At 38.9% G+C, this 576716-nt stretch overlaps 5 protein-coding genes, 2 long non-coding RNA genes, 1 other non-coding gene and 3 pseudogenes across 49 annotated transcripts in view, besides 21 other annotated features; 5 read left to right on the top strand and 6 right to left on the bottom strand.

Moving 5' to 3' along the window:
- FNIP2 (folliculin interacting protein 2) overlaps window positions 1-113258 on the bottom strand; it is a 139025-nt gene extending 25767 nt beyond the window's left edge. For 2 of the 13 annotated variants that reach the window (NM_001366843.1, XM_047416017.1), the window contains exons 1-15: window positions 75861-76445; window positions 56242-56368; window positions 53059-53205; window positions 50323-50423; window positions 50146-50217; window positions 48656-48756; window positions 48394-48483; window positions 46808-46879; window positions 30834-30963; window positions 23026-23227; window positions 22618-22706; window positions 20796-20942; window positions 20508-20677; window positions 12856-14182; window positions 11815-11971 (exon numbers count right to left, since the gene is read on the bottom strand). In NM_001366843.1, coding sequence (NP_001353772.1) covers window positions 11815-11971; window positions 12856-14182; window positions 20508-20677; window positions 20796-20942; window positions 22618-22706; window positions 23026-23227; window positions 30834-30963; window positions 46808-46879; window positions 48394-48483; window positions 48656-48756; window positions 50146-50217; window positions 50323-50423; window positions 53059-53205; window positions 56242-56368; window positions 75861-76036 — 3108 coding nt within the window. In that variant the 5' untranslated portion in view covers window positions 76037-76445. Of the gene's footprint in view, window positions 1-1664; window positions 2719-5353; window positions 10864-11814; window positions 11972-12855; window positions 14183-20507; window positions 20678-20795; window positions 20943-22617; window positions 22707-23025; window positions 23228-30833; window positions 30964-40331; window positions 40415-46807; window positions 46880-48393; window positions 48484-48655; window positions 48757-50145; window positions 50218-50322; window positions 50424-53058; window positions 53206-56241; window positions 56369-75860; window positions 76446-112964 lie in introns of those variants that run through there. The other 11 variants (XM_017008487.2, XM_024454161.2, XM_047416018.1 and 8 more) reach the window with 11 other exon arrangements.
- Window positions 150-1130: an enhancer, noted in NCBI's record as "H3K27ac-H3K4me1 hESC enhancer chr4:159802306-159803286 (GRCh37/hg19 assembly coordinates)". NCBI's record gives its function as "activates a minimal SCP1, AML or CMV promoter by ChIP-STARR-seq in primed H9 embryonic stem cells {active_cell/tissue: H9 hESC(primed)}" and the evidence as "EXISTENCE:reporter gene assay evidence [ECO:0000049][PMID:30033119]".
- Window positions 36272-36920: an enhancer, noted in NCBI's record as "OCT4-NANOG-H3K27ac hESC enhancer chr4:159766516-159767164 (GRCh37/hg19 assembly coordinates)". NCBI's record gives its function as "activates a minimal SCP1, AML or CMV promoter by ChIP-STARR-seq in naive and primed H9 embryonic stem cells {active_cell/tissue: H9 hESC(naive and primed)}" and the evidence as "EXISTENCE:reporter gene assay evidence [ECO:0000049][PMID:30033119]".
- Window positions 71133-71427: a silencer, noted in NCBI's record as "tiled region #12747; HepG2 Repressive non-DNase unmatched - State 6:EnhF". NCBI's record gives its function as "represses a minimal TATA promoter and a strong SV40 promoter by Sharpr-MPRA in HepG2 cells {active_cell/tissue: HepG2}" and the evidence as "EXISTENCE:reporter gene assay evidence [ECO:0000049][PMID:27701403]".
- Window positions 87588-87694, top strand: RNU6-128P (RNA, U6 small nuclear 128, pseudogene; annotated as a pseudogene).
- Window positions 112613-113350: an enhancer, noted in NCBI's record as "H3K27ac hESC enhancer chr4:159690086-159690823 (GRCh37/hg19 assembly coordinates)". NCBI's record gives its function as "activates a minimal SCP1, AML or CMV promoter by ChIP-STARR-seq in naive H9 embryonic stem cells {active_cell/tissue: H9 hESC(naive)}" and the evidence as "EXISTENCE:reporter gene assay evidence [ECO:0000049][PMID:30033119]".
- Window positions 113308-113517: a silencer, noted in NCBI's record as "silent region_15773". NCBI's record gives its function as "represses an Ori minimal core promoter by ATAC-STARR-seq in GM12878 lymphoblastoid cells {active_cell/tissue: GM12878}" and the evidence as "EXISTENCE:reporter gene assay evidence [ECO:0000049][PMID:35858748]".
- Window positions 158310-158894: an enhancer, noted in NCBI's record as "H3K27ac-H3K4me1 hESC enhancer chr4:159644542-159645126 (GRCh37/hg19 assembly coordinates)". NCBI's record gives its function as "activates a minimal SCP1, AML or CMV promoter by ChIP-STARR-seq in primed H9 embryonic stem cells {active_cell/tissue: H9 hESC(primed)}" and the evidence as "EXISTENCE:reporter gene assay evidence [ECO:0000049][PMID:30033119]".
- Window positions 158310-159478: a biological region, named in NCBI's record as "hESC enhancers GRCh37_chr4:159643958-159644541 and GRCh37_chr4:159644542-159645126".
- Window positions 158782-159261: an enhancer, noted in NCBI's record as "active region_22086". NCBI's record gives its function as "activates an Ori minimal core promoter by ATAC-STARR-seq in GM12878 lymphoblastoid cells {active_cell/tissue: GM12878}" and the evidence as "EXISTENCE:reporter gene assay evidence [ECO:0000049][PMID:35858748]".
- PPID (peptidylprolyl isomerase D) lies at window positions 158888-173157 on the top strand. 2 transcript variants are annotated; one of them, NM_005038.3, is made up of 10 exons: window positions 158888-159080; window positions 160801-160941; window positions 162998-163104; window positions 165084-165272; window positions 166600-166722; window positions 166881-166987; window positions 169024-169165; window positions 171436-171522; window positions 171614-171656; window positions 172460-173157. In NM_005038.3, exons 1-10 carry the CDS (start codon window positions 158996-158998, stop codon window positions 172546-172548), a joined length of 1113 nt encoding a protein of 370 aa, NP_005029.1. In that variant the 5' UTR covers window positions 158888-158995; the 3' UTR covers window positions 172549-173157. The 2 variants fall into 2 exon arrangements, with proteins under 2 accessions (NP_005029.1, XP_047271800.1); XM_047415844.1 differs by lacking the exons at window positions 166881-166987; window positions 169024-169165; window positions 171436-171522; window positions 171614-171656; window positions 172460-173157 and having other exon boundaries at window positions 166616-166657.
- Window positions 158895-159478: an enhancer, noted in NCBI's record as "H3K27ac hESC enhancer chr4:159643958-159644541 (GRCh37/hg19 assembly coordinates)". NCBI's record gives its function as "activates a minimal SCP1, AML or CMV promoter by ChIP-STARR-seq in primed H9 embryonic stem cells {active_cell/tissue: H9 hESC(primed)}" and the evidence as "EXISTENCE:reporter gene assay evidence [ECO:0000049][PMID:30033119]".
- ETFDH (electron transfer flavoprotein dehydrogenase) lies at window positions 172661-209988 on the bottom strand. 3 transcript variants are annotated; one of them, NM_004453.4, is made up of 13 exons: window positions 209794-209988; window positions 201677-201817; window positions 199860-200089; window positions 197611-197692; window positions 197065-197183; window positions 191859-191936; window positions 186641-186787; window positions 184585-184725; window positions 183154-183297; window positions 178693-178861; window positions 175913-176095; window positions 175434-175655; window positions 172661-173920 (listed from the first exon to the last, which is right to left on the bottom strand). In NM_004453.4, the coding sequence occupies exons 1-13, from the start codon at window positions 209825-209827 to the stop codon at window positions 173757-173759; spliced, it is 1854 nt and encodes a 617-aa protein (NP_004444.2). In that variant the 5' UTR covers window positions 209828-209988; the 3' UTR covers window positions 172661-173756. The 3 variants fall into 3 exon arrangements, with proteins under 3 accessions (NP_004444.2, NP_001268666.1, NP_001268667.1); NM_001281737.2 differs by lacking the exon at window positions 201677-201817; NM_001281738.1 differs by lacking the exons at window positions 201677-201817; window positions 209794-209988 and having other exon boundaries at window positions 173571-173920; window positions 199860-200176.
- LOC124900922 (small nucleolar RNA U3) lies at window positions 181375-181593 on the bottom strand. Its single transcript, XR_007058556.1, has one exon. It is a non-coding gene; the product is annotated as a small nucleolar RNA U3 (small nucleolar RNA).
- Window positions 209640-210141: an enhancer, noted in NCBI's record as "H3K27ac hESC enhancer chr4:159593295-159593796 (GRCh37/hg19 assembly coordinates)". NCBI's record gives its function as "activates a minimal SCP1, AML or CMV promoter by ChIP-STARR-seq in naive H9 embryonic stem cells {active_cell/tissue: H9 hESC(naive)}" and the evidence as "EXISTENCE:reporter gene assay evidence [ECO:0000049][PMID:30033119]".
- Window positions 209640-210792: a biological region, named in NCBI's record as "H3K27ac hESC enhancers GRCh37_chr4:159592655-159593291 and GRCh37_chr4:159593295-159593796".
- Window positions 209743-210302: an enhancer, noted in NCBI's record as "active region_22085". NCBI's record gives its function as "activates an Ori minimal core promoter by ATAC-STARR-seq in GM12878 lymphoblastoid cells {active_cell/tissue: GM12878}" and the evidence as "EXISTENCE:reporter gene assay evidence [ECO:0000049][PMID:35858748]".
- Window positions 210145-210781: an enhancer, noted in NCBI's record as "H3K27ac hESC enhancer chr4:159592655-159593291 (GRCh37/hg19 assembly coordinates)". NCBI's record gives its function as "activates a minimal SCP1, AML or CMV promoter by ChIP-STARR-seq in naive H9 embryonic stem cells {active_cell/tissue: H9 hESC(naive)}" and the evidence as "EXISTENCE:reporter gene assay evidence [ECO:0000049][PMID:30033119]".
- Window positions 210228-215609, top strand: C4orf46 (chromosome 4 open reading frame 46). Of its 3 annotated transcripts, none has more exons than NR_077235.2 (2): window positions 210228-210287; window positions 212520-215609. NR_077235.2 is itself a non-coding variant. In NM_001008393.4 (2 exons), the coding sequence occupies exons 1-2, from the start codon at window positions 210483-210485 to the stop codon at window positions 212669-212671; spliced, it is 342 nt and encodes a 113-aa protein (NP_001008394.1). In that variant the 5' UTR covers window positions 210397-210482; the 3' UTR covers window positions 212672-215609. The 3 variants fall into 3 exon arrangements, 1 of the variants encoding a protein (NP_001008394.1); NR_077234.2 differs by having other exon boundaries at window positions 212516-215609; NM_001008393.4 differs by lacking the exon at window positions 210228-210287 and adding an exon at window positions 210397-210668 and having other exon boundaries at window positions 212516-215609.
- Window positions 210723-210792: a silencer, noted in NCBI's record as "silent region_15772". NCBI's record gives its function as "represses an Ori minimal core promoter by ATAC-STARR-seq in GM12878 lymphoblastoid cells {active_cell/tissue: GM12878}" and the evidence as "EXISTENCE:reporter gene assay evidence [ECO:0000049][PMID:35858748]".
- Window positions 210782-211418: an enhancer, noted in NCBI's record as "H3K27ac hESC enhancer chr4:159592018-159592654 (GRCh37/hg19 assembly coordinates)". NCBI's record gives its function as "activates a minimal SCP1, AML or CMV promoter by ChIP-STARR-seq in naive and primed H9 embryonic stem cells {active_cell/tissue: H9 hESC(naive and primed)}" and the evidence as "EXISTENCE:reporter gene assay evidence [ECO:0000049][PMID:30033119]".
- Window positions 222316-222822: an enhancer, noted in NCBI's record as "OCT4-NANOG hESC enhancer chr4:159580614-159581120 (GRCh37/hg19 assembly coordinates)". NCBI's record gives its function as "activates a minimal SCP1, AML or CMV promoter by ChIP-STARR-seq in naive H9 embryonic stem cells {active_cell/tissue: H9 hESC(naive)}" and the evidence as "EXISTENCE:reporter gene assay evidence [ECO:0000049][PMID:30033119]".
- Window positions 225375-225898: an enhancer, noted in NCBI's record as "NANOG hESC enhancer chr4:159577538-159578061 (GRCh37/hg19 assembly coordinates)". NCBI's record gives its function as "activates a minimal SCP1, AML or CMV promoter by ChIP-STARR-seq in naive H9 embryonic stem cells {active_cell/tissue: H9 hESC(naive)}" and the evidence as "EXISTENCE:reporter gene assay evidence [ECO:0000049][PMID:30033119]".
- RXFP1 (relaxin family peptide receptor 1) lies at window positions 228912-360570 on the bottom strand. 25 transcript variants are annotated; one of them, NM_001363776.1, is made up of 19 exons: window positions 360259-360570; window positions 322183-322283; window positions 309449-309586; window positions 288785-288883; window positions 282853-282958; window positions 277145-277216; window positions 274241-274312; window positions 270083-270154; window positions 269922-269993; window positions 265079-265153; window positions 255393-255464; window positions 253575-253646; window positions 248808-248879; window positions 244205-244276; window positions 242953-243024; window positions 237146-237375; window positions 235083-235493; window positions 233567-233785; window positions 228912-230527 (listed from the first exon to the last, which is right to left on the bottom strand). In NM_001363776.1, exons 4-19 carry the CDS (start codon window positions 288825-288827, stop codon window positions 230229-230231), a joined length of 2031 nt encoding a protein of 676 aa, NP_001350705.1. In that variant the 5' UTR covers window positions 288828-288883; window positions 309449-309586; window positions 322183-322283; window positions 360259-360570; the 3' UTR covers window positions 228912-230228. The 25 variants fall into 25 exon arrangements, 19 of the variants coding, with proteins under 19 accessions (NP_001350705.1, NP_001240661.1, XP_011530476.1 ...); NM_001253732.2 differs by lacking the exon at window positions 322183-322283 and adding an exon at window positions 275153-275236 and having other exon boundaries at window positions 360259-360402; NR_045579.2 differs by lacking the exons at window positions 255393-255464; window positions 322183-322283 and adding an exon at window positions 337878-338566 and having other exon boundaries at window positions 360259-360402.
- Window positions 251053-251347: a silencer, noted in NCBI's record as "tiled region #15067; K562 Repressive non-DNase unmatched - State 22:ReprW". NCBI's record gives its function as "represses a minimal TATA promoter and a strong SV40 promoter by Sharpr-MPRA in K562 cells {active_cell/tissue: K562}" and the evidence as "EXISTENCE:reporter gene assay evidence [ECO:0000049][PMID:27701403]".
- Window positions 301698-302274: an enhancer, noted in NCBI's record as "OCT4-NANOG hESC enhancer chr4:159501162-159501738 (GRCh37/hg19 assembly coordinates)". NCBI's record gives its function as "activates a minimal SCP1, AML or CMV promoter by ChIP-STARR-seq in naive H9 embryonic stem cells {active_cell/tissue: H9 hESC(naive)}" and the evidence as "EXISTENCE:reporter gene assay evidence [ECO:0000049][PMID:30033119]".
- RXFP1-AS1 (RXFP1 antisense RNA 1) lies at window positions 317615-393273 on the top strand. The gene is made up of 4 exons (XR_007058351.1): window positions 317615-317843; window positions 318964-319134; window positions 321325-321683; window positions 391389-393273. It is a non-coding gene; the product is annotated as an RXFP1 antisense RNA 1 (long non-coding RNA).
- Window positions 340950-342149: an enhancer, noted in NCBI's record as "P300/CBP strongly-dependent group 1 enhancer chr4:159461287-159462486 (GRCh37/hg19 assembly coordinates)". NCBI's record gives its function as "activates an origin of replication core promoter dependent on BRD2, BRD4, P300/CBP, MED14 and CDK7 cofactors, with strong dependence on P300/CBP, by STARR-seq in HCT116 cells {active_cell/tissue: HCT116}" and the evidence as "EXISTENCE:reporter gene assay evidence [ECO:0000049][PMID:35650434]".
- Window positions 346752-346971: an enhancer, noted in NCBI's record as "active region_22084". NCBI's record gives its function as "activates an Ori minimal core promoter by ATAC-STARR-seq in GM12878 lymphoblastoid cells {active_cell/tissue: GM12878}" and the evidence as "EXISTENCE:reporter gene assay evidence [ECO:0000049][PMID:35858748]".
- On the bottom strand, window positions 411611-412754 carry LOC100131038 (GC-rich promoter binding protein 1 pseudogene; annotated as a pseudogene).
- Window positions 486750-486890, bottom strand: RNU4-79P (RNA, U4 small nuclear 79, pseudogene; annotated as a pseudogene).
- On the top strand, window positions 487381-525805 carry LOC105377510 (uncharacterized). The gene is made up of 3 exons (XR_939403.2): window positions 487381-487438; window positions 489471-489609; window positions 525736-525805. It is a non-coding gene; the product is annotated as an uncharacterized LOC105377510 (long non-coding RNA).
- Window positions 525806-576716: the final 50911 nt, after the last annotated feature.

Here is a 576716-nt window from a genome sequence, read left to right as displayed (position 1 = left end):
CAGACGGGGTGGCTGCCAGGCGGAGGGGCTCCTCACTTCTCAGACGGGGCGGCTGCCGGGCGGAGGGGCTCCTCACTTCTCAGACGGGGCGGCTGCTGGGCGGAGGGGCTCCTCACTTCTCAGATGGGGCGGCTGCCGGGCAGAGGGGCTCCTCATTTCTCAGACGGGGCGGCCAGGCAGAGACGCTCCTCACCTCCCAGACAGGGTTGCGGTGGGGCAGAGGCACTCCCCACATCTCAGACAATGGGCGGCCGGGCAGAGACTGGGCAGAGACACTCCTCACTTCCTAGACTGGATGGCGGCCGGGAAGAGGCGCTCCTCACTTCCCAGACTGGGCAGCCAGGCAGAGGGGCTCCTCACATCCCAGACGATGGGCGGCCAGGCAGAGACGCTCCTCACTTCCCAGACGGGGTGGCGGCCAGGCAGAGGCTGCAATCTCGGCACTTTGGGAGGCCAAGGCAGGCGGCTGGGAGGTGGAGGTTGTAGCGAGCCGAGATCACGCCACTGCACTCCAGCCTGGGCAACATTGAGCACTGAGTGAACGAGACTCCGTCTGCAATCCCAGCACCTCGGGAGGCCGAGGCTGGCAGATCACTCGCGGTTAGGAGCTGGAGACCAGCCCGGCCAACACAGTGAAACCCCGTCTCCACCAAAAAAATACGAAAACCAGTCAGGCGTGGCGGCACGCGCCTGCAATCACAGGCACTTGGCAGGCTGAGGCAGGAGAATCAGGCAGGGAGCTTGCAGTGAGCGGAGATGGCAGCAGTACAGTCCAGCTTCGGCTCAGCATCAGAGGGAGACCGTGGAAAGAGAGGGAGAGGGAGACCGTGGAAAGAGAGGGAGAGGGAGACCGTGGAAAGAGAGGGAGAGGGAGACCGTGGAAAGAGAGAGAGAGGGAGAGGGAGACCGTGGAAAGAGAGGGAGAGGGAGACCGTGGAAAGAGAGGGAGAGGGAGACGAGACGGTGGAAAGAGAGAGGGAGGGAGACCGTGGAAAGAGAGGGAGAGGGAGAACGTGGAAAGAGAGGGAGAGGGAGACCGTGGAAAGAGAGGGAGAGGGAGACCGTGGAAAGAGAGGGAGAGGGAGACCGTGGAGGGAGACGGAGAGGGAGAGGGAGAGTCTTTGGCTTCATTTGAACTCCCATTTGTTATTCATTTTATATAATTCTGGTAAGTTTAATACATTTATTAAACTGTACTTTAATAAGAGGATGCTACATGACAAAATACCTTTCCACAATAATTCTCCTTATGTTACAGCACCATGACTTAATATTAGCTTTTATGTAGCTGTAAGAAAGGCCTTTAGTCAGTCATGCAAAGAGCTCATGATGAATGTGATGACAGTCACCTTCTCAGCACTACTCTTAAAGGTCCTCAGATCCCCTTTGGTATTCCTCTGCCTCCTCAGAGGAGAAGACCCACCTATATAACTGCATCCTCCATAGCCTTGGAACTGAAGATTCAGACCATACAAGGTCGTCCTTGGCCAACACACCCCACTAGGATGACTGAGAGCCACTAAAAGGACTGCAGAGGTGTGTGAATTGTAGACCAGTTTTTAAAAAAATAAAAACAAACCAAAAAACCCCTTCAGTCTCAAATCCATCCAGAGAAAAGAAATCTGGTTATCACTCATTATTCTTAAACCATCTCCTCCAATATATAAAGTCAGCTAGAATTTTTTTTATTATTATTATACTTTAAGTTCTAAGGTACATGTGCACAACGTGCAGGTTTGTTACATATGTATACATGTGCCATGTCGGTGTGCTGCACCCATTAACTCGTCATTTACATTAGGTATATCTCCTAATGCTATCCCTCCCCACTCCCCCCACTCCACCACAGGTCCCAGTGTGTGATGCTCCCCCTCCTGTGTCCATGTGTTCTCATTGTTCAATTCCCACCTATGAGTGAGCATGCGGTGTTTGGTTTTCTGTCCTTGCGATAGTTTGCTGAGAATGATGGTTTCCAGCTTCATCCATGTCCCTACAAAGGACATGAACTCATCATTTTTTATGGCTGCATTGTATTCCGTAGTGTATATGTGCCACATTTTCTTAATCCAGTCTATTATTGATGGGCATTTGGGTTGGTTCCAAGTCTTTGCTATTGTGAATAGTGCCACAATAAACATACGTGTGCATGTGTCTTTATAGCAGCATGATTTATAATCCTTTGGGTATATGCCCAGTAATGCGATGGCTGGGTCAAATGGTATTTCTAGTTCTAGATCCTTGAGGAATCGCCACACTGTCTTCCACAATGGTTGAACTAGTTTACAGTCCCACCAACAGTGTAAAAGTGTTCCTATTTCTCCACATCCTCTCCAGCACCTGTTGTTTCCTGACTTTTTAATTATTGCCATTCTAACTGGTGTGAGATGGTATCTCACTGTAGTTTTGATTTGCATTTCTCTGATGGCCAGTGATGGTGAGCATTTTTTCATGTGTCTGTTGGCTGCATAAATGTCTTCTTTTGTGAAGTGTCTGTTCATATCCTTTGCCCACTTTTTGATGGGGTTGTTAGCTTTTTTCTTGTAAATCTGTTTAAGTTCTTTGTAGATTTGGATATTAGCCCTTTGTCAGATGGGTAGATTGCAAAAATTTTCTCCCATTCTGTAGGTTGCCTGTTCACTCTGATGGTAGTTTCTTTTGCCATGCAGAAGCTCTTTAATTAGATCCCATGTTGAGTAGACATTCCTGACAGCAGTTTTACTGAAAGAGGGGACAGACAGACCTCCTGTTGGTGGCAAAGCCAGCTCTGAGATATGCTGAAGGGGTCATCAGCGAAAGGGGCTTCAGTTCCCTGAAAAAGCCATACTATGCCCTGCACTCTTCCCTGCTTCTCATCCTCACTCTGCTACTGACCCTAGCTGAGTCCTCACCACAGCCGCCTTGTGCGCACGTTCTCAGCACCCTGGCCTCCTGCTGCCACACACTTGACCACACTATTTTCACTGCTGACTTATTTCTATTTCCTGTTAGATCGCAAACTCCCTGAGGACAGATGCCATGTCTTCTTCTCTCTAGCTACTTCTAAGAGTTTTCTTTATCTTTGATGTCCAGTTGTTAAGTGTGAATTTGTTAATATTCTCCCTACTTGGGAGTCAGTGTGCTTACTTAACCTGAAAAATGCCAGCCATTCTTTCTTTGAATATTACTTTCCCTCATTTTCTCTATTCTCTTTCTGCATATGCTATAAAGTCTCTTCACTCTGGCCACCACATCTTTTACTTGCTCTTTGATATTTTTCATGTCTTTTTGTCTCAGAGCTCAAAAACATAATTTCTTAAGTAGCCTCCATTTCAAATTCTAATTATCTTTAGCTGTATTTAATCTGCTCTGTTCTTTAACCTATACCTGGAGTTTTAATTTCAGGGACTATTTTTCAATTTTAGAAGTTGTTTTTAGTTCTTACATGAATCTAAATGATCATTTATCACATTATCCTCTCTTTTTTTTAAGGTTCCAATTCCTTCTTTTTATCACCGTAAACACTTTAAACATGGCTACTTTAATAGTTATTGCCAACTGGAGGAGTGCTGATTCTCCTGCTTGTATGCGCTTGCCCTCCACTCATGATGATTTCCTGGTTTCCCACATATGTTTGTAATTTCTGAACGTGGGCCTATCTTACTGGAGCTATGTTTCATTTTCCTATATGCGTCTCATAAGCTTGTGGTTGTAGAAGTGTCTAAAGTAGTGTGCTTCCTTCTGCCAGAGTCCTAAAGGTTTCTATGCTTCTGGTTTTATGTTTATTTCTTGGGTAGGGATTCGCAAATCACTCGGGTAGAATAAATCTGGACCTGAAACCCACAAATAGCACAGACAGGGGGTTTTGATTTCTCATGGGTGACTTTATTTTCCCTAACCTGTTTCCAGCCTGTTTCTTTGCTGCTTCACTGCTTATGTCTGGTGATTTCTAGTCTCCTTTTCATGGAAGAATAGTTCTTTGAAGCTCCAGACTTTAGGTAAGGGGCTTGATTCCAGGTCTCAAGCCTTACATGCACACAAGACCACAGTCTTTCATCCTCGGGTGAATCTGAGAACTCAGCACCCAATTCCTAGGACCTGTATCAAGACTGAAATCCTGGAGGACCAGCTCATGCTTACTGCTTTGGTTTAGATTTCCATTTATCTCTGGCACAAAAGGATTTCCATTTTTTTTCATGACAGGAATTATAACAATGGGGCAGCAGTGAGGATGGTGATATTTTATCCATCACTATATAGTTTTAGAGGGGAGGCATGCCATCCACACCAGTTTAGTACATGTTGCTGGAATCCTCCTACCTCAGATCTTTTTTTTGGCTGGTCGGTGGGTGAGGGGGGGTGGGGGAGGAGACGGGGTCTCACTCTTTCACCCAGGCTGGAGTGCAGTGGCTCCATCATAGCTTACTGCAGCTTCGACCTCCAGAGCTCAAATCATTCTCCCACCTCAGCCTCCTGAGTAGCTGGGACCCTGGGCACACAGCCATCACGCCCCTGCTAATTCTACTTCAGATTTTGACTACTGCTATAAACACAGTACCAAGCACATAAAAGATACCTGATAAGTATTTTTCAACTGATAAATCTCTCAGGTGTGACTCTCCCCACTCTAACCCAAAAGCATCTCTGCCCCATCAGGTGACACGAGTTATCTCGACCACCTGAAGTGCCACCACTGGAGATTTCTAGTGCATCAAACATATTTTTAACACATGAAAATACCAGAAGGGGTAACAATCACATATGGCCTTATCATAACTCTAAAAGCATTTGCTTATCAGAAATTTTTCTCTTGGAAACAGGTTTAATGTCAGTCACTAAAGGCTTAAGAGTTGTACTAAGGTAAACAAGAGGAAGAGGAAAATTAATCATTTTGGACCTTGGGACATTGCTAAGGGATCCTTGTAGGTATACATGAAGACAGTATGAAGACTTAGGGGTAGAGGGAAAGAAGAAAGGGTTCAAAGTGTGGCAAGATGGTCTGGAGGGGTTCCGGGAAAATGTCTGATCTTCTGTGTATCTGTGCCTGTGCTCACCTGATTAGGGCCCAAATTCAATCCGTGGCCTTGAAGATACCGTACATAACTTCTGGAATGGCTGCACTTTCAGGCTGGCCACTTGCTGAGTAAAATTCAGTCGGAAGTTGAGAAGAGGTGCTCAAGGTCAGAAAGGGTATCAGAATCAAGTTACATGATGAGATATGGAACTCCAAAATAAAATGAGAGAGGGTTGGTAGCTTTTTTGCAGAGAATGGCACAGATGTTCAAATATCTTGTAGGTAGTAAAACATTTTGGGAAAAACATCAAAATTAGACATGTGTCTAACTCTGACACGATGCAAGAGACATGAAGCCCAAGAGACCTATAATAAGCTTTTATTTTCCTTTAGGTAACGACAATGAACACACAGAGCTGCAGGCATGTCTAAACATCTTACTCTTCCCCTTTAAGTTTCTTTAAAGAAAGATCATCTCCCATCTCTCTTTACTTCAGAAGAAAGGGCCACACTAAAGTAATAGACACACATGACTCTAACCCCAGTTTTATGGGGAAGAGTCAACTAACGTTAGTGAGCACTTTCTATGTGCCAGGCACCAGGCAAGGTGCTGGGAATATAAGGAAAATAAAGTCCCTGCTTTCTGCTTCAAGGCACCTGAAGCCCTAGTAGAGGAACACATCTGGAACAGAACAGGGATATGGGGCCTGGAATGATTTTGAAGAAGAGGCAACATATGAAATGGGTCTTCAAAAATGTAAAAAAGTTTGTTCAATAGTGTCCTAGGCAAAGAAAGCATAATCTGATAGGCAGAGAGGTGTGAGGAAAGGTGGACTATTTAAAGAATGGCAAACAGTGTTACTGGGGCATAAGAGGAGATACAGGGGTATGTGTGTATATTTGAAGGACATAAAAGGGGCAATTCCAGCTATGGAGTTTACAGTTTAGTCTCTTAGAAAATAGGAAGCTATTCAAGCAAAAGAGTAAATGATTGTCTCATGCTTTAGAAAGTCCTCTTGCAGCACTGCACAAGGCGGTGGAAGTGGGTAAAGTGGACACAGGGATGCCATTTGGGAAGATCAAAAGGAACTTTAAAAAGACTAGTCACATTGAGAAGGCGAGAGAATCACAATGATTTCAGATTGGAGTTGGGGATACCCAGAGATCAGTATTTTTTTTAACCACAATCCATGATAAGAAATACATTTTAACATCATGACCTGGCATACATGCTTATATGACATAACCTGGCATGACATGCCATATGCATACAAGTGTGACATGTGTGCACATGTGTATAAATACACACACACATAATACAAAGGTTTCACTAATCAATAAGAAGCCTAATGTGTGATGATTTTAGTTCTATATCATTAAAAAAACTGGTAATCAAAACCCATTTATAGGTCAAAATATGTAGTTTTAAAAGTGCTCCATAGGCCAGTGGACATAGGTAGTGTTGTATTGAGGGCTGTGGCTATAGAAGACAGTGCTAGAGGCCTGAGGCACTGCCATGTTTATTATCCAAACATGGGGAAAAGAAAACAACGAGAGATGTTCCAAAATAGTGGATTTGTCCTACATAGATGTTTTCTTTGTATCCTATTGATTTTAAGGTTGTTGCTGACCTGAGGTATTTAATGTTATCTGTGTTACTTAAGTAATGATTTACCATTTGAAGGGACTTGCTGTTCTTTTATAGTCCTACAGGTTGATTGCACTGCATGGACTAATTAGGTATTCATGAGCATATATATATATATATATATATATATCACAGCCAGGCTTTTAGCAAAGCTCTTTATCTGTGCTACTGATTCCTGCATGATATTTCTGGAGTCAATCTGTTGCTACGCTTAAAATTAAATGGAAGAGGCTGCTGTATCCAATGGTTACTTCATCTTATAAATTATTCTGTAAAATGCTTGAAGCCCTGGAGCATAGTTGTTTTTTAAAAAACATCAAAACGTAGTGTTAATTTTGGTCTTGATGACCCTGCCCTGCAGAGTTAGAGCTGTCCAGTCTGCTCCTGGGCAAAGCAAAAGTGAATGCTTTTAGCACTCAATGAATGTGTGTACAGGTTCTGTTCAATCATTCCCAACAGTAGTCCCCTGGGATTGACAAGGCCATTGACTAGTTAGGAGAACTTTAAGTACATACGCATATAGCTTTCTTTTCTCTTTCTTTTCTTTTTTTTTTTTTTTGAGACAGTCTCGCTCTATTGCTCAGGCTGGAGTGCAGTGGCATGATCTCAGCGCACTGCAACCTCTCTGCCTCCCGAGTTCAAGCAATTCTCCTGCCTCAGCCTCCCAAGTAGCTGGGACTACAGGCACCCGCTGCCACACCTGGCAACTTTTTTTTTTTTTTGTATTTTAGTAGAGACGGGGTTTCACTGTGTTCCCCAGGCTGGTCGCAAACTCCTGAGCTCAGGCAATCAGCCCACCTCGGCCTCCCAAAGTGCTGGGATCACAGGCATGAGCCACCGTGCCTGGCCCATATATAGCTTTCTTATCTCTGACAGTAATTTTCATTTTTACGAAAATAATGGTTGTCATTCTGCTCTCCCATATTAAAAACATGATATATTGCTGTATCATTTACAAAGCACTTTTACATATATTATTATTATTATTTACTGAGATGAGGTCTTGCTCTGTTACCCAGGCTGGAGTGCAGTGGCAATGATCACAGCTCACTGAAGCATTGAACATTTGGCTTAAGCAAGCCTTCTGCCTCAGTCTCCTGAGTAGCTGGGACTACAGGCATGTGCCACCATGCCTAGCTATTTTTTTTTTTTTGCTAGAGATGGGATTTTGCTATATTGCCCAGGGTGATCTCAAAGGATCCTCCCAAAGCTCTGGCATTACAGGGGTGAGCTATCACATTTGGCCCACATTTATTGGGCACTTAACAATGTGCCTGGCAAAGTGCTAACCACTTGATATGCATTATCTCACAGAATCTTCAGACCAAACCTATGATGTAAGTACTGTTCACAGTATAGATAAGAAAATTAAAGAAACTTGCCCAAGGCCACAAAGCCACTAAGGGGTGAACCATGATTCAAACTTAGGTTTGTCTGTCTTCAGAAGTTAACTTCCTAACCACTGAATCATATTTCATCTGTTCCACTAAATACATTTTTCTGGGGCTTAGCAATGCCAGTTTATTTACCTAAGATTATCAACAAACGAGTGGTAATACCAGGACTCAAACTCAAGCCATCAACACTAAGTCAGTGAGATCTTCATCACCTTACACTGCCCCACAATAACCCCAACAGTAACCCTGTATACAGTCAGCTGTATTCACAGGCCAGACACAAGAGGAAAAAGGAGAGGGAAAAGGCTACTCAGGAGTCACAGGCATAGAATGCTGCTGGCGCATACGCCTGCTCTCTTTCCATTTAAAGTCAAAAGGAAAACAGAGGAAAGAATGCACAAGATGTGGCAAGAAAAAAACTGAAACCGTATTACTTTACACTAATTTAAGGCAGCTGTATAACCTATATATTAGGAGGCAGAGAGAGTTCAAATGACAGAAAAGAGGTAGTATATGGACTAAACAAGAATACGTGTTTAAATATTTAAAGAACTTCTGAATCTTGATATGTGAAAGTCAGTAATAAAAATGAAAATTGATGAAGTAGTTACTATATCTTTCTTTCATAAGAGACTAGGATAAGAAAAGTACAAAAAAATTCTTAACATTGGAAGCATTACAAAGCAATCTCTCAATGAGAGAAAAACTCCAAACTAGCAGTTATAAAAGTGTACATTTAGAGCCAGGTACAGTGGCCTGTGCCTATAATCCTGTCTACTTGGGAGAATGAGGCAGGATCACATGAGCCCAGTTCAAGTCCAGCCTGGGCAATACAGGAAGATCCCACCTCAAAAAAAACAAAAACAAAAACAAAAACAAAACAAAACAAAAAAAACCACCACATTTAATTTACATAAGACAGATTATTAAATCCAAATTGTGCACAGGTCTAGAAAAGAGATCAATAACTGGAATCAATTGCTTTTAAACAGTTAAAAATCCTTCTCTAAAAAGAATTATGAGTACCAAAGCCTGCTGAAATCTAGCATGAGCACTGAAATTAATGTTCAAAAAATAGGTTTGTTTTTTCTTTTTTTTTTTTTAACGCTATTTTATTTTTGAGATGAAGTCTTGCTATGTTGCCCAAGCTGGTCTTGAACTCCTGAGCTCACGTGATCTACCCACCTTGGCCTCTCAAAGTGCTGGGATTACAGGCGTGAGCCACTGTGCCCAACTTAAAAAACAGGTTTTGAAAGCAAGTTTGATAAAGCAATTTATTACAATTTTCTCTTCTTCAACAAGCTATTATTTCAGCTCTAACTCTGGTCATATACTTGTTTTTGGATCTCTGCTTCTTTTTCTGGCAACATATTCAAGAATTTAAATATTCACTAGGCTTTATGGAGCAGTAAATTCGGAATAATGTTTAAACAAATACTCCTAAAATATTTTTCAACAAATGTTTGTAAATGGATGTTGAAAGTAAGCCTGTTTTTTAAAAAAAAAAAAAAAAACACTACCATAGACCAGAGCGCCAGTTTAAACAGAACACTACTTCAAAAGCAAAATTCATTATGATGAATGTGTCAAGTGAAATTAGAAATCCACTAATGCTAATTGGATATATTCTGAATGTATTAAACTTCTGAAGATATTTTTATGAACCCTTTGGAATTTCCTATTAACACCCACGCATGGCTGCACTTTGGATGTACCCACAATTTGACACAATATAGGTTATTATGCTTAATAACTTTCGATCTCTCAGGGTGATTGCATAAAGAAATGAGAAAAGCTACAGTGTGAAAACACTCCTTCTAAAAGGAAGGGAAAATGAAATACGAAAAAGCTTGAAGAGTAATGACAGAGTAAACATGGTTGTGTTTTTTCAAATAAAAGAATTATAGAGCCAGAGGGTCACCATGAAAATCTAACACACAAAAATGAGAACTTGCCAGCCTATGGAAACATAAAATATTTCATGAATGGTTTTACAGATAAGTTCAAGGAGGGTTATCAATCAATAGATTGCATTTCCAGAGTGGTCAGTGAGTAAATCCAGGGCATTCAAACAAAGTCCCCAGCTGGTAAAACTGATGTCACTGAGGACAATCCCATTAGTTCCCCTGTAGTCTCTTGGTACCTCTGTCAGAAGCAGCTCACTGGGCTTCATGGAAGGAAGGTCCAATAACCAACACCAATATTGTTAGAAATCAAAATGATAGCAGAGCAGAAAAAAAAAAACAACTCACAGTTTGGCATGTGTGAATATAAACAATAGGAGCGGACAGAAAAGGTGCCTTAATGTTATAGGCAGTTACTAAACACACATAAATACAGCCTGTGAAATTGCCAAAGCATCAGACATCGTTTTGGACAACTTAGCATTATACAATGAGGGCATTTTTCTTACAGGGGTCATTGATGCATGGACTCATGAAATGATAAATGACTATATGGTGTTCATAACTATAAAGAGAAATTATGATATTAAATAATTATGATATTATAGGGACAAAAGCAACTTCATAGTTTCATCCCAGGAGTATCCTGGTGAGGGGTGGCATGTGACCACAAAGCAGGGGTGGGGTTAGGAACGTTTGGCCACACACGTGTACACTGGGCTGGCTTTCCCCAGCTTCTGATGGCCCTATCCTCATCTCTTAGCCCTCCCCATTGAGGGAGGTTATGTTGACATCTGCTTCACTACTGAGTTTTTTTCCCACTTCACATAAATATACTTAGCCTGTTTAGCCTGTGCCTGATGTTTGGTCTTCACAGAGGAGATGCTCAAGGCCAAAGATAACATGCAATGCCTTTTGTTCCACCTCAAAAAAAAAAATACTTGTTGGCCAAGGAGGTAGGTAACAGGCCAAATTCTGATTTTCTTAATGCGATGAGGACTTTCCCTATTGCACAAGATACAAAATGTTTCTAATACAAAATGTCTATTTTTGCACATCTGCCCAATAACAGCTCAGTTAAAAACAGGCCCATCAGATTGACAGTTTCCTTAACTGCTTAGTTCCTGTTGCCCTGCAGATAGCAGAAAAGCACTTAATAGCAGCCACGAGGCAATTTTTTCAGTGAGACTTATTAATCTTTATACAGTCATCCTCATGCAGCCATCAAAGTGAACTTAATGACAAATCAGTTAAAATAAATTACTTTTAGGAACTTGTTTAAGCATCAGATAAAAAACAAACCACATGTGACACCTCTTCGGTCCTCACCGTGACGGCATATAATTGTCACCATCTGTGCTGTTTATTCCATTTGCCCAGCCTATCTGCTAACCCACCACCCCCAGAGCAGCTCCTTGCCCTTCTGTGTTCTGTTCTGGGCCCCAGGAGGCTGACCTCTATGCACCACAAGGCTGTGTGTCTGCATCAGCTGTGCCCCTGCTCTCTGGCTTTCAGCCGGGCTCAGCCAATGAGAGGCACCAGAAAGAGACCAGAGAATGGGAGGAGGGATGGCAGGAAGTCACCCCCTCCTCACTGCTCCTGCAGCCAGGCCGCCCCTCGTCCTGGCTTAGGTTCTCCAGGGCTCTGATGTCACGCACCCTCCCCTTACTCTGTCAGGCCCAGGTGTGCTTTCTAGCTTCCAGCTGCTGCTAGGCCCCAGGTGCCTCACTAGCCCTAGCTGGTTCCCATAACCCTGCCCACATCTCCATAAACAACCCCTTAACTAGTCTCTCTTCAGTCTAAACACCTGTTGTCAGCCAAGACCTTGACTGACACACTGTCAGCAGCCAGAGGCTCCACACTGGGATCACTTACATGGACTGTGTGGACAAGGTCGGCCACCAGGCACTGCTTCAGCTTCTCATCACTGCCGGTCCCATGAAGCACAAGATCAGGCATGTATGTGGGGCAGTAGCCCGCCAGAAGTGAGCGGCCAAAGTTCCTTACATTCTGGGTGCTGATGCTCTGAGACCTAAAACAACATGTGGCCCATTAAAATGCACAGCTAAAAATGTACTTTTTTCTTTCATTATAATTGGTACAAGCACTCCAATGATACAGGTAAATAAAATAGATTCAGGGTGGTCCATGTCACCAACCCTCAAGTAAGTGGATCACAGGTGGGAGAAAAGGGAGTTTTTTAAAGTGGAAGGCTGGAAGAAAAAAAAACTATCCATGGCTAGTTATGAGTTTGTTTTTGTACCTCATATTGGACATCCACCAGGCAGTCTGTGTCAAAATACTGACCAAAGAAAATGTTTCAGGAAGGGCTCTTGCCAAAAGCCTGGCTTTAGGAATCTGACATATCTGCACAGAGTGGTGCCCACGACAGTGCGGAAGAACAGAAGAAATTTCTAATTACTGCTTTCAGTCATTACAGACCAAATAATCAACCTGATGGAGTGTTAAGAAAGAGGTGTTGTTTCCCAACCACCTCACGCTGCTCTGATCGGCAGGAGAGAGGCCACACGGCGAGTGTAATCCACCACCTCTGAAGCAAGGCATCTGCTGCCAGCCACGGACCTTCTCTGCAGTTGACAGAAAATTAAACTCCCTATTCCCTCCCCCATCTCCACCACATCCCTTAGGCTTCCCCAAAGGATCACGATAGCTGCAAAGACAACCACTGGCCACCTGTCCCAGTGAGCTCAGTGGTGCTAAGCCAGTGACCATCCTTGGAAGAAGGACAGGTGGGAAACCGTTTGTATAGAATTAATAATACTTCTAGTACTTTGTGGAAAAAAAGATACTGTGTGTAAAGCAGACAATAGTAGTGGCTAACAACATCACAGGTGTCAGGCCAGGAAAGTGGGATTTGAACCCAGTTCCCTCTACTTCCCAGCCTGCTGGAGTTACCTTGGCAGAGGCAGCTCCACTTCCAAGGACCCTCCAGTCCTGTCACCACCGTGACCCAGATCTAGCATGGCTGAAGCGCAGGCTTCGTCGTCACTGTCTCCCAGGGCGCTATCTGAGCTTTCATTTCGGGGAATGTCTCCTTCAGTCCTGAAGTTGGCCTTCTTGTTGTCATCCCCACAGGGGATATTCGCACCAGCCACGAGGCCAGGGCCCCGCTGGACACACCTGGGGGCAACAGGCTCCAGCACAGGTCCTTCCGCAGCCTTCACATACAAACCTCTAGTGGCCTCCAGCCTCCTCCCTCCCGTTCCTCCTGCACCGTGGGAGGCTGTGCCCAAGTCAGCAGCGTGGCTGAGCTGCCCAGCAATATCTGCTGCCATGTCGTTTCTGCTGCCTCTGTCCTCTGCAAAACCCTTGTCAGACTCGCCTTCATCCCCCTCTGAAAGCCGATTCTGAGGACAGCAAACATTCTCCTGAAAGCCAGGTTTAAAAGGGCTCCTAGAAACCTGCGGGTCCTGAGCCACATCAGCAGCCTCACTGGCCTCCAAGGAGGGGCCACAGGCCTTCACCCGTTCCTCCATTTTTTTCATGCGGCTTTCAAAGTCAGACTCTGGAGATGCAAAGCTTCCAATCTGGAAAGTGACCTTTTCTAAGGAAGGTTTCTCCCGGAGATGTCTGTCAGGGCAAGGCCAGGCCACTGACCGGTCTGGCAGTCTTGTAGGCATCTCCACTTTCAACAGCTCACAGACAGCTTGCTGGTCCATCTTCATTCCTGCCCCCAAAACTTCACAGCTGGGAAGTCTTGAAGAGCCATCTTGCGGTGCCTCTTTATTTTTCTCATCCCCACAAAATGCATTCTGAGGTTTCCAGGAAGCGTCTGATGCTGGCCCCAGGCACCCTGCGCTGCAAGCCTCAGAACCCTGCTCTGGCCTCCTGTTAGCTTCTTTGTCAGGTTTAAGACCCAGGTCTCTACTGTCAGTGCCCTCTGGGCACTCAGGAAACCCTGTCGGCCAGGGGTTGTGTCTCTCTGCTGCTGTTGGTGGTAGGATGGGGGGTACAAGAGCGGGCTCGTTCCTCACCGTAATGACCACATACTCAGACTCCTCCACCTCTCCTTTCTCCAAGGCTGTTATGATCTTGCTCCCATTTAAAACTTGGTCACCTTCACCATGATTGCCACTCCAGGTCAGCTGGTTCTCTTGTAGCTCAGAGCAACGGAGAAAGTAGGTCAGGACATAAAGTATTCGCTGGACTAAGTCCTTCTGCTTCCCTACCACTACGGTGCGAGTCAGTCTCACTGGAGAGCCTATGGCTCCGTAAAGATCACCTAGAGAGCAAAGGTGGACACAAAGGCAGTGGTCTCTGGGGTTAGCATGTCACAGATATATCCGTCTTTACAAGAGCAAAACAGATAACTTATATTCCCAATCTGGAGTCCCTGCTTCAGACTCATGATTTCTACTCTCTAGTAAGGACCACGTTTTAGTTTTGCCACTGTAAGTGAGTCAGTCTGGACACAGGCTGTGGCCCACCACCCCTGGTGTGTGGGAGTCGTGCTGCTGTGCCCACAGCCCCTCCCATTGCCTGCTGGGTCTTCCCTGCAGCTCAGTGGGTCAGCCAATGAGATGGCCCAAAGAAGGCTAAAGCCAGAGCTCTGAATATGTGACCAGATCTAATACTATATCTTGGAAACTAGAATAATAAGAATTTGTTGGAAGAATCCCAGGACATTGGGCCTTGGGATAAAATCCAAATTTAGGAATTTCTCAACAGAAGTGCAGTGAATTAATTCAAAATACTTAATGAGGTGGTCTACACAGAATTATCTTAATACGCATACACACACCAAGTAGAATCAGCTTGATTAACAAGAAGAAAATCACTTAGTCATGAATGAGTCTGAAGGTTTTATTTCATTTCGCTTGAAAATTCAACTGGGCCAGGCGCAGTGGCTTATGCCTGTAATATCAGCACTTTGGGAGGCTGAGGCAGGCAATCACCTTAGGTCAAGAGTTTGAGAGCAGCCTGGCCAACATGGCAAAACCCCGTCTCTACCCAAAATACAAAAATTAGGCGAGCGTGCTGGTGTGCACCTGTAGTCCCAGCTACTTGAGAGGTCAAGGCAGGAGAATTGCTTGAACCTGGAAGCCAGAGGTTGCAGTGAGCTGAGATGGCACCACTGCACTCCAGCCTGGGCAACAGCATGAGACTCTGTCTCAGAAAAAAACAGAAAAGAAAATTCAACTGGAAAAAAGTATGTCCCATTAGTTATATATCCTGACAAGTTGATTAAAAACTGACTAATGTACTGTGAGCTCTACAGTCAGCTTAAGGAGGAGACAATAAGGGCAAATGTGTCATCCAACCACCCAGCAATAAGCTTTTCATCAAAAGTACTTCAGTGCCTAACTATTAAAACTACTGCATTTGATAATTTGATTATTACATTTTATAATAAGTTACACATTTGATAAGAAGATGGACAATTATAATAAAGAACCTATGTTTACTAACTGGACAGGCACTGTGTTAAGACCCTAAAGATGTATCTCAGCTGGGTGCGGTGGCTCATGCCTGTAATCCCAGCCCTTTGGGAGGCTGAGGCAGGTGGATGACCTGAGGTCAGGAGTTTGAGACCAGCCTGGCCAACATGCTGAAACCCTGTCTCTGCCAAAAATACAAAAAATTAGCCAGGTGTGGTGGCAGACACCTGTAATCCCAGCTACTAGGAAGGCTGAGGCAGGAGAATAACTTGAACCCGGGAGGCAGACATTGCAGAGAGCCAAGGTGTCGCCACCGCACTCCAGCCTGGGCTACAAGAGCAAAACTCCATCTCATAAAAAAAGATGTGTCTCATTGTATCTTTGTATAATCAAACTGGAGTTAGAAACCCATTAAAGAATAATCAGAGGGCTGGGCACGGTGGCTCACACCTGTAATTCCAGCACTTTGGGAGGCCGAGGTGGGCGGATCACTTGAGGTCAGGAGTTCGAGACCAGCCTGGCCAACAGGGTGAAACCCCGTCTCTACCCAAAATACAAAAATTAGCCAGGCGTGGTGGCAGACACCTGTAACCTAGCTACTCGGGAGGCTGAGGCAGGAGAATCGCTTGAGCCCGGGAGGCAGAGGTTGCAGTGAGCCGAGATCACGCCACCGCACTCCAGCCTGGGTGACAGAGCAAGACTCTGTCTCAAAAAAAAAAAAAAAGAATAACCAGAATATTGGAACAAATCAAAAGCTGAAAAGATACTAAATAAAGGAGAACTGATACATGGTAATCAGTACAAATCAGAATGTAGGAAGTTAGAAACCCTCTGAGGAATGCATCTAGAGAGGAGGGAAAGCAGTTATAAGGGCATATACTAGATAAAACTAATTAAAATAGATGAGTATGGGAAAAAAGTTATGAGAACCATCGGAAAGTACCTCCCCCTGGGACCCATTAAGAAATACCTCCTTCTGCGAGTATTCCCTTGTGTACGGTTCCTAAGAACATTCAAATGGCAAGACATAAATAATAATAAACAATCCTCTCTATAAAATGACTAGATTATAGGCTGATAGAGCTTTAACTGAGAGGCGTTTGCAAGTGACTGAGAAATCAGCCTAGAATTCAAGAGAGTAACTCAGAATTGTAGGCTGAAGCTAGGACTTTTGTTTGAGAAAACCTTTCTAAGAGCTCATTACTGTTAACACTTTGATTACATCTGCCTATTGCCGCAGGATATCAACAGTCATTTCAGGAATTCATGAAATATTTTTTGTTAAATCAGTTTCAATATTAATAAAGAAGAAGCATTACTTATCCAAAATCTGGTATAACAAACTACAGGGGAAAGACCACTTAGAATATTATTTTTTAGCAATGCATTTGAGTATTGTATATTTTAATAACTAAGGAACAAATGGAAATGGTAAAACAAGGAAGGTTATTAAAAATACAATTTATAATCATTTAAACTATATAAAATAATGAGTGCAATGTGAGTGGAACCAGTGCTATTACATTATAGCCAAACTTCATAAAATAAAGCATTTTTAAAACAGTAGACCCATAATATTAAATATTTACTGGAAGTTCAATTTTTTTTTGAGTCTTGGATAATTGAAGCTAATTTTTAGAATAGATTTGTTTTCATGAATATAATTTTTTAAAATGTAGAAATTGCACAACAATGTGAATGTACTTAACATGACTGAACTGTACACTTAGAAATGGTTAAGATAATAAATGTTGTTATATGCTTTTTACCTCAATTAAAAATAAAAATTTAAAAGAGAGGCAAATGGGGAAAAAGCAGAAGAAAAAGTGAAGGAGTCAAGCGTGCTTCCAAGTGAAATAGGCCAAAGACAGAGTGCATGGAAGCAGGAAAGGTGCTGGACAAAGTAGGAGAAGAGGTCACAGGAAAGGAGGACACAGAAAGGAATGGTGGCAAATGGGGACACAGAGTGGAGACTCAGGGAGGGAGAGACGGAGAGAGCAGAGGAACAGACAGAAGAAACTTAGGAAGAAAGAGGGAAGAATAGAGAGAAGGGAAAGCAGAAAGAAAAAAGATGGGATGTTAGAGAGGTGCAAAATGATAGAGAACTGGGGTGAAGCCAAAAGAGGATGGAGAAGGAGAGGAGATAACAGCCAGGAGGGTAAAACATGTAGAGAAAAAGAAAACAAAGAGGGAGGAAGAGGGAGAAGAAAGGAAAGAACTGTTGAGGGGAACAATAGTGAAAAGTTGGAAACTAGAAAGAGGAGAGGAAAGAATGAGGTGGAGAAGCTGAGAGAATTTAGAAGCCCTGTAAAGGAAGCATGGTGAAAGAAAGGGGGTTAGAGAGGTAGGGGACTATATAGACAGAAACAAAAATAAACCAGGAGAAGCTGAGAGAGAACAAAAATAAGGAGACGAGAAGAGAGTTTAGTATCTTAAAGGCACACTTATTCCTGATCACATTCTAATAACGTCTATGTTGTAGAATTCCCCTTTCAACAGTGTCTCCTTATACCCTACACAGTTTAACTTATTGCATCTTTATTATCATTATTTCAAATGTTTTCTAATTTCTTTTGTGCAATTTGTTTGGCTTGTGGGTTATTTAAATGTGGTTGTCAGCTGGGTATGGTGGCTGACACCTGTAATCCCAGCATTTTGGGAGGCAGAGGCAGTTGGATCGCTTGAGCCCAGTTCAAGACCAGCGACCAGCCTGCAAAACATGGCAAAACTCTGCCTTTACAAAAATTAGCTGGGCATGGTGACGCACATCTGTAGTCCCAGCCACCAGGGAGGCTGAGGTGGAAGGATCACTTGAGCCTGGGTGGTTGGGGCTGTGGTGAACCTTGATTGTACCACTGAACTCCAGCCTGGGTGACAGAGCGAGACTCTGTCTCAAAAACAACAACAACAACAAAAATACATGGTTTGATTTCTGAGAAAGTGAGAACTAAAAAAAAATTGATTTGTAGTCTAATTCCACTGTGTTTTGAAAAATACAATGTAAACTTCTGAGAAAAAAATTTCACACATTTTAACTTATATTAAATCAGTGGTCCAAATCTCTTTTGGGTAGAAAAGCTCCTTTTCATTTCTACAAACCCTTAAGATCATTAGGTCAAAAAGAGACCTATATGGAACTACTTCAGTCAGTGGTGTAGACAGTGGCATTTAAACTTTGTATACCTATGCCAAGAAAGAAATACATTTTATACTGCAACCTCAATGCATCTTTTGGAACAGACATTTTACAAAATATACATGTAAATCACTGATATTTTCTATTCTATTATACCAATTAAATGCTTTTTAATTAAACCCACTAAATTGCTTCTGCAGCCCACTAATGGGTGGCGATCACATTGTACACAGGGAAGTGGCTGGGCAGAAGCAAGGATCACCGAGCTCCTGAGCAGCAAACCCGTGAAAGTGGCATCCGGCTTCCCTCCCTCTTCCCTGGTAGTGCTGAGCAGCCATGGAGGGGGAACGCACAGTGGCACCTGTCCTGGAAAGCTCTCAGAGGAGTCTTTGGAATGATTCCAGATAGTCTTCTCTATACTTAGGAACCTGGATTGAAATTTTATCTCCATCATTGTGTATTCCCAGCAGTTTCTATTTTCATGTTTACTGTGACTTGCTAAATACTGAATGAAAACAATAAAATGCAAAGCAAGTGCTTCTACCTGTCAAATTATTGAAGGCCCCCGACTTCTTTGTAATAATGGAAACTCGGCCATCACTTACACTTGGCTTTACAAAGCTATCACAGGCCTTCGCCGACCAGGGCCTCGTCCTCGTCCCCTCCTCACACTCCTCTTGTCAATAGCCAGACCCCTGATGGATTGTTTGGGGGAAGGGAGGACTGAAGACTTTCAACAATACATGATCTCCCCTGAAAGATGAGGATTGTGAACCCACAGGAAAAAACTCTTCGTTATTATGCTGAACATAGGGAATTAATGGCTCTCAGTTATGTTTCAAATAAGAAGCACACCTAATTATGAATACATTTATCTAACTAAATGCACACTACTTAATTAGCATTGTTTTAAAATGGGTGATCCAGCAGCATGGAATACAATGTTTCCTTAATATCCAGCCCCCTTTCCTTCTCCACTTAATGAGACTAAGTTTTTTTCAAGACTATTATTATTCCATAACAAAACAACCATGTTCTGTCTTCCCCAGGAAAAACTTCCCGTATGACCAAGAATGAGTTAGGCATGTTCTGAGTAATGATCAAATCAGGGCAATTAGCATATCCATCACCCCAAACTTTTATCATTTCTTTGTGTTGGGAACATTTGAAACCTCTCTTCTAGCTTTCTCTGAAAATAAGCTATTCTTAACTATCGTAATCCAGTGCTAAAGAACACTAGACTTTATTCCTCCTATCCAGTTGTAATTTTATATTTGTTAACTAGCCTCTCTCCATATCTCCCCTTCCTTAATTCCATTTAAATATCCACAAATTCTTTAATTGATTTAGAACACGCCTTTTACCCCCTAACCATGAGGGAGCTTGTATTCATTTATACATCTCACGACCAAGAGCACAAGGACAAGACAACATCTGTATTGTTACAAAATGAGGCTGAGAGTAATAAGGGTAGGGATGAGAATCTAATGACTATGTGTAAAACCAGGGCTTGGCTCACAGTGTCAGCTTTCATTATTGTTATTATAGCATGCTGCTTTCCAGGATGAGGTGCTTTTCTGTGGATATTTTTGATTGTTACAACTTGGGGCGGGAGGTGGGAGGGGCAGTTCTACTGGCATCTAGTAAATGGAGGCCAAGGATGCCACTCAATATCCATTAATGCGTAAGAGAGCTCTTCCCACACCCCACAACAACTCAACCAACAAAGAATTACCTGGTCAACAGTGCTGAGGTTAAGAAATCCTGCTCTAGGGTGAACAGCCACTGTGGAATGGGAGAACACAGTTGGCTTATACTGCTTTAAGAGTGTAGCACAAAGCTGCCAGTAGGGGAAAAAAGAGAGGAAGGTCGTGGGTCTACAATTAGAATCCAGGGACCAACTTCCTATTCCTCATCTGCCCAAAGACAACCTATGAATTACTGGGTGAGAGAGCCGGTATAAACTACAAATTCTAGCATTTTTTTCCTATTCCATCCCATATATTCTCTGAATAGTCAAATTAGGTACTAACCCAGCTGTGCCCAAAGAGGATTATACGGATGTGTTTTGGCCAGCATGTTCACTGACTGGGAGGTACGTTTCTCTGAGAAGGCTTTGATGGGAGGGTGATCCACAGGCATGACAGTTGGGACCCAGGCCAGGTGGTAGGTTAACACCGCAGTCAGTAAGGCAGCAAAAAACCTTGGAGAAATGGAAAAAGATACAACCAACTTAGTCAATACAGAAAGAGGCACATCCTATGCAGTACACACATTGGCCATGAGATTTGCATACAAGTCTCCAGAGAGTTGAAGCTTACTGGTTTTTATTTATCTGTTCTATCAGAAGTGTAAACTCCTTGAGAAAGCGCTGGCAGAGCTGGTTTTTTTCCAAAGTGCCGGACATCATAGTAAGCCATACAGGTTCAGCTATCCTTGGAACAGAATATAAGTTCCAGATAGTTCCTCTATAGAACAGAAAGAGAGGGAAACACAAAAGTGTCAGAAATACTATTTTGGATAATCTTGGTGTAAAAGAATAAAGGAGAAAACAACTTGAATCTATGTAGTCCTTAAAAGATTCAAGCTCCACACATAACAGGGGTTGCACACTATGGCCCACGGGCCAAATCTGACTGCCACCTTTTTTTGTAAATAAAAAGTTTTACTGGGTCACAGCCGTGCTCATTTATTTACTTATTTATTGTCTATGGCTGCTTCTGTGGGACAACGGCTAAGTTCAGTTGCTACTACAGAGACTCTACAGAAACTGAAAGTACAGAACTAGAAAGCCTCACTTTCAGCTTCTTGACCTTTGAAAAATAGACACCTCATTAAAGTAGGACCCAGATTCTCAGCCGGGCGTGGTGGCTCATACCTGTAATCCCAGCACTTTGGGAGGCCAAGGTGGTGGATTACAAGGTCAAGAGATAGAGAACATTCTGGCCAATATGGTGAAACCCCGTCTCTACTAAAAATACAAAAATTAGCTGGGCATGGTGGCGCGCGCCTGTAAACCCAGCTACTCGGGAGGCTGAGGCAGGAGAATCGCTTGAACCCAGGAGGTGAAGGTTGCAGCGAGCCGAGATCGCACCACTGCACTCCATCCTGGTGACAGAGCGAGACTCAGTCTAAAAAAAAAAAAAAAAAAAAAAGTGGGACCCAGATTCTCAAGCGCAAGCCAGTGAGCGTCCAGTCTGACCACAGCAGAGCAACAGGCAAATCTCCAGTGCTTTCCCAAAAACTATGGAAGGTTTACTAATCATCAGACTGCCATCAAAGAGCACAACTTTATGTCATTCTCAAATATATGACTTAAGTCTTAGCAATCACCAGATAATAAGTAACATGTTACTTGAGTACTTTAACACATAATCCACAGTAAAAAAAAGGCTTGCGATTTTGCTCCAGGTAGCATTACTGAGTTCATCAGCATATACTTTAAGCATCATAAAAGTGTTCTAACATTCAAAGGATTATAAATTTTTTTTTTATCCTTCCTCTATGGAATAACAGTTTGACTCATTCGCTCATGACTGCTTTGGAGTGGGATTCCATTCCCTATCAAGAAAGTGGCTCTAAATGGTGCAACAATCCCAACTCAGCATGATCAGAGAGGATCCCACCTGCTACCCAACACAATTTACCTTTCCACACAGATACTAGGAGCAAGGACTCTAGACACCAGTTTCCAGAGGACACTTGGTGTAAACTAGGACTGTCCTGGCAAACTGGAATGTATGTCTTCCCGACATGCATAACCTCTCCATCTGTGCTTTGAATAAGCATCCCTGAACTCAAGTTTCCACATCTGTAAAATGGGGTTAGTAGTGCTTAGGGCTTTTGTGAGGCTGACATAAGATAATGAATAGACTGGTGAGAGATACCTGAACATTAGTTTTCCCCATTCATCCTGTTAAAAACAATCCTATCAGGGACTGTCGGTTGAGCAATAGTGAGGATTACTCAGCGGTAAATTATTTAAATTTTTTGCTTCATTTGTTCTGTTTCCATCTTGAAGGGCGGAACCACAAAAGTGAGGAATAACTGCCAGGCCCCCAATTCTTCCAAGTCACAGTTTATCTTTATCCATGGCTGCTCATAAACATCTCCTGTTGGATTTGCCAAACTTTGCCACTTTACCTGAATTCTCCCAGAGCTTCCATCAAACGGCTGACATAAAACTGGACTCGGAGACTTGATTCTGCTATTTTCCTACAGGAGATCATAGCCTTTATTGAAGAGAAAGCAAGTCAAATTACTGAGAAGAAATTTTATAACTTATCTACTGGGCTGTATTAATAAAAAAAATTATGTAATCAATTAACAACACTCAAGGTAATAATGCCTTCAGTCACGAAAAAGCAGTCATTTCCTTCCCTAAGGTAACCCAGTATCTGGTAACTAACATCAACATGCCTAAAATTTATCACTGCTACAGGTGATTTAACTTCCTTAGGAAAGACATCTGATACATCGGCAAAGAAATTCTGCCATCTTCAAAGCCCCACAATCACTTCTCTATTTGACTTTGGATTACATCCTTATTACCTTTTCAATTGCACTCTTCAGCCTGTTCATGTGAGATTCAAACAGGGGAAAATGAGAAAAGAAGAAGTCCTGGAAATTCCTTTGTGCTTCTTCTTTCTCACATAGGGAAAAGATGATGCTTATGGCAATTTTCTTCCTCCTAACCATAGCTGGATTAGAGCTACAGGTTTCTTCAGCCAAGCTGAATGTCTCATCAGTTGACCTGGAGGGAAATATAAGTTTGAAAAGTTGCCATGCATCAGTGAGTCACACTGAAGGTCAACTGTAATGACTGGGGATGACACCCAGAACATTCAGTCATAACTAAGAGTATCTCTGCCTTTAGTTCATTCTTTTCTATAATTCCCTGGCATGAAGATGAGAACATCAGCTTGCCTGCCACACGGTATTATCCTAACATGGAAAGAAGCTCAAATGAAAGCTACAAGTAATTTAAATTTCCCGTTGTTACTCTTGTCCTTTTCCTTTGAATCGTTTTATGTCAAATTGATGATATTTAGGAAGGAATGTGAAATATCTGTTTATCCAAAACATAGTCAGATACCAATAGATAAGACATCAAAAGAGGAATGATACTACGTGGTATTCTATTGAACAAGAGTAAACATTTGAACATGTACTGGTACTTCCAGGATTACTTTCCCAGGGCTATTAAAACTACTAGATCAAGTAACTCTTCTAAATGCTCAGATTAAGCCATATGATTAAGCTCTCTGAAAATCCTCCAAGCAGAAACACTTACCTCTCTTCTGCTACAGTAAAATTTTCAAAAAACCTGATTCTTTTGAGAGACTCGGCTTCTATGATGACAGCCACGAAGCCCAAAACTTCTAAATATATATTTAATTTGTCTTGTGGGGTAAGCCTCACAAAAATGGCCTAACCATGTCTCTTACTTAACTACTGTGAAAAGCCAGTGTAGCTACCAAATAGCTACTAACAGCAAGAGTACAAATAAAATAGTTTTTTCCTACAAAAACACCAACACAAAGGACCTAACATTGCAAATGAGAGCCCTAGACTGGCGATACATTTTCTCTTTCTAACTCCATCATCTAGTCTCCTATCTCTGCCAAATATAGAAAGGAACTGCTTCCTCCATTTTCTTTACTATAAATTACAACATAACAATTACTCATGCTGGGCAGAATATGAGAATTAGCCTTCTGCCCCCTGGTCTTCAACTTATTTACTTAGGGCTCTACTCATAGCTTGTATGATTTCAAATAAACCTAGATTTTATTATTAAACATACATATGCCAAAAGTGTTATGGTCAGGAAAGCTATTAAATTAATTAATTAATTTTGGGGGGACAGGGTCTCACTCTGTCACCCACGCTGGGGTGCAGTGGTGTGATCATGGCTCACTGCAGCCTCAATTTCCCAGGCTCAAGCGATCCTCCCACCTAAGCCTCCCAAGTAGCTGGGACTACAGGCACATGCCACCATGCCCGGATACATTTTTTTTTTTTTTTTTGGTAGAGATGGAGTCTCCCTACATTGTCCAAGCTGGTCTTGAACTCCTGGGCTCAAGTGATCCTTCCACCTCAGTGTCCCAAAGTGCTGGGATTACAGCCGTGAGCCACTGCACCTGGCTATTTTATTTTTAAAGGAAAGGAGATAGACATCTTATTCTAACCTCATTATGTGTTACTATTTCCCTTAACTTCAAGCAAGATCCTGGAGATGTAGGTATGGTTGGTAAATCAGTAAAAGGTTTTCACTCCAGATGTTACTGATGGCACATGGTGCTGTTATAAATGCTACACATTACAATAAACCATCAATTGCTTTCCCTGGGAAATTCCCGGATTCTAATCATCAGAGAAAATTCTTGAGGTTTCCTTAGAACTTCACACAATTTCATACAATGTTCTCTCTTCTTTACCAAGGTACTGGCACTAAAGCCTTGTTTTCTTGCACTACAGTAGTTGATTTCTGTTCTGTATAGGAAATTCTTCTGAGTTTATATTACAATAAGGCTTGCTTGCAATCCTTTCCACTTTGTCTGTCATCTTACATTTCCCTTCTTTTTCAAAAGTAAAATGACTGTATCAGTCCACTCATCTTTAGGCCAGCTTGACCTTTAATAATCAAATTATAATAAACACTGAACCCAATACAGTTTCTCATCAACATCTCCACCCTATAAACAATAGCCAATGCTCTCATCAGTTTTAATGTAGGAGAGAGTGCCACCTGCTGAAATTTCTGAAAAACTTCCATAGCTATAATAGAGTGGAGAACTTACTTGCTTCACCATAACCCTCCACTGAATTCTAAATCAACTGAGTTTCATTCTGTAGTCTTGCATCAACCATGCAACGTGGAATAAATCAGGTCACGTAGTATCTTACTTATAATTTAGAAATTATTCTACAAAAAATGATGTTTAAGAATGTTTTCAAAAATTTAAGTGTGTGTCCCAGTACTTCATCAGTACTTTATCTCCATGTCACCAGAGAAGGTACACAGGCTGTACTGCAAATGTGGAAACTGAGGCAGAGTTCTACCTCAACTTTCCTCAGGAACAGAAAGGTTCTTAGTAACAATGCTGGAGTTAGAACCCAGGATTCCTATCTTCTAGTCTAGGCTCATGACTTGGATACTGGCAATGACCAGGGATTCTGACCCCATGCCTAATCTGTCTGCTGGTGCTCATGCTAGTCAATGCATCATGCCACGCAGAGCACTGAGGAAAGGAGCTGGAAGCAGTCTGATCAACCGACAGCCCTGAGAGTCAAGGAAAGGCTGCAGCTACATACAATTTTTTTCCTAATAAAGAAATCAAATAGAATTTTGTTAACACTTATCGATAATCATTTATATACATTGTAAGTACTTCAAGATCATAAATAATTAAAGCAAAAATGGCTATTTAAGTACATCTCAATAATCTATCACTGGTATCAGGACTCCTTAGTCTAATTGTTATTTATGTCAGTTTTGAACTTATACTGAACCTATGTATTACATTGGACTATATGAAATTAATGTTTTGTAGGTCAAAGAACATCCCATCAGCAACTTTATAAAGTTGGTCCAATTTAATAAGTCAAATCAAAAGGCTTCCTGGGACATTACACCTTGCTCTTTAGGGTTTCAATTGCCTCGGTAAGTGATGGAATCCTTGAGGTTAGCTGTTAGATGCCCAAGCCCCATTCCCCATCCAGTAATCAAAGCCTACCACTTGGCACAGCAGGGGGCTCTGAGGTCAGCGTGGAGCCAACTGTTAAGAATTGTGAATACTGAAAACATTCATTCTATTTTATAGAATAAAGTGTTGCCCGATTCTAACAAAAAACAGAAACTGTGACTATCATCCCTGCTACCTTTAACTCTCTTAGGAAGGACATTTTTAATTACCATGAATTTTCTGTCAAAGCCAGAAGCAATCATAGTGTTTGGTACCCACTATTCTCCTGTCTCTAGCATAAAAAACTAATTTTCCCAACCACATATCTGCCAAAAGGGAGAGATCAACTACAAATCCTTTAAATGAAGGGATCTTAGGCCGGGTGCAGTGGCTCACGCCTGTAATCCCAGCACTTTGGGAGGCCGAGGTGGGAGGATCACGAGGTCAAGAGATCGAGACCATCCTGGCCAACATGGTGAAACTCCGTCTCTACTAAAAATACAAAAATTAGCTGGGCATGGTGGCACACGCCTGTAATCCCAGGTACTCAGGAGGCTGAGGCAGGGGAACCGCTTGAACCCGGGAAGCAGAGGTTGCAGTGAGCTGAGATTGCACCATTGCACTCCAGCCTGGTGACAGAGTGAGATTCCCGTCTCAAAAAAAAAGGGATCTTCACGGGCACAGTAATCAATTCAAAACGTCTGCCACACTCATGTTCTCGGTGTTCAGCAGTACTCTATTAAGGGCTGGCTGCATGGGCATGCGACCCCACACGCACAGCGTCCCCCCTCTCACAAGGGCCCCAGGCTTCATTTAATGTTCTGTGATTACCATTTTGAATTTTAAATAATTTTATCTTTGGACTTTTGTGCTGTAAGTGAAGTTTAATGGGACAATGAAGCATGTGTTCGGATGAAGTCTAATGAGACAATGAAGCTCAGAAAAGGATACCCCAAAGTATGACACTTTGGTATGCTGAGTACTTTGAACTGAAGGACAGGGGCTCAAAAGCAAGACCTTGCTTTTCTGACCTTATTCTGCCCTTCCTTCTCCTACTCCTCTTTCTCCCCAAAGGCATAGAAACTAAGATTCCTGTTCCCCAAGGTAAATCAAAAAAACATGAGCCTCTTTTTTCCCCAAAGCTAACTGTAAAACCTATTATAGAAATACTATTCTAACTTTCTCCCACCTTTGTAAGTGCTGGTCACAAATAATTTCTCTGACCTACCTTGCCTGAAAATAGATCATAAGACCCTCCCATTTCGGAGGGGTCTTACCCTCTACCTGGGAGGAAGGAATGCCATACAGAGAGGTCAAAAAGAATTCCGACAAGACAGGTCCTGCTGGGTTTTCCTGCTTAAGTCTATTACCATTAGATCATATTTCTTTGTCCAATCACATTTCTACATGGCAGTCCATTCTGTGTTGAACTTAAGCATAAAAATACAGTTTTCCTTGGGTCCCTCAATCTTCATGTCTGAAGGCTCCATGTCATGTGAAACTTTGACTAAATAAAATTGTTATGTTTCTCTCTTGTTAACCTGTATTTGTTACAGGAGCCATGACCCTTATGATGGGGAGGGCACGGATGAACTCAGAACCCAGGGCTTGCAGCCCAGACACCGAGCAACTGGCCCGGCAGTCAGGCACATACCCATAAGCCTGGGGCAGGACACGGTGTTAGAAGACTCTAAAGCGGCACTGCCAGGTCTTGGACCCACACTAATGGCTGTGACTGTGGTGACAACAGAAGCTGCAGTAGCCATGGTTGTGGGTGATAGGGGAGAGGAGAGAGGAGGGACTCTGGTAGCTCCAGGAACCAGGGTGGGAGGCCAGTTTGCCCATCAGTCACCGGAGCCTGTCCCTATAGAGTCTGCACAGATATTTAACTCTATGACCTGAGCACCAGGACAGTAAATTATCACAAAGTAAAAGCCTACATGGGGACATTGCAATAAAGAATATCAGGGAGTTATTATAATTCTGCAGAGAGTTTAGTCTCTGTTTTTGAAAACTGCTGCAACACTGCAAAGTAAATATTCATAGGCATAGAAATAGAAATTGAATGTAAAGATTGTTATACTGGACAAAAAAATACACTGTTTTCATATGAAGCTTCAGATGAACAAATTATTAAAGAGGAAGGCCATTTTAAAATTAATTTTTCCTTGTAATTGAGGACACAGTGATAGAATGCATAAACAGGCTTTTTGAATTATATATAACTCATGAGAACATTTTTAGTTTCTTGTAAGATCTCCACAAGTTACAGGAAATGTCAGAAGAAATATTAAAATAAGCTTGTATAAATTTACATCTAAAATTAAATTCAGACTTACTCAAAATGGATTTGTGTGAAGAATTAAATCTTTTAAAAAACTGTTTAACAAGAATCATCTGATCCAGATGTACTAAAATTTACATCTTGAAAGTTTATCAAAAATTTATCCATAACCATCATTCTGAGCAAACTATCGCAAGGACAGAAAACCAAACACCGCATGTTCTCACTCATAGGTGGGCACTGAACAATGTCCCCACTTGGACACAGGGTGGGGAACATCACACACCGGCGCCTGTCGTGGGGTAGGGGGATGGGGGAGGGATAGCATTAGGAGATATACCTAATGTAAATGACAAGTTAATGGGTGCAGCACACCAACATGGCACATGTATACATATGTAACAAACCTGCACGTTGTGCACATGTACCTTAGAACTTAAAGTATAATAATAATAAAAAAAATTTATCCAGATGTTGTCATAGTCCATAAAGCTATGTAAGACTGCATCAGCAGAAAGATCCTTCTCCAAGTAAAAAATTATCAAAAATTATTTGCCACCTTGCATTTGCCAGGAGTGACTATCACTTTCAATTATATCCACTGAAAGCCAAGTTGCTAAAACTATAAACTTTGATGACTAAACAAATGTATTTGCAGAAAAGGCTTACAACACAAGATATCACATAATGATATTATAATATAAAATTATGACATCAAAAATATTATGTTTGGAATTTATTAGTTTATATTATTATTCATCTATCACTATCATCTCTATTATATCTTACATATAAAGTATTCTTAAAGAAAAACTTTTTTTCTTTTTAGTCCCTTTAATAACTCTTTTCTTGTTTTTTGGGTAAGAGGACCACATTTTTATTTTGCACTGGCCCATAAACTAGGTAGCCAGCCTTGACCATATTCACAACCTTTCTGAATGTAAGATACTTATTTTAGGTGTATTATTTCAACTTTGGATTTAAACCTGAAGGGATAAAAAAACATTTTCAGAAAAGAAATGTTGAAAGAGGATGGTTTCCAAGACCTATCTCTTCCAATCACAGAAGCTGTCATAATGACAGTGAGGATGGTGGCGATGCCGTCTCCTGACAGTTGCAGTAATGGTAATGACAATGACAGCAATAATAATAGTAAATAATTCACATTGGCCACATTTTATTGCCCATATCCTATGTCTTGGCTAAACACCGGACTTGATTTATCTCATTTAACCCTCCCAGCCACACTCGGAAGCTGTGCTAGTATTATTATCATATTGCAGATGACGATGCAACACTCAGAATCCAGGTTAACTTATTCTATCAGACATCTAGTGAGTGACAGAGCTAGGACTTGTGTTCACACAAAATTCCAAGCTTTTAATCATCTCATTCAAAGTCCACCAACCAAAAAGCAGCTTCTTGATGGGTGACAAAGCTATAATTTTTTCTTTCCAGCTAGCTCCCTAGGATTGTGAAAGGAACAGAAGCGAGGCAAGCCACCTGACATGTGCTGCTCACACATCCTGACCCCTCAGTTTCTCAGCTTGTCCCTGCAGTGTCATCTCTTCCAGGAAGGGCTCCCTAATTCCCCCCATGACCATCACTGTATTTTCTCCATCCTGAGTCTCATGGCACTTTATGTCTCCCTGTGATATTTATCATGTACCATCTTGTAAACTATCCAAGTACAGGCACATAGCTGAACTGTCTTATACCTTCACGGATCTCTACGTATGTTGAGTACTAGTCAATTTACTAAATCAGTTAATTGACATGTGAATTTTTATAGGTACATATAAAAATTCCACTTCAAGTATTTGGATTGTAGGAAGAACAAGTTGGAAGCTATGAATGTAACATCAAATGTACATTTTGCACACAAAACCAGCTGAAATAAAGACAGAAAATACCTAGATGCCATCTCTATTTAAAATCATGTTCATATCTGTTTAGTTGAAGAATTTACATTTTACAAAGAGAATATATCACAAACCCTTGACTTCATATATTTTTGAATACCACACTGGTATCACTGTAGCCAAGGAAGAGATTGATCCACCCTTCATTACTTATACAAGCTACATCTGGAAGGGACTCATTTTAAAGAGAGCACACCATTTTAAATGAACACCCAATCTAGCTCAACATGATACAACTACCCAGATACTCCCCAGTGTCTTCCAAAGGAGGAGATTTTAAAATTTCAGCTTTTATTTATTCTTCCCTTTAGAACTTCCAATTTGTAAACTTTCAGGCTCAGCTGAAGCTAATAAAAAAGTTTTGGTTTTTTTTCCACTGACAATAGGCACGAACAGCCTCCCTGCCAGTTTCATCAAGCTGCCTACACTCCTACTTTTCTCAGCAAGAGGAAACTTGCAACTCACCTTCTTGGGATGATGCCATTTTCCAAACTTGTTGTCTGACTTCGAAGCCAGCGGCGCTGGTAACTGCTGGAAGAAGATGTAGAGGAGCTTGGAGATGGGAAAGGTGTGATCAAAAGACTGCTTAGTGAGGCTGTAGGAAGAATTTGGAATTTGAAAGTTGAGGTCAATTAGTCCTCATGTAGCTACATAATGCACAACATTAAGAATGTATTTAATATCACTGAACTCTACATTTATTATGTATTTAATATCACTAAACTGTACACTTCGCCACTAAAAAAATGACAAAACCCGCAATTACCTTTGCACCAACCTAATAAAATGGTTGAGATGGTAAATTTCATATTATATGTATTTTAATACAATCCAAAAATTGGAAAAAAAATATCTATGCCAAGTAATCTAAAATTTCAGGTTCTACCAGTCATATCCAGCAGGGGGAGACTATAATTTCTCTCTTCCTAAGATTTCTGAACAGCAAAGAAAACATCCTTTAAAAAGGAACACAAATTAAACGAAATAAGAGTCACAGATGTAGCAAGTGCACAAATTAGCAGGCCCATATTACAAATGCAAAATAATCATTGCTCAGACTGTAGATTGCAGATTTCTACTAAAATGGTCCACACAACATAACTATATTGCCACCAGGTAACTAATGCCATACATAATGCTTACTTTACACATATTTCCTCCTTAGTAATCCTTCACTCTATACTTTGAGGTAAAATTAGGCAAATAAGTTTTTTCCCCATCTAGTATCCTGTCTCCCAAACTTCATCTCCATATATACAATACTTATCCTCCTTCCCTCCAGCCCCCACTGCTACTCTGTTGTCTGTGAAAAAGAAACCTCTACTCTCCAATATGCTTTCTGCTTGGATTACTTATTTGCCTCTGAACCTTTCTCTGCTTCCTCCTGCTACATATTAGATGCCTACACCTGTGTCTCAGGAAGTATGAGCTGACAGTGCCATCCCAGACTTTTCTAACAGGCAGGGAGGAGGGACTAGTCCCTCTCAGGTAGGCAAAGGGTTTCTTTCAAGTCAAGCTGCTTGATGAACATCTACTGGTTTGAAAGAATGGAAGAAAACAGACTTGTTCTGCTTTTACTTCCCTAAGGCTAAGGAATTAGACATTGAAATGTCACTCAGTCCAGTGGAAAATAAAATAGGGTGCTACAGATGGCCAGTCAACATTTTCTGAAACAAATCACAGGGCAAAGGAAATTGATTTTGGTAAATACAGTATACTATGCTCATGAATATCACTTGATAAAGCAGTGTCTCCACATGAACTATTACATTTATACTTTTGTAGGCAAATGTAAATAACCTGACTTCCCGACCTGAGCTCTTAAATACTACAGGAGTTACTTTGCTATCAACTAATAAGTAATGCCAGGTGTGGTAGGCAACTGGGGTAAGTGGTGGACAAGTCTATAATAGTATCAATGAACATGATGACTCAAGTTTCTTTCCAAAGCAGAGGTCTCTGAGATGCTTTTCCTTTTATCTAGCTGATATTCACAGAAAATTTGTTTGGTAGGTCTTAATCATCTTTGCATCCATTGTACCCATAACGGTGCCTTGACCACAGTAGGCAATTAGCAAATGCTTCCTGAACGTATGGCACTTTTTTTTTTTTTTAACCAAACTGTTACATGTGGCTGGCCCCAGTAAGCTGACCTGGTTGCCATCTTGAGACCAGACTTAAATCCCCAAAACCAAATCCACATTTCAAGTATCAGTGAACAGGTAATTTTTCTGAGAATTTTGAAAGGAGTTAGAAGAGAGCTTTTCCTTGGAGTCACACAAAATTACTTAATAAAACATCCTAATTAGACGTTTCTGTCCTGCCCCCTAGTTCCTAAAGTCCCCTACAGAATCCAGAAGCCCCCTCCCACATCTCTAGGGTCCTGCCTCTCTCCTTCCCTTATGCTGAGCAAATCAACTTCTGGCAGGCAGAGAACAAGGTTGACAGATGGTACTTGCTGGATAAATACTTTTCTCCTGTCACAGTATTAGGGCTCAGAAAATGATACCCCAAAATATGGTGCCCTGGCATCCTGAGCACTTTGAACCAAAGGACACTGGAAGGCCTCAGAAGTCAAGTCTGTCTCAGATCTTCTCCTGACCTTCTTTCTCCTGCTCCCCCTCCTCCCTGCAAGGCAAACCACAGAAACTAAAATTCCTCTTCATTAAGGCAAGTCACAGAAACTAGATCCCCTTTTCCCCCAAAGCCCGCCATGAAACCTAGAAATATTACTTTAACATTCCCTTGCCTTTCTATGTAAGAGCTGGCTATAAGGAAATTCTTAGGCCTACTTTATCTGAAAGTAGATCGTAAGACCCTTAATTCCAGAAGGGGTCCAGTCCTATACCTGACAGGAAGAAATGCCACACAGAGAGATCAAGAAGAATCAGGATGGGCCCTTGCTAGGTGGGTTTTCCCCTTTGGTCTGTGACTATAAGATCAACCCCCTTTTGTCCAATTACAATTCTACCTGGCTACCCACTCCTTCATCAAATCTAAGCATAAAAAGGGACAGTTTTCCCTTGGGTCTTTGGGTATCTCTGAAGGCTCCCATGCCATATAAAATTTTGATGCATTCTTCAGTATGACAATTGCATTTTTCAACTCCAGAATTTCTGCTTGATTCTTTTTAATTATTTCCATTTCTTCATTAAATATATCTGATAGGATTCTGAATTCCTTCTGTGTTCTCTTGAATTTTGAGTTTCCTCAACACAGCTATTTTGAATTCTCTGTCTGAAAGGTCACATATCTCTGTCTCTCCAGGACTGGCCCCTGGTGCTGTATTTAGTCCATTTGGTGAGGTAACGTGATCCTGGATGGTCTTTATGCTTGTAGATGTCAGTCAGTGTCTGGGCATTGAAGAGTTAGGTATTGATTGTAGTCTTCACAATCTGGGCTTGTCTGTACCCACCCTTCTTGGGCAGGCTTTCCAAATATTTGAAGGGACTTGGGTATTGTGATCTAAGTCTTTGGTCACTGCAGCTGTATCTGAACAAGCCAGCTGACACTGTGCTCCCCTTGGCTGATCTTGGATAAGATCTAGAAGAATTCTCTGGATTACCAGGCAAAGACTCTTGTTCTCTTCCTTTACTTTGTCCCAAACAAATGGAGTCTCTTTCTCTCTCTGCTGAGCTGCCTAGAGCTGGAGGAAGGGTGAAACAAACATCCCTGTGACCACCACCATTGAGACTGTATTGGGGCAGACCTGAAGCCAGCACAGCACTGGGTATTGCCCAAGGCCTGCTGCAAGTACTACCTGGTTACCGCCTGTATTTGCTGAAGACCTAGGGCTCTAAAATCAGCAGGTTGTGAAGCCAGCCAGGCTTGTGTCCTTCCCTCAAAGGTGGCAAGTTCCCCCTGGTGAGTCCAGAGATGCTGTGAGCCAATGCCTGGAGTCAGAAACCTTACGAATCTACCTGATGCTCTGTTCTGCTGCAGCTGGGCTGGCACCCAAGCCACAAGACAAAGTCATTCCAACTCTTCCCTCTCCTGTCCCCAGGCAGAGGAGTCTCTCTCCATGTCCACCACCACCACGGGCCCATAGTGGCTACTGCCAGCCTATAGTGATGTTCACTTAACGCCCAAGGGCTCTTCAGTCAGCTTATGGTGAATGCTGCCAGGCCTGGGACTCACCCTTAGGGCAGTGGGGTCCCCTCTGGCCCAGGGCAGGTCCATAGATGCTGTCCAAGAGCCAATGTCTGGAACTGAGGACCCTAAGTGCCTGCTTGGTGCTCTACCCCACTATGGCCAACCTGGTACCGTTTTCTCAAGCATAAGGGGCCTCTCCTCAAAGCCACCACAGCAGTGACTGTGCTAGGTCATGTCACGTCTCAGAGTCTCACCCAGGGCCTTAAGTCAGCAGGTGATGAATCCTGCCAGTACTGGGTCCTTCCCTTCAAGGCAGCGGGTTCCTTTGTGCCCAGGCTGTGTCTGAAAATGTTGTCTGGGAGCTAGGGCCTAGAATAGGCACCTCATGACATTGCCCAGTGCTCTATCCTACTGTGTCTGAGCTGGTATCCAAGACAAAGTCCTCTTTACTGTTCCCTCTCCTCTCCAAGTGGAAGAAAGGAGTCTCTCCTGGAGCTACGAACTACACTGCCTGGGGTTGGGAGATTGGTGGCACAAGCATTCCCTTAGTTGCCCCGGCTGGTGTATCACTAAGCTGTGTGCACCCCAAGTCCACTGGCTCTGAGCCCAGCACAGCATCAGAACTGGCCCAGGAGTTGCAGTCCTTGTGGTCTAGACAGCCTTTCAAGTTTATTTATTTAGGACCCCAGAGCACTTTAGTCCGTGGTGGCAAGGCTTTCTGTAACTCAAGTTCCAGCTGCTGGGATGGGCGCTTCCTTCTGGCTAGGGCTGGAGTAAGTGCTCCGTGGGCACCAGCTGAGCTCTGCCTGGTGTTGGCAGCACTGCATTCCAATGCAAAGTTTCTCCCCAAGTGCACAGATTCCCTTTCTGCACCACACGTCCAGGGGATTGGGGAGGGGTGGCGCTGGCAATTCAAGACTGTCTCGCCTACCCTCCCACCCTCTATGAAGTTAAAAGCAGGTTCTGTGATCGTTCACCTGATTTTTGATTTTTATGAAGTTATTTTTTTGTGTGTGTGGATAGTTTTCAAATTTGGGGTTCCTGCAGAGAGGACGATCGGTGGAGGCTTCCATTCAGCCATCTTGCTCTGCCTCCTCTTCACGTAAAATTTTGATTAAATCATTTGTTACGCTTTTCTCTTGTTAACCTGTATTTTGTTACAGGTGTGTCAGCTATTACCCTTAAGAGGGGTGAGAAAAGGTATCACAACCTTTCTGCCCCTACAACACAAGACAGAGAAGACCCTGAGGTCCAATTTATTCTGGAAATTATCTGTATTATATAATTCAGGTTAGCAAACTGAGTAAGAGTCCAGGCTCCTAGTTCAAATCCTGCTTCTGTGTCTAGTAGCTGTGACACTTGGCCAGCAGTTTACTTAACGTGTCAGCTCTCTCATCTGTAAAACGGGGACAATAAAGTACCACACCTCAGTATTTTTCATGAAAGCTGCTATCTGCTAGCGGATTCTGAATTGTCTAGTGGATCAAAACCAACATTTAAAAAAACAGAAAAGAAAACAGAGTATATTGCACTGTTAATATTAATCCATGAAAATTCTCTGTAATATATAAAGATGTTTCTTACTAGATCATGATGTAAAATGCATTAGCATGGGTTGCAGATCAAAGAAAAATCTGAAAAAACAGCTATTTCATAAGCTTCCTGTGAAGATTAAACAAATCAATACACATACAACACTTAACCCAGTCACCCACACGATAAATGTTAGCTTTTCACTCCTTCTAATCATTCTCGGAAAAGGTGGGCCAAGTAAGACAACTTGGTGTACTAGAAGATTATTAGTTCTAATTAGTTAATTATGAGAAGAACTTATAACTTGTAAAAGAGACATAACAAGAGAAGGCAAAAAATCAAAGAGAACATTCCTTTTTTCCTGCTGAATGACACTTTTTATGGCATGCAAATGAGACAGTTTATATTACAGTGTTGGCTTAGTGCTATCCAGCGTTTCCTCATCAAAAGTATTTTAAGATTTTTATGTAAAAGTGCTGTGGCACATCATTGTTAATCATATACTCTAGATAACAATTCAGTACAACTTTCAAATGCAAGAGGACTAACCTTAACCTGAAAACAACTGCCATTTTCATGACAAAAGGGTGGATTCAGTCAACATCAGTGTATCTGAATGTTGGCCTGGCTCACTATCTGAATGGCAGGGCCTTCTGATGCAATGCATGCAATGCTCGAGTGCTAGTATACATCTGAGCCACCTGGGGAGCTTGTTTAAAAAGAAAGCTTCATGAAGGTGGTGGTGCAAGCATGTTGTCCAGTAACTTGGTGGCCTGAGGCAGGAGGATAGCTCAAGCCCAGAGGATCGCTTGAGCCTAGGAGCTTGAGTCCAGCCTAAACAACATAGTGAGACCTCATCTCTTTAAAAAGAAAAAGACAAGACAGCAACATGGGCTCTCCCCTAGTTGATTCACTACCTTTGGAATACGGCCTAGCATCTACATGATAATGAAAAGAACTTTTGCATGAGTTCAGTGCTAGCTGTGCCTCCAGTTAACTCTGTGTACTGGATAAAGAAATTCTCCAATTGGTACCTCAGTTATCAAATGCCAAGACTTTTAGTTAAATTATTCACAGGCTCAGTTTCAGTTTCAAAAGTGCTATATCTAAATGTTCCTTAATATTTTTAGGAGCTTTTCTTTTACAATACTTTTATAATTAGAAAAAAGTTAATGCATATAGGTTGCAAAGACTTTGGCAGTTTTGTGCATTAAGAAGAAAATTAAAATTAACACTAGTCCCATCACCAGATTACTGTTAACATTTTATATCTGGTTAACGCCCAGCTTAAACACAACTGTGCTTTTGTCCCAACCCTCCTATCTAAGGAGGTATCTTCAACTAGCATCCATTTATACCTGCAGAGATTAACAACAAGAAAAGAGAATCAATCTAAAGATTTTAAAATGCTGCTTGCTGCTGTTCCTGGCATGTGCCAATCAAGTTCAAGATTAATGTTTAACTTTCTCTGAAAAAAAATTTTTGCTACTTGTGACAGTTTACTAGAAAACACTGTAGTGATTATTTGATGAAAGAATTTAGATTTGACCAAATAAGGCCCTGAAGCTCTTAAATCAAATCCATTCACTCAACGAATATTTACTGAACACTTACTAAGTGCCTGCACCATGCTAGGGACCTAGGATGGAAACTGAAGGGACATAGGCAGAGTAGTTGCCCTTAAGAGACTTACACTCATGGAATAAATAAGATTATTTCAGACAGTGGTAACTACTATAAAAATAAGTTACCATGATTTTCTCTAAATAACTAGCACAAAGGTTTTTGGGGGTGGTAGACATAAATTCTTTAATCAGTGGTCGACATCACCTTTATGAAAATGGGTCATCTCAACTGAGACTTAAATGCCAACAAAAGCCAGCCATGGAAAAGGCTCAAAGGGAGGACATCCCAGACATCCTATATGAAAAGAACCAGATAATATCAATATTTACCAAAAAAAATCCAAGCATACTCCTACTTATATATATGGATGGATTTATTTTCCCCCCCTCATTCAAATATTCATTGAGCATCTACTATATGCCAGGTACTATATGAGCTGCTGGGAACAGATCTGTTAATATGACAGATTGGGTAGGTTTCTGCCCTCATGGAGCTCACACTCTGAGGGAGAAGAAGAACAAACAAAAGTCTTCAAGGATTTAACAACATAACCACATAATGTGGTAAGTCGAGAAAGAAGGTGCAGAAGTCAAGCACTCAGAAGCAGCTCCAGTTTCTTCAAAGGAAAAAGTTTTGAGGTTGGCTTATTTATTCTGCCGAAAAATGTGATCACGGTTCCAAACAGGCAGCACCCTCAGACTTTGTCCAGGAAATAGGGCTACAGCAAATGATCAGGGCAGGACCCTAGAACAGATCTATGCCCTGCCAAGCATTTTCATTTGCAAGGAGACATCTAGGGAAAGGATGCTGCAGAGAACTCCTAACTCTTCTCTGTCTTCAGCAGCCATTCAAATACATGTGGAAACAATCCCATCAAAATAAAAAATGTAGCAGTGGGATCAGACCCCTTATTTCCTCTCCAGGCTCATTCTGCACCACTCTCCCATCCCCACGATACATCTTTGCACTAGCCCTAGCCCTTCCCGTACCTAAGATGCTCTTTGTTGTGATCTTCACATAGTTGGTCCCTACTGCCATTCAAGTCTCAGCTGAAATGTCATCTTCTCAGAGAGGCCTTCCATAAGTTTTCTTTTCCTCAGTGGTAAGTGGTTGCCTACATTTTATTGTCTATTATCTGTCTCTCCTTTATTGAATATAAAATCTGTGAGATCAGGGATAATATCCATTTGACCACTGATCTATTCTCATATCCTAGAAAAAAATGTCCGCCACATGAGGTGCTCAAGAAACGCTGCTGGATGAAGAATGAGCAAACAGTATGTGCAGGATGACAGTGATACCCATCTCTTCAAGTGTGACAGAAATGAAGCATTAGAGAAACACATTTCTGGACAGAATTCAAATACTGAATTTGTTAAAAGTTTCCTGTGGCCAACACAGTATATACGGCATTTAGATTTTCTTTTTTCCCCTGTCTTCATTAAAAACAATTTTTTGGATGGCATAAGTGATAGTATGGCTCTGAATCTGAGCACTTTTTATATATGTTTGACGCAGGGGGTATTACATCCACAACACAATAATGATCTTTGTTTACTGTAATATGACACTACTTATCTTCAAGTTTTAGCTTGAAACACTGGCAAAAATACAAGGTTCCTCGAAGTTTAGCAATTGTATTTCTCAACACACAAACACAGGAGCATTTAAAAGGTAAATGAGTATAGCTGTAATTATTGTCTAGCAGGAAAATTTCATTTAAAATAAACCAAAAATGTTAATAGGAAAATCAAATTATAAGGAATACATTATAGTTCCCAAATCACAAAATGATTTTAGGACTTTAAAGGGTCCTCAAAAGCCAAACAGGTACTTTAAAGTTTTAATAAAATTCCTATAAAGGCCCTTTAATAAAAAGCCAATGTTCTTACCACCTTGATTTCAAAACATCTTAAATTTTTTCCTTTTTAAAAAATTTGTATAATTAAAAAAAATTTATACAAAGGTTTTAAAAATTTATAAGGGGTACAAGTGCAGTTTTGTTACGTGGATATGTTGTATGCTAAAACACCTTAAATTTTAATTTATCTAAGGTATAAATGCTAGCCACCTTGGTAACCAACTCACTCTGCGCATTTATATGTCAAATTATTCTAGTGTACTGTGTCTTTTATTTATAGTTTGGGCTCTAAGAAAGAGGTGTCTACAAAAGACTTACGGAGGGCATAAAAATGTGGTCCTTTATTATTTCATTTAAGTAAAAGTTATTTAGTCTGGCTTCACAAAGGATTTTAATTCAAGTTACACTAAACTTATAGATTAATTTGCAGAATTTGATGTATCGCTCCATTTATTTAGGTCTTCTTTTAATATAAGTTATTACAATTTCTCAATACCAGTATCACATATTTTTTCTTAGATTTATTCCTTTATCCCTTACAGTTTTTATTGCTATCTTCATTACTTTCTAATTTTTCTTTAACAGGTATGTAAGAATGCAAATTTAGAAAGGAAAAAGCTAAGGCAAAAGACCAAGTAAATTTGTGGAAATGAAAAAGATAAATATCCATGCCAGGAAAATACCAAACATCTGAAATAGGAGAAATATAAAGAAATAAGAAACTGAGCCACACTACAGATTATCAAGCTCACATATATAAAGACAAGGCAAAGCAAGGCTAAGGCCAAGGCCAAGATTCGATGGTTAAGATACAACCAGGCACTTTTAGATTTGGATAGTTTATTACTTACATAGACAGTGAAAAGAAGAATAAGCCAAAGGTGCCAGCTCCCAGTGATCTTTGCCCCATACATCAAAAAGGACAACACCAACACAAAAGGGGCCAGATGCCTACAAGGCAAGTTGTGGGATATCCCGTTGCTGGGGAGTCAGTTCTAGACTGCAGCTACATGCTTTTATATACTGCAGCTCTAGTCTGAGGCGGGTAGGGCAGAAAGTCCCATACCTCATCAGAACTCTGGAGTGGATGAGAAACTATCATGACAGCCTCCCGGGGAAGTTAGGGAAGTGTTCCAAGAGGATCAAGTTGTACTGCCAGGGCTCAGATAAGATGCAGCTTAAGCCTTTGCCTGTATGGAATTGTGCAAGGTCAATGGGGTGTCACAGCCTTTTCCCTGACACAAAGAATAAATAAAAACAGTACCCTCCTTTGCTCTTGCTCCTCTCTACAAAGCACTCTATCAGTTCAGTTGGTGAAGGGTTCACGTACAAACGGGATGCCATCCTTCATTATTCAATGGTCCCACACTGTAATAAAGAACCTGACTTGTTTCTTGATGTTCAACTCCTGATAGCTTTTAAGCTTTACCCTCCTCTCCCTCTTCCCTTTCTGCTCCACACCTGGGCAAACTGATGAGGAAAGCCCAGGTGCTCACTCCTTTGGTACCAGTGAGAATTTCAAACCATATGCAGGAACCCTCACCCCAGCCTTATCTCGCAACCATCATAAAATCCCCAGTGTAATCCCCTGTCCCATTCTCTGAAGACATTCTCCAACCAGCTTGAGAAGCCCCCACCCTGTTGTCTCCCCAGAACAGCCTCATTATGTGAGTAATAAACCTTTTCATATCCTCTTGGTGTGTGCATGTAGAGTCATCAATCTTGACATCTACACCAAATTTTGGATGGTTATACATCCTGTATCTGCAGAGTGACCAAAACACATGTCTTATTTGAACACTATGATAATGTAGATTCTTACCCTGAAAGTTCATTTCAAAGCATTTAAATAAAAATGTTTAAAAGTATATATTGTAAGTTCTCCTTATACTGACTTTCTTTATTTTACCACTTTTAAGAACAGAGGAAATGCAGTTGCAGACAGAATGGAAAAAGTATTTTTCTTATCAATGATGTGAACACCTTGACGAGGAAGAGTTTAAAGCTGAATTCAGGTCAATAGACAAGGCTTGATGACACTGGTCTCAATCCCAGCCCTCTGAACCTTACTCTACTCATGTACTCAAGACTTCCAAACTTTAGCTTCTGGCTGGGCACGGTGGCTCACACCTGTAATCCCAGCACTTTGGGAGGCTGAGGTGGGTGAATCACCTGAGGTCAGGAGTTTGAGACCAGCCTGGCCAACATGGCAAAACTCCGTTTCTACTGAAAATACAAAAATTAGCTGGGTGTGGTGGTGTGCGCCTGTGATTTCAGCTACTTGGGAGGCTGAGGCAGGAGAATAGCTTGAACCTGGGAGACGGAGGTTGCAGTGAGCTGAGATTGCGCCACTGCACTCCAGCCTGGGTGACAAAGCGAAACCTTGTCTCAAAAAAAAAACAACAACAAAAAAACAAATTTTAGCTTCTACTCCAACCCATCTCACTAGAGCCAGTTTCCTATTTCTAAATTACAGCTGACTATGCACAACTGGAGAACATGTAGACATTTCTAGGTAAAAATGTATCCCAATCTCTGTAGCTAGAAAATTATCTCAGTATCTGTCTCCCTGACCTGGCCTCCTGCTTTCCCTGTACTGGATAATGCTCACCTTCCACTCGCTTTCTCAGGTTAGAAACTGGAGATGCATCCTTGGTTCCTCCTTCCTCCTCCATAACCTGTGTCCCATTAATCACTGAACTTTGCTGATGCAACCTCCTAGTATGGCTGACACCCAACCCTCTTCTCTCCCAAGACCCTACTTGAAAATTTCTAATGGGAACCACTAGAATAACCCCTTAAAAAGCTATCTTTTGGATCTGTATATGTAAAGAAGACATATTCAAAATATCCAAAAGAGAATACAATGAGGATGCATTTCCCTCCATACCTGCCCCAGCTTGTGCTGCTTTTTCCAAAGACATTCTATAAGTGGAGAAATGGCTGATTCTAGGACAGGGATAGGAAATACATAAGATGACTCTGGAGCATCTTGTCTTGCCAGAAAGTAAGGAAGTGCTCAAAATACTCACCCCAACCCCTCACAGATAGAGGTATGTTAAAGGAGCATGGGAGCCTACTGAGAGAGCTCCCAATGGTCAAAACCGAAACAATTTGAGCAACAAATAAATGAAGTTGTGGGGTGCTGTGGCTCATGCCTGTAACCCCACTATTTTGGGAGTGTGAGGTGGGAAAATTGCTTGAGCCCAGGAGTTTGAGACCAGCCGGGGCAACATAGTGGGGCCTTGTTTCTACATAAAAGAAAAAAAAAAATTCTGGGTGTGGTGGTGCATGACTGTAGTCCCAGCTACTCAGGGCGCTGAGGAGGGAGGATCCCTTGTGCCCAGGAGTTCGAGGCTGCAGTGATGCAGTGAGCTATGATCACACAAGAGCACTCCAGCTTAGGGACAAGCAAGACCGTCTCCAAAAAATAAATAAATAAATAATAGAAATGAAGTAGTATTGGGTTTTAGCCAAAAGTGAAAAATAAATATCTTTGAGTCCATAGTAGAATAATGACTAAACAAATAAATGGGAGAAGAGATATATCTCCACACAGGAGAAGTCCAAATAATTTATGTAGGTACTCTGTCCTCAAGGAGGGGCAGCATAATTCCCCACCCCTTAGGTATGGGGTAAGCATCCTGACTTCTCTCCAAAGTACACAGCCTGGACAGGAGGAAATAAAGAGTAACTTTACAGTGGAGAAACTGACAAACACTTCCTCAGCCAGGTAATCAAGGCCAATATTAACAGTCATAAATAATGTTGGTGATATATACCCTTATAGGATGTGACGAAAATGGCACTTTACTTCTATGATCTTCCTTCCCCAAACCCACAACCTCAGTGTAATCATGAGAAAAACATTAAATTCTAATAATGGGGCAATCTACAAAATACCTAACCAGTACTCCTCAAGATTACGAAAAACAAAGAAAATCTGAGAAACCACCACAGCTAAGAGAAGCCTGAAGAACATGACAACTAAGTGTAATGTCCCAGAACCAGAAAAGGCTATTAGATGAAAAACTAAGGAAATAAAAAAAACTGTGGACTTTAGCTAATAGTAATGTATCAGCATTGGTTCATTAATTGTAACAAATATACCATACTAATATAAGATGTTAATAATAGGGTAAACTGAGGGCAGGTTATATGGGAACTCTTGTACTACCTTCTCAATTTTTCTGTAAGTCTAAAACTTCTAGAAAATAAAACTATTTTTAAAAATTTCCCCATTTATCAACTATTTGGACAGGAAGTTAAAAATTGCAGGCCTAGGCTAGGCGTGGTGGCTCACACCTATAATCTCAGCACTTTGGGAGGCTAAGGTGGGTGGACTGCTTGAGCTCAGGAATTCCAGACCAGCCTGAGCAACATGGCGAAACTCCATCTCTACCAAAAATATAAAAATTAGCCAGGTGTGGTGGTATGTACCTGTAGTCCTAGCTACTTGTGAGGCTGAGGTGGGAGGATGGCTTAAGCTTGGGAGGCAGAGGTTACAGTGAGCCAAGACTGTGCCATTGCACACCAGCCTGGGCAACAGAGCCAGAAAAAAAAAAAAAAAAAAAGCAGGCCTAAAAGAGAATAAATAATATCTTTATGTCTTTAATTTCTCTACATCTTCTACTGCTAACTTAACTCTCACACTTGGAGCTCCTGCTCTGTTTCAGAACTTGGGCCTTCATCCCTACACAATTTTAGATGGGTATAAGGAGATGAAATCTTAGCGAACAAATTACAGTGTGAACATAAAGAGTTCTTACATTAAAAGAGTGCTAAATGCCACCACAGGTGTGAAGCTCACACTAGTCTTGACGTGGACTCTGTGACTTCTGAACCACTCCTAGGTATGATATCTGAAGGTAAACACATCTACCAGGATAGCAGGGAGAGCAAAATGCCACTCAGGGCCATTTGCAGCCCCCTCCACCATCTGTGCTCCCTTCCTCCCAACAGGAGAACCAGAGACTGGAAGTAAAGACTGCCCAGAATAGAAGTCAAACTACCAAGGAAAGCCAGCCTTCTCCAGCTTTCAAAATTCACACTGGTATCAACACCTATCCCCCATTTCCTCCAATCTGGTCAGTCCCTAGTTCCTCTCATGGACTGCAAAAAAGCATTCTGATCTGGCTGAATCTTTACTTTTAATCTGACTTTCTACTTTAATTTGAACTTGGCTTCCCAACTTTCCTGTTTCTCAAAGAGCAAGGAAAAGTAGTTTCAGGAGCAATTTAGAATCTGAATACAAAACAAGTAAGATTTCAACCTGTACAACATGAACCATTTATATGAACTATATTATAAACTGAAAAGTTACCTAGGAAAATCCAAACTTTTCCTAATAATGTTTCTTTGTTAGGTCCCTCAAATTCCCTGAATCTTTTCTCCACAACAAAAAGGGGCATAAACAAATAAATAAGGTTACAGCTGTGCAGAAACTGTGATGTCAGTGTTCAGAACGGGCCCCAGTAGAATGTTGCTCATCTTTCTTTCTTTCACAGAGAGCTAAAGAGCTCCCACCACACAGAGGCAAATATGTTAAATTCTGTCACCCACTAAGACAGCCATTTTGACTAAGAGTGATCTTGGTTCTAGGGGCTGTGCTTCCCACTCTGCGACTTCTGGTAAGGCCCACATACATCTTCTTGCCAGGAAAGTCAACCATAACAAAGCCCTAGTGCCAGTCCTGTCAGGGGCTGGGTCGCAGGTGGTTACAAAGGCAGGGAGCCGAGCTTTGGGACACTAAGCTCTGTAAACACATGCTTATTGTCCTTGAGTAACTGATGGAACTCAGTTATCTGACAGTGTCCCACAAAGACTGGAGGAGTTATCTTCAGCACCATTAAACAGAAACAAAAGCAAAACAGTTTACTTAGTGCTTCATAAGTTTCCCTTTATCTTCTCAGACTTTATGTTATGGCTGTAAGTGAAAATGATACAGGTCTGATCAATGAGTCTCTTTTTTTTTTTTTTTTTTTTTTTTTTTGAGACGGAGTCTCTGTTGTCCAGCCTGGAGTATAGTGGCGCAATCTCGGCTCCCTGCAACCTCCGCCTCCCAGGTACAAATGATTCTCGTGCCTCAGCCTCCTGAGTAGCTAGGACTATAGGTATGCGCCACCACGCCTGGCTAATTTCTTTCTTTTTTTTTTTTTTGTATTTTTAGTAGAGATGGAGTTTCGCCATGTTGGTCAGGCTGGTCTCAAACTGACCTCAAGTGATCTGCTCGCTTTGGCTTCCCAAAGTGCTGGGATTACAGGGGTGAGCCACTGTGCTCGGCCTGATCAATGAGAGTTTCTGACCAAAGGTTCCCAGCTCAACTTTACAGAAAAGATTATGAACACCAAAACACATCGATTTTAACCATAAATAAAATGCTATTACTTTACATTATGTGACATATGTAAACCAAACTGGAGACTCAGTAACAAATCACATTTCATTTATTAACACAAGAGCAGAGTTGCACAGAGTGGGTTAAAAGGCTCTGAGGCTACACAGGAGCACAAGGACCTTGGAGTAGTGTGGACAGAGAAATGAGTGAAAGGCCAAGAAGAACATCATGTGAGGCCTGCATCCAGTCTGAGCAACGCCTGGCTGGCCCATTTGTTGAAGGTGTCATGTATCACAGGAGAAACCAGCAGGGTGCTCCTAGTCTCACTGGAAGGTAGGGGCTGCCTGTACCATATGTATTCATCAAGCAGAGCACCACACACCACCTCCAGTCCTTGAATTTCAGTTCACTCATTCACCACCCTTCTCTTATAATACAAAATCTCAGATCTGAACCACAAGTCAAAACTCAAAAGAGGTCACATACAAAAGGTGAAACCAACAGATCCTAAAAGCAGTAACAGAAAGGTTTAGGCCTTGAGGCAAGGAGAGAAGGGTACCTGATAAAATCTAGATCAGCATGTCTCTAGAACAGAAGAAACGGTGACCAGGTCAGCTGGCTGGTCCTCCCACTGTCACAGGACAGATTTACTTCCACAAACCCTTCTCTTCCTCTGAGTCTATACTCAACAGTCAAGCAAGCACATTACTAGTACAATGGGCTCAAGGAAGCTTCATTCTGGAAAGAAATTTCTTAACAAACATTAGTCTCATATAAATTTGAGTGTTAGAAAAAACTAGTTTATGTTGCACAATCACTCATGGATACTGTACATTAAAGTTTCAGATCTTTAGATATGTCAGACTATCTTAGGAAGGAAAAAACAAAGAACAGGATGAGGGTTATCTACCTGTCTTCTACTTTCCCACCTTCCACACCACTGTAGATAGTTCACTCTGTTAGTTAAACCAATAAACAGAGTACAAGTACCTGATCGAGCAATGCCACTGTCCCTGTCTTCATTCTGTCCTCTGCTTGGCATATCAACTGGTGTGCTGTGTGCTAAGATAAAGGAACAAGAAAACCATGTTATTGGGCTCTTCAGAGATAAAGTTTTTAAAATGACTGCAGTAATTTTTAAATTTCAAAGTAGGCTACTGCTACTGATGATTGGCATAAGCTTTTAATAGAGATTAACTAGAAGGCAAAATTAAATATATAAAAAGATGATGAGAAGAAAAGAGAACCAAGTAACCATCTCATAAAAATCTGCCTGTATTCAATTGTAAGCATACAAACTTTTCTGAGTGATGTTCAACTCTTAAAAAAAAAACTCTGAATAATAAATGATTCGTGCAGTTGATGCAATGAATAAACATTCTCAGGTAATTTTTTTTAGCCATTTTCCTCATTAGTAGTAGTATTTAAATAGCAATGTATTTCAAAATGCTTTATAATCAGTTTTGGTAGTAACTGTAGGCGACTTAGGGAAGAGAAATACTTGAAAACCATTTCATAAATTCAAAAAATGTTTCTCTGTTTATAACCCACTCTCTTGGCAGATAGAAAACATTTATACTCATTTTCAAATATTTCTTCCTCCATTTCTTTCCATATACACCCATACACAGTATTATTGTAGAGTTACTTAGAAAAACTCATGTTCTGGCATGAACTGTGGAAAACACTCTGAAGTATTACAGACTTCTAGGAATGCTTCAGATTGACCTAAGCTGTATACTTATTGTGCTAGAAGGTAGATATGCTGCTGCTGTAGTGAAGTTTTAAATGGACAAGCAGCCCAGTGCTCTGCCTGATTATTATACTTGACAGCTATTTTTTTGAAGCATGTTTATTTTCACAATTTTAAAGAGAGTATTTAAATGCATTTTCCTCACTCTAAGTAGGTAGGAGCGTGTCAATTTTATCAGGGTGTCAGTTAACTATGGTGCTTAGCATATTTCAGGCTACAAAGAACAGAAAGGAAAATACCATTTGCTATACTCACAACTTTAAATGTTAGTAATGGAGGTTCCTCACATGTTTAATCATGCTAAGACAAGTTAAATCTCAGAGACACCAAGATGACTATACCTGTAAATAACCTAGAAATTGTATTTACACTACTTAGAGAGGGAGAGAGAGAGAGAGAGAGAGAGAGAGAGAGAGAGAGAGAGAAGTCTTCCATGCTCTTATTAGAGTGACTTTTAATGAAACTCCGTGCAGGTAAGGATGCAGTTGAATAAATGGATAAAAGACACCAAGGCAAAGGGAAACAGTTCATAGTAGCAGAAGAGGCCCAGAAAAATCAGAAAAAAACAATCCTCTTGGAAATACTAAGGGCTCATTTCAGATCAAAATCAGCTTACACTAGAGTATTAGCGAAGACATTTACAAGAGAGGTTCATTGGCAGAATTTTCGAAACACCATGGATTTGGCCGCATTTGAAACCAATATCTGTGATCACAAGAGCCCCTTGGATTTCTAGAGAGGCACAAGTAGGATTTTTCCTAAGAACCTGCACAGGATTTATTAATATGTGTGGGTCACACTGTACTCAGCATTCCACACAAACCTGCAAAGAAAGAAGCACTCCGGGTGAGCCGGAGAGGTCCTCCTTCAGCTACCCCCTGCAGCAGTTTGCTGCTGCATGCTTGCAGCAGACCTAGAGATGGAAACACATAGAAGAGGGCAAACAAAGTACACATACAAAAAAAATAAACACAGATTAAAGATAACGCAAAAAAAAAAACCCACGACAAACTCAAATAAAGCAAAACACACACCCACAATAGTGTATTCAGAAAGAAAGAATTTGTTTGTATCTCTGATTTTACCTAGGTTACTTCCAGTACGACAAGGACCCAAACTATTTTGATTTGTGTTCAGTTTTCCCAAATTAGGATCTTGGTTGATGTACTCAAAGCTGTCTTGCAAGCTATATCCGGAGATGGGGGGGAAAAGGAGAAAGAGGACAAAAACGTCAAGAAGCTACTAAAGCTGTTTTCTAATAGACTTCCAAATATAGACAACGACTGATCAGTCACTCAATACTTTTCTTTATAAACAAAGTCTCACATCTACCAAAGGGAATTAAACTTGCAACTTCAGGTGAATTTGTTGGAAGAAAACAAAAGCTATTTTGGAGGTAGCTCAACCCGTGTAACTAAACAACTGTACTTCTAACAATTTCATATAATATAATGAGACACCAAACTCTAAATTTTGCTTCAGTGACTGACACCCGAGATACTGTTATTCATTTCTACATTTTGCTTTAGCAACTGACAGCCAACTTGTTGACATTCATTTTAAGTATTTTACATAAACTCTCAAAATGAAATTAATTTTTACTCTTGGTTAACATCAATGAGCAATTCAGCAACTTTTTTCAGGAATAAAATGCAACAGAAATTATAATTCTTACAGGAGTTTCATTTCACAACTTCTAAAAAGAATTACTCATAAAAATGTGAGGGAAGCAGATTTTAATAATTTATTGTATTTATTAACAATTAAAGACTTTTGCTGTGTGTAGAGCTGACAAAAACGACGACAGAAAGACTTTGAGAATAATACAGCATAATGAAGGCAAAATAATTTTTACTTAAATCTGCACGTAAGGGAATTAATGCAATAAACGTTCAGGTAATCCCAAGGGTCTGTTAAAAACAAATCTCGCAAGAAATAAATAAAAATTCTCATATTGGCTTAAGTCATGACATTCCAATGTTAAATGTTCAAACTGTTTTGTTGAAGAGTAAGCCAAGACTCACTTAATGGTATTCAAATATATAGAGAAATATTTTTAATTTCCCAGGATAAGAAAAAACAGCTTTTACTTGACCCCTAAGAATGTCCTTTAATTTATAACAAGCGCTTCTTTCAAACTTATCAAAGTACAACTGGTGTTTTGTTGTTTTATTTAAAAAATGAAGTATATGAAATATTTCTGCTTGAAAGTTCAAAATACATGAATGAATATGCCAAAATGAGTTTAAGTTCTCAGATATTTCAGAATAATGTAGCCCCTTCCCTTTTGTTCTTTATTTTTGATTTCCCAGGAAATTAAAAATTGGTGACTGGGTAACAGATGGAGACTCAAAACATATAAAGACAGCCATTTGTCTTTAGGGCCACCTAATAAAGTCAAAGGTCTTTTCCCACTCACTGTTTATAGGACAGTAGCCACTTTTAAAGCCCCTTTGTTAATTTGGACTCATTCTGCTTGTCATTTCAAAATGCCTTATGGCCCTTAAAGAATTAGTCTATCTAGAAATACACACTTTAAAAAATGGGGGTGGGGAATGCAAAATCCTACACTTACTTATTTGTACTTCCACAGAAGCTGCCCATTCTAGCAGAGAAGACTTTACTAATCATCAGTTGTGGAGGAGAACTGTGGAGGGGAAAAAAGGAGAGGGGAAAAATAAATTTATGAGTTAAGGAGTCAATACCACCGTTCCACTTCTCAAAACTAGTAGAAAAGGAAGCCCAGACTCACCGTATGTAGTGTATCTTTAAGGTGGAGCCTTTGTAACTCATGGCAACTGAGCCAAACATCATTTCCCCTAACATGTTGACATCGGAAGCTGGTCTTGTGTACTACATGCAAGAAAACAAAATCAAAGTTAGTACATGGAACATGACATGCAATGCAACAGAAAATAATGTTTATTAATCTCGTTAGTGTCATCGGTGATTAAAACTATTTCTCAAAGCTTCAAGTGGTCATCTTACAATCTTAACTTATAATGGCGATTGCCTATTTTCCCCCCCAAAGTATTACTAATGTTTGTGATTTCTTCTCTGTACACAACATCATCACCTAGGATCCAAGTGTTTTATTAGAGTTCATTTTTATTTGTGTTATGAGAAACAAAGATTACTATTATCTCCATTTATAAACTCTAAATACAAAGATTAAATTATGAAAATAACTGTAACTCTTCTCTTGGTACTAAGAAAACATCCTGAAAAAAATATGGTTCGGTATTATTCAGCCAAATAATTAACAATGTGGAATAAAAAATGCCCATTGCTGCAGATAGGGTTTTATGAGGGCCCAAAAGATAACAGATGGTCTGATAACTCTGAAGTTTTACAAAAGTATTTCAACAACATTTGACCCCTCTAGCTTCTGACCAGTCTTTCTCATGCCTTTACCAACCAAAGAGTGGACTGCCTGCCTCCTCTTCCTCTACTCTCACTGGCTTGTTAATCTACCACAGCCTGACTTTACCTCTTAGCTCAAACTAGTTCAACTGCTCCAATGATGACCTCCTCCCTCTTGGTCAAATCCAATGGACCCTTTCCAGTTTGCTTTATTAAACTTCTCTCAATATATTTGATGCTGTTCATGACTCTCCATTTTGACTCTCTTCTTTCTCAGATCATCCCTTACTGTGGTTTTGCCTGGAGGTCAACCCTACTAACTGCCCGCCTTTTCAACTATTCTTTTGATTTTGATTATTATTTACATAGAATACCTCCTACATCTTTGTCTCTAGACCAAGAGCTCTCCTGGAGCTCTAGAATCGTATACCCCAATACATTCATTCACCTAGTGACATCTGAATGAGTGTCTTGGGATGCAGAATTCTGAGCACCCGTGCTAAGTGCTAGTGACACAATGATGAACAGGACAGGTATGAATGCTGAGCAAACCAGTGTGCCACCAAAGCAACCATGGTTCTGCACCCCGACCTGCCAACTATATTCTCTGTCAGTGTGCTTTCCACCCAAGGAAAAACATGGGAATCACCCTTAACATACTCTTCCAAATCTTTTTTTAAAACTCCAAATACATACACACACACAGACACACAAGCATACATACGCTGACGCACAAATACACACTTACTTATGCACGGTTGCAGAGGCGGAAAGAGAAAGATAAATCTGGGCCGGGCGCGGTGGCTCACGCCTGTGATCCCAGCACTTTGGGAGGCCGAGGCGGGTGGATCATGAGGTCAGGAGATCGAGACCATCCTGGCTAACAAGGTGAAACCCCGTCTCTACTAAAAATACAAAAAATTAGCCGGGCGCGGTGGCGGGCGCCTGTAGTCCCAGCTGCTCGGGAGGCTGAGGCAGGAGAATGGCGTGAACCCGGGAAGCGGAGCTTGCAGTGAGCCGAGATTGCGCCACTGCAGTCCGCAGTCCGGCCTGGGCGACAGAGCGAGACTCCGTCTCAAAAAAAAAAAAAAAAAAAAAAAAAGAAAGATAAATCTATCAGCCCTGCTCAGCTAGGTTCCTCTCTCTCGTTATAGCTCAAACCAACTTCTTCCCACTATATGCAGACAGAAACCAACTGGTTTTCACATTCTTTATTACTAACTTCCACCCACCTCCTTCATTTATAATCTGCTTTTTCTTGGGGTACAAGGGCCACATGCCAACTGTGATTCTCAACCTGCTGAAAATTCTACTCCATACTTTTTAAACTGCAGACTGCTGTGAGACCCTGGAGCACTGTGTCTCAAAAAGGGCAAATGCATGGCACAAATCCTAACTATGAAAAAACAAAGTTCTCCAGACCCATTTGCTGGTAACTTCCCTAGTATTGTTTTTCCAGCAAAATAGTAGAAAAGATTCTACATGGGTTTAAGAAAAAGTTCAATATATCCTCCATCAATTAATATTCTTTTGCCATTCAATATTTATAAAACATTTCTTCCTTTTTATCTTGTTAGCCAATATTTCTCAATAACCTTAACCCCTATCCTTATACACACACACACACACACACACACACCCCACACACACAGTGTAAAAAATGCCATCAGCCTTTTATCCTTCATACTCAGATTAGATCTTGCCATTTCTTTCTGTTCCCATACAAGGCTTTCTTCCTTTTACTGGTATGTTCTATTTTCTTAGGATGCCCATATACATTCCCAGAATCCTTAGGAATTCTTATAACAAAACTGGAAAGTACATGTTTATTATTCTGGATCAGAGAGCAAAGGAAACAAAGCAAGGTAATTTACCTGACTGGCAATATTTCTTCCTCATCCAGTTCACAGTAGGCTGTATTACCTCTGCTTGATTACAGTTTTTATTGGAGATAAAAGCCAAAGAGCAAAAACAACATCGATGTGAAACATTTAAGAGTACTCTGTTGAATACTTGTCCTCATATTCCTGGAGTAGAGCCCTCGAGCAGGCATTATTTCCCAAGGAGAAATTACAGTAAATAACTTTAACCTCAGGGGCTATTCCCACAGAAGGGATGGTTGTACCTGGTACTTTGGAAGCTGTTCCTTAGCATGATGTGAAGATCCCCCAGAAGAACTGTGGGAAGAGATGCTGCTGCTGCTACTGCTGCTGACACTGCTGCTTCCCTGGCAGCACTTGGCTGATATTTTAATAGGAACATCCTCTGTTTTCTAGGTTAAGAGAGACAGGCAAGGTAAAAGATTACTAAGTATATCAGGTTCGTCAACAGTTCTTCATTGGGAATTCCTTTTTAAAAGCATTCTGGTGCCTAGGTTGCATTAAAAAACAGAAGCTTTTTTTTTTCCCCAATAATGACAAAAACATGGTTTGGGATGGCAGAATGCTGAAGAAGGGTTCTAGACAAAAGGAGGTAGGTTATGTATTAAGACTTTATCCTCTTTTAATAATTTAACTATTATTTACACTTCAATTCACATAATTGACCTCTGTTTTGGTTATTTGAGTTTTGATTATTAGCTTTTTAGTATTATGTAGAGTCATAATCCATTACATTGATGAGGAGAAAGATGAGGCTTCAAATCTAAATTTTTACTAAGCAAATGGAACTAATAAAACAAAACTATTAATTTGGGCAGACTGGCTCGTAGGGTTTTTTGTTTGTTTGTTTGTTTGTGAGATGGAGTCTCACCCTGTTGCCAGGCTGTAGTGCAGCGGCATGATCTCGGCTCACTGCAACCCGTGCCTCCCGGGTTCAAGCAATTCTCCTGTCTCAGCCTCCAAGTAGCTGGGACTTACAGGTGCCCACCATCACGCCCAGCTAATTTTTTTGTATTTTTAGTGGAGATGGGGTTTCACCATGTTGACCAAGATGGTCTTGATCTCTTGACCTCGTGATCTGCCCACCTCAGCCTCTCAAAGTGCTGGATTACAGGCGTGAGCCACCGCGCCCGGCCTACTTGTGTTTTTAATGACACACCTCCTCTACTACTCCTTTAAAGGTAACAGGAAGGAAAATCATGAGGTTGAATTTGTAAGGGATGAAACCAAAACCCTGAAACAGGAGCTACTGTGAATTACATAGCATGTGATGGAAATATGGTCTTCAAAGGTTAAAGACAACAGAGGATGCTCTACTATACATTCCCTAGAGTTTGCCACTAATTTTTATCACAGTGACAAACGTATAAGGATAAACCTTTATTAATATTTACCTCTCCCCAAACATATTACTCCCTACAGAAGCTTCCTGCACCCTCTATGATAAGTTATTTCTATTCTGAGTCTTCTTTGCCTTTTTTTTTTCCTTGTGTAGCTTTTGCTTGGAAAAAAACATGAATGCAATTGCAGCTTATCTAATCTCCAATGTGACAGTCACACTGGTGGTCTAATGCAAATGCCTGCAGTCATGTGCTTGATACAAACTCATGACGTTTTGTGCTTGCCAAGGGAGGCTGGGGCGGTGGGGACTGAAAATGGGAAAAGAACGTAAGGAAAACACAAAATGTGCTGGACCACAACTGTCACTCCAGCAATGATGGCATTCAAAGTGGCACTTGATTATTCCTGAGCACCCAGCACTCCCTCAACACGCTAAAGATAAAGCTGTTACTCAATCTCACTTAAGCCAGAAACACAGCCCCTCAGAGGGCCTAAGTGACACGAGGTGCCACTGCTTCAGACTGCTAGACCCTTTGGCTGGAGTACAATGCTGAACAGTCTATAATTGGAGAAACCACCTGGTGTAGTGAATAGAGCACTGACTGGATTCTTTTGTAGCCTTGGGCAAGCTACAAACCTCCTGAACCTAAGATGCCTTTTTGGTTAGATGAATGCTTCTAAGAAAGCCTATGTTTCCAGATTCCAGCATTATCAGTGCTCTGGTACACTGAAGATTCCAGTTCCTTTTGAAAACTTGTGTTTCTTTTCCCCTCCACCTGCCACCACTATGAGCAGCCCCAGTGATAGCTGCTCAACTAGACCATCCATGTGAGGCCTTCAGAGAAATGGGAAATAATTCAAGAAACTAAGAGGTAAACCATCTCCTGTCCACCAAAGGGTCAAGTGCTGGCTCACCTAAATTTCTGTTACAAATCTAACCTGGAAAGCCTACAGTGAATCACCTGAGAGATTTCTTGGTTTCCCCCTCCCTCCCTTCACCTACCTAACAAGCCCAACAACTACTGTAATGATTAGCCACCTGGCAGAACTCCACTTTAAAACACTGTGGAATCCACCCAGCTAAACTGTGTTTAACCAAACACTTCCTTCCTGCAGAAATGATCCTTATCAAAAGCAGGAAAACAACCCCTTGGCCCTGATGAGACAAAGACTGCGTTATAAACTGTTCATTTACTTAGCTGCACATTCTACAAACTGCCAGTATTTGGTCAGTATGGGTAGCAACTTATTGAACATAAAAAGAATGAATACAAGTGGATTTATTTAATTTGTAGGCATCTGAACAAATACTGAAAAGAGAATGAAAGGTCTAAAGTGAATTTACAAGTACCCTGGTATCATATCCAAAAAAGACCCAGAAAGGATCAGACTCTCCTCACCTTAAACATGTTACTTTACCATTCCCATTCTGGTTCCAAGGGATCAAGAGCTGCTCTATCCTCACTCTACCCATTGCTTGTCGCCCACCCTACACCACCACCACCACCACCACTACCACCCAACTCTCCACAAAAAAAATGGGAAATAAATAAAAGCTCCCCTGGTCAGAAGGGTTTGAGAAACAATCCTTTTTGAAGATAACAATGCAGGTTTGCATATGGAAGTCCTGTAAATAAGCAAAGCTGTTTAATTTTGTTTAACCCAGTGCTACTTATTATTATCCATGAGAAACACTGGACAGAATGATCTTCACACTAACACTTTATCACTTTATGAATTTTAGAGTTCTGCTTTCCCATTACATTTGAGGCACTCACTTGGCATCAAAATCTTACTGGATTGCAACTCACCAGCAAATTTACCTCTAGTACTATTAATAGTACACTGCTTAGCTCCTGCCATGATTACTTGCTAACAGTTTCACTTGTGTTTAGCAGTGAGCATACTCATGCCTGTTGGGGGTAGGGCTTTGATTAAAGGATTCAATGCTTGCTTATGTTTCTTCTGAACCATTAATGGCACTGTATAATATAACTCAAAGAGAAGATGATAGATTAATAAATGATTGATCAGAAGGGTGGTTAAAAGCACAAAAGAAAAGGAGAAAGCAAATCAGCATTTCATACCTGAGCTGTCACCTCCTCAATCTTTTGAACAGCTTTAGAGTCAAACAAGACTTGTCTGCCTCTCCTGTCACAGTCCTGGTAAACTATCAGGCGAATCTCATTCAGGTCAAACTCCGAACATGACCAACTGTGGATTAAAAAGGGCAAAAGAAGTTATGTTATCTGCAGCACATGAGATGATCACAGACAGATAAGCTTCCCAGTCACCATGCCTGTGTGCACATCAAAAGGCCACAAGCATGCAGGGCTAGTGATCCCCTCAGAACTGGGGCACCAGTGAGCCTGGGACAGATAGCCTTGTATGTGGATTCCAAAGGGCCATATGAAAATTGCCAGTTTTCATGATAAGGGCTGAGAAGACTGCTTTAAATAATAAATCACTGGAGAGAAAGCTTCTCCTTCCAAAGCCAATTTGGACACAGATGGCAGTCAGAAATCACAAGGACATGCAGAGAAGACTAAATTTGGATGCCTGGGTTCTGGGGACAGCATATCCGAGTTAAAGGAGTGTTAAGGCTTCTGTGTTATTGGGCAGGGAACCATTTGGAGCAAGTCGGTAGAGCCTTCTCTTCTTTCCCTCACCCACACTCAGGTCAAATTAAGAGGAATTACATACCCTAAAATTTATTATCTTCCCCGATTATGGCTAGCTCTAATCCAGGAGTTTCAGAAACCAAGTGCATCACTGTAGAGCACTGGAATTGCTAGCAATTACAGTCAGCAAGAAAGGAAGCATGTTTCTAAGCAAACCAAAAGCAACTGGGATAAAACTGCTCTGAGGAAAACATAGGTTCATTCTTAATAAATTACAGAGTGAGGGAACTACAGAAAAGATAATCATTTAAAAGTGCACTGCTTTGGATATACTCAGTTTTTAACCCATCAGTCCAGTCAACACATATTTGAGTGTCTGTGATGTTCCAGGCACTGTGGTTGCTGCTAGAGACTCAGCAATTAATTAACCAGACAGACCTGGTCCCCACCCTTATGGAGTTCATGATTCAGTGGGGAATGTTAGGCAAATAATCACAGACGAATGTATCACTACAAACTGTGAAAAGTACAAAAAGGAGCAGTAAACAGCTTCAGATTTCCAGATTGAAGGGGTAGGGGAAAGGGACAGAGAAGTCCCTAAGGACTTGAAGTGACATGTAAACACAGACCTGAAGAAGCAAAACAAATGATGCGCACCATAGGAACAGAGAAGGAGGTGGTAAGGTGTAAGACTGCTGCACTGGAGAAGGAAGAAGAAAAAAGGCCAGAGAGTGAGTGCCGTGAGGTGGAAAGGACGGCAGGCAGGGGCCAGGATCATGTTCTCCCTCCATGAGAAGCCAAGGAAAACAGACGCTTGATAAGATCAGGTCTGCACTTTTTGAAAGTTCAATCTGGCTGTTAAGGAAAATGGGGGTGGAAGAGATGAAGACTGGAAGCAGGAAGGCCAAACAGAATTCATAATAAGAGTTCTGGCCCTTCATAATGAAGGCTAGAGCTCCAGCAGCAGAGGTGGGGGAAAGGGGACAGACACTGGTGGCATGCTCAGAGGACAGAGTTGAGCCGGTTTCCCAATGGACTGGAGAGGTGCCCGAGGTGAAAGGGGGCCTTGCTTAGAGAAGCTGAGGGGGAGCTCTGACAGGACAGAGGAGGATAGATGGACACACAGACAGACTAACAAAAGCAAACTGTAAAACTAGGAGATGATATAAATGAAATAAGACACATCTGGATTCAAACCCAAATGCCTCTGGCCTCCTAGTTCTTCATCAGTACAATGAGAATATTAAGGCTGCCCTCACAAAGCTGTCCTACAAAGCGTAAAGTGCCTCACACAAAGTGTGACACACAGTAAGTGCTCCAAAATGGCAATAATTGCCTCAGAGGATTGGTAATGTTATGATTTTTAAAGAAAATTAATACAGTGTCTGGTACTCAATCACAAATTGTGCATTTTTGGTCTTTTCCTTTTTCAGGCAGTTAATACTGAACATGTTCTTTTTGGGTAGCAGATTTGTTTTCTTAAATCCCTACGGCAAAACATATAAAGTTCTGGTTGTACCTTCTTTCAACAAGCTGTGCCCTAAGTTATCACGCCCAGCATCCTTTCCTCCTAATCTTGATAATAATAAGCCAAGTTTATTTTCAAACCATCTTCCCTCTACTCTCAGTCCAGAGGGAGTCCATGTTTCAGGTCTGGCTAATGAGACATGGCCACATGACCCAAGCTGGCTGTGTGAGCCAGCCCCAAAACTCAGTTGTTCAGCTTGTAAATGGTAACCCTGGAGTTGGTGGTGGCTATTTTTGCCATCATGAAGTAAGGGCCTGTCTGAAAATGAAGTCAGCAAAAGTCTGCGTGGAGGAAAGTAGAGGTGAGCAATAGAATGAAACAGATTCCTGGCAGTACCCAAAGCCAGCTGTTCCTGAGTAAGCACTATTCCTGGAATTAGTTCACTGTCACTTACAATCAACACAGTCTGATGACTATGACCCAGACCACTAAATTTTAAAATTACACAAGGCCGAGGCAGGCAGAACACTTGAGGTCAGGAGTTCAAGACCAACCTGGCCAACCATGGCCAACACGGTGAAACCCCATCTCTACTAAAAATACAAAAATTAGCCAGGCGCACTAGTGGGCACCCATAATCCTAGCTACTCAGGAGGCTGAGGCAGGAGAATCGCTTGAACTTGGGAGACAGAGGTTGCAGTGAGCCGAGATCGCACCACTGCACTCCAGCCTGGGTGACAGAGGGAGATTCCGTCTCTAAATAAATAAATAAATAAAATGAGGTCATTAAAAAGGCTCTGAAGCTATATATTATTATAACATAGTACATATGTTGATTTTGTTAAAAGTAAAAAAAATCAGATTTAATTGCCTTGCATTTTCTTTTAAATGAATTTTGCCCTAATAATTACATTTTGCCAAGACAGCATTATAATTTATAACCAAGTTGTTCAATCCTTATTTTTGAAGAATAACACATATTCAAATATCAAACTGAAAACAGCTACTTTAGAAGAGATAAAATTTAATCATGATCATAACACCTTATTAAATGTTTCATGTTATTTTTCAATGAAAAAAGGATGGAAATAAAAATCATGGACAATTGTTCTGATTCAGGAGTCTAAAAATAATTTTTTTAATTTAAAAATTTTTAAAAAGACACAGAGGGGAAAAGTATGTATTTCAGATTGTCTCATTTTTTGATCCAAATGCTTTAAAAGTATTTTATAAGATACGAGTGATGGACACAGTGGCTCGTACCTGTAATCCCAGCTACTTAGGTTGCTGAAGCAAAAAGGATCTCTTGAGCCCAGGAATTCCAGACAAGACTGGATGACATAGCAAGACCCAGACTGTTTAAAATTTTTTAAAAATTAGCTGGTTGTGATGGTATACACCTGTAGTCCCAGCTACTTAGGAAGCTGAAGTGGGAGGATCACTTGAGCCTAGGAGTTCAAGGCTGCAGTAAGCCATGATCATACCACTGCACTCCGACTCTGGTCTTGGTGACAGAGTGAGATCCCGTCTGTTAAACAAACAAACAAAAACAAAACAAAACAAAACGGTCAGGCACAATGGCTCATGTCTGTAATCCCAGGACTTTGGGAGACCGAGGCCGGCTGATCGCTTGAGCCCAGGCGTTTGTGGGCAACAGGGTGAAACTCCATCTTTACTAAAAATACAAAAAGTTAGCTGGGCACGGTGGTACACACCTGTAGTCCCAGCTACTGGAGTGCGGAGGCTGAGGTGGTAGAATCACCTGAGCTCGGGAAGTCGAGGCTGCTGTGAGCTGAGATCGCATCACTGCATTGCAGCCTGGGCAACACAGGGAGACTCTATCTCAAAAAAAAAAAAAAAAAAAAAGAGGAAAACTCTATTCTTCTTACATATGAATACTGTCTTTGGTTTAATACATAAATATAATTTTGACATTGACATTTCCTTTTTTTGGAGACAGGTTTTTGCTCTGTTGCCCAGGCTGGAGTGCAGTGGCGCCATCTCGGTTCACCATAGCCTCAACCTCCTGCTCAAGAAATTCTCCCATCTCAGCCCCCCAAGTAGCTGGGACTACAGGCATGTGCCACCATGCCTGGTTAATTTCTTTGTATTTTTTGTAGAGAGAGGGTTTTACCATGTTGCCCAGGCTGGTCTCAAACTCCTGAGCTCAGGCAATCTGCCCGCCTCAGCCTCCCAAAGTGCGGTGAGACACTGACATTTTAGTATTAGTAGAGGAAAAAACAGTTGCATAATTTGGTAAAGGAAACAGAAGCAGGACAAAGGCCACCAGTGCTTCAGAATGAGACAGGCTTGGGATCAAATCTCAGCTCTGCTTCCCACCGGTTTTATAGTTTTGGGAACTTCTCCCCTAGGAGTACTTATAGGTCCTGTTGTGAAGATTAAAAGAGATAATCTATGGAAATTCCCAGCACACTCCCAGCCCCTTTCCCTGCCATCCCTTATACACAGGACTTGAGCTATTGGTAGCTCCATGGCACACATATTCTCTTCATATTCACATTCACTTCTACATTCAACCAACAGTTACTGTGGAGCTTCCAAGAGCACTGACCACAGTTCCTGGTGCTTTACTGATGACATCTCTTCATATGACTGGGGCCACTCGGCATGATTCAAAAGGGGTATGAAAACAAGCCTTGGGGCTTTTGCCTAAAAATAGCTGACCACTTCAGGGAAATGTATTCTAATCTGAATTATTTCATTTCTGTTTTTGCTGAACATAAAGAATGAACACTGTCCTTGGCATCAGGGTATTATTTATGTCCACTTTATGCCTTCAGGCACAGTAAGAGAAGATGATTTGTCTACCTTTTCTTATTGTAAAATTTAAGCAAAATGACTTATACAGACTCTTTTTGGTTTTAAAATTCCATGATGCCAGGATTTGCCTGGTTAGCATTGAAGCCAGGCCTCATTTCTGAAACTACTCATCAAGATTAGAAAAGCAAGGAACCAAAGTCTCAGTTACTTCCCTGAAACATGACAGACACTAGTTCAAGTGATCTGAAACACAGAAAACAGAATTCTCTTTAAAATATCTAGAGCCATGTACTGTAGTTTAAATTGTGTCCCCAAAAAAGATATGTTCAAGTCCTAATTCCTATACCTGTGAATATGACTTTGCTTGGAAACAGGGTCTCTGCAGATATAATCAAGTTAAGATGAGGCCATACTGAATTAGTAGGCACCCTAATCCAATGACTGGTGTCCTCCTAAGAAGGAGAAAATTTTGGACAAAGACACAGAAGGAATAATGAACAGGGAAGTCACTGCAGACTGAGGGCACAGCACAAACACAAAAAGACAGTTATCACTGGGTGCTTGGGATGTGTCTCCTACAGAAGAACCACACAGCAAATGAGGCTAGAAAGGCACCTGAGGACTACTTGTGAAGGACTTTAAATTTTATGCCAAGGAATGCATCTGTTGCTCTACAAGCTGTGGTGTGCCAATTCCAAGATTTCAAGAAAGAGAATGACACGATCTGACCTGTGTTTTAGGAAGAGAACTAAAGTGATTTGAGAAGACCATTTTCAGGGCAAATGCAGAGGTAGTAGTGACTTGTAAATCCTGGGTTTCAAGGAGTAATGGCCAATAAGCAAAAGAGCAGTAGTTGTATAACATGTTGCAGGGTGATTTGCTATATCCTTTGAGACCAGTTCTAGTGTGGGTGTTGTTTCTTCTCTTGAACTTTTACAGGAATCAGAGTAGAAGTGGTCATGGGTATCCCCATGTGGAAAAAGCATGATCTCTGTTTTTCCTCCTGGTCTCACACAAGGAAGCCTCCCCACACAGTCAAAAATAAGTTTACATAAAGAGTTTAAAGAACAGTCTTGTGATCCAAGAAGGTAAATATTTAAACAGTCAGGAATGATAGGAAACTTTCAATGGTCCAAGAAAAGGCAAAATGAAACAAAACAAAAACAAACAATAATGATGACAACAAAAACTGGCAAAAATACTATCCATTTAACCAGCAATTCCTGTATGCCTACTACTTGGCAAGCATTCTGAGATAAAGCAATGAGCAAACCATAACCCTGCTCCTATGAAACGCAGTTACATTTTCCAACCACTCTTTAACCCTATTCTATATTCTTTTTTCTCTGCCAACCTCCACCGTTTCCTTATTCTCTCAAAAAACACCTTCTAAGTACAAACAGAAATCTCTCAAAAGGTTTGCTCAAGAAGAGTGGGGAGACCCAAAGAGTTACACCCTGAAAATAAATGAAGACTGGGGGTGGAAGAAAAGGGAAAATTAAGCTTGACATAGCAATGAGAGTTCACCCTGTCAGCACAAAATACACATTATTTCCCACCCAGTAAAAGCTGTTTATTTCAAGAAAAAACTTACGTAAATAGATGGCAGTAACAGATTTGGAATTCATTTATCTTTTGCTATGTTAGTACTCTCAGGAAGACTGTGTTGGCTCTCCTTTCTTCCCCTATTTTGCACTTATACAGCCTCAGCTGTGTGAATTGCCTGGAGCAATTTCAGTGGAACTGCATAAAAAATCACCACTGAGTTGCTATCCTGTGGTCAGGAGTATAGTGAAAAGTGCTTAAAGTTCTTATCAGAAGCTTTAATATATATTGATAACATAAAGATATTAATATTAATTTACAAACAATTCCAATTAAATGTAGTCCACTGTTATATTACCAACACAGAGCTATACTGCATGTTGGTTACAATTCTTCCATCTTTAAGAAAGTAGGTGATATGTAAATCCTTTATTCCTTTTGTAAAGGAAAATGTGGAATGAAAGAATAAATATGTTTGATCAGCAGCAAAAGCATGGAACCATACTTCTGAGTTCATTCCTTCTGCACACCTTTGAGTGTGTGGCTTCACACAGGCACCATGAAAGGTACCAGGAACAGAAATTAACTATATCCAGTATTTACCTCAATATGCTTACAACTGGGAAGGGAAAGGCCAACATATAAATATTAAGTTAACTATATTTTTACAGGTGCCAAGATAAATGTCTATAGGGACTTATGGGGACTCTACAGGATAAAGAGGTCAAGTCCACACAGTTGGGTGAGTGATGGATGTGAGTCACAGAAGACATGATGCTTGGGACACGGATTAGGATTCACCAGGGTAAACAGGGCTTCTAACTCTAGCTCTGCTGCCTTCAACCCAGATGATTTTAGAATGCTCCAACCCTAGCGCTGAGCTTTCCCAAAATGCATCTGCCTTATCTACCTCACAAGGCTGTTGGGAAAAACAGAGATTAAGTTATGAAAGCACTTTTAAAGCTGTAGAGCATAATTCAAAGATCTACTCAGATACACAATTCCTTAACTGAGAGCCTTGGGGCTAGATGTTTCAGAATTCAGAATTTTTTTTAGAAATCAGAAAGATGCTACACTACATATTACATAATACTTCCTCCAGGGGCTGAGATGTAATCAAACCCCCAAAACAAACAAATTAATATTTCACCAGCCCAAGTTATGAATACTTATGCTAAGTGGATTAGATAGAGACTATAAACAGCCTCACATCAGTTCAGATTAATTCCAAAAGATTTTCCAGAAATTTTAGGATTTTGGAATTATAGGATAAAGCATTGTTGATCACTTTAGTGATTACCATGTCTGAGAAAAGGACAAAAGACTGAAATAACTTTCAGGTTCCCCATATTTTCCTGAATATAACTGATCTCTAACAAAAATAACAGCCAAAAGTTTATGTGTAAGTAGGTTAGTTGTAGCTCTGAACTTGTTTTCCCCCTCCTTGCCACTAAAACAATATGTAAATGGTAGCAAAGGTCACAAGTTAAAACCACATAAGTCTTTAAATAATGTGTTCACACGGCAGTGACAAAACATTATCGTATGTGTCACAATACAGCCTAAGGTTTGGGTGCTATGAACAAGGAACTACAAAGTACAGAGAGGAAAAGACAGAATTTCTTCCTTCCTTTCTGAGTTCAGGATCACATCAAGTGAAACTCTAAAACAGATGAAGTTTGTGTGTGGCACTTACAGCACCACTACCCACATGCCACTGCCCTGGGGCCACCACAGCATAGACAAAATAGCGGAGCACTGCACGGGATGTCAGATTGCCTAGGCTGGAGGCAGCCATCCCACAGTCCCATCTCAGTCACTTCTTCACCTCTTAATCCAGTGTCTCCTCCTCTATAAAAGGAAGGGGTGGGGCCAGGCATGGTGGCTCATGCCTGTAATCCTAGCACTTTGGGAGGCCGAGGCAGGCAGATCAGAGGCCAGAAGTCTGAGACCAGCATGGCCAACATGGTGAAACCCCATCTCTACTAAAAGTATAAAAATTAGCCAGGCATGGCGGTGGGCGCCTGTGATCCCAGCTAACTGGGGAGGCTGAGACACAAGAATTGCTTAAACCCGGGAGGCGGAGGTTGCAGTGAGCTGAGATCACACCACTGTACTCCAGCCTGGGCGACAGAGTGAGACACTGTCTGAAAAAAGAAAAAAGAAAAAATGGGAAATGGGGTGGGACTAAAATTATACCTAAAGGTCTGGTGCTTCCAATTCTAACATATTATAATCCCAAGTTATCTATTAAATGTGCACAGTGTGATTTAGAATAGATGATCTCAGCCAGGTACGAAAAGGAAAGCAATCTTAATGAATTAACCTACATTATTACTACATGGTATCCCTTAAACCTGCTAAACATAATCTGTCTTTGATAAGCATCTTAATATCAACACAACTCTAATCAACAGAACTTTCAAAAGGTGCTCACAAAATCTGAAGGAGAAAAGTACAAGTTCTTTTGAGGTGAGAGGGACACTGAGTGGGCAGGTCACTGTGGCAGTCAAGACTCTGCCCCTTGCCTTCTGATGTTGTTGTTGCTGTTATTAATAGTTCCTTCCTTTTTTCTGCTTAAAAAACCCACAGAGGTCAGGTGCAGTGGCTCATGCCTGTAATCTCAACACTTTGGGAGGCCAAGGCAGGAGGATCGCTTGAATCCAGGAGTTTGAGCAATATAGTGAGATTCTGACTCTACAAAAACAAAACAAAAAACCCCCATAGAATCTCTATAAATGGCCCATTTTTCCCCAAAATGGTTCCCTTAATTCTTAAATGCACATTATTTATTCTTTTCTGATATCTATAAACTAGAAACTACTTGTACTTAAAAATAGCCAAACTGACAAAAAAAAAAGAGCTTTACTGTTCATCTCCATGCATATATTAATTCAATAATCACTGAGCTAATTTTTTTTTTTTTTTTTGAGACAGAGTCTCACTCTGTCTCCCAGGCAGGAGTGCAGTGGTGCAATCTCGGCTCACTGCAACCTCCACCTCCTGGGTTCATGCGATTCTCCTGCCTCAGCCTCCCAAGTAGCTGGGATTACAGGCGCCCACCACCACACCTGGCTAATTTTTTTGTATTTTTAGTAGAGAGGGGGTTTCAGCATGTTGGCCAGGCTAGTTTCGAACTCCTGACTTCAACTGATCCGCCTGCTTTGGCCTCCCAAAGTGTTGAGATTACAGGCATGAGCCACTGCGCCTGGCCGAGCTAATTCTTTTACACCCTTGTCAGCATAATCAAAGCCGTCAACACATTATTATATTCCTGGATTACTGAAATACATATTGGTCTGCAATTATAAAAGGTAACATGCATCAAGATGATTTCATATCTTTCCCCTCCCTCATTTTGGGAAATCATATACTAATAATAGACAACGGAATAAATTTCAAAGTAAATACCCAAGACATTGCCTTATATGTTATTCACTTCTAGATCTAATTAAACCGTATGCAGATAAGGTAATACTTCCATTTTCCAAGAAGTTTCCAGAGGTCAAAAGCATGATTCTCTGTGTAAGGTCTCTCGTTTGCAAGATGAAAGAACCAAAATAAATAGACAATTGTCACCTATTTTGGGTTGTAAAATACTATCTCTAAAAGAGATAGGTTAAAATAAATATATATATATATACTCGTGACCCAGCAAGTTCACTTCTAGGAATGAATCCTACAGATTAATTTGCACAGGCACAAAATGATTATGTACAAAAAGGTAATGACTGCAGCACTGTTTGGAAACAAATTGTCAGCAGGATGATTAAATAAATTATGGTACATCCATACAAGGGAGTGCTATACTGACACAGCAAAGAATAAGGAAGCTCCTTAGGTAAGTATGTAATAAACTCCAAGACATATTTTTGACTGGAACGAAAATAAGTATAAAATATTGTGTATAGAAAGCTACCATAAGTCTAGAAAAAGGAAAAATTGGAGGTAAAGAACTCTGGGTTTTATTATACACGTATAGACTATCTCTAGAAGAAAAACAATGAATTGGTAATACTAGTTGACTCTGGAGTAGAAAGCTGGATTACTGGGCCGGGCGCGGTGGCTCACACCTCTAATCCCAGCACTTTGGGAGGCCGAGGCTGGCGGATCACGAGGTCAGGAGATCAAGAGCATCCTGGCTAACACGTGAAACCCCGTCAAATTAGCTGGGCGTGGTGGCGGGCGCCTGTAGTCCCAGCTACTCGGGAGGCTGAGACAGGAGAACGGCGTGAACCCGAGAGGCGGAGCTTGCAGTGAGCGGAGCTGGCGCCACTGCATTCCAGCCTGGGCGAGAGAGCAAGACTCCGTCTCAAAAAAAAAAAAAAAAGCTGGATTACTGATGAAAAAGAAAGCAGAAGACTTTTCATTCTACACTCTTTACAGAGCAAAGGGAAAGGCTTTCTCTGCACCATGTAATAAACATCCATCAAAACAGCATAGTGAGAAGGAGTGTAGACTGGACCCAGACATCCTGGGCTCAGGTCCTACCTCTGCCTCTTCCTAGCTATGTAACTTTGGTGAGTTACCTAATCTCTTTGTTCCTCAACAGCCTCATCTGCAAAATGGAGATAATATAATAGTACCAACCTTACAAGTGCTGTTTTGGTGACTAAATGTAAAGCACTTAACACGGAGTCAGGCACGCTGACTGTGCTCTAAACATGCACCACAATTTTGTGCCTTTTGAATATTAAGCCGTGTGACTGTATTGTCTCTTGAAAAAGTAAAAACAAACAACAAAGATGAGGACTACAACAGGAACACCCTATTTTTTTAAACCCAAAGAATCTATCATTGCTTTAAGACAAGCCCTTAACTACTGTTTCCTTTAAGAGGCTTCTTGGTAGCTAAAGCATGAGGCAGTGGGTGAACTCCTACAGGGAAACCACCTTAATGAATTCCAGGCATTCAGATTCAGTTTTCAAATATGTAGTTTGGCCTAGACAATGGCATTTATTGAGCTTTCTTCTCAACACTTGTACACTACATTTTCCTGTCCTTCATCCCCTCCCTCCCCCAAAGACAGGAGAAAGTTTCTCTCTAAAAAAGCAACCCCTTTTCTCATTGATTAAACCCATGTATGTCTTTCAGTTTATGATTGCTGTTCTAGTGGTGTATCAGATGGATTCCCATCATATTAAATAACTGCCTTTTTTACTGCATAATTCATGCAGAGCCTAGAGACACCAATTCCAGAAGGTCTGGTGTTTGCATGTAGGCAGGGGAAGGCTGGTGATAAGAACTGCACAGCACATGCACAAATAATTGCCTAATATTTTAGAGTTTACCAAACACTTTTACAGAATTCAACTGAGCTGACCTTCTCAAATGTCCTGTGAGAGTCTGTATTATATAACGTTTTACACGGAAGTTAGGAGACTTTAACAAGGTTATGTCCAGTAAGTGGCTAAGTCAGGACTAAAATCAGTCTCCTGGCTCTAAATTCTGTGCTCATCCAACTCGACTGCACTATCACCTTGATACCAGTAGCAAACAAGTTAGGATAACATTCTCTTCCTTCCAGGACCTTCCTCTGCATGTCCTTCTGAGGTGTAAAAACCTGCACTCCAGCTTGGGCAGAGTGAGGCTCCATCTCTTAAAAGAAGAAGGAGGAGAAGGAGGAGGAAGAAAAGGAGGAGGAGAAGGAGGAAGTGTGGCATTGACAAAAGAATAGGGAAACTGATCAATGGAACAGAATAGAGACTTCAGAAAAAAATCCACATAAATATAAATCAATATTTGACAAAAGAGCAACAGTAATACAATGGAGCAAAGACAGTCTTTTCAACAAATGGTGCTGGAATAACTGGACATCCAGGTGCAAAAAAAAGAATCTCGACACAGACCTTACATCCTTCACAAAAATAAACCCAAAATGGCTTACAAGCCTAAGTGTAAAAAGCAAAACTACAAAACTCACAGAAGACAACACAGGAGAAAATACAGACAGCCTTGAGCATGGCGAAGGATTCTCAGATACAACACCAAAGGCGTGGTCTACGAAAGAAATCATTGAGAAGCTGGGCTTCATTAAAATTAAAAACTTCTGCTCTAAGAAAGACACTGTCAAGGGAATGAGAAGACAAGCCACAGACTGAGACAAAATATTCCCAAAAAATATATCTGATAAAGAACTGTTTTATCCAAAATAAAGAACAGTTAAAACTCAGTAAGAAATCAAACCAACTGATGAAAAAATGGGCAAAGGACCTGAATAGACACCTCACCAACGATAATACAAATGGCAAATAAGCATATGAAAAGTTGATCCACATTGTATGTCATTAGAGAAACAGAAATTTAAACAACAAGAGATACTACTACATGCCTATTAGAATGGCCAAAGTCTGGAACACTGACAATGCCAAATGCTGGTGGGGATGTGGAGCAACAGAAACTCTCACCCATTGCTGGTGGTGCAGTTGTCTTGGAAGAGTTTGGCAGTTTCTTACAAAATTAAACATACTCTTACCTTACAATCCAGCAAAGGGACTTGTTGTTATTTATCCAAATGAGCTGAAAAGCCTGCAGCTGTGTATAGGAGCTTTATTCATAATTGCCAAAACATAGAAGCGACCAAGACATCCTTCAGTACGCAAAGAGATAATCAATGGAATATTATTCAGTGCTAAAAAGGAAATGAACTACCATGCTACGAAGAGACATGAAGGGACCTTGAATGTGTATTTCTAAGTGAAAGAAGCCAATCTGAAGAGGGTACATACTGTATGATTCTAATCAAATGACATTCTGGAAAAGGCAAAACTATGGAGACAGTAAAAAGACAAGTGGTTGCCTGGGGTTAGAGAGGGAGGGAAGGATGAATAGGCAAGGCACAGAGGATTTCTAGGGCAGTGAAACTATCTAGTATGAATAGTGGATACATGTCATTATACTTTTGTCAAAACCTATAGAATACACAACACCAAGAATGAACCCTAATGCAAACTATGGACTTTGGGTGATAAAGATGTGTCAATACAGATTCCTCAGTGGTAACAAATATATCACTGTGGTGTGGGATGTTGATACTGTGGGGGCAAGGTGTACATGGGAATTCTGTACTTTCTGCTTAATGTTGCTGTGAACCTAAAACTGCTCTAAAATTTTTTTGAAGGAAAAAATTCTTTTAATTTCAGTTGTCAAAGGAACTTTTAAGATATAGAAACTTTCAGGAATAAGCACTGGTTTAAAAATTTGTGACAGGATTATTTTCTGAAGATCACTTTTGTCTGTTACAGTCAGCTACAGAATACCCTGTAAAGATGAGAACCAAGGACACATAACTTGAGCTTCAGATGTAGCTATCAAGTCTGTCCCTGTTCAGCAGAATTACAGGCCGTCTCCTCCTTGTTCTATCTACCCGGCTGGAAAAAGGAGGGTCAGTCCTCACACACTGCTCTACAGAATGTACCCAACTGTCACATGTGGTCTTGCTCCTACTGACAGAGGGGAATGTTCCCCTAAGATAGTTCACAGTAAGACATTAGTTACTGCCTAGAGAGAATAATGCTTAAATAGAAAGAAATGAGAATTTAATAATAGGAGTTTTTGCCATCAAGCAAGGTCCAGTGGGAAAGATATTAGGGGCAGTGACCTCTGCCTCCCTCTCATATCACAGTGTGCAGCCGCTAAACCATCCACCAGTACACCTCCACCCCATTCACATTCCCACGAAGGATCATTTACTTTCTGAATCCAAATCATCTTTGCCCTGAGGCAATATTCTTTTTAGGATGCACACCAGGCATGTTCCTGCCTTAAGATCTCTGTACTTCCTGTTCTCTCTGTTGAAAATGTACTTCCTCAAACACCCGCGTGGCTTGTTCGCTCACATGGGAAAAGATTACCACTGAGCTAGTTTTAACTCCCCTGATTACCCAAGGCCCAGCCTTTATATTTCTCTAACTTCGGGACTCATGGATCACTGACAGATTATCAGAATGTTAGCTGGAAGGGACTTCAGACACTACCTGTCCACTGGTTCCAAGTTGTTTGGCTCATTGTTAGAATTACCCCAGAAGTTTTGTGTGTGTTTGTGTGTGTGTGTGTAATCAACAAAGCTTCACAAGCTCTACCTCTAGGAATTCGGTTCAGTGGATCTGAAGTTGAGGCTCAGGAAACACCATTCCAATCTACCATCATTATTATTATTAATTAATATTATTTAAAAAACAAAAACAGAGAGATGAAATGATGTGCCCAAAGACACTGATTTTAAGGCAGAGAAGACCCTCAGATCATAAAATCAGGGTAGAGAAGATCCCCAAGTCAAAGTCCCTTCCATTTTATCTGGTATTAAGTCTAGGTTCTCATATGCTAGAGCTGAAAATCAGTAAGTGGGAAAATAGCTTAACTAAGTTCCTTTTTCTGCCTTTGGACAGGGTGAGGCATGAAAGTGAAAGGATATGGCATAGTGAGAAAAAAGGATTTTCATTCACATCTGTTCTGTAAAAACCTAAAGTAGTTTTTTTAAAAAACCTTTCTTAAACCCTTAAAGACATAAGGCTGATGGATGGGTGTACACCTGATACCTAAATATCCCCTTGGGAACTCATAAAAGATAAGAATATTCCCAGGAACCTTGGGTGTTTTTATAACCCACAGGGTGGATTCTCTTTGGTGACTTTTGACAGTTATAATCTTAGATGGGTCACAAGTTATTGCTCTCTCCAATTCCCACCAGGGCTTGCTACATCACTGTTCAGCAATTATTTGGCTTTTGTTACTGTAACAATAAAAGGATAAGGCTAAGCCAGAGCCTGACTCACCACAGGAGTCATAACAGGAGAACCAGGGATGTGGGGACCAGTTCAGCCAGCATTCCGCTTCAGCACAGAGCTGAGCAGAACTTGAGGAAAAAAGGCTTCAGAAGCTGCCCAGTCAGTGACTGGCCTGCAGACTCCAGAGCTGGATTAACCTCATCTTCTGCCTGGAACACTGTCATTCTGGACACAGTTAGCTATGGTGATTAATAACAAGTGCTTTACCCTGTTATGTCATCAATGCTTATCCAAATATGACCGAGACAAAAGCTGATGTCAGTTGTTAGCGTCTATGAAAATCTCCTATATTAAGATTGCTGATTTATTCCTAGTAAGTGATGTATCCTCAGAGGGAAAAGACAAATGTTCTTGAACCCTAAATCAGACACAACACTGCATTCCTTGATTCATTCACTCTTATCAGTCTGGAATTATATCTCAAAATCTCTACCCTCAGCCAGCAGAAATAAACTCTTCTAACTAGTCAAAGAAAAATTCTCATGGTACGTAAAAATCAGTAAAAAGGGAAGGAATGCAGGAAGCGCAGAAGAACGTGTGACCACAATACCCAACCCATCAGAGTCACACCCAACCATTTACGACCTCTCTGTGAAGCTTGTCACAAAGCACAAGACCATCAGCTGACTAGGGTTTGTTTTTTCTCTCTACCCACTTCATTCAACCTGTCCAACTGCTACATTTTCTATTAAGTAGCATCAGGGTAGAGTGGTTTTCACACTGTTTCCAGGAGCAGCAGTGAGAAACATTCTTTCCATTCCTACAAACCTGCATTACGCTTACTTTTAATGACCTTTTATTATACTCTTCAGAATTCTTTGGTCTGTTGCCTTAGCATATCTCTCTCTAAATCTGTGACTATTTTTATATTTCCTAGTCAGTAATCCCAACTGCTATAAATAAAGACTGGTCATAAAATCATGGTCAGCTTATCTATGTGAAGCAGCTCACCAGGGAACAATGCACTCAAGTTTCTGTACTTACTTTCTTGTTAAGTAACTACCACAGACAATCTAAGGACTTCCCTTTTTTAATAGAATTATCTCATCTAAAAATGTACATAAAATGGATATACTCATTTAGAATCATCCTGGTGATTCTAAAGCAGTACAGAGAATTTCTTCTGAATTCAAATTTCAAGATATGAAACTGTAAAGCACAATTGACTCTGAAGTGCTCTGTTTCAGTTCCTTTTCAGTGTGTAAGGGGTATACTTTAAAGACATGGCAAGTTTTCTCTTGCCACCAGAGCAACAATGATTCACAAATATGTGTGGCAAGTCCCAGATTTCTCATATAAACAGCCGTAAGAATTTTGTTTGCTAATTTGCCGGGAAAGTTTGAAAAACTCAAAAGTTGTTGGCAGCTTTGCTATAGTCAATATTTTAAGAAAGAGGATTGAAAGCAATTATTTGAGGATGATACCATATACCTGGCATCATATTTAAGAGTCACTAGATTTTATTTTTTTGAGATGGAGTCTTGCTGTGTTGCCCAGGCTGGGGTGCAGTGGCACGATCTCGGCTCACTGCAACCTCTGCATCCCAGGTTCAAGTGATTATCCTGCTTCAGCATCCCAAGTAGCTGGGATTACAGGTACCTGCTACCACATCTAGCTAATTTTTGTATTTTTAGTAAAGATGGGGTTTCACCATGTTGGCCAGGCTGATCTCGAACTCCTGACCTCAAGTGATCTGCCCACCTCAGCCTCCCAAAGTGCTGGGATTACAGGCATGAACGCCACCATGCCCAGCAAAGAGTCACTAGATTTGAAGGGAGTTTTAGCAAGGAATTTTTACTGACAAGCCATTTAAGATGCCTCTCATCAAACTTGGTAGTTTTTTGTTGACTCTAGAATTTTGTGAAATGAATTGAACCCCAACATCTGCCTTTATAGAGGTTAGGGGGAATGGAAATGGAGATGCAGAGGACAACTCCTATCCTGAAATGTGTCATGCTACATGAACCGCAATGAGACAACCAACATGTTTCTTTCTGCACTGTTTCCGTCTGTTTTACACTGTGGCCATCATCACATAATACAACGTGATTCTACTGTAATTGTGGAATCTTTCTCTTCATCTTTTCAGTTACTGGAAAATCATGAGAAGAAAAAAAAACAAAACCCCTGCTTGTCAGTGTGCTCAACTAAGAAGACCACTTGGAACGACTGATTTAAGATATCAAAGAGCAAAAAGAGATTGGAAGTCCTACCTACCTGACTGCCATATGACTTGGACAAACAGATAACTGTGAGCACTCTGGAGCCAGGTCCTTCAGTGCAAGCGCCTGTCAATAATTCACTTCTACCCTCAAGTTGGCCCAAGTCCTAAAGAAGTTCTGGAAACCAAGCACAATACTGCAAGTAAGCAATGTTTCCAAGATCGTAGAAAGGAGAAGAGAAAGCAGATGAGGTCTACTACAGCACATTGTCTGACTAGAGATGAATTCCAATTAATTGACAAATATGTCATCATTGTACAAAGTTCTAAAAAAAAAAATTCTCAGCACTAGAGAAGTAAATCTAAAGGAAGTTAAAATAAGGAAAGAGGATAACAGGTATGAAAATGTTAAAATTTAAAGCATCACTTCGAAGGTGAGAAGCAGCAGCTCATATCAAAAATTTTAGAGGTTTTTAAAAAATTGGCCCTGCATATTATGTCCTTACATGGACATTCAATCCCCATCTTTCATCCTAAATAACTATCTGGGGATCTAGAATTCTATAGAATAACAAAAATACGGAATACAGAAGGCCCTACTACTACATCTAAGAATCTCAGAAGAAGAAAGAATTTTTAAAATAATCCGAGCCAATTACATAGTTTAACAGTTGAGAGTGAGATTAAGAAAAGCCTGGAGACTGGCCCAGGGTTAGAGGCTCCTGGGCAGCAGAGCTAGGGATCAAGATTCAGATAAACTTGAGTGTCACTCCGTTACTCTCTCCTATCACTCAGCTGCCCTTTCTTGATAAGAAACAGATAAAAACAGATAGTATAAAAGTGAAATTCTTATCTGAACACTCAAATGTATTTTTCTAATGTACCATATCATTACCTCCTCCTCTACAAACAGATCTCTTTAACTGAATGAAAAGCATGTGACCTAACACTTGTAAAATAACTTCCTCACTTCTCTCTCACTCTCCGGTCTACTGTGCTCTTACGCTGTAATGGACTACATCCCATTTTATTAAGTTTCTTTTTTCTTTTTTAGAGATAGAAGTGTCACTCTGTTGCCCTGTTTTATTGTTTCTATTAAAAAATGACAAAGATTTTTACGTGACAAAAACTATATCCTGATTATTTTTAACCAAACTAAGAAGCATACTTATGGGATAAAGTTGATGAGATATGTTAATTTTGAGAAAATTTCTGTAAGAAAAAAATGTTTTAAGTGAATTTATTTTATTATTATTATTTTTAAAGCGACAGAGTCTTGCTCGGTTGCCCAGGCTGGAGTACAGAGGTGAAATCACAATTCATTGCAGCCTACAACTCCTGGGCTCAAGCGATCCTCCCACCTCAGCCTCCCAAGTAACTGGCACCACAGTTGCATGCCCCCATGCCCTGCTAATTATTTTTAAAATTTTTTTGTAGAGATGGGGTCTTGCTACATTGCCCTGGCTAGTCTTGAACTCCTAGGCTCAAGTGATCCTCCCACCTCAGCTTCCCAAAGTGTTTGGATTACAGGTTTAAGCCACCATGCCCAAGTTAAATGCACTTATAAACTTGCTTTTACACTAATCATTAACTTTTAGCTCTCCTTACTATCTATCTATGGAAGAATCTGGAATGAAATGTAATTCTCAAAACAGTTTTTTGTTTTTATTGATATGCAATAAAATTCTTTACAAATAGCATTTCAATTAAGTACCACTAATAATAAAATTAATAAATTCTTCCAAATTTATTAACGGAAGAACGTGGATGAAATAAACCAAAAAGAATATTATAAGTATGCTATTCTTTTTAGACAAGCTCCATTATTAAAATTTGCTGTTCATAACATCCTTCTCATGGAAAGGGTCTTCCAGAGGAAGACTGGGTCACCCCGACCACCCTGCTTCCAACTGGAAAAGCACAACCACCTGGCTGCCACGCAGACTATGAAGTGAAAACGCCCAGGCCTGAGCCCCATCTACTAACTGTGCTGCTACTTCAGGACGGCACCTTTTTTTCCTGATAATTACTGTGAACAGTTTCATCCAAGCTTCATGGGACAAAGATGTACACACTTCTTATAAGTTGGCTCCAGTAGAGGTAATGAAAAGAAGAAAACAGATGGGTAGTGAAGTCACAATAGTCACTAAAAAATACCCATGCTTACATCTCTTCTGTAAGAGAAGGGACTTGACTCTGCACATCCACCAATAACCCCATTTCTCCTACTTAGAAGCACTTATGAGAAACAACAACTTTCAGATCAATACAATTCCATCTCCTTACTACACAGTAAATTAAATAAAAAATTATCTGAGACTTTGAAACAACTAAAGTTTCAAACCTGTTGTCGAGTTCCGTGTGGTCAGTGCTCCTGTCTACTCCGGTGTGTTTTTTAATCTTTGTGCATAAAAGCGCCCTGTAAATCCTCCCAGCACCAGGAACAGCATCACTCACACATCTGGCAGAGTCTTGCCAGCTCTCTGGCTGGTTTGTGGTGTTCGCTGTGCCGCCGCACATCTCCTGAACGGTTTAATGTTCTTCTGGTTTATCCTGACCATAAACATGGACTTGGAGACAAATCCTGAAGTTCCTTTGTTATGTGAGGAACATTCTGTAATGACCAGCAGTTCTAAACAATCATTTCACTCCCTATACAGTATGTGAGAAAAGCTACTTGACAGCAGTGTACTAATTTCCCCTTTCAAAGGTTTAAAAAAAAAAAAAGGTGGAACATTCATTTGTTACGTAAATTAAGCCTGCCAATAATTTAGGAAGTCAGATCCATCTATCACATTACAAAACACGCTGTCTGCAATCCCATTACAAACATAGACAAGTCCTACTTTTGTTCTTAAGCTTATACTCCAGTTAGCAAAGAAAAGACATTTAACAGGTTGAGCAGCTTGGACTGACTCACTCCATCTGTGCACCCTAGCTGGAGATTATGTAGTAGTCAATTAATTGGTCACAAGACCTGTTCATATGGCTCTGGGCAATGCAGTGACTTGCCTTCAGCTGCAAGGTTGTTCTGACATTGGCCACACCACCCTCTTAATGGCTCTCATGTGAGCCAGTGTCAGCTGACAGGTCTTACTCTGCAATCTTGCAAAATTCTACCCACAGCAAGTGAGGGATGGTTACCCACAACAGCCAAATGTAGGACTTAATGTATAGATGACAAGGGGAGGTGGGACACAGATTAGGGATATATCCTTGCTTTAATACAAGCAAAAAAAATGATAACGAGCAGCCATAAACCCTCAGAACTCTTGCACTGAATTCCTAGGCATATTCAAATGAGAAAGCCCAACCTGAGGACAAAAGCAGCTCAATTTTGACTTCTGACACTAATATTCTTCATCTGAAAAAGGAGAACAATGCTACAGAATCAATATGATTCTGTGGGTTCACGAAGAAAACATTTTTCTTTTATTAGAAATAAAAATCAAGATCCCTGGAATACAGGTCAAATCTTTACATACAAAACTACAAGGGATTGCCCCAATTCTTTTCCTTTTCTTAGTCCTGGAATTTGGTGAAGAAAACATTAATGGATTCCTAAAACCTGATGAACTCTTGTCTGGTCCTTTGGCTTCAGCAATTTTTAAATGCACCTTTGTACTAGGTTGGTGCAAAAGTAATTGCGGTTTTTGCCATTACTTTTAATGTACGGTATCCACACATTTCACTCCATGAGTGTGAGAAAAACTAATGTCATGGCAGGGCCTTCAATTACCTTAAGACAATCTTATATATATAATCCCTAAAATTCCTTCAAAATAAACTCAAAAAATAGCTGAAATTCACCCTCTCCTGAGAAATAAAAATTGCAACACACATATGACAACTTGAATTCTCTGTGGCACATGCTAAATTGATAGTATCAAGATAAAACCAGATTAGGAGAAAATGAATTCCTTTCTCCAAGAAGAACACATTTTGAGCTTAGAACTGACATGGCCACTGATCATGAGTTCTTTCTTCCCATAAACTGCCTTTAAAGTCACTTTCTCTTTTTAACAGAGAACCAAAAGATTACTTATACAAGCACTATGAAAACTACTGTAGATCAAGCCTATAATCGCAGTGCTTTGAGAGGCCAAGGCGAGAGGACTACTTGAAGCAGGATTTAAAGACCAGCCTGGGCAACATAGCAAGACCTCATCTCTACAAAAAATTAGAAAATGAGCCAGGAGTAGTGGCATGCGCCTGTAGTCCCAGCTACTTAGGAAGCTGAGGTGAGAGGATCACTTAGCTCAGTAGTTCAGGACTGCAGTCAGCTATGACCGCACCACTGCATTCCAGCCTGGACAACAGAGAGAGACCCTGTGTCCAAAAAAAAAAAAAAAAAGTGTATAATACATCTCTTACGATCCTAACTAGATTATAAATTATTTGCATATTAGTCTGGGTCTTGACATTCATTTTTGTACCTCATGCAGGTTTTATCCATGGTAGATGTCCATCAGATACTTTCTGATTGGTTTAATAACACTAAATATTTGCATTAAAACTATGATATGGGCCAGGTGCGGTGGCTCCCACCTATAATCCCAGCATTTTGGGAGGCTGAGGTGGACGGATCATTTGAGGTCAGGAGTTTGAGACCAGCCTGACCAACATGGTGAAACCCCGTCTCTACTAAAAAAATACAAAAAAATTAGCCAGGTGTGGTGGTGGATGCCTATAGTCCCAGCTACTCGGAGGCTGAGGCAGGAGAATCTCTTGAACTCAGGAGGCAGAGGTTGCAGTGAGCTGAGATCGTGCCACTGCACTCCAGCCTGAGCAACACAGCGAGACTCCACCTAAAAACAAAACAAAACAAAACAAAAACTATGATATGAATCTAACTGTAACAAGCAGTGTGCTTCTTTGATAGTCAGATGCATACAGTCTGATCAGGAGGGTGCTTATACACTCACACTCCATTTCTCCCTTTCCCTCGTTTACTATAGCAAAAGCTCCCATAGAGGCTTTTAATATCTTGGGATCACTCCAATCAGTGAGACCAACATGATATCTTAACAGAAAGGATTTTTAGATTTTTTTAAAAGTGAAAATGCCATTTCCTCTGTTACCCAACTAATAAGCCTTAATTCCACAGTTCAAAATCTGATAAAATGTAATAGGGTAGATATGAAAAAACCACAACTATTATATGTTAAAGGGGATGTCTCTACATGACTTCAAATTTCCTTATGTTTAAATAGGAGCTCTAAAATTTCTTCAGTAAGTGGAAAAAGCATAATTGTATCATCACAACCACTCTTCTGAGACATTAGAGCAACTCAGAGAGTAACTAAGAGGAGGTATGTGTAGATCTTTTATGCTTAAGAGTCTGTTCTCTCCCTCAATCCAATCTCCCTTTTTTCTCGATCTTCACTTTCCTAAAATGTAATTACACACTTAGAGAGGTATTCACATTGTTATTCATTATCATGCTGGGTGCCTGCTCTTAAATATTAAATACTATGCATATTACAATTTATCATCCACCCTATTTGTAACCCTACACATGGCCAAGTTATCTATTTCCTTTCTACAGTTCATCCATGTATCATAGAAGATAATTTGGGTTATCCAAAGTTTACACATTTACAAAAGTGTCTGCAATCACTGACTAGACTCCCACATTCCACATGCGGTTCAATAGGTTGTTGACTGGAACTGCTGTTGCCACCACTGCTACTTTCACAAAACTGATGAACTTTCTAAGACACTGGAAGGGAGGACCACAGAAGTATGAAAGCATGATGAATCCATGTGGTATATGTAAGGAAGGCAGACTACTACTTCAATTTTTTAAAGCTGCTATTTGTACTGTTTCCAATCTCATGTACCAGGTATTAAGTGGTCCTACAGAAGAGTGCCAAGTTTAAGAATCAATAAATAGCACAGTATCATTTAGATCACCAAAGACAAATATCTGGTACTCAAGACACAAGTCCAACCTCTTTTCCCCGTGGCCAAAATCTCTAAACAATCACATTGTCTCCTGTGATGCCCAGACTCCTCTCCAAAACCTTCGGATGCAGTGCTGCCAGGACCCACCTCCAATCCAAGATTTGACACCTGAGAAAAAGCCCATTCCCATGCCTAATTTAGAGTTGGGAGAATTAAAGTCATGAAAGTTTCTAGGTAAGTATTCATGCATTTCTGTAATTCCTTGACTTCACATTCTTCAAATGATGAAAAGCAATGATCATGATATGTAATGAAAAATTAACTCAGAAGCAACAATTGAGAAACGTAGCTTGGAGGAGAAAAATCTAAGACTTAATACAGCTCCCTAAAAAGTCCATTCTGATTATTCTCATTTAATGAATCTTGCAATAATGAATCTTTCTCCTCTCAGTATGTCCAATCTTGAAAGGAAAAAAAAAAAGAATCCCTCTTTCTCTGATATTCACATTACATTAATGAGAAAAAAAGGAGAAATAAATACAGGACAGGAGGGAGTGGGGGAGGTTTAAGATCCACAGCATCACAAATGATCCTCCTCTTTATCCGGGTAATTCCCTATCTTCCATAATGCCTTCTCCTTGCACAAGAACAAATGATCACAAATCTTTCTACCAGAGACTTCGAAGCACGGTCCCCAGAAAGACACAAAAAGGTTATGGGATGCTGTTTCTTGATCCCAGTGCTGGTACTGTGAACACACAGCAACCCGAATATGTACAGTGTTTTGTATATTATAATTCAATCAAAGTTTATTAAAAACAAAATAGGTCCTCCTCTTAGCCCACAGCCAGTAGATTAAGGTAAGGGGGTGTGCAAGCTTTTTTGAAGCAGTCTACTTTAGGGGAATGGGCTTTGGAGACAGATCCAGGATCAGAACCAAGTCTGTCAATACTTGGCTGTTTTCAGAAACATGACCATGGATAGTTCCTAACAGCTAGCTAAGCAGCAGGCCATCCTCACGATACCAGTTCAGTGTGCAATCAAACAATAACATACCTACCTTAATGCCATCTAAACTCATCTGACGAGCTCAGCGCTAAGGAAATGTGTCAATATGTCAAATTCAGTCATATAGGGTAGAAAATACTGGTAGGTAGTTAGATCCACTGAGTGCTCTTTTATGTGCCAAGCATCGTTCTATGTGTTTCATTTAACCATAGGAAGTAGGCAGTAGTAATATCTTCTCTTAACAGATGAGGAGAATGAAGCACAGGAAGGTTAAGGAACTGGCCCAAGGTATACAGTTTGTCAGTGGCAGAGCCAGGCCTTAAATCCAGGCATCCTTGCTCAGGAGCAGGCCCACCCTGCTCATTCTCATACCACGTCTGCGCCTGACCACTGGGACAGATCTGGGAAGGGGCTAAGGAGGAGGCAATTGGATATCACTGACTGATAAGTCAAATTCTTTCTTCTACATCTCAAATTCCGTGCCACCTAGAATGTTTAGATTCTCACTAATTCAGTCCTCTGAGGACAAGGCCCAAGTCATGTGCTTTGTGAGTGACTAAGTATCTTGTCGGACACCTTGCCATGAACCCTGCCCTACTCACTCACCCCTATAAACAATTCCTGTGCAGAAGCCAAGCACACCGGCCCCTACCGCCTCCCCAGGATTCTGCTCTGCCCTCCACTCCCAGTCCAGCACTTCAGCTAGGGAAAGACTCCTAGGCAGAGTGATTTTTTTTTTAATCCACACAAAGTTAGCTTAAATATATAATACAAACCAATGAGTATTATTGTTTTGACTTAAAATGTGGAACTACCTGGGAAATAATTTAACTTTCAGATCCAGATCAAAGTTACATGGAAATTCAGGAAGATGTGCAGTTCCTAATTATAATCTAGATTATTTTCTACTCCCATGTCTCCATACTTTAAAAAGCAAAGCATTTGGCACCCAGAGCACAGAGAGAAGGCACCCAGTAACTGAAAGAATCAATGAATGAGTGGCACATCTTCATAAAATCTGTGAAACATAGAAAATTCTTATGTTAAATAAAAAGAATGGGATAAAAATTGTATATGCAGTTTGATAACAAGTATGCTTTTATAAAACTAAATGTAGAAAAAGTTTTATAAAACTAAAACAGAAAAAAGAAAGCATAGAAAAACAATATCAGAACGCTTTTGAGCAGCCATGATCAGGATACTTTTTAAAAATTCTTTTATATTTTCGAATTTTCTAATAATAGGCATGTATTATTTACAAACAATGGGAAAAACTATTTTTAAAAAAAATTCTTGCCATTAATGATCACTTGATTTCCTTAATCTGTAATAATTCTGCAAGCTTTATTTTAAGAGAATCATCAGAGGCAAAACAATTTCTGACAGCTGAAAGGAAAAGCAAAGCACTCACCCTGGAAGGGTGCAATTTGACTCACACAATTTTTCCTTCAACATAATTGCTATCATTAATATTTATAAAAACCAGCAAAAGTATATAGCCGTAGCCATTACCCTCTTAAAGTATCTAAACAAAGCTCCACAATTTCCCTTTATTTGGAAACTTTGTGTAGTATCAAGCAGCAATGCAATATACATAACAATGAGAGGAATTTTTAAAGTACACATATTATACGTTTTTTTGAAAAAGTGCTACCGAAAGGCTATCTGACCAGGTACCAGCATCCAGACAACACAGAGATAAGGAAAAGAAAGTTAAGGCTCCAGGAAATCCCCAACCTGATAAACGAAACAGCGGCCCAGAAGAGCTACAATAAAGCTGTGTTTGTAACTACTTCATATCTAAACTTTAACACCAAAAAGAGGTGGCCAGGTCAGGCCGGCAGTGTAACTCTCCACCCACAAGAAAAGGCACTGCGTATCTATTTGTCTCGGTAAAATGATTCAACCTTTCTAGAATCAGGGAGATAACCAGCAATTTGGATAAAGACTTTCATGACTTTTTTGTTTAAAGGTCCAATATCAGAACTCAATCTACAACCTATTTTCCTTATGAATGATTTTTACAACCCATCCCCATGATTAAATTATAATCATATAATCATTAATTCCCCTGAAATTAATAGCAGCTATGGGATTATTTTTTGAAGACTGCCAAAAGTTAGAAACACATCAGCAACAAAATATTACATAACTTTTAAAGTTTAACTTTGATTTTGAGCCAGGTTGTCCCTAGCATTTGGACCTAGGAAAGGAAGGTATCAGTAGTCTAGAGCTGCTTAAGAAGTTGGAAGCTGAGCTACTGGGTTGGGGCCATCATCTCAGCAATCATTCACAGATCTCTCATTCTCTGCAAATCATGTGATCAGGACACTCTGTTATCAAGTAAGGTAGAAGGTGTCTGGAAGAGTTGCTGCAGAAATTCTTATGTAACACATTTGCTTACTCTACCTACTTCATCACAGAAAACTGCTCTATGGTAGTACCACTTTTCAGTGCTCCCAATCTCCACATCAGGACTAAAATTATTTAATTCATGAGAAGCATGTCTGAAAAACACCTAGCAGAGAACTCTTGGCTATCTCCAGCTCCCTTCCATTTGGATGTACAGCTATAACATAATTAAATCTTCTGTTAATGCTTTGGAACTTTCTGTTGCTGATGCCTGGATTCCTCAGCAGGCAATGCAGAGCTGTACAAAGTCCAGTCCCCTAAAATGCTGTCAGTATTGAGAAGCAGCAGCTCACATGCCCAAAACTACTACTGACAATTTAGCCACCTCATGGGCATGAAGGTAAAACCTTCTCATCATTCTGTACCTTCTCATATGCCTTGCTCTAACCAACTACACACCTATGTCTCACACTAGACTGGTCTCTGTTTTCCTGGAAAGGAATGTTTTTGTGAATAGCCTTCTCTCTTACATTTACAACATTTTTAAGCATTTATAATTTTTAACATTTATAACATTGAGATACAACTATTTATCTGACAGAGGAATAAAAAATTCATTCAGGCTACTGTAAATGGCATCATACAAATACATATTATTGCCATTAGGGTAATTTTGGAATTACTAAGAGTTATTCATTAATCTGTGTTATAATTACACAAGCCACCAAATGGGATTAAACAAAACAAAGAACATCTGACATTCTTCCAGTTTATAAAGGCATTTCATTGCTTTTGTAGAATAATTTATGAACTCACTTTTAAAATGTGCTATCTAAAGACTTAAAACTCCACTCACTTCATCTTTTCAAATATTTCATGTGCCAGACCCTGTTAGGATGCTGATGATACATGAACCAAACCCCTGCCACCTTTATGAAGTTTACATGATAGTGGCAGAAGAAAATCAATAATTCAGAAAAATATTCAGTGTGCCAAAACAAATGGTGAGTGCTATAGCAGAAGATGAAGCAGGGGAAGGGTAAGCAATAGGGAATATTCAGTGGGAGGGAAACTTATCTAATTATCCATCTCTTATATATGGAGAGTAAAGACTTGGATTAAGAAAAAATCTAGAAGGGCCAGGTGTGGTAGCTCACGTCTGTGATCCCAGCACTTTGGGAGGCCGAGGTGGGAGGATCACTTCAGTTTAAGAGTTTGAGAGCTCCCTAGGCAACACAGCAAGACCCTGTCTCTGTAAGAAATTTAAAAGTAATCAGGCATGGTGGTGCGTGCGTGTAATGCTAACTACTCAAGAGGCTGCGGTGGGAGGATCATTTGAGCCCAGGAGTTTGAGGCTGCGGTGAGCTATAATCACACCACTGCGCTTTGGCTTGAGTGACAGGGCAAGACCCTGTCTCTAAAAAACAACAACAACAAAAATTTAAACAAAAACAAAAAAACCTAGAAGCCTTGGTGTTTTAAAGGCTGTCAGTGTAAATAGTTGTAAACAGGATAAAGAGGAAAATGAAATTAGTGTGCCAACAGTCTCAAAGCAGATGTGGTGATGGAGTAACAGGTCTCCCAGTGGTGTGGGAGAAGGTCTTGCCAGAAGCCCCTCTCTTCTCTCAACACTAGTGATAGGAAGGCTGGGCAAGAAGTTTTCTCTGGAGCCTGTGGCACTCCTGGCTCCCTCTTGACTCATGCCAGTGGAGAGATGGCAGCTTCCATCCCAAATTCCACTGCTACCACCCTAATCGAAGCCTGGTGGATTTGGGGTTTTTTGTTTTGTTTTGTTTTGTTTTGAGACAGGGTCTTGCTCTGACACCCAGGCTAGAGTGCAGTGGCAAGATCACACCTCACTGCAGCCTCGACCTCTAGGCTCGAACAATCCTCCCACCTCAGCCTCCTGAGTAGCTGGGACTACAGGCATGCGCCACCATACCTGGCTAATGTTTGTGTTTTTTGTAGACATGGGGTCTCACCATGTTGCCCAGGCTAGTCTCAAACTCCTGGGCTCAAGCAATCTGCCCGTCTCAGCCTCCCAAGGCGCTAAGATTATAGGTGTGAGCCACCATGCCCAGCAAAGCCCAGTGTTTTGCCAGGACTACCGTAATAGCCTTCGTACTGGTATCTCACTCATTCTTGGCCTGCTACAAATCCATTCAATGGAAGTCAATGTGTATAACAGAATAACAAAGTCAATGAGAATTATTAAAGGAAATCTATGTAGAGGTTAAGTTAGTGACAGTTCTCCTTCAGTTTTGGTTTGACAGGCAAAAATAGTGATACCTACCCAAAATATAGCTATAATTAAAGGTTTCTCATGCAATACATTCATTGCTAGTAAATTAAGTCAGAAAGACTCTTAAAGTGCTCTAAGAGTTCTAATAGCTACGACAACTAAGAAAGCTGCTTGGGAGCTGACAGAAATCAATTTAGGAGAAGAGAAAGCTGGGAAATGAAAGACTGGGAAAGGATATTCAGCTCTGAATCAGCAGACTCTCATTTCTCTGAGTCAGTTCCTCATGATCAGGCTGAGTACAAGGAACTCAGGAGACGCCAGCCACCAGCGCGTAGTCACTGTCAGCAGGGTCCCTGCTGAGAGAGGGTGTCATACCAGGGAACAGAACCTTGGACGACAAGGCAAGAGTTAAGTCTAGTTCTGGCCTAGTCATCCACTACCTATGTGACTTTGGGGAAAGACACTAGACTCTCTGGGCCTCAGTTTCCTTAACCATAAATAGACAAGAATTGTTGGAGATGTTAAATGTGAGCATTTGAAAATCCCTTTGAAAAACTATAAAATTCTAGACAAATGCGACGTGTTAATTTTTATATACACAAGCCCAAAAGTACTCACTGTCCTATTTGAGTTGCTAAACTCATAGATGATTGCACTGTATTTATACAACATGAAGCCAAGATAAATAACTTTGGCCACAATGATACCTGGCAAATAATGATTTTGCCCAAGAAGGTCAATCACCTTCCCACCCCATCTTCCCTCCCCCAAAAACATAGCCAATTCTCTGGAAGCTCCAGGCAATTAAACACTCTGAGATAGACTCATCACAAAGTTCCTTGGGAACAATAAGCTCTAGAACAAATTAGCACAACAGTTAGAAAATTATATCTGTGGAACAATTATCTTTCAAATTAACATAAGGTATTCTCTCTTCCACTCATAAATCCCCTTTCAACACCCCATATATCCTCAGTCACATCAATTTCCCCTTCTAAAGTACCGCTCATTTAACTTTACAAGCTGAATCCTCTAAGTTCTTTTAGGACCCAAACCAAGGGCCATTTGCTCTATAAAAACTTCCCAAATGGTCCCTTTCCGAAAACGTTTCAATATTTGTAATAGGAAGATAGAACGGACTCTATAAACAATGCCTCTGAAGGATTCTCTACCTTTCTTGTAGCTCAGAACCTCCCCAACTACAACTATGGTTCAACTTTCCCCTTGGCTATACCTTGGAACAACAGTCACCGAGTCTACACACTGCCACCAACCACGGTTTAGGGCAGCGGTCCCCAACCTTTTCCAGGACCAGGGACTGGCTTCGTGGAAGACAATTTTTCCATGGACTGGGGGTGGGGGATGGTTTCGGGATGAAACTGTTGCACCTCAGGTCATCAGGCGTTAGATTCTCATAAGGAGCGCGCAACCTAGATCACTCGCATGCGCAGTTCACGATAGGGTTCGTGCTCCTGTGAGAATCTAATGCCGCTGCTGATCTGACAGGAGGCGGAGTTCAGGCGGTAACATCGGCGATGGGGATCAGCTGTAAATACAGATGAAGCTTCGCTCCCTTGCCCGCTGCTCTGTGTGGCTGGTCTGTGGCTTAGGAGTTGGGGACCCCTGGTTTAGGGAAGAATACCTGCAAGCCATGCACAATTCCCGTAACAGAACATGTGTGGAAGTGGTGTTTCCTCAAGTAACTTTGGATCTGCGACTTTTAAGAAATAATTTTCAAAGTTTAGTGCTTTAGCTGCTATTATAAAGGTATTAATCTCTCTTTACATCTCATCAGATACCTCAGAATGTAGATGTCAGTTAGGAATCCCTGAGCCAGAGGATGAACTTCGAGGACATGGACCACACCTTTAATTTCTTTTGTGTTTTGCTTGTGCAGTTAATACTAACACTGAGCAGAGAGCAGGCAGTTAGTAAGTGGTTCCTAAACTAGCTGCTTTTAAATGAACCTCTTTTCTGTCATATTTACTAAGGCTGCCTTGCAAATAGCTGTTCATCTAAGTTCTGAAAATAGTCACTCTCTCAGGGACAACAAAACCTCATTATACCACGGCTCAATGTGACATAGATTCAAATGCTCCTTTGAGAAAGAACTGCACATTTAAAAATATGACTGCATTTGATTAGTCCAAAATCCAAGCTAATGCTAACCCTGATACCAGTTCTTAAACGGATTCAGTTATATTCCATCCAGTAGAACTGTCATAAATGTTGACTTCATTTTATTTATGATAGAGGAATTTCCAAGGAAAATGAATAAACTTCTCTTAGCAGAGGGGTGTTTAGTACTTATGACAGTAATCGTTTTATTTATAAGGGATACATTCAGGTATACTAACAACTTCGAGAGGATTAATGTAACTGGACCCAAGAATTTTCTTTAGAAGTATATCATTTAATACAATCATTTTCAAATTATTCCATGGAAATCCAAAAAATAACTCAAAGAGACAGTGCTGTTCAACAGAAAGATAATATAAGCCACAAATATAATTTTAAATGTTCTAGTACCCATATTTAAAACTGCAATAAGAAACATGTGAGGTGCTCACTTTGGCAGCACATGTACTAAAATTGGAACGAAACAGAGAAGATTAGCAGGGCCTCTGCACAAGGATGACACGCAAATTCATGAAGTGTTCCATATTTTTTTAATAGCTAGGTGACGGGTTGATAGGTGCAGCAAACCACCATGGCACACGTTCACCTATGAACAAACCTGCACATCCTGCATATGTACCCTAGAACTTAAAAAACATACAAGAAAAATACATGTGAGGGCTGGATGCAGTGGCTCACACCTGTGATCCCAGTACTTTGGGAGGCCGAGGCTCACTTGGGAGGATCACTTGAGTTCAGGAGTTCAAGACCAGCCTGGGCAACATAGGGAGACCCTGTGTCTACAAAAAAAATTTTTTTTTAATTAGCCTGGCATGGTGGCACACTTGTAGTCCCAGCTGCTTGGGAGGCTGAGGCCGGAGGATTGCTTGAGCCTAGGAGGTCAAGGCTGCAGTGAGCCATGATCACACCACTGCACTCCAGCGGGCCACAGAGCAGGACCCACAAACAAACAAAAAACAAGTGAAATGAATTTTAGTATTTTGTTTAATCCAACATATACAAAATCTTAATTCAACATGTTATCAATATTAAAATTATTAACTTTCTCACAGAATATTTCACATTCTTTATTTCATTCTAGGTCTTCAAAATCCAATGTGAATTTTATACTTAGAGAATGTCTCAATTCAGGCTAGCCACATTTCAAGGGCCGACTAGACATGTGGCTGGTGTTTACTGAACTGGGCAGCGTAGTTCTAGACAACTCTTCACATAAATGACAATAGTAGGGTACAAGTATGATTTGCCTCCGTTCCATTTACAAACCCCATCACAGCAACCAATAGAAGGAGTATGAAACCTAACCCAGTGGCCAATAGGAAAGCTTGGAAAGCTGGAATCTGAGTGTCCAGAATTGTCAGTGAAACTTCAAAGACAGTCAGGAGGAAGCTGACCTAGCTCCACAACCCCCATGCAAACAGAACTGAGAGGAATCATTACCTCTATTTACCAAACCATAAGTATGCTCATTCGCCAATCTTAAATGTCATAATAACAAAAATCACATGATAAGGGAACTGAAAACTGAAGAATTATGATATAACAAAGACAACTCTGGAAGTAAAACATCCATTAAACTCTGTAGAACAAAAAGCATCTTATAGCAATTAGTCAAACTGGAACAACTCTTGACTATTCACTCCTGTCCTCCCCTCCTCTCCCTAAACCTAATCAGTAAACAAATCTTGATTCTTTCTCTACATCTTTCCATGGTAAAATGCTGTGGGTCCTGTAACTGAAAAAGTACACTGTATTCTGTGTAGTCAAGAACCTGCCACTCATGTGATACTTTGCATAGGCCTGTTTATACCTGCTTTCACATCTGGACATTTAGGATTCCTAGATCACGTCTCAGGGTTCTTGGAATTTCTGGAAATTTGCACAGACAGCTGCACCTTGTAGGCACATTCCAATTGTCTTTATCAGCACTCTGGGTCCTCTGACCTAAGTATCCCTATATCACTCCCTAGAGCTCAAAGTTCCCATGAATGGTCTATCCAAAAACAAATGTGTTGTTCTCTGCCTTCTTTAATTGCCCTCATTTCTACCTTCCCCCATTTTCCAGCAAGACTTTGACTATACCCTCTGATCCTTGCAGCTGTAATTATTCCCTGCAGGCCTGCCCTCTGACTTCATACAATCTTCCAGTCCCTTGATAACTTCCTTTATCAAACCCATCCTGACTTCACCTCTTTATCTTTCAAAGCCAACAAGTCATCACTTTAATTCCCTACCTCATTCTATCCTTCAATCAGACTGGCCTCCAAAACTCATTCTAGGATGAAGCCACCCATTTACCTTCTCCATTCTAAGGCTGCAGAGTGCTGCAGAGGGCTTCTACTGTGCAGCCCATTCTCATTCTGTGAAGCAGTTATGTTCTATAAAGTCACCATGAACACTGAATTAGTGAATACCGAACCACTGCTTCTAGGGGGAAATAAAGGGTTAGGTTCCTGAAAGCCGCTGATTACAACATTTTCATCAACAGATTAATACATACCTTGGTTTATAGTGTATATGTGTTTCTGTTGGAAGATACCCTATTTCATGCATATTGTTGCTTCATTAACGCTGAACTCATAGCCAACAGCACTATTAACTCATGCCTGAACAAAGCTTACCTAAAGACACTGTCTTTGTAACGCACATCACAGCTTCTTACAGTAGGACCACTAGACAGCACTCCAGCACTATACGTGGGGGCTAAAGAGTGACATTACCAAGAAGCAGCAAAAAAAAAAAAAAAAGCACTAAATTCACTGTGAAAAGGACACTTGTTTATAGAAGAGCTGACACAGGACAGCAGAGGGTTACCCTGTTTGACTTCAGCTGGGAACATGCGTGTAAAGTGACTCAAATATTTTGCCACTCTGCATATGTCCATGAGTGACCATGAAAGTGCCGAGAGTATTGATTTTGGGGTTACAAATTTTGGTAAGTAGGTGAATTTACTAATAAGGAATCTGCAAATAATGAGGACTGTACTTAGCACCTGATGTGTGTGTGTGTGTGTATTGAGACAGCGTCTTGCTCTGTCTCCCAGGCTGGAGTGCAGTGGTGCAATCACGGCTCACTGTAGCTTCAACCTCCTAGGCTCAAGCAATCCTCCTGCCTCAGCTTCCCAAGTAGCTGGGACCACAGGTGTGCACCACTATGCCCGGCTAATTTCTCCAGATCACCACTCTCCGGATCTCATTGTCTGTTATCCCCTAAGGACAGTTTTCCTGCTATCAGCTGCCCCTACCACCATGTTTTACCTATTTTCAAGCCTTCTATATGTGTCATGCTTGCACTCGAGATTACTGATGTATATAACCCTCAGACTGCAGAATGCCGAATGTAGAGAACACACAGGAAATGAAACACAGAGGGCATTACTGACATTCTTATCAGACCGTCTGGGCAGGGAGGCATTATCCTCTGTTTTGGCCTTCCAAAATAGAATTTCTTGCACATCAACAGTAGCTGGTTATAACTGGTAACATTTCTGGTATTACAAACATACCAACATGAAAATTCTCTTAGGATTCTCAGTGCAGGCTGGGTGCAGTGGCTCATGCCTGTAATCCCAGCACTTTGGGAGGCTGAGGCAAGTGGATCACTTGAGGTCAGGAGTTTGAGACCAGCCTGGCCAACATGGAGAAACCCCCTACTAAAAATACAAAACTTAGCCCCGGGCATGGTGGCAGGTGCCTGTAATCCCAGCTACTCAGGAGGCTGAGGCAGGAGAATCACTTGAACCTGGGAGGTGGAGGTTGCAGTGAGCTGAGATCGCACCATTGCACTCCAGCCTGGGTGACAGAGCAAGACTCTGTCTCAAAAAGAAAAAAAAAAAAAAAAAAAAAAAAAAAAAGGATCCTCAGTGCAGAAGGAACATCTAAAGACTAGAGTGTCTGTAGGCACTAAAAATAAAAATGAAGTTATAGAGGGGATTGGAAGCAAAACTGCCTGAAAATGTTAAGGGAGAAATCACAAATTCCTATCAGAAAATTCCACCTTCTCGTTTATTGCTACGCCCCTCCTCCACCTCCCTTGTTACCCTCACCCCTCTCTCTCCATTCCATTAAATTAGGTTAGGTTTTCAGAAAACTGTTTAATTCTAATCATGATAGCCTGGTATTTATTTTGGGAAAATCACCTGCAAACAAAATGGAAAGACAAGAATTTAAAAATTATGAGCACAAATATAAAAACAACTTTAAAATGTGTATTTAGCATCTAACTCTCCAAATAAGAAGATACAAATCCAAGAAAGTGCTAAGTGAAAAAAAAAAGTGAAAATTAAAGGTATATACTACTAAGCTTAGACACTTAAGTCATCTAACCTTTACTGATCACTTTTATTATTTTATTTTATTTTACATTTTATTTTAGAGACAAGGTCTCACTATGTCACCCAGGCTGGAGTGCAGTGGTGCAATCACAGATCACTGCAGCTTGGAACTCCTGGGATCAAGTGGTCCTCCCACCTCAGCCTCCTTAGTAGCTAGAATTACAGGCATGCATCACCATGCCCAACTGATTTTCAAAATTTTTTGGAGCGATGGAATCTCATTACGTGGCTGGTCCCAAACTCCTGGCCTCAAGTGATCCTCCTGCCTCACCTCCCAAAATGCTGGGATTACAGACGTGAGCCACCATGCCCAGCCTACTGAGCACTTCTGTAAGGTCTCCTTGTGCCTATTTTTTGGTATACAGGTTGAGTATCCCTTATCTGAACCAAAATATTTATTAAGAATAATGGCTATAAGTTAACCTGGTTTTTATAGAATGGCCAGGATTTATTAATAGGATATTAACAGGATCCTATAGTTTAGTATAGGATCCATTAATGTATTTACAAATATTCCAAAATCTGAAAAAACTCCAAATCCCTCGAGGGATCAGAAGTGTTTCGGATTTGGCGTTTTTTCAGATTTTGGAATATTTGTATACACATTATGAGATATCTTGGGGATAGGACCCAGGTCTCAACATAAAATTCACTTATGTTTCTTTCATATACACTTTATATATACATAGCCGGAAAGTAATTGTATATAATATTTTTAATAATTTTGCATATGTAGCAGTTTTGATTGTGTTGGGACCGTGACCCATAAGGTCAGGTGTGGAATTTCCCGCTTGACGTGTCATGTCAATGCTCAAAAGTTATTCCCTAGTATCACTCTTGTACTACTCCAAACCTTTAATGGCTTTAAACAAGAGAATCACAGCAGTACAGCAAACCCCTCCTCCCCTTTTCCCTTGGGTAAGGCATTATTTCGCCTAGAACACATCCACCACTGCCAGGCTACCACAACCCTTGGAGTTGGAAAAAATGGACTCTCATTGCGTTTACTCAGAAACTACTCCGATTTTGAAGCATTTCAGATTTTTGGATTAGGAATACTTCATCTGTACTGTTAGCTCCTGTTGCACGTTATAACAGAAGAATAGGGAGCAAACCTCCATGAACCGAACTCCTCAAGGGCAGGGTGTTATCTTATTCATTCTTGTACTCTAACAATGCTTTGTACCTAGAATATGGAAAATGTCAACAGATGCTTTTGAATGAACATTTACTATTGAGGATCCTATAAATTCATTTGTAAGTTTACTTTTAGAGCTCAGAGCACACATCAGAAACATCATTATAAAGGGCAGTCAGAGTACCTGGCCATCCTATAAAAACCAGGTTAACTTACAGCCATTATTCTAATAAATAAATGAACTGTCCTTCATAACATAGTATCTTAGGTATGAAAAAATGCGTTCTGAATGGTAAAAGCCTGTGATTTCTCACACACACACACACATACACACACACACACACTGCTTTTAGAGGCTCTGAGGTTGGAGGGTGAAGGATAGAAGAGCTCAGCTGTGAAAGTAGCTTGGGATCAGGTGATCTTTGTGTTTCACTACTGCCCCTTGAAAATCTGATGGATTCTACAGCACTTATTCGCTAGTATCACTCTTGTACTACCCTCCAAACCTTTAATGACTTTAAACAAAATAATCACAGCAGCACAGCAAACTCCTTCTCCCCTTTTCCTTTAGGTAAGGCATTATTTCACCTAGAACACATCCACCACTGCCAGGACCTAACCAGGTCACAGCCCCTGGAGTTGGAAAAAATGGACTCTCATTACTTTTAGTCAGAAACTATCCTGCTCTCGCATAAGCTTTTCCTTTTACATTGCTTTTAGTTTTTACTCTTGCCTAAAGATGAAGCATGGAAGGTAAGGAGTCAAGTGGCTTCCACTGCTACATTATGGCCACAGCACAACTGATGACCAACAAAACAAAGTGCCAGGAAATCCTGTGAGTGTGCCTTTAGAGAGCTGGGGAGCAGGAGGCTACAGCAGTTATTAGATTAAATCCAGACTTGTGGTCAATGTTAACCTGCAAGTTCCTTGTGAGTCTAGCCTTTTCTATGTGGAACCTACTTTTTCTTAAAGAATACAGCAACTTTTCAAGAGGCCTGTCCATATGTACGGCTTCTTCTCCCAAAGGGGATAAACAACATGAAGCAATCATGTGTTACAACTCCAGAAGCTGCCATAAAGCAACCTAGGTTAAACTTCCCTATTAGCTCCCTTCTCCTAAAATCACCCATCAAAAACCCCAAATAAAAGGCAAAAAGATCATCACAAAAAGAAAGAAAAGTGGAGGTTAAACACATAAGATTATAGCATGAGCTAAGCGGGCCTTTGCTTATTGATTTATTCAGACATTTGTCTTGTGCCTATACATGCCAAGTGCTTATATTGCAAAGTGAATACAGATTCGGCATGGTCATCCCTGTCCTCAGAGGGGAGTAGTAAGTCATGCACAGGCAATTATACTCCAGGGGGACAGAGTGCTCAGTGCAATGAGTCTGTGAAAGAGCAGATTATCGGCAAAGGCTTCCAGGAATCAGAGTACTTACTACGCGCCCAGCACGGTCGTAACTGCAAGAACCACCCACTTAAATCTCATACCACCACCATGAGGTGGTTACTATTATTCCCAACATACCAAAGAGAAAAAGGCAGCATAGCACGGCATGGTTAAGCAACTTGTTCGAGACCATACAGCTATTAAGTGATAGTGTCAGGGTTCGAAACCTGAAGTCCAATTCCAAGCCCACTCCCGCTCTTAATCACCACACTAGTTAGGAGTGTGAGTCAGGTTAAAGGAGGAAAGGAGGAGCCAAGTTCCAAACAAAGAAATCTTCATAAAGAAAAAACTCAAGATTCTTTGAGGAACTGAGACAAATTCGCTTTGACTGGACTTAAGAGTATGAGGGGAAGAGCAAAGAGAAATGAGGCAGGGCCGCCACACGAAAGAGGCTGGACTTGATTTTCAGAGTTACATAATTTACGTCTCAGTCCCTCAATGCCAGAAAGAAGCAAAAGTCTAATGAAAATAACAAAAAAGTCCAACAACATGCAAGAGAATATAGTTGTGAGATAATTAAGAATCATAAAAATGTATTTTAGCTATAAATTCATAACAGTTTTTTAACTACACAACAAGGGAACTTGCCATACTCATAGGACTAAAAATTGGCTGAGGTGTGATGCAGGAATCAAAAGGTCTGCGTCCCCCATCTTGGCCTATCCATATGGGTAACTAGCTCTGTAGCCCTGGTGAGTGAGCCTTTTCCTATTCTATAAAATAAATATAACTGCTTTGGGAAATAAAACTCATGTAAATATCAAGTTTACAGTTAAGTTCCTTTTATCATTTATACTTTGAAATACCAGTCGTTGGCGCAGAGCAGCACGTTTAACCAGTATGCACCTCTCTCCCACCACAATTTTTAGAAAAGAAAACTATGGGAAAAACTGGTTTGTACAACATGTAATTCCCAACTTCAGTATCCTAAGCCTCCAAAATGCATAGCTCATTTCTGCTTTGAAATCCCCACTACATTTCATTGGCTAAACAAATCTTTGTATTTGCCAAGGAAAAGAAATGATTCCATTAAAAAGATCTCTGGTTAACTGCACTCATGGGGGCTGAAAATACTCTGAACTTTCTCAACAACAGCTAAATCCAAGTTCCTCCCCTCCTAGACTTTGGGAGATGGATCAGCTACCTGAAGTCATGGATCCTTCTGTCCCAACTGTAAAATTCAAAAAGTCACAGACTTAGAGATTAAAAAAAAAAAGCTGAGACCCCCAAAAGCAATACAGACTCTGAAGATAATCTCTCCCACTACTGTTTCCTATCCCCACCCCTGCTAAGAAATTACTTCATCCTAGTCAGTTAAAGTGGCAAGTTAAAAATATAGCATCATGAAGAGAGAATCACAAAAAATTCATAAGGACAAAGAAACCCTACATAAAAATTGCAATGCCTTTGACTCTGGTTAATTTGTCACTATTGTCTTTAGAAAACAGGGAACAAAAATCTCACAGAATAAAGAAGTTTGCAAAGGCTGACTGCAGGCACCTTTTCCCAAACCGAGCTGTTTTTTTTAAAAATAAAAACCACTGTGAACTCTCATTACCATATGAGGACAGGCACAATTTATAGTTGAAATAATTATTTTCAAGTCCTGGGTTTGTTCATTTATTTCAGAACTGACATTCACAAAAATGCAAACGGAAGGAATGAGCTTCTGGCAGCTCCTTGAAGCTGTAATAGCATATGACCTGTGCACTAGTAAATCTAGTTTTCTTTTTTTAACTCTGGCCATGAGACACCAAAATAAGTGTTCTTTTATTCATCTGAATCTCCTGTGCAATTAACGTTTTTACTATATGAACTGCATTAGTACACAGGTATTTGGTGACTTGTTTTTATGAAGATAAAACAGCATGAAGCCAGTAGAATATTTATCTTGGACACAGAACTGGATCAGGTCCAGAAAACAAAAGGACAGATAAGCATTTCTCTGGAAGGAGAAATATAAACAGAGTGGTCTTTTCAGCAATGAGTGTGAAGACTGAACTTAACATTTTCATAATTAATCCGGACGAGACTGGTCATAGATAGGGCCATCCCTGTAGATGATGGCACTAATAGTTTTTCACCAGGTAAGTCCCAAGTAAAGAGAATAAACAGTAAGATCTTTCAAGGTTCTAGGAAGAGACAGATGGCAAATGAGTTTCAGTCCAGGCAAAGGTCAGATTGGTTTAGGCAAAAAAGATCTTCAAACTATTCTTATGACAGACCCTAAACTCTAAGTTTTGTTCCACAGAAATAATTTACTAAAGAGAGACGTCAGCTGGGAGGAGCCAACAAAATGCTGAGTAAATCAGATATGACCTCAGAAACAAAATGAAAATTACTTTGCCTTCATATGTAAAACAGTGTATTTTTAATAAAATACCCCATACATTTCTTGGCAGTGAATTTCAAAACTCTAAACTGGAACTGGTATAGAAAATTAAACAATCTATAGAGGAGAATCTCTGAAGTTAAAAAAAAAAAAGAAAGAAAGAAAAAGAAAAAAGAAAGAACCCTGTAACTGGAAAGAAAAAAATGGAGTAAATACAGTTAAGAAGCATGGGTAGGGCTGGGCGCGGGACCTCACGCCTGTAATTCTACCACTTTGAGAGGCCAAGATGGGAGGACTGCTTGAGCACAGGAGTTCAAGACCAGCCTGGTCAATATAGCAAGACCTCATCTCTTATTAAATTTAAAATTAAAGAAAGAACGAATCATGGGTAGGATAAACACATTTATTAAATTCTGAAATAATGGAGATGTTCTTAAAACTTCAAATTTGGAGACAAATTTATGTTTTAAAAAAGAGAGGGGCCAGGCGCGGTGGCTCATGCCTGTAATCCCAGCACCTTGGGAGGCTAAGGTGGGCGGAACTCAAGGTCAAGAGATCGCGACCATCCTGGCCAACAAGATGAAACCCCGTCTCTACTAAAAAATACAAAAATTAGCTGGGCATGGTGGCACGTGCTTGTAGTCCCATCTACTCGGGAGGCTGAGGCAGGAGAATCTCTTGAACCCAGGAGGTGAGGTTGCAATGAACTGAGATCGTGCCACTGCACTCCAGCCTGGCAACAGAGTGAGACTCTGGCTCAAAAAAAAAAAAAAAAAGAGGAACTTTATATACTGGCTAATAAATTCACATATTTTTAAGTACTGGTAGTTGCTGAAAACAATGCAGGTTCAAATAAACGTATTTAAACAAGCTCCTACTAACGTACTGTACTTAGTATTATGCTATACACTACAGGGACATACATACAATGTTGCTGTCAAGGTATAATCTGGTAAAGTATTTGGATAAATAAAAAACAGCTAGTAGAATGTGGTAACTGCCATATAAGAAGAATTAGAGCAGGGATCCCCAACCCCTGGGTCACGGACTGGTACCAGACCATGGCCTGTTAGGAACCGGGCCACAAAGCAGGAGATGAGTGGTGGGCGAGTGAGCATTACTGCCTGAGCTCCACCTTGTCAGATCAGTGGTGGCATTGGATTCTCATAGTAGTGCGAACCCTATTATGAACTGCGCACGCGAGGGAGCTAGGCTGCACACTCCTTATGAGAATCTAATGTCTGATGATCTGTCACTATCTCCCATCAACCCCAGATGGGACCTTCCAGTTGCAGAAAAACAGGCTCAGGGCTCCCACTGATTATGCATTTGGTGAGTTGTATAGTTATTTCATTATTTATTACAATGTTATAATAATAGAAATAAAGTACACAATAAATGTAATGTGCTTGAATCATCCCAAAACCATCCCCCACTCCACTGTCTGTGGAAAAATTGTCTGCCATGAAACTGTTGCCTCATGCCAAAAAGGTTGGGGACCACTGGTTTAAAGGGAGCAGCATGCCCATTTGGGGCAATCAGCAAAGATAATCAGAGGTGGCATCTAAACCGAGTTTGGAAGAAGGAACAGAATTTCTACAGAAGTAATTTTGGAGGACGGAATAGAAAAAGAAAAGTCTTAAAGAGCAAGAGATGAATTTTCTGGGCTCTTTGGCAAATATTGGCTTAATATCTTCTGACAACTACAGCTTCATGAATATCACAACTTAGAGTGTTCAACTACACCTTAAATTCAACATGTACAAAACCAACTTCTCCTTGTAACTTCCCTATTTCCACTAATTATGCTACCCACATTATTCGGGCTCAAAACTTGGAAGTTACTTTATATATCATGATTTTGTCTATTCTTTTTGTTTACAAGTATCTCCCCATCACTTCCACATCCTGTCCAGCTTTCCTCTGAAATGTGACTCATGTACATTCCTCCATCCATACCGGTTAGGTCCCCAAGAAAGAGAAAGCAATGGTAGACATAATAAACCCTTCATTACTTGTAAGTTTTGATGCAAACCTCAGTCTAGGAAGCTGAACTGGTCCAGGCTCTGGAACTGGATGGAACCAGATGGAGAATTCCAGCTGTGAGGACTTTAGGCCACCTAGAGCCTAGAGCAATGCAGTTCAAATGTCCTCGTCCCCTGCCCTGACAAGGCCACACTAATTCACTAATTTGTGTGAAATTTCACTAATCTGATGGTGAACGGACTCCTGAGAAGGCCAAGCAAAAAAGAAAAAAAGATCAAGCCTGCTTGCCTCAGTGCTTCAGGCAGAGTTGGTCTAGATCCACATGCCAAATATTTCTAAGATGAAAAGAAAAGTGGAGTCTTCAGAACAGACAGGTAATAAATGAGATTTACAATACTTTGGAATTTGAATTAAAGAAGAGAGACCCAATTATTTTCTCCTTGAAGGTAACTTGCCCCTCTCCAACTAAAAACATCTCTGAGGTAAACCTCTGCAGGGAAAATGATGAGTTGGAGGCCCTGTGCCTTGTACAGAATGGTTTCTAAAATAAATGGAGAGCAGAGCACAGGTCTAAAACACTATGGCAATGCTTTCACCCCAGGGAAGTTACCTACTGTGGTCTGGTGATTGGACCACAACAATTCTCACCATCAATTGCTAATCTTGACATAATTCTGAAAGGAACTCTCCTCTTAAATAGCATTAAGCATGCTAGCTTAGCATGCTAGCAGGTCACGGCAAGCTCAAGACAACTCACTCTGCTACTGCTGTGTTAAACACAATATTGACTTTAACAGTCCAAGCTGTAAAACTCAATACTCTGCTGGAGTAAACTAAAGAGCAGCATGGCACAGTAATCAGCTATAAGATCAAAGTCCAATACAAACTGGATTTGAAGAATGAAGACAAAATGATGAACAAATTAAAGTGTGGATTTGCACCTACTGGAACTAGACTGCTTTTTAACAGCTTTAGTTGGAGCAAGCAGAGGTTGTGCGCTTCCCTTGGCACATTATCTAAACTAGCACCCACCCCCTACATACAATTACAGGCAGTATTTAGCACTCTGTAGATAAGATTACTGGACAATTGGGAGCTTCCCCACCCCCAGTTTCTGATACAAATGTCTCTCCCTCTCCCTCCCTTTTTCCAACCCTCTCCCTTTTCTGTTTGTAAAAATACAACAATCGTGAGAACTGAATTAGTAAGAGCCTTCAAACACAAACTCCTTTCCTCGCAATAAGTCTGGAATTTTAGGATTAGCTGCCATAACTGACTCCTCATAAATGTTTGTGAAATGAATCAAAAGAGGCAAGAGAACTGTCAAGAAACTAATTTGAGGAAAAAAAAAAAACAAAAAGGAAGCTCCTGATATTAAAAGATACAAAAAGAGATAGTTATGTATCTGGTAGGTTTACCAAGTACAGATTTTGCCATAGGCTGGAGGGAAAGCTTAAAGGCTGGGAGCATGAAGCTGTCAGCTTGTAAGAGTTTTGTTTTTTCCCTTTGAAGATAAGAGAGGTCTGGGATAGGGGAAAGAAAGGGAAGACTGGGGAATACACGTATGTTTTACTTGCTGATATCATATATCATATACACTAAAACTGCACTAACTTGCATCCCAGCACCAAAATTTAAGTTAGGGTCCCTGTGTTTAGCAAGCTGCTCCACCAATCCACTACTTAAAACCTCAGTGGCTCCACATTGCCTTCAGAGCAGGAACTCCACCTTTTGGTAAAGACAAGCTACTTGCCATTTCCCTACAACCTTGAGATCAGTAGAGATGCATTTAATACAGGGAAAGAGCTGGAGGGAAAGACATAATATTTAAGTCTCTGAGAGTTATAAGAGTCACTACATATTGAATGTCTAATAGTTGTCAAACACTGTGTAGTAGGATTGATAGGTATTATCTCTAGTCTTCAGACAAACTTGCAAGAAAGGCAACTTTACACCTGTTTTACAGATTAAAAAAAAGAAAAAAAAACTCATTTAGAGAGAATAATGTGCCCCACATTGTAAGTGGGAGAGTCAGGTTTGAATTCAAAAATGTAAATCCAGGCTGGGCCCAGTGGCTCCCGCCTGTAATCCCAGCACCTTGCGGAGGCCAAGACAGGCGGATCACTTGAAGCCAGGAGTTCGAGACCAGCCTGGCCAACATGCTGAAACCCCGTCTCTACCAAAAAAATACAAAAATTAGCCAAGCATGGTGGCATGCGCCTGTAGTCCCAGCTACTCAGGAGGCTGAAGCAGGAGAATCACCTGAACCTGGGAGGCGGGGGTTGCTGTGAGCCAAGATCGCGCCACTGCACTCCAGCCTGGGCGACAGAGTGAGACTCTGTCTCAAAACAAAAACAAACAAAAAATGTAAATCTGTAACAAAGGCCCTACTCTAATAAGACTCAAAGTATAGACTGGGGTCCCTCCCCATCTACACTTTGGGGTTACCTAAATTTAAAATTTAAAATTAATAATGCTTGCAACAACTTGCACAATTCGGTCCAAATGTATCTTGCCTCACAAGAACACTCTGATTTCACAGAGACCGGTCCACCCATTTTTAACTCAGGAACACCTCTAAGGTAAAAAGTTTTTCACCTCTATGAATTCTACCTATTAGCTCTTATCTCCTCCATAAAGCCTCCCTAACTAGCCCAGATTAAAGAGCCCTCCCTCACTCCTTCCTTTCATCTTAATAGGACTTTAGAGACTTGGTCCTGAACTACTGTTTTGTATTATTAATTAGTTTTTCACACATCATATATAATTGCACAATTAACAGTAAGCTCCCTAGAAATAGTACTTAGACTTCATACTTTCTTTTTTCTTTTTTTTTTTTTTTTGAGAAGGACTCTCCCTCTGTTGCTGAGACTGGAGTGCGGTGGCGCGATCTCAGCTCACTGCAACCTCCGCCTCTGGGGTTCGAGCGATTCTCCTGCCTCAGCCTCCTGAGTAGCTGGGACTACAGGTGCACGCCACCACACCCGGCTAATTTTTTTGTGTTTTTAGTAGAGACAGGGTTTCACCATGTTGGTCAGGCTGTTCTTGAACTCCTGACCTCAAATGATCTGCCTGCCTCAGCCTCCCAGAGTGCTGGGATTATAGGCGTGAGCCACCGCACTCAGCTACACTTCATACTTTCTTATAAACCTCACAAAATCTACCACTGAATCTCAGTCTTAAGTACTTCAAATATTCATCTGCAGAGAGAGAATACAGATCATATATTAATAAGAGCTGACTGACTTCAGTTTGAATTCCCAGGGTCACTAGTAAACCACTCAATTTCAGGCAAGCCTCAAGTGTTCATCCATAAATTATGGTAAATTTATAATCTATAAATTGGCTAATAAAAATATCTATCATCAAAGGATAACTATGAGACATGCGTGAAATGATTTAAGTAAAAAGCTCTTGGTATAGGGGCTAGCAAATGGTAAAGAATACTATTATTTTTTAAATGTTAGAATGGGCTCCCTTAAAATTCTTGAGAAATAGCTATTCTAAAAGCATTCTAAAAGATTTCTAAAAGATTTCAGGGAAGTCATTTATGTACATATTCTACAATTATGTCTTCACTAATTAACAAGGTTTACAACATCTTTATAATCATAAATAAGTGGCTATTTGTATTATAATAGAATTTTATAGTTTTCCTTTTTTTTTTTCTGAGACAGGGTCTCCCTCTGTCACCCAGGCTAGAGTACAGTGGTGCGATCATGGCTCACTAAAGCCTCAACCTCTTGGGTTCAAGCGATTCCACCACCTCAGACCCACAAGTAGCTATAACCACAGGCATGTGCCTAGCTAGTTTTTTTTTTATTTTTTATTTTGTAGAGATGGGGTCTCCTTTTGTTGACAGGCTGGTCTCAAACTCCTGGACTCAAGAGATCCTTCCACCTCAGTCTCCCAAAGTACTGGGATTACAAACATGAGCCACCGTGCCTGGCCTCTAATTTTTATTTTTTGCCCACACATTTTATAGGATATTTATGGTCAGGCAAGGTGGCTTATGCTTGTAATCCCAGCACTTTGGGAGGCTCAGGGTGGGGGAATCACTTGAGCCCTGGAGTTCAAGACTACGCTGGGCAACACAGTGAGACCACCCCCGCTCCCGTCTCTACAAAAAAAAAAAAAAAAGGTGGGTATGGTGGTGCATGCCTGTCTGTGGTCCTAGCTACTTGGGAGGCTGAGGTGGGAGGGTCACTTAAGCCCGGGAGGTTGAGGCTACAGTGAACTGTGATTGTACCACTGCTTCCAGCCTGGGTGACAGAGTGAGACTCTATCTCAAAAAAAAAAAAAAAAACCACGACCAACAAAGGATATTTACCCACAATCTCATCACCCCATAATGTCAACTGTTCTTTATTATTTTTCTGTTTTTCTTTCTAGTTCTTGGTCATACATTTGCATATTTTACTAATATATTCATCTTGTAGATACCAACTGTTGCTGGTTGTTTTCATTTAACATAAACATTTTATATTAACACTGTCTTCATAATCATTTAACTATTATATTACTATCCTACAAAGCTGACATAACAATTTAGATACTTCCCTGCTGCTGGACAATTGTTAAGATCCTTTTATTTAACATTATAATGATAATATATAAAGAACATCTTTGTGCACAAACATTTGTTTTTTTAAACATTTTCATGCACAAAAGTTTTTTCTCTTAAGTTACTGAGTCAAAAAAGTATGAGCATTTTTAAGTCTGGAAAGCACAGCCAAATTGAGCTGTAAAAGAGTTTAACAATCTGCACACATGTTGAACTAGACAAGTGATCAACAACTACTAAGAATGAGCTAGGGTCCAAGTTTCCCCACCACCCTACCACTGCTATTTCTTCAGGGTACTTTAAATCATCTCCACTAAACAGCCGCTATCATATGCTGTTAGTAGGCGTATAAACAGGTGCAACCTCTCTGGAGTGCGGTTTGGCAGAAATTCCAACCTGGGTTCTCATCCTGGAAATATACTTGAGCTTATGGCATAAGAATCTTTCAACCAGGAAGTTCACCATTTCTAACAATAAAGCCTGAAAGTAAATACTCCATCAGTAGAGGACTGGTAAAATTACAGTAGTGCCCTCTTATCCACAGGCGATACCTTTCAAGACTTCCAGTGGATGCCTGAAACAGTGCTTAATGCCAAACCCTGTATATACTATGTTTTTTCCCATACATACCTATGATAAAGTTTAATTTATAAATTAGGCACAGTAAGAGATTAACAACAATAACTAATAATAAAAATAGAACAATTATAATATACTATAATCATAGTTATGCGAACGTGATCTCTTTCTCAGGAAATATCTCATCATACTATAGTCACCCTCCTTCTCCTTGAGATGATGTGAGATGACAAATGCCTATATGATAAGATGAAGTGACAGTGGAGATTCCATTGTGCTACTCAGAATGGTGTGCAATTCAAAACTTAGGAATTGTTTATTTCTGGAATCTTCTTTCTTCTTTTTTAAATGGTACTGCTCCTTGCAGAGCAGAGCTAACTCACAGGCAGTGCACCCAGAGTTGCTCCATTTCTTGAATTTTTGATTTAATATTGTCAGACTGAGGTTGACAGCAGAAAGTGAAACCTCAGATAAGGGAAGACTATTGTAGTGTGCTTGGCTGCATATGCAAATTACCCAAGGAGAGTTTCATGAAGACAAACATAAAGCCCCAGCCCAGATCTATTAAATCAAGATCTCTGAGAAGCAGTCTGGACATTTAAAGCTCTCTAGGTGACTTTAGTGTCTGACCAGACTTGAGAACTACTGGGTTAAGTGTTATACATGAATTTATTCAAAGGAATACAAAGCAACTTTTAGCAAAATGATGAACAGTGTAGGCAGCAACTACCACTCTGTCTGAGGGAAAGAATTTTTTTTCCTGTATTTGCATAGAGTATTTCCAAAAGGATACGAAAGAAACTGGTACAGCAATGGTAGCCTTTGGGAAGGGGGATTGGGGTGTGAAAAGGCTTACATTTCAACATATTTTATATGAACTTTTAACCAGATATGTTTGAAAAAATCTTAAAATAAAATCATAATTTCATGTATAAGCAATTTCTCAGGTACACATGGCACTAAGCAATATATGGCAACCCCACTGCAGGGCCAGTTACCAGCGTCCACATGGTCTTCCGTGGAGCCTGTGCACTCAGCACCAAGTGGCTACCAGGGGTCCATCTCTGCCCTCTGGGTAGGGCAGGGCCAGTAGTTCCGGCCGCCCCCTTCTGCCCTAGCAACTAACTTACTCAATGTACCATTCTAAAGCAAACAGTCATTGCCTGATATGCTTGGAGAAAATGTTTACTCATGGCTCACCTCCTCACACAGGGTAGGCCACCATTAATGATATGTTAGTCTGGCACATTCTTTTTAAAGAACATGTCAGATTCGCAAATCCATTTCTAAATTAGTTTCTCAAATGGAAAAATCATACATGGAAAGCAGAGATGATTCCATCTTTTTTCTAAAGTGCTTACTTCATTTAACATGCAAATATAGTCTTCGCAGGGTTCAGAATATCAATATTGTTTTCACAATTAAGTGTACTATTATCTTAAATTTGAGAGAACCAATTTGCTCATTTCATTCCATAATGTATTTCAGTTTTACCAAGCCATACAAGAATTCAAATGAATCTGAAAAGTATATAGAGAAGAGTTCTACATCATCAACCCACAGCTAACAATTTCATAGCTTCATAAATATTTAAATCATTTTTCAGTAGGTCATTTCTGACAGCTGTGGGATTTCATAACTGGATCTCTGATATATTACTTAGGCAAGTGTCTTCTTAAAGGTTTTTTTAGGGAGGTGGGGGTGCAGGTCAATCAACTGTTAGAGCACTTTTACCCTATCATTTTGATACCAGGAAAATAATTCACTAATATTGACAAAAAGGAGGAAATTTCTTTGAGTTGTCTGTAACAAGATTCATTTTCTAAAATGTCACAACGCATGCTAGAAACATCAAGAAATATTTCAAGAGATCAGATTCTGGAATACTAGAGACTCTTTAAGGATCATCAGTGTTCAAAACTCTTGAATTCATTCATTCATTCAACAGGTATTTATTAAACGCCAACTTCCTGCCAAGCACTGCATTAAAAGCAGAGACACAATGGCAAGGCTAGGATTTAGACGAACTCTCACAGCCATGCTGTAACTATCACATGTACGTTTTCTTGTTTCATTTACAGTTATTTCAAATGTATGCTTTAAAAGACTTTGTGGCATTGAATTTAAAAGGTATTTTTGTAACTATCTTTAAATCATATTTTATAAAAGAACTTGAGTAAATGAGGATAGCTAATGAAGAAATGAATGATAACATACTTTTCCCCCCATAACCCCAAAGGTTTTGACTATAAGACAAAAAATGTCCAATTTTCCAGGCATATCAGAGAGAGAGTTGGCAGTCTGAAGTATTTATAAGGTGTTAAAGCCAGAATCAATTGAACTGGTGAATTTGCTGCTGCTTCCTAACACATCCTAAATCAACACCTGTTTCATCTCTTGAGGAATGTGCAGGTTAACGTCTAACTTGTCTTCAACTTGTGAAGAAAGAGTTGCTATGACAACATGCAACTATCCTTACTGGGAATCAGGCTGAGGTCCCCACCAGATATGTAGGTTCTTAATTAGCCCCCCTCAGCTTTTGGGATGAATTCCTACTGCCTCAGTGTTCATTCTCACTTAGACACCCTGCATGAATTGGTTGTCATTTTCAATTAGACATCAGCACATAACCAAACACCAATCATTTATTTAAAGATATATATCAAATACAGAAATCTCTTATTTATGATTAAAAAGTCTTAGGTGTGGTAATAAAATCATCTTCATAAACCAATATATAAATCTCTTATAGCACTATGATGGACACAAATTCTAAAGTATAATCTACAAATTAAACAAGTTTACAGGGACAAATAACTAGAAAAATAATTCCTAGAAATGAAGGCACACAGTTCAGGAGACAGAAATATGATAATCGGGGATCCAAACTCATGCTAATACTAAAATCTTATATAACAGAAAGAGTACTCTGCTATACAACATTTATCCACAACATTATAGTATTAATGGCTACATTTTATTGCACTTAATATATTGTATTATTCTGGCACAAACAGAAAGTGCAATAAGGAAAAAAAAATATGTAGCATGATGCATGAGAAGGCACATTGTCCTTTTCAGAAGTCCATTATAAAGGCAGCTGGACAGATTCTGGCTGAACACAAGTGGGGTGCCAGCCCATCTCCTTCCATCCCCATCCCACCCTCCCATTCAAGCACTGGTTACAAAAGTGTCTGTGTGGCCATGAGTAGTGAGTCATGGATGTTCCATTTACAGATGGGGTGGGGTTGAGGGAAATCACTGTTACATGCCCAGTTAGCTGGAAAAGTCCATCCTGTTTTTCCTTTTTTTACATAATAATCATTTTTCATAAATCTGAGATAAAGAATGCTTGGTAAGTAGGAACTCACCAAATATTTCAGCACTCTTACATCCAAAGGAAAGACTTACTTTTACAGCCAAGTATATGATCTCATAGTCCAGGCCTAACAATTCACACTAAGCAAGGGGCTTGTACAATCAGTACAAAACATTTGTTCCTTTTCACCCACACCAAGAAAAACAGTGGCTGGAGAAATAAAGCACATTACCAGTTCCCAAATCAGATTCACACACCAGGAGTTCATGCTGGCAGCCAAAGTATTTCATGACGGCAAGGACAATCTTTTACAGCTTCCTTTTCCAAGGAAACACAACGGCAAAGTAGCTTCCTTAGGCTGACCTTACAGGCAAACCACGAGAAACACAACCTAAAGCAACAACAAAAACCAATGCTCTTTTTGGAGCTATATACTCCATGCATTAAAAGACCACATGCCTCCGTCCATCTCTTAGTACCACCTACTAAATCAAATAATAATGCATAATACAACAAATTCAAATTTCAGGACTTAAAATTATAACTACATGTTTTAGCTTTTAAAACATCTAATCCAGGCCTCTTATCCACATTCCCTCAAAATCCAAAGGGCTGTGTCAGTCTTTTCTAAACATATTTCAAATAAAGCTTGAGCTGCATGCAGCTCCTAACTGTACTCTGAGCCCCCAGGAAGACTACACTGGGCTCTGAAGCTCAGGTGAAGTAGCGACCCTGTCAAACTAGTAAACATTTTGCACATACATATCTCCTATCATTATTGACACTGCCAATTAACTTAGCCTCTGAGGTTTATAATGAGTTTAGATTTTAAATACATTAAACCTCATAACAAACATATTACTTTTAATAATAGGAGCTAACAGTTATTTTGATGAAGAAGAAAGATTCTATGAAATTTATTCAAATCAGATTTCTCCATAAACATTATCCTTACTCTATTCCCTCACAGTGTAGAATATGCTAAATGCTATTTAAGTTATCTTAAATAGTTAAATAATCTAATAGTTAAATAATCTAGAATATTTAGGTTTAAAATAATCCAAATCACAAAAGTAACACAAATTCATTAGAGCAAAATCCAAAAATACCAACAAGAATAAAACACAAAAAATTAAAATAAAATTTTCACCTACCTCTTGGCAACCACTGTTATAATATGTTGGTGTAGAGTGTTGCTGGCCTATTCTGCACATGCATAATCGCTCCTATTTTTAAATGTTTTTCACATAAATTTATAACTTGCTTTTACTTTTTAAAATTTATATAAATTTATGGGGTATAAGTGTAATTTTGTTACATGCATAGATTGCACAGTGGTGAAGTCAGGCTATTAGAGTTGCTTTTACTTCTTCTATTGAGAACATTTTTCTTTTGTTTTGTGTGTCTGTGTATAAAATTATGATTTGGATGCTATAGAATGTCATCCATTGTGTGACTATATCATTTTGCTTAACCAATTTCCTTTTTTGGCTAAATGCAATTTTATTCTTAATAATAAAAACTTGCAAATAACTTTGAAAAAACAAACACACCATATTTCTAAGAATCTTTCTGACACCCCGTCACCTCTACCAGGTTTGAGTGAGTGTCCGCTGAACATCTTTAAGACCCCTCTGAAAACTTAAGGTCTCTGTTTCATGAATGACTACATCAAGGTTAAAAAACTAATATGCAAGTGAAAACAGTTCAATTCAGCACTGTCTCAACTCTCATCTACAGAAAGAAAACAGCCTCTGAAAAATGGTTCCATTTTCGTAAAGCCTCAACAGGAATAATACTGAACTCCATGACCTAAAAAAAGATGCTTAGTAATACTTAAAATCAGTTTGTATTGCATGTTATTCTTTTCAAAAGATTTTCAAGCTCATTACTTCCTTACCACAACTTTGTTACATAGGTCTGATGCTGTCACTTTACAAATGACAAAGCTGAGGATCAGAGAAATGGAGTCTTGTTGGGTCTCCCATCAACATGGTACATGAGGCAGGGCTAAATCAATGGCTTCCTCAATCTGTGTTCCAAGTGCTCTTAATAGAACTCACTGCATTCAAAGGAAGGGTTCCCTTCTTCACCTCTGAAAAAATCACTAACCAGTGCATAGTATCTTTCAGGACAAGGAGATATGATGTAAGGAGTGTGCCAATAGATCCAAGGCAGCAAGCAAGAAAAATCTACAGAAAGACTTTCTTTTAGAAAGTAGTCAAAAGAAATCAAAACTGCTATTTATATGTCATGTTTTATATTATTGGCATTAAAAATGTTGAGTGTACTAGAACAAAACTGTTTTTTTCCAAAATATTATCCACCCTACCTCAGAACAAATCTCATTAGAAATACTTGCATCTGGAGACTTATTAGTGGGAGCGGAGGAAGCACTTCTGTGTAATTTCCCTCCATGTGAGGGAAGAGTAAATCACAATCCGGCCCTTAGTCACTCCAAGCACAAGAACAGCAAGTAAGTTCTTAATTCTGTGCTTATATAAAAATCTACTCTTTATCAGTGTTTATCTGTTTGTTATAGTTTCCAATGTGTTGTCTGCTCTTTATTCATCTTAGTGTATAATCTGTTGTCCTTTAGATTGTAAACTCCAGTAGGTGAGACCGTGGGTGTCCTGCCTGGATTTATACAGGTAGAGCGCCAAGCCACAAGCACAGAGGCATCAGATGCTATGTGATAAGTGGATTAAATTATACTTATACTAACTCTATAACAGATTAAATTTGTTCTAACAAAACAGTGGGGATCAGCACTTACTAGGCCATTTGGCCTTAGGTATACTCTTCTCTGGCATTCACACAGCTAGCTAACAAGCAGCTGCAATGCCTTCACTTGTTCTTCATATCCCAGATAATATATATGCTTCCCTACTTCATTTAACTGCTCCAAAATAAAAGAACATCTGGTAGCCCAAGGTCTTTTCACCTCCCTGCTAAATACACATTTTAGGGGTTTGAAACTGCTCCATTAATTTACAAAAGACATGGAGAAAAAAACAACAACAACAAGAACAACCTTAAGATAATGCTTCAAACGTGAACCACACATGTAAGTCACTGGACATAGCGTGGCTTGAAAACATCCTGGCCTTAAATCCAAGGTAACCAAGAACATAATTCTATTTCTGACTTGAGTCACTGTACACATCATTTTTTTTGTCCTAATTTATTTTTCTGGTACGAAGCATTATTCAAATGTAAATGCCATAATCATATAGCATTCCTGACTACTTCTCCCAAACATGTAAGTTTGGTCAATCGTGATTCCTTTTGTTTTCCTAGCAACCTGTTTCCTCAAAGCTATGAAAAGGGCTTTCTGTCAAGATCCTAAAGGAAATACTCCAGAAGAAATCTTGACTATGATGATCCTGTTTTTAGATGAAATGCCAGGAAACATGAAGTCCTGAAAATGACCTGTGAGATAAACTAGTTATATTGGACAACAGATTTCCTCTCTAATCAAGTGTGTAAAAACTGGAGGAATGAGAACAGTCATAAGCCCAGCGAAGGGACTAGGAAGTGCACAAGAGTAAAAAGACTAACAACAAGGGCAAAACAATTCTGAGAAGAGAAGTTTAAAATAACCAGTGAAAGTCCATCATGGAAACAGAAGATATACAAACTCTAAAACAAACAAACAAAAAGTTGGATCTTAGATTCTCCCCCATATACACTACAAAACTGCCCCAAAAGTCTACCTGAATCCTCAGTGAATTTTCAATCTCCAGATAAACAAGTTACATCCTGTACTTAAATGCACTAAAGAATACAAATTCATGTTAGGAATACTCGATTTTTAATCTAAGGGTTTTAGCTTCACTTCTAAAACTCTATTTAACTACAAGGTAGTTCCCAAGGGCAGCTAATGCCCTGCAATAAGGCACCTTGTTCCCCTCAAAGTACATACCAACTCCTATTTGGCAAAATCTGGGTAAAATGAAACACAGGTTCACAATTTTTTAGGTAGAGAGAAAAATTTTCCTGGAAGCTTTTCCCAGGCCAGCTACACAGCATCTTAGAATTAAGCCAGGTGAAAAGAGCAAAAGGAAAGACTTGCTTGGGGTCTCCTTTGTCAGTCTGGTGAGCACAGGATGGTTTGTTCCCATCGTCCAGCATCCTTGCTCACATCTGCTACTTTACTTTCTTTTCCATGGTGACCTCTATCAGGGACACTATTGAAGGGGGCCCTCATCAAGTAGGATGTTCAACTGGGATCCCCAAATTCTCCAAAAACATCGATCTCAAATTCTTGTAGAAAATCCCAATGAGGTCAAAAAAAAGACCGTACTTGGCACGATTTTCTGTTCTTCATTATACACAAATGAGAAGTCAGAACACTACTGAAAATGTTCCCATGAAGTGGGAATCAATTTCCCTAATATGGCCCAAAACCCTAAATATAGCCATATTTTTTTTGTTCAAATACACTCAGTTAAACTTGTGGATAGCGGAAATGGTGGTAGGCAATTAGGCAAGGAGCACAGAAAACAATGACAAGTAACCGCCACTATCTCCTCCTGCATTCAAATGGCTTTAAATGTCCTTGGCAAGAGCTGTCAAAGTACAGACACCTGTAACATGCTCCTTCCGCTCCAGGCTTTGTACCCCTGATGGAGTCTGGGTTACAGGGAGGGAAGGGACGAAATTACACACCTTAGGTCCGAAGTAATTCTACCATTCTGAGAAGGTACATGGCATCACTAATACTCAGCCTAACAAAAGGCATAGAATTCCCACTCAAATTATAAGGCTTGTTAGCCTAAAGAAAACATGAGAATTTAACTTGGGGAGTTTAAGGTCCTCACAATATGCCTTCCATGAGCGCGCGTGCACACACACACACACGTTTAATTTTCACATGACCACAGTGAGAGACTGTTTTAAATGATGGAATTCAAGAAAAGCAAAATCTAGAACATAAAACTTAATCCAGAATTTATTTCAAAGTTTCACTTGAAACTTTTAAAGGTTTATTATACTGGGTCTAGATCTGTTTAACAGTGAACTGTTTTTGCAAGACATTTTGGCCAAAAAGCACCTAGCATAGTGTCAGAATTGGGAGTTGGTGCTCAATTTTAAAATGTGTTGAAAAATTGTTAAATAAACTTCTCAACATACCTGTGCTCAAAGGCAATATAGGACATTTTAAGGCGTCTTTTAAAAGTTAGCCCTTGAAATCAGAATAGCATAGGGATTTTAAAGACTGGAATCTGTGGTCAAACTGCTTGGGTCAAAACACAGGCTCTACCACTGACAGCTGGATTTTGGGCAAGCCGCCTAAGTTATCTGTGACTTTAAGTTTCCTCACCTGTAAAATGGGAATTATAATAGCACCCACCTCACCGCATTGTCAGAAAAGTAAACGACAGAAATCAACATAAAGCATTTTAGGTAGTAAGCTCTCCATAAATGCTATCAATATTCAAAGGTATGTGTTCGAGAGATCAAATCTATTAAATATACATATCAGCTTTGATCAATTGAAATCTCGGAAATTTCATAATTGCATCTTACTCCCCCTTTCCACACATCATGCGGCATCAACCTTCCACATGATGTGGAAATTACATACTTTCATTCATCCGTTTGAGAGCTTGTCATATATGGCAAGAAAGAAGAAAGATGCCTTTTTCGTGACTGTTGCTCCTTCAGAACTTCAAAACACTGTCACGTACACAATAGGTTGGAGCTGCCCTCAAAATGACAGCTCACAGCTTTGCTGGGCCCGCAGAGGTGCCCAGGCGGCTCTGCCCGGAAGGGGTTCACCCCAATAACCGGAGAATCTCCGGTCGCCACAGCCAAGCACAGCGCACGCCCGGGAACCCCAAGGAACACAAGAGAACTCTGAAATGGGGAAGGACCCTGAGTTGTGGAGAAAGAGCGGGAGGAAGGGTCACGGAGGGTCCGGAGCCACACTCGGATCAGGCGCGTCCACGCTGACAAGCCCGGGACCAGGTGCCGGCGATAGGCAGCGCCGTCCTGGACAGTCCCTTCCCTTTCCCCTACCCGTCCCCTCCCCGGCGAGCACCGAAGCCAACTCGGGTCCCGCGCCAGAATTGCCCCCCGGCGCCCCCTCACCTAAAGGCGGGTCCTTCCTTAGGAGCCCTGCCCTGGGCAGACGCCGCCGCGGAGCTGCCGCTGCTGCCCCTTTTGTTGAAGAGCTTCTGGAGCAGGGTCGGGGCCATGATGCCGCCGCCGCAGCTCCGGCCGTGGCGCTCGGGGGGCCGGCGGCTCAGCGCGCAGCCGGGGGCGGCGGCCGCGGTGGCGGGGCCATCGCGGCGGCGCGGCCGCCCAGCCTTGCGGGAGCGCGGGGCCGCTGCGACTGAGTAACTCTGCTCGGCGCCGGAGCCGCCGGCTGCCGGTCATATGACTGAGCCGGCCCGCCACCGCCTCGCGCGCTGACAGTTATCTCCTGCGGGAGGAGCCCGCAGCCCCACGGCGGCGGCGGCGGCGCGGGAGGAGCGCGGCGGCCCCGGCGGCGGCCATTGGCCCGGCGGCCGCCCGCCCCGGGCTCACGTAACCCCGGCGGGAGGCGGGAGGTGGGAGGTGCGGCCAGGAGCGGGCGGGCGGCCCAGTACTCCGGGCACGCGGGGGACGCGGACGGGGGCAGGCGCGGCACTTAAAGGGGCCCGAGGGGCGAGGGCGGCCGCCGGGGCGCAGCTCCGCGAGTGGCGTGGGGTTCCCACGGAGCCTGGGTTCTTTCGCACAGCGAGCATGCAGCTAGGCCGATCTTTGTTCTTTAGAGACAAAGCCCCTGAACTTGGGTCCTCGCTTTGTTCAGGTACAAGAGCCCGTTCACAGAAGGCGTATGCTAGGGGGGAAGGCTTGGTACGCGCGGTGGCCGCTTCGGTGGGCTGTGATTTGAATCACATAGCACCCAAGGTTTTGTCAGGTTTCCTCCATGTCCAAATTCGATTCCTCCAGGCTTTCACAAAATTTAAACTGTTTATCCAAATCATTTGTTCTGTTTGGCGTCTTGGGCCACCATACCATGGTTATATAAGAAGTTGCATTTGAAATATTAAGTCCCCCCTTTAAAACATACACACACACACACACACACACACACACACACACACACAGAACTCACTACATAGATTTAGAAACTTAAGATATTTTATAGCAAGGGATTGTTTTTCCTAATACATATTTAACAGTCAATCAAGGCATATCAGCAGCAGATATTTGGTTTGAGGAAGGGAGGAGTTCATGTGTTTGAGTCCGCTTTCCTGCCCTGTCCCACCCCAGTCCCCTTTGGAATTTAATCCTTGGTGGTGCAGGGCTCTAAACAGCCAGTGTAGGACACGTTACCAGACTCAAAGCAACTTCTTAATCTATGTTTTAGAGCGTTGGGCTTCACGAATTTTTCCGATGATGGGAAATAGAGATAAAGTTAGTAAGACCCCAACCATGCCTCTTCTAGCTTCTCCATGAGTAGTGAACAGTGACTCACCTGGGCTCTCTTACACTTGTTGAGAGGAGGACTCTTGGAGACTCAAAAAGGAAAATATATTTCCAAAAACATAAGTAATCAAAAGAACCTATTCTGGGCCTATTTTACTTTGCATTTTCTTTTTTTAATTGTGTTAGTTTCTGGACTTGGTTGGGAACTAGCTGTGAATAATGTGCTGAAATTTCACAAAGGTAAGAGAAAGGTGGTAGAAATGGAAACTTAGTCATTTGTTTCCTTCGGACTTTTACTGTTAAAATGGTGGATTAAGTGTTTATCCTGATGAGCAATCATCCTTTTGCACAATTGAGTGTACACAGAACCCTAATTTGCAACTTTGCTATTTCTGTTTGCTGAAGGCCTTTACCTCATAGGGCTGCCAGTGTTGGTCAGGATGCTATATAGAAGGTATTGGCTTTATACGTTGTGACTTTCAGATACAGTCCCAGGTCATACTGTGGCCAGCAACTCACCACCTTTCCTTACTCCATCCTTGGTCAGAAAATGTCCTTTATTCTCCAGACTAAAATCTGCATGTTCCTCATGAGCCTAGCAGCTTTTGTAACTGCATATAGAAGAGGAATTTGACATATTGTGCCTCATTCCTCACTTCCTAGGACTCTTTCAGTTCCAACCCAGTCCAAATAGACAAGATCATCCAAAAGAGGCAATTAAAAAATCATAACCTGCTCTAGCCATCATCTTCAATTTTGGTTTTGACTAGGCAACTATAAAGGAAGAGTGTGTATTTTAAACTATTAAAGCCAGGACTTCAGTTAAAGGAGACAAAAGGAACCAAAATGCTTCCCTTCTCCCCTCTTTCTCCCTGTGCTTCCTCTCAGCATCACATTCTTCCTCATCCTGGTTCTGGCCACACCTCCTCCTTTGGATTTTTAAAGTATACAAAAATCCTAGCCAAAAAAGTTCTGGGAGACAGCTCTAGCCAGCTCTCCCAGTCTTCTTGTTTTTTATTTTTATTTTATTTTATTGGCTACTCAAGGCCGCTACAAAAATCCAATCTTTTGCCCATCATCCATTGGTCATTGCCTGGTCCCTGAGGCTTGTCATAATCTCAGTCTCCAACACTGGTCACGTGGCCCATCGCCCAGTTCCATACATCTCCTTTATTCACCTCTTCCCACTCACCCTATCTTGGAAAATATACCAGCTGGCTGTTCTTGTACGCAGCTGTCAAGAGGAGCAGGGAATAAGACAATATCCTGAATGCTTGGAGATGACAGAACAACACTAAAATGGGAAAGGGGAAGTTGTAAAGGGCTGACTTACTTAGTCCGGTCCATTCTGAGTCCTGGTGACAGTTCTCAATTAGTGGATATTATGTAAGTTGTTTTAGTTCTGCTTCTGCAATTAGACTGTCATTGATACCGTTTGTAGCCTATGTAATACCTGTTACCCTTATTCCTAACAGGAGGCAAGAGAGAAAGGAGCTGGAGGAAAAGGAGTAATTCTGGAAAAAGTTTCCTCACTCTTAATAGAAAGAGAGAGAGAGAGAGATAGGTGGGTTTTTTTCTTCCTTTGGATGTTATATGTCTAGGTCTAATGCCATCTTGCTACAAGCCTAAAGATGAAACCAGGACTGGAGATGGCAAAGAGACATAGAAGCGAGCTGGGTCCTTGATGGCATTATTGAGCCACAATCCCTCTGCCCTAACCTGACACTCTCCATTAGGTGAGATAATATTTCTATTTTCTTATAGACCAGTCTATAAGAGGCTGAGGCAGGTTCGTGTTTTCTGTCCTCTTTATTGCTTGTTATGTGAGACACATAATGCCAATCTGTTTATCTCTCAATATGCCAGAGAAAATACTTGTCACCAATGGTCCTGTTCTGTTTTTTCATACTGTTAAGTGATTTTGCAAATTATTTACAGAGCTAAGACTAAAGGAATAGTGAAAAATAATTCTTTAAAAAATTTTTAATTTCAGTACAGCAAACCCGTTTTTTATTCTATATTTTCCTGCATTTGAAGGATTATTTACCCTAAATGGACAGTGTTCTTTGAACGTAACTGACTACTTATCAATTAGCATATATGAACCAGGAACACAATCATCTTATAAATATTGATTCCAGGCTTCAAATACATTTTTTTTTTTTTGAGACAGAGTCTCACTCTGTCACCCAGGCTGGAGTACAGTGGCGCAGTCTTGCCTCACTGTAACCTCCGCCTCCTGGGTGCAAGCAATTCTCATGCCTAACCATCCAGAGTAGCTGGGACTACAGATACCCACCACCACGCCCGGCTAATTTTTTGTATTTTTAGTAGAGACAGAGTTTCACCATGTTGGCCAGGCTGGTCTTGAACTCCTGACCTCAAGTGATCCACCTGCCTCAGCTTCCCAAAGTGCTGAGATTACAGGTGTGAGCCACCACACCCAGAATCAAATACATCTCTAACGATTCTAACTTATCATTACCTTTGTGCTGCTTGCACTTGAATAAACAAAAAGCAGTGCTTTTGAAAACTTTGATGGCTCATCATTTTGTTGAAGAGACAGTAGTTATTTTCTTTGTTTCTTAGTTGCAAAATATTTTCATTTTTAGATTTATAAACACCAAGTAGAATTAGCAATCCAATGAATTTTTTCATCTCTTCCTTATAGATTTCCTTCCCTTCACCTTTGTATATATACATCTGCCTTTATCATTTGTTATCTTATAAACTATATGAAGTATATTGGATGCACAACACCATGAAAGATGACAAGATATCACACTTTTTTAGGATGGCTCAGGTTCTTGTTGCAAAGTATTGAATAAGGAAGTAATTCCTATTAAATGTCAAACTGGATGAGAATACCCTATTTCCTTTTTATCCTTAGGTATATGTTGTTGAATTGTCAGTTCTTGAGTTTGAGAAAATGTATCTAGGATATCATTATCTAAAGACTCATAATCTGAGATTTCACTTACATGTTTCAGGCCAGCCACGATGGCTCACACCGATAAATCCCAGCACTTTGGGAGGCCTAGGTGAGAGGATTGCTTGAGCCCAGGAGTTTAAGACCAGTCTGGGCAACAGCATGAGACCCTCTCTCCACAAAAAGTAAAAAAAAAAATAGCTGGGCATGGTGGTATATACCCGTAGTCCTACCTACTTAAGAGGCTGAGGCAGGAGAATCACTTGAACCCAGGAGTTCGAGGAAGCAGTGAGCTATGATCACACCACTGTACTCCAGTCTGGGCAACAGAGCAAGATCCTGTCTCTAAAATAAAATTAAATAAATAAAATTTCACCATCATCTTTAAAGTATAGAGTCCTCTGTCTTTTTGCATTAGACATCTGCTTTTTCTAATTATTAGAAATATTTTCATCAATTTTCTTCTCTTTGCCGTTATGGGAAAAAATGAAAAATTCTGAATATTTATCAACGAAAGCTTTAAAAAAAACAACAAATACTATTAAAATAATATCTCCAGATTTTTTTTCTACCCTCTTAAAAGATGATACAGTGTTTTGGGCATTACAATAAGATAAAGGAAGAATCATCTAATAGCGATGATTTATTTCACTTTTGTCCCCAGTGCTTCTGTTATAGCACCCACCTTAACTATTTTTGTCTTGTCTTGTACAGTTGGGAATTGCTGAAAAATGTTGAAATAATCCCTAGGATAGTGATATAGCAAAATTTCTGGAGCTAGAGGAAATCAGAATCACCAAGATCCTGTTAAGTTATGAAAGGGTCCAGTGGACCCTATGTGGGACTTGCAAGATAGAGTTTTATTATATTTTTTAAAGGGAAATTTACATTTTTGGAAAAAGTGAGAGTCTAAGAAAGAATAAAAATAATGAAATAACCATCCTTATAAGCAGTTAGAACCAGCCAGGCACAGTGGTTCACACCTGTAATCCCAGCACTCTGGGAGGCCGAGGTGGGAGGATTCCTTGAGCCCAGGAGTTAAAGACCAGCCTGGGCAGCATAGTGAGACTGTGTCTCTACAGAAAGTTAAAAAGAAATTAGGCGTGGTGGCATGCGCCTTTAGTCCCAGCTACTAGGGGAGCTAAAGTGGGAGAATCACTTGAGCCTGGGAAGTTGAGGCTTCAGTGAGCCTTGATCGCGCCACTGCACTCCAGTCTGGGTCACAGAGTGAGACCCTGTTTAAAAACAAACAACAGCAACAACAACAAATAAAAAGCAGAAGCTCTCAGGGAAGAAAACCTCAAAATCTAACATTGAATCTAATGAATCCTATAAATTGATTCTTCCGGTATTTGCAGAGCTCCATCCACCTGACAATCTTACAGTGGCAATCAGTGACCTCCATGGTGCTGAAATCAAGCGACATTTTTCTCTTCTCTGCAATCAATTCAACTGACCATTTCTCCTTTTGGAAACTTTCATCTTTCAGTATTGCAGACCTCTTCTAGTTTTAACTAAACTTGTTGGCTACTCAGTCTCCACTAGTGGGTCTTCCTTTCCCATCCTTTATTTATTTAGAGACAGGATATCACTTTGTTGCCCAGGCTGGAGTGCAGTGGCACAAACACAGCTCACTGCAGCCTTGACCTACTAAGTTCAAGCATTCCTCCTGCCTCAGCCTCCTGAGTAGCTGGGACCACCGGCACTCACCACACCCAGCTAATTTTTTAATGTTTTTTTTTAGAGATGATATCTCACTATTAGCCCAGGCTGGTCTAGAACTGCTAGGCTCAAGCAATCCTCCTGCCTCGGCCTCCCAAAGTGCTGGGATATTGCAGGCATGAGCCACTGTACCCAGCCTCTCTTATCCTTTAAAGTATGAAATTCCTCGGGCTTCTCTTGTCTCACTTCTATTCTTCTCATTTGTATTCTTAAGCTCCCTAGATAAACTCATCCATCCCTGTGACTTTAAATGCCGTCTATCTGTCGATGACACCTAATTTTTACCTTTGGTCCTGACCTCTCTTCAGAATTTTACAACCAGCTACCTACTTAATATCTCCACTGGGATATCTTAAAAGCATCACACACTGAACTCTTTATCTTTGCTTGTTCCAAATCCTGCTTCCTTTGCCATCTTCCCTATCCCAGTAAATGGCACCTTCCTTCTACACATTTGTTTAAACTGAAACTTAGGAAGCATCCTTAATCCTTCTATTTATCTCATCATCCAAAATATTTCTCATCCATTTATTTCTCTATTCATTGCCATCACCCTAGTCCAAGCCCCGTTTATCTCTTGGACTTTGGCAGTAGTAATTGGTTACTTTCTTGCCCAACTCCTATCTACTCTAGTGCAGCTGCTGTAGGGATCACTTATAAGTGTAACTTTTTTTCATGTCCCTTCTTCGATTAAAAGTTTTTAGTGGTTTCTCATCACGCTTAGTAAAATCCAAAATTCTTAGCATTGCCAAGAGAGGTTTGGGTCCCTGCCTTCCTCGCTAAATTCATCTCACATCACCCACCCCCAACCTCACCCTTGGTGTCTTCTAGCCACATTGGTGTGCTTTCATTTCTTCAACCAAGCCTCCTCTGTCAGGAGTGCTCCCACCCCCATCCCACAGTTCTGCCTGGTTAACTCCTATGTGTTTGTTGTTGTTGTTGTTGTTGTTGTTGTTGTTGTTGTTGAGACAGGGTCTCACTCTGTCACCCAGGCTGGAGGGCAGTAGTGTGATCTTGGCCTACTGCAACCTCTGCTTCCTGGTGATCCTCCCACCTCATCCTCCTGAGTAGCTGGGACTACAGGCACACACTATCGCGCCTGGCTAATTTTTTTTGTATTTGTAGTGACGGGGTTTTGCCTTGTTGCCCAGGCTGGTCTCAAACTCCTGAGCTCAAGCAATCCACTGGCCTCAGACTCCCAAAGTGCTGGGATTACTGGTGTGTGCCACTGCACCCAGCACTCCCATTTATCTTTCAGGTCTCAACTTAATGTCACTTATTCACATGTTGACTGGCTGATTCCCTCAATCTGTGTTCTTAATTAAAAGCTCTGACCTTGCCCCCAGTGTTTCTGTTATACCACCCTTTTCTATTTCTTTAAAGCACTTACAATAATTTGTAATTAACCAATAAATAAATTTGTAACACCTTTGTCCCACACTAAATTTATAACACCTTTGTCCCACACTAAACATATATACTCCTTTAGGTCAGAGACTGACTTGTTGACTAATATGCCTGGCACATGGTATCTCCTCAGATATGTATTTGTTGGCTGAATGAATGAATGAGTCAATAAATGAATGGAGTTTGCCATCCCTACACCATGGTAAGCTCTAGACCCTCACAAAAGAATTTGCCATGGAAATTGCTAGATGAGGAAGACTTTCTTAACTTTTTCCATTTATTTATTTTGGGAGGAAGAAGAGATCATTGCTGTTCAGTTGTAAGTCCCCATTAGGAAACTGATCGTATAGGGGACTTAGACTTTTGTTTTTGATTACTTGGCTTAACCCCAAAGCCCTTTTGCTTCAGCATCACCAATATTGGGTCTCCTACTCTGAATGTGAATTTTGCCTTTCTGAATCACCTAACATGTAATACTATCTGCCTTCTCTCTTCTCCCTCTTATACCAAATCCTCTTCCTGAGACAAAGCAGACTGTATCAGTTATTGCCTTTTACTTCAAGTAATAGAAGCTCCAGCCCAAATTGGCTTAAACAATAAGAGGACATTTTACCTCATAAAATGTTAGGTCTAGAGGTAGGACAGGGGCCAGCCATGGCATACTAGAGCCACCCCTGCTTCTCTGGGATTCCCTTGGCTCTGCTCTCCTCTGTGTATTAAATTCTTCCTCGGGCTGGCACCAAGATGGCCCCACACTTCTGGGGACTATGTGCAGGTGCAACTATATTCAGCAGGAGATGGGGCTGGTCTCTCCCTGTGTGTTTCATTTTCTCAGAAGCTCTGCAGCATCTAATCACTGGCAAGGGGGATGTGGTGTTATTATGATTGTCTTTGACTAACGAGACTATTCCCTGAGTCACCCGGTGGAGTGATACTCACCAGAACAAAACCAAGTCTCTCAAAAAGAGAAGGGGGAGTGGGGAAAATGACTGGTGGCCAAACAACCACGAGAATTGGCTGCATATAAATTAATTTATAAATTACAAAATGCAGACAGCTGTATTTTTCCTGAGTATTTTTCAGGAACCTACTACATCATGACCATGGATCTTTCTTAAGGGATGAGATGGGGGATTTTTGGATTTTTGCATCTCTAACTCCATGCATAGAATCTGTGAGATATTAGTCACTGAATACATTTTTTTTTTTTTAGATGGAATCTCGCTCTGTCACCCAGGCTAGAGTGCAGTGGTGTGATCTTGGCTCACTGCGACCTCTGCCTCCTGGGTTCAAGCAATTTTCCTGCCTCAGCCTCTCAAGTAGCTGGGATTACAGGCGTGTGCTACCATGCCTGGCTGATTTTTGTATTTTTAGTAGAGATGGGGTTTCTCCATGATCAGCCTGGTCTGGAACTCCTGACCTCAGGTGATCTGCCCACCCGGACCTCCCAAAGTACTGAGATTACAGGCATGAACCACCGCACCCGGCCCTGAATACATTTTGTAAAAGAAATGTAAAAATGCCATATGTTTCCATGCCTTCTCAGTTTTAAAAAATTCCTCCCAAGACACTTTCTTCTCTCAACCCAAACTTTTTTTTTTTTTTTTTTTTTTTTTTTTTAGTATTTATTGATCATTCCTGGGTGTTTCTCGGAGAGGGGGATGTGGCAGGGTCATAGGATAATAGTGGAGAGAAGGACAGCAGATAAACACGTGAACAAAGTTCTCTGGTTTTCCTAGGCAGAGGTCCCTGCGGCCTTCCGCAGTGTTTGTGTCCCTGGGTACTTGAGATTAGGGAGTGGTGATGACTCTTAAGGAGCATGCTGCCTTCAAGCATCTGTTTAACAAAGCACATCTTGCACCGCCCTTAATCCATTTAACCCTGAGTTGACACAGCACATGTTTCAGAGAGCATGGGGTTGGGGGTAAGGTTATAGATTAACAGCATCCCAAGGCAGAAGAATTTTTCTTAGTAGAGAACAAAATGGAGTCTCCTACGTCTACTTCATTCTACACAGACACAGTAACAATCTGATCTTTCTTTTCCCCACATTTCCCCCTTTTCTTTTTGACAAAACCGCCATCGTCATCATGGCCCGTTCTCGATGTTCGCTATCTCTTCGGAGCTGTTGGGTACACCTGCAGAAAGGCTGTCACTTCACACTTGGAAGATTGCACAGCAGCCATGCAGAGGCGTTCGTCACCTCCCAGAAGGGGCGGCCGGGCAGAGGCGCTCCTCACTTCCCAGACGTGGCGGCCGGGCGGAGGGGCTCCTCACATCCCAGATGATAGGCGGCCAGGCAGAGACGCTCCTCACTTCCTAGACGGGGTGGCGGCCAGGCAGAGGCTGTAATCTTAGCACTTTGGGAGGCCAAGGCAGGCGGCTGGGAGGTGGAGGTTGTAGCGAGCCGAGATCACGCCACTGCACTCCAGCCTGGGCAACATTGAGCATTGAGTGAGCGAGACTCCATCTGCAATCCCAGCACCTCGGGAGGCCGAGGAGGGCAGATCAGGAGCTGGAGGTCAGGAGCTGGAGACCAGCCCGGCCAACACGGCGAAACCCCGTCTCCACCAAAAATACAAAAACTAGTCAGGCGTGGCAGTGCATGCCTGCAATCCCAGGCACTCAGCAGGCTGAGGCAGGAGAATCATGGGAGCCCGAGGCAGGGAGGTTGCAGCGAGCCGAGATCACGGCAGTACAGTCCAGCCTCGGCAACAGAGGGAGACCGTGGAAAGAGAGAGAGGAGAGAGGGAGAGGCAAACTGTTTTTTTAAGTAGCTTTTCAGGTTATGATTCAGAAAATAGTTAGCTACCAGGTGCAGTGCCTCACGCCTGTAATCCCATAATCCCAGCACTTTGGGAGGCCAAGGGAGGTGGATCACTTGAGACCAGGAGTTCGAGACCAGCCTGGGCAACATGGCAAAACTCCGTCTCTACGAAAAAAATACAAAAAGTAGCCAGACATGGTGGTGTGGATCAATTGAGCCCAGGAGGATGAGGTTGCAATTAGCTGAGATTGTGCCAATGCACTCCAGCCTGAGTAACAGAGTGACAACCTGTCTCAAAAAAAAAAAAAAAGCGAGAAAATATTTACCTATTTCTTAATGCTTCTGTGGTATTTAACTTTGGCTTAGGCACTCAATAAAAACTTGTTCAATTAATGTATATGTTTCAGACTCTGTGGACTTTATTTTACCTCCAGAGGTGAGGTGCTGAGAGGTACAGAAACTCTCTCATACACGCGGTCATGCACACTGCATAAAATTTAGAAAATGCAGAAAAGTACAAAGAAGAATATAATAAGATATCTATTCCACAACCTGGATAGATAGAAATAGGTACAGTTAACATACTTAGGACCTTTCTTTCTTCCTTCTTTTCCTTTCTTGTTATTTATTTATTTGGCAGGGATTTTCATTTTGGGATCTGATGAGACTCCTTAGGTCAGTAGTTTAACAAATACCATTTTTGCTGCTTTTAAATATTTAATTCTTTCTAAATTCATCTAGTTCACGACATAGTCAATAGCCAGTATTCCAGCACCAACTGTATTCTAGCCAGTGACCCTCAAGCGTGTGTTGCACAAGAATTACTTAGGAATTCCATTTACAGATTGTAATTTCACCACAAGCTTTCCCTTCCCCACCTCTCACTTCTTCAAATCCCACTAAAATGACAGTAGAGGAATAAAAACACATTAATCTACAATAATAAAGACAAAGAGAAGGGAGACACAATTAGAATTAGAGATTTCGACAAGTATTTGGACAAAGACACATGTTTGGAAGACGGAAAGTGGGTGAAGAAGTAGTAATTAACTTAGCAGAGAGGAACAGGTCAAAACCTAAGTGTAAAGATAGGGGCCAGTTGCCCTCAGAGATCCTTAAAGTGTCAACATTTGGGATATAGGAGGTGTCACTAAAGGATAGGTCAGGTGTGTAGGCTCAAAACATGGGAGATGTTTGAAAGTCTACACGTAAATAGACCCCAGGTTTTGTGGGTTTTGTTTTTTGTTTTGTTTTGTTTTTTAGAACGGAGTTTTGCTCTGTTGCCCAGGCTGGAATATGTTGGTGCCATCTCGGCTCACCACAACCTCTGCCTCCTGGGTTCAAGTGATTCTCCTGCCTCAGCCTCCCAGTTAACTGAGACTACAGGTGTACACCACCACACCCAGCTAATTTCTGTATTTTTAGTAGAGGTGGGGTTTCACCATGTTGGCCAGGCTGGTCTTGAACTCCTGACCTCAGGTAATCCACCTGCCTTGGCCTCCCAAAGTGCTGGTATTACAGGCATGAGCCACCACGCCTGGCTGACCCCAGGTTCCTTTCTGCACCTACCCTGCACGGCTGGACAACTGTCCCTCAGTGGACCAAAAGAGGAGAATCAAGTGAATGCTCAGCTCCTAGAGAAGTAGAATGGCAGCAGAGAAAAGCTCTCCAGACATTTACAGTTGGGAAAGTCCAGTGAAGAGATGGTTCACCGCTGGAGCATCTATTCATGAACTTCATAAATCAGTACTCCATACAGAGAACTTCAAATCAAGTGTTTGGGGTGTCATTCTTAAATATGAAGGGTAATCCAAGAATCACTAAACATTTGATGAATGCCTCCAAAATGGTAAGGAAAACACATACTTAGAACTAAGAGGGACCTGGAGAAGTGGAGACCATGCAAGGAGAAGGCAACTTCAAAAAAAACTATAATAGGCCAGGCATGGTGGCTAACACCTGTAATCTCAGCACTTTGGGAAGCTGAGGTGGGGGGATCACTCGAGGCCAGGAGTTCGAGACCAGCCTGGCCAACATGGTGAAGCCCCATCTCTATGAAAAATACAAAAATTAGCCAGGAGTGGTGGCACATGTCTGTAATCCCAGCTACTCAGGAGGCTGAGGCACAAGTATTGCTTGAAGCTTGCGGTAAGCTGAGATCATACCACTGCACTGCAGCCTGGGCAACAAAGCAAAACTCCATCTCAAAACAAAAAAAACAAAAAAAACAAAAAAAACCCCTATAATTGATTAATGTCAAAGAGACAAAAAGATATGTCTATAAAACAAATTGGAAGCCATGAAAAAGGAAAGCAAGACAGAGCTCTGAAAATTAAATATACAGTGATGTGAATAAAATAGAAGTTTCAGAAAGATTGGAGAAAACAGGGAACAAATCATCAAAGAAATAATAGAAGAAAATTTTCCAGAACTGAAGGATAGAGGTCCTCATATTGATAGGGCCCACCCAGAACAATTTAAAAACAAAACAATTTCAGGCACATCATCATCAAATTTCAGAACATCTTGGATAAGGAAAATAATTCTGGAATCTTCCAGAGAGAAAAAGCTGATCACAAAAAAAAAAATGGAATAGGACTCAGAAAAGCGTTAGAGTTATCACCAGCCACCCTTGATGATTGAAGATAATGGACTACAACCTAAAAAATTCAGAGGGAAAACTTTTTATCCTAGAATCCTTTATCAAAGTAAACTATAAATCAAGTCATAGAGAATACCCACATTTTCAGATGTACGAGGTCTTAAACATTACATCATCTGTGCATCCTTTCTTACGAAGCTGTTTAGCAAAATAGGGAAGTAAAACAAGAAAATAGAAGATATGGGAGAGAAGATGCAATGAAGAAAAGCAACAAGAAAATTCCTAAGGTTGTAGGAAGGGATGTCCCAGGATCTCTAAAACACAGTCAGGCCAGGGCTGGGTGTGGTGGCTCACGCCTATAATCCCTGCACTTTGGGAGCCTGGGGCAGGTGGATTACTTGAGGTCAGGAATTTGAGACCAGCCTGGCCAACATGGTGAAACGCCATCTCTACTAAAAATACAAAAATTAGCCAGAGAATCGCTTGAACTGGGAGGCAGAGGTTACAATGAGTTGAGATTGCACCACTGCACTCCAGCCTGGGTGACCGAGCGAGACTCCATCTCAAAGAAAAACAAAACAAAACAATCAGGCCAGAGAGGAGGGGGAGGGAAGAGGGCACCAGGAGTAGCTCAGAAAAATGGAACTTAAATGTTTGGGCATAAAAAACATCATTGTTGGCTAGGCGTGATGGCTCACGCCTGTCATCCCAGCACTTTGGGAGGCTGAGGCAGGCAGATCACTTGAGGTCAGGAGTTCAAGACCAGCCTGGCCAACATGGTGAAACCCTGTCTCTACCAAAAAGAAAAATATTAGCTGGGTGCTCTGGCACATGCCTGTAGTCCCAGCTACTCTGGAGGCTGAGACAGGAGAATTGCTTGAACTTGGGAGGCGAGGTTGCAGTCAGCCAAGATAGTGCTACTGCACTCCAGCCTGGGCAACAGAGTGTGTCTCTGTCTCAAAAAAAAAAAAAAAAAAAAAAAAAAAAGTCAATGATAAGTATATGCAAAGACACTGGAACACTGGGAAAAAATTAACAATAGGTAAATGGAAAACCAAACGATGCAATGTGGCAGTTACTAACTTCAGAAAAAAATGAAAGCTATGCAGGAAAAGAGGTTGTAATGCATTATCTGGCTCTGTGCAATACATTGTCTTAATAATTAATGTTGACTTGATTTAACAAAAAGTTATTATACAACTATACTGGGACATGGGGGAAGGAAAGTAAAGTTAGCATAGGGTAGTAAGATCCTACTGTTTATTCACCATGGCAGGAAGTCAATGGACAAGGACTAAAATTGGCTAGTCAAGACATAGTGACATGAGCATATAAATTTTTTAAGATATAGAGTAAAATATCAGTGAAATTAGCTAGAAAAGTTGAGGGTGGTAACCTGTAGGGCTGAGACTGGGTGTGGGAAAGATTGCAATAGGAGACTGTTGTTTTTTTGCTTTTTTTTTGAGACAGGGTCTTGCTCTATCTCTCAGAATGGAATTAAATGGTGCAATCATACCTCACTGCAGCCTCGACCTCCTGCGCTCAAGCGATCCTCCCACCTCAGCCATCCAAGTAGCTGGAACCACAGGCATGTACCACCACACCCTGCTAATTTTTTAAATTTTTTGGTAAAAATAGGGTCTCACTATACTGCCCTAGCTGTTCTCAACCTCCTGGTTCAAGCGATCCTCCCGCCTTGGGATTACAGGCATGAACCACTGCACCCAGCCTGACTATTGTTTTTTTTTTTTTAATTACAATCTTTTTAGTACTATTTGACTTTTAAAATGTTACACATGAATATGCTATTTGTGCATTCTTCTTTGATAAAAAATACAGTCTATCTTAAAATAATCTCATCTGTGGACACTGTTAAAAATCCTATTTCTGGGCCAATCTGGTAAATCTGCAGTGGTGCTCAGGAATCTGAACTTTTAACTAGAACTTCAAGAAATTTGGAAGCAGATGGTCTATGGATGATACTTTGAGAAACAGCACTTAGATCCCTCAAATTGTGTACAAAGTATTGTAGGAATGTGCAGCTTTTTGAAGAGAGTCCACAATTTTTCAGATTCTCTTGTGATGCCTCAAACCTAAACAAGTTTAAAAATTACTGTTCTCTGCCTCCTGCTTGCCTGCCTTTATCCAAGAATAATTGAGATTCCATTACTTATTTAAGATCAAAAGCAGAGCTAATTATTGTTAAGTGAGTTAAACACTTTATAAAATTCATTAAATGATACAGATTGGAAAGCATTGGCTAAATTTTTAGTCCATTGCTTAGTATATTGCTATGGTGAAAACCAGTGCATTACTACTTGCAATGTGTTGGCTAGAAATCTAGGGGCTTGAAAAAGTTAGTATGAATCCATTGTTACCTACCATGATGTTGACCAACCCTGTAGCTAAATTATATTCAGTTGAAAAAAAAGTTCGTATGTGGTTATTCAATAATTTTTAAATGGTTATAACTGCCACTTACAAGTACTATAGTCCAACTGGAAAAATTTAATGCAGGTATTTTGCCAATTGCATACATTTAGACAACACTTTAGTAATTTTATTGTGCAAGCCAGTCTCTACCAAACTTTTTCAACACTTAAAAAAGAAAATTTAGCTAGGTGCGGTGGCTCATGCCTGTAATCCCAGCACTTTGGGAGGCTGAGGCGGGCGGATTACCTGAGGTCAGGAGTTTGAGAACAACCAACATCAAGAAACCCCGTTTCTACAAAAAATACAAATTAGCCAGGCGTGATGGTGCATGCCTGTTATCCCAGCTACTCAGGAGGCTGAGGCAGGAGAATTGCTTGAACCCAGGAAGCGGAGGTTGCGGTGAGCTGAGATCACGCCATTCCACTCCAGCCTGGGCAACAAGAGTGTAACTCTGTCTCAAAAAAAAAAAAGAAAAAAAAAAGAAAAGAAAAAATAGCCACTAGGTGTTGCCACGTTGCCCAGGCTGGTCTCAAATCCCTGGGCTAAGCAACCCTCCTGCCTCAGCTTCCCAAGTAGCTGAGAGTAGAGGCATGTTCCATTATGCCCAGCTTTTTTCAACCTTTAAAAATTTGTTTTTGTCTTTATAAAACACTATAGGAGTTCGTAAGATGTAATTTGGATACATAGCAAAATGTAATTTTATTTTTGGCATGAAATCCAAAACGGAAGGTATTACATTTTGATTTATTTTTTATAAACCCTTATACATTAAGAAATTAGAGAAATTAAGTTTTATTTTTGTGGAAATAAAAAGTATAAAACATTTTTAAAAGAAGATGCATCACATAGAAAAGTACAAACCAGCAAGTGACAAGTTAATATTTGTTGAATGAACAGTAACATATAGTATGACCATTATTTGTATTTAAGCTGATTATGTAGTAATTCACATATCAGAGGTGCCTCATTCATATGTCATCTCTGACATTCTTAGGTGTGGCATACCATTTCTTAAAAGTAATAGCAATCCCATGCATAGCACTTACTATATCTCAAGCCTTGTTCTAAGCATTTTCCTTGTGTGTATCTCATATTTCCTTTAACCCTGGCAACAACCCTCTGAGAGAAGTAGTAGTAGTATTCCCACTTTTTTTTTTTTTAAGAGACAGGGTCTTGCTCTGTCACCCAGGCTGGAGTGCAGTGGTGCAATCATAGTTCATTGCAGCCTTGAACTCCTGGGTTCATGTGATTCTACCACCTTAGTTAGCCTCCTGAGTAGCTGGGATGACAGGCATACACCACCACACCTAACTTTAAAAAAAATTTTTTTTAGAGATGAGGTCTCAGTATGTCACTCAGGCTGGTCTCAAACTCCTGGGCTCAAGCAATCCTCCTGCCTCAGCCTCCCAAAGTGCTGGGATTACAGGTGTGAGCCACTGTGCCCAGCCTCAAATTTGTAATTCTTAAACATAAACAAAATTGCATTGTTCTCAATGACAGATGGAGCTAAATTTAATTTATTCACTCTTATGAATGAAGATTACACTGCAAGAATGAGACAGGTTCAATATTAATTTATATTTTTAATTTTTTAATAGTTGTAAATGCTAAGAAACCTTATTCACATAAATAAGTAGGTGAAAATGGAAGGAGTTTGTAGCAGCATATAATTATAATTTTTTGTTCCAAAATATATTTTTAAAAATCACCATATTCTCCCCATTTACTCTGATGTGATTATTATGCATTGAATACTATATAAAAGTATCTCAGCCAGGCGGGGTGGCTGATGCCTGTAATCTCAGCACTTTGGCAGGCCGAGGCAGGTGGATCACCTGAGGTCAAGAGTTCGAGACCAGCCTGGCCAACATGGTGAAACCCTGTCTCTACTAAAAACATAAAAATTAGCTTGGCATGGTGGCGGGCACCTGTTATCCCAGCTATTCGGGAGGCTGAGGCAGGAGAATCTCTTGAACCTGGGAGATGGAGGTTGCAGTAAGCCAAGATCGAGCCATTGCACTCCAGCCTGAGTGACAAGAGCGAAACTCTATCTCAAAAAAAAAAAAGTATCTCATGTACCCCATAAATATATACACCTATGTATGTATCCACAAAAATTAAAAATTGAAAACTGAAAAAAATCACCATATTCTATCATCAAAAATTATATTGGTGTCCAGCACATGAAAACTCCTTATTAAAAGTTAACATTAACTTCCAATTGTTTTTAAACAGACTTTCTATTCTTTTTTCAGTCTTTTTTAAAGCAGTTTCTGCATTGCTTTAATCATTATAGGTTTACAAGGTATTTTGATATCTGTTAGGGCAAATTTTTCACTTACGCTTTGTCATTTTTTTCCTGTTTTTCTAATTTAAATTTTTATTTTTAATTGACAATAATTGTATATATTCGTGGGGCACTATGTGGTGTTTTAATATTTGTATACATTATGGAATGATTATGTCAAGCTTATCCATCACCTCATATACTTTTTTGTAATTATAGCACTTAAAATATATATATTTTTGCAATTTTGAAATATACAATACATTATTATTAGCAATGGTCACTGAGCTGTGCAATACATCTCAAAAACTTATTCCTCCTAAGTTAAACTTTGTACCCTTTGGTCAACATCTCCCTGTCCCCATCCGACATTCTACCCCCGATCCCTGGTAACTGTACTCTCTGCTTCTATGAGATCCACTTTTTTAGATTCCACATAAAAGTGAGATCACATAGTATTTGTCTCTTTGTGCCTGGCTTATTTCACTTGCATAATGTCCTCCGTCTAGGTTTATCTGTGTTGCAAATGACAAGATTTCTTTCTTTTCTTAAGGCTGAATAGTATTCCATTGTGTATATATACCACATTTTCTTTATCCATTCCTATTGATGGACACTTAGGTTGATTCCATGTCTTGGCTATTGTGAATAGTGCTGCAGTGAACATGGGAGTGCAGACATCTTTTCAAAATACTGATGTCAGTTCTTTTGAATATATACCTGGAAGTGGGATTGCTGGCTATTCTCTTTCAAAAAAATTTTTTTGGCTTATAGATATCTTTCCTAGTAGATTTTATGATTGACTTGTCAAGTTCTAAAAATTTGAGTTGGAGTATTTATTAAAATAAATTAAATTTTAGGTTAATTTCAACATATTTGATACCATTCCATACTGATTCTTCTCACCCAGGAATCCAGTAAGTCTCTCCATTTTACAAGCCTTTTCTCATGTCCCACAATAATGTTTTATAGTTTTCTTTTCATGGATTTCACATATTTCTTTTTGAATTTACAATCACATGTATTTTAGTTACTTTAAATGTATTTTTTATTTCTCCTCCCTCTCTCTCTTCCTTCCTTCCTTTTTTCTTTTCTCTTTCTTTCTCTCTTGTCATCCCAAATAGACTGTAAACTCTTGTAGGATTGGGAATGGATTGCCCTTATAACCTCGTAAGTGCCTAGGATAAAGCCATGCTAGACTGGTTGCTAAGGAAAGAAATACTTGTTGAATAAATAAATAAATGAAAGGCTTGATTCATAAACTAGAAATGCAACAAGAAGAATCTGGGGGCTTCGCCAGGAAAAGCCTCAAAAGAATTACAATCCCTCACAAATGGATAATAAATTGTGGCTTGGTTATTCCATAGGCCAGATCTAAAGAGAAAAAAATGACTTGGTTGTTAGACAAATTCTCCCAATGTGGATTCGCTCAGAGAAGATCCAGAGGAGGTAAATATATGCTTCTGATTTCTTCAGACTTTGAGAAAAAATGCCAACTTTTTCTACCTGTGAGGCCCTTTGAAGCACTATTTCCATTGAATAATAAACAAAAATTTTCTTTTAAAAAGGATGTATGCCTCCTGAATGTTACCGATTTAAGTTGCCTTTTAAATAAGAAATGTGGGCTGGGTGCAGTGGCTCACACCTGTAATCCCAGCATTAGTAGAGACGGGTTTCACCGTATTGGCGAGGCTGGTCTCAAACTCCTGACCTTGTGATCCACCCGCCTCGGCCTCCCAAAGTGCTGGGATTACAGGCATGAGCCACTGCGCCCAGCCCACATTTCTTATTTAAAAGGCAATTCAAATCTGTAACATTCAGGAGGCATACATCCTTTTTAAAAGAAAATTTTTGTTTATCCTTGTATTATTCAATGGAAATAGTGTTTCAAAGGGCCTCACAGGTAGAAAAAGTTGGTATTTTTTCTCAAAATCTGAAGAAATCAGAAGCATATATTTATCTCCTCTGGATCTTCTCTGACCAAATCCACATCTACATGATGTTGGTCCTGGAGATGGGATGAAGGTTCCTTTCGCACCTCATTTTCACTTTTGAACCACTCCTCCTCCCTAAAAATCTCCAGCTTTGAATCTCATGGCATCAGTTTATACCACCTACTAACCCTCATAGTCACTTGCCCTCATTTCTCAGATGTTAGCAGCTCAGTGTGGGGTCACTTTCTCCAACAGTACACATAGCATAATTCTAAGTAATTTTAATATCCAAAATGGTCAGCTTTCATGTCTTAGCCTCAATTTTTTCACCTCCCTTCTTCTTGTGATTGGACCTTTCACCCTGTATCAGCCACTCACTGTGAGATCATACCCTAGACTTTGACATAGTCAGTAACAGTAACTCCATATTCCCCATGCCCAGCATTCTCCATGTCTCATACCCCTACCCCAGCCATTCTTTCACTCCATTGAGGTCTACCATCCCTGATTCTACTACCTTTACTCTATGCCTCCTGATTTTCAGATTCTCTCATTCCTTGTTGCTTAGTATATATCCGTTGGTCAACTGTAATCACTCCCTAGCAGACAGTTATAGTTGTCCACAAAAATCCATCCTCTGCTTTCTCAAAAGTGATAGAATTGTAGCTAAGCACATAGCTAACCATACATATGGCATTTCCTGGGCTTTCTTGCATTTAAGTGTAGCAATCAGACTAAAATTTTGCCAGTGGAATATAAACCGAAGTAATATGTGGCACCTGCAGGCTAGGCCCTTAAAGCAAGGGATTCCTCTTCAAGCTCTTCTTCCCCCTCCTGGTAAATGGTAAAGGATGTGTCTGCCAACCAGTTTCTATGATCCAAATGAGGAAAATGCACTAGGATGTGGAAGAGAAACAAGATGGAAAGACGGATCCCCAGTCCCTAAATGATTCTTTGAAGATGAGACCCAGTGACCTGAAATGGTCACTTCTGACTGTTGCTTGAAGTAGAAATAAATATCTGACTTAAGTCTCAGAATTAATGTTGGGTTGCTTTGTTATAGCAATCTAGCTTTGTTCTAAATAACACAACTCTCAACTTATTTGGTGCTCTCTCACTTGCTAATACTAGCATGGAAAAACCACAACCCTGGTTAAAACTCTATCTCTTCCTCACATGCATTCATCTATGGAGTCTGGCCGGAGAAAACTCTTGATGATTAGATTCTTGGCCACCAAATTCCAGTATGATTTTAATGCTGCCTAGCAATCATACCATATCTTTCTAGCACCTTCACTTCCCACCCTCCTAGACAAACAATTTTTGCCCTTTTTCAGACCTCCAACACTTTGTCCCCCAACCTCACTCTTCACGGATAACCAGCATCTGTTTCATTAAGGGAACTGAGGCTTCAGAAGAGAATTTCAACCACCTCTTCTTTCCCTACCCTCTCACATCTGTGCCCATGTTTTAGTCCATTTTGTGCTGCTGTAAAAAAAAATACCTGAGACTGGGTAATTTATAAAGAAGAGAAATTAATTTTCTCGCAGTTCTGGAGACTGGGAAGTTTAAGGCACCAACAGTTTTGGTTGTCTGGTGAGAGCTGTTCTCTACTTCCAAGATGGCACATCATCTGAAGAGATGCAGGCTGTGTTCTCACATGGTGGAAGGCAGAGGGGCAAGTGAGCCGAATGCTGCATGAAGCCTCATTTATAAAGGGCTTTAACCCACTCATGAGAGAGGAGCCCTTGTGGCCTAATCATCTGTTAAGGCCCCAGCTCTGAGTACTATCACATTGACAACACCTGAATTTTGGAGGGGACACATTCAAACCATAGCAGCCAATATTCTGTCTTGCCTCGCCTCCCGTTATTGTGGATATAATGTCCTGTACTCCTATTTACGACCAGCACTTCCACATTTGCACCAGCTCTCATCCCTTCTTGGCTATTCAAAGACATTTCTCCAAAGAGTCTCCTTTCTCCCCCCACATCATCACATTAAACCGGGTGTGGTGGCTCATGACTATAATTCCAACAACTTGGGAGGCTGAGGTGGGAGGATGGCTTGAGCCCAGGAGTTTGAGATCAGCCTGGGCTACATATCAAGACCTCCATCTCTAAAAATAAAAAGAACTATTTAAAAAATGTTTGGCCTGGCATGGTGGCTCACACCTGCAACCTCAGCACTTTGAATGGCTGAGGTGAGTAGATGGCTTGAGCCCAGGAGTTTGAGACCAGCCTGGACAACATGGTGAGACTCCGTCTCTATAAAAAAAATTTATAAATTAGCTGGGTGTGGTGGTGCACACTTGTAGTCCCAGCTATTCGGGATGCTGAAGTGGGAAAATCGCTTGAGCCCGGCAGGTTGAGGCTGCAGTGAGTCATGATCGCGCCACTGCACTCCAGCCTGGGAAACTGAGTAAGACCCTGTCTCAAAAAAACAAAAAACAGTCCCTCTGATGCCGAGCCGAAGCTGGGCTGTACTGCTGCCATCTCGGCTCACTGCAACCTCCCTGCCTGATTCTCCTGCCTCAGCCTGCCGAGTGCCTGCGATTGCAGGCGCGCGCTGCCACGCCTGACTGGTTTTCGTATTTTTTTGGTGGAGATGGGGTTTCGCTGTGTTGGCCGGGCTGGTCTCCAGCTCCTAACCGCGAGTGATCCGCCAGCCTCGGCCTCCGGAGGTGCTGGGATTGCAGACAGTGTCTGGTTCACTCAGTGCTCAATGGTGCCCAGGCTGGAGTGCAGTGGCGTGATCTCGGCTCGCTACAACCTCCACCTCCCAGCCGCCTGCCTTGGCCTCCCAAAGTGCCCAGAGTGCAGCCTCTGCCCGGCCGCCACCCCGTCTAGGAAGTGAGGAGCATCTCTGCCTGGCCGCCCATCGTCTGGGATGTGAGAAGCCCCTCTGCCTGGCTGCCCGGTCTGGAAAGTGAGGAGCGTCTCTGCCCGGCCACCATCCCATCTAGGAAGTGAGGAGCGTCTCTGCCTGGCCACCCATCATCTGAGATATGGGGAGCGCCTTTGCCCCGCTGCCCCGTCTGGGAGGTGAGGAGCATCTCTGCCCAGCCGCCCCATCTGAGAAGGGAGGAGACCCTCCGCCCGGCAACCGCCCCGTCTGAGAAGTGAGGAGCCCCTCCACCCGGCAGCCACCCCGTCTGAGAAGTGAGGAGCCCCTCCGCCCGGCAGCCACCCCGTCTGGGAAGTGAGGAACGTCTCCGCCCGGCAGCTGCCCTGTCCGGGAGGGAGGTGGGGGTCAGCCCCCGCCAGGCCAGCCGCCCCGTCCGGGAGGGAGGTGGGGGGATCAGCCCCCCGCCCGGCCAGCCGCCCCGTCCGGGAGGGAGGTGGGGTGTCAGCCCCCCGCCCGGCCAGCCGCCCCGTCCGGGCGGGAGGTGGGGGGTCAGCCCTCCGCCCGGCCAGCCGCCCCGTCCGGGAGGGAGGTGGGGGGGTCAGCCCCCCGCCCGGCCAGCCGCCCCGTCCGGGAGGGAGGTGAGGGGGTCAGCCCCCCGCCTGGCCAGCCGCCCCGTCCGGGAGGTGAGGGGCGCCTCTGCCCGGCCGCCCCTACTGGGAAGTGAGGAGCCCCTCTGCCCGGCCACCACCCCGTCTGGGAGGTGTGCCCAACAGCTCATTGAGAACGGGCCATGATGACAATGGTGGTTTTGTGGAATAGAAAGCGGGGAAAGGTGGGGAAAAGATTGAGAAGTCGGATGGTTGCGGTGTCTGTGTGGAAAGAAGTAGACATGGGAGACTTTTCATTTTGTTCTGTACTAAGAAAAATTCTTCTGCCTTGGGATCCTGTTGATCTGTGACCTTACCCCCCAACCCTGTGCTCTCTGAAACATGTGCTGTGTCCACTCAGGGTTAAATGGATTAAGGGCAGTGCAAGATGTGCTTTGTTAAACAGATGCTTGAAGGCAGCATGCTGGTTAAGAGTCAACACCACACCCTAATCTCAAGTACCCACGGACACAAACACTGCGGAAGGCCTCAGGGTCCTCTGCCTAGGAAAACCAGAGACCTTTGTTCACTTGTTTATCTGCTGACCTTCCCTCCGCTATTGTCTTATGACCCTGCCAAATCCCCCTCTGTGAGAAACACCCAAGAATGATCAATAAAAATAAAAATAAAAAAGAAAAGAAAAAAAATAAATAAATAGCAATGTATTCCCCTGAAAAAAACAAAACAAAACAAAACATTTTTTTTTGAGCATACACAAAGGTAGAGAGACAGGATAATGAGCCTTGTATATCCTTAGCCAGTTTCAACCATTAGAAACATTTTATCAATCTTATGTCATTTACTCTTTTTCCCTACATTTTCTAAAGTTTTTTTTTATTTTGACAACCTTGCCTTTGTCTGTTTTCTAAAGTATTTTAAAGCAAATCCCAGACATCATATTATTTTGCCTATAAATACATGGCCGGGTGCAGTGTCTCACGCCTGTAATCCCAGCACTTTGGGAGGCTGAGGCAGGCGGATCATCAGGTCAGGAGATCGAAACCATCCAGGCTAACAAGGTGAAACCCCGTCTCTAATAAAAATATAAAAAATTAGCCGGGCATGGTGGTGGGTGCCTGTAGTCCCAGCTACTCGGGAGGCTGAGGCAGGAGAATGGCGTGAACCTGGGAGGCGGAGCATGCAGTGGAGCCGAGACTGCGCCACTGCACTCCAGCCTGGGCAACAGAGTGAGACTCCGTCTCAAAAATAAATAAATAAATAAATAAATAAATAAATAAATAAATACTCCAATACACATCTCTAACAGATAATGACTTTTACAAATGTCAATCACAACAGCAATGATCATATCTAACAAACCTAAATATACAGCTAGGTTTTAAATTTCCTAGATTGTTTCAAAAAACTTCTCGTTTATGTAGATTTGCTCAAATCAGCCTTTAAACACATTGTATTTGGCTGGTATGTTTTTTAAGTCTTTTGTCATCTCTAACAGTATTCCTCCCCCATGTTTTCATGCCATTTATATGACTTATTTTTAAAAAACAGATCATTGTTTCCTGTAGAAGTTCCTACATTCTGGATTTGGCTGCTTGCATCCTCATGGTTTTGTTTAACATGTTCATCTTTCTTCCATATTTCCTGTGTATTGGTAGTTATATCTAGACACTTGATTCTCTTCTCTCTTGAATTCACTCCACTCACGCTTTCACCATGTTGGGGCTCAGAACAGGATCCCCCAAAGTATGGCACTTTGCCATGCTATGTATTTGGAATGAAAGGAGATTTCAAGGCCTCAGAAGCAAGGTCTCTCTGACATTCTTCTATTCTCCTGTCTCTCACCCCATTTTCTCCCCAAAAGCAAATCATGGAAATCAGAATTCTCTTCCCCAAGGTGGTTCACAGAAATGAGAACTCCTGTCCCAAAAGCAAGCCATAAAACCTAGACAGGTTACGCTCTCCCTTCCTCCTTCTCTCTTCTCCCTAGAAGACCCTCGCTCCAGAGGGGTCCTGCCCCCCACCAGAGAGGAAGAAACGTTACGCAGAGAGACCAAGAAAAATCTGAACAGAGAGGACTTGCTGGATATCCCCTCTTAGCCTGTTACTATTAGAGCATACACTTTTTGTCTGTAAACACATTTCTACATGGCTGTCCATTCTTTGTTGAATCTACACATAAAAATAGTTCCCCCAGGATTTTAGGGCTTCATTTCTGAAGCCTCTTGTGTTATGTAAAACTTTGATTATATGAATCTGTTATGCTTTTCTCTTGTTAACCTGCGTTTTGTTATAGGAATGTCAGCTGTGACCCTTATGATGGGGAGGAAAGGTACCACCTTCCTCTTCCTGCAACTACAACTGTTGCTCTAAAGCTATGTGTGTCTTCAAGTTTGTTAGTGACCTGTGTTGCTAACTCTAATGGTCTCAACCCTCATCTTCCCCAATCCATCAGCAGTATTTGACACTATCGATCACTTTCTCCGCATTGGTGGGTTTCATTATTAGGCTTACAGGACACCACACTTTCGTTGTTTTACTTTTACCTCATTTTTTGCTCCCTGTCAATCTCTTTTCCTGCTGGCTCCTCTTTATGATTCCTACCTCTAAATGGTGGCATGCTCTCGGATTAGTTCTTATTCTCTTTTCCTCTGCATCTGCATTGACTCCATGGTGACCTCATCTAGTTCCCAGGCTTTAATAACTATTTTTACATGCTGAATTCCGGTTTTGGGGTTTGTTGTTGTTGTCGTTTTGAGACAGGGTCTCACTCTGTCACTCAGGCTGGAGAGCAGTGGCATGGTCATGGGGCTCACTGCGGCTTCGACTTCCTAAAGCTCAGATGATCTTTCCCCCTCAGCCTCCCAAGTAGCTGGGACCACAGGTGAGTGCCACCATGCCTGGCTAATTTTTGTATTTTTTGTAGAGATGGGGTTTTTTCATGTTGCCCAGGTTGGTCTCAAACTCCTGGGCTCAAGTAATCGGCCCACCGTAGCCTCCCAAAGTGCTGGGATTACAGGCATGAGCCACCATGCCTGACCCCTGTAAGGGCTGACTTCTTAATTTGTAGCTTCAGCCTAGATCTCACCCAAGAAATCAGAATTCATGTAACCAAACTGTTTCTTTGATATATCCATTTGAATGTCTAAAAAGCATCTCAGGTTGATCACATTAATCATTTAACACCTGACTTCCTTCCAAATCATTGCTTCATTTCAGTTGATGGCAACTCTGTCTTTCCAGTTTTTCAGGCCAAAAATCTTACAGTCATTCTAGACTCTTTCTTTCTCTCTACCCATATCCAATCTGTTGGCAAATTCAGGTGACTCTGCTTTCAAAATATACCCCAAATCTGGCCATTTCTCACCACCTCTACTACTGTCATCTTGATTCAGTTCACTGCCACCTCTTGCCTCATACCGTAGCCTCCTAACTGTTCTCTCCTCTGTTCTTTTCACAGCAGTAAAGTGGTCTTTGAGAAATGTAGTTTACACAAGGTCACTCCTCTGCTCACAATGCCCCAATGATTTTCTATCTGCTTAGAGTAAAAGCTGAAGACTTTAAGATGACTTAGTAGACCCTCCACGTCCTGCCCTACTAATATTTCCCTGACACATCTCCCAGTATTCTCGTTCATCACTTATTCCACTCCAGCCACTCTTGTTTCTAGCATATGCCTCACACTGTTCTCAACTTGGGCCTTAGTATTTGGTGTTCTTCCTGGGCTGTTCTTCCCTGAACCTTCCTCAGCTCCTTCAGGTTTTGTCCTTTCCCAACCACCCTCTTTAAAACTACATTCCCCTAAAAGTACAAGTGAGGAATCAATAGGCATAGCATTTGTGTTTCTTTTTGATTTTTATTATTACTTTTCTCAATCTTCCCATTCTTTGCAGCATTTGTGTTTTGATAAATATTGCCAAATTACTGTCACCAATAATGTATGAGCATGTAAGTTTCCCCCATAGATTGACCAACTGAGGCTACTAACTGTTGAATTTTTGACAATCACCGTGTAGTTTTAACTGGCATTCCTTATGAGGGAGTTTGAGAGCCATTTTTATTTCCACGTCTGAAAACTGTAAGCACATATCCCAGGCTCACTTTTCTAAGGATGTTGGTGTTTCTCTTATTTGTAGAAGCTCTTTGTACATTAGGGAAATGAACACTTTGACTGTGATATGAGTTGGAATAAAATTTTCCTGGTTTGTCATTTGTCTTTGACTTTGTTTATGGTGGGTTTTTCTACGCAGAATTTTTTTTAATTGGAAGTCTAATTTATTCATATTTTCTTTTATGTGTTCTGAGTATTATATTTTAAAAGTCCTCTCCCACCTGAGATATATATACATATTTTTTTCATGAAACTTTTAAACATATATATATCTTTTTATCTATCTGGAATTCATTTTGGGACAAGGTGTGAAGTATACTTCTAACTTTAATTTTTTTCCCATATGGCCACCCATGTGTCTCCATACCATTTTTTGGATACTCCACTGTTTTCTCCATTGACATGAAATGCAGAATGAAAGGCAGAATTTAATGGTTGTGAGCTGAAGTTGAGGTACCAGCATTTTCTCTTTGTGAAACCTGTTCTGGCAGAGCCCTTCTGCATGCCACTGAGAGCTGCAAACAAGTCAAACCTGTAAAGTGCTGAAAGCCCACACCCAGAAAATGCATGGATAATGTCTCCAAATTGTAGCTTGAGATGTTGTGAGCACATGATTCTGATATAATTAGTTCTCCACCCCACGCACATTCTCTCCAATACTGTCAAAGGGTGGCAAAGAATAGTCACATAGTTTTTGGTTGGTTGTTTTGCAGACTGATTCCATCTACATTTGATGAAGGCCACACCTTAATATTTGCAAATCATCTTGAACTATGGATAACAAAGGTGCTACTGCAATCCTCACGTTATCTTTTAGGTTTCCAGAATGTTGTGATTGCAGCATTCTAGTTAAGCATCCATCTGTGCTTCACTAACTGAAACAGAGCCACTGGGTATGGAGAATGAAGGCTGAAGCTTTCGGGGATGGGATACAACTTTCAAATTGGTGATATCATATGAGACCATTATAGGGAGTTCACCTGGCATCTGTCTACTAGGCTGTTTTTTAAACTAGGACACACATCTATTGTTCAGTGATAATTATACTGATAAGGACACAAAGAGGCTGTAAAATCCTGCTGAACTATCTGAAATAGTTTTGTATCATTAAAGGTAATTATGAGAAATGCAATTTACATTTAAAAGCTATTTGACGGTATTTCTTAATGAAAGTACTTAGTGGTTAGGAGTTTTTTTCAAGACACAAACAGGAGTGCAATCTGGATTCTTCTACTTTTTCTCTGAATGACTTTAGCTAGTTACCTAACCTCTGTAAGCCTTAATTTTCTCATATGTAAAATGGTGATAATAATAGTACTTACTATTATAGAGATTAGTGAGAAAATCTATTTAGAACATAAGTGCTAAGGCATTTCCACTGAATCTTATTAGCAAAGATCAAAAAGTTTAAAAATACATTTGTTGGTAAGAGTCTGGTGGAGATATGTACTCTCATACATTGCTTGGGGGAGTGTAAATTAGTGTAGCCATTACATAAGACAGTTTGGCAATACTTATCAAAAAATTAAAGCCCACATACTTTATTTTTTAATTGTATGTATGTATGTATGTATGTATATTTGAGACAGGATCTCACTCTGTTGCGCAGGGTGCAGTGCAGAGGCATGGCTCACTGGAACCTCAACCTCTCGGGCTCAAGTGATCCTCCCATCTCGACCTCCCCAGTAGCTGGGACTACAGGCATGCACCACCATGCCCGGCTAATTTTTGTATTTTATGCAGAGATGGAATTTCACCATGTTGTCCAGGCTGGTCTCCAACTCCTGGGTTCAAGAGATCTGCCCACCTCAGACTCCCAAAGTGCTGGGATTATAGGCATGAGCCACTGTGCGTGGCTCACATACGTACTTTACAACCAGCAATTCTTCTTGCTAGAATTTCTCAAACAGATGTACTTGTAAATGAGTGAATTGATACCTATATGTGGATATTTATTGTAATACTGTTATGGTAGGGAAAGTATGGAAACAACCTAAATCTCCATCTATAAGGGGCTGCTTTGATGGACTTATGCAATCAAACACAGGTTGAAAATCCCTTATCCAAAATTCTTGGGAACAGACATGTTTCAGATTTTGGATATTTTTGGATTTCAGAATATTTGCATATACATGATGAGATATCTTTGGATTTCAGAATATTTGCATATACATGATGAGATATCTTTGGATTCAAGTCTAAACACAAAATTCATTTATATTTCATGTATACTCTATACACATAGCCTGAAGGTAATTTTATACAATATTTTTAACAGTTCTGTGCATGAAACAAATTTTCACTGTGTTTTGACTGCAACCTGTCACATGAGGCCAGGTGTGGAATTTTCCACTTGTGGCATGTGAGCCCTCAAAAAGTTTTGGATTTAGGGAGCATTTCAGCTTTCAGATTTTTGGATTAGAGATACTCAATGCTATGGTTTGGAAGTTTGTTCCGCTAGACCCTTGTTGACATCTGATTCCCAATGTTAGAGGTGGAGCCTAATACAGGGTGTTTGGGCCTTGGCAGTGGATCCCTCATGAATGGATGAATCCCCTCCCACCTCCTAGGGGAGAGGAGTGGATCAATTTTCACTCTATTAGTTCCCACAAGAGCTGTTTGTTAAAAAGAGCCTGGCACCTCCTCTTTCGCTCTTGATCTCTGCACACAGCAGCTCCCCTTCACATTCTTCTATGAGTGCAAGCAGCCTGTGGCCCTTACCAGATGCAGAATCACAATCATGAACTTTTTCAGACATCACAATCATGAGCCAAATAAACCTTTTTTCTTTATAAATTACCCAGCCTCTAGGCACAGTGGCTTATGCCTGTACTTCCAGCATTTTGGGGGGCTGAGGCAGGTGAATCGCTTGAGCCCAGGAGTTCAAGATGAGCCTGGGCAACAAAGTGAGACCCTGTCTCCACAAAAATAAAAAAAATAAAAAAAGTTAGCTGGTACGATGGTACACACCTGTGGTCCCAGCTACAAGAGAGGCTGAGGCAGGAGGATTGCTTGATTCTGGGAGGTAGAGGCTGCAGTAAGCCATGATCATGCCACCGCACTCCAGCTTGAGTGACAAAGTGAGACCTTGTCTAAAAAAAGTTAAAAATAAATTAAAAATAAATAAATAAAATATATTACGCAGCCTCAGGTTTTTCTCTATAACAACACTAAACAGACTAAGACACTCAACTTGAACCATGCCAGAAAAAAGAATGAGGAAACATTTATGTTATGACAAGGGGTACTGCCAAGATACAGTGTTAATTAGAAGAAGCAAAGTATAAAACAGTGCAAAAATGAGTGACAAGTAGATGATACATGTACATATTTGCTGCATAATCACAGAAAATGGTAGCGCTGAATTTCTCTAAAGCTTGAATTTGGGTAGTTGAGTGGCCAAGAAAATTTTCACTGTGTATTCCTTTTCATCTTTTGATTGTATTTTGTGAATGTGTAGCTTTTTAAAAAATAAAATGGGCCAGGTACAGTGGCTCATGCTACTTTGAGAGGCCGAGGTAGGAGGATCACTTGAGTCCAGGAGTTTAAGATCAGCCTGAGCAACAAGGTGAGACCCCCATCTCTGCAAAAAATTAAAATATTAGCCAGGCATTGGGGAACACGCCTGTAGCCCCAGCTATTCGGGAGGCTGAGGCAGGAGCATTACGTGAGCCCAGGAGGTCCAGGCTGCGCTTCAGCCTGGGTGACAAAGTGAGACCCTGTCTCTAAAAAATAAGTACGTAAATAAATAAAATAAAATAAAACATATATAAAATATATGGAACACTCATGATACAGGGTAAGCATGGAATAAATGTTAACACTTATTTTAAATGTTTACTTAATGATAATGATTATCTTCCACTAAAATAAAGATATCCAGAGACTAAAAAAAAATACCTGTTTAAAAATTGAAATACTAGGCCAGATGCAGTGGCTCACACCTGTAATCCTAGCACTTTGGGAGGCCGAAGGAGGAAGATCACATGAGCCTAGGGTTTGAGGCTGCAGTGAGTTATGGTACTACTATTGCACTCCAGCCTGAGTGGCAGAGACCCCGTCTCAAAAAAAAAAATTATGATATATAAGTAATTTTAAACAATTGGTCTTAGTTTTAAGTTATAAGGGCATTTTTTGGGGGGACGCATGAAGTCCTACAATCTGGTCCTTTATCATTTACATCTCTAATAAAGGTATTAAAATACCCAGTAATTTTAAAAAATCTACTTATATGCAAAGAATATGACTAGAAGGAAAAGTTTTCATATACAAATGAAAATTTCTCATGATTTAGTCTTTGAGCCATTGGAGGTTTGGTAGATAATAGATGTCATTTAAACTTCTCTCAAACATTACCAGATTTTGAAAAATGAATAAAAATATTGAACATATTTTAGATAGATTTATTTATATATAGTTGTGTTTTGTTTGTAGTCCTGAGCTTTGAGCAAATCTGGATAAACTGAGAAAAAATGAAAAATGAAGAATTTATTTCCATTTGTGTTTTCTTTCTTTTCTTTTCTTTTTTTTCTTTTTTTTTTTTTTTTGAGATGGAGTTTCACTCTGTTGCCTAGGCTGGAGTGCAGTGGCGCGATCTTGGCTCACTGCAACCTCCACCTCCCAGGTTCAAGCGATTTTCCTGCCTCAGGCTCCTGAGTAGCTGTGACTACAGGCATGCGCCACCATGCCCAGCTAATTTTTGTATTTTTAGTAGAGATGGGGTTTCACCATGTTGGCCAGGCTGGTCTCGGACTCCTGACCCCAAGTGATCCACCCACCTCAGCCTCCCAATGTGCTGGTACTACAGCCATGAGCCACCGCACCAGGCTCTTCCTTTCTCCCTCCCTCCCTCCCTCCCTCCCTCCCTCCCTCCCTCCCTTCCTTCTTTACTTCCTTCCTTCCATCCTTTCTTTTCTTTCTTTATTCCTCCCTCCCTTCCTTCCTTCAATCCTTTCTTTTCTTTCTTTATTCCTCCCTCCCTTCCTTCCCTCCCTTCCTTCCCTCCTTTCCTTCCCTTCCTTCCCTCCCTTCCTTCCCTCCTTCTCCTTCCCCTTCCACTTCCCCTTCCCTTTCCCCTCCCTTACGACAGATCTCACTATGTTGCCCAGGCTGGAGTGAGTGGCTACTCACAGGTGCCATTATAGCGCACTGCAGCCTTGAACTCCTGGCCTCAAGTGGTCCCACCTCAGCCTCCTGAATAGCTGGAACTACAGGTGCACACCACCATGCGTCACTTCTTTTCCCATTTGACTTATATGTATTTAGGCCATCAGGCTGTTCTAGCCTTTTTTTTTCCAATAAGCTACACATGTAGGTTTCTCACTTTTGTTAGATATTCCATTATTAACATTCTATTTTGTTCTCTCTTACACTTGGTAATAACAGGTTCACTTATTTTATCGGTTTTTAATTTCTTAGACAGAAACATTGATATGGTTTGGCTGTGTCGCCAACCAAATCTCATCTTGAATTGTAGTTTCCATAATCCCCACATGTTATGGAGAGAATTGAATCATGGAGGTGGTTTCTCCCATCCTGTTCTCGTGGTAGTGAGTTATTTCTCACAAGATCTGATGGTTTTATAAGGGGCTTGCTTCCCCCTTAGCTAGGCATTCATACTTCTCCTTGCTGCCGTCATGTGAAGAAGGATGTGTTTGCTTCCCCTTCCACCATAACTGTAAGTTTCCTGATTCCTCCCCAACCATGCTGAACTGTGAGTCAATTAAACCTCTCTCCTTTTTTTTTTTTTTTTTTTTTTTGGAGAGATGGAGTCTCACTCTGCTGCCCAGGCTGGGTTCAGTGTCACAGTCATAGGTCACTACAGCCTTGAGCTCCTGGGCTCAAGTAATTCTCCCACCTCAACCTCCCAAGTAGCTGGGACTATAGGCATCCACCACCACACCTGGCTAATTTTTGTATTTTTAGTAGAGATGGGGTTTTACCATGTTGGCCAGGCTGGTCTTGAACTCCTGGTCTCAAGTGACCCACCCACCTCGGCCCCCCAAAGTGCTGCGATTACAGGCTTGAGCCACCACACCTGGCCAAACCTCTTTCCTTTATAACCTAGCCAGTCTCGCTGGGCGCAGTGGCTCACGCCTGTAATCCCAGCACTTTGGGAGGCCAAGGCGGGTGGATTGCCTGAGGTCAGGAGTTCGAGAACAGCCTGGCCAACATGGTGAAACTCCATCTCTACTAAAAATACAAAAATTAGCCAGTGTGGTGGCATGTTCCTGTAGTCCCAGCTACTTGGGAGGCTGAGGCAGGAGAATCACTTGAATCCGGAGGGCGGAGGTTGCAGTGAGCCAAGATGGCACCACTGCACTCCAGCCTGGCAACAGAGAGAGACTTCGTCTCCAAAAAAAAAAAAAAAAAAAAAATTACCCAGTCTCACGGATGTCTTTTTTATTAGCAGCGTGAGAATTGACTAATATAAACAGTTTTTAGGGCTTGTTACCTCTATGATGTTAGCATGTGTCCCTCTAGACTCTAATCTTGTAGCCTAGTATTTTCCAACATTTAATTTATTAAAACATTTGATTTATTAAATCAAATAGCACATCTCCTATGAAATTGTTAGAAACCTGCAAAGTTGGATAGCCCAATTTTTCTCCCATGATTCTTAATGCTACCTCCATTTTATAACACATTTTATAATGCTCTGTCTCTTTCAGTAAACACTGAACTCTTCAAAAGCAGCAGCACTGTTTTTCACTGTTATAACTATGTGCACAGCCCAACATGTATTAGGTACTCAATAATATCTGCAGAATAAAGACTTATTTTTCCCAGTAGATATGTTACATCCTAATGAAATTACTTCAGCAAATATTATCACTATATTGTAATATTAGGGTATTTTAATTCAATATAAAAGTAAATCAAATGAAGAGTGCAGAGTCTTTATCCAGCATATGTCAAAATTAGACTATAGAGGAATTCTGTTTTCCAAGATCAAATTTCAAATTAATTTCATAATAAATAATTGTGATCTAAATTGCCAATTTTAAGCTGAAATGATTGATATGTGTGTGTGTTTGTGTGCGTGTGTGGGTGTGTGTGTGGGTGTGTGTGTGTGTGTGTGTGTTTGTGTGTGTGTGTGGGTGTGTGTGTTTGTGGGTGTGTGTGTGGGTGTGGGGGTGTGTGTGTGTGTTTGTGGGTGTGTGTGTGGGTGTGGGTGTGTATAAGCTGAACAAGTAGCCTCCTTCTGACAACATGGTCCCATGATCACTTTTAAGGAAATGTTCAAGAAGTAATTGACTTGGCCGGGCGCGGTGGCTCACGCCTGTAATCCCAGCACTTTGGGAGGCCGAGGCGGGCGGATCACGAGGTCAGGAGATCGAGACCATCCCGGCTAAAACGGTGAAACCCCGTCTCTACTAAAAATACAAAAAATTAGCCGGGCGTAGTGGCGGGCGCCTGTAGTCCCAGCTACTTGGGAGGCTGAGGCAGGAGAATGGCGTGAACCCGGGAGGTGGAGCTTGCAGTGAGCCGAGATCCCGCCACTGCACTCCAGCCTGGGCGACAGAGCGAGACTCCGTCTCAAAAAAAAAAAAAAAAAAAAAAAAAGAAGTAATTGACCCTGTTGGCTAATTTTTCTCAGGAGCAACAACTCATATTACTAATGATCAAAACAAAATTGTCATTTTTTGACAGTTGTCCCCAAACATCTAGACAGACTGTTAGATTAATGCTTTTAGTGACCTAGGAGGGCATGTTTTACAGTCTGCTGTAGAAACAAGAGTAGCTGTGACAATTTGGCTATGGGGTAACTTCTTTCCTTCTTTGTGAAATGGGAGTATAATACCAGCCTCTCGGGTATGTTTTTATTTTTTATATATATGAAATGTTTATTTTAGCTTTATTTGTATTGTCAAAAACTTAAACCAAACTGAGGTGAACCTGGAGAGAGATAGTTGAATAAAACTGGTACATTACTGCAATGGAACTATGCATCTATTAAAAACAAATGATCATATCTATGTCAGTTGAACTGGATATATGTCCATCGTATAGTAAGTGAGAAAAACATATCACAGGATAAATAATTGCACTTTTGTAAAAAAAAAAAACCAAAAACAAAACAAAACAAAAAAAAACAAAACAAGCCACAAGTCATAATTCCCAATTTCTGTTTATATAGCATTTTGTTTATGCTTAAAAGGAATGGAGGAATAACTTTCTCTCCATACCTCTTTGGTAGAGTCACTTGAGCATGTATGCTGTTTTTTCCCGCCTCACAAGTTTAGTAGCCAAGGTCACTTTTTTTAAATTGACAAATAAAAATTTTATATATTTATGGTGTACAATATAGTGTTTTGATATATGTATACATTGTGGAATGATGGTCAACTTTTTTATGATGCTTTGCACAGATTTCTGGAGCTCCAACAGAGTTCCACAATTTAAATAGATCCATTGCTGCAATTTGAGAAATGTCATAACCCTCACTGAAACCCTCATTCTTAGTGAAGTGAGATATTCCTTTCAGTGGGCAACAATATAAAACCCCCTTTTTTTTTTTTGCTCCTCACTAGTATCCAGGGCACATAAATTACTCTTTAGCTAGCATAGAAATCCTGAATTTCTTATTGTCACTAGTGTTCTCAATTATGACATAATCCCAGCACTTTGGGAGGCCGAGGCAGGTGGATCACTTGAGGTCAGGAGTTCGAGACCAGCCTTGCCAACATGGTGAAACCCCGTTTCTACTAAAAATACAAAAATTAGCCAGATGTGTTGGCACGCACCTGTAATCCCACCTACTTGGGAGGCTGAGGTGGGAGAATCGCTTGAATCTAGGAGGCAGAGGTTGCAGTGAGCCAAGATCACGCCATTGTACTCCAGGCTGGGCAATGGAGCAAGACTCCGTCTCAAAAAAAAAAAAAAGGCTCAGCTGATACAAGTAAAAGTCAGGGAGAATTGCATAAGGAATCTGGTAGCCATTAAGCCCTGTGGTTTACTAAACTTATTCATCCTTCAAATTTGAATTCTAGAAATCTGTAAAACTAGACAGTATTATTTGGCCATTTGCAAAAATAGTATGTATTGTTTGTTTTTGATGGTTAATACGAGAAAATACCTTGGGGAGGAGTAATTCTCTGTTTTGGTTTTATCAAGAATGGTACCCATTATATTATTTAATGTTTCTGTTATAATGTAGAGAAACCATAGAGATGGAAAACCATTAATAGACTATTTTGTTTATGTATGAAATTTCCTGAACAGAAGGGAGATACATTGGAGAGATATTATACAAGAAGAATTGACAGATTGTGACAGTGAACATTCCTGAGATCTACTGTGTGCAGAAGTAGAGTGAGATCTTAAGGGTTTCTAGACCAAGGTACCTTTAAAAAAATAGAGAGGGTAACAGGAGAAGGTAATTTGAGTGTAAGGTATAGATGAGAGTTCACTTTGGGATATATCAACTTTGGTGGGATATGATATTGGAAAGATGACTAAAAAATTCCCAAGTGCCAATCCATCTTCTTTGAAATTCAAACCAATCAAATTCAAACTGTTAGTAATCAAACTGCTACCAAATTCAAACTGTTAGTAATCAATATGTATCTAGGATGGTTAATAATGGCATTAGGATACAGAAGGTACCTATATGTGAAAGCATCTGGCACACAGTAGGTATGGAGTAATGTTTGTTTTTGTATCTTTAATTCCCAGAAATCATTCTGCCAAAGAAACAGAATCTCAAGGAATAAAACTCTCTATTATTAAGAAGAAATTTTTATGTTTATAGGATTTTTAAATTGTATGCATCATTTTCAATACATTTTAACAGTATTACAATAGTAAGATTACTAGGAATAAATGTTAAGACTAGGAATATAAAAAATGAAAAATCACAGGTTCTTTTATTTGAGATATAATACCATTCATTTTTAACGTCTCAGCAAGCTCATTAATTGCCTCCATGTCACTACATTCAATGGATATCTATCAGTCTTCTTTTTGCTTAATTTCCTAGTCAACTTGTTTATCACTCTCTCCTTGAAACACTCTTTTTTCCCGTCAATGTCATAATGCCACATTTTCTTCCTGGCTTGTCTTTCTACTCTTCTTCTCTGCCTCCATTGCAGACTCATTCTTCTCTCCTCCTGGCCTTTAAAAAGTGCAGTTTCTCAAGGCTCTGTCCTAGGATCTTTTCTCTATTCACCCTCTACTCCCCCTGTCCAACTATTACACCTTTCCCCACTAAATTATCATCTGTATACCATGATACCTAAATTTATATCTCAGTGTTAGATCTTTCCCTTTATATGTCCAACTAACTACTCAGTATCTCTATTTGGATGTCTCAAAGGTACCTCAAATTCAACATGAGGTACCATGTTGAGACCAAAGTGATGATATTCCACTCAAACGCTATCTTTTTCTTCCAGTGTTCCTCATCTCAGTAAACAGCCTCACCATCCATCCAATTGTGTATCTCAGGAAGCCAAGTGTCATCCTTTTTCCATTCTGCACAGTCATATCCCACATCCAGTCCAACACTTGTTACTGTTGATCACCCCTGTACCTTTCCCATCCATTCATTTTTATCCATCTTTACTATCACAACTTTAGTACAAGTGGAGTCATCACTCACCAATAGTAACCTGCTCAGTATCCTCTTTAAATCCATTATGGCTCCCCTCCATTTTGTTCTCCAAGCTAGAACCAGAATAGTCTTTTTTTTTTTTTTTTTTTTTTTTTTTAAGACAGAGTCTTGTTCTGTTACCCAGGCTGGAGTGCAGTGGCATGATCTCAGCTCACTGCAGCCTCTGCCTCCTGGGTTCAAGTGATTCTCCTGTCTCAGCCTCCCAAGTAGCTGGGATTACAGGCACCCACCACCATGCCCAACTAATTTTTGTATTTTTTGTAGAGATGGGGTTTTGCCATGTTGGCCAGGCTGGTCTTGAACTCCTGACTTTGGGTGAGGTGATCCCCCTGCCTCAGCCTCCCAAAGTGCTGGGATTACAGGTGTGGGCCGTGGTGCTCGGTCCAGAATAGTCTTTTAAACATGCAAATCTTTTCATGTCAACCCTGCTGAAAATCCTTTTCATTGGTTTACTGTTGCTGTTGGGAAAATATCTTAAATCCTCAACAGGTCACAAAAGTCGAGTCAATCAATAAGCCCTAACAGATCCTCTCTACATAAACTCTTCTACTTAGCATAACCCTTTTTCAGAGACACCAGCGTCTGTTAGTTGCACATCTATTTGTTTCTTTTGGCTTCTATCTCTGCACAGAATTAGGGAAGTTCATGGAGATGCCAAAAGATTGGCACTAATTCTCTAACCTTTCTCACTCCATGCAAAGAGATTTGGTGGAAGTTTTATTATTGTTTTTATTTCCTGTGGAAAAAATGTATTATTTGCCTCTATTCACATTCTATAAATTTAGAATATCTTACAAAAGGTATAAAAACCTAAACCATTTTATTATGATATCTCAAAACCAAATTATATAGGGATAAAACAACTCCAGCATTAATGTCAGAAGGAGCTCAGGGGCCCTTTATATATCATGGTATTTTAAAACAAATATTTAAACCTATCAAGATTGTTAGATTATATTTTTCTAGTGTATGGTAGAAGTGGTTTTAGAATCATATTGGGCAACACTTTTTCACCTCTCTAACCCTTATTTGCCTTGTAAGGATTACAGAGGTAAAATGGGATAATAAAGTTACCTACATTCCAAAGTTATTTTAAGGACTAACTAAGATGAAGTATGTAAAGTACCTGGCACAAGTGTGGCACATAGTAATGATCAATAGGTGCTAATTATTACTATTTTTGTTTATGATAGTCACAAGTCATTGTTTTAAAAGTTCTTTTAGGTTCATGTAACATTTTTTTCTTCAGAGAAAAGAAATACTGAACAAGTCTATCACTGGTTTTGTTCTATCAAATATGGGTAAATACACTTTTTCAACTGAAAACAGTAAACATTAATCCTATTACTCTGCAGAGAAGAAAATAATCTTACTGCTCTTCAGAAAGATTTTACTATTACTCCTTATTGCACATAAGCCCTGTCTACCTGGTGCTATTGTGAACTAATAATCAATATCCTTTTTTGCCATGTCACTTCCAGCCCCTAGATGAAGAAGCTTGTCCCGTTGGGAGTCCTCAGGCACTAAGTCCACTGCACCACTTCTGTCTGTGCGATGATTTCTGCCAGTGGTGGAGACTCTGCTGTCCCCTGGTGGCATTTGCCGTCTTTCATTTATTCAATGTTCTGGCTCAGAAGACCTACAGTTATCCTTAGATACTCGTAAATTTAGCAGGCAAAACCTGAGAGTTGCTATCTCATTCTGATCTGTAATTATGACTCTTGTAGTGGAAGCATCACTTTCTCTATGTGGTTCAGAGCAGAAATTCTTGGTTAGGAAACTCTCCCACATGTTACTGTCTCATCAACACCAGTGCTTCCTAGGCAGAATTCATTTCGTCTCCTCTTTAAGGAGTTACATGCTAAACTGTTCTTTGGAGTTCTATCTTTGGTTTCAGAGTCTGATTCTACAGACAGGATCCTGAAATTTCCTCTTCTAACTCTGCTATCCTTCCTAATTTCTTATCTTTGACAAAGAGGTTGGATGTTACTTCAAATTTGTCCAGGATCCTAGTAAGGACCTCAGTGATCTACAACCTATGCCCATGTAAAGGAATAAAGTTAGATCTGTATGAAATACAACTTTATTTTTCTATAACTCCGCTGAAATTCAATTCTGAATTGCCTATTTTAAAGGGCTGGTAATATCATAATCCGTGTCTATTTCTGGTATTCCTCCTTTCTCTCCCTTGGGGTTGGATCTAAATTCAAAAAAGCCTAATATAACAGCAAATTTGGGGGTTTGGAGCCTCTGGTTCTCAATGTGATCTGCCTACACAGGCATCCAGTGAGAAATTCACGATCCTAACTCAGTTATCAGTTCTACAAATCTCTAATGAGTTCAGAGTTCCCTTCTGCAGGCTCCCTTTAAATGTGGAGGCTGCCTTTCTTTTCCACGTCATACATGGGTGTACAGGGATATTGTTTTGTTTCCACTTCAAGTTAGGGCATACAAAATCTCTGTGACCCTGTCTAGTTCCCATCTACCTAATCACACCATGAATCTTGTTCTCTTTCTGGGGCCTGTTGCCTTCCTGGGACAGTTCAGGAATCAAGGAACACGTCCCTCTGCTCCTGGATTTCACAAACCCATCTATGGAGGTTTGGTGGCTTCCCAGGTATGTGACGGGGACCATGGTAAGACTCCCTGTCTCTGGGACTGTGGAAATCTGCCTTGCCATTGCCTCCTCTCTCACTTTCCCCTGTGCACCATCCACAATCTTGTCATCTCCCAACACAGAAAGTGGGTTTTTTGTTTGATTTTTTTTCTGAGAATGGAAAGCCATGATCTTATAAAAGATGTTTTGTCCAAATCTTTTGCTATAGCCAAGAGTCTTATCTGTTTCTGTAAAGCCAAGCCTTTTGCAACACCAAAGACAGGAAGAGATTCCCTTTGTTCCCTCTGCTTTCTTTGCTGTCACTTCTTTCTTTAAAAGCAAAGAGCACAGAATGCCTAGCTGCTTGTTTGGGGTGATGGGCAATGAGATTGAGAAAAGAGAATATTGGGGAGGAAGGCAATCTATTAATATTATTCTACCACATTTATGAGCAACAGGCAGAAATTATAACAACAAGGCTATCAGGAAAACTCCCCACTCCATCTGGATGAAACTGTGTTAACCCTAAGAAACGGGGCATGCTTTTGCCTCTTCTGCTCTTTTCCTTGCTAAGCACAGACAAGATGTCAGAACTCAGAAGTCCTGTTCCATGTAATCAGACTGACAGTAGAACAAGTGTTTTCTAGGAAAAGGTTTATCTTTTCACTGGAGATCCAGTTCTGAGTGGTTTTGAAAGGTACAATTCTTTTATTTGGTTTGGTTCTAGGAATATGACAGTTTATATAAAGCTGTTGCTTTACTGTGAAAAACCTAGACATAGTGAGAGTAACATCTGAATTAATCTTTTACACCCAGAAACCAGTAGAGCAGAAAGAGTCACTTTTTTTTCCTTGTAAGAATGCAAAGGAATCCTCAAAACTCCTTTGCAGTTTTAATATCCATTTTGAAATATGTTGATGTAACTATTATAATGAAGTATTAGCTACTTATGGTTAGTAATTGCTTACCCTTATTGAGTACTTACTGTGTGTCAGATACTAAAACACTTTTATTTAATATTTTTCATTTAATCTTCATAATAACCTTAGGAGATACATATTATTATTCTGATTTATAGGTGAGGAAAGTGAGGCACAAAGAGGCTAAGTAACTCGTCCAAAGGCACAAAATATGATGTGTTACAGACTGAATGTGAACCCCAGAATTCTGATGGCAGAGAAGATATGCCTACCTAAGTATATTCATCATGATAATAATGGTTGAGAGGCTATGGCATATGGGTGTCAATTCTTGTAATAAAATGTTAAATTTAAGCTAGTAGATCAGAATAAAAATGTTAATGTGAACTTATTGTGATATATGTGAGACAAAGTTACCAGTTTGCAGCCAAGACATGAAACTGGATTAGTGAATGATTTTGATGCTCTAGTTTATCAAGGGATACAGAAGTTTTGTTCTGAGCCGTCCTGGGTCTTCAGGGAACCACCATGAATAAATACCGTGAATAAACACCAGGAATTGGAGAACATAAGAAATTAACATTTTATATTTATGTTAATGTGCTGGAATTTGGAAGGATCAGCATGAAAATCTGATACACAGAATCATTTTGAATTACACTTAAAGGCATGGAAATAAAATTTCTTGTTAACATTGTTTCATAAAATTCTCAAAGCCATTAGTATTTTGTATAATTCATTCATTCAAAAATATTTACTGAGCACCTACTATGTGTCAGGCACTGTTAGAAGTGCTGGGGATAGAGTAATGAAAAAAACAAAGGTTCTTGTCCTTGTGGAGCTAAATTTTGTTTTTTTAAACTCCTCTTACTATCTATCATTCCCAAGGAGCTGATTTTTAATGAGTATGTGAAATAAGTAAGTAAACAGTATATTACAAAGTTATAAGTGCTATGGAAAGGTAAATTAGGGGTATCTTTGAGTTTGCTCCTCTTAGTGTTCTTTTTCCTTTCTATTTCAGGGATAAAATGGGCTAGGTTATAAAACTGTTACTCATTTTGAAAACTCAATCTGAAGGAGCTGGACAAAAATACAAACCAAAGCATGACTTCTGATTTCAACATTGAAACCAGTTGATATGGTTAGGTCCCAACCCAAATCTCATCTTGAACTGTAATCCCCATAATCCCCATGTGTCTAGGGAGAGACTCCAGGTGTCTAGGGAGATCGGATCATGGAGGTGGTTTCCCCCATGCTGTTCTTGTGATAGTGAGTGAGTTCTCATGCGATCTGATGGTTTTATAAGAGGTTGTTCCCCTTCGCTCCTCACTCTTCTATCTCGTGCCACCACGTGGGAAGGTCCAAGTGTGCTTCCCCTTCACCTTCTGCCATGATTGTAAGTTTCCTGAGGCCTCCTTAGTCATGTGGAACTGTGAGTCAATTAAACCTCTTTCCTTTATGAATTACACAGTCTCGGGTATTCCTTTATAGCAGTGTGAAAAATGGACTAATACACAAGTGGTCCACACCCACCTGAAGTAGCAGCACTATCTAAAAAACTGGCTTCTCATGGAGAAATAACATTCTCGTTGCCCATTTTCACTTTATAAGTATATATAGTTCCCCTCCTTTGAAGATGCTCTTTACCTGTTCCCTCCTTACCTGTCTTCCTTGCCACATATGCTCCTGTGACTGATCTTACTCATATTTCTGACCTTAGAAAAGGCTACTGTGTTCAGTGCCCCTGCTGTGTGCTGAATGTGATTGTCTTTTTCCTATTAAAACACTAATTATATTGCATTGTAGAGGTTTATTCAATAGTCTTTCTCCCCCATAAGACTGTATAATTTGTGTAGTTAAGGATAAGGGGCCAGGCGTGGTGGCTCATGCCTGCAATGCTTTTGGAGGCCAAGGTGGGCAGATTGCTTGAACCCAGGAGTTCAAGACCAGCCTGGGCAACATGGCGAAACCCCATCTCTACTAAAATGTTAAATTTAAGCTAGTAGATCAGAATAAAAATGTTAATGTGAACTTATTGTGATATATATGAGACAAAATATAAGTTATCAGTTTGCAGCCCAGACATGAGACTGGATTAATGAATGATTTTGATGCTCTTGTTTATCAAGAGACACAGGAGTTTTGTTCTGAGCCGTCCTGGATCTTCAGGGAACCACCATGAATAAATACCATGAATAAACACCAGGAATTGGAGAACATAAGAAATTAACATTTTGTATTAACTTTAATGTGCTGGAATTTGAAAGGATCAGCAAGGAAATCTGATAGGAAATCATTTTGAATTACACTTAAAAATTAAAAAAAAAAATTACCTGGGCATGGCGGCATGTGCCTGTAGTCCCAGCTACTCAAGAGGCTGAGGTGGGAAGATCACTTGGGTCCAGGAGGTTGAGGCTACTGTGAGCTGTGATTGCACCACTGCACTCCAGCCTGGGTGATAGCACAAGACCCTGTCTCAAAAAAAAAAAAAAAAAAAAAAAAAGGATAAGGAATATGTTTTTTCATCATTGTATCATCAGCACTCAGAATGGAGGCTGGCATACAGTAAGAGCTAAATATTTGTCATATAATTGAATCAACTTTTGCTGAGTATCTATGTGGACATGCCTATGTATGTATGCATTTTGTTAATAAGGCAAATTTGTGATTACACAGAAAAATTCAATCAATATAATATCCTTACTGATTTGTCCTAAAATTTCACCGACACCTATTATTTATTTTTTCACAAAAGGTATGTTGGTATTTTAATTAAAAACGACTCTATAAATTGGTTTTATTATTTATTTATTTATTGTTTAGAAAATATTTTTTGTAGAGATGAGGTTTCACCATGTTGTCTGGGCTGGTCTTGAACTCCTGGGCTCAAGCCTTCCACCCACCTTGGCCTCCCAAAGTGCTGGGATTACAGGCGTGAGCCATCACACCCGGCCAACAAATTGGTTTTATTATGAGTAGCTAGTAATACATGTAATTTCTCTTTTACTTTTTAAAATATTATGAAAAAATTTAAATGTGCAAAATAAAGAAGAGTAGTATAATAAACTCCCATGCACCAATCATCTGCCTGGCCCTTATGTTTCATCCACAACCCAACCCACTTACCTGACTCCAGGTTATTTTAAAACAACTTCAGGCACTATAGCATCTAATTTTCAGTAATTTAAAAAAGAGTGTATAAGAATGCTTTAGAGATTACAAGGCAAATGCTTACACATTATCTTTTTCCATTCTCATACCCTGTTCTTTGGCACTTTACCGAAAAGGAAATGAGAAGGGTTCAGAGAAATTAAATGACTTTTCTTTGGTAACATGCCTAGTATACATGTAGTCAGAACTTGAAGCTTTTGCTTTTTTTTTTTTCTTTTTTAACATCAACTTTCGTGCTTAGTCCAGTGTATAACATCACAGGCAAATTCAAATTGAGAATAGGAATCAGTTGTTCTTTAACCGTAACCCTTCTAACTTTTACTTATCCTAAGACCGGGTAGCAAGTAGGGCAGGAGCCTTCATCTAGAGGGATGGTGACAGCTCTGATAGGGGAAAATTAGCACTGGTCTTTCCTTCCAAAAAGCCACTCTGGCTGCTGCTGTTGACACAAGGCTCCTGGCTTTTGAGACATTATTTGAGTGCTGGATTCCAATACTTTTTACTTTCTCATAAGAAAAAAAAATGTGAAGCATCTAAGGATATCTCCTGCCTTATTGATAAAGTAAGCCTCAGGCTGAATCCAAATTGCTGAGCTCCAATAGAACTACAGGGCAAAGCATCTACACAGGGAATTGCCACTCTTCTCCAAAATTAGGCTTTATTAAGAGGCAAGGCTATGTTCTCCTCATATATATGTGTGTGTGTGTGTGTGTGTGTGTGTGTGTGTGTGTGTGTAAAAAGTAAATGTTTTACACAGATCCCCATAAGGGAAAAGTGGGCTATAGTAATACAGTATTTTTTTGTTTTTCTTTTTTTTGGGGGGGGGGGGGACAGTTTCGCTCTGTCACCCAGTCTGGAGTACAGTGGCGCGATCTCGGTTCACTGCAACCGCCGCCTCCCGGGTTCAAGCGATTCTCCTGCCTCAGCCTCCCGAGTAGCTGGGACTACAGGCAAGCACCACCACGCCCGGGTGATTTTTTTTTTTTTTATTTTTAGTAGAGACGGGTTTCATCATGTTGGTCAGGCTGGTCTCGAACTCCTGACCTCAAATGATCCGCCCGCCTCGGCCTCCCAATGTGCTGGGACTACAGGCGTGAGCCACCGCGCCCCGCCAAATACAGTTTTATCAGGAATCAAAACTGTGCTCTCTTCTGGACTCTCAGCTTTAGCTGTTTGGAGCGTTTAGTCTAAGCCTTACCACTTACATTGTAATGTGAAGATCAAATTGTAACGACATGGCAATAATAAGGCTCCTATTGGTTGGGTACCACCAGTTTATGCCAGGCATTGTACTGATTCATGTCTTTAATCCTCAAAACGACCTTCCGAGGTCAGCGTTTTTATTCTTTTTCCAGAGGAGCAAACTGAGTTTCTGAGAAGTCACACCCAACTTGGTGGCAGAGCTGACGCTGGCATGGGGTTGACTCCAAAGCTCTCTACGCCACGAGGGTGGGAAAGACAACGAAACACAAGCGAGAAGAATAATGAGAACTGGGATCGCAACTTCATTAAATGAGAAGCCAGGAACAGGTGGCGGAGGGCACGCGGTTCGCTGCACGGAGTCGCTCAGGCTCTTTGAAACACCGCGCGGGGGAGCGGGGCGGTGCCGGAAGTCAGGCCATGGCTTCCGGTTCTTGCGTCGGAAGTGGCCGGTCAGCGTCGCTGCCGGTCTCCGGCGGAGACGGACTCTGGAGTTTGGGCGGCCCGGGCGGCCACTAGGTACTCTGATATTCCGTACTAAACACGTCTGCAAGTCAAGATGTCGCACCCGTCCCCCCAAGCCAAGCCCTCCAACCCCAGTAACCCTCGAGTCTTCTTTGACGTGGACATCGGAGGGGAGCGAGGTGAGCGGAGTCTGACGCTCGCGGAAAAGCCCCGAGGAGGCGGGGGTTCCCGGGATTTGGGGGATTCCAAGGGCGGAATGCGGCTCCGGCCGGTGACTGCTCAGTTTCGCGGAGGGGATGGCTGCCTAGGCTGGTCCGCCGGAGCAGGCCCGGAGATCTAGGGCTAGATCGATCCAGCGCCCTTGTATCAATGCCATCGGTGGTGCGGAAGTTTCTGGAAATTTCTAGTTCGGGAATTGTGGCGTCCTTTAGGTTTGCCTCCTGATTTGGTGGCACTTCCACGCCACCTTTGCACTACCAAGTTAGCATGAAATATTTTATGTTTGCAATGGGACAGTTCGGAAAGCATATCCTGGGATATGCGTCTGCTGGGCCCCAGGAAACTATATTTGCCACATGAGATAATATATCAGCACGTGCTGTGTTATTTATACGTTAAAGGGACTTGTTTGCTCATTGCTTTTGCCTTATTACTGATTCTTAATTTAGAGGTCCGTTCAGATGAGCAAACATTTTCTCTTAATTTGCCATTGGGAAAATGCGCTCAACGTAGTGATGGTGTTGCCTAGGTTACATAGCCGCTCAGAAGTTCCTAAGGCCTGGTGAATTAGGGAGCGTGTTGCTTTGTAACTGGATTGGCCTTGTTCTGGAACACGTTGGAATTGCTGGCCAGGCAATGTGTTTGAATGCATGTACAGGACACACACACGTTTACACGTACATTCAGTTTGTTGCAACTAGCTAGGGCTAGGTTTAATCTCACCTGTCTTAGCTGCTATCTAGAGGAGGAATTTTTACAGCTTTTGCTTCAGAGGTTGCATGAGGCAGTTTGCTCAGAGCACAAAGGCTGCAGGTATACGTAACACGTGGCAAGTCCGCCCACCCAAAGACTGTTTAATTTTCTCCCGTTGGTTGCTTGGTGATTGGAAATTCTCAGTACCTCTTGAAGAAATTACTCAGGATTTAAAACTATTTGTATTTAATGATATCTCTTACATGGTGCTAATCTTTTGGCTACTATAATTGGTTATGATCCTTAGTGTAATGTTTCAAATCTGTTTATATACATACATGACAGTAGGTAGACTAAATTTGAATATTAGAATAAAATAAGATTCACTAATTCTAGTGAGTATATTCAAAGGAAATGAAGTTTGTATGTCAAAGAGGTATCTGCACTCCCATGTTCATTGCAGCATTATTCATGATAGCCAAGATAATGGAATCAAACTAGGTTTCCATCTACAGATGGATTTTTTTTAAAATTTGATATATGTGCACAGTGGAGTACTATTCACCCATAAAAAATAATGAAATCTTGTCACTTCTGACAACATGAATTAATATGGAGGACATTATGTTACATGAAATAAGCTGGGCACAGGAAGACAAGGCATGATCTCACTTACATGTGGTTTCTAAAAAGTTGACCTTGAAGTAGAGAATGGAATGGTGGATTTCAGGGGTTGGGTAGATGTTGATCACGAGAGACCTAATTTCAGTTAGAAAGGGGGAATAAATTTAAGAGATCTATTGTATAACATAATGACTATAGTTAGTAGCAATGTGTTGTGTTCTTGAAATTGCAAAAAAGAAAAATTACAGTAAAGGGGAACTTGGTAATTCATGATTGATCTGCTACCATAATTATACCAACCTTCTTTTTATCATTTGTCTATTTGGTTGTTTTGCATACTGACAAGATTTTCTTTTCTTTTAGTTGGTCGAATTGTCTTAGAATTGTTTGCAGATATCGTACCCAAAACTGCGGAAAATTTTCGTGCACTGTGTACAGGAGAAAAAGGCATTGGACACACGACTGGGAAACCTCTCCATTTCAAAGGATGCCCTTTTCATCGAAGTATGTGTAAATTTTCTTAATCTTGTTATTCTTCATACAGACAAGTCCTGTTCTTTAGGATTTGGGGAAGAAAACACTAAGTAGGAAGTGAAGCTTAAAAAGTACTATTAGCGTCCATGTCTGAGGCAGTAACGCAGTTTCGTAAAGGTTAGGCTGTGCGAGGTGGAATTACTTATGGTACTAAGGTTTATCTATAGAGAAATGGACTCCCCTAGCTTTACCCATCCTCTCATTCTCCTTCACTCTAAGATGATTTGATTGAGAAAGGAAGGCCGTAGTCAACCAACCTTAGGTAGCTTCATTGCCTGGTGACAAAAAAGTTATGCATAGACCGGGCGCAGTGGCTCACGCCTGTAATCCCAGCACTTTGGGAGGCTGAGGCGGGTGAATCACGAGATCAGGAGATCGAGACCATCTTGGCTAACGCGGTGAAACCCCGTCTCTACTAAAAATACAAAAAATAAGCCGGGTGTGATGGTGGGCGCCTGTAGTCCCAGCTACTCGGGAGGCTGAGGCAGTAGAATGGCATGAACTCAGAAGGTGGAGCTTGCAGTGAGCCGAGATCACGCCACTGCACTCCATCCTGGGCGACAGAGTGAGACTCTGCCTCAAACAAACAAACAAACAAACAAACAAACAAAAAAATGCATAATTTTTGGGCCTGAGTGCTTGGGAAGGCAGCAGATTTGAAGATTCAGTGTTTTGGGCACATGGGTGATAGTGTGGTCAAAATATGCCATTTCATACTGCTTATTACACTTTGTAATGAATCATACTTTTGTTTAGTGATAATGGTTCTCCCAATAGACTGCAGGCTCTATGAGTTCAAGAACTGTATGTTTTCACCATTTTGTTTTTGGCATCTAATACAGTTATTGAGTAAGAACTCAGTAAGTATTTGTTTAATAAATAGGCAAATAAGCAATAATCACAAGAGCAACATTTTTTAAACGATTTATTAAGAAAAAATTAACTTTTTAAAAAATATTTAAAATGTTTACTTTCATGTTTAATAAAAACTTGAAATATGCTAATAAACTATATGCAGAAAATATTTAACATAGCAAGTGTGAGACTGCTATCTTTAGAAAGGTCTGCCTGCAAGAGTAGCACTTGTTTGGAGTCTGGGAACTTGACACTTGTACCATTTCCTAAATAGTAATGGTGATTTACTATGCCTAGCCTATTTGTACAAACATGAATGTGTGCTCTCTTTTGGGGAGTCTGGAATTTTGGTACATGCTAGGTAGAGTGTGCCCAATAAATACCTTGGGTGCTGAGTCTCTAATTGGCTCTCCTGGGCAGAAATACTGTGTACATGTTGCTGCATTTTTGTTGCTGGGGGAAGTGTGTGTTCTGTAGCACTTCATGGGACGGAGAAAGCATAAGGAAGCCTGCACATGGATTTTTCCAGACTCTGCCTGTGTCTTTCCCGTCATCTCGCTGTGTATCCTTACCACTGTGATCCAACCACATACTGATTTGTGTGAGCTCTAGGGTTCTCTGAACATGAAAGCAATCTTGGTAACCTTTGACACAAAGTGATATATTTGCTGAAAATTTTCCATTAGGGTAGAACAAATCTACTGGGAATCATTGGTCTGTATTCAGCAGACATTATTGAGTAACTAATATGTACTATGTGTACATGCACATAGTTATAAGGATGTAAAACAATACAGTTGGTGTACTTAAGGAGATCATTGCTGGAAGGGGCAGATCATAATGCCATATGTTATGTAGGCAGAGTCAAGATACTATGGGAGAAAAATTAGGACATACAGCTTAGGGATTTCAGTGACAGTTTTATAGGGGAGGTATCATTTGAACCGATTTTCTGAATGTTAGCAGGGATCAGGCAGTGAAAATAGGTTGGATTCAGATGGTGAAAAGCCTGAAGCGTTTGGAGTTGCGGAGACGGGTGGGGAGCGACAAACAGGAGAGAGACATGACTAGAGTCATGCACTACAAAGTTGTCTTACGTACGTATCCATTAGTAAGCATTGCTAAAGGCATCCATGTCTCAGTCACTAATAGCCATTTTCCTTTTTTGTAGTTATTAAGAAATTTATGATTCAGGGTGGAGACTTCTCAAATCAGAATGGGACAGGTGGAGAAAGTATTTATGGTGAAAAATTTGAAGATGAAAATTTCCATTACAAGGTAAAGTAGAGAAAATGCATGTTATTGCTGATAAAAAGATTGTTATATATCTGGAATACTTGTTGGATTAAGACACCAAAAAATGTTTCAAGTGTGCTTAGATTCTCCATTTCTTGTAATAGGAATCACTTTTGTAAATAATGGTTCTTTAATATGGAAAAGTTTTCATTCAGTAATGATTAATTCAGCATTATTTCATTGTGATCCAGTTTTTATATGCTTCAGTTAAGCCAGTGAGTTTTTAAATGCGACCAGCATCTGGCAAAATTGTTTCCAGGAAAAATGTTTCCATTGTTGGAAGGATGGTAACTTGTGCATCCTTATCCTTGAATTTGAAGAGCAACAAAACCATCACTAATATCCAGGATGTCAGGGGATTTGCACACTAGCAGATATAGTTAAATGTCCAAGCTCCTAAAGGACTTCAGTGGTGCCTGTGCCTTCTTGTCTTCGTTGTCCCAAGATGTAATTGGGGTATATTGCATCATTCAAGTTATAAGAATGGACATGTAAGTACAAAAGTAAAGTGATATTTTTGGAAATAAGGAATATGAGCAAGGGTATTAGGATAATTTGAAAAAATGTCGTCAGTCTTCCAGTCAGTGTTTATTGAGCCACTATCACTGGCACCAAAGGGTTTATAAAAATGAAAGGCCTTGATGACAAGGAATTTATAATCCTACCTCAGAGACAAGATTAAGATACATGGGACTACTGGAGAATAATAGTATATAAATAAATGCTAAATTGATTGAATATCCTTGCTTGTATAACATTGCTAATACTGTCTATATACTGCAGGAGAAAGATGTGATTTATGCAGTCTGAATTATTATGGAAGTCATTGAGGAGGAATGGCTACTTGGGCTGTGCAGACTGGGTCTTGCAAGGCGGCAACATGTCTGAGATTTGGTTAGGCAGGAACTGTAGTATTGATGCAGAATTTAAAAAGGGACGTCGGTGAGGAAAGACAAAGGCAAGAGACGTTGAGGAAATAAAGTTCTAGTTACTGTTGTACCAAAGGAAGCTACCAGAAGGATGAAAACTAAAGGTGATGTGATGATCACATTGACATAGAGAAAAGGGGCCTATAGACAAGACACATGATTCTTGCTTTCTATAAACGTGGTGGCCTTAAAATCTGAATTTGATTTAGACTGAGGGGAGTAAAAGGCATTTTGGTGGGGTGGGGGGTGTCATGAAACATTATATAACATGAGAGTTACGGTGCATGCACCAACAAGGAATACATTTAGAAAGCCTAGGAGATAAAGTGAAAAGGTTAAGAAATTGGGTTTCATAGATCCTTTGACAGGATTATGCCAAGGTAGAATTTTGATTTCAAGATGTATGCAGCAGTTTCTTTTGAGCACTCTCCGAAGAGGTGATTCATCTGGGATGAAAACCTAATCCAAATCCTGTATGATTTGGATTCTTTTGAGATTAGGAAAGTACCAAACTGAATGTCTTGGGTAAATTCAGTATCCCATTATTGTTCCAGTTTATTGATGTTTTGTAAAGGAAGACTTATACTGTAGGCATATTTATGAATTTGGAAGACCGTTCAGGTCTTCCCAGAAAAAAAGAGCATTCATCATAAAGAGGGCAAAATATATTACAAGAGTTTCATAATGCTGCATCTTCATTTTAAAGGTGAAGTGTAAGTATTTTCTCATGGCCAATTTAGAAATAACCCTCCCCCCGACTATTGTTTCTGTTACCTATTTACTTTGATAAGGTTTTTTAAAGTTTAAAGTGATTAAGTGCCCCATGTTTTGTGAATTAAAGGTTGCAGTTTATAAAAAAATAAAAAGTAATTAAAAAATTTTATAAGTGAAAAGTAAAAAAAAGTAGTTTGATCTAAATGGTAGTATAGTGCACCCCAGTTTTATGTTCAGTAAAAGAACAGTTCAGACTAACACACAATTCAGAAAAGAACACATCTAACCTTGGTTTTCTTTTAATTTTTATTTCTACAGCATGATCGGGAGGGTTTACTGAGCATGGCAAATGCAGGCCGCAACACAAACGGTTCTCAGTTTTTTATCACAACAGTTCCAACTCCTCATTTGGATGGGAAACATGTGGTGTTTGGCCAAGTAATTAAAGGAATAGGAGTGGCAAGGATATTGGAAAATGTGGAAGTGAAAGGTGAAAAACCTGCTAAAGTAAGTAAAAAGTTACAGTGAAATACACTTATTATCTTAGTTGCTATCTTTTTGAGACGGAGTCTCGATCTGTTCCAGGCTGGAGTGCAGTGGTGCGGTCTCGGCTCACTGCAGCCTCTGTCTCCCAGGTTCAAGCTATTCTCCTGCCTCAGCCTTCTGAGTAGCAGGGATTACAGGCGCGCGCTACAACACCCGGCTAATTTTTTCTGTATTTTTAATAGAGACGGGGTTTCACCATGTTGGCCAGGCTGGTCTCAAACTCCTGACCTTGTGATCCGCCCACCTCGGCCTCCCAAAGTGCTGGGATTACAGGCATGAGCCACCGCACCCAGCCTGTTAGTTGCTATCTTAAAGAAATATAAGTAAAAGGATCAGGTGATTATTAGCTGGAAAAATGTTATAATAATTTTGGGTATAGGAGCCAGGATCTGCCACTTTTTTTTTTTTTTTTTAACTTTTCTACAATGGGAAAGACAATTAGGGTAGTTTTAAAGGAGATTTTTATTATTTCAACTTTCATTTGGTGATCTTTGCTAGTTTACGTTAAGTCTTCCTATACCTGCAAAACTGTTCAGTTGGTATGTATAGTAGTACATAGTGGAATGAGGATAATAAGCCCAAAATCTTGTCTGGATTGTAGCATTAACTAGAGGCTTGGCCTTGACTTTGTTACTTAACTTTTCCACACGTGTTTTCTCCTGTCTAAATTACTTATGGGTTTAGACTAGATTATCTCTGAAGACCCTTGTGTACTTAATGTCTGTGAATCAAAATGACCTTAATATTGGCTGGGCATGGTAGCTCATGCTTGTAATCCCAGCACTTTGGGAGGCTGAGGTGGGAGGATCACTTGAGACCAGGAGTTGGAAACCAGCTTTGGCAACATAGTGAGATGCTGTCTCTATTAAAAAAAAAAGAAAAAAAGAAAAACCCCTAAACGACCATAATACTACCCAGCCTAAGTGACAGGGTTGTGAGTGGGAGTTGGAAGCTCAGTTACTTGTAGGAGGTAGGCTGTCACTCAGTGTATGACAAGAATAGTAGTAAACCGGAAGCTCATGCCCCACCTAATGCCACTTACATAGACAATGATAAAATTGCCAACTTATTCTGTGTTTATTGAGCTCCTGAATAGCAATAAAATGCTTATGTAAATACTAACATTGTCGTATTAGTTGGAATGTATAAAAACAGCATTATAGTACATAAATGAGCCTTCTCACATAAATCTGTGAATTGGACAGTGCTGCACATGACTTCAGCTGTATAGCTTTTATCTCTCATTATTACGATAGTGCACTTCTACAATTTAGGGTTATTTTTACAGTTGTGCGTTATTGCAGAATGTGGAGAATTGAAGGAAGGAGATGACGGGGGAATATTCCCAAAAGATGGCTCTGGCGACAGTCATCCAGATTTCCCTGAGGATGCGGATATAGATTTAAAAGATGTGAGTACTTTCAGATTAGTCAAACTTTAATTAATTTAGTAAGTGAAAATATTTAGTACTAAAAGTTTGAGCTTTTGTTTCAGTCTCTCATATGATAGAATCTAGCATTAAACCACATTACTTACTAAAATCCAACATATTTGTATTTTTTTATACAGGTAGATAAAATTTTATTAATAACAGAAGACTTAAAAAACATTGGAAATACTTTTTTCAAATCCCAGAACTGGGAGATGGCTATTAAAAAATATGCAGAAGTTTTAAGGTAATATTATTTCTAACAAATTATTTTTAAGAAATTATAAATTGAATTATAAACTAAAATTAAGAATTGCTCATTATATTTTTGCAAATTACTTGTGGAATAACCAGGTGTGTTGAAATAGTTGCATTTCCTTTTTTTTCCCCTCAGCTTGTTTTGAGAAATTTCAAAAGACAGAAGTTGAACGAGTAGTACATAATTACTCATAAGTTTTACTTACATTCACCAATTTTTAACTTTTGCTGTTTACGTTTTTACAGAACTATTTTGATAGGAAGTTGTTGATACTGTGATACTTTACCCTAAGTATTTCAGCACGTATTTCCTAAGAAACAAAGACATTCTGCATAAGTTCAATACCGTTAAAACACCCCAAAGTAATATTGATAGATAATATCAATCCATATTTAGGCTGGGCATAGTGGCTCATGCCTATAATCCCAGCACTTTGGGAGGCCAAGCTGGGCGGATCACCTGAGGTCGGGAGTTCGAGACCAGCCTGGCCAATATGGTGAAACCCCATCTCTACTAAAAATACAAAAATTAGCTGGGCTGGTGGCGCACGCCTGTAATCCCAGCTACTTGGGAGGCTGAGGCACAAGAATTACTTGAACCCAGGAGGTGGAGGTTGCAGCAAGCCGAGATTATGCCACTGCACTCCAGCCTGGGCGACAGAGTGAGATTCTGTCTCAAAAAAAAAAAAAAAAGTAATCCATATTCCAACTTCCCCAGTTGTTTCAATTTCTTAGAAAAATCAAGGGTCCAAACTAAGATTATGTGTTATATTTAGTGGTAGTATCTCTTACGTTTCCTACCTCCCCTGGTTTTTTATTCATTTGCATTTTTGTGGAGTCCAAGTCAGTTGTTTTTATAGACTTTCATCTGTATGTGTTTGTTTCCTTAAGATTAGTTTGAGGTGAAATATTTTGGCAAGAAGACTTAGGTGTTGTTTTGTATTACCTATGATATCACATCCTGAAGACACATTTCGCTTTGGCCTGTTTGAGTTCACACACATGGTTAAAGTAGTGTCAGCCACAAGCATTTGTTAGTCTGAGGTGGTATCGTGAAATTGTATGAATTTCTAGTCCCCAACAACTTTTCACACAGTGGATCTTAGCATCATTGAAAATCCATGCCTGAATCTGTTATACTGAACTTCTAAGTTTATCATCGTACAGTTATTAACTAGCATTCTTCTGTTTGCAAGAGCCTCCCGCATATTTTTTAAGTATCACTATAGACCTGTGGATATTTTTCTTTTCTTTTTTTTTCCTTTTATAGAAACAAGGCCTCCTTTATATTGCCCAGGCTGGTCTGGAACTTTTGGGCCCAAGCAATCCTCCCTCCTCACCTTCCCAAGTAGCAGGGACTAGAGGATATCTTATGGGTAGTTTTCAATTCCGTTTGTTAGTACGCTATTATTGTCATTCTTTTTCATGCCCAAAGGGTTCCAAATTTGTTCAGTGGAAGGCCCCTTTCCTTTGGCATGTTCCTATTAGTCTGCGAGCACTTGCTTGCTCTAAGCTCATCTTACCTTACTTTCACATCTGATATGGCAGTTTCTCCAAGGACCTCTGATTTCTTTTAGAGAAAGAAAACTTTAGAAACCAAATTCTGGGGGCCAGGTGTGCTCAGTTTTGGGGCCCTTTTCAGGGACAATGCAAAATCAACACAATAGAGTTCTCCTTCATCTTTCCTCTACTGAATTCCCTTCTCCTATTATGAGAATCCTGGTTCCAAACATAATTATGTTGGAAAGTACATAGTGGGGACCTGAGTTTTAAAAATAGAAAAGTGTTACTAGTGCATAATTAGATTTGGGAATTGCTCTTAAATTGGCCTCTTTGAACACTTTGGGGAACAAAAACAATTTTTTTTAAGCCTTCTTAAAAATTTTAAAAAGTGTGATCATTAAGATTATTAATAGCATTTTTAGAGCTTTTTATATCAGAAATGACATAACACTTCTGGACATAGAGAAGAGTAATTCCTGTTTATGTGGTCTTTCATACTGCTTTTATTAATGCATTCTGCAGATACGTGGACAGTTCAAAGGCTGTTATTGAGACAGCAGATAGAGCCAAGCTGCAACCTATAGCTTTAAGCTGTGTACTGAATATTGGTGCTTGTAAACTGAAGATGTCAAATTGGCAGGGAGCAATTGACAGTTGTTTAGAGGTAAGTCTGTTTGATTTTGAACTTTTTGAATAAGTTGGATTAAGACTTAGTTTGAATAGTAGCAACTTTTATATACATTAATATATCTTATTGCATAGGACCTAATGAGGCTTAAGAAAACATTTTGTTTCTAAATATTTTGGACCCTCAGTTCTTTCTCTACATTCATTTTGCTTATAACTCTGTGTCACTTAACAGCTATGAAGATCCTTGCCTTTTTTTCTCAAAGCACATATATCAGCTCATGTATTCACTTAAGAGCACCTATTGTGTGTTAGGCATTAGAAGACAAAGTCAGAAATGATTAAGATGTGGGTTATGGAGTCAGTCAGGCATGGCTTTTTTCTTCTTCTTTTTTTTTTGAGACGGAGTCTTACTCTGTTGCCCAGGCTGGAGTGCAGTGGCGCAATCTCGGCTTACTGCAACCTCTGCCTCCCGGGTTCAAGTGATTCTCCTGCCTCATCCTCCCAAGTAGCTGGGATTACAGGCATGTGCCACCATGCCCAGATAATTTTTGTATTTTTAGTAGAGACAGGGTTTCACCATGTTGGCCAGGCTGGTCTCAAACTCCTGATCTCAGGTGATCCACCCGCCTTGGCCTCCCAAAGTGCTAGGATTACAGGTGTGAGCCACCGTGAAGTAGTTATAGAGAGTTATATAACACAATGTAAGGCATTTAGTGTAGTGCCTGGCACATTTTAAGCACCTAACAGAGACGAGTTATTTTAATTAAAAGATCCATACCCTCAAGAAGCTTAATAAGTGATTCAGGATAGGAGGGGGTCAGTTTCAATTTAGGTTCATCAGGACTTGTGTATGGAGAATGGGTTCTATTGGAACAGGTCATTTATCTTTAGGAGGTCATCCAGGTATGCTAACTGATAAAGCTAGAAAGGTGGCAGTTTTACCTTCCTCAAATAGAGCAATTATGACTCTCTTCCCTGTTGTATAGTTTGAAAAGTTTTCCAAATGAAACTTTAAGAATTTTACATATTAAGCCAGGCACCTAGACTAGCTATGCTCAGAGCAAGTAGAACTAAAATGAGATCCTAATTTTGTAGGGTAGATGGAATAAGGGATAGGAATATATTTAGAAGGGATCATACAACAGAGGAAAAAACTTATCAAAAGAAAAGATGGGTCTTCACTCTGGGTTTTTTTTTGTTCTCTGTCACCCATGCTGGAGTGCAGTGATGCAATCAAAGCTCACTGCAGCCTCAACCTCCTGGGCTCGGGTGATCCTCCTACCTCAGCCTCCTAAGTAGCTGGGACTACAGGCCCTTGCCACCATACCCAGCTGATTTTTAAATTTTTTGTAGAGATGGGTTTTTGACATGTTGCCCAGGCTGGTCTCTTAACTCCTGGGCTCAAGCTGTCCACCCGCCTTGGCCTCACAAAGTGCTGGTATTATAGTTAAGAGCCTCTCTGCCCAGCCTCGATCTCTTTTTGACCTGTGAGGCAGGTAAAATCTGAGTATTGGCCATTAAAAGATGTTACATAAACAAAAGATAATTTTAAAATGTTTGTTCTAGGGGAGAGACCTGATGCATAAAGTCTCTTAGGTTAAAAGACCTGTTGTAGGTAAGAACCTAGGTTGGGTATGGTGGTTCATGCCTGTAATTCCAGCACTTAGGGAGGCCACGGCGGCGGGCAGATCGCTTAATTCCAGGAGTTTGAAACCAGCCTGGGCAACATGGTGAAACCCTGTCTCTAAAAAAAAAAAAAAATTAGTCTGGTGTGGTGGCACATACCTGTAGTCCCAGCTACTTGGAGGCTGAGGTGGGAGGAGCACTTGAGCCTGGGGGGTTGAGGCAGCAGTGAGCTGTGATCAGGCCACTGCACTCCAGCCTGGGCCACAGAGTGAGACCTTGTCTTAAAAAAACAAAAAACAAAAACTTAAGAGTTTATAACTTAAGAGTTATTAAGTTATTAATGTTCCTAAAAAACTTATAATTCAAGTAAAAAGTGTATACAAATGTTTCTTCAAAATGATTTTATCTTAAAAGTGTTAGTTCAGGCCCATTCGGGAGATTGAAACCACAGTGGGGAGCATATTGGAAACTAGAGAAATGTCTTTCTCCTCCATGTCCATTCAGTGCCCTCTGCTGACAAAACTTAGTGCCCACTGGCAGAGGAGAGCTATTTGCATGTTTCAGCTCCATTTTCACAGAGCAGTGAAGGATGGGTTTGGAGTTGATAGGCAATGAATTGAAATCTGGCATATAAGCTTAATACTTTGATATAAATACTAGCTTTATACTTTTTTGTAGGCTCTTGAACTAGACCCATCAAATACCAAAGCATTGTACCGCAGAGCTCAAGGATGGCAAGGATTAAAAGAATATGATCAAGCATTGGTAAATTTTGTTCCAAATGTTTAATTTTTTAAAATAGACAACTACCTTTATAAATCATACACCTAACTTAAATGTTTTTTTCCAATTAAAGGCTGATCTTAAGAAAGCTCAGGGGATAGCACCAGAAGATAAAGGTAAGTTGGCAGCTTTTGTAGTGAAAGTTAATTTTGTTATTTAAATACTTATCCTCAGGAACCATTGTTCACTTTGCCAGATTTTAGATGTTTGTTCAACAGACACTACAGAATGCCTGCTGTTGGGCCAGGCATTATCATATAGCAATGAACAAGACAGTCAAAGTCCCTGCCCTCAAAGAGCTTACATTCTACTCCCATTCAAGAATATAGTAGTTTTTCACGTTATTTATTCTTCAAGTTATCATCTCTGTAGTTTTTTATATGTCTAAATACTGTTTGTCTTATGGTATCCTTTGAGACTGTGTTCCTATTCTGGTTAGTCTAGTCGAGAGCTCAGCATTGTAAGACACAGTATTCATGGTAAATTTAACATTTGGGACCATTCAAGTTGAATGTGGCTATAACCTTAGTATTGATGTACTGGTTATATGTTTTAGGAAACTATGACAAAAATAAGCTTGTTTTTCAAATAAACCAACTATGAATAGTGACACTAGATCTGGGTATTACAAAATGTCTTTGGTCTCTTATTACTAAAATGAAACAAGGGAAGCAATTACTGTTCTCTAATGTAGAGGCAGAAGGCAAATCTTGATGTACTTGAGTTCTCTCAGTTGACATCCTCTAAAATTACGTTTCATTTCTGTGTTTGTGTGATTGCTCAGATTTTCTGTTACTAGGGCTTAGTTACTTTGTAGAGAAGTTTTTTCAAGGGGTAGTTAACATTAAAATAGTTTGTTAGTCACCATAATTTTTTGGATATTTTGAGAAATAACTCACATTGCATATTTATTTTACAGCTATCCAGGCAGAATTGCTGAAAGTCAAACAAAAGATAAAGGCACAGAAAGATAAAGAGAAGGCAGTATATGCAAAAATGTTTGCTTAGAAAGGATTCAGTTTTGCTTATTGTGTGTTGATTGTATAAATGCAATAAGAAAATGTAAAGGTTTTTGTCTATGAATATGATCCCTAATGTGTTTCTTTTGACACCTTAGTTCCTTACTGTTTACAGTTTAGGAGTACTGATAGGGGTTCATGCTTAATAAACATGTCACAATACAGTAAGTAAAGTGGTTTTGTTTGTTTCTTTGAGATGGAGTCTTGCTCTGTCACCCAGGCTGGAGTGCGGTGGCGCAATCTCGGCTCACTGCATCCTCTGCCTCCCGGGTTCAAGCAATTCTCCTGCCTCAGCTTCCCAAGTAGCTGGGATTACAGGCACGTGCCACCACGCCCAGCTAATTTTTGTATTTTTAGTAGAGATGGGGTTTCACCATATTGGTCACGTCACGTTGGTCTTGAACTCCTGACCTTGTGATCCACCCCGCCTTGGCCTCCCAAAGTGCTGGGATTACAGGTGTGAGCCACCGTGCCCGGCCAAGTAAAATGTTTTTTAAAATGGTTATGTGCATTATTCATAAAAAATAATGGTGTCCAGTCTTTTTAAACTTGTAAAGACACATCTTATTGAATAAAGAGATGAGAGCTTAAGTTTGTATATTGTTTCCTTCGATTCTTTGATGTATCCATGGTGGATGATGCTAGGTTTTCATACTTATAGATAATACACACACACACACACACACACACACACACACACACACAAACTTGTTCAGGGATGGGCATACTTCTTCTGCAAGGGCCAGATCATAAAGTTTTTAGGCTTTGTAGACCATGTAATGTCACACCCACTCACCTGCACAGTTGTAATTCAAAATTAGCCATAGACAATGTGTAACCAATGGGTATGGCTGTGTTTCAATAAAACTTTAGTCTAGAATATATATTCATTTTTATATTTGATTACTTAACTTTGGCAAGTCAAATGTAAAGTCCAGTAGTGAATTTTGCTCTTGGTACTGAATCTCTGAAGAACTGAAGAGGTAGGAAGATGCTGCATTCTTATAAAGGTTATTTAAAAGCAATACCCGTAATTTCTTTATGGGACAATCTTACATATAGTATAAAATTTTTATTTGATAATCATTTTGTGACTATTCTGTTCAGTAATATGCAGAAAGACATTCTGAAATCTGTTAATCTCTAAACATTTTAACGTTAGCTTGCCATACTTGAAAGAAACTGGCTAGCTGCAGTTTACATTCCATTGTAAGCAGGTCCTCCTCCACCTTCAGGTACCACCCAGTTAATATTCTGACTTGGATCTTTAATATCACATGTTTTACAATGTACACAGTTCTGAGCATTTATCTGTAACCGAAATCCATCACCTTGTTCCACAGGTACAAATTCATAAACTCCTGAAAAGTAAAAATAAATAATATTGAAGTGCCTAACTTTAAAAAATTTTTAAATTCAAAAGTAAAAATTAAGGAAAGAGTAGCCACAGAAACCTTAAAGGTTGCTTTCTGAATGCTTACCCATAGAGATTATGAAGACCTTGGTGCATTGCTATTGATGTGAGTGTAAATTACATGTACATAATAAAAGGAGGTACAGCGGTATTCAGCTGAGTTGTCTCACTATCAAGGGTACTCGACACTGAGTGTTTGAGTTCCACACAACCTCGAAGTCCTCCCTTATTCACAGTCATCCTCTCATTCACAGGGGACAAGTTCCAAGATCCCCAGTAGACGCCTGAAACCTCAGGTAGTACTCAACTTACATTGTCAGTCAGAACACGTTTCTGTTCATGTATTTCACCCACAAATGTGATGCCTTTTCCATCTTAAGGAAGCACTTGCCACACTCTGGCCATAACTTCTACAGTTCGAGGTCCAACAGCAAAACGCACAAATTTCTTTTTCCTCTTTCACAGAAGATACAGTCTTACCATAGACCTTAGCAACCTCAGCATAGGATTTTTTTCTCTTTATAGAGAACTTTCTCCTTTCACTTAAAGGAAGCACTTTATGGCATCTCTGAATTGTCAGCATCACTACTCTTGCGTTGTGGGGATATTTCTAAAGGGTTACTGGACACAAGTATGATAATGTGACAGTAAATCTGATAACTTAGATGGCTACCAAGTAACATAACGAATGTTAGGTGTGAATATGCTGGACAAAGGGATAATTCACATTCAGGGTGGGGCAAGCCCGAATGGTACACAATTTAAAACTTAACGTGCACAATTTAAGACTCAAGAATTATTTGTTTCTGGAATTTTCTTATTTTCAGACCGTGGGTGACTGGGGGTAAGAGGAGCCTAACGGTACAGCTAAAAAACCAAATTTAACCTCAGGGAGTTTTCAACCCACTGTAATGACAAAAGCCAAAAGACCAAGTCACAGTGTATCTTCTTTTGTGAATGTACTACTTTTCGAGTATCGGAATACTATTTTGTTCTACCATATCATTTGAGACCTGGTTCCTATTACTGTAATTTCAGTTGAAAGCTCAGCACTGAAAGAATATTCATGGTGAATTTAAAGTTTCAGAGCATTCCTTGGACTGAATGTAATCATAATGTGCTGTTCTAGTACATGCACCCAAATACATACAGATGAGCTGCCATGACAGAAATGACTTTAAATAGTCACATGAACCTGCAAAGAGAGGTATTTCATTTTCAAGAATCTTCATCTTAGTCTGAGTGTAGACAAAGGGCTTTTTTTTTTTTTTTGAGAAATGTTATCTGAACTAGGCTTAACAAAACCAGTAGTTAAAAGTATGTTTCCTAAAGGAAGCTGGATGAAGTCATTTACAATTTCTAAGGAATGGAAGGAGATACAGAAATCATTTTTTAAAAGAACAAAATCACATTCCTAAAATGTTTAAAGCAAATATTTAGGAATAGATGGAAATTATTACCTGCAGGACAGAATCGCTGCTCGGGCCCATCATATATCGACAGATTTCTATTTACAGGTATACTGTCATCCCTTAAGGTTAAGTGTGCCGGCTGGTCATGTTCATGATTAGTACCACTCAGAGCCACAGATGACAAGAGGTCAAAACTGATCTGTCCATCGGGTTTTGGATACTCAATAGGTGTGCAATCCTTGGCTGGCTTGAGCCGTTCAAAGTCAGAACCTTCAACAATTTTGAGGGAAATGCTTAACAAAATATGATTTTGAAGTACTTTTTCTTAAGCCTATTTGTATAAAAACTTCAAAATATTATCACACCAAAGAAATATGACTAGCCCTCAAGTAATAATATACTGTTCTTAGACACTAAATTTATAATTTCTCCAAGTTGAAAACATTAAAACAATCACTTTCTCTAATTAACAGATCCCATTCATGAATTTTTAATGATCATGTCACTCATACTCTTGTTTGAATTACCTTTATGTTTCAGAGTCCACGGCTCCATTCCTCTCAATATCCAGTAAAAGATTCCAGTGTAAATCATCCCTCCATATACACCCAGTACTCCGTGGCAGGACGGTCTTATATTTCTAACAGAATATAGCTCTTTCCATACCCATGAGTTCTTCAAATTGTCCTCATATTCAGTTACATGGAGTCCTTTTATTAAAAACATGAAATGTTAAGTGCGAAACTGCCCAAATGTGTGTAAAATACGCTAAGTATTTTGCTACTTTGATAGCTGATGAGTGAAGTTTTTCTTTTTTCGAGACAAGGTCTTGCTCTGTCACCCAGGTTGGAGTACAGTGGTGTGATCATGGCTCACTGCAACCTCCACCTCCTAGATTCAAGCCATCCTCCCACCTCAGCCTCCTGAGTAGGTGGGACCAGAGGCACACGCCACCACACCCTACTAACTTTTGTGTTTTTGGTAGAAAGAGGGTTTTGCCATGTTGCCCAGGCTGGTCTTGAACTGCTGGGCTCAAGTGATATGCCCGCCTCAGCCTCCCAAAGTGCTGGGATCACAGGCATGAGCCACCGCACCTGGCTGATGAGTGAATCTTAAGTAATTTTTTAAAACATGGTCCACAGTGAAGGCTCTTTCATGTATAAATGTTGGCATCTTCCAAAAAGACAACCATTAGATATAGATATGTTATTAACAGGCAGTAAGGCATTTGATTTCTTACATTGGTAGCATGGAAAATTAGTTTCAAATTTTAGTGAAACCGAGAAAGAAGCTTTAAGATAAAAAGTTCATGCTACCTGTAAGAGTGAAGAAATTTCATAATTTACAACTCAAACTATTTCTACCTGCTATGGGTTGAAATATGTCCCCCCAAAATAGGTTTTGAAGTCCTAACCTCCAGTACCTTAGACTGTGACCTTATTAGTGGCTGTAGATATAATTAGTTAAGAAGAGGTCTACTACAGTACAGTGGGTCTCTAATCCAATATGGCTGGTATCCTTAGAAGAAGGGACAGAACTGGGCACAGTGGCTCTAGCCTGTAATTTCCAGCTACTTGGGAGGCCAAAGTGGGAGGACTGCTTGAGCCAAGGAATTTGAGATTGCAGAGACCAAGGATTGCAGCACTGCACTCCAGCTTGGGCAACAGAGAGAGACCCTGTCTCTAAAAACAAAAACAAACCCACCACTTCATAGAGAAAACTTGGTGCATGCACTTAATAAAGAGGACAAATTGGTTCCCTTACGGCTTTTGGTGGACTCCACATGACTACTTTTTCCAGTCATTGTTTCCTGTTCTGGCTCCACTCCCCTTTTCTTTAGGCTTTAACCCTCAATCTAGTCTTTGGTGATATACTGGCTCCAGTATTATCTATGTGTGGTACTATATACACATGATACAGTTCAAGTATGGCTGGTGGTCCAACAAGGAACGATACTTGACAAGAAAATTAGAAAAAAACTTCTACCCAGCCACTGCACTCCATCTTGGCTATTCCATTCTCCCTGAAGTAGTACCCTTTGCCCTTTCTGTTTTCCACTTCATCTCCCCACGCTAGGCCTCCATTCCTACAAAGATTTGAAGGCATAACCTGGTTACATACCTCTAACTAGAGGAACATTTACTGGGGATTCTAAGAATTAAGACTCATTTATCAAATATCTATGGAGTCGCTACCGTGTGCCAGGTATGTAGGATTCACACTAAGCAATACCTCTAGTCTCGGAGTTTTCATCCAAGTGGCAGAAGACAAAAGTTGATAAACAAGTAAGTAATATAATGTACCAAAAGGTGGAAAATGCGCTAGAAAAGGCCATGCAGGGGGAACTGGGTGTGTGCTGTGTGTTGTGCATTAATTGGTGTGGTCAAGGCAGGGCCACTGTGAGTGCTATTTAAACAAAGGGAAAGAGAACAAAGGAGCCAGCCGTGAGCAAAGACCATGAGGTGGGAGTGCTTGGCATGTTCTGGGAACTGTAAAGAAGCCAGTGTGGCTGGAGTTGGTAAAGGGTCTTTTTAGATTAAAGCTTTACGGAGGTATAAGTGCTGGCTGTTTCTCTCCACCACAGCAGAAGAGTCATAGGCCTATACTTACAAAGCTTGCTAAAGAATAGGTAGCTAATTCTGCCTTTTGTAAAGGTGTTTGTTCTATTGATACTTAGGTATTTGGGAGGTATCTTAATTGTGTGTATTACATGTATGCAATATAAATGCAGTACTGTCATATTTGTAATAGTTTCTAACTAGGTGGGACACCACTGGTTCTTTTCTTTTTTGTGTGTGGGGGATGGAGTTTTGCTCTTGTTGCCCAGGCTGGAGTGCAATGGCACGATCTCAGCTCACTGCAACCTCCACCTCCCAGGTTCAAGTGATTCTTCTGCCTCAGCCTCCCAAGTAGCTGGGATTACAGGCACCCGCCACCACACACAGCTAATTTTTTTGTATTTTTAGTAGAGACGGGGTTTCACCATGTGGGCCAGGCTAGTCTCGAGCTCCTGACTTCAGATGATCCACCCGCCTCAGCCTACCAAAGTGCTGGGATTACAGGCGTGAGCCACCGTGGCTGGCTACCACTGGTACTTTTCTACTTTTTTGATGTGAATAAAACAGAACATTACAGTAAAAAATCACTGACTGTAATTATTGAGAATAAGCCATGTAGTTTTCTTTGCATAGCATGCTTATTAATACTTTCTATAAAGTGACAGATGCAATACAAATCTTTTAATGTCAATTGAAATACACATAACCCAGCAATTTTCTTTTGTATACTTTACACAGGAATTTCTTACCTATTGTCTTTGATTGGAGATTTTCACTAGTTAGTTGATTAAAAATAGATTCTGCTGCTAAAATTCCACTTTTCATTGCTGTGTGAGTACCTTTGATCTTGGGAACATTCATAAAACCAGGACTACAACCAATTAGTAAACCACCAGGAAAGGTGAGTTTTGGTATAGACTGAGGAAACAAAGATTCAGAATACATTTGTTAGTTCATATTAAACAAGAACAACAGAATACTCCAAATCAGTCTTAAAGTATTCTAGAGCTGTAGGGAAAGGCTGAAAAATAAATACATGAAAATGAATTGAGCAAAGGAATAAAACAGAGCAAGGGCAGTTTTCTTCTTCCTGCCCTAAGAGTGAGGATTAAGACTATTACTATTTTTCTGTGAGAGTTTTTCTTTTTCCATCCTCATAACTGATCTACATGGGACAGATTTATGACTGAAGCATCAATATGTTTTAAATAGAATGTTTTATTTACACATATCCATGTCATAGTTAAAATATTCTCTAAACCTGAATGCTGTTATCTAAATTGTGATTTGCTTGCAAATCAAAACCACAATGAGATACCATTTCACCCTAGTTAGAATGGCTATTATCAAAAAGACAAAAAACTTACTGGTGAGGATGTGGGAAAAAGAAAACTCACACATTGTTGGTGGGAATGTAAATTAGTACAACCATTATGGAAAACAGTATAGAGGTTCCTTAAAAAAGCTACAAATAGAACTACCCATATGACCCAGCCATCCCACTATTGGGTATATATCCAAAAGAAAGCAAGTCAGTATGTGGAAGAGATATCTGCACTCTCATATTTATTGCAGCACTATTCACAATAATTGCCAAGATACGGAATCAAACTAAGTGTCCATCAACAGATGAATGGATCAAGGAAACATGGTATATATATACACAATGGAATACTATTCAGCTGGAAGAACAAATGAAATATTGTCATCTGTGACAACATGGATGAGCCTGGAAGACATGTTAAGTCAGTCAAGCACAGAAAGAGAAACACCCTATGTTCTCACTCATATATGGAAACTTAAAAAGTTGATCTTATGGAAGTGGAGAGTAGAACAGTGGCTACTAGAGGATGGGAATGGTAGAAAGGGATGCGGGGCGTGGGGGCGGGATATGGAGATTGGTTAATGTATACAGAAATACAGCTAAATAGGAGGAATAAGTTCTATTGTTCTATAGCACTGTAGAGTGACTATAATAAAGAATAATTTGTTATTTTTTTCAAATAGAAGAAAGATTTTAAATATTACCAACACAAATGACAAAGGTTTGAAGTGATGGGTATACTAATTACCCTGATTTGATCATTAAACATTATACACATGTATGGAAATATCACATTGTATCCTCTCTCCCCCCAAAATTAAGTGGACCTGAAAATTTCAAAGGGCATATAAAAAAAAAAAACCTGTGATTTGCTTTTACATGCATTCGGGGTAATACAAGACTTACAAAGGATACTATACACCCTCTTTATTTTACTTTGACAGCTAGGGATAGAAACCTATGCTCTAATCATGGCACCACTGCAACTAGCTACTACCCTAAACAATAGATTTTGATTAAGGACAAGCTGAATTTCCAAAATAAAATAGATAAAGACAATTCTTTGGATCTTGGTATACATTTCTGATTAAAAAAAACAATGTAATAAGGGTGGGATATTTTTCAGTTTAGACAATAAATGTCCATATGTAGCCCACAATATGGCAACTGAACTATAGATTGTTTGCATGGGAAAATGTACTCTTATAGTTTGAAAAGAAGAGAGCCAAGCAGCGTTGTTCTTTCCACATTCTGTATTTTTTTCTTCTCTGAGGATTTCCTAAAGTAAGCCATGGGGTCTTTGTTGAGAAAATGGTGAGTGGTACATTTGGCTGATGGTATTAAGAGGGACTCAGAGGAGGGAGCTAACAAGAAAACTATTGACACCAACTGCAAAAGAGACATGGTGAGCACTCTGTCGCCACAGCTCTCATCAGTGATACAATTCTGTGAGGGAATAGTGGTGAAAAGCAAAACTAGGGGGCAGAAGGAATGCTGGTAAGAGAGAAGGATCAGGGCCCAGGTCCTTTCACAGTATATGTGGGGAATGAATTTATGACTGTGGTTCTCAGACCAAACTCAGGATTAGGACCACTTAGATAAAAGAGCATTAAATCAGGACCACAGAGCAGACAATGGGGAGGAGGTGCTATCTGGAGTGCTACTAGCTGAAAACAGATAAAGATTAGGGACTTAGATGATGACAATGCTTTTCTCAAATAAGGCTGTGGCTTTGTTGACACCAAGTTCGATTCAAGAACCAGAAGAATGTGAAATTTAATAAAAGGATATAAACTATGAGTGCAAGTTCTTCCAAAATAGGTGCTTAAATCCTAAGAATAAAAATATTACGCCCAAGGAAAATGTATGTTTTTAAGTTCTAGGAGGATCCTACCTTGGGTGGGCTGGGTTACTAGCAGCTACGCACCTTGTTTGGGACATTCATTAAACTAGGGCTACAAGTAATTAGAAACCTACTAGGGGAAGATGATTTTTGGTATAGTCAGCTGAAGAAGGAGAAAAAAGTTAGACAGTATTTGTTAGCTCAAAATAAACAAAACTGAATGTTTCGAATTGTTGCCTCTTCTTTTTCTTTACCTAAATGGGAGCCACTTGGACTGCATCCTTTCCCTCTCACTCTTCCTAAGGAAGGATAAAACAATCATCAATGCCGAATGGCAGCTGAGCAAAGCAACATCAAGAGACGGGCGGCATCACACTTGGGAGAGAATACTGCACTTTCCTCGTGGTTTCTGGTGCTTGCTACACCTTCAGAGAAACTTCTGTAGTATTGAACTAGAGAAATGATCCCTGAAAGTATAGTCTTTGTTGCCTCTTAAGGTCTTTAAGACCTTAACTGGAAATAAGTTTCTGAATCTCTGGCCAATGAAATCAGAAAATTCAGGTGAAAAGTAAGTGTGTGTGTGTGTGTGTGTGTGTGTGTGCGTGTGTGTGTGTGTGGTGGGGGGAGGGGAGAGTCATCTCCTGTCAATTTGCAAATCATTTGACATGTTTGACATGCTTAAGTACACAAGGTAGATGGTTTTCAATAAAAATCTGGGTGTACTATTGAATATACTGAAACCTTTATAAATTAGAGTAGGGTTAGATTGACAGTAACTATTATGGACATTATTTTTAAAAGTTTAATAGGCTTGAATACAGTTATGTAATTCAATACATATTTCTACCAAAGGAATTACTACTCTAGAAACAAAAACAATCTCATGAGAAGTAATCTCATGACAGACTTTGGGGACAGCATTATTTTAAGATTCTAGTGATTATATTTATAATGTAGCTATGGTTTTGAGTTTATGAAATACTATTACAGTAATAAAGTATTTAGAACCTCACTTTTAAAGATAAGGCAATTTCTCCTCCCCAAATTTTCCTATTATCTGTTACTTTTATAATAAGTTTTTAAAAAGAAATCCAATTTCTAAGATAGTCCTAGATTCCTAGAATATTAGAGACAGAGGGATCATCTTTATTTTACAGATGATCTCTTAAGGCCAAAGTTAAAGAACTTGCTCCAAATAATTTGGTACAAGCTTTAGAGCACATTTTTAGATCATCTTACCTGTATGATAACATTTCTACAACAGTATTAACAGCTTTTATGACAATTAGCTACTAGGTCTTATTTCATTGTTTAATACATACTGAATACATTATATTTGAGAAGATTTTGAATGTATACAAAAATAGGACAATTAAGGTAAAAGCTTAACAGAGGTAACCTAAAAGGCATGAATGTTACTAGGTAGTTGGAATGAATGAATTATGTTTGCTGAAAACTAAATTTGCCTTTGAGTTTCCTGGCAGTTAAGGAACAGAGAAATATTATGGATTACAGTTTTTATTTTCTGGTTAAAACAACTAACAAACAAAATGTCCATGAATTTATCTCTAGAGATCAATATATTATTTTTTGCTTTTGTTTTTGAGATGGAGTCTTATTCTGCTGCTCAGGCTGGAGTGCAGTGGCACAATCTTGGCTCACTGCAACCTCCACCTCCTAGGCTCAAGTGATTCTCCTGTCTCAGCCTCCTGAGTAGCTGGGACCACAGGCGCTCGTCACCATGCCTGGCTAATCTTTCCATTTGTTGTAGAGATGGGGTTTCGCCATGTTGCCCAGGCAGACTACCCAACTCGGCCTTCCAAAGTGCTGGGATTACATGTATGAGCCACTGTGCCCAGCCTAATATATTCTTAAAACTAAATTCATGGTGTAATTGAAGTATTGTGTGACACAGTTTTATAAACTCTACATACTTTTCCTATTCCAATATTGTTTTTATTCTTTATCTAAATTTGTTACATTATATGTTCAATTCTGAATTTATAATACAGAAACAAGGAAAATAAAAGTTGGAAGAGTTACCTGAAAGCCACCTTCATTGAGAGCTCTGGCTCCGTATGCAATCCTTTTTCCACCTTCCAAGGTTGGCCGAATGCTAGGATGGTGTTTCCACCTTTGGAACTCTCTAAATGGACTCAGGTATGGATTCTGATAGTCTAGACCAACCTTAAAAATTTACACTTATATTTAATTAGACATTTTTATTTCAAATTAAATCAAGCTAAAATGTAAGCAATGTTTATCAGAAAACATGTAGGTTAAATTTCTTTTACTCAAAAGTATTTGGAGCACTATGTGCAGTAATCCAAATGTAAATTAAAAATTGTATAAAATCTGTTTGGAAAAGAAAAGGTAAAGAAAAGGATAGCATGTGTTTATTATCATCAAAATTATGAGAATTTAGAACATATTAAGAAATCCTTGTGCTCTGGAACTCAAAGTCCAAATTAGAAAAACAATCTATCATGAGATTAGAAAATAAAAATGAACAACAACAAAAAAAACAAATTAGAACAATATCTGTAGGTAAGCATCTCAGATTATGTTTCTATGAAAGGAGCTGTAATGATTTATTATACATTAATCAATACCAATTTGAAAGAAACTAATAATCTATACTACAGTACAACTGGGGCAAAAATAAAGAAAAAGGATGTAAACTACACTCAGAAAAAAAGAGGAAAAGAAATATAGAAGGTTATATTTTATAATGCATTACCAAAGTGTTAAAATTAACTGCATCTTTTTCCTTTGATACAATTAAGTCACAGGAATAAATATCCAAAGGTGATGGGATGAACATTGGACTGGGGGGTCAAAAAACACCAGTAACACATAAATTTAACAATGTATCATATGGAGGTCTAATCATGACACTAAACTATAAAGCTGCCACCAGTTGCAAGGTACAGAAACTAATTTTTCCATTCTTTGTAATGTTCAACATGTAATTTACTGCAAAGATGTGTAGGAGGCCAAAAAAGGAGAAACTGCTGGTATTTTTAAAAAGTTCTAAGTTCAAATCTAGTGCTGATTTCATTTTCAGTGGTAGCATGCCACAGTGGAAATGGGATTTGAGGTCAGACAAGGTCAGGCATTTCTGCCTGTTATTTAATGGGTGTATATGGGTAAGTTGTTTAACTTATTTGGACTTCAGTTTTCTCATCTGTAAAATAAAGATATACCTATTTCACAGTTATTATGAAACTTACTTAGAAATCTCAGAAAAGCATCCAGCACAGTGCCTGGAGTGTAGCAGCTACTATTGCTATTGCTACGTGTGTTTAGTAGACTTAATGACACAGCAGCCATAAGCACTTTACATATTGATAAAATTAGAAAGCTTTAAATAAAAAGCATTTTACAGTCTTCAGATTCAAAACCCTTATTTTATAACACTGATGGTAATATAACTCTAGCAGCAGAATTTTCCCTAATGGGAATATAACTTACCACAAGACCAAGAGCTACTAGGGGTTCACCTTCATTCAAATGATAGAGGAAAGATCCTCCATAGGTATGTCTGTCCAAGGGCCAACCAACAGTGTGATCTACTCTCCCAGGTTTCCAGTTCTTTTCATCAATAACCCATAACTAAAAAAAAAAAAAGCAAACAAAAAAGTCCTGCAGTATTTTAAAAATGTTTTTATGTCACCACAATGCATAAAACTTGCCAGGTTTAATGTCTTATTTATGAAAATTACAAGTGAAAAACTGTGATATAAGAATACAACAAAATTACTTCAAATATCAAAGAAGGCTGGGCACGGTGGCTCACGCCTGCAATCCTAGCACTTTGGGAGGCTGAGGTGGGCAGATCACTTGAGGTCAGGAGTTCGAGACCATCCTGGCCAACATGGTAAAACCCTGTCTCTACTAAAACTACAAAAATTAGCTAGGCATGGTGGCGGATGCCTGTAATCCCAGCTACTCAGGAGGCTGAGGCGTGAGAATTGCTTGAACCCGGGAGGCAGAAGTTGCGGTGAGCCAAGATCATGCCACTGCACTCCAGCCTGGGTGAGAGAGCATGACTCAGTCTCAAAAAAAAAATAAAAAAATAATAAAAAAGAATACAGGTGGATCACCTTGAATAACAAAGAAAATTATATCAAACTGCAGCATGAGTCAGATTAAAGAAACAGGTCAGAAAACTTATGAACTCTTTAAGACATTAAATAGATTCTCAAATTGGTAAAGACTTTTATACAATTATAGGAAATTAGGAAATCCTACTGAAAGGCTGAGGGAAAGTTCTGCGGTACTGGTAGTGTTCTCTATCTTCATCTGGGTGACAGCCACATGGATATGTTCACCATGTAAAAATTAATGTAGCTGTACACTTAAGGTCTCTTCATAATGGACATGTATTCTCCAACAAAGCAATTTATTCCCTCTACCCTGCCCCCCACAATTGAAATAAATTGTTCACCCTCTTTTCAGACTGGTAAATTTTAAATTCTGAACAATTTCTATCTGAAATTTTATCTAAGTCAGATAATATTATGTGCAATCAGACATATGCAATCTATCAAAACAAACCCTTATTCACAATATAATGAATCTAGTTTTATATAGACTTTGAACCTTTCTGAGATTTAACCTAAAATAAATTTTTTGTTGTTAATTACTATATTCTTTTTTTTTTTAGAGATAGGATCTCACTCTGTCACCCAGGGTAGGGTGCAGTGGTATGATCACAGGTCACTGCAGTCTTGATCTCTTGGAGTGAAGTGGTTCTCCTGCTTCAGCCTCCAGAGTAGCTGGGACTACAGGTGTGCACCACCACACCTGGCTAATTTTTAAATTTTCAGTAGAGATGAGGTCTCACTACATTGCCCAGGCAGGTCTTGAACTCCTGGACCCAAGCAATCATCTTGCCTTGGCCTCTCAAAATGCTGGGGTTATGGGTGTGGGCCACCATTGCTAGCTCCACAAAAATATTTAAGCAAAAGGGTTATAATGAAAATTTTACATTTACATTCTAATAAGCCTAGGATTTGGGAAAATAAGACTAGAGAATGGATAAATTGAGAAAATGTACAATGCATAACCTAATTAAATTTTAGGTTGCAGATTAATATACTATGGCTGAGTGTGTCTTTCATAAAGAAAATTAACTTCACATTACAATTTTGAAAAAAATAATTCTTCGTAGGATGTGGTCATCCTACAAACAGCATATGGATAACAAGAACAATCCTAACAGGGCAGATGGCATTACAATGAAAATAAAAAAGATTCAAATATTCACAAGTTCAAGATTCACTTCAAGCAACACTTGATACGACAATTCCAACATGTAAAACTAACTTAACCAGTAATATAATTTGATCAGTAATATCTTCTAGCCCCTTGAAAAATATCGCAAATAAGTTTTAGTCATAATGAACATTTCAAGACAATGAAAAAATATAACTAAAATTAAATCAGTATTATAAACTACCTGATAATACAAATAAATTTAAATTCCATCTTTCAAAATTAAAATTACAGAAACAAACCAGGATACCTCCTTCAGTCCAATCCCGTAGGTTTGAGGTTCACAATTTGCTCTCAAATCAAACTTCTTATATAGTTGCTTGGCTAGATGTCCATGGCAACCTTCTGCAAAAATTGTGACTTTAGCATGTAGTTCCAGTCCTCTCTCAAATGTTGCCTGAAAAGCAAAAACATGTTAAATGGCAACATTTGACAATTTAAAATACATTCACATTCTGGTCAGATTTAAATTGAACTATGATTCAGATGTAGAAGAGACAGTGCAAATGTATAATATTATAAAGAATCACATAGTAAATATATAATATATAGAATCATATAATCTTACTCTTCTCACTTAAAATACCTCATGGAAATCTTTTCAAGTCACTGTATAGCTCAAATCTTTCTCTTTAATGACTAGGTAGTAGTCCATGTAGAGAGACAGGATAGATTATCCAGCTCCTCTGCCAATGGATAATAGCCATTCACTGTTTCCAGCTTACGCATGAACATAAACAATGTTATAAGATACAAACACTCTTGAATATATATTTAATATAGAGCTGACCCTTGAACAAGATGGGTTTCAACTGTGTGGGTTCACATATACAAGGACTTATTTTTAACCAAATGAGGATTGAAAATACAATATTCACCAGATGTGAAACCCGAATATATGGAAGACCGATTTTTCATATATGTGAGTTCTGCAGGGCTAACTTTGGGACTTGAGTATGCATGAATTTTGGTATACTTGGAGGGTCATGGAGCCAGTCTACCGTGCACACCAAGGGACACCTGTATACACGTACAATATTGGTGCTTTTATTCCTATAAGATAGATTCCCAGGAGTGGCCCTCTTAGATCAAAGGGTACATCTATTTTTTTAAAATTGATATTATCATATTACTTTCCAAAAAGCCTGAAGCAATGCATATATTTCCATCAGTAGTATATAAGACCCTTTCCCTATAGTACAGTTAGTGACAGATATAACTGTTCCTTTTACATTTTTGCTAGTGTATCAAGTGTGATAACTATTTTATTTTTTAATTTTTTAATTTTTTTTTTTTTTTGAGACAGAGTTGTGCTCTTGTTGCCCAGGCTGGAGTGCAATGGCACAATCTCGGCTCACTGCAACCTCCGCCTCCAGGGTTCAAGCTATGCTCCTGCCTCAGCCTCCTGAGTAGCTGGGATTACAGGCACCCGCCACCAAGCCCAGCTAACTTTTTGTATTTTTAGTAGAGACAGGGTTTCACCATGTTGGCCAGGCTGGTCTCGAACTCCTGACCTCAGATGATCCACCCACCTTGGCCTCCCAAAGTGCTGGGATTACAAGTGTGAGCCATGGTGCCTGGCCCTCAATACTATTTTAATTTGCATTTCCCTGATTACTATTTTGAGCATCTTTTCTTTTTGATTCAAGAAATAGTGAATGAATACCTACAATGTGCCAGGTTCTGTGCTAGGCATTGGGAATACATGGATGAATTGAAAAAAATATACGTTCCTTTTCTTTGGACTAGCCATAGACAGACAGACATTAAATAAATACATGAGTATATAATTACAAATTGTTTAAGTGCTATGAAAGAGAGCAGAGGGTATTACAAGGGAGAATAATAGAAGCCAGCTATTCTAGATTGAGTGATCAGGAAAGTCCTCTTTGAAGAAATGACATTTAACCTCTGGACTCTGAAAAAAACATATTTAAGTATCTTTACTTATGATTAGTGGTCATTGGAGTTGTTCTTCTACGAATTGTTAATTTTTTAGACTCTACCCATTTTTCCAATGTGTTGTCTTTTTTCTTGTCGATGTTTAAGTGCACCTTGATATTACAGACAGTCAAACATTTACAGACTTTATAGTATACTTTGGTATAAAGAAGTGTTTAACTTTTATATATTAAGTTAAAAAAGGTTTGTCTGTTTTTTCACAGGTTTTTAGTATCTTGTTGCGGTAGGGTGGCTTACCCTACACCAAAATTGTTAACTGTCATCTCTTAGATTTCTGATTTGTATTGTTTTAGATCTTTAAATCACCAGAAAGAAACAACCAGCAAACCGGGGTCCAACTCTATTTGCTTCCAGATGGATATAGTTTCCCCAGCACCACTTATAAAACAATTCAATCTGTATGAACTAAAATATTCATGAACATATTTCTGTTTCTTCTTAGAGGTAACATGCCCTTTAGTGTTCAAGGGACAGGCCGTGGAGCCACACAGCCTGTATTCAAATCCCAGCCCTACTACTTACCAGGTGTCTGACCCCAGCCAAGTTACTTAACCTCTGTAACTTAAAAATGTCCAAATCAGAATTCTTATGATAAGATGCATATTGGAGATAGGAACCAAGAGAAGGCTGTAAGAGAGCCAAGTCAAAAAAGTGTTTCAAGAAGGAAAACATAATCCAACTGTGTCAAGTGCTACCCACTAGAAGGTCAAGTAAGGGAAAACAGAGACCTGTCCACCAGATTGGCAAAATGGAGGTATTTGTGACTCTAACAAGAGCTGTTTCAGTGAAATCGCAGGGAGAAAGCTTAGCTACAGTGGGTTAAATAGAGAATGGAACAACACCTTAAACAGAATCTTTGATTTTCCCCACTCTAATCTTGTGGTAGTACTATTTTTAAAAACTTAGATTTTGGGGCTCAAATTACTAAGACTCCATTGTACTCTTCTATGCTATTAGATCTGTATAAATACAACATACAAAATGTAAACGTTTTTACAAATGCAAAGCATAAAGTTAAAAACCATATATATATATATATATGTTTTTTTTTTTTTAATCTTTTTTTTTTTTTTAGATGGAGTCTCACTCTGTCGTCCAGGCTGGAGTGCAGTGGTGCGATCGTGGCTCACTGCAACCTCTGCCACCTGAAATAAGCCCATATTTGAACAAATGAGAACACACAAAAATGAAATATCAGAATGGTAGAATTTGTGTGCTTCAATTTTGTTATAATATAAAATATAAAAATATTTAGACTAAAATATAATTTATAATTAGTCATAATATAGAAAAGAACCGTAATATATGAAAAACCATATTCTTTTACTGAGAGGCAGTATGAGATAACAGTTCTTTACAAACCTGGCTATGCATCGGAATCCCTGGAGGCTTGTTAAAAAACAGCTTCTTAGGCCTTACTGCAGGACAGGCTGAGCCCCAAGATGTCACATGATTCTGATGGGGTCAGTTAAACCACTAGGAGTCCCAAACAGGATTTGCCATTTGCTTTTTTTTTTTTTTTTTTTTTTTTTGAGACGGTGTCTCGCTCTGTAGCCCAGGCTGGAGTGCAGTGGTGTGATCTCGGCTCACTGCAAGCTCCGCCTCCTGGGTTCACGCCATTCTCCTGCCTCAGCCTCCCGAACAGCTGGGATTACAGGCGTGCGCCACTACGCCCGGCTAATTTTTTTGTATTTTTTTTTTCAGTAGGGACAGGGTTTCACCGTGTTAGCCAGGATGGTCTCTATCTCCTGACCTCGTGATCTGCCTGCCTCAGCCTCCCAAAGTGCTGGGATTACAGGCGTGAGCCACTGCGACGGGCCGCTATTTGCTTTTAAAGCAGGAAATGTGAGAAGGAGAAAATCTGCTGGAAGAGACTGTAGATTCCTAATTCTATTCCAAGAGTGGCAGAGAGGAGGATAAACTATCAGTTGACACATATTTACTGATACCTAATAGGTACCTGGCATTATGCCAGGCACTAGAATAACCCCAGGATCTCCATCCTTAGGGAGCTTATAATCTAGTTGGGAAATTGGATAATAAATAAACCTGAATAGGCAGGTTAGTTGATTGAGATGTTAATTTGTGTTTTGTTCATATTATAGGACAGCAAGCTATTTTTTTCCTTATCTTTTCCAAAGAGTGAGAATTCTATGTTCTAACGGTTTTGCTTTCAGATTCAAAAATACAAGATGTGAAAACCTGAAAATTATCCAGGTTTATATTTTGAATGGGAGGTGGAGAATCAGTTTTATATCTACCAAAAGATGTTAAAATCATGTCAAAGTGCTTAAGAATACTGTGATAAAGGCCAGGCACGGTGGCTCACGCCTGTAATCCCAGCAATTTGGGAGGCCGAGGTGGGTGGATTACTAGGACAGGAGTTCAAGACCAGCGTGGCCAACATGGCAAAACCCCATCTCTAATAAAAATACAAAAAGTAGCCAGGTATGGTGGCGCACGCCTGTAATCCCAGCTACTCGGGAGGCTGAGGCGGGATAACTACTTGAACCTGGAAAGCAGAGGTTGCAGTGAGCCAAGATTGCACCACTGCACTCCAGCCTGGGCAACAGAATGAAACTCCGTCTCAAAACAAACAAACAAACAAACAAACATGTCAAAGTATATCACTATTTACCTACTGATAGTAATGCAAAATGATTCTTGTCCAAAGAAATGAAAATTGTGGAGAAATAAAAACTGTGGAAACTATTTTCATTTGATGTATTTGGTTAATGCAGTGGATTGATGGCCTATAAATGTGTATATGTTTGAATTCTCCTTGCACTGGTTGTAACATCTTACTGATTCTCTCCTTAACTAAATGAAATAAAATCTTTGACATGTGTTTGACTTATGTTTGTATATTTGTATGTTATTATCTTTTAAAAAATTTTTAAACATATTATAACTACTTGCCTAAACCATTGTTAGCTCAAAGTTGCTTCTATATTTTTTAATGAAAGAAAAATTCCATATTAATTACTGTATTCTAACACCCACATTTTTTGACATTTTAAAAATTTTTATTTATTTATTTATTTATTTATTTTGAGACCAGGTTATAAGACTGGCTAATTTTGTATTTTTGATAGAGACAGGGTCTCACCATGTTGCTCAGGAAGTTCTCAAACTCCTGGGTTCAAGTGATCTATCTGCCTTGGCATCCCAACACCCATATAATTAATGTACAGTTTGTAGCAAGACCTTTATTAAGTCAAAGTTGGTTCTTTCTTCTTCTTTTTTTTTAAGACAGGGTTTTGCTCTGTCACTCACCCAAGCTGAAATGAAGTGGCGTGATTATGACTCACTGCAGCCTCGAACTCCTGGGCTCAAGTGATCCTCCTGTTTCAGCCTCCAAAGTAGCTAGGACTACAGGTGTATACCACGAAGCCCAGCTAATTTTGTTTTCTTTTTTTGGAGAGATGGGGTTTCACTTTGATGCCCACACAGTTCTTTCTGTTGTTTGTCGCTTTATTAAGCACGTAACTATTAAAAAGGTTTACCTTTGGTGCACCATCCTTTTGTATCCCTACATCGTTAGTGGCAATTCCTTTTACACTACCATCATCATGAAAAAGGACCTAAAAATGATAAAAAACAAATTTATTAATACCTTAGAATTCATAATAATCTTGAAAAAAACAGTAAACAGCCTTAGGTTTCTTAGAAGGTGAACATCTTCTCTAGATTATAGAAATACAGAGTTTAAAATGTTCAGGTAATAAAGAGACATGTATTAAGGTACTCCCTTCCAGAGTATTAAAGAACAGAGCTCGCACAATGGGAAATGAAAACAATGCCACAACCTTGATGAGAAAGAAAAGGGGGAGACTACTAGAGAGATTACTAGGGAAACCAGTAAGATTAAACAAGAAGTGCCCTTCAGATGTCAAATCGTGTAAAGAATCTGAAATGGAGGCCTGTAACACATGAAGAACATGAAGGTGGAGAGAAACTGTCAGGAAAGCTTACATCTCAAATGAGTGAAGACTTCATTCAATAAACAAAAATAAAACAAAACAGGGAGAAGCTGAAGACAGACCAAGGATGATAAAAGTTTATTTTTGGAGCAAGAAAAAAGGGGAAAATAGGTCAAAAGTGTAATTCTGATGAGGAGAAATAGCAATAGTCTGTAACCCTTGGTTTCTGTTTTCTCTGTGGAGGAAAATGCTCGCTGGATAGTAAAGTACAAAATGTACAATGCAATTACACAGCAGATTGTAAGAAAGCATGGGCATGGAGAAGTACAAGAAAAGATTAGCAGCAATGGATATGAACCCACCCCCCCACAATATATATATATATATATATATATATATATATATATATATATGAAGGTTTTATTTGAGATCCTGAAAACGAACAAATCAACAGCAGAATATGGCTACAGACTAAACTGAAGTTTGGCTCAGTGTACCCTCAAAAAACCCTGGCAAAGAGATCAATAATCTGTTGATGGTAATCATTAAGGACCCGAGAAAAAGAAAAGTGATACAAGTGACTATAAGTGTTCATGTATGTATTCCAAAAGTGAAAATCATGGATTCTACAAACCACCTACCTGTGACTTTGACACCGATTCCAGTCAACAATGTTTAACAAGGAGAAATGCAAAATCCCACACTTGGGTCCAAAAACCCCAAATGCATGTATATGGGTTAGGAAAACAGAAATTTATAGCAGCAAGTATAATACAGGGACCTACGTGTTTTATTTGACTTACAAACTGTAAGGGTAAAAACAAATAAAAAAAACTGAATTTTCCTTGCTGCCAATAACTTTTCTTTCAGCATTTCCTTTAGCAAACTTCCAACTGTAAATCCTTTATTTGTCTCTCTGAGATACATGGCAGTCTTTTTAAACTGCATTCCAGGAATGTCTTTTTTAGGGCTTTGGAGCCATTGCTTTGAAATGGAACACCAAGAAGGATGCCTCCTGTCTTCCTGTGTCTATGGGAATTTGGGTAGGTGTTTGGCTCTAAGTTGTAACTTCCTGCTTGTCAAAAAACAAAACAAACAAAAAAACCAACAACAAAAAAACGAGATATTTTATTTTTCCTTAGAGTAAAAACAGTTAACATGTATGTAATGAATAGATTGTATCTGTAAAAACAGTTAACATGTATGTAATGAATGGATTGTATCTACCTGGCTATTTAAAAGGGTGAGATTTCTGTCTTGGCCTGTGATATGCATCAGTCTTGGTTTAAGCCTAATTCAAGAATAAAACTGTTTCGTTCTTTTTTTTTGTTTTTTTGAGATGGACTCTTGCTCTGTCACCCAGGCTGGAGTGCAGTGGCGTGATCTCGACTTACTGCAAGCTCTGCCTCCCGGGTTCACGACATTCTCCTGCCTCAGCCTCCCAAGTAGCTGGGACTACAGGTGCCCACCACCACGCCCAGCTAATCTTTTGTACTTTTAGTAGAGACAGGGTTTCCCCATGGTCTCGATCTCCTGACCTCGTGATCCGCCCACCTCAGCCTTCCAAAGTGCTGGGATTACAGGTGTGAGCCACTGTGCCCTTTTTTTTTTTTTTTTTGAGACAGAGTCTCACTCTGTTGCCAGGCTGGAGTGCAGTTGCACCATCTCGGCTCACTGCAACCTCTGCCTCCCGGGTTCAAGTGATTCTCCTGCCTCAGCCTCCTGAGTAGATGGGACTACAGGCGCCTGCCACCACACCCAGCTAATTTTTGTATTTTTAGTAGAGAGGGGGTTTCACCATGTTGGCCAGGATGGTCTCGATCTCTTGACCTCGTGATCCGCCCACCTGGGCCTCCCAAAGTGCTGGGATAACAGGCATGAGTCACTGCACCTGGCCTGTTTCATTCTTTTTTATAATTTATGAAGAGAATTTTTCTGGGTCCTCAGGCGATTTTATTTTTTATTTTTTGAGATGGAATCTCGCTCTGTCACCCAGGCTGGAGTGCAGTGGCATGATCTCGGCCCACTGCAACCTCTGCCTTCTGGGTTCAAGCAATTTTCCTGCTTCAGCCTCCCAAGTAGCTAGGATTACAGGCACGTGCCGCCATGCCCGGCTAATTTTTCGTATTTTTAGTAGAGACGGGGTTTCACCATGTTATCCAGGATGGTCTTGATCTCCTGACCTCGTGACCTGCCTGCCTTGGCCTCCCAAAGTGCTGGGATTACAGGCATGAGCCACTGCGCCCGGCCAAGATTTTATTTTTAATAATTTCCCCAGTAATGCATAATAAGAATCAATAGTGTGATGTAGTTGCCAAAAAAGTAATTACTTTGAGGGAATTAATGGAAGACCAGTTTCTAGAATGGAGAAGATAACAGTTCTACACTAGACATGAAGTGGTTTATTCATTCTGGGTGCCACTTTGTAAAGGGGGTAAGAAGAGGTTCCATTCAGAAGTGGGCAGCAAGAATACTGAAAGAACTCAAAACTCAAATTATGTACCGTCATGGCTGAAAGCACTGAGAATATTTAAGCTAGTGCTGGGGCTCTTAAGATAATACCCTAAAAAGTATGTCCCTGGCATGCTGATGTTGAGGCTCAGAAACCGATATCCCAAAATATGGTGCTTTGACATGCTGAACTGAAGAAGCTTCAATGTCTCTCTGACCTTCCCTGGCCAACTGTCCCTGTCTCTTAATCGTCTGTCTCTCCCAAAGCACAGGATGAAGTTGTTCTCTGAAGTTCCCTTATCTTCCTAAAATACGGGCCTACCAAAGAAGCAAACAATTACTTCTGGTCCCTTTCCTGAGTTTTCATGAACTGAACTCATATTGCAGGAAGAATGACTGAAGTCTGTCAATAAACTTGGACAGGCTTCTGTCAGAAACCATTGTTTCCTCTGCAGGCTCAAGAGACTTTGTCCCAGGTTGCTGTATGTTCTTCAAGCCCACTGAATTCCCCTAAAAATCACCTACTATCCCCCTAAAGTCATCCATACTTCTCCATCTCCATTTTCCCTACCAAGAAAGGCATATAACTGTACCCCATTGTGTGGCAGGGTCATCACTCTGTAATATTCCCTTCATGCACGCTGATAAACCTGTATGCCTTTTCTCCTGCTAACCTGCCTCTTGTGAGCCAATTTTTCTATGAACCTTCAGAGGGTGAGGGGGAAGTCTTACCTTGGCACTCAGCCCCTATGCTGAGTACCTGGAACTGAAGAAAGACTGGAAGGCCTCAGAAACAAGGTCTTTCTTACCTTCTCCCATCCCTCTTTCTCCCCTAAAGCAAGTCATAGAAACCAGGATTCCTCTTCCTCAAGGTTGAGTCATAGAAACCTGAAATCCTCTCCCTTAATACAGGCCATAAAACCTAGAAAGGTTATTTTCTTACTTCTCCCTTTCCCCTTGAAAACTCTCACTCCAGAGGAGTTCTGCTCCAGCCATACCTCGGAGGAAGAAATGCTACACAAAAAGGCCAAAGAGAATGTGAACAGACAGGCCTTGCTTAGCTTCCTCTCTCAGTCTACTACCGTTAGATCATACCCTTCTGTCTAATCACATTTCAACATGGCTGTCCATTCTTATTGTACCTAAGCATAAAAATGGTTTCCCCTGGGTCTTTGGGGCCTTTATTTCTGAAGGATTTCATATCATGTAAAACTTTGATTAAACAAATGCGGTATGTTTTTCTTGTTACCCTGTCTTTTGTTATAGGAGTGTCAGCTATGACCCTTATGATGGGTGAGGAAGGGTATCACACCTTTCTGCTATTGGGGCTCAGAAAATGATAGGCTAAAATATGGCACTCTGGCATGCTAAACCAAAGCAGCAGCTTCAAGGTCTCTCTGACCTTCCCCTCCTCCTGTCTTTCAATCCTATCTCTTCTAAAGCACTGGATGCGGCTCTTCTCTGATATTCCATTCTCTACCTTAAGACTGGACCTGCCAAAGAGAACACAATGGTCTTCCATCCCATTCCTGAAATCTTATTGTTAATATCTATTGCAGAAAAGAAAACAGAAAAAAGCAACTACACCTAGACAAACACTTTTTCATAAGATCATGCCTGCCTCTCAGGCTCATTCAAATTCCAAAGAGAATCATTTACAAGTTAATTTCTGTGTCTTGGGTGCATTCATTTTCCCTAAAAATCATTCACTTCCTTTCAAGATTGCTAAACACCCAATTTCCCCTTCCCTTCTGCTGAAAGGTAGATAAGCATTTGGACCTCACTGGGTTATCGGGTCATCATTCTCTTGTGCTTATGCATGTTAAATAAATCTCTATGCTTCTTCTCCTATTACTCTGTCTATTGTCAGTTCATTTCTGGTGAACCTTCAGAGGGCAGAGACAAACCTTTCCCTTAACTCCTATACCACCCCTATACTGGGAAATAAAAAAAAATTCCAGAGTAAAGATAGGGAGGAAGAGAGAGCAGGGAATAATTATAATTAGAAAGTTGTCCTTGGAAGAGGGCATAGATTTGTTCTGGATAGTATAAAACCATAGGTAAGTTCTGTTCAAAATAAGGAAGAGATTACCAACAATCTACAATTTTTCATCCCTTATGGTGATCAATCATAAGTTGGATAATCACTTGATGGGGGTACAACATGAGGAATTCAAGTACTCTTTGGATTAGATACTTTAAAGATTCCTTCTAATCTTATAATTCTAAAATCCCATGGCTTTTAAAAAATATTTATTTCTTCAACTTTATAAAATTCTCCACTTATTAAAAAAAGAGAGTTCCTATAAATATTAAAACAAAACAAAACTATACAAACCTCAGCAGCTGCATAACCAGGGTATACTTCAACACCAAGGGCTTCTGCTTGTTCGCCCATCCAGCTCACTAAATGTCCCAAGCGTACAATGTAATTGCCATGATTATTCATTGGAAGCCCTATAAATATATGCTTAATTTATAAATCTGACTTTTTATTGATAAGACATTACAAAAACATAAATACTTTAAAATTTCGAATCAATATGTATTTCTACATAAGTGCTACATTGATGGTCACACTTTCAACTTATTTTCTACAATTTTGGTCTAGAGTTCTAATTTATTACATTACAAACAACATTAAAGCACTAAGTTAGAAATTCCTGCTTGGCTTACAAGGCTATCTCAATTCTTCTAGACTGGAAGACAAAAGAACTGAGTTCTAGTCCTGCTTTCCCACCAGCTAGCTGTATAGCTTTGAGTAAGTCCTTCAAATATCTGGGTCTCAGTTCTTGTCTGTAAAAGGAGGAAATTTCGTCAGATGAAATGTAGTTCCTTCCAGCTGTGGAATTCCATAGTTCTATGCATATTCACTATACCTTACCTGGAAGAATTGGCACAGGAATTCTGTATTTCTCTGTTAAAATTCCAAATCTGTCTTCTGTTACAGGAGTGTTAAGTGGAGCCTAGAAATAAAAGAAGAAAAAGAAATGTTTTTAGTTTATATTTGCAAGTGTAAATATAAATACAAAAAAACTATAAAATGTACTCTGATGACAAAAAAAGAACTCCCCCCTAATTTTCTTTTGGCATTTCCTTTATAAAACTTGTCACTGTGAATCCTTTCTCTGTCTGAGATGTACAGAAATCTTTTTTTTTTTTTTTTTTGAGACAGTGTCTCTTTCTGTCACCCAGGCTGGAGTGCAGTGGTGCAATCTCAGCTCACTGTAGCCTCTGCCTCCTGGGTTCAAGTGTTTCTCCTGCCTCAGCCTCCCAAGTGGCTGGGCTTATAGGCACCTGCCACCATGCTGGGCTAATTTTTGTATTTTTAGTAGAGAGGGGGTTTTACCATGTTGGCCAGGCTGGTCTCGAACTCCTGACCTCAAGTCATCCATCCGCCTTGGCCTCCCAAAGTGTTGGGATTACACGCCCGGCCAGCTGGGAATCTTTTAAAAATCTAAATAAACCTCTTGCCAGTTTTGCATCCCAGGAATATATTTCTTGGGAGTCTTGGAAACACCTTTGAAACGTGACCCTCATGTCTTTTTGTCTCTGTGGAGAGGTTAGCCAAGTTGCTTGGCTCTTAAGTTGAAACTTCCTGGTTGGTGAAAGGTAAGAGAAGTTTTATTTTCCTCTTGGATAAAGAGAATTAACATGTTGTTACACTGTACCTGCTGGCTATACATATTAAAAGGCACCAAAGTCTGTGTGGTGGCTCACAGGCCTGTAGTCCCAGCAATTTGGGAGGCCGAAGCTAGTGGTTTTGAGCCCACATGGCAAAAATCCTGTCTGTACTAAAAAAATACAAAAATTAGCTGGGTGTGGTGGTGCACGCCTGTAATCCCAGCTACTAAGGGGGCTGAGGTGGGAGGATTACTTGAGCCCCGGAGGTTGAGGCTGCAGAGAGCCATGATTGTGCCACTGTACTCCAGCCTGGGTGACAGAGTGAGACCCTGTCTCAAAAAAAAGGTGCCAAAGCAATAAAGGGCTTTAACATGAAAAACATTTTCTATTAGAATTGATATTATGTCAGTGTTAATTCAATAATATCCATTTCTGATATAATATCAAAAGGATAAATTCAACTGGGCCTAATTAAAGTATTTCTAGTTTAAGGGAGCTTGATATTTCAGAAAGGAGAGACAGACGAAATTTTTGGAATTCAATTTATTCCATATGGAAAAAATACAGATATTTATATAATTTTTGATCTTTGCAAGTATATTCACAACCACTGAATAATCTAATCTAGGAGGTAGGACAGGTATAATATAACCCATCTTAGAGAAGAAAAAATTGACAATCTAAGATTTTAACCAAATTCATACAAATTTTATTTAAGACAATAAAACTTGGACTTGGTCCTCTGTATATCACACCTGTGGTTTTTCTGCTTAGGTTATGGGAAGCCATATTAATATGTTTCTTCAGAAAATTAGGTTATCCTCTTTGGCTTTAGATATTGCATTGTCCCAGGAATTATTACTTTATTAAGAACAATCATACAAAGACTTAAAGAACAAGTTTAAAAATACCCTCAAAATACAAAATGCCTCCCAAGAAATATTCAAAGGTCTTCTCAAGTTATCTTCTCATATACCCATTACATAAATACATGTAGAAAGCATTACACAAAAATATTTGTTAATATCATAAATTACAATTCTGATATAAATTTTTTTTTAATTTAAAAAGTATATAATTATTCCCTTAGAGTTACATGGGCTGGGCGTGGTGGCTCATGCCTGTAATCCCAGTGCTTTGGGAGGCCAAGGTGGGTGGATCGCCTGAGGTCAGGAGTTCGAGACCAGTCTGGCCAATACAGTGAAACCCTGTCTCTACTAAAAATACAAAAAATTAGCTGGGAGTGTTGGCAGGTGCTTGTAAACCCAGCTACTAGGGAGACTGAGGCAGGAGAATCACTTGAACCTGGGAGGTGGAGGTTGCAGTGAGCCAAGATCGCGCCATTGCACTCCAGCCTGGGCAACAAGAGTGAAACTCCATCTCAAAAAAAGAAAAAAAAAAAAGATAGAGTTACATGAAAAGGGTTTCCTATATTCCAGTAATTTGGGAACAATTACTGAAATACAATTACAAAAGATTAGACTTTGTATAAAAAACAATTTTTCATACCCCCTTCTCTTTCCAGTCTGGGAAGAGTTCTTTAAAAGCACCTGGATCAAGGCAAGCCCCTGAGAGAGTATGAGCTCCTATCTGGGCAGCTTTCTCCACTAGACACACACGGATGTCCTTTTCATGTGCCACAGCCAACTGTTTTAGACGAACAGCTGCAGAGAGCCCTGCAGGGCCTGCACCAACTATTACAACATCTGCTTCTTCTGCAAACCTTTCCATGTTCACTCCTGGGAGAAATAAAAATTCTGGGATTAATATAACCCAATAATCACATGATAAATCACATGACAGTTAAAAAATATCCACTGTGCTTTAGAGTATTATTTATGGAAATTCTCCCTGTGTTTTGCACAATAATTATATTAAGCATATTACTGTATTAGTATGATTATATTCTTAGGTTCTGTTCCAGTACATACTTTATTTCAGTTTCCATAAACTAATTCTTGGCTTTGAGATTTATTATTATACATTTAGCAAATATTTACTTGTGTAAAATACAGTCACAAGTCACTTAATGACAGAAATGCTTTCTGAGAAATGCATCGTTAGGCAATTTTGCCCTTTTGCAAACATCATAGAGTATACTTACACAAACTAATTGAACAGCCTATGATACACCTAGGCAACAGGGTATAGGCTATTGCTCCTAGGCTACAAAGCTATATAGCATGTGACTGACTATACTGAACACTGTAGGCAACTATAATAGTATGTATGTAACTAAACACATCTAAACACAGAAAAAGTACAGCAAAAATACAGTATAAAATATTTAAAAATGGTATATCTGTACAGGGTACTTACCATGAATAGAACTTACAGGACTGGAAGCTGTTCTTGGTGAGTGACTGAGTGAGCAGTGAGAATGTGAAGGACAAGGACATTACACTACTATAGACTTCATAAACACTGTATGCTTAGGTTACACGCAATTTATAAAAAAATTTTTTCGTCAGTAAATTAAACTTAGCTTACAGTAATGTTTTTATTTTATAAGCTTTTAAATGTTTTAAACTTTTTGACTCTCTTGTAATAACACTTAGCTAAAACACAAACACATTGTACAGCTGTACAAAAAATGGTTTTTATATCATTTTTCTATAAGTTTCTTTCTTTTTAAAATTTTTTTTCCTTTTACCTTTTAAACTCTTTTATTAAAAATTAAGACACAAACACACACATTAGTTAGGCCTACACAGGGTCAGGATCATCAATATCTTTCACCTCCACATTTTCTCCCACTGGAAGGTCATCAAAGACAATAACACGCATGGAGCTGTCATCTCCTATGCAAATGGTAGCTTCTTCCAGAATACCTCCTGAAGGACCTGCCTGTGTCTGTTTTACAGTTAACTTTTTAAAAAAATTAAGTAAGAGTACACTCTAAAATAATGATAAAAGTATAATACAGTAAATACATAAACCAGTAACAGTCGTTTATTATCAAGTATCATGTACTGTACATAATTGTATATGGTAGACTTTTAAAGAACTGGCAGTAGAGTATGTTTGTTTACATCAGACTCACCACAAATAATTGAGTAATGTGTTGAGCTACGATGGTCTGGAAGCTATGTTCTAAAAGATGTCACTAGGTGATAGGAATTTTCAGCTCCATTATAATGTCAAGGGATTACCATTATAATTGTCGTGTTGTTGACTGAAGGGTCATTATGCAGCATGTGACTTGGTAAAGCCACAAAATATTATTAGATGTTTTTAAATTATGAAAAATATTAATACTCTCCTCCACAAAATGAAAACAAAGTATCCAGAAAAGTCTCAGGAATTGTACACAAATTATTACTTACCTTCCCATCTCTTGTCCTTATCCCGGGGATAAATAGTATAATGGGTAGTAATTCGAGGCACAGTAGAAGTTGAAGACCATCTTGTAGCACATAGAGGTAGATAATTTTTCTTAATTTTTAAGGCATGAAAGCACTGATATGCTGCACAAAAATTACGAAAATTATTATCTTCCTTAAAATTAGTTTTCCTCAGTAGACTGAAAAAATATAAGTGAATGACTATACTCAATGAGTATAGTGAAATATACTATAATCTTTCCTAGGTGAACACTTTGAATAGCTTTTTCTCATAAAGCAATGTTTTCAAATCTTAAATATTTTAAAACTAATAAGCAAATTTATTCAATTTAGCTCATGTCAGGCTTAACTATGGATTAGTCATGAAAGCTGAACACTTTGAGAGTAATATGGAGTAGTATAATCACCGTGTTAGGTCAATGGCTTTAAGCACAAACTTTGTTTTATGGTCAGGTTCTTAAGGCAGTATCTTCTTCTTTTTCTTCTTCTTTTTTTTTTTTTTTTTGAGACAGAGTCTCACTCTGTCACCCAGGCTGCAGTGCAGTGGTGCAATCTCAGCTCACCACAACCTCTGCCTCCTGGTTTCAAGCGATTCTCACGCCTCAGCCTCCAGAGTATCTGGGACTACAGGTGTGCACCACCACACCCAGCTAATTTTTGGATTTTTGTTTTTTTTTTTTAGTAGAGATGCGGTTTTGCCATGTTGGCCAGGCTGGTCTCGAACTCCTGGCCTCAAGTGATCTGCCTGCCTCAGCCTCTAAAATTGCTGGGATCATAGGCGTGAGCCACTGCACCTGGCCACAGTATCTTCTGATATCCTTAAAAATGTATACATTTTTGAGTCAGCAAAAAGTATTTTATGGAAATGAACAGAAATATGCAAAGATTTATCTGCAAAAATGTTCACTGAACCTTCTCTGTTGTCCTCAAACCTTCAACTCCACCTCTTCTTTCCTTTATCCAGGGCAGGTACCCTAGCATCAAACCTCATAAAGACAGAAGCAATTAGATGGGAATTTTCTCAACTCCTTGGCAGTAACTTCTAATATAATCTGTATTTGTGCCCATACTTTGTTCATTATCTCAGTTTATAGCAGAAGAGATGTCTTTTCTCCCGTTGATTGTACTCAATGAATATAGTGAAACAGACTATATTCTTCTCCACTGGGGTTAATCTTTCTAGCTGGATGAGAAGGCTTATCTCTCCCGTTGTCTAGAGACATTCCTCCATCTGATACCATCCCTTCTGAGCTTCAATTTTGACTCCCTTCTCAGGCTCTGTTCATCTTGATAATCGTCCCTATCATTAAAAAAAGACAAAGAATCCTCCCATGAAACCACTCTTGACAGATATAGAAACTTATATTTGAAGCTATATTCATTAGAAGTCTGTTATAGGAGAAGGGATAGAATAATTAAAAAAAGAATAAAGAGTTCAGAAATAGAATACACATAGGTATATGGTATATAATAAAGATACCATTTCAAATTAGGGAGAAGAAATGGTTACTCATTAAATGGTGCAGAGATAGCTAGAAAGCCATTCAGAAAAAAAGTATACTCTGCTCCCTAGGTCAAAATGAATTATATTTGATCGAAGATTTTATTAGGGTAGGTTCAAAGTATAGAAGACTATGGTTGGCTGGGCACAGTGGCTCATGACTGTAAATCTCAGCTAAGGCGGGAGGACTGCATGAGGCCAGGAGTTCAAGATCCTCCTAGGCAATATAGCAAGACCTCTTCTCTACAGAAATAAAAAATAAAAAGTAAAAAAATTAGCTAGGTGTGGTGGTATGCACCTGCAGTCCCACCTACTCAGGAGGCTGAGGTACGATGATCACTAGAGCCCAGTAATTCGAGGCTACAGTGAGCTAGGACCACGTCACTGTACTCCAACCTGGGCAACAAGCACCTTGTCTCAAAAAAAAAAAAAAAAGATGGTGATATATCCATAAATTCTTCAATTCTCTCCTCCCTTTGAGTGATGTGGGATGAACTTATTGAGTAGCTTCTAACAAGTAGAGAATGGAAAGTGAAAAATGTTAACTTTACAGTAGAGAAATATGGCAGATATCACTTTAAGCAAGTGATCAAGTTTAATGTTACCAGCAATAAGACATATTGATACCATGTATCCCTGATATGATGTGGTGAAAAGGGTTCTTTATCTCTGTGGTATTTATCCCCAAAAATCTTTAACCTCAGTCTAATCATGAGAAATGATCAGACAAACTCAGATTGAGGGACATTCTACAAAATGCTCGACCAGTACATATCAAAACTGTAAAGGTCTTGGGACACAAGAAAAGACAGAGGAACTGTCAAATTGAAGTAGACTATGGAGACCTGCCAACTAAAGGCAACCTTGTGCCCTGGACTGGATCCTGGAACAGAAAAAGAAGATCTGAATAAAATCTGTAGTTTAATTAACTTTATTTCATCAATGTTAATTTCTTAGTTTTGATAATTATACTATGGTTACATAAGACATGAAGCTCCGCAAAGGGCATATGGGAACTCTCAGTACTATTTTTGCAACTTATCTGTAAATCTAAAACTATTTCAAGATAAAAAGTTAAAAAGATTATGGTGATAAAAAAAGTTAACTCAAGAAAGATCAAACCCTATATTTGCTAAAACCATAAAACTCTTTGAAGACATGAGTGTAAATCTTTGTGACCTTGTGTAAACCAAAAACAAAATTCTAAGGCCCCCAACCACTGAATGGACTCTCTTCTTGGCCAGGGGGATTCCAAAGAAACCCAAAAAAGTAGTTCATGCCATGATGGTAAGTAGAGGGTCAGACATGCCTCATTATACCCTCTCCCTTTTGGAGTTTAGACATAACTGACCAGCATTAACATTAATATTGAAATCCTAAGACTGACAGAACAGACTCTTTGTAGCAATAAGATACCAACTCCAACCTGACTCTGGTATAACATCACATGACAACAGGCCCTAGAGGAAATCAATGTATTGTACCCCAAAATATATTTCTTGGACATAATTTTTGGATTGGCCCTGCAAAGCTGTCTCTTGTGAGGAACATTTACATTCTGTGGAGAATTCTCTTCCCTTTCTAGGCCTTTTCCTGATCTAGGAGAGATTTAACTAAGAGTCTGATACCTTTTAAGGCAAGCTTGTCCAACCTGCAGCCTATGGGCCACATGTTGCCCAGGATGCCTTTAAATGTGGCCCAACACAAATTCGTGAACTTTTGAGATGTCCTGCCTTTCCAGGCCAAGCCAATGTAAACCTTACACGTATTGATTAATGTCTTTGCCTGTAACTTTTCTCCCTAAAATGTATAAAATCAAGCTGTAACCCAGCCACCTTGGATACATGTTCTCAGGACCTCCTGAGGCTGTATCGTGGGTCATGGTCCTCACATTTGGCTCAGAATTAATCTCTTCAAATAGTTTATGGAGTTTGGCTTTTTCATCAACACTTGGGTTTAGGCAATGGTTTCTTTGATAGAACAACCAAAAACACAAGCAACGACAAAAAATACAGTTAAACTGCACTTCATCAAAATTAAAACCTTTTGTGCATCAAAGGATACCATCAAGAAAGTGAAAAGATAGCCCGTGGAATGGGAGAAAATATTTTCAAATCATATATCCGATAATGGACTTATATTTAGAATACAGAAAGAACTCTTATATCTAGTAACAAAAGACAAATAATCCAATTAAAAAGTGGGCAAAGGATCTGGATAGACACTTCTTCAAAGATGATATACAAACGGCCAATAAGTACATGAAAAGATGCTCAGCAGCATTAGCCATCAGGGAAATGCAAACCAAAGCCACATGAGGTACTATTACATCCACTAGCATGGCTATAGTCGAGAAGTCAAGCAATAATAAAACCACCTTTGCAAAAATTATAACTGAGAAAATTATTACAGTGAAAGAGATCTGACCTAACTGACTCCATCTTGCTTCTAACCTCCAAGTAGTCCTTGTTCATTCCTGGGAGTAGGCTGAACTAACTTTGGGAGTTTATAGTTTAATTTTGAAACAAAGACAATCACAGCCCTTTCCCAGAACAAACCCCCTTCCTTCCTGGGGACCAGACTGTCTTTGCAGGACTAACAAATTAGCTACAAGATTAGAAATTATGGTTTAAGAGTCATGCAGCTGGAGGTGGCAAGATTCTGAACCTTCCCAAATTGCTCCTGGGGATAACATCACTATTGTAAAATCTAGGATCACTACTTGAGATATTTTGCAGATCCTGCACTTGATGGATCAGCTGGCACCACCCAGATCGATGAACTAGCTCATCTGGTCGTTTGGCTCCCACCCTGGAACTGACTCAGTGCAAGACGACAAACTCATCTCCCTGTGATTTCACCTCTGACCTGACCAATTGGCACTCCCCACTTTCTGACCCCCCTACTCATCAAATTATCCTTAAAATCCCCAGTCTCCAAGTTTTCGGGGAGACTGATTTGAGTAATAAAACTATGGTCTCCTGTACAGCCGCCTCTGTGTGAATTAAACTCTTTCTCTATTCTAATTCTCCTGTTTTGATAAATTGGCTCTGTCTGGGTAGTGGGCAAGGAGAACCTGTTGGGCGGTTTCAATAACAAGAGTTAGCAAGGATGTGGAAAAATTGGAACCTTCATACACTCCTGGGGGAATGCAAAAATGATGCAGTCTCTTTGAAAAACAGTCTGGCAGTTCCTCAAAAGGTTAAACATAGAGTTTTCATGTGACCCATTCCTAAGTCTATCCCTAAGATAATGAAAACATACTTCTACACAAAAACTTGCACATGAATGTTCCTAGCTGACTTTTTTTTTTTTTTTTTGAGACAGGGTCTCACTCTGTCACCAAGGGTGGAATGCAGTGATGTGATCATGGCTCACTGAAGCCTTGACTTTCCAGGCTTAAGTGATCCTCCCACCTCAGCCTCCTGAGTAGCTAGGGCTACAGGTGCATGCCACCATGCCCGGATAATTGTTTCTATTTTTTTGTAGACAAGCAGTCTCACTGGGTTGTGTAAGCTGATCTCGAAATCCTGGGCTCGAGCAATATGCCCGTCTCAGCCTCCCAAAACGCTGGGATTCCAGGTGTAAGCCACCACACCTGACCAACAGCTGAATTATTTATAACAGCCAAAAAGTAGAAACAACCCAAATGTTGATCAATAAATGGTAAGAAGTGATATATCCAAATAATGAAATATTTAGCAATAAGAAGAAATTGAATACTGATATATGCTACCACATAGAACTTTGAAAACAATATGCTATGTGAAAGAAGCCAGTCACAAAAAGACAACATAGTATATGCTTCCATGTACAGGAAATATTCAGAATAGGCTAGTTTATAGAGACAGAAAGTAGATTAACTGTTGTCTAAGGCTGGAAGGGGCTTGGGAGTGAATAGTTTCTTTTTGGGGTGATGAAAATGTTCTAAAATAGACTGCAGTGATGGTTTCACAACTCTGACTATACTAAAAACCATTGAATTGTCCATTTTAAATAGTATATATTGTATGATTTGTGACATATCTTATTAAAGTTTATTAAAGCTGTTATAAAAAAGAGCATTTACAGCCACACACAAAAATATTATGAAGAAAACAGGTAATTTTTTTTTTAGAATCTAGGATTTTTCAAAGTTATTTTCTAAGAATGATAAAAATCTAAAAAGTTACAATATCATTAGACTAAAAATTTAAACCATTTATGTGACCAAAAAAGGGTAAAAATATAAATGTCTTTAGTTGTCTGTATTCTCCAGCAGATAGCATGCTCCAAAAGCACTGACCTTGTTGTACGTGAAAACCTAATGTTAGGTATACATATTTGTTGACTAAATATTAGATAGTCCTTGACACATGGTACTATAAAAGATTAATGCTTTTCAGAGTAATTTTCTGTGAAAAGGCAATAAAAATCTGTGTTTGGTCATTTTTTTTAAAGTGGCAAAGAAATGAACTTACTTACGCATACTAAAAACTATAGCACTGGGGCCAGGCATGGTGGCTCATGCCTATAATCCCAGCACTTTGGGAGGCTGAGGTAGGAGGATCACTTGAGGCCAGGAGTTTGAGACCAGCCTGGCCAACATGGCAAAACCCCGTCTCTACTAAAAATACAAAATTAGGCATGGTGGTGGGCACCTGTGATCCCAGGTACTACGGAAGCTCAGGCACGAGAATCACTTGAACCCGGGAGGCAGAGGTTGCAGTGAGCTGAGATTACATCACTGCCCTCCAGCCTGGTCAACAGAGCAAGACTGTGTCAAAAAAACCCCAAAAAACAAAAAAACTATATTGGCAACACTTTTTAAGCCTTAGATAACTATTCACCTATCCTCAATTTTGGAAAAAAAAAAGTATATTAAATACATAAAGATATTCTAGAACTCAGTTCAAGAGTTCAAATACACTATAACGAATATTTAAAATATTTAGTTTTCAATGCATTGTAGTTTAGTGCATAGAAGTTATTTACTTCTGAAAACTGATGACTGACATATGACAAACTATTTCTACTGCTTGTATAGCTACTGATTTTCTTGAGAATATTTGGAACTGTGTAGTCTGAATTTCTCCAAAGGATTGGAAAAAAAAGTCACAACCTTTACCCCTTTTCTGAAAACACATCTGATATCTCACTTTAGAGATTGGAATATTCAGTCTCCGTGGTTGAGAAGAGAAGTCACAAAGTCCACTGAACTCATAGCATCACCATATCAAAGTCACACTGATGGCACATTGGTGTCTACCTCTTTCATGCCAGCAGGCTACGAAAATGGCAATGAATTGCCATCCAAAGAAAACAGAAATGGTAGTGGAATTTGGTTAGCACTGGGCCCAAGGCTGATTGCATCTAAATTAGGCTCTAAGGCAGATAGCATCTGACTACTTTAACGTTCCAAACACCATCTTATCCATACATTAAGTGCAGCAAAAAATGCATGGGTGACATGAAATTTAAACAAAGTTCTAATTTCTTAATATATGGAAGCCAAATTTAACAAAATTCTACTTTCATGAAATTTCATAAGAATATCCTTGAATTTGGAATATTTAGACTTAATGATTCTATCACCAAAACTTAAGTAAACTAAAGATTTAAAAAAATTAAGCCAGTTATGACAGAATATGAGATCCTTTAGGGAACTTTTCTGTTTGAATTAACGACAACAACAAAAATTTAAGTAAAACTTTAAAAAGACCATCCAACTTCATCTGTCACGATGGTTCACAGAATACCCATAACACGATAAAGCCCTTAGAGTTAATTTAATTTAATTTTTTTTTGAGACGGAGTCTGGCTCTTTCACCTAGGCTGGAGTGCAGTGGTGCGATCTCAGCTCACTGCAACCTCCACCTCCGGGTTCAAGTGATTCTCCTACCTAAGCCTCCTGAGTAGCTGGGATTACAGGAGTGGGCCACAACGCCCAGCTAATTTTTGTATTTTTAGTAGAGATGGGGTTTCACAATGTTGGCCAGGCTGGTCTTGAACTCCTGACCTCAGGTGATCCATCCGCCTCAGCCTCCCAGAGTGCTGGGATTACAGGCTTGAGCCACCACGCCCAGCCCTTAATTTTAGACAACGCAGAAAAACTGGCTCCAGATACACTTGGGTGACTTGGTCAACATATGAATGTTAACCATGATGTGACAGATCAGACTTCAATTTCTTTAGACTGAACTAGAATGGCTCCGAAGACGAAAGTCAGGTCAGGACCAGGGAGAAAAACTGGGCAAATACGATTTTTTTTTTTCCATTTCCAACAGAGGTTTGAAGATTAGAACCAGGATTTGGGAAGCCTCAGTTCAGGAGTCCACCGAGGTGTGTGTGTGTTGACAGGTGGTGGTGATGCCGAGGGCGTGTTGACAAGTTTTCCCCGCCCTTGACCTTTAGCCTAGATATTAATTCTACCAACTGGGGCAACCCCAGAGGGAGGAAGCCAGGGTCCCCCAACAGGCTGACAGCGCGTGACCTTTGCCCTAGATAGCCTGAGAAAGCTGATGAGAGAAGGGGCGAGAGGTGCCTACAGCCCCCAGGACCGGCCTTGTCCCTTTTGCCCTAACTCCTCCACTTATCCCCACCGCCCGTTTCCTCTCACCCAGGCAGGACAGCTTGGCTAGCGGCACCAGCATGTTCAAAGTCACCAGGACTCTCGGTCGGACACAACAGGAGGACTGTCCGCTGCTCGCGGCGGGCGCTGGACCTCTAGGCCGCGGGGGGCGCCATCACCTGCCGGAAAGCAAGAACTCTGCTGCAGTTCGCCTCCCCGCTCTGCCGACCGCTCTTGCTTCACGGCGTTCCCACCTCCTTCTCGCTCTGCGCCGGCGCCATGGATGACGCAACGGCCAGCCGAGGCTTCCGGGTCATGTACCAAACCAGGGAAAGATAAGGGACTCCAAGTCCCAGCCGGGGAGCGGTGAAACAGCCACAGCGCGGCCAGAGGGGTCCGCGAATCCCACAGCACGACGCACGCGCAGTGAAAGGCAGTAGAAGGCGGGGCGACGCACACGGCTTCCTGGGAGGTGTAGTTTTCTCTACGAGTGCCCTTCGAGATCGATTGGAGGCTCGCGCAGGAGCCGTGAGTTGCCTAAGGTGAATTGACTCATATGATTGGCTGTCCCGAAAAATGAAACGTCTTTGTGGTCCGGGGCTGAGACCCACGAGGAGACTGGGCGGGATTTCTGGCGTTAGGAGGCGGGGCCTTTCGGCTTTGGGCGCGAGTGGTTAAAAGACAGTTGGTGTCGGTTCGGCTTCTCGGGTCGGATTCCGCGGTCCCAACCCTTCCCCATGGCCGACCCTGAGGAGTTGCAGGTTTCTTCGCCGCCCCCGCCGCCTCCCTCTTCTCCCTCCTCTTCAGACGCCTCTGCAGCATCTTCCCCGGGCGGCCCAGTGAGTTTGGGCTGGCCAGTTCCGAGCAGGAGCAGCGGCCCAACGGTGGACCAGCTGGAGGAAGTGGAGCTGCAGATCGGAGACGTGAGTGTGGTGTCGGGACCGCGTCCCCCCTCGGCGCCTCTGGGAAGACCGGCGGCGGCGGGGCTCGCGAGGCTAGGGAATCGGTCCCCCAACCCCCATGACCCGGGACGACCGGCCCTTCTGCGCCCCAGAGCGTGCGGGCGGGAAGCGGGGGGGATGCCAGCAGCTAAAGTGCCACCCCTCTCTGAGGGTTCCCCCTTTAGATTTAGTGGTGAGGAGTCTTAAGGGGTTTTCCTTCCACCCGCCCCACCCCTCACTGGTTTCTTTTTGTCTCGCCTTCTGGTTTCAATCATCCGCAGTAACCCGAAGCCACGCAGCTCTGCGCTGCCTGTTGCTGGCTCTCTGCCTCCTCCTTTCCCATCGGAGAATAGTTTTCATTGCATGGGTTTCGGAGAATAGTTTTCACTGCATGAGTTTGCTGGCTTTCTGTGGGTACTTGAGATCAGGCTGTGATTTCTTTCCATGGGACTTAGAGCCTGCTGTTCTAGTTGGCCACCTGCCCAGGGACAGCTGATAATGCCATTGTCTGCCCCAGGCCTGCTTAGCGCTGGACCCAGCTTGAAGGGTTTAGGTCACGTGGATTGGCTTCTTTGACGGTTTAGTTCAGGACTCCTCCCTTTGTATGATTGCTAGAATGCATACTTAGGATAGTTTCTGTTAAATCTCGAATCCCCAGAAACTAGCACCCCACCTCCCAACCGTAACTCACACACCACTGGAGGGGAGAAGACAGGGAAGGGGAGTTTTATGTTCTCTTGAGTGGGTCAAGTGGAATGAGGTATGTAGAGTGTAACCTGGGAGAGTTCTGTGGCCTGACCTTTCCTGCAGATTGGAAACTAGGGGATGAACTAGATTATCTCATTGCTCCGCAAGTATTTTTTTTTAAGGATGACTAGAGTGCTTAACCAGCTTTTATTTTTGCAGAACAAACTGATTGCAAGTAAATATGTAGAATGAAGTGCTAATGTGTTATTGAGGAACACTGTTTTATTTTATATCATTGGTGAAGAAAACGTTTGGCTGAAAAGTGAATTTTCCACCAGGAGCTGAGTGTTTTCTGCATTTGTGTGTGATTTTTTAATGTTATTTGTCAGAGCTCAGAGTTTCTGTTCTTTGATCTATACATTTTCATTGTTTAAAGTGTTCACAGGTCAATGCCCATGTTACCCAAATAGCAGTAAGAATTATTTATGATGAAATCTCTCAGATATATCTGGCGCTTAGTGTCAAGGGGTCCAAGTCATCTTGTTGAGCTGAGACTCTAGTGTATTTTCATAGAAAACAGCAATCCTGGGCCAAGCACGGTGGCTCACGCCTGTAATCCCAGCACTTTGGGAGGCTGAGGCAGGCGGATCACCTGAGGTCAGGAGTTCGAGACCAGCGTGACCAACATGGAGAAACCCTGTTTCTACTAAAAATACAAAATTAGCTGTGCGTGGTGGCGCATGACTGTAATCCCAGCTACTAAGGAGGCTGAGGCAGGAGAATCACTTGAACCCGGGAGGCGGAGGTTGCAGTGAACCAAGATCGCGCCATTGCACTCCAGCCTGGGAAACGAGCGAAACTCCGTCTCAAAAAAAAAAAAAAAAAAAGAAAACAACTATACTGATTTGTCATATCTCAGACATAATGGATATTTTTCTAGCAGACCTGTTTCTTCAAAGTCTACTCAATATTAAAGAATTTCTTAGGTTCCGTGAAAGAGCCAGTGCTGTAGTTTGAAAACTGATTACTTTGAAAGAAAATAACATGGGCATTGGATTCAAAGCCTTAAGCTATTTTCAGCCTGCTTATAAAATGAGATGAGAATTTTAAAAATAAAATTATGTTTGACTTTTTTTTTTTAGGCAGCCTTTTCATTAACCAAACTTCTTGAAGCCACATCTGCAGTATCAGCTCAAGTGGAAGAACTTGCCTTCAAATGTACAGAAAATGCACGTTTCCTTAAAACGTGGCGGGACCTCTTGAAAGAAGGCTATGATTCTTTGAAACCTGATGACTGATTTGGCATACTTCGTTGTTTAATAATGACTGCAATAATTCATACTTCTTATGTCATATTTTGTACATGTACCACACATATAGGATGACCTCTGTCCAGCAGTTCTGTATATACTCAGAATGAAATTTTTCTTGGTTTTCTTGGTTTTTGTGAAAGCAGAATACCGATGCTATTTTTGTTGCGGACCAGTACTTGTTTGTCCTTAAATACTTTATGCCTCTGAACTTTCATAGAATCCTTTATGAAAGTTAACTTCATCAATAGACGGTTAATATTAATAGAGCCACAGTGCTACCAGTAGCAAACTAGGTAGACCATTATTTGTTTTGCAACAAGATGCTAAGCATGGCAGACTTTGAAGTTGCGTTTCATCTTAAGGACCAAGGGAGGTAACTTTAAGGTTGCCAGTGGTGGATCCAGCTCCGTTAGGCTAAGTTGTCTACAGCTAATGATTGTGTCTTTATTCTATATCCCCAGCACCTAAAACAGGGTCACACAACATTCACTAAATGTTTGTTGAATAAAAGAGTTAACAAACATAATTGAAAGCTTTTTTTCTTCCTATATTTAGCATGAAGACTGTCATTGTTTCTCTAGGAAATGTATGAATCTGAACTTTTTTGACTTGAAGAAAAACATTCTTTTTTTACAGAGATTTGGACTTTGATGATAGGTTTTAAAAATATATGATAAATATTTTTTGTACTTGTTTGATTTTTTTTTTAAAGACTTTACTTCAGAAAGGGAAAGACTGTTTAGAAAGAATGCATATTTTTTCCCTATTTATTTCTGTGGTTACTGCTTTTGCAGTTTAACAGTGTTTGTATTTGATATTTGTATATGTTTGATTGCTATCTTTAAAGTGCCTTATCAGATTTATGGCTCTGTGCTATTACTTTTTGAGCTTTGCAAGTTGTGTACATAATAATTCTAAAGAAGTTACTTTGTTTGCAATGCATCAAATTTAAATGATGTGATTTTTTTTGTATTATTTGATCTTAGTGACAGTGTTCTATTTTGCATCCTGTATCTTATGTTGCTTTTGGTGTTTTGTGTTGTGTGTCAACGATTAAGCCAACTAATTCTCTACCATATATAACTTCTGGACATTTTTGATACAACATCTTAATTCTTTGTAGATATGGAGATAGGTACAGAACTATATTCTAATGCCCCACAATGGGGCTATGAGAGGGGACAGATGGATGGGCAAAGAATAGTTTTGTTTAACATATTAGGTCATAGTTCTTGATTAGTTTTTTTAGTTAAAGATAAACACATAGGGTGTGATTTCTATACCAAAGATATGCTTATTTCAGTATTAGAAAAATATTCTTCTTACATCTCCTGAAAATTGCAATTTTTAAAATGTGTAAAAATAAATTATTATTAAAAGCACATTTTATTTCCATTTGTTTGGATTCATTACCTTAAAACTTTATTGACATATTTCAAAGATATAGGAAAGGTAAATGATTTCAAGAAAATCCGTGTATTTCTACCATGCAGATGTAATAAATGTTAGCATTTGGCTATATTTTCTTCAGACACACATATGCATGTAATTGCAAATGTTAGATACATTTGAAGTTTGCTTTGTTACCTGTTTGATCCTGTCCCGTTCCTCCCTCCCCAGAGTCCCCAGAGGTAACCACTAGAGGGGGCATAATATAGCATGTGTTTTTATATTTTTAATACAAATATATTTTTTAAAAGCGCTACAAAATATTGTTTTATATATGTGGTAGCCAGCTTCCAGATGGCCCCAGTGATCCCTGGCCTCCTGGTGTTCATGCCCCAGTATAGCCTTCTCCTGCATTTTACAGTGCTGACTTTTGTAACTACCAGGATATTGAGCAAATGCAGTGTGTGATTTCTGAGGCCATATCTTTTACTCTTTTTTTTTTTTTTAAGAGACAAGATCTCACTCTATTGCTCAGGCTGGAGTGTGGTGGCAGGATCATAGCTCACTGTAACCTTAAACTTGGACTCAAACAATCCTCCCATCTCGCCTCCTCCTATAAAGCACTGGGATTACAGGCATTTTTGCTCATTTTTCTATGTTGTTTTTTTTACTTGTCAGTTTTTAGATATTACATATTTTGAATACTAATGATCTGTTATGTATGTTCCAATTATCTTTTTTAGTCTGGTTTGTCTTCATATTTTGGTTATGAAATCTTGAATTTTTAAAAACGTAATTTTACCAATCTTTCATAATGATTTGCTTTTTCTGGTTTTTGTATAGGAAATGTCATAAAAATAGTCCTATTCAGCCTTCCAAAAGTTACAAAATTTTTGTTTTTAACATTTAGATGTTTAGTCCAACTGAAATTTGTTTTCTTTTATGGCATGATTTTGGAATCTTGTTTTAATTATTTTTACATATTTATAGCTGTTCCTCCAAGTATCAATTTTTCAAGTGCAACATCTGTCATGCAGTTACTATGTAAGGGCCAGATTCTGACCTTTCTGTTCTTTTTATCTGAAGGAAATTTGAACATGCCACCCCCAAATATGCCGATTTGGCATACTGATTATTTCGAGCTAAAGGTGCTTGACTAACAGTAGTTGCAGAAATGGCTATTTTAACTGTCCTTTCCTACCTGTAGCAAGCCATACAAACTTCTTTGATAAAGATGCTTTCCTGATACCAAGATGAGAAGATGGCTCTAATCAGCTGAGACAGCACCAGAGGAATCTACAAACAAGAAACTATTAGTTTCTTAACATATATTTACCTTCCACAGTTTCTGCCTCTGGAAGCCTAAAACTGCTTTCCTTCGTCTTGTCACACTTCTCTGAAATGTATTCTTTGTGGAAGATGCTATATAGTCCAGAGTTGTAAGCCACTACTTGTGTTTACCTTTTCATTGAGTTTTCTCCTGTGTGATGTACGTTGCATATATTAATAAAATTACTTGTTTTTCTCTTGTTAATCTGTCTTTTGTTATAGGGATCTGTCCCAACTGTGAACTTATGAGGCTTGAGGAGAAATTGTATTTCCTCCACTACAGATTTATTTGCTTAACTCCATGCTAAAACTCAATTTGTCTTTCCCTGTAAGAAAAGAAAAAACATGTTACTGATTTCTAATTCTATTGAGTTATGTCAGCTTAGGACAACTGCTGGTGTCAGGTAGTGAGCTTTCTATGGGCACTTTAAGAGTTTACAAAGTGACCTTTTTACATTTCTGTTTGCTTTATGGGAGAGGTTGGGGAAGAGCTGAAAGCGTAAATATTTCCTCAAAGACTTAATAATTTTTTTTAAACGTAGTAAACGGTCCATTACCAGCCCTACAAAAACCCCAAAGGAATGATGTAAATTTTTTTTTGAGACAAATTCTTACTCTGATGCCCAGGCTGGAGTGCAGTGGTGTGATCTTGGCTCACTGCAACCTCTACTGCCCGGTTCAAGCGATTCTCCTGCCTCAGCCTCCCTCGCTGGGATTACAGGTGCACGCCACCACATCCGGCTGATTTTTGTATTTTTAGTAGAGATGGGGTTTCACCATGTTGGCCAGGCTGGTCTTGAACCCCTGACCTCAGGTGATTCTTCTGCCTTGGCCTCTCAAAGTGCTAGGATTACAGGCATGAGCCACTGTGCCGAGCTTATGTAAATTTTTTAGACTCGAGACTAAAGTCAGTAAGATGAAATTGTTAACATAAAAAAAAATGTGTTATGTTTCAAAAATTCTGAGTTTGAAAGATGTGCCAGGTACTATATTAAGAGCTTTATGATGGGGCACGGTGGCTCAAGCTTGTAATCCCTGTATGTCCGGAATTGGTGGTTCTTGGTCTCGCTGACTTCAAGAATGAAGCTGCGGACCCTCGCAGTGAGCGTTACAGTTCTTAAAGATGGTGTGTCCGGAGTTTGTTCATTCAGATGTTCAGATGTGTCCGGAGTTTCTTCCTTCTGGTGGGTTTGTGGTCTCGCTGACTTCAGGAGTGAAGCTGCAGACCTTCACGGTGAGTGTTACAGCTCTTAAAGGCGGCACGTCTGGAATTGTCCGTTCCTTCTGGTGGGCTCGTGGTCTCACTGGCTTCAGGAGTGAAGCTGCAGACCTTCGCGGTGAGTGTTAACAGCTCATAAAGGGGGCGCAGACCCAAAGAGTGACCAGCAGCAAGATTTACTGTGAAGAGCGAAACAACAAAGCTTCCACAGCATGGAAGGGGACCCTAGCAGATTGCCACTGCTGGCTCAGGTGGCCTGCTTTTATTCCTTTATCTGGCCCCACCCACATCCTACTGATTAGTCCATTTTACAGAGAGCTGATCGGTCCATTTTACAGAGAGCTGATTGGTCCGTTTTACAGAGAGCTGATTGGTCTGTTTTGACAGAGCGCTGATTGGTGAGTTTACAAACCTTTAGCTAGACACAGAGTGCTGACTGGTGCCTTTACAATCCTTTAACTAGACAGAAAAGTTCTCCAAGTCCCCACCTGACCCAGAAGCCTAGCCGGCTTCACCTCTTGATGGCACTTGCCGTGGGACTTCGTGGCACCTAGCCCAGGCACTCCAGCAGCCCAGAGGGAGCTCGTTCCTCGATCAAGCCCACCTGGAACCCACGCCGGCCCGCAAGCACCGTGCACAGCCCCAGCTCCCACCCATGCCTCTCCCTCCACACCTCCCCGTGAACAGAGGGAGCCGGCTCCGGCCTCGGCCAGCCCCAGAGAGGGGCCCCCACAGTGCAGCGGCAGGCTGAAGGGCTCCTCCAGTGCATCCAGAGTGGACACCGAGGCTGCGGAGGCGCCAAGAGCGAGCCAGGGCTGCTAGCACATTGTCATCTCTCAATCCCCCCCTCTAAATAGGATACCTTAACTGCTGTTGGGAATTTGGCTGATGACTGCTCTAGCTACTTCCTGCTGGATAGGGGCGAAGAAGTGGCCCTGCAGTTGTGTCCTCCAGAGGGGAACTCTTTAGGCCAGTGGAAGGGCCAGCAGGTCGGTCCAGGGGTCCTCGGTAGAAGTTGTTAGTTGAGCTCATTTGGGGTTCCATTTGTAAGACCATCTGTAGCTTGATGGCCTCGATTCTAGAGGAAACAAATTTGACAAGAAGGTTAAAAATACAGGGTCCAAAGGCGAGTAACAGCAACATGGCTGCCACGGGACCTAGAAAGAGGAGAAGCCATGTTGCCCAACTCTAGAAGTTGGTATAAGAGTTTGAAAGGCGTTGTCTGATTTCAGAAGCCTTTTCCTGAAACACCAGGCAGCATCTCGTACTATCCCTGACTGGTTAGTGTAAAAACAACACTCTTCCCCTAAGAAGGTGCAGAGTCCTCCTTTCTCAGCAGTGAGGAGGTCTAGGCCTTGGCAGTTTTGGAGAGTCACTGCTGCTAAAGAGTCTATTTGGGATTGTAGAGTAAGGATAGATTTCATCACTTCCTGCAAACTGAGAAATCCTTTGAGAGTGTGTGGCAGTATGATAACGCATGTTACACTACTAACTTTTAGCAAACTTTACTTTAGTTGAAAACCTTGTAAGTTTGGGATTTCAATTATTCTTTGCTATTAATAAGACCTTGTTCAGTCCATATTAACTTAAAATTGGTATAGATGGCTCCTTCCTGATTCTGCAAGTACTTTAAGGTTTGGCTGAGTGCAAACAGCTCGAACGTTTAAGCAGACCAATTATTGGGCAATTTTCCTAACTCTGCTTCTGTAAGAGTTTCCTTATCACTTACTGAATACCCATTGTGTCTTTTTTCCTAATTGCCTGGGAGGAACCATCTATCATCCTGTCCTGAAGGGAGTTCCTCCTATGTGTGGTCAGACCTTCAGATTTAGATCTCCTATTAGGAAACCTGCTGGGTTAAGGATTTTTGATAGGAAGGCTATGGGTTGTCAGTGGCCTCAGTGCTTTCAGGCTATGCCCTTGTTTACACTGACAACAAGGTGGTATTGGAGTGTTATAGGGTTACAGAGAAGACCTTAAATTACCAATTGTAGGTTTTAAATTTGCCCTGGCTTTTAAAGGAATAGGGTACACCGTTTTTTCTTTACTACTTCCATCTCTCTTTCTCTTTGACTTCTTTGTCTCTCTCTTCCTCTCTGTCTCTCTCTTTGACTCCTTCTTTGTCTGTCTCTTCCTCTCTCTCTCCTTCTTTCTTTGACTTTTTGTCTCTCTCTCTTTCCTTTCTGTCTCTTTCTCTCTTTCCTTCTTTGACTTTGTATCTCTCTCTCTGCTGGTCTTTCTCTGCCTCTGCCGGCTGCTTATGCTGCTGTTCTCCCCTCACCTTCCCCTTTTTGATGGCTTCGGCAGTGTAAGACTGCCACCTCTTTGGGTTTTTGCACTGCGTGCAATAACTCCATGGTTTCCTTGTGGTATTTAATGGGGGTTCCCCCAGAGGTTAGGAACTCCCTTTCTTTCCATATTGCAGCATGGGCATGTAGGATTAGATAAGCATACTTGCTATCTGTATACACATTTATTCTTTTTCCCTTTCCCAGTTCTAAGGCTCGGGTAAGTGCCACTATTTCTGCTAACTGGGCACTGGTCCGTGGGGGAAAAGCTTACTTTCAAGTACGGTTACATCACTAACTATGGCATAACCTGCCCTTCATATCCCATTATCCACAAATAAGCTTCCATCGGTATACAGGTTAAGGTCAGGATTAGCTAAGGGGACTTCTAAGAGATCATCTCGGGCAGCATAAGTCTGGACTATAATTTGTTGGCAGTCATGCTCAATTGGTTCCCCATCCTCTGGGAGAAAAGTGGCAGGGTTGAGGGCCACGCACGTATGTATCTGAAGCACAGGTACCTCAAGGAGTAGTGCCTGGTATCTAAGTAGGCGGTTGTCTGATAGCCATAAACTTCCTTTGGCACCTAGTATGCCATTTACATCATGAGTAGTCCAGACAGTGAGATCCTTTCCTTGTATTATCTTGATAGCCTCTGACACAAAGACGGCCACCGCCGCAACTACCCATAAACAGTGAGACCAGCCTTTTGCTACTATATCAACTCCTTACTTAGGTAGGCCACTGGTTGTGGGGTTGTCCCACGAGTCTGAGTAAGGACTCCAAGAGCTATCCCTGCTCTCTCTGTGATGTATAAAGAAAAGTTTTGTCCTGTGGGAAGGCTTAAAGCTGGAGCTTGTACTATAGCCTGCTTTAAGGTTTTGAAGGCTGTTTCTGCCCCTGGTTCCCATTCTACTAGATGAGTATTTGCCCTCTGGGTCTCCTTGATTATAGTATAGAGGGGCCCAGCTATCTCGCTGTATCCGGGGATCCATAGTCGCCAAAAGCCGGTGATTCCAAGGAACCCCTGCAACTGTTTTAATGTCTTAGGGTGAGGATAAGCCAGTATAGGCTGTATTTGTTCCTTGCTGAGGGCCCTGGTCCCTCTGGCTAAGATTAGGCCCAGATATTTGACCTGCTGTAGGCAAAGCTGGGCCTTCGACCTAGACACCTTGTACCCTTGATTAGCTAGAAAGTTCAAGAGATCTAGAGTAGCCTGCTGGCATGAGGCTTCCAAACTGACAGCCAAAAGTAAATCATCCACATACTGAAGGACCAGAGTGCCTGGACTTGAGAAGTGACCTACATCTTGGGCCAGTGCCTGACCAAATAGATGAGAGCTATCCCTAAACCCTTTGGGCAAGACTGTCCACGTAAGTTGGGATGTGTGGTCTGTGGGATCCTGGAAGGCAAAGAGAAACTGGGAGTCAGAGTGCAGGGGAATACAGAAGAAGGCATCCTTGAGGTCCAGAACAGTGAACCATTCTGCTTCCTCTGTTATTTGAGAGAGCAAGGTATAGGGGTTGGGTACAACTGGATATAGAGGAATTACTGCCTCATTGATGAGTCTAAGATCTTGCACTAGTCTCCACTGACCGTTTGGTTTTTGTACTCCTAGAATTGGGGTGTTGCAGGGACTGCCACATTTCCTTAGTAAGCCTTGAGCTTTTAAATGTTTAATAATATCCTGTAAACCTTTATGAGCTTCAGGCCTTAAGGGATATTGCCTTTGAGAAGGAAAAGTGGTGGGGTCTTTTAGCCTGATTTGGACTGCATGGGCATATTTTGCCCTTCCAAAGTGTCCTTCCAATGCCCAGACTTCAGGGTTGATTCCCTCTTCAAGTAGGGGACAAAAAATGGGTAACTTGTTCTCCATATTCATGTAGATAATAGCTCCAGCCTTTGCTAATATATCCCTCCCTAATAAGGGTGTGGGACTTTCAGGCATAACAAGAAAGGCATGTGAAAAGAGCAAAGTCTCCAATTACAGCTGAGGAGGTGGGAGAAATACCTGGTTACAGGCTGTCCCAGGATTCCTCGGATGGTAACAGACCTTGAGGACAGTCGTCCAGGACAGGAGATTAACACTGAGAAGGCCATGCCAATGTCCAGGAGGAAGTCAATTTCCTGGCCCTCAATGGTTAAACATACCTGGGGCTCAGGGAGGGTGATGACATGAGCTGGCGCTTGCCCCAGGAACTCTTAATCCTGTTGTTGGATCATCTGGTTGGGGGCTTCTGACCCAAAGAATCTTTGTCCTCTGGAGCAGTGCACCTTCCAGTGATTGCCTCGGCATAGTGGATATGGAGGAGGGGTTGGCTTGTTTCTCATTGGATAATCTTTTTTAAAGTGTCCTTGTAAACCACACTGATAACAAGCCCTACCAGGTGATTGGCCTGCTCCATTTTCTGTCCTCTCTGAACCACCAAGGTTTGTTTGTCTGAGGGCCATGACTAAGGCTGTGGCCTTTCTCTGATCTCACTTTTCCTTTTGGGACTGTTCCTCTTGGTCCCTATTATAGAACACCGAGGTTGCTAGGTTTAATAATGCCTTCAAATTTTGTTCAGGGCCCAGGGCTTGCTTTTGGAGCTTTCTTCTGATATCTGCTGCTGATTGGGTAATAAACTTATCTTTTAGAATCAATTGAATCTTGAGTGATTCAGGTGACAGGGGAGTATATTTTCTTAAGGCCTCCCATAGCCGCTCAAGGAAGGCAGAAGGATTTTCTTCCTTTCCCTGAGTTATGGCGGACATCATTGAATAATTCATGGGCTTTTTCCTAATTCTCCTTAGTCCTTCTAGAACACAGGTCAACAGATGTTTATGACTCCAGTCCCCATGATCTGAGTCAGGGTCCCAATGGGGATCCATACTGGGGATGGCTTGCTGACCAGTAGGGAATTTATCCCTTTCTTTGGCTGTCATTCTATCATTTACTTGACTAAGATACCAAGTATCTCCAAACTCTCAGGCTGCAGCTAAAGCTGCATTCCTTTCATCAAAGGCCAGGGTTTGATCTAACAGTAGCATGACATCTCTCCAAGTGAGATCGAAGGTTTGCCCTAGACCCGGTAGGACATCTATATACCTATCAGGATCATCTGAAAACTTCCCCAGGTCTGCCTTGATCTGCTTTAAATCAGAGAGGGAGAAGGGGACATGTACCCAGGTTGGGCCAAATTCCCCTCCCCCTACAGCTTGAAGGGGACATAACTGATGGTCCGGGGGGATTTGTGGTCCTTTGGAGATTTCTTTGCTTATTTCTTTCTGAGCAGGGGAGATTAGAGGAGGATTATCATTAATAGTAAGGGGAGCTACAGGGAGGCTAGGATATGGGGGTAAACTGAGAGGTCCTCCTGTGGGATGTAAATTGCAAGCTTTGCATAGTTGTGTATTCTCCTTCAATGAAAAGAAAGCTAGGACATAAGGTATTTCTCTCCATATTTGCCTTCGCTCTTACAGAAAAGGTCAAGCTGCAGGATAGTATTGTAATTTGTACTTCCCTCAGGTGGCCATTTTTCTCCATCAGAGAGAGAATATTGGGGCCAGGCCATAGTGCAGAAAAAAATGAGCTGCCTCTTTTTCAGGGTTTGTGGGTCAAATTGGCCCCAATGGCTTAGGATGCATTTCAAGGGTGAGCCTGTTGATGCCTGAGTGTTTCCCATCTGAAAGACAAAACCACCCACAGTTTTGGTTTGTTTTGTTTCTCCCTCTGCCTAAGAACCTGCAATGGTCCCTGGACCCTGCTGATCAGAATAGTTGTGCTTACCGACGCAGCAGCAGAAACAACCCCTGCCCAAGAACCTGCAACCATCCCTGGACCCTGCTGATTGGAATAGTCGCACTCACTGACGCAGCAGCAGAAACACTAGTTTTCCTCCCAGGCCACAAAGAGGACTGAGGAAGGTTGGATTTAGTGGCCCTTACTGACACATTCTCAAAAACCTGCAACCTTGCCTGTCCTCCTAGACCACAAAGAGGACCAAGAAAAATTGGATTTAGTGGCCCTTACCGACACATTCTCGAAAACCTGTTAGAGTCCTAAGCATTCTCCTGTTAGTATTGTGACCTTACCCGTGTCCTATAAAGATGTTATGCCCCAAAAATGAAGTGGAGGGCCATACCCTGAGGGAGGGAAGGGATCTCCAGAGTTGGAAGAGTGATGCCTTTTGTCCTCACTTATATGAACAGGAAGGATACAATTTCTGAGGCTCCCCATATCCTAGCTTCAGGAATAGCTTTTGTTACGCCTGCTTGTCTGAGGAGGTATCCTAAAATTCCAGATAGTTCCCCCTATGATGGGGCTTTGGGCAAAAATTATGTCTTTCTGATTGGTGAGCCTGGGTGCCTAAAGAAGGTAACAGAGTCCTGAAGTTGATACTAGAAATCATTGTTATAGGAGAAACTAGAAAAGCACCAGAGATAGGGAGTGGTTTTTAGAAGGGAGGCTAGCCTCAGAGAAAAGAGGCAAGGGGAAGTTTGTCTGGCAAGCATTAGGACCCAGAGGACAAGGGTCAGGATAGATAGGATAGATGGGTGAGTCTCACTTGGGCGACATGCCTTTGAGAGTTCCGCTCATGGCTGCTGGGTCAACCAACTTGTTGTCGGCACCCCGGAGCTGAATGGCTTTCCTCTCTGTCGATGCTCGGCTCAGCCCAGAAGTACAGGAAAAGCGGAAGCTGGTTCCAGGCAAACCAATGCTCCCAACTCTGAAGAGTCGGAGATTGTTAGAGAGCTCTTTCCCAGAAAGCCTGACACCCATGTCTTTAGTCCAGTGGCCATGCTAGTCACTTTTAACTGGCTGACAGGTGCCCGGTATTTAGCCCCCGAATTCTACGGAAAAATAGGACAGAATAGCAAGCGAAAGGGGTTCGATGGGACTCTCCACTTGGCGATAGGCGATGGTCTCAGCAATAGGCGATGGTCTCACTGCTTGACGATAGTCTCACCGCTTGACGATAGTCTCACCACTTGACGATAGGCGATAGTCCCCTCGTGGTCGCCAAAATGTGTCCGGAATTGGTGGGTTCTTTGTCTCGCTGACTTCAAGAATGAAGTCGCAGACACTCGCAGTGAGTGTTACAGTTCTTAAAGATGGTGTGTCTGGAGTACGTTCCTTCACATGTTCAGATGTGTCCGGAGTTTATTCCTTCTGGTGGCCTCATGGTCTCACTGACTTCAGGAGTGAAGCTGCAGACCTTCACGGTGAGTGTTACAGCTCTTAAAGGTGGCACGTCTGGAGTTGTCCATTCCTTCCGGTGGGTTTGTGGTCTCGTTGGCTTCAGGAGTGAAGCTGCAGACCTTCGTGGTGAGTGTTATAGCTCATAAAGGTGGCGCGGACCCAAAGAGTGAGCAGCAGCAAGATTTATTGTAAAGAGAGAAAGAACAAAGCTTCCACAGCATGGAAGGGGACCCGAGCGGGTTGCCACTGCTGGCTCAGGTGGCCTGCTTTTATTCCCTTATCTGGCCCCACCCACATCCTACTGATTGGTCCATTTTACAGAGAGCTGATTGGTCCGTTTTACAGACAGCTGATGGTTCCATTTTGACAGAGCACTGATTGTTGAGTTTACAAACCTTTAGCTAGACACAGAATGCTGATTGCTGCCTTTACAATCGTTTAGCTAGACAGAAAAGTTCTCCAAGTCCCCACCTGACCCAGAAGCCTAGCCAGCTTCACCTCTCAATGGCACTCGTCGTGGGACTTTGTGGCTCCTAGCCCAGACAGTCTGGCAGCCCAGAGGGAGCTCGTCCCCCTGATCAAGCCCAGTAGGTGCTGGCCGGCCACTCCTAGTTCAGGGCCCACTGAGCCCACACCCACCCAGAACCCACGACGTCCCACAAGCACTGCATGCAGCCCCAGCTCCCTCCCGCATCTCTCCCTCCACACCTCCCTGCGAGCAGAGGGAGCCAGCTCTGGCCTCAGCCAGCCCCAGAGAGGGGCCCCTACTGCGCATTGGCGGGCTGAAGGGCTCCTCCAGTGCAGCCAGAGTGGACACTGAGGCTGAGGAGGCACCGAGAGCAAGCCAGGGCTGCTAGCATGTTGTTACCTGTCACCTGCACTTTGGGAGGCTGGGGGGTTGTGGGGTAGCAGATCACCTGAGGTCTGGAGTTTGAGACCAGCCTGGCCAACGTGATGAAACGCCATCTCTATAAAAATACAAAAAATTAGTTGAGCATGGTGGCAGGTGCCTGTAATCCCAGCTACTCGGGAGACTGAAGCGGAATAATCGTTTGAACCCAGGAGGCGGAGGTTGCAGTGAGCTGAGATTGCGCCACTGTACTCCAGCCTGGGCAACAAGAACGAAACTCCATCTCAAAAAAAAAAAAAAAAAGCTTTTTTCATGTAACCAAATCAGTTTTTTGAGGAAAGTGTCATTACTGTTTACTGAAACAGGCTGAGATAAAATATGCCTGTGAGTCTTGACACCAAAACTGGTACGCTTGTCTACACCACACCTAGCCACCTAGCTAGACTTATTAATACTCAGGCTTATTATATTATTTACTCTCCCCATGTGTGATGGTTAATTTTATGTTTCAACTTGTCTGGGCTACAGATCCCGAGATATTTGTTTAGATAATATTCTCACTTTTCAGTCAGGATGTTTTTGGATGAAGCCAACATGTAAATCAGTGGACTAAGTAAAGTGGATTGCCCTTTCTAGTGTGTGTTGTGATCATCCTATCCCTAGAAGGCCTGAATAGAACAAAGGGCTGACCCTCCCCCACCAAGGGAGAATTCTGCCTGAAGGCCTGGTCTTCCAAAATCAGCTCTTCCTGACAGCCTTTGAATTGGCACTGGCTCTTCCTGGTTCTAAACAGCCTGTGTGTCTTTCAATTGGGACATTGGCCCTGCAGATGTTTAGAGTTGCCAGTCTCCATAATCATATAAGACAATTCCTTAGAATCTCTCTCTCTGTTTCTATGGCAAACCCAAAATAATACAACATCCAAAAGCAGAATATTTGTGCTAGTAACTGTATAACACTCAATTTTTTTTCTAAGATTATTTTTAATTTTTTTCGTAAGCTCTAAAAACCTATAAAGATCAATTGACCAAATTAGAACTGGAGGTATGGAGGCTTGTTAAAAGGTTATTGCAAATATCCCAATGAGACATAATGTTGGCCCAAACTAAGGTACTGGGAATTGGGATGAAGAGAGTGGAAGGATTTAAGAGATGTGTATGAGGTAGAATCAAGGGAGGACTGGGTGATTTGATATTGTGGATAAAGGAGAAGGAAGAGTCAAGGATGACTCCCAGATTTTGAGCTTGGGCCATCGGGTGCAATTCAGCAAGACAGGGTCTATAGGAGAAGAATCAGATGTCAGATTCTAGTCTATTATTTAATGCAGAATAATGACATTAAAAAGCCAGTGAGATACTCAAGTGGAAATGTCAAGTGGGCAGTTGTATACACAAGTGGGCAGTTTAGGGGATAGAATAAGCTAAAGGCAAAAATATGGGAATCATTAGTATATCCACGGTATCTGAGGACATATTAAAGTAGTCTGTAGATAAGAAAAAGGCTTAAAACAAGAGTGAATGAAGCTTCCAGTGAAAGATTTTCTCTAAAAGAGAAGCAATTTTATAAAAAGTAAACCACTTTTTGTATTTTTGAGGTCTCTTACCTAGAGCAATTCACTTGACACTTTGTCGAGTAAAATGCATGGCTTTACAATTCCAGCTGTGTCTTCCTTCCACTTTGCTCTTTGCCTTCTACTTTATCCACATCTAAATTGCCAAGGTTTACCCAGTCATTTAGGAGAGATGATGTGTTAGTATGATGAATTAGTAATTCTTAAAAAATGTAAAAAATAAAAGTTGAGGTTTTCCTGATATAAACTTTAGATTTTTAAAACAACTTAGGCTGGCTTGATTTAGAGGATTGATTTGACCTAGATCATGGTTATAAGCTACATTTCTAAGCAAACCTTGATACAAATCGTAGTTAACTGAGTGCTTCTGTTGCATTATCTGTGGAAGTTTCTAAGGAGATAGTTATGTAGTATGTTAATAATTACTTATCAAATTAAATTAAATCGAAGTTACTCTATTTCAGGAGGTCGAAGGGTGGAAGAGCGAATGGGTTGAGCAGACAGGAAGTCAAATGGCCTCTAGAAAGTTGTTTAAAAATATGTTAAATGCTAAAGGAAGTTTCAGATGTGTACTTCGTAAATTTAATGCATTTCTAAGACTCTTAAACAGGTTAAGACCATGATTTTTGTTGGACTAAATTTCTTGTATCCATGAGTATTGTTTTTATTCTTTTTTGGTTATTCTTTTTAATAAAAATATTTGGCTGGGTGCGGTGGCTTACACCTATAATCCCAGCACTTTGGGAGGCCGAGGTGGGTGGATCACCTGAGGTCAGGAGTTTGAGATCAGCCTGGCTAACATGGTGAAACCACGTCTCTACTAAAAATACAAAAATTAGCCGGGCATAGCGGTGGAAGCCTGCAATCCCAGCTATTTAGTAGGCTGAGGCAGGAAAATCACCTGAACCCTGGAGGTGGAGGGTGCAGTGAGCTGAGATCATGCCACTGCACTCCAGCCTGCAGTGAGCCGACATCATGCCACTGCACTCCAGCCTGGGCGACAAGAGAGAGACTCCATCTTAAAAAAAAAAAAAAAAAAAAAAAAGGCTGGGCGTGGTGGCTCACATCTGTAATCCCAGCACTTTGGTTTCAGAGGCCGAGGCAGGTGGATCACAAGATCAGGAGTTTGAAACCAGCCTGGCCGACATGGTGAAACCCCATCTCTACTAAAAATACAAAAATTACCTGGGCGTGGAGGCGTGCACCTGTAATCCCAGCTACTTGGGAGGCTAAGGCAGGAGAATTGCTTGAACCCAGGAGGTGTAGGTTGCAGTGGGAGCTGAAACTGCGCCACTGCGCTCCAGCCTGTGTGACAGAGCAAGACTCCATCTTGGAAAAAATAAAAATAAAAATAAAAAATAAATAAATAAAAATAAAATTTCCTATTCTATTACTTGGAATTAGTAGTAATAGGACTTCTAAGGAACTAATCCTAAAATAATCTTAAGAAAGAATTAGGCCGGGCACGGTGGCTCATGCCTGTAATCTCAGCACTTTGGGAGGCCGAGGTGGGCAGATCACGAGGTCAGGAGTTCGAGACCAGCCTGGCCAACATGTGAAACCCTGTCTCCACTAAGAACACAAAAATTAGCCAGGTGTGGTGGCGCGTGCCTGTAGTCCCAGTTACCTGGGAGGCTGAGAGAGGAGAATTGCTTGAACCTCAGAGGCAGAGGTTGCAGTGAGCCGAGATGCACTACTGCACTCCAGCCCGGGCAACAGAGTGAGGCTGTCTCAAAAAAAAAAAAACAAAAAACAAAACAAAGAATTTAAAAAAATTGTTTTCAGAGACAAGGTCTTGCTCTGTCACCCAAGCTGGAGTGCAGTGGCACAATCACAGAACACTGCAGCCTCCAACTCCTGGGCTCAAGCAGTCCTCCCACCTCAGCCTCCCTATTAACTAGGACTATAGGCATGTGCCACCATACCCAGCTAATTTATTTTATAATTTCGGGTCTCGTTGTTTAGGCTGGTCTTGAACTCCTGGCCTCAATGATCTTCCTGCCTTGGCCTTCTAAAGTACTGAGATGATAGGTGTGAGCCACTGCACTTGGTCTTTCATTTTGTATAAGCTTTTTTAAATTTACTTTTTGTAGGCTATCTTTAAATTTAAAAATTGCAGCCTATTTTATTTATTTATTTATATTTAAGAGACAGTGTCTCACTAGGTTGCCCAGATTGGACACAGCCTCTCATGTAGCTGGGACTACTGTTGCATGTCACTGCACCTGGCTATTTTATTTATTATAGAACTATCAGTAGTTATATTATTGAATATTATAAGCAGAACTATAGTTTTCTATTATGCTCTGAGTTATATTGAAATTATACCATGTTCTTCATGTAGAAAACTTATTGAGATTATTCCAAGTAAGCAGAGAAAAAACCCCGAAGCAATCCATTTTTAATAGTTAAATTTCAGATAATTTATTTTCAGAACAAATCTATACAACTATATATTCAATAAGTGCATTATGGTTTGATTCCAGTATTTTTGTGTTTCAAACATTTTTGGTGTATTTGAAACTATCTGAAAACATTTTCTTCTCCTGCTTAAAGGTTTCACATTATGAAAGCAAAAAATTCTAATAACGTAGAGACTAGAGAAGAACAACTAGTTAAAAAGTTAGTATCTCACGTGCTGGCAGTGCAAAGAGAAAGTAAAGTCATTTCTTGAAGAAAGATTTTCTGCTTAAAGTGAAATGTGTACATACAGACCTTTCCTTCCTGAAATTAAGTTCCTGAATCAGTGCATTCCAGCTCTTTTTCCTTTTAACTGCTTTACTGAGATATTTCACACACCATAACATTCACCCATCTAAAGTGGGTGAATTAAACCACTTAGGTCTGTTCTTAAAACAGCACGGTTTGTTGAAAAGCCTTTTTGTCTTGGCATCCTTGTTGAAAATCAGTTAACTGACAATACAAGGATTTATTTCAGGAGTTTCCACTAATGTAAATGTTTATCCTCATTCTAGTTTTTCTGATCCACTTCTCTGCCGTACTCATACTCTCCTATTCCAATTCCATATGATGATGTTCATTTAAAGCAAAGAGAAAACTGGGCAGGAAGTGCCAAAAGAAGTGCTGTTTTTGAGTTTCTAGCAAAGCATCTTTTTAGTAATAAATATGTTGTGTTGGCTCTCAAGTGTATGGAAACTTAAAGAGAGGTAAGATGGATTCTTAAAACAGAATATTATTTTGCAAACAGTCAGACATTTTCTATGATGCAAATACACTGAGTATTCCAAAACTTTAAACCTTTATTTAAAAGTGCCTATGATTCTTGCTGATGCACATGACAGGTAAAGCTCTACTTTAAACTAGGAACTGCAGATGGACTTTGTATAGTCTTTTGTCATTAAACACCATCTACAGATTGAAAGGTTCTGCACTGTCTACTTCCAGGACTATATTGCAATGCTATGCACATAGTAGTGGGTACTCAATAAATGCATGTTAGAAAAATGAATGAATGTTACTGAAGTAGATTTCTCTTAATTTCTTATGCAAAATGTCTACTAATATATATACATTATTGATATAATTACTTCCCTTTGTAAGAGCATTAGTCATTTTTATTTTTCCTCATGTCCTTGTAAAATATTTATCTTAGCTATTATTATAAATTAATTTTGTGGTATTCATTTCATACCAGTAAATCCCTCATGAAGCACCCCCACAGTATTCTCTGCGAAGAAATGAATTTCAGAGTCAGTCATGAATAGGAATTGAGTCTCGTTGATTGAGAAATCAGTGACATTTCACAGGGGTATGTGAAAAGGTCCGGCTTCATTAACTCAGGTGGCATCTCCTGCAGTGGCCACATTTCCACCCAGATGAATGATGGAGCATATGTTTTCTGACCTTTGCTGTCCATAGATTTTCTTTGTCTGTAGTTATACCAAAACCGATGAATCATTTCTTTAAATGGTCTTGTGGTCAGAGTATAGAGAATTGGGTTCAAAGCACTGTTAATGGGCAGAATAAAAATCACTACCCAAGAGGTTATGGTACCTAAAAAAGAAAAATGAAATAGTTTTAGTGTTTATAGATGTTTACAAGGTATAGAAACCCAATTTCCCTGTTTCTTTCATCCCAACCCCTTTTTGAGTTTTGATTTTTTTCCTTTGATGTCACATAATTAAATACCAAGTCTATATTTGTTTCCAAGATATCTTTCCAGAGTGCCAGTGTGTGAGGGGAATGCTAGTGCTGAAAAAGAATGGTATTCTTTGCTAAGTAGCTCTTCTTGAATACACTAACAAAAATATTCCTTTAGGTAGAAATATTTTTCACAAAGTGATTACATATTATGATTATATTTTAGGAAAAACATATTGTTTAGTATTTAAGTCATAAATTTAAGTGCTTAATAATTAAAACACTTTTTGAGTATTTTAATGGTGCATATAGTATTTGTCAGAATATGTAAGCTTGTATTTAATAGATTTCTTTTTTGCCATTTGATTTTAAAACAAAGTGTGCATTTTTTTAGCTTTTGACCAGATATTTATTTCTGTAAAAAATAACTTTGGCTAAACCCATCTTAAAAATCACTCTAATATATATAGAAATACCAAAATACTCTGATTTGATTATAATTTAATTGATGCTGTCATTACTCTTTGTTTTTATGTTTTTGTTTTTGAGACAGGGTCTCATGCTGTCGCTCAGGCTGGAGTGCAGTGGTGTGAACATGGCTCACTGCAGTCTTGACCTCCTGGGCCCAAGCGATCCTTGTACCTCACCCTCTTGAGTAGCTGGGACCACAGGCATGTGCCACCATGCCTGGTTAATTTTTTATTTTTTTATTTTTTGAAGAGTTGGGGTCTCAGGGTCTCCCTGTGTTGTCCAGGTTGGTTTCAATCTCCTGGGTTCAATCAGTCTTCACCACTTGGCCTTCTTTTTGTTGTTCATAAAATGTAAGATACTATCACCATCATCCATAGTACAGAACACAATTAAAATTATGTATTAATATATACAATTGTTTTTTTTTCCTGAGATAGAGTCTTGCTCTATCACCCAGGTTGTAGTGCAATGGCACAATCTCCGCTCACTGAAGTCTCTGCCTCCCAAGTTCAAGCATTCTCATGCCTCAGCCTCCCAAGTAGCTGGGACTACAAGTGCATGCCACCAGGCGCAGCTAAATTTTTGTATTTTGAGTAGAGATGGGGTTTCACCATGTTGGCCAGGCTGGTCTCCAACTCCTGACCTCAAGTGATCTGCCCACCTCAGCCTCCCAAAGTGCTGGGATTTCAGGTGTGAGCCACTGCGCCCTGCTACATGAAAATTTTAAAATGTGAATACAAACTGCATTATATATATATATATATATTTATATATATTTAACAGGATATATGCATTTTCATTGTGGTAAAATATGCATAACATAAAATTTACCATGTAACCATTTTAAGTGGACAGCTCAGTGGCATTAAGTACGTTCATATCATTGTACCATAACCACCATCCATCTCCAGAATGATTTCATCTCCCAAACTGAAACTCTATGCCTATTAAACACTCTCCATTCTCCCTTCCCCCAACCCCTAGAAAACACCGTTCTATGTTCTATGAATCTAACTATATCAGAAACGTCATGTAAGTGAAATAAAATATTTGTCCTTTTGTGTCTAACTTATTTCACTTAGCACAGTATCTTCAAGGTTCATCTATATTGCAGCATTTGTCAAAATCTCCTTCCTTTACAAGACTAAATACTAATCCATTGTGCGTATGTACCACATTTTGTTTATCCATTTACCAATCTATGGACATTTGTATTGCTTCTAACTTTTGGCTATTGTGAATAATGCTGCAATGAACATGGGTGTACAAATATCTCTTTGAGTCCCTGCTTTCAATTGTTTTGGTTTTTTCCTTAGAAGGAGAATTTCCACATTGGATGGTAACTGGACCATTTCCACATTGGATGGTAACTAAACCATTGGATGGTTTAAATTTTTGAGGGACTGCCATATTGTCTTCCATAGCAGCTGTACCATTTTATTTTTCTACCAGCAATTCACAAGGATTCTAATTTCTCCACAACTTTACCAACACTTATTTTTTTGTATGTGTGTTTTTTTAAAATAGTAGTCATCCTAATGGATGTAATGCACATTGTTTATTTTTTATTTTTTATTTTTATTTTTTTGAGACAGGATCTTGCTCTGTCACCCAGACGGGAGTGCAGTGGTGCAATCATGGCTCACTGCAGCTTTGAACTCCTGGGCCCAAGTGATCCTCCCACATTGGCCTCCCAAAGTGCCAGATTACAGGCGTGAGGCAACATGCCAGCCAACGTTCTTTCTAAATGCCAAGAATGTTTGCTTCTATTATCTCTCACACTCTGGCATGATCTTCTCTAAATTGCATGTATTACAGGAAGAAAATTTTCTTACATTTTGAAAAAAAATGCAGTAATTATTTAAGAATTGTTTTGGCCTGTTTTCCTTTCTAGTCACCTTAAGCATGTGATGATTAGAATTTCAACACCGTGTGGAATTTATTTTGGTCACTCATTGCTTCTTTGTTCCATAGTAATTGTATTGTTAGGCATTTATGGAAAAAAATAAACAGTTCTTCCCCAGTAAATGTTATATTGATGAGCAGAGCCAAAAGTACCTACAACTCTGACTTACAATTTTTACAATTTTTTTTTTTTGGCTCTGTCACCCAGGCTGGAGTGTAGTGGTGCAATTTCGGCTCACTGCCACCTCTGCCTCCTGAGTTCAAGCAATTCTCATGCCTTAGCCTCCTGAGTAGTTGGGACTGCAGCGGTGCACCACCATGCCCAGCTAGTTTTTGTATTTTTAGCAGAGATGGGGTTTCCCCATGTTGGCCAGGCTGGTCTCAAACTCCTGACCTCAAGTGAGCTGCCCGTCTTGGCCTCCCAGAGTGCTGGGATTATAGGCATGAGCCACTGTGCTCGGATCTGATGTACAATTCTTTGAATTGTTTAGTGTTAAGAATTTTAATTGTTTTCCTTAAAAGAACACTGTAAAAACAGATTTATTATTTCTTTAAGGAGATTAAAAAATATTGTACCTGGTATTTCTACCTGAAGCAGTGAAAGAAATTTCACTACAAAAATGGGTATCCAGCATAATGCATCAGTAAATACTATAAAGAAAAAACGTTTGGCAAGGATCATCTCTTTTTTAACTTGATTCCGTATTTCAGTTGCTGTTATGGCACTTTGATGAACACTATAAAACATGCTTCCATAGGAAAAAACTATGATGATAAATGCGGCCAAATTAATACCTATTTGGAATACAAACAGTATTATTAATGCATAGAAATATTTCTTTCAAAATGAACAAACATAAATAAAACATTTTTATTATTAAAGATACAAAGATGTTATTACTAAAGATACAAAGACTATAATGTGTGGGTTTTTTCTTCACAAAGAATTACTAAAGTCCACAAAAATCATGAATTTTTTTGAGATGAGGTTTTGTGGAAGTAGTGAAGAATGATAAAATGTTTACTTTTAAAATGAGATATTGAAATTACAGTAATTCAATGAATATCTTGGGTTTTTAAGCTTTCTAGTATTAGTGATGTTTTATTTTTAATTTTTTTAGAGATGGGTTCTTGCTCTGTCACTGACTGAAGTGCAGTGGTACAATCATAGCTCACTGCAGCCTCAAACTCCTGGGCTCAAGCAATCCTCCTGCCTCAGCCTTCCAAGTAGCTGGGAGTACAGGTGCATGCCATCACACCAGCTAATTTTTTTTTTTTTGAGATGGAGTCTCGCTGTGTTGCTCGGGCTGGAGTGCAGTGGCACTATCTTGCCTCACTGCAACTCTGCCTTCTGCGTTCAAGCAATTCTCCTGCCTCAGCCTCCCGAGTAGCTGGGACTACAGGTGCGTGCCACCATGCCCGGCTAATTTTTCTATTTTTAGTAGAGATGGGGTTTTACCATATTGGTCAGGCTGGTCTTGAACTCCTGACCTTATGATTGGCCCGCCTCGGCCTCCCAAAGTGCTGGGATTACAGGTATGAGCCACCGTGCCTGGCCTCACACCAGCTAATTTTTTAAAAATAATTTTGTAGAGATGGGGTCTTGCTATGTTGCCCAGGCTGGTCTCAACTCCTGGCCTCAAGTGATCCTCCCACCTTGGCCTCCCAAAGTACTGAGATTATAGCACAAGCCATTGTGCCTGGCCTAGTGATTTTTTTCTAATTCAGTTACTTTTTGCTGTACTCTGAAAATATTTTTACATTGCTGATTTAGAACAGTTGTATATATACTCACAAGCCAAAGATGTGTGTTGCCATGAATTTGAAAAGATAATAAATATCATTATGTTCATATTGTAAAACAAAGAGCCAAAACATATGTTGCTTAGCATGTTTAGGGTGAATACATGAAATACAGGTGTTTAGTGTCTTTTATTAAGCTGTGTCAGGTTGGAATTTATATCAGAGTATAATTTGGGGAGGAAAATCCTTGCTGGGGATTCTGATAGAATTCACCCTCATTCTTACTAACAAAAACTGGTTGGAAGATTTGAAATAAAAATTTGTGAACATTAGTTTCTTAGTTTCTTACCAAGAAAAATTGCCACTGAATAAATCTGGGCTCCAATACTTTCTGTATCTTCTGAATGAAGAGGGAAGCATACTCCATTGGTGCCATAGTAGTTTTTGAAAAATTCCTTATTGCTCAATGGAATGAAAGCCACTATAAAACCAGTAATCCAAATGAGAATCAGAACTGTAATTGTTCTGCATTTTCCAGGTCTCACACATCTAAAAGGATAGACAATGCAGATGTATTTTTCCAATGTCAGAAATGTTAACAGTAAAACTGATACTTCTGTGGACAGAATGGCCAAAGATCCTACAAGCTGACAATGAGTACTCTCCATCCACAGCTGCGCATGCTTATTGTATTCTCCACGAAACTTTAGGTCAAAGCCTCCGATCACGAATAAATATATTCCCATTAAGCAGTCGGCACCTAGAGGAGTCATAGTTTCACAAATTTAGAGAAATAAATAGGTATCATAAAATCATCAATAAGCAATAATATTTTTAATGCTAGAAAAAATAGTCAAGTTTCTTCCAACTTAGGAAGAGGTAATTTTTATTCTCCTAATAATTCATTTACAGATGAGGATCTATTCATAGACTCTCTTTGGTAACCACTCTCAAAGTTACTCTCTACAGTTAATTATGCAATCATTTCTTCATTTTCCTTTAAAGTGCAAGTCTCTAACAGCACAGATCTTGTCTATTGTTCTAGACCCATCACATAGAAGTGTCGAATAAATGAACAAAATGCAATCACGTAGAGCATTCAGTTAGGGACTCAGATGAGGATGGCATTACTTGGTTCTGCTCTTCCACTGAAATTCTCCCAACGCAACAAGCTCAAGGTGTCATATAAAATCTTGGAGAAAGTAATTCACAAGTTCCTATGATAGAATAATGACTGAATTCTGAAGCCTATAATTTAAGAGATATGTATAATTATGAACTGCTTTGCAGTCAGTACAATTTTAAGGGGCTTAAATTACTTACCAGAGTTGGTCTAAGCAAAACTGTTTTCTCTCTCTTTCAATTTTTACATCTTTTTCTGTCTCTTTTTAGGGTCTCCGATCCCAGGAATTAGCTCTCTTACACTACTTGGCATATTTCTTTTTAAGCAAACGTTACATATCAGAAAGTGGGTGAGATTTTTGGATCGCACAAGCATTCTACACAAAATCCCTAAAATCACATCACTGTATAAATCACAAGGCTGACCCTAAGCCTTTAACTCTGAAGTTACAGTCTAGGCTTCACCACGGAAATTGAACTTACTAAAAATTTTGTAGCTAGCAATACAAAATAGTAAATGGCTTCTGAGTTCTGTTTCTTACATAGCTTGCAATAAAAAAAAAACATTTAGACATTAGACTTTGAATAAGGATGGGGACAGCACATGGGGGCAGCACACATACAAAAGTAGAACCTCATGTAGATTGATGCTTTACTTGCTTGAGGGAGCATGGATAAATTCTAGAACACTTGACCTAGACTACAAACATCCTGAGGACTGGTTTCTTCCTTATTTTTCTTTGCAGTGTTCATTTAACATAACACCTTGCCATTACATTGCGCACACTTTTTGAAAAAATGAATACTCCCTAAAAATATTTTCTTATTTACACATTTCAGTTAGAGTGGAAAAAACTTCTAGTAGCTCAGAGATCAGGAAAACATGTAGTTGTTAAGTCAATATCTGTGAACTGGACATACACATAAAAAAGTAAGTATAGGTCTGCATGTAAAATTGTGACCATAGGAGGTTGCAATTTTATTTGTAGTAAAAGATTTTAGATGCGTCAACAAAATATTGTGCCTTCGGAGCCACTGTATGAGAGAGAACTAATAAATGAAAGCTTCCTTAATTTGCATAAGGTGATTAAATTTCCTAGTTTAAAAAACATATTTTTTTATTGCTAAAGTAATTCTATTTTCTTTGTAGAAAATGTGAAAACAGCATACAAGCAAAAAGGAGAAAAATGTAAAATTCCATAATTCTACCACTCACACAACTTATTTTCTAATAATAAAGCTTTTGTATATTTCAAAACTACAATTCTCCTTTAACCAGGAAATACTCACAGCAGAGAGAAATGATTGACATGGCATACAGCTTGTTCTCAGACCTGATATAAGGTCGCATGCAAATGACAAAAATGTTTCCAAAGCAGGTAACTGCAGATACAACCCAGACAAATACTCTCTGAATAATGCTTGCCAAGAGATTCTCTAGAGATGAAATTCCATCAGTGTTTGGTTTACAGCTGCGAACATGTGGTGCATACCCACAGTACTGGAATTTCTTAAAATATCTGGTGTACAAAGAGAAAGTAAAATAAGATTTTCCATTTAATTCAGTGTCACCATACATTCATATTTATTTCCTACATTTTATCGGTAGAAAGAAAATGTCTTAAGATGAAATTGAGAGGACTAAAACATTAGGGATTCTGAAACTTTAAACTTACATCCAATTATCATTAGCTTGATTTCATTGTTAAAGAATGTGTGGGTGAGAGTAGCAAATAGGCATAATAAACATAACAAGTGTTAGACATGTCTTAGAATACAAACTGTTAGATGTGATCAAGAGAATGAATCCCTCCAGAGAAACCGTTATCGTACTCGCAATGGTTAGTATACGTAAATGCAGTTACACAGCTCCTATTGTGCTGCAAGTGACTGCTTTCTATCCCTCAGGGGAAGAGTTAAGTGTTTTCTTTTCTGTGCTTCCGTGGCTTTTTGTTATTGAAGTTATGATGTTATTTCAACACCAATGAAAGAAAAAAAAAGAAAAGAAAAAAAGAAAAGAAAACATCCCATTAAAAAGTAGGCAAATGATCTGAACAGATATTTCTCAAAAGAAGACATACAAGGCTGGGCGCGGTGGCTCACACCTGTAATCCCAGCACTTTGGGAGGCCGAGGTGGGTGGATCACGAGGTCAGGATATTGAGACCATCTTGGCTAATATGGTAAAACCCCATCTCTACTAAAAATACAAAAAATTAGCCAGGCGTGGTGGCGGGCTCCTGTAGTCCCAGCTACTCGGGAGGCTGAGGCAGGAGAATGGCGTGAACCTGGGAGGCGGAGCTTGCAGTGAGCCCAGATCGTGCCACTGCACTCCAGCCTGGGGGCGACAGAGCGAGACTCTGTCTCCAAAAAAAAAAAAAAAAAAAAGAAGACATAGAAATGGCCAACCTATGCTTGAAAAAATGTTCAACCTCACTAATGATCAAGGAAATGCAAATTAAAACCACAATGAGGTATCATCTTACTCCAACGTTGGATGGATGGCTATTATCAAAAAGACCAAAAAGTAACAAATGCTGATGAGAATCTGGAGAAAAGGGAACTGTTATTGGCGGGAATGTAAATTAGTATAGGCACTATGGAGAACGGAGAACAATATGGGGGTTCCTCAGAAAACTACAAATAGAACTAGCATGTGGGCTGGGAGCAGTGGCTCATGCCTGTTATCTCAGCACTTTGGGAGGCCGAGGTGGGTGGATCACGCAGTCAGGAGATTGAGACCATCCTGGTTAACACGGTGAAAACCCGTCTCTACTAAAAATACAAAAAATTAGCCAGGCATGGTGGCGCACACCTGTAGTCCCAGCTACTTGGGAGGCTGAGGCAGGAGAATCGCTTGAACCTGTGGAGGCAGAGGTTGCAGTGAGCCGAGATTGCACCACTGCACTCCAGCCTGGGTGACAAAGAGAGACTCTGTCTCCAAAAAAAAAAAAAAAAAAACTAGCATATGATCCAGGAATCCCATTCCTGAGAATCTATTCAAAGAAAAGAAAATCATATCAAAGAGATATCTGCACCCCCATGTTTATTGCAGCACTGATACAGGAGCTAAAAAGAAAGTATTTAGGCAGTTAGTGAGGGTAAGAGAGTCCTTGGTAAGCTTTCTCTTTTAATAAAAAGCAGCCCCAAATAATTTCTTTTCTAACAAAGAGCAGCCTGAAAAATTAAGCTGCAGACATAGAAAAGCAAGCTAGAAGCTTGCACAGGTGAATGCTGGCAGCTGTGCCAATAGGAAAAGGCTACCTGGGGGCCAAGCATGTTCAACATGGAGGCTCCATCTTTCCTTTTCTTTGTCAACCACATGTACAATAAAGAAGCAGACAACATGGTGCCAAACAGGTAGAGAACCCATCTGCATAATGAAAGATTAGGGTGGGGCAGCCAGCTTCTTCGCATGCTATACAAATGGCACACCTGGTCCAAGCAATCTTTTGGGCCCTATGTAAATCAAACATGGCTTCCTCAAGCTACTGTATTAAAACCCTGTGCATTTCACCACAGAACTGGAAGACCTATTCAGGAGCCCCTCTCTCTCTGCAGGAGAGAGAGCTTTTCTCTTTCTCTCCCGTATTAAACCTCTGCTCTTAACCTCACTCCCTGTGTGTCCACGTCCTTAATTTCCTTGGCGTGAGGCAACAAACCTCAGGAATTACCCCATACAAACAATGCTACTTCAGCACTATTCACAATAGCCAAGATATGGAGTCAACCTAGGTGTTGATGAACAGATGAATGGATAAAAAAATGTGGTAGATATACACAATGGAATATTCAGCTATAAAAAAAGAATGAAATTCTGTCATTGTGGCAACTAGGTGGGAAATGGAGGACATTACATTAAGTGGAATAAGCCAGGAATAATGTTAAACACCTCATGTTCTCATATATGGAAGCTAAAAATGTCGATCTTACAGAAGTAAAAGTAGAACAGAGGATACTACAGGCTGGGGAGGGTAAGGAGAAGGAAGAGACAGGCAGACTTATTAAAGAATTCAAAGTTACAACTAGAAAGAAGAATAAGTTCTCATATTCTATACCATGGTAGGATGTCTATAGTTAACAATAATGTATGGTTTCAAATAGCTAGAAGGAGGATATTGAATATTCTAAACATAAAGAAATGATAAATGTTTGAGAGGATGGATATGCTAATTATCCTTTATCCTGATCTGATCACTATACATTGTATGTACCAAAACATCACTATGTACCCCCATGAAGATGTGCAATTATTATTTGTCAATTAATAAAAATAACAAAATAATATTAAAGATTTTAAACGTGGAAGTGCCACAGTAAAAGAAAAAAAAAAGAAGTTATATTATCTGTAACTACTTGCTAACATGCCTATCTCTCACACTAGATTTTGGTACATAATAAAGCGTTCAATAAATATTTGTTGAGTGACTTCTTTCATCAACAGAGAGAATTTCCTTGTTGATAAATATACCATGTGGATAATTTATAATTACTATTGTGTTACCACCAACACCAACACCTTTTATTGAGCATTTCTTAAGTATCAGAAATAAGTTCTCAAATGAATTCCGTGAGGTAGGTGTTAGCATCATTAATAGGAAGAGATGAATCTTCAGTGGAGGCAAGTTATTTGCTAGGAAATTTTCTACTAAATATGCAAATTGAACTTCAAATTAGATCTATTTGTCTATAAAGCCATGTGTTCTGCCAAAAAATATAAACGATCTTTAGTGTATAAAGAGCTATAATAAGAAAAGATAAAAACCTGATGATTACAATTTGTCCTGTCAAGCTCAAGGTCAATTGCTGATATTTCCCCATTCGGTTATATCCATTTATTCTGTAAACCATGAAGGACAGGAGAGCAGAACATGAGGAAAGAAGGAGTGTTGATTGGTATTTTACTATGTGTCTTAGGCTGAAGTTTTGCTTTTATCAACAGAATTATAGTAACTCTGTTTGCCGCTTTGGCTGCCCAGCACTCAATCACTCTTCTGATAATAGTGTTCTGATTTCCTTTGAGAGAATTACTTCTCCCTTTTTGAGAAGTTATGGTGGGACCTTCAGTGGAGGCAATCCCTAGCCCAGAGTAGGTAAGTACCCTAGACGTGATCAACTAGATTCTCTTCCCTGAAACTGAATCTGATTGAATGACACTTGGATGGATAATTCCAGAGGCTATAAATTATTCCTCAGATTCTGTGTTATACCATTTTCTTCCAATAAATTCTGTTCTGTTTAATTTAGTCAGATTGCTTTATGTTGCATACAAGAAAGGAATCTTTTATAAGCCATCTTTCTGAGGAACTATGGAAAACAAAAACAGGGTTCTGTGTTAGACTTAAAATACAAGCAAGATTACAGAGTTGATGGTAGCTGACAGTATCTAAATTATTGAAAATTAATTTCCATGGCATGGATCATTCTAATAACTGCTATGAAATTGCATTCAATTAAAAAAGTGCTTCTAAAGCATGTAATCACAGGTACAACTAGACATACTCTTTGAATAAAAGATGTTTCAAAGTTTACCATTTCATCCATGCACGCTTGCTTGAATCATGCCTTGATATATGGGGATATTTTCATTGAGAAAGACTTCTTCTTAACTACCTTCATTTGCAGCATTGATTTATTTATAATTATTTTATATTGCCTATATAAATTCCTTCCTCTTCATCTGGTAGCACTTGTACCATGTGATATAGTTTGGATATTTGTCTACTCCAAATCTCATGTCAAAAGTTGATTCCCAATGTTGGAGGTGGGGCCCAGTAGGAGGTGTTTGGGTCATGGGGTAGATCCCTCATGAATGGTGTGGTGTCCTTCCTGCAGTAATAAGTGAGTTCTCCTTCTATTATTTCACATGAAATCTGATTGTTAAAAAGAGCTGGCACCTCCTCTTCTCTCTCTGGCTTTCTCTCTCGCCATTTGACACACCTACTCCCTCTTTGTCCTCTGCCATGATTAAAAGCTTTCCTGACGACCTCACCAAAATTAGAGGTTGGTACCATGCTTCTCTTACAACTTACAGAACTGTGAGCCAAAATAAACTCTTCCTTATAAACTACCGAGCCTCCGATATTCCTTTGTAGTAATGCAAAATGGACTAACACACCCTATACACCAATTACTAGCTCATTAGGCAAACATCAATATCTGTGAACAGTTATTAGAGCTGAGGAGAACTTCTTACAAGACCAAGTGGATTCCCCTCACATCATGTTTCCTGAGATTCAAAAAATCTCCTATGAGATTCTACCAGACTGTGGAAAACTAAAATCATCTCACCCAATATCAAAGGTTTAAGAGTTTTAATTATTGTTTAGACATGTCTCAGTCCACTTGGCTGCTGTAACAAAAATACCATAGACTGAGTGACTTAGACGACAAATGTTCATTTCTCACAGTTCTGGAGGCTGGGAAGACCAAGATCAAGGTGCCAGCAGATTCAGTGTCTGGTAGGGGACCACATGTTTCATAGATGGCCATCTTCTCTGTCTGTCTTCACAAGGTGGAGGGGCAAGGGTCGTCTCCAGAGTCTCTTTTCTTTTCTTTTTTTTTCTTTTTGAGATGGAGTCTCACTCTGTCGCCCAGGCTGGAGTGCAGTGGCACCATCTTGGCTCACTGCAACCTCCACCTCCAGGGTTCAAGCGATTCTCCTGCCTCAGCCTCCTGAGTAGCTGGAATCACCACCACGACTGGCTAATTTTTGTATTTTTAGTAGAGACGAGGTTTCACCATGTTGGCCAGGCTGGTCTTGAACTCTTGACCTCAGGTGATCCACCCACCTCGGCCGCCCAAAGTGCTGGGATTACAGGCATGAGCCACTGGCCTGGACCAGAGTCTGTTTTCTAAGGGCACTAATCCCACTCATGAGGGCTCTGTCCTCATGACCTAGTCACCTCCCAAAGGCCCTACCTCCTTGTACCATTGCATTGGGGTTAGTATTTCAATATATACATTTTGGAGGAACACAAACTTTCAGTTTATAGCTGGCAAATTAGTAGAAAATATTAATAGATTGGATGCATTATCATAATACACATGGAAACAAATATTAACATCACAGTGAAAAACAATAAAATATCTACTTACATGTGAGAGAGATTCATAAGAGGTCTAAACATCCTTTGTTGGATATTTGAAATTTCAATCCCTTCTAGGCTGCTAAAAATATCAAATTAATAATCAATCAAAGGAACATGTATTATACATGGTTTAATAAATTGAGTTTCTGTGAAGGACAATTTAATAAAATGCTTTTAGTTAACACTTACTCTGAACAAAATAATTATACTCAACCCACCCACTTCCCCAAATCCTCCTCCTTCTGATTGTGTTATTTATACACGTATTATCTTCCTTATTTGATTTTTTTCAGATCCTCACAGATCATGGCACAATGCTTTGTGCATTTTAACTAATCAATAAATATGTGTGGAATAAATGCACAAGCATTATCTTTTGTACAATATTACAATAGCAGAGGATGCTTTACATCCTTGAAAATTTCCTAGTAATTTTTAATTAATAAATTTTTTTCTAATAAAATGTCATTTTACTGAGGGAACACTCAAATTAAATGAACTGAAGCTTACCTTTTTTTTTTTTTTTTGAGACAGGGTCTTCCTCTGTTGCCCAGGCTGGTGTGGTGGTATGAACAGGGCTTACTGCAGCCTCAACCTCCCAACTCAAGCAATGTTCCCACCTCAGCCTCCCAAGTAGCTAGGACCACAGGTGCATGCCACCACACTCAACTAATTTGCTTATTTTTATTTTTTTGTAGAGGCAGCATCTCCCTATGTTGCCCAGGTTGTTCTTCAACTCCTGATCTCAAGCAATCCTCCTGCTTCGGACTCCCAAAGTGCTGAGTTTACAGGTGTGAACCACTGCACTCAGCCCTGAAGCTTATCTTTTAAGGCAATTCTTTGGCTCTAACAGAATTTTTGTCTTTTTGTGTGTGTGTGGTACAAGTAAGGATTTATATAATCTAGCATATTCCATCTTGGGGTAAAAACACTTATAATAAATTATAAAATACCCAGTGTTAAGAGAGTGAATATGCACAGATGTCTTTGAAGGGTCAAAGCAAACAAATCAACATAAGCTCCTAATGACTTATAGAAAAATATAAAATAATTCATCATTATTTTTTAATTTACAAGTATATAAGATAAAACTAATAGTTGTCTGTTTATAGTTCAGCAAGCACCCATATGTTTTTGTGGAGCTAAACTAATGTCTTGGAAATAAAGCTTATGATTTGAAGTAAATATATAAAAATATACATTGTTAGTATTTAAAAAACAATTTTATCATAAAACTATCCCCATATGTGAATACTTACAGAGACTTGAGTTTGACAAGATAATCAAATTGGTTTGCTTGAATTTTCTGGATTGGATTATAGGAAAGATTCCTGTTTTTTAAAAAAAGCAGCAATAGGTCATTTCTAAAAACTACATGAGTAAAGCGAGTGAATCTGTTTATTTTGGGTTACTTTAACATATTTATGAACGAAAGTATACAATAACTCGTAATGGATGAAAGACTTAAACTGTAAAATTATAAAACGACTAGAAGAAAACATAGGTGGAAAGCCCCAGGACATTAACCTGGGTGATGATTTTTTTGGATATTGCCCCAAAAATATAGGCAACAAAAGTGAAATAGATGAATGGGATTACATAAAACTAAAAAGCCTCTGCACAGCTAAGGAAACAATCAACAGAGTGAGGAGACAACCTGTGTAATGGGGGACAATATTTGCAAATCATATATCTGGTAAGTGGTTAATACCCAAAATGTGTAAGGAACTCAAACAACTCAGCAAGAAAACAAATAAGCTGGTTAAAAATTAGGGAAAGGGCTTGAATAGACATTTTTCAAAAGAAGACATATAAATGACTAACAGGTATATGAAAAAGTGCTCAACATCACTAATCATCAGAGAAATGCAAACTGAAACCACAATATTACCTCACACCTTTTAGAATAATTTTTATCAAAAAGATGAAAGATAAGGGTTGAGGATGATTTGAAGAAAAGGTTGCCCCTTGCATACTGGTGATGGGAATATAAATTAGTACAACCATTATGGAAAATAGTATGGGGCTTCCTCAAAAATCAAAAATTGAACTACTACATGATCCAGAAATTCCTCTACTGGATATATATCCAAAGGAAATAAAATCAGTATATTAAAGAGATTTCTGTACTCCCATATTCATTGCAGCATTATTCATAATAGCCAAGGTATGGATTCAACCCAAGTGTCCATCAAAGGATGACTTGATAAAAAAATATGTATACATACACAATAGAATACTATTCAGCCTTAAAAAACACAGAAAATCCTGTCATTTGCAACAACATGAATGAATCTGGAGGACATTATGCTACATGAAGTAAGTCAGGCATAGAAAGACAATTACCACATGATCTCATTTATATGTGGAATCTAAAAAAGTTGAACTCATGGAAGTAGAGAGTAGAAGGTGGTCACTAGAGGCAGGTGGGAAAGGATTGGAATATATTGGTCAAAAGGTACAAAAATTTCACTTAGAAAAGAGGAATAAGTTCAAGACATCTATTGTGTAACATGCTGACTATAGCAAATAACAATGTATTGTATTCTTGAAAATTGCTAAGAGAGTAGACGTTAAGTGTTCTCACCACAAAAAATAAGTATGTGAGATGATGCATATGTTAATTAGCCCAATTTAGGCATTCCACAATGTATACATATTTCAAAACATCATGTTGTACTGATAAATATATACAATTTTTGTTTGTCAGTGAAATAAAGAGATAGCAATAGCATTGGCCTCACAGGGTTGATTGTACATGTAAGTGAATTAATTAAGATAAAACACTTAGAACAGTGCCCAGCTTGTGGTAGATACTCTGTGATTACGGTAGTGATAGACTGAGACCTAATAAAACATAGGCATGAAGGCGGAGCTGTCAAGAAAGGGCTGCCACCAGAGAAGTGGTAGGGGACTGAGAAAGAGCCGCATCTACTTCACATTTTGCCTAAGATCAGATATGGTTTAAACAAAATGAAATAAAATAATCTCATTTAGTCAAAATTTGAATTAATGGAATAATATATCATATATTTTACAATAAATCTTAAGTCATGAAACATGAAATGAAAAGTAGACTTTAAAGGGAATTTATTGTTATATTTTAATTTTTTAGAGATGGGGACTTGCTATGTTGCTCAGGCTGTACTCAAACTCCTGGGCTCAAGGGATCCTCCTGCCCCAGCTTCTCAACTCACTGGGACTACAAGCACCTGCCTTCTTAAAGAGAACTGAAAGGTAAATTTAAATGGAGAAAATTTCAGAATCTTTGAAAAACAACACCTTGAAACAAGAATCATTGATTAAAGGAAACTTCTCAGGAAAATTTCTCTTTTTAAAATATTTAGACTGGGTGTGGTGGCTCATGCCTGTAATCGCAGCATTTTGGGAGGCCGAGGTGAGAGAATGGCATGAGCCTTGAAGTCCAATATGAGCAGCCTGGGCAACATAATGAGGCCCCCATCTCTACAAAAACAAAATTAAAAAAAAAGAGGAAATAAACAAAAATATTTACTGAAGATTAGACCATAAGTTACATGGGGGATGGAAGGAACTGCTGGGGGAGCCACAGTTACAGAAAGAAGGAAAGAGAGAAAGAATGACAATGACCAATGGGTTGTATAAAAAAATGAAGTGGACTCAGCAAACTAAAAATAAAAGGAAACTACCTCACATAATAAAGGATGTATATGAAAACCCACACTCAATGGTAAAAGACCAAAAGCTTTCCCTTAAGAGTGGGAACAAGACAAGGATTCCTGCTTTTACCACTTTCATTCAACATAATGTTGGAAGTCCTAATTAGAACAATTCGGCAAGAAAAAAAAGTGAAAGGCAGGCATCCAAATTGTAAAAGAAGAAAAAAATGATCTCTGTTTACAGGTGATGTAATCTTATATGTAGAATATCCTAAAGATTTAACTAAAAAGAAATCCATTTGAACTAAAACATTCATCAACATTCCTGGATATAAAATTAACACACAAAAATCAGCTGTGTTTCTATATGCAATGAATAATCACAAAAGAAAATGAGGAAAAGAATTCCATTTACAATAGCATCAAAAGAATAATATACTTAAATAAACTTAACCAAGGAGGTGAAAGATAAATACCCTGGCAACTGCGAAACATTGCTGAAAGAAAATAAGGAAGACACCAATGAAAGGAAAGACATGCTATGTTCACAGATCAGAAGACTTAATATTAAGATGTCAGTATTGCTCAAAGTGAGCTACAGATTCAAAGCAACCTGCCAAAATCCCATTGCCTTTTTTTTTTGCAGAAATATGAAAATCCATCCTAAAATTCATATGGAAAATGCAGGGAGCCCACATAGCCAAACAATCTTGAAAAAAGCAGAACAAAATTGGAGATTTTACACCACTTAATTTCAAAACATACTACAAAGCTACAGCAATCAGTGTGGTACTGGCTGAAATACAGACATGTAGACTAATGGAATAGAATAGAGAGCTCAGGAATAAACTCACAGATATATGGTCAAATGATTTTCAACAAGGGTGCCAAGGACATTCAATGGGGAAAGAGTAGTCTTTTCAATAAATTGTGTTGAGAAAACTGGACATCCACATGCAAAAGAATGAAGTTGGATCCTTACCTTACACCATGTACATAAGTTAACTCAAAATGGATTTAAGACCTAAATATTAAAGCTAAAAACTATAAGACTCTTAGAAGAAATCATACAGGAAAAGCTTCATGACATGACACCAATGACATTTGGTGTTATTTTGGATATGACACCAAAAGCATAAGTAACAAAAAAAGAAATTTAAAAATTAGACTATACATAAATTAAAAACTTTTGTGCATCAAAGGACACCATAATAGAGTGAAAAGGCAGCCCATACAATGGGAGAAAATATTTGAAAATCATGTATCTGAAAAGAAGTTAACATCCAGAATATATAAGAACTCCAACAATCTAACAACTACAGAAAACCTGAACAATCCAATTGAAAAATGAGTGAATGACTTGAACAGATTTTTCTGCAAGAAGGTATCCAAATGGCCAATAAGCACATGAAAAGTTGCTCAACATCACTAATCACTGGGAATCACAAAACAAAATCACAGTGAGATACCATTTCACATCCATTAGCATGCCTATTATCAAAAAAACAGAAAATACCAAGTGTTGGGAAGGATGTGGAGAAATGGAAACCCTAGTATACTACTAGCGGAAATGTAAAATGGTTAAACTCCTATGGAAAACAGAATGAAACATGCATTAAAAATAAAATGACAGAAATGTATGAAACAGCAATTCTACTTTTGAGAGTAGGTACCTAAAAATTGAAAGCAGAGTCAACAGATATTTGTACGCCCATGTTCATAGCAACATTATCCACAATAGGCAAAAGATGGAAGCAACTAAAATGTCCATTGATGGGTGAATAAACACTGCAATACATATACACAATGAAATATTGTTCAGCCTTAAGAAGGAAGGAAATTCATTTCTGCTACAACAGAAATGAAACTTGAAGACAGTATGCTAAGTAGAATAGGCCTGTCACAAAAAGATAAATATTCCATGATTTTACTTCTATGAGGTATCTGGAGTAGTCAAATTCACACAGACACAAAGTAGAATGGTGGTAGCCAGGGGATGGGGAAACGGTGAGTGGGAAGTTAGTGTTTAGTGGCTAGAGTTTCAGTTTTGCAACATGAAAAACTTCTGGAGGTAGATGGTGGTGGTGGTTGGGCAGCAATGTGAATGTAGCTAATGCTACTCAACTACACACTTAAAAATGGCTAATTTTATGTTATGCATATTTTACAATTTAAAAAATAATAAAATAAAGAAACGAGGTGGCAAAATTAACATCAGTCTTACAATTGTGACAGCTCCTTCAGGTCCTTGAATATAAGCGGTGGAAGATTTTCAATCTTATTACTTCCTAAATCCCTGGAGAAATAATTGCAAATATGTGATATTATTTTCTTAAGACTTTACTCATTGTTCTGAAATTCATTAGGAAACCACTATACAACTTTTCAACAATGCCATTGGTGAGTTATATTAATCACCAGAAGTCTAAAAATTTAAAAAAGGAGCAAAGTTGGAAAATATAAAAATATTTTATTCCATTTCATCATCCCCTGGAAGACAAATACTTGATGGTATTTGATCTTTTTTTTTTGAGACCGAGTATCACTCTGTCACCCAGGCTGGAGTGTAGTGGTGCGATTTTGGCACACCACAACCTCTGTCTCCCGGGTTCAAGTGATTCTCCTGCCTCAGCCTCCCCAGTAGGTGAGATTACAGGTGTGTGCTACCACGCCTGGCTAATTTTTGTATTTTTAGTAGAGACGGGGTTTCACTATGTTGGCCAGGTTGGTCTCGAACTCCTGACCTTGTGATCCAATCGCCTCAGCCTCCCAAAGTCCTGGGATTACAGGCGTGAGCCACTGCACCTGGCCTGATCTGGTTTTAATCAATCGCATTTTCTCATTCTTTTGATTTCTGTGTTGTGCCCCTTCTTCCTTTGTTCTCTTTTTTTGTGTGTTAGAATAGATGCATGGTTTGCGATCTTAATTTTTTTCTTCCGCTTAGGATTGTTGTGATTATTATGGAAGTGTATTATTTCAAGTTCGAGTTTCTTCCACAGCTGATATACACAGGCTCTCATATTATCCTGGGGTAGGATACTTTGCATGCCATCTCATGTATGTGTAGAGGGTCTGCTTAACATGGTATGACCTCGTACCTTAGTCCTAAAAAGGTGTTTGACAGCAGCACCTCTCGTGGTAGCTTTGACAGTGGCAGCTCTCATGTGAAAGGCCTCAGATTCTTTTATACAAGAAAAAGTTTCAATAGACTTGAGCTCTGTAAGGTGATCAAGAGATACTAAGGGAAAGTCTAACCTTTTCTTCTATTCATCTCCAAATCATATTTGTTGCCACTGGGATAGGTAGGAGAATGAATAGATGTATTTGTTATATATGCTGGTTTGCTTATAAGGCAAACGTTAGATTTTTTGACCTCGAAGGGTAGGACAATTTTTAGACTGAGTTTTTAAAACTAAAAATAAGTGGCTAATATAATGTGATAAATATTATAAACGTCTTTGCTGCAAACTGAACCTGGAGACTATTGCTGTTAGTTACATATTTATCGGTGAATTGTCAACAGATTGTTCTGATTAGACAACTGAAGGAATTACTCAAAAATTCCATCTCTTTCATAAAGAGTTGGAATCTCCTTCAATAGCTTACTGTACCTTAGGAGATGAAATCAAAACCGCATTGTGTGAGTGCAGTGGCACAAACGGCTCACTGCAACCTCCACCTCCCGGGCTTAAGCATGCTCCCGCCTCAGCCTCCTGAGTAGCTGGGACTACAGCCATATGCCACCATGCCCAGCTAATCTTTGTATTTTTGATAGAGACTGGGTTTCTTCATGTTCCCCAGGCTGGTCTTGAACTCCTGGGCACAAGTGATCATCCCGTCTCAGCCTCCCAAAGTGCTGGGATTACAGATGTGAGCCACTGCGCCTGGCCATAATGAACCTTTAAATATTCAAATGTCTTGCCATTGACTATGTTTCCAGTCTCCTTGCCTACCACTTTCTATCCAAAGTAACTTTTCACCATGACCCGAATGCACTTCAGTATTTTAATCCCCATGCTCTTCTTTCCCTCCTTGTGATCTCATATTCATCCTTCTAGACTTCATTCAAACGTCATTCCTCTGTTTAACCTCTGAGCCCAGGGAGGTTAAGTGTTTTGTCCTTTGTTCTCCTATGCATTCCTCTTGCACACTTCTAGTATAGCACATATAACACATATAGCACATATAACATCATACTACAACTGTTTCTGTACATATGTGCTTCCTTTCTGAAACGTGAGTTCTTTGAGTACAAGAACGATATCTATTCATCTGGGCTACCCAGTGCCTAGCTCAGTTTTGGACTAGCTGTTTTCTCCATCCCCAGTTAGAAGACTATGAATACACTGAGTCTATCTGCTTCATCTTTAGTAAAAGTGGGGCACAATTTCAGTTCCTTGTATAGGAAGCCAAGTAAAATATTGATCATATTAGTAAAGCAATGTGCAAATGGATTTAAAATGGTGCACTGGGATATTAAAATTCCAAATGTCTTGTTCAACAATTACTGGTGGGAGTGTGGGTTTTGTTATCAGAGCAAATCCTGGCAGATAGTTCTAACAGCATGAATCATGTAATGGGATAGTGTTGGCCCAGATCCCAAGTGACATTTGAAAGGGCCATTTTCTCAGCTTAAGTTTAGGAAAGTTAGGCTAAACTTAATTGGAGTCAAGGTCCATTTCTGAATGAACTCAGGAAACACCTTGTAAACTAGAGTAGTTGACTTTAAAAGCTCAAATTAAGTCACCCACGTGGCAAAGATTTTCTGTCACTAGAGCTACTTAAAGTCCTCTGTGACAAGTGAATCCTCTTTGTCCTCATTAACTCTGTTGGTGTGATGGAGCCTGGAGGGGCACAGAGTGTAGTTCAACCCTCTCTCAAAAGGACACTTTAGATATAGACTCATCCAATGAAAGCCATCGACTCTTAGAAAACATGCTATTTTTGTCCTGGTGAATCTGATTTTTCAGGTAAGTGTTTAATATGGGATTAGGTGCATTAAAGTCCACCTAATAATTAGCAAGACAAATTATTGGCCTTGGTCACCCTCTGCAGTTTGTATTATTCTTTCCTTTACTTCTGAACCTGGATTAGCATTGGTTATGCACTAAGCCCTTTGAGTTCATGTTCACTGTTGGTTATTGATATATAAAATCTGCACCTGACTGCCACCATGAAGGCTAGGATTTGAAGGAACTGTCCCTTGATATTCAGGTATGATTTCAAGTGGATGAAACAAGAAAAAGTATATAGTTAGTATTCCTTGACTAACTTGTATTCTAATGTCTAGATAATACTTTGGATCATCCAGCTGCATCTCCCCCTACTATTTAGACTACTTTCCTATGTGCTGATGATATGGTTCAATTATCACGTGCCAGGAGTTGCTACAACAGATGGTTGGGTCTATTTGTTTTTGAGATTTTCCTGCACATTTTGTGAATGATTGGTACTGACCACCAAAAGTGTTTCAGGCTACAGATAAAATGTTGGGTTTTTAATGGCTCATTCCCTGATGTTTTGGGGCAGAATGCAGGATTGTTACCTGAGAAACGTTCCTGCTCCTGGTACATGTATTCCCTCTACCTAGCATAAGGAAAAACACATTGTAACTTCTTGAGTGCCCAAGTAAGGTGTCCTGGTGTTATTTTCATAACATTCTAATTGTATTCTTTAATTTTTATGGAAAAGTTTTAATAAATCAGTGTTCTGTCTAGCTAATTGTCAAAACAAGTAGCTCTGTCCACATTCAGATTCTTTCCAGAAGATGGATACTACTTGGGCACAGTGGCTCAAGTCTGTAATACCAAAAGTATGGGAAGCTGAGGCGGGAGGATTGCTTAAGGCCAGGAGTTCTAGGCCAGCCCCAGCAACACAGAGACCCTGTCTCTACAAAAAATAAAAAAAAATTGGCTGGGCATGGTGGTGTGCTATAGTCGTAGCTACACAGGAGGCTGAGGTGGGAGGATCACTTGAGTCCAAGGAGTTCGAGGTTACGGTGAGCTATGATTGTACCATTGCACTTCAGCTTGGGCAACAGAGTGACACCCTGGTACTAGAAAAAAAGCAAACAAAAAATGAAAAGAAAAAAATTGACACTAAAATATAAAAAAATGGTCTGAAGGATAAGCACTTCATCCATTGTTCTACATCTATTTTATTCTGAAAATCAACTACAATGTACTTAGACCACGGGCTTTGGTTCATCATAGAATTGTTATAGTGCCCTTTAGAATTATGTCATTGGCATTAAAAAGGGGCATTATAAAAATAATTTATCTCTTCCATTATTATAGGTAGGAATATTATCCACAGTAGTGTCTAATTTCCTTATGGATACAAGATTATCCTTTGGTTTCAAATCAGCAAAGTGGTATCTTCTAATCTTATGGTCCCTGAATCCTAATCCTTTAGGAAACATAATAACAAATTTACTAGCCTGGCCAGCATGGTGAAACCCCATCTTTACTACAAATACAAAAATTAGCTGGGCATGGTGGGATGCACCTGTAATCCCAGCTACTCAGGAGGCTGAGGCAGGATATTTGCTTGAACCTGGGAGGCGGAGGTTGCAGTGAGCCGAGGTCATGCCACTGCACTCCAGCCTGGGAGACAGAGTGAGACCCTGTCTCAAAACAAACAAAACAAAAAACAAAAACAAAACAAAAAACCCCCCATAAATTTACCGTCCTTCTTTAGGAGTAGAACAGAGTGGTGTAGAATGTATTTTATTTATTAATTTTATACTGGCTTTATTATTTCTTTACAGCTGTGTTTCCTTTAACCCACTTTCCTCAAATATTTATATTTTTATTTTCCATATTTTTTGTATGCCATCTGAATTCCTTTGTGGCTTGAGGTGTATATATGTAAATAATGCTTAGAAAGAGGAGATAAGTAATATTTCTTAAATGTATAAACACATGTAAGTACAAGTGTGAAAAAACAGTAGAAAGAAAATTCTTATCAGTATATGTTCAGTCATACTTACAATTCATCCAGTTTCTGGAGAGGTGCAAAAGTATTTTCATTTAAGTGATTAATTTTGTTTTTCCTCATCACTCTGAAAGTAAAAAGAAAAATACATTGTAACTTCTTTAGGTAACCGACAAGAATTACTAAAGAGAGGAACGGTATGCAGAAACAAAGATAATGAATATACAGTACATTTTTCACATAAAGACATTTTGAAGTAGTATAAATTATCCAATTTAATTTTAATCCTAAATTTCTCAAATGTTTTGATGATGATAATAATAGAAATTCAAAATTTTAAGTGAAATAGGGAGGAAGAGCTTTGCACGAGAAATGGTGAAAACCCCAACTTTTGAGAATACAGACTGCATATCTTGCAACCAAGAGCATAGGAGCTGTTTTAGACTTGTCTTTTCAGTCTGCATAGCATGACTGTCTAACAAAATAGCCCACCCACCACAGCACTCCTACTCATTTGTTACTTGATGTGATTTCGGGCGGATCTGCCTAAGGAAGTCCACTCTTAGCTGAACCCCTTTAGAAGAATCTCTAATTTGGGATGCTGAATCAGTCTGTTTAACTCTTGACATTTCTGCACTGATCTCATGTGTTACCAGCTAGCCTAGAGGACCAACTCAGAACTAAGTTTTAAAGGGCTTTTAATTTTTTAAACATTGTATGACATGTCTTCAAATTGTCCTTTCCCATTTATTTCCTCACTGCACTCCAAACCATTACCACCATTTCCCAATATTCTTGGACCTTAAAAGCACAACACCTGCCAAGAGGAAATCCACAAATAATCTCTTAATACAGAGGTTTCCTTAAAAAATAAATACAAGTACAATAGAAAAGAAATTCTAAGTTTTTCAGATATCTATTTGTTCTGTGTCCTTCAGGTGCAATTTGGTTTCCTTTGGGCAATTACTATACACTATTTTGCATTATTTATATCAAGCACCCTGTACCTGAAGATTGCTGAACTCAGGAGGAGTTCAAACTGGAACTCATTGGAACCCATTGGAATGGGGGGAATTGGAGAAAACATATGGTAATATCAGTGGGAGCTATTGTATCGCCTATATACAGGGGTCCTGTGTAGTCTAGGATAATGGTTTTCAAATCATTCCTGTGGTAACACACAGTAAAAAATGTGTTTTATATTGGATCATAAAACACACACACACACACACACACACACACACACACACACACACACACCCTAAGGCTCATGAAACAATACATTTATTATCTGCATTGCAGTCTGATATAATCTATTCAATTAAATTCTGTTTCCCTTAAAAATGCTGACAAGGGTATAATAAATTGTGCTATATATTACTTTCATCACCTACTTATTAGTTGCAATCCATAGTTTGAAAAACATTCTGGTAAAATAAGCTGTGAATAGGAGAGTTGGATTTTTTTTTACTGAAGGAAGACCTAACATCCTTTACTTTTAACAGAAAATACCATGTGAATTTAAAATAGGCCAGAGATGCATAAGAAGGAATTACACTCATTAACACTTCAAGGTTTATCTTGATGTCCATAATTACATCCTCAAGGTTGTGAACATTCAGCAGTATTTTGTTTTTCATTTTGATTGTAACTATTTTTTCACAATTGTAAAGAAAAACTTAATTTATACCATAATAATTTGCAAAGGATAAACATTCTTATAGGCTAAGACTTCAATTTAGTGTTTCTCAAACTGAGATCCAACAACAGACTCTTGATGTTCTTTGGGATTTTTTTTCCATAAAATGGGTGTTTTTAAATTTTATTTGTAAGAAAAGATAATATTACTTCAAAAGCATAGCATATTACTTACAAAACAGTTAAATTACTGCAGGAAATAAAAGTCAAATTTCTTAAATTATGGATATGGTTGCCTTCAAGGTCCCTGGAACATAAAAATAAAACGATACAGCTAAATCTTAATCATGGAGAGAAATAAATTGGTTAAAATTATTTGCCTTCTAATAAAATATCTTTTCTTTACATACTGTTTATTTCATATAGACTCTCACTTGTAGCCATTTCTATTACAGCTGAAATTATATATATAAATATCTATATTATACACTTTTTTCTATGTTAAAGGTAAAAATGTTTTGCGTCCCATCTGTATCATGAGTGCATACGGGCATGTATATGAGAAATTGAAAAGAACAAGAAGTCAAATTGAAAACATTTGTTATGATAAACACCTAATTTATTAACCGATATTTCATAATGAACCATATGAAACATTTGTCCAAAGTTACCGATGGCATTTCCCTAAGTGGTGTGATTTTATTTTGCTACAGTCTGCATCAGATTCTATTATTGTTGCAAAAGCTGCTGCTGCCAAAACAATATTTAGCTCCTACCTTTCCAGCCTAATCACTCCCCAGAAAAAATCCTCAATAATCTTTTACTATTGGGAATACCCTTATTTGCTTTTTATATTGTCTCAAAGGCCAGCGCAGACAGAGAGCAAACAGCAGACTGCCTTAGGTTCTGCATCTCCAATTCAGAGAGCTGCATATATCTCTATCTCTACATCTATCTATCTATCTATCTATCTATCTATCTATCTATCTATCTATCTATCTATCTATCTATCTATATAGATATCTAAATATAATCCTCCTGGGGCTCCCTTGCTGTGTGATGCCTATGTCACCATAAACCTCCTTATGGTCTAAGCATAAAAATGTATCAAAATTTTTATGTTTTACTGTCTCTTCGTGGTTATCTTGAAGTTACTCTTTTATTGTTCCTCTTCTTTCATAAGTGAGTATATGGTGGAACTTTATAGAGCAGAGGAAGAGAGCTGAGGTTTAGGGATAGACTTTCAAAAGTAAATGCCGGCCCTTAAATCTATTCAGCCTCTTCTAACACTCAGCTTACTGGTCACCATGTAACATAAAGCTGTTCAGGAATAATTGTCACTAAAACATGTGAGCAGAAGTGTGATACAGCTATTAAAATCTGAAAGGAAACATGGAAAGTATTAATAGAAGTGCCTATACTCCACTGCCAACATGTGAGTCAGTTTTATTTTAGGTGCTGCATTAAAAATAGATGCTGACAAATCAAATATATCTGTAAAATCTGGAAGACCAGGATGTACGGTATCTAGAAATCAAGGCAATTGAAGAATATGGGGTGTTATTTATAACAAACAAAAACAAAATGAGAGATATATTTGAAGTCAGGCTATAGAATATATCAGGGGTTTTCTATGTTGCATTGGGTTGCAAAATTAGATTGACTGATCGAGGGACATAAAAAGTTTCAAATTTAAACCCAACTTAAACCTATCTAGCAATCTATGATATCCAGAGAAGTTGTTTCTTTTTACTACAGGTATTTAGCACAGACAATGTATCATATCTCTATAGTTTTGTAGACAGGATTTTTGTACTACATGGGATATTGTATTAGAATCTTAAATGTGGATTCTAGATCACCCTTCCAAATTTCTGTTATTCTATTAAGTTGGAAGCTAATCACTTATAGTGCTACTTTTTTTGGTCTTAGTTTTGGCCAAGGCTTTTGGTCTCTCATAATGTATGTTATCTGTGACAGGGACTGGCCATTTCCTTCTATTTGGTTGCTAATCATTACCCTGAATCTACCACCAGGTGGTGATGCTCTCTTAAGTCTCACAAAATGCGCTTAATGAGGTGAGTTGATGTTCCTATTTAGTTACTTACGTAACTGTTTTCTATTAGGCTGGCAAAAATATTTGTTAGTACTAATTTACTAATTTGTGAAAATCAAAAAGAGGCACATATTGGGGCACAAATTAGGACATTTGATTAAATTGGTAGTTTAATTTTGAATTTATTTTAACCTTGGGTTGTTTATTTACTGTTTTTCCCCCCTCCTGTGTTAATAATAAAAACATTTGGGGTCACATTTGTATGATGTGTTTCTATGGGCCTGTATATGAGCATACATATGAATATGTATATTTTCTTCCTAAAGTTAGGGGTTTTAGTCCTTGATAAGCAGGGATCTGGTTTGCAGCATACCTCTTAGCTGAAGCAAAAACAACAACAAAATCAAAATAACAACAAAAAATCTGTTTCTTGCTCCCTAGCTGCAAGCTTTAATGGAGTTAACGAAGGTTTTTTTATTTTTATTTCTATTTTTTACTGTGTTTAAACCACCACCCTTCCTATCTAATGAGCCTCTGAGACTAACCATTTTATTTTTCCCTTTATACCTGGTAGAATTGGATAAAAATGAAAACTTTGGTGGTTCTTCAATCTGAATAACAACAATAACAAAAGACAAAGACTATAATCTTGTCTATTCTCCCTCAACTTGTCCCTTAGTGGCATTCAAAACATGAAAATCTTACTCTCTATCTGCTTCCTCCTCTACCTTTTACATTTCTGGCTCCTATTTCACAGAGAAAACTGAGGTGATGAAGAAGGGAAAAGCCCTTGACTTGCTGCCTGACATCTGTAAACTTACCTGTATATGCACCTGGTCTCTTTCTAGTCTCAGAGGAAGAGATGACCCTTCTCCTGTTTTAGGCTAATCCCTCCATCTGTTTTCTTGAGTTTGGTTTGTGTATGTTTATGTCCTAAAATATATGGTCAATTTTGGTGAATGTTCTTTGGGCATTCTTTGCTTTCAAGTTCATATCTATTAGGATTAGGTGCACGTACATATAACAGAGACCCATCTATAATAGCATAAATACGCAGAGTTGTTGGGGTTTTTTCCCCCCAGGAAAAAAAAATCTAGAGTTGGGCAGTTCAGGGCTGATATGGTTGTTTTACAAAGTTGTTAGAAACCCAGGATCTTTCATATTCACTGATCACATGCCCTTGTCTTCATGGTACAAGATGTTGCTAAAGCTCAAGCCATCATATTCAGTTTTTTGTTTTCTGGATAAAGAAGGAAAAGAAAGGACTTGCATCTTTCTCTTTAAGGAGATTTTCCTGAAGTTCTACACTGTAATACTTCGACCTCCCTAGTCAGAACTTAAGACATATCCTATATGTGAATGCAGAGAAGTGTGGGAATGTAGTATTTTAGCTAGTTATGTTGCTGTCCCAAAGAAAGCAGTTCTGTTATTGAGAAGGGGCACTGAAGTTTGATATACACTGATTAGCATTAACTTACTAATTATGTTATTTATTTATTTTGGTTCTACTTGATCTTTTATGGAGTGAGAAGTAGTGGATTATCTTTTTTTTTTTTTTTTTTTTTTTTGAGATGGAGTTTCACTCTTGTTGCCCAGGCTGGAGTGCAATGGCACAATCTCGGCTCACTGCAACTTCTGCTTCCTGGATTCAAGTGATTCTCCTGCCTCAGCCTCCTGATTTGCTGGGATTACAGGCACCATGCTTGGCTAATTTTTTTTTTTTTTTTTGTATTTAGTAGAGACAGGGTTTCACCGTGTTAGTCAGGCTAGTCTCAAACTCCTGACCTCAGGTGATCCACCCGCCTGGGCCTCCCAAAGTACTGGGATTACAGGCATGCACCACCGCACCTGACCCAGTGGTGGATTATTTCTTACTGCTTATGTATGTCTACATTTTCTTTTGTTTTGGTTGCTATATTAATTTCTTTGGTGTGTATAGACTTATAATGTGATATCTTTTATTGGACATTGGCAGTTATAGCATTAAAATGTCATTGTGTTGTTTAATGCACATTGGCCAGAATTCCACCTACTTAGATAAAATATATGATGCCTGCTTTCTTTTGTTTGCAATTACATGACATACTTTTAAAAACTGTGTATACTTAAGGTATATAGCCTGTTTCGATATACAGTACATAGTAAACTGATTACTACAACCAAGCAAATTAACATACCCATCACCTTACATAGTTAATTTCTTTTATGGTAAGAGTGCCTGAACTCTACCCTTTTAGCAAATTTCCACTATACAATACAGTGTTATTAAACTATAGACATGCCATACATTAGATCTGTATGCTTATTCATCTCATAACTGTAATTTTGTACCCTTGAACCTACATCTCCTCATTCCCCCTGCCATGACCCATAGCCACGATTCTACTCTGTTTCTATGTGTTCAACTTAAAAAGAAATTCCACGTATAAATGAGATTACGCAGTATTTTTCTTTCTGTCTCTGGCTTATTTCACTCAGCATAATGTCCCCTAAGTTCACACATATTGTCAAAATGGCAGGATCTCTGTTTTAAGGCTGACTAGTATTCCATTGTATATATCTACCACATTTTCTTTATCCATTCAACTGTCATTGGACACTAAGGTTGACTAATATCTTGGCTATTGTGACTAATGCTGCAATGAACATTGGAGTGAAGATATCTCTTTGACATACTAATGGAATTTCCTTTGGATATATACCCAGAAGTGGGACTGCTGGATCATATGGTAGTTCTATTTTTAATTTTTTTTTTTATTTGAGATGGAGTCTTGCTCTGTCGCCCAGGCTGGAGTGCAGGGGTGTGATCTTGGCTCACTGCAACCTCCGCCTCCCGGGTTCAAGTGACTCTCCTGCCTCAGCTTCTTGTGTAGCTGGGATTACAGGTGCCTGCCACCATGCCCGGCTAATTTTCGTATTTTTAGTAGAGATGGGGTTTCATCATGTTGGCCAGGCTGGCCTCGAACTCCTGACCTCAAGTGATCCACCCACCTCTGCCACCCACAGTGTTGGGATTACAGGCGTAAGCCACCGCACCTGGTCCTATTTTTAATTTTTAGAGGAAGCTCCATATGTTTTCCATAATAGCTGTACTAATTTACATTCTCATCCACAGTGCACAAGAATTCCTTTCTAGCCACAACCTTGTCAACACTCGTCATCTCTTGTCTTTTTGATAATAGAGATTCTAACAGGTGTGAGGTGATACCTCATTGTGGTTTTGATTTGCATTTCTCTGATGATTAGTAATGTTGAACATTTTTGCATATGCCTGTTGGCCATTTTTAAGTATTTTTTGAGAAATATCTTCCCAGGTCTTCTTTCCCAGTCTTTTTCCTTTTAATAGGTGAGTTTAGCCTACTTATATTTATTGATATGATTAATATAGTTGGCCTTAGTCTGTTTTTTAAAAATATTATTACACGATTCCATAGGTTTAAAAAACTTTCACCTCAGGTTTTTTTTGTGTCTAATATTTATCTTAACCTAATGGTGTTTTAAAAAATTTATTTCTTATGATATTTACAAAGCTTTGTATATTCTATTGGCAATCTTTGTAACTTTACTCAATGCACTATACCTTCTTTCTTTTGATGATACTAAGAAATGATAAAATTTGTGTACATTGTCTTCCTCTCTGCTCCTCTGCCTCTCTTTACCATACAATATTGGTTAATTACATGCTTTTTATTAGTGTTCACCTTGGGAATACCACTGTCTATCTAATCTATGGATTTGTCCGTTGTTGTTGTTTTTTCCAGAGACAAGTCTCCCTCTGTTGCCCAGGCTGGAGTGTAGTGGCACAATCATAGCTCATTTAAGCCTTGATCTCTCAGGCTCACGCTATCCTCCCACTTCAGCCTCCTGAGTAGCTGGGACTGCCTACAGGTGCATGCTACCATGCTCAGGTAATTTTTATTTTTTATTTTTTTTTTGAGACAGAGTCTCACTGTCGCCCAGGCGGGAGTGCAATGGTGTGATCTCAGCTCACTGCAACTTCCACCTCCAGGATTCAAGTGATTCTCCTGCCTCAGCCTCCCGAGTAGCTGGGATTACAAGTGCCCACCACCACGCCCAGCTAAACGCTCAGCTAATTTTTTAAAAAAAATTTTAATAGAGACAGAGTCTCACTATGTTGCCCAGGCTGGTCTCAAACTCCTGAGCTCAAGGGATCCTCCTGCCTCGGCCTCCCAAAGTGTTGGGATTATAGGTGTGAGCCACCATGCCCGGCCAAAGATTCATCAGCTTTAAATGACATCCTTTGACTTTTAGCTATTTCTCTTTACAGTTCTATTGTTTTCACTTTATGTATTTTGAAACTGTTTACTCATTTAAGATTATCACATATTTTTGCTTAATTGATCTTTTTATTATTATATGATATCGCTCTTTATCCCTGGTGATAGTCCTTGTTCTGAAATCTTTTTCGCCAATATTACCATAGTCCTTCTGGCTTTTAAAAAAAAGTTGTTTTTCTTGTCTTTGTTTTACAGTGTATAATGTTTCTGTTTTCTCTGATTGCCTTAAGATACTTTTCTTTATCTTTGGTTTTCAGCAGTTTGACTATAATTTATCTAGTTTTTCTTGACTTCTGCATGGATTTTTCTGAGGTTCTTAGATTTCTGGTTTGTTGCATTATATTAATGTAACAAAATTCTTGGCTATTATTTCTCCAGCTTGTCTTCTGTCCTGTTCTTCCTCTATTCTTTTTCTGTGACTCCATTTACACATTTGTTAGACAATTGTATTATCCTGCAGCTTTTGGATTCTGTTTTGCCTTTATTTTTGTCTCTTTTTCTTTCGTTTCAATTTGAAAGCTTTCTATGACATATCTTCAAGGTTGTTGATTCTTTCCTTAGCTGTGTTCATTCTGCTGCTAAGGCTGTTGAAATAATTTTTTGTTTCTCTTTTGTAGTTTCCATCTTTTTGCTGACATTTTCTTTATGTTCGTGCATATTATCCATCTTTCCACTATATTACTTAACTTATTAATCATAAGCATTTTAATGTCTCTGTTTGGAAGTTGTAAAATCTGAGTTATTGCTGGTTCTGGTTCTGTTGATTGCTTTATAATTTGACATGAACTTCTTTTTCCTTATGCTTTTGGGGATGGGGCTGTCTCAGCTTTGCTGTTCCCCCTTCTCCAGAAGCCAAACTCTCATAAGAGCATTTCCTGCCGTGATACAAATGGGCACTACCCACTGCTTTGATCAGTGCAAGATCCTGGGCTGGAGTGGTTTTTTTTTTTGTTGGTACCCTGGGGCAGAATGCTCTAGTTTCTATTCCTCCTATGGAAGTAATGGACCTTTGCCTGGTCCCTGGGTGCAGGAGGATTTTCTGTCCCACTCCCAAAGGCTTGATGCTTTTGTTCCCTGAGACGGGTGAGTTTAGAGAAGAAGGTGGAGTTTTGTGTTGTGCTACCAATGAGGGCTCTGTCTGGTTTCCTTACCTACTCCTAGTTTTTCTTGTGGTTGGTGGAGATCAGTGAAAAAGAGCCTGTTAAAGATAGCTAAATCCCCTTGCATATGGGGTTCCCAGTTCTTTTAAAGCACTATAGTAGCCCACACTTAAGCTTACAAGTTTATTAAAGTTTTAGTTTTCTTTGTACCTGCTTTCACGCCAGCCAACTCTTCATCCTGTGCTCTGCCAAAGGTGAAATAGTATGTATGTCCCACATCTTCTTGTTGCTTGTTAGAATTCCATTTATTTGGCTACCTTATGACTGTAGCCTACTGATGGGCTCCACAAAATTATGACTTTGTAGATTACAAAGCTCTTTCTTATAGGTAGAGAGGAAGTACTGCTGTCTTGTGGCTTTCTATATCTTAATCAGTATTATAGGAATGGAAATGTAATATATGTAGTCTTCTGTGACTTTTTCTTGAGTAATTCATATGTGCTTGAAATTGAGTCATGTTGATTGAAGTATTGATAATTCATTCATTTTCACTGCTGTGTGTATGCGTGTGTGTGTGTGTGTGTGATCACATTTTACTTTTCCATTCTTTTCCATGTCTTCTAGTACTTTGCACTATTATGTATTCCCATCGTCTTCTATATTTTCAAGCTTTTCATATTGACTTCTTTGGCTAATAAATAAACTTGCTTAATTTCATCTCAAAAGAAAAGTTTACTTTATTCTTGACTTTTAGTTCACCTTTGGCTATTGCCATATCTGTCCTTATGCTTGCTTATTACTTATATTTCTTTTTTTTTGAATTTTACAACTTTTATTGTGGCATTTACAGTTTCTCATTGCTTTGCAAGAACTAATATAGGTTTCAGTTTATTGTCCTGCAAATACCTTAGAAGCATAATTTCCTGGGCTGTCATCTGTCTCTTTAGTTTGTATGTATTTTTCCCCTAAATCAGAGTTAAAATGATGTTTGGCCAAGAAATCTGTCAGATTTTCTAGTTCATACTGTGCTAAATGAAAGTTCATGCAAGGTAAGAATAGTATCATTAGTTATAAAAAGGTAAATAATTATAAAGCAAAGTATTATTATTACTAGAATTAAAATCAGGATAATATTCACTATCAGGAATTCATATGGAATAAGTTGTTTTGGATAGCTAGAATTTACATATGAAAACTTTAGTAACAAAATTTTTAATTTTATATTTTTAATTTTAATTTTTTTAGTAATACATCTTAATCATTTTGATGTTTATCTGAAGTATATTGTATATTTTCTTGCCTTTTTGTAAACAAAGGCAAGGTTTATTATTGCTTGTGCATAATACTGCACACAGTTGCTTCTGTCTAAATGCACACATTTTAATTGCTAATTATGTAAATATTGTTCAATTGTGTTTAATTACTAAGTTGGGATTACAGAGGCTGTAATAGATGCTAATGTATTCATTTGAACCAAAATTCAATTTTAATGAGGGATGTTGAACTTAATTTGCCCTTTCCTTTATGGCTTTAGCTTGTTTTCAATGTACAGTACAGTATTATACTGTCATACCAAAATGCCTACTGGACTTAGTAACTTTTCAGAATGTTTGTTTTTTTCTGAGAGGTTGCAGATTAGTACAGTTTGAATTACTGTCATTGCTTTTTATAGCATTTCTCACTTATGCTTTTTTATCAAGTTGATAGTTGTTACTTCTGACTACAATCAATGCTTCTGACTCTAACTTTTCCTCTTCCTTTTAATTTGACATTTGTAATCTGCTATGAGCTTAGAAATCAAACAACCAACTTCTGAGAATTTCTTATAAAATAAGAGACAGAGGGAGTTTTCATATGATACAGCATATGGCAGTTTGTTGATTGAACTTGTTAGTAGTTATTTTGGTTATTTCTTTCTTTTATTTTTCACTTGTGTTCTAAATAGGCAAATTTACTGGATGGTTGAGTTCTAAATGGTGGAGTGATACTTATTACTACAAGCAAAGCTACTTTGTAAAATATTCCATGGAACATATTTTATCATGATTAGTTTTTGAAAAATAAATGCTAAATATCATATTCTTATTATTCAGAATTCTAGAGTGAAATTAAAACAACTTAGTCTTTCTGTACCAAATTAGTAGGTGAGTATACCAGCAGGGAAAGGGGGAGATGTTACATAGATGTGGTGACATTCCTTCTGTGTTTCTTCTTCCTGGCTCCAGTATATATATATATATATATATTTTTTTTGAGATGTTTTATTTTGCTGAGAGTTTAGAGATGTTAGTTTAGATAATGTAGATGTTTAACATAAAAATCATGTTAAAGCAGTTTGAGGAAATGTGATATGATACTAAAACCCTTATCATTTTTAAGAAAAACTAAAACAATCTTATATCTGGAATGAATTAGGTAAAAACAGAAAATTTAGTTGAGTTCTTTAAAAAAAGACAGAATCGCTTACAGCCAATGTAGTCTTGGCATGTGTTGACAGAGAGGTTTATCAGGTAAACGGGTGAGGACGTTATTCATCAGGACTCTGAAAAAGGAAAAGACAAACAAGTCACATTTTTCTGGTTCTCTTCTCATCTTGGGTCAAACATGGTATTATTATTATTCTTATGAAACCCACAAATCCACTAAATTAGTTGTTTTTTCCTTCTAATTTTTTTTTTTTTTTTGAGATGGAGGCACTCAGGCTGGAGTGGTGTGACACGATCTCAGCTCATGGAAACCTCTGCCTCCCAGGTTCAAGTGATTTTCCTGCCTCGGCCCTCCGAGCAGCTGGGGTTACAGGCATGTGCCACCATACCCAGCTAATTTTTGTATTTTTAGTAGAGGCGGGGTTTCACCATGTTAGCCAGGCTGGTCTCAAACTCTTGACCTCAAATGATCCACCCACCTCGGACTCCCAAAGTGCTGGGATTGCAGGCGTGAGCCACCATGCCCAGCCTTCCCTCTAATTTTATTTAAATTATAATTTAATTATAATCTAACTATATTTAATTATAATCTAATTATATGTAAATACTTGATAGTAATAAAATTTTAACAAATATAAGTTATTATATGGAGGAAAGCAGTAATGTTAGTAACTAAAAAAAAAAAAAAAAAAATAGCCTAAACCCGTCAACAACAAATGGTGGAAAGGAGATGATTTAAAGGCATTTTTTTTCTTTACCAAGATTAATGTAGGCACACCTTGTTTTATTTTTATTTATTTATTTATTTATTTCGTTTGAGACAGAGTCTTGCTCTGTCTGCCCAGGCTGGAGTGCAGTGGTGCAATCTTGGCTCACTGCAACCTCTGCTTCCCAGGTTCAAGCAATTCTCCTGCCTCAGCCTCCTGAGTAGCTGGGATTACAGACGCCTGCCACGATGCCCGGCTATTTTTTTCTTTTTATATTTTTAGTGGAGATGGGGTTTCACCATGTTGGCCAGGCTAGTCTTGAACTCCTGACCTCAGGTGATCTGCCCACCTCGGCCTCCCAAAGTGCTGTGATTACAGGTGTGAGCCACTGCACCTGGCCCACCTTGTTTTATTGTGTTTTGCTTTATTGCACTTTGCAGATAGTGCATTTTTTAAAATTGAAGGTTTGTGGCAACCTTGCATTGAGCAAGTCTATGAATGCCATTTCTCCAATAGCATGTGCCCACTTAGTGTGTCTGTGTCATATTTTGGTAATTCTCAGAGTATTTCAAACTTTTTCCTTTTTTTGAGTCAGGGTCTTGCCTTGTTGTCCAGGCTGAAGTGCAGTGGTGCGACCATGGTGCACTGCAGCCTCAAACTCCTGAGCTCAGGTGATTCTCCTGTCTCAGCCCCCTGAGTAGCTGGGACTACAGGCATGTGTCGCCATGCTCTGCTAACTAAAAACAATTTTTTTTTTTGGTAGAGATGGGGTCTTGCTATATTGCCCAGGCTGGTCTCAAACTCCTGGCTGCAAGCTATCCTCTCTCCTCAATCTCCCAAAGCATGAGATTACAGACGTGAGCCACCCTGCCCAGCCATCAAACTTTTTATTATTATATTGTTTGTGGTGATCTGTGATCAGTGATCTTTGATGTTACTATCGCAGTAGTTTTGTGGTGTCACAAACCATGCCCATAGAAGACAGCAATCTTTTTTTTTTTTTGAGACAAAGTTTCACTCTTGTTGCCCAGGCTGGAGTGCAATGGTGCAATCTCGGCTCACTGCAACCTCCACCTCCCAGGTTCAAGCGATTCTCCTGCCTCAGCTTCCCAAGTACCTGGGGATATAGGCATGTGCCACCACACCCAGCTAATTTTCTATTTTTAGTAGAGATGGAGTTTCAGCATGTTGGTCAGGCTGGTCTTGAACTCCTGACCTCAGATGATCTGCCCGCCTTGGCATCCCAAAGTGCTAGGATTACAGGCATGAGCCACCCCACCCAGCCAAGACAGCTATCTTAATCAATAAATGTTGTGTGTGTTCTGACTACTCCACCAACCAGCCATTCCCCCATATCTCTCTCCTCAGGCCTTTTTATTCCCTGAAACACAACAATATTGAAATTAAGCCAATTAATGACCTTACAATGGCTTCTAAGTGTTCAAATGAAAGGAAGAGTCCCACAAGAATTATGGGCCCTCAAGAATTATGTTAAATCTACTCTGCCTGTGCTCTACAATGGAACAACAAAGTCTGAATGACAGCACATCTGTTTACAGCATGGTTAACTAAATATTTTAAACCCACTCTTGAGACCTACTTCTCAGAAAAAAAAAGGTTTTCTTTCAAGATATACTGCTCGCATACCTCCTCACCTTAAATCAAAAGCTAGAAATGATTAAACATAGTAAGGAAGGCATTTTGAAAGCTGAGATAAGTCAAAAAACCAGGCCTCATGCACCAGTTAGCCGAATTGTGAATGCTAAGGACAATTCTTGAAGGAAATTAGAAGTGCTACTCCAATGAACACACAAATGATAGGAAAGTAAGACAGCCTTATTGCTGATGGAAAAAGTTTTAGTGGTCTGGATAGAAGATTAAACCAGCCACATCATTCCTTTAAGCCAAAGCCTAATCCAGAGCAAGGCCTAACTCTGCTTCATTCTATGAAGGCTGAGAGAGGTGAAGGAGCTGCAGAATAAAAGTTTAAAGCTAGCAGATGTTGATTCATAAGGAAAGGAAAGAAGCTGTCTCTATAACAGAAAATTACAAAGTGAAGCAGGAAGTACTAATAGAGAAGCTGCGGCAAGTTATCCAGAAGATCTAGCTAAGATCATTCATGAAGGTGGTTCCACTAAACAACAGATTTTCAATGTAGATGAAACAACCTTCTATTGAAAAAATATTCCATACAAGACTTTCATAGCTAGAGAGGAGAAGTCAATACCTGGCTTCAAAGCTTCAAAGGACAAGCTGACTGTCTTGTTGGAGGCAAATGCAGCTGGTGACTTTAAGTGGAAGTCAACGCTCATTTACTGTTCCAAAAATCCTAGGGCCCTCAAGAATTACGCTAAATCTACTCTGCCTGTGCTCCATCAATGGAACAACAAAGCCTGGGTGACAGCACATCTGTTTACAGCATGGTTTACTAAACATTTTAAGCCCACTCTTGGGACCTACTGCTCAGAAAAAAAAGATTTCCTTTCAAGATACACTGCTCACTGGCAATGCACCTGGTCACCCAAGAGATCCAGTGGAGATCTACAAGGAGATTCATGTTGTTTTCATGCCTGCTAACACGACATCCATTCTACAGCCCATGGATCAAAAGCTAATTTTAACTTTCAAGTCTTATTATTTAAGATGTACATTTTGTAAGGCTACTGATGCCACAGATAGTGATTCCTCTGACGATTTGGGCAAAGTCAATTAAAAACCTTCTAGAAAGCATTCACCATTCTAGATGCCATTAAGAACATTTGTGATTCATGAAAACAAGGTCAAAATATTCACATTAACAGGAGTTTGGAAGAAGTTGACTCCAACCCTCATGGGTGACTTTGAAGGGTTCAAGACTTCAGTGGAAGAAGTAACTGTAGAAGAAGTAGAAATAGCAAGAGAACTAGAATTAGAAGTGGAGCCTGAAGAGGTGACTGAATTGCTGCAATCTCATGATAAAACTTGAACAGATGAGGAGTTGCTTCTTATGGATGAACAAAGAAAGTGGCTTCTTGAGATGGAATCTACTCCTGGTAAAGATGCTGTAAACACTGTTGAAATGACAACAAAGTATTTAGAATATTACATAAACTTATTTGATAAAGCATTGGGAGGATTTGAGAGTATTGACTTCAATTTTGAAAGAAATTCTCTTGTGGGTAAAATGCTAGCAAATAGCATTGCATACCATAGAGAAATCTTTCATGAAATTAAAAGTCAATCAATGTAGCAAACCTCATTGTTATCTTATTTTAAGAAATTGCCACAGCCACCCCAGGCTTCAGCAACCACTACTGTGGTTAGTCAGCAGCTGTCAACATTGACATGAGACCCTTCACCAGCAAAAAGATTATGACTCGCTGAAAACTCAGATGATTGTTAGCTCTTTTTAGCAATAAAGAGTTTTAAAATTAAGGTATGCACATTTTTAAACATAATGTTATTGCACACTTAATTGAATATAGTATAGTGTAAACATAACTTTATTATGTGCACTGGGAAACCAAAAAAATTTGTGTGACTTGCTTTATTGTGACATTTGCTTTATTACAGTGGTCTGGAACAACACCCACAATATCACTGAGGTCTGCCTGTATAGACAGTAACGATGTGCTTAAGAATATTGTGATAAAGGCTGGGCGTGGTGGCTCACGCCTTAATCCCAGCACTTTGGGAGGCCAAGATGGGTGGATCATGAAGTCAGGAGTTCCAGACCAGCCTGGCCAACATGGTGAAACCCCGTCTCTACTCAAAATACAAAAGTTAGCTGGGCGTGATGGCACACACCTGTAATCCCAGCTACTTGGGAGGCTGAGCCAGGAGAATGGCTTGAACCCAGGAGGCGGGGGTTGTGGTGAGCCAAGGTCACGCCACTGCACTCCAGCCTGGGCGATACAGTGAGACTCCATGTCAAAAAAAAAAAAAAAAGAATATTGTGATAAAATATGAGTGAGAATGTATTCAGTTTTTATGGGCTGATATTCTAGAAGACAGAAAATCTTTTAAAATTGTTGGAACTATAAATAGCCTTATAGAATATGATTAAGAAAAGGTTTTTCATTGAAAAGGCCTCTTTGGGGTTTTAACAAATCCAAATTTAATGGTATTAAATTTAAGCATTAATTTTTATTCATGTCTTTGCCTTTGATTGAAATATTTGCTTTAGTTTAGTACTTACAAGAGAATAAGAGAATTTAGTCCATAAAATGTTGGTGGGGAAATTCGACTGAGGTGATTATCTTCAATTATCCTGACAGCCAGAAGAAAAAAATTAATTCATTTATATATCTCTAGAATCTAAAAACTAGTGCAATAAAATGCCACATAAATTAAACATACAGCCATTCTAGTCTGTGAAGATCTTCAAAAACACCCGGCTTCAGGAAGGTTATTCTGTTATGACTGAGATACCTGGAAAAGGAGAAATAACTACAATAAATTTGTATATTTTTGATGTCTTACAATAAGAAAAGTAAAAACAATAATCATCCATCTTAAATTTTTTACATAGCATTCTCATCATGCCACTTCCCTGCCTTTGAATCTCTAAGAATTGCTACCACTTACCTTATCATACCTAGTTTTAAATTTCCCCATAATTAATTAATCAATCTATTCATTCATCTATTCATGTATTCATTAACCTATTTTGAATACTTACCCCATGGCACTGTGCTAAGCATGCCATCCCTTTCTTTAAGGGGCTTTGAGTCTGGAGAGGCCACAGCATGTGAACAGATTACTTTGTAATGTCAGGGAAGCAGAGGGAAGTATATAATGCATGGTTGCTCTGCCATTGCAGAGGAGAAAGCACCCAGCTTTGCTAGGGGTAGGGACTGCAGAGTGTGGAGGAATGAGGAGCCAGGAGAAGGCTTTACTAAACAGAGGCACAATTGAGAAGAGTCTTGGATGAAGACATGCAATTCACAAAGCAAAGAACAGGCAGGAGCTATTCTAGGCAGAGGAAATAGCTTATGCAAAAGCAAGAGGTATGAGAGTCTGACAAGTTAAGAAATCACCAGGTAATTCAATGGGGCCTCACCATGAAGGGGCTATAAGGAGAGACAGGAGATAAACCTAGGAGGCAGGCAGGGGCCTGTTATGGACAAAAGGGCATTGCATCCCTTGCTAAAGGGTTTGACTCTGCCTTACCCATCTTTACATCCCACTCCTCTGCAAAGTGAAATAACTCTTTGTTCTATTGTGTTGATCTCCTCTTCTTGCCATGTTCACTCATGTCTCAATCTCTCTAGTGTAGCAATTCACTGCACTAAATCTGCTATCGAACAGTTTGATTCCTGACTCCTCTACTTATTAACAGTGACTTTGAGCAAGCAGTGAATTCCTGTAAGCCTCAGCTTCCCCAACTCTAAAATGGGGATAGTATCAGGATCTACTTCCTATGGTTTAATAGAGGCAATGCATGCCATAAACATTCAGTACATATTATGTTTTATAGCAGTGTCTCTGCTCACGCCTCTTACTCCAGTTTCTTCCCTCTTTCCTTTTTCTTTCTGCTTATGATTCATATGCAAGTAAGAGTTCAAGTTTCACTTCCACTAATACAAGATTCACACTGATTTCTCTCTCTTCTTCAGTCTTTCATATCTTGAGTAAACATCCTGTAGAATTTCTCCTGCCAGGAATCTGTTCTCCCTTGCTGGGTTTGACTTTTGCTCAGGGCTAGTGAGCAATGGCACCCCATGATAGAGCCTCTTCCTTCCCTCCTTTGCAAACCTGGAGCCCAGGTGGGCACAGTAAGGGGTAAGAAATGACTTACAACCTCAGGGTGTTCTCTTATACAAAAACCCTCCAGGTAAAAGACATTTGATCCACTATTGCTCCCTATGCTCACCTGTTTTGCCCAGTCCTCTTCATTTTTCAGAGCCATCCTTTACTGCTCTGGACCTGAGATAATCACTCCTTTCAGTGAACCATAATAGCAATTTTGGTTTCAGCAACACAGGTTTGGAACTTAAGTACTTTTAAAAAATGGTTCTCTAATGTTTTATATATGTTGGCATTGTTTTCCCATCTTAGATCATAAACTTCTAGAGAACAGGAGTCCTGCCTCTCCCCAGTGATAGCTCAGTGCTCTACCTGAAACGCTAAGGTATAACTACTTAAAGGGAGCCAGCCTGAGTTATCTTTCTATGCCCTCATGGTATCTAACTAAAATATGTGCACTCTGTGAGGGTTAATGAATACTTATGGATCTAATCATTGTTTAGATCCATAAATCATCAGGTATCTAATGATTATTATTATCATTTTTTGAGATGGAGTCTCACTCTGATGCCCAGGCTGGAGTGCAGTGGCGCGATCTCGGCTCACTGCAACCTCCGCCCCCCAGGTTCAAGCGATTCTCTTGCCTCACCCTCCTGAGTAGCTGGGACTACAGGCGTGTGCCACCATGCCCGGCTAATTTTTTGTATTTTTAGTAGAGACAGGGTTTCACTGTGTTAGCCAGGATGGTCTCCATCTCCTGACCTCGTGATCCTTCCACCTCAGCCTCCCAAAGTGCTGGGACTAATGATTATTTAACTAGAAATATGTGGCATCTTTAACACTCAACAACACTCCAGCACTATAGAAAAGCTATGAAAAGAGAGGGAGGACACTTTTAAGTTTACTCTCCAGTTCTGTACTGCCTTTCAAGAGCTTCCTCCACATTCACTGAACATTAAACCAAACAGATAGTGTTTAGTAAATTTTGCAAAGATATATGGAAAGAAGACAGTCAGGAGCCTGAAGAGTGAGTCCAATATTGATTCTGGGTACTTTGCTAAGACATAAAAGAGCAGAGATGGGGTAGAAGGGGAGAGGACATGGCTAAAGTGGTTACTGTTAAGGCTTCGAGTCTCCTGCAGTCTTCTTCCATTTTGCTAGTAAATTACTAGGTGCTCTTCTCGACTCAATCCCAAACTCTGATACCACAAGCCAAAAATCTGACTGGAATGGGTTTCTTGCGTTAGGATACAGAACAGTATAGGTGGAAAACAAGGGGACATAAATGGAAATACAGGGAGTTATGTATTCATGTGATTTTTGGTTATACTTCTTTCCAGTTACTTCTAGAATGCTGCATGGCAGAACTCAATAAAACGGAACATTGAGAAAGCCTTTTTTTTTAAAAGAAGCACAATGAGATACCATTCACACCCATTAGGATAGTTATTGTCAAAACAAACAAATGAAACGAGAACACAAACGTTGGTGAGGATGTGGAGAAATCGGAACTCTTGTGCAACACTAGTTGGAAAGTAAAATGGTACAGTTGCTGTGGAAAATAGTATGGCAGTCCCTTAAAAAATCAAAATCAAATCAAATGACAGTCCCTCAAAAATCAAAGAATTACCATCTGATTTAGCAATTCCAATTCTTGGTATATACCCAGAAGAAGTGAAAGTGAAAGTGGGGACCCAAACAGATATTTGTATCCCTGTGTTGATGGCAACATTATTCACAACAGCCAAAAGGTGGAAACAACCCAAATGTCCACTGACAGATAAACAGTTAAACAAAATGTGGTACATAAATACAATGGACTATTATTCAGCCCTAAAAAAGGAAATTCTGACACATGCTACAACACGTGAACATTAAAGACATTGTGCTAAGTGAAATAAACCAGACACAAAAAACTACATATTTTATGATTCTCCTTATATGAGGTACTTAAAGTAGCCAATTAATAAATACAGAAAGTAGAATGATGGTTGCCAGGGGCTGGGGAGAGGGGGAAATTGGGAGAGACAGATATGAGGAATTATTATTCAACAAATATGGAGTTTCAGTTGGGGAAGATGAAAAAGTTTTGGAGGTGGATGGTGATGATGGTTCCATAACAATGTCAATGTACTTAATGCCACTGAATGGTTTACTTAAAAACAGTTAAATGGTGAATTTTAGCTTATGTATATTTTACCACAAAAAGCTTTATTTCTTTAACCTTACAGTATTTCATGCATTTGTAAAAGTGGGATTAGTGAAGAAAGAGTAATTGAATAACTGGGGAAGTCTTTGGGTTTTTTCTTCTTCATCACAAATATCATCATCAGGCTTTTTTTTTTTCTTTGTCAGAGACAGGGTCTTGGTCTATGGCTCATGCTGGATGCTGGAGCTATTCGGGAGGCTGAGGCAGAGAATTGCTTGAACCTGGAAGGCGGAGGCTGCAGTGAGCTGAGATTGCGCCACTGCACTGCAGTCTGGGTGACAGAGAGACTCTGTCTCAAAAAAAAAAAAAAAAAAAAAAAAAAAAGAAAGGAATACAAATTGCTCAAGATCACACACCTAGTAAGTAAGGCAATCAGGACTTGGACTGAAGCCTGTCTAACTCACAATCCTATGCTCTTAGCCACGGTGCTCTACTGCCCCTTCAGCATCACTTGCATGGCTCCTTGGTACTGTCATGGACAGGGAGGCTGGTCTGGATTGGAATAGTCTAGGCTGTCAGACTACCATGGAATGGGCAAATTAATTCACACTGGTACTTACAGTTTAGTAAGGCTATTCAGTCCTCTGAAAGCATAGATGGAGATGGATGTAATCTTATTGTTTTGCAGGTACCTGTGAAAATGATTATTAAAAAGAAAAAAAAATGAAGCAGAGTTTCACTTTTGCAAGACAAAAAGAATTCTGTGGATGGATGATGGTGATGGTAGCATAGCAATATGAATGTGCTTAATGCCTCTGAAGGTAGACTTAAAAATGGTTAAGATGCCACATTTTATGTTATGTGTATTTGATGACGATTAAACATTTTAAAAATTGAAAAAGGTAAACATTACAAAATAATTTAGTGAAGCCAGATATCATGTCACTTCATGTTTCTGTTAAATTTATGTACAATTAGGCTGGTTTGTATTTAGAAATTCTAGTTATAAAGATGAATGAATAACAGCCAAAGCTTACTATTTGAATTTTCTAGAAATAAAATGTTAACACATAGTAAAGCCCTCATAAATCAGAAGTCTAGAAGCCAGACTTTTAATACGGGTCTTGTTATAATTCTTTAAACTTGTTAAGTGCTCAACACAGTGCTAGCCAACCTAAAAGTGTATGATGTTTTTAATGTCCCAAACCATATTCTATGTTAATCACAAATCTGTCAACCAAATCAATTTTGATCTCATTAATTTGACATCCAAACCTTGTTCCAAAGACTGTTTGGAGGAAATTTATAAGGAGTAAAAGTGGCAAAAGAAAAAAAACATAAAAATAATCAGGACTAGAAGAATATAAATTAGATTGGAATGTCAAGACAAGAATGCAGGCTTACATAGTTAACTAAAGTAATACTGAAAATACGACCTTGAGTTAACTGGAGGTCAAAGGAAATGGGTACCAGAGTATACGCTATTGCATCATTGCACCCACACAAAGTTTTGCACTTCTATGTGTACTTGCCCCAGATTGCGGGAATGATAAAGTAAGGATTTCAAGGCTGCCTTCATGTTCTGAGTGCAGGTCACCATTGTTCTTTAGAGTGTCCTGAAAGTTTATATGCAATTTGTTATAACTTTTAGGAGCAATAAGAAAGAAATCAATATGAGCGAACATTCAGTTAAATTATAAATTTTGACTGAAAAGTACCCTATTTCTCCAACATGCAAGAAAACCTAACTTTGATTGTGAAATGTTATTATAAAATTTATTATAGGCTGGGTGAAGTGGGTTATGCCCATAATTGCAGAGCTTTGGGAGGCCAAGGCAGGAGGATCATTTGAAACAGACCAGCCAGGCAGGGCAACATAGTGAGATCCTATCTCTCTAAAAAAAAAAAAAAAAGGAGCCAGGTGTGGTGGCACATGCCTGTAGTCCTAGCTACCTGGGAGTCTGAGGTGGGAGGATCACTTAAGTCCAGGAGTTTGAGGGTGCAATGAACTATGATCATACTACTGCACTCCAGCATGAGTGACAGAGTGAGACCCTGTCTCTTAAAAAAAAATTATTATGCACCTGAACCGGACATGCTGTGGGCCCAATCATGTAGTAGGTAATGAATGGTTCTCATTTATCATGCATTTGTTTGTTTATTTCTAGTGTTATAATGATCTACTAAGGAATAGGCTGCATTGCCTGGAGGTCTAAAGGTATAGACTTTTAATAACCAATTAGAAATTTTTAAATAATTAGGCTATTTTGATCATTTTGTTATATGGAACAAATTGGTCATTCAGGAATTAATTCATCCACATTAGTATGGTGGTTAGTTCAAAAAAGAGAATTAATTCAATGTTTATTGTGCAAAAATGCTAAGCCACTGCATTATATAAACCTGAATTTTGATATTTAGATTTGTAGTCTAGCTCCTTTAAATAAGTGGACACAAGGTGATGCTACAGAAAAATTCTTCAGTCTCCAGAAATCAGAAAATAGAATAAGTCAGTGTACTCTTGAAGTTTTGTCAGGCCTAATTGTGAAAAGTTCTTCTCTTTTGACTGATAAATGTTCAGAATGAAATTTTGAAAAGTTATTTTCATTAGAATTTCTATTTTCAAATATGAAATAGATACTTCTGCAGACTATCTGGGTTTTTAGAACATTTCACTGAAGGAAGTGGGTTAATTCTTCTTCTGATTCCACTCAATTTCCATCTGTTATCTTTAAAAATGTACAGATATATATTAATTTATCAGGTTTCCCTATTGTAAAACCAAAATAAGAACCAATCTATATTGGTATAAAAATGAAACAATGAATCCTGAGATATTTCTTAGTTAGTGTGATTTAGGTACAGACTATCTAAACCCAGCAATTCACCATATGACAACATAATTTAGTCACAAAGTAGACCTAAATAACAGGTAAACATCCCGTGGGCCAGTATGGATTTTGAGAGTTCTGAAGGGAAGCTAGCATGTCAGATACTACTCAAGGCCAAAATAAAACGCAACTCACAAGGCAGATGTGAAAATGGAATCAAGTCTCCAAGACAACATGCTCAGAGGTTTCAACCCACAGTGACTTGCTATTTTAGGTGGATAATGAATTTGAAAACACATGGAAGAAAATTCTTCACTTTCTTCATCGTGAATCTGACAAAAGAGCGTAACATTTTTCTCTAAGATGAGCATTGAGGTATTCCATGCTAGAATAACGCAGAGGATAAAAGCTTCTAAGTATCTCCGTTTTGGGGGATTGTGGTAGGAGGATTCACAGCACACATGTTCCAGTTCCTTTGGAAATATGTGTCTGAGGTTTTTCTAGAATGGTTTCTAAAATTACTCAGAAAAAATAAGTGTTACCTGGAAGTCTTCAGTTAACAGCTAAATATTTCCCTGAATAGGGATTAGACACAAGCAGCGGAATAGTGTTGGTGTTCACAGAAGTAGGAAGAAAAAGACATGGCCAAAAATGCTAGTTAATTGTAATACCAGGAATTAAGTATTTTCTTACAGCTTCTGAAGATCATGATAATTCTTGAAGCAATCAGGAGGAAGCTTTCTTATTAAGTTCCACTGAAGTGACCTGAAATAAATGTAAATTTTGATTCTTAAAGTTGTTTTTCCTTTACTTTTAAATTACAACAATAGGGATAATTACAAACTATTTACTTTAGTACTAGCTTTCAGGAAACATTTTGCTTCATAATGTCTCTCTCATATTTATCATATCACTTGAACTAGGTCTAGCTGTTAGTTTTGCACTATTAAAGCTATTCATTTTTTTAAAATTTTGGTTATGACTGTAATTCTGACAAAAAATGTTAAAAAATAAAATTGAAAAAATTGATTTTCAGTTATGTTTTTCTTTCCTATTTGTATTTAACAAACATTAGAAGGCATCTCAGTTTCTAAGTGACAATAAAAACAGTATTTTCTGTTTAAAAACACTCAAGAAATTAAATATTGTATTTCTCAATATTTCATTGCTCACATTCCACCACCTTAAAATTAGTTATGAAGGAAAACATCAATTGGTACCTATAATTGGATCATCTTTATTCAATAAGTGATTCCATTTCAACTTCTAAGAAGTTGTACAGGAAGATTTTCTTTTGTATCACAATTTAATAAGCAGTTTGACACAGACCAGATCCACATAATTTTGGTTGTACTGGAAAGGTCCCAAGTCCTTAATTTTTTGTTTTAGAACAGCAATGTAATGTAGTAAAAGCAAAATAAATGAAACAATAAAAAAACCAAAACCAGTGTAGCTGGGGATCCTTGCATGAATCACACACAACCTCTCCAAGTCAGTCTCTTTAACAGTGAAAGGAGGGATTTGGATTAGATGGTATCTAATAATATGATATTATTAGTACTATCATTATATAGTACCACGGAGCGGATACTTATAAGTGAGCAACAGACCGCATTGTCTGGAGGTTAACTTAACTCAGGTTAAGACAGTTTTATACAATAAGCACTAACAATGTTTAGGTTTTGAAGTGGTGTTGCTTAAACTTGGTGATGAATCCTTCTTAAAAAAAACTTTCTTGGACTCTTTGGAACACATTTTTGGAATCTAATTTGAGAAACACTGTTCTAGAGTCTAGAAGTCCATGCACTCTCAATGAAGGTGAGAATTGGTTCTTAAGAAAAAAAAAATCTTACTTTTTAAATGTATAATGCAGATATACACAAGAACATATATAGTATATCTGTATTATTATTATTATTATTATTATTATTATTATTATTATTGAGATGGAGTCTTACTCTGTGGCCCAGGCAGGAGTGCAGTGACATGATCTCGGCTCACTGCAACCTCTGCCTCCTGGGTTCAAGCGATTCTCCTGCCTCAGCCTCCTGAGTAGCTGGGATTACAGGCGTGCGCCACCACGCTTGGCTAATTTTTAAATTTTGAGTACAGATGGGGTTTCACCATGTTGGTCAGGCTGGTCTCGAACTCCTGACCTTGTGATCCACCTGCCTCGGCCTCCGAAAGTGCTGGGATTACAGGCGTGAGCCACTGCGCCTGTCCGTATATCTGTAGTATTAAAATTTCACAGGAGGGGACAAATAGAAAAAAAAAAGTCTAAAAAGTCTCCCTGGGGGAAGGGAAACAATAATGAAAGAAAAAAAGTTAAAAATCACTTTTCTAGACTACACATATCAGACACTTAATGGCTTTTTACATAAATAATACCAAAGGCTGATTAACAAGTAATTCCCTTTTGAAACTACTCTCAGTTGCTGGCTGTCACCAAATATTATTTCCTTGTATATATTAACTAATTGAGGAGCTCTTTTCTGCTAATGATTCTGACTTGACTTAGATTCTAAATTCTGCTTATATCCTGTTTAAATGTTTATATTGTGTCAAGATAAATTGTTAAATATTTGGATTTGGCTGGGTGCAGTGGATCACACCTATAATTCCAGTACTTTGGGAGACCAAGGTGTGAGGATCACTTGAGCCCAGGAGTTCAAGACCAGCTTGGCAACATAGTGAGACTGCCCCCCCACCGCCATCTCTACAAACAATTAAAAAAATTAGCTGGGCATGGTGGTGCATGCCAGTAGTCTCAACTACTTGGGAGGCTAAGGCAGGAGGATCACCTGAGCCTCAGAGGTCAAGGCTGCAGTGAGCTGTGATTGCACCACTGCACTCCAGCCTGGGGGGCACAGTGAGACCCTGTCTGTTTACAAAAAACAAACAAACAAAAAAACCTGAGTTTGATTTAAGGATATAGATGAAAGTTTAGTGTGTCCTTAAAAATGTGTTCTGAGAATCGCTTGAACCTGGGAGACAGAGGTTGCAGTGAGCCAAGATCGCGCCACTGCGCTCTAGCCTGGGCGACAGAGTGAGACTCTGTCTCAAAAAAAAAAAATTGTTCATTCATTCATTCATTATCTCAAAAAATGTGTTGAATGCCTGCCATTTGCACATGTTGGATACCTGCCTTTAAGAAGTTTATACTCTATTTGCACAAATTATACTTTATCTATAAATAGAGAATTTTCTTTGAATAATAACTTCAGTCTTAACAGCCCGGGGCTAATGAGGCAACCAACTTCTTTTTTTTTTTGTATTTATTTATAAATTCATTTCAATAACATTTATTTAGGGATTATTAGACTCTATTAGGAACTTTGGAGGATATATAGGCCATGGCATTTTCCTTTTTCAGGTAGATAACAGGACCTGAATCACTATAGCACAAGCAAGAATGTTTAGTATACATAAAAGAGACACAAGTGAGGTTCTACGAGAGAACCCAAGAGGAAGAGGTTAACTGCACTTGAAGGAGGAGAGTTACTATAGAGGAAAGTGAGGCTCATTGAAAGACCTCTAAGTAATGTTACTTAAAAAGTTGGGTTTTTATTAATAGTGTCTAGGATTTATAGGTTACTTCTTTCTAAATGACATAAAATATTTTGACAAATAACATTCTCTACATTTCACAATATCCTATTGGGATAGAAAGAGGTAGATGCTGTTATTCTCATTGAATAGAACAACCCAAAATATAATATAACAAATCCTTATATTTTAAAATTTGACAGTCCAACTTTGATTGTTCACAGAGTCAAAGAGGGTTTGTGTTTGTATGTGTGTGAGAGAGAAATGGCCTAGTTTAATCATTATTGTCAAAGCTAGCTCTAGTTTTTATAAAGAAAGTTCTTAGTATTAGATCATATAGTTCTAGTGATTAAATTCCAGGATCTTAAAGCCAAGTCTCAAATAGTCAAAATCAGTGTTTATCAAGCTAGAAAAAAGTAAAAATAATCATATCTATCTATGTTTGCCTGTTTTGTTCATTAGCATTTATGCGAAATGTCTTAAAAAAATCCCAACTTCAATAAACATTACTTGGAGTATTAGCTTCTTTGATACTTACATATGGTTCAGTCCTCTTCTGACATTTCCCTGTAATAGTTCCAACTCAAAGTCTGGAAAGAACTGACTAATGAAATTTGATGTTTACTTTTTAATGTATGTGCTATAAAGCATAGAGTTCTTTTTCTGTATGGAACTGAACAGACTGGGACTACGTATGAGTCTAAGCCAGTGTTCTGCAGAGAAAAGTATAAATGGACAACTGGAATCAAGTGGCTCAACCTAAAGCACAAGATAATGCTATTTTTTGAACAAAAAATAAAAAATACCGTAGACATAAACTCCTGAGCTTTATTCCTATATCTCCAAATGCCTGTTGAAGATTTCCACTGAGTGACCTGTTAATCTCACATTGGAAAAAACATCTAACATCAGAGTCCCCATCTTCCTCAGTTACTGCCACCAAGTCTCCTCATTCTCCGATCATACTGTTGCTTAGAAGGGAAACCTTGGAGTCATCTCTGACTCCTTCTTTCTTGCCTTCTTGCAGACAATCATTTACAAGGACCTGGTCCCAGTTTTTTTGTTTATACCAGGGGTTGAAAACTGGTAGGTCACAGCTTTCTGCCCACATCTCTTTATGTACGTATGTATGTGTATACTAGATCATGACAATTTTTAAAATTGAATGGGAATTAATTCAATGATTCAACCTTTGTGTGGGGCATGCCCTCTCTAGTTAGCCATTGCCTTATTCCCCTCCATTCCCCCAGCTTTCTCTCTCTGTTCTTTATTTTACAAATGTTGGTTGAATTGTTAAAGAATGGATTCAAATCTTACTCGTGGGAAAATGAAAAATGAAATTGGCTGCATCAGAATATCCTTTGATTTGGATTTTCTAGTAATTTGATACAAGCAGTGGAGAAGGATTATGATTTTTTTCTCTGAAAATAGAATGAAATCATAAATTCTTTTTTTTTTTTGAGGCAGGGTCTCACTTTGTCATCCAGGCTGGAGTGCAGTGGCTTGATCATAGCTCACTGCAGCCTTGACCTCCCAGGCTCAAGTGATCCCCTTGCCTCAGCCTCCAAGTAGCTGAGACTACAGGTGTGGGCCATCATACCTGGCTAATTTTTATTTTTTTTTGTAGTGATGGGCTCTCTCTGTGTTGCCCAGACTATTCATAAATTCTTATACTCAGAATTTCCAGTTAGAATTTAAATCAGAGAAGTGCTCCATAGGACCTCAGGTTCTTTTGGGGAATTATTACTTTTTTCTAGCAGGACTAATTGCTATGAGAAAGAGCCATGGTAAGGCAAGAAGAGGATAGAATGCTGAAGAGCTCTTCTTTTCCTTAGTTCAAGTGGAAATGTTCCCTCTTTTGGAAAACTCTGCTGATATTTTCAGTTCATATTCCCTGGCCACCACAAATTGGGTAAACTTCTCAGATCTGTGAATTCAATGGAACCACTATGCACAGGAACTCTGAGTTGTAGCTCTTACCTCATATACCAAGTATTTCAATTGCTGTATTATGTGGTTTGGTTTGAAAACGGTAACACTTGTCAATATGCATAAACTCAAGAATTACTCTTATTTTGTCCTCATATACCCAAAAGTGAGAGCCACAAGGCACTAAGGTATCTAAATGAAAAAAGAAACTCAGCAAAAATATTGGATTAAAATAGCTGTCCTCCACTAATTTCTTTTAAAAAAGTTTCAGTCAAATGTATATGTTTGTGTTGCTGAAGTTCATTGAATTCAAATTAGTACTGGAAACTAACATTACGGGTACTAGAAATCAACAAACCACTTATGGTGATAATTTTTTTACATATGTAAGTTTGAATTCCTTAAGAAAATAACAACATTAACATCTATGACTCAAAATGTGATTCAGAACAGATTTTAAATATGACGTTTTGGGAGGAATATCTTATCCAATTTACCTTATTTTCTTTTTTAACTTACACATCAGATTATATTAAAATTTGGGTCCAATAAATTCTAACAGAGTTCTTTCAATAAATGTCAAGTGAAAATTCTATATAATAGGAAAGCTCTATGTAATAGTTTAATTAGAAGCCATTTTTTCTTAGTAGCACATGCAATTGATGACTTTTTTTGTTTAGATAAAATATGGTGACACTCCATACCTTGCAGGATTATTATGAGGGGTTAATATAAAGAATAATTTAAGGTGGGGTCTAGCATTTAATAAATGCAAAATAAATATCAGTAATTATTATACCTGACCCAGGAAAAATGACATCATCTTTGAATAAAAATATATTATGAATAATCACATGGTCTTAATTATAATACAATTTTACAGGTGCTACCCAGCTGTCAGGATGAAGTAATTCTTTTCTACTTACATTGCAGTCACATTTGAAGAAACCGATGGAACAGCTCGTAAATTGGTTTCATCACAGTCAAGCTCCAGACCTTGGCAAAGACATTGCACTGGCACAGAACCGACCACTGAATCAAGGGGAAGTGGTAAGGCATGATGACAGTGAGGGACCAGGAAGAGGAGGGTAATGAAAAGAAAGAAATGAAAAGCTATGAGAAAATCATTTAGTACAAAAGCATATCATGTGCTACGTAGGCAATTTAGGCAATGCTTTAAATTAAGGCTCCAAAGTTTGCTTTTAATTTAACCTTAAAATGATGGTAGAGCATCAACATTTGGAAACACACACTAGCTCATGTATTTTTTTAAAAAAAGCAGACTGTTCTCCATTCATTGCAAAATGAATGAAATAATCTGCTCTTATTTCATTCATTTTGCAATGAATGGAGAACAGTCTGCTAAGGATTGACACGATAGTGTGTGATGAGGCTTAATGTTCATACTACAACTGCCACTTAAAAATAAAGTATTTAGTATAATCAAAACCTTTAAAGGAGGAATAAATCACTTTTAACTAGCAAGAACGAGGAGAACTAAAGGCAAATGATAGTGTCTATAGTTTTTTTTTTAAAATCAGGAGTTCTTCAAATAATTTTTTAAAAAATCTTTTGGCTTAAATAGGGGTAAAGGATGAATAAAAGTTTATTTATGGGAGTGAATGTTTTTTCTGCATAGGATTCTATTTTCACTGGTGTTTGGTGTTGGAAAGAGAGGGAGAATGAGGTGTATGACCTTGGCCATCTTGTGGAGCTGTAGCGATAGTGTTAGGATGTGAGTCAATACATCTAAAGTCTATTAGAGATTTGCAATGATGTATTCATATAGCTAAACAGAATAATGAGATTATTATTTAGGATAATAAATATAGTTTGATTCCTGCTCTGATGGGGAATGGCGAATTCCTGAGAGCAATGAGAAACGTTTTCTCCCCATATTGACTTCTGGAGCCCTAACCTATACAGCAGGGGTTACAGACTCCAGTGTCTCCAGCGGTCAGGCAATGTCACTGTAGACTGTGTCCAGATGTCCAAGTGCAACAGCTTCTCTCATCTGTTGCCATATTAGAATAGGAACATGTGTAGCTACATCTACCAACTTCCTCAAAGAAGCCATAAATACAATGTTTTATATATAACTATCTATTTAAAAACTGATATTAGCTAACTGAAAACATTTAAAAATATTATTGGACAAACAAAACCGTCTATGAGAGTTTTCTGCTTGTAGGCTTCCAGTTTCTGACCTTTATGGTGAAACTTGCAGAGAGCAAGCAAGTGTCTCAGTGGCTAAGCAGAGACCTCTGTGAATGACTGTTCATGAGGAGCTTTTTGGCTCAGATATGGGGTGACATGTGTTCTTCCTCTCCTCCCAAATATCTCCAGAGACGTCTTCACAGGGTTACAAGAGATCAGGACCATAACCTAGATTTAGTGTTTAATATAAACAGAGTATCTGCCAAGAACTTTACAACAGTTTTATAGTTGCAAGTACCCACTTTGGTTGTGGATGTCTGAAAACTGATGCTGTCTCTTTAAGTTACAATCATATCTCATATGTGAGTCTGTGTGTATGCTGTGGGGATGGGATGGAAAAGGTTGGGAAGGAAGAAAGGTCCTGAGAATGAAGTAGGAAGGGCAGAAACGGAGGGCAGTGAAATTAGCGTTAATCCCAGTGTGTTTTTTTCATATACAGAGACTAAATTAAGATAATTCATATATGTTGATTACAGGGTTATCTGCAATAGGGAAAAATGAAAAAACAACACATAAATATCCAACAGCCAAGGAATGATTAAGGAAATTATGTCACTTACAAAATATACTATTACATGGAATATTTTAAAAGATGTTGTAGTAATATGGATACCTGATTATGCCGAAATGCTAATTGAAAATTTGATAAAAATGGTTTGTATAGGAAATTTCAACTATGTTAAAATAAAAAAAGACGAGTAATGCAGTAGCAAGTTAATGCTGGTAGCTTCTGAATGGTCAAATTATGGTTAAGTAAGTAATTCTTTCCAAATCTCTGTACTTTTCAAATCCTTTAAACTTAAATTTTGTTAATTTATTGGCTCATGATAGATATTATATTTTCCATTATATTGCCCTTGAGAGATGACTTTAATAATGTGAATTCCTCACATTATTCTAGTCAAAAATGATTATAAGCTTTGCTCAGTTTAATTTCCAATAAATCCCTATAATAATCTGCTTTAAATAAGGTGGGACACTAGGAACCTTAACTTAAATTTTAACCCCAAGTTTTACACTACACTTGCCATTCTATTTTTACACTGTTTTCAAGTTTGAAACATATATTTAGTCGTTAGCTGCACTACCCCCCACAAATTGTCTTTAACTCTCAATGATATATTTGTTTTTGTTAAGTACTGATGAAAAAAATTACTTTTTTTTAATACAGCATTTATTACATAGCCTCATTCCTTTTATGTAATTATACTTGTGACAAATGTCTTCCAGGGTGCAGGATCACGCAAAAATATATTTCTCTTGCTGACTTACCTGGTTTTTCCCCATTTGTTTGTTTTGCTTTACAAACTATGAAAGTTATGTAACCCATTATTTTCTCTCTTGGACTTGACAGCTATGAAATTCATAACTAGGCTTCGGATGAAGTCACTGAACTTTTCTCAGGAAGGATTTTCTTAATTTTTCTTTGTCATTCGCTTTCCACTCACCACTGAACTTTTGTCTTTTATATCATGTGAATGGTTTAAGGCTTTTAGTAGCTGTATTTTAATTGTAAGTTGCTGAAAATCCTTTTGGGAATAAGGTGAGGTATTAAAAGATTCAATTAAAATTTAAGAAATAGACCAGGCGCAGTGGCTCATGCCTGTAATCCCAGCACTTCGGGAGGCTGAGGCGGGTGGATCACCTGAGGTTGGGAGTTCAAGACCAGCCTGACCAACGTGGAGAAATCTCGTTTCTACTAAAAATACATAATTAGCCAGGCGTGGTGGCACATGTCTGTAATCCAAACTCGGGAGGCTGAGGCAGAAGAATCACTTGAACCTGGGAGGCAGAGGTTGCAGTGAGCCAAGATTGCGCCATTGCACTCCAGTCTGGGCAACAAGAGTGAAATTCCATCTCAAAAAAAAAAAAAAATTAAGAAATAAAAAGAAAACAATATATGATAAAAGAAAAAAACTGTTTTGAGACAACATGGCTTAATTCATTATTTTAAACATTATATTATCAGTTAAATTATATCTATTAACGTTTTCCTTTCCCAAAAACTTTTAGCTGTTTTTTTTTCTGCCTCTGAGAGAGGGTTTTGTTCTGTTGCCTAGGCTGGAGCACAGTGGCTCAATCACAGCTCACTGCAGCTTCAATCTCCTGGGCTCCTGAGTAGCACAGCTAAGTTTTAATTTTTTTTTTTTTTTTGGAGAGATTGGGTTCTCACTATGTTGCCCAGGCTGGTCTTGAACTCCTGGTCTCAAGTGAGATCTTCCTACCTCAGCCTCGCAAAGTGCTGGGATTATAAGTGTGAGCCACTGTGCCCAGCCAATTTTTAGCTTTTTAATGGACAAATTATTTGGTCTCCCTCTAAATAATGGCATGATGCTGAGACAGATTGCTGAGTACCCTGTGAATCTCACAAGAGTGACGTCTATCCCCTTAAACTGGAGATTGTTAGTGGTATTTGATTAACCTCATTTGAGTAGTGAAGATAAAAAATATTAAAAATTTAAAAAGCTAGACTTTACAATTTATGGTAGAACATGAAGAAAAAAATATAGCAAAGGATTTCTTCCTCTATGCCTTGCTTTTTTAAAAATAATTTTTGCAAGAGAAAAAACTTTATATTTGCAACAGATAGGCAATCCTTACATTTTAATATTTCATATTTTGTTGATCTACTAATTCATAACACTAGTATTTAATATGTGGCCATTACCTATTCATCTTAAATGGTTTTACGAAAAGGATATGACCAGGAAGGCACTATATAGGAAAAAAAGAACAGAGGAGGAGCTGGCATTGCCAGGTGACATGAAGAAACTAAATATATGATATAAAATTTGTCTAAAATAAACTCTTAGTCACCTCTCCACCATTTTGTAGTGAATAGCCATTGATTGCTCATTCATGACTGTTTTCCATTCAAAGCTGCCCAGATAATGTTTTGGGAAGGTGGGAGTGATATAAGTTGTACAAAACGGAGAGAATAGAAAACGTGATGATGAGTAAGAGAATTGAATAATTAGCATTTACTAGGACTAGCAAAAGGTAAACTGTGGCTCTATGTATAAACATGTATTTTCTAGAACTCATAGTGTAAAATTTTACTCTTTTAAATAATTGAACTCTACAATAGTTAAATCATTGCCTACATAATACATTGTGCTTATATCTACGACTAAAGACATAATTTAGGATAATGCAACCTTAGAAAAATAATGTTATAAAATAACCACCTAAGCATTTGTTATTAAAATGTAGTTATTATTATATAACATTTACATAAATAAAGCCTCAATTATTCAGACATATTGTTAATCTGGCATGCTTCAGAATCAAAAAAGGATAAAAATAAACCATGAATTAAAAACCCAGCAAAGAATTCTGTGAATGTTTTTATTGTTAGCTAAAAAACTAAAAGTTTTAGCTATAAGAAAAATTATTATAAAAAATACATGTTTAAAATATACTTATTCAACTGGGCTTAAAAAAATTCAACTGGGTTTTACTGTAACCATAATTAACCCATTAAATATGTATGTTTCTGGGCAGATACAAAGATGAAAAATAAAACAAAACATCCTATCTATAGCCTCCTATATAGACTTCAACAATAATTTATTGAGTGCTCACTATGTGCAAAGCACTATTTATTTTAGGCACTAGAAGATCAGCAAAAAAAAAAAAGTCAAACAAAGTACCTATTGTCATAGTCATTGTCATAGTGCTTAGGATCTGATGAGATAATTCATACACCACCACAACCAGCACCACTACCACCAGCAATTATGATAGTGCCACCCCAGAAAATAACACAGAGTAAGCTCATAGAGTAATGAGGGTAGGGCTGAGGACGCGGCTGTTTTATACAGCGTTATCACTGCAGTCTTCTTTGATTTGAACAGGGCCCTGAATAAGCTGAGGGTCACCAACTAAGCAGATACATGGGAGAAAGTTTCTCAAAGAACAGTCTGTATAGAGGCTGTGATATGGAACCATGTCTGGAATGTCAGAGGAATAGCAAATATGCCTTGCTTTTAAACCAAGGTTTTGAAAAGCTAGGGTCAAAATGACAGCTCCAAGATACAGATTTACATTTGCATAATGTATTAGAACTGACAAAATTTATTTAAGAGGAGTTATTTTCATATATCTTTCTGATCTAAAATATTATAGTTAATCCTCAGGTTTATACCTTCCATACCCCTCCAGTGTTTTTGTAAGTTTTCAGTGTATGACTGAACATAGTGGGTTATAATGAATAAGGGTTTTGCAGCTCAGAAGAATTTTTTCTAGCAAACATTAAAATCCAAACAGCTTTTCTGCCCTCTCTACTTTCTCTGTTTTCTTTACATCACACTTTATAGTGATTGTGAAAAGAGAAGTCATATAAAATAACATCCTTGACTGACATTGATTCTGTTCATAACAATATCTGACACCATTTATTACTTCTACACTTAAGATCCCTGAGTCTTTTTTGAAATAAATTTTCCTAGTTAAAGTTGTATATTTAATAGAATTTGCAATTAGAAAACTATAATTGACCTCTTACGAATTTTTAAGTTTCTTTAATTAAAACTGATTTCCAGATTGAGATGCAATCTTTTTTTAAAATGTTGAATCAAACTTTTAAAAATGGTGTCTTATGAACTCATGGAAAAGAAAATAACTGCTCTGATTACTTACAACATTCAGGTGTTTCTGCCTCAAAAGGATATTGGGAAGTCATTTTGTAGTAACTGGCAAAATATTTGTCAAATTGCAGAGACCATCCATTGTTGTCTCCTAAAATAAAAATCAGAGAACAAAAAAGTTCAAGGAACAGAGATATTCTGGTATATTGTGGGGAGACAGGTCCTCTCTTTAAAACAGTCCAGTGGTTTCTCCAAATGTAGCGAGATAAACATTATCTGGAAACTTGCTATAAACGTGAATTTATGGACCCCCACCTGGAGATTCTCATTTTATAGTCTGAGATGGGCTCCCTAGTCACCATTTTAAATTTAATTTAATTATTTCGATTAAAAACATTTTGGGGGAGTGAATTATGAAAAAACCATTCTCCAGTTTTTTTTGTTTGTTTTTGTTTTTTTTTTTTTGAGACAGAGTCTCGCCTGGTCGCCCAGGTGGAGTGCTGTGGCACGATCTCAGCTCACTGCAACCTCCACCTCCCTTGTTCAAGTGATTCTCCTGCCTCAGCCTCCCAAGTAGCTGGGACTACGGGAACTTGACACCACATCTGGTTAATTTTTTTTTTTTTAGTAGAGATGGGGTTTCACTATGTTGGCCAGGCTGGTCTCTAACTCCTGGCTTCAAATCTGTCCGCCTCGGCCCCCCAAAGTGTTGGGATTACAGGCGTGCGCCACCATGCCCTGACTATTCTCTGTTTTTAACAAGCACTATAGGTGTTCCTGAAGTAAGTAATATTTTGACGTTTTAAGAAGCAGTATTTTAGACATATCCAAATATGGCACACTGTTCTTAGTATTTTACAATAATTATGTTTCCCTACATCTTCTTCAATCTCTAAAACTGATGTTGGAGATGTATAAACATGGCTAGACAGCCATGATTATTAACTTTTTTTATGTTACTTTATTTATTTATTTTTGAGATGGAGTTTTGCTCCCGTAGCCCAGGCTGGAGGGCAATGGCACTATCTTGGCTCACTGCAACCTCTGTGTCCTAGGCTCAAGTGATTCTCCTGCCTCAGCCTCCCGAGTAGCTAGGATTCCAGGCACCCGCCACCACGCCTAGCAAATTTTTGTATTTCTAGTAGAGACGGGGTTTCACCATGTTGGCCAGGCTGGTCTGGAACTCCTGACCTCAGGTGATCCACCAGCCTCGGCCCCCCAGAGTGCTGGGATTACAGGTGTAAGCCACCATGCCTGGCCGATTAACTTTTAAGAAAGAAAGAAAACATGACTGGCATGATCTAATTTCTTTTCTCTTTTTCTTTTTTGAAAGGCACCATGGTATCTAAAGTGATTATTCTCTGAGTGCTTATATATATATTTCTATATTTTCTTATTTCTATTTTAAACCCCTATGTCACTTTTAAAAAAATAGAAGATTTTATTTGTGGGATAAAAGGAAGAAGCTTTTCTCACAAAATTCCTAATGATCTTTTAGTTACTTTGAAACATAAGAGACAGTGCAGTCAAGCAAGTGATAGAGTGGACTAGTGAACAGGGATGAAGAAGCAGTTTCTCTGGGGATCTCTGCACATGGTACAAGCCTTCATTCTCTTGGTAGGGGTTGGTATGTGATCTTCTCTAGACCTTCTAAATTTTTTCCTGAATGCTACCAGGACTCCCTAAGGATGCCCAAACATATGAACAGAGAGTGAAGTTATAAAAGTTTGTCCTATTTCTGTAAGTTAGTATTAAGTCTAGCATTGATTTCTTTTAAAATTTTTAAAATTAAAAAAGTTTTTTGAGACAGCGTCTTGCTCTGTCACTGAGGCTGGAATGCAGTGGTGCAATCTCAGCTCACTGCAACCTCTCCCTCTTGGGCTCAAGTGATCCTCCTCCCTCAGGCTCCTGAGTAGCTGGGATTATAGGGGTGCACCACCACGACTAATTTTTTTTTTTTTTTTTTGTAGAGATGGGGTTTTGCTATGTTGCCCAGGCTGGTCTTGAACTTCTCGGGTGAGGTGATCTACCTGCTTTGGCCTCGAAAAGTGCTGGGATTATTAGGCGTGAGCCACTGCAGACTTCTGTATGGGACTCTAGAAGGCCATCAGTAACTTCGTGGACAAGGGACAGTGCCCCAGAAACCAGCAAATACCAGCCCCTGAACACCCAGGAACAAGTTCAAGGTGCCTGCCCAACTCTTAACACATGCATCAGTTGATATGTTAGGCAGAGAAACAGGAGTAGGAGAAGGAAATTTGAAAGAGTCGGCATATATAGCCAAATAGAGACTAAAACTTCCTGAGACTGTGGTGGCTTTTGTGAATGTTTGCTCCTCTTTTATTCTACCCCCACTTTAGAATGCTTTCGTATTCTTCAGAAGTTGGTAACTTAAATATATGTTTTCCAGACCCTAAGTAGCCAGGATTCTTGTTATAGATAAGCTTCTACCAATTGGACGCACTCTTGTGAGACCTGAGGTTTATACACACCAGCCTCATGGATATCTAGTGGCAGTTAGGGCAGTTACTGCAGCCAGCCTCAGGGTCCCAGTTTCATGGATGTAGAGATGATTAGCAGTAGCAGTTGTGACAGAAGCAAATGCTTCTTGATCTTGGGCTTGCAACTATACAGTGGTGTATTCCCTACCTCTGACTCCTTCCGCAGCCTTTAAAATGATTCTACAAACACATTTTTCCTGTATAAAATATATTTTTTTCTTAAGCTTCTCTTTCCCAAAAATATCTAGAGTGGTTTCTGTTTCCTCCTTCCAGAAGGGGTTACAGATAACAGACTCTCAGACATCTCAAGGATGGAAACATCGGATGGGTTATCTATTCCGATTCTTCTTACAGATAACGGCAATCATGTTATTATTAGAACTTGGGACTCTCATAATTAATGGTACACAGTGACAAAAAGAAGTCACTTAAATTATTGCTATGGCTTCCTGGAATGATGTGTCTGTTAGAAGGCTAGACTCTGGCAAAGTTCTTGCTACGATAAATCATTAGAATGAGAATGAGAAATTTCAAGGGTTGTGAAGTGGGATTGCTAAAGAAATAGCTCTGGAGAGATTAAAGAAAGGAAACAGCTGGGCACGGTGGCTCATGCTTGGAATCCCCACACTTTGGGAGGCCGAAGCAGGCAGATCACTTGAGGTCAGGATTTTGAGACCAGTCTGGCCAAGGTGGAGAAACCCCCATTAGAAATACAAAAATTACCCAGCCATGGTGATACATGCCTGTAGTCCCAGCTACTCGGGAGGCTGAGGCGTGAGAATCGCTTGAACTTGTGGGGCAGAGGTTGCAGTGAGCCGAGATTGCACACTGCACTCCAGCCTGGGTGATAGAACTACCCTCAGATAATCTTTTATTTCTTGTGGCCTTAGCTTAGGACTGATGTATCCCTACATTATATAGAATCTGATCCTATGGGTTGTTAAGTTACAGTATAAGTTGAATTCATATTTTGTCATATCATTAAAAAAATTTTTTTTTGAGACAGGGTCTCACTCTGTTGCCTAGGTTAGAGTGCAGTGGTGTGATCATAGCTTACTGCAGCCCCAAACTCCTGGGCTCAAGGGATCCTCTCACCTCAGCCTCCTGAGTAGCTGGGACTATAGATGCATACCACTATGCCCAGCTAATTTTTTATTTTTGTAGAGATGGGGGTCTCTCTGTGTTGCTAAGGCTGGTCTGAAACTCCTGGCCTCAAGTGATCCTCCCACCTTGGCCTCCTAAAGTGCTGAGATTATAGGTGTGGGCCACTGTGCTCCGTCTGTCATATCTTTTAAGTGAACATTAGAACACTGATTGGCAAGACAGACCTTGTGAATTGCACTGGGACATTTGTGTGTGTTCAGTCAAATATGACCACTCTAAATCCCCTTCCCACAAAACCTCCCTTGCAAGCAAAAGCAGCTCCCCTTTCCTGTCTGATGAGGTTAGTTGTAGTTTGTTTGAAGACACATGAGTTACTTTACTTGAGGTAAATAAGTTGCCAACTCTCCTCAGGCCCTTTCATTACCAGGCTTCTTTGCTTCTCAACCTATTATAACTGGAGCCAGAGCCCAGCATGCTGCAGAACACAAATTGGACTTAGAGAAGACTGACATACCAAAAGATTTTGCTATTTTATAAAAGCAGAAACCCAAGGAATTTGCATGAGAATGGTTTCTGCAAGCATTAGACCAGGAAGTAGAAATATAGCTTTAGGTTAGGCAAAGCTAATCGATATGGGTATCTGATATGGTTTGGCTGTGTCCTCCCACTCAAATCTCACCTTGAATTGTAATAATACCCACTTGTTAAGGGTGGGACCAGGTGGAGATAATTGAATCATGGGGGCGTGTTCCCCCATGCTGTTCTCCTGCTAGTGAGTGAGTTTTCATGAGATCTGATGGTTTTATAAGGGGCTTCTCCCTTTGTTTGGCACTCATTCTCTCTCCTGCTGCTCTGTGAAGAGGTGCCTTTGGTCACGATTGTAAGTTTCCTGAGTCCTCCCAAGCCATGTGGAATTGTGAGTCAATTAAACCTCTTTTCCTTATAAATCACTCAGTCTCGTGTATTTCTTCATAGCAGCGTGAGAGCGGACTAATACAGTGACCTCCTGGAGTTTCTGGATTCCATGTGTTAGCTCAAGCAGTAGTTTTGCTAGATTGTTGACTGAAATCTGAACCCAATGCTGGCCTAGGCGAAAAGCAATTGAGGAGCAAATGCATACAAATGTTGAGTCACCAATGGAACAGATCATGAGGAACAGCCATTGTATTGTACAACTGCAAGGAACCTGTCATGGAATATGCTGTAGATTGACCCAACTTCATTGGTGTTTTCCTGTGCAGCAGAGACTGAAAAACTTCAGACAACATTTCACACCTCCTGTAGAGCCAGGATTTGGGATCCACTCACATGTATCTTGGTTAGAAGAGAGGTATAAGGTCATTTGTTTGCTGCTCTGTCTAAAACAGAAACATAGGAGCAATTGTGGAAGGGGATTTCAGGTACTACCAGCCTTGTGGGTGTCAAGAGAGGCAGCTGTGTTGGGGGCGGGAGCAGCAGCTGTCTCCGTTGTCAGTCGCAGCCATGATGGATCCAACAGCATGGATGTCAACTTTGTTTACACCCACTCTTCCAGCCCTTCTGAGAAGATTCTGCTTACCTAATTTCTGTCTAATATACCTAGAGTAGTTTCCGGTTTTTTCCATTTAACAATGACAGATGTGGGGAGGCTGACTGAATCATTGGATTAAAGTACGGCGGAACAATGATTAGACATTTAGTTAATTTGGGGAGCTCAAGTGGAATCTCATGAGGGTGAAAAAGCAGTGCATTTTTTCTGAACCCATAAATTTAGTGTAGTTTAATTTTGTGGTTGCCTAAAAAAAAGAGTCACGTGGGTTCTGGGGATGGGATCAGGAGCCTTACAAAATGTTCTGTTCTACTGGGCTCCGGAATCACCATATATTTCCTTGGCTGTCAGGTTTTGAGATTTTGGAAATTTATGGCATTGGACTGTCTTCCTTTCCTAGTTTTGCAGAGTTTTTTGACCTTTTGGCAAGTTTACTTTTGTAAACTTGTTTCATATCTTTAGATAAGGAGAATTCTTTGAGAGACTTTCATTCACCCCTTTTAAGAGAGGCTGAATGCTAGCATTTAGCCCTGAAAGAAGTCATATTTAGCAAGTACCCATCATGTTGTGCTAGGTGCTCCATTTTATCCTCATAACTACATTTGGTCATTATCATCATCTCCACTTACAGATATATATAAGCAGAAACCCAGATAGAAGAATGGATACTGCAGATAGAAAAATTGATACTGAAGAAGGTTAGGTGACCTGACTAAGAAACAGATTTATTAAAAATAACTAAACAATTAAAATCATAAATTATTATTGTATTTCTTTTCTAGGCCAAAGAATTTATGTAATGTTTACATTCTATCTATAGAATTTCACCTTTTGTGGGACATCAGCTTTAAGTATTTAGCTATTACTATTTGCTGCTTATTTTTCTGTTGTCTGTTTCACTTCTGTTATTGAGGCTCTTACATCAGTATTGTGTGAATTATAAAAAAGTTTATTTAAATAACAACCAGAAGTTGTTATTAACTGGAATTTAAATTCACATTATTTTTCTTTATGAAATCAATGAAAGTATTGCAAATCAAGGTATTACTAAAAACAATTTACCAAAAACATAGTAGTGTTATGAGTGGTTATATGTTTATCGATGTTACAAATAAAGCATGTAAGTAGGTAGGCCAGAGTATGTTGAGGCTTTGAGTATTCATATAAACAGTCTTCATGCATATCTGCAGAAGGTGAGTGAGAAATGGGCTTGTGAAGGTTTGAAGGCTTCGACCTTGCAGCCTACCAGGGCCTCGCTTCACTCTGTGCACCACGTTCATGTTCCTGTTACTGCCACATCCACCTACCTCAGGATCAGTGATGGAAATTAGGTGAAGTGACAGCATCCCAGAACACAGGGCTGTTTTGTGGGTAATGTTTCACTGCTGCTAGGAAATTCATGAGAGGTGGCTGGGTGACTGCCATAGATGCTGATTTTCTTTCACTCGGCTTCTTTAGCAGATCCTGTATTTAACTGAGCTTTTACAAATAGACAATTTCAATTTGCTGATTTTCTTTTTTTTTTTTACCATTAATAGATAATGCCATGCTTAAAACCATGGGCTATGTGCAATTTCCTAATCCTTTGTCCTCACCATTGTGTTCATTAAATAGCAACATCATCAAACAAACAAGCCTTTTAGTAATAAGCTTTTACTTTTCTTTCTGCCTTTCCAAAGTATTTTCCTCTTTCTACCCATTACTTCCTCCCACCAGAAGGCAGAAAGCAGAAATATAGAACATGGGAAATGTTGCCAAAATTGCAAAGTTGGAGAGTTAGCATTTTAAAGAAAACAGCTTTTGGTATATGTGTTTCTATATTTTAAATCCTGTGTCCTTCATATTTTAAGGATGTATAGGGCAGTGATCAAAATGGTTTTTCATACTTCAGTAATGATCCTGATGAAATTTATTCTCTGATTTATCTCGAGGCAGTCTAGGGTAGTGGAACAAGCACCGCACAGAAGAGAATATTGGGTTAGGGGATATGGTTTCCAGTATATATGGGTAGTGTTGTAAAAATGGCACCAATAAAACAAATATTTTTACTAAAAAAGAGCTTTTCAGCTAAAAATGATATAGTCATGCTATAAATAAAGTCTAAAAACATAGATTAAGAAAAATCTGATCTTGCATGCTGCATGAGCTTACTAAATATTTGTTGATTGAATGAATGAATGATTGGATTTCTGTCCTTAAAGACACTTCAGAGAAAGCTCAGTCTCTCTTATGCTAAAATAAAAACTGAGAGCTGGGGCATTTATCCAAAACACAAATTTACAGGCTTCTCCACTGGAGACTCTCATTTATTTGGTCAGCATGGAGTCTGGGAAATCTATATTTTTCATAAGTGGCCTAGGTTAGTCTTAAAGCAAGTTTTGGAAGAACTGCATTATGGGATTTGCCATAGTCAACTAGGGTCCTTCTCACATTGCATTGGAGGACAGCTAGAATTTAGTCACAGAAAAATCCTGTGACTCGGAGTGTATTGCTTTTAAGCAAAGTTGCTAGATGTCGACCATCAAGTAGTTTAAGACACTCAAATAAGATTAATGTGGGTGGTCCCCAACTTAAGGACATTTTGCTTATAACGGTCTTATTATACTTACTGTAATCTGCTTCATGCTATGCTTATTGATGTATATATTTTATCTCTTTATGAGAGTATAGTAGAAAATCTTTTTTACCTATGTATTTTTGTATACCTCAGTGACTACTAAGGTACTTTTATCTTTTTTTTTCTTTTATCATCCAGCTCAAAATGTCATAAGGTACTTTTAATATCATTGAAATCTAGCTCTTACTAGTCCTCATAAAGTGTTTAAAGTACATAAAATGCATGAACATTATTTCATTTGTACCAAGTATTAGTTATAATTTAGTTTTATGGAAAAGTGGGTGAGGCATACCAATTTGAATTCTGGAGAAGGCATCTCTCTCCCCCCATGTTGTTAGATTCCCCTGGCACTGGCACTGGGGGATGAGGACAAAGGATGAGATTTGATTGGGGACAGGAAACTTCCAAGTTTCTTGGATGCATTAACTTGTCACAGTGCTTTATCAGGCTTTTCTGAAATAGTTTCTCAGGAATATCCTTGAGAAGAGAGTTCTATGGTAACATATGTTTGGGAAATGCTGCATCCTCTATCCCCACTTGGAATTAATAATGCATGCTGGTATGATGAAATGAGAACTCAGGCAATAAAGAAATAGCTTTAATTTTGTTTAACTCTTTCCATATGACACCTATTAGTACATTTTGAAAATGTTTGCTTTTGCATTTGCACAAGAAGACTGTCTAGATCGTCTAGATCAGTGGTTTTCAAAAGTGTATATCTGGGACCAGCAGCAGCATCACCTGGGAACTTGAAAGAAAAGCAAATTCTTGGGCCTTACTTCAGATGCACCGAATTAGAAACTCTGCAACCTGAGAGCCCAGCAATCTATGTTTTAACGAGCCTTCCAAGTGATTAGATGTCTGCCAACGTTAAAAACTTCTGATTTAGACTAATCATTTTCTAGGTGTTATGAATTGGATAATAAAATTGTCTCCATTGGCATATGAATTATTTCAAAACTTAAACTGGTTTGATAGTCATCTGTGGTATTTGTTAAAAAAATGCAGATTCCTGGGCTTTACTCCTACTTATTAGATTAGCATTTCTGGGGTGGGGGGTTAGGACTCAGCATCTTTCACAGCCCCCCAGGTGGCTCAGATGCAGGTAGTCCTCAGAAACATTCCTGTCGATTTGCAGGGTCACTCCTGGGCTCCCTTGATGTTTGGTTGAGGGACTTATGTCTCTGTCAGAGCAGAGGCCAGAACAGAGTGTGTGATGATGTCATGTTAAATGGTATGATCATTTATGAAAATGAAAGGCTAAATGTGATAGTTTAATAAGTGTACATGCTTATTGATTAATAAATAAGTGGTTAATTTATAAGGCTTGTATTTATGCAAAGTGGAGCCTTTCTTTTTTTTTTTTTGGAGACAGAGTCTCACCCTGTTGCCCAGGCTGGAGTGCAGTGGCATGATCTTGGCTCACTGCAACCTCCACCTCCCAGGTTCAAGCAATTCTCCTGCCTCTGCCTCCTGAGTAGCTGGGATTACAGGGATGCACCACCATGCCTAGCTAATTTTTTGTATCTTTAGTAGAGACGGGGTTTCACCATGTTGGCCAGGCTGGTCTCGAACTCCTGACCTTGTGATCCACCCACCTCGGCCTCCCAAAGTGCTCGGATTACAGGCATGAGCCACCATGTCTGGCCCTAAAGTGGAGCATTTCTGATTCTCACGTATTTAGTCAACTTTCAGTACTCATTCTTCGAACACAGTGGAACATCTTTTGCTCATAAAGTAAAATGAGGTTATTACCCACAAGAGCAGAGGTGCCCTAGGCCACCAGAGTAAACGCTGGAATGCAGGCTGGCCAGGCAGAGCAATTCATCAAACTGTGTGGAGTTTCTTTGAATTTAATGACAACAGCAGTTTGAGGGACAGAATACATATACCTCTTTCTGGGGTCTTAATACCTTTTGGAGGCAACTGTTTATGGAAATCAAAGGATGTGACATTATCCTGGGCATCCTTTAAAGGAAATTGAGGCCACTAACAAATTACCTTTTCTGTGCCATATAGAAGGAAGTGTTCTGAGAGGAAAATCTTTGTGGTGGTAAGCCATACATAGTTTAAGTATCATAAAACACAAATAAACAAATTTGAGGTTAAAGCTAGGTCTGTATTTTCAGAAAAGCCTAGGGTTCAGCTACTTAGGTATTTGCAATGTTATTTTGAGAATAATAAATAGAAAACCAGAAAATTTTGAAAATACAATGCATGATTGTGCATTAATACACATATTTATGACACATCACTTTTCCTCCTGTGTTTTATTTACATTTTTAATTTTTATGGGTACATGGTCAGTCTATATGTTTATGGGGCATATAAGATATTTTGATACAGGCATGTGATGTGTATCCTTCTGTGTTTTTAACTTGAAAACAAGACAAACCACCAACTTTAGTGGAATATTCTAAAATGAGAACCGCTAATGTCTCCATCAAACCACCTGGCATTGCCATCATTCTGATAGCTGTATAGTAAGTTGTACTTGGGAAATAATGGAATAATTAATGTTCCAGAATTTTAAACACAGGACCAATTGAAAATTTTAAAACTGCTTGACATACTTCAAACATTCTTGTAATCTGATTTGAAAATATGTATCATCACCATCACACCCATAAATAAGTACTGCTTATCTAATTCTCATGGATTAGTAAGTGCCAAGCCAGTGACAGGAAAAATACTTTGGGGCATTAACAAAGTTTTCCTTCTCTTAAATTCCTTGCACTTTCTGCTCCTTTTCCTATCCTAGGCAGCTAGAATTAACCACTTTCATTGCCTGAAAGGGATGAGACAGAAGTTTACAGATAATAAGGTAGTCAAATTTCTTGGTATTTGATTTTTAAATGCTTAAATTTGATTACTGACAATAGATATGGAAGACCAAAAAAGAGAAGAGCTGAGCTTTGCTTTTCCCAGACTTAACAAGAGACTTGCACCAGAGAGAGTGGAGGGGTCTTTCTTCCTTCCCTCCTCCTTGGGCTGAATCTAGGGGAAACCACACATTTCCCATATTGGTTTCTGGGCTCTGGGTACAGGGGTAGCCTGGTGTCCTTTGCTAAGTAGAGGCCATATGTATGGCAGGACCCACAGAATTATTGCACACTCTGGCTTGACACAGGAATAGTAGAGGAGAAATGGCCATAAGGGCCTAGGCAGATGGACCTAAATATGAGCATGAAAATTCTCCTGGGCTCAGCCTGGCTCAGGTGTACTAAATGTTTCCTGTGAGCCCCAGAGTGCTGCAGATGTAGGCAGGAGAGGCACTGGATGTGAAAGAGCCTAAGACAGGCAGGAGATGACAGAGTGGTGACTTACGGCAGAGGACCAGATGGATTTATGCACATCTGAGGGGATGCTGCCATCATCAGCTGACAACAGGCAACCAGAACCCCCACACAATGTCCTGGCACCACAGAGACTGCTGAGCTCAACTGCAATGCCAGGTGAAGGGAAATGAATCAGACCTTTAACTGCCTTGGTTTAGACTTCTACCACTTGGAAGAATGGACCCTTGTAGCAGAAATTACCTTTGGCCATAGAAAAATGAAGATTTACATTTCTCACTCACTTGAGAACTTGAAATGATTGTCATGTCTACTGCTATAGTTTGGCTGTTTGTTCCCACCCAACCCCATGCTGAAATGTAATCCCCAATGTGGTAGTATTAGGAGTATTGGGAGGTGGGTCCTAGTTTGGATCATGAATGTGGGTCACTCATGAATAGATTAATGCTGTCCCTTGAGGGTGAACGACTTCTCTTTCACTCTATTGGCTCAAAAGAGAGCTAGCTTAAAAAGAGCCTGGTACCTCCCCTCCTCTCTCTTGCTTCCTCTCTCGCTATGTAATCTTTGCACACACTGGCTCCCCTCTGCCTTCTGCCATGAGTGGAAGCAGCCTGAGCCCTCATCAGAAGCTGAGCAGATGCTGGTACCCTGCTTTTTGGAAAGTCTGCAGAACCATGAGCCAAATAAACCTCTTTTCTTCATAAATTACCCAGCCACAACTATTCCTTTATAACAAGGCAAAACAGACATCCATGACTTGGATGAAATTGATGCAGTGCATCAATGTCTCCATCTTTAAAGGGAACAAAAACAGTCCCTTTCTCCTGGGTTGTCATGAGGATTAAATGAGGTAAAATGTATAAAGCACTCAAAATGGAAACTGCTATAAAAATACTACTCATTATTCATACTATTATACTTGCAATTTTAGGTTTGGAAGTTCATCTAATCTCTTATATATTTTAAAAAGAAAGTTAAAAATAATTTACCTTTTTAAAACCAAAATCCTTAAAGGGAAGACTTCATAGAATTCAAATTTTATCAATAAGAGATTTGTTTGAAGGCCCTACTACACAATGATTAACATCATAAGCATGTTCTTTCCTCCCAAACAAAAACAAAACAGAACAAGCCAAGCATTTGGTATGAATTCTGAGCAAACCATGATGTCAGAAGAGTTATGTAACCTCTCTGTACTTCCATTTTCCTTCCCTGTGTAATGGAAATAGTCTATCATATCTAATTTATAGTGAGGAGGAATGAGAGAATGTGCTTAAAGGATTAGGACTATGTCTGAAACATAATAAATACTAAAAAAATATAAGACACTATTAATTTTATTATTACAACTCTTATTAGACAAAACCAAATATTCCTAGGAGGGTTAGAATATAGTGTCACAAATAGTCATGCACAGGCTGGGTATGGTGGCTCATGCCTGCAATCCCAGCACTTTGGGAGGCCAAGGTGGGTAGATCACTTGAGGTCAGGAGTTCGAGAGCAGCCTGGACCACATGGTGAAACCCTGTCTCTATTAAAAATTAGCCAGGTGTGGTGGCAGGTGCCTGTAATACCAGCTACTCAGAAGACTGAGGCAGGAGAATCACTTGAACCTGGGAGGCGGAGGTTGCAGTGAGCTGAGATCGCGCCATTGCACTCCAGTCTGGGTGATAGAGCAAGACTCAGTCTCAAAAATAATAATAAAAAAAGTAGTCATGCATAGACAAACCTAGAACATAAGATGTCTTTTCAAACCTAAAATATTCAGTGAATGGCAAAATTGCAAAGTAAACTATTACTAACAGACAACAAAGTCCGCCGCAGTGGGGAGGGAAGGCAAAGCATTTAAGATCACATTGGGAAGGAGCTGAAATAGAAAACTTTACGTGGGAAAATGTTCATACTTTCAAGGAGCTTCCCAGAGAAGCATTCATAGGCAGAGGGCAGTTTTTGCTACATGGTAAAGGTGACTCTCTACTTACTGTTGTTTGTTGCCGCAACTTTCTGTGTACATTTGAGAAGTGGGAGGCAGGGAGGGAAGTGCTGGCAAAGTTGAACTCAAGAAAGACTTGGTATATTGTACATTTAAACATTTTTTCTGTATATTATGATATTTAACATCTTTTAAAAAACCTTTCTAGGCTAGTAAGAGATTGTCTTTCCCAGGGCTTGTCAGTTCTTAGAGAGCAAAGGGTGCTCAGAGCATGCCTTTGATATGCAAACTAACCAATCCAGACCTAGAGCTCCTCTGATTAGCCCACACACCCCGGAGGCAATAGTCCTCCTCCTCATTATCCTAGGGCCAGGTAGCTGGGAAGTAAGGACCACTGCTAATGTTTAGAGCCCTCCAAAATTATTCAAACCAGCACATCTTAAGCTGCTCACCCTGCACTGCCTTGTGTTTCCCTCAGAAACCCCAATAAAGGCTCTGGCCTGATGCCTCCCCTCTCACCCGTCTTCTGCCTCCTGACCATCCTGGTGTCTTTCCCATCTAGCCCTGTATGGTATGCCCTGCCTCCTGTCTCTAGAACCTGTGGGAATAATAAACTTTTGTGTTTCTGAGCCTCCCTGGTGTCTCTTGTAGCCATACCTGACTCACCATAACATAAAAGAGTACAAAACACCCGGTAAAAACCATGTGGTTCAAGTTTAGCACAACCCAGAACTGCAAGTGAACAGTGAAGCAAAATCATCTTTAGGAGGTTTTATACCACATACAATTATGCGTAAGAACAGCTCATTGGAAATTCTGTCTAAAATCCACTAAGACTAAATTCTAAGGCTTGCTTTAATCTGGACCAGAACTTTATGTCGACCTTAATAATGTCTCTTTAGGCCCACAGAAGATGGCCCTTCTCCACAAACTGTCCTAACATGCATTGTTCCCCAGGGCTGCTGTAACAAATTCCCACAAACTTGGTGACTTAAAACAAGAGAAGTTGGGCAGGCTGCGGTGGCTCACGCCTGTAATCCCAGCACTTTGGGAGGCCGAGGTGGGCGGATCACGAGGTCAAGAGATCGAGACCATCCTCGCCAACACGGTGAAACCCCATCTCTATTAAATACAAAAATTAGCTGGGGGTGGTGGCATGCGCCTGTAGTTCCTGTACTCAGGAGGCTGAGGCAGGAGAATTGCTTGAACCCGGTAGGCAGAGGTTGCAGTGAGCCGAGATTGTGCTACTGCACTCCAGCCTGGGCTACAGAGTGAGACTCTGTCTCAAAACAAAAAAACAAGAACAAGAGAAGTTTGTTCTCTCACAGTTCTGGAGGCCAGACGTCTGCAACCAAGGTGTCAGTGGGGCCACAGCGTCTCAGAAGGTTTAGGGGGAGAATCTTTCCTTGCCTCTTTCAGCTTCTGATGGCTCCTGGTGTTCCTTGGCTTGTGGCAGCATCGCTCCAGTCTCTGCCTCTGTCTTCACACAGCCCTCTTCTCTCCAGCATCTCTGTATGCCATTTCCTGTCTCTTGCGAGGACACTGTCATTGGATCTAGGGCCCACCCTGATCTAGTATGATGTCACTCTTTACCTGCATTATATTTGCAAAGACCCTATTTCCAAATAAGGTCACATTATTTGCACGTTAATTTTTGGCAGATACTAACACACTACACGACCCAAAATGTATTAGAAGAGGTTTTCCATTTCCCCTATGGGTTATAGAATTGGTAATATGTAAACAGACTGACAAAGGCCTTTATCCTTTTCCTGTAGACAAGGCTGCTAAAGTGCTAAAGAACAAGAGTACAGTAGGGAGGCACCAGAAAGCCAGTCTTCCCAGTTACAGTAATTCAACCTGTCTCTCAGATAAGGTTGGGTTAGTGTAACCATGAGGGGGAGCCCTTATTTAGCACAGCCTTCTGTTTATAACACAGAAGGAATGCTAGAGCAAATTCTAATCTAGAAACGTAAAGAGTTTCTTTTAAATACAAATCTAGAGGAAGTGAACTAATTTAACAGCATCTGAGAATTTGATGTTCCTTTAACATTTTTACTACTGAGCTTGCACTCATTTGAAAATGAACACAGATGATTCCTAAAGAAGAACCCTCAACTTTTTGTTATCAGGTTCCTTTGTTATTTACCCAGATGTATTCTCTCAGGTATCATAGTTCTAGCTGAAAAACTGAAAGGTCCCTCCTTTTGGGTTTGTCATTGTCACATCAAACACTGCTCTGATGACTTAAAAAAATTTTTTTGGTCCTTATGCTGTTTGATTGTGTCTGTGACAGTTCTGAGCAGAGATGAAGAATGGTTTAGTGACACATGGCAAAAAAACAAATGGAATTATATGGGAATGATATAAAATTGCATAACTCAGGAAACATCTATACATTTCTATACTGAAGTTCACCAGTAAGGATCAAAGTTATTATAAAAATAGTGTAATCAGTTTTTGATATATGTATGTCTGTATACATGTAAATTCCATATTGTGTAAATATTTTAGAAAAAAGGATTCATATGAATTCAACTGAAAAATTTTAAATCTATTGATTTTGCTTGCATTGTGTTCACAAAAAATCTTCACTGAGTTAATGTCATGCTCTTTGTGCTGAAATATTTTATTTTTTATACTTAATAAAGTGTTTAATTACAGGGAAATTAATTATTTATGGGTTTTCTGAGAAAACTGGGACCTTAATATGTACTAAATAAGAGTACTTGTTTAAAGTGCCTGCGATAACACAAAAGTGACAGTTCTTTCTAAATATAATTAGTTCATGTATTAGTTCAAATATAGAGACTCAGTTTAATTCATTTGGTGTTTCATTTTTTTCAGCGATATCCCTAAATTTTATTTCTACAATTTCCATTTGACTTATTTTTCCATTTTAATAATTATTATTAGTGTCAAGGTTTAAATAGCTTGACAGAATAAGGGAGAGGTTTTTGGAGTTTAAGATATACCTTAAAAGGTCTAATTAAGAAAAAACTCTTTCATTAAAAGAAGGTATTTTATTTGACAATATACTATTAAGTTGTAAGTTATTACTCTAAAAATGATTTTTAATTATGGGGTTTTCTTATATTTGTATGTTAAGATATTGTATTTTACATGACGGAAAATATGCATGAGGTTTACATATTCTGAAAAGAAGCAACTTTCTGACTTAATTTAATTAGTATTAAACAGAATTTACATATGGATGTTTTAAAAATGAACAGCCGATCAGGTGCGGTGGGCTCATGCCTGTAATCCCAGCACTTTAGGAGGCCGAGGCTGGTGGATCATGAGGTCTGGAGATTGAGACCATCCTGGCTAACATGGTGAAACCCCATCAATACTAAAAATGCAAAAAATTAGCTGAGCATGGTAACACACACCTGTAGCCCCAGCTCTTGGGAGGCTGAAGCAGGAGAATCACTTGAATCCTGGAGGCAGAGGTTGCAGTGAGCTGAGATCACGCCACTGCACTCCAGCCTGGGTGACAGAATGAGACTGTCTCAAAAGAGAAAAAGAAGAAAGAAGAAGAAGAAGAAGAAGAAGAAGAAAAGAACAGCCTTGGGAGCATAAATGATCCAGATACTATAAAATGAAGGAAAAAACCACTCAGTTTGCAAGGGAAATTAAAGCAATTAGAGACAAACAGAAATAACTGCATCTCATAATTTTTCCATCACCTGGACTCTAAAGATGGTGATGAAATTCTGCCATCCTTCCTGGAAAGTTCCAGTCTATTTTTGCATGGACAGCAGCAGCATGCCAACTGGGCATCTTTGAGGTTTTGAACGGAATTAATTTTTTTTTTCTATTTCTAGATGACTGCCACTACTAGCATACCGGTTTTCCTAGAGGAGCTAAAAATTGTAGATAATTGATAATAATGGAGTTTGTGAGCAAGTTAGAATGCTTGTGTACCATATTGAAAACTTGATTCTAATGTATCTCTGCTGTTGCTACCATTTTGCATGCATTCCTGATTTTCTGCTCATTGGGTTTAGGTTCATGGTTCTCAAAACTTAGCGTGTATTAGAATGACACGAGGCTCATATTAAAACAGAGCTTTTGATTCAATAGGTCTGGGATGGAGCCTGAGAATTTTCATTTCTTTTTTTAAATTTTTATATAAATATTTTAAAATAATTATTTTTTCTTTTTTAAAAAATATTGAGACAGGTTTTTGCCATGTTGCCTAGGCTGATCTCCAACTCCTGGACTCAAGCAATCCTCCCACTTTGGCCTCTCAAAGTGCTGGGATTACAGGTGTGAGTCACTGGGCCTGGCCAAAATGTGTATTTCTAACAACTTCTTGGGTAATGTTGATGAATTTGGTCTCAGGACTACTTTTGGAGATCCAGTGGTCTAGGTGAATTTCAAGAAAGTTATGTGATTCTGGCATAAGAAGATCAGTAACAAATTGAAATAGTTATTTTTTACATAGACATGTCTTTATAAGAGTGAATTATGATCTTTCCCAGATATCCAAAACTGGACTTGAGAGGTTTCAAACGTTGGCAATGGTGAATTAAGGACACAGACAAGGTCCCAGGCATCATGGCATAGCTGATCCACAGATGACTGCAGGTGCTTGAGAAAATCCAGCTGAGACCAGAACTGCCTAGCTGATCTCAGTGGAGTCCATCCAAAATTGCTGACCCCAAGAATCATAAGCTAAATAAATGGTTACGTTTTAGGCCACTATGTTTGTAATATAATTACAGCTAACTGATAACACTAGGTAACATTTATTGAGTGCTAATTTCATGTCCTATTGTCTTAGGTCAAGTTACTATAACTAAGTATCATAGATTGGGTGGCTTAAACATAAACATTTATTTTTCATAGTTCTGGAGACTGGGAGGTCCAAGATCAAGGTGCTGGTGGAGTCATGTCTAGTGATGGCCCACTTTCTGGTTCACAGACAGCAGTATTCTTGCTGTTTCCTTACATGGTGGAGAGATGAAGCAAGCTCCCTTAGGACTCATAAGGATGCTAATCCACTCTTATGACCTCACGTATTCCTAATTACATCCCCCAAATCCCATCTCCAAATCCTATCACACTGGGGGATAGGGCTTCAACATATAAACTTTATGGGGGACACAAGCATTCAGTCCAAAGCACCTGTACTCTGCTAAGCATCTCGGATACATTATCTCATGGAATCCTGTTAACAACCCATGAACATGGATACTCTTATTATTCCTGTTTTATAGAAAAGAAAACAAGCCATTTTTTGCCTCCCTTTATAGCTAGAGTTTAACTCTGATTTCTAAACTTCTCTCTGAAACCCCAATGCCCTATTGCCTCTGTCTAAATGTGCTTTTTGGTGAATCCTGAGAAACTTGCATGATTTTAAGGATTATTACTGTAAGGATTGCTACTTTTGCTACTTGGCCTCTTTAAACTTAGCACTAAAGCTAGAGTTCCCAAGCTTTTTTTCCACTGAGAAGCTACATTTGCTGGTAAATTTGCTACTCCCACCACGTTCCTTTCCTGCTTCCAGCTGCCATTTTAATTGGAGTGAAGTTTTCCTGTTGCTCTGTCTAGAACTCTCTATTTGAACTGCCAGCAGGTCGACGGGGAACTGACTAGCAGTGGGCAAAACACTGTTTCATCTAATTAAAAAATTATGTAATATTAATTTATTTTAACAAGACGTTGTTTTTTTTAAATAAATGAAAACGTATTTATAGCCATCCAAATCAAATACAATTGCAGCTTAAGCTCACTAGTTTAGATAGTGTGGTTATACTTGAGTTACTGCCATCACATAGAAATAGTGTTTCAAACTAAGAAGTGGCAAAAATAAAATCAGATCAAGTTATAAAAATTTAAAAGTTTATTATCATACAGTAAGAGAAAGTACAGCTCGATATCAGGGAGATTTCAGCCCAGGCAGTAAGAAAGCTCAGAGGCATGTATTATAGGATTGCTCATAAAGTGAAAATGAGGAATTTCTTCAACCTTTTCCATGACTGGTTATTACAACGGGGTTTCCAGGTGATAGCGGACTGGTTAAAAGTGATTTACCTTATACCACTTTAGAAAGACAATTTAAGTTTTGTTTGTGATTATCAGAGGCATTTACAAGAAACAACCTAAGTTTCAGTTACATTCAAGAAATTAGCTCAGTTAAGGTCTGCTTGTGTGACCTAGCTGATTTTTTTCAAGTAGGAGGATTTTCAAGCCAGGTGTTCATCTTATTTTATGTTAACGGAAACTTAATTCCTTCAAGGTGGTTTCTTAAAAAGCCTGAAATACTTGGGGGAGTGATCACAGCAAGGCCTCATTAGCATATATTATTTATGTGACACTTTGCATAATAGCATTGTTATGCATCTTTTAGTCCTCCCAAAATAGTACCTTATTTCTTGACAGGTGAGAAATCTTACTACTTTACATTATTAACCGAAGTTTATTTTCCCAGTGACTCAGATCCAAACAATTCAGGTTCTAACTTTGTATTTTCAAGGCTTCAGAAGTTTGAACAAAATTCTAACTGAAAGCTATTTTCCCATATTCAAATTGGCCAGAAGCCCTACTTACTGGCTTTATAAATCCAGAGGTATGGTTGTTGGTTAAGTAGGAAGTAAGTTGTATTTACATATTGTTTGTTTTGTCTCTTTTAGAAGAACTCACTTTTCGTCCCAAAAGATAAGAAAGGGCAACAGCATCCAACACCTGGACAGCACCTCCTAGATGTCCAGTACTCTTCTAATTCTGTACCCTTAATCTTCCTGAATTCTTAGAGTATAGGCACAATTACCATGCCCTTTTATGAAATGAGGAAACTGAGGTACAGAGAGGCTAGGAAATGTTCTCAAGCTTACATAATTGCTTATCGTCATACCCAGGTTCAAACTTGGGCAGTCTGGCTCCAGAGCCCGTATTCTCAATTTCAACCGTATTCTGCCTCTAACACCTTACTTGGGCAGGTTTGTTGGGTTAAAACAAGGGTGTCCAGTCTTTGGGCTTCCCTGGACCACATTGGAAGAAGAGTTGTCTTGGGCCACACATAAAATACACTTACATTAATGATAGCTGATGAGCTTAAAAAAAAAATCACAAAAAAAATCTAATGCTTTCAAAATCCTTATGAATTTGTGTTGGGCTGCGTTCAAAGCCATCCCGGGCCGCATGCAGCCTGCAGGCTGCGGGTTGGACAATCTTGGTTAAAACTTACTCTGTGAGCAACCACCACTCGCCTGGAATATTGGCTGTGATACCATTACATGGAAACGAGTGGATATTAAGGGTGGGCACGGTGGCTCATGCCTGTAATCCCGGCACTATGGGAGGAAGAGGTGGGTGGATCACGAGGTTAGGAGATTGAGACCATCCTGGCTAACACGGTGAAACCCTGTCTTTACTAAAAATACAAAAAATTAGCCGGGCGTGATGGTGGGCACCTGTAGTCCCAGCTACTCGGGAGGCTGAGGCAGGAGAATCACTTGAACCCAGGAGGCAGAGGTTGCAGTGAGCCGAGATCACGCCACTGCACTCCAGACTGGCAACAGAGCGAGACTCCGTCTCAAAAAAAAACAAAAACAAGAAAAGAAAAGAGTGGATATTTTAAGCTACTGAAATAAGTGTAAGATTTCCTTAAGCAACATATGTTTTGTATTTCAATTTAGTTTTGTCTTTTTGTTGAGAGAAGTCTCAGCGACTTCACCTTCAGTCCTTTCTGCTCCTTTCTCTCACCGTGACTGCAGGGGCTTCACTCACCACAGTTGTCCTCATCGGCCTGATTCCCGCAGTCGTCCACACCGTTACAGTGCAGGAGCTGAGGCAAGCACTTTGTGATGTTCCCACAGGGGAAATAGCCAAGGGAGCACTTGACATCCTGTCCACCCCCATGAGAAACTGAGGAAAAGGGGAGAAGACACAAAGTTTGAAGGTGGTTAATACAAAGGCGTGGCAAAGAGCAGTTTCTCCCTGATATTTTATAATCATTTGTCTTTCTCATCATGGTTTCTACATACAACCCTGATGCCAGTTATTTTCTAGGAACCTTCACCTCTTAGGACGTTCTTTCCATGATTCCAGAAGATGCCAACATTTTCCTCTTTGCCTTTGTTCATGCTGTTTCCCACCCGGAGTGCCTCTCCATTCCTCTCTTCTATGAAACGTCTGCCCATACTTCACAGTTCAATCCAATTACCGTCTTCTACAAACAATTTTCAGCCAATAATTTTAAAAACAGGAATTTGTTGTATTCTTACTATGGGCTCAGAATCAAGGCTGGTCTGGTATTGAAACGACTTCATTGTCTGTGGAAAACCTGTGGTTCATTGTCTCACCCTGAGATGATTAAGTACACGGGCACACACGTGGAGTAGGTTAAGGAGAGGAAAGTTTAATAGACAAAAAAGAAGAGAGAAAAAGTTTCCTCATGATGAGAAAGCCGGTGGCCCAAGAGAGGGTTTCCGGGTTTTGGGGCAGAACACGATTGATTTTGTACAGAGGCTTGAGGAGGCGGTGATTGATTTACATAGAGCCCAGGGGATTGGTTTCACCAGGTGTGTCATTTACATAGCCTGCAAAAAGACCTAAAAGACTGGCCCTCCCACCCTAATCTTTTATTATGCAAATGTGGCTTCTACCTGGCTGTCACCCTGACACCTGCACACATGGCTTTACCTGGCCAGTGCTGTGATACCCACACACATGGTGATAAGGAAAAGGGAGCGGGAATCGCCACATTGAATGTATCTGGCTTCCAGGTACAGCTGCTGACATTTACATACGAAAGCTTCCAGCTTGCATATCTGTGCTTGCAGCTTGACTTTTCAGGCTGCTTCTGTTAGAAAAGAAATGGTTTGGGGCTGCTTTTTATTAAAGGAAAATTCCACCGAGGACTGTTTTACCATTTCTTATTTTTTTTTCTTTTTTCTTTTTGAGACAGAGTTTCACTCTTGTCGCCCAGGCTGGAGTGCCACGGCACAATCTTGGCTCACTGCAACCTCCGCCTCCCAGGTTCAAGTGATTCTTCTGCCTCAGCCTCCTGAGTAGCTGAGATTACAGGCATGCACCACCACGCCTAATTTTATATTTTCAGTAGAGACGAGGTTTTACCATGTTGGTCAGGCTGGTCTTGAACTCCTGACCTCAGGTGATCCGCCCATCTCGGCCTCCCAAAGTGCTGGGATTACAAGTGTGAGCCACCGCGCCCAGCCTCTTTTACCCTAACTGCCTAAAATAATTTCTTAATAACTCCTGTATTAGTATTGGAGAAACAAGAAGACATAGAGGATAACAGGAAAGCAGGTGCCATGTGATCATTTCTATATTGGATAGTTGCTAAGTGTAAGGCCCTGTGCAAGATTTTATGCATGCATCATTGAATGAAACAGAGTTCCTGCCCTAGGGGAGGTTACCATCTCCCAGGGAGGATACATTGAACAAGTTAATAAATATTTACAATTTATGGAGAGGTCCAAAAAGAAAGAAAACAGGTGATGTAATGGAAAATAACTGTGTGCTGGTGCTTTGTACAAGGGGTAGTTAGAGGGAGGCCGCTGTAAAATGGTGTCATTTAAGCTGAGATCTGGAGGAAGAAAAGGAAATCACCCATGAGAGTAGGGGAGGTAGGAGTGGGGAAGTGGTGGTGGTAGTTAAAGTGGTGAGGAAGAGGCTTCAGGCTGAGGATTACGGAACTCTGGGAGGGTTGTGGTGATGGAGCCCAGTGAGCAGGGACAAGTGACATGAGCTGAGGTTGATGAGGTAGAGAAGTATCCTTGGGCAAAGGGAAGAAGTTTGGGTTTTATTTAAAATGCAAAGGGGAATCAATGAAGAATTTGAAGCCAAGGGGCCAATTAGGAAACAGGTATGTTTTGGTCATATAATTCTGGCTACTGGGATGGAGTGCCATTGGGTAGGAGACTTGAGGGGAGGGTAGGAGGGAAAGCTGGGCTGCTGATTAGGAAACTTTGCAGTGCTCCAGGTAATAGACAAATGAGGCTTAGTCTAGAATGGCGCCAGTGGAGAGGAGAGAAGTGAACATATTTGACATGTAATTTAGGGGTAGAATGGAAATGGACAGAATGTTCTGAATTGGCTTGACCAGCTGGAAGCATGGCAGTGCCACCACTGAGACTCTCTGGGGGAAAGGTAGGGTGCAAGAATAAAGATAGCTCATTTGCCTTCATTTCCATCCTTACCCAAGAGCTTCACCATGTGAGTTTTCTAACTCAGCTCAATACTTTCTCACTCACTTCAACACTTTCAAACTCCATCTTCAATCCAGAAGTCCCATTCTGGTTTTTTATACCTTCCCCGATTCCTGGAACTCCTTCTCCATCACTACCATTCCCCCTCGTCACTATCACTTCCTCCTGAAATTTGGGCTCCAGCCTTGTTGGAATTCCTGACTCAGACTTTATTGGCTTGCATCTAGGTGAGATTCTAATCCTATTAGATAAATATTCTTTTACTTCCTTTTTTGAAGAAAAATTAGTCATTATTTGCAATTGCGTTTCTAGGAAAGAATGTTTGAGTGTCCAAGCTAATTTAAATATTAAAGTTTTGAAATATTATCTGATTTGCTATATTTATACCCCTACAAATAAACATTTAATAGAATGAAGAGCACTATAAGAACTTTAAAACTATCAATACTTCAAAAAGCAGTCCACTTTAACCTCTTTGCACCAGACACACTCATCTACACTAACAATCAATTAATTAAATTTCATCACATATTGGTTGTCCAATTGTTTCGAATGCTTTAATCTTATCCCCACCCCCCACCAACAAAAAAGAACACTCATTGTAAACAAAGCCCTTGTCGTTATTTGTTTGTATCTCTGGTTAGGGATGCTGAAAATTACTTGTTGAATAGTAAAATTAGAGGAGACAAACTTAAGGAGTAAAAATTGTTCCATAAACAATTGAAAGGTATGAATATTTGATAACGTTTCACATAACCATCCTATTCTGACTTTGAAGGGCAACAATGCCATTTTAAAAAGTAGACCTTATTTTTTATAGCTATTAGGTTCACAGCAAAATAGAGCAAAAGGTACAGAGAGTGCCCATATAGTCCCTGCCTCCTCCACCATCAACACTCTCCCCAGTCCAGAGTGGTGCATTTGTTGCAGTTGATGAACCTACACTGACACATCATTGTCAGTCAAAGTCCGTAGTTTACATTGGAGTTCACTGTTGATGTTATACATTCTATGGGTTTGGACAAATGTATAATGACACGTATCCACCATTATAGTATAATACAGAGTAGTTTCACTGCCCTAAAAGTCCTCTGGTAACCACTGAACATTTTACTATCTCCATAGTTCTTCTTTTTCCAGAATGTTATGTCATTGGAATCATGCAGTAGGTAGCCTTTTCAAACTGGCTTCTCACACTTACTAATATATATTTATCCACTCACTTACTGAAAGACATCTTGGTTGCTTCTAAGTTTTGGCAATTACGAACAAGCTGCTATAAACACCTGTGTGCAGGTTTTTGTGTTGGCCACATATTAACTATAACACTTTAAAATCTGAGATTCATATAATTTCAAAGATATCTGTAGACTCCCAGTACAGTTATGCTCCCATTATCCTTACCAAGTTTGTAAATCTTTGGAACTTTCTAGAATACTTATAATTATGAAGAAATAAGAACAGAATAGTTTGAATAATCATTAAAAGCTTATTATGTAAAAATGTATTTGGGGTCAATGATCAAAGCATGAAAAAATAAAAGTGACTACTTCCTTTGTGAAGTATAGCGGGACTTCTTAATAACAGGGCAATTAACATTCTCATAGAGAGAAGCAATCCATGTATGAAAGGCTTTGTACGTAGTCATTTCAGAGCACATAGTTTGATGAAGGACATAGTCAAATGTATATAATAATGAGCTGTGCTACAAATAATGTTCTCACTTGTGAAATTATTCAAAATTAATCTTTTTTCAACCAATTGTTTAAAACAAAGTAAAAAAAAAGGCCATCACTGGCAGAACATCACGTATTTCAGAGATCTCAAGCATACAAATAAACCAATCTGTGTTGAGACTAACTTTTTATATCTTTATTAATTTTTTAAGAACACTTTAAACACCAAGATTTTAAGAAAAATTCTTTAATGAATTAGCCTCCAGCTACAGCTACTTTGAAGATGTTTTAACTGGCCATACCTGCCTGTGTTTTCATGCAGCTCTTTTGAATATTCTTCTCCACATAACTTTTCTGAATATTATCTTTTTATGTCCAGTCTTTAAAATTTATATTTAGTGGCAGATATAGCTCCTCAATGATTGTATTGTGTCCGGAATTGGTGGGTTCTTGGTCTCACTGACTTCAACAATGAAGCCGCAGACCCTCGCGTTGAGTGTTAACAGTTCTTAGAAGCAGCGAGTCTAGAGTTCTGATGTTCGGATTTGTTTGGAGTTTCTTCCTTCTGGTGGGTTCGTGGTCTCACTGGCTCAGGAGTGAAGCTGAAGGCCTTTGTGGTGAGTATTACAGCTCATAAAGGCAGTGTGTTCGGAGTTGTTCATTCCTCCCAGTGGGTTCGTGGTCTTGATGGCTTCAGGAGTGAAGCTTTATACCTTAGAGGTGAGTGTTACATCTCATAAAAGCAGTGTGAATCCAAAGCGTGAGCAGCTGCAAGATTTATTGCAACGAGCAAAAGAACAAAGCCACCACAAGCTGGAAGGAGACCCGAGCGGGTTGCCACTGCTGACTTGGGCAGCCTGCTTTTATTCCCTTATCTGGCCCCACCCACATCCTGCTGATTGGTCCGTTTTACAGAGAGCCGATTGGTCTGTTTTACAGAGAGCTGATTGGTCTGTTTTGACAGGGTGCTGATTGGTGTGTTTACAATCCCTGAGCTAGACACAAAAGTTCTCCACGTCCCCACTAGATTAGCTAGATACAGAGTACCAATTGGTGTATTTACAAACCCTGAGCTAGACACAGAGTGCTGATTGGTGCATTCACAAACCTTGAGCTAGATACAGAGTGCCGATCGGTGCATTCACAATCCCTTAGCTAGACATAAAGGTTCTCCAAGTCCCCACCAGATTAACTAGATATGGAGTGCTGATTGGTGCATTCACAAACCCTGAGCTAGACACAGGGTGCTGATTGGTGTGTTTACAAACCTTGAGCTAGATACAGAGTGCTGATTGGTGTATTTACAATCCCTTAGCTAGACATAAAGATTCTCCAAGTGCCCACCAGACTCAGGAGCCCAGCTGGCTTCACTCAGTGGATCGCTCACAGGGGCTGCAGGTGGAGCTGCCTGCCAGTCCCGGCCGTGCGCCCACACTTCTCAACCCTAGGGCAGTCAATGGGACTGGGTGCCCTGGAGCAGGGGGCCATGGTCGTCGGGGAGGCTCCGGCTGTGCAGGAGCCCAAGGCGGGGTGAGAGGGAGGCTCAGGCATGGTAGGCTGCAGGTCCCGAGCCCTGCCAAGCGGGGAGGCAGCTAAGGCCCCACGAGAAATCCAGCACAGCAGCTGCTGGCCCAGGTGCTAAGCCCCTCACTACCCCTGACTGGCGGGCCGGCCGGCCACTCCGAGTGCTGGCCACAGAGCCCATGCCCACCCGGAACTGGCGCTGGCCTGCAAGCGCTGCACGCAGCCCTGGTTCCTGCCTGCCCCTCTCCCTCCACACCTCCCCGCAAGCTGAGGGAGCCGGCTCTGGCCTTGGCCAGCCCAGAAAGGGGCTCCCACAGTGCAGCGGTGGGCTGAAGGGCTCCTCAAGCCCGGCCAGAATGGGCGCCAAGGCGAGGGGGTGCCGAGAGCGAGCGAGGGCTGCAAGGGCTGCCAGCACGCTGTCACCTCTCGGTATCATGAAATTAGTTCTACATTTTCATAACATTATGATTCAACAGCTATATCAGGAATCTTAAATATTTTAAAGTGATATTTTAAAAGTAACTTTTGGGCCGGGTGTGGTGGCTTATGCCTGTAATCCCAGCACTTTGGGAGGTTGAGGTGGGCAGATATCTGAGGTCAGGAGTTGGAGACCAGCCTGGCCAACGTGGTGAAACCTCATCTCTACTAAAAATGCAAAAGGTTAGCTGGGTGTGATGGCGGGCGCCTGTAATCCCAGCTACTCGGGAGGCTGAGGCAGGAGAATCACTTGAACCCTGAAGGTGGAGGTTGCAGTGAGCCGAGATTGCACCACTGCACTCCAGCCTCGGCAACAAGAGCGAAACTCTCAAAAAAAAAATTTTGAGATAATTTTAAAATTTTGAGATAATCTCAAACTGAGAAGTTGCAAGTATTGGATAAAGAACATTTCCCCACCACCCCACCATTTGAAAGTAAGTTTTTGACCTGATGCTCTAGCACCCTTAAATACTTTAGTATTTCCTACAAACAAGAATATTTTCCTATGTAAATAGAACCATTAAAATCAGGAATTTAACATGGAGTTGTTACTACCACTTAAACCTCAGAACCCATTAAAGTTTATATATTGCCCCTGCAAAATGTCCTTTGTAGTAAAAGGATCTGGTTTGGAATCGCTCCTTGCATTTAATTGTCACATTTCTTTAGCCTCTTTTCATTTTCATGGCCTTGACCCTTGAAAAATGCAAGTCAATTATTTTGTAGAATGTTCCTGAATTTGGGTTGTCTGATGTCCATCATAATTAGATTCAGGTTATGCATCTTTGGCATAAAATTCACACAAGTGATGCTCATTTCAACCTGTCAGGTAGTACAAGATATTAATTTTTTCCATTAGTGGTTTCACCCAAATTCCTTTGTAATTAATACATATTTTGTAGAGGGGTACTTTGAAACTGCAAAAGTCCCTTTCCTCATCAAAGTGTTAATTTATTCATTTACTTATTTCTATCAGGTAGACTTATGGCTTCCTATTTTGTTCAATGGGTTACAATCTGTTGATTATTATTATGTATTCTGATGTGCAAGTTGTCTCAAATTGGACCAGTAGGAACTCTTTTAACCTAGCTTTGGTGTCTTTGTAATATTTATGCATCATTTTTTGAGCACTCTTCCTTGCTTTCTGGCACTACAAGATGTTTCAGGATCATCTTGCATTTTCCCTGCTATAGCCCTGTAACTAGCCATTTCTCTAAGGAGCTCTGGGTCCTCTCTGGGTAGAATGGTATTTAGAAGCCAAGATGTAGACACAAGGTAAGCTCACTGATAGTGGAGTATCACTGCCACCAGGTCTCTCAGTGGACAGACTAGGAAATATATGTATGGTTATTCATACATACACACATTTCCATCTGTATTAATTTCTCTGTATATTTCTAATACTGAAAACTATGAGTTCATCTCCAGTTCTTATCCAACACTACAGGCTCAGTCTAATTTTCTCCCTTTACATATCTGTTACTCCCTTTCCTGACAGTGAGAGAAGCTTGCTTTCTATTAACTTAATATATTTATTATCTTGACAGATCCTCTTTCCTGCATGGATGCTCTCCTCGCCTTACTCAGTGCAGACTCTCACTTACATGAGCACTCTCCCCACCCTGTTTAGGACCAGGCACCAGCCCCCTCTAAGGATGCCCTTCTCACCCCAGTGGAACTCCGAAATTCTTCTCTGGACCACTACTCTGTCACACTCAACACAGAAAAATACCTCCTTCTGATCCACCAAATGGCTTTAGAACTCAATTGTTTAGGAACAGAAGTAGAAAGGCAAGGGGCCAGTAAGTGATGTTTATAGGGAAACGTTGGGAAAGTAAAAAACAAAAAGCATTTCCTTTTTAGCATGGAACCATATCTTTAAGAACAGCAATAATTCACAGTGCAATAACACAAATCAATAGAAAAAATGATATTGAGTCCCTCTGGAAAAGTATGCCCAAAGAGTTACAGAAGTAATAGTTCCTAGAAGAGCAAGTAAACATGCTCTCGTTGTGTAACCCAGCTATCCATCTGCCCTGAATGCTGTTTTAGTCCTGAACCAGCCTAAATATTTCAGTGGTTCACAATTTTTTTTAAGTGGTTGACAATTTTGAGAGGGTGAGAGACAACAGAGTTTATATTTCAGTACAAATTATCTTAACTATCCTCTTTAGACTGACAGTTGTCATGGAGTCTCTCTGGCTTGGAGGATGAAAAGGATTCAGCTTTTCCAGCACTGAGTTTCCAGCCTCCCTGGCTGCCACTGTTCTCAAGGTTTGGATCTGCCCTCAGCTCCTGTATCTTTTATTTATTTCTCATGCAGAGTAATTTAGTCTTCTTCCAAATATTTGTATAACCACAGGTAGGTGTTTAGATCTGCTTATAAGACAGTAGGGATTGTATATAACAATTTAAAAATGTCCCCCACCCCTGTACCCTGGTAGCTTTTCCAAAATATCTCTACATGTGGAACTGTCAGGATATGGGGTAAAATATGAAAACATATTGTTATGGGAATGTGAACGATCACCAGTTGCATTGAATAGGGTCCTTCAGGTATGGCTGGAATGCCAACTTTTGAATAGTTTAGTGTTGGAATTGTCATATTTATGACTCCTAAAGGCTGTAAATTGGGTAGCCCAATAACAAAATTTCTAAGATCAGACCTTACATTAAGTTTTTTTTAAAGTAATTGTGCTTTTATAATGTTATAACAGTATATAATTATGTTTTATATATACATATGTTATATATTATAACATTTATATATAACATGTTATACATTATATATTATGTTATGTTATATATATAATATGTTATATAATATGTAACATTATATTATATATAACATTATATAATATAATGTTATAACATTATAATGTTATAATGGCTACAATGTCACTAGGTGATAGGAATTTTTTGGCTCCATTGTAATCTTATGGGATCGCTGTCATATACAGGGTCTGTTCCATTGCTAACTGAAATGTTTTATGAGTATATGTTACAACTCTGTAAGTTGTAGAATACTTATAGTAACGCAAATGATTTATTGTTGATAGAAATGCAGATTATATGTGACAGATAGATGCAGATTGTGAGATACATTGATTATTGCCCCATAGATTATTGGTCTCTTTTGCATGTGTTAATCAGATTTATTTCAGTATTCCTGTTGGGGTGTGTGTGTGTGTGTGTGTGTGTGTGTGTGTGTGTGTGTGCATTGAATTCTCCTTTGAATTATTTGTAACATCTTACTGGTTCCCTCATTAGTAAATGAATTAAAGTCTTTGAGGTCTTTGAGACATTTTTATTTTATATTTATATGAATATCATGATTTTACCTCATCTTCCTTCTCCTTTCACTTCTACTTCTTTTTAAATTATCTTTTAACAGGTGTGGGGACCCACTCAGAACCCCAGAGTTGGTACAAAGATCATTTTAAGGTGAAGACATTTGAGAATCAACAGATGCCAGATGCAGAAAGAAGCTTTCTCAGAGTTTCCCTTATCTGACTAAAATCTGAAACTTCTGGGAAATAATCCTTCCCTAAATTCCCTCTTTTGGGTGAGTCTACTCCCAGGAAAGAGACTGACAGTAAACCTGTCATAAATCCCTTCCCTGGGGAAACTCATATCCTTAAAGGATGGATAGGCTACATGCGCCTGCATAAAGAAACATCATCACAAACTTTATCTCCTGTTTTTTCTTCTAAAAATCCCCTTGTCCTTCCTAAAGAAATGATTTTCTTCCCATGGAAGGCTTTTCTTCCTCTCCCTTTCCCCTACTTAGGAATATTAGCCTCTAACTTTAACTGTTTGGCAAGCTAGCTATTACTTTAGTTAGCTGCCATATGCATACAAATCAGCCTCTTGTTGGTTTAATTTGCAGGTTCCCAGTCCTTGAGCATAAGGGCAAAGAAAAAGTGTTTCCTCTGGGAAACTTGAACACAGGGGATGTGTACTTTAAGATCAACTGCCCCGGATGGGTGTGCACTCGGGGTTCCTTTAACAAAAGCTTCAGGTGGAATCATCCCAGTTATAGGAAACTCAAGATATATATCCTGGTAAAAAAAATTGTTGGCTCAAAAGTAACCTCAGCTTGTTTGAGATGAAACTCTTGTTGATCTGTTATGATAAAATTCTCCCCTTAATAAATATGTGTATTTTTTTTTTTTTTTTTTTTTTTTTTTTGAGACGGAGTCTCGCTCTGTCGCCCAGGCTGGAGTGCAGTGGCGGGATCTCGGCTCACTGCAAGCTCCGCCTCCCGGGTTCACGCCATTCTCCTGCCTCAGCCTCCCAAGTAGCTGGGACTACAGGCGCCCGCCACTACGCCCGGCTAATTTTTTGTATTTTTAGTAGAGACGGGGTTTCACCGTTTTAGCCGGGATGGTCTCGATCTCCTGACCTCGTGATCCGCCCGCCTCGGCCTCCCAAAGTGAAATATGTGTATTTTAAACTGTGATAAATTTTAGAATATAGAGACAATAAAATTAATCAAATGTATAGTGTTGGCATTATATTTTAATGTGAGAATAACCCGTGTTTATTGGGGGGTTGGAGTGTTTTTTATGATTAAGAGAATTAGGCAATTAAGGAATAACAGATGAACCTACTAATTTCAACTTAAAACAGGCAATTAAGTTCAAACTTGTGATTTTACGTTGTAAGAGAATTTAAGTGTATAAGCAGCACTGGACTATTTAAGGTAACTTGACATTTACTATATTTAAAATACGTTTTATTGGATTTTCTAAAGTTTTTAAGCATGCATTTAAAATACAGGTTGAGGCCGGGTGCAGTGGCTCACACCTGTAATCCCAGCACTTTGGGAGGCCGATGTGGGCAGATCACTTGAGGTCAGGAGTTCTAGACCAGCCTGGCCAACATGGTGAAACCCTGTCCCTACTAATAATACAAAAATTAGCCGAGCATGGTAGCACACGCCTGTAATCCTGGCTACTCAGGAGACTGATGCACAAGAATCACTTGAACCCGGGAGGTGGAGGTTGCAGTCAGACGAGATCACACCACTGCACTCCAGCCTGGGTGACAGAGTGAGACTCTGTCTCAAAAAAAAAAAAAAAAAAAGAAAAAAAGAAAAAAATACAGATTGTGTATTTCTTATTCAAAATGCTTGGAAACATAAGAGTTTTAGATTTCAGATTTTTTCAGATTTTGGAATATTTGCAAATGCATTCTCAGATATTTTGGAAAATGAAATCCAAATCTAAACACAAAATTTATTTGTTTCATATATACTTTATACACATGGCCTGATAGTAAGTTTATACAATATTAAAATGATTTTATGCATGAAACAATTTTGACTGCATTTTGGCTGCAACCAATTACATTAGGTCAGGTGTGGAATTTTCCACTGTGGCATCTTGTGAGTGCTCAAGAAGTTTCAGAGTTTGAAACATTTCGGATTTCAAAATTTCAGATTAGGGATAATCCACTTGTATTTCAAATAAAATTAATCATTACATTTAAGATGCTGTTTAAAACAGTTCATTATTCTTTGTCTTGAATGAGACTGGTTAAGTTCAATTTTTTCAACTTGAGTTAAACATTTATAAACTAAAAAGTGAAGGAGATTGGTTTTATTTTACAAGATTTATAAGTAGAAAATAGGTTTGTAAATTGAAGTTAAAGGCTGAAGGCAAACACGGTTTTTGAATTTGTTACTATAATAAATGCATTATTAATTTTAAACCCAAGTATAATAAACACTGTTCGTTTGTTGATTCAACAGTGATTCCCAAAACCCTTCTCTCTTGCTGCCCTTCCGTTAAAGAAGTTGGAAAGCAAAATACTTTCTTTCCCAGCTGGCCGGCTTCTTGGTGTCTAAGGGGCACAGTTCCGACCAGTGAGACGTGGGCAGACATCTGCTGAGGAAGTCCTGGAGGTGCTAGCTTTCTTGACACAAGAGATGGATGGGGCTGTTGTCTTCCACTTTCTTTCTGCCTTGAACATGATGGGATGATCGTGTGAAACTGCAGCAACAGTTTTGCATCTATGAGGCAACACACGTGCTGGCAAGACCAAGGAAACCCACAGATACCTACAAAATGCCAACCCGGGAATCATCAGGCTACTCAGACTCCTCTTTAGGTGAGAAAAATAAACGCTTCTTTGTTTAGGCCATGCCGGGTCAGGTTTTCTTTTGTTGCAAGAAAGTGAATTCCTAACTGATACATCGAGAAACTCCGAAGTGTCCTTTCTGCAGAGTCATTCCAGACATGAAAAAGCTCATGTTGGCAATTTACTTGAAAGGGTGATTGAAGGAGTAAGTGAAAGACTGATGGGGCATGTAGGGACAGCAATAGAAGGAGTCCATGCTATCTGAGCCTCAGGTGTGAACTGCCATACAAATGCCTTCAGGCTTGGTGGGATGAGTGGTCCCTGTTGGGCTGATTGGGAAAAAAATCATCCCTGAGCTATCAAATCTTTCTCTGGGACTCAGTCTACTGGAAGCCCCAAGAGAAATGTCTGGGAAGTAAAAAGATGGCTTACGGTGTGGAGATATTGTTGGGACTGATATGTAGACAATACTTTATGTGATGTGCTCAGTGTAATAGGATGGTCTCAGGCAGCCTGCCAGCTTCATTACCTGCAGCTACCTGGGTTAGTCACATCCATGCAGCTGAAGGAGAAAAAGCCAGAGGAAAGCTTTCCATCCTTTTTCTTCCTGCAGACATTATGTAAACTTTCCTGGAATAGGAGAATAGAAGTTGTCTTTACTCTTTGGGAAAGAAGTCCTTACTGAGTAAAATAACTTGTAAACATTTTATAACTTGGTGTTACATGAATGTATATTCATAGTTCTGATGTTTCTCTGACCTAAGGTTAAATAGTTTGATTTCACCTATCAAGCTTATGGAAATTCACTAATATCAGTGCAACAGTCAGAAGTACTTAACAGAAAAATTATTGTAGAATTGTGTAAAGATACCAATTTGCCATTGAAAAGACAACTGCAATTCTATGAAGAATTTCTACCTTCCTAGTTTGCGTGATACCATCTTGTGCTTCACATTAAAGTAGAAAAAAGTGGCTTTTTTGTCGTAAATACATCAACCATAAAATTATAACTCACGGATGCTTGTCTTAATATTGGATAAGTAATAGGTATATGAAAAAATTTTTTAAATCACATCTATTCCTGGTATAGGGGAAAAAAGCTCAGTATTGGGAATCAATGCAGCGGGGCAGGGGGGTCTAGCCTTTATTTGTCACCTTTCTAGATCTGTGACCTTCAGTAAATTTTTTGAGCTTAAGTTTCATCATCTGGAAAATAAGTGGTTACATTCATCTAATGGTATTAAACATGGTTGAATAAAATTAGGGTTTCAGGAAGGTACATCAGTTTTTGCAAGTCTTTGACTAGAATTTTATTTTTATTTTTTTGGAGAAAGGGTCTTGCTGTTGCCCAGGCTGGAGTGCAGTGGCATGATCATAGCTCACTGCAGCCTCTAACTCCTGGCCTTAAGCAATCCTCCTGCCTTGTTCTCCCAAAGTGCTGGGACTACAGGCCCTAGCCACTGTGCCCAGCCAGAATTTTATTTTTCAAAATACATTTCAAACTAAAAATATGATAGTAAAGGCACATATAACTTTGTTAAATATGTAAAAATTTTAACACAGTGTAAGTGGTCAACATTTTAACTTATGCAACCAGATTAACCTTTTTTTGTAAACACAGATCTTGAATAAGCATCTTTCCAGCTTTGTTTAAATGAAGAGTGAGATTTCAAAATCTGTTGAGGCTAATATTACGACAGCTGTCACTTAAAATTTTTGTGTTCATATTTGGTTGTATTGTTGATTGATTCTATAATAAATATATTATTTGAATGTACTGAGTAGTTTTAAAAATACTGATCACTTAGCTTGCTTCTTCAATTACACTCTTTCATGTCTACAGCTTTTCTGTACCCAAAAGCTATTTTTTCTATACATGACCAGCAGCAGCCTCGTTTAGAATTTATATCAATTCAGGATTTCTCAGGCCTTCAAAATCTATGTTAAGTTTTGATTATCAAATGTATTTTATACAACTTCCCTAAGGTTTTGATATATTTCTCATAGGGGTGAATATATACCTTGCTTAAGACTATATATCTTTTGTGGCTCCCCACCAACCAAGAACATTTGGTTCAGCTTTATTTTTTTGTAGTTATTAAGGAAAGAATGAGGAATGGTTTTCCCAAACATATATTTATATTAAAATATTGAATATGCTATGCCAAACCACATGTGCCCTACTCTACCCATTGCTCAATTCCAATAGGCTACTCTCTACTGAGAATCTCTGTTTAGATGACTGTGTGTTGTTTGGCTATGAATAAGGAAGGCTCAATGATTTGCTGATATGAAGTTTAATTGGAGGAAGCAACTACCTGCCACTGTTTCTGTGTTCCTCCCGGCTGTGTGTGCATTTGCAAATGTATGCACCAAGCATTAGAGCACACAGAATGAGGACACCAATGAGGAAGGTGATGGCTTCATTTGAATAATTTTTCCTGCTTATTTAAAAAGTAAACTTATTTACTCCTAAAGGTGAGAACAAGTTCCTTCTCAGATCAAGAACAAACAGGTGAGATAGAAAAGTTTAACAAAATGGTATGTAATGCAGGTATTAGTAGGCTTACCTTGTAGGAAAAATGTGTGGCTTAGTAGATATATTTCTCAAGATGTTTTGAAGGCTTTCTGATCAAATCAATGAAATATTTAATATATCTGAATATATCTATGCACTAGGAGTTTCTAAGGCACTGGGAGCAGGACATTAATAATTTTAACAGAGATCGAGTAGCAAAAGAAACTCAGAATGGAATTGAAACACCTACTGGAGCTCCAGTGAAGCAGTGGAGTCAGTGAAGGTGACTCCATGACAATGATGAGGCATTTGGCTCTTTTAGCATGGATTAACTTAACACTTAATGTGGATATAAATGCATCTCGCTTTTAGTGATACTTAAAATTAGACTTTTTTTGAATTACAGTTTTTAATTTGAATATTCTCATCTTGTGTAAAAACCATTCATAGGTTGGGCGCAGTGGCTTACGCCTGTAAGCCCAGCTTTGGGAGTCTGAGGCTGGAGGATTCCTTGGAGCCCAGGAATTTGAGGCTGCAGTGAACTCTGATGGTCACAACTGCACTACTGCCCTCCAGCCTAGGTGACAGAGGAGACCCTGCCTCCAAACAAACAAATACACTCATACTTAAAGGAATTTATCAATTAATTAAAAAATTTTCTAACTGAAAAACTACTCCAACTTAGGTGACAGAAGAGACTCTGTCTCTAAACAAACAAACAAACTGATACTTTAAGGAATTTATCAATTAAAAAAATTTCCTAACTGAAAAACTACTCCAACACATACAAACCTAAATTATTAGTTAAAAATTTGAGAGCAACTTGGAAACATGCTTAAACATTTAAATCCCAACAGCAGAAATACTGAAAAATTATTTACTTTAAAAATTGATACATACATATTGTAATTATACATATTTTAAGGATACAATTTGATTTTTCCATATATATCTATGTTATACAATGATTCAATTAGGGTAGTTAGTGTATCCATCATCTCATGTATTTATCATTTCTTTGTGGTGAGAACATTCAAAAGCCTCTCTTCTGGCTATTTCATAATGTATAATAATTTACTGTTAACCATAGTCACTCTACTGTGTAATAGAACACTATAATTTATTCCTTCTATGTAATTGTAACTTTGTATCCTTTGACCAACTTCTCCCCATCCTTCTCTCTGCTCTGGTCACCACTGTTCTACTCTGTATCTATGATATTATGGTATCACCTTTTTAAAATATTTCACATATGAATGCGATCATGCAGAATTTGTCTTTCTGTGTCTGGCTTATTTTACTTATCATAATGTCCACTAGGTTCATCCATGTTGTCACAAATGATAAGATTTAATTCTTTTTTATGGCTGAATATATGTGTGGCTGAACTGTATATCTTTATATGCATATACCACATTTTCTTTTATCCATTATTCTGTTGTCTGAGACTTAGGTTGATTCCTCACCCTGGTTATTGCAAATGGTGCTGCAGTAAATATAAGAGTGCAGATATCTCTTCAACATACTGATTTTATTTCCTTTGAATATATACCCAGGAGTAGGATTGCTGGATCATATGGTAGTTTCATTTTTAATGTTTTGAGGAATCTCCATAGTTTTCCATAATGGCTGCACTAATTTCCTACCAGCAGTGTGTAAGGGTTCCCATTTCTCCACATCCTCGCCAATACTAGTTTTCTTCTGGTTTTTTGATAATAGCCATTCTAACTGGAGTGAGATGATATCTCATTGTGGTTTGATTTGCATTTCCCTGATAATTAGTGATGTTGAGTATTTTTTCATATATCTGTTGGCCATTTGTAGGTCTTTCTTTGAGAAACATCCATTAAGGTCTTTTGTCCATTTTTCAATTTTTTTTTTTTTTTTTGCTGTTAAGTTTCTTATGTATTTTGGATATCAACTCCTTGTCAAATGTACAGTTTGCAAATATTTTCTCCCTTTCTGTAGGTTGTCTTTTCACTCTGTTAATAGTTTCCTTTGCTGTGCAAAAACTTTTCAGTTTGATATAATCCATTTGTCTATTTTTGCTTTTGTTGCCTGTATTTAAGAGGTGTTATTTAAAAAATCTTTGCCAAGCCCAATGTGGTGAAGTATTCCCCTTATGTTTTCTTCTAGTAGTTTCATAGTTTTGCATCTTACATTTAAGTCTTGAATTCATTTTGAGTTGGTTTTTGTATATTGCAAGAGGGAGGGGTGTAATCTCATTCTTCTACATGTGGATATTTTATTTTCCCAGAACCATTTATTGAAAAGACTGTATTTTCTCCAATGTGTGGTCTTGGCACCTTTGTCAAAACTCAGAAATATTTGAAATGAAGCATTTAAATCTTCTTTTCCTTCTGGAAATCCTTTGAAATTAGGTAGATGGAAAAATAGAGGAACAGTCACGTATGCCAATTGCCAAGTGAGACACAAGTATTGAGTGGATATCAGTGGAATCTTTTTTCTAAGAATGAATCATTCTCCTATGACCATAAAATTGTGTGCATTGTATGCATTTCGTGGGGTCTGTGTGAGTGGTGCACAGAGAAGGAAAAAATGCTGTAACCTGTGTGCGGCTATTGCACCTTTCTCTTTGACATTATTTGGGTCCCAATGTAATTCAAAGACCAAAGCCAGAGAGCAAGTACAGGGAAATATTTTTATAATGTGCTTTTGAGTAAATTGCACCCTTTTCATACAGTAAGGTGACTATGCTACGGCTGGTTATCATTTTTGGGAGGAAACATAATTTTACCTGAGTTATATTCAAATCATGAATTCCTGTCTCAGAACTAAAACCTTAAGCGTTTCAATACACATTTCTTGGGAACTAAGTTCTTAGTGACTTATTGGAGTGGAATAAACTAAGTTTTTTACTCTCTTACAGATTTTTGACAGAAATGCAAAAATACTTACAATTTGTATCTAGGGAACTCATGTAAACAATAACTCAGTAAAATTATAACCCCCATTCTGTAACAACATTAAATGTTAATATGGAAAATTTTAATATCATTGCTCTGAAATCAATGCAGTCACTGCATTAAAGGTAGTTTTGTTTACTTAAATTTAAAATAAAGTAAGAGTGTAATTGATAAATTAATTAAAATATTTTCTGCCAAGCATCAGATTTACTTTATTTTTTTAAAGTATTGTGTTTATTTAAGCTTTACAACATGATATTATGAGATACATATAGCTAGTGACATGGTTACAATAGCGGAGCAGATTAAAATATCTATCATTTCTACTTAAAATGTTTATAATGTTTCCGCACAGCTATGACTTTTTCAAGCACTAAGAGTTTAATTATACTCTATGACTTATTTCCAGCATTTGAAGTCCTTTTACGATCCATGAAAAATATTCAATACACCTATTTTTTTTTTTTACATCATTGCCCCCAGTCTCAAAAGTGTGTAAATAATTTGCTAAAATGTCTGGTTAGGAAGTAAAATTAAACAACAAAACACAAAAGAAAACAAAAAAGGAAACCACACACAAACACAATTTGAAAACCAGTTAAACAATTTGAAAAAATGAAGTAGATCTATATCCACTGATATAATAAGTTGTTCAAGGCATATCATTAAGTTACAAAGTATGTTGAAAAATATATAGTTTGCTTTTATTTGTATAAGATAAAAGACATATATGCTTGTGTTTATAAAATTATGGTATGTTAACATGAAACTGCTAGCAGTGGTCGTCTTTGGGAATTTGGACCAAAAATGGCAGAAGAAAGTGGGGATTTTACTTTTCAGTTTATATACTTAGGAAAAATTTGACTTGCTTTTAAAGAGTGAGTATTCTTTTAATAATAAAAAAAAACTCTGACGTTATTTACAGATAATTCAAGAGTGTAAAAATACGGTTTCTTAGCTATAGAGAAAAAATCATTGAATTGTAATATTAGTTTTCTCTAGATATTTTGTAACAAGGTGGGACTAAGCTAGTGGTTCTTAATTGGGGATTATTTTGGACCCAGGGGACATTTGGCAATGTTTGGAGACATTTTTGATTGTCACAACTTGGGGGTTGCTACTGGCATCTAGTAGGTAGAGTGCAAGGATGCTGCTAAGAATTCTTCAATGCACAGGGCAGTTCCCCCAAACAAAGATTTATCTGTCCAAAAATGTCAGCGGTGCCCAGGATGAAAAACCCCGAACAAAGCATTGGCGAATAATCAGTAGGAAACCATTCAATGCCATTTTTCGGGCTTAGAAAGCGATATCCCAAAGTATGGCACTTTAGCATGCTGAGTACTTTGAACTGGAGGACATTAGAAGGGGCTCAGAAGTAAAGTCTCTCTCTGGCCTTCTCCTGCCCTTTTTTCTCCTGTTCCACTTCTTCCCCCAAGGCAGGCCATAGAAACTAGAATCCCTTTCCCCCTAAATCAGTCATAAAACCTAGAAATATGACTCTAACCTTCCCCTGCCTTTCTGTGTAAGAGCTAGCCATAAAGAAATCCTCTGACCTAACTTGTCTGAAAGTAGATAATAAGACATTCCAGAAGGTGGCCTACCCCGTACCTGCACAAATCCCCACAGTGCATCTCTCCACGGGTCACCCTCCTGTCTCTGCTTCCTTGCTGTTGTTATGGATGAGCTGTCTTTGCCTCTGTCCCGTGTCAGTCCTTCACCTGAGCTTCCAGTTCCATCCCCTCTCTCCTACTCAGGACACATTTTAGCAATTCTCCATTTCTCTCTTAAGCATCATCAATGTTTACCTCTTTTTCTGGCTTAGCCCCTGAAAACATGCTGTTGTGTATCCCTTCTTAAAACAGGACAAAATAAAACAAAAATATTTTATTGATTCAATTATCAATTATCCACTTATATCGCCATTTCTTATCTCTCCTTTTTAACAAAACTTGTCAAAAAATTTCCATACTGGTGTCTCTGATATTGTTATTTTTTAAGAGAAAGGATCTTGCTCTATTGTCCAGGCTGGAGTGCAGTGGCATGATCAGAGCTCACTGCAGCCTCAAACCCCTGGGCTCAGGTGATCCTCCCACCCCAGCCTCCCAAGCAGCTGGGACTTCAGCATCATTCCACCACTTATGGCTATTTTTTAATTTTTATTTTTGTAGAGGCAGGGTCTTGCTATGTTGTCTAGGCTGGTCTCAAACTCCTGGGTTCAAGTGATCCTCCTGCTTCAGCCTCCCAGTGTGCTGGGAATACAGATGTGAGCCATAGCACCTAGCCATCTGATATAATTTTTGTGTTTAGCTTTACTTTTGAAGTTTTGGAAATCTGTTGAACATAACATTAACCTCTAGTTGTAAACTGGGGTTCCCATATTGAACAATACGGTGATACCTGTAGGGCCCTTTGAGGGCATTTTTGTCCTAAAAATTTATCACAGACTCTTGCCAACTTTTTATAGTTTTCATTACAATTTTCTACCAGCTGTCACTTCTACTATCATTAATTTGTCTGCCTCTGTAGTCTCACTATTCTAATTCCCATTTCTATTTTGTAACTTGAACCTGCTGTGGCCAAAAACACGGCTACTTGGACATATTACATTTCTATGTGAAAGTAAGCAAATAAGCTCTGAATGAGGGCCTAAAACAAGACGAGATGTTTTTCTTTTTTTTAATGCCTAGGTTTTGAAGAATCAAAGTTTTTGAGGGTCTAGGATAAGTAATTCTCAGATGAGTGAGATGTCATAATCACGAGTTCACATTCAGTAAGCATTTATTGAATAAATGCACATATTTCCCAACACATAAAGTGGCTGAGGTTTCATATTTATACATTTCTAGCCACGGATTTTGTACTTATACATTTCTAGCATCTGTCTCAAATTATGACAAAACTCTTTTCTTGACTATCCAACTATCACATTTTATTCCTACTTACTGGTGTGGTAACAGTCAGTTTTATTGATTTATGCTGGTAGTGCAGCCAAGAAATAAAAATCCTAAATTAAGGGCAGTTGTATTTCTTCTTAACAGCATTTCCATTTCACACCTTATTTCCATTCCTACTGCCTCAACTGTGATTCTAATCTGTATTCACATCTAGATAACACATTTTTAATAACTTCCTTTGTGACACTTCAGCCTTATTGTCAAAGTGTCCCCAACTGGTCTCAATATACTTTTCTGTTTTTTGAGTGGGTCTTTATTTTTTAAAAATTTCTTTATTTTTATTTATTTTTGTAACAAGGTCTCACTGTGTCACCCAGGCTGGAGTAACCAGTGTGTGATCTCGGCTCACTGCAGCCTTGACCTCCTGGGCTCAAGCAATCCTCCTACCTCAGCCTCCTGAGTAGCTGGGACTACAGGCACATGCCACCATACCTGGATAAATTTTTATATTTTTTGTAGAGACAGGGTTTCACTATGTTGCCCAGGCTGGTCTCGAATTCCTGGGATCAAGCATACTTTCACCTCGGCCGCTCAAAGTGCTGGGATTACAGGCATGAGCCACAGTGCCCAGCCTATATTTATTTATTTATTTTTAATTGAGAAATAAAAGTTGTACATATTTATGGTGTACAATGTGGTTTTTTGATATATGTATACATTGTGAAATGATTAAATCAAACCAATTAACATAATCATCATCTTATATGCTAGCATTTTTTTGTGGTGAGAACATTTAAAATCTACTCTCTTAGCAATTTTTAAGTGTACAACACATTATTACTAACTATAGTCACCATGCTGTACGACAGATCTCTGGAACTGATTTTTTAATTCTTATTTGTTTCAGTCACTTGCTTGGTCCTTCAACAAAGAGAAGTGTAAGAAACCTCACATTTTTTGGCCAACATCTCTCCATTTTTCCCCAGACCCTGGTACTCCCCACTCGACTCTCTACTTCTATGAGTTTGGCTACTTCACATCCTACATATAAAAAGGATCTTGCAGTAGTTGTCTCTCTGTGCCTGGCTTATTTCACATAGCATAATGCTGTCTAGGTTCATCCATGTTGTCACAAATGCCAGAGTTTCTTTCCTTTAAAAGGCTGAATAATATCCCATTATGTATATATACCACATTTTCATTATCCATCATCTGTTGATGGACACTTAGGTCCACAACCCAGTTTTAAAACTTAATAGTCCGTTACATTGACTCCTTTCATGTTGGTCAGTAGTTGCTTTTTTTTTTCTTCATGTTTTAGAGCATTTAATATGTTTTAGGTACCAGGCTAAGCACTTTGCATGCCTTGTTTCACTTTATCTTCATAAAACTCCATTAAATAAGTTCTAATATTATCATGATTTTATAGTTTAGGAAGCTAAAGCATAGAGGAATAAATTGCTTGGATATCATGGAACCAGTAAGTGGTGGAAATGGGATTCAGATGCAGATCCGTCTGATTCCAGAACACGTGTTCTTAACCAATGTGCCTTTACTAATTCCCCATATAGACTAGCTTATGAGCCCTGAAAGGTTATTGATGTTTCTACCTCCCTTTTTTGGACTCATGGCAGTGTTCCTGAATATCTTCTTTTTCACCTATTTAGATCTTACCCTTTAAGATCAAGGTCAGGGGTGGAGCCAAGATGGCTGAATAGGAACAGCTCCGGTCTACAGCTCCCAGCCTGAGCAATGCAGAAGATGGGTGATTTCTGCATTTCCATCTGAGGTACCGGGTTCATCTCACTAGGGAGTGCCAGACAGTGGGTGCAGGTCACTGGGTGCAGCGCACCAGGTGTGAGCCGAAGCAGGGCGAGGCATTGCCTCACACGGGAAGTGCAAGGAGTCAGGGAGTTCCCTTTCCTAGTCAAAGAAAGCGGTGACAGACAGCACCTGGAAAATTGGATCACTTCTACCCTAATACTGTGCTTTTCCAACGGGCTTAAAAAATGGCACACCAGGAGATTATATCCCACACATGGCTCGGAGGGTCCTATGCCCACGGAGTCTCGCTGATTGCTAGCACAGCAGTCTGAGATCAAACTGCAAGGCAGCAGAGAGGCTGGGGGAGGGCCTCCTGCCATTGCCCAGGCTTGATTAGGTAAACAAAGCAGCTGGGAAGCTTGAACTGGGTGGAGCCCACCACAGCTCAAGGAGGCCTGCCTGCCTCTGTAGGCTCCACCTCTGGGGGCAGGGCACAGACAAACAAAAAGACAGCAGTAACCTCTGCAGGCTTAAATATCCCTGTCTGACAGCTTTGAAGAGAGTAGTGGTTCTCCCAGCATGCAGCTGGAGATCTGAGAATGGGCAGACTGCCTCCTCAAGTGGGTCCCTGACCCCCAAGCAGCCTAACTGGGAGGCACCCCCCCAGTAGGGGCAGACTGACACCTCACACGGCCGGGTACTCCTCTGAGACAAAACTTCCAGAGGAACAATCAGGCAGCAGCATTTGCAGTTCACCAAGATCCGCTGTTCTACAGCCACTGCTGCTGATACCCAGGCAAACAGGGTCTGGAGTGGACCTCTAGCAAACTCCAACAGACCTGCAGCTGAGGGTCCTGTCTGTTAGAAGGAAAACTAACAAACAGAAAGGACATCCACACCAAAAACCCTCTGTACATCACCATCATCAAAGACCAAAAGTAGATAAAACCACAAAGATGGGGAAAAAACAGAGCAGAAAAACTGGAAACTCTAAAAAGCAGAGCGCCTCTCCTCCTCCAAAGGAACGCAGCTCCTCACTAGCAACGGAACAAAGCCGGACGGAAAATGAGTTTGACGAGCTGAGAGAAGAAGGCTTCAGACGATCAGACTACTCCAAACTACAGGAGGAAATTCAAATCAATGGCAAAGAAGTTAAAAACTTTGAAAAAAAATTAGATGAATGGATAACTAGAATAACCAACACAGAGAAGTCCTTAAAGGAGCTGATTGAGCTGAAAGCCAAGGCTCGAGAACTACGTGAAGAATGCAGAAGCCTCAGGAGCCGATGCGATCAACTGGAAGAAAGGGTATCAGTGATGGAAGATGAAATGAATGAAATGAAGCGAGAAGGGAAGTTTAGAGAAAAAAGAATAAAAAGAAACGAACAAAGCCTCCAAGAAATATGGGACTATGTGAAAAGACCAAATCTACGTCTGATTGGTGTACCTGAAAGTGATGGGGAGAATGGAACCAAGTTGGAAAACACTCTGCAGGATATTATCCAGGAGAACTTCCCCAATCTAGCAAGGCAGGCCAACATTCAGATTCAGGAAATACAGAGAACGCCACAAAGATACTCCTCGAGAAGAGCAACTCCAAGACTCATAATTTTCAGATTCACCAAAGTTGAAATGAAGGAAAAAATGTTAAGGGCAGCCAGAGAGAAAGGTCGGGTTACCCACAAAGGGAAGCTCATGAGACTAACAGCTGATCTCTCGGCAGAAACTCTACAAGCCAGAAGAGAGTGGGGGCCAATCTTCAACATTCTTAGAGAAAAGAATTTTCAACCCAGAATTTCATATCCAGCTAAACTAAGCTTCAAAAGTGAAGGATAAATAAAATCCTTTACAGACAAGCAAATGTTGAGAGATTTTGTCACCACCAGGCCTGCCCTAAAAGAGCTCCTGAAGGAAGCACTAAACAAGGAAAGGAACAACCAGTACCAGCCACTGCAAAACCATGCCAAAATGTAAAGACCATCAAGGCTAGGAAGAAACTGCATCAACTAACGAGCAAAATAACCAGCTAACATCATAATGACAGGACCAAACACACACATAACAATATTAACTTTAAATGTAAATGGGCTAAATGCTCCAATTAAAAGACACAGACTGGCAAATTGGATAAAGAGTCCAGACCCATCAGTGTGCTGTATTCAGGAAACCCATCTCACATGCAGAGACACACATAGGCTCACAATAAAGGGATGGAGGAAGATCTACCAAGCAAATGGAAACCAAAAAAAGGCAGGGGTTGCAATCCTAGTCTCTGATAAAACAGACTTTAAACCAACAAAGATCAAAAGAGACAAAGAAGGCCATTACATAATGGTAAAGGGATCAATTCAACAATAAGAGCTAACTATCCTAAATATATGTGCACCCAATACAGGAGCACCCAGATTCATAAAGCAAGTCCTTAGTGACCTACAAAGAGACTTAGGCTCCCACATAATAATAATGGGAGACTTTAACACCCCACTGTCAACATTAGACAGATCAACGAGACAGAAAGTTAACAAGGATACCCAGGAATTGAACTCAGCTCTGCACCCAGCAGACCTAATAGATATCTACAGAACTTTCCACCCCAAATCAACAGAATATACATTTTTTTCAGCACCACACCACAGCTATTCCAAAATTGACCACATAGTTGGAAGTAAAGCACTCCTCAGCAATTGTAAAAGAACAGAAATTATAACAAACTGTCTCTCAGACCACAGTGCGATCAAACTAGAACTCAGGACTAAGAAACTCACTCAAAACTGCTCAACTACATGGAAACTGAACAACTTGCTCCTGAATGACTATTGGGTACATAATGAAATGAAGGCAGAAATAAAGATGTTCTTTGAAACCAACGAGAACAAAGACACAACATACCAGAATCTCTGGGATGCATTCAAAGCAGTGTGTAGAGGGAAATTTATAGCACTAAATGCCCACCAGAGAAAGCAGGAAAGATCCAAAATTGACACCCTAACGTCACAATTAAAATAACTAGAAAAGCAAGAGAAAACACATTCAAAAGCTAGCAGGAAGCAAGAAATAACTAAAGTCAGAGCAGAACTGAAGGAAATAGAGACACAAAAAACCCTTCAAAAATTTAATGAATCCAGGAGCTCGTTTTTTGAAAGGATCAACAAAATTGATAGACAGCTAGCAAGAGTAATAAAGAAGAAAAGACAGAAGAATCAAATAGATGCAATAAAAAATGATAAAGGGCATATCACCACCGATCCCACAGAAATACAAACTACCATCAGAGAATACTACAAACACCTCTACACAAATAAACTAGAAAATCTAGAAGAAATGGATAAATTCCTCAAAACATACACCCCCCCAAGACTAAACCAGGAAGAAGTTGAATCTCTAAATAGACCAATAACAGACTTTGAAATTGTGGCAATAATCAATAGCTTACCAACCAAAAAGAGTCCAGGACCAGATGGATTCACAGCCGAATTCTACCAGAGGTACAAGGAGGAACTGGTACCATTCCTTCTGAAACTATTCCAATCAATAGAAAAAGAGGGAATCCTCCCTAACTCATTTTATGAGGCCAGCATCATCCTGATACCAAAGCCGGGCAGAGACACAACCAAAAAAGAGAATTTTAGACCAACATCCTTGATGAACATTGATGCAAAAATCCTCAATAAAATACTGGCAAACCGAATCCAGCAGTACATCAAAAAGCTTATCCACCATGATCAAGTGGGCTTCATCCCTGGGATGCAAGGCTGGTTCAACATATGGAAATCAATAAACGTAATCCAGCATATAAACAGAACCAAAGACAAAAACCATGATTATCTCAATAGATGCAGAAAAGGCCTTTGACAAAATTCAACAACCCTTCATGCTAAAAACTCTCAATAAATTAGGTATCGATGGGATGTATCTCAAAATAATAAGAGCTATCTATGACAAACCCACAGCCAATATCATACTGAATAGACAAAAACTGGAAGCATTCCCTTTGAAAACTGGCACAAGACAGGGATGCCCTCTCTCACCATTCCTATTCAACATAGTGTTGGAAGTTCTGGCCAGGGCAATTAGGCAGGAGAAGGAAATAAAGGGCATTCAATTAGGAAAAGAGGAAGTCAAATTGTCCCTGTTTGCAGATGACATGATTATATACCTAGAAAACCCCATTGTCTCAGCCCAAAATCTCTTTAAGCTGATAAGCAACTTCAGAAAAGTCTCGGGATACAAAATCAATGTATGAAAATCCCAAGCATTCTTATACACCAATAACAGACAAACAGAGAGCCAAATCATGAATGAACTCCCATTCACAATTGCTTCAAAGAGAATAAAATACCTAGGAATCCAACTTACAAGGGATGTGAAGGACCTCTTCAAGGAGAACTACAAACCACTGCTCAATGAAATAAAAGAGGATACAAACAAATGGAAGAACATTCCATGCTCATGGATAGGAAGAATCAATATCGTGAAAATGGCCATACTGCCCAAGGTAATTTATAGATTCAATCCCATCCCCATCAAGCTACCAATGACTTTCTTCACAGAATTGGAAAAAACTACTTTAAAGTTCATATGGAACGAAAAAAGAGCCCACATTGCCAAGTCAATCCTAAGCCAAAAGAACAAAGCTGGAGGCATCACGCTACCTGACTTCAAACTATACTACAAGGCTACAGTAACCAAAACAGCATGGCACTGGTACCAAAACAGAGATATAGATCAATGGAACAGAACAGAGCCCTCAGAAATAATGCCGCATATCTACAGCCATCTGATCTTTGACAAACCTGACAAAAACAAGCAATGGGGAAAGGATTCCCTATTTAACAAATGGTGCTGGGAAAACTGGCTAGCCATATGTAGAAAGCTGAAACTGGATCCCTTCCTTACACCCTATACAAAAATTAATTCAAGATGAATTAAAGACTTACATGTTAGACCTAAAACCATAAAAGCCCTAGAAGAAAACCTAGGCAATACCATTCAGGACATAGGCATGGGCAAGGACTTCATGTCTAAAACACCAAAAACAATGGCAACAAAAGACAAAATTGACAAACAGGATATAATTAAACTAAAGAGCTTCTGCACAGCAAAAGAAACTACCATCAGAGTGAACAGACAACCTACAAAATGGGAGAAAATTTTAGCAACCTACCTATCTGACAAAGGGCTAATATCCAGAATCTACAATGAAGTCAAACAAATTTACAAGAAAAAAACAAACAACCCCATCAAAAAGTGGGCGAAGGATATGAACAGACACTTCTCAAAAGAAGACATTTATGCAGCCAAAAAAACACATGAAAAAATGCTCATCATCACTGGCCATCAGAGAAATGCAAATCAAAACCACAATGAGATACCATCTCACACCAGTTAGAATGGCAATCATTAAAAAGTCAGGAAACAACAGGTGCTGGAGAGGATGTGGAGAAATAGGAACACTTTTACACTGTTGGTGGGACTGTAAACTAGTTCAACCATTGTGGAAGTCAGTGTGGCGATTCCTCAGGGATCTAGAACTAGAAATACCATTTGACCCAGCCATCCCATTACTGGGTATATACCCAAAGGATTATAAATCATGCTGCTATGAAGACACATGCACATGTATGTTTATTGCGGCACTATTCACAATAGCAAGGACTTGGAATCAACCCAAATGTCCATCAATGATAGATTGGATTAAGAAAATGTGGCACATATACACCATGGAATACTATGCAGCCATAAAAAATGAAGAGTTCATGTCCTTTTTAGGGACATGGATGAAACTGGAAACCATCATTCTCAGCAAACTATTGCAAGGACAAAAAACCAAACACCTCATGTTCTCACTCATAGGTGGGAATTGAACAATAAGAACACTTGGACACAGGAAGGGGAACATCACACTCCAGGGACTGTTGGGGGGTAGGGGTAGGGGGAGGGATAGCATTAGGGTATATACCTAATGTAAATGACAAGTTAATGGGTGCAGCACACCAACATGGCACATGTATACATATGTAACAAACCTGCACATTGTGCACATGTACCCTAAAACTTAAAGTATAATAATAAAATAAAATTAAAAAAAAAAAGATGAAGGTCAATTATAGCTTCTAACTTACTTCCTCTATGACCATGTCCATTCTGGGTGATCTGTCCCTCTTTTGAAATCCTTCAGTGCAAGGATGAGATGCTGTCTCATCAGAGTGTTTTATGTTTTTGTTGCTCAGGGCATTCCAAGTTATTGTCCCACAAGGTCAGAAACAAACATGATGTATGTAAATAGACATATTTCTCAACAGACATATTGGAGATGGCAGCTTTATAAACTCAGACTTGCGGTTCATTTGGAACAATGATTTCCAATGAAGACAGTGGTTCTAGATTCTCCTTCATTTATATTTAGGAAGTAAATTAAAAAAATAAAAAGATGGTTCTCTTGTTAGTTCTTCTCTTTATAGACATTTCTAGAAATAAACAGCTGAATTGATCCGATCTCATGGGAATCTTTATATTTAAATGCCCAAGGTAGGGGCAAAATGGACGAAACATGGCAGAATGCAAAAATATGCACCAAGAATCCTCAGAGGCAGATACTACTATATCGATATTCAGTAGAGTTTTGCTTTATTCTTGAATGTGCCAATAAATTGATGGGCAAATTTGGCATGCCACTCTGTCTTACTGGATTTTAGGTTTTCTTCTGTGTCGAAGGAAGAGGCAGTACCAGCTGTTGTAATACTATTTGATTCTAGGTGGGAGATGGAGTGTTAATAAAAAAGTTTGAAAGTTCATTCTTCAGGAGGAAGTACTAGGGAGAGAAGATAAATGAAGAAAAACTGAGAAGAAATATGAAATGGAATAGAGAAGTGGGGAATAAATAAATATAAATACTGACTGGGAGGGCTCAGGGAAACTGTTGGTTGCTACCGATTCTCTATTTCCCATTTTCCTCTGTTAACACAATCCCCATCTTGTTTGTGGAGACACTGTGTTCTGCACCATTAGATGAGGTGACTGCCCCAAGCAATAAGGTGACTCCTGTTTCTGGCTTTCCCTGTTTCCTTGGCAGCGAGGTGGGACTGTGTGACCCAATTCTGACCATGAGACCTAAAAACTAGAAATCTTCTTGGGAAATTTTTGGAAAAGCCATTGCTTTCCTGGTAACTGGAGGAAAATCCAGCTTTACATCACTCTTCCCCTTCTTCCTGCTTTGAACATGAACTTGATGTCTGGAGTGACAGTAGCCATCTTTCCATCTATTAGGAGTCAATGTAACATAAAAACCAGTGCCTGAAGAATGGAGGAACAGGAAAGGTAGGAAGAACCTAGGAGCCTCAGGGCATGGCTGAATAGCTGCCGCAATGCCAGCAAGCACTTACTTCTGGAGTGTGTGCAGGTGTGTGTGTGTTAAACTTATTTTAGGTTCAGGGGTACATGTTCAGGTTTATTATATAAGTAAACTCATGTCATGGGGGTTTGTTTTCAGATTATTTTGTTACCCAGTTACTAAACCTAATACCCAATAGTTATTTTTTTCTGCTCCTCTCCCTCCTCCCACCCTCCACCCTCAAGTAGGCCCCAGTGTCTGTAGTTCCCCTCTTACTGTCCATATGGACTTTATGTGAAAAAAAGATTCTTAAGTTCTTATTTGTTTAAGTCACTGTTGCTTGGTCCTTCTGTTTGTTGCACCTATGATGCCTTTCTAACTGATACAGAAGGAACTGATGAAAATAGCAATACAGACTCTCTACTATGGAAAGGAGCAAAAGAACTGAAATTAAGTAAAGGAACTCTGCAATGATTGCCAAAAGGTGAAGGCAAGGTGTGGGGTTTAGGGTTATGGCTTTCGAAATGACTTGGAAAGTTAGTCAGGATAGATAAATGTGATGTTTTTGTTTGAAGACTGGCTGACAACAATTAGAGGAACAAGGCAGATACAAAAGCAGGAAGTCCTGTGAGTCATAATTTTAAAGAAAAATTGATGCAAATCTAAGGAGGCACTTTAACAGGAGACCAGTCCCTGAACATAACATGTAGCTTTCTTTCCTTGCTGTATTTTTATGGTAAGTTTTGTAACAGTCTTGGGTTTGCAAAAGGCCTACTGTAGGTATATACAAGTATGCTTGCATCAGACACACCTGAATTGAAGAATATTCTATGGAACAACTTGTCCATATTCTTCAAATCTCACAATGTCATTGTTTCCTGATAAAAGATTATACAGCTGCGGCCGCTGAATGCAATGTGTGATCCTGGATTGGAGCCTGGATTAGAAAAGCATCATTCTGGGCCAGGCGCAGTGATTCATGCCTGTAATCCCAGCACTTTGGGAGGCCGAGGCAGGCAAATCACGAGGTCAGGAGTTCGAGACCAGCCTGGTCAATGTGGTGAAACCCTGTCTCTACTAAAAAAAAAATATATATATATATATATATATATATATATAGCCATGGTGGCGCCTGCCTGTAGTCCCAGCTACTCGGGAGGCTGAGGCAGAAGAATCGCTTGAACCCAGGAGGTGGAGGTTGCGGTGAGCTGAGCTCGCACCACTGCACTCCAGCCTGGGCGACAGAGTGAGATTCCATCTCAAAAAAACAAAAACAAAAAAGAAAAGCATCATTCCTCCCGGCCACCCCGCATAAAGGATGTAATTGAGACGATTGCTGAAATATAAATATAGACTTCATGTTAAATAATATGATTTTTCAATGTTAATTGTATTTAGTAATTGTATGGGGGCTAAGAGACTGTAACTCTTTGGAGATACATGCTCAAGTGCTTGCGAAGGGTCATAATGTCGTCAGTGAGTCTCAAATGATTCAGCAAGAAAAAATATATATGTATGTTTGGTGAAGGAGATAAAGTAAATGGGGAAAAGTGTTAACTATGAGTGAATCCAGGTGAAAGGTGTATGGGTATGATTATACTACTTTTGTAATTTTTGTGTATGTTTGAAATTTTTCAAAATAAAGTGTTTTTAAAAAATAAGTTTAGGAAATATTTTTATATTTTAAACTTGGAGCTGAAATAGTTTCCAAGTTTTAAAATTTCCACTATTTTTAGAATATATGACTCCCCCTCTACCTAGAATTTGGGCATATACTCATACAGTTTTTGAGTAAATATGAAATTACCCTGGACACTGTGTGTGTGTGTGTGTGTGTGTGTGTGTGTGCATGAAGCTCTCTGAGAATTCTGGGTATAAGTCACAAAGAATTTTAATTGCCAGTAATATTATTTATGAGATTTTAATTCCACTTCTCCTGTGTATTTATAACTTGGAATCTGTGATTTTTTCTTCCATCTTTAACCAAAAGGACAATTTCAAAGGCATTTAGAGACTTTGAGAGTTTGACAAGGTTTTTCTGGACATGATGCATAGCGGGGATCTAACCTTTTGTGGGAAAATAACAAAAAGCATGACTCTGAATGCCATCAAGGGCAGCCCAGGGCAGTGACTGTTGGCTGACTGCTGTCTACAGACTACAGAAAAGTGGCCACTGCTTCTTTTTTTTAGGATTGCCATGGTGGCTATTATATTGTTAATGACATCTACTTGCCGGTAAGTTTAATTTTAATGCATTTCCATACAACTACTTATTATTCAGCAAAATCAAAGAGGCTTATTTAAAGTTGAATAGTGTGTTTTCCTGCTTTTGCCTTTTTTTGGAATTGCCACAATGTCAGACAACAGCCATCCGTAGTGTGTGCTCCCCACACCTGTACGGCATGTTTACAGCACAGGCTAAGGTGTGGCTGCTGCGGGGCAGGGAGGGTCATTCTTAGACATTCCCAGATGTGCGCTGTGGGCTTTGTACAGCTTTCTTGAACTTCAGTTTCTTCTTCTGGAACATGAGAATTAGTAATGTCAGAGGCATTGGGGTTGGTAAAATAAGGTGGAGATCTAGTAGGCTGCATTCCCAGGAGGTTAGGCATTCTTAGTCACAGGATGAGATAGGAGGTTGGTACAAGATACAGGTCATAAAGACCTTGCTGATAAAACAGGTTGCGGTACAGAAGCCAGCCAAAACCTTCCAAAACCAAGATGGTGACAAGAGTGACCTCTGGCTTCTCACTGCTCATTATATGCTAATTATAATGTATTAGATTGCTAAAAGATATTCCCACCAGTGCATGACAGTTTACAGGCGCCATGGCAATGTCAGTTACCCTATATGGTCCCAAAAGGGGAAGAACTTCAGTTTTGGGAATTGCCTGCCCCTTTCCCAGAAAACTCATGAGTAATCCACCCTTTGTCTAGCATAGAATCAAGAAATAAGTATAAGCTGCTGAGCAGCCCATGCCGCTGCTCTGCCTACGGAGTAGCCATTCTTTCTTCCTTTGCTTTCTTAATAAACTTGCTTTCACTTTATGGACTTGCCCCAAATTCTTTCTTGCGTGAGATGCAAGAACCCTATATTGGGGTCTAGATCGGGACCCCTTTCTGCTAACAGTAACTACCCCCTGCCAGGTTGTTTGGTATGAGCAGATAAAATTAATGGATGTACAAAATCTCCTCATTGTTACCTTTCACAGAAGTCTCAGTATTAGATGACAATTTCCCTTTTTTCTAAACCCACTGCTCTTAACTTCCAGGTTAAGGTATTTCCAGATACTTCATTCCACTCCACCTGTGTGTTTATGACTTGAAATCTGTGATTTTTTTTCCATCTTTAGCCAAAAGGACAATTTCAAAGGCATTTAGAGGCTGTTAGAGTCTGAGACAAGGTTTTACTGGACACGGTTAGCTCTATTGTAACTAATGACTGTACTAAAAATATACTTCCTAGATTCCACACCATCCAATCAATCATCAATCCATGAAATTGTAAGCACCATGGGCCAAACACTATCTGAAATGCTAAGCAGCACATGTGGTCTAATTTGATGCTAAGACCTTCTCTGATATCAAGCAGGTATTACATATGCCTTTTTTCTTTTATTATAAATGTCTACCAGGAACTAGTTAATACTCTTCATCTTTTGTGGAGCACCCTCATCTCCAAACCTTTCCAGTTTGTCTTTTTTTTTTAAATTTTATTATTATTATACTTTAAGTTTTAGGGTACATGTGCACAACATGCAGGTTTGTTACATATGTATAAGTGTGCCATGTGGTGTGCTGCACCCATTAACTCGTCATTTAACATTAGGTATATCTCCTAATGCTATCCCTTCCCCCTCCCCCCACTCCACAATAGTCCCCGGTGTGTGATGTTCCCCTTCCTGTGTCCATGTGTTCTCATTGTTCAATTCCCACCTATGAGTGAGAACACGTGGTGTTTGGTTTTTTGTCCTTGCGATAGTTTGCTGAGAATGATGGTTTCCAGCTTCATTCCAGTTTATCTTTTAATGAACAGAGCAAGTAGTTTCTGTTGCCACTGCCTAACTTCCTCTTTCTGTCCACGATGCCATCTCAGTGTAATGCTTCCCATGATGGGAGGTGGTTGCTAATTCAGGTCACTGGGTTAAGTAGTGAGGAAGGACTCATTTTGTCCCTCTTCCATCATACTCTCTTATTGCTGTTGCCACCTGGGCGTGTTTTGAATGGCCCTTGCTCACCTGCCTATCTGTACTCATCTCATTAGAACAATACATGGGTTGGATGCACATCTGTGGAACGTGTAAGGAAGCACCCTTCTTTTAGAATTGAATTATTTCATAGAGAAGTCATAGATTATATGACCATTTTTGTACCTATTCTTTTTTTTTTTTTTTTTTGAGACGGCATTTCACTCTTGTTGCCCAGGCTGGAGTGCAATGGCGCGATCTCAGCTCACTGCAACCTCCGCCTCCCGAGTTCAAGTGCCTCAGCCTCCCCAGTAGCTGGGATTACAGGCATGTGCCAGGACGCCCAGCTAATTTTGTATTTTTAGCAGAAATGGGGTTTCTCCATGTTGGTCAGGCTGGTCTCGAACTCTTGACCTCAGGTGATCTGCCCGCCTTGGCTTCCTAAAGTGTTGGGATTACAGGCGTGAGCCACTGTGCCTGGCCCCTATTCTTTCTCCCCACAAAAAAAATGCCTTTGGCTTCTCTCTGACTCACAATTCATTTTGCATTCTCTCATCTTTTAGGAATAAAGAATTCTTTTCTCAGCCCATCACCTCCCACTTGCAATCCTTCAGCACTTGACTATCTGAAATGAGTCAACTTCTCATCTCTGCTTCTTTCCCCAGAGTGCGAGCCATCGTGTCTAATTGCAGCTGTCTCTCACTTGGACTTCCTGCTTCCACGCCTGCCTCTTTTCATCCTGTTCTCCACACAGCAGCCAGAGGGATCTTTCAAAATTAAAGTAGATCATTAATGTGTCCTCTTCTAAAACTTCTACTGACATGCCATTGTTCTTGGAATAAAATCCAAACTTTTAACCTTTACCTTTTACCTTACATAAATGGGCCAAACCTATTCACCAACTTGGTTTCTTTCCACATTTCTTCCCTCACTTAATTTGACCTACAAACACTGTTCTCTCTTGATGTGCTAGGTTTGGTCTGACTTTAGAGTCTTGAGTTGGCTGTTCCACCTATCTGAGTGCCTGCATTGTTCTTTCCTCAGATCATTACAAGCCTGGCTGTTCCTCATTCTTCAAGCCTCAGCATAAGTATCCCTCCCTCAGGAAGATTGCTTGGGATCCCTCTATCTATCCCTCTATCCCTTTAAATTCCTTGCTAGTTACTATCCTATTCCACTACATTTTCCTTCTTCACAATACTTACTACTCTTTGAGATAGCTTGTTTATTAGTTTACTTTTTGTTATTTAAATATCACCACCAGATTATAAATTCCCATAGGTGAGGGATCTTTCTGGAGTTGTCCATCATTTATTTCTGATGCCTGTATTGGTGCTTGGCATATTGTAGGAAGTAAAACAAAATTAGTTGAAGGAAAGGAAGAATGAATAATTGTCTGTGTGTCCGAAATACTTAGAAGAGTATTTTAAGATAATGGTGTCGTGAAGTTCTCTTTAATGCATACAGGAAGTAGTTCTTTTCTCCAGACTCTGTTGTCAGCTAGGTAAGACCCAATTTCTGTAACTATCCCCCAAGGGCACTTCGGGCCTGATGTTAACATAGTCTTCCACCAAGACCCTGTTTTCTCAAAGGACATAAGCCCTTTACCTACCTCATAGACACTCTAGGGACTACAGATTTTGTCTGTGAAACAACTAGATTAAGAAAATTTAGTTGTTTTTTGGGGGGACAAGGGAAGGAAAGGATGAAAGGAAGAGATAGTTAAGGAAAGAGAGATAAGAAGAGAAATATTTCAAATGAGGACTAGCTCACCAGTAAACACAGTGGTGGGGATAATGCTATATTCCCCACAGCTGTAGTTTGTCATCAAATATTGGTAAAAATCCTAAAGAGAGGTTGGATTTTAGATTTAGATTCTAGAGCATATATCTATGTTAATCAAATGAACAAACCTATTTTTCTAGTTTAGCTAGGTTTCTTTTAGGTTGGTGCAAAAGTAATTGCGTTGTCAAAAACCGCAATTACTTTTGCACCAAACCTAATATAAATTGACAAATTGGCATAGAAGTCACTTTTTTTGGAAACAGTAAACAAAACTTTGTGCATTCCATGAGTATGGAATTCTTTCAGCTCATAAGTGTAAACGCTATCTAGTACAACAATATTGCAACTCCAAAGTGTATATGATTTCCTGGCTATGTTATTTTGAAACAGTTAATATGAGTTTCCAAATATGCATCTAATTTATGCCAGAAAATAATTTATCCAGTGGAAGAATATGACTTTGTTCAGTTGAAGGCAAACCACTAATCTTTTCATATGTGTATTAAAACTATAATTTTCCATGACCTGTATTTATAATATTTCTAGTCATGTTAGAAGGCATTAGCAATGATTTGCTCATACTGTATACAGTATTTGCAAAAAGAGCCTATTTTAAGTCAGGTATCTCTTACAGTTCAATACTTGGGTTAATAATTACCTGCAAGAATGATTGAATGTATTCTTATTTTAAAGATGTTCTGAGCAAGCTATTTCTCTAGATAGCATGACTATGGTTCTGCAATTCTTAGGGAAATTAAAAGTCTGCTAAGGATATTGAAGTTATCTCTGATTGACGCATTTCCCATAATACACCTTAAACTTTCAGCACTGTTTCATCATACTCTTAAGGTGTCATTTATAAAGGAAAATACAAATGAGAAAAAGTAATGAATTTACACCCATGCATTAAACATATCATGGGTAGTACTATTGATTAAAATGTAAATATATTAAAATAGAGAGAGTAAAATTATATTCTTACAGGTATTAGGCCTCGGTCCTATAAACACAATATTTTAAATTATTTGTCTATGTGCTGTTTTCTACTGCTGTGAGGTTATAGTTGCTGAATAAAATCTCTTAAATCTGTTGATTGATACTTTCTGAGTAACAACCTTTGTGTTGCAAAGTTACTGATTGATTAAAGAGTACAGATTGTATGTACTTCCAGATAATGGGTTCATTCCATTTGATTCAAATAACCGTGTATAAGCACTTTGTCCATCTATTGTCCATTATAGTATGAGACTTTGTTAATGTTTTCTGTTATGTTTTATTTATTGCCTTATTTGTAAACTGGATCAGAGGGCTTTCCAGAGTTAAAGAAAATAGTGAGTTGGAAAATAACACAAGGGAAATAGGAAGTGTGGAAAACACAACGCAGACTAGATCAAACTCTTAAGAATGAGAAATAGAGATAATAGTTGGATATTTATGGAGTGCAATATCAAAAAGGCCGGTCCTATCACAGTCAGGGTATTCAACAAACATTCTGTAGTGTGTTCCACACATATTTTGTGTATTTTATAGATAGGAATAGGGAGAAAATATTTTAAAAATGTATTAAGGTCCCAGGAAAACAATGTGAAAACCAGTCTCTAATTTGACTTGGTCATAGCCTGTATCTTTCCAGTGACTCAAGTGCAATGGCCATGCCCTCTCTAAGGATTGCTTTCAGTTTCTCACATTTTAGTCCATTTTTGGTAATTTGCCTGAGTTACTTCCTTGTGAAAACCAGTAGCTGATTCGACTTGATCATAGCCTGTATCTTTCCAGTGACTCAAGTGCAATGGCCACGCCCTCTCTAAGGATTGCTTTCAGTTTCTCACATTTTAGTCCATTTTTGGTAATTTGCCTGGGTTACTTCCATTTTGTACAAAACCTCGATTTGAATTACTAATATATTACCATCCTAACTCTGGCACATGGCTTACAAAGACCTTCATGATCTGGTTCTGGTGATCCTCTCTAACTTCATCTCCAAGCATCTGCTTCAGCCCTCCTCTTAAACTACCCCAGACTTCTCATCATGTTCTGAGCCTGCCATGTCCTTTCCTGTCTCCATGACCTTGCGCATGCTGTACCTGTCCTTGCAGTGCCCTTCTCTCCTCTCCCTGGGAAATAAAACAGGGTAAATCTGCAACCAGTTCAACTTGCTTGGCTAGCTTGTTCACCTGTTAATGGGAATAGGAATTCTCGTTTTATAAAATGAGATATAATAAATGATAAAATATTATATAATTATAAATAATTTTATATTATCTATAATAGTAATATTTTTATGTAATATATTAATATAACAATATAAATTATTTTATTATATGTAATAAAAATTACTTATTATAGGTAATAATATAGGTAATAATATATAATAATAATAATAAAAATGAGAGAGGACATGATTTTGGTGTTTGTATGTGAGTGAAAAAACTCAGGCTTGGGAATCAGATAAGCTTGAGTTCGAGTTCTGGACTAAGCATTGATGTGCCCGTGACATTGACAAATTTCTAAATTTCTCTCTTCATTCTGGAAAGGTGAGAAAACATTACCTTTCAGGGTTCATGTGAGGATATAATCAGACAACATTTATGAGTGCTTATCATTTAACCAAAACATCAACAATTTAATGACTCTTACCTATAACTTTAGCAATGTAAATAATTCCTATTAATAATCAGAATAAGGCCGGGCGCGGTGGCTCATGCCTGTAATCCCAGCACTTTGGGAGGCCGAGGCGGGCGGATCACCTGAGGTCAGGAGTTCGAGACCAACCTGACCAACATGGAGAAACCCTGTCTCTAATAAAAATACAAAATTAGCTGGGTGTGGTGGTGCATGCCTGTAATCCCAGTTACTCGGGAGGCTGAGGCAGCAGAATCATTTGAACCCAGGAGGTGGAGGTTGCAATGAGCAGAGATTGCACCATTGCACTCCAGCCTGGGCAACAAGAGCGAAACTCTGTCTCAAAAAAAAAAAAAAAAAAATCAGAATATCATAACATTGATCTAGAACACTTTGTGTATCTAAGTACATGGAATAAAGCACATTATAATATACATTAAAAATCTGCCACAATTTCCCCAGAATAAATTTAAAAGTGGTGTAGGTCCCTGGGAGACTAATTAGAGAAGAACGTGATCGAGTAGTTTCTAGGGGGTAAGATTGTCATGTGAGACTATTCCTTACTCCTTCCAATTATTTATTACACATTCTATTGTTTTAGACATTGCATCAGAAAGAATTTGTGGGAGAAATTTAATAAATATGCCTAATGATTTGGGATTTTTCACGCTTTGAATAATATTTTTATACATTGATGTTTTCATCTATAATATTGTGATTAGTGTTGATTAAAGCAATAGGAAAAAAAGCATATAGAAAAGTGTAGGGAAAAGAGATTAAAAATAAAAGTTACATGAAAGGCAGGTGTAAGTGAAATATGAGGAACCATTGTGGGCAACAGAATAGAAAAATAGAAAAGTAGGGAAAATTGGTATCAGAAAGAGTACAGAATTTTGAGCCAAGATATTTGAGTTAGAATCCAAATAGGATAAGCACACTTTTTGTGTGTGACTTAAAAAATAAACGACCAAATGAAGATAGACTAACCCTATCTATCATTAGGCAAGTTTTGAAAATTCCAATTCTCCTATAGAAGTTTCTTGAGAGTAAGGGTAAATATGCATATTCACTTGTGTCTATTATACAGTGTTGGGAAATAGCTAAAAATTTGATATGATATGATTTGCAAATAAAAAGTGCATCTCTTACTAAGGTATTTCGTTATAATGATTATTTCTAATTACTGTGGCTTTGTGTTTATAATTACTGATTTTAGGGTAATGTCCATTTATGCTTCCTTCATGGTTATTCCTTTTTTACTCTTCCACCACTAAAACTAGAAATTTAGACTGTACTTTATTGCTCAGGGAAGGTAGAGCACAAAAAAACTTTCCTGAGTCCTCACCTTCTTGGCTTTAAATTCCAAAGCTTTAGAGTCATGGCTTTCAATGGCAAAAGACAGGTGCTTGAGAGAGATAATATTTTTTCTTTCTTTTTATTTACTTGTTAGATTCTACCATATTGGTCTTGAACATTAAGATCCAGTAACGAAGGACACAGAACATCCAGTCTTTCCACAACCTCTAGAGAGTTAAGGGTTAAGCATGTGTGATGCCCTCGAAGCAGTTTTCCTGAACCTGCTGAGAGTGAAATGTGAGAAGGAAGCACCCTGTCCCTTTGGTATTAAAACTCTGTAGGGGAAGGGAGAAGGTGGAAACTGCTAAGAGAATTTGGGGGACTGCCTAAGCAGAAGTGATTCTTGTCTCAAATCCTAATGTCCAGCTCAAAGAAAGGGCACATCTCTAGGAGAAGCAGGGTCTTGAAGTGAGGGAGGCGATGGTGAATGGGTGAGCTAGACACAGGGCCTTTGTCAGCCCCGAATCTGCCTGAGTTCCCAATAGGTGAGGAAGGACACTTGAGGGCTTCCTGTGCTCTCCTGAGAAGGCTATGAGCAGACGGTGGTGGTGGTCTTTGGTGAGAAGTGTGTGGATTAGCTGGAGGACAATGTGGAAAAGTGGTTGAATGCTTTGGTGGGTGCTGGTGTCACTCATCCGTGCCAGAGTGAGTTAACCCTCATGAGTAGCTGGCAAAGTGACTGGAGATGTTCACCTCTCTACCTGCCTCCTCAATTTTGATGTTTGCAAAACTGTCACCGAAATCACATGCTGTTGGTCAGAAGGGGAGAAGGGGAAAAGGGTAGCGCAGGTAAGATTTCTTAAGTGATTGAGATTGTATTTTATACACAGTTCTACCAAAAAGACACCTCCACTCATATATATGTTTATCACAGCACTATTCACAATAGCAAAGACATGGAATCCATCTAGATGCCCACCAATGGTAGATAAGATAAAGAAAATATGGTACCATGGAATACTACCCAGCCATAAAAAAATGAAATCCTGTCCTTTGCAGCAACAGGGATGCAGCTGGAGGCGATTATCCTAAGTAAATTCACTCAGAGACAGAAAAACAAACGCTACATGTTCTCACTTATAAGTGGGAGCTGAACACTGGGTGCATGGGTAAACACGCACAAAAGGATGGGGACAAGAGACACTGGGGATTCCAAAAGGGGAGGAGGGGGGGAAAATTCTGAAAAACTGCCTATCAGGCAGTATGTTCATTACTTGGGTGACGGGATCATTAGAAGCCTAAGCCTCAGCATCACACGATATACCCATGTAACAAACCTGCACATATACCCCCTAAATGTAAAACAAACAAACAAACAAACAAACAAACAAAATACCCAAACCAACAGAAAACCCAGATTGCATTTTAAAGAAAAAGTGCCTCATTTTAAAACCAAGCTACTTTGAATTAGCAAATTTAAATGTTGTATTATTTTATGTAGGAGTCATGAGCTCTGAATTTTAGTCATAGAAATATAAAATATAATTTTTACACATATGAGGTTTCTGGTCTGTAAACATGAAAATGTTTACACTATATATCGTACCTGGATTTGGTATGCTTAATGTTAATGATGGCATAAGATTTAAAGTGTGTGTGTGTAGTAGTAGTTTATAACATTTCCTTCCACCCTCAAACTTCATGTCAGAGAATGCTGGCATTACCTTTGTCAACATTCCCTGAAGCCCTCCACAACCCTGTGCTTTCTGAGGAAAAAAAGGACAAAAACCGAAGGGTGGATTCTCCTGAAAAAATTAGAATAGAAGTAAATTTTGTGTTCAAGATGACCCTGTGCAGTAGGGGAATATGTGTGTCAGGAGAGGATCAGGAGTGAGGGGCTGAGTGATTGGAGGAAACAGAGGGGCAGAGAGTGAGGCCAAGGGCCTTGGATCAAAGAGAGAGAAACAGTGAAGAGTCAAAGGCAGACCAGGTGCAGTGGCTCAATCCCAGTACTTCAGGAGGCTGAGGTAGGCAGATGGCTTGAGCCCAGGCGTTTAGGACCAGCCTGGGCAATGTAGTGTGTTCTCCTCTCTATAAATTTTTTTTTAAATAGGTAGGCATGGTGGCATGCACTTGGAGTCCCAGCAACTCGCGAGGCTTAGTTGGGAGGATTGCTTGAGCCAGGGGGCAGAGTTTGCAGTGAGCCAAGATTGCATCACTGCACTCAAGCCTGGGCCAGGAGAGCAAGACCCTGTCTCAAAAAAGACTCAAAGCCTCTAGGGGATTGAAGAACAGAAGAGGGCGTGGAGCTTTCAAATTGAACCTGCTAACGTTTACTAGCATAGAAACTTTGAAAAAAGGTGCCCAAGAGCCAGATGCGCTACAAAAAGCTTTGTACAGATTTTTTCCATTAAAATGGATTTGATAGACAAATGACTTGCCACATTATTTTGGATCACCACTGAAGACGAATGCTCAGTGGTTGAGAAAATATCAACAAAGAAAAACAATCCCTCTTTCCTTTCCAGGGAACTTAAACTGTTGTGCTGCAAGTTCACAGGATCAGGGGTAACGACTGCAATTAGAAGGGCAGAAATAAAAATCTAAATTTGACTTTGCTAAACTGGCCACCTCTCTTGATCTTAACACAAAAAAGGGAGGTTAAATGGAGGTTAAGAAGCTAACAGAAAGCATGACTGATGATGTCACTCTGTCTAAGTTTGAAATGTGTGAGAAAGTAGAAACATTTATAAACCATGAGGCAGTTCTGCAATTTCCAGCAAATCAGCCACAACTGAGAAAGTAAAAACGGCAAATCTTCTGGACCATTGAAAATGAATCAAACATTTCTAGCCTGCTCTGGGAAAAAACCATTAAAATATCAAAAGGCTAGGGTGAGCAACAGAGGGTGAGAGAAGAGGATAAAAAGAATCTGAGGTTTTATGAGTGAAGGTAATGGTAGAGTGGATTGTGCTGTATCTCAGAAGCCAATGCGTGATGCACCTGAGAAGAGTTATTTTCATTAACTTACACTTGCAATATGTGCCTGGATAAAAGCTTCCAAAAAAGCTTCCTAGGGCAGCTTATCTGATTTCTTTCACTAGGTCCAGGCACACACGCATATAAATTTTGTTCAAAATTTGTCATTTCCTATCTATTTGCATGTTCTATTTTATAATGTTTTAATTTAAACTCTGTAAAGTAAAATTTATCTGTTTAAATGGCTGCAACTACAGGAAACTGCAGGGTCATAACTTGCTTGTATTATGAGGATCAGGTGTTGGAACTAATTTACACAACACTGAAAAAAATCGGCCAAAAATGTCCATGAACCCAGGTAACTGCAAAATGAGGGAGGGGTGTAATCTGCAAGTAGTATGTTTAACAGGCAGCTGTTCTCTATGAAAGTCCTAATTAATGAGGAGGAAGTATTTATTAGGGAAATGAAATGAGTAGAAATCAGAATTAGGGTTGCAAGATTTGGGACCAAGACAGGAGAGTTTCTCTTTGTGGGTATTTTGTCAGAAGGTGTGGTGAGACTAAGGAATACAGAGAATCATTAAGATAGGAAGGAGAAATTAAGCGCTAAGGGAGAAAGAGGAACTGCTTAATTAGAACTGGAAGCCAGTATCTAGGTTGCTTAGCCAGGAAAGGGAAAGCTGCAGGGAGTCCATTTGGCACTAAATAGACAATCTGGGAAAGAAGCAAAGGAGGACAAACCCAAGCATGTAGCAGGATCAAAACTTGAAGGAGTTTGGGAGCAGTGGCTCACACCTGTAATCCCAGAGATTTGAGAGGCTGAGGTGGGCGGATGGCTTGAGCCCAGGAGTTCGAGACCAGTCTGGGCAACATGGTGAAACTCCCATCTCTACAAAAAATACAAAAATTAGCCGGGCGTGGTGGCATGCACCTGTGGTACCAGCTACTCAGGAGGCTGAGGTGGGAGGATCACTTGAGTCCAGGAGGTTGAGGCTGCAGTGAGCTGTGATCACACCACTGCACTCCAGCCTGGGCCACAGAGCAAAACCCTGTCTCATAAACAACAACAACAACAACAACAACAACAAAAAACAAGCAAGCAAAAAAAGAGATCAGACTTTCATGATAGCAGAGTTTATGACCAGTGTGGGATTTATGTTTTACCATATCAGGAATGAATATCTTGGGGTCGTTTAACATAACAGTGAGGATGCTCTGTGTTGCTCTGTGAGTGTCCTTTCAATCCCCACAAAGGTGAGGATTGAAACATGTTACTCTATCTCAGGAAACTGTGTGTGCTGGGGTGGGGAGAGGGAAGAAAACAGTAAGGTTAGGGATATTCGACTCCCTACGACCAGGGCCTCCACTGTCCGCCCTCTCTGGCACCTGCATAGGCAGAAAGACAGAACAGATGGCATTCTTTTTTGGTGGGAAAGAAGAGGTTATAGGAGCGGTGAAGCACACAGGTATTTGGTGCCTACATTATCTGGGGCACCCAGAAAAAAGAGAGGATTTCTCTGGACACTAGAAGTGTCTGAGAGATTCTGATAGTCTATAAATTACTCCTGAGAAGTTGGCAAAGTTTCTTCTGCTGTAGCAATGCTGTCTCATTTTTCAACCTGTGGCACATGAAGCCTCTCTCACCTTAGAGGGGTGACCCCAAGGGCCAGATTCATGATTTGCATGGCATGTGATGAAAAGGGCTGCATCTTTAGAGATGACTCTATTGTCTGGGGAATAGGATAGGAGCATGGACTGGAGAGGAGATATTAATAGTGAAGACATCCACTTGGTGTTGACTTACTCTGAGCTTTTTTTTTCTTTTTCTGACACAGGGTCTTGCTCTGTTGCCTAGGCTGGAGTGCAGTGCACCATCTTGGCTCACTGCAATCTCTGCCTCCCAGGCTCAAGCGATCCTCCCACCTCAGCTTCCCGAGTAGCTGGAACTACAGATACTTGCCACCACGACTGGCTAAATTTTGTATTTTTTGTAGAGATGGGGGGTCGCGCCATGTTGCCCCCCCAGGCTGGTCTTGAACTCCTAGGCTCAAGCAATCCACCTGCCTTGGTTTCCCAAAGTGCTGGGATTATAGGCATGAGACACTGCCCCCCGCCTTACTCTAAGCATTTTTAAAGTCCCTTTCATTAAAATTCCTCTGGGCCTGGCTGCAAACATGGTGATGTACAGGTGCAATGAGAACCTTTCTCTCCTTGGTTGTGAGAATGATTTAAATGTTTTTCCACAAGGTAGGTATGTGAAGAGGGATTATACTAGCTTAGTGTATTGGCAAAGTCTTAATCATTGATGCTAGGATTTTGGTAGATAATAAATTTATTTTAACAATTTCTGTCTAGGTTCTTTCTATTTTCAAGTGATATTTTACCCTTTTGATATTTCTTGCCCTTTTTGTCCTACATATGAAATTTGGAGACCCACTTTTAAAAGTGAGTTAAGAATAAGACAGCTGAAAACTAAAGGGAACACAGCTATATGGCCTTAGTTTCTTTCTATGTGAAAAATGAGGATGTTGTCCTTTATAGCTTTACCTTGCCTTCCAACTCAAAAAAGTCTGATTTTATGAAACTGAAATTAAAAATAGTACTTGAGCAACATTAAGTAGAAACTGTCTAAGTAATAGCAATTTACTTGAGGATCAGACTGTGGGAAGTGGAAAAAGAAACTTCATTTTTCCTTAAATGAATTAGATGAGAACCAAGGGAAAAGATTAGTAGGAGGCAACAGTATATATATACATATATATATATATTTTTTTTTTTTTGGAGCGGGGGAGATGGAGTCTCACTCTTGTCACCTAGTCTGGAGTGCAGTGGCATGATCTTGGCTGATTGCAACCTTTGCCTCCTGGGTTCAAGCGATTCTCCAGCCTCAGCCACCTGAGTAGCTGGGATTACAGACGCCCACCACCACGCCCGGCTAACTTCTGTATTTTTAGTAGAGACGGGGTTTCGCCATGTTGGCCAGGCTGGTCTTGAACTCCTGACCTCAAATGATCCTCCTGCCTCGGCCTCCCAAAGTGCTGGGATTACAGGCGTGAGCCACCATGCCTGGCCAACTATATGTTTTAATCAATGGAATAACTCATATAATTATATGGCCTCTTAGTTCAAGTGGATACTCAATCCTCTAACAAAAAAATTATTTAAAATCTCAACAGCTTTTTGTTTTTTTAAGTGTGAATCTTACTATTAAAGAATGTATCAGATTATCTGCTGTTTCATTTGTAGCTAATCATGTGGGTAACATTTTGGTTCAACTGAGCACCCTGTCTAAATGTAGACCTAGGACTGCATTTGGAAACAGGAGCTAAGGAGACAGAGCTGTGTCCATCTGCATAGGAACTCAATGAGAACTTGAGTTCCTGGAGCAACATGGGAGGAGGAGTTGAGGAAGAATGATGGGGAGAGAGAGGTGGAGAGAGTTGCTGGCACAATGGCCAGAGGCAAGGGCTCCAGGTGGCCTAGACCAGCTGGTGAAAAGTCCCAAGAGTACCGTTCCCAAAGATTAACTCTCAGAAATTTTTTGAAAACATTGATTTCCAAAAGGCATATTCATTATCATAAAATATTGAAGAAATAAGGAGACCCAGTTAATTTAGGTAGTATTGAAATAATTATAAAATGAATCTATTTAACAACAAATCTAATAATATCCAGGTTGCTATAAAATACAGTTATTTAGTAGGAAAATACCAAGTTCTAACATGAACAACATGATATCTCACTTTACACTGTCCTTTTTCCATTTGACATTTATTTTTGTTGTGATAGAGAACAAAACCTAAATTTGAAATATTCACAACTTGCCCCTGCTTATCTCCAAAGAAGGAAAGAGCTTTTGGTTTAGTGTTGGGTCCTTGTTGCTCTGATCACAGAAATAGATGAAGCTGTAGAATTTAAAAAGATGAAAGAGTATGGGATCACTACACATAGGCAGGAAATAGAGCTGTTGGGGTTGTGGGGCTAATAAAATATCCAGGAGGAGGGAGAGGTAAACTAATGTAGGAATTAAGTCAATATTTATTGGCACTTGCTGTATGTATAGCTAAGTTTCATGTGCTGCAAACAAAAGTGCTTTCTATATATTCAAATTATTTACATATACTAATTCATCAGTTGTTGGTGTACACTGAGGAATGTATACAAAGCAGATAGCACCAGCTCATTAGAGGAGATATATAAACGCCTAGCATGGATTTGTTAAACTTGCCTTGGATGGGGAGGCCCTCACCGTAGGTGGTGGAAGCCCTGGATTTACCAGCTCTGAGACCTTGGGCTGGCTAATATTTCTTTATGGATTAATATCTAAAATAGAGAAAGATCTAACTTGCTTGAAGGCCAGTGAGCTAGGTCAGGGGTCTGTTAAGGTCACTTTAAATTCTATATTATAATTTAAGAAAGTGTTAGAATTGAATCATGTTTAATAGCATAGGCTTTTTAAGGAGATAGACTTGGATTCAAATCTCCTTTGTAACATTACTAAGAAGTGGTGCCAGGAATGCTACCAAATATTTCTCATTCTCTGTTTCCTATTTTGTAAAGCAAGAATATCTCATAGGGTTATTATAGGAATAAAATAAGATCATGTTTGTAAAGCACTTACATTGTTCCTCATCCATGGAGACCTCTCAATAAATGGGAAATAGAAAAACAACTACACCCATAAATATAAGGATTGAAATCAAATGGTCTAAATGCTTACAGTTTTTCAGACAGAAAGTTAAACCTAACTAGAATACTCAACTCCAGGCATTTTAGTTTAACAAGTTTGTACTAATGTGTGAAATTGTACTTGAAAGACTATTTAGTTCATAAACATAATAATTTCCCTTTATGTAGATCAGGGTGCATTTGCACAGATTCATTAATTTTCCTTCCATTTGAAACTTAAAAATATGATTCAAAATATGTAGTAAAAACAACACAAAATTGTCAGCAGCCTCCACAATATAAGGTGGTGAGAAGTTATTTAATTGGTACCACGCATGTTACCCTAAAAGTCCTGACTTGACCACGATGCAATCTAGGCATGTACCAAATTGCACTCATGCCCCATAAATTTATACAAATTAAAAAAAAAACCCAACCCCCCCCCGCCAAAGTATAAGGTGGGACACAGTATACCTCTGTGGTCTGCATATTGGTATGTTTATTCTCCCATCTTTTGGAATTGGATAAATATGCGAACATTCTCTTTTTCCACGTACTAACCAAGCTAATGGTCTGTTCTGGAATTGTCTCTTCCTTTTCTCTTCTTCATAGTTACAGAAAAAATCTGTTACAAGTTATGCCAGTGCTGGGATCCAAAGCAAAGGCCAGGTAGCCTGGTAAGTGTCTCTAGGAGTCTGAAAGAGAAGACCTTACTAAGCTGGGCCGGTCCTTGGCAAAATACTAAAGTGGATCAAGCTTATGTTTGAACTCCTTCTATTTCCTATATCTTCACTTGTTTCCTGCCTATCTAAAACATTAAAAGAATTGTTTTGCTTAGTGATATCATTTAAGAAATAATACAGCATTTTCTGATAAGAACTTATAATACAAGTTGTCCTGGGGATTGTTTTTTAACCACGGATTTTGAAATATATACTTACAAGAAGTTGAAAAAATAGTATAGAGAGGTCCCATACACCTTTCACCCAGCTTTCCTTAATCTTACATAAATTTAGTACATTACAAAACTAAAAAATTAACATTGGCACAATACAATTAATTAGACTATGGACAGAAGGATTTTTAAAGAATGAAAAATTCTCAAGGCTAAAAGGAAATCTTTTCTAAGTCTTAATGTCACCTCTGTTTGTGTGGACCTCAATTTTTGCACTTGTCTTATTGAATTGAATTCTAGATCAACGTGCCGTCTTCTCCATCCTATCCCTTTAGAGCAGGGACCATGCTTACTTTAACAAGGTAGGTGAATAAAGCATGGTCACTGCTCTGGCATGCATAGGTATTTTTGGTTGAAAGGATGACTAATAGTTGCTTACGTCTGTAACGGGCTTTATAGTTTTCAAAGCCCATTTATACACATTATGGCTACTGAGAATTATCATGGTCTAGGGGAGAGAGCACGGGCTCTGAAAGCATTCCAATCTTGGCATTTATTAGCTGGAGTCTTGTGACAAGGCACTGAATGTCCTACCTCGTGTGCTTAATTGTATCCACATAATAGAGTTGTTGTGAAGATTCAGGAAGTAATTTTTGTAATAAAGAATGGAACACAGGGTTTCTGAAAGGTAGACAGGGTAAAGGATTTGATTGCCATTTCACATGCTCAGAAGAGGTAAATCATTTGCTGAAAACCACAGAACCGGTACATGGTAGTGCAGCTAAGCGTCTTAGGTTAGGTGTCTTCCATGATATCACATCGCCTTTCCCGTTACAGGAAAGTGGATATAAAAACAAAACAAAACAAAGAAAACACACAAAGAAACAACAACCATGGGGCATTTACAGAGGTTTAAGAATTTGTCCTTATGTGTGGCTGTTGATTTCCATTGCTATGTGCCCAGGAAATTCTCACTTAGGTGGGGCCTGGGTGAGGGGCTAAACTCAAGGTGAGCCACGGCTGTGGGTGCTATTTCAGGGCGTCCCTGACAAGTGTTCCCCCACCCTAACATGCAGTTAATACCATGTAGCGAGGAATTGCCTTGCCAAACTTTGCTGCAAATGTTTATGCCCTCATTTCCTGGGGAAGGCGTGGAAGGATGAGAACTTGGAGCTCTCAACTTACACTACACTCCCAAATTTTCTTTTGAATCAAAAGAGAAGTTAAATTTAAAGAGACAGAGGGTTTTGGCATCATCATCACCACCATCATTATTATTTTCTGCTCATGAAAATAATTTATTAACAAAAGGGTACAGGTAAACATGGAATTTTTTTCCTAACCTGAAATGACTGGTAACACAGTGGCCAAAGTTGCTTCCCAACCTGCCCTAAACACCTTTTATATACCCTTAAATTCTTCATACTAGAAAGACTATTTTGGAAATATTCCTCTGGCTTATTTAATCTATTCATTTCATTGAAATGGAATAGGGATGGTAAAATATGGCATTAATTTTTGAAGCTGTTGGCCACAAATGTCAAAAGCTCTGGTAGTTTAAACATGCAATTATAATTAGAAACATTACATTTTTTATGGTGGTTTGCAATTTATTGTTTTCCCTTCAGTTAAAAAATAGGACTGTCAGTAATCAAGATTAGAGATGGAGAAGGCTAGGACTAGAATATTTCCCCAGGATTCTGAATAGTTTCTGTGGTTTTGATGCTGTCCTTTAACTTTAGATGCGATGGAGCAGAGGGAAGGAGGAAAGAAGGAGGAAAAGGAAGATATAATCACTTTGACATATTACAATTGGGAGAGTCAGGATTGAAAGTTACCCTGAGACATTCCTTAATAGAAGAGCTCAGAGTTAACAAAACTTATGCAAACTTTTAAGAGACACAGGACTATAAAAAGGCTTGTTAATTTCTAAATTAGTAAAAGCCCACATTCCCGGAATCATAAAGTATTAAAGATACCCAGAAAGTTTTGTTCTTGGTTTGGCTTTGACTTTTTCATCATTTATTACCTAAGAAACAAAAACACTTTATTTCTGTCTACATACTATAATTCAAATGGAGCTTAACACACAACAACTGTTTCCCTTGAATTTAAAAAAGATTTTCTGAAAAATAAACCATAGCACACACAGAGAAAACAAAATTTGTCATTATAGTAAAAATAACATGCCCATTTGGAGCTTCTTTTGTGCCTATGTTTTTCATTGCTTTGTGCTTTCCCTTGTTTTTCTTTCAAGGAACAGTGATAAACCTTGCTAAATAAAAAGAGTTTTATGAATGCATCTCCCTGCCCAGAAGCACACCTATGATAGCAAATGACAAAGAATAAGGGCGACAGAGCATTACAACTATACAGAAACTGGCACAAATGTGAGAACTTTCCTAGGAGTTTTCAATGAATATATTCCTTGAATACAGTTTAAGAATTACTACTCTTTAAATATTATAATGTTGCTTAAAATATCAATTATATGAATTGGTTATTATGAAGCCTAGGTTTACACGGCACATCAGTCTCGCTTCACTATTGACTATGATAAGATATTATGGTCTTTAATACAAATACCAGACATATACTAAGAAGAACAATTCTGAAGTGAGATTACAATTTTATCAGCAAGTGCATTTTATCTTAAAAGCATAAATATAAGGAGTAAACATTTGTGCTTGTGGTTATTCCACAAAATACTAAGGTATACAAAATTAGATACTGAGCATACTTACAATATTTTCCAAAAATTAAGATGTAGAAGAAGACAGAACCAGATGTCATTTCCTTCTATCTGAGCAACTGATTAATGAAAGTGAGCAAAATTTGGTCTTGGTTTCTGAATCGCATACAGCTCACAGTGGTTGTGTGCTATTTCTGTCTGCAATCTTAGCAGTTACAAAGCAGTCCTCCCTCCTTCCACTCCCATTTCCTTTCTCTGTCTCTTTCCATTCCTCTTTTTTTCTTTCCTCCTTTCTATTCTCAGGATCTCTCCTCCCCGCCCTCCTTCTCTAAATGTCCTAATCTCCTTCTTTACACACACGCACGCGTGCGCGTGCACACACACACACAAAGCTGAAAAGCAATAAAAAGTTTCAGAGAACACATAACGCTATCTACAAACGAGGGCGTATACGAAGTCTGAGAAATGTCTGAACTGATCAAAGACACACTACCAGAAAGAAATTGAGCTAGAGATATCTCATAAGCAAAAACATATTTTTTCCCCTAATGACACAGGAATAGGAAAAGAATGGAATTACACAGGGCAAAATGCCTTTGTGGAATTAACTGTGGGACAGCGATTAAAGTCTAACTACAGCAATCGTTTATAAACTGTTTGAGTTTGGGAATTCGAACAATAGGATATTGTTGAAAGAAGAATACAAAGGAATAAAACAACTTAAAATCCTTTTGAACTTGTGAATTTTGCTACAATGGAGACCATGACATGTCAGTGGATGTCCTGGAGCAAAGCTGGCCTGGGTTTGAATTGTAGGTCCCCTGTGACTTTAGAGTTATGCAGGTGCTGACTCTTGGCTGAGCCTTGCTTTTCTGGAGCAAAATATGTATGCAGCAAGGTAGCTGTGATGGCCAGCACAGGGCATAGTGAGGGGTGTAGGTCCTACTGCATTATAGGTGATTACTAAGTGTCAGTCATTCATATGATGATTTTTATTATTGGACCAGTGGGGGGAAAAGTATGAAAATGCAATGAACATTTCTGTAGACTGCATTTTCTTTTAACCAGACTGGGTCATTCTTATTTTTCAACTTGCTAATGAATTTCTGGAACAAGTGAGTAGTAGCCCTTTGACATGAGGAATTTATTTTTGAGGTTAATGCTCCCTACTCGTAGATATACACGTAGAATCTGCTTGAATTACATATCTGTATATCATTGACTTCAATATAATAAGCCTATTTCTAAATGAGGGCTAAAAGGTTATACTAACACTGCTTCCTCCCTCCATAAATATAATTAATTCCATGAAAGAAGAATTTTAATATAGAAATCTTCACAAACCCTTATTCATTTAGTAGTAGATTTAGTGAAGACACTGTTCTTTTGATGGACATGCTTATGGTTAACTGAATTTAGTCCCATAAAATGTTCACTATTTTTAATAATACTTGAAGTATTTTAAGATTATTATGTGAGTGGTTCATGGATTTTTTTAAATTTATTTAGAAATAGTAGTTTTTTGGAAGGATGCTGTGGAACGTGTCAAGGGCAGTTTCAGAAGGGGGACCCATAAGAAGCTTCTTAATAGTAAAATTGAAGGACTTGCTTTGGGAATTGTCAACAAAAAGTAAGCTGTTGATACAGAGGTCTTCAAAATCATTCTGATGTTATTTTGCAAACTTTGAAACTTTTGCCTGAGCGAATATCACAGATACATACAATTAGTGGGCGGGTAGCCAGGAAGTACTCGTTAACAATGTATTTTTAATCTCTCAAATTATCAGGGCAAAATTTCCAAATCACCTCTCATTTTATTAAGAATCTATTAGGTTTTACTAAAATAGATATTCATCTGAATGAATAATTTTCATGGTTTGTTTTCTCAGGGTGTCACTTCTGTCTTATTTTTGGCAAAGACAGTGAATCTGGCATATTAGTTTTATAGAAGTATTTTGGTGGCAAAACCCAAAAGTGAATATAGCACACCCTGGCCATACATTGAGGCAGGTACTGTTTCTACTATGGGCTGGAGAATTCCTTATTGTGAGAGGCTGTCCTTTACATTGTAGAACGTTTAGTGGCCTCCCTGGCCTCCACCCATTGGATGCCTGTAGCACTCTCCAGTTGCGACAATTAAAGGTGTCTCCAGCCGTTGGCAAATGTTCCTGAAGGACAAAATCGCTCCTGGTTGAGAACCACTGCATTGTAGCAAAAGACTCCCCTCAGTAATGTTTAGGTATTATTATTATTATTATTATTATTTTTACCAGATTACTGAAATAGAATTCTTATTAAGATTTGAATTAAAGTGTGTTTTCTCATTCTCTTGTTTTGCAGTTTGAAGACACATATTAAAGAGTTTTAAAAACAAACAGATGGTGTATGTTCTTAGCCTTCACTTCCTGCCTACATTGTTCAATTATAAACTTGCACTCTGGGCCCAATAGAATCTGTGATGTCAACGCCTCCACTTGGCTGAGCATGTCAGGGGTTTCTGCCCTCGACATAGGCTAATAGAGGCTGATACCCTTTCTTATCTTTGAATCTCTTCTTAAAACCTCGTTGAGGCTCTTTGAATAACAAAACCTTCTATTTGAAAATTACTTCTCGAACCAACCTAGTGAGTCAAACCAAACAAGCATTGTTAACCTGTTTGCACTATACACATCCACAGTAATCTTGCAGCTTTTTCATCCTACCATGACGGAAATAAACCACGACTTTCTTTTTTTCAGCATCATGTTTTAAAACTGGGTAATGACACTTGAGGGCTTCTGTCCACGTTTCTGAACCTATTCATAATCACCATTTTCAACAGTAGAAAAAGCCATTTTATTATGTGTTTTTTTTTATTGTAGACCTGAGAAAGTCCCAGTGCGAGAGGCTGGTAAAACCTCAATAAGAGCTTCATCATGTAGAGATATTCAGATAATAGTAAAACAACCATACGTTAAAAATATTAAGTGCAATCTAAGGGCTAAAATGCATGCTGCCAAATTGTTCATTCTATGCATCCATTTCTAGTTGACAGCTGTCAGTCAGGCAAGACCCTTGAGGAATTCATCACCTCTGTGTAACACCAAAAATACTAGCTGCTTGATTTAGCATTAATTAAACAATTCTGAAATGAAATGACTTTTAGGGAGTGATAGCTAGCAAAATGTGCAACTGGAGCAGACAGTTAGTAGGCACAGGTATTTCAGAAAATATTTTATATAAAATCTAAACAATTTCACCCTAGATGAAAACTGACCAGAAGCTATTGTCATTTTAGCAGAAAATCAACCATTACATTGTAAGCCAAGTGCCATGTGGATTTTTGTGTTGCCCCTTATCTATCCATCTCTCTATCATCTTACACGGTAAGTGCAAACTCTGGGCAGAGCTTAATATTAACTTTATCTTACTTAGTTCCCTTAATTGAACATATTCAAGCTTTAGGTTCATTCTATCTAGACTATCTATCAAGACTGATGGGATAAAATAAGTGATATAGTCTGTTGACTGGGTTAGTGGGTGGGATCTGGAAATTAACCTTGCTGTTTCATGTCTGGTAACATGTCTGCTCCCTAAGCAGCCATCTTCCCTCACAACCTTAAGGCGCATGCTCAGTCACTGTGGTTAAGCCTCAGCTGCTTCAGATTTCTTGACTGCACTTCAGCCACTCTGCTATGATTGGAGCCTTGTCTCTAAGCCCACTCACTTGCCTATCATCTAGCCTGCTTTTCACCCCATGGGATCACCCCATTGGAGATCTGGTGCTCTTTGCCCTATCCTGATAATCTCAATGTTCTCTCCTTTGGGCACTATCTCCTGCTGATGCTTCTTCGTGCTTCATTTGAGACTACCTGATTTATACGGGGGCATTTCCTACATGCTGGAAGACAGAATAAATTAGAAAAGTAAAAGTGGCTTGTTCCAGGAATACCAGTAGAACATTGGGAGTTCTGGTCCCACTTTTGCTCCTAATTAGACATGTAAACTCTGATAAGTCACTTAAAAGCTTTAGTCTTGTTACCTCACTAGTAAAACAAACAGTCAATCTTTTAGCTGCATTATAGCCCTGTCATTTTATGAAATATGATACTCTGCTTTAAGATAATTTATGAATTATGGAAACGGAATGCACATAGCTGATTGTCTGAAATATATATTTTTTCTACATCTATCAATAAATATAAATTGATGCCATGAACATAATGTATTAAAGGAGATATGAGAGATCATCAAGGAGCCTGGTTTGGAGGGCAGGGTAGGGTCAAGTATGGAAGGTTTTTTAGAGAAGGAGAGCTGTGTACTGAGTGTGGAAGACAAAGAAAGACATAGACTGAGAGAGAATAATGGAAACAACATTTCATATCAAAGACAAGTGAGTGCAAATGCTCAGCATGTGCACATAGCAGGTCTGGATGGGTTTATGGCCAGAAAATAACATAATTGGTATTGGAGAGCTATGGAATAATTACTTGTTGGAAAGTGTCAAACATTAGGTTATTTTTTATTTTAAAATTTAAATTTAAATTCATAATCAACATATGGTAATTGTACATACTTATGTTATGTCTCAATGCTTGTATACATTTTATAATGTTCAAATCAGGGTAATTACCTTCTATCACTTTAAACATTTATCATTGCTTTGTCGTGATAACATTCAAAATCTTCTAGTCTCTTCAACTATATCTTCGACTGTACACTGCATTGTTATTTGCTATAGTCACCCTACTGTGTAACAGAAACACCAGAAGTTATTCTCCCTGTCTAAATGTAACTTTGTACTTGTCAACCAACCTCTTCCCAGCCTCTGGTAACCACTATTCTACTCTCTACTTCTGTGAAACAAGCTTCTTTAGATTCCACATATAATATTATGCAGTGTTTGTCTTTCTGTATCTGCCTGAGTTCACATGACATGTTCTCCAGCTTTATCCATTTTGCTGTAAACGACAGGATTTCATTCGTTTTATGGTTGAATAGTATTCCATTGTATCTATCTGTCTATCTATCTATCTATCTATCTATCTATCTATCTATCATCTATCTATCTAGTTTTCTTCAATCATCTGTAGATGGGTTTTTAGATTGAGTCTATACCTTGGCTATTGTGGATGGTGCTGCAATAAACATGGAAGAGCAGATATCTCTTTGACATACTGATTTCTTTTCCTTTGTGTATATCTCCAGTAATGGGATTGCTGGATCCTATGTTAGTTGCATTTTTAATTTCTTGAGGAACCTTCATTCTCTTTTCCACAGTGACTATATAACAATTCCTCATTTAATGCCATTGACAGGTTCTTGGAAACTGTGACTTTAAGTGAAATTGCAAACTGTAAGCCATAGGAAGTTAACTCCTGTTTATATATCAATTAGCCTATGATAAAATTGGTTCTGTTATACAGTATGTCCTTTAACGTAAAGTCACAGTTTCCAATAACTTATTGATGCTATTAAGTGAGGACTTGCTGTACTAATGTACATTCTCACCACCGGTGCCTAAGACTTCCCTGTTCTTCAATTTCTGGGCAAAGGAGTGATATGATCAAAAGGAGACTAACTAAGAAAACTAGTTTCATGACCATATGATACAAAAGATGAGAAAGAGCAGAGACTCTAGGTAAATGAGGCTGTGAGTAACAGAAGTAAGTCAGCTATTACGATTTGTGTGACTGAGAAGGCATGCAAACACAATACATTACCAGAAAGAACATAATCTTAATAGTGGTTAATCATGAACACACTGACATTAGAACAGGGAGGTCCAATAGAAATACAATGTGAGCTACAGATGCAATTTAAAGTTTTCTAGAAGCCATACTTAAAAAGTAAAAAGAAACAGATGAATCAGTTTTAATAATAAATTTTATTTAACTCAGGATATTAAAAATATTACCACTTCAACATGTGATCAATATAAAAATTATTAATGAGATATTTTATTTCTTTTTTTAAACCTTTATTTTAGAATGAAGAGGTATATGTGCAGGCTTGTTACAAAGGTATATTGTGTGATGCTGATGTTTAGCGTGTGAATGAATCCATTGGGAATGTAAATTAGTTCAGCCACTGGAGAGCAATTTGGAGATTTCTCAAATAACTAACAGTTTATTATTTATCTTTAAAATTCAGTATGTATTTTACTATGCAGCACAATTTGGAGCAGCTATATTTCAAGAGCTCAGTAGCTACATGTGGCTGGTTGTTACCCCGATGGATGGTGCAGCTCTAGAGGATGGGGCAAGAGGTTTCAAGATTCCATCATGTTACACTTTATCATATTAAACATAACCATAGCGTGTCCTACATATAAAGATTTATAGAGCTTCAGTAGTTTTTAAACCTGATGGTCGTGTAAAAATAATAGTTTCCATAATTAAGTCAAATTTTAATAAAAACAATGGGGACAACATAAGGTTACCAAACTTAATTTTGTCAAATAAAAACAGTAATAGCAACAATAAAGGCCCTACCATTTATCTTTTACCATCATTTGATAAATGTAAAGACATTTTAATATCACAAAATTAGGAAAGCTATAATGTTCAAACACAGTCCTCTACATAGAATATATTTAGTTTCACTAAAAATGACTAAATTGTCCTTATTTTTCTCATTTCATTGCAGATGAGTAAAAAGTCCCATAGACGCTGTCTGTGGACCATGATTTGGGAACCACTGATCTAGTCCAGGCTCAGGGTCTCTCTGATAGCACAAGTCCTTTAAAATCGTGGTAGGACACAGTAGCTTCAAACAGAATGCATTCTGTTAGCTGTTAACCAATGTTTTGGGTCATGGTCAACGAATCTAGGTACTGCCTTTGTATGTCTCCCTGTTAGCATCTGTTGGAGGCCCTAAGCCTTAGTTTAAAGGCTGCTATCTTGGCTTCTGCTTCAAGACAAGGGGAATAATAGATGGTTTCATGTGCAGAGCTAATCTGCCACATTCCAGGGATTGACACTTGAGGAACAGGGGCTTGTTACCTCTATAATTCCAAGGTTGCCCTGTGGGGCATATTGGATAAAGACTGGGAAGTCAGGATTTCCTCATTTCTTTGGCTCCTTCCAGGTAGCACTAACTTTTGATTTGGGTATAGATTTGGGTGTAGATTTGCAATGCTATGAGAAATATTTTCTTACCTATGGTGAACTTTGCAGAAGAGGCCTCGATTAACAAAGCTGTTTTCTTCCTTTTGCTTTTAGAAGGCTTATCAGTCAGTATAGGTTAGATGATCTGTGGAAAAAATACAACAACCACAGAACCTTAGTTGCTTAAGTCAACAGAAATTTATTTCTCATTTTACATGACCATGATGGTTATCACAAGTCAGTGGAGGGCTCTGATCACCATAGTCTCTCAGGCACCAGGCTGATGGAAATTCTATATTGACACACACATCCATGACTATCAAGGCAGGACACAGGAAACATGGTGAATTCTATCTGGAAGGGACCCACAGCATGTCTGTTTAAATTTCATTGGCCTAACTTCAAAGTGATAGGGAAAGGACAATCCATCCCTGAGCCTGGAAGGAGGAGAGCTAAAAGTATTTTGATGAACATTACTAAGGATAACTTCAGTCTGCCTTTCTGATCTCTAGGCATAATACACTAACCTCTTTTTCAAGAGAGACATTCTAGAAGTTACACCTAGTCACGGTGTCAAGCTCACACTTCGGGATTTCTGGGTGATGCATAGTAGGTGGCTCCTACATGACATCTAGATGTGGATTCTCTTGATTTAATATCTGTGAACTAAAAAGATAAGCTATCTGCCCTGATCTATGTTCCACAGCACAATTTGGAGCAGCTATAAGAGTTACAAATAACTGTAATAACATTCTGATTAGAAAGGAGAAGGCTAGCAAATCCTGCTGGGTAGAACAAGGTAAGGCTCCTTAACCTGAGGATAGGAAATATTCCTTAATTAGGCCCAGAGACTGTTCCCTAGCAGGGGCTGCCCAATTCATCTTTTATTATGGCCCTTTGTCTACACTCTGGAAGATCCTTCCTTTGCATTGATTTGAACTGGCTTCATCTAAAGTGAATATTGCAGAATATGCCTCTTTTGGGTAACAGGATGGGTAAGTACTGAGAAAAATAAAGATTGGCAGAGGAAAAGACAAATGGCAAGCGAATGGGTCATTAACTATTGTACGTTGAATGAGAATATTGTTAGGCTTTATGAACTGGTATATGTGAAGCTTGTGAAGAACATGAAATGTAACTGCTATTATCACAATAGTCATAAATGCACATATTAAAAAATAATTATGTAATTAAGTTTATAATTTTGCTTTGTGAAGACAGATCAATTTTGTCATCTTACTTTCCTCCTGGTGAGATAACACTCTTCAGGCTGTGCTACTGAAATAAAAAGGTGTCAGAATAAGAAATCCTAGTTGTGAAAACAAAAATGTGTCTCCTTTTTCTCATTTAATCTTCCTTTAGAATTACTGGAGTTCAAATTGGAGTTCCTGGAATTTCTAAATGATTTCCCCGGTTAACTGACTATTGGTCATGTTTACATGTCATGCAATAGTTACAGGGAATTTCTCGGTGATTGTATTTTCCAGAGACTAACTAAACACAATACATAGTTGGGTCTAGTTGTAAGAACCAAGTGGAGATAGGTTTTGGTAGTTCCTCATTCCTATCATGTTTACTGCTTCCTGTTCACCTTGTGAAATAGGAAGCTGGGTTTTCTCCACAACTTGCCCATCTATAAATATATTCAATAGTCACATATTTGTTAGGGTCAAATATCTTACCAGATCTGCTTTAAGGGTACATAAGAAAACATTTTCTGGGTGAAATATTGTAAGATGTGTGTAAGTGTTGGAACCAAAGGGAGTTGGTGAGGAGGACATAGCAGCTTCAGTCATGGTACAAAGGGCTGAACCATAGAATAAAGACAAGCAGAATCAGGGCAGTAAAAATCAGAAACACCAAGAATCAACAGGGACTTAACAAAAGCTTAGAAGACTATTGGACATTATTGAGCAATAAAGGGAAAAGAAGGGCAGGTGGGAGGAGGATGGGTCTCTAGAAGTGGCTGCTAAATGGGCTGATTTCATGTGCCAGACCACTGTGTTTGAGACTATTTTAACCAGCTGATGGGATACTTTAGACATTGTCTGGTATTGTACTGGGTATTATGCTGGTACTGTTCTGGATGCCCAGTTATTGTCCTAGAAGAAAGGAGCCTTGGATGATGGTGATGCATTAAAAGATTAGAAAGAGCAGAGTTGGAAAGATGATGAATCTAGGTGCACTTTGTCAAATTAGTCAATTGATGGCAAACTCTATTTACTTGCATCTCCATCATGACCATTATTGGATTCGCCATTTTTTCCTTCTGTCCAGTAAACAGTAGCTATTCTTTACCTCCAGCAATTTTCTCATGTTTGTTCATTGTGCCCAAATGCTTCCCAAGTCTCCACACCACAGTAGTAATTTACATCCTTCTGAAAGGCTGGGAGAATTAGTACTCCTAGCATCATTAAAATGAGTTTCTGATCAGGGTTGTTATTAAAACTATGCTTCAACATTAAATAAACAATAAGAAAAAAACCCCTAAAGTCCTAAAAAGTAATCTTGTTACAACAGAATTGTCTTTATCTGTACTAGTCAGTATGCAGCAGAGGAGCTAGTTTTCAGAGAGTTGAACAGCGAGTGGTGGTAAACAAGCACGTGTTGTTCTTTTAAAAAAGTGCTTCAATGAACATAAAAATACACAGAGCTTAAAATCAGTTACAAATAGCTTCTTAGCACACATGTTTAATAATTTGTAGTTTCAAATCTTTGATGAATGAAAAGTATTTCCTTTGGACATTAATTTATACCATAACATTTAGGAAACTAATGTACAGTACTGTTTTTATTGCAATCATCATCTTAATTATTCTCTCATATAGTATGTGTATAGTTTTCCAAGGTAAATGTATTTTTCATTAGATGCTATTTATTAGATTATCGCATAAATGGTGATATAATAAATGGTGCCAATTGGAAATTTTTTAGAATGTGCTCTTATTCTAATAAGAGGTATGCATAAGTGATAGTAAACCATACCCATATACTCATGGATGAATTTAGAAAAAATTAACTTTCTATGCAGTTTGAGTTTGCCTTGGAATTTTTGGAAAATCTATAAACATATGTGAAGTAAATTTTAATTCAGTTGCTTTTTAAAGGTAAAACAGTGTCTTTAATCACATGTTATTCTAAAAAAGAAAACCACATATGTTCTTTGGAAAATTGTCTACAAGCTAAAATAAAAAATAGTTGTGCTTAAACTTTCCAATATGAAGGCAAAAACAGATTCAGTGTAATGATGTTAGACAAATTTTTGACATTTAAAAAATGAATATAATACTATTGTTTACTAAAATTCCTCCAAGAAACATTATGAGGTTCTGATAAGATAAATTTTAGAGCTAGAAGTATGAATGTCTTAATTTTTTCTAATAGTGATTTAAAAGTTGTTTTTGTAAAAATTTTGGTTTTTTTGATTGGACCACTCAGATAGTCTAGACCAGTGGTTCTCATGGTGTGGTCCTGGGAACTGATCAGAAATACAGATTCTCAGGCTGCAACTCCAGGGGCTGAAGCAAAACCCTAGAGTGGGCCCAGGGACACATGGTTTAACAAGCCCTCTAGATGATTCTCATACACGTTCAAGTTTGGGAACCACTGCTCTAGAAGGAGTTGAGATCTTTCTTATCTCATTTATGAGATGAAAAAATAATAAAGAATGTTTGTCTTCAGGCATAGATCTCGCTACTTCTTTAAGTGGCTAAATCCAAGTTGCTAAAGAATAACCATCAGTACTGATCATCAGACAAAAACAATGAGAGTTCCTCCTACAGTGGCCTTTGAAGTTGCACTTTGGAGGACAAACCACAATAGTAATGCAAGGGGGCTTTAGGGGAAAAATGTATTTATTTGATTTCCAGAAAAATGTATTTTGAAAGTCGTTAAAAATTATCGCTGGGTCACGTGCCAGATGCTAAAAAGAAATCAGCATGGTCTAGAAGAAGATGAATCAGTGACCCAAAATTAAGACTGTTTTATCTTTTTAACTGTTTATTGTGGGAAAACATATCCTAGGAATTGGTGAAGTAATTTTAAGAATAAATGTTGTCTTAAACCAGTAACACAGGGAGCAATGGAGGAAAATATGTATGTGTAGAAGAAGAAAATATGTGTTTTTGCATTGTCTATTTTGAGTGGGAACAAGCAGGTCTATTTTAAATAGAATAGTTGAGGACCAGTGATTTTAGAAAGTGGCGCTGGGAAGTCCTAAAGCCAAGCTCCATTGTTGGGACCAAACCTGGGCCTATTACATCTTTAACTCCAAATCAACACTTATTATTAGATTACATTCTCATTTTAATGTGTGAAGCAAATATAATTGTGAAAGTCTCTTGAACAGGACTTTATAGTTATAGGAGCAATGAATTTTGCAGAATGCCATATTGTGTCCTGGTAAAATAGTTAACTGAACTAGTTTATATAAACTACTTTAATCCGGAAATACACATAGTTCTTAAAGAAGCTCTAAGTTAATGTATACCTTCTACTTAACTATTGACAGTTATTTCAATTGTTTCAATAGACTGTGGTTACCAGCTGAACAGATTTTCTTTGTTTAGAAGCAAATTATAGAAGCACTAGTTAAGAATATCTAGTGTATAAGGAGGATCGTCTTTTCTGAGCTCTGAACTTTAAGTTAAATATTTCCCTATGTTATTTAAAAAAGGATTCAGAATTTTGCAGTTAAAAGAAATTGTGTGACACGGAATTTAAGTTGAAATTGTTTACTTTGAAAAGGTAAGAACAAATAAACTGAGGTAGTTTTTTTTTTTTTAACCTTAGGTAAGAAGTGGTTATGAGACAAATGCAAGAAATGTTATATTCCTTGATTTTTCCAAATTAAATTAAATCTGGTTCTCTGTCCATCCACATTCACTTGGCTTTATTCTTCCTTTCATTGTATGGTCCTGGATGTTCATGGTAGTTAACAGAGCTACCACTGCTACTGATTTTTGCTACATGATTGTTAGCGTCAGCATGCGGAGCTCCAGCAATTTCTGGATTGGCCTAGGCATTTTTTTTTTTTAAGAGAAGTTTCTAAAACACAATGAAGTAATTTTTCTCCCTCCCCTAATCAAGTTGAGGTGGAGAACAGAAAGGCTTAGTTACTCTTTAGGACAAGGTGGAGGTGGGGAGAAGCCGAGGAGAGCATTTCACTCTGCCTTTTTTTTAATGTGCAGACATTAAACTGGTTTCGGTGCTGACTGGCTGGAAGGAGAAATCTAAGCAGTAATGAGGCAGTGTTCTGAATATCCTTCCTCACTTATCCTAGTGGTTCTCAGGGGCAGTGATGGGTGTGCTCGTTAGCAGGCTCATTCCACCAATGCAAGAACCAGGCAAGATCAGAGGAGGACACAGATGAGTGGTCTCGCCCACCTGCAAGTGTGGGCTTGAATGGTGTTGCTATGGGACTCTGCGGCACTACGCTTGGCTATGCTCTGACTCTCTCTGCCTAATACTTCATGCCAAGGTACTGGTATGGTTTTTTTAAAAAAATACTCAATTCCAATAATCTGAATTGGCAAATATCTATGGTATAGCATGAAATTTCAGTTTGAGATACAAATTAAAATCTTCTATATCCATTGCCTTGAAAATATTCCACGTATCTTTTTAGGGTTAAAATAAACTGCTGATCAGGAGAATTAACTGCCTTTTTAAATATGAAGAGCAAATATATATTTTTAAATCACTTTATTGAGGTGTGATTGACACGTAAAAAGCTGTACATACTTAGTGTATACAACTCCATGAGTTTGAGGATAAATATATACCCATGAAACCATCACCACCATCATGTCCAAAGGCATATCCAACACCTCCTAAAGTTTTCTCCTATCCCCTTGTTATTGTTATAATAATTATTAATTATTATTATTATTATTCTTGCGGTAATAACACTTAAGAACCTCTTAGAAAATTTTAAGTATACAGTACAGTATTGTTAGCTATAGTTGCCATGCTGCACATTAAATCTCCAGAACTTATCTTGCATAACCGAAACGTTGTAATCTTTGGCCATCACCTCTCCATTTCCCCCACCTTTAACCCCTGGCAACTACCATTCTACTCTCTGCCTCTATGAGTTTGCTTATTTTAGATTCAACATATAAGTAAAGTTTTACAGTATTTGTCTTTCTGTGTTTGGTTTATTTCACTTAGCATAATGTCCTCTAGTTCTATCCACGTGATAGCAAATGGCAGGATTTTTTTTCTTTTTTCCTTTTTTTTTTTTAAGGCAGAGTCTTGCTCTGTTGCCTAGGCTGGAGTGCTGTGGCATGATCTTGGCTCACTGGCTCACTGCAACCTCTGCCTCCTGGGTTCAAGTGATTCTTGTGCCTCAGCCTTCCAAATAGCTGGGATTATAGGAGTTCATCACCATGCTCAGCTAATTTTTTTTTTTTTTTGTATTTTTAGTACAGATGGGGTTTTGCCATGTTGGCCAGGCTGGTCTCGAACTCCTGACCTCAAGTGATCTGTCCACCTCGCCTCCCAAATAAGACTTTCTTCTTTTTTAAGGCTGAATAATATTCCATTACATGTATAGTCCATATTTTCTCTATTCATTCATTTGCCAATAGACATTTAGGTTGTTTTCATATCTTGGCTATTTGTGAATGATACTGCAATGAATATGGGAGTTCAGGTATCTCTTCTACATACTGATTTCATTTCTTTTGTATAAATATCCAGAAGTGGGATTGCTGGATCATATGGTAGTTCTATTTAAAAAGTTTTAGGGAACCTCCATACTGTTTTTTTTGTAATGGCTGTGCCAATTTACATTTCCACCAACAGTGTGTCAGCGTTCCCTTTTCTTCACATACTCTTCAACATGGATCTTTCCTTTTTTTTTTTTTTTAATGATAGCCATCTTAACAAGCGTGATGTGGTATCTCATTGTGGCCTTGATTTGCATTTACCTGATGATTAGTGATGTTGAATACTTTTTAATATCCCTGTTGACCATTTGTGTGTATCCTTTTGAGAAATGTCTATTCAAGTTCTTTACCCTCTTTTTATATTTAGTTATTGTTTTCTTGATATTGAGTTGTTTGAGTTTCTTATATGTTTTGGATATTATCTCCCATTCAGATATACCGTTTATAAATATTTTCTCCCATTCTGTAAGTTGCCTTTTCATTTCATTCATTATTTCCTTTTTTTAATTATTATTATACTTTAAGTTTTAGGGTACATGTGCACAATGTGCAGGTTAGTTACATATGTATACATGTGCCATGCTGGTGTGCTGCACCCACTAACTCGTCATCTAGCATTAGGTATATCTCCCAGTGCTATGCCTCCCCCCTCCCCCCACCCCACAACAGTCCCCAGAGTGTGATGTTCCCCTTCCTGTGTCCATGTCATTATATCCTTTATGTGAAAAGGGTTTTTAGTTTGATGTAGTCTTATTTGTTTATTTTTGCTTTTGTTGGTGCTTTTAGTGTCATACCCCAAATTATCATTGCCAAGACCAATATCAAAGCACTTTCCCCTATGTTTTCTTGTAGAAGTTTTACAGTTTTATGTCTTATGATTAAGTCTCTAACCCATTTTGTATATGGTCTAATATACGTCCAATTTCATTTCTTTTGCAGGTGAATGTTTAGTTTCCTCAACACCAATTATTGAAGAGACTATCCTTTCTTTGTTTTGTAGTCTTGATGCCCTTGTCAAAAGTTAGTTGACTATATATGCTTGGGTTTTTCTCTGAGCTCTCTATTCTGTTTCACTGATATATGTATCTGTTTTTATGCCAGTACCATACTATTTTGATTACTATAACTTTGTAATATAATTTGAAATCAGAAAATGTGATGCCTCCAACTCTGTTCCTCTTGTTCAAGGTTGCTTTTGCTATTCAGGGCCTTTGGTGGTTCCATAAGAATTTTAGGATTGTTCTATTTCTATGAAAAATGCCACTAGAATTTTGATAGGGATTGCACTGAATTTGTAGATTGCTTTCAGCAGTATGAACATTTTAACAATACTGATTTTTCTAATCCTCTAATCAATGAACACAGAATATCTATTTATTTGCATCTTCTTCAACTTCTTTCTTTCTTTTTTCTTTTTTTTTTTTTGAGACAGAGTCTCACTCTTTCGCCCAGGCTGGAGTGCAGTGGCACTATCTCGGTTCACTGCAACCTTGCAACCTCTGCCTCCCAGGTTCAAGCAATTCTCCTGCCTCAGCCTCCTGAGTAGTTGGGATTACAGGCGTGTGTCACCATGCCCAGCTAATTTTTTTGTATTTTTAGTAGAGATGGGAGTCTCACCATGTTGGCCAGCCTGGTCTTGAACTCCTGATCTCAGGTTATCTGCCCGCCTCAGCCTACCAAAGTGCTGGGATTACAGACGTGAGCCACTGCACCTGGCCTTCAATTTCTTTCATCAATGTTTTGTACTTTTCAGTGTGCACTTCTTTTTTTACCTCCTTGGCTGAATTTATTTCTAAGTATTTTATTTTTTGATGCTACTGTAAATCGGATTGATTTCATCATTTCTCTTTTGGATAGTTTGTTGTTTGTTTATATACATGTTCTGACTTGTATATTGGTTTCATATTTTACAACTTTAAATTTATTATTTCGAACTGCTTTTTAGTGGAGTCTTTAGACTTTCCTATATATAAGATCATGCCATCTGCAAACAAAGACAATTTTACCTCTTTCTTTCTAATTTGGATGCCTTTCATTTCTTTTTCTTGCCTAATTGTTCTGTCTAGGACTTACAGTACTACGTTGAATAGAAGTGGCAAGAGTTGGTATTTTTGTCTTGTTTCTGATCTTAGAGGAAAAGCTTTCTGTTGCTCACTGTTGAGTATGATGTTAGCTGAGGGCTTATCATATATGGTCATTATTATATTGAGTTGCATTCCTTCTATCACTAATTTTTTTACAAGATTTGAAAATCATGAAATAATGTTGAATTTTATCAAATGCTTTTTCTGTATCTAGTGAGATGATTATATGATTTTTATCCTTCATTCTGTGAATGTGGTGTATTATATTTACCAGCTTGCATATATTGAACCATCCTTGTATCCCTGAGATAAAGCCTATTTGATCATGGTGTATGAACCTTTTAATGTGCTTTTGTATTTGGTTTGCTAGTATTTTTAATTTTTAATATTTATGGGTAAATAGTGGGTGTATATTGTTATGGGTCACATGAGATATTTTGATACAAGCATATAATGTGTAATAGTCACATCAAGGTAAGTCAGGTATGCATCACCTCAAGCAATTACCCTTTCTTTGTGTTACAAACAATCCAGTTATACTTTTAGTTATTTTAAAATGTACAATGTTATTGTTGACTATGGTCACCCTGTTGTGCTATCAAATACTATATCTTATTCCTTCTTTTTTTTTTTTTTTTTTTTGAGACGGAGTCTCGCTCTGTCGCCCAGGCTGGAGTGCAGTGGCGCGATCTCGGCTCACTGCAAGCTCCGCCTCCCGGGTTCACGCCATTCTCCTGCCTCAGCCTCCCGAGTAGCTGGGACTACAGGCGCCCGCTACCACGCCCGGCTAATTTTTTGTATTTTTAGTAGAGACGGGGTTTCACCGTGTTAGCCAGGATGGTCTCGATCTCCTGACCTCGTGATCCGCCCGCCTCGGCCTCCCAAAGTGCTGGGATTACAGGCGTGAGTCAAATACTATATCTTATTCCTTCTAATAATATTTTTGTATGCATTAACCATCCTCTCTTCCTCCTGTCCTCCTCCAATCTTCCCAGCCTCTGGTAACCATCATTCCACTCTCTATCTCTATGAGTTCAGTTGTTTGAAATTTTTTAGTTCCCACAAATAAGTGAGAACATTCAAAGTTTCACTCTGTGCCTGGCTTATTTCACTTAACATAGTGATCTCCAGTTCTATCCATGTTGTTGCAAATGATAGGATCTCATTCTTTTTTATGACTGAATAGTACTCCATTTTACATATGTATATTTTCTTTATCCATTTGTCTGATGATGGGCACTCAGGTTGTTTCCAAATCTTGGCTATTATAAATAATGCTGCAATAAACATGGGAGTGCAGATATCTCTTTGATATACTTCTTTCTTTCTTTTGGGTATATATACAGTAGTGGGATTGTTGGATCATGTGATAGCTCTATTTTTAGTTTGTTTTGAGTAATCCCCATGCATTCTCCATAGTGGCTGCACTAATTTAGCTTCCTACTAACAGTGGAAGAGAGTTCCCTTTTCTCCACATCCTCACCAGCATTCATTATTGCCTTTTGGGTAAAAGCCATTTTAACCAAGGTGATATGATATCTCATTGTAGTTTTGATTTACCTTTCTTTGATGATCAGTGGTGTTGTGCACCTTTTCATATATGTGTTTGCTACTGGTATGTCTTCTTTTGAGAAATGTCTGTTCAGATCTTTTGCCCATTTTTAAATTGGATTATAAGATATTTTTTCCTAGAGAGTTATTTTAGCTCCTTATATATTTTGGTAATTAATCCCTTGTCAGGTAGGTAGTTTGCAAATACTTTCTCCCATTCTGTGGGCTGTCCCTTCATTTCCTTGATTATTTTCTTCACTGTACAGACACTTTTTAAGTTGATGTGATTACATTTGTCCATTTTTGCTAGAGTTGTCAGTATTTTGTTGAGGATTTTTGCATCTATGTTTATCAGGGATATTCTTTCATATTTTTTTTTCTTGTAGTGTCTTTGTCTGGCTTTGCTATCAGGGTAATGTTGGCCTCATAGTGACTTTGGAAGTGCTCTTTCTTCTTCAATTTTTTGGGAAGAGTTTGATAAGGATTGGTTTAATTTTCCTTAAATATTTGGCAGAATTCACCAGTGAAGCCATCAGGTCCTTGGCTTTTCTTTGTTGGGAAGTTTTTAATCACTGACTTAAAGTCCTTACTTAGTATGGTCTGTTCAGATTTTCTGTTTCTTCATGAGTCAGTCTTTGTAGGTGCTATGGTTTCAATATTTGTCTCTTTCAAAACTCATGTTGAAACTTTATCCCCAGTGTGGCAATATTAAGAGGCTGGGCCTTAAAAAAGTGATTGGATGATGAGGACTCTGTCTTTGTGAATGGATTAATCTACTAATGGATTAATGGATTAATGGGTTATCATGGGAGTGGGACTGGTGGCTTTATAAGAAGAAGAGAGATTGGACCTAGCATGCTCAGCACCCTGGTCATGTGATGCGCTGTACTGCTTCAGAATTCTGCAGAGTCCCCACCATGGAGACTTTCATCAGATGCACCCCCTTGATCCTGGACTTCTCAGCCTCCATAATGGTAGAAAATAAATTCCTATTCTTTCTAAATTACCCAGTTTCAGATATTCTATTATAAACAACAGAAAACAAACTAAGATAGTCAGCTGTATGTTTCTAGGAATTTCTTCATTTCTTTTAGGTTATCCAACTTGTTGGAATATAATTTTCATAGTAGTCTCTTATGATCCTTTGTATTTCTGTGATATCAGTTGTTATATCTCCCTTATCTATAATTTTATTTATGTGAGTCTTTTCTCTGTTTTTATTACTCTCAGTTTTGTTGATATTTTCTTTTGTTCTTCTAGTATCTATTTCATTTATTTCTGTTCTAATCTTTATCTTCTTCCTTCTGCTAACTTTGGGCTTAGGTGTAAAGTTAGGTTGTTCATTAGAGATCTTTCTTTTTTTCTGAATGTAGGTGTTTATTACTATAAACTTCCCTCTTAGATTTGCTTTAGCTGCATTCCATAAGTTTTGATATCTGTATATTTCCATTTTCCTCAAGATATTTATGTCCATTTTGATTTCTTCTTTGATCCATTGGTTGTTTAAGAGTGCATTGTTTAATTTCCACATATTTGTGAATTTCCTAATTTTCCTCCTGGTATTGATTTCTAGTTTCATACTGTTGTGGTCATAAAAGGTACTTGATATTATTTGTCTTATTAAATTTGTTAAGACTTGTTTTGTGGCCTAACGTATGATCTATCTTGGAGGATGCTCTGTGGGTGTCTGAAAAGAATGTGTATTCTACTGCTACTGGATGGAATGTTCTGAATATGTCTGTTAGGTCCATTTGGTCTATAGTTTGTTCATGAAAGTGAGGTACTAAAGTCCCCTACCATTATTGCATTGCTGTCTATATCTCCTTTCAGTTACATTAATATTTGCTTTATATATTTAGGTGCTCTGATATTTGGTGCATAAATATTTGTAATTGTTATATCCTCTTGATAAGAGGATACTTTTATAATTATATAATGACCCTCTTGTCTCTTGCGACAGTTTTTGATGTAGAGCCTATTTTGTCTGATGTATAGCCATCCATTCTCTCTTCTGATTACAATTTGCATAGAATGTCTTTTTCCAGCCCTTCACTTTTAGCCCGTGTGTGTCCCTAAAGTCAAGAAGTGAGTTTCTTGAAAGGCAGCATATAGATGGATCTGAAATAAAATATTTTAAAATCTCTTTTGGCCCTAGAGAATCCATTAGCACATAGCCTCACCAATCTATTAGCGCACAGCTTTTGCAGTGCTCCAGAGGCACAGAATTCTAGCAGATGCACATGCATGGGAGTTCAGGGAGACCTACTGGTAGTATAAACTAAGCATGTCAAGGATTCCCTCTCTTACCACTCCTATTCAATGTGGTATTGGAAGTTCTAGCCAGGGCAATCAGGCAAGAGAAAGAAATAAAGGGTATTCAGATAGGAAGAGAGGAAGTCAAATTGTCTCTGTTTGCAGATGACATGATTGTATATTTAGAAAACCCCATCATCTCAGCCCAAAATCTCCTTAAGCTGATAAACAACTTCAGCAAAGTCTCAGGATACAAAATCAATGTGAGAAAATCACAAGCATTCCTATACACCAATAATAGACAAACAGAGAGCCAAATCATGAGTGAACTCCCTCTCACAATTGCTACAAAGAGAATAAAATACCTAGGAGTACAACTTACAAGGAATGTGAAGAACCTCTTCAAGGAGAACTACAAACCACTGCCCAAGGGAATAAGAGAGGACACAAACAAATGGAAGAACATTCCATGCTCATGGATAGGAAGAATCAATATTGTGAAAATGGCCATACTGCCCAAGTAATTTATAGATTCAATGCTATCCCCTTCAAGCTACCATGGACTTTCTTCACAGAATTAGAAAAAACTACTTTAAATTTCACATGCAACCAAAAAAGAGCCCACATAGCCAAGACAATCCTAAGCAAAAAGAACAAAGCTGGAGGCATCACACTACTTGACTTCAAACTATATTACAACGCTACAGTAACCAAAACAGCATGGTACTGGTGCCAAAACAGATATATAGACCAATGGAACAGAGCAGAGGCCTCAGAAATAACACCACACATCTACAACCATCTGATCTTTGACAAACCTGACAAAAACAAGCAATGGGCAAAGGATTCCCTATTTAATAAATGGTGCTGGGAAAACTGGCTAGCCATACGCAGAAAATAGAAACTGGATCCCTTCCTTACACTTTATACAAAAATTAACTCAAGATGGATTAAAGACTTAAAAGTAAGACCTAAAACCATAAAAACCATGGAAGAAAACCTAGGCAATACCATTCTGGACATAGGCATGGGCAAAGACTTCATGACTAAAACACCAAAAGCAATGGCAACAAAAGCCAAAATACACAAATGGGATCTAATCAACCTAAAGAGCTTCTGCATAGCAAAAGAAACTATCATTACAGTGAACAGGCAACCTACAGAATGGGAGAACATTTTTGCAGTCTATCCATCTGACAAAGGTCTAATATTCAGAATCTACAAAGAACTTAAACAAATTTACAAGAAAAAAACAAACAACCCCATCAAAAAGTGGGAGAGAAAGATATGAACAAACATTTCTCAAAAGAAGACATTTATGCAACCAACAAACATATGAAAAAAAGCTCATCATCACTGGTCATTAGAAAAATGCAAATCAAAACCACAATGAGATACCATCTCATTAGAATGGCAATCATTAAAAAGTCAGGAAACAACAGATGCTGGAGAGGATGTGGAGAAATAGGAACACTTTTACACTGTTGCTGGGAGTGTAAATTAGTTCAACCAGTGTGGAAGACGGTGTGGCGATTCCTCAAGGATCTAGAACCAGAAATATCATTTGACCCAGCAATCCCATCACTGGGCATATACCCAAAGGGTTATAAATCATTCTACTATAAAGACACATGCACACATATATTTGTTGCAGCACTATTTACAATAGTAAAGACTTGGAACCAACCGAAATGCCCATCAAGGATAGACTGGATAAAGAAAATGTGGCACATATACACCATGGAATACTATGCAGCCATAAAAAAGGATGAATTCATGTCCTTTGCAGGGACATGGATGGAGCTGGAAGCCATCATTCTCAGCAAACTCAAGACAGAAAACCAAACACCGCATGTTCTCACTCTTAAGTCAGAGTTGAACAATGAGAACACGTGGACACAGGGAGGGGAACATCACACACTGGGGCCTGTCGGGGGGTGGGGGACTAGGGGAGGGATAGCAGGAGAGATACCTAAGGTAGATGATGGGTCGATGGGTGCAGCAAACCACCATGGCACATGTATACCTATGTAACAACCCTGCACATTATGCACATGTACCCCAGAACTTAAAATATAATAAAACAAAACAAACAAAAAACTAAGCAAGTTGAGTGTCAAACTAAGTGCAGTGCAAACAGGCTGAGAGGCTCGCTTTCTATTTGAACACGAATTGCTTTGAAAGTGGGCAGTGTCCTTCTAAACCAATGACATACATAGGTACCCTAGCATATCCCTTGTTACTCCTTTCTCCTTTTTATACTAGCTAAACATTTACACTGAAAATGATGACAAAGAGGGAAAGTGAAAAGTAGGATTATTCATAGTTTCTTGTTTTTTCAAACCTTCCTTATTTATCTGTAGAGAATATTGGTACGATGTGATGTATTAAGAAGTGAAATAAGAACAGTTGAGTTAGTTTTGCATAGTGTTTCCATTGTTTTGCTAAGAACAAAATGTGTATTGACGTGTGAGCTATGAAATACAAATCAAGTAATTGTGGTCATTTTGTATAAGTTAAATATTCCTATATTTGCATTTAAAATTTGCACTGTACAATACATAGATGAACAGCAAAATTCATTTTAATAATTTAAAATTTTAATTTTTCTTTACCTAGAACAACATTATAGTGCAAATAAAAAACACTGTGACAAGTTGAACAATGAGAACACGCGGACACAGGGACGGGAACATCACACACTGGGTCCTGTCGGGCGGTGGGGAACACTGTGAGGGAGAGCATTAGAACAAATACCTAATGCATGTGGGGCTTAAAAACCTAGAAGACGGGTTGATGAGTGCAGCAAACCACCATGGCACATGTATACCTATGTAACAAACCTGCAAGTTCTGCACATGTATCCCAGAACATAAAGTAAAATAAAATAAAATAAAAAAGAAAAAAAAATTACCTCCAGTTTCTAATTCAATAAAAAAACCCCACTGTGACAGAGAGAGAGAGAAAAAGAGAGAGAGAAGAAATGAAAAAGCTTTATATTTTCATACCTTTAAAAAATGCTTTCCCCTGCTTTTTGAAAAAGGAGTCCCAAATTTTCATTTTGCGCTTGACCCTGTAAATTATGTAGCTTGCCCTGCACCTGTACCAACATTAAGCTGTGCGCAGATGTCAATTTTCCTTTCTCCTTTCTTGGCTCTTACGAGTCAGTACAGGAATGAGGATACGACAGCCACTTTGAAAATCTTGCTCTCCCCAGCAGAATTCACTGAAGACAAATCTTTGAAAAATGCATCAGTTCACAAGCTATTTGATTTCAGAGACCATCTTCTACCTGAACTGTTTAATACACAGATGCTTTTCCTATTGTGAAATTGATGTACTTGTTATATCTGCATCTCAGAAAGTAGAATTTAATATTTTAAAATGTAAATCAAGTGTTGTTATGAATCTCTGAAAGTAAAAGTATAAAATACTTTGCTTAAGGTTGAGGTATCATCTTGTCTGATAGTTTATTTATAGAAAGTATTAAACATGGCCTAAATATAAAAAGTAAGGAAACAAGTCTATTTTCAATAATGTAATATCCTATAACTCTGAGAAATAATGTATTTTATTGGAGATGAGTGTGTAGCATTATGTTAAAATGTTTGAAATAACTTTTGTTGTTTTTATTCAAATTGGCTAGGAAAGAAGAGTTCATTTTCCTCAGTAAAAGTTTATTGCCTAACTGCCTTAGGACATTATGTTTTACAGCATTTGGCTTATAATAAAGACCTTTGAATTGTCCAGTGTGGTAGGCTTTTAGCAATTATTGACAACTGCTGCATTTGCTCCTGTCTAGCATTATAGATTATAGAATAAAATGAAATGCTTATATTACATAAATAATAACTTTTAGTCAGAAAACTCACTAATAAGTATAAATGTCAGTGACTAACGCTTTTAGTTACTTTACTGTTCAGTTACCTATGTTTTTGCCTCCTCCTTTTTTTCTGCATTCTTCGATAGCACTCTGCCTTTATTGTTATTGGTCGTACCGGGAAACAAATGGTAATATATTTGCTCACTTGTTCATTTAGTTATTAAATCAAAAATGTCTTTGAACTACTTGAATGTAATGTATTTTTGGAACAAGGAAAGGTAAAAATGGAATTTAAAAATTGCAGATTGTCTCCAATAGCAGTCAATCAGTTAATCATCTGACAATTACTTTATGTTCGTTATGTTGCAAGCACTGGGATTCAGGGTTCCTGCTCACAGCGAACTTTCTCGTTCATGTGGGAAATACACCCGTATGGGTGGTTGAGCTAAGTGATTAGAGAAGGCCCTTCTGAGGGTTAATATTTGATCTCTACCCTGAGTGACAGAATGGGGCATTCTCCTATTTGAAAACTTGCCTTCTCTTGGATCCAGTCTTGCGTCTTTCTGCTTCTGCTCTCTGACTGCCAGCTCTTTCTCAGGCTCCCTTTTGGCAACTAATTGTCTTTATGTGTATGAACATTTATATATTTTATATTTTATGTGTATGGACATATTCTTTTTTTTTTTTTTGAGACGGAGTGTCACTCTGTCACCTAGGCTGGAGTGCAGTGGTGCGATCTCGGCTCACTGCGACCTCTGCCTCCCGGGTTCAAGCGATTCTCCTGCCTCAGCCTCCTGAGTAGCTAGGATTACAGGTGTATGCCACCACGCCCGGCTAATTTTTGTATTTTTAGTAGAGAAGGGGTTTCACCATGTTGGTCAGGCTGTTCTTGAACTCCTGACCTCGTTATCCGCCCGACTCGGCCTCCCAAAGTGCTGTGATTACAGGCGTGAGCCACCGCTCCCGGCCGTATGGATGGACATATTCTTCAGAGAATGTTTCCTGGATATTTTCGTTTCTCAATCTAGATCTCTGGTTCAAAACCTTTTTGGGTAATGAATTTTTGAGAACATGGAGAAAGATACAGGCCTTCTCTCCTGAGGAAAAGAACATGCTCACAAAAATCTCATGAAATTTCGGGGATTAAAGGATGCTTCTGAAGATCACTCATGGTACCCACAGGAGTTTGTGGATCCCAAGTTGAGCACCTCTCTTTTACTTGCTCTTTTTGGTCATTTTCAACCATACCTGTGACATTGGCCATCCCGAGAACTCCAAAATCTGTGTTTCAACCCAGCTTTAGTTGTGTATACCTGACTGCATTCTAGACATTTCCACTGCAATTCCTAAAGGCACTTTGATTCAGTGTATCCAAAAGGAATACACATATTCCCCCAATCATCACCATTCCTTCCTTTTCTTTCCATCTTCTGCCTCCTCCGACATGCCCAGTCTTGGTGAACAGCAGCACCCATAACTGAGCTGCACAGTTCAGAGTCCTGGAGGTCAACCGGCACTTCTCCCTCTCTCCGTCCTTTTGGAATCCAACGTCCTTTCTATTCCAAGAAGCTGCCACATCTTTCCCTCATTAGCAATGCCCTGCAATCCCACTCTCATTGCCTTTATTCGTGCCTTTTAGTTTCTTTTTTGGATATTCTCAGAGAGTTAAAGTGGGACAGAAATCTTGAAGAATATGGTAAATGCTTAGAAAGACTATTCAGAACAATGGGTGAGTTTGCTGATTTGGAATTGCTGACTAGCACTGTGGGTCCAGTCAGTTCTCATTAAGAGGAAATCCCTCCTTTTTGTAGCAAATCCCTCATGAAATAGCAAGGATTAAAAAGTCATTACTGCATAATAGTTTTTTCCTCCTAATTCAAAGACAGTAAGTTTCTCACTGCCTTTTCATTGACCAATTAAACAGGTTCACTTCCTTTATTTTCCATATTTTTCATCTGTATTGCTATCTTTTGTAGTCTTTCAATATTTTCCTCATATATTTTAATGTTTAATTCAAACCAGATGTTGGATCCTGATAATTTAGTCAATTCAGCAATTATATATTCTTTTCGAGATCTTATGGTAGAAGGGAATTAGGGAATGCTGATTAGATTTATACATAACACAATTCAGCAAAGCAATTTAAAGCACTATAACAGAATATAATAAAATGCTGAGATGCATATTTTTTTCACGCATCAATGTCTGGCATTGAGAAGAGTAGAAAAAAGTAAGACTATGCAGATCAGTGATTTTTGGAGTTTCAGGAAAGTCTTAATAAGAAACTATTATGGCAGCTGAAAGAATGTCCAGCCAAGGAGACTCCTTTTACAGTGATTCTTCCACCTGTGCTTTAGCTTCAGCTGTGCTCTAAGGCGCCCCCTTGAGGGAGAACCTGTGCTCGATTTTCCCCTAGGTGGAATGAAATCTGGGCTCCTACCTATCACGTCAACAAGAGCAGTTGTGGTTTCATTTGTTTTATATATATGTGTCTTCTCTATAAGACTGTGTTTATATTATAAAGATTGTATTTATATATAAGATTTTATTTAACACAGCATTTCAGGAAAGAAAAATAAGAAAATCATCATTATGGACGATGAATAAGGTTACTCTCCACACACACACAAAATATTTCTTTTGATGGTTTGAATTCTTCTGTCAAATGTCAAAATGTTAAAATTTCATTACAGATAGCATTATTTGTGTTTACTATATGACTGCATGCTGTGCCTGTCTTCAAGTTCTAAGCTTACAAGATTTTGGGTATCAAATGAAAAATTCATAGCTTTAATTTTGCAGAATCATATACATTGGTAGTGAAAGAAAACCCAAGGAGGTATCAGGCCAGCTTTCTGATTTTGGAGAGTGAGTTATGGATATTTATATTAATATTTTATGGATGTCATATGTGAGACTCAAAAAAGAAACTTATCCAAGATGTATTATGACAAGAAGTGCTAGTAAAAATTAGATATTTCACGTAGATTTGTGTAGATTTTTCATTTCTCAGAACATATCCTCATCATCAAGTGAAGTATGACTGTATATGCATTTGTTGATCATTGGTAAATTTTGTTTCACAGTTTGATATTAGCAACAATATTGGTATAACTATCTTTTTATTGTCTACATCAGGGATTATCTGTTTTTGCAGAAATCGTATCATTGTTTTCCCCTAAATTTTTTGAATCATTGGCCCATCAATTGCTAAGAAAGGAGTGTTAAAATCTCCAAGTATGATCCTGGAATTGTCTATTGCTCCAGTAATTCTCATTTTTTTCTTTATATATTTTAAAGTCTGTATTAGGTACATACATATTTATGATTGTTATATCTTCCTGATTTATTGGTTCTTTTAGCATTATGAAATGTCCCTCTTTATTCCAGTAATACTCTTTGTCTTGAAGTCTACCTTATCTCATACTAATATAAACACTCTAGCCTTTCTCATGCCTATAGTTTGCATGGCATTTTTCTCCCAGCTATTTAATTTCAATCTATCAGCATCTTTATATTTAAAGTGCATCTTCTTTTTTTGTTTTGTTTAGATTTTTTGAGACAGGATCGCATACCGTCACCCAAGCTGAAGTGCAATGGTGCGAACATGGCTCACTGCAGCCTAGACCGACTGAGCTATGCAGTCTTCCCACCTCAGCCACCCGAATAGGTGGGACTATAGGTGTGTGCCACTACACCCAGCTAATTTATGTTTATTTTTATTTTTTAGAGACTAGGTCTCACTATGTTGCCCAGCCTGGTCTCGAGCTCCTAAGCTCAAGTGATCCTTCCGCCTCGGTCTCCCAAAGTGCTAAGATTACCAGCATGAGCCACTGTGCCCAGCCTGCATCTTCTTGAGATAACATGTTTGGGTGTTTAAAAAATTCATTCTGACAATCTCTATCTTTTAATTGGGGTGTTTAGTCCAACAACAGCTAATAGAATTACTGGCATGTTTACAATTAGGTCTACCATTTTACTATCTGTTTTCTGTTGTCCCCTCTGCTTCTTTGCTCCTATATTCCACCTTTCTTGCTTCCTTTTAGATTAATTGAATATTTTTAAACTATATTTTATTTATTAGATTTTCAGAGTTTTTTGCATTAGTTTCAATGGTTGCTCATGGAGTTACAATACACATTCTTAACTTCTCAGTCTACTTAGAGTTAATATTGTATGACTCCATGAAAAATGGAGAAACTTTGCGACTCCATAGGTCCATTTATTATAATTTTCATATGTATATGTATTTATTCTATAAACCACACAAAAGAATATTACAGTTTTTGCTTTGAAACCATATGCATTTTAAAGAAATTAGGAGAAAACAATATTCTCTTATATTGACCTAGATGTTTATAGATTCTCATGATTTTTATCAGGTATGATTTTTCTTCAGCCAAAAGAGCTTCTTTTTTTTTTTTTTTTTTTTTTTGAGACGGAGTCTCACGAAAGAGCTTCTTTAACATTAGTTTTATTGCAGAGCTGCTGGTGATGAACCCTGCTAGTTTTATTTTTATCTGGACATGTCTTTATTTTCATTCTTAAAAAATATTGAATCATTGTTCAAATTTGTTCAAATAATTGTTCAAATATGCTGTTCTTTTCCTGGCTGTTTTCAAGATTTTCTCTTTACTTTTTGGTTCTGTGGTTTGAATATGGTATGCCTAGATGCGGTTATCTTAAATTCACACTGCTTAGGGTTTTCTGCGCTTCTTGAATCTGTAAACATGTCCTCCCTAAAATTTGGGAGCTATTCATCCATTATGTCACCAAATATTTTTTTCTGTCCCACTTTCTGCTTCTAGGATCGATCATAATTTCCCATGTGTGAGATCTTTTGATATGTCCCTCACACTGTTTGAAAGTTCCCTAAGAAGTCTAGCTGGTTACCAACACCTTCAAATTAGAGCATTTATCTAGAAACACCAGTTGAAATTAATATTTCCCTTTTTGCTCTGGATATTAGAAAGCTGCAAAAACAATATTAAGGCTCAATCACAGAAAATATGTGAAACATACTTGACTCCTTTCCACACTTAAATTTTCAGTTTCCATTTTATTAACCCCATAATATTATTTTGTTACTATTACTATTTTGTTACTATTTTGCAAGCCATCTTTGTTTTGGAAGAGCCATAGTATAAAAAGTATGTAACATACAGTAAATGCCTATGAAGAAAATGAAAGCCTCCCCTCAAAAACCTACAGAAAATAATTCCGAATTGCCCAATTAATAAAAATCCATGAGTGCTATAGTTCAGGTGTGTCTTCCCCTCCAAATCTCATGTTGAAATTTGATCCCCAATATAGGAGATCAAATGAGAGGTGTTTGGGGCATGGAGGTGGATCCCTCATGAATATTAATACCCTCTCTAAGGGTAGGGGTGAGTGAGTTCTCAGTCTATTAGCTCCTGCAAGAACTGATTGTTAAAAAGAACCGGACACCTCCCCACTCTCTCTCTTGCTTCCTCTCTTGCTTGGGATCTCTGTGCATTGCCAGTCACCCTCCGCCATAAGTGGAAGGAGCCTGAAGCCCTCGCCAGAAGCAGATGCTTGTGCCATGCTTCTTGCTCTGCCTGCAGAACCATGAGCCAAATAAACCTCTTTTCTTTATAAATTACCCAGCTTTAGGTATTTCTTTAAAAGAACATACTAAATGAACTAAGACAGTGAGAATCTCACCAAAATTAAAATACAGTTAAATATTCATCTAAGGAGCATTATATGCATTAAAATATTACATTTACTATGTTAGATAAGAGATTAGCAAGCTTTAATCCTGGCCTTGAAAGAATTTAAAATTAAGAGAAACTTAAAATATACATATACAATAATTTTGTAATAAATTTATATAAACAACCAATTTGTAATATAAAGCATGGTGACCTTTGTTTTTATAAATAGGAAGCAAAGCTCTGTTGAGTCCAGAGAAGAAATGATGAGGAACTGGCATTTGAGGTGGATCTGAAATAATGTGTAAGATTTGGACAGATGGAGAAGTCAACAAGTCACATGGTGACCTATATTATGAAGTTAGCAGAATCTGAGGATTGGGAGCTGACCAAGAATGTGGAGTGGGTTGTTAAGTTAGCAGAGAATATGACTAAAATAGAGAAAGAAGAATTAAAGAGCTATGCTGCACTGAATATCAGGAACAACCTCACAGTAGATGGGTAGCAGAGAGCTTAAAATCTTGGAATCTGAGCTAAGTTGAAGATTAAATGGCACCATCTCTTATGAATGTGCTGTTATAGTGGGTATTGTTGTTGGTGGGGTATGTATGTGTACAGTTATAAGAAAGAAGACTAGACAAATGCTGTTGGTAATATACTTAGTACTCCAGCTGGCTTTTATTTGCCCCTAGTACTACATAACGCTCCTCCAGTGCACCAAATGGAACAGTCTCAGTAACTTCTGTTGGATAGTCAATTTTGGTTGCAGCTAAGGTAAAGAAGAAAGAAGAAAGGAGAGAGAGAGAGAGAGAGAGAGAGAGAGAGAGAGAGAGAGAAAGACAAAGAAAGAAAGAAAGAAAGAAAAAAAGAAATAAAGTTAGACAAATAGGTTGGGAGTAGATTGTTGCAGACTTCATTACTTTTTTAAAATATATTTTTAATTTATATAAAAAATAAAATGCGTATGTTGATAATCAAAAAATAGCTAAGGGCTTAGGATGAAATGTTCTCAGTTATATCTCTTTTCTTTTTCTTTTTCTTTTTTTTTGAGACGGAGTTTCACTCTTGTTGCCCAGGCTGGAGTGCAATGGCATGATCTTGGCTCACTGCAACCTCCACCTTCTGAGTTTAAGTGATTCTCCTGTCTCAGCCTCCCAAGTAGCTGGGATTACAGGCGCCTGCCACCATACCCAGCTAATTTTTGTATTTTTAGTAGAGACAGGGTTTCACCATATTGGCCAGGCTGGTCTTGAACTCTTGACCTCAGGTGATCCCCCTGCCTCACCCTCCCAAAGTGTTGTGATTACAGGTGTGAGCCACCGTGCCCGGCCTATATCTCTTTCAATTATCTACTTCCTCTATTGCAGAGATAGCTGTTTTTATTTTTTAAATTTTATTTATTTTTTGAGATTGCTATTTTTAAATTTTTCTTCTAGCAGTTTCAACCTACCACCATATACTATGCACATATTACTTAATTTAAACATGATCTATTAGTTTCTGCTATGATAGATAAAATTTAGCATACTTTTTCAAAACTTACTAAATTTCCTTTCCCCATACCAATATCATAATTAGTATACTTCTATTCCTCTTAATAAATTTCAATAATTTTTAAAATTCTTGTTCCATGAACTATGTGCAATAAATCTTGAATCCTCACATTCTAATGTGACTTAACTTCACCTTTTCTTTCTTTCATTCACCAAAATTTGTACATTTTAACTTTCACTTTAAATTGTTAAGGTTGATAAGATATAAATTCTATTTGGTAATCCTATTTCTTTTGGATTTTTGTCTAGTAATTGACAATGAATTTTGCAAGTCAGTAAATATATACTGTGCATTTTGTTATTGCTGTGCAATTGCTTTTGCTCTGGCTATCAGTATTGTATGATTATGTTGTCTTTTAAGCATCTTTTAATTTTTTATGAAGATTTTATTTACATTCCAAATTTATTGCACTGACTTTTTATTACATTCTGAAGTTCTTAGTAACTTCTCAAGAATAATATCACATCTTTAATTTTTTTTCAGTTAGCTTCTTCCTGGAATCCTGAATCTTCCTGCTACAGGATTTAGAGTGAGTTTATACCTATTATATTACTTCATATAATTTTAAGAGATCATGATAAAGAATGAAGATAAATACTTGTGGCTACTCTTCTATTTTGACCTTTGTAATTCCTTGACTGTTACTGAAGGAACAGGATGCTTGCTAGAAGCTAAATCCAACCTAGCTTCTTTTTGGATATCTCAGGCTTCTCAAACTTTGTATTTATGAAACACACTTCATTTATCTACCCAGCTCCTAGCCCAACCTTCACCTCTTTAAAATGCAAATGTTTTGGAAGAGCCTGTATAGCCAAGACAATCCTAAGCAGTAAGAAGAAAGCTGGAGTCACCTCACTACCTGACTTCAAACTATATTACAAGGCTACAGTAACCAAAACAGCATGGTACTGGTACCAAAACAGATATATAGACCAATGGAACAGAACAGAGGCCTCAGAAATAACACCACACATCTACGACCATCTGATCTTTGACAAACCTACAAAAACAAGCAATGGGGAAAGAATTCCCTATCTAATAAATGGTGCTGGGAAAAATGCCTAGCCATATGCAGAGAATAGAAATTGGACCCCTTCCTTACACCTTATACAAAAATTAACTCAAGATGGATTAAAGACTTAAATGTAAAACTCAAAACCATAAAACCCTAGAAAAAAACTTAGGCAATACCATTCAGGACATAGGCATGGGGCAAAGACTTAATGACTAAAACACTAAAAGCAATTGCAACAAAAGCCAAAATTGACAAATGGGATCTAATTACACTAAAGAGCTTCTGCACAGCAAAAGAAACTATCATCAGAGTAAACAGACAACCTACAGAATGGGAGAAAATTTTTGCAAGCTACTCATCTGACAAAGGTCTAATATCCAGAATCTACAAGGAAATTCAACAAATTTACAAGAAAAAAACAAAAAACCCAATCAAAAAGTGGGCAAAGGATATGAACAGGCACTTCTCAAAAGAAGACATTTACGCAACCAACAAATATATGAAAAAAAGCTCATCATCATGGTCATTAGAGGAAAGCAAATCAGAACCACAATGAGATACCATCTCATTAGAATGGTGATTATTAAAAAGTCAGGAAACAACAGATGCTGGCAAGGTTGTGGAGGAATAGGAATGCTTTTACACTGTTGATGGGAATGTAAATTAGTTCAACCATTGTGGAAGACAGTGTGGCAATTCCTCAAGGATCTAGAACCAGAAATATCATTTGACCCAGTAATCCCATTACTGAGTATATACCCAAAGGATTATAAATCATTCTACTATGAAGACACATACACACATATATGTATTGCAGCACTATTTATGATAGCAAAGACTTGGAACCAACCGAAATGCCCATCAATCATAGACTGGATAAAGAAAATGTGGCACATACACACCATGGAATACTATGCAGCCATAAAAAAGAATGAGTTCATGTCCTTTGCAGAGACATGTATAAAGCTGGAAGCCATCATTCTCAGCAAACTAACACAGGAAGAGAAAACCAACACTGCATGTTCTCACTCATAAGTGGAAGTTGAACAATGAGAACATATGAACACAGGGAGCGGAACATCACACACCAGGGCCTGTCAGGGGTTGGGGAGCAAGGGGAGGGAGAACATTAGGACAAATACCTAATGCATGCAGGGCTTAAAACCTAGAGGACGGTTGATAGATGCAGTAAACCACCATGGCACATGTATATCTATGTAACAAACCTGCACATTCTGCACATGTATCCCAGAAGTTAAAGTAAAATTAAAAATAAATAAATAAAATATAATAGAAAAAGAAAAAATGCAAATGTTTTGGAATGGATTAAATTTCTCTGAATGTCAAGCTGCTTTCTTTTTGTTTTGTGTTTTTTTCTTTTTTTTTTCCTTTTTTCTTTTTTTTTTTTTTGAGACACAATCTCCCTCTGTCACCCAGGCTGGAGTGCAGGGGCTCCATCTTGGCTCACTGCAACTTCTGCCTCCTGGGTTCAAGTGATTCTCCTGCCTCAGCCTCCCAAGTATCTGGGACTACAGGTACGTACCACCACCTCTGGCTAATTTTTGTATTTTTCGTAGAGAAGGGATTTCACCATGTTGTCCAGGTTAGTTTCAAATTCCTGGGCTCAAGTGATTTTCCTTGCCCTCCCAAGGTGCTGGGATCACAGGCATGAGCCACTGTACTGGCCTCAAACTGCTTTCTTAAGCCTTTTTCTCATCTTACTTTTATAAAGCCTTAGGTAAATCACATCAGTATCCTAGTTTCAGTTACCATCCATTTGCCATTAAGTCCTGAGTTTATATCTCCAGCTAAGATCTCTCTTTTGAGCTCCATACTTACCTACCAGAAACATCCTCTCTCAGTCTCACCAGCACCCTGACATCAGCATGCATAGAGCGCATCATCATCTTTCCTCCCGATTCTGCTCCTCTTGTGGTCCTTGCCACATGGCTTGCCTAAGCCAAGAATCTGGGAATCACTCTTGACTCCTTTCTTTTTCTCACTTCCTCCATCTCACCAATAGTTAATTGCTATCAAATCTATCATAAAGCTTTCTCAATTTCATTCCATTTCCTAATCCCCACTGTCAGTATGTTAGCTGATGCCACCATCTGAATTATTTCAGCACCTTCCCAATTAGTTTCTTTGACTCTCTTTACCTCTGCCATGGACACCTGGTTTTCTCCATTGCTCTGATCATCTTTTAGGAGATTTTCCTTTAGGAAAATAGAAAAGAGCCACAGATGCTCTTGCTATGTACTTTTACATCATCCCAAGCATTTCCTATTCATAACAGTATCTTATTTTGTTGAATAATGTTTTTCTGCATCCTATTCTATGAACTAATTAAAGCTGTGTCTATCTTACCCAATGTTGTATTTCTTGTGCCTAGCACAATGTCTGAAGCATAGCAGAGGCTTAATATATGTTTTTGAGTGTTGAACAATTGAATGAATGTCATGCTTAGTATTTCTTTAGAAGCTCTTTTCCCATTTTGATCTTTCCGGCATATAAATATCAAATCAATTTAATCACATCCCAAGAGGCAGCTTTGACTATACATGTCTCATTTGGTTATTAAAACATCCATTTTCCTCAATTTCACTTTTTAATGGAATTTTATCTTTCAATGCTTGTAAAACATTTTGTACTCTCATTTTTCTGCTTCCTACTTAGGATGTCTATGAATATGTACCATTTGCTGTTCTCCAGGGCCTCTGGTTTCTCAGTACTCTTTTGTAGTAATTAAGCTATGTTTTTTAATTCAAGGAGACAAGTGTTCATTTAGAAATATAATAAAAGGTTTTATCTGCTAAGGCAAATGTAATTGAATAGAGACAAAAATGTTGTAAATATACCTGACAATTCAGGATATACATTAGTGAGCCTCTTAACCCTTGAATAAGTATCCTAATCAAGCATATCCTAAATACTTACCATTTAAATTCTAAAACAGGAACTGCCTTGGCCATGAATTTAATACACTGAATCACAAATATGTGATGTCATAGTGACCAAGTCATTTAATGACTCTTTACATAGTGATAAAAGATTCAATTTTTTAGTGATAAAACATTCAATTTTTGAAGAGTTCATTGGAGCAAGTAGCAATTAATGAATTAGATAGCTCCAGACCACAGGTGGTTTGGGGCTTCAGTGAAGGAGTGTGGGGGGAAGGCTTTTATAAGGTGAACGTAGAAGCAAGGCAAAGAAAATGTTAGATTAAAGTGGAGCAGTTGCCTCAAAATCCGTAGTTAGAGGTTTGTTGGCAGTTTCTACTTGGTAAAACTAAGTTTCATTTTCCTAGGATAGGACTATTCATGCTGAATTGGGTTTTGGCTTGCTTAGTGGCCTAGTTTGTTTAGTAGGAAGGATGGAAGCACAAATAATACAAGAGAATATATGTGATAAAGAGGTAGAGAAGATGACAGTTGATGGAATTTCTACAAAATAAGCCTTGTTTTTATTCCAAAGTAGGAGGCAAAGGCCTTTGGTTAGATCTAGGGGTTGAAGAGAATGTCAGACAGGGTCTTTTATCTTTATAGTACTTAGCATTGTACTTGGCTGTTATGAATTAAATTGTCCCTTGCACCCCAAATTCATTTGCTGAAGTCATAACCACCAGTCCCTCACCATGTTGCCCAGAATATGACTATATTTGAAAATATGTCATTGCAGATGTAATTAGTTAAGATGAGGTCACACTGGAGTAGGGTGGGCCCTTAAACCAACATGTCTAGTGTACTTATAAAAAAGGGAAGTTTGGACACAGACATACAAAAAAGAAAGATGGTATGAAGAAACATAGAAAGAAAATGATCAAGCCAAGGAGACAGACCTGGAACAAATCCTCTCTTCATAGCCCTTGGTAGGAGTCAACCTTGCTAGCACATTGATCTTGGATTTTTAGCCTTCAGAACTGTGAGACAATAAATATCTGTTGTCTAAGCCTCTTAGGTCTAGGCAATCCTAGGTATACTGGCCATGATAGTAGGAAGTCAATACTTGGTGAATTAATAAATGGATAAATGAGTAAATAAATGCATGATTAAGTGGGGTGGGACTAGGGGAAGACTCTCAGGGTTGAGGAGAACAAGAAAAATTTTGGTCAGTTTTTAAGTTATCTCAAAACTTTGAAATAGTTCTTGGAGTTCAGTGGTGCTTTGGAGATAACGGTAAATTTGAAATTCAAATGAAGATACATGGAAGGAAGGTGATAAATTAGTGGTTTAGAAGTGATGAGATGGAGCAAGGCAAGAATAAACTTCTTTTCCTGCCCCACTGAATTAAAGGAGAATTAGAAAAGGTGAACCTTTAACAATGTGAGCAATTGAGGATATGGTACAAAAAATTTTCATTATCTGCTGTTCTAGACCTCATGTACATTGACAGTCTTTGAAGTGCTCAGCAAGATCTCTTTTAAGCTACCAGTGTCCATAAAATAGTTGATGTCACGTCAGGAGCCCAAGGATGTGTGTGCATGCTAATGTTTTCCACTTTGATAATTCTGGCATTTTTTTGAATAGGTTCTTCGGATATTTTCCTATTATCTACCTTGATAAAATGAATGTTTTCAGATGTCCTTCCTCACCTCTCCTTAGGTGCTTTGAACACGCAGTGATATGCTGTAGAAGCCAAGAAGAAAATGCAAATGCCTTCCAGGTAATGAATGTCAGAATTTAGTCATTATGTTTGAAAGATGTGTTTTATAGGCAATATCTATACACATGAACAACACAGGTGAAGATGAGGGCACTGCCTTGCTCTTAAAGATAACACAATATTAAAAAATAAGACACTCGGCTAGACATTTATTTTTTGTTATATACACACATTGATTCCCATAGGAAATATTTATAAAATGATGTTGCCTCTTAGAAAAGCAGACACCCGGTGATCACACTGCAGAAAGGATCCTTTGTGCATCATGATAGTCTCAGGGAGGTCAGTGGGCCCTGCAGTACAGTGCTCCTTGAGTTTTGAAGAGTCCCCAGGCTAGATTCCCAAACACCTGGAGCTGTGGCTCTTTACTGGGTTTGGATTCTTATTTTTGGAAAAAGTTTCCCATTTCTTCCACTTGCAGTTCTTCCACTACAATTTTTATGCTTCTAGTGCTTTAGAGTTAACTTCAAAATTATCTATTAAAGTCACACGCCTATCCAGGTGGATCATAGAGAGTACATGTGTTAGTGGGTGACTTTTAATGGTGAGCTCATTAGCTTGGGTGGTAGGTAATCTATGAGAAGATTATAGAGTTTCTGTCCCACTGCTTATGTGGGTGCAAGTAATTAACATGGTTTTCCTGCTCTAGGAAGTTGTAGGGGAGCAAAATGTGCCACTCCAAAATGTGTTACCTTGGCATAAAGATTATTTTGAGTTGGAGGCAAATAAGAAACAACAGATGAAGAAAGAAACCTTTCCAGAGCTTCTCTTATTTAACTAAAAGCAGAAATTTCTGAGAAATGAGAACCACCATAAATCATCTCTCCTGTGGAAGTTTTATGACCACAAAAAAGATGGAAAGTCAGTCCTGAGATGGACCCGCATAAACAAATCTTACTCTGTTTCCCACACATAGTTACCTTCCCACAGTTTGCCACCTTTGGAAGCCTAAAACCCTTTTCCTTTGTCTTGTCCCTTCTCTATAAATTTCTTTTTCTTTGCTAAGAGGCTATATAAGCTGAAGTTCTAACCACAACTTTGAGTTACTCATCAATGAGGTTTCTTCCATGTGATGTGCACTACACACATTCATAAACTGTTTATTTTTCTCTTGTGAATGTGTCTTTTGTCAGTCTAATACTCAGGGTTCCAGCCAATGTACCTAAGATGGGTATAAGAAATTTCCTCCCATCCAAAGTCATCTAAACCTATTTCTTCTTCTGCAGAACTTGTTGAGCTACTAAAACACATCTTTAACAAGCGGGATAAGGAGAAATATGACACACCACCCAAGCCAGGCAACTGCCTTCTCTCTAAGACTTTCTCTCAGTTCCATGTTGCTATTCAACCTCCCACTAAGTCATGTTCCGCGGTTAACTTCTTTTTTAAGCTCTCCTAACTGAACTGTGAGCTTCTGATTTGTAGCTTCTTCTCCTGGAGTAGGCTTGTGCTTATTTCCCACCTGTATTTGTCTTTCTAATCAGGATAATGCTGTTTGCCTTAGCCAGTTCCATGAGCTCAACCTACAGTCTCTTAGGGAAGGTGTTATTATAAATTCCAAAGGACTTACCAAATGACTAGACACACATGAAACACTGAAGAAATATAAAATGGTGCAGGCATAATTAGTTGATGGGGACTGTCTTACCATTACACACTGACTGAACTCCAGTTATATTAAAATAGTTAAGAGTTTGGCAACCAGATGGGGCAATCAGGCCATTTGAGAACCAAAGTAAACCTGGTGAGAAACAAATGGATTGTTTCTAAATATCAGTTTATTAATGTTATTAATGTTTATCATTTTAGCTAACATTTGTTGAGTACCTGCTCTGTGCCAAACACCAGAGCTAAATGCTTTACATTTAACGGTAATTATGGGGATGATATTATTATCTCTATTTCTTAGATGAGGAAATTAAAGCTTGGAGAAATTAAACAAGATGCTCCAAGTCACAGAACTTAAATGGCACATAAGTGGTTGGGATTTGAACCTGCATCTGTCTAAATTTACAGTATGTGGTCTTGACAAGGGAGATACTCTTTGTTGTTATGTTTGGGAAGTGGTGGGCCCAACTGCTCTCAGAGAGAAAACATTGTCAGAGAGCAGCGTTGCTCAGAGGATTCTGCCAGTAATTGTCTCTAAAAACAGTCTCTTTATACCCAGTAATGGGACTGCTGGGTCAAATGGTATTTCTGGTTCTAGATCCTTGAGGAATCACCACACTGTCTTCCACAATGGTTGAACTAATTTACACTCCCACCAACAGTGTAAAAACATTCCTATTTCCCCACATCCTTGCCAGCATCTGTTGTTTCCAGGCTTTTTAATGATCGCCATTCTAACTGGCATGAGATGGTATCTCATTATGGTTTTCATTTGCATTTTTCTAATGACCAGTGATGATGAGCTTTTATTCATAAGTTTGTTGGCCACATAAATGTCTTCTTTTGAGAAGTGTCTATTCATATCCATTGCCCACTTTTTGATGGGTTTGTTTTTTTTCTCGTAAACTTGTTTAAGTTCCTTGTAGATTCTGGATATTAGGCCCTTGTCAGATAGATTGCAAAAATTTTCTCCTATTCTGTAGGTTATCTATTCACTCTGATGATAGTTTACTTTGCTGAGCAGAAGCTCTTTAGTTTAATTAGATCCCATTGGTCAATTTTGTCTTTTGTTGCAATTGCTTTTAGTGTTTTAGTCATGAAGTCTTTGCCCATGCCTATAAATCATTCTACTATAAAGACACATGCACACATGTGTTTATTGCAGCACTATTTATAATAGCAAAGACTTGGAACCAACCCAAACCCCCATCAATGATAGACTGGATAAAGAAAATGTGGCACATATACACCATGGAATACTATGCAGCCATAAAAAGAATGAGTTCATGTCCTTTGCAGGGACATGGATGAAGCTGGAAACCATCATCCTCAGCAGACTAACACAGGAAAAGAAAACCAAACACTGCATGTTCTCACTCATAAGTGGGAGCTGAACAATGAGAACACGTGGACACAGGGAGGGGAACATCACACACTGGGGCCTGTCACGGGGTGGGGGGATAGGGGAGGGAGAGCATTAGGACAAATACTTAATGCACGCGGAGCTTAAAACCTAGATGACGGGTTGATAGGTGCAGCAAACCACCATGGCACATGTATACTTATGTAACAAACTGGCACATTCAGCACATGTATCCTAGAACTTAAAGTAAAATAACAAAATAAAAAGAAATAAACAGAAAAAAGAAAATGGGCACAAAGAAACTCTGGAAGATAATGGAAAAAAAATCTCTTTCTTCAGCTTGGTCTTCAGCCTTCACTTAACACTGCACCACATTCTTAGAAATGTTTCTTATAAAGTTGTTTAGGTTGATTCTCCTTGTTCCATGTTCTTTTCACAGGTTATGACACCAGTTTGATCTGAGGGAGTGATCTTTGCCTTACCACTCCTGCTCCGTAAGAATAAAGGGACATCAGAAGTTTCCTTCTGCAATGACTGCATAACCTACCCCTGTCCCCATAAAGGGTATAAACTCAGATGACCTTAGTTATTATTCCCATGGTGATTTTAGAAAGAGTTTATGTGTTCATATGCAAGTGTGCATACACATTGGAACAGCAAAGATAAAACATGATACATTGTTGTTAACCTTCAAGTCTCTTTATATCCTTTAGTAATTGCACAAGAGGGCCAGAGTCACATGTGAAACTAATTGCAGAAGATCATATTGAGTAGCATACCCACTAAAATGCTGTTATGAGTTTACATTATTTGCTAAAAGATTGAATATGAGAAAAAATTCTGATTTTTACACATTATTTCCAAAAGGAGTCAACTCCATTTTAAAAATGCTACTGTTTGGGGAGGGGGGTCTCCTTATTTCAATGAAATGACTATCTGAAAAGTACACATATTGTTTTGTTTATAAAAATCTCTGGTGTGTTTTGTTTGTCCTTTTCTAACCACTTCACTTAGCAAATTGGTTTTTGCCCAGATGTTTTATACATGCTGTATTATTTGACTATCTGTTGTCTTTGACACATTGTTTTTCTGAGTTTTATTTATTTTTAAAAAGTTGTCTCTCAGTGAGTTGCTCATTTTACTACTTATACAGATACTCATGCTGTATGTGAAATAAAGACCATTTGTTGTTTTTTAAAAGATCAGTGTATTTCTGTCTGAGAAACGTTCCCAGCTTCTATATAATATGTGTTTTCATGTACAGCTGTCAGTCCTGGGTGATGGATTGCAATGAAAATTGGTCAGTACAAAATGGCACAAGTGACCAGAGAGCTTGGTGGATGTGGCACAGAGAGGAGAGCGTCAGGTCACAAGTTGGAGAAAGCCAAGTGAGTTAACATTGCAAGATGAGAAAAGCAAGTACCTAAATTCAGAGGATGAAGCTGACATCAGAGTCAAGAGATAGTGACATCAGGGGTATAGGCTCATGGAGAGACTACTGAAGAGTTACAGCAGAGGTTTGGAGGGGGTGGTACAATTCAGACAGAAAGATCAAGGAACGGAATCTAACAGAGCAAGAATATGGAAACGTGAGAGTTTGAGAGTCTAGTAACAGGTGATGGGTCCGTAACTGTGTCTTAGAAGAATATAATTCCTCATCTCTGGAAAAAGGAAGGATGATGTCTGAGAGTTGGGTAGTACTTCCTAGACTAGAGAAAGGCATACCACTGAGGTGTTTTGGGTAAATTGTCTCAACAAGGGGAAGGTTAAGCTCTCCTGGAATATTGACTTCTTTTTTTTTTTAATTTTTTGAGACGGGGTCTCGCTCTGTCGCCCGGGCTGGAGTGCAGTGGCGCAATCTCGGCTCAGTGTCAGCTCCGCCTCCCGGGTTCACACCATTCTCCTGCCTCAGCCTCCCAAGTAGCTGGGACTACAGGTATCCGTCACCACGCCCGGCTAATTTTTTGTATTTTTAGTAGAGACGGGGTTTCACTGTGTTAGCCAGGATAATCTCGATCTCCTGACCTCGTGATCTGCCCGCCTCGGCCTCCCAAAGTGCTGGGATTACAGGTGTGAGCCAGTGCACTCAGCCGGAATATTGACTTCTTGACTGGCATATTCTGAGTAATAATGATATAATCCTTGTAGTTGGTAAGGCTTACTTGGAAATTATGACATAAAGTAAGTACTAAATGACAGTCTTGTTTGGTTACCAGATACCAGCTAAATTGGCCATGCTCAGGAGTCTCGGCTATCAATATGTGCCCATCTTCCAAATAGCATTATTGGGTTTTGCTTTTCAATAATCTTAAAATGCATCTCTGCTGTAAATAAAGAGGAAATTATGAAATGATTTTAGACATTCGAGTTTGAGGCTAGTATTCTTATGAAAATAAGCAATCCATTTTCCCAATACGACCCATTCCTGCTCAGCAGTCATAGCCCTTGCTGTGACAGAAAACTCCAATTTCTATGGCAAGATAAGAGTTTCTAAGCACTTGCTAAGGTCAGTAACATGATTCATGGAAGCAAAACTGGAAATTCTTGGAAAGGCTAGGTGCTGGTTTATGCAGCTGGTCTGATGACAGGCACAGAAGATAGCTCAGAAAGGCAGACTTTGGAACAGTACATGTGGATCTTTCCACAAACATGAATCGTTCTTGGAAAGTTTATTCAGTTTATTGGACATGGTAGTCTCCTTCCCTATCAGGGATGAATGCTTCCATTGACCGATGTCAAAAGACTAAATCCCACCATTAGTTTCAGAAATCTCAAAGAACAGAGCTTTAAAAGAGGTATAAGTGTTTTCTTCTTTTAAGAGATATTTGAAACTCTGGCAAGGGTCTTGAACTATAATTTGTATAAACTGGGATGCATTCATGGAAAAAGAGGCTGTTGTGCAAACTACTGGGATTCAGGGATACTGACATAAAAATGAGTAAAATTAGACTTTACTTCTCCTTCTCCTGCTGATTGAATTTACTTGATGCCCTTCGATGAGTCATGGAATGTCTTTGTATCTCAACTTTTTCCTTTGAAAATGTGAATAAGGTTGATATACAGTATAAATAAGAGTTTGTTTATAGTCCATGGCTCTTTGGATATTTTGTATATATACTTGTAACACTGCCTGTATTCCAGATAAATTCCTCAATAAATCAGATTTTGGAAAAATCCAACAAGAAGACGGCAAACCCTATCTATTTTTTGTTTGAAGCTGATTCATGACAGAAAAATGAGGTTTGATATTCATTGCCTTTTCTTCTCCCTCAAATACCAATTTTTTGGAACAAAATAGAATTGCTGCTTCTTTCAAGTTATTTTTTTCAAGAAGAATTTGAACTTGCTCATTGCATTTTATTCTAAAGAAATTGTGCTTTTAAAAGCCCTCTCCCTATATATTTTACAAGCAAATTGTTTTGACATTGAATTTGTTAACTTTTTAATTTTAAAGTAATTGACTCTGAGACCCCTCTCTCAATTTAAACTAAGAATATAAAATTTCTCAAAAATTATCCTGAATAAAATTGATAATAAAGGGTTTTATAGAACTTGCCTCAGTTTACCAATAAAACTCTAATTCAGATTCTGTTGTTAATTTCAGAATGAGGAGATAGTAGAAAACAAGGCGACACTTATTGCCAAGAGAGATCTTTAAGTTACATCATTTATTGATTGGATTATTTTACATGTGTAATGAGATTCTTGATTCTAATTACATATACCTTAAAATTATTTAATTAAATGTGAAGTTGGATTTCAAACTTGTTTGCTTAATGGAAACACCGGAGGAACTTACAATTGGTGCATATACAGGTCTTTCCTCCAGATATCCTGATTCAACTGATCTGGGTTTGGCTTTGGCATCAAGAGTTTTAAGAGTTCATCATGTGATCTTAATAGTGCAGCCACTGGTCTACAGATGGGACATGATTGGGAATCAAAAAACATCGGCTTCAATAATAATCCTCATTAAATAGAAGGTACCTGAGGATAAGGCAGGAGGCAGAAGCCAAACACTACATCTACCATACTACCTCTAGCTAAGATGAAGCTTCAAGATGATAGATTAGGTTTTTTTATTCTTCTTATCTAGAAGATCTGACCTTGCAAAATATTGTTTTGGATTGGCAGTGATGAAATTGTCATAGCTTCTGGAGGGGTTATCTAATTCTCTAATGTGTACATTTTCTGTATTATAGTAATAATGGATAGAAACAAGTCGTTGGCCTTTTAAAATCAGTTTTTTGGCAACAGCAGCACAATGTAATAAAAAATAAAAGCATCTTCTAAGGCTCCAGTGTAATTTCTCTTTCAAAAGCTTTGAGACCAATTTTTCTTGTAAGTATAATGAAAAACCTTGCTTTGTCATGAGTATTGAATACTTAAAAGGGTCTGAACAGAATTTGAAAAATTTCTAGAGAAAGCTGAATTGACTTTTATATAAGCATACTCACTCAGAAAATACACTAGCCAATGACATGTCTAAATATTTCATTCTCTAATAAAAATATGAACTGCTACCCTAGGAAATGAAATAGGAAAGACAGCATAAATAAGTGTTTCAATGATTACAAATACCATCTAGGTGCTGTGTCCTGTGTGTACCTTGGTGATTGTTATCTCACCTTCTAGTCTTCCCGCATGTAACCAAGTAAGATGATCACTACTAGTTCCCAGGTTGGAGAAATTTGAAGTTTAGAGTGAACTGTGATGAAGGTTAGCTCTGGAAGTGATGCTGACACCTTCTGATACAAAATTTATCTCTAAGTTCCTTTAGAAGCTCAGAAAACCTCACCAGGATAACTTTTCAATTTTTCTTTGGCTGACAATTAAAAGAAAACATTTTTCTAATTATGCAATTTGGAAATGATTCCAATTGATTCCAATATCATCAAACACTTTTCATATTGAGTGGACTTGATAAAAGATTACATTAATTCATGTAATAAAATAGAAAAACTATAATTGAAATCTGAATGAGGGAAGACATACAATAATGCAAGATGGGGAAAAACGAGTTTAAAATATGCAGGTCATGGTGTTCTACACAGTTACTAAAGTTGAGCAACAGATTTGGTTCTAAGTTTCCTGGTTTTCAAAGAAAAAAGGGCACAAGAAAAAGATTACATATTTTTATGTCATCTCTGAAAAGAAAACACACTAGTTCTCAGGGAAAAATTCACATTGTTCTCAGAAAGACAGACAAGAATAAACTCCTCAAAAATCATTATCGGAGAGAGGAGGGCTGAACTGTTCTATGCCCTCCTCAGTCAGTAAATTCCTTAAATATTTAGAGTCTGCTACTTCTGTCAACAACTTTGAGAAAGCTGAATATCAATTTATGCTGGCTCAGTGGATCCAAAGTATGCTATCAAGTCTTTTCATAGAGACTTCATCATTAACCAAGTCTGAAGAGATGTGTGAGGGGCTGTGTTTATGCAAACCCACCAATTCTCAAATAGTGTCACTACTATTGTTATATAACACTGTTATATCTCTCATTTGGATTCATTCCTGAAACCAAAGTGATATCCACATTAACCAATTGGATCCATGGATCCATGTTGCTTTTAATTTATACAGAAGTTATAGACTGTTCAGGGTGAAATTAAGACGGGTTCTTGTCTCTACCACTGTCTCAGAATCTCCTATGGAAAACGTATAAAAATCCTGGGGCTGTGTGTGATTTCACAAAGTCAGAATATCTGAGAGGTGAAGGTCTAGCATCAATATTTTAAAAAAGTTTTGCAGGTGATTTTGAAGCAACGTCAGAATTGAAAATAACTGCAGTGTATGTGTCGAGGAATTTATCCATTTCTTCTAGATTTTCTAGTTTATTTGCGTAGAGGTGTTTGTAGTATTCTCTGATGGTAGTTTGTATTTCTGTGGGATCCATGGTGATATCCCCTTTATCATTTTTTATTGCGTCTATTTGATTCTTCTCTCTTTTTTTCTTTATTAGTCTTGCTAGCGGTCTATCTATTTTGTTGATCCTTTCAAAAAACCAGCTCCTGGATTCATTAATTTTTTGAAGGGTTTTTTGTGTCTCTATTTCCTTCAGTTCTGCTCTGATTTTAGTTATTTCTTGCCTTCTGCTAGCTTTTGAATGTGTTTGCTCTTGCTTTTCTAGTTCTTTTAATTGTGATGTTAGGGTGTCAATTTTGGATCTTTCCTGCTTTCTCTTGTGGGCATTTAGTGCTATAAATTTCCCTCTACACACTGCTTTAAATGTGTCCCAGAGATTCTGGTATGTTGTGTCTTTGTTCTCATTGGTTTCAAAGAACATCTTTATTTTTGCCTTCATTTCGTTATGTACCCAGTAGTCATTCAGGAGCAGGTTGTTCAGTTTCCATGTAGTTGAGCGGTTTTGAGTGAGATTCTTAATCCTGAGTTCTAGTTTGATTGCACTGTGATCTGCGAGATAGTTTGTTATAATTTCTGTTCTTTTACATTTGCTGAGGAGAGCTTTACTTCCAAGTATGTGGTCAATTTTGGAACAGGTGTGGTGTGGTGCTGAAAAAAATGTATATTCTGTTGATTTGGGGTAGAGAGTTCTGTAGACTAAACCAGGAAGAAGTTGAATCTCTGAATAGACCAATAACAGGATCTGAAATTGTGGCACTAATCAACAGCTTACCAAAAAGAGTCCAGGACCAGATGGATTCACAGCCGAATTCTACCAGAGGTACAAGGAGGAACTGGTACCATTCCTTCTGAAACTATTCCAATCAATAGAAAAAGAGGGAATCCTCCCTAACTCATTTTATGAGGCCAGCATCATTTGGATACCAAAGACGGGCAGAGACACAACCAAAAAAGAGAATTTTAGACCAATATCCTTGATGAACATTGATGCAAAAATCCTCAATAAAATACTGGCAAAACGAATCCAGCAGCGCATCAAAAAGCTTATCCACCATGATCAAGTGGGCTTCATCCCTGGGATGCAAGGCTGGTTCAATATACACAAATCAATAAATGTAATCCAGCGTATAAACAGAGCCAAAGACAAAAACCACATGATTATCTCAATAGATGCAGAAAAGGCCTTTGACAAAATTTAACAACGCTTCATGCTAAAAACTCTCAATAAATTAGGTATTGATGGGATGTATTTCAAAATAATAAGAGCTATCTATGACAAACCCACAGCCAATATCATACTGAATGAGCAAAAACTGGAAGCATTCCCTTTGAAAACTGGCACAAGACAGGGATGCCCTCTGTCACCACTCCTATTCAACATAGTGTTGGAAGTTCTGGCCAGGGCAATTAGGCAGCAGAAGGAAATAAAGGGTATTCAGTTAGGAAAAGAGGAAGTCAAATTGTCCCTGTTTGCAGACGACATGATTGTATATCTTGAAAACCCCATTGTCTCAGCCCAAAATCTCCTTAAGCTGATAAGCAACTTCAGCAAAGTCTCAGGATACAAAATCAATGTACAAAAATCACAAGCATTCTTATACACCAACAACAGACAAACAGAGCCAAATCATGAGTGAACTCCCATTCACAATTGCTTCAAAGAGAATAAAATACCTAGGAATCCAACTTACAAGGGATGTGAAGGACTTCTTCAAGGAGAACTACAAACCACTGCTCAAGGAAATAAAAGAGGATACAAACAAATGGAAGAACATTCCATGCTCATGGGTAGGAAGAATCAATATCATGAAAATGGCCATACTGCCCAAGGTAATTTACAGATTCAATGCCATCCCCATCAAGCTACAAATGACTTTCTTCACAGAACTGGAAAAAACTACTTTAAAGTTCATATGGAACCAAAAAAGAGCCCACATTGCCAAGTCAATCCTAAGCCAAAAGAACAAAGCTGGAGGCATCATGCTACCCGACTTCAAACTATACTACAAGGTTACAGTAACCAAACAGCATGGTACTGGTACCAAAACAGAGATATAGATCAATGGAACAGAACAGAGCCCTCAGAAATAATGCCGCATATCTACAACTATCTGATCTTTGACAAACCTGAGAAAAACAAGCAATGGGGAAAGGATTCCCTATTTAATAAATGCTGCTGGCAAAACTGGCTAGCCATATGTAGAAAGCTGAAACTGGATCCCTTCCTTACACCTTATACAAAATCAATTCAAGATGGATTAAAGATTTAAACGTTAGACCTAAAACCATAAAAACCCTAGAAGAAAACCTAGGCATTACCATTCAGGACATAGGCGTGGGCAAGGACTTCATGTCCAAAACACCAAAAGCAATGGCAACAAAAGCCAAAATTGACAAATGGGATCTAATTAAACTCAAGAGCTTCTGCACAGCAAAAGAAACTACCATCAGAGTGAATAGGCAACCTACAACATGGGAGAAAATTTTCGCAACCTACTCATCTGACAAAGGGCTAATATCCAGAATCTACAATGAACTCAAACAAATTTACAAGAAAAAAACAAACAACCCCATCAAAAAGTGGGCGAAGGACATGAACAGACACTTCTCAAAAGAAGACATTTATGCAGCCAAAAAATACATGAAAAAATGCTCATCATCACTGGCCATCAGAGAAATGCAAATCAAAACCACTATGAGATACCATCTCACACCAGTTAGAATGGCAATCATTAAAAAGTCAGGAAACAACAGGTGCTGGAGAGGATGTGGAGAAATAGGAACACTTTTACACTGTTGGTGGGACTGTAAACTAGTTCAACCATTGTGGAAGTCAGTGTGGCGATTCCTCAAGGATCTAGAACTAGAAATACCATTTGACCCAGCCATCCCATTACTGGGTATATACCCAAATGATTATAAATCATGCTGCTATAAAGACACATGCACACGTATGTTTATTGCGGCATTATTCACAATAGCAAAGACTTGGAACCAACCCAAATGTCCAACAATGATAGATTGGATTAAGAAAATGTGGCACATATACACCATGGAATACTATGCAGCCATAAAAAATGATGAGTTCATGTCCTTTGTAGGGACATGGATGAAATTGGAAACCATCATTCTCAGTAAACTATCGCAAGAACAAAAAACCAAAAACCGCATATTCTCACTCATAGGTGGGAATTGAACAATGAGATCACATGGTCACAGGAAGGGGAATATCACACTCTGGGGACTGTGGTGGGGTGGGGGGAGGGGGGAGGGGTAGCATTGGGAGATATACCTAATGCTAGATGACGAGTTAGTGGGTACAGCGCACCAGCATGGCACATGTATACATATGTAACTAACCTGCACAATGTGCACATGTACCCTAAAACTTAAAGTATAATAAAAAAAAAAAAGAGAGAGAGGATACAAAGAGGCACAAGGAAGTCTTTGGGGGTGAAGAATATGATAATTATCTATTTGCTGATGCTTTCATGGGTATATGCATATGTCAAAACAAAATTGTACTCTATAAAATGAGAGGCTTATTGTAAATACATTATACTTCAATAAAACTGTAAAATAAAAAAAAAAATCAATTCAAGATGGATTAAAGACTTAAACGTTAGACCTAAAACCAGAAAAACCCTAGAAGAAAACCTAGGCTTTACCATTCAGGACATAGGCATGGGCAAGGACTTCATGTCTAAAACACCAAAAGCAATGGCAACAAAAGCCAAAATTGACAAATGGGATCTAATTAAACTAAAGAGCTTCTGCACAGCCAAAGAAACTACCATGAGAGTGAACAGGCAACCTACAAAATGGGAGAAAATTTTCGCAACCTACTCATCTGACAAAGGGCTAATATCCAGAATCTACAATGAACTCAAACAAATTTACAAGAAAAAAACAAACAACCCCATCAAAAAGTGGGCGAAGGATATGAACAGACACTTCTCAAAAGAAGACATTTATGCAGCCAAAAAACACATGAAAAAATGCTCATCATCACTGGCCATCAGAGAAATGCAAATCAAAACCATAATGAGATACCATCTCACACCAGTTAGAATGGCAATCATTAAAAAGTCAGGAAACAACAGGTGCTGGAGAGGATGTGGAGAAACAGGAACACTTTTACACTGTTGGTGGGACTGTAAACTAGTTCAACCATTGTGGAAGTCAGTGTGGCGATTCCTCGGGGATCTAGAACTAGAAATACCATTTGACCCAGCCATCCCATTACTGCGTATATACCCAAAGGACTATAAATCATGCTGCTATAAAGACACATGCACACATATGTTTATTGCGGCATTATTCACAATAGCAAAGACTTGGAACCAACCCAAATGTCCAAAAATGATAGACTGGATTAAGAAAATGTGGCACATATACACCATGGAATACTATGCAGCCATAAGAAATGATGAGTTCATGTCCTTTGTAAAGACATGGATGAAATTGGAAATCATCATTCTCAGTAAACTATCGCAAGAACAAAAAACCAAACACCGCATATTCTCACTCATAGGTGGGAATTGAACAGTGAGATCACATGGACACAGGAAGGGGAACATCACACTCTGGGGACTGTTGTGGGGTGGGGGTAGTGGGGAGGGGTAGCATTGGGAGATATACCTAATGCTAGATGATGAGTTAGTGGGTGCAGCACACCAGCATGGCACATGTATACATATGTAACTAACCTGCACAATGTGCACATGTACTCTAAAACTTACAGTATAATAATAAAAGAAAAAAAAAACTTAAAAAAAAAAGAAAAGAACTGCAGAAGTAGTTGCTACTGTTTGCCAAAGAAAAAGATTATGCAGTGCATTAGAAGGAGGAGAAGGAGGAAGAGAAACTGTTAACAACCACCTTAGAGAGTTGATTGGTACCAACTTCTGTATTTTATAACTGCCTTAGAACATAGCCAATTCTTTATAAAAATTTCCTCATATGTTGCTTATAAATATCATGGCATTTAAAAACCATAACAGCATAGTTTCTTGTATTCCTGTAGCACATTTTATTAAAAATGACTTCATAATACATTAAAACTTCTGTAATAACTTCATCCAAAATAGAGGTAACCTTTTGCCACCTCTGTTTTCTGCACTGATCTCATGTATCTTCACTTCCTTCCACTTCCATTAAGATAGCTTGTGTAAGAGGCCCTGGATGGGGTGGAATGGAGGTTATACGGAGCCTAGTAAAGTCAAAATGACTTCCAGAACTTTCCTTGTCATTATATCTCATTTCTGTAGTTACTATGACTAAAAACAGATGGTCTGTGAAACCCAATAGCTGTACACGATGTTACCTCAAACAAGTACTTCTGATGGTTCAGGGGTGCAGACAGGTAAATGATACTGAAATACCATTTCCAGAGTTGGACGTCTGGCTTATCTCTGAAGTCAGATTTTAGTGTGTTCTCTTTATGAACTTTTTTAGTGCCTCTTTTATATCCATGTCTCACATGATATGTCAGTGTGAATAATTCCAAATTGAAATGTATTTTAAATAAGAAAAATTGACGTGTAGTTTAAATTAGAAGGATAGAGCTTATTCTTGTTTTGGTTCATGAATTTGACACTCTGTCCTTCAGTTGGATTGGCTTTGAGTCTTGTGGTTTGTGGTTACAATCCCCCTCAAAATCCCCAATTTTAAGGGCCTAAAATCCATCTTTTTTATCCTCTCTCTTTGCTTAGAGACCACATCATAATAAACAGGTGCCAGAGATGCTTTCCACTCTCTTTTTTTTTTTCCATCGGCGTACTAATCTGTGCCTCTCTCTTCTTTTTTCCCCCCTAAAATCCAGTTTATTTTTTGTGTTATGAACAGATCTAGTCAGTGTAATCGGGTTTTTCTGCATGTGTAATAATTTTGTCAAAATAAGTTTTCCCACAAGACTCTTCTCCATCTACTCTGAAAATCTGGGTCTGACAACCTACCCAAAGAAGGCTCTTGAAAATCACCTCCTAAAGTTTGGAAGAAAATGTGGCCAAGTCTTTCCTATAACATTTACTGCACTACAAATGACTAAAGAACAATTCATGTTTTAAAATATGACCAATACTACAGTTGAGATCAGGAAATTAATGTTTTAGTGCTCTTTGCTCCAGTTTTAGCCAGCATCTACAGTCCACTTTTTGTTTATTCTGGGGGTTGGGGGAGTGCACAAAGTGGGGCACTGTCATCCTCCTGTGGAATTTTATTTTCCTCAAAGTTTTGGTTCATATCAGTGAGTACTATTGCTGTTATGTAAATTAAATGAGACATCATCTGTCTGTGAGCCAGTAATGCCTTTCATCTTTATGTTCTTTTTCTACTCTGTCCCTTTTCAGTGCTTTCAAAAATGCACTCTTCTTACCACTGTGTCAGTTTGGTTAGACAAGGCTGCTGATTAAGTTTGTCAACAGGCAAAGAGGAGTTTGAGTGATGACCCTCTTTCACTGAATTTGTTGATGGACTAAAATTCTTGGTAGTTGATTTAAAAGCATTAAAGTTGCCAATACCATATGTAGACTCATGAGGAAAAGAAGTCCCAAGTTTATTCTCTTTAGCTGGGCTTTTCCATTGCGTAGGTTTTGTAGGTAGAGCAGCAGATTTAGAGACTAAATCTTTGTAAACACTTGAATGACTTCCGTTCTTACCTGGCTGTTACTGAAGATATCCTACTACTGGCAATCCAGCTGTCTGTGAGTCTATTATTTTGTATTACATAGCTTAATGACCAGAGTTCAATATATTGGCCCTCAGTACCTTGGAGCTCTAGATTTAGGATTTGGAGGTATTCCCACACACCTGCAGCTAAAGATCTGTTCTGATTTGGTTCTCCCTCATGTTGAAGATTTAAAGATAGAAAATCCTCAGCCTCAAATGGCTTGCAATCGCTCTTGTCTTCTTTCCTCCTCGTTTCATTGTCAGGGATGTTGTTTTGATGTAGACCTGTCTTTTCCCAGAATGGAAAATACTGCTATAAGAACAGGAACTTCTACCATGGTATCCGCCTCGATGATTTATGTGTTCAGTACCATTTCTTCCATGTGTATGCCATCCATGTTTTTCTTTGCATACAAAGTTACCACCATTAAGACATCCAACACCAGAATCAAAGTCATCTGAAGAGTTGTGTTGTTGATAATTTACATCATAACAATTTTATGTCCATGAAGTTTTCAGAATGCTTCTCAAAATTCAATAACAACTTTGTTGATGATGGTGGAGTAGGAAAATCAAGGCAGGATGGAGCAAAGTCACACTGTGCCATTTACATCCAGTCTGTCCAACTCAGTGAAACAAGGCTTCAACACCTCATGGCATGTCCAAATTCCAACAGGACTGCACAGGAAGGTATTGGTGTTTTCTCTGTAATATTTATGTGTTCAAGTTAAAATTTTTTTTTCTTCTGAAATAATATCCAAGTTCTTCGAAGATACTTAACCTATGGCTATCTGACATAAGGTCACCTTAAATCACCTACCCATACTTCTGTTTTAGTTTTTTTAAAAAATATAATTTTATATTTAATCTATATATAATTTTTTAAAAAGAAAGAAAACCAATAATCTTGTGTTGGGATGTACTGAACATTATTTCTTTGTAAATGAATGTTGCAGAAATGAGGACTTTGGGTGATCCCACATTTACTTTCTTTCTATATGTCATACATATAAAATGCACGTGTGTGTGTTTTCTTTAGAGATAGATTCTTGCTAGTTGCCCAGGCTGGTCTCAAACTCCTGGCTTCAAGTGATGCTCCTGCCTCTACCTCCCAAAATGCCGAAATTATAGGCATGTGCCACCATACCTGTACCTCTTTTAAAGTTTTTATATGGCTATCCCCAGAATTAGCCAAGTTTCTTAGATTTAAGATCAAAGTCTTCTTTATTATTCTATGCACTTGTCACTATTGTACTTATCTACTCCACATGAAATATCTAATTTATGAGCCAAATAGCAAAAACAAAAAGAAAATTTCATATCTGAAGAGCATTCTTAAATATCAGCATAAACAGAGACACACATAGCTATCTAAATACTATCAGGCCACTGGGAAGCTGCAACATCTTAAACCTCAACATACATAAAATAGAAAAATCTCTGTATTCTTTCAATGTCTTCATTCAGAAAAGCTGTCCCATTGTGACAAGAAAAGGACTGAGGTCAACCTCCTAAAACTTTTAATAAAAGTAAAAATAAACTGCCATGAAACTTTAGCAATATCTAAACAGTCATTTGAAAATTCTAAAAATCACAGCGCCTCTCCTCCTCCAAAGGAACGCAACTCCTCACCAGCAACAGAACAAAGCTGGACGGAGAATGACTTTGATGAGCTGAGAGAAGAAGGCTTCAGACGACCAAACTTCTCTGAGCTAAAAGAGGAAGTTCGAACCCATCACAAAGAAGTTAAAAACCTTGATAAAAGATTAGATGAATGGCTAACTAGAATAACCAATGTAGAGAAGTCCTTAAATGATCTGATGGAGCTGAACACCATGGCACGAGAACTACGTGACGAATGCACAAGCTTCAGTAGACAATTCGATCAACTGGAAGAAAGGGTGTCAGTGATGGAAGATCAAATGAATAAAATGAAGCAAGAAGAGAAGCTTAGAGAAAAAAGAATAAAAAGAAATGAACAAAGCCCCCAAGAAATATGGGACTATGTGAAAAGACCAAATCTACGTCTGATTGGTGTACCTGAAAGTGACAGGGAGAATGGAACCAAGTTGGAAAACACTCTGCAGGATATTACCCAGGAGAACCTCCCCAACCTAGCAAGGCAGGCCAACATTCAAATTCAGGAAATTCAGAGAACGCCACAAAGATACTCCTCGAGAAGAGCAACTCCAAGATACATAATTGTCAGATTCACCAAAGTTGAAATGAAGGAAAATATGTTAAGGGCAGCCAGAGAGAAAGGTCGGGTTACCCACAAAGGGAAGCCCATCAGACTAACAGCTGATCTCTTGGCAGAAACTCTACAAGCCAGAAGAGAGTGGGGGCCAATATTCAACATTCTTTTTTGTTTGTTTGTTTGTTTTTTTGAGTCGGAGTCTCGCTCTTTCACCCAGGCCGGACTGCAGCAGCACTATCTCGGCTCACTGCAAGCTCCGCCTCCCGGGTTCACACCATTCTCCTGCCGCAGCCTCCTGAGTAGCTGGGATTACAGGCGCCTGCCTCCGTGCTCAGCTAACTTTTTGTATTTTTAGTAGAGATGGGGTTTCACTGTGTTAGCCAAGATGGTCTCGATCTCCTGACCTCGTGATCCACCCGCCTCGGCCTCCCAAAGTGCTGGGATTACGGGCGTGAGCCACTGCACCCAGCCCAATGTTCAACATTATTAAAGAAAAGAACTTTCAACCCAGAATTTCATATCCAGCCAAACTAAGCTTCATAAGTGAGGAGAAATAAAATACTTTACAGACAAGCAAATGCTGAGAGATTTTGTCACCACCAGGCCTGCCCTAAAAGAGCTCCTGAAGGAAGGAAGCACTAAACATGGAAAGGAACAACCGGTAGCAGCCACTGGAAAAACATGCCAAATTGTAAAGACCATCAATGCTAGGAAGAAACTGCATCAACTAACGAGCAAAATAACCAGCTAACATCATAATGACAGGATCAAATTCACACATAACAATATTAACCTTAAAGGTAAAAGGGCTAAATGCTCCAATTAAAAGACACAGACTGGCAAATTGGATAAACAGTCAAGACCCATCAGTGTGCTGTATTCAAAAAACCCATCTCACATGCAGAGACACACATAGGCTCAAAATAAAGGGATGGAGGAAGATCTACCAAGCAAATGGAAAACAAAAAAGGCAGGGGTTGCAATCCTAGTCTCTGATAAAACAAACTTTAAACCAACAAAGATCAAAAGAGACAAAGAAGGCCATTACATAATGGTAAAGGGATCAATTCAAAAAGAAGAGCTAACTATCCTAAATATATATACACGCAATACAGGAGCACCCAGATTCATAAAGCAAGTCCTTAGTGACCTACAAAGAGAGTTAGACTGCCACACAATAATAATGGGAGACTTTAACACCCCACTGTCAACATAGACAGATGAATGAGACAGAAAGTCAACAAGGATATCCAGGAATTGAACTTAACTCTGCACCAAGCAGACCTAATAGACATCTACAGAACTCTCCACCCCAAATCAACAGAATATACATTCTTCTCAGCACCACATTGCACTTATTCCAAAATTGACCACATAGTTGGAAGTAAAGCACTCCTCAGCAAATGTAAAAGATCAGAAATTATAACAAACTGTCTCTCAGACCACAGTGCAATCAAACTAGAACTCAGGATTAAGAAACTCACTCAAAACTGCTCAACTACATAGAAACTGAACAACCTGCTCCTGAATGATTACTGGGTACATAACAAAATGAAGGCAGAAATAAAGATGTTCTTTGAAACCAATGAGAACAAAGACACAACATACCAGAATCTCTGGGATGCATTCAAAGCAGTGTGTAGAGGGAAATTTATAGCACTAAATGCCCACAAGAGAAAGCAGGAAAGATCTAAAATTGACACCCTAACATCACAATTAAAAGAACTAGAGAAGCAAGAGCAAAAACATTCAAAAGCTAGCATAAGGCAAGAAATAACTAAGATCAGAGCAGATCTGAAGGAGATAGAGACACAAAAAACCCTTCAAAAAATCAATAAATCCAGGAGCTGGTTTTTTGAAAGGATCAACAAAATTGATAGACCACTAGCAAGACTAATACAGAAGAAAAGAGAGAAGAATCAAATAGATGCAATAAAAAATGATAAAGGGGATATCACCACCGATACCACAGAAATACAAACTACCATCAGAGAATATTACAAACACCTCTAAGCAAATAAACTAGAAAATCTAGAAGAAATGGATAAATTCCTTGACACATACACCCCCCCAAGACTAAACCAGGAAGAAGCTGAATCTCTGAATAGACCAATAACAGGCTCTGAAATTGAGGCAATAATTAATAGCTTACTAACCAAAAAAAGTCCAGGACCAGATGGATTCACAGCCGAATCCTACCAGAGGTACAAGGAGGAGCTGGTACCATTCCTTCTGACACTATTCCAATCAATGGAAAAAGAGGGACTTCTGCCTAACTCATTTTATGAGGCCAGCATCATCCTGATACCAAAGTCTGGCAGAGATACAACAAAAAAAGAGAATTTTAGACCAATATCCCTGATGAACATCGATGCAAAAATCCTCAATAAAATACTGGCAAAACGAATCCAGCAGCACATCAAAAAGCTTATCCAACATGATCAAGTGGTCTTCATCCCTGGGATGCAAGGCTGGTTCAACATATGCAAATCAATAAATGTAATCCAGCATATAAACAGAACCAAAGACAAAAACCACATGATTATCTCAATAGATGCAGAAAAGGCCTTTGACAAAATTCAACAGCCCTTCATGCTAAAAATTCTCAATAAATTAGGTATTGATGGGACGTATCTCAAAATAATAAGAGCTATTTATGACAAACCCACAGCCAATATCACACTGAATGGGCAAAAACTGGAAGCATTCCCTTTGAAAACCGGCACAAGACAGGGATGCCCTCTCTCACCACTCGATGCCCTCTGTCACCACTCCTATTCAACATGGTGTTGGAAGTTCTGGCCAGGGCAATCAGGCAGGAGAAAGAAATAAAGGGTATTCAATTAGGAAAAGAGGAAGTCAAATTGTCCCTGTTTGCAGATGACATGACTGTATATCTAGAAAACCCCATCGTCTCAGCCCAAAATCTCCTTAAGCTGATAAACAACTTCAGCAAAATCTCAGGATACAAAATCAATGTGCAAAAATCACAAGCATTCTTATACACCAATAACAGACAAACAGAGAGCCAAATCATGAGTGAACTGTCATTCACAATTGCTTCAAAGAGAATAAAATACCTAGGAATCCAACTTACAAGGGATGACCTCTTCAAGGAGAACTACAAACCACTGCTCAATGAAATAAAAGAGGATACAAACAAATGGAAGAACATTCCATGCTCATGGATAGGAAGAATCAATATCGTGAAAATGGCCATACTGCCCAAGGTAATTTATAGATTCAATCCCATCCCCATCAAGCTACCAATGACTTTCTTCACGGAATTGGAAAAAACTACTTTAAAGTTCATATGGAACCAAAAAAGAGCCCACATTGCCAAGTCAATCCTAAACCAAAGGAACAAAGCTGGAGGCATCACGCTACCTGACTTCAAACTATACTACGAGGCTACGTTAACCAAAACAGCATGGTACTGGTACCAAAACAGAGATATAGACCAATGGAACAGAACAGAGCCCTCAGAAATAATACCACACATCTACAACCATCTGATCTTTGACAAACCTGACAAAAACAAGAAATGGGGAGAGGATTCCCTATTTAACAAATGGTGCTGGGAAAACTGGCTAGCCATATGTAGAAAGCTGAAACTGGATCCCTTCCTTACACCGTATACCAAAATTAATTCAAGATGGATTAAAGACTTACATGTTAGACCTAAAACCATAAAAACCCTAGAAGAAAACCTAGGCAATACCATTCAGGACATAGGCATGGGCAAGGACTTCATGTCTAAAACACCAAAAGCAATGGCAACAAAAGCCAAAATTGACAAATGGGATCTAATTAAACTAAAGAGCTTCTGCACAGCAAAGGAAACTATCATTAGAGTGAACAGGCAACCTACAGAATGGGAGAAAATTTTTGCAATCCACTCATCTGACAAAGGGGTAATATCCAGAATCTACAAAGAACTCAAACAAATTTACAAGAAAAAAACAACTCCATTAACAAGTGGGCGAATGATATGAACAGACACTTCTCAAAAGAAGACATTTATGCAGCCAACAGACACATGAAAAAATGCTCACCATCACTGGCTATCAGAGAAATGCAAATCAAAACCACAATGAGAGACCATCTCACACCAGTTAGAATGGCAATCATTAAAAAAATCAGGAAACAACAGATGCTGGAGAGGATGTGGAGAAATAGGAACACTTTTACACTGTTGGTGGGACTGTAGACTAGTTCAACCACTGTGGAAGACAGTGTGGCGATTCCTCAGGGATCTAGAACTAGAAATACCATTTGACCCAGCCATCCCATTACTGGGTATATACCCACAAGATTATAAATCATGCTGCTATGAAGACACATGCACACGTATGTTTATTGCGGCACTATTCACAATAGCAAAGACTTGGAACCAACCCATATGTCCATCAATGATAGACTGGATTAAGAAAATGTGGCACATATACACCATGGAATGCAGCCATAAAAAATGATGAGTTCATGTCCTTTGTAGGGACATGGATGAAGCTGGAAACCATCATTCTCAGCAAACTATTGCAAGGACAAAAAACCAAACACCACGTTCTCACTCATAGGTAGGAATTGAATAATGAGAACACTTGGACACAGGAAGGGGAACATCACACACAAGGGCCTGTTGTGGGGTAGGGGGAGGGGTGAGGGATAATATTAGAAGATATGCCTAATGTAAATGACAAGTTAATTGGTGCAGCACACCAACATGGCACATGTAATACATATATAACAAACCTGCACGTTGTGCACATGTACCCTAGAACTTAAAGTATAATAAAAAATTAAAAAAAAAGAAACTGCTGAAACTACTCATTACACAAATCAAACATAGCTTACAGTTTTGGCTGAAGAATACCAACAATAGGAGAGGGTTTGGAGTAGGTAGGAAAATACCACCAGCTGAAATACTTTAACCAGTTATGTCATTTGTTTGAACCAAAGTACTGAAGAAATGCCTGTGTCTCTTTTTAAGTACCTTATTGAATTGTTCACTACTATCAATTCACTTCAGAGACAATTCTTGCCAATTTTAATAAACTTCTGGGGCAAAGTTATAAAAAATTGTAATTCCAAAATGGACACTTGAAATATCTAGGAACTTCTACACAAAACCTAGAAGATGATCTTCATATCTTCAGTCACCCACAGGGTTGGGCAGCAGGAGAAACTTCTGACTAAGCAACTGCTCATGCCCTAGGGGGGAAATAAAAGAGCTCTGATTCTCTCTTCTGAATTTGTTTTGTTCAATCTCAGGGTCTCTCTGTTGATCTCTTATTCTGGGGCTACAGGAACAAGTATCCCTGCTCTGTTAAACATTTTGACTGGCATATTTACCAGGGTGTTGAGTAATTGCTATACTTGGGAAGGAGTTCAGAGCGTAGTTTTTGACTCTTTCTATGCCTGTGCTTTTTATGGTATATAAAATTTATTCTGTTTGGAGTTGAAAATTTTGACTACAACGTATGCAAATAAATTAGGAAAAGTATTTCAATTCGTATGATAGGCATGAATAAATGAACTTCCTCTGACACTAGACATTTTCAACACTATTATAGTCTGCATTTAAAGAGGTACAAATAACAGTATCGTATCCATTAATATTTACATATTAGGCACTCATTTCTACATGGCACTGAGCTAGGAGCTGTGAAGCATTAGAAATTGTGTATCTCAAGGTCCTCACTCTCAAGGAATTGAAAGTTTGATTGATTAGAGAAGACTTAAAAATTTCACAAACATTGGAGAATTCACTACATTTTAACTTGGAGCTTACTTTCCCACTTTCTTCCCTGTTATGCCTGATGGGAAGAATGCTACTACAGAATATTGCAAAACCATATGACCACCTCTGTTACACATCTATAAATGCTTTCTTCATCTGGCATTTCAGCAGTACTCTTACTTAATTCTAATCAATTTCTTTTCCCAGTTCTTATAACAACTATTTCACATCTTTATCACTTTTCTTGGGTCCTCTTCTTTGCCTTAATTCTTTGTGATTTTATTGCCATTTATTTCCTGACTTAGGTTTATCAATGCATCATCTTATCCTGTATTAAAGGAACATACTTTTTCTGAATTCTAATTATCAGCTGATAGTTTCATCATTTACTCAGTTTGATCATTTACTCATCATTTCATCATTTACTCAGACAATCAGGCAGGTAATCTTGATACCATCTTTGACCTCCACTTTTCCTGTTCTCCATGTCTGAGTAGTATAAGCGATGCTGTCCATTTAGGATCTGAGGGTAAAAAAATTTACATGGGACCAGACAAAAAAGAAGGATTGGAATAATGTTTAGCTGTGTTGACAAAATTTGTTCTGGAAACCGATGTATGAATGTTCTTGCCTTTGTTTCTTTTTTTTGAGTGTTTTTAGCTGTGAGTAACTGTTACATGAATGTTCTTTGCTTACAGTCATCTCCTGAGGTGGGAGTTGTTTATTTCTATCCCGATGACCTGAGGTTCTCTCCATGTCTGGACTTGGTTATAATTAACTTGATTCATATGAGTCATATTAGTCTTTTTTATTGGCCTCTGTGCCTCTGTTTCTTTATTCTGACTTAAGTCACCTATGTTGCCTTATTCCAGCCTCTATATTCCCCTTGTAGTTTTGTTTTTGTTCCTCTGATATTGGCTTTGATATGATTTTTGTTTTTGCTCTTGGATATCCTTTAAAGGTCTTCTTCTCCCCCATGCCCACTAACTTGTCTTCATGCCTCCAGTCTTGCCCATCCCTTCAGCTTTCACATTAGTACTCTCCACCTGCAATTTCTTGTTCATGTAACATAAGATCTTTCACGTCAGTTTCTACTTGCATCTCCGCCTGCTCTCCAAATGCACAATTTTCCTGCTGTATTGTACTATTCACTGTGGCCCAGCAAGTTTGGATTTGGCACCATTTGAGAGAGTCCAGGAGTGGTCTATTCTTTCTCATCTGAAGAAAAACCAGTAACAATACAAAAGCACATTATAATGATGAACAAAGAACATTGAAATAATTTTAAAGAAATGTAAAAACCACAACAAAACCATAAAATGCGTGGGTAATCAAGTGATGCTATAAGGGTAATGAAATATCAATTTCAACTATCAAATGGATATACAATTTTAAAATAACAAACCTAGTGTAGATGATGTTTGATTGTGGGTAATCTCACAGACATATCATGAACAATTGTCTTCTCTCTTGCATCATTAATTTTCTCTCACTATACAGAAGAAAAGAACTTAGAATAGCTCAAAGAATCTTGCCAGAGAAGAACAAAGTTAGAGACTCTAATTATTTGATTTCGAGAATTACTACAGAGCTACAGCAACCAAGACAGAGTGGTACTGACATGAAAACCGACAAATAGATCCCTGGAACAGAATGAAATTCCACAAATAGACATAAATGTACAAGCAACTGATTTCTGAAAAGGCTGCAAATTCATTTCAATTCAATTCAATTCAATGGGTAAAGAAAAGTCTTTTCAACAAATAGGCCTATAAGAATTGGTAAATATAAAGGGAAAAAGGAACTTTGACATTCATCTTATGCTGCACCCAAAATTAATTTGAATGAAATGTGAACCTAACATAAAAACTAAAATTGTAAAATTTCTATAGGAGAAAGCTTCTTTCATAAAAAAAAAAGCTTCTACAATATCTTCACGATCTGAGGGTGGGCAAAGATTTCTTAGCAAGGACGCTGAAAGCACTAAATGTAATAGAAAGAAAAATATATTTACCTTGAGGGGTGGAGGAAGATGGTTGAATAGAAGCCTACACTGTTTGTCCTTCCCACAGGTACAGCAAATTTTAACAACTATCTGCACACAGAAAAGCATCATCACAAGAACCAAAAATCAGGCAAGCAATCACAGTATCCAATTTTAACTTCATATTGTGGAAAGAGGCATTGAGGAGGACAGGAGAGACAGTCTTGAGTTGCTGACGCCACCCGTCCCATCCCTCATCCCCTGGCAGCAGCTGTATGGCATGGAGAGAGAATCTGTGCACTTTGGGAAGGAGAGTGCAGTGGCTGGGGGACTTTACATTGAACTCAGTGCTGCTCTGTCACAGTGGGGAATAAAGCTGTGCTGGGCTCAGGCAGCACCCGTGCACAGAGAAAGCATTTGGACCAGCTATAGCCAGAGGGGAACTGCCCATCTCAGTAGTGGAACTTGAGTTTCTTGGCAAGCATAGCCACTGGGGGCTAAAGTGCTTTGTAGTCCTAGTTAACTTGAAAGGCAGTCTAGGACACAAGCAATTCCTAGGCAACTTCTGGTGCTAGTCTAGGCTTAGAACCAGTGAACTAGGGTGGCATGTGACCTAGGGAGACACCAGCTGGCTCAGCTAAGAAAGTGCCTGCACCATCCCTCCCCCAACCCCAGGTAGTGCAGCTCACAGCAACAAAAGTGACTCCTTCCTTCTGCTTAAGGAGAGGTGAGCAAACAGTAAAGAGGACTTTGTCTTGCATCTTGGACACCAGCTGAGCCATAATAGGATAGGGCACTGGGAAAAGTTGTGCAGCCCCCATTCCAGGCCCTAGCTCCTCCATGACATTTTTAGACATTCCTGGATGGGCCCAGAGGAAATGCACTGCCTTGAAGAAAAGGACCCAGTCCTATCAGTACTCATTATTTGCTGACTTATGAAGCTTTGGGCCCTGAGTAACCAACAACACCCAGGGAGTACACCATGGGTCTTGACCTCTGAGATGTGCTGGCTTCAGGGGTGACACAGCACATTCCTAGGTGTGGTGGCTATGGTGAAAGACTCTTTCTATTTGAGAAAAGCAGAGGGAAAAGTAAAGGGAACTTGACCACAGTGGGGTAAAACAAAAAGCAGACTCTTGGGATTCCTGAGTTCAGGCCTAGGCTCTTGGACAGCATTTCTGGACCTGCCCTAGGCCAGAGGGGAGCCCACTTCCCTGAAGGGTGAGTCCCAGGCCTGGCAGCATTCACCACAAGCTGACAGAACAGCCCTTGGGCTTTAGGTGAACATTGGCAGTGGCCTGGCAGAACCCCCTGTCAAATGATGGTGGTGACCACAGGGAGAGTCTCCTCTGTCTTTGGAAAGTGGAGGGAAGAGTAGGGAAGGACTTTGTGTTGTGGTTGAGTAACAGCTTAGCCACAGCAGAACAGAACATCCGGTAAATTGCTAAGATTTTTGACTCCAATCCCTGGATCCCATACAGCATCTCTGGTCAGGCCCAGGGCCTCAGGTAACTCATGAAGGGAAGGGCCTTGGGGAAGGCCCAGTGTTTTGCTGGCTTCAGGTCTGACCTAGCACACTTCCAGTGGTGGTGGCCACAAAGGTAATTGCATCACCATACCCCCAGTACCAGGTGGCTCAGCACAAAGAGAAAGACTCTATTTGTTTGGAAGAAAATAAGGGAAAATAACAAGAGTCTCTGCCTGGTAATCAGAGAATTCCTCCAGGTCTTATCCAAGACCACTAAGGCAGTACCTCTACAAGTCTGCAAAAACCAGAGCGTTATTGGGCATGGGGGCCAAGTCCCTTTGAATACCTGGAAAGCCTTCCCAAGGAGGACAGGTACAAACAAGCCCAGACTGTGAAGACTAAAATAAATACCTAACTCTTCAATGCCCAGACACTGACTAACATCTACAAGCATCAACACCATTCAGGAAAACATGACCTCACCAAATGAACTAAATAGATCATCAGGAACCAATCCTGGAAAAACAGACATATATGACCTTTCAGACAGATAATTCAAAATAGTTGTGTTGAGGTAACTCAAAGAAATTCAAGATAACACAGAGAAGGAATTCAGATTACTATCAAATAAATTTAATGAAGAAATTGAAATAATTAAAAAGAATCAAGCAGAAATTATGGAGTTCAAAAATGCAATTGACATGCTAAAGAATGCATCAGTCTCTTAATAGCAGAATTGATCTGGCAGAAAAAAGAATTAGTGAGTTTGAAGATAGGCTGTTTGAAAATACATAGTTAGAGGAGACAAAAGTAAAAAGAATAAAAACAATGAAGCACACCTACAGGATATGGAAAATTGCCTCAAAAGGGCAAATCTAATAGTTACTGGCCTTAAATAGAAGACAGAGAAAGAGATAGGAGTAAAAAGTTTATTCAAAGGAATATTATCAGAGAACTTCCCAAACCTAGAGAAACATATCAACATTCAAGTACAAGAAGATTATAGAACACCAATCAGTTTTAACCCAAAGAAGACTATCTCCAGGCACTTAATAGTCAAACTCCCAAAGGTTATGGATAAAGGACTTTGTGTTGTGGTTTGAGTACCAGCTTAGCCACAGTAGAACATCCAGTAAATTGCTAAGGTTTTTGACTCCAATCCCTGGATCCCATACAGCATCTCTGATCAGGCCCAGGGCCTTAGGTAACTCACGACCACAAAGGGAAGGACTTTGGGCAAGGCCTAGAGCTGTGCTAAAAGCAGCAAGAGAAAAGACATAAATAACATAAAATGGAGCTCCAGAATGTCTGGCAGCCAACTTTTCAGCAGAAACCTTACAAGCCAGGAGAGAGTGGCATGACATATTTAAAGTACTGAAGGAAAAAGCTTTTACCCCTATAATAGTATATCCAGTGAAAATATCCTTCAAGTATGAAGGAGAAATAAAAACCTTCCCAGACAAACAAAAGATGAGGAATTTAATCAACACCAGACCTGTCCTAAAAGAAATGCTAAAGGAAATTCTTCAATCTGAAAGAAGAGGACATTAATCAGCAAGAAGAAATCATCTGAAGGTATAAAACTCCTTGGTAATAGTTAAGTAAGTCGAAAAACACAGAACAGTATAACACTGTAATTTTGGTGTGTAACCTACTCTTCTCTTAAGTAGAAAGACTAAATGATGAACCAATCAAAAATAACTAAAACAGTGTTTCAAGTACAATAATACAAAGAGGAACAACAAAATGTTAAAGAGCTGGGGATGAAGTTAAAATGTAGAGTTTTTATTCGTTTTATTTTTGTGTTTGTTTATGCAATCAGTGTTGTTGTCATCAGTTTAAAATAATGGATTATAAGACAGTATTTGCAAGCCTTGTGGTAACCTCAAGTTGAAAAACATACAATGGATACACAAAACATAAAAATCAAGAAATTAAAGCATACCAACAGAGAAAATCACCTTCACTAAAAGACAGGAAGGAAGGAAAGAAAGAGGAGAAGACCACAAAACAACCAGAAAACAACAAAATGGCAAAAGTCCCTACTTATCAATAATAACATTAAATGTCAAGGGACTAAACTCTCAAATCAAAAGACATAAACTGGCTAAATGGATGAAAAAACAAGACCCAAGGCTCTGTTGCCTACAGAAAACATACTTCATCTATAAAGATATACATAGACTGAAAATAAAGGGATGGAAAAATATATTCCATGCCAATGGAAACTAAAAAAGAGCAAGAGTAGCTACACTTATGTCACACAAAATAGATTTCAAGACAAAAACTGTAAGAAGAGACAAAGAAGGTCATTGTATAATAATAAATGGGTCAATTCAGCAAGAGGATGTAATAATTGTAAATATATATGCACCCAACAGTGAAGCACCCAGATAAATATACAAAGCAAATAGTATTATTCTTTAACTTTACTTTAGATTTGGGGATACATGTGAAAGTTTGTTACACAGATAAACTCGTGCGACAAAGGTTTGTTGTGCAGATTATTTCATCACCCAGGTATTAAGTGCAGTACCCAATAGTTATCTTTTCTGCTCCTCTCCCTCCTCCCACCTTCCCCCTTCAAGTAGAGTCCAGTGTCTGTTGTTCCCTTCTTTGTGTTCATGATTTCACATCATTTAACTCCCACTTATAAGTGAGAACATGCAGTGTATGATTTTCTGTTCCTGAATTAGTTTGCTAAGGATAATAGTCTCCAGTTCCATACGTGTTCCCATAAAAGACATGATGTTATTCTTTTTTATGGCTGCATAGTATTCCATGGTATATATATATACCACGTTTTCTTTATCTAATCTGTCACTGCTGGGCATTTAGGTTGATTCTGTGTCTTTGCTATTATAAATAGTGCTGCAATGAACCATTGCATGCGTGTGTCTTTATGGTAGAATGATTTATATTCCTCTGGGTATACACCCAGTAAAGGGATTGTTCGAATGGTAGTTCTGCTTTTATCTCTTTGAGGAATTGCCATACTGTAAAGCCAATATTATTAGAGCTAAAGAGAGAGAGAGACTCCAATACAATAATAGTTGGAGATTTCAACATCCTACCTGCAGCACTGGACAGATCTCCATGACAGAAAGTCAACAAAGAAACATTGGATTTAATCTGCACTATAGAACCAATGGGTCTAATAGATATTTACAAAACATTTAATCCAATGGCTGCAGAATACACATTTTTCTCCTTGGCACAGAGATCATTCTCAAGGTTAGATGACCATATGTTGTCACAAAACAAGTCTTAAAACATTCACAAACACTGAAATGATATCAAGCATCTTCTCCAATCTCAATGGAATTAAACTAAAAATCAATAGGAATTTTGGAAACTATGCAAACACATAGAAATTAAATAACAGGATCTCGAATAACCAGTAGGCCAATGAAGAAATTAAAAAAGAAATTTTAAAAATTTCTTGAAACAAGTGGTAATAGAAACACAACATACTAAAACCTATGGGATTCAGTGAAAGCAGTACTAAGAGGTAAATTTATAGCTATAAGTGCCTACATCAAAAAAACTTCAAATAAATAAGCTAATGATGCATCTTAAAGAAATAGAAAAGCAAGAGCAAATTGAAATGAAAAAGACAATACAAAAGACCAATAAAACAAAAAGTTGTTCTTTTAAAAAGCTAAACAAAATTGACAAACCTTTAGCCAGACAAACTAAGAAAAAAAGACAGAAGAGCCAAATAAATAAAATGAGAGATGAAACTGGAGACATTACAACTGATACCACAGAAATTCAAAGGATCATTAATGGCCACTATGAACAACTATATGCCAATAAATCGGAAAATCTAGAAGAAATGGACAAATTCCTGGACACATACAACTTACTAAGATTGAACCATGAAGAAATCCAAAACCTGAATAGACCAATAACAAGTAACAAGATTGAAGCTGTAATAAAAAGTCTTCCAGTAAAGAAAAGCCTGGGACTCAATGGCTTTACTGGAAAAACCTAAAGGCCACCAAAAAACTGATAAACAAATTCAGTAAAATTGCAGGATACAAAATCAACATGAAAAAATTGGTAGTATTTCTATATACCAAAAGCAAACAATCTGAAAAAGAAATTAAAAATGTAATCCCATTTACCATGGCCACAAATAAAATTAAATGTCTAGGAATTAACTTAACCAAAGAAGTGAAAGTTCTCTACAATAAAAAGTATGAAACACTGATGAAAGAAATTGAAGAGGACAAACAAAAAATGGAAAACTATTCCATGTTCATGGATTCAAAGAATCAATATTGTTAAACTGTCCATACTACCGAAAACAATCTGCAGATTCAATGCAATCCCTCTCAAAATACCAATGATATTCTTCATAGAATAGAAAAATACAATCTTAAAATTTATGTAGAATCACTAAAGATCCAGAATAGGGAAAGCTATTCTAATCAAAAAGAGCAAAACTGGAGGAATCACAGGTCCTAACTTCAAATTATACTACAGAGGTATAGTAACAAAAACGGCAAGGTATTGGCATAAAAACAGACACATAGACCAATGGAACAGAATAGAGAACTCAGAAACAAATCCACGCATTTACAGTGAACTTGTTTTCAACAAAGACGCCAAGAACACACATTGAGAAAAAGACAGTCTCTTCAATAAATGGTGCTGGGAAAACTGGATATCCATATGCAGAAGAATGAAACTGGACGCTCATCTCTTGCCATTTATAAAAGTAAAATCAAAATGAATTAAAGACATAAATTGAACACCTCAGCCTATGAAACTACTACAAGGAAACATTGGGGAAAAATCTTCAGAACATTGCTCTGGGCAAAATTTCTTGAGTAATACCCCACAATCACAGGCAACCAAAGCAAAAATGGACAAATGAGATGACATCAAGTTAAAAATCTTCTGCACAGCAAATAGTCAATAAAGTGAAGAGACAACTCGTAAAATGGGAGAAAACATTTGCAAACTACTCATCTGACAAGGCATTAATAACCAGAATATAAGGAACTCAAATAACTGTAGATGAAAAAATCTAATATTCTGATTAAAAAATGAGCAAAAAATTTGAGTAGATGTTTCTCAAAGAAGACACATAAATGACAAATAGACATAAGATAAGATGCTCAACATCACTGATTACCAAAGAAATGGAGATCAAAACTACAATGAGATTTCATCTTATCACAATTAAAATGGCTTTTATCCAAAAGTCAGGCAGTAACAATGTTGGTGAGGATATGGAGAAAAGGGAACCTTCATAAACTGTTGATGTGAATATAAATTAGTACAACCACTGTAGAGAACAGTTTGGAGAGCCCTCCAAAACTAAAAACAGAGCTACCATATGATCCAGCAATCCCAGTTCTGTGTATATGCCCCTCAAAAAGGAAATCATTATATCAGAGAGATACCTGCAGTCCCATGTTTCTTGCAGCACTGTTCACAATAACTAAGATTTGGAAGCAACCTAAGTGTCCATCAATAGACGAATGGACAAAGAAAACGTGGTACATATAGACAGTAGATTACTAGTGTGCATTTGCAACAATATGGATGGAACTGAAGGTAATTCTATTAAGTGAAATAAGCCAGACACAGAAAGACAAACACTGCATGTTCTCACTTATTTGTGGAGTCTAAAAATGAAAACAATTGAACTCATAGAGATAGAGAATAGAAAGATGGTTACCAGACACAGGAAGGGGAACATCACAAACCGGGGCCTGTTGTGGGGTTGGGGGAGTGGGGAGGGATAGCATTAGGAGATATACCTAATGTTAAATGATGAGTTAAAGGGTGCAGCACACCAACATGGCACGTGTATACATATGTAACTAACCTGCACGTTATGCACGTGTACCCTAAAACTTAAAGTATATAAAAAAAAAAAAGAAACATGGTTACCAGAGACTGAGAAGGGTTGTGGGCAGGGCAGGGGGAAGTGGGGATGATAAATGGGTGCAAAAAGTATAGTTAGAAAGAATGAATAAGACCTAGTGTTTGATAGAACAACATAGGGGCTATGGTGAATAATAATTTAATTAAACATTTTAACTAAAATAGTATAATTGGATTGTTTGTAACACAAAGGATAAGTGCTTCAGGGGATGAATACCCAATCTTCCATCATGTGATTATTACACATTGTATGCCTGTACCAAAAGTATCTTATGTACCTCATAAATATATACACCTACTACATACTCTCAAAATTTATAAAGTTTCGTAAAATAAGAAATTGATCTCATTGAAAGTCATATGTAAAGAACTACAGCACAATAATAAAAAGCTAAGCAGCTTGAAGAAAATAGGCAAAATGCTTGAACAGACATCTGTAAAGAGGATATTCAAACAGCCAATAAGCAAGTGAAAAGGTACTCAGAATCATTAATTATCAGGAAAATGCAGATTAAGTCCATAGCAAATTACCATTTTACTCCCACTGGAACAGCTGAAATTAAAGAGATCGATAACAACCAATATTAGTGATGAAATTGCACAACAGGTAATTCTCACTTTGGAAAACTGGTTTTTTTTTTTAAATTTTACTTTAAGTTCTGGGATACATGTGCAGAACATGCAGGTTTGTTACATAGGTATACATGTGCCATGGTGGTTTGCTGCACCTATCAACCCATCATCTAAGTTTTAAGCCCTGCATGCATTAGGTATTTGTCCTAATATTCTCCCTTCCCTTGCTCCCCACCCCCCGACAGGCCCTGGTGTGTGTTGTTCCCCTCCCTGTATCCATGTGTTCTCATTGTTCAACTCCCACTTATGAGTGAGAACATGTGGTATTTGGTTCTCTGTTCCTACGTTAGTTTGCTGAGAATGATGGCTTCCAGCTTCATCCATGTCCCTGCAAAGGACATGAACTCATTCTTTTTTATGGCTGCATAGTAGTCCATGTAATCCAATGAAACACTAATTAGGAACAAGAAAATATGTGCCACATTTTCTTTATCCAGTCTATCACTGATGGGCATTTGGATTGGTTCCAAGTCTTTGCTATTGTAAATAGTGCTGCATGTGTTTGTATTGTAAATTTGTGCTGCATGCACACGTATTTACACATATTGTAAATACGTGTGCATGTGTCTTTATAGTAGAACAATTTATAATCCTTTGGGTATATACCCAGTAACGGGATTACTGAGTCAAATGGTATTTCTGGTTCTAGATCCTTGAGGAATCACCACACTGTCTTCTACAATGGTTGAACCAATTTACACTCCCACCAACAGCGTAAAAGCATTCCTATTCCTCTACAGCCTCAACAGCATCTGTTGTTTCCTGACTTTTTAATAATTGTCATTTTAACTGGTATGCAATGGCATCTCATTGTTGTTTTGGTTTGCATTTCTCTAATGAACAGTGATGATGTGCTTTTTTTTCATACGTTTGTTTGTAACATAAATGTCTTCTTTTGAGAAATGCCTGTTCATATCCTTTGCCCACTTTTTGATGGGATTGTTTTTTTCTTGTAAATTTGTTTAAGTTTCCTGTAGATTTTGAATATTAGACCTTTGTCAGATGGATAGATTGCAAAAATTTTCTGCTATTCTGTAGGTTGCCTGTTCACTCTGATGATAGTTTCTTTTGCTGTGCAGAAGCTCTTTAATTAGATCCCATTCGTCAATTTTGGCTTTTGTTGCAATTTCTTTTGGTGTTTTAGTCATAAAGTCTTTGCCCATGCCTATGTCCTGAATGGTATTGCCTAGGTTTTCTTCTAGGGTTTTTATGGTTTTAGGTTTTTAAGTTGTTCTTTAAAAAATTAAACATAAATTTATCTTATGACCCAGTAATTCTATTCTTAGGTATTTACCCAAGAGAATTGAAAACACATGTCCATAAAAAGACTTGCATAAGAATGTTCATAACAAGATTATTCATAATAGCCTAAACTAGAAGCAATGTAACTATTCATCAACAGGAAAACAGATAAATAAATTGTGGAATAGTAATCCAATGAAACACTAATTAGGAACAAGAAGGAAGAAACTACAGATACGTGAAACAACATGAAGGAACTTCAAAATTCTTTTGCCCAGTAAAAGAAGCCAAACAAAAAAGATTACATATTGCTTGGAAGCAACATATGTCAATTCTGTTGATATTCCACTGGTCAAAGCAAAGGTGGCTGTATCTACATTCAACAGGGCAGGGATGTATATCCCACAGGAGAAGCATGGAATATTTTTAAAAATAATTCAATTCATCACACTTAGATTATGGTATAGGAGAACTCTCCAATTGTAGAAATTATCATTTCATATTTTGAAGATATTTTTCCCTAGGTTTTCATTTATCCTTTGACTAGATTTTGAAAATGTGGACTAGTAATGTTTTTTAGTTCTTGTTTTCTATAAGTAAATCTATTAAAATTTTTATGGTTTTACAGAGATTCTCCCCACGTTAATACTGTACTATTAAAAATTCTCCCATATTTTTGGTAGTTTATCTGTAACTTCATTTTATATTTAAATCTTTGATCTATTATGGATCCACCTGGAATTTAATCTATTTTGGATCCACCTGCAATTTGTGTGGTGGTGGGATGAGAAGTGACTTTGTTTTTTATGAGTCTTTTGTATGTTTTGCATTTTAATAGATTAGTTCAGCCTATTTGCATTAATTAGATTTTAATTATGATTGCACTTACTTCTACCATAATACTTTATGTTTCTGTTTTTATGGATTCTTTTGATTTTCCTTTTTAATCTTTATAACTGATCTGTGTTTATTTTAATTTGTATATTTCTTCTGATAATTTGGCAGTTTCATATTTTTTTCCTGGTGTTTACCTTTCTACCCAACCTTTATTTAAAATGTAACTTTTTCCAAAGCTTTTGTTTATTTTAATTACTTTTCTGGGGATACGGAGTGATATTTCAATACATGTATACAATGTGTAAGGAGCAAATTAGGATAATTATCATTTCTTTGTGTTGGGAACATTCAAAATCCTCTCTTCTAGCTTTTTGAACATGTAAAATAAATTATTGTCAACTCTATTCAGTCTACAGTGTCACAGAACTAGTTAAAATATTTAATCCACTATTTCTTTAGCCAATATCCATGGCTATGAGCTATAACGTAATTCCTCCTTTTATACTTCACTGCCAGTTTTAATAGATTTTATGATTTTCCTTAGTATCTCTTATAACTTTAAATATACTTTTATCTTTATTACTTGATTCGATAGTTTTTAACATATATTTTGATGCATGCTCAGGTGTGGAAAGTGAAGAAATCAACATATGTATGCTATTTCCTACCTTTTCTCATCACTTCAATTATGATTTTCATTTGTTACATTATTTCTAGATTATCAGGATTTTTGTCTTATATTTGTCCTTTAACCATAATCTCCCTATTATTTTGAGACTTGGTCTTATAAAGTGACATCAATACTCAATGCCAATCTTTTTGGAGTAATCTACTCATTCATTAATTGTTTGGCTGAAGTTTATCCTCTTGTAGTTTCTCTTTTTTAGAAACAGTTTTGCTCTGTTGCCCAAGCTGGAGTGCAGTGGAGGGATCTCAGCTCACTGTAACCTCCGCCTCCCAGATTCAAGCGATTCTCCTGCCTCAGCCTCCCAAGTAACTGGGATTACAGGCACCCACCACCATGCCTGGCTAATTTTTATATTTTTAGTAGAGACAGGGTTTTACCACGTTGGCTAGGCTGGTCTCGAACTCCTGACCTCAAGTGATCCCCCCGCCTGGGCCTCCCAAAGTGCTGGGATTACAGGTATGAACCACTATACCTGGCTGAAACAAAAGTCTTTTTGGAGACAGAATTCCTTTCTTGTAGCCCAGGATGGAGTGCAACAGCATGATCTCGGCTCACTGCAACCTCTGCCTCCTGGGTTCAAGTGATTCTCCTGCCTCAGTCTCCCGAGTAGCTGGGATTACAGGTGTGTACCACCATGCCCAGCTAATTTTTGTATTTTTAGTAGAGACAGGATTTCACCATGTTGACCAGGCTGGTCTCGAACTCCTGACCTCAGGTGACCCACCTGCCTCGGCCTCCCAAAGTGCTGGGATTATAGGTGTGAGCCACCATGCCTGCCCCTGTACACATTTTTTAACACTCACTTATGAGTGAGAACATGCAATATTTGGCTTTCTGTGTGTGGCTCATTTCACTTAAGGTAATGAACTTCAGTTCCATCCATGTTGCTGCAAAAGACACAATCTCATTCTTTTTTATGGCTGAATAGTATTCCATTGTGTGTGTGTGTGTGTGTATATACACACATATATATACAAATATATATACATACATATATATACACATATACACATATATACACACATATACACATATATACACACATATATAAACATATATATACACATATATATATACATATATGTATACATATCACATTTACAAAAAATCAATTGATCCACTGTTGGACACTAAGGCTGCTTCTATATATTTGCTGTTGTGAATAGTGCTGCAACAAACACACAAGTGCAGGTGTCATTTTGATATAATGATTTCTTTTCCTTTGGGTAGATACCCAGTAGTGGGATTGCTGGATCAAATGGTAGTTTTATTTTTAGTTCTTTGAGAAATTTTCATACTGTTTTTCATAGAGGTTGAGCCTTCACATCTTTTTGTAACCTTTTTGTTTCATGATTTGGAAATGCAGAATTCTCTAGTTTGATCCAAGATAGATGCATATTTCTATTTCTTATATTTCTTACAGAAGACAAAATGCACAATTTATTTCACCATGATTAAATCTGGAGTTCCTCTAGGCCCATCTTCATATAACCTATTCTACAAAAGTGCTCAGTGGAACAAAAAGGTCTTAATGTTACCATGGTTCCCCCAAGTTGGACAGTAGTTGTTTCTAAGTAGGAAATTCTTTTCCTCTTTCTTCTGTATGTATGCAAATACCTAAATCAATATTTATGTGTATTTTTACTTAGAAAATAAATGAAAAAACTGTAAAATATTGACTGTGACCATTTCTTCATGATTAGAACAAATGAAGTGCAAAATTTTGTAGGTATACCAGATTCTAAGAAAATATTAACCATCTAGCAGGTGACTAATATCAAATGGGGAAAGAGATAGATAGGAAAGTCAAGGTGTAAAACTGAAGTCCACAGATAGGCAAGTTGGGGGATAAATGGGTGATTATTGTGAGAGGAGAGATGAGGTGAAGAGGCTTTGTTTACCTTTGAACTAGCATTTCTGGGCCATGGTGAAAAATTACACATGAGCATTTTGGTCTAGTTTAAGAGACAATGTAACAAGCATGCCATCTATCTGGAAAATCCAGCATGGAAAATTATTATTCATTCTTTAAAGTATAGTGCGAATGGTACCACTTCTCTTTACCTTTCTAGCCACCACCGTCTCTGTATTCCACTCTGGTTTCCTCTTATTTATCTTTTGGCTTCCCCTGGCTGTTCAAATATGTATCTATTATAGTACTTAACAGGTACATTTAAATATGTTTGTTTCCCTTTTTAGATTATGAACTCTTTGATGGTTAGGATTTAATGTTACACTTTTCAATTCCTCGCACACAGCTTGACATTTACTAAGTTTTTAATAAAGTTCATACATCTATTGAACATGGTATTTTATATAGTATTAAAATACTATATAATCCATCATGTCCTGGCATGACGGATGTCTTATGAGTTTGATGATGGCTAGTTCAAAGTTTCCAGTACATCAATTTTAATTTTTGTAGTGATATTTGAAATATCTGTATACATTTAGAGTTTCTATTATTTATATACTTAGAGCTATTTAATATAATTACAGGTATTTTAGTTATAAAGACATGTCTCACTCATTGCAAGCCCTTTTGACAATTCTGTGGAAAAATTCTAGTTATAAGGAAAGTTATAGAAAATAAAATTATGGCATGTAAAACTTTCATTGCTTGCCCTTCATGCAATTTTCAATTAATCTGAGGAATTGTGGTTTCACTCAACATGGATTAACCTAAGTTTCCTCAGGCTGTGTCTAACTCACGGCAACAGATGAGTTGCAGAATGATCCTAAGAGTTACCTTCCAATGTTCTGATAATCTGCATTCTGAACACACTGTGTATATTGGCAAAGATGTGTGACTTGCTTTACGCTCTCCTAATAAATAAAATTTATTGAATGCTTACTATTGCCAGACACTGTGCTAAAAGTTTTACACACAAATTGTCAACTCTGATTCCTCATTTTACTGATATGAAACTTGGGGAGGTTAAGTAGTGTGCTCAACCCCACCATACTGGCAAGTGGATAAACTGACAGTGTGTCCCCAAAGCCCATATTCTTAGATACTAAGCTATTCCACCTCCCTGGAGGATGAATACAAAATGGCTACTGAATTGGACTCAAACGGTTAAAAATATGTTTAGTCATACTTATGATTCTGCTTATGAAATCTCAAAGTCAGCCCTGAAGAGACTCAGAAGTTTCTTGGCAAGTGATATAACTTAGAAATTTTGCAATTACTATGCAGAGTATCACGTAGCCAGTCTTGAACTCCTCTGACCTGTGTGCTTGAAATTTCAATCCCTTGGGAAATGGCTCAGGATGTTTATAAATTGGAAGAAGCTTCAGTAGTATGGCCTTTTATGACCCATTTTTCTGCCTCTATTGGAATAATGGATATGAGGCTGGGAAGTGCCAAAAAGTTGAAGACCACTTAACAGCAACCTTGTTGCTGGGCATAGAGAGTGGGGTGTGTGTGTAGGTGTTATGAAATTCTTTAATTTTCATTAAAAAACACTTATAAATGTCCAGTTCAAAACTGAAAATCTAGCCATAAATTTAACAAGGACATTTTTACCTGTTTGGTTTTGTAAATGTCAATAGAGTTTCAGAGTTCGAAATGGTTCAGATGTTTATAGGAGGCAGGTATTAGCTTGCATATATTTATATTTGTAATAGGAAAATTAAATTTTTTAAAACATGGAAACAAAAATCTCCTAGACTACTGAAATCCTAGAGAGTTAATATGAACATATCGGTATAAATTTTTGTATTTTTACACATTTTAAACCTGAAATATAATTTTTTGATGTAACATCAAAGTAAGAAACTAATCAGGCAAATAAACTGATTATATCAAAAAATACAGCATTCGCGCATGTTGGCTCACAACTGTAATCCCAGCACTTTGGGAGGCTAAGGCAGGCAGATCCTTTGAAATCAGGGGTTCAGACCAACCTGGCCAACATGGTGAAACCCCGTCTCTACTAAAAAATACAAAAATTATTCGGGCATGATGGCGCACACCTGTAATCCCAGCTACTTGGGAGGCTGAGGCAGGAGAATCACTTGAACCCGGGAGGCAAAGGTTGCAGTGAGCCGAGATCACGCCACTGCACTCCAGCATGGTAGCAAATATTTTGTTAAAAACAAAATATGTCTTATGCCTGTAATTCTAGCACTTTGGGAGGCTGAGGCGGGTGGATCATCTGAGGTCGGGAGTTCAACACTAGCCTGACCAATATGGTGAAACCCCATCCCTACTAAAAATACAAAAATTAGCTGGGCATGGTGGCACATGCTTGTAATCCCAGCTACTCGGGAGGCTGAAGCAGGATAATTGCTTGAACCTGGGAGGCAGAGGTTGCGGTGAGCAGAGATTGCACCATTTCACCCCAGCCTGGGCAACAAGAGTGAAACTCCATCTCAAAAAAAAAAATGTATATATATATGCTAACACATGGGCTATAATGAATGACCCTGTATATTCTCCTTCTCATTCTTTTTATTTTACAATATATGCTATGCCTACACATAAAAGAGAAATCAACAGAGATGGAGGGAGAAGGGCATGGGATATTGGAGCACATCTTGCTTTCAGATTGACACAATGCTTCGGGGGTGTGAAAAGCAGCTGGGAGAAAGGTGAATTCCCACTTTCCAGGCCTCATTTTTGTGGGGCAAAGGATGAACAGCAACTCCTGCTGCTGGCAGGAAAGTGGGTACTTGATCTGAAAGAATGCCAATCCAGTGAATCAGATAGTATAAAACCTACTACACTTAGATCAGAAGATACTTTCACATGTAAGTATGTGGAATGACTGTGGAGTACCCATTTGTAGGAGAATTATTAAGCCCTACATTAGATCTGCTATAATAATGGAATTTTGCTATTGGATCTACAATATTACTAGATTATTTTTCTGAGCCAGGAGCACCTATTGACTATAATGAATGTTCCCTCTGCATTCAGAATGTGTGAAAGAGATCCAGGCAAGGTTTCACTTTTCACCTATTCTAGCCAATTGTCACAAATAGGTATTTAGGAGTTCCTCTAATGCATCACCATAGTGATGGAGCTGAGGGTGGAATCGAAGATAGATCAGTATATAAAAATTTGAATCATTCAATCAGTTACCACTTGCTCAGCACCTATAATGTGTGCCTTGATGCAAGGGAAGATTTCATTCTTGAAACCATCTGTGAAAACTGAAAGATGCAGTTTAGTGAAGCAATTAAGAATTTGGGTTCAAATCTTGGTTGCAGCACTTATTGGTTGTTAATCTTAGGCAAGTTTTTCAGCCTTTCCATACTTTGCTTTATTTGCAAAATGAAGAAACACACTTGTTCTGTTACAACATGTGTTTCTATAATGTGAATTGGCTCATTCATGACTGTTAAATGAGGAGGGGATACTGTCAGGGTAACACAGTAACTGTAGGTTCATATGAGGTTTTTCTCTGCACGTTCATGGTTTGCATCATTAAATACCAGTAGCTAAACACAAAGTATATTGAAGCCCTAGATGCAGCAAATTGTGGGGGAATGCAGGGCTGTGAATGATGCAGAGTAATTGCCTGCCCACTCTTCCCCTTGGGTCAGTCTTACCACATGATCTGACTGGAGGTGATTGTTTCCATGCTTCTTCCTGACTTTTGTTACATATGGTCTTGGCAAGCAGCCTCCATCCTCTCTTGGAGTCAAGCAGACTCCACATTTTAAAAAAGGCAAAGTCTTGTGTTTCCTATAATATTTCTTTTACATGATTGAGAAGTAGGAAAACTACATCTAAAGTGTAATTTCTTTAATTATTAGGTATTTATCATGTTTTTAATATGAGCTATATTTAAGTAATTAATGCTGTGCTTAGAAAGCTGCGTAAGTTTTGAATGGTCTGCTCCTAACCCTATCTTCACCATTAACCTTGACAGTTTTAGTACAAAATTTTGCAGAATGTGATGCTTTTTAGGAATGTGTATATTGCATTATGGTGGAAAAACCTAAACACTTATGTTTAAATGTTAGATGAAACTGATACTCAATAAAATTTGCTTTTATAAAAGGAAACATTTAACTAAATTTCCCTGACCACACGATGTGCTGAATCAAAGCTACCTAAACTTACACTGTTGCCTAATTTGGGGAAGGGGAGGAGTGCACATAGAAGACATTGTGTATCTCTGTATTATAATTTCCTGCTGGATGGATGTAAGTCTCTTGTTTTAACACCACCAATGATTTACCATCTTCAACAGTCAATTTTCTTATCTGTAAAATGGAGGAAATAAAACCAATTCCATACGAGTATTTTGAGAATAAAATGAATAATGTTATTCAGTTGTTCTTTCACTTTTTCCACTGGTGGAATGCCTAGAAATATATTTTTGTTTTTTTTTACAAATGTTTTGTAATGTTTTGTTTTTACAACATTACCATGAAATGTTGATATATAAAATAAAATGGCATATAATTTTGTGGTATAAATAACTCACAAGACATCACAGTGTCCAGTGGTGGTAGGCACAACTGGTTAGGCAACATTTATAGAAGACAAAACTTGAGAAAATTCTGTCCATTTAACTCAGCTTCTTGGGAAAAGAAACCCTATGGGTCTATTTTTGTGGTTTTTATAACCTTAGTCATTTCTTAGAGTTTCAGGGTTTTTTGAGAATTAGTGTGATGTGTAAAATGCAGTCAGCACTGAACTTGGAATGTAGTACTTACTCTTTTACTCAACAGCTACTGAGCACCTGCTGTGTGCCAGGCACTGGTCTAGGTACTGGAGCAGCAGAGGTGAGCAGGACAGATCCCCTGCCTTCAAGGCTCTTGTGTTATTTTGAGGGAGGCAAACGATCCCAAACCAGAGGGAGGTAAGAGTGAGAGAGGAAAGTTAGGAAGGTGCTGATGAGTTCCTCAGAGAGATGAACTGATGATAGCCTCAGCCAGGGTGGTGGCTGCAGCAGCTGTGAGTAGTGAGACTCAGAAAATGCTTCGAAGGCAGAGGTTACAGAAATTATAGTTAGATTAGAATGCGAAACAGGGAGTGAAAGAAAGAGAAATCAGAAATGATTTCTAGATTTTTGGCATGATCCACCTTTAAAAGATGGTCTGTCAATACCCAAAATACTTTATTTTCTGATGATATCTCTTCCTCCTTTTTGCCCCCTCACTTAGACCTCAGAGAGTCAGTGTCCCAGGGATTCCTTCTGGACACCACAGTATCCACTTGTGATACTCCGCCTGTGTTTCCTCTTTCTCAAAGGGCCACGGGCTCTCAAATTACTTCTTCCATTTTGGGATTGCCCTCCACTTGAGACTCTAATTCCTGTAGCTTTCAACCCAATGATGATAACTTAATCAGATATCAGCTGTTTCCTCATTGCCTTCTTTGAGCTTTCCCTAAATAATTTGTTTCTGAAAAAAAATTAGTGAGCAATATAGAATTTATTGATATAGGCTATATCATAGGTGAGTTGGAGAAGAGAGGTTACATTGCATACATCTATGGCAAAAAACCTAAAGTATATCTTAAATGTTCTTTTCCTAAGTTTTCTTTGCCACGAAACCATCATTGTCCCTTTGCTCTCCCTCCCTTAGTGCCCAGTTTTATAACTTTAGTCTTCTTCCTTCCAGAGTTTTTTTCTGGATTTTGAAATTTTAGTTTGTTCAGGAAGCAATTCAGCTCTTCCTCAATTCCTACATGTTCACTTGCATATTAATTTGGGGGCCCAGCAAAATGAACAGTCATGTAGTTACCAACGTGTAAGCTCCCCACCACCAAAGGGTTATAAAAAAAGATTTCCTTTTTTTTAAAAGATACTTATCTGTCATGTATAATTCACAATATGGGGCAAAACATCAATAGATTTAACTCTCTCAAGGAATATTTACCTTTAAGCAAATGCATAATAATGAAATTAAATAAATGAAGTTTACTTGGTGCAGGGCAGTTTCCAGTTTGTGTCTGTGTGTTTGCAGAGTCCTTTACTTTCTCTTTTTTTGAGACATGGTCTCACTCTCTAACTCAGGCTGGAGTGCAGTGGTGCTATCTCGGCTCACTGCAGCCTTGACATTCTGGGCTCAAGTGATCTTCCCACCTCAGCCTCCCAAGTAGCTGGGACTATAGGCACACATTACCACACCCAGCTAATTTTTAAATTTTTTGTAGAGTGGGTTTTGCATTTGAACTCCTGTGCTCAAGCGATCTTCCTTGGCCTCCCAGAGTGCTGGGATTACAGGCGTGAGCCACCACATCCAGCCATCTATTTCTAAATCTCTGTTTTCTTACCCAACTATAGGCATATCATGGAAATATTGCAAGTTCTGTTCCAGACCACTGCAGTAGAGCAAATATTGCAATAAAATGAGTCACATGATTTTTTTTTGTTTCCCAGTACATATGTGTTAGCCCAATTCGTGTGGTTGTAAAAAAGTCCCTGAGGTTGGATAATTTATAAAGAAAAGAGGTTTATTTGGCTCATGGTTATGCACACTATAGAAGCATGGCACCAGCATCTGCTTGGCCTCCGGTGAGGCCTCAGGAAACTTTTACTCATGGCAGCAGGCAAGGGGAGCAGTGTAACACATGGTGAGAGAGGGAGGGAGAGAAAAGGGGGAGACGCTGAACTCTTTTTTAACAAGATATCATGTGAACTCATAACCTTGGGGAGATCACCAAGCCATTCATAAGGGATCCAGCCCCATGACCCAAACACCTCCTGCTAGTCCCCACCTCCAAAACTGGGGATTGCATTTCAACATGAGTTTTGGAGAGGACGAACATTCAAACTATATAAACATATGAAAGTTATGTGTCTCTTATACTGTAGTCCATTAAATGTGCAATAACATTATGTATAAAAATGTACATATCTTAATATAAAGATATGTTATTGCTAAAAAGTGCTAATGATCATCTGAGCTTTCAGCAAATTGTAATCTTTTTGCTGGTGGATGGTCTTATCCTGATGTTGATGGCTGCTGATTGATCAGGGTGGTGGTTGCTGAAGATTACAGTGGCTGTGGCAATTTCTTAAAATAAGACAACAATGAAGTTTGCTGCATCAATTGATTCTTCATTTCACGAAAAATTTCTCTGCAGCTTGCGATGCTATTTGATAGAATTTTACTTATGGTAGAATTCCTTTCAAAATTAGAGTCAATTATCTCAAACTCTGTCATTGCTTTATCAACTAAGTTTATGTAATATTCTAAACCTTTTGTTGTCAGGTCAACAATATTCATAGCATCTTCACCAGCAGTAGATTCTATCACAAGAACCACTTTTTTTTTCTCATCCATAAGAAACTCCTCATCTATTCAAGGTACATAATGAGATTGCAGCAATTCAGTCACATTTTCAGGCTCCACTTGTAATTCTAGTTTTCTTGCTATTTCTACCACATCTATGATTACTTCTTCCACACTTTTGAGTCTTGAACCCCTCAAAGTCACTCATGAGGATTGGGGTCACCTTCTTCTTCTTAAACTCCTGTTAATGTTATTTTGACCCCCTGTCATGAATCACAAATGCTTTTAATGAAATCTAGAATGGTGAATCCTGTCCTGAAAGTCTTAAAATTTTGTTTGCCCAGATCCATCAGAAGAATCACTATCTGTGGTAGCTATAACCTTACAACATGTATTTCTTTAGTAATAAGACTTGACAGTCAAAATTACTTCTTGATCCATGGGCTGCAGAATGAATGTTGTGTTAGCAGGCATTAAAACAACATTAATCTCCTTGTACCTCTCCATCAGAGCTCGTGGGTGACCAGAGGCATTGTCAATGAGCAGTAATATCTTCAAAGGAAATCTTTTTTTCTGAACAGTAGGTCTCAAGAGCAGGCTTAAAATATTTAGTAAACCATGCTGTAAACAGATGTGCTGTCATCCAGACTTTATTCCATTGACAGCATGAGCAAAGTAGATTTAGAATAATTCTTAAGAACTCTATGATTTTGGGAATGGTAAATGAGCATTTGCTTCCACTTAAAGTTACCAGCTGCCTTAGTCCCTAAAAGAGAGTTGGCCTGTTGATTAAACTTTGAAGCCAGACATCGACTTCTCCTCTCTAGCTATAAAACTTATACATGGCATCTTCTTCCAATAGAAGGTTGTTTCATCTACATTGAACATCTGTTGTTTAGTGTAGTCACTTTCATCAATCATCTTAGCCACATCTTCAGGATAACTTGCTGCAGTTTCTCCATCAGCATTTGGGGCTTCACTTAGCACTTTTATGTTATGGAGATGGCTTCTTTCCTTAAACCTCATGAAGCAGTTTCTGCAGCTTCCAATTTTACTTCTGCAGCTTCCAACTTTACTTCTGCAGCTTCCTCACTTCTCAACCTTCATAGACTTGAAGAGAGTTAGAGCCTTGCTCTGGATTAGGCTTTGGCTTAAGGGAATATTGTGGCTGGTTTGATCTTCTATCCAGACCACTAAAACTTTCTTCATATCAGCAATAAGACTGTTTAGCTTTCTTATCATTTGTGGGTGCACCAGAGTACTACTTTTAATTTCCTTCAAGAACGTTTCCTTTGTATTCACAACTTGGCTAACTGTTTGGTGCATGAGGCCTAGTTTTTCACTTATCTCAGCTTTCAAAATGCCTTCCTCACTAAACTTGATCATTTCTAGCTTTTGGTTTAAAGTAAGGGATGTGCAACTCTTTCTTTTACTTAAACACTTAGAAGCTATTTTAGGGTAATTAGCCCAATTTCAATATTGTTGTGTCTTAGGGAATAGGGAGGCCCGAGGAGAGGAAGAGAGATGGGGCAACTGTCTATTGGTGGAGCAGTCAGAACACACACAACATTTGTCAATGTTTGCTGTTTTATATGGGTGTGGTTTGTGATGCCCCAATACAATTATAATAATAACATCAAAGATCACCACTCACAGATCACCATAACAGATACAATAATAAAAACATAAGGCTGAGTGCAGTGGCTCATGCCTGTAATCCCAGCACTTTGGGAGGCCGAGGCAGGCGGATCACTTGAGGTCAGGAGTTTGAGACCAGCCCAGCCAACATGGCGAAACCCCGACTCTACTAAAAATACAAAAATTAGCCAGGCATGGTGATGCACGCCTGTAATCCCAGCTACTCAGGAGGCCGAGCATGAGAATCACTTGAACCCAGCAGCTGGAGGTTGCAGTGATTGTGCAACTGCACTCCAGCCTGGCCAACAGAGTCTCAATAAATAAATAAATAAAATACATAAACAGAAGAAAAAGAAAAAGGATGAAATAATGCAAGATATACCAAAATGTGACACACACAACTTGAGCACGTGCTGCTGGAAAAATGGCACTGACAGACTTGCTCAACAAAGGGTTACCACAAACCTTCAATTTGTAGAAAGGGCAATATCTGCAAAGCACAATAAAATGAAGTGCAATAAAGCAAAGTATGCCTGCACTCTAAGTCTTCTACTGTGATAAGTGACTGTGAGACTGGCCTTGTTCATGGGTGATAGGTCTCTAGTGGGCAAAGAAAAATAACGGTTGGCTGTAGCAGCCATCCCACCTATTATTAACTATCATTTTCTTCCTGAAGTTTTCTCTTCTTGTGTATACAAAAGGGATTCCTCAAGCTACTTCAGTACACAACTACCCATAAACAATTGACCAAACTTTTTTAAAAGTTTTAATTTTAATCTGTTTGCTATTTTTATGCTGCGTATTGAGAAATGTCTATTCAGGTCCCTAGCCCATTTTTAGTTGTGTTGTTTGTTTTTGTCTGTAGAGTTGAGCTCCTTGTGTATTTTGGATATTAGCTCCTAATCAGATGTATGGCTTACAAATATTTTCTTCCCAATCCACTGGGTGTCTTTTCATTCTGTTAATTGTTTCCTTTGTTGTGCAGAAGCTTATTTTGATTTAATTCCATTTGTCATTTTTGCTTTTGTTGCCTGCACTTTTGGGGTCAAATGTAAAAAATCGTTGCCCGGACTAATGTTGTGTAGTTTTTTGCCCTATGTTTTCTTCTCGTAGTTTAAAATTTTCAGGTCTGATGTTTATATCTTTTATCCATTTTGAGTCAATTTTGGATATGGTATGAGATAAAGGTCCAATTTCATTCTTCTGCATATAGATATCCAGTTTTCCTAACACAATTTATTGAAGAAACTGTCCTTTTCCCATTGGCATATTCTTGACAACTTTGTCACAAGTCAATTGATCATACATACCTGCACTGGGTGTGATCATTTATAAGCTCTCTACTCTGCTCCATTGGTCAGAATCTATTTTAATGCCATTACCATGTTGTTTTATTATTGCTTTGTAGTACTGTTTGAAATCAGATAGTGTGATGCCTCCAGCCTTATTTTTGCTCATGATTGTCTTGTCTATTTCTTTTGTTTTTTTCTGATTCTATATGAATTTTCTGATTTTTTTTGCTATTTGTATGAAAAATGACATTGGAATTTTGTTAAGAATTGCAATAAATTTGTAGGTCTCTTTGGGTAGTATGGACACTTTAACAATATTAATTATTTGAATTCATGAACATGAGATATCTGTGTCTTCTTCAATTTCTATCATTAATGTTTTATTGTTTTCAGTGTACATGTCTTTTATCTCCTTGGTTATATTTATTCCTAAGTATTTTATTTTTCTGTAGCTATTGTTAATGGGATTATTCTCTTGATTTCTTTTTCAGAAAGTTTGTTGTTAGTGTATAGAAGCACTACTAATTTTTGTATGTTGATTTTGTATCCTGAAACTTTACTGTATTTATTAGTTCTTTTTTTTTTATTATTATTATTATTATACTTTAAGTTTTAGGGTACATGGGCACAATGTGCAGGTTAGTTACATAAGTATACATGTGTCATGCTGGTGTGCTGCACCCATTAACTCGTCATTTAGCATTAGCTATAGCTCCTAAAGCTATCCCTCCCTCCTCCCCCCACCCCACAACAGGCCCCAGAGTGTGATGTTCCTCTTCCTGTGTCCATGTGTTCTCATTGTACAATTCCCACCTATGAGTGAGAGTATGTGGTGTTTGGTTTTTTGTTCTTGGGATAGTTTACTGAGAATGATGATTTCCAATTTCATCCATGTCCCTACAAAGGACATGAACTCATCATTTTTTATGGCTGCATAGTATTCCATGGTGTATATGAGCCACATTTTCTTAATCCAGTCTATCATTGTTGGACACTTGGGTTGGTTCCAAGTCTTTGCTATTGTGAATACTGCTGCAATAAACACACGTGTGCATGTGTCTTTATAGCAGCATGATTTATAGTCCTTTGGGTATATACCCAGTAATGGGATGGCTGGGTCAAATGGTATTTCTAGCTCTAGATCCCTGAGGAATCGCCACACTGACTTCCACAATGGTTGAACTAGTTTACAGTCCCACCAACAGTGGAAAAGTGTTCCTATTTCTCCACATCCTCTCCAGCACCTGTTGTTTCCTGACTTTTTAATGATTGCCATTGTAACTGGTGTGAGATGGTATCTCATTGTGGTTTTGATTTGCATTTCTCTGATGGCCAGTGATGGTGAGCATTTTTTCATGTGTTTTTTGGCTGCATAAATGTCTTCTTTTGAGAAGTGTGTCTGTTCATGTCCTTTGCCCACTTTTTGATGGGGTTGTTTGTTTTTTTCTTGTAAATTTGTTTGAGTTCATTGTAGATTCCGGATATTAGCCCTTTGTCAGATAAGTAGGTTGCAAAAATTTTCTCCCATTTTGTAGGTTGCCTGTTCACTCTCATGGTAGTTTCTTTTGCTGTGCAGAAGCTCTTTAGTTTAATTAGATCCCATTTGTCAATTTTGGCTTTTGTTGCCATTGCTTTTGGTGTTTTAGACATGAAGTCCTTGCCCATGCCTATGTCCTGAATGGTAATGCCTAGGTTTTCTTCTAGGATTTTTATGGTTTTAGGTCTAACATGTAAGTCTTTAATCCATCTTGAATTGATTTTTGTATAAGGTGTAAGGAAGGGATCCAGTTTCAGCTTTCTACATATGGCTAGCCAGTTTTCCCAGCACCATTTATTAAATAGGGAACCCTTTCCCCATTGCTTGTTTTTCTCAGGTTTGTCAAAGATCAGATAGTTGTAGATATGCGGCATTATTTCTGAGGGCTCTGTTCTGTTCCATTGATCTATATCTCTGTTTTGGTACCAGTACCATGCTGTTTTGGTTACTGTAGCCTTGTAGTATAGTTTGAAGTCAGGTAGCATGATGCCTCCAGCTTTGTTCTTTTGGCTTAGGATTGACTTGGCTATGTGGGCTCTTTCTTGGTTCCATATGAACTTTAAAGTAGTTTTTTCCAATTCTGTGAAGAAAGTCATTGGTAGCTTGATGGGGATGGGATTGAATCTATAAATTACCTTAGGCAATATGGCCATTTTCACGATATTGATTCTTCCTACCCATGAGCATGGAATGTTCTTCCATTTGTTTGTATCCTCTTTTATTTCATTGAGCAGTGGTTTGTAGTTCTCCTTGAAGAGGTCCTTCACATCCCTTGTAAGTTGGATTCCTAGGTATTTTATTCTCTTTGAAGCAATTGTGAATGGGAGTTCACTCATGATTTGGCTCTCTGTTTGTCTGCTATTGGTGTATAATAATGCTTGTGATTTTTGTACATTGATTTTGTATCCTGAGACTTTGCTGAAGTTGCTTATCAGCTTAAGGAGATTTTGGGCTAAGACAATGGGGTTTTCTAGATATATAATCATGTCGTCTGCAAACAGGGACAATTTGACTTCCTCTTTTCCTAATTGAATGCCCTTTATTTCCTTCTGCTGCCTAATTGCCCTGGCCAGAACTTCCAACACTATGTTGAATAGGAGTGGTGAGAGAGGGCACTACTGTCTTGTGCCAGTTTTCAAAGGGAATGCTTCCAGTTTTTGCCAATGCAGTATGATATTGGCTGTGGGTCTGTCATAGATAGCTCTATTATTTTGAGATACGTCCAATCAATACCTAATTTATTGAGAGTTTTTAGCATGAAGGGTTGTTGAATTTTGTCAAAGGCCTTTTCTGCATCTATTGAGATAATCATGTGGTTTTTGTCTTTGGTTCTGTTTATATGCTGGATTACATTTATTGATTTGCATATGTTGAACCAGCCTTGCGTCCCAGGGATGAAGCCCACTTGATCATGGTGGATAAGCTTTTTGATGTGCTGCTGGATTCGGTTTGCCAGTATTTTATTGAGGATTTTTGCATCGATGTTCATCAAAAACATTGGTCTAAAATTCTCTTTTTTGGTTGTGTCTCTGCCAGGCTTTGGTATCAGGATGATGCTGGCCTCATAAAATGAGTTAGGGAGGATTCCCTCTTTTTCTACTGATTGGAATAGTTTCAGAAGGAATGGTACCAGTTCCTCCTTGTACCTCTGGTAGAATTTGGCTGTGAATCCATCTGGTCCTGGACTCTTTTTGGTTGGTAAGCTATTGATTATTGCCACAATTTCAGAGCCTGTTATTGGTCTATTCAGAGATTCAACTTCTTCCTGGTTTAGTCTTGGGAGTGTGTATGTGTCGAATAATTTATCCATTTCTCCTAGATTTTCTAGTTTATTTGCGTAGAGGTGTTTGTAGTATTCTCTGACGGTAGTTTGTATTTCTGTGGTATTGGTGGTGATATCCCCTTTATCACTTTTTATTGCATCAATTTGATTCTTCTGTCTTTTCTTCTTTATTAGTCTTGCTAGCGGTCTATCGATTTTGTTGATCCTTTCAAAAAACCAGCTCCTGGATTCATTAATTTTTTGAAGGGTTTTTTGTGTCTCTATTTCCTTCAGTTCTGCTCTGATTTTAGTTATTTCTCGCCTTATGCTAGCTTTTGAATGTGTTTGCTCTTGCTTTTCTAGTTCTTTTAATTGTGATGTTAGGGTGTCAATTTTGGATCTTTCCTGCTTTCTCTTGTGGGCATTTAGTGCTATAAATTTCCCTCTACACACTGCTTTGAATGCATCCCAGAGATTCTGGTATGTTGTGTCTTTGTTCTTGTTGGTTTCAAAGAACATCTTGATTTTTGCCTTCATTTCGTTATGTACCCAGTAGTCATTCAGGAGCAGATTGTTCAGTTTCCATGTAGTTGATCGGTTTTGAGTGAGTTTCTTAGTCCTGAGTTCTAGTTTGATTGCACTGTGGTCTGACAGACAGTTTGTCATAATTTCTGATCTTTTACCTTTGCTGAGGAGAGCTTTACTTCCAACTATGTGGTCAATTTTGGAATAGGTGTGGTGTGGTGCTGAAAAAAATGTATATTCTGTTGATTTGGGGTGGAGAGTTCTGTAGATGTCTATTAGGTCCGCTTGGTGCAGAGCTGAGTTCAATTCCTTGGTATCCTTGTTAACTTCCTGTCTCGTTGATCTGTCTAATGTTGACAGTGGTGTGTTAAAGTCTCCCATTATTATTGTGTGGGAGTCTAAGTGTCTTTGTAGGTCACTCAGGACTTGCTTTATGAATCTGGGTGCTCCTGTATTGGGTGCATATATATTTAGGATAGTTAGCTCTTCTTGTTGAATTGATCCCTTTACCATTATGTAATGGCCTTCTTTGTCTCTTTTGATCTTTGTTGGTTTAAAGTCTGTTTTATCAGAGACTAGGATTGCAACCCCTGCCTTTTTTTGGTTTCCATTTGCTTGGTAGATCTTCCTCCATCCTTTTATTTTGAGCCTATGTGTGTCTCTGCACGTGAGATGGGTTTCCTGAATACAGCACACTGATGGGTCTTGACTCTTTAGCCAATTTGCCAGTCTGTGTCTTTTAATTGGAGCATTTAGTCCATTTACATTTAAAGTTAATATGTTATGTGTGAATTTGATCCTGTCATTATGATGTTAGCTGGTTATTTGGCTCATTAGTTGATGCAGTTTCTTCCTAGCCTCGATGGTCTTTACAATTTGGCATGATTTTGCAGTGGCTGGTACCGGTTCTTCCTTTCCATGTTTAGTGCTTCCTTCAGGAGCTCTTTTAGGGGAGGCCTGATGGTGACAAAATCTCTCAGCATTTGCTTGTCTGTAAAGTATTTTATTTCTCCTTCACTTATGAAGCTTAGTTTGGCTGGATATGAAATTCTGGGTTGAAAATTCTTTTCTTTAAGAATGTTGAATATTGGCACCCACTCTCTCCTGGCTTGTAGAGTTTCTGCCGAGAGATCCTCTGTTAGTCTGATGGTCTTCCCTTTGTGGGTAACCCGACCTTTCTCTCTGGCTGCCCTTAACATATTTTCCTTCATTTCAACTTTGGTGAATCTGACAATTATGTATCTTGGAGTTGCTCTTCTCGAGGAGTATCTTTGTGGCGTTCTCTGTATTTCCTTAATCTGAATGTTGGCCTGCCTTGCTAGATTGGGGAAGTTCTCCTGGAAAATATTCGCAGAGTGTTTTCCAACTTGGTTCCATTCTCCCCGTCACTTTCAGGTACACCAATCAGACATAGATTTGGTCTTTTCACATAGTCCCATATTTCTTGGGGGCTTTGTTCGTTTCTTTTTATTCTTTTTTCTCTAAACTTCCCTTCTCGCTTCATTTCATTCATTTCATCTTCCATCATTGATACCCTTTCTTCCAGTTGATCGCATCGGCTCCTGAGGCTTCTGTATTCTTCACGTAGTTCTCGAGCCTTGGCTTTCAGCTCCATCAGCTCCTTTAAGCACTTCTCTGTATTGGTTATTCTAGTTATACATTCGTCTAAATTTTTTTCAAAGTTTTCAACTTCTTTGCCTTTGGTTTGAATTTCCTCCTGTAGCTTGGAGTAGTTTGATCATCTGAAGCCTTCTCTCAACTCTTCACAGTCATTCTCCGTCCAGCTTTGTTCCGTTGCTGGTGTATTTATTAGTTCTAACAGCTTTTTTGGTAGAATCTTTATGGTTTTCTATATATAAAAGCATGTTGTCAGGAAACAGTGACAATTTCACTTTTTCCTTTCCAATTTGGGTGCCTTTTATTTCTCTCTCTTGCCTAACTGCTCTGGTAAGAACTTCCAATACTATGCTGAATAGAAGTGGCAGGAGAGGGCATCCTTTTCTTATTCTGGATCTTAGGAGAAAGAGTTTCAATTTTTCCATGGAGTATAATGGTAGCTGTAACCACATAATCTTAATGTCTGTTATCAGTTGCATGATTTCAATCTTAGAATGATTTTAGGAATGTGTTCCCAGATACCTTATAGAGTTGCACCAATGATTAGCTGAAGCCTTTTCTATCTAGTGTTTCAGACAGGCTTCACAATTTGCTTTGTGTGTGACTGAATTTTATATGTATTTAATTATGACTACCTCGACCATATCATGTCAGGGTCTTTTCAGTTGCTTGAACTTGTATTCCAAGAAAGAGTTATTCAAAATTTAGTTTTTAATAGGCGTTGCTTCAAATGAAAGCTAAGCATCTTCCCTGGAAGAGCTTGGCTTGATGTGAGCAGCTTCATCTTCTGATTGCTGGATCATACGATAGTTCTATTTTTAATTTTTTGAGGAAGGCTTCATATTGTTTTCCATAATGACTGTACTAATTTACCTTTCCATCAGCAGTGTACAAGTGTTCCCTTTTCTTCATATGATTCCAACACATATTATCTCTCATCTTTTTCCTAATGGTCATTCTAGGAGATGAGGTAATTTCTCACTGAGGTTTTGACTTGCATTTCTCTGATGTTTAGTGATATTGAGCCCTTGAACCTGTTTATCATTTGTAGATCTTTGAAGAAATGTCTCTTTAGTTCCTTTGCCCATTTTTTATTTGAGTTTTTGCTTTCTTACTATTGAATTGAGTTCCTTATATATTTTGGACATTAATGCTTTATCAGAGGTATAGTTTGAGATTTTTTTTCCATACTGTAGGTTATCTCTTCACTCTGTTGATTGTTTCCTTTGTTGTGCAGAAGACTGTTATTTTGATGTAATCTCATTTGTCTATTTTTGTTTTTGTTGCTGGTGCTTTCTGAGTCATATCCAAAAAATCATCTTCCAGACTAATGTCATAGAGCTTTCCCCTAGATTTTCTTACAGTAGTTTTATAGTTGCAGGTCTTAAGTTTAAGTCTTCATTTTTTTTCTCTTTTTTCCCCAATTTCAGTGACTTCTATTCTTAATTTAATTACGTTCTTCTTTCTGCTTGCTGTAATTTCCTTTTCTTCTAGTTTCTTAAGATGAAAGCATATTCATTTGAGACTTTTAATATAAATATTTAACACATATACCCTATAACTAATGATTTGTCTGCATTCTAGAAATTTCAACATATTCTTTTCGTTTTTATAAAATTTATAAAATTCAAATTTTCTAATTTTTCTTGTGACGTCTTCTTTGGCCAATGGGTTATTTTGAGGTGCATTAATTTTTAAATATTTGGAGGTTTTCCAGATGTCTTTCTGTTACTAAGTTATAGTTTAATTTCATTGTGAATTTTCATATATTATTGGATGATTTCAATTCTTTTAAATATGAGATTTATCTCAGTAACCCAAGAATATGGCCTATCTTAGTCATTATGTCATTTAAACATGAAAAGAATGTGTATTTTAATTTTGTTGGGTGTAGTTTTCTATAAATGTCAATGAAGTTTTCTGGCAGTGTGGTTGAGTTCTTTCATATCCTTGTAATTTTGTCAATATGTTCTATCAATTAATTTTATGAAGAGTATTGCAATCTCTAATTGTAATTGTGAATTTGCCCATTTTTGTCTGTTAGTTCTATCAGCTTTTTTTTTTTGGAGTTCTATTATTAGGTGCATGAATACATAGGACTTTTATAGTTTCTTGATGAATTCATCATTTGCTCCTTATATAATATCATTCTTTATCCCTGGCACATTCCTTGTTCAGAAATCTACTTTGTCAGTTATTAATACAGATAATCCAGTTTTGATTGGTCATTGCCTAATATATATTCTTTGTTCTTTTGCTGTTAACTGGCGTATTTATATTTAAAGTGAGTTTTTGGTAGACCACATCTAGTTGGGCCTTAATTTCTTAAATAATCCAATTTGACCATCTATACCTTCTAATTGGAATATTTACATACAATTTGTATTTGTTGTGTTTATTGATATGGTTGGATTTAAATCTTACCATTTAAACATTTTTTGTCATTCTTTATCTCTTTGTGTAAATATACATTTCCATGTAGTAGCATACTTTTTTTTTTCCTACTTTAACAACCTGAGTTAGCAATTCTTTTAGTACAGGTCTGCTGTCGTTGAATTTTGTTTTTGTTTGTCTGAAAGCCTGTATTTTGCTTTCCTTTCCGAGACATATTTTAACTTCATTTGGAATTCTGGGTTGACCATTTCTTATTTTAAGGATGTCCCTTTGTTGTCTTCTGGGTTGCATAACATTTGACAAAAAATGTGGTATAATTCTCATGTTTGTATGTAATGTTTCTTTTTTCTCTCAGTGCCTTCAGTATTTTCTGTATATCTTTGGTTTTCAGCAGTTTGATTGTGATGTATCTGAAAATGTCTATGTGTGTTGCATTTATTCTGTATGGAGTTCTCAGAGCTTCTGGGATCTATGCTGTGTTTCATTAATATCAGAAAATTCTAAGCTACTGTTTCTTTAATTGTTTCTTCTGCCATATACTTTTTCTATTCTTCCTTTGAATACCCAATCTCCTGTATGTTAGACTATTTGATACATCATAGCCCTTATACATTCTGTTCTTCTACACTCTTTTATCTTTTTGTATTTCAGTTCGGATAATATTTAGTGACATATCTTCAAGTATACCAATTCTTTCCTCAGCTATATCTAGTCTGCTGATAAACCTATAAAAATTTTTCTTCTTCTACAATGGTGCTAACCAATAGAATCTTGTGGGCTGATGAAAAAATTCTTGTCCAATACAGCATCTACTAGCCACATGTGGCTTGAAATGTGGCAAGTGTGACTGAAGCAATACATTTTAAATATTATTTTAGTTTAATTAATTTAAATTTTGATTAGAAAATACCCACATTTATTAGTGGTTATTATATTGAACAGCACAGATCTATGATACCATGTTTTTATTTCTAGCATTTTTAAAACAATTATTTGTTCAATTTTTTTTAAAATTCTTCATCTGTTCAAGTATGCTGTTCATGTTTTCCACTTCATTCTTTAACATATTAGTCATAGTTATTTTTAAGTCTTTGTCTAATGGTTTCAACATCTAGGTTATTGCTGAGTCTGGTTCTGTTGACAACAGGTTGTTTTTTTTTTCTTTTTTTTCTTTCTTTTTTTTTTTGTGTATCTCATTATGTTTTATTTAAGGGCAGATATCCTGTGTTGGGAAAAACAGAGATTGAGATAAATAGAACTTATGCCCCAAAATGGGGATGCCTATTCTTTGGGCTGTCAGTGTGAAAAGTTGAGTCAATATAATCAGGAGTTGAGCTGTGCCTGCTTTACTCCCAATTTTTTTTGTGTGCACTCAGTGAAGGCCAGTGGAATAGAGCTTGTCAGTAAGAAATCCTCTTGGGTTTGTGGCTTTCAGTTATTTTAAGTGATCACGCTTGTATCTAATCAGTTTTTAAGAATTTGTTAAAATTTTTGCTGATTTCTTCTCATCTGCTGTTACGATGGTTAACTCATCCTTTCGTGAAGTGCCAAAGATAAAACAGTTTTCGGGTCTCCTCTCTCCTTTTAAGGCCTGCTTACTCATTGGAAATTACTTCACTTGATTGCCTTGTGTCCTCATATATCTGATGGGCATAAGAAAGATTTTTTTTTTGGTAAATTATCTAGTTTCTTCTGTTGTTGTTATTAGGTAGGAACAACATTTTTTTGTGGAGTTCTACACCCTAAGTGGAAACAGAGTTAGCCCTCTAAGGAAAGCCATGGTGATCTATGACATCTTGGTAGGAGAAAATGTATGCCTTGATGAGAAAGGTAGTACCTTGTTTACAAACAGTAGTAGAGAAATAGGTATCTCGTAATGAGTATAGGGAAATGGGTAGTAATCATTAAAGAAATGTTAGAAATTAGTAGAACTTCCAAATGTACATAGAAAACTATGGAAAGAAAACATTTAACAAATTTTTAAAAATAAGAACTAAGAAAAAAAGGAAACATAAATTGCATGAGAAACATAAGAAAAAATGTTAGACACAGAAGACTAGTAAATGAGTCATTACTCTTAATGTAAATGGACCTGAATTAATCTATTAAAAGACAGAGACTGTCAGATGGGCCAATAAAATCCCCACTATGTGACTTTACAAATATATACTTTAAGTAAAGGGAATATGAATAGAAGGAGAATGGCATGTTAGGAAAATACAAAAAGAAGTCAGAAATGGCAATATTGATGTCAGATGAGAAGAATGTCAGGCTAAAAGCGGTAAACAAAGTAAATTGAGACATTATATGATGACAAATACAAAAATTTAATTAGAATATTGTGGCAGGGACTATATGTCCTCTAAAACCTATTACATACGAACACAACCACTGGATCAAAGAAAGTATCAAATGGAAAATTACAAGGCAGCAATATAATGAAATGCTAAGAATGCAGATTCAGAGCCATTTGGCCTAGGTTCTAATTCTGATTCTGCCACATATCAGCTATAAGACCTTAGAGGATTTTCTTACCCTTTCTGTGTCTCAGTTTTCTCATCTGTAAGAATAGAAATGATAATAGTACCTACACAATAGAATTTTCATTAAGAAATGTGAATTAATGGCCATAAAAGTTTTAGCACAGTGCTTGGCACATTGTGAACTATGAATCATGTAATGGGACAAATACTAGAAATCAATGGAAAGTTGGAGACTATCGTGGGCAGAGTGGCACTCCAGACATCTATGCTGCTATGCCTAGAACCAGTGAATATGTTGTGTTACATGGCAAAAGGGAGTTTGAGGGTGCAATTAAGGTTAAGGGCCTAAAATAGAGAGATTATCCTAGATTATCTGAGTGGGCCCAATTTAATAACAGGAGCTGATGAAAGGAGATAATTTTTCTCTAGCTGGAGTTAGTGAGATATAGCAGAAAAAGAAGCCAGAGAGATTCTGGGCATAAAAAGGATTGATGTACCACTTATTGCTGGTTCTAAGATGTAGAAGTCCGTGTGCAGGAACCAGACAGAGGTGTCTAGAAGCTATAGGAAGCCCATAGCTGACAGTAAAGAAACTGATACTGCAGTTCTTCAACCATAGCCCTAAAAATCATATGATTATATCCATCAATGCTGAAAACATATTTGATAAAATTCAACACTTGTTTGAAAACCACATATCCTACAAAGGAGTATACAAGAGATATATCTGGAATATATAAAGAACCCTCAAGACAAACAATACAATTAAAAAATGACAAAAAGACAGGAAGAGATTTCAGCAGAGGATATATAGATAGTAAATAAGTACATGAAAGGATATTCAACATCATTAGCCATTAGGAATATGCAAATTAAAACTATAATGAGATATCATTACAAACCCATCAGAATGACTAAAATAAAAAATAGTGGCAACTCAATATGCTGGCAAAGATGCAGAGGAACTGGATCACTCATACATTGCTGATGGGAATGTCAAGTGGCACATCACTCTGGAAAACAGTTTGGCAATTTGGCAAAATGAAGCATACAACTACTATATGACCCAGCAATTGCACTCCTGGGTATTTATTCTAGAGAAGTGAAGAATGTATGGTCATGTAAAGATCTGCACATACATATTTATTGCAGCTTTATTTGTGACAGCCTCAAACTGGAAATAACCCAGATGTACTTCAGTGGGTGAATGGTTAAACAACCTGTCGTATATCCATGTCATGGAATACTACTCAGCAATAAAAAGGAATAAATTATTGATACATGCAAGAACCTGGATGAATCTCTAGGGAATTATCCTGAGTGAATAAGACTAATCCTGAAAGATTACATACTGTATGATTCCATTCATATGCCATTCTTGAAATGGCAAAAATTATAGAAATGGAGAATAGGTTAGTGGCAGGGGCTACAAAGTGGGTGGGGACAGGTGTGAAATGATATCTCTACAAAAGGGCAACATAAAGAATCCCTGTGGTGACGGAAATGTTCTCTATCTTGGCTGCATCAATGTTAATGTCCTGTTTGCCATCTTGTTTTACAAGATGTTACTATTGAGAAGAACTGAGTAAAGGGCACAAAAGATATTAAATTTATGAATATATTTGTGATATATATTAGTAAAAAATTCTATTAAAAATGTGGCATGGTCAGGCATGGTGGCTCACACTTGTAATCCCAACACTTTGGGAGGCCAGGATGGGAGGATTGCATGAGGCCAGGAGTTTGAGGCCAGCCTAGTTAACATAGCAAGACCCCCCATCTCAGAAAAAAAGTGTCATATTGAGCCCAGTAACATAGAAAATGAATAAAAAACCAGTTCTATGTGGGTTTATCACATTTTGAGAGGAAAAATCTATTAAAATCATGTACTACATTTACAAATTTCAAAAATATCAATATGATCATCTCAATAATAACCTAAAAATAATTTGATACAATTTAGTAGCTATTCCTAACAAAATAAAATGAAAATAGAAGGGAAATTATCTTAAGGTGATTCATACTATTTGCTAAAATATGAGTATTACTTGAAATAGCAAAACTGAATTCATTTCCATTAAAATTAAGTGTTAGCTGGGATGCTTGCTATTGCCATACTACTTGTCCTTGTTATTTACAATTGTCTTGGTGATTTTAGCAATTTCAATAATTGAAGAAGGAGGAGGAGAAGGCAAGAAGGAGGAGAAAGAAAAGCAGGAGAAGGAAGAAAGAAAAGAAAAGAATAGCTGGCATATATTTTGGGAGAGGAGAACTATAGCTAGTTTTTTTTGTTGTTGTTGATGGTATGGATATATCCCTGGCAAAATGAATGTGGGTAGAGGGACAAGAAGTCCACTGGAATTAAAAAGAAAATACAATAAAATGGCTAAATACTACCTAAATTTGAAAACAAGCATTGTTCTCCACTGTAGTAATAAACCCCTGTATAGTAAATTTTTAAAATTATAATAGTATGGTGGCTCATGCCTGTAATCCCAGCACTTTGGGAAGCTGAGGCGGACAGATCACTTGAGGTCAGGAGTTCAAGACCAGCCTGGCCAACGTGGTGAAACCCCGTCTCTACTAAAAATACAAAAATTAGCTGGGTGGTGGTGGGCACCTGTAATCCCAGCTACTTGGGAGGCTGAGGCAGGAGAATTGCTTGAACCCGGGAGGTGAAGATTGCAGTGAGCCAAGATCGCACCACTGTACTCCAGCCTGGGCAACAGAGTAAGACTTCATCTAAAAAAAAAAAAAAAAAAAATATATATATATATATATATATATATATATAAAATATTAACAAAGCTGTGAAATACTTAAGAATAAATTTAGTAAGTGACAAAGCTATTGCTTCAGGGACAGAGGGTGAATTATTTAATAAATGGTTCTCATACAATTGGAAATTAATTATATAATAAATTTATAAGTGTAAGAAATAAGATAAAACTCCCACATTAAAATCTAGGCTACATGCAGTCTAGGTTTGTGGAAGACCTTCCTAAGCAAGTCTAGAAACTTAGAAACTATACAAATAAAGGTAGATATATTTTACTAAAAGACATGAAAAATATATGGCAAAAAACACAATTCACAAAACAAATAACAATATAAATACTTTTCAATTAATATAACAAATAGAAAACTTAACAATATGACAAACTTATTTAGGCAATTAATAAAAGAGCAAATCCAAATGACCAAGAAGAGCTGAGAGGAAGACCAAGCTCACTAATGATCAGGAAAGGGCAAATTTAAACTCACGAATAAATATTATTTTCCATCTACCGGATTGGCTAAAATTAAAAAGGCTGTTAACACCAGCTGCTTCTGGGATACAGGGAATGTGAATTTTAAAATGTGAATTCTCAAACATGCTTATGAAAATATTTATTTGATAACTTTTTGAAAAAGCAACTGGGAAACATCTATTAAAATTAAAACACACACACACACATGCATTTTAACCCAGTGGTCCTTCACTTGAAAAACATCCCATGGAATTATATGCCTCAGCACGTAAGAATATATTTCCAAAGATTTCTATTGCTGCATCATTTGTTGTGATAAAAATAAATAAGCAAATGAATAGAATAAATGAATACATAAGTAAATAAGCAAAAGTAAATGTTCATCAAAATGGAATGTTAGCTATACTAGTAGACATAGTAAAATTTTTATGAGGTGTTGTTGAGTGAAAAAAGCAAGAAATGTGTGTATTGAGATGGTTATTATTTTTCCTAGGTGTTATCACATACATGCTAGATGTATACACGTGCATACGTGCATATTAATATGTGTATATGCTACATCTGTGTATGTTTATATACTTGCATGTCTTACAGAAACATGAAAAACATGAATGATAAATTCTAACTTAATATCAGTACCTCAAGGGTGTATGTGATGTGGGTTGGAGTATAGGGATGACAGGGGGATAGGAGAGTATAGCAAAATTTTAAAAATAGGAAATGATTTAAAAAAGAATGTTTTAAACTTGTATGAATAATATCATCCCATTCATGCATTTATTTAAAATTATATATATTCATGTAACATTTAAAAAGTAATATCCAGAAAAAGACTTTTACAAGCATGTTCATAGCAGCTTTATTCTCAATACCTCTGAACTTGAAATAGTATGAATATCAAAGGGGGATTGTATAGTCATGAGATGGAATTCTACTCAACAATACAAAGGAATGAACTGCTGCTATATAACATGGAAAAACTGCATAAAAGTTTTATGTGTAGCTAAAAACGACATAAAGCAAAACTGTAAGAATTTCATTCTGGCATGCAGCAAGGTGGTGACATAATTTGTGTAGCTCAGTGCCAAACAAAAATGTGCAAAAATGGAAAAAAGTGCCTTTAAGTACTAGGATAAAACCTTTTCTTTCTTTTACAGTTTCTCTCTTGACATGTCATAGTAGTTTTACTTGCTATTTAATATTGTTCCAACAAATTGAAAAATTAAAGTTGTTAAATTTAATTTAGTATTAAGTGGTAAAAATTATTGTTCATCTTTTGTACAACATAAGTTTTACATGCAAATATAGAACATTTAACTTTTATGCAGAATAACTGAACTTACACAGTTCATACTGTCTTAGTCCATTCAGGCTGCTATAACAAAATACCTTTAACTAGGTAATTTGTAAACAATAGAAATTTATTGCTCACAGTTCTGGAGGCTGGGAATCCAGGATCAAGGTGCCAGCAGATTTGGTATCTGGAGAGGGCTTTCTCTCTGCTTCAAAGATGACTCCTTCTAGATATGTCCTGATGTGGTAGAAGAGACAAACAAGCTTTCTCGGGCCTCTTTTTTAAGGGTAATAATCCCATTCATGAGGTCTTAGCCTTCAGGACCTAATCACTTTCCAGTTGCCCCACTTCCCAAGACCACTGCACTGGAGATTAAGTTTCAACATTTTGGGGGGACACAAGTATTCAGAACACAGCACATATTGTGTAGTTCATACACGCATATGTATTTTTTTCTTATTCAAACAGTGGAAATACTGCACAAAACTAATTCTACTGTTTTTATTTCACTTCTTGATACATGAACATTCTACTACCCTCTCTACTGGTGGCTTAGTGATGAGTAGGTAAGGTCTGAAGAGAAAAGGAAATATGGGTTACATTTGCCCTATCTTTCCTTTCCTTTCATAGCATCATTTCCTACGTAAGTGGTTGGCCAATACAGGCAAAGAACACAAGTAGCAAAGTATATGATAGGGTTCCTAAGTAGGAGTTTTTTAAAGAAAATCATTGCCTTTTTTCTGTGCTTGAAAGAAATTTTGCTTGGAATAGAATGTGTAGCTTCTGAGGTTATTGGCACCAATACTTATTCATAGAGGCAACTCGCTTAGCTCACTTTGAGTCTCGATGAACTCCCATCTATCATTTGTGCCCTGGAATTCTGTCTTGATGTGGTACTGTAAAGTCCATATGTGAATGGTATGGCAAGGAACAGCAGACAAACACATTTCTCCATTGTCCAATCAGACTCAATTTGTGAAACACAAGTTCAATGATAAAATTATTAAGAATTTCAAGACAGCAGTAATAGCAAATGTAAGTGCCCTTTTGAGCATAGTTATATGGGTATATTTTTCAGTTATATGGGTGTATACATTTCTCAAAATGCAACAAATTTCAAATCTGTGCAATTTATTTTATGTAAATTGTAACTTAATAAACAGTAAAACAGTATGTTATACCCTTCCCCTACCTCCAGTCTCCTTCTAAATGTAAAATGCGAAAAACTTTTAATATTTTTAATTGACTTTACTTTTCTGGTGAAAATCATATACTAAAAAAAATTAAATTTGAAGTTATTAGCCTCCTCCCCTGTTTCCTCCAGCTCTATGACCTACTTCAATAGTTAATTAAAAGTGGCAAAACTATTACATAGACACAGAGGGTAATATTTTGTCTTGTTCCACATTTTTTAGTAAAAAAAAGCATGGTTATCTCTCTGAATAGTATAATGCATGAAGAAGATTGTAATGATCAGTCTATAATTTCAACTAAACAATGACGTATTGCTTGCTTCTTTTATGACTCATAGAATATGTAATTTATCTGCAATTCATAAGAAATTTACATTCGTTTTTCTCTATGATGGTGTAAGGCTCTAGAGAGAAAAAGCTTTGATAGGAATCATGATATTTTCCCTCAATGCACTCATTTGCCCTGGTCAAGGATGTATTTTTAAAGATATTTCTCTCTAAGCCATTATAATCATTTCATTGAGAAGAAATAAAGCTTTGTACTGCTGAGACGTTTGTTCACATTTACTTATCATATTTGCAATGAAATAAAAAGTTTTAACATAATTTCTATTTTTTTTACCATTTTTCCAATCACTAATCTTCAGCAAGAGAGTGAATTATTCTCAAGTCTGTCTGTGATACAGAAGCTAACATACTGTTTATTTCTCAGTTCACAGAGGCATGGTTTGATAGAGGTATTTTATAAAAAGACTTATGAATACAGTTTTTCCATCTTAGTGCTGTGTTATTTGTTCAGAGCTAATATCATTACTTTGGATATTTGCTACATTTCAAAGGAATAATAGTTTAAAGAAAATGCTACAAGTGGAAAAGATTAAAGGCATGAAAAAGATTTATTGAAAGCATATGGTTGTCCAACAAATTTTTTGATGCCCAGGTGCTGGAGTGTCGGGCACTGTGCTGAGTGCATGGTGGGGAAGCAGCAAGAAGTAAATGTAGCCCAGTATGCTCACTGCCTTCAGCCCTGGAAAGAAAGGTTCATTGGTCAAGGCAACTGGTCTACGAGCTCTGACTGCGACCATGCTGTCCTGTAGGCTTGGGGGATGAATATCTCAGCATACCTGAACCCCTTCCCATACACCAGTACAAGGCTTGCTTTGACACAGGAGTTGAACGGCACTGCTATAGAGTTCTCGCTCTTAAATAAAACCATTTCATAGCTGCAAGAATTAGGTAACTCTCAAGATTAGGCTAGGGATACAGTCTGGGAAGCCAAGAACATCTATAAACCCATGCAGAAGAAGAGCACAAAACATGAAAAACACTTTTTGAATCTCGAAAATCTTTAATTGAATTACTGTTGCCTGAATTACTCTTATTTGCTACCAACTGAATATGTTCCTCCTTTTGGTCTGTTGATCATCATGGCGGATAGGAGGCAGGACTAGATTGCAGCTCCAGACAGAGCAGTGTGAGGGGGGCTCACATCATGAATTTTAGCTCCAGATCTACTGCAAGAAAAAACCAGCAATCCCAAGAGGACCCACAGACCCTCTGAAGGAAGCAGACTGCTCCTTCAGGACCTGGGAGACCCCCCAAAAACTGAGTGCCCCAACCACGTTAGTGGGAAAGGGAGACCTTCCTCTCCCAAACACACACTCCCATGGGAGGAGCTGAAGGTCTATTTGTGGGAGAAGTTTCTGACTTTATCTGGAGCTGAGTCAATTTAGAGAGCCAAGTGAAATACAGCAGCAGAAAGGCGCTGGGAGCTTGCTGGGTCCCCTAGCAGCCCATTCCTACCTGGCACCACAGGGATCCAATAGGAGAAGACCAGGGGGTAAAACTCCACTGGGAGAAGCAAATCTCTAGCTGAACTTTGTAGCAATTTGAGTGGGGTGGGAAGCCTCCTGGCCAGAATTTGGGTGAGGGCCCAAATCCAGTGTGCAGACTCCACGGGAGGGGGAAGAACCAAGCCCTTTTCTTTCGCAGCTGGGAGGTAGGTGGCCAGGGGCAGGTTTTCAAACCTGTATCACTCTCCACCTGAAAATGGACTAAAGGCTGTTGTGGGAGGCATTGTGGGAGTGAGACCCACCCTTTAGTTTGTGTGGCAGCTGGGTGAGCCTGTGACTGCCGGCTTTCCTCCACTTCCCTGACAACCTGCATGATTCAGCAGAGGCAGCCATAATTTTCCCAGGTACACAACTCCAGTGACCTGGGAATCTCACCCCCATCCCCCACAGCAGCCACAGCAAGACCCACCCAAGAAGGGTCTGAGCTCAGACACATCTAGCCCTGCCCCCACCTGATGGTCCTTCTCTACCCACCCTGGTAGCGGAAGACACAGGGCATATACTCTTGGAATATCTAGGGCCCCACTCACCACAGGTTCCTCTCCATACTACCACAGCTGATGGTCTCTGGAAAGCGCCACCTCCTGGCAGGAGGCCAACCAGCACAAAAATAGAGCATTAAACCACCAAAGCTAAGAACCCTCACAGAGTCCATTGTATTCCCCTACTGGCCACCTCCACTGGAACAGGCACTGGTATCCACGGCTGAGAGACCCATAGATGGTTCACATCACAGGACTCTGTGCAGACAACCTCCAGTATCAGCCCGGAGCTGGGTAGCTAGACCCAGAAGAGAGACAACAATCACTGCAATTCAGCTCAGAGGAAGCCACATCCATAGGAAAAGGGGGAGAGTACTACATCAAGGGAATACCCCATGGGACAAAAGAATCTGAACAATGACCTTCAGCCCTAGACCTTCCCTCTGACAGAGCCTACCCAAATGAGAAGGAACCAGAAAACCAACCCTGGTAATATGACAAAACAAGGCTCTTCAACACTCCCCCAAAATCACACTAGTTCACCAGCAATGTATTCAAACCAAGAAGAAATCCCTAATTTACCTGAAAAATTCAGGAGTTTAGTTATTAAGCTAATCAGGGTGAGACCAGAGAAAGGTGAAGTCCAATGCAAGGAAATTCAAAAAATGATACAAGAAGTGAAGGCAGAAATATTCAAGGAAATAGATAGCTTAAAGAAAAAACAGTCAAAAATTCAGAAAACTTTGGACACAGTTTTAGAAATGCGAAATGCTCAGGGAAGTCTCAGCAATAGAATTGAACAAGTAGAAGAAAGAAATTCAGAGTGCGAAGACAAGGTCTTCAAATTAACCCAATCCAAAAAAGGCAAAGAAAAAAGAATAAGAAAATATGAACAAAGCCTCCAAGAAGTCTGGGATTATATTAAATGACCAAACCTAAAAATAATCAGTGCTCCTAAGAAGAGAATTCTAAAAGCTTGGAAAACATATTTGGGGGAATAATTGAGGGAAACTTCCCCAGTCTTACTAGAGACGCAAACATCCAAATACAAGAAGCACAAAGAACACCCAGGAAATTCATTGCAGAAAGATCTTTGCCTAGACACATTGTAATCAGGATATCCAAAGTTAAGATGAAGGAAAGAATCTTAAGAGCTGTGAGACAGAAGCATCAGATAACCTATAAAGGAAATCCTATCAGATTAACAGCAGATTTCTCAGCAGAGACCCTACAAGCTAGAAGGGATTGAGGCCCTATCTTCAGCCTCCTCAAACAAAACAATTATCAGCCACGAATTTTGTATCCAGTGAAACTAAGCCTCACATATGAGGGAAAGATACGTCTTTTTCAGACAAATGCCAAGAGAATTTGCCATTACCAAGCCACCACTACAAGAACTGCTAAAAGGAGCTCTAAATCTTGAAATGAATCCTGAAAACACATCAAAACAGAACCTCTTTAAAGCATAAATCACACAGGACCTATAAAACAAAAACACAAGTTAAAAAGCCAAAACAAAAAACAAAAAAACCAAAGTAACAGGCAACAAAGAGCACAATGAATGCAATGGTACCTCACATTTCAATACTAACGTTAAATGTAACTCGCTTAAATGCTCCACTTAGAAGATACAGAACCGCAGAATGGATAAGAACTCACCAACAAACCATCTGCTGCCTTCAGGAGACTCACCTAACATATAAGGACTCACATAAACTTAAAGTGGTGGGAAAAGGCATTTCATGCAAATGGACACCAAAAGTGTGCAGGTGTAGCTATTCTTATATCAGACAAAACTAACTTTAAAGCAACAGCAGTTAAAAGAGACAAAGAGGGACATTATGTAATGTTAAAAGGCCTTGTCCAACAGGAAAATATCACAATCCTAAACATATATGCACCTAATACTGGCGCTCCCAAATTTATAAAACATTTAATAACAGACCTAAGAAATGAGATAGACAGCAACACAATAATAGTGAGGAACTTCAATATTCCACTGACAGCACTAGACAGGTCATCAAGACAGAAAGTCAACAAAGAAACAATGGATTTGAACTATACCTTGGAACAAATGGACTTACCAGATATATACAGAAAATTTAATTCAACAAACGCAGATTCTATTCATTCTATTCAACAGTATGTGGAACTTTCTCCAAGATAGAACATATGATAGGCCATAAAACAAGCCTCAATAAATTTAAGAAAACTGAAATTGTATCAAGCACCATCTCAGACCACAGTGGAATAAAACTGGAAATCAACTGCAAAAGGAACCTTCAAAACCACACAAACACATGGAAATTAAATAACCTGCTCCTGAATGAGCGTTGGGTCAAAAACAAAATCAAGATGGAAATTTAAAAATTCTTCAAACTGAAAGACGATAATGATACAACCTATCAAAACCTCTGGGATACAGCAAAGGCAGTGCCAAGAAGGAAGTTCATAGCCCTAAACACCTAAATCAAAAAGACGGAATGAGCACAAGCTGACACTCTAAGGTCACACCTCAAGGAACTAGAGAAATAAGAACAAACCAAACCTAAACCCAGAAGAAAGGAAATAATCAAGATCAGAGCAGAACTAAATGAAATTGAAACAAACAAAAAAAATACAAAAGATAAACGAAACAAAAAGCTGGTTCTTTGAAAAGATAAACAAAATTGATAGACCATTGGAAAGATTAACCAAGAAGAGAGAAAATCCAAATAACTTCACTAAGAAATGAAACAGGAGATATTACAACTGACACCACTGATACACAAAAGATCATTCAAAGCTACCATGAACACCTTTACACACATAAACTAGAAAACCTAGAAGGGATGGATAAATTCCTGGAAAAACACAACAGACCAATAACAAGCAGTGAGATTGGAATGGTAATTTAAAAATTACCAGCTGGGCATGGTGGCTCATGCCTGTAATCCCAGCAATTTGGGAGGCAAAGGTGGGCAGATCACCTGAGGTCAGGAGTTTGAGACCAGCCTGACCAATATGGTGAAACCCCGTCTCTACTGAAAATACAAAAATTAGCTGGGTGTGGTGGTGGGCTCCTGTAGTCTCAGCTACTCGAGAGGCTGAGAGAGGAGAATTGCTTGAACCTGGGAGGAAGAGGTTGCAATGAGCTGAGACCGTGTCACTGCACTCCAGCCTGCATGACAAAAAAAAAAAAAAAAAAAAAAAATTACCAACACAAAAAGTCCAAGACCAGATGGATTCACAGCAGAATTCTACCAGACATTCAAAGAAGAATTGGTACCAATCCTTTTGACACTATTCCACAAGATAGAGAAAGAAGGAACCCTCCCTAAATCATTCTATGAAGTTGGCATCACCCTAATACCAAAACCAGGTAAGAATCAAAAAAGAAAACTACAGACTGATATCCTTGGTGAACATAGATGCTAAAATCCTTAACAAAACACTAGCTAACCAAATCCAACAACATATCAAAAAGATAATCCACCATGATCAAGTGGGTTTCATACCACAGTTGTAGGGATGGTTTAACATATGCAAGTCAATAAATGTGATACACCACATAAACAGAATTAAAAACAAAAATCACATAATCATTTCAACAGATGCAGAAAAAGCTTTCGACGAAATCCAGCATGACTTTGTGATTAAAACGCTCAGCAAAATTGGCATACAAGGGACATACCTTAATGTAATAAAAGCCATCTATGACAAACCCACAGCCAACATAATACTGAATGGGGAAAAGTTGAAAGCATTCCCTCCGAGAACTGGAACAAGACAAAAATGCCTACTCTCACCACTCCCGTTCAACATAGTACTGGAAGTCCTAGCCAGAGCAATCAGACAAGAAGACATAAAGGACATCCAAATCAGTAAAGAGGAAGTTAAACTGTCACTGATTGCTGACAATATGACCATTTATCTTGAAAACCCTAAGGACTCCTCCAGAAAGCTCCTAGAACTGATAAAAGAATGCAGCAAAGTTTCCGAATACAAGACTAATGTATACAAATCACTAGCTCTTCTATACACCAACAGCAACCAAGCAGAGAATCAAATCAAGAACTCAACCCCTTTTACAATAGCCGCAAAAAATTAAAATACTTAGTAATATACCTAACCAAGGAGTCAAAAGACCTCTACAAGGAAAACTGCAAACCACTGCCGAAAGAAATCATAGACAACACCAACAAATGGAAACACATCCCATGCTCATGGATGGGTGGAATCAATATTGTGAAAGTGAACATACTGCCAAAAGCAATCTACAAATTCAATGCAATCCCCATCAATATACCACCATCATTCTTCACAGAGTTAGAAAAAACAATTCTAAAATTCATATGGAACCAAAAAAGAGCCCACATAGCCAAAGCAAGACTAAGCAAAAAGAACAAATCTGGAGGCATCATACTATGTGATTTCAAACTATAGTATAAGGACATAGTCACCAAAACAGCATGGTATTGGTATACAATTAGGCACACAGACCAATGGAACAGAATAGAGAACCCAGAAATAAACCCAAATACTTGCAGCCAACTGATCTTTGACAAAGCAAACAAAAACATTAAGTGGGCGAAACGACACCCTTTTCAACAAATGGTGCTGGGATAATTGGCTAGCCACCTGTAGGAGAATGAGATTGGATCCTCATCTCTTACCTTATACAAGAATCAACTCAAAATGGATTAAGGACTTAAACCTAAGACGTGAAACTATAAAAATTCTAGAAGATAACATTGGAAAAACCCTTCTAGACATTGGCTTAGGCAAGGGTTTCATGACCAAGAACCCAAAAGCAAATGCAATAAAAAGAAAGATAAATAGCTGGGACCTAATTAAACTAAAGAGCTTTTGCATGGCAAAAGGAACAGTCAGCAGAGTAAACAGACAACCCACAGAGTGGAGAAAATCTTCACAATCTATACATCGGACAAAGGACTAATATCTAGAATCTACAGTGAACTCAAACAAATCAGTAAGAAAAAACCAAACAATCCCATCAAAAAGTGGGCTAAGGACATGAATAGACAATTCTCAAAAGCTATACAAATGGCCAACAAACATAGGAAAATATGCTCAACATCACTAATGATCAGGGAAATGCAAATCAAAACCACAATGCGGTACCACATTACTCCTGCAAGAATGGACATAATCAAAAAATTAAAAAAACAGATGTTGGCATGGATGTGAACAGGGAACACTTCTACACTGCTGGTGGGAATGTAAACTAGTACAGCTGCTATAGAAAATAGTGTGGCGATTCCTTAAAGAACTAAAAGTAGAACTACTATTTGATCCAGCAATTCCACTACTGGGTATCTACCCAGAGGAAAAAAATTCATTATTTGAAAAAGATCCTTGCACACGCATGTTTATAGCAGCACAATTCACAATTGAAAAATCGTAGAACCAACCCAAAGGCCCATCAATCAACAAGTGGATAAAGAAACTGTGGTGTATGTATGTGTGTGTGTGTATGTACGTGTGTGTGTGTATGTGTGTGTGTGTATGTATATATATATATATATATATATATATATATATATATATATATATATATATGATGGAATACTATGCAGTCATAAAAAGGAATGAATTAATAGCACTTGCAGTGACCTGGATGAGATTGGAGACTATTATTCTAAGTGAAGTAACTCAGGAATGGAAAACCAAACATCATATTTTCTCACTGATATGTAGGAGCTATGCTATGAGGATGCAAAGGCATAAGAATGATACATTGGACTTTGGGGATTTGGGGGGAAGAGTGGGAGGGAGGTGAGAGATAAAAGACTACAAATATGGTGCACTGTATACTGCTTAGGTGATGAGTGCACCAAAATCTCACAAATCACCACTAAAGAACTTACTCATGTAACCAAATACCACCTGTGCCCCAATAACTTACGGAAAAACAATTAAAAAATATGTTCCTCCTTCTGTTTGAGAATTAAGCTATATATTTGAGGGCATTTCTCCTCATATTCTGATCAGTAACTTGGTTTTTTGGCAGAACAGTTTATATTGTTGTCCTACCCCAGGACCCAAATTTAACATTTCCAGATCCAAATACATTATTCTCCTCCCTAAACCATCTCTTCCTTTTCTCTTCCTTAACTCTATTTTACCATCCTCTCACAATCAACATTTCAGTCATATTTGACTTCTTTCACATGTCTCTTTCTCCCCAAACTCAAGAGTTCTGAAGATTTTATCTACAAAGTGCCTCAAGAATCTCTTTTCCACAGCTACTGTACAGCCTTATGCTAGGTCTTCATTATTGTCCTCTGACTATTGCAACAGCATACAACTTTTCTTCCCTTCTTTCATTCCTCCCTTTTCTCCTCATCATATATAGTCTCAGCCAGTTTGGTCTTCTTAAAATGCAGTCTTGAATCTATAAGTTTTAAAGAACTCAGTTAACATAATTACTTTTTCAGAGAAACATTGATAAACTGAGAAGACAAATCAGTAGTTACCAATCACTAATCATTTGCCACTGGGTGATTTTTTTTTATCTGACATGGAGCTGGAGAGTAGTCCTGCATCCAGGAGTCTCAATTGTAAATATCCTTCATAATAATGCCAGCCCACTGGGATATAATGTTAAGATAATGTTGGGATATAAGGGGGACATATGGAATTAGAGCTACAAGATTTGTGTCTCTCTGACCCCAAAGAAATGTGCATTTCTAACCTTCTCAAGAGTAGTTCTTCATGACAATTTTATATTTAACATAGTGAAATAAATAGAAAACCATAAAATTACAATCATACAATACACTGGAGTAAATGGGGGGATCTGGAGGAATCTCCGTGGTGCTTAGTGAAAAATTTTATTACATTTATTTTATATGATATATACTTTTTAGTTGTTACCAATTGAACATGATTAAAATTTACAAATAGAATCTTCCAAGGTTTTTAATAAAAAACTCATATTTGCTTCCATGAACATAACATTTTGTTATTAGGTCTTATGTTCTCAATGGCTATAGTAAATTCCTTATTAATGATTTCAGATGATGATTACTTTGTTTATAGCTACCATCAAATAAATTTTGTTCACATAGCCATGTAATTTAAAAAATTAAAACCATTTTTTTCAGCCATTCAAGTTGTTTGTAACAGCTGAAACTGTATTTAAAGAAGACCCCATTTTCTCCCTCAGAGATGAAACTTTGAAATTATCTTTAATATTAATAGATTTTGAATCCACATGAAATTTTTTATGTCACAATTTTAAAATAATGACAAGGCTCTAATTGTCAGAATGTAGGTGCACCTGAAGCTAGCTGGAATCAGAAAAGGAACAAGTTAAGCCACAAACCCATATGTGTTACAAAAACTGAAGGCAGAGATTCAGAGCTACTCCTTGGGTGGTGCCTGCCAAAAACAGTCTCCCTGGCCTCCTGCCATTCTTACCTCCTGCTAGTATACTTACGGCTGCCTGCTGAGCTCCTTGGGCATCTGGAACATGCACTCCTTCAGCAGCTCTGCAGGCACCTTGTCCATTATGAATAGCAATTCATGCTGCAGATGGCTACTGGAAGAGATGCCCAGGTGCTAGAGTACCACACACTGTGCTGAGTGAATGGTGGGGAAGCAGCAAGAAATAAATGTAGCCCAGTATGCTCACTGCCTTCAGCCCTGGACAGAAATGCTCATTGCCCAAGGCAGCTGGTCTAGGAGCTCTGACTGCGACCATGCTGCCCTGCAGGCTTGGAGGATGAATATCTCAGCATACCTGAACCCTTTTCCATATACCAGTACAATGGCTTGCTTTGACACAGGAGTTGGAAGGCACTGCTATAGAGCTCTCTCTCTCATCTAAATAAAACCCTCTCATGGCTGCATGGATTAGGGCATCCTGTCAAGGAATATTTTCTTATGCTGGACTGGATAATTTTGGATCAGTCTCAGGCTTTTCATCCTGAACCTGCAAAAATAAACCTCACTCTCACCTCACTAGAGATGATTCCCTTGATTAAGAATCAACTTCACACCATGGAAATCATGGTCACTCTCATGTTCCCTGATACCTTAACCAAACTGACCTTCAGCACATTCACATATGCATCTTATATCTCTTAATCAGGACAACTTGTGTGGTGCTTGTTCGCGTTGACTCATTTAAGTTGGGCACTATATTTCCCAGGATAAGTTGCCCTGTGTGGCTTATGAAGAACTCAGGTGAGAATCAAAAAGCAAAAGTGAAGTAGTGGCCATTACTCTCTAAAGGTGGTTTTAGTCGTAGAAGGTAATGAAAACATGTAGAGGTGCCTAGCGGGTTCCCACTTGCTCTGGCTCTCTTCTGATTTGTATCTAGCTCCTCAACTGTTGGTCCTGTTGACCAACATCAGCCTCTGGGCAGCCTCCAGATGTTTGTGCACTCTCAGATGTGCTAGCTTCACATTAACAACAGCTGTCTATATACCTCCCTATGAACTCCGCTTCCCAGTCTCATTTGCTGTGCTGGACATGGGTTCTTAAAAGGACTGCCGAGTGTCTTTTCTGATCCTCCAACTCCCTCTTCTGGATCTTCATTTTCCCAGCTCCTCCTACAATTAAGACTGAACTCCTGTGACAAGTGATTCCACAACAATCATGGGGACTCTGCTCCCTGTCCAAATCCGGTCTCACTCATCTTGTTTCCCATGGACCTCTATTTCTCTAACTTTCTGGACTCCATTCTTTGTCCAACCTGTGCTTTTCACCAGAAATACTTTTTTCTCTTCATTAATGATAGAAGAATTCGTATCCATCCTTTGAGGATTTATTTCCATTACCAATTCTAAACTCCACCTGGTCATTCCAACTGGAGACAATTTCTCATTTGAATTCTTGCACATTAACACTTTTTATGGGTTTCCTCTCACGGTGTTTTATAGTAAGTCATTTTGTTCTTCCTAATAGAAAGCAAATCTCTTCAAAGACAGAAATCATGAGTGAAGCCCCTTGTACCCTAACACGATACACCCCTACCCTAACATATTTAGTATTCAACGAATGTTTGTTGACTTGAATTTAAACATACATAAATAAGCTCTTGAGAAAGTTAGTGATTTCGCCTAAGGTTATAAAGGGAATTCAGTTAATATATTAAAAATATTTGAGGAAAGACAGGCGTGGTGGCTCATGCCTGTAATCTCAGTACTTTGGGAGGCTGAGGTGGGAGGATCACTTGAGCTCAGGAGTTGGTGATTGCAGTGAGCTATGATGGCACCACTGCACTCCAGCCTGGGTGACAGAGTGAGACCTTCTCTCAAAAATAAATAAAAATTAAAAGTATTTGAGGACAATTTCGTATTCTTGAACAGGCAAGGATCAATAAAATAATAAATGAACATATGTTCTCAATGTGCCAAACTAAAACTTTTATAATGTAGTTCAGAGAATGCTGAGTGGAACATTTATTTTCCTTTCTTCAAAAACAATGCCAAAATAATTTTGTAATTAAGCTCATGGTCGTTGAGACTCAAATGATTTTCAATCTGTGTTGTCGTTAAACCAGGTGTATTAGTCCGTTTTCACACTGCTGATAAAGACATTCCCGAAACTGGGAACAAAAAAAGGTTTAATTGGACTTACAGTTCCACATGGCTGGCGAGGCCTCAGAATCATGGCGGGAGGTGAAAGGCTCTTCTTACACAGCGCTGGCAAGAGAAAATGAGAAAGAAGCAAAAGCGGAAACCCCTGATACACCTATCAGATCTCATGAGACTTATTCACTATCACGAGAATAGCACGGGAGAGACTGGCCCCCATGATTCAATCACCTCCACCTGGGTCCCTCCCACAACCTGTGGGAATTCTAGGAGATACAACTCAAGTTGAGATTTTGGTGGGCATACAGCCAAACCATATCACCAGGGAACTCATCTATATTTTTCTGCAAGTGAAATTTTACACGAAATTCGAATACCTTAAAATAGATAAAAGTAGTGCAGACAAGGCAGGCGCAGAGGCCAAACCTGTCCTTTGCTTCTTTTTCCCCACCAATCCATGGCCTGTTAGGCACCTCTGGGGAGGTGATCTAACGGGATGATTAGCTTCTTGGTACAAAACTCTTTTGGTTTATTATTTTTCTTTTTTTTTTCTTTCTTTCTTTCTTTTTTTTTTTTTTTTTTGAGACGGAGTCTCGCTCTGTCGCCCATGCTGGAGTGCAGTGGCGCGATCTCGGCTCACTGTAAGCTCCGCCTCCTGGGTTCCCGCCATTCTCCTACCTCAGCATCCAGAGGAGCTGGGACTACAGGCCTCCGCCACCACGCCCAGGTAATTTCTTTTTTTGTGTATTTTCAGTAGAGACGGGGTTTCACCGTGTTAGCCAGGATGATCTCGATTTCCTGACCTCGTGATCTGCCCGCCTCGGCCTCCCAAAGTGCTGGTATTACAGGCGTGAGCCACCGTGCCCGGCCGGTTTATTATTTTTCTTTTGTATTTTATAGTATCCCTTTTCCTCCTTCTCCTAATACCCTAATTCTCCTGCGCTCTCTCCTCCAATTAAGTTTCCTTTGTTTAGGGTTTTTTACTTATCTATATGAAATCTTTTACTTATTTATTTGATTGTGTTTCAGGACCTCCTGAAACACAATTTAAAAATTTCCACAACAGCATTTTTATTTCTGAGGATTAAATCTTGTGTAAATGTGTCCGGAATTGGTGGGTTTGCCCCGCGGGGAGGCAGCTAAGGCCCGGCGAGAAATTGAGCGCCCCGCCGGTGGGCCGGCACTGCTGGGGGACCCAGCACACCCTCCGCAGCCGCTGGCCCGGGTGCTAAGCCCCTCATTGCCCGGGGCCAGCGGGGCGGCCGGCAGCTCAAGTGCGAGGCCCGCCAAGCCCACGCCCACCCGGAACTCCAGCTGGCTCGCAAGCCGCGCAGCCCCGGTTCCGGCTCGCGTCTCTCCCTCCACACCTCCTTGCAAGCTGAGGGAGTCAGCTCCGGCCTTGGCCAGCCCAGAAAGGGGCTCCCACAGTGCAGCCGTGGGCTGAAGGGCTCCTCAAGTGCCACCAAAGTGGGCGCCAAGGCCGAGGAGGCTCCGAGAGCGAGTGAGGGCTGTGAGGGCTGCCAACACGCTGTCACCTCTCATAAAGACATATGTTAGACATGCAGAACCTCAGGCCCCATCCTGGACCTACTGAATTGGAATCTGCCTTTTAGGAAGATTCCTAGGTGATTCTTCTATACTCTAAAGTTTGAGAATCACTGCTTTAGAGGATTTGGGGGATATTAGGATAGAAAAAGGGAGACAATGTGAATTTATATATGATAGGCTTGGGAAATAATATTGAATAAATTATATATGTAAGGAAAAGTTGTGCTGGATGCTCCTTTCCTGTATGATTCTGGGTTAGAGTTGGGCACAGGAGAAATGTATGTGACATTTGGAGGGCAGAGGAGGCAGCAGGCAATGGCACTCAGAAGGTTCATTGTAGGGTTCTATGTATATGGCCAATGATCTGCTGATTTGCTTCTTTGGGGCGGGCAGCAGCAAGACCTGCAGCTTCATCTGCATCAATGTCTGCATCTGTGTCAGATCTTGCTGGGTCCCCTCCTCCAGCTTCTCCAAGTCCAGGGCCAGGCACCTGCGCAGCCCCACAGTGAAAGGCACCAGATTCCTGTAGGTCACCACTGTTGCAGTATGGACAGGGATATTCCTGCATGTTTCTGTTTGTCCTCTTGGGTTTCAGTTTGTTTTTGTGAGTTCCTGTTGGCCTTCGTGGATTCTAGTTTTTCCTCGATTTCTCCAGCTTTGTAGCCAAGTTTATTTTCCTATCTCTTGGCCTACCTGACCTGTAGCAACTTCAGACTCACTGCCAGGTGCAGAGGTAAGAGACTTGCAGAAAGACCTCTCCATCAGCTCTTGCCTGAGGTTCCTGGTTTGTGACTTTTTTTTTTTCTAATTCTCTAAAATGCTTTCTTCTGGAGTTTTATTTCCCCAGCTTCTCAAACAATTTTAAAGTTTAAACTTTTTAATAAATCCCTTCTTCTGTGTCCATCTTTGTGATCCTCCTCCTCTGATTAAGCTCTAATGGATACACTTACTGATTCTGCTAATGATTTCCCACCTTCTTTCAGATGTGGCTGATTGCACGTTACCTTATAGATATGATTTGACTGTGTTACCACCCAGTCTCATCTCAAATTTAAATCCCCACGTGTGAGCGGAGGTGCCTTGTGGGAGGTGATTGGATCATGGAGGCATATTTTCCCCATGTTGTTCTCTGTCTCAGCATAAGTGTTTCCTTATGCCTTAAAAAGGAGATTTACTTTTTCTAAAAGAACTGTCAAAGTTTGATATGCTAAAAATAGTTTTTATTTTTTGGTTTCTTGATGAGGCACACAGGATAGCCAAGATGCTACTTACTGCCTTTCTTTAGTAAATTTCATATAGGTAAGTAGAAAACCCTAACCAAGGAGAACTGAATCAGAGGTGGGAGCTCAGGAGAAGTAAGCTATTAGGAGAAAGAGGAAAAGGGATATTGGGAAATATAATAAGATAGTAATAAACCAAAATAATTTCACACCAAGAAACAAATAATCCCATTAGATCAGCCTCTCATATTTTCCTGTAGCTACATTTTTTGGTTAACCTTTCAAATTAACCAAATGTGAGTTTAACATAATTGGAAGACACAGATTCATTTTTTCCTATTTTAGTTAATGTCAAATTTGGCCAGAAAAATGAGGCCATTCTTACTCCTTCATATGAAATATTCTGTTTTATATCTCAGGAGTCTTCTTGTACCTTAAACTGAGTTATATGGTTGAAAAAAATAGCTTCCCTTCTTCATAATGTAGTCTATTTAATCTGCAGCCCACTATTAATGGCCTTTGGAATTCATTCATCTTTTCCAAATTTTCTTTTCTATCCTTCACTAGGGTATGAAGAAACCCATGTCTTCAGCCGGGCGTGGTGGCTCATGACTGTAATCCTAGCACTTTGGGAGGCCGAGGGGGGTGGATTGCCTGAGCTCAGGAGTTTGAGACCAACCTGGTCTCTACTAAAATACAAAAAATTAGCCGGGTGTGGCAGCGTGCACCTGTAATCCCAGCTACTCGGGAGGCTGAGACAAGAGAATCATTTGAACCCAGGAGGTGGAGGTTGCAGTGAGCAAAGATTGTGGCATTTCACCCCAGCCTGGGTGACAGAGTGAGACTCCCTCTCAAAAACAAACAAACAAAAACAAAAGAAAACCAAACCCGTGTCTTCAGGTGTAAGCTTATTTTATTTTAGTTTTTAGAATAAGTCCTAACTTTTTTTGCACTAGCCTTGTCTATTTCAGGCAGGTGCCCTGGGAATCATACTGTTAATATTTTCCAGATTTTTATACTGGAGTCATACAGAATGTATGAATCTCACTACTTTCAATCAAGGCAACATTGCTGGTGTTACTAGAAGACTTGTTGGTATACCGTGTCCCTCTGCTTGAATGAGGGCTCCATGAAGGGAGAGACTTTGGGTTGTTCACTGTTGTATCCTCAGTGCCCAGACAGTTCATGGCACACAGTAGGTGTTCAGTCAAGATTTCCCCTTTTTTGCCACACATGCTTTTAAATACATAGCCTTAAAACAATTGCTCACAGCTTATTGAAGGGAATCAGGAGATGCTTTGTGGAGGGTTTAATGTTAAATCACCCTTGTATCACGTGTTGCTTCTTAACCTGATTTGTGTGACTCAGTGCAGTGCTCTTAATGTGTCTGTTGCCTGAATTATGACTGTTTGCATTTTTCCCTGTGGTAGGCTGAATAGTGCCCCTAGCCCAGATGTCCATATCCTAACTTGTGGAACCTGGAATGTTACCTTATATGACAGAAGGATTTTGCAGATAGGGTTAAATTGTGATTCTCGAGATGGGAAGATTTGCCTCAATTATGCAGGTGGGGCTGATGTAATTACAGGGACCTTTATAAGAGCGAGGCAGGAGATCACAGTGAGTAGCAGGAAATGTGGCTATGAAAGTGAGAGGTTGGAGTGATGCAGCCACAAGCTAAGGAATGCTGGTGGCATTTGGAAACTGGAAGAGGCACAGAATGGAATTTTCTCCTGGAGCCTCTAGAAGGAACCAGCCCTGCCAGCACTTTGATTTTAATCGTCTGAGACTCCATTTGGAATTCTGACCTCTAGAACTGTAAGATAATAAATTTGTGTTCTTTTAAGCCACTAAGTTTGTGGTGATTTCTTAAAACAGCAACACAAAAATGAATACATTGACAATGTTTTTCATTTGTGGCAAATGGCTTCTTTATTTTGGGGTGATCTTTAAAATTTTTTGCCATTATTTAGCTGTCTTTAAATTTGAATGTGAAATAGAATTTTGTCAAGTTAACAATGCATTATTGATTTTGCTTCTATCTTTGTACATTATTTTGAGATTCTTTAAAGTTTGATGAAGGTAATTTCACAAAAAACTGAATCTAGTTTACTTAGACAACTTAGAATACGTTAGGTAATTTTTAAATTTAGGGACACATCTTTTTATATATTTATAAGTCACTTCCATAATGACTTTTCATTCATTACCTCATTTATTCCTCACAGCAACCCTTCAAAAGTAGTGTTAACCTTCTCTCATTCTACAGGTGAAGAAAGTAGTTTAGAGAGTATAATTTATTTTGCTCAGGGTCATCCAATTAGTAGATAAAAGAGAAGATATTTGACTTCAAATCTGCCTCTGAAAGATAGGCACTTGTTGCATTATTTTATTCTTAGCCCATTGGTAAAAAATATCTTAAATTAGTAAGGTGAGCTTTGCCTATGTTGTCTTTTGTTTGAGAAACTAGAAAGTATTGGCAATTAGAATCTGCATTCTCCCTGTTAGGAGAGAGTGGACAGTCTCTGAACTGGGACCCTCACGTGCCTGTGTTTGTTGAGGTTTGGATTGTATCTACCGGTCTGAGTTAGATTCAAGGATGTCAATAGAGTGTAGCAATAGTCAGCAATTCACATTCATGGAGCAGCCAAGTCAGATTAGATAGTTGATAAGGAACAAGGGAGTTAAGCCATAAGAATAAATATTTACCCATTAGACCAACAAATAAATACATCAATGCCTTGATGACAACTCTGTGAATAAAATGGACAGCATAAATTGATAGACTTTTTAGAGGCCAAGGGGGAGGGGGTATATCAAAATGTAAAATGTGCATGCAATTTGGTCTAACAATTTTACTGCTAGGATTCTTCCAAGTCTTGCAGGACCAGAGCAACATATAGTCTAAGGCTATTTTTTCCCCATGCCTGAGGCAAATCCTATCTGAGTACTCTACCTCAGCGGTTCCCAACCTTTTTGGTACCAGAGACTGGTTACATGTAAAACAGTTTTTCCATGGACCAGGGTGGGGGGTGGTTTAGGATAATTTAAGCACATTACATTTATTGTGCACTTTATTTCTATGTTAATTGTAATATATAATGAAATAATTATACAACTCACCATAATGTAGAATCAGTGGGAGCCCTGAACTTGTTTTCCTGCAACTAGACAGTTCCATCTGTGGGTGATGGGAAACAGTGATAGATCCTCAGGCATTAGATTCTCATAAGGAGCATGCAACCTAGAACCCTCGCTTGCACAGTTCACAATAGGGTTCATACTCCTATGGGAATCTAATGCTGCAGCAGATCTGAAAGGAGGTGGAGCTCAGGCGGTAATGCTTGCTCACCTGCCACTCACCTCCTGCTGTGTGGCTTGTTTCCTAACACACCACGGATTGGTACTGGTCTGTGGCCCAGGTTTGGGGGCCCCTGCTCAACCTGCTGCCCCATGGATTATGAAATTTCTGAATCTGGCTGGCTGGAGCAGGTACTATTCTGGGCCCTGTGAGAGTGTTGGGTGCTGTTCCCTCTACTTCTTTCTGATGGCTCTTTCTCTGGACTTAGATCGTTTATTTATATGTACTCTTTGATTTGCTGAATACTTGAGGAGCCTCTGCAGATTCCCAGGTTTCTGTCTCTGGGAAGTTCTCTTTGCTGCAGTTATCTGTGCTGCCAGTTCTAGCCTTGTTAGTCTCCCTGGAGTCTCAGTTGCATTTCCTCAACTCGGGAAGATGGTTGGGTTTTGCTGAGTTTCCCCTGCCTGCATCAGGAATTCTCCTGAGCAATAAGTTGGGACAACCATAGAGCTCACTTGTCTCAGATGAGACTTTAGACTTAGACTTTTGGGTTAATGCTGGAATGAGTGAAGACTTTGGGGGACTGTTGGAAGGGTGTGATTGTGTTTTGAAATGTGAGGACATGTGATTTGGGAGGGGCCAGGGCAGACTTATATGGTTTGGCTGTGTCCCCACCCAAATATCATCTTGAATTGTAGTTCCCATAATCCCTACATGTCATGGGACGGACCAGGTGGAGATAAGTGAATCATGAGGGCAGTTTCCCCCATCCTGTTCTCATGATAGGGAGTTAGTTCTTATGAGATCTGATGGTTTTATAAGAGGCTTCCCCCTTTGCTGGGCACTCATTCTTCTCCTTGCTGCCACCATGTGAAGAAGGATGTGTTTGCTTCCCCTTCTGCCATGATTATAAATTTTCTGAGACCTCCCCAGCCATGCTGAACTACGAATTAATTAAACCTCTTTTCTTAGTGAATTACTCAGTCTCGGACATTTCTTTAGAGTAGCATGAGAACAGACTAATGCAAGGACCCTCTGTATAATTTTCCATAAAATTTACATCCCCACCAACAGCGTACAAGAATTCCCTCTTCTCCACACTCCTGACTCTTTAGCAGTGAAATAATCATTCCTGCTCATGCCTGTCTTGCAACTATCTCATCTCCATGTGAATATACCTGCTCACTACCTCTCAGTGCTTTTTCAGTCCATCTTTTTGAATCTCAGAAGCCCAAATTCCTGGACTAGTCAAGCATGTAATATTTTATTTTAATGTCCTCACTTTGCCAATGTTCTAGCAAGGTTCATTTAAATTTCAGCAAGAATTCATGTGAGACATAAGCAAGATGCATGTCCAGCTGGTTTTTAAAGATAATTTCTGATTTTTTTTCTCTTTGAAAATTCCTGACTTCTATTTTATCCTCTGAAGACAGAGTTTTCTATTTAAAATATCAGTTTGTGCAGCTGTTGTGTGACTTTAAGTCAAACCTAGTTTCTGTCTTTTACTGTCACTGTAATATACTGCAAAAATTATATTGCTTTTTTAGAGTTTTCCAAGTTTATTTCAGATATGTCACTTTTTCCTTTGTCATGGATTAATGAAGCTGCTTCCTGTTTGGTTTGTGGATTTTATTTAAGAGTGTAATAAGAAAAATTTAAGCAAATTTCTTAAATTAGTTATTGACCTGAGACATTAAAAAGATATTGTTAATTTATAATCTTTTTTGATCATTTTTCCAAAATAAGTGCTGATCTCCCAAAGACATCAAAAACTGCAAGTGTGTGTAAATAAATCTAGTGAGGAATTAATCTTGGCAGGGTATAGTCAGATTTCTATTTGAAAGGCTTCCATTTATTTCCACATGACAGACCTATATCTAGTGAACTTTGATCAAATGCTTGAGGTGAAGTGAATTGAAGGACACCCTCATCAGACAAGCATTTTTTTTTTTAACCTTCCCTATGACACCTGTTAGTTGCATGTAAATCTCCCTTAAGGGATGACGTGTATCTGAAAATACCCACTGGATGTCTAAGCCGAATCATGGTAGTCAAAACTTCTTGGAATGATACATTGAAGACAAATAAAACTCTATCTCTTATGAGCAAATGGTATTTGGAATGGAGTTCCAACATTTTGTTTCTGAAGAAGCACACTTTATTTCATTCTGGTTCTTACAATCTGCTCCCCAGAGAATTTCTTGTAATTTTAGCTCACTGTCTACCAGAAAGCAACTTGACCAGTGAGGAAGAAAAAAAATTCTGCCGAAGTCTTTATCATTTTTAGGTAGAAATTATTTGTTGACTATTGTGGCCAAATTTATGAGTTTGATTTTTCCAAGTAATTAATACTAGATAGAAATAATATAGTTTCTCACAAGCAGTATTTACATAGTTAAAGAAATACATTTCAATATGGTTCCTTAGTGAGAGTTTTATAGTGAGAGAGTACCGCTTCTAGAGCTGGGTCACTGGAGCCCCTGCCCTGTGTACCCTGCCTTCTAGTTGCCACCCTGAACTCCAGTTCCTCACTGGTCAAGGGCACCCACACACCAGCAGCTTCTGTCCTCCTCCCTCCCTCACCCACTTCTACATGCTGTCCTGGTTCTCCAGGACCATAGAAGTCCCTGTGCAAAGGAATGGGCCTGATTTTAGGTCCCAAGGCATCCTCCCCAGATGGATCACCCAAAGTCCAACAGAGCTCCAGTTGTTTACCCCTGTGGCTACAGGGCCCAGCAGCATTTTTGGGGGTATGTGATCAGGACATACAGATATAGACTGGCTTCCCCACGAGCTGTACTGAGGCCCTTCGTGGTACCAGGTGGATCTGGGTGGTGGTAGATGGGGGCTGTGGAAAGGTGTGATCCCTTTTCTCACCCATCACAAGGGGCACGGCTTACACCCTTATAACAAAAGACAGGTTAACAAGACAAAAGCATAAGGATTTATTTAATCAAAGTTTTGCATGACACAGGAGCCTTCAGATATGAAGACTCAAAGACCCAGGGAAAACTGCCTATTTTTGTGCTTAAGTTTGATGAAAAATGGACAGCCATATGGAAATGTGGTTGGACAAAAGTGTATGATTGAGTGGTAATTGACTGAGTGAATGGGGAGACCCCAGCAAGGCCTCTCTGTTCAGAGTCTTCTTGGCCTCTCTGTGTAGCATTCCTTCCTCCTGAGGCACAACCCCTCTGAAATGAGGGTCTTCAAGGTAGAAGGAGAGAGTGATCTTTCTAGGCTTTATGGTTTTCTTTGGGGAAGAGAGGTTCTACTTCTATGGCCTGCCTTTGGGAAGAGGAATTGTTTTCTATGCTTGTTTAGAGGGAGAAGAAGGGGCAAGAAACAGGAAGATGGGAGAAGGTCAGAAATACCTTGCTTCAGAGGCCTTCCAGTTTCCTTCAGTTCAAAGTACTCAGCATGCCAAGGTGCCAAGTTTAAGGGTATTGTGTTTTGAGCCCTGACAGCTATACGGGCCTAGGTACCACAGTTTGCATTCTTTCTGGGCTGCAAATGATGGGGGAAGGACTTGGATGGATGGGAAAGGAAGATGTCAGGAGAAACGGAAGCACATGTTGTTTTCTCCCAACAAGTTTAAATATAGCATATAAAAGGAGTGAATAGCATTGAGTTAAAAAAAATGTCCAGTGGGAAGATGACAATCAAATCAATTGTCAAGGACAAGGGGTCCTTAAATTATATGTACTGGGTTGGGCTGCTGTCTCCTTTTTTTTTTTTCTGTGCTCCTCTGCCTGGGCCTTGGAGATCCTGCCTAGAAATGTTCTTGTCTACCACCTTCTAGTTGGGGTGAGGAAGAGCAGGAGGCAGGCTGAAGGGCCATTCCTGGGTGCAGGTCACCGTCCCACTGGAGCAGACATGAAATAGGCCATTAGTGGTATTGGAAAGCATCACAGAATTTGCTAAAGGCAGTCAAGGGTTCCATGTCCCTCAAATGAGAGAGAACAAATAAGGCTTTATAAGTGCAGGTGCTCATTTCAATTTTCCTGTTGGAAATCAAGGTGGAAGCCCTTCTGTGGTAACAGGGACTGGACTTACTCTTCTGCCTGAACAAAAAAACTGAACAAAATATATGAAACAATGGTTTACCAAGACATGGGACATCAGGTAATAAAAGACAAGAATTCCTGGGAGAGGAGAAACAAATGAGGTGAGGACTAGGATTGCCCCAGTTTCCTCCCAGGAGAGAGTTTCCAGGCCATGCTAGAGGGAAGCAGATCCCAGGAGGAGGAGGTTGGTGGTATCCCTGAGTTGAGGAGACAGAGCTAGAAATTGGGTAGGCTAAGGTGGCAAAGTATCCAGGGGGAGAGGGCTCCAGAGAACTTCAGAGCTCTGCAGCAGGTCCTCTAGTCTTCATCTGAGCATAGGTCAGTGTTTTTGTGGGGGGAAATTATCTGAGGTCAAGGTGGAAAAACTCAAAAGGTTTACAAGGAACAAACCCCGAATGGTCTCACACACTAAAAGACAGATGCTCTCAGATTGAATAAAAAAGCAATGTAGTTGGGATGTAAAATTATACCTTGACAAAGCAAAGTTTAATGTTAAAGATTATTTAAATTAATTTAATACAATCAATTACTACATTTAAATTAAATAAAAATTATTTTAAATCTGCAATGAAAATGATATATGACCATCTGGAAGATTTGCGTACTTTCATAAAATTTGTAGCAAAATTAAAATATATTTGTTTCAATCATTTCTATTTTGACAAAACTAATCACATATGAGCATTAAACATTTAAAAACATTTTTTCAACTCTCATTCAAAATCATGGATGAATACACTACAAAAAATTCTCCATATCATATAATGTCATGGAGCTTACTATAGTGTGGGGGTAACTTTTACTTGTAAAGGGCCTACTGAGTTTTCAGTAGGGTCTGAATTAAATGGTTTGTTAAATTTTTCTGCAGTCATCTAGAGCCTATGCTTATTCTTCTGGACGAATGTGAGTTCATTTGTTGAATTTAATACTCAGATAGGCCAGGACATTTAACATTAGTTGAGAGTTTGCCATAAGCCAGCCACTTTTCTAACATTCTTATAACAACCCAGTGAGACGGATATTGCCATTATTTTCTCATTTTTACAAATGCAGAAACCGAAGTCCAGTGAAGTTAAAGAATTAATTCGAGGTCACTGATAAATGGCCCAGCATGAATTTCATATATTCTGATAAAGAGCCAGTTTGTCTACTACATTATATCATGCCAGTATGGTGGTTTTACTTCAATCTTCCATGGTCATGAGGAAAGTATAAACTTTTGTTTGAATTGAAACAGTAGAGTAAGTGAATTCTGAAGTAATCTCTTTAGAGCAGGATTTTTTCCTGCCCTCTTAGCCAAGTGCTGAGTTGGAAGATGTTTTGCTGGGTCAGCACTAGATTCATAAGTGCCTCAGTAAGGGAGCCAACCAAACCGATCATTACTTTTTATTCAGAACTGCATAAATTACTCCAGAATTCTTTTCTTCCCCATTTGTAATAGATTTCTAAATGTCCATTCAAAGTTATATATATTTATTTCTGTAACAACGCACACATTTATTTCAACATACTCAAAAACTTTTGCTGATAATAGAAGCATGCAGAGTGCTACTTTAGTTTGGGCCTCTGTAATAAAATATCTTAGGGCCGGGCACGGTGGCTCACGCCTGTAATCCCAGCACTTTGGGAGGCCGAGATGGGTGGGTCGCTTGAGCTCAGGAGTTCAATACCAGCTTGACCAACATGGTGAAACACTATCTCTACAAAAAATACAAAAATTAGATAAGCATGGTGGCATGCACCTGTAGTCCCAGCTACGTGGGAGGCTGTGGTAGGAGGATCCTTGAGTGAGACCCTGTCTCACACACACACACACACACACACACACACACACACAGTCTTAGTCTAGCTGTCCAAAACAATAGAAATTTATTTTCTTACAGTTCTGGAGGCTAAAAGTCCAAGATCAAAATGCCTATGGTTTGTGATGAGGGCTCTCTTCCTGCCTGTAGATGCCACCTTCTTGCTGTGTTCTTATATGGCAGGCATAGGGTAAAGTGGGATGGAGTGGAGAGCAAGCTCTCTGGGACCCTTATGAGGGCACCAATGCCGTCAGGAGAGTGGCAGTCTCATGACCTCATGTAAACCTAATTATCTTCCAGAGATCCCATCTCCAAATACGATTATATTGGTCTTTGAGGCTTCAACATGCATTTTGAGTGAACAATGTCTACAATACTGTCTCAGAATTGCCTTCTCATATGAAGTACCTTAATTCAATTAAAACAACTTTTGCCATTTCGATAAAGAATTCCAAAATTAAGATAAATTTATTTTTACTTACATTTTGAAAAATATATTTTTGCTGTCCAATTTTTATTTCAGTGAAAATATTTCCTTTTATTCTACTGCTGTTACAAATAGTGGGTTAGAGAGAAATCATTTAGACATAAGTTGCCTTTCTTTGTATTAAATTTGTTTTATGTTAAATTTTGTGCTCTGAATATCACATGGTAATGTGACTTTAATAAAAACATATTACACCAAAGATAATGCAATGTCTGAAAAATAAATCACACTGGGGAGCACCATCTAGCAATGGAGTCCAGTGACATCTAGAGCATGGACAGTGTGTGCAGTAAATGGTCAAATTATAGATTACAAGTGAGTTTGGCAAATATTTCCATAAATGTCTCTCCTCCTCATAACACCTTTATAGTTTCTAATTCTATCAGAATGTAATATGAAAGTTTATGATGGTGTCTGTTTAAGCACATGTAAGTCCTGCAGGTGCGTAATCACATATTACCCTCATAGCCACCCAGGAGCCACCATTGTAGGGATGATTACACAGGGGCACAGGAATTCTGCAATGTGCTCAACTTCACAGAGTTAATACGCAGTTGGGATGGACTGTCAGCTCAGGTGTTTGACTCTGAAGCTCACACTTTTTACTACTATATTAGAATCGATTCATTCAGATATAAATATTATTCAGGGGCAATTCTCAGATACGCAGGTAGAACTTGACCTACATTGGACCCCCTGTCATGTGAATCAATGACCCTCATTCTTAGCTATTGGCTGACTCCATCCCAACAGCCTGGACAAAGCAGCCAAAGTATTCTGTCACTGTGAGAAACTGGTTGGTTACACTGTTTCTCCGTTCAGATGAATTAGAGCTGTTCACCCCTAAGGTTAGCTGAAAATAGCAAATTGGAAACCATAAAATATCAAGTATCAAAAGGCAAACGGTTTAACTTATTCTGACTTGGAAACTGCTCTGGAACATAGCTCTAAATGACTAAAAATCTTTACTATGTTTGGATGGAAATTTTAAGGCATAAATTTAAGGCTGCTTCTAATATCTATTGCATATGTAAGAGAAAGTGGAGTTTGATTTTTCCTGTTGTCTCAGAATTGTGGCTAAAACCCAAAGCTGAGGACACAAGGCACTAAGTATTCCTAAGCCACTAATAGTTGCCAGTGCATGCTGAGTGGCATTTATCCCTACTACTACCACTAGTTACCATCTCCCCCTGTCCCCTGATTTCCTCCTGCATCCCAGGAACTTGGAGGAACAACTTTCACAATTTGTGGTTGGAGGTCCTCTCTCCTATGTCTGTCCTTGAGAAGGTGGCAGTGGTGCTTTTCCATTAATGGAGCCAAGTGAGTCAGCTTTGATAAAATGCTCATGAAGGTTGGGGGTGTCTTGAAAAAGAGGAGACTGACACCCTTTCCCTTCAAGTACTTACTTAGCTGCAGAATCTGGAGACTTAAAAAAAAATTGTCAGCTTTTTTTAAACCTGAGATAGTTAAGTCTCCATAGAGACTGTCAAAAATTGCCTATGCCAGCTATATTTCAAGTCATGATGATGGGGTATTGGAAAAAGTTTTTAATTAGCAGTAATCACGCCTCGAATAAACCTCATTGGTTATGAGACTGCCACGGTACAAAGCTAGAATCTGGAGACTTCTGTTGCTATATGTATGACATGCTTTTCTTTTCAGCTCTCTTCCCTCATAATAGAAAAGAAGAGGGAAATGCTGGCCCGTGTCTCCTGATTTTGAAGATGTGTTCATGGCAAGGTTGAAGGAGAAAAGGTGTTAAATGGAAGAGCCCTTGGAGACTGAGAGGATATTGGACACATAGGTCTAGTGTGAAACTTCACAAGTACACCCCTTATGTAGAGGCTGACACATCAGGGGAGGCCATCACAACCAGATGGAGGCAGCTTAAACTACAAGAAGAGTAGAGGCCTTTCCCAACTCTATGTCTTCCCATGGAGACAATCACATGAGGAGAGTTTTGTTGCCTCAGCTCCATCATCATCTTGTCCCCGAATCCATGGTAGCAAATGTCCCTGGGCATTTATCCAGAGGAGAGGAAATTTGTATATAAAAGAGACATCTGCACCTCCGTGTTTATTGCAGCACCACTCACAATAGCCAAGATAGGAATCAACCTAAGTGTCCATCAATAGAAGAAGAACCACATGGTGCACCATGGTATGTTATTCAGCCACAAAAAGAAAGAAATCCTGTCATTCACAGCAACATGTGTAGAACTGGGGAATATTATGCTAAGTGAAATAAGCCAGGAATAGAAAGTTAAACCCCAGTATGTTCTCACTTACATGGGGAAGCTAAAAATTAGTTGAACTCTTAGAGGTAAAAACTATAGCAGAGGATACTAGAGGCTGGGAATGGCAGAGGGACATGGGCAATGGAAAGATTTGTTAAAGAATACAAAATTAAAGGTAGATGGGGAATAAGTTCTAGTGTTCTATATAAAGCACTATAGGATGACTATAGTTAACAATAATATAGTTTTAGACAGCCAGAAGGAGGATATTGAATGTTCCCAGAGATGATAAATGTTTGAGATGATGAATATGCTAATTACCCTGATCATGATATAGTATCAAAAGGTCACTATATACTCTGTGAATATTATTTCAATTATGTGTCAATTCAAACAATGAAGTTTTTTAAAAAAGAAGGAATAAAAAGTGTCTCAGAGACAAACCACACCTTCCTCCTTCACTTCAAACACTAAAGCTTGCGTGAGGTAGGGGAAGTGGTAAGAGAGGACAAGAGTTCTGGGTCGAGTGTGACATTCAGATATTAAAAATTTAATGGCATTGGGTCTTTTTTTTGAGACAGGTTCTCTGTCACCCAGGTTGGAGTGCAGTGGCTGGATCAGATCATGACCCACTGCAGCCTCAACCTCCTGGGCCCAAGCAGTCTTCCTACCTCAGCCTCTGGGGCTACAGGTACACTGGGCTAATTTTTAATTTTTTTGTAGAGACAGGATCTTGCCATGTTGCCCAGGCTGATCTTGAACTCCTGAGCTCAACTGATCCTCTCATCTTGGCCTCACGAAGTGCTGGTATTTACAGGTGTGAGCCAATGTGCCTAGCCACATTGAGTCTTAATTATTGGAACAAAAAAGATTGTTGACATTGTTTTAGTAACTAAAAATGACTACAGAATCATCCTAAGACATTGTTAAGGCAGCAGTCACCCAGCTGGAAAAGCAAATTTGATCCAGTGTTGCTGGTGGACATAGTTGAAAGACAAAAATAATTTTGTAATTGAACTCCAACAAATTGTGACTTCTCAATTGGCAGGTATATTTATAAGCAAATTGTTTTCTCCCAGCAAATTTCCATGTCATTTTCTTTATGGGCAAATATTCAGTTGCTTTTTCTCTTATCTCAATCATGGCTCTCCAGTACAATTTTCAGTGATGATGAAAATATTCTATATATGTGCAGACCAATATAGTATCCACTATACCCATGTGGTCATTGAACACTTGAAAATGTGGAAAGAAACTGAGCTTTTAATTTAATTTTAATGTTGATTTAAATTTCAATAATATGTGGCTAGTAGCAACAGTGCTGGTCAACACTCTTGAAAAAAATTGAGAAAAAGCAAAGGTGAAGATGACGGAAAGTTCTATGTTAATAGGTGTTTTTGTATGAATTTATTCTTAAGGGCAGTACAGAAGTATTAATGTATATTAACTTGGCTAGGACTTATTTGAATACAATTTGAGGAAAATCTTTACAGTTTTAAAAATAAGTCACATGTTCAAAAACCCATTTGTTGATAGTGTTGAAAGGATGGAATGCCTAGAATTGACTCTGCAAAACACTGAGGCATAGAAAATCTTTACTCAAAGATCATTTTCCCATGGGTCATTTTTCTGGAAATATTTGCCTTGACCCTCAAGTAAGGTTAAGAGTGAATGCGTCTCCCTTAAATTTATTATGTACCTAAATATTACTGTCTTTCAGCAATTTGGCCAAAGCATGGCTAAATTATGAAGTCAAGAAAGCCAAGATGGCTGAGCCTTTCTAGTGCGTGTGAATTCTTCATAATACCCCTACCAGAATCAAGATGGATATGATGGGGTGCTCTGATCCATTGCAGATAAAAGAGAGCTATGTTCTACTCACTCCTCTTATCAACATAAACCAATAGTCTGATTCTTATTATTTATATTAAGGTAATCCATGTCCTTTTGTTACAGCAAATAGAAAAACAAACTTCTCTAAACTGATGACGTGGGGCGCTATCATGGATTAGGAGGAGCCTTTCACCCTGATTGCCTACTACTGTTAAAAAACTAAAACAGGTGTTCTTGGCTGATGGATTCCAATATTCAAATAGTGAGTATATTTATTCAGGAACTTGGCTGTACATTTTGTAGAGAACTCATTCTGGTTGGCTCAACAGGAAGCGCTAATGCTCCAAGTCAGTTATTGTCAGCAGGTATACCAACTGGCTGCTTGCAGACCAAGTTCTACCAGGAGACTGGTTGCAACAGTGTTTTTTTTTTTTCCCGGAGTTGAAATTTCACTCTTGTCATCCAGGCTGGAGTGCAATGGCGCAATCTCAGCTCATTGCAACCTCCGCCTCCTCTCTCTGTCTCTCTCTCTATATATATACATACATACATACACACACACACACACACACACATATATACACACACACATATATACACATATACACATATATACATATACACATATATATGTATATATATGTGTGTGTGTGTGTATATATATATATATATATATAAAATATATGGTAGAATGATTTATATTCCTGATTCTCCTGCCTCAGTCTCCTGAGTAGCTGGGATTACAGGTGCCTGCCACCATGCTTAGCTAATTTTGTATTTTTAGTAGAGATGGGAGTGTCACCATGTTGACCAGGCTGGCCTTGAACTCCTGACCTCAGGTGATCCACCAGCCTCGGACCCTGGTGATGGAATTATAGGTGTAAGCCACTGTGCCTGGCCCAACAGTGTTTTTATACTTTTGAATGTTTGTATGTTTTCAGTCCCTTTGGCTAAGCAGCTTCAATTTGCCATTGTTCACACCTGGCTCCATTATGCATTTAGTGACACCTGAGGGCTTTTGAGCTGGCAACCTTCTTTCTACCCAAACCACCCTCAGATTCTTTTATGGTCAAGGAAGCTCATTGAAAAGAATTTCTAATCCCAGTCATCTACATTTTGCTCTATGGGGCTCACCTTAGTAGTTATGTAGGCTTTCAAACAAATTCAAAGATTTGAGGTCAATATTGACTCTCCATCAGGCAGTTTTGGAGTCCCCAGTTAATTAGCTTCTGCCAAATGTATGGTTGAAATGAGAGCTGTTGGAGGAAAACCACATATGGGAACGTTATTATATGTTAGTCTAAGTTCTTTCTTTGTAACAAGTTAGATCACAAGATATCTACTTGAACTATGTTAGCTTTTCCTATAAAAATGTTTTTCCTGAAATGAAATTTAATATTGTGTCCTTGGCTTTATAAAGAAATGTTGGATGAAAAAAATTCGTTGATCAATGCCTTTATGTAAAGACACATGGGATATATTACTGTATCACTAGTGTAGTGCTAGAAAAAAAGACTCCTTTGAAATAGTGTGCTTCCTTTTATCAGACAATGAGAATCACCTCACCTGTAATGCTTCCTTTTTTTCCTTGGCTGTCCTGATATTAAAATTAACTCATTACTCCTTCCTTACACCATTACTCTCCTCTTTATGTGCGTTCTCATCTCTTTACCTTTAGTGTTTTGCTGCATGCATGTACATAAATTTGCTTGTAACCAATATCAATAACCTTTTGGAAGTATACAGCTTAAAAACTGCAAATAAATGATCATAAAACATAGCCATATTCACATTTGCCAAATGTGAATTTTAAAGATTCTCCAGCTCTTTTTATATCCTTTCTCTCCTTTTTAAACAAATAGAAAAAAAGTGTGGAAAAATCTAATGTTTTAAAATGCAGACTTTTTGTTCTTTCCAACTTTCATTTTAGATTCAAGGGGTATATGTGCACATTTGTTACGTGGGTAAATTACGTGTTTGGGGGTTTGGTATACAGGTAATTTTGTCACCCAAGTAATCAGCATAATGCCTGATAGGTAGTTTTTCAATCACCATCCTCCTCTCACCCTCCACCCTCAGTTAGGCTTCCATATCTATTATTCCCTTCATTGTGTCCATGTTTGAGCTGAGGTGGTGCCTTTGCACTCTAGCCTGGGTGTACTCAATGTTTAGCTCCCACTTATTAGGAAGAACATGCAGTATTTGATTTTCTGTTCCTGTGTTAATTCACTTAGGATGATGGCCTCCAGTTTCACCCATGTTGCTGCAAAGAATGTAATTTTGTTCTTTTCTGTGACTGTGTAGTATTCCATGGTGTTATCAGTGTCACATTTTCTTTCTTTTTCTTTTTCTGAGATAGAGTCTTGCTCTGTCACCCAGGCTAGAGTGCAGTAGTACCATCTCAGCTCACTGCAACCTCCACCTCCCAGGCTTCAAATGTTTCTCGTGCCTCAGCTTCCCCAGTAGCTGGGAATGTAGGCACGTACCGCCATGCCTGGCTGATTTTTCTATTCTTAGTAGAGATGGGGTTTTGTCATATTAGCCAGGCTGGTCATGAGCTCCTGACTTGAAGTGGTCCGCCCACCTTAGCCTCCCAAAATGCTTGGTTTATAGGCGTGAGCTACTCTGCCTGGCCCAACATTTTCTTTATCCAGTCCACCTGATGGGCATTTAGGTTGATTCCATGCAATTGCTATTGTGAATGGTGCTGTGATGAACATAGGTGTGCATGTGTCTTTATGGTAGAATGATTTATATTCCTTTGGGTATATACTCAGTAGTGAGATTGCTGGGTTGAATGGTAGTTCTATTTTAAGTTCTTTGAGAAATGTCCAGTGACTGAACTAATTTACATTCCCACCAGCAGTGTATAAGCACTCCCTTTTCTCCACAACCTCACCAGCATCTGTTATCTTCAGACCTTTTAATAAAAGCCCTTCTGACTAGTGTGAGATGGTATCTCATTATGGTTTTCATTTGCATTTCCCTAATGATTAGTGGTATTGAGCATAAAATATAGACTTTTTAAAGGAAATAATTAGGAGATGCACAGATCCTGAGTACCGGACATATTCTTTGAAATGGCTATTTGTAATAAGAGAAGATGGACATTTATAGCTGTGAAAACCATAACAATTTGTTAAATTGATGTATATCTATGTAATGGAATACTATTCAGCTATTTCAACTATAGTGTTAAATCTTTTGACGCACAGATAAACCTGGAACCATATATACGAAGGCATTAACGGTAATTGCCTTTGGATAATTGGAATTACATACTTTATTTTTCCTTACTTGTATTTTTTTTTGCTTTTTCTACAATAAACATGCATTGTGCTACAATAAAAGCAAATGGATTTACAATCAACAACTAGTGAGTAGTTTAAGATTTAGTCAAGAGTGTTTGAAATGGTAGGGGAACGTGCACTGTGAAGACAGCTATCTCCTACCAATCTGCCAGAGGAAAGTTGGGCCCAGAGAGGAACTTCAAAGAGCTGCCTACAGATGAGCCCTCGGTGGCCCTTATTTCTTCAGTTTAATATTCCTCTGGGTATCACATAACTCCTCTTGGTTGGTGTCTGCTAATAAGATGACAGAATCAGATAGCCACCTGCTCAGTAAAGTAGCTTTGATTTAGCAGAGGTGGAAATAAACGGATTTTTAAAAATAAATTTGATCTATTAAGTTTTATTCTTGGCTAGATGCGGTGGCTCACACCTGTAATCCCAGCAGTTTGGGAGGCCGAGGTGGGCAGATCACTTGAGGTCAGGGGTTTGAGACCAGCCTGGCCAACATGGTGAAATCCCATCTCTACTAAAAATACAAAAATTAACCAGGTGTGGTGGTGCATTCCTGTAATCCCAGCTTCTAGGGAGGCTGAGGCAGGAGAATTGCTTCAACCCGGAGTCGGAGGTTGCAGTGAACTGAGATCATACCATTACACTCCAGCCTGGGCAACAGAGTGAAACTCTGTCTCAAAAAAAATAAAATGAAATAAAATAAATAAATAAGTAAATAAATTTCATCCATTAAATTTTATTCTCAATGTTGAGAGATTTTCAGAGAGGGGATATAATATAAAATAATACCCGTAAGAGCCATCTCTTTTAAAATATGAGCATTTATGGATTTAGAACAAGAAAATTTATTAATATCTTACAAAAAAACTTGGTACCCAACACAAAGGAGGAGCAACCAAAGTTTCCCTGTAAAGGTTTGTCCTCCAATGTGATTTGGTAAAATCTTTTAATTTTTTTTTAACCTCCTCTTGATTCTTTTAAAGCATGGGAATTTCATAAAATCTCTGCTTCCAGTTCTCCATGTGACAATTTCCAGAGTAGAGTCACTTTTAAAAAACAGGCCTCTTGTCATTTTCTAGAAATGGCAGCTAATCCTGATTCGATGCTCTGGAACATTTGGGTGTTTTTTGAGACAGGTTCTTGCTCCATGGCCCAGGCTGGAGTCACAATTCACTGCAGCCTCCACCTCCTGAGCTCAAGGGATCCTCCTACCTCAGCCTACTAAGTAGCTGGGACTGCAGGCATGTGCCACCGCATCAGGCTAATTTTTTATTTTTTTGTAGAGACAGGGGTCTCACCATGTTGACCCTGCTGGTCTTGAACTCCTGGGCTCAACTGATCCTCCCACCTTGGCCTCCCAAAGTACTGGGATTACAGGCATGAGCCACTGCGCCTGGCCTGGAACATTTAAAAGGTGCCATTTACCCCACAGTCTGTTGGAAAATAAAACATTATTGGGCCTGCGGATGATGTTAGACCGATGTGTGTGGTGTGAAAATTAGGGCAGCCATTTGGAGAACTGCTCTACGCATGTGAACACTGAGGGAAATGTTCACCTTCAAACCTGTGGGGGTACCGCATGTCTGTGGGCTTATGGAGTCATAAATCAGAGAATTAAGTATAACAAAAACCTCAGCCAGAATGAATCGCTCACTGTTTTCAATATGACGATTAAAGTCTACCTTCTATGACAGTATCAATGTGCCTGATCCTCTACTAGGGAAACAAATCCTGAAGAAAGACTGTCCTATTTTGATTTTTATTTCTTATAGTACCTAGCACAGCATTTTCCACGTTGTTCATATATAATGAATGTTTACTGAATTGACTCTATTAATATTTTTCTTTATGCTAATAAGCCTGCTGACTGAAAAAATTATTGGTTCAAAATCTTAAAGAAAGTATATATAAACTTGATAGAATGACACTTTCTTGAGACAGATCCTGATAGTCTAGGTTGTAATCTCTGTGGTTGATACCCTCAGATAAATGTTGAAATTAATTATGGAAATCCCTTGTTAGTGATTGGTTTAGGAAAAGGGATATGATCCAAAACTACTCAATGAGACATAAGAAAAGTCAGTCAGTGGTTTTCAGGGAGGGAGAGTATTTCATGTTCTTATGAAGGAAGTATACTGAGATGTTTCACTTTATTCTCTGGACATTATAACATCTAGACGTGATACTTGGAACTCCTGCAGTATTTGGGGCCGTGAGGAACCAGCCTGAGGGCAAAGACAACACAATGAAGATAGCAGAGAGGTGAAAATAATGTAGGTCTTTGATAACTTTATTATTATTTTTTGGAGAAAAGATCTCGCCCTGTCACCCAGGGTGGAGTGCAGTGCTGTGATCATGGCTCACTGCAACCTGTAACTCCTGGGCTCAAGGGATACTCCTGCTTTAGCCTGAGTAGGTGGAACTACAGGCAAGCACCACCATACCCAGCTAATTTTTTAATTTTTTGTAGAGACGGGGACTCGCTATGTTGCCCCCAGGCTGGTCTCAAACTCTTGGCCTCCAGTGATCTTCCTGCCTTGGTCTCCCAAAGTGCTGGGATTACAGGCATGGGGCACTGTACCCAGCCTGTTGACTTTATTGAGTCACTACATCAAACATCCCTGTGGGCTGTGCTTCCTCAGATTTCTTATGTGACATCAGATATTTCCTATCGTTTAAGCTGATTTGTAGACATTTTTGGTTATCTGCAGTTAAAATGCATTTCACTGAAACAACCTCCACTGTCATCTCAAATAATTAGGAGAAAATATATGTTCTCCTCTGTGTTCTAGATATATAAAGGGACAAATATCAAAAGGCTTTACCTTTGAGAGCCTGTAGGTGAAAAAATAATGTCCCTTTAAAAGAAATGTGGCAGTTTATTGAAAAGGCCCAGGTGTGGCTGGAAACGATCCATTTGTTATTTCAACCCAGATGCTTCTGTCAGTTTCTTCACCCTGGATGCTGGAGTATAGAAAGAAAGGACTTTCGGCTAAATCTGGAGGGAGGGACTGGTGAGGCAAGTTAAATGGAAAAGAAGGTGGACCAAGAAACTGACCATACAGGTGAAAAAATGGTAGCGGTAGATGCCCATGCTGGGAAAGAAAGTGAATCCAGAGGAGGCCAGATGGGCTGAAGAACTGGCAATGGCTAAGCCTTCGGGGATTTGGATGGATGATTATGATGATGATGAGTAGCAATCATGGTAAAAAGGAGTGGAATTGATGGAAGCAGAGCAAATTATGGTCAGGATGGAGGATTCTGGAGTCTTGAAATATAAGTTCAAAAATACTATGGCTATAATATTTATTTGTATTAATTTATGTAACAAATATTTATGCTTATTTACTATTAGAGCTTATAGGATGCATTCTGTCATCATAAGTAGTTAGGACTACCTTCAGTGGTTAAATCAGAGACCAGTGGTCAGCAAACTATTAGAAAATTTTCTTTGTGCAACACAATTGTGATTCTAAAAAATAACTTTTCAAAAAGATATTCTAATCCAAACTTACCTTGGTTCCTCCTCTAATTCCAAAAGGAAATTTCTCATATCCTCTTTGTCTAGGGGTCTTAATTTTTAATGTAATGGAGTCTTCAGTGCCTCAGGCCAAAAATAAAAATCCTCAATTGGTTAGATTTTATATGTCTGATATGGGAAACGTATATTCATATCTTTCCATTTTTTTACCCTTGTTCCCAAGGCACTCAAACTGATCTCAATGTCCCAAACATGTTTAGTTTAACAAAGAAACCTTGATGCAACTGGTCAAGGGACTGCTAACTGGTATAAGGATACAAAATATAAGTCAGGACTAATTCTGACCCCAGGACTTATTGTCTAGTGTGTGTGTGTGTGTGTGTGTGTGTGTGTGTGTGTGTGTGTGTGTGTGTCTGTGTGTGTGTGTGTGTGTGTGTGTATATACATATATATATGTATACATACATATACATGTATATATATATATATACACATATATATATGTATACATACATATACATGTGTATATATATATATATATATACACACGAGACAGAGTCTCCCTCTGTTGCCCAGGCAGTGGCGTGATCTCTTGGCTTACTGCAACCTCTGCCTCTTAGGTTCAAGCGATTCTCCTGCCTCAGCCTCCCAAGTAGCTGGGATTACAGGCGTCCGCAACCATGCCCAGCCCTAGTACATGTATTGATTATACAGCTCCACATCTCTTATGTAGATTATTACAAAAAAACTTCAAATATGTTGTAGCAATGCAAAGTGTATGCATGAGGGTGTGTTTGAGGTCTCAGCTAGAAAGACAAAGTAATGATAGGTTTTAAAATGTGCAAGTACTGGAAGGTTGTATTAGAGTTATGTTGCTGCTGTTGTTAATAAAACTTAAAATAATATTTGACTCAGTAGCTTTTCTACAGAAGTGGTATTTAAGGTTACATTTATTTTTACCCAGCTCATTCTTACGAACTTCTGACTTAACGTGTATGTTAATAATAGAATTTCAACTTCCACAGCAATTTAGAAATACAGTTGTTCCTCAGTAGCCTTGGATACCAAATCTGAGGATGTTCAAGTCCCTGATATAAAATGGTGTAATATTTGTAAATATTCTTCCGTATACTTTAAATCACCTCTAGATTACTTATTATACCTAACAATTACCTACATATCATTTTATTCATGTGGATTCAACATAGTACTTGGCATGTGGCAAATTTAAGTTTTGCTCTTTTGGAACTTTGTATAATTTTTTTTCCCATGTATTTCAACAATTGGTTGAATCCATGGATGTGGAACCCATGGATATGTAGGGCTGACTGTATTCTAAATTAGTGATGATAAGAAATACATCAAATACAAAATTAAAAAAAAACAATATAAATCTCATGCATTTTACATTTTTTGTTTGTAACTGTCTATTCCAGGTGTCCCCAGAGTATTCTCTGATCTTTTCCTTTGCAGATTTTGCAAGCCAACCACTACATAGCAACAGTGATTTCAAAGGTGTTGGCAAAAGCTTTGACTTACGCAAGGGTTTTCTCTCTCAGCAAGGTGATACCAGAAATTCTCTTAACTGCACTTCCTTTATCTCTTTCTCTATATAAATAAATCATACTCATGTTTCTAAATCAGTTCTAATGTTACTTCCTCATAGACTTTCTTAATTCCCTTCCAGCAAAAGTAACCTTTCTCTACAATGCAGAGAAGCTATATCTGCATTCTCAATGATACTGCCCCTACAGGGGTGAAAATTGATTCTTGTCTCACGGAGGGTGAAAAATCTTAGATATTACAATGGTTTGTGACCCTCCAATACTGAATCTTATTACTAAGTATATCATTTCATGGGGTAGAAGGCTGTTAGGAATAAAATTTCTAAAAGTGCTTCTTGGAGGAGTGATAATTAAAAAAAGCTTGAGAAATACTTCTCCCCATTTAAAAGTATGTAATATATTATCTGTGCTTTCCCCTCATCACCTCAACCTATATATCTCCAGTAGGCTTGGAATGTTTTGTGTTTTTGTGTATATAACATTCCTGAGTTCATTGTTTATGATAAAGTCAATAAGCTCCTTCAAGGCAGAGGCCAAGGCTTATTTATGGTTATATTTCTTATGTTCAGTTCATGATATGGTCTCAAAAAATTGTTTATTGACCTAAATATTAATCCTGTATCTTACAGTCCTCAGTGTCTGGCTGTTCATGGTTATAGGTTCCTTTGGGAAAGGACTAGAGGAATTATGACCATGTATCTTTGCTGTGCTGCTGCAGAATCTTTTCTTATGGGGATTTAGTCTCTTTTCCAGGCAGCGAGTTCTGGATATGAAAATTGGCTCAGGTTCTAAAATTGGGCAATGAATTATGACTTTTAATTGGGAAAGCTTCCCGAAGCTTCCCGATTGTCCATCCTTGATTGTAATAGTATAAATCCGTGTTATCCAATGTGGTAGCCACATACGGCTTTTAAAATTCAATTGAGTTAAAATGAAATGAACAATTCTGTTTCTTAGTTCTATTAGCCATGTTTCAAAGATCACTCATTTCCAGGACCTCTCCATTAAATTGCTATCAAAAAGTGAAACCTTGAGCTTGCAAAGCTATGAGTTTTTCCTGTTCAGCCTCAACTAATTTCACAACTTTTAGATGGCAAAGACAGTTTTCCACCTCTGCCCCAAATTGAGTCCATACCTCTGACAATGAAGCTGCTGTTTTTCAGCCTGAGCTGCCCTGGGTGAGTCTCCTGCCACCACCTGCTGCTGACTTACTCCTCTGCTCTAGCAGTTGGTCAAGTATAAATACTTTTAAATTTATTGTCTGCCTTTGGCAATTTTCAATACCTTAAATTAATTGTTTTGACATTTTTTCCTGTTTTATATTATTCTTTGGGGGAGGGAAGTCACTGACCTCTTCATGCCCCCTAAATCAGAGGTCCTTCCAAGGATGTTATGTTTTTCATTGAAACAGCTATTAACATTTCATTAATTCTCAGTAAACATTGGTTAATAATTTCATTCGAGTATTAATAAAGTTTCTATTAAGCATATAAAATGAAATTATGTCACTTCTCTGGCAAAACCTTTTAGAACCTAATCTGAGCAAAATGCTCTGTCCTTTCAGCCGTCTACCAGGCCCACCTGACCCGCGCCACCCCCCTACTCCGCTGCTCTCTGACCATCTTTCCTATTCTAGGGCCATTACTCCTGCTCCAGCCTTACTGATCTTTTTGCTATTTCTCTAAATTCAGGGCTCACAACTCCCCTCAGAATCTTTTCACTCATTGCTCCTTCTGCCTGGAACTTTCTTCCCTACATGGCTCACCCTCTATCTTCTCAGCAGTGACTCTTTCCCTGACTACATTACATAAAAGATCAATGACCCCCTTCCTGGCCTGCCTTACCTTGTTTCTCCATAGCACCTGTTACATCTGCAGAATATGTATTCTTGGATTGTCTCCCCCACTTTAATGCAGTTTCTTGAGGGAAATTTTTGCTCCTGCTGTATCCTGATACCTAGAACATGCCTGGTATGTCCTAGATTTTCAATATATATTTATTGAATTAATTGAAGGAATTAATATGCATTGTTTTCACCAAGGCAAACAGAAATACAACAAAATTGTTAAGAGTGAGCCATACAGGAAAAGATAATACTGAGCCCCTATCTTCCTTCCCCACAAGCTCTCCTCAGGTAAACATGTTTATGTTGGGAGTACTGGTCATATTTATAGGATTTGTCCCCTGTCACTCAACATCCATTATGGATGTGGATTGTCATGGTAATGGGAAGAGAGAGAAGTGAACTTGCAGAAGATAGTGAAAGATTGTATCATGAGGAAAGTTGTCTTGCATACATAAACCTTAGGAAATTCTTACTCCTTTACCTTGAACTTGAGACACCCTCATTGCCTACTGTCACATGCTGCGAAGTCAATAAATACTCCCAATATTCTGCAATCCGTAGTAGCCTCTGCCTAATTATCTGAAGGTTCCAGAGAGGCCATGGTTCCTGAGAAGAAAGTTTTGGTAATAATAGTAATAATACTGTTAATAATTAATTGTTAATTATTAACAAGGCAATTAATAATATTAGTAGCTAAAATTTGTTTGAACTTACTATCTGCCAGTCACTCTCAGCTTTTTTCATGCATTATCTTATTTAACCCTTCTAACAGTGCAATGATTTAATTGCTATTATCTTGCCTGTTTTTATTTTTTTTTGTTTTTTAGACAGGGTCTTCTTTGTTGCCCAGGCTGAAGTGCAGTAGTGTGATCATAGCTCACTGCAGCCTCAAACTCCTGGGCTGAGGCGATCCTCCCACCTCAGCCTCCTGAGTAGCTGGGACTACAGGCATGTGCCACCATGCACGGCTAATTTTTACTTTTTTTTTTTTTTTCATAAACATAGGGTCTCTTCATGTTGACCAGGTGGTCTCAACTATTGGCCTCAAGTGATCTTCCCACCTTGGCCTCCCAAATTGCTGGGAGTATAGACATAAGCCACTGTACCAGGCCTGTTTTCTGTATAAAGAAATTGAAGCAAAGAGTAGTTATTTAATTGGTACCAGACCATAAAAGTTAAGGTCCAAAATGAGTGGCACAAGAATTTAATGCCACTGAACACAGAGGAAAGTATCTGAACAATAATATCATTAATTTCTCTGTCGCTGTCCCAGGTGAACTTGCTGATTCCTATAGTAAAGCCATGCAGCTATGATCCAGAGCCTCAGAGAATCCCTTTAAAACAATGGCTCTCGCAGGGGCTGTTTTGCCTCCCAAGGGACATTTTGATCATCATACTTGTTGGGGTGGTGGTGCTACTGATGTCTAGTGGGTAGAGGCCAGGGATGCTGCTAAACCTTTTATAGTGCATAGGACAGCAGCCCAAGACAAAGAAACATCTGGCCCATAACATCAGTAGTGCTGAGGCTGAGAAATCCTGCTCTAGACTCTCTTGTTCTTCATTAGGAATCTACATTATCTGCTTTAGCATCTCTAGATTCTGTCCCTTTTCTTGCTTTCTCTGTGCACAGCCTTCAGATTGCTGTTTTAGTTGGACTATTGACTGGATTTATTATGTCTTTGTAAAGGTTTGAATGCTTTTGGCAGCAGGTAACAAAAATGGCAGTTCAAATGAGCTTAATAAGAAAACTTATTATCATTCCCAGGAGCCTATAGGTAGGGTAGGAATGGAGAGGACTATGACCTGTGATCATACTGAAGGAACTTTTGCTCCTGCTGTATCCTGATACCTAGAACATGCCTGGTACATCCTAGACTTTCAATGTTTATTTACTGAATTAACTGAACAAATAAATATGCATTATACTTAGCAAGGTGAAGAGGAATACAACAGATCTGAAAGAGTGAGCCATACAGGAGAAGATAAGACTGAGCTCCTATCCCCCTTCCCCATAACCCCTGATCATATTCCTCTCCATTCCTACCCTACCTATAGGCTCCTGGGAATATATGACAATAAATAAGATTTATTTTTCTTTGTAATTAATTTTTCTTTGCCCTTCTCCATTGTCAGATTGGTCCCTAGGTTGGTTTCCTTCATGACTGCAAGATACAACCAGCAGCAAATGGGGGAACCACTATCATTGTTTATATACAGTAGCAGAAAAAGATAAAATTCTCCCCCTTTTCCCAAACCATGGTATATGCCCCCTTCTTCATTCTGATTGGGCCTAGTGCATATCCAAACTTAGATCAATCATAGTTGGAGTGGAATGCCATATGCAGATTGGCTTACTCTTCAGGACCTACCAATAGAGTTCAGAATAGTGTGGGTGATTAAAATGAGGGTTAGAAAAGCAAAAGGGGAAAATGAATGTTGGATAGGACACAAACTGAATCTACCATACCCCAGCTACTGTCTTGAAGATTGTTTTTTTGTTCCATTCTCTGCTGTTAATGGGCCAGTCCCATCCCTCCCTCACTGTTTCCACTCCTGGCTCCTGGAATCACAACCTGACAATATCATCTCATTTTCCAACAAACCCAGAAGAAATTGCTGGGGATGAAATAATAAAACTCTCGGAGGATTTGAGAATTGAGCTGGGACTTGAAATGTGTCAGAAATTTAGATGGGCAACTTTTGTTTCCAATGCAATAGATTTCAAAACATAAAATGATTATAAAGAGAACTGAGATTTCTAAGAATCCTGGCATAGTACATAAAACGCTTTAAGAGGAAAGAAAATATTTCTATTTTTCCTTATAAAACTGGGCAATAGATTTATTATAGAAATGACTTAATAGTTTAAAAGGCTGTATCAAATTCAGTCAATTTTATGAAGCACATTTTGTAGTAATATATTTTTGTCCGTTTTGTGTTGCTGTAACAGAATACCTGAGACTGGGTAAAATTTATAAAGAAAAGAGGTTAATTTAGCTCACAGTTCTGCAGGCTGGGAAGTTCAAGGGCATAGCCTCGGCTTCTGGTGAGGGTTTTTCTGCTGCATCATACTATGGTTGAGTAGCTCAAAGGGGAAGTAGACACATGTGAAGAGAAGCAAAACCCAACGAGTGTTCTTGCTTTATAACAACCCACTCTTTGGAGAACTAACTCAGTCTAACGCGTTCATTACCAGTGGCACCAAGCTACTTGTGAGAGATCTGCCTCCATAGCCCAAGCACCTGCCACTAGGATCCACTTCAAATACCATCACACTAGGGAGCAAATTTCAACATGAGTTTTGACAGGAACAAACTAACTATATCCAAATGATAGCAGTGTCCCGTAATTACAATGTGTTACATGGCCCAAATATGATCTCTGTGGAGCCTGTCTTCTTGAAGAGAACTTGTACTTTTAGGTAAGAGTGGAGGCTTGACTATGTATATAGAAAGTAAAAAGAAAAGCAACATTAAAACAAAGCAATCTTTCCTTCAGTTGCTGGATGTTTAATTTTACTAATATAAATAAGTTTATTTCCCCTTGACTTTTCCTTCTAGGGACTAAATTAAACTCTTAAAAGAATAAATGTAATACATCTTTAAGCATTATGATTTATGTTGATAGGTTGTTACAATCTACTTTGAAATTTCAAAAGGTGATAGAAAAACCATATCTACAGGTAAAATCCTTCATTTTATAAATTTCTTTGGAATAAACAGAACACGGTTAAGTTCCTGAGTATAGATAATGAATATATCTCACTCCAAGAAGGGCCAGTTCTCAAAATGAGAATATTCTTATTTGTTATTATGTTAAACATAACCTTAATGTTTTTCAGATATTGATTTTTTTTATATATCCACGATCTAGAAACCCACTCACAACGCAAAAAAGGAACAGAAAATGTCTCACTTTTTCTTGGATCACTTTTCTTTATTTTATAATTATACTACTTATTGTTACTTATATCAGAAAATGGGCATAAGAAAGTCAATGGGTGAAATTAAAATGAATCCATTTTGTCTCTTCCTTGCAGCTCTGTCAAATCATATTTTTTCTGAAGATAAATTATTTGTGAAAAAAGTTTTGGAATTTATTTTACATTAGGTCTTATTTTTTCATTGCAACAAAATATGAGTTTTTGAATTTGAAAATTAGACATTGAACTTCCATAATTAAATAACTGTACATCTATGGTTATGATCACTAAAATTATCTGAAAAATTTATAAGAAAGGTAAAATGTAAACATCTCCCTTAAATTTTGTTTTTGTGAAAGTAGTCAAGTCATTTCAGAAAAAAGAGGATCTTGGCCGGGCGTGGTGGCTCACACCTATAAACCCAGCACTTTGGGAGGCTGAGGCGGCGGATTACTTGAGGTATTTTTAGAAGAGACAGAGTTTTAAAAAACTTAGCCAGGCATGGTGGTGGGCACCTGTAATCCAGCTACTTGGAAGGCTGAGACAGGAGAATTGCTTGAACCTGGGAGGTGGAGATTGCAGTGAGCCGAGGTTGCACCATAGTACTCCAGCCTGGGCAAAAAGAGCAAAACTCTGTCTCAAAAAAAAAAAAAAAGTATCTTTAAAAGTAGCTCTTAAACAGTTGGGAGGCACGTTATATGTATATACACACATATACATATACACATATATACACACACATATACATACATACATAGACACACAATTTGGTTTTTAGGAAACCAAGTGTTATGAATTGTGGTTTTTCTTAAAATACAATAAAATTTTACTGTAAGTGCAAAAATTCCTAAATAAACCAAAATCATTTTTCTTTTGTCACAACAAGAATTCTTGCTTCTAAGAAGACAAAAGTCAAGGGAACTTATTAAAAAGTCACATAGCTTCTTGGACACCAGCTAAATGAAACCATAGCTCATGGCATAAAGGTCAGGTCGCTTCCTCTGCTATCAATGTACATTAAAGAACTGAGACACTTCCCACAAGTTTCAATGAAGGCATAGATGTTTCTATTATCTGGATGTATCAGGTGTACATTATTATCATTCTCGGTTATCTAGATGCTTCATTACATTCTAATTGTTTCACTGGGCTCAGCCAAACATTGAATATAATGAAACAAAACAAAAGCACACACACACAAAAAAGAAACAAAAGACTTTGTAATAAAAGAGACATAAAGATAAATTCTATTATCCTGTTATGTGGAAGGATCAGACAGGGATGAAAATATTCTTCACGGTTCTCTGCCTTTGTGTCATGACATAATCACCCAACTCCACGCCAGGCAACAGAGTCACAGCAGAAACAAATATCTACAACAGTGATTAGCAACTAGAATAATCAGGGAAGCTTTAAAAAGTGCCAATTCCTAGGCGCTAGGCCCAGTTAGATGAGCTCAATTTATCTGGGGTGAGGTTTGGGCATCAGCATTTTTTTAAAGCCTCCTGAGTGATCTAATATTCAGTCATAGTTCAGTAGAGACCCGTTGGTCTATAGCTAGTAGAGAGAATGAGATGGAGTTCAAGTAAGGAATGACAATTGCATAGGCCCAGACAATGAGAGAAAACAGGGATTAAAAAAAAACAGGCAGATATTAATAAAGCAATAAAGAACAAGAAATAAAACAACAAAACTTTGGAATTATTCACAAAATGGCAACTGTGTAAACACTTGCCTTGGTCATTAGGGGGTTCTGCAGAGATGCTGTCATTGTCAATAGGACTCTAAATAGAAAAGACTCTTCCAAACCAGGCAATCATTTAGCCAATTCTAAGCATAGATGCCAAGAGCAACAGCCATAATTTATGCATAGAGGCAAAAAGCTTAAATATACCTGCTATGGTTTGAACATGTCCCCCAAATTTCATGTGTTGAAAAGTTAATCCCCAATGCAACAATGTTGAGAGATGGGAAGTTAAGAGGTAATTAGGTCATGAGGGCTTTGCCTGTTATCATGAGGTGGTTATCTAAGGAATGGGTTCCAAATAAAAAGGATTAGTTTGGCCCCCTCCCTACCATGCATGCTTTCCCACCATGCGATGCCTTCCTCCATGTGATGATGCAGCAAGAAGGCCCTCACCAGATGCGGCTCCTTGGTCTTAGACTTCCCAACCTCCAGAACTGTGAGCCAAATTCACTTCTATTGTTTATAAATTACCCAGTCTGTGGTATTGTTATAGCATTACAAAATACACTAAGACAACACCCAACTAGAGGGATTGCAAGTTATACCACTTTCATTTCATTTCATAATCATTTCACGTGTTGTTATTCCAATTAAAATTCTAATGTGACTTTAGATTTTTACTTCTCGTTCAAACTGGGGCCTCTGGATGTTTAGGAAAGGTTATTCTAAGCCTTAGTCCCTTCTTAAGGTCTCTGAAGAGTCAGCTGAAACTTATTTGACCTAGAATTTTTTTTATGAGATTTCCTTGGAGTTAATGTGCTTTTTTCCTGGCATATATCCTAGGACAAATACTTAAGGAAGGATCCTCTGTCCAATTTTTGTTTTTGCATAAATTTTGGATTTTCTATAAAGATTCCCCTTTCACAGCTCTACCTCCCTGGAAGTTACCATTTCTGGCTTCATTCCTTTTTTCATACTCTCTCCTATTCCCACTCTGCCATCCTCATGGAGTGCCTTTTCTCTCAGTTTTCTCTTCCTCATCCCCAGCATGCACAGACACACAGAAATAGAGACTGGAACAATGGTTGCAACCATATTTGTAAGTCTTCTTAACACAAATAATTCAATCTCTATATCTATGCTATTTGTTTTCCACTTTAAAATGTGAAATCTAGGGCTTTCTCTAATCTTCATGTGCTTTGAGGGAAAGAGTCCCCTGGCTTTTTTCTTTTTGCCATATTACCTACAGCCTCCAAATAACAAAAAGTATTGTACCACCTTTTCTTACGCCTAGCCCCCTATGATTGGTTGTGAATTTGAGTAATGAAGGTCTGTGGATTTCTTGCCAGTTAACAAGAAGCTATATTTTTAAAATTACTAGATTTTTACAAAAGGAATAAAAGCACATTATTTAAAATAAAACATCAGTTCTGGACTTTTAAAGATGTTTTTCCTTTTATTATAGTTCTTTGAACATTTTTTCAAAGGAATGCATGTTCATTTTTACAATAAGGGTTTATCTTTAAAAAATGGATGGCTGTTGGCCTATCTTCCCTAGCCTTCAGTTCAGGCATTCAAAGACAATCATTTTCAGATCCTTTGGCTGTTTCTTCTGGTGTTTACTTTAAAATTTCAATGATACTGCCTACAATTATTTTTATTGCTCCATTTAGGACCTCGTCTTTGACTTCCTCTTACGGTAGATGAGGATTCAGCTGTGAGTGCTCCTCGCTTTTTCCCCCAAGGTAGTCATATCATCGTGTCTTTGGTTCTAGACCTTGGTGCTTAGTTCTTTAACTACAGAACCCTCAGAGTTCCGACTGCTCAGGGACACTAGTCAGGGTTGATTTAAGCATCTGACTCTCAGGAATCTAGTAACAAGCCTTCTTTTTCATCCCTACAGTGATCATTAGGCGACAAACAGCTTTCTTTCAAACATTTGATGTCAAAAAGTTTGAATACACCTTCCTTTACTGCACAATGGAACTATTAAATACCTTTTAAAAAGATACTTTCTTTAAGCTTTTATTTTTGGATGCACACAACCATTCTGAAGGGAACTACATTTCCTGACCCAAAAGTGTTTACTTTTCTTGGTATCAGCCTCCAATTATTCTGCAATGATCATTACCCTTTGGGTTGGGGTCACTTCCAGTGATTCCCAGGAGAAGATCTGGCACACTGGTGGCTAGAGAAGAAACAACAAAAATCAAAACACAAAAGTTCACAAATGTCTTTTTTTTTTGAGATGGAATCTCGCTCTGTTGCCAGGCTGCAGTGCAGTGGTGCGATCTCGGCTCACTGCAACCTCCGCCTCCTGGGTTCAAGCGATTCTCCTGCCTCAGCCTCCAGAGTAGCCGGGACTACAGGTGCGCCACCACACCCAGCTAATTTTTGTATTTTTAGTAGAAACGGGGTTTCACCATGTTGGGCAGGCTAGTCTCGATCTCTTGACCTTGTGATCCACTCTCCTTGGCTTCCCAAAGTTCTGAGATTACAGGTGTGAGCCACCGTGCCCGGCCCACAAGTATCTTTTATAGCTAGGCCTCTCACCACAATGGCATATGACTTTCCTGGGTGACCATTAAAAGGGAACTCCTCATTTAAAGCTGCAGGTTCAGACAGGTTTGTTTAGAAACTAGTTTCACTGCCTTATAGAAATGCCTCTACTTTTCCACACAGGCATATACAAGTGCAGAGCTGGGCAACCAACAATTAAGGTGATAAAGTAAAGAATGCAGCATGTTCAGAATTAAGAAACGTATATGTGTTTGACTTAGAATATATCTCTCTTCAGTGGTAAGCTTGAATTTTTTTTATTGGACCAGAGCTTTGCCTCCTCTTCTCTTCCAGAACATTTTCTTCTTAACAATATAAAGCTACATGTCATATTCTGATTACACAGCCCTGGCTTTCCTTATGAGTACGGCTAATAGCTCTAGGACACCCAGAGCAGGAGAGAGACCGGTGGCTTCTGACTTAGTGATTCCTGGCTGGTCCTACTCTCTCATGGCATTGTTAATTCAGATCTCAATATCTTAATCCTCCCTATTAGAGGTATGAATGTTGGAATTAATCTGAATGAGGCGAATTCTCCCTTTTATGGCAGAGAACATGTATTTCTAGTTTGCAAGATGTGGCAGGTGAGAGCATACTGCAAAACCTCACCCCCTTCCCCCTTTTTCTTATTTCCCCTCTACAGCCTTCACCTTTCACACTGCAAGAGCCTCTCAGTGGTCCCCTCCTGGAAGCCCGATATGGTGATGTCTTTCTAAGTCCTTTCAGGCAGAGTTAGGTCCATTCTTTTTGTTTTCTTAACATTTTGTCCATATCTCTGTAATGGGTCTTTTTAATACCACACTGTAATTTATTTTTCTCTGGCTTCTCTATCCACTAGCAGGAAAGGACTTAAATGATTATGTGTTCACTGTACCTAACTCAGTGACTGAGTCAAAAAAAAAAAAAAAAAAAGAGGCTCAATAAGCATTTGTTGAACAAATAAATGAAGCAATTCTAAGATGCAGGCATTGGGAACATTCTGTGATTTATGCTATTTTTTTTTTCTTGGGGCTCAGCAATATATTGTACTTCAGGAGAGTAACTATCTGTGACTAAAAATATAGACTACCAAAGAATTCAACCAAAGTGTTCAGGTTTGTTCTTGAGGAATATTGTTCTTCTATGGACCAAGGTCTTTTTTCAGTGTTTCAGAAATTGGGAGAACAGAGTAATTGTCTGAGCGTCTTTTCCTTTCCCACCAGGCAATGTAAGAAACTTGCTTTTCTTTGTATTGCCAATGATACTCATCAAAGACCAAGGTGACATATCTTTTTCCAAATTTGCCCTTGGCAACTGAGTCTAGCTTTTCTTTGCAGACAAAGCAAAATGAAACAATCTGACAGATAAGGCATGTTATAGATAATAAGAGAAGATTTTCCAAATAGCCTCTAAAATTAGAAGGATTACATTAGCCATCCAGCTTGAAAACTAAATAGTATCGAAAAGTAAATTTGTTAAGTAAAACTGCTGGTGGAAACTGGAGACTGAGGCACCTGACACACTGTATATATGAATTACTAGATTTTAGATTCTTGGCAACTAATGTTTGTTTTATTGTTTAACTATTTATGTTAGTTTCTTAGGGTTGCTGTAGCAAGTTACTACAAACTTGGTGGCTTAAAATAACAGGAACTTGGCCGGGCAGGGTGGCTCACGCCTGTAATCCCAGCACTTTGGGAGGCCGAGGTGGGCGGATCACGAGGTCAGGAGATCGAGACCATCCTGGCTAACATGGTGAAACCCCGACTCTACTAAAAATACAAAAAATTAGCTGGGCGTGGTGGCGGGTGCCTGTAGTCCCAGCTACTCGGGAGGCTGAGGCAGGAGAATGATGTGAACCCGGGAGGCAGAGCTTGCAGTGAGTAGACATCGCACCACCGCACTCTAGCCTGGGCAACAGAGTGAGACTCTTGTCTCAAAAAAAAAAAAGAAAAGAAAAGAAAAAAAATAACAGGAACTTATTCTCTGATAGTTCTGGAGATTAGAAGCTCAAAATTAAGGTGTTTGGTAGGGTTGGTTCCTTCTAGAAGCCCAGAAGGAGCATCTGTTTCCCTGCCTCTCTCCTAGCTTCTGGCGGCTGCTGGCAGTCTTGGTTCCTTGGCTTGTAGACTCACCATTCTGACCTCTGCTCTACCTTCACGCCACCTTCTTCTCTGGGTGCATGTCTCAAATCTCTTCTTTTCTTATATGAACACTAGCTATTGAATGTAGGACCCTCTTTAAATCCAGGATGATCCCATCTGAAGATCCTTTTCATTACCTATGCAAAGACCCTATACTCAAATAAGGTTACATTCACAGGTACCAAGATTAGGATTTGGGCATATCTTTTTGAGGAATACAATTCAATCCCCCATACCACCCATGGATTTATAAAATTTCTGCATTAGTTGCAAGACATGTTAGATTTTGTATGTGTTAAAGATATGATTACAGAAGCAAAATAGAGTGAAAAGTGGAGGTAATAGGAAAATTCCAGGAAATAGCCAATCTTGATTCAAGGGGCTGAATATTTTAGGTAAAACATATTTTATTTTGAAACTTTGTATGATGCTCTGAATAGTTTTTTTAGCCTTAAGAGATACTAAGTTGAGAAAAAGTAATAGCTAGGAGGAGAAGAAACTTATCATCTGACAACCTAGAGAGAGGCAAGACATTACAGGTTCAAAAATATTCTGAAGGTTCGATGACTTGTGAAAATGTCTCAATACTGCAAAATTGCCATGAATGTCTTTTTAAAGTTTCTTACTGTCTAGAATTTGTGCTTTGATTTGTAATTCTACAATTTAAGATATTAATTGGAGCTAGCTAGTTAATATTTATTGAATACTTAGATGTTCAATTATGAAAGACTCAGTAGACGTAATTTGATCTTCTTTACTAACCTCCTTTGGTCAGTGATATTTCCATGTGGAATAAGGTTTTCATTGCTTTAGTCTTGGATTCTTTTAACAATTTAGCCTATGAAGGATCAGTATAGTGAATTTTCAATAGCAATAAAAAATCTGATGTAAATTTTCTTTTTTTTAGACAGTCTCGCTTTGTTGTCCAGGCCAGCTAACTTTTGTATTTTTAGTAGAGACGGGGTTTTGCCATGTATATTTTCTTAAATGTAGCACTTTATGACACTTTTTTCATACAATGAATGATTTGGTGAATTTGTCTAAAATACACTTTCCTACGTTATGAAATAAATACCACAAATATGTTTAACAAAACACATAGTTGATTTCTTAAGATTAAAGTATGATTCTTAAGGAAATTGTATAATAATGAGTCATTGTTTGAATAGATTTGTTATTTATGAAAGTGGTGAATAAGCAACCTTATGAAATATTAAAGATGAAGGTAGTAAAGAGATCATGTGAAGCAGTTTTGGCCCTTTTTATTAACTAAAAACATGTAATATTTACTGCATTGTAAAGAAATCATCGATGCATTTGATATTAGGTTTTTTAACTCATTTGGCCAATTCTGGATCAGAAAATATGAGAAAAAGTAAAATTGGATAAAGTGGAGTTAAAACAAATGTTGTTGAGAAAGAAAGTGGGATCATTGGGATGGGTGTATCAAGTCATCAGAAAGATGAAGCTGCGTGTGTGTCTAGCATGGATCATTGAATTGATTGATCATTGGTTAGAAGAGATAAAAGTATAAATACCCTATCTTCTTACTGCTTTCTTTCTTTTTCTTTTCCAGCTTTTAACATGTTCTAAAAAGTGTTCATATTAATTATTGAAAGCAATATTTATATATGATTGAATTAATATTGAGAGCAAGATTTATGTGGCTGAATGAAAAGTTATAATAATATAGATAAACAATATGGTAAGATTCAATTTTAGCAGAAAGGATGAAAACTCCTTACATTTAAATGTCTAGTTTAGAGATGAAGAGATTGTGAGGAAACAGTTAACCACACCGTGAGAGGCTGGAGGAAGGAACATGGTAGTGAGGAACATTACAAGAGGTTGAGGTGAGGAAGATGGTATCTAAGTGGCAATTCTCTGCAGGTGGGGAGAGAGATGTGCAGTGAGGGGATGCAAAAGCTGTCTTTGGATTCCCAACTGTGCTTTTTCTCCCTTAAACAAAAAAAGTCCAAATACTTACTAGGCTTCCAAAGAAGAGATACAATATTAAAACAACAACAACAAAAAAGTTTTGCTCATTAAGAAGTAGAAGAAAGAGAACATAATTCTTTATCATTACCATGGTGATTTGTGAAAACAGAAATCAGTGAGCCCTAACTTAGGCCAGGGGTGAAAGTAGAAAGAATTCAGGGCTTGTGCTCCAGCCCTAGAGCCATGTCTACTGACTCAGTGGGTGAATGCTGTACACCACCACACTTTTCTGAGCCTCTGTTACACCCTGGTAAAATTAGGGGAATGGTACTGATGACTCTTACGGTGTGTGGCTGAATAAAAACATGAATCAAGTCAAAGCTGTGGAGTTGAATTGATATTTAGTTAGGATGACGATCCCATTACAGTCACTAACTTTTAAAGTTGTTCACCTTTTTGCAGATATCATTTATTGTTTATAATAGTGCCTATGTAAGATAGGATGAGTTATTCAAAATTCATCATCATTATCAGGAAAACTGCTAAAATTTCATGGCTCTCTCATTTAAGAAATGGTCAACATGTTTGACTACTTAACAAGAGTGCATGGAAAATTGCCATAAATGAAGTAAAAGAAAAATCACACATTGTAAAGAAAATGTTTGTGCCTTATGGCTTATGTTAAAGACAAAGGGCTATTGTTTCTAATATATAAAAAAGGTACTAAAAACAGGAAATAGAGAGACCAACAGTGATAGAAAAATGAGCAAAAGATATGCTAGGCAGTTCACTAGAAGAAGCAAAAATTGAGTTTAATGATGTTTAAAGTTATTTAAAGAAGCTCAAACTTACTTTAATAGAAGAAATGTAAATTAAAACTAACTATATTGAGATACTATTTCTCACCTATAATCTTGGCAGCAATCTAAATGTTTGGTAGAATATTCTGCTCGCAAGGCTGTTATGAAATAGACAAACTCAAATGGCACTGGTAGAAATGAAAAATTGTTATATCCCCATATGAAAAGAAGCTTGGCAATATTCTTTCAATTGCAATATTCATTTGCTCTTTGAGTCAGCATTCCCACTTCTAGGACTATAATTCATGAATATACTAGTATAAGTAAAAACAACATTAGCAAAAGGTTACCCATTGTTTTATTTGTGTGATAGAGTAAAGAATTTTATATACATACAATTACAGATATAAACATAAATACAATTACTTATATGTGTAATGACAGCAAAGAAAAAACCCTACAATCCAAATGATATGATACATCTCACAGTGGAATACCCTGTAGACATAAAAAGAAATGAGGAAAATTTTCCATATCCTAAAGTGGTGTGATTTCCAAGATACATTAAATGAATAAAGTAAGGTAAAAATGAATAGTATATATATGACATGCAGACTTTTGTACAGGAAAGGGGGAGAAATACAAATATATGTGTATATTTGCAGAGGGAAATTCTGAAAGGGTAAATGAAAAATGGACATAAATGGCATATAAGGGAGGGAGGGAACAAGGTAGATAAGACAGGGATGGAAGTAAGACTTACCTGAACATATTTTGTAATACAGCTTCAACTTCAGGTACACACTCACAAGATAAAAATTTTTAAAAGCAACACTTAAAAATGGAAACATGCTAAAAATGAATGTTTAAATGCATTTTAAGTTGGAGAAAAATCACTCAAAGCAAAGGATTATTTCAAGTGACTTCAGAACTTATTTTGATTATAGATCCAAAGTGTATTCTACAGACATATATGTTCTACACTCACATATTTTAAAGACATAGACATGAGGGGGGAAGTCAAGATGGCCGAAAAGGAACAGCTCCGGTCTACAGCTCCCAGCGTGAGCGGTGCAGAAGACGGGTGATTTCTGCATTTCCATCTGAGGTACTGGGTTCATCTCACTAGGGAGTGCCAGACAGTGGGCGCAGGACAGTGGGTGCAGCACACCGTGCGGGAGCCAAAGCAGGGCGAGGCATTGCCTCACTCGGGAAGTGCAAGGGGTCAGGGAGTTCCCTTTCCTAGTCAAACAAAGGGGTGACACACGGCACCTGGAAAATCGGGTCACTCCCACCCGAATACTGCGCTTTTCTGATGGGCTTAAAAAACAGCGCACCAGGAGATTATATCCCGCACATGGCTCGGAGGGTCCTATGCCCACGGAGTCTCGCTGATTACTAGCACAGCAGTCTGAGATCAAACTGCAAGGCAGCAGCAAGGCTGGGGGAGGGGCACCCACCATTGCCCAGGCTTGCTTAGGTAAACAAAGCAGCCAGGAAGTTCGAAGTGGGTGGAGCCCATCACAGCTCAAGGAGGCCTGCCTGCCTCTGTAGGCTCCACCTCTGGGGGCAGGGCACAGACAAACAAAAAGACAGCAGTAACTTCTGCAGGCTTAAATGTCCCTGTCTGAAAGCTTTGAAGAGAGCAGTGGTTCTCCCAGCATGCAGCTGGAGATCTGAGAACAGACAGACTGCTTCCTCCAGTGGGTCCCTGACCCCTGACCCCCAAGCAGCCTAACTGGGAGGCACCCCCCCAGTAGGGGCAGACTGACACCTCACACAGCCGGGTACTCCTCTGAGACAAAACTTCCAGAGGAATGATCAGACAGCAGCATTCACGGTTCATGAAAATCCGCTGTTCTGCAGCCACCGCTGCTGGTACCCAGGCAAACAGGGTCTGGAGTGGACCTCTAGCAAACCCCAACAGACCTGCAGCTGAGGGTCCTGTCTGTTAGAAGGAAAACTAACAAACAGAAAGCACATCCACACCAAAAACGCATGTGCACATCACCATCATCAAAGACCAAAAGTAGATAAAACCACAAAGATGGGGAAAAAACAGAGCAGAAAAACTGGAAACTCTAAAAAGCAGAGTGCCTCTCCTCCTCCAAAGGAACGCAGCTCCTCACCAGCAACGGAACAAAGCTGGATGGAGAATGACTTTGGCGAGTTGAGAGAAGAAGGCTTCAGACGATCAAACTACTCCGAGCTACAGGAGGAAATTCAAACCAAAGGCAAAGAAGTTGAAAACTTTGAAAAAAGTTTACATGAATGTATAACTAGAATAACCAATTCAGAGAGGTGCTTAAAGGAGCTGATGGGGCTGAAAGCCAAGGCTCGAGAACTACGTGAAGAATGCAGAAGCCTCAGGAGCCGATGTGATCAACTGGAAGAAAGGGTATCAGTGATGGAAGATGAAACGAATGACATGAAGTGAGAAGGGACGTTTAGAGAAAAAAGAATAAAAAGAAACAAACAAAGCCTCCAAGAAATATGGGACTATGTGAAAAGACCAAATCTATGTCGGATTGGTGTACCTGAAAGTGACGGGGAGAATGGAACCAAGTTGGAAAACAATCTGCAGGGTATTATCCAGGAGAACTTCCCCAATCTAGCAAGGCAGGCCAACATTCAGATACAGGAAATACAGAGAATGCCACAAAGATACTCCTCGAGAAGAGCAACTCCAAGACACATAATTGTCAGATTCACCAAAGTTGAAATGAAGGAAAAAATGTTAAGGGCAGCCAGAGAGAAAGGTCGGGTTACCCACAAAGGGAAGACCATCAGACTAACAGAGGATCTCTCGGCAGAAACTCTACAAGCCAGGAGAGGGGGGGCGCCAATATTCAACATTCTTAAAGAAAAGAATTTTCAACCCAGAATTTCATATCCAGCCAAACTAAGCTTCATAAGTGAAGGAGAAATAAAATACTTTACAGACAAGCAAATGCTGAGAGATTTTGTCACCATCAGGCCTCCCCTAAAAGAGCTCCTGAAGGAAGCACTAAACATGGAAAGGAACAACCGGTACCAGCCACTGCAAAATCATGCCAAATTGTAAAGACCATCGAGGCTAGGAAGAAACTGCATCAACTAATGAGCCAAATAACCAGCTAACATCATAATGACAGGATCAAATTCACACATAACATATTAACTTTAAATGTAAATGGACTAAATGCTCCAATTAAAAGACACAGACTGGCAAATTGGATAAAGAGTCAAGACCCATCAGTGTGCTGTATTCAGGAAACCCATCTCACGTGCAGAGACACACATAGGCTCAAAATAAAAGGATGGAGGAAGATCTACCAAGCAAATGGAAACCAAAAAAAGGCAGGGGTTGCAATCCTAGTCTCTGATAAAACAGACTTTAAACCAACAAAGATCAAAAGAGACAAAGAAGGCCATTACATAATGGTAAAGGGATCAATTCAACAAGAAGAGCTAACTATCCTAAATATATATGCACCCGATACAGGAGCACCCAGATTCATAAAGCAAGTCCTGAGTGACCTACAAAGAGACTTAGACTCCCACACAATAATAGTGGGGGACTTTAACACCCCACTGTCAACATTAGACAGATCAGCGAGACAGGAAGTTAACAAGGATACCAAGGAATTGAACTCAGCTCTGCACCAAGCGGACCTAACAGACATCTATAGAACTCTCCACCCCAAATCAACAGAATAGACATTTTTTCAGCACTACACCACACCTATTCCAAAATTGACCACATAGTTGGAAGTAAAGCTCTCCTCAGCAAATGTAAAAGATCAGAAATTATAACAAACTGTCTGTCAGACCACAGTGCAATCAAACTAGAACTCAGGATTAAGAAACTCACTCAAAACTGCTCAACTACATGGAAACTGAATAACCTGCTCCTGAATGACTACTGGGTAAATAATGAAGTGAAGGTGGAAATTAAGATGTTCTTTGAAACCAACGAGAACAAAGACACAACATACCAGAATCTCTGGGATGCATTCAAAGCAGTGTGTAGAGGGAAATTAATAGCACTGAATGCCCACCAGAGAAAGCTGGAAAGATCCAAAATTGACACCCTAACATCACAATTAAAAGAACTAGAGAAGCAAGAGCAAACACATTCAAAAGCTAGCATAAGGCAAGAAAGAACTAAAATCAGAGCAGAACTGAAGGAAATAGAGACACAAAAAACCCTTCAAAAAATTAATGAATCCAGGAGCTCATTTTTTGACAGGATCAAAAAAATTGATACACTGCTAACAAGACTAATAAAGAAGAAAAGAGAGAGGCATCAAATAGATGCAATAAAAAATGATAAAGGAGATATCACCACCGTTCCCACAGAAATACAAACTACCATCAGAGAATACTACAAACACCTCTACGCAAATAAACTAGAAAATCTAGAAGAAATGGATAAATTCCTCAACACATACACCCCCCCAAGACTAAACAAGGAAGAAGTTGAATCTCTGAATAGACCAATAACAGACTCTGAAATTGTGGCAATAATCAATAGCTTACCAACCAAAGAATCCAGGACCAGATGGATTCACAGCCAAATTCTACCAGAGGTACAAGGAGGAACTGTTACCATTCCTTCTGAAACTATTCCAATCAATAGAAAAAGAGGGAATCCTCCCTAACTCATTTTATGAGGCCAGCATCATCCTGATACCAAAGCCTGGCAGAGACACAACCAAAAAAGAGAATTTTAGACCAATATCCTTGATGAACATTGATGCAAAAATCCTCAATAAAATACTGGCAAACTGAATCCAGCAGCACATCAAAAAGCTTGTCCACCATGATCAAGTTGGCTTCATCCCTGGAATGCAAGGCTGGTTCAATATATGCAAATCAATAAATGTAATCCAGCATATAAACAGAACCAAAGACAAAAACCACATGATTATCTCAATAGATGCAGAAAAGGCCTTTGACAAAATTCAACAACCCTTCATGCTAAAAATTCTCAATAAATTAGGTATTGATTGGACGTATCTCAAAATAATAAGAGCTATCTATGACAGACCCACAGCCAATATCATACTGCATGGGCAAAAACTGGAAGCATTCCCTTTGAAAACTGGCACAAGACAGGGATGCCCTCTCTCACCACTCCTATTCAACATAGTGTTGGAAGTTCTGGCCAGGGCAATTAGGCAGGAGAAGGAAATAAAGGGTATTCAATTAGGAAAAGAGGAAGTCAAATTGTCCCTGTTTGCAGGCGACATGATTGTATATCTAGAAAACCCCATTGTCTCAGCCCAAAATCTCCTTAAGCTGATAAGCAACTTCAGCAAAGTCTCAGGATACAAAATCAATGTACAAAAATCACAAGCATTCTTATACACCAATAACAGACAAACAGAGAGCCAAATCATGAGTGAACTCCCATTCACAATTGCTTCAAAGAGAATAAAATACCTAGGAATCCAACTTACAAGGGATGTGAAGGACCTTTTCAAGGAGAACTACAAACCACTGCTCAATGAAATAAAAGAGGATACAATCAGATGGAAGAACATTCCATGCTCATGGGTAGGAAGAATCAATATCGTGAAAATGGCCATACTGCCCAAGGTAATTTATAGATTCAATGCTATCCCCATCAAGCTACCAATGACTTTCTTCACAGAATTGGGAAAAACTGCTTTAAAGTTCATACGGAACCAAAAAAGAGCCCACATCGTGAAGTCAATCCTAAGCCAAAAGAACAAAGCTGGAGGCATCATGCTACCTGACTTCAAACTATACTACAAGGCTACAGTAACCAAAACAGCATGGTACTGTTACCAAAACAGAGATATAGATCAATGGAACAGAACAGAGCCCGCATATCTACAACTATCTGATCTTTGATAAACCTGAGAAAAACAAGCAATGGGTAAAGGATTCCCTATTTAATAAATGGTGCTGTGAAAACTGGCTAGCCATATGTAGAAAGCTGAAACTGGATCCCTTCCTTACACCGTATACCAAAATTAATTCAAGATGGATTAAAGACTTAAATGTTAGACCTAAAACTGTAAAAACCCTAGAAGAAAACCTAGGCATTACCATTCAGGACATAGGCATGGGCAAGGACTTCATGTCTAAAACACCAGAAGCAATGGCAACAAAAGCCAAAATTGACAAATAGGATCTAATTAAACTAAAGAGCTTCTGCACAGCAAAAGAAACTACCATGAGAGTGAACAGGCAACCTACAGAATGGGAGAAAATTTTCGCAACCTACTCATCTGACAAAACGCTAATATCCAGAATCTATAATGAACTCAAACAAATTTACAAGAAAAAACCAAACAAACCCATCAAAAAGTGGGCAAAGGACATGAACAGACACACTTCTCAAAAGAAGACATTTATGCAGCCAAAAAACACATGAAAAAATGCTCACCATCACTGGCCATCAGAGAAATGCAAATCAAAACCACAATGAGATACCATCTCACACCAGTTAGAATGGCAATCATTAAAAAGTCAGGAAACAACAGGTGCTGGAGAGGATGTGGAGAAATAGGAACACTTTTACACTGTTGGTGGGACTGTAAACCAGTTCAACCATTGTGGAAGTCAGTGTGGCAATTCCTCAGGGATCTAGAACTAGAAACACCATTTGACGCAGCCATGCCATTACTGGGTATATACCCAAAGGACTATAAATCATACTGCTATAAAGACACATGCACACATTATGTTTATTGCGGCACTATTCACAATAGCAAGGACTTGGAACCAACCCAAATGTCCAACAATGATAGACTGGATTAAGAAAATGTGGCACATATACACCATGGAATGCTATGCAGCCATAAAAAATGATGAGTTCATGTCCTTTGTAGGGACATGGATGAAATTGGAAATCATCATTCTCAGTAAACTATCACAAGAACAAAAAACCAAACACTGCATATTCTCACTAATAGGTGGGAATTGAACAATGAGAACACATGGACACAGGAAGGGGAACATCACACTCTGGGGACTGTTGTGGGGTGGGAGGAGGGGGGAGGGATAGCTTTGGGAGATATACCTAATGCTAAATGATGAGTTAATGGGTGCAGCACACCAGCATGGCGCATGTATACATAGGTAACTAACCTGCACATTGTGCCCATGTACCCTAAAACTTAAAGTATAATAATAAAAAAAAAAGACATAGACGTGGAAAGAATTCTAAAACTTCATTCAACTTCACTGTTAGTAGTAATATTGGTAAAATTATTTAAAAATAATCATATATACCTGGTGAGATAAAACACAAAATTTTTTTTGTTAATATTGCTAGGAACTGAGATATTTGGTGTAATCAAAAAAAGAAACAAATACAAGTTCAAAAAACATAAGCAATTTTTTTTTCTTTTTCTGTTTCTTTCTTTTTAAAGATAAGAGTCTTGTTATGTTGCCACGGCTGGTCTTGAACTTCTGAGCTCGAGTGATCCTCCTGCCTCAGGCTCTTAAAGTGCTGAGATTATAGGTGTAAGCCACTGCACCCAGTCTAAGCAAAATTTTTGAGATGTTAAATTTGAATTGTAGATGAATATATGATTTTTATCTTCATAAGTATTTATTTCCAATCTGACCACATAAAAATTCTAGAAGTAATGATAGCCTCATATTCATGAGCTTCCATAGTATTGTGTCAATAAATAACTTTTTTTCATTTTTTTCTTCAACTTTTTTAAGTTCCAGGGTACATGTGCAGGATGTGCAGGTTTGTTACATAGGTAAACATGTGCCATGGTGGTTTGCTGCACAGGTCATTCAATCACTTAAGTATTAAGCCTAGCATGCATTAGCGATTCTTCCTGATGCTCTCCTGTAACCAACCTATAGGCCCCAGTGTGTGTTATGCCTCTCCAAATGTCCATGTTTTCTCATGGTTCAGCTCACACCTATAAATGAGAACATGTGGCGTTTGGTCTTCTGTTCCTGCATTAGTTTCCTGAGGATAATTGCTTGCATCTGCATCCATGTCCCTGCAAAGGACATGATCTCATTCTTTTTTGTGGCTGTATAGTATTCCCCAGTGTATATGCACCACATTTTCTTTATTCAGTCTATCATTAATGGGCATTTAGGTTGATTCCATGTCTTTACTATTGTGAATGGTGATGCAATGAACATATGCATGCATGTATCTCTATAATAGAATGATTTATATTCCTTTGGGTATATACCCAGTAATGGGATTGCTGGGTCAAATGGTATTTCAGCTTCTGGATCTTTGAGGAGTTAACACACTGTCTTCCACAATGGTTGAACTAACTTACACTCTCACCAACAGTGTAAAAGTGTTCCTTTTTCTTTGGAATGTTGCCAGTATCTGTTGTTTCTTGACTTTTAATAATGGCCATTCTGATGATATTCTGGTGTGAGATGGTATCTCATTGTGGTTTTGATTTGCATTTCTCTAATGATCAGTGATGTTGAACTTTTTTTCATAAGTTTGTTGGCCACATGAATGTTTTCTTTTGAAAAGTGTCTGTTCATGGCCACTTTTAGTGGGGTTGTTTGTTTGTTTTTCTTGTAAATTTAAGTACCTTATAGACTCTGGATATTAGACCTTTGTCAGATGGAGAGATTGCAAAAATTTTCTCCCATTCTGTAGATTGTCTGTTCACTCTGATGATAGTTTCTTTTGCTGTGCAGAAGCTCTTTAGTTTAATTAGAACCCATTTGTCAACTTTTGCCAATACATAACATTTTAAATGAAATAAAGTTGAAGTTTAAAGGAATGGATGACTCTAAGTAAGGGATAAGAAATATATAACCCTAGGACATCTTGCGGCAAAAAGCAAGAAGACTTTCAAAGATTAATAAAGTCATGTCATAAAAGGAACAGAAGCCAATATGAAGCAGCTCCCCCTTGCCAAACATGGGAAAATTAAGAAAATGTAATAGTTTTGATGGACTTCCAAGCCCTTTGGGAAGTAGTGACAACATGTCTGATCTGTCCCTCCCCTACTCCCAAGCAGCTTTCTCTCTGACCTGCCTAGAGAGATGGTAATTACTCATTTGAAAACCAAACCAAAACTCACCATAGCCTCCCAACTGCTGATAACAAAGTTAAAAGGCCATGTTTCTGGCTCTCCCTCTCTCTGCCAGGGAAGAAGGGTCCATGGGAAGGGCCTCCCACCGAGCAGGAGTGAAGGAGAACTCTTCTTTCAGATTTACATTTTCCATCACACAGGTGAAATCTTCCCCGGTCTACAAGTCTCAGCAATGGGGCTGTGGAAAAAAGTGGGTTCGTTATTCAGAAATAGACTTTTCTGCTATTTCTCTTCTCCTCTTTGGTATTTCAGTTTATGCATTACTCAAGATGCAAAAGCAAGAAAAGTTAAAAAACAAACAAGCAAAAAAGCCACCTTCTCCTCAGAGCTCCTTTGTGAGATCAAAAAGTTTTCAAGAATGAGCATTGCTTTTGTTGAGTTTGCACAAAAATACTCAGGCCTCCAGGTCAGACCTGCTCTGTTGTAAAATGGAAAGAGGCACTTCCCACTAGGATGCTCTGAAAGACCTCAGGAAAGAAATTGGGAAGACTTTTTTTTTTTTTTTTTGAGACGGAGTCTCGCTCTGTCACCCAGGCTGGAGTGCAGTGGCACCATCTGGGCTCACTGCAAGCTCCGCCTCCCGGGTTCACGCCATTCTCCTGCCTCAGCCTCCTGAGTAGCTGGGACTACAGGCGCCTGCTGCCACGCCCGGCTAATTTTTTGTATTTTTAGTAGAGACGGGGTTTCACCGTGTTAGCCAGGATGGTCTCGATCTCCTGACCTCGTGATCAACCTGCCTCGGCCTCCCAAAGTGCTGGGATTACAAGCGTGAGCCGCCGCGCCTGGTCGAAATTGGGAAGACTTTCAATGGAGCAACTCTTATATTCACAGATGGCAAAAAGTAAAATGATGTGATCTTGGGTAAATTATTTGACCTACCTGAATGTTCAATTCTGTAACTTTGAAATAATATTTGGATGTATCTAAAACTGCTGTGCTGACTGATATCTATTATGGATTGGCTCATTCTGATAAACGCAAGAAGACAAACATGGTAGAAAAGTTTCCATGAGAATTTCAATTCTCAGGGCAGGAAAATTTTACCCACAGGAGCCAAGGAAACATTCGAATCACAAATGGTTGAACCCTGGGAGGACATGAAAAGACTGTTTCCAAAGATAAATTTCTCATAACTAGAACCCTCCTAAATGCTCTGCCAAAAAGTGCTCCATGGTCACGGAAGCTTAGAATAGTCAACAGAGAATAAGCACTCTTGGAAATTCCCAAAGAACATAACTAAAGCTGACTTTGAAATGTTCCATCTTAGCTCAACTTTTTTTTTTTTTAATTATACTTTAAGTTCTGGGATACATGTGGAGAATGTGCAGGTTTGTTACATAGGTATACATGGGCCATGGTGGTTTGCTGCACCCATCAACCCATGATCTACATTAGGTGTTTCTCCTAATGCTATCCGTCCCCTAGCCCCATCACCCCCCGACAGGCCCCAGGGTGTGATGTTCCCCTCCCTGTGTCCATGTGTTTTCTTTGTTCAACTCCCACTTATGAGTGAGAACATGTGGTATTTGGTTTTCTGTTCCTGCATTAATTTGCTGAGAATGATGGTTTCCAGCTTCATCCATGTCCCTGCAAAGGACATGAACTCATCCTTTTTTATGATTGCATAGTATTCCATGGTATATATGTGCCACAATTTCTTTATCCAGTCTATCATTGATGGGCATTTGGGTTGGTTCCAAGTCTTTGCTATTGCGAACAGTGCCACAGTAAACATATGTGTGCATGGGTCTTTATAGTAGAATGATTTATAATCCATTGGGTATATACCCAGTAATGTGATTGCTAGGTCAAATGGTATTTCTGCTTCTAGATCCTTGAGGAATTGCCACACTGTCTTCCACAATGGTTGAACTAATTTACACTCCCACCAACAGTGTAAAAGCATTCCTATTTCTCCACATCCTTGCCAGCATCTGTTGTTTCCTGACTTTTTAATGATCACCATTCTAACTGGCATGAGATGGCATCTCATCATGGTTTTTATTTGCATTTCCCTAATGACCAGTGATGAGCTTTTTTTGTATGTTCGTTGGCTGCATAAATGTCTTCTTTTGAGAAGTGTCTGTTCATATCCATCACCCACTTTTTGATGGGGTTGTTTTTTTCTTGTAAATTTGTTTAAGTTCTTTGTAGATTCTGGATATTAGCCCTTTGTCAGATGAATAGATTGCAAAAATTTTCTCCCATTCTGTAGGTTGACTGTTCACTCTGATGATGGTTTCTTTTGTTGTGCAGAAGCTCTTTATTTTAATTAAATCCCATTTGTCAATTTTGGCTTTTGTTGCCATTGCTTTTGGTGTTTTAGTCATGAAGTCTTTGCCCATGCCTATGTCCTGAATGGTATTGCCTAGGTTTTCTTCTAGGATTTTCATGGTTTTACGTCTTAGGTTTAAGTCTTTAATCCATCTTGAGTTAATTTTTGTAAAAGGTGTAAGGAAGGGGTCCAGTTTCAGTTTTCTGCATATGGCTAACCAGTTTTCATAACACCATTTATTAAATAGGGAATCCTTTCTCCATTGCTTGTTTTTGTCAGGTTTGTCAAAGATCAGATGGTTGTAGATGTGTGGTGTTATTTCTGAGGCCTCTGTTCTGTTCCACTGGTCTATATATTTGTTTTGGTACCAGTGCCATGCTGTTTTGGTTACTGTAGCCTTGTAGTATAGTTTGAAATCAGGTAGCATGATGCCTCCAGCTTTGTTCTTTTTGCTCAGGATTGTCTTGGCTATATGGGCTCTTTTTTGGATCCATATGAAATTTAAAGTAGTTTTTTTCTAAATCTGTGCAGAAAGTCAATGGTAGGTTGATGGAGAGATAGCATTGAATGTATAAATTACTTTGGGCAGTATGGCCAGGACATTTTTGAGGACTTTTTTTTTTTTTTTTTTGAGGATTGGAATTTATGATATCATTGGTTTAACAGCAAGCCTCAGTTGCCAGGAGTCTATTATCGACAGGGTTATTGTGCATTGGAATGGCTTCTCCCAGTGTCTAGAATGTGAAATGTCTCAGATGTGTAATATACAATTCAGAAGTAGGCACCCATGTTTAGTGCATGACATGGTTAGTCAGGTTCACTTCTGTGACTCCAGCACCCAGCACTGTGGCTTGCATGAAGAAGAGACTTAATAAATATTGTTGAATGAAGAAAAAAAAAAGAAAAAAAGTCACAGCTGCAATTGAACCAAAGATATTGACTAGAAAAACTATAAATTCACACTGACACTAACAGAAAGAGCTAGCTCCCTGCCCCTACCTGCAAAGTTTACTGCACCCCCCTCCAAAAAAAAAACTAGTCATTGTCACAATTTGAACTAACTATAGAACCAATTTCTTTGAAAATTGATAAGTAAAAAGACAGACTTTAGTAGTCATCCTGCTCAGCATTCATCACAATATCCAAAGTTCTTCACAGGATAATTCAAGCTAATAAAAATGGAAGGAATGGTGGAATTAGAAAAATCAACATTTTCCACTCCCATTTGGCCAACAATTATCAGTGAATAAACAGTATTTTTTAATGAATTCCTAGCAATTTCAATATCTGCATAGGTGATTCTTCCCACGCCTAGCCCTCTTTATTCTTTGAACTCCTCCATATGCTTCACCTACCTCAGTTATTTACTGCTATAATCAAAATCTGACCTCATGATTACTAAAAACCCTTACTCCTCTATAATCTCAGTTTCAAATATCCCATTCTCTGACCACTACTTTTTATATCTTTAGCTGACTCCCTCTAGTACCCCAATTCCAACAGTCTCCTATCCCATATGGAATTACAAATTTTCGATCCTATTACTGCGTCCCTTATCCCTATGATTTCCTCCTTTCCCTCCTCTTCTAGCTTAAAATATCCCTGAACCTACACTGAGTTGCCACTGTACCCTGTGAAGTAAGGATAAAAACAGGGTACTCCAGCACACTTGGGGCTGGGAGTGGGGGGGTTTCACAGTGAAATGGCCTAAACACTTGCTTGCTCATATCTGAAGCCCTTGGCGGGAAAGCGTCTTTCATTGCTGCCAACACTTTAAATTCAATTATTAGTCAGTGATCTTTCATACTGCTGCCCCTTTTTGATCTCACTGCAGGCACCACAGGGGACCCAATGCCCGCTTGGTCTTTGCCTCTAATGTTGGTGTGGAGCCAACTGTCAACAGTCCCGGAATCTATAACTCTCCTATGAGCACCCCCAGAGGTGAAGGCTCCGGCCACAGAATGTGAGTTAAAAATAGCAGCTTAGTTTTGTATCGTGAGCATAGAGTGTATTCAGCGATTCTTCCGTGCTGTGGGCAATTTTTAGAATATGAAGAACAATTGGAATACTTGACTCTCATTAATCAGAACTCACACAGGCGGCTTGCTCTCTGGGTGTTTAGTTTTTTCCTCAGTAAAACATGGAGGGTAGACCAAGTAATTTCTAGCACTACTACCCCTGAATTCTATGATAGCTTTCCAAGGCTATGCTCTGTTATTTTAGATTTTATTAAAGTCTTTTCTTTGAGTGTAATATCTTCATGCCTATCAAGTCTAATTTCCCTTGCACTCTATACCACTAGGTGTGTTATTTTTTATGGCTGACTCTAATTAGAGTTATTGCTCACCTACAGAAAGGAAGCAAATATTATTAAATGGTTGCCATAAAGGTGCTGTTATTCCAGCATTAAACTACAGAAAAATTTCAGGAAGGTGCTAGAATATAAAGGTAGAAAATAAGAGTCAGAGGATACTCTGCCTTTTGAAAAGATTTGAGTGTGTTGTGTCAATTATGTAGAAAAATTGTGTTAGATGAGGGGCAAAATGCACATTTCAAACATCTCTAGGCAATTTCGAAAATGATTGCACTTACTTTTGTAGTGCAGAATTATATTGAGTGTATTTTTCTTTTTAGTAGGTAGAAAATGAAGTGCAAATAGGCTTTTTAAGGTTGCTGGTGAAGGATTTCTCCTTATCAAGTTTCACTTTCAGTGGTTTTAGTTACCTGAGATCAGCTGAGGTCAGAAAACAGGTGAGTACAGTACAATAAAATATTGAGAGACCACATTCACATAACTTATGCCATATTATTAAAATTGTTCTATTTTATTATTAGTTATTATTGTTCATCTCTTACTGTGCCTAACTTATAAATTAAACTTTATCATAGGTGTGTACATATAGGATAAAACACAGTGTATATGAGATTTAATACCACCTGCAGTTTCAGGTATTCACTGGGGGTCTTGGAATGTATCCCCTTTGGATGAGAGGAAAGTACATGCAAATATGAACTATGGAAACCCTATCTCCTGGCAAAAAGTGCTAAACAGGTAAGGAAGAATAGGTTTAAAAAAATGACTCATTGACTTGTCAATGACTACTTTCTAAGAATCTTTTAGGGGAAAATAGGGCCATCCTGGGTTACATTTTCTGACGATTGGTAAAATACAACAATTCTTCATTATTCTGAGCAGTGTTTAGGACTGGGGCTTTCTTGCTTTTGGGTAGACACTGATTTGATAGAAGTTTTCTATCAGATAACTAGTAATATTTTCTGCACCACTTTATAAAGGTGAGACAGAGAAAGCAAGTTACCTTTTCCTATTTCTAAAATGTCACATAATCTTAGAATAACCCAAGTCACCAGTTGAAAATATGTTGCTCTGAAATTGAAATACCAGTCATACAAATTTGTACACATTCTTAGGCTCAGACTTAAAAGAAATTAAGCCAGGCCTCCAATAAATAAGGCACTACAGAAATAAGGAAAGTGGTTGATTCCTCCTAGCCAAGACGAGTTCCCTGAAAATCCTTGTGGAAAGAATTGAAGGATAAAGGTATTACAAATATAAGGTTAGGAGGTCAGATTAAGATGAATACTTTGAAAAGACTTCCAGATATTTAAGTTCACAAAAATTAAATGATAAAAAGTATGTTAAAGAAAGCCACAGTGATATTTTATACATATAAATCAGCAATCATGGATGGTATACAATTAAGTTTTTCATTAAGATTCCCTGCATTCTTGAGTTTTTAAAGGATTTCTATCTCCCCATTTCAGTGAGATTGTTGTAAATTTCTTTTGCTTTGCCACAGATAATATGATAATGTGCATGATAAACACTGTTTTGATATTTGTCCTTCTTGCAAATGTTTAATGCCATTGTAATTTTAGGACATAGAATTCTTCCTTCTTTATTCCAGGCTTCAACATAATTCCAGAGGTAAAATTAAGGCCTGAGATGCTTTGAATAATTTTTAGTTAAACTGCATAGTGGTAATTCACCAACCTATGGACATATGCAGTGATTCTGTTGTTCTCCTGTCTTTTATACTTTATGCCAGAAGTCATATTGTCACTTGCTCTCAACAATGTTGTGCTCCTGTTCCCCAAACAGGCTGGCGAGTGCATGCTGAGATCCAGGCTCAGTGTCTCTGAGTTTCCTTTTTCTCTTCCACACTATATTGTACAATTTCTATCTTGCAAACTTCCCCCCTTTCTAAGCATAATCTTTAGTAGTTTCTCTCTCTCTCTCTGATGATAAGTATTCCCAAAAGTGATGACTGGCAATTTATATAGCTACGCTTAGTAGAAATTATAACTAAAAATTCCCATATTTGATTGAAGAACTACATTAAAATAGAAACAATAGAATGTACATGTATGCTATAATGTCACGTAAGTGACAGTTGGGAATATGTAATTAAAAGTAATCAAGTTTTATTCATTTCTGCATTGCTCATCTACAGGATCTTGTTACCTGATTCTTTGTACTCTTCCTTCAATTTACTGGGCACCTGATTCCTTTCTGTGCCAGAAGTACTGCCATTATCCTGGAAAAAATTATTGTTAACTTTTACAGCCAGAGATGTCAGATTCACTAAATCATCACTGCCATAAATACCCACCTCCTATTCCCTTAGCCTCCTACACCCATGACTCTATCCTGAAGCTTGTCAGCTGGAATTTCTGTACTTCTGAATGCTAAGTTCTGGTAACTAGGGAAGAAGTTTTAATTTTCGACTGTGATAATGATTTTTTTACATCTTTTAGGGGTATATCAAAATATTTATGGGTAAAATGATATGTCAGGTATTTTACTTTGACATCTGTGGATGCAGTAACTGTAATTTCTTTTGGATGAAAGGATTGAGTGGGTGGCAAGTAGAGAATAAAAGATTGCAGTGACTTGCTAATTGTTCAACCTGTGGCTGAGTACAGGGACTCATTCCTATTTTTGTATATGTCTGGAGTTTTCCATGATTAAACTGTTTTGTAAAGAAACTCCAATATCTTCCTATCATTTCTCCCACTAAACCTTCCAGGCCCTCGACATCTATTTTCCTCCAGTCTATTGACCCATCTGAACAGCACATTTTCTCCCTTTACTTTAGTCACCATTTTCACTGCTTTTTCCTTCCCTATACCCTGCCCTCTGAGCGACTTAAGCAAAATCACAAAATATTCAACATGAAATATTTATTGATCACCTACTATGTGCTAGAGAGTGGGGTGCTGTATAAACAAAACTGATAAGGTTCCATTTCTCATGAAGGCTTATGTTCTAGTGAGAAGAAGGCAGACAGGAATAATGAAATAAGTGAACGGGAAAATATTACAGAGTGATACAAGTTCTAAAGAAGGCAAAATACACTGGCATGATAGGGAGTAACTCCAGAGGCTACTTCAGGTTGATCAGTAAAGTTCTCTCTAAAGGAAATGACATTCCCAGCTGGGACCTGAATTCCAAGGTGAAGTCAGCCAGGAGATCAACAGAGGAATATGGCAGGGACAAGAAATGGCTAGTGGAAGAGTGTTAAGGAAGAACAAGCGAGGTGTGCCTGTTGTCAGTAACAACGTCAGGTCTCCAGAACTTTCTGCAGGAGGCTGCCATCACTAACCCATACCTGTCAACCTAAGCTGGCCCTCAACACTCCTTGACAAACAACTTTCTGGTTCCCATTCTCTCATAGAGTATTTCAAGTCTTCATCTTGTTCTTAAATCCCCACCTCTCTAGAGCCCTCCCCTCTTAATAGATTTCATCACTGTCTGCTTCAGAGAGAATATAGTCTTTAATTTTGGAACTTCCTTAACTTATAAAATTATAGTTACTGCATCCAAACCCACCTTTTCCTTCACTCTTGGAGAAAAGCTAGCAGTCTTCTTGCTCAGTCTAAAAATTCAACTGATGTTGTGGGTTTGCACTCTCTGGGACCTTGACTTTTTCAAATATCTTTCTCTCTTTGAATATTCTCTTTATCCTCTGCTGATTCATTTTGCTTCCTTTTCAATACTTTCCTTTCCTTTCCTTTTCTTTTCAATACTTTCTTACTTGACTATTCTGCCTTATTTTACCAGATTGACCAATCAGTTTTGAAATTCTCCTCTGGCTGATACAACAACTCTTTTGTTACTGTTTTTCTACTTCCTGTCATCTCTTTCCTGGCATTTTTCATAGACTCCTTTTGTCCACCCTTTCTTTTGGTGTCCTCCTGTCTTCTTTTTTCACTTTACATTCTCTCATTATTTGCTTTGATTTATCCCCATCATATTAATTACCATCTTTTTTGTTTTTTAAAGACTCAGCAATGTACAACTGTAGCCCAGGTACCTAAGATCTAGCTTATTATATTGAAATGTCTAGTAAATATCCTAAATAGAATTTCACTGCAAACGTAATGTGTACAACACAAAAGTCACATTCACTTTGAATCCACTCTTTTCTGCATTCCCTGTCTTGATGGAATCACCACCTCATTATTCAACCAAGGTAGAATTCTGGTAGTTTTCTTCAAGTATATCTCTTCCTCTTCCTTACACTTCTCTGTGAGTTTTACTTTTTAAATGTCTCTTGAATACATCTATTTCCCATCACCACTAACAATGTCACTATGCTAGGTTCTTTTCTATTGTATCCATAATTTTCATTGCTGAGTTATTTCTTTTTTTTTTTTTGAAAGACACATCTGATAACATCACCTCCTGCATAAGTTACTTTTGTAGCTCCCCATCACTTTCAGGATAAAATCCAAACTTCTGAACAGGTGTTCAAAACTCTCATAACCTGGTCCCTGACTACTTGCTAGCTTGAGCTTCCAATCACCCCTAACATTCCCCCTATATTCTGGCTTTCCCATGCTGTCAGGCATTTGAACCACAGCAACTACATTTTGAATAGGGGTTGGGTAAAATAAGGCTGAAACCTACTGGGCTGCATTCTCAGATGGTTAAGGCATTCTAAGTCACAGAATGAGATAGGAAGCTGGCACAAGATACAGGTCATAAAGACCTTGCTGATAAAACAGGTTGTAGTAAAGAAGCCGGCTAAAACCCTCCAAAACCAAGATGGCAATGAGGGTGACCTCTGGTCATTCTCACAGCTACACTCCCACCAACGCCATGACAGTTTACAAATGCCATGTCAATGTCAGGAAGTTACTTTATATGGTCTAAAAAGGGGAGGAACCTTCAGCTCTGGGGATTGCCCACCCCTTTCCTGGAAAACTTCTGAATAATCCATCCCTTGTTTAGCATATAATCAAGAAATAACCATAAAAATAGTCAACCAGCAGCCCTTGTGGCTGCTCTGCCTATGGAGTTGTCACTCTTTTATTCCTTTACTTTCTTAATAAACTTGCTTTCACTTTAATGACTCGCCTCAAATTCTTTCTTGCACGAGATCCTCTTGGGGTCTGGATTGGGACCTCTTTCTGGTCGCAGTGCTACTTGCAATTCTTTGACTATGTCCTATACTCCCAATGTCATTGGATAGTGCCTGGAACCTGGTAGGAGCAGCATAAAAATATTTGTTGGTGAAATAATATAAGTATCTTATCAAAAAATGCTTTCCCCCTTCTCCAGCTGGCTAATTCCCACTACACCTTCAAGACTTGGCTCAAGGTTCATCTCTTCCAGGGTCTTTTTACGCTGCTTTGTTTCTTCTTCCTCACTCTCTGTGGTAGGTAGAAAAATACTCCCTCTTGTATGTCCACATCCGAATCCCAATCCCTGGAACCTTAGAATATGTGACATGGCAAAAAGAATTTAGCAGATGAAATTCACGTAGAGGATCTTCATCCTGGGAGATTATCCTGGATTATATGAGTGGGCCCAGTCTAATCACAAGTCTTTAAAAGAAAAGAACTTTCCCTGACTGTGGTCAGAAAGAGACATGAAGATAGAAGCAGGGAAGAGAGATGCAAAGTTTCTATCTTTGAAGATAAAGAAAGAAGCCACAAGACAAGGAATGTAGGAAGCCAGTGGAGCTGAAAAGGAAATGGATTTCTTCCTAGAGCTTCCAGAAAGGAATGCAGCCTGGCAGATGCCTTGATTTTAGCCTAGTGACACCTGTGTGGGACTCCTCACTTACACAAATGTAAGACAATACAGTTGTTTGAAGCTGCTAAGTTTGTGGTTATTTGTTACCAATAGAAAACTGGTACTCTGTTAAAATGCCTGCTGCTTGTCTGTGCTGACTTAACAGCGTAAGGTCACCTACTCTACTACAATAATAGAGCTGATGCACTTGTCTACCTCACTATGCTATGTGAAAACTCAAAGGCATGTGTCAGGTTTGAACACAGTATTTTGGACAAAATAGGTGAGTAGAAAATAAGTGGGCCAAGTGCGGAGGCTCACACCTGTAATCCCAGCCCTTTGGGAGGCCGAGGTGGGTGGATCACAAGGTCAGGAGTTTGAGACCAGCCTGGCCAACAGGGTGAAACCCCATCTCTACTAAAAATAGAAAAATTAGCTGGGCATGGTGGTGGGTGCCTGTAATCCCATCTACTTGGGAGGCTGAGGAAGGAGAATTGCTTGAACCTGCGAGGCGGAGAGGTTGCAGTGAGCTGAGATTGCACCACTGCACTACAGCCTGGGCAATGGAGTGAGACTCCGTCTCAAAAAAAAAAAAAAAAAAAAAAAGAAAGAAAGAAAAGAAGTGAATTGAATTGATTACCATGACATTGATAAGGAAAAAGGGCTGATATAAAATTTTGGAATTGTATGTTACAAATACAAAGCAAAGATGTATACATGATCAGAAATCTAGCATTATATAAGGCAGAGAAATACATTTTTAAGAACACCTATATCAGATGTATGAGGGTTGCTAAAGAATACCTCATTCCTTAAAAATTACTGAAATATTTACCTCACTGACAAGTGCTTAAAATTCCTACATCTGAAATGCATCCCATTGGATTAATGAGTTTTCAAAAAAAAAGTCTCTTTAAAAATGTAAAAATTCCCAAGGTGATAATAATTTGGCAGCATTTGCACCTAAATTTACCAGATTACTTGAGGATAGCTGTTCCTATTGAATATTTGAAAAAACTCTCATGTTGGTGGACCATTTAATTATTTTGATTTGAAGTTTGGGAGGTGTTTGGGGAAAATAACTCTCAAATCATGTTTTTTCTCTGTTTTTACACCACAACAATCAACACAGAAGACTTCTGTGACCAAATGTGTGGGTTTTTTTCCCCCTACACCAAGCAGCAGACACCAGCTGGGTGTCCTCCCATTCAATTCTACCTAGAGATAGTGTCCGATCCCACAGGTTGGGGGCTCAGTCTCCAAGACTGCCCCTCAAACCCCTAGATACCAGTCACAAGTCCAGGCCCCCGGAACTTCTGACAGATCAGCTTCAAGTTTGGGTTCCTATGGCTGACCCCCTCTTTGAGCTCAATTAATTTGCTGGAGAGGCTCACAGAACTCAGAGAAACACTTATTTATTTATTTTTATAAAGGATACTACAAAGGATACAGATGAACAGATGCGCGGGGGTTAAGGGCATGGTGCCTCCTCGCCCTCCCTGGGCGCGCCACCCTTCAAGAAGCCCCGTGTGTTCTGTTACCCAGAAGCTCTCCGAACCCAGTCCTCTTGGGTTTTGATGGAAGCTGCAGGATGCCAGCATTCCCTCCCACAGGGTACAGGGCAAGACCCTCTCTGGGGAGGGTCTTAAGACCAACCATCAGAAAGGTGAGGAAGAGTAGAGCTCTGCCTTGGGGCAAGTGAGAAGTGGGCAGGAGAAGGTCACAGAGTTTCTGATTCAGTAGGTCTGGGGTGGGCCTAAGAGTTTACATATCTAACAAGTTTCCAGGTGATGCTTATGCTGCTCTGAGGATCACTGCTCTAGGGCCAGGGTCAGCAAACATTTTCTGTAATGGTATCAGTCCATTTGGGCTGCTGTAACAGAATACCTTAGACTGGGTAATTGGTAAACAACAGCCTGTACTCCTAGCACTTTGGGAGGCCAAGGCAGGAGGATTGCTTGAGCCCAGGAGTTCAAGATAAGCCTGGGCAACATAATGAGACCTTGTCTCCACAAAAGTAAAAAAATATTAGCCGGGTCTGGTGGCCCATACTCATAGTCCTAGCTACTTGGGAGGCTGAGCAGGAGGATTGCATGAAGCCAGGAGTTTGAGAAAAGCCTGGGTAACATGGTGAGACCTTGTCTGCACAGAAGTGGAAAAAAAAAAAAAAAAGCCAGGCATGGTGATGCACACTCTCGTAGTTCCAGCTACTCCGGAGGCTGAACCAAGAAGATTGTTTGAACCCAGGAGTTTGAGTCTGCAGTGATCTATGGTCACATCACCTTGCCTGGATGACAGAGCAAGATTCTGTCTCTAAAAATAAATAAATAAAATTTAAAAACCTAGACAAAAGAAATTTATTGCCAACAGTTCTGAAGCTTGGGAAATGCAAGATTATGGCACCAGGGGATTTGGTGTCTGGTGAGAGCTCGTTCCTCATAGATGATGCCTTCTATGTGTTCTCACATGTTGAAAGGTACAAACAAGCTCTCTCAGGCCTCTTTTTATAAGTGCATTCATCCCATTTGTCTGGGCTCCACCCTCATGACCTAATCACCACCCAGATGCCTCACCTCCCATCACCACTGCACTGTGGATTTAGTCTCAACATATACATTTTTGAGGGGACACAAACATTCAGACTTTAGCAAATGGCAAGACAGTAAATACTTTTGGCTTTGTGGTTCAGATGGTCTCTGTTGCAACTCCTTAAATCTGCCATTGTAGCAGGGAAAGCAGCCACAGACAAGACATAAACAAATGGGTCCCTAGGTGTGGGGCTAGATTTGGCTCACAGGCTATGCTTTGATAGCCCCTGCTCTAGAGGATGAGACTCAGGTATTTTCTAAGACAGCGGTTTTGACTTCTGACCATTGTCTGTACTATATGAAAACCACTTAATGAGATTTTAAATGATCTTGATTCCCAGACTAATTTAATCAGTGTATCTGGGGACAGGGCCTAGACATTGGTGTTTTTAAAGCTCCAACATTTTTCTGGCATGCAACCAGGTTTGGGAATTATGGTTTGAGATGTTGGCTGATACTTTGATTTCTGATTCTGGCTTATTCTTGACCAGATTCATTGGAATCTCTGCCCCTTGACTTGTTGAATCTGGTTCCTTTAGGGAATATTAACCAAATGTAAACCACATTAGGTGGAGAGATTGTGAAAAGATATAGAAACTACACTAAGCATGTAAGACGTAAACTTTTAAAGTTAGCTAAATTGGTATATGATATGTAACTCTTCAACAAGTAAAGGTGGGGCAAGTCCTGGTGGTTTGGGGCCTGTCCAGCTGACCATATTATCTCAGGGTGGTCAGCTCTCCAAAGGCTCCTCTCACTTCTTCAACTATATTGAATAGGTTAGAATTGAGGAGACTAAAGTAGTTTTGGGAGAACCAAAAATGACGGGCATAATAAACACACAGGAAACAGGATAGTTCAAACCATCGTGAGTACTTACGTAAATCAGCCTGTTATCTCCTATATGGAGAAAAGAGACTGTGAATGTGTGCCCGTGTGCATATGCTTAAGCTCCTTGTGGTTTATAATGGTTTCTTTTGGGAGGCAGGATTATGCTGACAATGTGAATTTTCTTTTCCTGCTTGCTTGTTGCCAGCAGTCACTTAGCTAAGGCTGGTTAGAGGAGTGGATGCTGCAAAGTCAGGATTTCCTTGTGAGATTCTGAAGGCTCCTGAGATTTAGTGAGCTCCTTCCTTAAAGCAGCATGTGTATATGTGTGATGTAACACTAGTCCAGTGCTATTCAATAGAACTTTCTATGACGATGGAAATTTACTATGCCCACACTGTTCAGTGCTGTAGCCACTGGCCACCTGTGACTAGTGAACACCTGAAAGGTGGCTAGTGTGAGTGAAGAACTACATTGGAAGTTTAATTTTAAATAACCACATATGGCTAATGCCTACTGTATTGGATAGTGTGGCTCTTGTCAATTGGAGAGCAAATTCTTGGCATCTGACCTTCACACTCCTACATAAGAGATAACCTTTCACATTTAACATAAGCATAGATGTGCTTGGGAGACAAATGCATTTATTTATTTACTTACTATTTTATTTTTCTTAAGTTCTGGGATACATGTTCAGAACATGCAGGTTTGTTACATAGGTATACATGTGCCATGGTGGTTTGCTGCCCCTATCAACCCGTCATCTAGATTTTAAGCCTTACATGCATTAGTTATTTGTCCTAATGCTCTGCCTCTCCTTGCTCCCACCCCCTGACAGGCCCTGGTGTGTGATGCTCCCCTGCCTGAGAACACAAATGCATTTATACCTGGATGGGGAGGGAACATGCCCTTGGTGGTGGTGTCTATCTCTTTTAAGTGTCAATTGTGAAAAAAGTAGGAATAATTATGGCCCCCCACTGTACGGAATATACAGTGTTGCATGGTGATTAGGGAGGAAAGAGGTAACAAACAACATTCTGGGATGCACTAGTAATTTTTCTTGAGGGTAACTAGTTGGTGACATAATCTAACCTATTAAATAGAATGGAAATCTGAAAGTGTGGGAAAACTATGTGTAAAGATGCAAGGACCACTAAGTAAATTTCAGTTTATTGAACCAAGTATTTCTCAAATGTCTGTAACTCCAGAACTCATATCTGTGTGTGCATGTGTAATATCTGCTCGCAACTACAGATCTAGTGTTCCACGGAGCACATGTTGGAAAAGGCTATAAAATGGGTGGGTGCTGTTCCTTCTGCAAAGCGTATTCCCAATCACTCCATGAAACAGTCTTTCTGCTGCTTTCTTTTTTCTTTTTATTCCTTCCTATGTGGCCAATATTATGTGAAGAGCAACTTGGGGGCTTGTGGACAGATGTTATGCCATAGGAATCAGAGCCATTGCTGGTACCACTTACTTGTGCCTTCAGGACCTGTTTGAGCTATTTAATATAGGCAATGTCCATTTGATGATGCAGGGCTGCCGGGCACACCTAGTTCTATGGCTCAGTGAGTCGTATAGCACTTGGTTCATGATGGGTATTTCAGGTAACTTGGTATTTTAACAGACGTTGGTGTTCCAAATTGAAGGATTTCTAATGTTAATTTTTTTCTCTTAAAAAATAAATGGAAAAGGAGCAAGTGATGCTTTTTAAATGCATACCAAAGATCCCTGCAGTCATTCTCTCTAGTTTGTAACCATTTTATTATTTTACAGCATATTCAACTAAACAGAGAATAGTATTTCATAGCCAGCCTTTCTATAATTATCCACCATACCTTCCTTTTAATCTGTGCACTTGGTTTATCTTCATACGTACAGAGCAGTTCCTTTTTCAAACTCGCTCAGCCAAGCAAGATAAGGGACTATTAATTATAGAGAAATATATCCTTTTAAGAATCAAAATGTTCTCTGCATAATTTTTTTTTTCAGAAAATCGATAACAACTACAAAGTAAGCCAAATTTACTTTTACTTTTGCCAAATTATTTATCAGAATCTCAAAGGTCATGCTAGGCTAAGAAATGTGAAAATGAACTTAATTTCTTCTTAAAATATTTTGGCTAACCCCTAAAATAAACATATAAAAGTCCTTGAACCAAAGGAAATTTTACAAGTAAATTTTTTTTTGTTTAGTTGAAGCTAAGATTATACATAGCAGAATATTCTCAGATTTTTCTATTGTATATACTTATAACTCATTATGCTGATTGCCAGAACTCCCATAACAGGTTAGCCAATTTGAATCTTGGTACTGGAGGCAGCACTTTTTATTTATTTACCACCAGTCTTGAACCTAGACACCTTGTGTGATTTAGAATTTTTCTGAAAAATTAAATACATTGTGTCTGCCACATTCTAGGGGAATTTGCATCATGTAAATTGACAACCGCCTAACATATTAATGAAATATTTCTTTATGAAAAATGTGAAATAATGAATATCTGTAGCATATAAAAAAAGATTAATTTCAAGGCTGTCTGTCAAGTGACTTGTAGGCTGTGTTTACTGCTCCCACAGGGTACTGCCACATTAGCTGTTAACTAGAAATGTCCCCATCATTTATTAGTATTCTGGGCATTGTGCTTTTGTTTATGGGAACTGGAACTTCTCTGAGGGACTGTGATGACTGCTTTGCTGTTATCTTACCATTCATGGTTAATATGATTTAAAATACTTTTAGAGCACATAAGGCATCACATCTTATTTATGTGATGATAGTTCTTTAGTGCTGAAAACCAAGCTTTAAAATCAGTAGCTTTGGAATAGAAGTTAGAGGTGATGAAATGCTATGAACAATTTCCCATAACTGTTATGATATGCTATGCAGATTTTTGAGAACTCTGAAAAATATCAGAGATAATATGGTAAAATTAAAATGAGACATTAAAGCAAAACAAATGCACATTTGTTATAAATTATTCATTCTAGGTAGACATTTCCCACCATGCTCTCAATATTAAATTAAGCTTGGGTTATCAAAGTTAGGCTTTGATTAGGCTTTTAAATTAGATTAAAATTAAGCTTGAATTATCAAAGTTTTGAAATATGCCAAGTCTTCAGCAACTTCGTCCCGGCGTAAAATGCTATTGCCCCAAACCAAAATAATTTCATATTTTAATTTAAAAGTTAGGAAGTTGCAGGTTTGGGGATAGAAAAGTGTGGAGGGAAAGAGGATGCTTAGAACAAACCAGTATCTAATATGCTTCTGTTTTCTTTGCCTTCACAACTATCCTGACTATTTGTTTTTCCAATTCTAACAGTTTCTTCGATTAAATAAAATTGACTTTGGGAATAGGGCAGGAGACAAGAAGAAGAGAGAGCCACTGAAGACAGGAAATAAGACTACCAACAGAGAGTACTTTTTGCATCAGAGAGATAGATACAGAATATTAAAATAATAAGATAGTTCTCTTTATACTCTTTCATCTTTTCGACTTTTCTACTCTGAGACCTAACTATCCCACTAGCACACCTCCCACCAGGGAGGTCCCCATCTAGCAAGACGGTAAATGTCAAGCCCCCTAAATATGCTACTATTGACATATTTTCAAAGATGGTGTTTTCTTCCCACAGCATATTCTGGACCATATTCATTAGGGGCTAACACTGAGGTCCTGCCTGACTACTGTAGCTCTTGCAAGACACGTGGGCCACTAAGAAATTTTGCAGATAAGTAATGAACATGGTGATTTTAATTCCGGGATTAATAATATGCCCTATGAATGATATAGAAGTGTTGAAATAAATTATGGATTATATGTTGGCTACCTTGGAGAGCTCAGTTGATTTAACTATGTATAGTAGCAGGGTTTCTTGGAAATTTTCTATAAATGTTTCTCAATTTGTATCAGTGCATTGCTTAGTTCAAATTCCCCCAAAAGATGAGTCTTTAGGGAAACTCAAACTAATGAGAAAATGGGAAGGGGAAGGAAGAAAAGCCAAAAACAAATTTTTGAGTGCATGTTAATGAATGGGTTATTGCTGTGTTCACCTAGAGTTCAATACTGTGAGTAAAACTTTGAGTTCCATGGAACACCCCGGACCTGTCCCCCGGGAGGACAGGAAGATTGTGACATTTATCCACCAGTGTTCATCCCCTACTGTTTGAGGATTGCCCTGTGGTCTTAACTCTTGTACACTAGTACTTCCAAGTCCTAGAGGGTCAAGAAACAACCTTCGATCCTTTAGAAAAGAGACTGGCCTTTGAGGTGGGAAATTAGCTTGCTATGTACTGTATACCTCAGCTCCAGGTGAACTGAGGTGGGCTGAGGGAATGGAGAAAGGCAGCAACATCATGTGCTACATGAATAACACTAATATTGAGTGAACAAAAAAATGTTAGAACCTTAATAAGTGGAGTTTGTTCACATACACATTACTAAAAATAGTCTCATCCATTTTCGCTGCATAGGTTTTTCTTTAGACTGACTGTTTCCTCTGCCAACATTGCCTCAAGCATAGGTAATGATTTCCCAAAGCATTTCTCAATATTTTCTAAGTGTGTTGGCCTTAGAATTCTTCCAAATTCTTAGAATTTTGTCTTCTTCAGGACAAAAGTTTCCAAAACACATGTGATATCAAATCATAAAAATATAAAATAGCAACAGTTATTACTACAGTGACAATACAGTGAATTTGTAAAGTTCTTTAAAAGAAACAACAGGCGACAAAGTCAGTTTTATGAGGCCAGTAACTCCCTTAGACATGCATGTATTAAGCAAATCTAAGTCTTCCAGAATATGTTTATTTTTAGCATCTGGAGTACTGAAGATTGACAATGTTATGTGCTGTGTGCTAATTCATGAATCAAAATTTGCATTGTTAATGTAGAGTATGGCAGTGAATAGAAAGTTGGAATATTTATTATTTTAATGCAATACTCTGTTTATATGACAAAGACTGTTTCTGAGTTTGGCATTGTTTAATGGAAAAGTAATCTTTGTGAAATCATTTGGCTGCTAAATATTTGGAATTATTTATGATGGATAATAGCACAAATTAACCATTTGAATTTTGTTCTGTTTTTATTTTCCTTTCAATTGAAATGAGGAGAAAAAGTACATTCTTGGTTATCTTCTCTGGTATAAGGAATAATCAATGGAGATAGTTAAAAGCTTCTCTCACATTCATTCCATCTCCATAGTGGGGCCCTAATACACTGCACCTAAATCTCTCTCTTTCCACATTATTGTTTCTGAAGCTGTTATTTGGCCATATTTTCTTTCTCTGTTTTCCCATTACTATTCATGTATATATATGACTGTGTGTGTATACATATGTGGGTGTGTGTGTATATATATATATGTATCTATTATCTGATCATTGCCATAGTAAATCCTTAAACTGTTTTTTTATCATATCAACATCAAATTTAAGAAGATAAATATCATATCAAGGCTTAACTCCCTTGCCATGCTTATGTGATCTATGTGACTCACCTCACTGATTCAATATTAATTGCCACTGTTACCCAAGCTGTGTCTTACATAAAATTGTGATTATCCTCTTCTCATACCTTTCCCCAAACAGGAATATGCCTCCTTGTCTTTGTTCTCTTATATTCTGCTTCTGACATCTAAAGGAAGCAATTTCTTCTCCTAAGTTTCAGCTTATGTTCTGTATTTTCATTGACACTTTCTAATAGCAGGCCACACAGATTTCTCTTCCTTTAATTCCCTTCTTGTTTATTGTGCATTGTGTACCCTCTATAGGAAGAATCTTATTCTTTTTCTATTTGCTAACGGTTGAAGCAAAAAATTTCAGAACGACGAGCTTCAAATTATGATATGATAATAACCATTGGGGGCACTTCATAAAAATGCAGATTTGAGAGTCCCCTCAGATAATTCTGACAATGGTGGTCGTGGACTATGCTCTAAGATACACTGTTTTAGTTTTTCCTTCATGTAAAACTATAATGTACTCATTTTTAAGACTAAATAAATTATTAAATTCCCTTTCCTTCCTCCCTTAATTGATTGATTAGTTGACAAAGACCTATCTTAACCATTGCTGGGGAAATAACTAAGCCTTGATACTGAGGTGCTTTTAGAATCTCGTAGACACTGATAAGGAGTAAAAATGATTTGCCATATAAATTTAGATGCCACTTTGGATTATAGAAAATGATGTCATATTAGAGTTAACTATACCCACTGTCAAATACTTTAAACAGATTTGTGTTTCTCTCCTGTAATATGTTATCACTGTCTCTAGATGACAGTAAAGATTTCCAGTTCCAGCTGGGAGTAAATTCTTTAAAGTAAGATGGTGCTCGTCTTGTTGGCCCAAGATTCCATTTTATAAAAACAGCTCTTCAGTAAGACAGCTAAAACTAGTTGAAGGAAAACAATAAAATTTTATGGTAAAGTGTATTAGTTTATTTCCACACTGCTGATAAAGACATACCCGAGACTGGGCAATTTACAAAAGAAAGAGGTTTAATGGACTTACAGTTCCATGTGGTTGGGGATACCTCACAATCATGACAGAAGGCAAGGAGGAGCAAGTCATGTCTTACATGGATGTCAGCAAGCAAAGCAAGAGGGCTCATGCAGGGAAACCCCCCTTTTTAAAACTATCAAATCTCTTGGGACTTATTCACTATCATGAGAACAGCATGGGAAAGGTTTGCCCCCATGATTCAATTACCTCCCACTGGGTCCCTCCCACAACATGTGGGAATTCAAAATGAGATCTGGGTGGGGACACAGCCAAACCATATCATAAAGTCTTTAAAATTAAAAGAACAAAAAGATAAAATAAACTCTTTATAAAATTAAATTGATTTTCACTTAATAGACTCAAAATAAAACTTGACTATTTGTTTAATGGCTTCTTTTTGTCTGTTTATTTCTGCTTTATATTATGAAACTTTTGTTAAAATGTACTACAGCATATAAAACTACATATTTTAGATGATCTGTTCTTCAGGTCTATCTTTACACCTTAATCCTAATGTTAACCCTTTTTGTCAGCAAGTCATGAGAGGCATAAAACCACCTTGTAGTCTTTTTTCTTTTATCGGGTTTCCAATTTGGAATTCAAAGCTTAAAGTTTTTATACTAAATTAAAACACATTTGATATACATTTTTTCCAACTTCCTCTGTCCTCTGCTAGTAAAAAGTAGTACCATAGGTCATGACTTAAGCTTTGTGACATGAATCAGATAATCCTATAATAAGCAATTATTGGATTATTTATAAAGTAGGAACTATGTAGGATAAAGGAAAAGGAATGGGTGAGAATGTGAATAGTTTATCAGAATAGAAAAAGGGAGAATTAACAATGAGATTATTTAAAGAAATACTGATTCTATACCTGCTCCTCCAGAGAAACAAGTTAAGATCGGAAATGGAACAAGATCAATAGGGAATAAAAAACATAAACCTATTTAGCAGTGATACCAAAGATAAAAAAAAATTGATTTGAGAATTTGCCAAGATTGTCTAAGGAAATCTTATCTAATTAGTACAAAGTCATGTAAAAGCATAAATGGTACTATTGTTAATGTGTATTAGTAATTGGAATAATTTTATCAGAGTGCTGTACATTGTGTGATTTTATTAAAAGTTGAAGATAGGGTTAGATTTCTTTTATGATAGTTTTATATTGGTTCAATTCACCAAAAAATAAGATTACTCTTGGATTCTAGGCACTGCATTGGCACTGGAAATATAAAACATTGCTGAGGAAAATTAAGGAAAACCTTAATAATTGAAGAGATATACCAAGTTCATGGATCAGAAACTTAATACTGTTAATACGTAATTTCTCCCCACAAGTGACCTAGAAATTCAAGGCAATTTCAATCAAAATCCAAGCAGGCATTTTTGTAGATATTGACATTCTGATTCTAAAATTTACATTGAAATGCAAAAGACCTATAATGGCTCAAACATGCTGGAAAAAATAAATGTTGGAAGACATACATGATCTGACTTTAAGACTTGTCATAAATTTGTAGTAACCAAGACACTGTAGTAATAGTGTAGAAATAGCTACATTAATGAAACCTAGAGTTCAGAAATAGGCTCACACATAAATAGTTAAGTTTTGACAAAGATGCCAAGGCAGTTTCAGAGGAGAAAAAATAGTCTTTTCAACAAACGGTGCCAGAATAATTGAATATTTGTGTGCAAATGAATAAACTTTGATCCATACCTGGCACAATATACAAAAATTAAAATGGATCATAAACCTAAGTATAAAACCTAAATCTGTAAAATTTTAAGGAAGAAATTTTGTGATCCTGGATTTCTTAGATATGACATCAAAGATGGTGACCAAATATTTCTTAGATACAATACCAAGAGCGTCACCTATAAACAAATAAATTAGACTTCATCAAAACTAATAACTTCTGATCTTCAAAAGATAACTCTTGATAGAATGAAGAGTAAGCCAAAGACTGCAAAAATATTTGCAAAACACATATCTGATAAAATACTTCTACTCAGAATATATAAAAAGTATTCTGGCTTGGCACGGTTGCTCACACCTGTAATCCTAGCACTTTGGGAGGCTGAGGCAGATGGAACACCTGAGGTTAGGAGTTGGAGACCAGCCTGACCAACATGGCGAAACTCTGTCTCTACTAAAAATACAAAATTAGCCAAGCGTGGTGGTGCATGCCTCTAAATCCCAGCTACTCAGGAGGCTGAGGCAGGAGAATTGCTTGAACCCGGGATGGGGAGGTTGCAGTGAGCTGAGATCGTGCATTGCACTCCAGCCTGGGCAACAAGTGTGAAACTCTGTCTCAAAGAAAAAAAAAGTGTACCATGCTTGAAAATAAGAAAATAAGCACTCCAATAAAAATAGGCAAAGGATTTAATAGACACTTCATCAAAGATTTATGGATGACAAGTAAGCATATGAAAAAATACTCAACATCATGTAAATTAAAACCACCTTAAGATAACCCATCTACCAGAATTGCTATAATAAAGAAGCTGGTATTGTGTGTTGGTGAGGATGTGGAACAACCAAACTCCTGGTGGGAATGGAAAATGGTACAACTGTGTAGGAGAACAGTTTGGCAGTTCCTTACAAGTTAACATATACCTCCTTAAACCCAGCCTTTCCATTCCTAGGAAATGGAAATTCCATTCCATTTCCATTCCTAGGAAATTCCAGCCTTTTCCATTTACCCAAGAGTAATGAGCAATATCATAGCAGCTTATTTATAATAGCCCAAAACTAAATGTTCATCAACAGGTGAATGAATAAACAAATTGAGGTGTGTCCATACAATAGAATAATACTCAACAATAGAAAGGAAAGAACTACTGGTACATGCAACAAGTGGATGAATCTCAAGATCATTATTCTAAGTGAAAAAACTCAGACAAAACAAAATACATATTGTATGATTCTACTAATATAAAATTCTAGTAAGTACAAACTAATCTGTCACAGAAAAGCAGATCATTGGTTGCCTGAGGATAAAGGAGAGACCAGTGGGATGGAACAAGAGGGAGGGATTACCACTGGGGCACTAGAAAACTGGGGAGTGATGGATATATTCTTTATGTTAATTGTGGAGATGGCTTCTCAGGTGTATACATATGTTAAAACATATCCAACTGTGCAGATTAAATAACTTAATAAAGCCGTTTTAAAGCAAAGAAAGAATAGAATTTTCTCTGATGTAAATAAATATAGTGTTTCCTAAATAATAAGTGAGTAAATTACAGTTATATATTTTATGGAATAAAAGTCTGTTAAAGGAAACTTCCCCCACTTTTTGTGTAAATGTTAGATTGTCACCAAATTTTGTTTCTAATTACAAAAAATATTTAGTCCCAGTTTTAAAATGCTTTATATTATATTATATAAAATATATATATTATTTACAAAGAAAAGAATCTTCCCTTTGCATTTTGGAGCATAACAAGTGATTTGTGAGGGGAAAAGGAGTCTGGGTAGGGCTTTTCTTCTCTGGGTGTTCAATAAAACTGGCCAAATCTGATAGAAAAGATTCAAAGATGTGTTCTATTATGAAAACCAGAATCTAGACAATATGTAGCTATGACAGTTTTTGAGTTTCTCTTCTAACTTAAAGAAATATACAGACTGTTCACTGGGAACACTCTGGAAGATTTTGTCTCATAAAAGTACCTTGTCATAGGAGTCTGGTCAAGTCCTAATCCAATTCTGGCTCAGAGAGAGAAAGAGAAAGAGAGAGGCTTTCACGAAGATTTTATATGCTTTAAAATTTAAAATGTCCCTTTCCATAACAACATCCAAATATAAACATCGGAGGTAGAACTGGGGTTGGGAAATACTTCTGAGAAGAGAACAGCAAAGCTAAAGTCATTGTGTCACAATCAGCTTTCTGTAACATCTCAGTTGTGTAGACCCCATGTTATCCAATATCCACAGAATGGAGCAAAACATTTTACAGACAAAAGAGGCATGGGCTGGATACTCTAAAACAACTATCTTGAAAATTTGAAAAAAAAGAGGAAATCTAATGCAAATATGTTTGGCATTCTAGCCAAGGCGGCAGGGAGGAACAAGCCAGTCCATGTCTTAAACTTATGATTCATATCAGGATTCCTAAAAAAATATAAATATATTATCACTCAATAATTAAACTAATCAGTGGTGGAAATAAGCTAGTTTATCTGCTATATTATACTTATGTGAAATATTTTCCTCATTTTTAATGTTCTATGCCATACCATTTGATTGGCAGATGGCTGTTTTCGTATAGTATGGGTGATAAGAGCTCTCCCTTAGCTCTCTGACAAATAATTATCTAGGATGAGGTGCATGAGAGAATCTGTACTGAATACTAGAGACTAAGCAAAGGAAAACGATGCAGGAAAGAGAGAGAAAATAACACTCAGATAATGACTCTAATGGCATTGGTGTATGTAATGGATGGTTTAGCAGGTACTTAAAGCATTTTGCAAAAAAAAGGTCCCCAAAAGAATAATATGGTAATTAGAAAGAAACTATAAATATCTCCATACATGTATGTTTTGTTTGGTTTTAAAATTTCTCTATATATTTGCTTCATGTCACTTTTATTTTTAACTGTATGTTGTATGAAATAATAATCTTTCAACTGTTTATGTTCTCTAATGTTCTTAATCTGCTAGTTAGAAGCTTGCATTTCAGGAGCTAATAAAAGAGGGGGAAAATGCTGAGAAGTGTATAAAAGAATTAGCTTGGCCTAGCACGGTGGCTCACGCCTGTAATCCCCAACTTTGGGAGGCCGAGGCGGGCAGATCACAAGGTCAGGACATCGAGACCATCCTGGCCAACATGTTGAAACCCCGTCTCTACTAAAAACACAAAAATTAGCTGGGTGTGGTGGTGCACACCTGTAATCCCAGCTACTCGGGAGGCTGAGGCACGAGAATCGCTTGAACCCAGGAGGCGGAGGTTGCAGTGAGCTGAGATTGCGCCACTGCGCTCCAGTCTGGCGACAGAGGAAGACTCCATCTCAAAAAAAAAAAAAAAAAAAAGGTGGGGGGGTGGTGGGGGGAAAATTGAACCTAAAGCAATAAAGTTGTCTAAAATGGGCAATAGAAAGGGGGAAAAGACAAAAAGTATATGGTTAATAGAACCTAAAGCAGTAGTTAGTGTTGGGACTTAGTAGAAGTCATTGGGAATTCTTGGCTCTTTAGTAGTTGATGACCTCAATATTTCCACTCTCATTCAAATCTTATGCTTGATTTTAATTTAATTTAACTGAACTTTATTTTTTTTTACCAGATAATATTTTTCCTTTAAAGAGGCAAATATGCACAATGAGCACAACGGGAATACAATACAGTAAAAAGTAAGACTTCTTTATTCTTAGACCTATGTTCCCTGCTGCTCAAGCAAACACTGGAAGCTCTTTCTTTGTGTAGCCTGAGAACTTTTACCTTATTATGGTTGACTCTAAGTATGTTGGCTGTAAGCAGATTTCCTTCTGATTGTTTTTATAAAGAATATAAATTAAATCACTTTGGTCATGATGACTCCATGATATGTATACACACTTTATTTTTGTTTCATAACAGGTGATGGAGACAATAAAAATTAAGTTAGGCAAAATGTTTTGGGTTGAGTAACAGTTCATTTTTATGTAGACTATATCCAGCCATAAATGTGAGCATTCTAGAATGAAAGCTGTTTTTTTTCTTTGAAGCAAATTGAGAAAAAAATTTTTTTAAGATCCTTGTCCAACACTGCATTTTTGGAGTTATCTTTTTGTCAGTTGCCCATATGCAAAGCAAAGTCAGTATGTGTGTGCCACATGTGCTTTTTATAGAACCCTTGGTGTCATGACACTTTATTGGCAAATCATGAACTTCTTAAGAATTGAAACCTGAAAGATTTGTAAATCCACTGAAATTTTTATGCTCAATTAAATTAAACAATTCCTGAGTATCTGGGCCCAGTCCCTGAACTCCTTCTTTGGCTTCTAATATTATCCACATCATCATGACTCCCAAATTTACACCTTATTCTCAAAGTTTCCAGAATCTTTTACATCTAACTATATAACATCTCTAGTTAGATGTCTAATGAGCATTTTACAACAAATGTGCAAAAATGACTCTTGATCCCCCATCCCCTCAAATTCTCCTTTCAATTTTCCCCATTTCAATTTGTGGCAACTTATTTAACTGGATACTTACACCACAAGACATAGACTCAACCTTGACTCCTTTTTCTTTTTCCTCATATCAAAAAGTCAACCCAGAAACAAACGCAGCCTTCAAAACTGATTCCAAATCTGACCGCTTCTCACCATTTGCGGTGCAGCATTCTAGTTGTCATCCCTACTGTCTTTCATTTACATTATTGCAACAGCTTAACTGGTTTTCCTGCTTCCACCCTTGATCTCACAGGTTGCTCTTCACACAGCAGCTCCTGTTGTGCCCCCTGCCTAGAACTTCCAAGACCTCCCATTCATTTCAGGTAGCTTATAAAGAACAATCAGGTCTGGCTTCCCACACACTTTATGGCCTCTTTCTTCATCTTTTTGCTTTTTCACACTGGCCTCCTTGCTGTTTTTTGAACACACTAAGCACATTTCTGCTAAGGACTGTTGCACTTGTTTCCTCTGCCTAGAATGTTCCCCTGCAGATATCTACATAGATTGCTGCCTCATTTCTCTGAAATATCTGCTCAAATGTCACTTTTTCACGGAACCTGCCCTGAGCACTCTATATAAAATGTCAACGCCTCCTCGCTGTCCTTCTCTATCTTCCACCTGCTGCTTGATTTTCAACAGAGCACTACCACCTGGTATGATTTTTAAATCTATTTGTCTTCTGCCTCTTCCCATTAGAATGTAAGGTACCTGAGACCAAAGCAGGGTCTTTGGATCATGCATCTTTCTGTATAAATGTCTGGAAGCATAAATCACCCACTTTGCTTGACCAGAAGCAGTAGTCTTGGGTTCAGCTAGCCAGTTATACTCATGGACTTAACTGGACTTGTGGCATCAGACTCATGCAGCTTTACAGGACATGGGTAGGAGATGATGGAAGGACAGCATCAGGTGTGTCATCAGCAGGAGTCCAGACAGCAGTCCAGGATTTTCTTCTCTAGCCCTCCAAGTAATAGCCCATGTTTAAAGAAGATCACATTGGTGGGTGAAGATACCACCCTTACCTAGAAGGTCCATTGCCCCATAATATTGTATTTATTCCCTGGTGGTGTCTACTAGCAATCCACATGACACGTACACCCATTATAAGATCAATATCCTCAGGGAAACCCGAAAGCTATGGCTTCCCACCAGGTCTTTAAGGTTCACTCTCTGTCCTCCTAGTGCTGATATTGTTTCCAGTCAGGCATCATTTTTTGCCATAAGTAACGTTGACTAGTAACAAAGTCAGCATTTCACATTTCCAGGGAAACAATGTTAGAAGGTTAACTCAAGGTCATTTTCTGATGGAAAGAGAGAAAGGATTTTGAAAACTTTTTTATTGTACTGCAATACGTAGTATGTACCAAACACACATTTGCTGCATGAATGAATGAATGGCTGAATGAATGAATGGCTGAATGAATGAATAAGCATGATACCAGAGGGGGAGCCTTCAAGGCATGGTTAAGAAAATTAAAAGTCAAACTATGGCATGGGAAAAAATATTTGCAAATTATATATCTGATAAAGGGCCTTGTTTAGAAGATATAAACAACTTGCACAGCTCATTAATAAGCCAAAAAAAATTTTAAAATGGGTAAGAGATTTGAAAAGAGATTTTATCAAAGCAGATATACAAATGGCAAAAAAAAAAAAACACATGAAAAGATGATCAGTATCATTAGCTCTTAGGAATATGCAAATTTATTTTTATATTGTACTTTTTTTCCAACTTTTAGATTCAAGGGGTACATGTGCAAGTTTGTTACGTGGGTAAATTGTATGTTGAGGAGATTTAGTGTACAGATAATGAAATTCAAATTTAAACCACAATGAGATGCTTCCACATACCCACTAAAATGGCAAAAATTAAATAGCTGGAAACTCTAAGTTTTAGCAAGTATATGAGAAAATGGAAACTCTCGTATATTGCTGGTGGGAATGCAAAATAGTACAGCCACTTTACAACATATTTTGGCAGTTTCTTATAAACTACATTTACTATATGACCAAAAAGCCCACTCCTGGGTATTTACTTAAGTAACATGTGCATACAAACACTTGTATGCAAATAGTCATAGCAGCTTTATTTGTAATTTTTATATTAGCTCCAAATTGGAAACTAGCCATGTCTACCCAGTGGTGAATGGATAAACAAATGCAATAAATCCATATAAATGGAATACTACTCAGCAATGAAAAAGGACAAAATATTGATACATCCAATAACCTACATGATCTCAAAAATGTTATGCTAAGTAAAAGATGCCAGACAAATACACTATGTATTCTATGATTTCATTTATATGACATTTTGGAAAAGGCACCACTGTAGTGACAGAAAGCATATCAGTGGTTACCAGGGTTTGGGTGGTTGCACAGTTTGAATATTAAGGGGCTTAGGGGAACTTCTTGTGGTGATGGAAATTCATTGTATGTACCACTATAAAGCAGACATTAACAATTCATGGTGAGTAAGACAATAATGAGCATGTTCCCGTAAGTAGGCCATGATTTGTTTTGCAAATAATATTATAAAGTAAAATAGGCTGGGCGCGGTGGCTCACGCCTGTAATCCCAGCACTTTGGGAGGCCGAGGTGGGCGGATCATGGGGTCAGGAGATCGAGACCATCCTGGCTAACACAGTGAAACCCCGTCTCTACTAAAAAAAAAATACAAAAATTAGCCGGGCATGGTGGCAGGCACCTGTAGTCCCAGCTACTCGGGAGGCTGAGGCAGGAGAATGACGTGAACCCAGGAGGCGGAGCTTGCAGTGAGCCGAGATCGCGCCACTGCACTCCAGCCTGGGGACAGAGCGAGACCCCGTCTCAAAAACAAACAAACAAAAATTAAAATATACTTAGTTTTATATAAATATGCAAACAATAGTATAGGAATAGAGGCTGTTCTTGGGAAAAATTCTTAACTGCAGATCATAGGAATTTTTCCAGAATGAATTAATTTTGTTCAACAATTGCTTTCTCTGTTTACTATTCAACTACTTTTCGTTGTTTAAATATATGAGCTTTTGTATGGTGTAAGAAAAGGAAATAAGATGAGCTAGATTTTTTGTGCTTCTATTTTCTGATCACCAAATAATAGCCCCCCTTTCTTCAAAGAAGAAACACTCTTATTTTTTTCTATATATTATAAAATAAGAATTTTACACAATTCTCTTTAATTGTTAAATATTTCTGAGTACAGTTTATGTTATTTGTGGGTCCTAAGAGTATATAAGTAATTTAAATGTAATGACATACTTTAGAAAGGGAGGCATTCAAATATGTATTCAAACATCGCAATGGTATTAAGATATTCTGCATCCATAATTTTATTTTTATTTTATTTATTATGTCTGACATTTGTTTTCTCAGAAAGCAGATGCAGTGAAAAAGTTTTATTCTTTCCATCTTGAGCCTATGGTTTTCTTACTTAAAATCAAATATTTACTGTATAATACTACTACTCTGTACTATATTAAATATGTTAGTTTGCTTCAGAGAAAATAAAAGTAAAATCTGATGCATTATAAAAACACACAAACTTTTTCATCTAAATAATTACACTATTTCTAAATTACTAAGTTTATAAGTATTCTCTTAAATTTCCATAACATTAAGAAAATTTTATTGAGGCATAACATAATAGATAAAAGCATACTAATCATAAGTGCACAGATGGGTGGATTTTCAGAAACTAACCATACATGTAACCAGCACCAAGATAAAAAATGAATAACACTACCTGTACCCCAGAAATTCTGTGGAAACCCCTCCAAGTAATTACTTCCTTCCAGAAGGAAACCACTATCTTGTCTTCTGTCTTCTTACATCACAGATTAGTTTTGCATGGTTTTGAACTTTATACACATGGAATCATATAGCAGATATAGTATGCACTCTTTTTTTTATACCTTTCTTATGGTACTGTTGCACTCTTTTGTGTAATGCTTTTTTCATTCAACATTATGTTTGTGAAATTTGTTCTTGTGTATAGCTGTAGTTTATTTTTTCCTATTGTGTTTATATTCCATTATGGAAAAATAGCACAATTTATTTTTTATTCTGCTGTTGATGGCCACTTGAGTAGTTTTTAGTTTGGGGAAATTATAAGTAGCACTACTAAGAACATTCTTGTCCATATCTTTTGGTGCATAAATGCATGAAATGCTGTTGGGTACATGCGGAATTGCTAAGTCATAAGGCAGGTGTATGTTCAGTTTTAGTAACTACTGCCAAAGAGTTCTCAAAGTGGTTGGATCAGTGTACATTCCTACCAGCAGCATATAGGAATTCTGACTGTTTCATAGACTTACCAATAATTATTTTCTGCCTTAAAAAATTTTATACATTCTAGGCCGCGTGTGGTGGGACACACCTGTAATCCCAGCACTTTGGGAGGGTGAGGCAGGTGAATTGCTTGAGTCCAGGAGTTTAAGATCAGCCTGGGCAACAGAGTGAGACCACATTTCTGCAAAAAATACAAAAATTGACCAAGTGTGGTGGCACGTGCCTGTAGTCACAGCTACTTGGGAGGCTGAGGTGGCAGAATTGCTTGAGCCTGGTAGGTTGAGGTTACAGTGAGCCACGATCAAGCCACTGCACTCTAGCCTAGGTGACAGAGTAAGACCCTGTCTCAAGAAAAAAATCCATCCTAATAGATGGGTTTTAATGAATTGTTGTTTTAATATATATATTTTCCTGAGTCTAATAAAGTTGATTACATATTTTATGTGTTTATTGGCTATTTGAATATCCTCATTCATAAAATACCAGTTCAGGTTTTTTGTTCATGTTATTTTGGGGTTTCTTTCCTTATCTTCTTTTTCCAACTTACTAATTTTAGAAATTCTGAATGAGTCCTTTGTTGTATATACGTACTAGAAATATCTTCTTCTACCTTCCCTAAGGTTTTATATATCAAATAATTTTTTAAAAAAACTTTCTCAGTTGTCAGATTACCACTTTATGGTTAAATAGCTCATTACTTAACAGTTATTAGTTCTCAACTCTGATATTGTAATGCAAAAGCATCCATAGACAATATGCCAAGAAATGGATGTGGCTAGATTCATCCTGTAGCAGGCCAGATTTATCCAACAGGCCAAGGCAAGGAGGGAGAGAAAGAGGAGTAAGATGGTAGATATAATCTCAAATATTTCAGTATTATATTAACTCAAATGGACCAAATGTTCCAATGAAAATTATTTCTCTGTTCTAGGCAAAACACACTAGAACCAAGATTGTTAGATTGTATTAAAATAAAACTAACAAGTAATACACCTTAAATACAAGGCATAGAAAAATTGAAAGTAAAAAATGGGAAGTCTTTCTGTGAAAACACCAATAAAAAATGGAAGTAAAAAAATGGAAAGTCATTCTATGCAAACACCAACAGAAAGAAAGCTTACAGAGTTATACTAATAACAGATAATGTAAACTTTAAGGCAAGGATTATTACTAAAAATAAAGGGAAATATTTCAAATGATGAAAGATACAATTCACCAGAAATGTATAACACTCCTAAATTCGTATACGTAGTGTCCAAATATGTAGAACAAAATTGACGGACTCAAAAGAAGAAATTGCCAAGACCATGATCATAGAAGAATTTAATATACCTGTCTCAGTAACTGATACAACAGAGAAAACAATCAGCAGACACACAGAAATTTAGAACACAGCTAGCTTACTTTGCTATGTGCATGTATGTATGTGTGTATAAAACATGCTGCTGGAACATAACCTTCAGCAATTGTATTATACATATTATATTCAAGTTTACATGGAATACAACAACATTATGTATAGCTGGACAGCAAAGTAAGCCGCAACAACTTCGCAAATGTTAAATCATACAAAGTATATGCTATCGTCATAGTAAAATTGTTAGAAATAAATAACAAAAATACAATGAGAAAAAATCCCTGAATGATAGAAGATTTTACGTTTCTAAGTAATCCACATGTCAAAGCAAAAATCATGATTAAAACTATAATATGAAACTATCACATAAAAACTTGTGGAATTCAGCTAAAGCAGTGCTCAGAGGAAAACTTATAGTTTTAAATGCATATATTGCAAGAGAAGAAAGTCTGGTAATTTATTATGGAGGTATTCATCTCAAAAAATTAGAATAAAAATGGCAAATTAAACTAAAAGATTCTAGAATAAAGGAAAATTTGAGAACAAAAATTAAAGAAATTGAAAACAAAAATACACCAGGAAAGTTAGTACTAATGAAGTGGCTACATTGTCTGGAGTAAATACCTGGGGTTTGTCGTCTTGTGCCAGGAAAATTTAGGACATAAACACACAGGAGGAGTTTAGGAGCAGAAGTTTAATAGGCAAAAGAAAGAGAAAGGAAAACAGCTCTCTCTCTAGTGAGAGAGGGAGACTGCCAAGATTAAAGGTGGGCTGGTGGCGGCTGTGCTGGACTTTATCTTCAGCCTTGAGGAGGCAGTGTCTGATTTACATAGGGCTTACAGATTGGTTCGATCAGGTATGACATTTACATATTGCACAGGGAAGGCTGGCTACCCCACCCTAACTTTATTATGCAAATGGGTTTCCAGTTGACCTGGGCCAACTTGTCTGCTCCTTACAATACACGTGGCTGACAAAGAGAAGGGAAGGTGGAGCTGCCTTCTTGAACGTGAGTGGCACAACTGCCAGCATCTATGTCTGCAGCTCAATTTTACAGGCAGCTCTTTGTTAGAACAGACGATAATTTGGGGCTGCTTTCATTAAATGGAAAACCTTACCCAGGACTTTCTTACCCTCACTATCTGCCTAATTTCTTCTTAACTCCTGTATCACTAATAATATTTATAAATATCTTGCAAGACTGATAAAAGAAAAAGAGAAGGTAAATATTATCAACATCATGATTCTACATACATTAAAATGATAAGAGGATATTATGTACAACTTTATTGCAATACCTTTGAAAATTTAGGTGAAATGTATAATCTGATATAGGAGAAAACAGGAAATCTGAATAAGTCTATTTTCTGTTAAAGAAATTTAGTCTATAATAAAACAACAGCAAAAACAACAATAGAGAAAAGTCCAGCCCCAGAAGAACTCAATAATAAAGTCTTAACAAACATTTAAGGAAGACTCATTAACACCTTAAACACAATTTCCCCAAAAGTAGGAAAAAAGGAAAACATCCAATTCATTTTATGAGGCCAGTGTAACATTGATATCAAACTCTGTATAGGAGATTTCAAAAAAGAAAAATTGAAATCTAGTTTGTCTCATATATATATATAAATGCAGAAATCCTCAAGAAAATAACACAACAAATTTAGGTGTATTCTGGGAATGCAATGTTGCTTTAATATATGAAAAATGAAGTAATTCACCGCATTAGTGGCAAAAAGTAGAGAAAAACTACAATAATCTTGATAGACGCAGAGAAAGCACTTCATAAAATCCAATATCCATTTTTTGACTCAAAAAATAAGTCCTCCGAAACTAGTATTCACTGGGAACTTCTTTAATGTAGGAAAAAACCTACAAGAAATAACACACTTTATGGTAAAATAATAAAAGCTTTCCTCCTATGATTGAGAAGGAGAAAACAATGCTGAATACCACCATTTCTATGCAACACATTACTGGAAGTCCTACCCATTGCCAGCCTTAGCAACTGGACTATCTTCAGGACCTAGCAATAGCTCTGGATCTCTGACGTTGCTATTTCTGCATCTTTCAGGAACAGCATTCTCTTCCCTACTTTAGGGCTTCTGCTTATACTGACATTGGCCTGTATCATATGCTGGCACTAACTCACTCTCTCCATGTATTTCACAATCAAACTCCATTGAAAAGGAGAGTTGTACCATCATGTTGGAAAACTATTGGAAATTATCTTGAAAGGTGGAACATTTGTATACCACACAACCCAGTGATTTCACTCCTAGGCAGACCATGAAGAAAATTTTGTACCTTTGTATCAGGAGCCATTAGAAGAAAGCCTGTGGCAGCACAGATCATGTTATTGCTTTTTTTCCCTACTATAAAAATAATGGTATTTAACAGTAGAATGTAATAAGAAATTGTGGAGGATTAAAACAATAAAAGATACAGTTGTGAAAATATAGTAGCATATAACTACTTAGATAAATTGTGGATGCTTAATTTTGAATGCATACATATTTTATGACAACAATTTTTTATTTTTTACTATATTTTATTTTTCTGCCAAGGCTCTGTCATCCAGACAACAATTGTTTAAATTAAAAGAATGATAAACACAAAATTTACAGTAGTGATCTGTGCTGAGCGGGGCAGGAAGCAGGGCAACAGGAAGAGAAATTATGAATAGAGGTAAATAAATAACATTTTATTTCTTGGTTGAGTGATAGCTTCATGGATGTTCATTATATTATTGCTCTTAATGTACATATATTATGTATATGTATCCTTTACATATACCAAGTTTTATACCAAAAGACCAGGTCTTTTATTATAGATGATAATAAAACCGGGAAAACAAGATTTGCCGTGGTGAGTGACATTGAGGCCAAAGCAACTTCATGTTGCATACTAATCCACCATATTGACGTCTGATTAATCTCAGTTTTGTGAAAGCCTCTAAGATACCTACTTTATCTATCATTGCTTGTGCAAGAGCACCTACTTACTGTAAATCCCAACTTTAGGTCAAAACAACCTTTGATGTTATTGTATTTCAATTGTCCTACCTGTTCCTTCCAAGTCGCCCTTTCTCTATGGTATATAAGCCCTGGGTCTGGGGGTGCAATGGCACAGGGATACATCATCTTGTCTTGCTGTTACCTGAGACAGACATGGCTTCTGTTCATAAGTCTTTATTAAATGTTTCTAAGAAACTGGATTTGTTAGCCTTTTTCTTAGGCCTCTCAGCTTCCTTGGACTTGGGGCAGGTTAGCATAGACTGGCTGCCCACTGAGGAACCAGTGGTGATTCCCTTGTTGTACAAGGCAGAGGCAACAACATTGCACAGCTAATCAGGTGCTTATTGTAGCTAATAGATGAAGGTTATCTAAAATGCTCTTAATTGCTAGATATGGTAGCTCACACTTGTAATCTCAGCACTTTGGGAGACAGAGGTGAGAGGACCACTTGAGGCCAGGAGTTCAAGACCAGCCAGGACAACACAGTGAGACCCAGTCTAAATTTGTTTTTTTTGTTTTTTAAACTTTAGCTGGGCATGGTGGCATGTGCTTGCAGTCCCAGCTGCTCTGGAGGTTGAGGTGGGAGGACTGCTTGAGCCCAAAATATCGAGGCTGCTGTGAGCTGTGATTGTACCACTGCAGTCCAGCCTGGGTGACAGAGCAAGACCCTGTCTCAAAAAATAAAAAAACAAAAAACCCTTCTTACTGGCTGCTTCTTACTTTTGCTGTTGGTACAAAGGCACATATTAAAACATAATAAAAAATAAAAAACCAGGAAAAAAAAGACTTGATTGAGCTCTCTATCATCAATTACCTCATAGGCCATGCATGGGCCACTCTATGGATGGGCTTCCTTTGCATCAGACATCCAACCCTGCTCTGGTCAAGTGTGACCTGGTCACATGTACTGAACTCAGAAGCCTGTGGATGGGGTAGGCTCCTGTGGCTTCCCTAGGAGTGTGAGTACAACCAGCTAGCAGCTTGTTGGGTCCATCTAGTACAAGGAGTGAGCTCATCTAGCAAACAAAAAGATACTGAGTTCTAAACAGACTGCCCTTTTCACCAGAGGGCAATTTGAATCTCTCAGTTATAATATTTCTTGCATTTTACAGCTTCCACTTACTTTCACAACAATTCTTGTAAATATGAAAGTTTTCTGGCCTTAAAATTTTATAGTATCTGCGTGCTAGGGTTCATTGATGTAATTGTTTTTTTTCTTCAGACCATTCAGAATAGTTTAATATACAGCTGTAACTGGTCTTGGTCAAAATTCTACAACTTTGTCTTTAAGATAAGATGGCTTATATGTGATGAAATAAGCTTGAGTCTAAAGATTCATTTATTTAAAATTTAATAGTTGGAGTTTACTTTTGTAAAAAAAATGTAAGAGAATTATTTGGCATTGTGCTTAGCAAATTATCTATTGTGTTACTAATTTTACATTGATTAGAGAAACACCTTCAAAATAAATAAAGGAAGAAAATAATTCATTTTTATTATGTGTATATTCCAATTTTCTTTGTTATTGTACGTATTGAGTATATGTATTTATATTTTTAAGATAGGGTCTTACTCTGTCACCCAAGCTGGAGTGCAGTGACTTGATCATAGCTCACTGCAACCTTGAACTCCTGGGCTCAAGCAATCCTCCTGCCTCAGACTCCTGAGTATCTTGGACTATAGGCATGTACCACCATGCCCCAGTAATTTTTTAGTTTATATGTTTTTTGCAGAGATGGGGTCTCCCAATGTTGCCCTGGCTGGTCTCGAACTACTGGCCTCAAGTGATCCTTACACCTTGGCCTCCCAAAGTGCTGGGATTACAAGCATAAACCACCACACCCAGCCTGTATTGCATATTTTACATTTGCAGGTTAGTAAAAACATTGCAGCTATTCAAGGAAAAAGCAGGTGGCTCAAATGAATAAATACTTATTTGTTTCTGAAAGTTTATATACTCCTGATATTATAATTTAGAATAAAGAAAAATGCACACAAATGTTAAAAGTGTCTTGGATAGGGCTGGGCGTGGTGGCTTACACCTGTCATCCCAGCACTTTAGGAGGCTGAGGCGGGTGGATCACCTGAGGTCGGAAGTTTGAGACCAGCCTGACCAACATGAAGAAACCCCGTCTCTAATAAAAATACAAAATTAGCCCCGCGTGGTGGCATATGCCTATAATCCCAGCTGCTTGGGAGGCTGAGGCAGGAGAATCGCTTGAACCCATGAGGCGGAGGTTGCAGTGAGCCAAGATCTTGCCATTGCACTCCAGCCTGGGTGACAGAGCGAAACTCTATCTCAAAAAAAAAAAAAAAAAAAAAAGGAAAAAGAAAAAAGTCTTGGATAGAATTTTAAAATTTCAAGCTTTGGTGGCTTTTAACTGGTAACTAGAATAAGCTATATTTATCTCTTGAAAAAAAATTTTGGTTTTACTGGATGATAAGTATTTTGCAATGCTGCACATGACTAAAACTCTGCAGTATGGATCATCACAAAAGATTTAATCACTTTACATCTTTACTGAAGATGTGACTTTCATATTTTCATCTGTAAAAGGGTTATAGTCTACCTTAAGACACTCACAATATATAAATATGAGGCTAAGCTATGACTGCTTTTGCAAAAAGTTAACTATTTCATCTCATGCATGTAGTGTAGCTTTAGTTTAGAATTCTGTCATTGGTGAAGCAAACTCTAAGCTACGTCACACAAACTCTGAAGGGTACAACCTGACTCAGTATGGGGATGATAGAGACATTGTGGATCTCCATAGCGTCTCCTCAAGGATGCCTTAGGCTGTCCTGATGTGTTTGTATGCTAAATAATAATATTGATTTCTGTTATGTCACAGTTCTGTGTTTAGGGTCAAGACACAGTTATGGTTTCAAGATACAGTATGGCAAAATAAGAAAAAATTGCAGCAAAGCTTCACCTGTCACTCTCTATTGCTCCTGTGATTTTGTGAAATAGCTAGGACATAAAGATCTTTGATTCTGAGACTAGACCAGCACTGACAATAATATTTGTATCATCAAAGTTTATACATATTTAGATTTTTAAAAGGATTGATTTAACTTTCTTGGTTCTACTACTAAGGTAAATCATTCTAGGCTGGGATCTATTAGCAACACTATGATCAGTCTAGCCACATTTATCTGTGACATTGTCCCTTGTGGTAATGACAACAGTTTGATTAGCTCCAGGGATCCCTTTTATCTCCCAGAAACCAAATCTGGAGATGAGTTTGGGCGCTGCATGGTATTATGCTATCTAAACACACATGCATGTAAATGGACTCATACTTCTTAGAACCAGACTGAAGCAATTTGCTAGGAATTATTCACCAGCTATTAAATATGTCAACAAAGCAAAGCAAATAATAAATTAAAGGGATTCCAAAGTCTGGTGGCTCTTGATAAAGTGAACCAAGTTGCTTAAGGTTTTTTATGCTAAAATGTTTATATATTATGAAAAGGATTACTTAGTGATGGTATCATAAAGGGATGGGGAAAACTACGAGAGCTGTAAAAGTTAATAAAGTCACCTTGAATGAAATCTCAGGCAAAATAAACCCACAGACCTCTAATGAACTATGATCAAATAGCAGAGTCAATAGTTGTGTGTATCCTGGGGCGTATTTAACAGTAGCGGGGGAAAAGACATAAGAATTTTCTTTCAGTAGCTTACATTTCAATATTAATGAAAGACTCAGTGAGGAAGTCGTGTCTGTATTCTTCTTTTTAGTACTTAACAAATAACACCATGAAAAATCATCTTCATTGGAGGGACTCACTATTTGATAAGTACAGATGCTCCCTGACTTACAATGGTTTGAAAATTTTTCAACTTTACAATGGTGCAAAACCATTGCAACCTTGATGTAATGTACAATATTCAACAAATTACAAGAGACAGTCAGTACCTTATTATAAAACAGGCTTTGTGTTAGATGATTTTGCCCAACTGTAGGCTGATGTAAGTGTTCTGAGCACATGAGGTAGGCTAGGCTAAGCTATGACTTTCAGTAGGTTAGGTGTATAAAATGCATTTTTGACATACAATACTTTAAACTTAATGATGGGTATATAGCAATATAACCCTGTCATAAGGTGAGGAGCATGTCCTACAAAAAAAAGAGATCAGGCATGACTTCCTCATCATTCATTCAATTGCTTTTCCCTAGCTTCAGTTACCTGTTCATGAAAGCAACTGGTTTGTTTGAGAACAGAGAACAAAGGCTTTTGTGGAATTGAATTCATAAATTAATTGAATCAAACAATATGCCCCAAATAAGTGACGGCAGCCTTGGTAAAAGCATGATTGAATTTATATCGATTGCTTCATATGTAGTTAAAGTCCAGTGGAGGAGGAGCAAGAGCTGTACAGACACTGCCACCTCCAGCACTGCAACCTTTGTGATAGGGACAGGAGGCAGAGAAATTCTAGGCAGAAAAGGGTAGCATCCCTGCTGAGGGCCCCACCCTCAAGCCTGGAACCACTGCCCAAAGTGAGAATTTTGCATCCCCATTTTCCTTTTCCTGCTTGAATGTTCCTTTCCAAAACCACCCCTGGCCCACCCCACCCTTTATCATGTACCCGTAAAAACCCGAGGCTCCACTGGCAGAGAGCAGAGAAGGTGTATTAGTCTGTTTTCATGCTGCTGATAAAGACATACTAGAGACTGGGCAATTTACAAAAGAAAGAGGTTTAATGGACTTACAGTTGCCTGTGGCTGGGGAGGCCTCACAATCATGGCAGAAGGCAAGGAGGAGCAAGTCATATCTTACATGGATGGCAGTGGGTAAAGAGAGAGAGAGAGCTTGTGCAGGGAACTTCCATTTTTAAAACCATAGGATCTTGTGAGACTTATTCACCGTCACAAGAACAGCACAGGAAAGACCTGCCCTCATAATTCAGTTATCTCTCACTGGGTCCCTCCCACAACATGTGGGAATTATGGGAGCTACAAGATGAGATTTGGGTGGGGACACAGAGCCAAACCTTATCAGAAGGGGAGAAGAGAAGAAGGAGCTGAATGTCAGAGAGAAGCAGCTTAACTTCAGAGGGACAGCTTCATGGCAGGACTTTGTAGAAGAGTCCAGATGGAGATGGCCAGACTTCAGGGGAAGAATACCTTCCTGCTCCATCCCCTTTTCAGCTCCCCTTCCCAGCTCCCCTTCCCACTCAGAGCCACTTCCATCAGCAATAAAGTCCCCCACATTTACTATCCTACTATTTGTTCATGTGACCTGATTTTTCCTGGATGCTGGATAAGAGCTCAGGATACAGAGGCCATCACACTGACCCTCTGTCCTTGCAAAAAGACAGAGGGTTCACTGAACTATTAAACACTTAAGCTGTGTGCAGATGTCAAAGTTAAAAAAGTGCTGCCTGTAACACTACTTCTGGGGCTTTGGGGGTCTTGGGTATGCCCCTCTAGATGCTGCTGCAGGGCCCGCATGGAGTTCCTGCTGGCACCCAGAAGCACTTGCCCCAGCTTCTGCGCCCACTCAGCTGTGCTCCTCCTCCTGTGACGGGTAGAGCACAGCAGATCTGAGTGAGTGAAGCCAGCCAAAGTGGCCAGCCAGCTCGTGTCCCCATTCCAGTTCCCACCCATGAAGAGGTCGGAGAAAATTTCCCGTTTCAGTTGTTTAGTAATTCTAAAGAATGAAACAGCACAAAATGAATGTTGACCGAGAAGCAGGTGCATAACACATTTTTCAACATTCTATGATGTAGCTAAAAATGTTTCTTTTTTTCCCTCCTGAGACAAGGTCTTGCTCTGTCCCCAGGCCAAAGTGCAGTGGTATGATCATAGCTCACTGTAACCTTGAACTCCTGTGCTCATATAGTCCTCCCACTTTGGCCTCTTGAGTAGCTGGGACTACAGGCACATGCCACCATGCCCAGCTAATTTTTACTTTTGTCTTTGGTAGAGATGGGGGTCTCACCGTGTTGCCCAACCTGGTCTCAAACTCCTGACCTCAAGTGATCCTCCTGCCTTAGCTTCCCAAATTGCTGGGACTACAGGTGTGAACCACCTCATTTTTATTAATGAAGAATTTGAGGCATACAAAACCGAAGTAATTTGCCAAAGGTTATACCTCTGGTCAGTGACAAAGCTGGAATTTGAACCTGGGTCTGTCTTCAGTCTATGTATATTATTCTTTACTAAGAATGCCCACCAGCAGCCCCTTTGGAGATCTGAAAAATCCACATGCCTGGTAATATCCTTTATGAGCTGGGGCAAGAAGACAATTGTTAACACTTATATATAGACTATAGATTATATATTAGTAAGGTAACAATATTAAATTTCCTGGTTTTAGTAATTGTACTGTGGTTATATAAGATAATCTACTTCTTTCCTAGGAAATATACATTTAAATATATCTCTCCATATCTAGATACTCTGTATCTATATATACATGTAGAGATAGAGAGGGAAAATAATACATGAGGTAAAATATAAACAATTGGTGACTCTGGGTGTGGCGCATTGTATTTCGTACAAATGCTGACAATAATATATCGCATCTCATAGCTCTTTCACTAAATAAGGGGTTTATTTATTCTGTCCTTGAATGTGGGTGGGCATGTCTGTGGCACAAATTATGCTATGTGACTTCCTAGGGTGATAATAAAAGGCAGTATAGCTTCTGCCTGCTTCTCTAACATGCTCACTCTTGGAACCCAGCCACTATGCTCAGAGGAAGCTCAAGCAGCCCTATAGGAACTTTTCTTGGAGAGGTCCACATGGGAAGGAACTGAGGTCCACAGCTCTCAGCACTGGAGAACTGAGTCGATGACCAGCACTAATCTGCTAGCAATAGGAGGAGCTGTCTCAGGGTTAGGTACTCCAAGCCCCAGTTAAGCTACTATACCCGCAGATGCTGCATGAAGCAGAGGTGAGCCTTCCTTCTGAGACATACCCAAGTTGCAGATAGGTGACTAAGAAATAACTGTTGTTATTTTAAGTCACTAACTTTTGGGTGTTTATTATGCAGCAATAGAAAACCACAACTCTGAATAAAATTAACATGGCGGTTCTTTGTAATATTCATTCATGCAGCTTTTTTGTAAGTTTAAGATTATGTCAAAATGAAAAGTTTAAAAAAGTCATGCCCAGAACCTGTCTCCAGAAATCTTAGTGCATGTGGTTATGTATATTTTGCTTGTTTTGTTTTGTTTTTTTGAGATGGAGTTTCGGTCTTGTCACCCAGGCTGGAGTGCAATGGCACGATCTTGGCTCACTGTAGCCTCCACCTCCCAGGTTCAAGCAATTCTCCTGCCTCAGCCTCCCAAGTAGCTGGGATTATAGGGCCCACCACCACACCCAGCCAATTTTTGTATTTTTAGTAGAGGCGGGGTTTCACTATGTTGTCCAGGCTGGTCTCGAACTCCTGACCTCAGGTGATTTGCCCCCCTTCAGCTTCCCAAAGTGCTGGGATTACAGGGGTGAGCCCCCGTGCCCAACCGGGAACGTGTATTTTAAATCAACAAACCAAACCAAGAGTTCTCAGGAGATTCTGATATATACCTTCAGTTACAAATCACCAGTCTAACTGAAAAAAAGCAAATTGATGACTGTTTTAAAAATTATGTGTTTTTAATATTATGTCAAATGAAGTTATTCTAAAGTATTGTAAAAAAGTTAATAAGTTAAAAAGAATATATAGATGGTTGAATATTTTCTTAATTATTACCTAAAGCCAATTTTTAAAATGTGATATTCCTTAAATTAAAGTTTGAAGTCGTTCTACTTGGCTTTTTAGTTTCTTTCTAGACTAGGCCTTTTCTTGCCTGACTGCCATGTTTAATAGATATTAACTATCATATACTGTTTTTTGATTAAAGTTTTCCCGTGTTTCCATTATGTGCAGATTCAACTTCAAGTCTTTTTCAGTAATTTTATGGCCCTCCCTCCTCTATATGGTTTCTTCCTACCTTTTCAGTTTCATTTCTTGCCACTTATTCTTGTGAATTTAATGCTTCATTTCTACTAAACTACCTATATTCCAGAATACACTATGCTATCTCCACACTCCTGTGTCCTCTCTCTCTATATATGTCCTGCCAACTTTTCAATTTCCAATTAATGTTGCAAGTCTTAATCCAAATACCATCTTCTATGTGTAGCTGTTCAGAAGTTTATGCAGCCCTTTGAACTCATCTCCATTATAGCAATTATAATATAAATTTAATACTCCTCACATGTTTACTGAGTGCATATTGCATGTCTGCCAGTATTTTAGGCACTGGGGATGGGGAATTAAATAAAACATATCAACAATTTCTGCCCTTGAGGAGCCTAATTGTATTGCAATTGTTAACGTACCCTCTGTCTCCCCACTGGGGGGTATACAACTTGAGAGCAGGGTCTCTGTCTTCATTATTTTTGTATCGCCTGCACCAAGCGGTGTGTGGCCCACAGCAGAAACAGGATGGTTTTTCATTATTTAATGAATAACCTTATGATAGTATCCAAAGGAAAATCCTTGTTTCAAGTTTTCCCTGTAATATGAAGTAATTAAATCGTCCAATGATCTTGTGTCCTAAAGCAATCATTACATTTTTTCTTTCTTTCTTAGCATTTTTATTATTTTATCACTTCTCCTGAGTAACTCAGGCATCACGCTGTTATTTCTAGGAAGAAATATAACTTCTAAGCAGAGATGGTCCCAGGAAAATTGTGAGGAAGATTTTATTTTGCCTGCCTTCAAACTCTCCTCTATCCCAGGCAAGCCCCCTTTCAAAGGCTGTATCTCTTTTCCTCCATAACCAAACTTCCTTTCAGGGAAGGCTCTGATATCATCACATCAGATAATTATTGACACCTCAGTAAGAATATGTGAATATATGAAATTATATTAACTTTTCCACTAGAATTTGTTTTGACCCTAGTGGACAAATGGAAAGCTATGATTCTTTTAAGAGAACTTCAACTACTAGATATACATTCTTGGTGATTAGAATTCTCCCTACCTCCCTGAAATCAGGTAAATGCTCAGTGCATATGCTTATGACTTGTGATTTGTTTTTAGTGGTTACTCTGGGAAATTTCAAATATGAGTTGGTGGTACTTAAATAAGGAACTGAAAACGTATGCACCATTCCAACCATGAAACACACAGTCATACACACAAGGAGATTAGAGGTTTGGACAGAGTCAGTTTGGAGCCATTTGAGAAAAGAGGCTGGGCAGTAGCCATGGAAATAGTTACTATAAATGCTCACTTTCTAGGAAGACATACCCAGATTTGATTTGCTGAAATGATTCTGAATACCTTTCAAGCAGAAAGAGTCTTTCTTTGGACAAAGCCATTGTAAGTTTATTGTTTCAAAATTTTAGACTGTAATGTTTCTATCCAGGACAGAATTACTTGAAGAAAATGGTCATAAAGTCCTTTCAGTTCTCTCATTTACTAATGCAGTTTAGCCATCAAATCTACTGAACTGTAGGTTACAGACAAAAACCATTTTAGAGCTTCTATCATATAAAACAATAGATATGAAAATCCTGCCTGTGGAGCTCTTGATACTATTGTATTTCATTTTTGTGTTGGGAATTTTTTATCTTTTGGGTTTTCTGTGTTTTATTATAAACAAGTACACTGACTTCAAATATTGAAAAGTATGTAACCACACATTTTTTTCTGGGCTTAGTGGATGCAGTCATGCTGAGAAAGTTGAGATGATGCCTGGAATTGATTCACTCAGTGCAACGGTCAGATATTCCTTGTTATTACAAGGAGGGGATTATTTCCTTATCCTGTGACTTTAAAAAGAATTGTAAATAAGCATTTAATATTCAATTATTCATTCAACTATTACGTATTGAGCACATACTGTGTACCTAGTAGACACTGAGTTAGCCTCTGGATATTCAGTGGTAAACAAAAGTCTTTTCCCTCATGGAGCTTATGTAAAAAAAGAAGCATGTATTATAAAAACTCTCACAAATAAACACATAACATAAAAGCTGTGAAAAAATACAAGCATAAGACATGATTCTAGTGGAAGATTCTTATAATGAGATTGTATGAATACATAAAGGAAACCTCTTGCTTAAAATCCCCAAACGACTTCTTGTTACATCTTAAATCAAGTTCAAAGCACTTACCAACACGTACAAGGTTCTCAATGGTTTTTGTTGCCTCTGTCTGTCCAGTCTCGATTCCCTACGACTTTCTCCCTTGCTTCACACCCTACTCACATTGTCTTCTTTCTATTCCTCCATAGTTTAAGCTTGTTTCTGCTTTAGGGCCTATGATCTTGTGGTTCCCTTTGCTTGGAATGTTCTACTGGAGCTTTTTAGAGTTGGCTTCTTGACAGTTAAGCCTGAGCTCAATAGCCTGTCTTCAGAAAAGGCCTTCCCTTTCTATTCAATTTAAATATCCTGTTACTTCCGTCTATCGTTCTGCCATTACATTATCTGTCTGCTTGTCTTCATAGACCTTAGAGCTATTTGACATTCTTTTTCTGTTCATGTTCATTTGTTTACTTATTTATTTTCTCTCTCTCAATGGAAAGTAGGCCCCTTGAGACCAAGTTTAAGACTAAAACACTGAATCCAGAAACTAGAATAGTGTTTGGCATGTGAACAATTCTATTACTCTATCTAGAACAATCTGTGAGTCATGCATGCTAAATGTAGCCAAACCCAGTCCAGTGTTTTCTTGAAGTTTTTCTTCCAGCTTGAATAAATAATCAAGTAGAGGACTCAGCCTCTGAAATATGTCTATTAAGAAATTTCTTGGCTAATCACATGCACACATTTCAAGAAGATGAAATTTAGTATAGAGTCACATTATGGCTAAATCCACTTAGAAAAAACAATCTTGAAAACAAGCAGCAGAGTTATAGCTTAGTTGAAACACATATTCAAATTGCATTTTTGAAGACCACACATATTCTCTAAAACATCTGTAAGTGGCCCATGTTCAAATTTTAGTGTTTTCCCCAGAATAGAGAAAATAGTTACTTCAAAGCTTTCTTTTAGGATAGAGAAAAACACAAGAAAAATTCCTGGTGTTCCACTCTCAGTCAGGGCATAATTTTGTTTCTAAAAGATTAATTGGGAGAAATCTCAAGATGGCTGACTAGATGCAGCTGGGAAGTGCAGTTCTCACAGAGAAAGATGGGGATTTTGACTAAAACAACAACATTTGAACAAATCTTTGGAGACAAAATGCTGAATGTGGATGGAGATAAGATGCAGTTGATGAGGCTGAAGAGGGAGAAGCTGGGAAGCTCTCATGGGGTACCTGAACACTGGGGCTGGTTTCTGGCCCTAAATGGCTCCTGGGGAAAGGGTGAGTAAAGGGACTAGGGGACTGCTCACTCTCACCCTGGTCCTCTGAGATCCTAGCTGCAGGCAACCCCATGCCACCCATGGACATTTGAGCTGGCAGGGGATCTTCCCAGAGATTAGATAGAGATGGAGCTCCAGCAGGTACAGACCTGGGGACCTTTGTGCACAAGACTGCTCTGGGGGAACCCAGCCATAAACATCCATCCTCCAGGGCTCTCAGTCTCCCTCTGAGAGGCTCTGCCACCAGCTAACTGCTGGGGAAAAAGCAGGGCCTGCTTCCCCACAGGACTAGGTCATGCCTGTCCTGTGGGCCCACCTGCCCACCAGCCCTTCTGAGGGTCCCTGCCTGGCTGCCCCATAAGAGTGTGTACACAGTGGAGCCTCCACTGCCCATCCTGGGTGTTTGTTCTACCTGAGTGTGTTTCAGCAGTCTGGGAGGGCTTTGGATCCCACAACACATCTGGAACCCAACCCTGAGGTTCCGGAGGGAGCCATGACCAGGTCCTGGTGACTCGGAGCTGTGGCCTGCATCTTGGAAGTGCCAAGCCAAGATCTGTGCTCAGCACTTGAGTGGGGAGAAGCCTACGCTCTCAGAAAATTGAGACTGGCGAGTTGTATGGGTTTGCAGTCTGGTATGGGTCCTAGGTGTGCCGCCTTTCACAGGACTGGTCCAGTAAGAGTGTGGCCCATTCCCCTATTGGACATAGCCCTAAGGGAGCAACACAGCTGGAAACACCTAACAACACAACAAAAATTGCAGGCACTGTGCCAGTGATTGGAAGTGGCTCCTAACTGCTCAGGAGCAAGTCTGATGAGGGGGTCACCTCTTTCCCCTCCCACTGCAGAGCACAGCTTCAAATGTGAGGATACACAAAGGAGCCACATGGCTTAGCAAGAGCCTGTCTATGCTCCTTGCTCTCAAGTGCCATTTATTGAATGACAGCCCAAAAACTACACCACCAAAAAACATTTTGCTAATTTTCCTTCCTGTGAAACTAAGGACAAGAATTCAACAACAAAGACCTTGTATGTAGCCTTAGTCCTCTGAAAACTTCCAGAAACAAAACCAACTGACTAAACTCAACTTATACCACAGTTAAAGGAGTGCCAACCCTCCAAGTTGAAAAAGAATCAGCACAAGAACTCTGGCAATTCAAAAAGCCAGAGTGTCCCCTTACCACCAAAGGAGTCCACTATCTCCCCAGCAATGGTTCTTAACTAGTTTGAAATGTCTGAAATGACAGACATGGAATTCAGAATCTGGGTAACAGGGAAGCTCATTAAGATCCAGGAAAAAGTTGAAACTCAATCCAAGGAAGCCAAGCAATCCAATAAAATAATTCAAGAGCTGAAAGACAGCACAGCCATTTTAAGAACGACCCAAACTAAACTTGAGCTGAAAAATTCACTGCAAGAATTTTTTTAGTACAATCAGAAATATTAACAGCAAAATAGACCAATCTCAGAAAATAATCTCAGAGTTTGAAGACTGGTTCTTCTAATAAATTTAGACAAAAATTAGGATAAAATAATTAAGAAAAATGAAAAAAACCTCAGAAATATGGGATTATGTAAAGAGACCAAACCCATGACTCATTGGCATTACTGAGACAGAATAAACAACTTAGAGAATATATTTGAGGAAATAGTCTACAAAAAGTTCCCTAATCTCACCAGAGAGGTTGAAATTAACATCCAGAAAATACAAAGAACCTCAGTTAGATTCTATATGAGATGACTATTCTCAAGGCACATAATCATCAGATTCAGCAAAGTCAATATCAAAAAACAAAACAAAACAAAAAAGCCTTAAAATCAGCTAGGGAAAAGGGGCAGGACTTACAGAAGGAACCCCATCAGTTTAGCAGCAGACCTATCAGCAGAAACTTTACAAGCCAGAAGAGATTGGGGGTTTCAGCATTATTAAAGAAAAGAAATTCCAACCAAGAATTTCATATCCCACCAAACTAAGCTTCATAAGTGAAGGAGATATAAAATCCTTCTGAGACAAGCAAATGCTGATGGAATATTTTTCAGCTAGACCAGCCTTACAAGACATCCTTAAGGGAGTGCTAAACATGGAATTGAAAGAATAACACCTGCTACCCCAGAAAACACATTTAAGCACATAGCTCACAGGCACTATAAAGTAACTACGCAATCAAGTCTATATAACAACCAGATGATGATAGTATCAAAATCACTCACCAGTATTAATCTAGAATGTAAATGGGCTAAACTCCCCACTTAAAAGACACAGAGTGGCAAGTTGGATAAAAAGACAAGATCCAATGATCTGTTATCTTCAAGAAACCCATTTCACATGTAATAACACCCACAGGCTCAAATTTAAAGGATGGAAAAAAAATCTACCATGCAAATGGAAAACAAAAAAGAGCAAGAGTTACTACCCTTGTATCAGACAAAACAGACTTTAAGCCAATAAAAATTAAGAAGGACAATGAAGGGTATTACATAATGATAAAGGCTACAATCCAACAAGAAGCCTTAATTAACTGAAATATGTACACACCCAACATTAAAGCACCCAAATTGATAAAACAAGTTTTTCCTGGCATACAAAAAGACTTAGAAAAACCACACAATAATAGTGGGAGACTTTAACACCCCACTGACCGCATTAGACAGATCACTGAGGCAGAGAACTAACAAACACTGTACTTAAACTTGACACTTGATCAATTGGATCTAACAGACATTTGCAGAACACTCCACCCAACCACCACAGAATATATATTATTCTCATCTGCACATGGAAAATATTCTAAGATCAACCACATGCTTGGTCATAAAGCAAGTCTCAATACATTCAGAAAATTCAAAATTGTACCAAGCACATTCTTGGATCACAGTGCAATAAAAATGGAAATCAATATCAAGATCCCTCAAAACTACAAAAATACATGGAAATTAATTTACTCCTGAATAATTCCTGGGTGAACATCAAATTTAAGGCAGAAATAAAAAAAATTATTTGAGATTAATGAAAATGGGAATGCAACTTACCAAAATGTCTGGGATGCAGCCAAAGCAGTGCTACAAGGAAAGTTTATAACACTAAATGCCTTCATCAAGAAGTTAGAAAGATATCAAATTAGCAATCTAAATTTGCACCTAAAAGAGGTAGAAAAAAGAGAACAAACTAACCCCAAAACTAGCAGAAGAAAAGAAATAGCTATAATTAGAGAAGAGCTTAATGAAATTGAGATGCCAAAATTCATACAAAAGATTAATGAAACCAAGAGTTGGTTCTCCAAAAAAAAAAAAAAAAAAAAATTAAGATTGATAAACTCCTAGCTAGATTAACAAAGAAAACAGAGAAGATACAAATAAACACAATCAGAAATGACAAAAGCAGTATTACAACTGATCTCACAGAAATACAAAAGGTCCTCAGAGACTACTATGAACAATAATATGCACACAAATTAGAATATCTGGAGGAAATGGACAAATTCCTAGAAGCACGCAATCTCCCAAGATTGAATCAGGAAGAGATTGAAACCCTAAATAGACCATCATCAACTTCTGAAACTGAACTGGTAATAAAGAATCTACCAACCAAAAAAACCCCTGCACCAGATGGATTCACAGCCAAATTCTACTAAAAGTACAAAGAAAAACTTATACCAATCTTGCTAAAACTATTCCAAAAAATTGAGGTTGAGGACTCCTTCCCAACTCATTCTGTGAGGCTAGTATTATCCTGACACCAAAACCAGGCAGAGATCCAACCAAAAACAAAACAAAACAAAACAAAACAAAACAAAACTACAGCGTATATTATTGATGAACATATGAACATAGATGCAAAAGTCCTCAACAAAATAGTAGGAAACCAAATTTAGCAGCACACCAAAAAGTTAATATGTCATGTTCAAGTAGGCTTTACTGATGGGATGCAAGGCTAGTTCAACATACATGATTCAATAAATGTGATTCACTACATAAACATAATTAAAAGCAAAAACCTTATGATCATCTCAATAGATGCAGAAAAAGCTTTTGCTAAAATGCAACATTGATTCCTAATGTAAAAAAAAAAAACAAACCAGTAACGGAAAAGACATTGAAAGAACATACCTCAAAATAATAAGAGCCAAACATCTAAGAGACAAACCCATAGCCAATATCATACTGAATGGGCAAAAGCTCCAACGATTCCACTTGAGAACTGGAACAAGACAAGAATGCCCACTCTGACAACTTCTATTCAACAGAGTATTGGAAGTCCTAGCCAGAGCAATAGGGCAAGAGAAATAAATGGCATCCAAATAGGAAAAGAAGAAGTCAAACTACCTCTTTTGTGGTGATGACATGAAAATCCTATACCTAGAATACCTAGAAAAATACCTAGGAAATACCTAGAAAATCCTAAAAAAAAAAATACCTAGAAAATCCTCAAGACTCAGCCAAAAGTCTCCTAAAACTGATAAATGATTTTAGTAAGATTTCAGGGTACAAAATTAATGTACAAAAATCAGTAGCATTTCTATACAACAACAATGTCCAGGCTGTGGGTGAAATCAAGAACACAATCCTACTTACAATAATCACAAAGAAAATGGAATACCTAAGAATACAGCTAACCAATGAGGTGAAAGGTCTCAACAAGGAGAACTACAAAACATGCTGAAAGAAATCATAGACAACACAAATAAATGGAAAAACTTTCTGTGCTCATGGATTGGACAAATCAATATTTTTAAAATGGCCATACTGCCCAAAGCAGTATTATTTAATGCTATTACAGATTTAATGCTATTCCTATCAAACTACCAATGCCATTCTTCACAGAATTAGGAACAACTATTCTAAAATTCATATGGAACCAAAAAAGAGCCCAAAGCAATCCCAGGCAAAAAGAACAAAGCTGGAGGTATCATACTACCCAACTTCAAACTATACTATAAGTCTACATTAACCAAAACAGCATGATACTAGTACAAAAACAGACACATAGACCAATGGAACAGAATAGAAAACTCAGAAATAAAGCTGCACACCCTATAACCATATGACCTTTGACAAAGCCAACAAAAACAAGTAATGACGAAAGGACTCCCTACTGAATAAATGGTGCTAGGATAACTGGCTAGCTATAGGCAGAAGATTGACAATGGACCCCTACTTTTCAGCATATACAAAAATTACCTCAAAATGGATCAAAGATTTAAATGTAAGACTTCAAACTATAAAAATCCTAGAAAACTCAGACTTGAAGTGTCAAACAAAAAAAGGAAAAAAAAATTCTAGAAGACAAATTAGAAAATACTCTTTCTGACATTGGTCTTGGCAAATAATTTTTGTCTAAGTCCCCAAAAGCAATTGTAACAAAATCAGAAATAGACAAATAGGACCTAATCAAACTAAACAGCTTCTGCACAGCAAAATAAATGATCAACAGAATAAACAAAATAACATGGGAGAAGTTATTGGCAAACTATGCATGCAACAAAGGCCTAATATCCAGAAACTATAGGGAACTTAAATCAATAAGCAAAAAATAACCTCATTAAAAATGGGCAAAGATGTATGGCGTTATTTCTGAGGCCTCTGTTCTGTTCCATTGGTCTATTTATCTGTTTTGGTACCAGTACCATGCTGTTTTGGTTATTATAGCCTTGTAGTATAGTTTGAAGTCAGATAGCATGATGCTTCCAGCTTTGTTCTTTTTGCTTAGTATTGTCTTGGCTATACGAGCTCTTTTTTGGTTTCATGTAAAATGTAAGGTTTTTTTTTCTAATTCTGTGAAGAAAGTCAATGGTAGCTTGATGGGGATAGCATTGAATCTATAAATGACTTTGGGCAGTATGGCCATTTTCATGATATTGATTCTTCCTATCCATGAGCATGGAATGTTTTTCCATTTGTTTATGTCTTCTCTTATTTCCTTGAGCAGTGGTTTGTAGTTCTCCTCAAAGACATCCTTCATATCCCTTGTAAGTTGTATTCCTAGGTATTTTATCCTCTTTGTAGCAATTGTGAATGGGAGTTTGCTCATGATTTGGCTCTCTGTTTGTCTATTATTTGTGTATAGGAATGCTTGTGATTTTTGCACATTGATTTTGTATCCTGAGACTTTGCTGAAGTTGCTTATCAGCTTAAGGAGATTTTGGGCTGAGATGATGGGGTTTTCTAAATATACAATCATGTCATCTACAAACAGAGGCAATTTGACTTCCTCTCTTCCTATTCGAATACGCTTTATTTCTTTCTTTTGCCTGATTGCTGGGGCCAGAACTTCCAATACTATGTTGAATAGGAGTGGTGAGAGAGGGCATCCTTGTCTTGTGCTAGTTTTCAAAGGGAATGCTTCCAGGTTTGCCCAATCAGTATGATATTGGCTGTGGGTCTGTCATAAATAGCTGTTATTATTCTGAGATACGTTCCATCAATACCTAGTTTATTGAGAGTTTTTAGCATGAAGGACTGTTGAATTTTATCAAAGGCCTTTTCTGCATCTATTGAGATAATCGTGGTTTTCATCATCGGTTCTGTTTATGTGATGAATTATGATCTTTGACAAACCTGACAAAAACAAGCAATGGGGAAAGGATTCCCTATTTAATAAATGGTGCTGGGAAAACTGGTTAGCCATATGCAGAAAACTGAAACTGGACCCCTTCCTTACACCTTATATGCAAATTAATTCAAGATGGATTAAAGACATAAACGTAAGACCTAATACCACAAAAACCCTAGAGGAAAACCTAGGCAATACCATTCAGGACATAGGCATGGACAGAGTCTTCATGACTAAAACACCAAAAGCAATGGCAACAAAAGCCAAAATTTACAAATGGGATCTAATTAAACTAAAGAGCTTCTGCACAGCAAAGAAACTATCATCAGAGTGAATAGGCAACCTACAGAATGAGAGAAAATTTTTACAATCTATCCATGTGACAAAGGGCTGATATCCAGCATCTGCAAAGAACATAAACAGGTTTACAAGGAAAAAAACAACCCCATCAAAAACTGGGCTAAGGATATGAACAGATACTTCTCAAAAAAAGACATTTATGTGGCCAACAAACATATGAAAAAAAGCTCATCATCACTGGTCATCAGAGAAATGCAAATCAAAACCACAATGAGATACCATCTCATGTCAGTTAGAATGGTGATCACTAAAAGTCAGGAAACAACAGATGCTGGAGAGGATGTGGAGAAATAGGACCACTTTTACACTGTTGGTGGGAGTATAAATTAGTTCAACCATTATGGAAGACAGTGTGGCAATTCCTCAAGTATCTAGAACCAGAAATACCATTTGACCCAGTGATCCCATTACTGGGCATATACCCAAAGGATTATAAATCATTTTATAAAGCCACATGCACAAGTATGTTTATTGCAGCACTATTCACAATAGTAAAGACTTGGAACTAACCCAAATGCCCATCAATCATAGACTGGATAAAGAAAATGTGTCACATATACACCATAGAATACTATGCAACAATAAAAAAGGATGAGTTCATGTCCTTTGCAGGGACTTGGATGAAGCTGGAAACCGTCATTCTTAGCAAACTAACACAAGAACAGAAGACCAAACACCACATGTTCTCACTCATAAATGGGAGTTGAACAATGAGAACACATGGACACAGGGAGGGGTACATCACACACTGGGGCCTGTCATTGGGTGGGAGTCTAGGGGAGGCATAGCATTAGGAGAAATATCTAATGTAGATGATGGGTTGATAGGTGCAGCAAACCACCATGGCCCATGTATACCTATGTAACAAACCTGCACATTCTGCACATGTATTCCAGAACTTAAAGTATAATAAAAAAAAATGGACAAGGAACATAACAGACACTTTTCAAAAGAAGGCATACAAATGGCCCACCAACATATGAAAAAATGCTTCACATCACTAATTATCACAGAAATGCAAATCAAAAACACAATGAGATGCCATCTCATACCAGTCAGAATGGCTATTATTAAAAAGTAAAAAAGAAGAAAAAAATCATATTTGGTGAGGCTGCAGAGAAAAGAGAATGCTTACACACTGTTGGTAGGAGTGTAAATTAGTGCAGCCACTGCAGAAAGCAATCTGGAGATTTCCAAAGAACTTAAAACAGAGCTACAATTTGACCCAGTGATCCTATTACTGGTTATATACTCAAAGGAAAATAAATCATTCTACCAAAAGGACACAATCACTCATATGTTGTACTATTCACAATAGCAAAGATATGGAATCAACTTAGGTGCACATCAATGGGTAGACTGGATAAAGATAATGTGGCACATATATACTGGGGAATACTACACAGCCATAAAAAAGAACAAAATTGGCTGGGCACAGGTGGCTCACGCCTGTAATCCCAGCACTTTGGGAGGCCGAGGAGGGCAGATCACGAGGTCAGGAGATAGAGACCATCCTGGCTAACACAGTGAAACCCTGTCTCTACTAAAAATATGAAAAAAATTAGCCACGTGTGGTGGTGGGTGCCTGTAGTCCCAGCTATTCAGGAGGCTGAGGCAGGAGAATGGCATGAACCTGGGAGGCGGAGCTTGCAGTGAGCCAAAATCATGCCACTGCACTCCAGCCTGGGTGACAGAGCGAGACTCTGTCTCAAAAAAAAAAAAAAAAAAAAAAAAGAACAACAAAAAAATAACAAAATCGTACCCTTTGCAGCAATATAGATGCAGCTGGAGGTCATTATCCTGAG

Source organism: Homo sapiens, chromosome 4 (assembly GCF_000001405.40).
Source record: "Homo sapiens chromosome 4, GRCh38.p14 Primary Assembly".
NCBI classification, from domain to species: Eukaryota; Metazoa; Chordata; class Mammalia; order Primates; family Hominidae; genus Homo; species Homo sapiens.
This window is presented reverse-complemented; position numbering and strand designations above follow the sequence as displayed.

Coding starts and splice junctions, on each gene's coding strand:
- PPID (NM_005038.3), top strand. CDS start 158,996: ATGTCGCACCCGTCCCCCCAAGCCAAGCCCTCCAACCCCAGTAACCCT. Junction 165,273..166,599: donor AAGGTGAAAAACCTGCTAAA/GTAAGTAAAAAG, acceptor TTATTTTTACAG/TTGTGCGTTATTGCAGAATG. Junction 171,523..171,613: donor AAGAATATGATCAAGCATTG/GTAAATTTTGTT, acceptor TTCCAATTAAAG/GCTGATCTTAAGAAAGCTCA.
- ETFDH (NM_004453.4), bottom strand. CDS start 209,827: ATGCTGGTGCCGCTAGCCAAGCTGTCCTGCCTGG. Junction 197,184..197,610: donor TCCTGTGCCAATTCTTCCAG/GTAAGGTATAGT, acceptor ATATATTTATAG/GGCTTCCAATGAATAATCAT. Junction 184,726..186,640: donor ACGGGATTGGACTGAAGGAG/GTATCCTGGTTT, acceptor TTTTTTTTTTAG/TTATGGGTTATTGATGAAAA.
- C4orf46 (NM_001008393.4), top strand. CDS start 210,483: ATGGCCGACCCTGAGGAGTTGCAGGTTTCTTCGCCGCCCCCGCCGCCT. Junction 210,669..212,515: donor TGGAGCTGCAGATCGGAGAC/GTGAGTGTGGTG, acceptor TTTTTTTTTTAG/GCAGCCTTTTCATTAACCAA.
- RXFP1 (NM_001253727.2), bottom strand. CDS start 360,307: ATGACATCTGGTTCTGTCTTCTTCTACATCTTAATTTTTGGAAAATAT. Junction 288,884..309,448: donor GGCCGATGAGGACAACTGTG/GTGAGTGAAGCC, acceptor TTTTTATTTTAG/GAGACAACAATGGATGGTCT. Junction 270,155..274,240: donor CTGAATAGCCTTACTAAACT/GTAAGTACCAGT, acceptor CTCCTTTTCCAG/GTATCTCAGTCATAACAGAA.